At 47.4% G+C, this 576,716-nt stretch overlaps 3 protein-coding genes, 3 long non-coding RNA genes and 1 pseudogene across 10 annotated transcripts; 5 read left to right on the top strand and 2 right to left on the bottom strand.

Moving 5' to 3' along the window:
- Positions 1 to 97,462: 97,462 nt before the first annotated feature.
- Positions 97,463 to 310,612, bottom strand: TRABD2B (TraB domain containing 2B). The gene is made up of 7 exons (XM_072974495.1): positions 310,168 to 310,612; positions 307,554 to 308,114; positions 136,224 to 136,370; positions 129,612 to 129,786; positions 114,444 to 114,534; positions 110,937 to 111,206; positions 97,463 to 102,817 (listed from the first exon to the last, which is right to left on the bottom strand). The coding sequence occupies exons 1-7, from the start codon at positions 310,267 to 310,269 to the stop codon at positions 102,598 to 102,600; spliced, it is 1,566 nt and encodes a 521-aa protein (XP_072830596.1). The 5' UTR covers positions 310,270 to 310,612; the 3' UTR covers positions 97,463 to 102,597.
- Positions 269,728 to 274,681, top strand: LOC140700921 (uncharacterized). The gene is made up of 2 exons (XR_012079678.1): positions 269,728 to 269,911; positions 274,469 to 274,681. It is a non-coding gene; the product is annotated as an uncharacterized lncRNA (long non-coding RNA).
- LOC107033204 (uncharacterized) lies at positions 309,637 to 343,311 on the top strand. The gene is made up of 2 exons (XR_012079127.1): positions 309,637 to 309,852; positions 342,889 to 343,311. It is a non-coding gene; the product is annotated as an uncharacterized lncRNA (long non-coding RNA).
- Positions 326,075 to 335,456, top strand: LOC140700652 (uncharacterized). Its single transcript, XR_012079128.1, has 3 exons — positions 326,075 to 326,400; positions 327,650 to 327,711; positions 335,319 to 335,456. It is a non-coding gene; the product is annotated as an uncharacterized lncRNA (long non-coding RNA).
- Positions 343,312 to 430,782: 87,471 nt separating the features above from the next.
- SLC5A9 (solute carrier family 5 member 9) lies at positions 430,783 to 457,726 on the top strand. 4 transcript variants are annotated; one of them, XR_012079126.1, is made up of 16 exons: positions 430,783 to 430,870; positions 437,287 to 437,505; positions 439,375 to 439,446; positions 442,754 to 442,858; positions 443,151 to 443,315; positions 444,489 to 444,594; positions 445,423 to 445,503; positions 445,805 to 446,010; positions 446,205 to 446,340; positions 446,777 to 446,884; positions 448,801 to 448,951; positions 450,716 to 450,884; positions 452,255 to 452,470; positions 455,381 to 455,540; positions 455,689 to 455,753; positions 456,177 to 456,312. XR_012079126.1 is itself a non-coding variant. In XM_072974493.1 (16 exons), exons 3-16 carry the CDS (start codon positions 437,344 to 437,346, stop codon positions 456,383 to 456,385), a joined length of 2,046 nt encoding a protein of 681 aa, XP_072830594.1. In that variant the 5' UTR covers positions 430,792 to 430,870; positions 433,046 to 433,164; positions 437,287 to 437,343; the 3' UTR covers positions 456,386 to 457,725. The 4 variants fall into 4 exon arrangements, 3 of the variants coding, with proteins under 3 accessions (XP_072830595.1, XP_006200518.2, XP_072830594.1); XM_072974493.1 differs by lacking the exon at positions 455,689 to 455,753 and adding an exon at positions 433,046 to 433,164 and having other exon boundaries at positions 430,792 to 430,870; positions 456,177 to 457,725; XM_072974494.1 differs by lacking the exon at positions 455,689 to 455,753 and having other exon boundaries at positions 445,344 to 445,503; positions 445,805 to 445,850; positions 456,177 to 457,726.
- Positions 457,727 to 477,470: 19,744 nt separating this feature from the next.
- On the bottom strand, positions 477,471 to 576,023 carry SPATA6 (spermatogenesis associated 6). 2 transcript variants are annotated; one of them, XM_006200457.4, is made up of 13 exons: positions 575,774 to 576,023; positions 559,832 to 559,969; positions 558,622 to 558,670; positions 548,951 to 548,992; positions 547,769 to 547,893; positions 540,007 to 540,087; positions 535,506 to 535,799; positions 531,075 to 531,162; positions 523,304 to 523,344; positions 510,076 to 510,260; positions 506,173 to 506,272; positions 489,341 to 489,432; positions 477,471 to 477,718 (listed from the first exon to the last, which is right to left on the bottom strand). In XM_006200457.4, exons 1-13 carry the CDS (start codon positions 575,822 to 575,824, stop codon positions 477,538 to 477,540), a joined length of 1,467 nt encoding a protein of 488 aa, XP_006200519.1. In that variant the 5' UTR covers positions 575,825 to 576,023; the 3' UTR covers positions 477,471 to 477,537. The 2 variants fall into 2 exon arrangements, with proteins under 2 accessions (XP_006200519.1, XP_006200521.1); XM_006200459.4 differs by having other exon boundaries at positions 506,221 to 506,272; positions 575,774 to 575,967.
- Positions 523,596 to 523,903, top strand: LOC102542521 (large ribosomal subunit protein eL33 pseudogene; annotated as a pseudogene).
- Positions 576,024 to 576,716: the final 693 nt, after the last annotated feature.

Genomic DNA, 576,716 nt, shown 5'->3' with positions numbered 1-576,716 from the left:
TTCAGAGTCAGCCTCTCGGGCCAGGGATGTGTAAGCTGAGACTCTGGGATGGGTGGTTACTTACATGAAGTGTGAGGATGAGGGTTCCAGGCAGCGGAAACAGCCTTCGGACAGGTACAGAGTGAGAGAGAGCATGGGTATTCAGACATGGAAGGAAGTTTGTGATTGCGGTTATCAACGCTCTCTAGCTCTCCCCTTCTGAGCACGTGGGAGGGTTGCCCTTCTTGGGCCCCTTGTGGTTGAGTGGTTCCATAAGACTAGTTATGGCCAATGGGTTGTGAAAGGAAGTGACATGTGCCAGCTCCGGGCTCAGGCATTTAATTGCCAGTGTGAGACCTTCCATGGCAGTCTTTCTTCCTACAGAAGTGACTGACGATGTTCAAGATGGGGGCCGCTCCAGCCGCCTGGGGCCCTAAGTGACTACAGTGAGCAGAGCCCGCATCAGTCCTCAGTGGCCATGTACTGTGAGTGAGAAATACTGCAATTTTAAGTGGCTGAGATTTCTGAGATGTTGGTTACTGCATAACCTAACCCATTTGGACTAGTGTGGTGACTGAATGGGGAGTATTTCCCATGGATAGTTAATTAAAAGATTTTAAGCAGAAAGAAACCGGTAAGTTGTAATTTCGAAAGGTGGCCCTGGCTGCTGGGTTGGGGGTCTGGACATCGGTCTGAAACAGGCTGCAGTGAGCCAGGCATGGAATGGTGAGGCCTGAACTGGGGCAGGAGAGTGGGGTGGGGAGATGTGGATGGATTTGAGGAGTCTGTGGGAGGAAAGATCCACAGGGCTTCAGGTCTTGAGAATGTGGAGGAGAGGGCAGGAGAAACATCAAGGTTTCACAACGGGGTGCCTGGTGGACGGCAGGGCCTTGCCTAAGGTGGGACACTGAGGACAAACCACTTAGGGGGGATGAAGAGTTCTGGTTGGGATGGGCTGGGTCTTAGAGGCTGTGAGCCTTTGAGCAGGGGTTGTCCAGTAGAGAGATGGGTCTCAACCCAGGAGAGTGGGGAGAGACAGGCTGGAGGTAGAGATCTGGGGGTCAGAAGCACAGGGATGGTGACTGAAGCCAGCACCCGGGGCACTTGTTGGCTCAGGGAGAGCTCAGCATGAGCAGAGCAGGGGCCCTGGGACACGAACAAAGGAAGTGGAGAGGCACTGAGGACCCCAAAGGGAAGCACCAAGGCCCTGTGGTTGGGCCCAGCACACTGGGGCAGGGGTTTTGCCAGAGGTACCCTTATCTGGTGTCGAGGGCTTCTCTGCTGCCCGAGGGCTCCCACAGCCCCACAGGCGCAGGGCCCTGTGCTGTTCTTGGTCTCCCCACTCTCATCAGGCCTGCAGCCCCCTCGTCACCTCTTCAGTAGATCAGTCCATCCAAGGCTGCATCAAGTTCAGCATTTAGAACCCTCCGTATGGAGGAGGGAGGCAGAAGTCTAAAGCTTCCAGAGCGCTCTGCTGCTTGGGATCTAAGATTCCTGATCTCTCCAAAAGTCAGATGCTCTGATCTTCAGATCCTGTTATTCTAAGACCCTGTGGCCAGGACCCACGCTATCCTCTTCCATCTTGGAGCTCTGGTGGTCGAACAGACTGAGTTCCCTGGTTTGGGCCTAGCCTGTGCCGGCTCGGTCTTGACCTTACGTGGCCCACGTGCGTCAGCTCATCTCTGTCAGGTTTCCTGGGTGCAGCAGATGCTGCCTTTGCCGACTGTCACCACCAAAGGCGTGTGAGTGCCCCGGGAAACGTGGGCGCTTGGAGGGTCAGGCCTGCAGCAGCGGATCTGGGGCATTAGCTTCAGCCTCTTCTGAGGCCCTGAACCTGAAAGGGCCCAAGCACTAAAAGGACCTTTGCAAACAACTGTTTTGCAGCTGCTTCGTCTCCAGGGCAGCGAGAGCCTGGCTAGAAGAAGAGCTTAGAATTTTACCTGAACCTGTTTCCTAGGAGGAGGTGGCCGGGGCTTCCAAGGAAGAGGGCAGTGGGGCCAGTCAAGACTCCAGCCAGGGGGGCAGGGCCCTGGTCTGTCCCTACTGTCCTTTGACTCTCCATCCCTGGGGCTCGGGCCATATTAATGATTTAAGGAACAATTATTGTAAGTCCGAGTTTCTTTTTACGAACACCAGTGTTCCCTCCTGCAATGAATTCCAGATGGTGGGAGCTCTCGGTGAGAGACTGGCTCCTCCGAGGACGGCCTTCCCCCTGCGGAGTGACAGCAGCTGTGGCCGAGCCAGCAGTCTCCTGACACTCCGGCCTTCACAGTCACCCGACCCCTTTCCAGTTTGTTTAAAACCCTTTTCTTTTTCTGTGCAGATGTTCCTCCGGGTGAGCGATCTTTATAGTTTTGAAAAGATTATATCAGTTTTCCATGAGATTGAGTTACTGTATTTCTTGGGCTCCCTGCTTTTTAATAGCGCTGGAAAGGCCAATTCCTGCATCAGACATCACTAATGGAATGCAGAGTGAGGTTGAAAAGCCAGGCGAGCTGGGAGCACTAAGCCCGGGGCTCAGAGTAACGCAGAAGGAAAACAGACTCCCAACGACTCCTTCCAGAGGTGGCTGTTATGGTCAGAAAGCTGAGAAAACTGCTTGGGCCGCGCATTTTTCGATGATTATCAAAGGTGTTAAAATAGAGACAGAGGCACATGTTTGGCTTGAGGGCAGGAGAGGCTGCTACACAGTTCTGCAGGCTTCAGCTGTCTTGAATCAAAACTATCACTTTGATACTGGAAAATTATTATGAAAATGTTAGTTTTGGGCCTTGGAGCACAAAGCAAAGATTGCTTGGAAAGCTGAGGGTTCTTCATTTAGCATTTGTGTCAGGTCCAAAAATAACCTTTCCCAACTGTTGGATTTCACCTTTATCCAGGCTTAGCGGCGGCTCCATCCTGCCTGCTGCTTTCCAGGGCACATGAGCGGGTTGGAGGCCACCTAGATTTCAGGCTCAGTAAAGATGGGAGGAGTGCAGTGCTTCCTGGGTGAGGGGGCTTAGCTCCAGGCTTGGGAGGGGAAACAACTTATACTGGGAGGGGAGGCAGGAAGAGGCAATTGACATTCTGTCCTGGGCTGTTTTATAGGCGAGGTTTGGAGTTGTTATGCCACACCCTGGGGAACCTGGTGAAAGAGATGAGGTTCAACCTGCCCGTGTCCAACCCCACTGGCCAAGAGGGAGTGAAGGAAGAGAGGAGGGGGAGCCAGTGCGGGCCTGGGGGTGGAGGATGAACTGCTTTTAATTGTCTGGGCTGCAGTGTGAGCATGGGAGGGGCAACAGTGACCCTGCAGAGAGCCTTGAATGCCAAGCCAGTGGAGAAGACTTCATTCTACTAGACACTGGGAGATTTAACCACTGTTCAAATTCTAAATTAATTTTTTTCATACTCCAAGGCCCTCTCCTGGACTCTTCCTGGAAAGGAAGTGGAAGAGATATAGGCGTTTATTGACCTCCTACTGTGTGCTGGGCTCTGGGAAACAGAAACAAGGCAGGCATATTCCCTGCCCACAAGAGGCTCATGGTCCATTAGGAAAAGCAAGAGGAGGACAGACGCAGCGGGAGCCCAGAGGAGAGGCTGCTCACTCATCCCGAGGTCAGAGGAGGCTTCCTGGTGGAGGATTGGATACTTGCTCTGAGCTTTGGAGTTCAGGGAGGAGATGGCTGAGCTGAGCCTTCAAGGAGGATGAATGTGTGCCAAGGCTGCCACCGCTCCAAGGAGAAGGAATGAGGGGTCCTCAGTGCTATATGGCTGTTGAAGGAGCTGAGTCTGGGCTGAACCAACAGAGATCTCATTAGAGAAGCACAGGTCACTGGCCCTGTGGACTCCGAGCTGCTCAGATTACACTGAGGAGGGTTCTGTGGCTCGTGCTGGGAGGGGGCCTCTCAGGGCCGGTGGCAGGGTCTGGGGGCATCGTCCCAGAATAACGGTCACAGGAATTGGCAGTTGTGCTGGAAATTGCACAGGCTCAGGGTAGAGCTGTGGTCTTCACATCTTGTCAGGTGTGTTCTGGGCAGAGGGAGCAGACATGCTGTGGGGATGTGGCCCCCAGGGAAGGCCTGGGTCGGGCAGGGGCGATCATCATCCTAATGGTGGTTTGCATGGTGGACCTAGTGCTACCATATACACCATCCCGTGTCATTCTGCATTGCACCCAGACCTTCTGCTCGGGACCTTCTGTTAGCACCTTGGACCTCCTTCCTGTCCTGGTCTGGTGCAACTTCAGTCTCTGAAATCTCCCTCCCCCACCCCAACATTTTTTCTCCACCTTGGAGGCTGTACTTTCCTGTGGGGTAGGGATCTCGGTAGAGAGCTCACTCTTGGAAATGATCTGATTTAGTTTTGAGTCAGAGAATGTGGGGTCAAGTCTGCTAACCGACTGTGTGACTCGTGCACACACTTGCTTCTCTGGGCCTCGGTTTCCCTAACTGGGTCAGGGAGCTGAGGATCTCTGTGTTATCTGCCTCCCTCCCCCAGGGTTGGAAGGCTCAAATGAGGTCAAGGATGGTACAAGCACAGAATAATCATCAGGGGCAGCCCGGGCCAGGAAAGGAGCTGCGAATACCCTGGTCCCTGGCACTTGTTGGCCTGTCCCTTCACTTCTTGAGCCTCAGTTCCTGGGAGTTCTTTCAGGCCAGAGGGGAGGAAGTTCCATCCATGACCTCCGCTCCCCACCAAAGTCATCTTTTAAGGCTATAGGTATAGAATTGTGTGGAGGCCCCGTTGAAAGCGCTTTGGGGGGCCTCCCATTGTCCCCAGACTCAAATCTCCTTTCTGGGAGAGGCGTCTACATTGTAGTGACTTTAAGGCACAATGAACTTATGGGCTGCAAAAAAAAAAAAAAAAAAAAAAAAAAAAAAAGAGAGAGAGAGAGAGAGAGAGAGAGAGATAAGAAGTCGTTGCCTGCTCCCATGGGCCCTGCCTGATCTGTTCTCCAGCCTCTCCGCCTGCCACTCCTTCCTTTCTCCCTGCTCTCTGCCCACAAAGAGGAAATGAGTCAAGTGTTTTGCTGCCTCAGGGCCTTGACATGTGCTGTTCTTTTGCATGGAGCACTCTACCCCAAACCCTTCTTCTGGCTTACTCAGCATTCAGGTCTCAGCTTAAGAATTATTTCTTCAGAGAGGCCTCCTTCACCTCCTGCCCTCTTATAGGCTCTCTTTGCACCTAGCATATCCCTTTCAAAACATTAACCCGATCTGTAAATTGTCTATTTACTTGTGTGGAGGTTTGTTATTGCCTGTCTACCTCTGTAGACTGTAAACTCTATAAATTCAAGAATAATGCCTGTTTTTCACCACGGTATCCCCAGTACCTAGACCCACACTTGACCCCAGTAAATACCCAATAACTATTTGTCTAACTGAATGAATGAACTGTCCTGTAATCTCAGAGGAATTAACATGTCCATGCTGCTTAAAGGAAAACTAAGGTTCAGAGAGGGGAGGCAACTTGCCCAAGTTCTCCTAGCCAGGGGGTATAGTCTGGGTATTAATAAATCCTGAGGGCCTGCACTGGGAACTGGGAGAAAGGGAAGAAAAATCAGAGGGGGCACTGGCCTAAGAGAGATCTGCTGCCTTACCCCTTCAGCCCCTCCGTGCCTCCATGCTGAGCAGGCCAGGAGGAACAGAGCTCGGTGGACAACCTGAAGCTCTCCTGAGTTCCTGCCGCCTACAGGTGCAGCCCACATGAGCAGGTGAAAATGCAGAGGTGCTGACAGCTCTCAACCCTGCGCGCCCTGGGGCATCTGGTTTGGATTTGGTCAGGGTTTTTACTAGTTGTTTTAGAGACACTTAAGCCTGCATATTACACCTTGAGCCCACCACATGGCTCCTTCAGGGCCTCATCAAGCCACCCAGGGGCAGGGAAAGGGCATCCCGCAGACCTGCTATAGGGAGAAGAAGAGGCCCCTGCCAGTGTCCCACTGGGGACCTGGCAGTCAGCGATCGTTGCTGGCCTCTGTCGGTGCGTGGAACATGCCACACAGAGATGGGGAGACATGTGCAGAATCCAGCCTCCAAGCCTCTGGGACCTCTCTCATTTGAGCCAAATGTCCCATTCCAGCATCTTCTCTCTCCGTGTCCCTCTATGCCCTTGACACTTGAGGCGTTCCCCTTCCATGAACGGGACCTGTGCCTCCAGCCTGTCTGCCTTTTCTCACGTGCTTGTCCCTGCCAGAATTGCTTTTGCCACTGGGGGACAAAGTATCATGGGTCCTCTTCTATTGGACTGCTGTTTGCAGAGGGCAGAACCAGGGCAGGATGCTGAGGTTGATTCCAGCTCCAACCAAGGAAGACTTTCTAAGAGGCACCCAGCCCCCGGCCCACCTGCCTCAGCCTCATCTGGGGCCTGGGGACTCCTCCATTATCAGGAAATGGGACCAGTCAAGGAGGTTGGTCACTGGCTGTGGCCTTTTCTTATCCTATCAGGAGTCTTCTACCCTTGGTCTTTGCTTTAGAGGCAGCCTCATGCCTCACCAGAGCTCTTGCCATTTGCCCCCATTCTCATCCTTCAGGGCAATTTCCTCTTGGGCTCATGTCCTGGCTGCCACCCTGACCCTGACATTGTATCAGCAACTTCTTTCCTCCTCTAAGGTTTGCCTGCCATAGGGCTGGTCTGGTCTGGTTGACCATAGCACGAGAAATGGAGACCTCCAACAACCCCCGTTGGTTCTATTGAACCGTAAGTTTCTAGGTTTCCCAGGTCCTGTGATTTTAGATTCCATTTATCTAATGTCTTATTATTCTACTATTTGATACTTTTAGGAATTCCAACACCCTAAGAGTCCATGACACTAAGTTTATAGGGTTCTCTGACTCTAGACATTCCTGTATTTGCCGATCTCCAGGGTCGGACACCTCAGACACATTCAATAAATGTTGGGCACATGATTCTCTGATTCTATTACTCTGAAATTCTGTGTATTTCCAAATTCCCCAAACCCTCTGAGTCTATAATTGGTTGTTTCATTCAACATTGACAGAAACTGAGTTTTCCACTTTCCAATCAATTGCTGCGATGACAGCTGAGAAGAGGTTGCGATGAGTCAGTGTTTTGAGGGCAGGAGGTGGAGGGGGTGGCATGCCACATGAATGGGCCCATTTCCTTTCTAGCCCATTTCCTCTATTTAGATGTGGGCAGTTGGATGGAATCTTTGGGATCAGCTTTCATTGGGGCAGGCCTGTGTACTCGGCAGGGTGTGATGGGAGTCAGTGTTTACAGCCCAACATCACATATGCACGATGCTGGGCAGTCTGTGTCTCAGGCGGGTGTGGCTTGAATGGGCTACATGCCAGCACAGGCCTTAGGAGAGCTGCTAGGTCCTCCCCGTGCCTTCTGGGACTCACGAAAGGAGATGGGAAACGTCGGGATCAGATCTCTAGCCCCTCCAGGGTTGGACTCTCTGGGTGTTGAAGGCAAAAGGGAGCTTCAGTATTTCTCCAGGTAAGAAACACCAGTGGCTTCTAGGTTGTCCTTTCATTCTCAGGCACCAGAGGTGAGCTCTGCCCTGGCTGGATGGAGTTCCTTCTTAAGGTGCAAGGCGCTTTTGGTTTGACTTAAGGCTGAGCATTTGCAAATGAAGGCAAGGCCTATCTCTGGGGCATAATCCCTTAGGGCAAGAGCAATGGGGTGAGCAACCTGAGGATAACAGAGGGACTCTGCCCAATACTCATGGTGGAGTCCTTGGGAGGAGGAAGAGGCCAGCCTGGAAATCAGAGCTATCCAATAGTGCTGCCCACAGGGAGAATGTGAGGGGTTGTGGGAGCCCCAGGCCCGTTGCTGTGGAAGGGAGATTGGCCACATGACCTCAAGGGTACCTTTCTGCCGAGGGAGTCTATGGTGGAACTCGGGTTGTCCGAGCAAGAAGAGGCCTTCCAGGTAATTGAGGGCCGCCTCTCTCATTGTGTATATGAGGAAACTGAGGCCTCAGGGAGGAGACGACTCACTGTGTGAGTTGATGGCAGAGCTGAGACAAATGGCCTTGATTTTGTGCCTGATCACTGTGAGCTTTTTATTATTAGCAACACACTGAGATCAGATATGTGACCCTTGTGGTCCACAACAGAGTGGCTGTAAGTAAGACAACTTTACAGCAAGGAGGATCTGGGTTTGAGGACCAGCTAGACCCCTTGGATGGATGGACTTGGGCCAACTAATCACCACCAAGCCTCAGTTTCTCATATATAAAATGATAAAAATAAGAGCAACCTCAGAAGTTTCCATATCCACTCCCGCCCCTGTCTCAAACTATTTGTGGAGAAACACTATTTTGCATTCTCAATATTTTGCTGACAGGAAAGGCTTTTGTGAAATATAATAAAATTTGTCATGGCAATGCCAACTGTCTATAAACATTTCCAATTGCTTTCTTTCAGTTTCTGCAAACTAGTTGCAAACTGGTAACCAAGCAGTTAGAGACTGGCTCGTACCAGGCCCTGAGAGGCACTTGGAGTGGGGCTGACCTAGGCTGCGTGTACTCAAGTATCTCTTGAGTAAGTCCAAGGCAGAGGAATGAATCAGCATAAATCAAAACATTATCATCTATTAAGTACCTGCTCAGAGCCTAGTGGGCTACATCCATTACTTCTTGTGAAGAGCCTCCTGCCTGCCTGGGTGGCTGATGACCTCACCCTGCAGCTTCTCTCGGTTTCCGTATTCCTTCCCCTGAGATGAACATCCTGAATGGTGATCACATCCAGATCACGTGCTCTGCTCTGCTCTGCTCTGCTCTGCTCCGGACTGGCCCTGCCAGGGGTATTCAGGCTGACAAAATGAACATTTCCTGTTGCTGTTTGGGAACATGCCTCCCTGGCCCTGGTGAGGAGCCCAGGTCTCCATCCGGAGGCGATGGCATGGCCCAAGCACCTCCCCCAGCTCTTTCGGTGAGGGGGCCTGGCCTGCGAGGGGGATCCCAGGTACTCAGCCCTCGGGTGACTGGACACAAGACTCTTAGTGTTGGTAGGAGAAACAAACCTATGCCTTGCTCTGCCATTCTGAGTGCACACTGAAATGGAGATTTATGGTGGCAATCTGGGGGAAGGGATAGTTTATCTTCTAAATGAAAACTTTGGGAAGCCTCTGCTTGGGACCCAGACCTCACAAGGATCTAATTAAAGGCCTATTAGTCAAACTAATTCCCGACATGACATCGGTTTGCATTAGACAAACATCTTTGACTTTTCAAACACTCTCTTGGGAGCCAGGACTTGATTGTGTGACATCTATTGATACGCAATCGGGGAAATGGCTGACAAGAAATCGGGCTGTCAGATGCCAGGAGGGGTTGAGTGCTGGAAAATCATGAGGGCTGGTTTTATTTGGTTGGCAGGTGTTCAGCTCGTAAACCCTGTGGGGCACCATTTCTCTGCAAGGTGATCCTTCTTGTTAGCTTGTTGATTAAGTAAATGATTAAAGATCTAATCGAGCCCTTGCTGGTGTCTGTGACAGGCCATCGGCTGTTTGTCTCTGTGTCCCCGTGACCAGACCAAGACCTAGCACCCAGTAGGTACTCGGAGGAGCAGGGTAGCACAGGAAGGCTCAATTACAGCATCCTGGGCCACAAGCCAATCAGCACAGTCTCTGTCCTGGAGGCGAGCAGTGGCCCGTGGGGGCGGCGTGCTGCTGGGCGGTGAGGCCGTGCCTGAGTGCCGTGGGGGACAGGCATGGCTGTGAGCACTGTGGGGGCAGTGTCTGTGAGCGCTTCCAGAGAAACGCTGCGCCGCCCACGGTGCTGTGTCCACCTCACGTGGCAAGGACTTGGACATCGCTCCAGCCACCCCGAGCCATCGACACATTCTCGTTTGCCATCTCCCCCATCCCATAATAATAAGCACCTGTTTGTGAGGCCATGGCTCAGTCAGGGTCCTGTGGTGACCAGGATCAGGACTCAGCCTAAAGGATTTGGATTCAGACTGCATCTAGGCCCTGTATGAGCATGGCCTCGGGCTTAATCTCTAAGTAGTCTTAGGGCTCAGTTGGCCATCCAAGATCGGGGCTGAGTCTCCACGTGGATCGGGGCTCAGTCGATAACCAGCATCAGGGCTCCTTCTGTTGTCAGGGTCAGGGCAGAGTCTGTTTTTCCTTGGGAGAGTTCTTGGAGGCAGAAACCAGTTCGTAATCGTCTCTCGTCTCACGCGTGACCTTGTTGCACATGGAGTTCTCAGACGGTGTCTATTAAGTTGAACCCCGCCAATTCGAATAAAAAATGACTGCAGTTTTTGCAAGACTGTCTTGTGACTGAGAAAACAGACAAAGGGCATTTTCTGAATGACCATGTGTGGAGTGCTGCCCTGTAGCCCTTAAAGGTAATGAGCTTCTCATCACTGGAAGTGTGCAAGCACAGTCCCACATGAAGCTGAGGGAACAAGGGATTCTGTCCTTGCAGGGGATGAGCCATGGCTTAGAGATCTGGTTCGTGGGCATCCAGCTCCAGGGCACCAACCATCATGACAAAGAATCTGCACAAACAGTGCAAATAGCAGCTGCCCAATCCGTAGCCAGGGGCCAGTCCCAAGCTTCTGATTGTTCCCCATGTCTTCAGCTCACCAGGGTCAGCTCCATCCATCACCAACGCTGCCTGTCATCAGCCCTCTGACAGGCCTCTGGCCGCCAGGGTCTGCTGCTTGGTGAAAGCCCTTATTAAAATTAATCTCATTTTTACGACGGCACCATCTATCTTCTGTCCAGTGGGAACTCAGGGGTCACTGTATTTTTGTTTACTGTCAGCCTACTTCCTTTGGCCATAAATTGCTTTCCTTCCCAGCTGAGCTGAAGCCCTAGAGACCAACCCCACTTTTTTTTTTTTAAGTCAGCTCTGCTTGCGTTGCCTCATTTCTCTGGCCTCTGCTACTGTCCTCCATCTGCTCTCTATTTGGGGAGTTTAACGATTTCAGTTTTTCCTGTCTCTAGGTGGCAGCCACCCACACTCTGGCCTCTGTTTCTCTCTTCTTGTCTAGAGAATCCAGTTTTTCTGCAAGTTCAAGAGACATGGGCTGAGCATCTGTCATGGGCAGAGCCTCATGCTGAGGGAGCATAATTCAGCAGGAGAGACCAAGAGGGTACAGGTGTGCTGCTGCCATTTCTTTTGTCTAGAGTGCTCTTTCTTCTGGAGAACTCCTACTCATCCTTCAAAACCCAGCTCCAAATATGCCTGCTCTGGGAAGCTTCTCCTGATCCTCCTCCAAGGTTAAATTACTTGCCATGTCTTCTGTGTTTACACAGAGGATTTCTTTTTATTGCAGCCTTCTCATGGTGTTCTGTAATTATGTATTGTTCCTTGAAAGTGGAGAACATTTTGGTATTAGTTGTTTAAAGCTTCCATAACAAAGTACCACAAATTGGGTGGCTTGAAACAACAGAGGTTTATTCTGTCAACAGTTCTGGAGGCTGGGAAGTCCACAATGAAGGTGTTGGCAGGGCTATGCTCTCTCTGAAGCTTCTAGGAAAGACTCTCTCCTTGCCTCTGTTGGCCTCTGGGAGCCCCAGGCACTCCTTGGCTTGCTGCAGCACAACTCCAGTCTCTGCCTCTGTTACCACATGAGGTTCTCTCAGTGTGTCTGTGTCTCTTTCAGTCTTCTTATAAGGACACCAGTCATATCAGATTAGGGACCCATCCTACTCCACCATGACCTCGTCTTAACAAAACACCTGCAATGACTCTCTTTCCACATAAAGTCATGTTCTGAGGTACTAGGGTTAGGAATTTGACTTATCTTTTGGGGGGGAGACAATTCAGCCATTAACAGTGTCTTATTCATGATATTCCCAGCATGTAGCACAACCCTTGGCATGTAGCTGGTGCTCAGGATATTATGTCAAACGAATAAATACTTTCGTAAATGATTAAATGAGTATATAAAATACAATAAAACATGTGAGCCCCAGTGAAAGACCTGAATGGGTACTCTATGCACCAAGCAGAAGAGAGATTAATTCTACCTGGGGGTTTCTGGGAGGGCATTTCCACGGGGTTCTGAGGAATAAGTAGAAGTTCAACTGATGGCAAACTTGGGAGGAAACAACAAAGGAGCTAAGGCATGGACGCAATGCAAGGACTATTCACATTGACCTGGTGGGCCAACTGAAGGCTGAAAGGTAGACTGTATTTTGGAGTCACATGGCTAGGAAGTGGCAAAACCAGCACTGAAACTCACATCTCTCCATTTCTAGTAGGGTATCTCCAGTATTGTGTTTCTCTCTCGCATTAAAAGTCAAGCTCCCTTTGTGGCCCCTGAAGGACCTGTGGCTCTTTCTTGAGAAGATCTTACTTGGGTCAAATCGCTGATGATTCTGTTTGAGACTTGTCTGATTTATGTTCTTACTGTGGGTCTGTGGGCCTATGTTGGTCTCCACTCTGCACGCCCATTTTTCAGATTGGAATGTGGAGGCAGGGAGTGCTTCAGTGTCTGAGCCCTTCAGGCTACTATTGAGTATAGGGAACAGAATAGGCCATGGAGAGCTACTACTTAAACAGCTCTCCCAAAGTGTCCCACATTCGGCAGTTCTTCCAGCATTTTAATAAAAGCATGTATTCTTAGGACTGTGGCAGCATGGAAATATCACCCATTAACCTCTTTCTGGGGAAAGCCCTGTGAGTAATTAACTCCACCAACTCAGCACATCAGCGAGAGGGTGTGAAGAAAAGAGATGGGTCTCAGGTGACCGACAGTCAGGAGCAGGGTTAGGAACTCAGACTCCAAGGCTGAACGTTTTGGGCTTATATCTTGGCCTCTCCATTTACTAGTCTCAGTGTCACCATCTGTGGGAACTGTGGTCGTACCCATCCTGCAGGGACTTCTGTGCATATCAGGTGAATTCACGGAGGTAAATGCTCAGAGCACCGCCGGTCCCAGCGCAGGCACCCACAGAAGTGGTAGCTGTTATTATTATTACTGGATTGAATCGAGTTTCACATCCAGAGTGAGGAGAGAACGGGTTGGAAGGTTTGGGTCTCTAATATGTTGTTCATGATAATGGTATCTTGGCACTGGAGACCTTCCAAAAACTCCAGCCTCATGTCAGCATCTCTGCCCTTGCCTGGGAAGGCTGTTTTACGATGAAAGGGGCTACTGAGAAAAAGTGAGGGGACAGGGTTTCAAAGCAGAATATTCATGAACAAAAGCCTTGAGGCAGCAGGGTGAGGACACTTAGATCTGGGAGAAAACCAGATATTTAGAAAGTAATTGCTGATCACCAGTGAGATTAGGGGAAAAGCCCCAGTGTGTGCCTGTTCTGTGTGTTTATTTCAGTCTTGCTCATCTTGTTTTTTTTTAATCTCGCTTCATGTATTCTTGTAACTGAGTTTAAATTAATCTTCTAAAACTTGCTGTTATTTGACTATTAAAAATGGCCAATAATTCAAGCTGGGGAAAATCAGAGGCTTCTCGGAGGACAGCGCCATCCTCACCATCCTCTGTGGGAAATCACTTGCTGGATGCCTGATCCCTGTTCCCCGCTCACATCTGTCCCCTCTCTCTATCAGCCCTGCCCGGACTTTGCCTGCTTTGCCTCCCTCACGGGGTTCCTGCAGCTGCTCCCCTCACTGGGCGGGGTGGGCATCCCTTCACCCTCTCCTCCCCATGAGGAACAGCTCTGCTGCTTCGGAGCTGGGAGAGTGGAGACTGGCATTCGAGGTCCCCCAGGATTTGGCCCCAACCTCCCTTTCCAAACCTCTTTCCCACCCTGCCTCAGACACATTCTCCCCTCTCGCCACACTGGACAGCTTGTATGAGAAAAGAAAGGAAAAACCATTAGGCCCCGAGTGCAAAACCACATTAAAAAAAAAAGTTCACATCTCTATAAAGTTTGTGATGCTCTTTTTTTCACTATGTTTCCTGAAATGACTTCCCAGCTCTCTCCACATACTTTTATTTAAAATTGAAGTTCAGTCCGTGACAACGTGTCTACATGTGGCGTGCCGCGCAATACCCCCGTCATGCATACACACTCATATACTCGTTTTCGTATTTTCTCTCCACATTCTATCTCCAGAGCCTCTTTCCCTCACCCGCACTATTGTCCCGGCTCCACTACGCCGGCCATTCCGCCTCCCCAGGCGTACCAGAGCAATCTGTGTCTGTTCAGAGCTTCTGCAGCTCTTGATTTTTCCATTTCTGTTGACTTTTATCATTTTCTGTCTTGTATTGTATACTTTTTTTTAATATGTCCTCTACCAAGCTCTGAATTCCTTGAAGGAATAAGCTACTTTTCATCCCTTAACTCCTTCCTTCCTTCCTTCATTCCGTTGAATGTTCAAAACATCAGTGTCTTCCTAGGTTGTGATGATACCAAGACAAAGAAGCAACTAAGACAGGTCTTTGCCTCCAAAGAGTTTGACTCATTAAAAAGTTAAATTGAAAAGTCAATGATTCTTAGCCTTTTAAGACCTTTGACCCCTTGGAGATTTTAGGGAATACTCACTCACTCATCAGCGAGAGTGTACACACAAAATGTTGTCCAACACTTGAGGTGTTTCCGGACCTTCTGAAACCATGGGACAGGTTCAGGAGGTCCGGGTCTAAGAGAACAGAGGTGAGCAGTTCCTGTAGAAGGTGCTTTGCCTGTATCATCTCTCAATCAGCACACCCGCTGGCCTGCCTGCTGCCAGCTCAGCCCAGCACAGCAGGAGGCCGAGGACACACCCTGAGGACATGCAGGCCCCGGCCACTCAGGCCTTCTCTTCCCTGCTCTGCTGAGGGATGGGGCGGTGGAGTGGAGGCTGTGATCAAAGGCAGTGGTTCTGTTTCTCTAAGGAATGGCTTCCTATTTTAGGACCTGTCACTGGAACAGGATGGCCTCCGGCCAGCCAGCCTCACTGTGGGGAAGCGACTGTATTCAGGAATTAAAATGTCACAGGCCCATCGCAGGAGGGCCTCCATCTGGGCCTCGCTGACATTTATGCCCGTGTCTGCCCTTCCAGCCCCAGAGCAACAGGAGAGGGTGAGAAAAGTCGCTCGGGCTCACCCTTTCGGAGCCATGGAGGTAAGGAGGAGGGTCAGCTCGGAGGGTGGGACTTTCGCCTCCAAAGGGCCACAGCCCCGACCTTGGATGTGGCCATCTTGGGGCATGTTTGCATGGAAGAACAGTCTAGAAGTCTCTTGTTGGGCTCTTTTCCTTTTTTCTCCCTCCAGCAGAAGATTTGTGGTATCTGGGGGGGAAAAAAAAGAAAGGAAAAACTATTAGGTCTTGAATGTAAAACCACAGGACTTTAAAAAAAGTGTTTATTTTTCTGCAAAGTTTGTTTTTCTTCCAATGGGAGCCAAGACGCTCTCTAAAGCCGGCCTCTGCTGGCAGCTGGGAGCAGTGGAAAAGACTGCTCTATATGGAAGAAGTTTGCTGATTGGGGAAGAGCAGGTCCAAGTGGAACGGGGGTCTGACTCACACATCTTCCGGCGAGTGGCTCGTGTGCGGCGGGGGCAGGTCATGTCTGAGAAGAAGGGGGACAAGGAGAACTGTCGGGGCTGGACTTCCCTGGAAAGAGAGCTTTCTGGACTTGAGGGCAGAGAAGATGCCTGCCAGCTCCCAAGAGCCTGCTGGGTGCCAGCCCGGAGTGAGGTGCTTTCCACTGGTAGTGTTTGCTCCTCCCCATGCAACTGAGTTGTTATGATAATTACCATTCCACAGCGGGGACACTGAGGCTACAGAGTATATGTAATGATCCTCCAGCTACTAAATAGTACAGCTGGGATTTGAACCGAGGTCTAGTCTGATTCCCATGTCTTTGCTCTGAAGCTCTAAGTTATATAGTGTCTTTTAAGTGACCTTGAGCAAGGGGCTTAACCTTTCTGTGCCTCAGTTTTCTAATCTGTAACATGGGTATAATGGAATTTCTTGAGGACTTGGTGAGAAGATAGGTGTAAAGCACTTGCAGTAGTGCCTTGAGCAGGGTCATTACATACGTGTTTGCTGCACTCATAGTAATGATTGTTCTTCCATCGTTCACAGGCTTGTGCTTGGCAACTTGCTGTTGAGGGACAGGAAGGAGAAAGGAGTTTTGTCCCTGTCCTCAAGTGGGGTGCCGTCTGATTGCAGGGCCAGATCTTGAGCACTAAGTCCTCCACGATGAAGATGTTCGGTCACTAGCTCCCCATTTACAGATGTGTACTGCCTGCCTGGGGTGGACCAGGCCTTCTGTCATTGCAGGGCTCACAGTGGAGGGTCGGATGTGGTCGCTGCCCTGGGGGAGCACACAGATTGCTGAGGAGAACAGATGGGTGGGCGGGTGATGACAACACAGAGTGGCTGGTGCTGTGATGAAGGGACATTCTGTGACCATGTCTGCCCCACCTTAAGGCCCTTGGCACACTGGCCTGGGTGCTGCTTCTTCCTAGAATGCCCCTCTGCCCCTCCCGTCCTCAGAGAATCCCTCCCTCTCTCAAGGACTGACTCAACTACCACCTCCTGAGAAGGCTTTCCTGACGCTCACCACCCCCACCTCAGGGTTGGGGACCCCTTCTGCTCTCTGCTCCTTGTGCACATCCCTGCCAGCCAGGACCTCCCTCTCAGCCCTGCTCTTGTCTACTCCCAGGTCGTTCCCTGCACAGGTAGGGACTCAGGTGCCCAGCATCCTACCTAGCATGTGCTCAGAGAGTCGGATGAAATTTCCATGACTCTAAATTTTCCCCTCAAAAGGAGATTTGCCTTTTTGCCAAAGGAATTGTCGGAACAGTGTGACTGGTGGGGGGCAGGAGTGGGTTGCGGCTTTTTGGCCTGACCTGGAGCACACTCCTTGGACGTGACAAACATAGGTCAGAGACCAAGCTCACCAACACTTTCACTGATGCCCTTGAGTGACTTTAATCTCAGTTTCCACATCTGTAAAAGGGGTCACAACAGGATCTACTTGTCAGGAACTGCAATGAGATTATAAAGATAAAGGACTTACCATATGGTGCTCGGCACATGGTCAGAGCCACGTTGCTGTCAATGTTGTTACCCAGGCAATGATGATAATGGCCAACCAATGCCGGCTAGGTTGGGGCATGTCAGTGGTCAAATAGTTTATCTGTCTGAGACTGATTTCCTCCAGACACGGTAACAGAGCCATTGAGGCATCATCCTCTTTGCTGGAGGAAAGAGAGATGTGTGTCTTTGTAATCATCACATTTTAAACACACAGTCCTATGGGGGCTCCTCCTCCAAGAAGCTTTCCCGGAACACACCAGCTCGGCAAACCTCTCCTCTTTGAGCTCTCTCAGCACGTAGCCTCGTGCTGCCCATTTAGCACTTGATTACATACTGTCTGGTTTGCTCTCTAATTGCTTTCTCTGTGATGGGCTTGTCTGCCTGGCTACATCACAGGATCTGTACGAATAATGATTGCATCTCATTTACGTGTCTCGAAACACCTAGCTCCATACTTTCTACCTGGTAGGAATTTAATAAGTGATATGCTGATTGGGTGTTTTACCGGTCATGAGAGAAACTCTCAGAGTGGAATTCACAGAAACAGAAATGTAAATGGCCTAGAGATGTGAAAAGATGTTTAAACTGGCATATTAGAAATCAAAGCAATGTAAATGAAGTTGAGATCCCATTTTCCTTATTTATAGGCACTCATCTAAAAATTATAAAAATGCTGGAGGCTGGGTGAGGGGAGCTCTCTCAACTGTCCTTGGTGGGAAGGTAATGTAATTCTTTCTATGACAATTTGCAGCTTATGGCAAGAGTCTAAAAAAGCCCCTATCCTCTGACTCAGTAATTCCACTTCTTGAAAACTTTCCCAGGAAATACTAAGAGACACAGACAAAGACTTATGTACAAAGATGGTCACCACATTGTTATTTTTAACAGTGAATTTTGAAAGATGTGCTAAATAAATTATGGCATAGGGGTGTAACAAGGCACACTAAAATAAGGGGTTCTTTTATTTGAAAAGATGTCAACGCCTCTGTTATAATAAGAGAAATTAAAATTAAAACAAGGCACTATTTTTAACTACAAAAATTAAAAGAATAAAAAATTCGGTCAAACACAACCTAGGAAAAACAGGCATTTTTATGTACTGTGGGGATAGTCGTCATCAATGACAATTTTGCAGAAGTAAAAATATTAAAATTTCATGCAAATGAAAAAGGGCACATGCTTTTAGAAGTTGTACCTCTAGGAATCTAATCCATAGGTATGCCCACATTAATATGCACAAATAAAGCATAAGGTTATTTATAGTGGCACTGTTTATGATAGCAAAACATTGAAAACAACTGAAATGCAAATCAGTAGAAGACTAACTAAATGAAGTAGAACTTCTTTGTGCGTAAGGGAAGTATGTTAAGTGGGGGAAAAAAAGTGTAGGGGAAGATCTGTAATCTGTAGTATTGAGTGAATAGTCATAATCAGTACATATAATATGCTTTAATTTGTGTAAAATCAATAGAAAGTATTTAGATAAAGGTATAGACATAAATATTAATAGAGAGTTTTTGGAAAGGAAGTATGTGTAGTGTCTAAGAGCACAGATTCTGTAGCCAGACTACTTGGGTTTAATACCCAGCTCTACCATTTAGGAACTGTGTGACTATGGGTGAGTTACTTAAACTCTCTGTGCTTCAGTTTCTTCATCTGTAAAATACTATATGTGTGAGCTATCATTATTATTTTAAACAAAAAACTAAACTTTAAAAAATTGAAGTATAGTCGCTTTACAAGGTGTTAATTTCTGGTGTACAGCATAGTGATTTACTTACACATATGTATATATATATATATATATGTATTCCTTTTCATCTTCTTTTTCATTATAAGCCATTACAAGGTGTTGAATATATTCCCTGTGCTATACAGTAGGACCTTGTTGTTTATCTGTTTTATATGTAGTAGCTAGTATCTGCAAATCCTGAACTCCCAGTTTGTCCCTCCCCACCCCTGTTCCCCTCTGGTAACCATAAGTTTGTTTTTGATGTCTGTGAGTCTTTTTGGTGTTATTATTATCTTTTTTTTTATGGCTGAGTAGCATTCCCTTGTATGTATATAGCACAACTTCTTTATCCAGCCATCTGTTGATGGACATTTAGGTTGCTTCCATGTCTTGGCTATTGTAAATTGTGCTGCTGTGAAAACTGGGGTGCATGTATCTTTTCAAATTAGAGTTTCCTCTAGATCCCAGGAATGGGATTGCTCGATCATAGGGTAAGTCTATTTTCAGTGTTTAAAGGAATCTTCAGACTATTTTCCATAGTGGCTGCACCAAACTGCATTCCCACCAGCAGTGCAGGAGGGCTCTCTTTTCTCCACACCCTTCTCAGCATTTATTATTTGTGGGCTTTTAAATGACGGCCATTCGGACCGATGTGAGGCGATATCTCATCATAGTTTTTGATTTGCATTTCTTTCATTTAAAAAAGTAAACTTTTGAGGGTTGTCACCTTTGGGCAGTGGACCTGGGAGCCTAATTTTCATTGTATAACTTTTGGAGCTACTTAGTATCAATGCAGACGAATTTTGATCTATGCAAGTGTTGCATCAGTCAAGATCCCAACAGGAAACAGATGGCATAATTAACCTAGGCAATTTGACAGGAGGTTAATAAAAAGACGTTTTATGAGAGTGTCGGCAGAGTTTAGGAGGCAGAACTCCAAGTCCAGCAACTGCAGGGAGCTGTAGGTAGCACCCCGAGGACTGCGGGGCCAGGGGGAGGTCATGGTTAGCCAAAGCTGGGGAGAGAGCTGCGTGGAGAGGGCTTCTGATGGGGGCTGCAGCTTTGGGGAGTGGTAGGGAGCTGACCTGCAGGAGCCCCAGTGAGAAGGGAGCCTGGGGGATAAAAACTGATCTCCTGCCATGCCTCCCTTTGGCGGGCTCAGCCAGATGCTGGAGGGCCAAGGAGCAGGTGGAGGCAGTCCATACCCACCAGCCTGCTGAGTTTGGGGCAGGGATTGGAGGGGAGGGGAGCAGATCTGGAGTGATCCCAGCATCTGGGGTAATACAAATGACCCTTACCTGAAAGTCTGTGAAAATGGAATGAATTAATACCTGTAAACTCCTGGAACATAGCAACTGTTCAATAAATGTTATTAACCACTAGCACTGGTATCATTCTCTGGGTATCAAAGCCAGATGGAGACATCCCACATGTGTATTATTTCCATAACAGTTTTTGAAAATTAAGTTTTGAAAAAATTTTCAGTGACAAAGGAAAATTCCTCTGGGATGACATTAAGAGAAAAAAAGATACACAATTTGATATTGGGAATGACTGAAAATTTGTGAGGACAAACCACAGGCGAGCAAACCACACTTACACAGGATGAAGAGTCTGGGAGAGGGTCTGAAATGTCGACCACGGTTGTCTCTGAGTGGTGGAATTGTGGGTGTGGGTGTCATACTTTTGCAAATTGTAAGAATTTCCTACAATGGCCGTATTTGTTTCTATCAAGAAAAGAGAGAGAGAGAGAAAAGGAACTTCCAGGAAAGCATGAAACACCTGACACCTTCAATGGTTCTTCACGGGTAAATAATTAAGATCTCAACCAAAAGCCTTCTTGGCAGACCCTGGACTCCCGGTTTTGTCCCCTTAGTCTTGTGAGCCTGCTGAAAGCTCAGTTCAGTTTCTCAGCCTCTCAACTGCCTCTTTTGGAGTCAGCAGATTCACTCAGGGAAAAAGCGACCTCAAATGCTAAGTCCAGCTGTTTGAGATCCCTTCTTATTTCAGTTTTATAATTCTTCTGCCTTATTGGCTCCCCAGTGCCTTCAAATACATGTGCTTTGTTGTTATTGTTCAGCTTTTCTGGTTTTTCTTATCAGGAAAGTTTGGTCTGAATTAACTACTTTGCCAATACCGGAAGTCATATTGAATTATCTGTCATAGCAACAGTAATACAATTAGGATGACTTGAGCACGGTGGTGTGCTGGTAAATGTTTAAAATGATCTTTCAAACAATGCACATATATACAAATATGCTTATTATAAATTGTATTGATATAAAAATGTGCAACACACAATTTACAAATAATAATAAAATATACACTGTTTTTTATTGTTAATTCCATATAGCCAGTTAATTCTTCTAGAATGCTTTTGGTGATTTTGTATTGAGCCTGTGGCTGCAATGGATGAATGAGCACAGTTCTGACATAGTCTTGTTGATAATTTTGTTTATATTAACAAGGGAGATGCAAGTAAAACAACAAAGATGCATGCTGGAACTTTACTCATTCATCAGTGATGTGAACAAATTTTTTGCTAAATCATGTAACAGTTTTTGAATGCTGGAAGAATAATTTCTCTACTTGTTGTGTTACAGCCATGACATACTTCTAAGTTTAATTTGTATTATTAACGTCTTCTCCATCACTTTCTTAAATCTAGATGATCAACGAAACAATAAATGAAATCCTGATTGGTAGCTCTGCCAATTTCCAAGGTGTAAATCAACCATGGTCAAATATAAGCTACCAATGGGACATCAGCGCAGCACACAAGAATTGTGTGGGGAAGTGCACAGTCGTATATCATTGTATGTACTTCCACAATACAGAGACAATACATGCAAATACCCTCAAGAGGAGAGATTATAGTAAAATGTAAGTAACTAGGAAATGGTGGGTTTTGAGTATTATGATTCTTTGAAATACGATGTCTTTAATTGTAAATTCATATATTTTAATTTATATAATTTAATTTACTAGTAACTGTTTTTAACAATGCGTTCATATAATTCCTGAAAATTTAGCAGTCAGCTCTCAAGGTGGTATAAGCTGCCTCCAGCACACCAGCTGACCACCAATTACTGAACTACCTCTGTGACAGGCACCAGGCCAAATTCAACGCATTCATTATCTCATTTAATCAAAACTACGTAAAGAAAGCTCAGATATGCCCTCTTTCTGAAGGTGCAGATTCTGAGACTCAGAGAAGTTAACTACTTTGTCCAAAGACACACAACTTGAATCCAGGTCTGTCTGACTCTTGATCATTGTTGGTGATGATGATGGTGGTGGTGATGATGGTTATAGATAATATTTAATACTAACTTTGTATCTGTGCTTTACCTAGATTAGTTCCTGTAACCCACTTAATTTTTTTAACCATCACTTTCGTTCTCCTCTGCAGTCAATGCAGCCAGTACTTCAGGGACACAGGAAATTCTTCTGCAGGAGGCAGCACCCAGAGGATGGGATAGGGACCAGGAGCCAGTGATGGTCAGATGGCAGGAAAGGGTCATTTTCCCTTGCCTGGTCTGGGCTTTGTGAGCCTCTCTGGATGATTTGCAGGGAATCTCTGAGGCACTGTTTGTCATTGTGATCCTATCTGCATGCCGAGTGGGCCCTTCTGGAAGTCAGGTCTGAGCGCCACCCAGAGGAAGCATGGTCCCTCAGGCAGGGCTGTCCAAAGAGGAGTGGTCCCCCGGAAGGGTCATGAGTTCTCTGCCCCAGGAGGTGAGAACAGAGGTGAGGAGCCCTCGCAGGGAGGTTGTGAGTCCTCCTTGTCCCACACCCGACGGCCAGGCCAAGACTCCTGCAGAGAGGGAGAGATCTGACCCACCTTCAAATCCTGTTAGCTCTGCTGCCGGTGATCTAGAACATGACCATTTCTCACCACCTCCACTGCTACCACCCTGGTTCAAGCCCCCCACCCCAATCTCTTGCTGGGACCATGGCAGGCAGTCCCCATCTAAATAAGGTCAGTCATTTCATGTCACTCCTCTGCTCAAACCCTCCACTGACTCCTGTCCCACTTGGAGCAGAGCCAACACCTACAAGGCCTATGGGGCTGGCAAGGGCTGCCTCTCTCCATCCATCTCTGCATCTCTGTGTCTCTGTTTCCACAGCTCATTCTGTGTCTCTGTGCTTCACCGTCCTCTCAGCACAGGAGTGCTCCATTGCCCCCCTGGACTCTGCCTGGCCTCTGCCCACCAGCATGTGCTCAGGCTGAGGCCTGGAGCTGAGGAAATGCATCTGTCATTTCTGATGGAAAGGGCCCCCCCCCGGAGGCCTCTGCCCCTCCTCCCCTGCTCCCCCTCGCCTGCCGATGAACTCTGGGAGCACCTGAGGGAGAGCCGCTTGCCAGGAAGAGGGTTCCACTCCGGAGCAGCTTTCCAAGGAAAACATCGCCTTGATAGATCGTGTGTTGGGAGGGAGCTAGTTCCACACACCATAAATTGCCAGGCCGACCTCCCCTGCAGGGCCCCTGGGGTGGGGAGCCCCCAGGTTGAAGTTTTCCTCCTAGCCTGGTCTGCACAGCTAGACTTGGTGCCTGGAGGGGGGACACCAGGGGGCCAGGGTGCAAGTGATGCTCAAGGATATCGGACGTCCAGGCCAAGACCCCTAGAGAGAGGGCGCGACCAGATTGGGCCAGGCCCGGGGAGCTGGAGCAGCCCTAGGGGCTCCCTGGGGCCCTGTAGTTATAACATGTGTTCATGATCAGCACCTCTGGGTTCGCAGATCATGGGGATCTTTTTAGCTTTAGATTCAGAGAGGGGCAATGACTGTGAAAGGCCCACAGCAAATTAGAGGCAGAACTGAGAATATCTGACTCGAAATTCAATCCCTCCTCCCCTCCCCGCTCCATTTATAGTCAGAGAAGTCTCCAGGAGGAGATAGGTGTTTGCTAGGGCCTGAATGGTGAGCAACATCATTCATTCATTCATTTAGTCACCAAGCATTTCCCAGGTCTCTACTCCATGTGAGGTGTTCAGAGGCCACAAAGGGGAATCAAATGTTTCCTACCTTCAAGGAACTCACAGTCTGAGGGCTGACACACCAAGGTGAAAAGTGAATTGAATTGTATGGAAAGTACCAGTGGGAACTGGGAAAACTTAAAGGATAATCTGGGGAGCACTAAAGACCCCTTGCAGGTGGGAGGGGGGCAGTTAGGGAAGGCTTCCTGGAGGAAGCTGTTTGTGAGCACCACTAGGAGGAAGGGTATTGCAGGCAAATTGAACAGACTGGAGGGAGGGGAACAGCGAGAAGCAGAAGAAAGGAAAGGATGGTGAGGGTCCAGGTCCCTAGTGGGAGGTCTGAGGAGGGGAAGCTGGACTTTATCATGAGGACAAGAATATCATGAGAGTGTTGAATCATGGTACAGGCAATATAGTCTCAGATTTGCATTTTAGATTTGGAATACATGGAAAGGATTGGTGGGGATTCTGGAAGAGTGATTACGATGGCTTAGAATCCTGTCTCAGCCACAAAGCAGCTGTGAAACAAGTTAACTTCTCTCTGCCTGGGTTTCTTGTTCTTTAAAAAGGGACTAATAAAAATACCTGCCTCTTAGAGCTGTTCTCGAGATGAGATCATCCGAAGGCCCATGGTGGCTGTTAATGTCATAGTGGGTGCGAATCTAAGTCCACGATTTAGGTGTGCATGACAGAGTGAGGCCCTGCGCTGCCTAAATAGGTATTTAATGCTCACTGAGCTAATAGGAAATGTGACCTCGGTCACTCTCGGTCCAGCTCTGCTGATTCCAGGATGTTACACTGTGCGAAGGTGGGGAGGGGGCTGCTCTGATTGTCAGTCTGCTGGATTCTCAGCTTCGTCAGAGCTGTCCCTTGCCCCTGCCCCATGGCTCCTTCTGGCCTGGTGGCCCTGGGAGGCTCCAGTGTGTACTCAGGGATATCTTCCTGGACGCACCTCCCACAGGCACGCTCTCACCTTTGGTCTTAAGTCTTCTCTGCTTGCAGGATTCACAGGCTTTGCTATGTTCTTCCACAAGGCCTGGGTCTGAAGAAAATCTTTCTCTTTTTCAGCTTCTCTGCACAGCCCTCTCTCTCTTCTTAAAAGACAAGCTAGGAGCTCTTGCTGGCCATGTGCTGTTTTTCTGACCCTACCACACAGCTCCCTGGGGGGCGAGGAGCACAGAGCCATTCCCCGCTGGAGGAGGAAGAAACTACACGGGGAGGAATAAAATGTCATAGTTACCTTAACATACACACGGGAGGCAGGGTTGCATCACACAAGCTAGGGTCTAACTGTCCAACAGAACAGCCTGTATAGGGACAGAGAAGTGGGGTGGAGAGGGTGGGGAGGGGGAGGAAGCAATCCATTCTGGGGGAAGGGGACAGGAACAGGTCCAAGGGGAGCTGCTGCTGGCTTTTCCCTTTCCCTGCCCCTCATGGCTTTTGGCCTATGCTAGCTGGCAGTGCCCCCTGCCCGCCCCTTCAGGAAGCTCTTCCCGCGAGCAAGTCTGCCTCATGAGAACCAGCAGCTAAGACCTCTCCCCAGCCCTCAGCCCAGGCACAAACCCTGTCACTGCTCCGGCCCTGGGACACTCCCTGAAGAGGACAGACACGTGTGCAGACTCACAGTTCCAGACTTGGGTTCACACACTCAGACACATGAGGACAGGCACACCTGGTATTCATGTGTGCATGTGGAGACACGCCCACCCAGCCTCTGTTCAGAAACATTTCAACATGTGCCACTCACAGCCTGCTTTCCTGCCTGCAAATACACTCAGAAACATGTATTCACACAGAATCACAAATGCAAAAGTCAAAGTGCACATATGTGGACACACACGCTCGAGTTCATCTGTGCACAGACGTGTGTACCCACAGATTCATGAGTGCACTGACATATGTAAGCATCAGACACACACGTGCTCATATACTTACTTGATCAACAAATATTCACTGAGAGCCTGATGCTGGGTGTCATAGGATGCTAGGCCCCAGAGAACAAGACAGAGTCCTTCAGGTGGTGTGTAGTCTGCTTGGGCCGTTATAACAAAGTACCCCAGTGGGCGGCGTAGACAACAGACATTCATCTTCTCACCATTCCGGCGGCTTAGTCCAAAATCAAGGTGTTGGCTGCACTGGTTTCCTCCGAGGCCTCTCATCCCCGCTGTGAGTGGCTGTCTTCTCCCTGTAGCTTCATGTGGTCTTCGCTCTGTGTGTCTGTGTCCTTATCGCCTTGTCTTAATGAGGACACCAGTCCTATTGGTTCATGACCTCACTTTAACTTAAAATTATCTCTTTAAAGGGATCTCCATCTACAAATAGAGTTACATTCTGAGATACCATAGGGGTAGGGCTTCAGCATATGGATATTGAGAGGACATAACTCTGCCCAAAGCAGGAAGCTGACCTCTTATAGGGAAGATAGACCCAAGAAGCAAAAACATAAAATGACTCAACTCTGATAAGAGGTATGAACAGACAGGGGCTGAGTGGAGTGGCACCTTAGACAGGGCGGTTGGGTAGGGTCTGCAAAGCAAGGGCCTGTACTTGACACCTGCCGTGCACTCGACCAAGGCCAAGTCTGTCCACCTCTGAATTGCAGGCCTGGCCTGAAGTGTGGCCCAGCAAGGGCGAACAGTTGAGTAGACCAGCGAGTGTGGCGCTCCCTGCAGTTGAAGAGATCTCGCTCCTGTGTAGGAAAGCCCTGAAGGAGGGGCAGACAAGGAGACACCCAGGGCCTGAGTGCCTGGGTGGTCGGACAGGGTGTGGATGGCCTGGCAGGAATCTAGAGCCTGAGCCTGAGAGGAAAGTAGGAGGGAGGGAGATGCCAAGCGCTGCCCTGAATGCCTGTTCTGGGTCTGCTGTGTGACTTTGGGCCTGTTACCTAACCTTTCTGAGCCAGCTCCCTCATCCGTACAATGGAGGATAAAGTGTTAGCTGCCTCAAGGAATTGCTGTGAGGATTAAATGAGAGCATGCATGTGAGATGCTTAGCACATTGCCTAGCACATAATTAGTACATAATAAATGCTAGCCAATATTGCCACGATTATTGGTACTCTTTCTGGAAAGAAAACACACCACACACCTGAGTCATTCTTGGCTCCACATCTCCCTTACCACACACATCCACCAACCACCCAGTTCTTGCTGATTCTGCTCCTATGTGGGCCTACGGTCCAGCACACCTCCCCCATCCCCTTGGGGACAGCCCCATCATCTTTCATCTGGACATCCCACCAACTTCTCCCTTGATTTCCCAGCCTCCAACCTCTTGCTCACTAGTCCAGCCTCCAGAGAAACTCTCTAAACTGCAAATCTAATCATATGACTTCCAGGCTTAAAAGCCTCCAGAACTCAATACCACCCACATGATAAAGGGCATTCAAGACCTTTCAGGCTCTGGCCTCAAATTCCAGCCATGGTCAACATACACCATCCCCCACTGGCATACTGCCCATACCCCAAATATCTCAGGTTCGCTCAGACTTCTGGGCCTTTGCACATACTCTTCCCTCTACTTGGCAGGCCCTTCCCAACTGCTCTGCCCTGACAGCTCTCACTAACCTTCCTTCCAGATTGAGCTGAAGGCTTAGGAAGTCCTGTCTTGGCCAGAGTCAACTAACCCCCTGTGGGGCTCCTGGGAGCCAGGCCTGCTCTTCTGCCCTGCTGCTGTTTTGAACGCCTTAAGATCAGGAATTTGCCCTGCTCTTTGTATGTCCCTGGCACCTGCACAGTGCCTGGCTAAGTAGGTTCTTAGAACATTCTTTGAATCACTGAATGGAGACCTGACTCTGTGAGGCAGAGACAGTTCTCTTTGTTTTATAGACAAGTAAACTGGAGTTCAAAAAAGCTAAGCCATCTGCCCAAGCTTACATAACCAGGTGAAATCATGTTCAGATTCCCTTCCACACAGTTTTCTCTGCCTGGATTTCTCTCCCTTCCCTCTCTTTTCTGGCTCATTCTTTAGGCCCAGATGAGGTATCACTGCCTCTAGGAAGCCCTCCAGGGTTTTTCTTCTGGGCCCATCCAGCACTTCTTTCCTCACAATACTGCAGAGTGGACTATCTCTTCCATATGGATTATGAACACAGGGCCGAGCACTGCCTCTAGGGTGTTCAGGGTCTCTGTCAATAGAAACAATGAGTCACCCCCAAATCAACACGTCAGCGCCATTCTGGAGACCCAATTTTGTGGGCACCTACAAAAGAAATATCACATTGGCTAGTGGAAGTGATCCATTTGCCAGGTGGCTCTACTAGGAACTAGGAGCAGGACCTGGCCATAAGGTCCCAGGACCAACCTGGGGAAGTGAATGCTGGAGCTCTTCAGTGCATCTGGTCGACCTCATGCATTAAGCAGAGGGTGGAAAAAGCCTGGAGGGGAAGAAACAGACCAGAGTCCCTGCAGGTCCAGGCTCAGTGTCCCACTTTATGGCACTGTCAGCTCTGGGCAATCCCAGGCATCGTAAAGGGACTTGGAAAATTTTGAGGAAGGCACTCCGACATGTGGGGCTGCCTGAGGAGTGGGGCAAGAGCAGGAGTCCTGCTCGCCCAGGTCAAAAAACAGTACTGTTAGGGACCATATCCATCCTGTTCACCACTGGGACAACTTAGCCTTGGGACCATGCACATGGCCAAACCCAGTATGAGCCTATGGAGTAATGGAGTTATTTAAAGTGTGGGTGGCATTAACAGAAGAATAACGTCTCAATCAAGGGAGGTCAGGATCTGCTATGTTCTGCCGACCAGTCCACATCTAGAATTAGGTGATCAGGGATGAGTTCCATGTGTGAAGAGGAACAGGAGGGCATTGGATTATGTTTAGCTCTTCGAGGGATTATTACAGAGAAGAAAAACTGAATTAATATTGTGAGAGTCCAGAGGGCAGAACCAGGGTAGGGGATGCAAGCGGGGAGATTTCAGAAAGTATCTTCTAATCTCAACTCTCCAGAAATGAACTAAGTTGCCTGGGGAGATAGTGAGGTGTGCAAATAGTGGGCGGATGGGCCACCCTCTGAGAGGCTTCAGGGAAGATTCCCACCCTGGGAGTGGTTCAGTTAAACTCCCTGGAAGGCCCTTTCCAACCTAAGCTTCTGAGACTAACCCTTCCTTGAGAATCTATCTTGTGTGGGTATCATGAGGGTGATAGGAGAAGAGAGATGGAGCCCCGGCCCCCAGGTGCATGTGTCATTATGGGGGGGAGGGTGGGTAGCGGAGGTTCTAGGTCCTGTGAAAGCCTAGAGGGAGGAGCCATCTTGCACCATGACCACGATGATGCCTTTGAAGCCCGAGGATGTTGGCATTCAAGAGCGGTGCTGTCCAATTGAACTTTCTACGATGATAGAAATGCTTTTTATCTGTGCTATTCAATATGATAGCCCTCGAAATGTGGCTAGGAGACTGGATTTTTTATTTGATTTAACTTTAATAGCCATATTGGTGATTGCTCACTGTATTGAGCAGCACAGAATAGAATATTTCTATCATTGCAGAAAGTTCTATTGGACAGAACTGCTCCCGAAAGTTTCAAAAGAGGCTTCTGCCCTGAGGAACTTTCCTTTCCTTCCCTCATCGTGTCAGTAATACAGAGTAGACCCCAGACTGGGAGGCAGAGCACCTACTGCAGCACTGGACAGGCTGGCTTGCTGTGTGACTTTGGGTAAATGCCTCACCTCTCTGGGCTATAGTGTCAATAAAACGAGATGTCAAACTTTAATAGGGCTTTTCAAATTTTATGTTGTTAAATAAATACTTGCAGGATCTGGGGTTTGAAGATTCCTCTTCTCTTCACTCAGGAAAGAAAAGGAAGCCTTCACTCCTTACCCCTCCTCCATCCACCTCCCCCTTTCCCTCTATTGCCCCCAGACTTCCACCACCCAGACCTCAGCTCCCAGCGACCCGAAGAACTTTTGTATTTACCGCTTAGCACTTGCTGTACGGGTCTATGACCTCCTTTAGAAACTTTTTCTTTATGAGTTTATTTTGGCTTGTGCTGAGCATTCATAAAATTCCTAGGGAACTGGAGGTTTAAAAGTCGGACTTGTAAAAGGAGTAGGTGGGAGGGGGTGGGAACCGGGCAGAGAGGGGAGGGGATGGCAGCCAGCCCTGGGACGCAGGAGGAAAAGGCGAAGTCTTCCATTCTCCTCTCTAGGCCTCCCCACCTGTGAGCTCTGGGTCTTTGGATCATAAAAGGGGAGAAGAGGTGGAGGAGAGAGGAGAGGGTGAGTGGGGCGAGTTGGGAGGAAGGAATTGGAGGCACGGAGGCTGAGATGTTCCCAATGGGCGAGCAGAGCTGGGCCCGGGTCTGATAAGGAGTCCCTCTGGCCTGTCTCAGGTTTTTCTTGTCATTCATCTCTCCTTTGGCCCTGGCGGCTCCTCAGCAGGTTGGAGACACTGGTGAATGGCTCAGAGAGCATGGGGCATATGAAACAAATTAGGTCTCCGTTACAGCCACCCAGAGGCGGGTGATGGATGGGGGCCTGCGTTCACGGCAAAGCTAATTGGCAACACACAGAGACATCCAAGAAAGTATATTATTTTGCCAGACTTTGCAGTCATTGGGCTTTCTTTTTTCAGTTGTAGAACATTATACAGCCAGAGATAAAAAGCACAGTGAAAGTTTTAAATCTAATAAAAGCATTTGACTGTGGAGTAAAAATAACATACACAGAGAAGTTTGATTTGGATTCAGGTTTTATTAATGCTCTTTCATTGCAAAATGTTTCCAATTAAAAAACAATTCCGAGGGCACTACATTAATAAACTGCTTGTCTTTTAGAAGGGCCAGAGGTTTTGAAATGCAGTGGTGGACAAATATACACATATATACACACAGTGCTACCAGGGGGTTCTTACAACACCACCTAATATTTTCCAAATTGGGGTTTGTACAGCTTAGAACTGGAGAGAGGTGAAAAACTTCACGGCTGAGCTTGGAGAAAAAGCTCCTGAAGTTTATTGAACATCACCCTGATCCAAGGACCCCCAAATCATACACAAACCCATGTCACCAGCAGGGATTAGCAATGACTGGAATATTCTAGGCCTCAGTTCCCCCACTTACAAAATGAGGCTGTGGGGTTCAGTGGTCTGTGGGGATTTCAGGATTCCTCCAGGGAAACCCTTATTTATTGTCCCCAAAGGTTTCTTAATTCTTGCCCTAAGAAAAGTTCACTCAATCTGAAATTGACTAGCAATAAGGAAACCAAACCTCGGTTGAAACCTGTCAAACCAGGGGTGCTTGTGCCAAGTTGTTTGTAAAGAGTAACTAGTAGTTTGACTGACTCCAACTGGACGTTCACAGAATAACCAGCCATCTGCATGATACAGTGGTGGTGGGAGGGGATGTCAGATTATTTTTAATGGAGTGGTTTTCAAAGGAACTTCGTGTTTGCAAAGTGAGTGATAAATTAATCGGTTCCTTGACTAATTCCTAACAAGTTGTTTTTATAATAACTGGTCATTTTCAATTCAAGCACGTGTTTAACTATCCAACCGTTTTGTTTTCTGCCCCCATAGGAGTGGAGTTTTAATGCTAAAGAGGAAATACAGTTCTAACTCGGTGCTTTTTAGGTGACTTGAGCTGTTTGTCTTCCAAGGCCTGGCCTATGTGGGTCTGTTTGGGGGAGTTAATGCCTCCTTGGCAGACCTCTCCCACACTGATTCATCCCGGGGGGCCCAGGAATGCTGGTCATAAACCTAAAAATAAGCACCTCTTTCCCCAAAGGTAAGACGTTCTGTCTTGGTTCCGGGAGGGTGTCAGAGAGGGCTGGGCTCAGGTTTCCGGCTGTTTGTAGATTTGGCAGCAGAAGCCTTATCCTCGCCCCCTAACCCCCCACAGCCATCTCTCCCATCCAATCGCCAGCCCTCAAAACCCAGAGTCACTCGGTCAAGACAGACCCCCAGGGCCGGGTTTCCAGGGCTCTCGCGACCCAGCCCAGGGCCCAGAACAGCTGGCTCAGCGCCAGCTTAAAAAAGCTCCTCCTGGATCCGCCTTTCAGACAGAACCGAGAAAGGGAATTAACTCGTTTCTCCTCGTGGTGGCCAAGCTCTGACTCCAGCTTACCCTTCACACACCTTCAGTGTCCCACATGGTTTCCGGGGGCCTGGATAAAGGCCACAAAGTGCAGTGTCGGGGCCAGGCCTGGTTTCCCGCGGAGAGTCAGCCCACCTCTCGGCCCAGCCGCATGACCCGACGACCCCGCCCGCCCCTCTGTCCCGGCCCCCCACACCCACAACGCCTTGGAAGGTTGGCTTGGTCTGGCAGTGACCACCGCCCCGGGGCTCCCTCCTCTCCACCTTCCCAGGGCCTGGATGGCCTTTGAGTAAACAGATAGCCCAGCGAGGTATGTGATCAATTAGCTTTGCTGAAAATACAATCATTTTGTTATTCCAAGCTGATGAGAAGGCCTCTTCGGCCTGCTCTCCCAGCCTCCACATGCCAATCAGCCCGTGTCACCGATATAATTTTCCACATAAACACAACCTTTGTGCAACATCTACTCTTGTAAATAGATGTAATTCCCAAACCAAATAACGCACTTGGAGGGGAAATGGATATTATGCATGCAAAAAGAAAAGCCGGCGATTTTTACACTTTCCAGGCAACAAAAGATTACCCCTAATTGCTACGGGGGAGGGGGGTGGGCAAGCTAGGGAGGTAGCGGCAGTGCTGCTGGGAAGTAGGGAGGCCAGCTTCCAGGCGGGGCTTTTTCTTCCCTCTGCACATGTGTGAGAGCGGACCACCAGGAACTGCTTAGCCCGGGATTTGTCCTGTTTAGGCATCGGGGAGAACGTGGTTGTTGTTGATATCTTAAAGGAAACGGCAAGTTACTTAATTATAAGGTTTGGTCTCCCTTGCCAGGAGGGACCCCCCCACTCCAAACCTGAAACTGTACACATCCTGTTGCAGAAATGTCCCCGACATTCCTGGGCGGGAAGGGCCCCAGTGGGCTGGGGAGTGTGTGAGTTCCTCTGAAACGCCCTGGTGTGCCTTTCTCAGTGTTCTGCTCGTTTAAGTGGACCCCTGAATTAGACCTTGAAAGCAGCAGAAGTTCCCGGTCGCCCGTAGGGAGAACGCGGCAGAACCCACTGTGTAATCCCGGCCAGGCTCTGGGCTCAGGCTGCCTCCTGGGTCTCCTAGTGCCATGGAAATGAAAGCAGGGACGCCCCTTCCCGTGCCTGTGGTTTTCTGTGGCCCCTGGTGTTGCAGGGAAAAGCTCTTTAGGGTCACAGTCAGCCCGTGTGAGGGTCCAAGGCCAGCCACGGGGGACAGGGGTGCTCCCAAGGGGGCCAGCAGCCCACAGGAGGAAGCGGCAGGCTTGCATGGGGCCAGTGGCTCCAGGGGCAGCATCTCCCAGGACCCTCCGCCGAGCCCACTCTGGACCAGGTAGTGTGACACACATTCGAGCTCTACCCAGAGGTGGCATCTGGGTAGTGACAGAGTCACAGAAGATGTAGTCTCTGACAAGGATTACTTCTGTCTTTTGCAAAGTCACTTCTATTAGCAGGTGAGTAATGACGTCTTGGTCTCAAGAAGGCCTTGATGCTTTCACATAATGCTTCTGGGTCTTTATTTCACCTCAGTTCAAAGCAGTGAGTGAGGAGTTAGAGGAGATGCCAGTTTGTACACTCAGAGAGCAGTCATGGGTGAGCAGAGAGGAACCAGCAGAGTGACCGCGGGGTCCCTTCTAGAGGGCTGGGCAGTCCCAGTAACACTTAAGCTACAAAAGATTTTTCTTTCTGACCCCCGCCCCGACTCCTCTCCTCCCCCTGCCCGTGAAAGTCGCCTAAGAACCCCGATCCCCCAGCTTCCATCCATCCCGGGCTCCTGAAGTCCATCTGAAACTCATTAGCTGCTTGAAATGATTGTCATGGGAGCCCCTGATGGAGAACAAGAAAGGAGAGGGATACTTTTAAAGGACAGCAGTCGGGGCCCAAATGCTGGCAGATGTTTGGAAACCTGGCCATTGAGAAGGGGCCTCCTGGAGGCGTGGGGGCCACTCCTGACCCTGGGCCTGGCCCCACCTCCACACGCCTTTGTCTTGCAGCAGCTCCTGAGCCCAAGCTGCGCAAACCGGCTGTTTTCTGGTCTCCTTCACTGAGGAGGAGAGACCTGCTACCCTGGGACCTGCTACAACCCGATTCAGAGGACAGCTGTACTGGTCATTTGATTTAGCTCCAGCTTAATTCACGTACTTTGTAGATGAAGCAGATTTCTGTTTGTAATAAGGAAATCATAAAATAGAAGAAATGTTGGAATTATGAGAGTACACAAAATTAAAATCATGGAACTAAGAATTGTGGAATTATAGACTCTTTAAAATATACAACTTGGAATAAAAATATCTTTGCCTTGTAGGATCTTAGAAACCCAGAATGTTAGAATACGTTTAGAATATAGATTGTTAGAATTCTTGAAAAAATAAATGTATATAATCACAGAAATGATTTAGATTCTTAGCAGCATATAATATTAGAATTATGGAATTTTAGTATTATGGAGTCAGAATTTCATAATATAAAAATTATAGAGCATTAGAAATACAGAAGAGTAAATTTATAGAACTCTGGAAGCATGGTCTCTTGGAATCATAGAATGCAAGAATGGTGGAATGTTAGAATATTAAATTAAGGAAACATTGAATGATAAAATCTTAGAATCACAGAATATTGGCAACATGGAATGGTAAAATTAGAGAACCATAGACTTTTACAGTCTTAGCCGTTAATAATTACAGACTCATTGGATTATAGGTTCGTAGAATCACAGAACATGAGAATCAGAGAGTGTCTGTTTTGTTAGAGAAGTATAGGATCTATGAATTACAGAATTTTGGGATTATAGGCTTTCAGACATAGCCTTGATGAATTTCAGAGGCAAAAAAGGGATTTAGAGGTCATTTGGCTCTACACCCAGCCCAGCTTGAATCTTCACCCAGGTCACACACACACACACACACACATACCTACTCTCTCTCTCTCCTGGGCTTATGTCTAGACCATGCAGTCTAATTTTATTGTGCCCTGCAGCTCCCAGAGCTGCCCATCTCCTTTCCTGCCTCCCCTCTCTGCTCTGCCTCTCCTCATTACAAATCCCTGCTACCGCCAGTTTTTTGAGGGTCAGCTTGCTTTTTTCTCTGCAAGTCATCCAGAGTCTTAATTCACCATGCCTGTGCCTTGCAGGACAAGACCATTTCAATGATTAACATGCTAGTGAAATGAAGCTTTGGCCCCTTTGGGGTGTGGGAGGGGGCGGCAGGGAGGCAGACTTGCATGTCTAAGGCCCCTGTCCCAGAGACGGCAGTAAACAGGTCCAGATTCGAACCTATGTTGCCCATGCCTTCTGGAGGTCATTTGGCTGTACACCTGGCCCAGCCTGAATCTTCACCCAAGTCATACACACACACACACACACACACACACACACACACTCTCTCGGGCTTATGTCTAGACCATGCAGTCTAAATGAGATCAACCAGCCTGGCCTATCTAGGTGAGAGGAGATTGGAAACTATAAACCACTTCATGCTTATTTATTTTATGATCCTCATGGGCTGGGGTTTACACAAAAAAGACAACATGTGGGTTAGATAATTTGCTGGGAATTAACAGCCTCTGATGGTTATCAGTCTTCAGGGGCTGATGGAAGCTGCCTGGATGAAGATGGTTCAGCGATGAGTTGATGATTTTATCATGTCCTCATCGGGGTTTGGAGAGATGCGGAGCCTCATCACCCTGCATAAATCTCCGGAGAGGGACAGTACACGTACTGCAAGGGGTGAATGGTAACACTCAGGATTTTATTACAACATTTAGGAATAAACCAAAGGCAGAGCAGCCAGCTTCAGAGTCACCTTGGTACTTAGAAAACATTCACTTCCTAGAGAACTCATCCCAAAACTCTGTAAAAGACTAGCCAAAGATAAACAAGTTAAATACAGAACCTCCTGCTTTTTATTCAAGCCCCATAAAGACAGAGTCTTCTCAGTGGCTGCTGAAGTTTGAGGCTGTCTTCCTCGAAAGACCTTTTCTCTGGCTCAGCTCATGCGCAGAATCTCCCAGTCCCTGGTTCATCAGAAGCACTCCAAGACTCTTTGGAGAGGAGCAGCTCGGGTTAGCAATGCTGAGATCTTGCAACTTTCCCTATAGCTAAAATTTTGTAAACAATTGCTTTTGTCACTTTCAAATTTTAATAATCAATTTAGTTTAGAAATTGCACAGTCCCCAAACCAAACGCAGTGCCCAACTGGTCCTAGGAATACCATTTCGATGTAGCTGAAATTTTTCTAAAACCGAAATGCAAGACTGAGAGGCTCCAGGAACACTCCAGAAACACTGGCCCAGCCCCCCTCCCCACATCTGTGATGCTGTGTGCCTTTAGGCAAACAGATCTCCTCTCTGGGCCCCAATAAGCCCACCTAGAGATAGGAAGTCGGATTAAATAATCTAAACGTGGGAGCAAAAATATTGGAAACAGGAAAAGAACCATTTGGCTTTGTTTCCTTTTTGTGAGTTGAATTTCAAATTAGTCAGGCCAGTGTTTCTATTTATTTTTGAGGCGGTTCATCCAAGAATTGCTGTTTTCATGGCTCTAGCTTTTGATTTCAGATGCTAAACAACAAAACTACGACCCCAAACTTCCTCAACTACTGACGGCAGCTCTTGTACACATTTGCAGTGGTGCGGCACATTGGGTTAGCACAGATGACAAGCGTCGAGGCCTCTCAATGCTGAACGAAATCCAGAGTGGAAATGAGCTAATGGGACGGCAAGCTGGGTGTCAAGAGGTCTTACTGTGTGACTCTCGGTTTCCCTGTCTATGAAATGGAGAGGGATTCAGGCAGGAGGAGATCAGGATTGTCTTTCTGCTCCAAAGTGAAGTCCGAGTCTCTGAGGCCCCAGCCCTGCTTCTAAGCGAGAGTGTTGGGTATATTGTGTTCTGCTACATCTGCGGCCCCTCTGGGGCCACCCCCGCTGGTCCCAGTGATGAGAGGGGTGGGGCCCAGGGAAATGGAGAGCCTTTACAAAGGGGACAATGGCAAATCGCCAATTTGTGGACAAGTCCCTTTCACTGGGAGGCTGAAAGGCCGAGGAGGGGGTGGGCAGGGTGAATGGGGCAGAGGGGGTGAGGACGCTCTTGTTGTGGCCCCATTGAAAGTCCCTGGACCTGTCAGCAATGAAAGGAAGTGAGTTAAAGAGGCGAATGAGGGGCTGTGTGGGGAGCTCACTGATCCCCTGACGTACACGAGGAGCAGGACTGGAGGCTCAGGCCACAAGGACAGCCAGGCAGGCTGGGCTGCCTGGTGAGGCTGAGGGGGCAGGCAGCTGGCTGGTTCGTCAGCTCCTTAATCGAGCTTTCTCCTTTCCTAATGTGAAGCCCAATTTTCAACATGTGACACTATTGTGTGTCCTCTCATCCTGGACTGGCATGGGGTTTGTGGCTGGTACATTGGAGACTGGACTTCTTTGGAAAGGCCAGTGTTGGTGGGATGGAGAGGTTAAGGGGTGAGGTTGGTATTGGCTGGTTTGACTGCAGGCCCCAGACCCATCCTTCAGCTACAATATCCCATCAGGACAGCCCCCAACCAACCACCTCAGTCCCACCGCTGGTCACTGCGGACAAACAGCCAGTCGGCTCCACCAGCAGTGGGTCTGTTTAGACAAACAACTGGAATAGTTATAAAAATGGTGGGGGGAACAAATGCGACAGAAAAACAACAGTATCAGCTCAGTTTTTCAAAAGTAACCGTGCAACTTCCTTGACTATTACCCGGGGAAACAGCTTGGGATCAGCTCATGGACATAATTGCTCTGTCTTGTTCAAACGGTCAATGACTTGGCATGTCTGGAGTTGGAAACATTGAGAAATGGTCCTTTGGTCCAGCCCAGCAACACTGTGACCATGAATTTCTTCTCATCCAACCCTCACGGAGACCCAGGCAGACATTTCCCCACAGACAAAATATTCCAGATTCTTCTAAGGGCTGCCTGAGGGGACTCAGAGATCCCTGGGCATTTCCCTGTGGCCCCACTACCTCCCAGAGCCCACTTGTATTAACTGCATTCAACAGAAACAAAAAATGAATTCAAATGAAACAAAACCTTTCAATCTATAAACAATCTTCCTCAATTAATCGATTAGGGAGAGAAGGGGACAGACTAACCTTCCTTCTTGGGAGAAGTAAAGAAAGAGAGAAAGGGTCAAAAGAAGCATGAGTGGTAGAAGCAAGAGCACTTTACAGAGAGAACCTACTAGACAGTGTATTTCATATCCATTACTTTGTAACTACCCTTTGATAATTATGCCCATTTTAAAGATGGAGAGACCAAGGTCTAGCACAGCACAGTAACTTTGCCCATGTTCCCACGGTCAGTAGATGGTGGGGCTGGGATAGAGCTGAGTCTCTTGCCCCTTGTCTCAGGCTGTGAATCTCAGAATTATAATGTTGTTAGAAGTGGTGGGGTGGGGGCTTGGGATCTGGCATTTGTGCCTCTCATCGAGGGGGTGAGGAAAGGACACTCACACAGAAGAGCCCAGAGTCCTTACCCAGAGAGCACAGTACTTCAGGACATTCCTCATCTTTCTTTGAGCTGAATGTCCCTCAGCCACAGAAAGTTCTTCCTTGTGTCTAACCAGACTCTCTCTTGCTGCAGGGCCAGCCTGGAAGCTCCTCCTTGTGGCTGGTCTCTGGAGGTGAGAGTGCCAGGTATGCCAAGCCTGGGTGTGGGCTGGAAACCCCTCTTCCCCTGATATAGCAGAGGGTCTGGATGGTGGAGGAGAACCCAGAGGACTGTCTGTGTGTTTAGTGAATAAACATCGGAGTCAAGTTTCTGGCCTGTCACTCTGCAGCCTTTCAGCAAGTGAGAGGCCAGGTGGGCCGGAGGGAGTTCCCGCCCTGGCACATGAAGAGGCCCGGCCTGCGGGGCTGGGGCCCAGGGAGGGCCGGCTCTGGACGGCCAGCGGAGTTGGCCTCTGCAGGCCGTGGAACTTCACACCTTTGAAAGGCTCCAGAGCGGCCCACAGGAAAAATAAACCATTCCTCCCGTCCGTGGCCAGTCGGCCATCCTCAGGGGCTCCCCATCATGCACACGGAAACCCTGTAAAAGGGCCCAGTGTTTCCTTTTCCACTCCCCAAAAGGATGCGTGCTGGGCCTCGCGAGGACTGGCAGGTTGGGTGAGAGCACTCTGTCCACCGCCAGCAGGCCTGCTTTCAGCCTGACTCCCCCAGGACAAGCCACCCTGGCTCTCTGAGCCTTGGTTTACACATCTGAAAAACAAGAAGAAAAATACCTCCCAGAGGGTTTTATTCTATGTGTGTCTAATGATGAAATAAGGCACGAATGTGAAAGTGCTTAGCACATAGTAGGCGCTTTATCAACATTTCCTCCTTCATTTACAATCTATATAACGTAGAGCAAGTCTGGCTTCCTCTTGGAGCCCCAGTTTCGTCTTCTGTAAAGTGGGATGTCTGTGTCCATAGTCAGCGTTAAACGAGGCAAAGGGTTAGCACAATACTGGCCTGGTACATGGAAGGTCCTCCAGCAATAGCTTCTTGCTCTCTTCTTTTTTCCTGTTCAGCCTCCCTCTGAGTCTCAGGTGCGTCATCTTACAGGTGGGGATGGTACTGACCCCCAGGTTGAGAATGCCATGAGGATGATGCCCCAAGCATCTGATGAGCATTGCAATGCCACAGAACTGTAGGAGAGAGACCTCAAAACACTGGGAAAGTGAGCAGAAAGAATACAAGGGTCAGAGAGCCCCAGGGTTATCATAACAAGTCTCATACTAGGGCACGGCTCTGGTCTTATCCAGTGGTGGTTCAGGCAGGAGTGTTGGGCGCCTTGAGGAGAAAGGGAGGTCCCCGCCGGTCGGCACCAAGGAGGGCTTCCTGGAGGATGGCTCCATCCAAAGTTATAGAGCTTAGTCTTTCCATCCTGGCCTAGTTGCCTGCAAATGCTTGCAAGCCAGACTACTGCTGGCTCCCAGCAAGTTGGGAGGTGCCCCCAGAAGTGCCCTTCTTCTCCCACCTGGGGTTTTGAGAGCTGGGAGGAGACAGAACTAGAAGCAAGAGGTGGGTGAGTGCAAGAACAGATGCCAGTGTGAGCGCTCCAACAACAGAACCAGCTGTCCTCAGAGGTAGTGAGTGCCCTGTCACAGCGAGTGTCCAGCAGTGCCTGGAGGAGCCTGTGATGGGTACAGAAGAGGGACCATGGCACTGGGTGAGAGGTGGGAATATCTGGGAGACAGGCTTTGGAGTCAGGCACACCTGGACTCACATTCCAGCTTTGCGGTTCATGCTATGTGACCTTTGGTTAGTCGCCTAACCTTTGTAAATTCCTAATTTCCTCCTAGGTAAATTGGCAGTAATTCCTACTTCAAAGAGTTGTTTTGGAGATTAAATGAGATTATGCATGTAAAGCATTTAGTGAAGTGTCAGAAACATGCAGGCTTTCCCTGTTGCAGCTGAGAGTCTAAGATCTGGCAGGCGGAAGTCTATAGGGGATGAGGATCCTATACTTCGAGGATTCTGAAATCATAGAAGACTGTGTCCATGTATTTAACAGAATACCTACGTAATGCTTACCTGTGCCAAACGCTTTTCCAGGGGCTTTACAAATATTCACCCACTTAATCTTCACACCCACCCCAGGAGAAGGGGACGGTTATTACCCCTGATTTATAGAGAAGGAAATTGAGGCAGAGAAACTTAAGTAACCTGCCCTTAGTCACACCGCCGAGGAAGTGGTGGAGCTGAGACTGGACACCAGTTCCAGAGTCTGTGCACGTAAGATTCTAAGGCTACATGATTCTGAAACCACTCTATGTTCCTAAGATCCAAGAGAGTTCAGTGTTATGGGACTTTTATTAATAATAACGGATGTCTGTGGTGAGAAGTTTCTCGAGCAGGAGTGGGCAAACTTCTTCTGTTGAGGGCTAGACAGTAAATGTCTGGGGCTTTGCAGGCCATAAGGTCTCTGTCACAACTCCTCAGCTCTGCGGTCGTGGCCAGTAGCTAAATAAATGGGTGTGGCTGTGTTCTAATAAAGCTTTATTCACAAAAGAACAGGTGGCAGGCAGCACTGGGTCTGGGGCTGTATTTTGCTGACCGCTGTTCTTGAGCCGCAGCTCAGGCAGGGGTCTCCCGCTCTGCTGAGCACCCTGGTGGGGCTCCCTGACAGCTGAGACTCAGGGGAGCCCAGGTCTGCCTCGATTCGGAGAGGCAGAAGGCGGCTCCCCGGCTGTGGGTGCCCCCAAGCGGGGCTCTCTTTCTGTCCTAGAGAGGCTGTTGAAAAGGCTCTTCTTTCCAGCAGTGGAGCCTCATTACTCCTGGGCTGGAAAACAATGTTGATTTCCCCCAAGCGGGAAGCAGCTGCACTTGTGAGCCGGGGCTCATTTCGCTGCATGAATATTTATGGAAAGTCCCCTAATTAAGCCCAGGAATAAAATTTACCCTGCTTACAGGGGCCACAGAAGACAGTAAGGCCGTGTCAGGAACCAGCCTCTTGTGCCTGTGAAGTAGGGCTGTCAACGAAACGTTTGTGTCCAGAGCCACTTGGCCAGGGTCGGTGTCCACAGGCGTGGTAGGGGTGGGAGTTCTCTGGCAGGTCAAGCACCCTTGCTGTGGTCATATGCTGGTGTAGGGGATGCCTCGGCCACCTCCCTGAGCACTGGTGGGTGTCTATTGCCCCCGATCTTCACGGGGTGACACAGAGGTGACTCAGGGCCAGAGTCCCAGCAATACTGTGATTTTCCTAACTCAGGTATTTTCCTGACTCAGCCTCGAAGATCACTCCAGTGGCAACAGCTCAGGGGGAGCTGGGAGCTGAGTTTGAATTCCTCCTCTGACACTGATTCTGTACCACCCGGTGGGCCCACCAGCTCTCCCAACCTCAGTTGCCCCCACGTCACCAATGACGGAGGAAATCGCAGGATCATCAGCATTCCTGAGCACCAGAGGAGGTGATGGAAGAGAAAGCATTTTGAGGGAGTGGTTCCCACCTCACTCTGGGGTTTCCTGCAGGCCCTCCCTCTCTTAAACCCAAGGGCTGAGGAAAGCCTGCTCTGCCCAGTCCAGTAAACTTGAGGGTTTCCAGAAACCATAAATCTTGGCTTTTCCTCAAGGTGTCCTATCTCCGGAGAACCACTTGGGCCCTCATATCCTCTTCAGAGGAACCATAAACCAAGCAAATACCATAAAGCTCTTTGCCCAGCCCAAGCCCTGATGGTTGGAGTCCGATGTGGTGTCAAGAAGGCAGAGTTTCAGAAAAGGACCATCAATCAAGTCAAGTCGAACCTGAATCCTCCCACTCTGAGTTCCAGAATGAAACTTACCTTTAATTTCTCCCTTTTGTCCTCTTTTTCAATGATTTACCTCTTCATATTTTTCACAGCACCTGAGAGATCACATGTTGTCCCCCACCCCACCTCCAGGCTGCTGGTGGGGACCGGGGTAAGGAGGATGCTTTCCTAAGGTGGGTCAAGGTGTGTAATTGTCTCCGGGCCTTGACAATCAGCACACCTTGTAAATTCGAAAGTCAACAAGATGTAGAAGAGGGGAGATCTCCAGGCTGGAGAGGAGGAAGTTGGGGGTGGGGAGTGAGGGTGGGCCGGTCAAGGGTGGCTTTAGTGCCCCCGGCCCCACCGCGGGGCCTGCCCCATCCCTGGAGCCCCGGGACTTCCTGCTCCCACCCACCACCTTCACACCCTGAGTTTGGATCTGATCACAACAACAGTCCAGACCCTGAAAGGGGCCTGAGAGGCCTTCTCTCTCACACTCTGTCACTACAGATAAAGAGGCTGCAAATATAGGGAGGGCCTTACAAGATCAGTGCCAGGGCAGGTGTGGTGGCGATAACACTGGGTTCCTGCCACAGGTTGTTGCCTTCCCTTCCAACCCGTTGTCACACGGAGGTGGGAAGAACGATTTTAGCTTTTGATGGCCCATCTCAACTACAGGAACCACTTCCTGCTCTTTCCACCCAGGACCCCATCTTCACTGACCAAGGACACCATGCTTTTACTGGCTTAGAGGTTGGAAGCAATGAGCCCTTCAGAGGACCTTAGCAGAGGGGGTACTTTGGGAAAAGTCCTGGACTTCAGACTCCTCACCTGTAAAATGGGAATGATAAACCACTCTCACCACCCCTATCCCCTCGGTTTCTTATGAGGATCAAATGGGACACTGATTATGAAGGTGCTTAGTTAGTGGAATGTGTTTATGTGTGAGAGGATAAGTACTGAAACTACCACATTGTTTTTGTCATTATTTGACAGTTACTCTCTTTCCTGGAGCTGGTGTTCTTCAGAGACTGGGGCACAGGAGAAAATTCTGCCCCCCAGTCAAGAGGCCAAGAGGAGGCCAGGAGCTCTGCTGGGGCCCTCCAGGGCCCAGAAGACCTGGGGACCTGCCTGCAGAGTCAGATGGCTGAGCACCTTTGTCTTTGTTGAGATCCAAGCCCGTTGGCGGGAACCGTGTCCCCGCACAGTTGGCACCTTCTCAGGGCATCATTTGGTGCTAAGAGAAGCCTACATGTGAATTCAAGAGGGCTGGGTGCCCAGGCTTGGGCCCTGTCTCCCTGCAGTCCCACAGAAACCCCCAGTCTCTGCCTGAGAGGATCAAGGACTCTGGTGGGTCCTGAACACCCAGGTTCCTACCCATAAACACTCCCTCTGATTTCCACTAGCTCGTGTGTTTTGGGGAGGGAAATGCAATCCACGATCTTTTGATTTATTTGCATTAAAGCCATCAAAATACTTTGTAAGAGCCATTTGGATTTGTGTGTCCCATTGCGGGAATCTTAGCTATCTTTGAAGGCTTTTTCCTCCTCTCAGACAGAAGAGGAAGTCATATTGCTCCAGGAGCACCCAGCCTGAAACCTTCAGCCCCTTCTTGCCCCACTGGCCTATGCACAACTGAAAATGAGAGGCCCAAGTCAGTCTCTCTCAGAGTACAGCAAACACTGGTGCCCAGCAATTAAAATCCTCCTTGATTTTCCCCAGGCTGTGTTTATAGCAGGCAGCCCCTAGCAACCTCCCAGGAGGGGCTATTTGCAGAGTCAGAAGAACCCACCTGGCTGTGATGGTCCTTAGACCCTCTGTTCATGTTGTTCCCTCTCCCTGACTACATTTCTTCCCTCCTATTTCTGGAATTGTACCCATTCTTTGAGGCCCAGCTCCTGCGCAGTCTCAGCCTTTCCTTGATCATCTTGAATAAAGCAATGTCCAGCCCAGGATGTGGTATGATACTAAGAGACACTAAGAGTTTACGGAAGAGTGAAGAAGTGAAGGGATGAATGGGATGGACAGACGACAGGGCCTCTGATAATGTGTCTATTTTCTTCTTGCCTTTTCCTCTTCTAAAATTTACCAGGACCAGAGTGTGACACATGCAGAAGTTGGACAAATACCTGAAGGAATGAATGAGTGGGCAGCGAACAAATGATACAGGAATCTATTTATAGAGCACATGCTACAGGCCAGGCATGGGGCTGGATGCCGGTGTTACAGTTGTGAATAAGACAGGCTTCTGTCCTCACGCCCTTCCGTTTCAGCCGAGAAGCCAGGCTCACATAGAGCGTTGCACAGCCCAATCCTTATTTAGTTTCTCTTGTGATAAATGCCATGAGAGAGGAAAATTAGTGAGTAAATAACTGAACGAGTGAGGGGTGAGTGAAGACAGGAATCAGCAAACAGAGTGAGGGAGGGAATGGATACGTAAGTGAATACCAGGGAGAATAAATGACGGAGTGAGGACGTGATGGGTAAAGATTAGGCAGCTACAAGGGAAGCATCCACGCCACGTGCACCAGCGTTTCTGGACCCAATGCCTGGAAGCCAGGGTGGCCCGAAGCCAGCCCCTCTCCTGCTTCCCTGGGGGCATGGGTGGCAGGCTGGGTGGGAGAGGCTCCCAGGCCGGTGAGCCAGGCCCTCTGCATCCTGAGGTCAGCACCACGGCCACTGTCTTAGGTCCTCCAGAACTGAAAGTTGGACTTAGAAAGGTTGAAAGATGTTAATATGTAGAATTTCAGGATCTGCAGGCTCCGAAATTTTGCTCAGCATGTGGAATGAACCTCAAAGCTTTCACAATCACATTCAACACCACACAGTGTGAAATCGGGCTCAGGATGGGGAAGGGGCCTGCCCAAGTCACACTACCAGGTCCCCTGACTTCCAGGTGTCTGAAGGAGTCTTTGCTGGAACCAACAAGGCCTCTTTCGATTCAGCCCCTTTTTCATCTCTGGCCTCTGTTCCTAATCCTCTCCGCCTGGGGCCCCCTCCAGCCCCGCTGGCTTCCTCCTTGAATCTAGAGCAGGCCTGCCCTGTGCTTTTGTACCCCTGGTTCCCTCTGCCTGGGGTGTGCCCCAGGTGTCTGCAGGGCTGGCCCTCTCACTTCCTTCAGGGTTTTGCTCAGAAGTTACCCTAAGGCCTTCCATGGCGCTGCACCTCCAATGTCATCACTGACCCCTTCCTTCCATACCCCCTTCCATGCTTCAGTTTTTCCTTGTAGCACTTATCTTTGCCTAACACACTTTACACTTTCCTTATTTATTTTGTTGATTGTCTGTTTTCCCCACTAGGATGTCACCTCCACCAGGGCAGGGATCTTGTATTGCTTTGTTCACTGCTGTATCCCAGCCTGCCCCCTAAATATGTCATGGATGCATGGGTGCCCACTGCATATGTAGGTACTGATAACGGATAAATGAAGCAAAATCTCCAATCCAGCTTCTCCTTCTACCCCAAAGCCACCGCCACTGCCTATTCTTGCCTGGTCACTGCAACAGCCTTCTCCCTGATGCTCGGCCTCCTCCTAGAGCTCGTTGCCTTTCTGGCCCAGAGTGATATTTTCTCTGCTGACAGGTATGACCACATCATTCCCCTTCTGGAAACTCTGTGCTGTTCTCCTCTTTTCTCCCCTTAATTCTGGTTTCCTGACCCTGTAAAGTGATACACAAGAAGTGCATACACACAGCTGCCAGTGAGTGGCGGTTACTCTCATCCCTGAAGATGCAGGCATCCAGTTGAGAAGTGTGACGAGGAGGGAGGGGACTATTTCAGGGTGTGGTGGGTGTGTGGGGACAAGCACATGGGGATGGCAGCAGCGTGTCATGAACGGAGGTACCCTGGGTAGATCTGGCTTGCTGGCACGCTGATGTCAGAAGCAGAATCCTGACCACTGGGTGAGCGAATTGTTTGGATCAGATCCCAGGAGGTACTGACTGCAAAACCAAGGCACTCTGCCCCATTCTGCAGGCACATGAAACCTCTGTGAACTCCTTCAGAGACATTCAACTGTTAGCAAGCCTGATTAGCCAAGTGCTGCGGTGGGCACTTTCACATGCAGGATTCAGTGGAATCCTTATAACAATCCTTTGAAATCTGTATTATTGTCCCCATTTTATGTATGGGGAAACCCAAACACAGAAAGGTTAAATAACTTTTCTAAGGCAATCTAATACAGCAGAGATTTGAACCCAGGTCCAGGGACCTGAAATCTGTCTTCTTATCCAACAGAGGCCTAATACTCATCAAATGTTTGTTGACTGAATGCACGTTTTGCCACAGAGCAACCCCAAAAACAGGGAGGCAGGTCACCCCAACAATAGCTCCTGCCTCCTTTCCAGAACAGCCTCCAAAGCTCCAAGCTGCGAACTGGGTCTTCACATAGCCTTTTGTGGGCTTGGAAGTCAAGAAGAGAATTCACAGTACTTTGGAAAACACATTTTCTTTTTAGGAAGAATTTTTTGTTTTCATTTCAAACAGCACTCACTGGCTGGTGACGAGTGGTGAGAAGAGGTGCCCTGTTTTCCATCCTAACACCTATTTCCAGGTGGGGGCAGGGAATCCTCCAGCCTGAAATGTTATTTCAAAACCTTTCCGGGCTGTGCAGCTCCAAGTCCAGGCCACATGACTCAAAGAAAAGCACGATTTCCCATTACGTTGTGTTGTCCTTTCTGGTCTGAGCCGCTTTCAAGGTGGGAAGACACAGCCTGCTCCCACAGGTGGCGCTCACCACCTGATGTGGGGTGCCTGGTGGCCACGCTTCTGACGGGCACGCTTGCCAAGAGCAGCCAACTCCTCCTAGGCCCTCAAGAGATAAAAGATGAAACTGGTGTGATCTGAGCCCTCCCTGCCTACTTTCTGCCATCTGAAGCCCATTCCAAAAAGAAGCAAGGCCAGAGATGTCTTGCCATCTGACGGGGGTGTGGACAGAGATGGATGGTGCGCTCCCTGCCAGGGAAGGCCACGCTCAGACACTCCCAGATAGCCAGCCGCCACTTTATTAACAACAACTATCCCCATCTGAACCAGGCTGGGAAAGAAAATATTTATGCTCGCCTGTCAGGAGGACCTTCATTTTAATTCCGGGGGAGCCAGCCAGGGTGCTGGTCCAGGGCTGAAGGAATGTGACATGTCTGTGCGGCTGCTCCAGCCCCGCCTGTAGCCCAGGGTTGATGAAAACTCCAGAATGTCCTCGGGACAGCTCTGGGCAAGTACGAGGGGGCTTCAGGAGGACTGGACGTGGGAGCCCAGGAGAAGCGGGGCCTGAGCCACCAGAACACACACCCTGGGCCCTATTAAACTGTGAATGAGATATCTGGGTGTGAATGTGGGGGCTACAGTTAGAGATTGGGTCCAAACGCACCATTAAATGATCCCATTATTGATTGAAAACATGGAGCTGTATTCATCTGAGAAGTGATCTCGTATGGAGAATAAAATAATCTTGTATGGTTAGAAACGGTCAGCACTGGAGCTGAGCCTGTCAGCTAAGCTGGGCCTTCTTAGCACCAGTTTGAGTTGTTACTCTGATCATGGTCATTATTTTGAACAAAAGTCACAACAAATTCTTTAACAGTTTCAGGGATGCTTGTGGCTCTGCAGCAGACACGGTCTAGGAAGCCCTGCTCTGGGGGACAAATACACCCCATTATGGTGGTGGAGTTATAAGGTGCTAGCCTGAACAAATCAGGTGGACCTGGGGATGGAGGCTTTGGCCTCACGAGGGTAGCAGGATTGTTCCCTTCAGGCGAAGCTCGCCTCCCCCAGCTCCAAGGGCTAGATTGCATATTCCCTACAGAGAGTGCACACTGGAGTCAGGAGACCTGGGCTCAAATCAAATCCCAGCTCTACCAGTTGGCTGTTATGCAACCAATCCTGAGCACCGTATTCAAGATTGAATCTCTCTAATAAAATGGAGCTAATAAATATCTTACCCCAGGGGACTATCTTGATAATAAAGTGAGATGACTAAGTCTGTGAGACACTCAGTGCAGTGTGAGGTCAGGAAGTGATGCCAGCAGTAACAGAGGAGAGGCACACACGTTACTCTCCCTAGAGGGGTGTCAGTAATTTTTGCTGGTACATGAATCAATACCTGTGAATGTGTGCAAGTGTGATTCCTGGTTCATTCCTGTGTTCGTCTGCTTGGGCTGCAATAACAAAATTCCACAGACTGAGAGGTTTCAACAACAGACATTTATTTCCTCATAGCTCTGAAGTCTGAGAAGTCCAAGATCAAGGTGCTGGCAGATCTGGTTCCTGGTGAGGGCTCTCTTCCTGGCTTGGACTTGACCACCTTCTCACTGAGTCCTCACATGGTGGAGAGAGCAGCTCTGGTCCCTCTCCCTCTTCTCATAAGAACACTAATCCCATCATGGGGACCCCACCTTCATGACTTCATCTAACCTAATTATCTCCCCCAGGCCACACCTCCTAATACATCACATTGAGGGTTAGAGCTTCAACACAAGGATTTTGGGGGAACCCAAGTATTCAGTCCATAACAGTATCTGTATGTGATAGCTGTAAAGTTCATATCCGTGTCTGCTTAAGAGCCTATATGTTGGATTAATGTCTTCTTATGCACTGTAAGTTAAGACACAGAATTAGGATAGAATGGGGCTTGTATACTTTTGTGTTTGCCTCTGTGCATAGACTTGTGTGCACACAAGAGTCTAGCACAGGTGGAAGTCATGGGATCAGGCTGCCAGTGTGAGTGACCCGTGGGCAGCATGTGTACACGTGTGTGTGTACAAGCCTGGGAAGGGCATGGCTTGGACCACAGCACTGTCTCCGGCTGCCCCTCAGCCCAGCCTGGCAGGACTACTGCTCCCACCAGCCCCTAGTAGCTGCTGAAGGGAAGTGAGCAGAGGGCTCAGAAGTTCTCTGGGACCAGGGATTGTCAAATCTGGGATCTTTAGATGCAGGTACTGGTGGATTTGTTGTCTGCTGTGGAGGGGCCCCAGCCCCTGAGATCATTGTACCTGGTGGTGGTGGGGGGATGCATGGAGCCCACCCTTGATATTATGGGGAAATTTTCTCATCTCATCTTCATCCTGCATGGGATGCATCTTCATCTATTCAAATGAATCATTCATCTCATCTAGAGTCTTCCAAGCTTCAGCCCAAATGACATTTGCTTAGCAATTGGTCTGTTTGAAAAAGCCAATGTATTAGAGCCAAATGCGTGGCACCGGATTTCTGAGCTGGGGGCGCAGGGAGACGGGCCCATGGGAGAAGGCAGGAGGAAGGTGGGGGGTATTCAGTTGGTCAAGGATCCCACGGAAACAGACAAACACATTATCCACTCCAACGCAGGCGATTTTTCCCCCCCAGGGTGGCTAATTAGCTGGTGGCTGCCCGGGCTCTCCACTTGACTTGTCGAATTAGAATGCTCCGCACAGAGATCTGTACTTATGCTCAAAATTGTCATCCTCTTTCCCAAACAGGAGAGGAGCTCTGACTGTGATTTCTGGAGCCTGGAAACTGCTCAACTGGGGCCTGAATTGAGCTTTTACTCCAAAGAATCTTCTGCCTTGTCAGAGGCCTCAGGAAATGGCAGGCTTACCAATGTGGGCACAGGACATGTCCACACACGGGCACAAATATCTCTTCACTTATGTAAACATGTTGCAAAGGCACAGCCACACAAATTCACCCAGAGGCACAGGCACCCACCCTGGGAGACACACGTATGCAGAGGGAGGTACAGGCCCTCTCCCAGCACATCCAGATACCCAGAGACACCCTGAGACCTACATGCACACACACACTCCAAGAAACACCTACCTGCACTTCCAGACACCCAGCACACACACCTTCACAGGCTCTCTGGAACAGGTGTGTATGAGCGAGCACACACACACGGAGACAGAGAAGCTGCTTAAACAAATCCATAGAAACAAAATTTCTCAGAACCCAACCTCAGGGATTCTCAATCAGAATCTCAAATCAGAATCAGATAGGAGAATCAGATATGGGATTACATATGAATGATATATCAGATGAGTTATCTGATACCTGATATCAGATTCAGAAATCCTAAGCAAATTGGAATTCTCCTATCAGAATCACCAGGGAGTTTTGTAAAAATACTCACATTGGGCTCCCCCAGAATCTGATAGGCCATTGGGTAAGACATATGATACAGAGGTAGTGCAGTGAATTTTGAAAAATTTCCCTTGTACAATGAACACAGGACAGTTTTATCATTAAAAAAAATTAAATGGCACATTGCTAACTATTAAGAGGAAGAACAATTTGGGTGAGAACTGTTAGGACTTCTGAAAGAAGTCGATGTATTAGAGCCAAACGTGGCACCATCACCAAAAATGGTGGCTTTTTCATTTTGTTGTTTCAAGAACATAGAATAATTAGGACACAACTTTTTCCTGGTTGGCTTCCTTATATCTTCATTAAACAGACAGGAATGGTGACAACAAATGCAATTTGTCCAGATTTTGACTCAACCACAGATATTTCAGACTCACTGTCAAACCTGAAAGGTCCCACCCCTTCCTGCTACAGGTAGGGGAGCTGGGGCCCAGTTAGGGCAAGCTGTTGTTCACGCTGATGTCACTATTAGTGATTTCTGTGAGCTAATGTAGGGAGCACACACAATAGAATCTCAATAAGTGTTAGCTGCTTTATTATTCTGGTTATTGTTAATAGCATTGTTATTCTAATCATGTCATTATCATTAGCAGAGCAAGGCTAAGAATCCAGATCTTCTTCCCATCTGGTTTATGGTCTCGGGATGTCCTTCCTAGTTGGGAAGACGCGGCAGAGGCAGTAGAATGTGGGCACCCAGCCCAGTCCCCTCTTCTCTAATTATGCCCTGACTGAGGTCCTCCAATCCTCCCACTTCCCAGGGAAAGGGGCAGAGGAGGTTTGCTGGGAGTGGTAAGGATGGCAGGATGAACTTCTTGGGGAGGGGAGTTTTCCCTCCCGATGAGGGGCTTCAAAGGACAGCAGCTGGCTGCTGCTGCACTGAGAGAGACCTTCAGAGATGCAACTTTTGATCAGCATCTGGCAGGGGAGAGTGGCTGCAGGTACTAGGACTGGGAGCGCCCTTTCTGCCTGCAGCTCCCTGGAGAGTTTCTTCAGGCCAAGGAAAGCTTTGTTCTAACCACTTCTCCCAGAGCTAGGGGCTGCTGGGTGGTCTAGGGGCAGGAGGGCAGAATGGGGGTGGGGCAGGGCAGGCTCTGGGTTTGGAAGGAATACAGGTTTGAAGACTGGGGAGGGGGGCGGGTGGCTGGGGAAAGAGGGTGGAATCTGTGTGTGCGGGTGGGAGGGCTGGTGCAAAGAGAGGACTGGGGTCAGCATAGGAAGGTTTAGAGGCACTGGGGGAGTAGGAGGGACCAGCAGAGGCCAGAACCAGGGGGAAGGTTCAGGGAATCAGGTGGAGGTCCGCCAGGGTGAGGGCACAGACAAAGTCCCCTCCCCAGACCCTGCTGTCCCAGGTGGCTAGTGGGAAGGATCCACAGCTAGATGCTTAGCTCGCTGCACTTTGGGGCTCCAGAACATGTGGCTGATATGCCCCCCCCACAACTCCCTCCCACCTACTCCCACCCCCGCCCAAGGGCTGCCATTTGGAACGCATTTGCAGACACATGGATTGTTTTTAAGTTAATGCTTTTTAATTCACTCTGTTTCCCAGTTGTCGTTTTTTATTGAAAAGGCGGATTCTGCCGGTGTGTGTTCCTTCCAGGGGGCAGGGTGGGTGACGCTTCACGGACAGGGATCCGATGAGATGTAGAGACAGAGACAAAGGCACTGGGAAACATCGGGAAACCAGTAAACAAGGTCAGAGAGCAGAAAGAAAGACTGGACACGGGAGTTGGGACAGGGGGACACACAGAGAATCCAGGAAAGGGGAAGGGAGGTACACGCAGCCCTAGGAGCAGAGCGACAATGCTTAGAAATCCTGCTCCGGGGCTGGGGGGGACCCGGGCAGATCCCAACTCCAACTAAGGTCCCTGGGGCTGAGCTGGCTCTCCTCGGCTCTCTGGTTCCCTTCCGCGTAGACTAGGCTGAACTGGCCGCAGGGAGAGGGCTGGAAGGACGCGGCGCACAACGGACTGAGTGTGCAGGACCAGGGTCGCTGAAGACTAGGGATCGGACAAAAGACAGATACAAGAGGACTCGAGAATCGGAAGCATTCCCTCCCTGGTCCTCGCAACCCCTCCGTTTTCCAGCCGAACCCGAATCCCGCGTTGGGGCTCTGGAGAGTGGCGCCCCCGGCCTGCTGCGCTGCCTAGAGCGAGTGCCCCAACCTCTCTGAGCCTTGGCTTTGCCACCTGTGGACGGAGAGGAGCGCTGGTGTCCGGTTCAAACAGGCGGTGACCGAGGGTATCAACGGCTCAGGGGCAGGCGAGGGAGCAGAGCTCGGTCGACGACACCAGGGCTTGGCGATTACAGCAGAAATCCTGGGATTTTCGGCCTGGGCCGCTGCCCCGCGGGGCTCATGTTTATGCAGGACTGGCGGGGACAGGAGAGAACTGGGCTGGCGCTTCCTTCCTTCACAGCTGAGAATCATTTCGTTCTCCCCCTACCCGTCCCGTCCTGAGACCCCCTCTTCCCTATCTGCGCCAGGTTCTCGCGAATCTTGCCCAGCGGCGTCCTCAAACTCGCGAGTGTAGCCACACAAAGATGCTCGCATGCCAGCACGTGGCGGTGGTATATACGCGGGGTGATGGTGTAGACATACAGGTACGCGACGAAAGGTCCTGGGGACTCGGATAGAGCTGGTGGCCCAGGCGGAGAGGGCTCCCCGGCCGCATTTATCCCGGCGCCGCTCTCAGGCCCGGAGCCCGCAAACTGAAAAGCTCGGGATAATTAGAGCTAATTACATGTGTGCAAACAGCCTCAGCTGAGGGCGCGGGTGAAAGGACGGGGAACCTCCTCTCCCTGGCCTGACCCTCCCCCCACGACCCCCCCCCCCCGCAATCCTGCCCAGCAGGGGGGCTTTGGGGCGCAGCTCAGGCCGGCCGAGGCGGGGCGGGGTGGGGAGGGCTGCGGGCGACGAGCCCCCAACATCCAGAGTCGGGGTGAGCCCTTGGTCTCCAGGGTTCCGCCCCCATCACACACGCCCGCGCGCGCGACCCAGATAGCCCAAGAAGCGATGGCAGTGCTGTTCGTTTAGAAGCTAGAGCCAGAAGTGAGGTCAGCTCAGCACAAGGCCAGGGGTTGTCGAACCAAACATTTGAGCCCCTTCGGCTTCGATGGTCTTGGCTTCCTTCTGAGCATCCCGGTGTCTGCAGAAAAGTCGTACTCCGTCTGCCCGAGGTCGATGTTCCCAGGGACTGCCTGCCTGGAACTGAGGCCGCTGGACCAGGGAGGGACAGTCTGATGCTGGCGTCGTGAGGCCAGTCCGCTTCTACCTGGCTGAGCCACAAGACCCCCGAAAAAGCGACCTCTCTGAGCCTCCGTTTGTGCGTCTGTAAAATGGGAATGTGGGGACCCTGCATGCTTCCTCTGAGGGACTTCAGATGCAGAGTCGGAGCGGAAGGAGAGCGGCTCGAATTACTCACGTGTGAATGGGGCTGTACAGTTTGCATTTCTGTCTGAATCAGGGATCTCATTTTGTGGTTTCAGGAGACTTTGGCAGCCTGGGTTGGCTTGGTGGAAGGGGAGGGAGTTATATTTCTATATTTATACATGAAGCTCAGAGAGGTCGAACGTCTCATTTGAGGTCACACAGCGGGGAGAGGCTGCTTGTTTTCCGGACTTCGTATTTCAAGCTGAGACTGTGAGCAATTCTCCTCCACCCCACCCGGACGCCCCTGAAACCCAGGAACCTCCCGGTGCTCTGCGAAGCCTAAGAGCTGCTAGCCGGCCGAAGTGCAGCCAAGAACTGTCGCGATCTATGGGTCCTGCCGCCGGCGCGCGCTGTGAGCCCTTGGCGCCCCCTTGCGTTCGTGGCCGGAGGCGCACCTGCTCCTGGCCCGGTCTCGCCCCAGCCGTCTTGCATCGGAATTCTCTGCCTCAGTTTGCGATAGATAGTGCCGAAGATGGTTGGTTGATTAGCAGCAGAAAGGGTGACATGAGGTGACACAGGGATGCGCTTTGTATACTGTATACTTCGTAAACTGTAAAGCGCACTTGGTCCCAGAGTTTGGGTATCACCACAGTTTTCCATGAGCCTCCACTTACGTTCTTGAGTCCTGAGTCCAGTGAGGCTCGCAAGGCAGGAATGATTATTCCCAGTATACAGATGGGGCAGCCGGCACACTGCCCACAGCCGCTTACTGGCCAGTAGTGGAGCCAGCACCCACACTGCGTCTGCTTTCCGGCTCCGCACTGCCCGTCGTCCCCGTAGTGGCCGTTCTTGTACTCTCGGAGGTTAAGGAAGAGGGCTTTGGAGTTCGACAGACCAAGGTTGGAATTTCAGTCTTGTGCTGGCTGCAAGATCTCAGGCAAACCACAGAAACTCTCCAGACCTCAGTTCTGAATCTGTCAACTGGGATGGTAGTGCCCTTCAGGATTGTTGGGGCAGGGGTGGATTAATGAGACTGGGCAGGGCGGACAGAGCGCGCAGTACAGCAACTGGCACTTGCCGGCAAATGCTTTCATCAGGGAAGATGGCAGTTGCCATGACTACCTCCACTGGTGGGGAGAGGACTGTGCTCCTTCAGGGGCAGACTGTGATCCTGGCATCTCAGGGGTCTAGCTGCTGCTGGGACTTGAGGGGCAGAGCTGGTTGCCTATTGCCCACAGCCTTGCATCCAGTGACCTTGTCCAGGGCCTTAGGCAGGTTCTCGGAGGCCTCCTCCTCTTTACAAGTGGGGATACACAAGCCCTGAGGCAGAAGCCACTTTCCTGGAGCTACACAAGGAAGGATTTAGGCCTTGCCCCAGAGGCACAGAGGGGCAGGAGGCCGGGGGAGTGAGGGCTGGATCTTGGTGAGGAAATGAGCAAAGAAACAGGTAGGGTCCTTGCTCTATAGAGGTAAGATCCCAGAGACTTGCAGGGGGATGGAGTCTCAAGGGCACCCCGTAGTGACATAGTAGAAAGGTAGGGACATATTTGAGGCAGGGCGATAAGAACAGAAAGGACTGTGGAGCTGGAACCCCTTCCTCTCTGCAGGGCTGGGGCTCTGGGGCAAGAGGCCTCCTCAGGGTGAATCAGAACCAGTGTGGGCAAGGTGGGCTTCCTGAGACCTAGCTGGGGGGACATGGTGCCTGAGTGCAGGTGCAGGGAGGCGCTGCAGGTTGAGCCCAGTGGCTCTCAATCTTCTGAAGCATCAGAACCACCTGGAGGACTTGCTAAGACACAGATTGTTGCCCCTCCCTCTGGGCTTTCTGGCTAAAGTCTGGTGTTAGAGTTGGCATTTCTAACAAGGTCCGAGGTGATGCTGATGCTACTGGTCTGGGGACCAATTTTGAGAGTCAGAGAACTTCCCGTGAGGCTCCAAGGCTCACCAGCTCCACGTTCACAGCACATGGGTTACTCATTCTGATCATTTTGAGAGCACTTCCTGGTTTTGCCTTCAACATCAGAGGAGCAATGTGGCCAGGCCTCTATGCCCCTTCCCCCAGTCCTATCACTCCAATGGCTCAAAGAAGAATATCTTCTCCGTCTGCCAGATGGGGCAGTCAGGCATGTTTCCTGGAAGAGGTGGAGTGAACTTGAAGGACTAGTAAAGGGGAGTCAGGGCAACAGCTGGCCAGAGGCTGAAAGGTGGAGACTGAGACAGAGTAAGACCCTCCCATGATTATGTGTAGTATGGCAGGGACTTGAGGTCCTGCTCTAAATCTTCCCCTGAAACGCACACAGCCCAGGGCTGGGAACAGGGGGCAGGGGGACTGTAATAAGCATCCAAATAAATGAGCCATTGCCAGCTGATCTGGATGGGGCAGGCCCGGGTGGCTGCAGGGTCCATCCAATGCTGCTTGCAACAGGGGCCGGGCAGGACTGGCTTCAGCGGCAGGCCTTCCTGCCTTGGTTTCTCCATCTGAGGAATGAGCATCACGTGTTTGCCGTTTCCCTGACCTTCCCAAGCTGCCAGCAGGATAATATATGGAAATTGCTTTGACCTCCTGAGAAAAGAGGGTCTCCAGGAATAGAAAGTTCAGCCACTAATCCCGTCCCCCCAGACTTCCCACTAATTCCTGCTTCCGATGTCAGACTGGCAGGTTGAGTTTAGCAAAAGAAAGAACAACTTAGAGGGCTGATGGTTTTTCTAATGGCCCCGGGTCTCCAAACACATCCACACACGATACACAGGCACACACAGCCTGGTCACAGGCCCACCCTCACCACAGCCCTCTCCCTGCTCTCGCTCACACGAAGGCCTCCTGCAGAGCAGTCATAATTGTCGAGAATAATTAGAACTAACATTTGCACAGTGCCCTGCCGTTGACAGAGCAGTTCCACCCTGCACTCTCGTTTAATCCTCACAACAACCGGAGAGGCAGGGATTATTGCTATTATTAACTGAGGCTCAGAGAGGTTAAGCGACTTGGCCAAGGTTGCTCAGCTAGTAAATGATATGCAAGGCTCCAAGTTGGGTCTCCTGACTCCAAGTGCTCTTCTCTTTCTGCTGTGCCCTGCTCCTTCCTCCGTACACATTCATTTGTTTATTCATTCATTCATTCATTCATTCATTCATGTCACAAATATTTATTGTGCATCAGCATCAGCCAGACTCTGTGCTAGGTGCTCCTTGCTTTCCTGCATCTTCTCGTCTAACCCCATGACAGACTAATGAGCTGGCTGCTTTTCCCATCCCGATTTTACAGTAGAGGAAATGAGGACAGAGAGACTGAGTAAGGAACAGAGTTGAGATTCGAGCCCATAGTGTGACTTAAGAGCTCTGGCCCCTGTGCTCTCCTGCACCCACGTCCACTCACACCATGACCCCTACACACATCTCTGCCTGCACACTGTCTTACACACTCTTCCAGCCCCTACTCTCTGGGGCAGGAGCTGGAGCAGCAAGAGACCTGTTCAGGCGCTTGTATCAGAGCCCCCAGCCTGTCCCTGTCACCCAGACATTTCAACTGAACAGGTCCAGAAAAATCAAGGATGGGATTTTCTCCAAAATGCCATTGACATCTCTGGGGACAGAGTCACATTTTCCTACTGATTACACAACACTGTAGCATTTACAATAGTCACTTGGTCCATCAATATCAGTCGGAGTCAGCAAGAAACGCCACCCTCCCCCAGCTCCCACCCTGTGCTGACCAAGGCTGAGTGCAGAGGCAGCATGCAGGAAAGAGGGGATGTGGCCCCTGACTTCACAGAGCCCGGGATGAGGGAGAAATGTACCCCCTCAATGGTGACCCTGGGGTTACTGTCACTAATGCCCCTGGATCTCAGAGTGACACAGACTTCAATTCTGATCCTGGTTTTGCATGCTCTAGTCAATGGCCTTGGAAAGTTCAGATAGTTCCTCTCTCAGAGCCTCAGTTACTTTGTGTGCAAAATGGGGACAGTGACTGATCTGTCCCAGGGTGGTCTGTGCAAACTGGAAGGGAGGGAGTTCTGAGCACTGAGCGAGCAAGAAGACTAACAGGCTGTTCCACCTGAGCTGAGACATAGTCTGGGACTCCTATCCTGCCCTCCCCTGGAAGGACGAGCCCAACCACTGAATGGAATTGTCTGGTGTCCCCTCTGCTCTCTACCTCAAAGAGAGTCTATGTGAAGGCAGATGATGAAGTGAGGTGGGTGACACATGTCGTGTACCTGCCGTGCCTGGACCGTATGGGGCATGTTTGGAGCTTTGAGTCCAGAGGCCTTTATTCACTTGACCCTGAGCCATGGGTCAGGAAGTTCATGAATCTGTGATCTGATCCAGGCAACCTCAGTGAGCAGAGATGGGGTTAGACTTTGACAACGTGGAACAAGGGGCCCATGTCACAAGGACCACACGTGTGCATGCCCACATGCGTGAGTGAGTGTTTGTGTTTGTCATTGTGGAAAGAACATGGGTTTCTGAGGCTTGAGTTTCTTTCTTCATTTATTTAGTAAATGTATGTGTATATTGAGTAAATGTATGTTGAACACCTACTATGTGCTGAGACTCTTCTAGATGCTGCAGTTACAACCATGAGCAAGACAGGCAAAACAGCAAACCTCTTGGAGTCTGACAAAGGAGACAGACAATGTTTGTATAAACACATACACGTGGATCCTAGCTCTGCTGTGTGCCTTTGGGCAGGCCACTTGGCTCTCTGAGCACATGTGTCTCCATTTGGGATATTACATACTGACTCCTGCCTCACAGTGCAATTCTGAGAGAAGGTATAGACACTAAAAATGTACTGCAAACTGGAAAACCCTGTGCTCACGTGCATGACTCCGGCTGTGTGTAAACGTGTGTGCTTGCCAGCACCCGTTTTCCTTGGCTCAGTGAACACAGCACCTGTGGGTCTCCGGAAATGGTCCCAAATTCCATAAAATCCACAACTCCTCCCACCAGAAATGTAGGGAGGAAACCATATGGCTCTGATATCCTGACTTTGGGTTTGGTTTTGCCCCAAGACAACACATCCTGTAAGTTTCTCTGCTTGAAACTTATTTCTCAAGCCTCTTGCTCTAATCAGTTTCATTTTAAGGAAGACCTGCGGGGTTGAGCTGAACACTGGACATGTCCTAAACCTGGGGATAGTGCTGGCTTGGGTGAAATGGACATAAGCTTGGTCCCAGGTGGTGGAGAGGAAGCCTGATGAGGGAGCACTGACAGAGGTGTCACTCTTAGCAATACTGTCATCCTCCAAGTCCTCCTTTCCTCACTCCCACTGAGTATAACTCTCACAGTCCATTGGACGCAAAGACTTGACACCAGTCCAAGCATCAGCCCCACAGCAGCTCCCAGCCCAAATCACCCATCCCAAACCAACCACTGCCAGCACCACCCAGTCCAGCTCAGTTCAGCTCAGCCACACACATCCCAAACCTTCCAATTCAACCTAGTCCAACCCATCCCAACCAGGTCAACCTCGTCCATCTCATCTTATTCCAACCCCTCTCCACTTAGCACAGTGGTGGTAGATACTGTGGAGTCTCTCATTCAGCCTCTATTCCTCTCTCCTTCTACTGTGCCTTTTATCCTACAAAGGCTAAAAAGCTAAAAACTACATTTCCCAGAATGCCTATAGTTAGAGTTTTGGATGTGATGTAGGTTTCACTAGGTGCCACACACTCAAGCAAGGCAATTAATTCAGAAGTGGATCCAATGGAGAGAAATGCAGGGCTTGAAATATCTATCAACATTTGCAACAATATTTGCAAATACATATGCAAAATTAGAGAGAACAGTATGGTGTACCTGTATGTCCCCATCACCCAACTTCAACAATTACGAACATTTTTTTCTGTTTTTGTGTTATCTAGCCAAAGAATTTCCCCAACACATTTTTCCCCCTGAAGACAGAGCATGCCATGCTTTCATATGAGGTGTGCATTGAGCTGGTGTGGACATACAGAGGAGCACGTTTCTGGAGCCAAAAGCTTGACTGGTGGCTTCTGATGGGGCAGATGGCTTCCTGGTGGTTGCAAAAAGAGCAGCTGCGTTGGGGTTCCAATTCTGCAGTTCAGCTTTGGGAGTTGGTCCTGAAGATGCAGCCTAGAATCTGCTTCTTCAGCTCTCCAGCTATTCCTATAAACCATTAAATATCCATTCATACATTTATTTCAGTTTAAATGATCCAGAGTGGTTTCTGTTTCTTTACCTAAACACTAACTAATCCCCAGTCTAACCAATCCCCAACTTGGTCTAACTTGCCCTAAACTAATCCATCCCCAAATCATTCCAACCCACCCAAACCTGTTCAATCCAGCCTGACCCTAATTAGCTGAACCCAACCCCAACCAACCTAACCTCTGCTCACTTCTTTCTACCTCAGTCCACCTAAACTTCATGCAACCTATCCCAACCCAGCCTATGCCAACTCTCTCAGTCTAAACAAGCCACTTACTTCCAATTTGATCTGTATAGTCCCCTCTAACTCATTCCAAATCAGCTCTAATCCCAACCTATCCAACTACTCTCATCCCAGCCCATTCCATGTGAACTGAGCTACACAGCCTACTCACGTCCACACATATTTACTGAGTATCTTTTGGGAGCCACCACAAGGAAGCACAGCCAACTTGAACTTCTCTACAGCTGTAAGGCTATAATCTTTTGTTAACATTTCTTTCTGCCTCCCTCTTTCCTGTCCCTCCCTGCCCCACACACCCCATAATCCCTGCCTCCTTGTCTAGGTCTACTCCTTTTGGCCACCTGGTGCCCCCACAGTGCTTTCCGGGTGTTCAGGGCCTCCAGGGGAAGGCCTTCTCCCTCCCAGGCCTACCTTCCGGGAGGGTGCCCCTAGATCCTCCACTCTACAAAGCCTACCCACAGTGGGCAGAATTCCTAAAACGGCTTCCCAGAGATGTCCTGTCCTAATCCTGGAACTTGTGAATATGATGAGACATCACTCCTGTGATTACACTATATTGTATGGTGTATGTGACTTTCAGAAAGGGAAGTTATCCTGGATTAGCTGGGTGGCCCTGCCATAATCCCATGAGCCTTTAAAGGCAGTGAGTTTTCTCCAGTTGCGAGTGGAAGGGGAAGGCAGAGGTATTGGAAGCATGGGGACTCGCCTCGCTGTGGCTGGCTTAGGAGATGGGGGGATCACATGAAAGGAATGTGGATGACCTTAAGGAGCTGACAGCAAGGAAATGGGGTCCTTGGGCTATAGCTGCAAGGAACTGGATTTGCCAATATCCTGAATGAACTTGGAAGTGCATTCTTCCAGAGCATCCCCCTGAGACCCCTGCTGGCTGACATCTTGATTTCGGCCTTGGGCAGAGGACCCGGATGTGCGGTCTCCAGACTGTGGGTGTTGCTTCAAGTTGCTAATTTTGTGATAATCTGTTTCATGACAACAGAAAATTAGTATGCTCATCCTATGTCCACTATCTATAAATTACCTTGACTTTTTTTCTTAATCAAAATGAGAAATTAAATTTTATAAAATATTGGACACAGATACACCTGGGTTCCAATCCTGGCTCAGTCAACTACTAGCCATGTGGCTTTAGCCAACTTGTGTAACCCTTCTAAGCAGAACTTTACTGATTAGTAAATTTGAAGATAATCACTTTCCTGGATCTTTGCTTAGAAGATTAAATATAATACGTATTATGTCCCTGACATGTAGCAGGGGCTTAATTATTTCTTTTATTTGTTTGTAATAGCATTGAGCTAATATTAAGTAATCAGCTTATAGATATTAGAGTTAAATGAAGCTGTTATGTTTCACTTATAGTAGGGCAAGTTTAATAGAAGACCATCAAGTTAAGAGCTAATTGTGGACTTCAGGGCACTCTTATGTAGAGGGCCTCTGCAGAGATCACCAGCTCTGCCTGTGTTTGCGTCCAGGTCTTGGACTGGTCAGCTGGGAAGACTAGGAGACCAACCCACAAGGGGGAGGAAACCGCCTGTGAAAAGGACCCAGTGTTAGATAAATAAATGAATAAACTCAATGCTTATGAAATGAACCCACCTGGTCTCCCTGTCTGGACTGAGGGAGCTGCCAAGCTGTGGTCCCCCAGGAATGCAGAGCAAGCAGAACTCTGCTGGCACTGCAGTATCTTACTGATGATCTACGAGGTTCCTCCGCCCCACCGAGTCTGAACTTTACAACATCGGACAGTACACAGAATGAGCAACTTGGGCTCCGAAGAAGGATAGGTAGGCTGACACCGAAGCCCTGCTGTGCTTGAATAGAACCGCGATTACCTGAGCTGGTGGAGAAGAAAGGTCCTGTTTGATTTCTGAGAGGTCCCCAGGATTCCACATCTGTCCCCCCTCCTCCCTTCCTGTGCCCACAGCCTCCATCCCCACCCCCACCGCCTGGAGCACAGAATGTGTAAAGGTCTCCAGGCTGTCGGTGGAGCTGGTTCTAAGTATCTCTGTTTGCCTCCACTCTTTGGCCACCTCATTTTGGTGGCTTTAAGTCAGCCATGGTGAGTCTTCACTGCACAGAAACCGGCGAAGGCGACAAATCAGGCTGTATTATCCTGTCTGGCAGCTGGTGTTAGACGTTCACCAGCACCGATGCTTCTCACTTTGGAGAACTCGGGGGAGGGGGATTCATACCCCTTTCTGGGCCTCCCTTTCCTCCTTCATCAAATGTGGACTCTTTAGCTACCTCTAAAGGACTTTTTCTTTTCCACTCCCCACCTTTTTACTTAGTTCATTAGACACAAAGGGAAAGAGAGGAAGTACTGATAACAAAATTACTATTTTCCTAGTTATACTTAACAGTAAAATTAGTGCTTATAATACTCACCTTTAGAAAGAACTTTCTCTGTGCCAACCACCATGCTAGGCACTTCGTCTCAGTCCTCTGTCTTGTTCAGACCATGTCCACCTCTTATTCAATCATCCAGTGAGCTCCCTGGGACAGAAAACATTTTCCTTCTTGGCCCTTTGAACCCCTGGCTACTGTGTCACTTGTTCTTGGAAAGGTTCCCTCTCAACCATGGTTTCCTTATAAGTAAAATGAGAGTGAATCTGCTGTGCTGTGCTCAAGGTGTGAGTTTCTGTGTGTGAGGAGGGGAGGGTGTTGCTGGCCTCTGGCACACAGGGGTGCAACCAGTGTATACGTTTCCTCCTCCTGGGCCACAGTTGGAGGGGAGGGAAGGAAGCTGACATTTGCTAATCACCTTCTACGAGCTATGTACTTTAATTATGTGAGAATTTAATTCTTACAATCATCTACCTGGTTAGGTCCCCCATTTTGCAGATAAAGTGAGGCCCAGAGAGTGGAGAAACTCCCCAAGTTCCCCAGACTTCCTCTGCATGTAGCAGGGAGCAGGATTCCAGCCCAGCGCTGGAGTCCAGGTTCTGTCCACATGCGGAGCCCCTGCCCAGGTTGGAAGAGGAGCAGCTAGGGACCTCAGGCTGGAGGAGGCCAGCAGCTCTGCTTGGGCCAGGCAGGGAGGGCAGGGAGGGCAGGGAGGGCAGTCCAGGGTGGGTCCAGGGTGGTTCCAGGGTGGGTGCTTACTGGGGACGGCTCCAGGCCGGGCCTGAGTTTCACTTTTAATCCAGCTCAGATAGAGAGTGGCAGGGCCGGGGGCTACCTGAAGTTCAGAGAGGATACATGGCTGGAAGGTCAAGTTCAGCTGAGAAGTCATCCCCTGCCCCGTAGGCTGGGAAAAACATGTTCAAGCTGTTCCCCACTCCCTTCTGGCGTGCTCTCTCCCCATCTCCCCTCCCTTGGCCCTCCCACTGCACTGCTGGGGGAGGGGGCACTCTAGGACCCACCAGGCCTGGCTCCAGCCCCTCTTCCTACAGGAAGTCAACCCTGAAGACTCCTGTCCCCACCCCCTCAAGCTCTTTAGTCCCATCACTCTGGTCTCAACGAGCACATAGTATATGCCAGACATTGTGCCAGGCACTGGGGATGATGAGATGGATAAAACTCTGTCAAGTAAAGGAGCTCATGGGCCAGGCAGGAGAAAGACAAAAACAGGTGTCAGTACAATGTGATAAGAGCTAAGAGAATCATAGCTTTCATTTATTGAGTCTTATTATAAGGTATAGTTTTTATATGCTTTATATCATTTGATCTTCAGGAGAAATAGTCCTTGCAGAGGAGTCGTTATTCCATCTGATAGCTGGGGAGACTGGGGCTTTTGGAGAGCAACCTGTCCAGCTCCAAAGCTCTATTCTCTCCCCCACCTGCTCCTGCCCGGGAGGCTCTGGGAAGTCAGAGAACTTTGTCCCGGCTCTGGGGAGGAAGGCTTAGGAACACTTAGGAATGCTTCCTGGAGCACCTTGGACCTGGGGTGTGCTTTGAAAGAGTAGATATGTGCTGGGTGGGAGAGGATAGATTTCAGACAGAGAGGAGTTGGCGCAAAGGCCTGGAGAGTTAGTGCTGATCCCTGTTTGGGGCCATGCTCCGAGGTTCTGCTGGCTCGTCCTCATCTCCCAGGCTTTTACCCTTACCCTGCTTCTCATTCCACTCACTCCATCCTCTTTCCCTGCACAATTATGAGATGCCCTTGACTTCAGCCATCTCTTTGCCAATGACTTGTCTCTCTCTTCTCAGCTAAGAACCCACCCTATTGTCTACTCGATCTCTTCACTTCCAGGTCTTAAAGGACTTGAAACACAAACAGGCCCCAAACAGAACAGCCATGCCAGGGCTCCCATCTCTGTGTCTGGCACCCCAGCCAGCCAGCAGCCCATCTCCAGGACGAAATCAGCCTGACGCCTCCTCCCTCATCTCCCCGGTGGGGACCATCTCCAGGGCCTGTTGACTCTCCCTCCATCCACATGGTCCACATGCACTTCTCGGCCGTGTCTGAGCTGATTGTCACCTGCGCCCAGACTGTACCATCAGCCCCCTCACTGGGCTCCCCTCTCCACTCTTGCTCAACACTGTTGCCAACGGGATCTTTTGAAAACACAGTCCGTTCTGCTGCTAACATCCATGTGGATAAGATTCCAATTCCTTCCCATGGTTCCAGGGACCTGCCTGATTTGGGCTGCCAACTTCTCCAGGTTTGTCTTTCACCGTAGTACCATCGTGCCAACCACAGTGGACTTTCTAGTTATTTGAATGTTCTAGACTTCCTCCCATCCAACAGCCTTCATATGTAGATTACACGGCTGGGAATGCCACTCCCGACCATGGGCCCACCCCAGGCTAGTTAATTCCTCTGTTTTTGCCAAGGTTACCTACTCCGGAAAGCTTCCTTACCCTCAGAATAGATCCCCCTTGCCTGTGAGGTGTGTTCGTTGTCCTGGAGATTTTCCTGCATAGCACTTAGCCGTCTGTGATTACATAGTAGATTAAAAAGGACTTTGTTTCTCTGCAAGGGCAGGACCACGCATATTTTGCTCACCACTGTCTGTCCCTGGTGCCTAGCACAATAAATACTTTAGTGGAGTCCCCTTTCCTTTTCGGTCATTTTCTCTCCCCCATTAGGCTATGCACTCCTCCAGGACAGGGCCCATGTCTGGTTTGTCCCTGTCACGCCCACAGTGCTCAGCCCAGCCCAGGCCCTCAGCCAGTGTCTGCTATGATGGGTACCCAGGATCTGGTACCATCTGGGGGTGGTGGCCATGGGTGAAGGCTGAGGCTGTTCTCAACAGAGAGGTGCCAAAGGGATCTGAAAACAGCATTGCATCTGTGATTGATTCTTTATATCTCAGAGAGTACATGAGCTCAGGCCTCAATCACCGCTTACTGTGTGACTTGAGGCAAGATCTGTACCTCTCTGGGCTTTAAATTATCCAGGAGATTGTACTCATGACCTTTGGACTCAGTCTAAGATTCCAAATGCTAAAGTTCCTTGGTTCTGGTGGAAAGGGATTGGGGATGTCGACGGCTCATTAGCAGAAGCCTCTAGAGAGTGGAATGACTGAGGCCGTGGAAGAGGAAGACTAGGGGTGGGGGGCTCAGGGCCCAGGGAATTCCTTTTCCTGCTTCCCCTGCCCGTGGGGAGACAACCTCTGACAAGCTTTCCTTGCCGCATGACTGCTGGCACTCACCTCGGGGGAGCAGCCCAGACATCTCCAGGGTCACTTAGGACAGAGAATGTTCATAAAAGGTTAGTGGCAGTGATGGATAGAGATCCTGGCCCCCCAGAGAGATGAGCATGGCCAGCAATATGCCTTCATTCTTTACCTCTGGCACCTGGCTTATCATCTTTATTTTACATTTGGACAAATTGAGACTCCGAGAAGAGGAATTGTTCCTCTAGGGTCACATACCCAGGTGATGAACAGCAGAGCTGGGACCAGAACCAGTCCTCTGAGGTCGTTGCCCGGTAAGATGCTAGTTGGTTAAGCCACGCCTGGCTGTGTGCAGGAACAGGTGCACTGGACAGAGCCCTGGGCAGGGAGTCAGGAAGCCCAGGTTAAGGTCCTCTGAGTCACTGTTGTGACCTGGGCATGTCGCCCTGCTTCTCTGGGCCCTGATGGGCGGAGAGCAAAGGATCAGGATGAGATGGCACAGCAGGTGAGGGGGTGTTGATGGTGGCCGCTCAGCTCCCAGGGCCCCAAGAGGATGTGGTGGGCCTGCCTGACACGGAATGGGGCAGACCAGGGCACCTCGAGGTCCAGCGACCCCCACGGCCATCCGGCGCCAGGTCTGCTCGCCCAGCCGCTCTCCTGCCCCGCCCGCCAGTGCGGCCCCTCGGCCTGCGCTTAACCTGGGCGCGAGGGGCAGGCCGGGCCGGGGCCATTATGCGGGCGCATGGCCGGCCGCGCCGGGGCGCTGAGCAAACTTAACCTTCATTTGGGAGCGCCCAGCGGCCGGAGCGCGCCGCGCGGCCATCGATCGCCGCTAATGGCCTCGTCTAAATGCGGAGCCGCTGCCTCCGCCCCCCGGGTCAGCGCGCCCCGGCCCTAGCCCCGCGCTCCGTGCAAAATGGTGTTTACCAAAGTCAATATTGGCCGTGGCGCCGCCCGGGGCACCCGGGGGCCGCATCCGGGCTGCCAAGGCCTCGTCCGTGCTGTCGCCACAGTCCCCAGCCCCCAGGAGGAACCTGCGGGCCAGACCCAGAGAGCCTCACCCAAGGTTGCCCAGGGCCGGGAGTCCCTGGACACTCCCGCACTGCCTGCGGAGGGAGGAGGGAGCAGGCAGTTTGGCCCGGGAAGACCTCGGGTTGATTCCCGGCTCATATCTCTGTATAATTTGGGCATGTTCCTTTACCACTCTGAGCAATCCTCTTTTTTTTTTAATTTTTAATTTCTTTAAAAAATTACCTCATTTGCTTTACTGGGTTTTTAAAAATTGAAGTGTAGTTAATTTACAACGTTGTATTACTTTCTGGTGTACAGCATAGTGATTCAGTTATATACATATATATTCTTTTTCATTATGGTTTATTACAAGATATTGAATATAGTTCCCTGTGCTATACAGAAGGAACTTGCTGTTTATCTATTTTATATATAGCAGTTTGTATCTGGCATTTTTTTACATCTCCTGCAAAGGATCACGTTAGAGCTAGCGCAGGACAGGTTCCCAGTGCAGAATCCGACAGCCGTAGGGGTTGGGGGCGTTTGGGATGTTCTAACCCCTAAGGTGAAGTAGGGAGATGCCCGCCTCCACCCGCGTCCTGCCTCCCGTGCCTGTCTCAGCTTGTGGATACAGCAAGCTCTGGAAATTTCTCTATCTGAATTCTGGCCTCACCACGGAAGAATCTGAGGCAAACCCTTGCCCCCTTAGATCCTCTGCTTTCTCGCCTGTGAACGTGGTGATGATAATTCCTGCCCTCCCAGATGAATGGGTGTCTGAGCTGGGGACACGGAGGACCACACGGCCCCTGGATAGCGGGGCAGGCAGTGGGTAACGTCAGTGAGAAGCCCGAATGTGCTGATGCTGTGGGGTAGAGCTGCCAGCTCTGGCTCCAGCTACGCCTTTCCAGGCCCCAGCCATTAAATGTTTATATGGCATCACGTTAAGCTCATTTGACAATAAAACCACCTCCCTGCTCGGGTCCCCTTTAATTCTCGCATTGTTGATCTTCGAATTGATAAGAAAAACATAGTAACTGCAGTTTCCTCTCCTGCCTTCATTCTGTTCCCAGCAGAGAAAGGAACTTTTAAATGAGAGCCCCAGGGAAGCCGTGGGGGCGGGATGCACAACTGAGTTAGTGAGGAACCCGTAGCCCGAGCTCGCCATCTGGTGGCCACGGCAGTGCTGACAGCCCTCAAATAAAATGGGATGGAGGAGTCCTAGGCCCTGGAAATTTAAACTCATGGGTGATGCCTGAAGAGTCACAGACTTCTAGAATCACAAGAAACTATGCTCTTAAGATCGACGAATTTTAGATTCTTGAGGTATTTGTAGGCATGGAATGTTAGAAGAGTAATAATAACCACCAGAGAGCTTTCTCTGTGCCAGAAACTACAATAAGTGCTTTGTAGGGGCTGTTTTTTTTTATCCTCTCTACAACATCATTAGTTTTATCTCCCTTATATAGATGAGAAAACTGGGTTTTTTAAATAATATTTGATTTTGTTTGTAGGGGTTTTTAACTCTTTTCAGGGGGAGGAGTTAATTAGGTTTATTTAGTTAGTTATTTTAGTGGAGGTACTGGGGATTGAACCCAGGACGCTGTGTATGCTAAGCATGTACTCTAACCACTGAGCTATACACCCTCCCCTCAACTGAGATTCTTGTTAAGCAGTTTGTCCAAAATTGCACTCTGGTAAGCAGTGAGTTGAAATATGAACCCCAAGTCTGAGGACTCCAGACCTGTGCTGTTAACCACCATACTATACTATAGAAAATATACTATAGAGTACTATCTAAAACTTTAAAGTTTTGGTATCATAGAATCGTAGGATATTAGAATCTTAGAATTGGAGAATCTTAAGATTTTGGAATCATGAAACACTGGGAAGAGAGCATCTTAGACTTGCAGACTCAGGAACCACAGGGCTGGGAGGGTCTTCCGGGGTCCTTAGTTTTGCACATGATGTCAGAAAGGGCAGGCATGGTGTGGGACAGGGTGGGAAGTCCGAGCTTCCTGTGTCCTGACCCAGCCTTCTTTTCACTGTAGGTTTCTCAATCAAGGCTTCTCCAGTCATGTTCTTTTATAGCCACTGCAATAAAGCTGTGGACTTTTGCTCCAGAACAGCACATAAAATATCCCATTATTTGCCTCTTAACCTGAGCTTCTGTTTTACATCTTAAGTCTAAAGTGTAAGCCTCATAAAAGGTAATCATCTAAGGCCTGTTCAAAGAGAAGTCATAAATTGGCCATTTAGCCCAATCAGCCTTTATTGTGTTCCTACGGGCACCCAACCAGTACAAGCCTGTGCCCGGGGAGAGAACAGGGGAGCATAAACCTCAGTCTTCGACTAGGAGCTGCTTAACTCTCCTTTGGGGAGGAGTGCACACACGCTGAGTCAGTCCAAGAAACAGAAATGACAGGGGATGTCATTCTGTGGTTAGAAACAAAAACGGGAGGGGCCAACGTGGCTGGAAAAGAGCGAAGGCAGAGGTGGGAATTTTTGTTTGTTTTTGCTACCAGCTGTTAAGTAATCACTATGCACTAGACACTGTGCTAAGTTTGTGACATACGTATCGCACAGAATCCTCACAAAAATTTTATGAGGTTGCAACAGCGGCAGACTGAGGCTCACTGAGGTTGGGTTGTTTACTCAAATTCACATAACTCGTGAATTCTGGAGCTAAGATTTGGACCTGGGTCTGATTTCAAAGCCTTTGCTTTTAATCACTGTGTCGCACCGCTTTGGAGTTGGGCCTTGAATGACCGCAGTAGTCGTTTTAAGAATGGAGGTCACGTAGGGTCTGTGGATGTGTGAGGCTGGAAGACAGGAAGGAGGTTGGCTAAAGCTAGAAATCACCTCCTCCGCACAGGCTCCCCTGCTCACTCCAGTTGCGTTCTTTGCTTCAGTGCCTCTGAGCTGATTAAGAAAGCAGGTCTTCTAGGCCCGAGAAGCCAGAATTCAGCTCTATCCTTAGACTGTCTTGGCTGGGCCTGGCAGCCCGGGCTCCTGTGGGCCATCACTAGAGGAACACCCCAATCAATGCCTGTTCCAAACTGCTTCAGTAGAAGGTTCTCCCCTGCTGCCTCCCCTCCCCAGCCACTCCCACCTCTCCCCAAGGCCATAAAGGTATATGAGAGCCCAGGGTTGGGGCCTACTACCCCTCCAGCAGGGGAACGTGCAAGGGCAGGGTTTTGTCACCGTGTTCCTGACAGTGGCTGCTGCAGGCTCTGCCTGTGATATGGGGACTCTGGCCCCTAAGGCTGCTTCTGGCTCCACTCTCTCCCCCATACCCAAGGGTCACCAGATCGTGCCCACCTTCTCCCTTAATTCCTCCCCATTTCTCTTTCTGCCCTGGACCCCATCAAGTCTCAGCCCTCGCTCAGGCTTCACTATTTCATGCCGAGGATAGAGTCCGAGTGTCTTTGATGGCCTCCCGGCTTCCCTGTCTCCTGTTTTATCCTCTGCACGCAAATGTGGGCATTACCCAGCCGAGAGCCCTCCCACTGCCCTCAGGAAGCCGTCCATCTCCTCTTGGGGTTAAAAGTCTCCTCCTCACCCATGTCTGCTGACCTCTGTAGGCTTCGCTCTTGTTTGGTTCTTTTGTGTACAGGGTATAGCCCTGGATTAGAATCTCAGCCTCACTCTACAGGCAGAATGATGTGAGAGGTCAAGTTACCCAACCTGTAAATCTATAAACTGGGAATAATAATAGAACCTTCTTCATAGGGTTGCTGCAAAGATTCAATAACCAAAAAAAAAAATTGTAATGTGCTTATAACATTGCCTGGCACCTAGTGAGCACTCAGTAAACACTCAGGATTTACCATCATCACCATCATTATCAACTTCCACTACTGTCCTTCTGTATCAAACTGCCTATGATTCTCCTAGCTCACTCAGTTGTTTCACAGTCTCCTGGATATTTAATGATTGAGGCAGATTCAAAATGGCTGTAAACTCTTTGGTCCTGCTTCTTTAAAGAGATGGAGCCTGTGTCCCCGCTCCTTAAATGTATGGTGGCCTGTGACTGCTTGGCCAATGGACTATGGCAGAAGTGACACAATTCCAGGGCTGGGCCTGCCTTTAAGAGAAAAGACAGGTTCTGCATTGGCCTCTAGGCATCTTGAGCTGTCATGTGATGTCTGACTATCCTGCAGGAGAGAGCATGCAGAGAGACCCTGAGACTTATGCCCCAGCCCCAGCTGAGTCTGGATCTCCAGCCATCCCCTCAAGACACTAGGATGTATCCTGGATTTGCCATCCCAGCCCAGTCATTAGTGGAAAACTACTGTGCGATCCCAGCTGACACTCTGTGGAGCAGAGGACTTGTCCAGCCTAAATGCCTCACCTCTGTAATTGAAAGATGTAATAAAAGGATTGTTGGCTTAAGCTGCTAAGTTTTGGGGAAATTTGTACACGACATTAGATGACTCAAACAATAAGCAGGGGCTGTCTGGGCTTGCAGAGAACGTCCCACACTACTGGTATTAAACATTTAAAAATATGTATTATTAAACACCTAATAATATGTTAAAACAAAGTTTCCTTAAATATTTATTCATGTTATAAACTTAAACAAATGCATTTTTGCATAGTTTAAACTGCAGTTACAAATTTTGTACTATTCTTTTGAATCCCCCAAACTCATGAAACAAAGAGAAAACATACACAAATTATTAAATTATTAAAACTTATGACTATTTGACATTGATTCTTATCCTAAAAGCATCTATTCCATGAGTTAATTCATCTCTTCACAATTTCTGTGCTTAATTGTATACCTCCCTGGCTTCTTAGGTGTTTATTTTGAGACCTAGCTAGGATAGCAATAACTTTCCAAATTAAAAAGAAACGCGATGGTGACTGAGACCAGGATCTGGGTTCTCAGCCATTTCGGTTCCTGACTGGGCGTGGAATACGGTTGCTTCTCCCAAAGCCTTTGAGCAAGAGCTGCTGGTCAGCAGACTGGGCTGCCTTTTTTTTTTTTTTTTTCAACTTAACCTTCACATGTTATATTAGGAGAATTTATACATCCGGGCCTTTCACACAGTTTTCAGTTTTACTGCAACCCAGTGTCTCTCCCTTGAGTTTTATCCACTGCAAGTCTTACTTGGTCAGCATTACATAACCCATCGTCCTGTCATGTGACATATGGAGCTGATCTGTGAATGTTATTTAAGACTTCTAGATACCTTATTATCTTGTAATTAGTGGGGTCCCCTAGAGGTTTCACAGGAAGTGAGGGATTGGGTCTGCATGTTTTTTCTTCTCTCTAAACGTTTAGCTAATCCATCACCGTGGGACACCTGGCAGAATGCCCTCTCCGCCCTACTATGGGGTCCACGTGCCAGCGGGGCTGGCTCACCTCGGGGCATCTTCTGCCTGGTTGTTAGCAGGCCAGTTGTTTGGGTTCTCAACACAGTTCCTACCCTTTTCCATGGCTTCTCCTTACTCTTCTTATTTAAAGAATAGGCTTTATTTTTTAGAGCAGTTTGGAGTTTACAGAAAAACTGAGAGGAAAATACAGAGAGTTCCCATGGATTCCCTCGTTGCCACTCCTTGACCCAGGTTCCCTTACTGAAAGCATCTTCATCAGTGCGGTACATTTGTTAGAACTGATGAGCCAATATTAATACATTATTATTAACTAAAGTCCATAGTTTACATTAAGGTTCACTTTTTGGATTATACAGTCAATGAATTGTGACAAAGGTGTAATGACGTGTATTCACCATTACGGTACCATACGGAATAGTCTCACTGCCTTAAGATATCTTTCTACTCATCGCTCCCTCCCCTCAAGCCCCTGGCAACTGCTTGTCTTTTTACTGTCTCTGTAGTTTTGCCTTTCCAGAATGTCACATAGTTGGAATCATACAGTATATTGCCATTTTATTTTTTTAACCATTAAAAAACTTTGAAATATAGTCAGTTTACAATGTGGTGTCAATTTCTGGTGTACAGCATCAAGTTTCAGTCATGCATATACATCCATATATTCCTTTTCATATCCTTTTTCATTATAGGTTACTACAAGATATTGAATACAGTTCCCTGTGCTGTACAGTAGAAACTTGTTGTTTATGTATTTAATATGTAATAGTTAGTATTCCATGGCTTCTTGACTTCCTCATGGCTCCCTGTGATTTTTCTTTCCTGTCTACATAGCTAGAAACAGATACATGACAATGCCTTATGAAAACATATATTTACTAGAATAATAAAATATCCATATGGAAATATTCTCCTACTTATTGAAATAATAAAAGTGACTAGATCTCATTACATTCACATTTTAATTACAGTCACCTTTTGGTTTACGTTATACTGACTTTTTAAAAAGTGTCAGGAATTCACAACCTTTCATTAACTTACCTTGTTCTATTAAACTATATTTCTTCCCCTCCTCTCCTCGTCTCCCTTCTTTTTGATGCTCAGATGATCACAACTTTGCCAGTGGAAGGATCTTTAAGTTGGCCCTTTATCTTTTTTAATACTACACTGGCATCTTTTAAGGCAATCCTGTTTTCTGGCAATAGCAAGTTGCCCCATACGCATCTGTAATATGTTCCCTTTTTTCTCCGGGACACAGAACCACCTGTCCTCTAAAACATACTGATTCTTTTTAGTGGAGAGAAGTCTTAGAGACCAGGATGTGGGCACTAAGTGGGCAGATGTAGCCTTGGTGCTGCTGCAACCCCACCTCTTCTGTCTGGGTCTCATGTGATTCTGCCCCATGGAGACCAGAGATGATCATGCTTCAGACCCACAGTGCTCTGTTAGGATGTGCTCTTGGCCTTGGGATGTGATAGACACTGCTCTTCCTTTTACCAGGCTGTCTTAACCTTCCCTTAATTTCTCAAGAAAAGCAGAGGCTGTCTATAACTTTTGATTGGAAGACCCAGGGACAAAGGAGGGGGCACTCAGTGGAGAATAACATAATCTCCACCATTTGTGGCTTCTCAGAGTCCTCAAGTCTATGTCCATTCTAAGATCACTTTCCCTGCCTAACTCCCAATCTTGTCTCTGCAGGGGAGAGGTTAGATCACACCCTGTCAATCCCTGCCCCTAACCAGGAATCCACTGAGGATGTTTTTGTTAGAATTTTGGACCAATCATCAAAAGGTCTGATGAGTATCTGATACCAGTATCAGATTCGTTGGCTGCCTCGATGGTTGCCAGTAGGAACGTCAACTTCCTAGCCTTATTCACAAGGAAGAGTCCTAGTCTCAAGTGCCCCAAAGACAGGCACACCAAAAGCAACTGAACAACAATCAGCACTTTCCCCAGAGTTTGGGTCATTCTGCCTAAGTAGCCTGGGGAGGGCATCCAGGATGGAGTTCAGTCTGAGCTCCGTCCAAACCAGCCTGGTTCATTGCTACCACTGGTCCTGCGAGTGTCATGCCTGGACATCTCTTGCTTTCAGCTTAGACTATCTTGTGAACTGTTATTAAATAAGAATACCCCCCAACCACCCACACACAAGCACAATGACGTCTAACTCATACAAAGTAAAGAAATAGTAATCATTTTTTTTATCTTTTTATTTTTAAATATGGACAATAAAATCTACAGAAACACAGCACTTACCCACAACCATGTGTGACAACTGACATGGCCAAATAGCCAGTTCAGGCTACTGAGACATTCCCCCAAAAGGAATTGGGAGGATTTGCTTTACAAGATTTTACTAAATGACCAGTTCTTGTGTTTTCCCCAAACAATGGAATATTCTGCTCCAGAATGATATATAGATTTAAAAATGTAATGCATCTCCATGACTCCAACTTCCAGAATTACAAAAAGGACATACAATGAAAAGTCTCCATCCCACCCCTGTCTCCAGCCACCCAGCCACCTCCGCCCAGAGGATCTAGTGTCACTAGTTTCTCATGCTCCTTGCCAGAGATATTTTATGCATTTGCAAATGGATGTGTATACATGGTCTTCCTCCATTCCTTTTCAGCACAGGAAAGCTCTACGCTGTGTTCTGCTCCTCACCTTTTTCATCTAACAATGTATCTTGCAGATCATTCCATAGTATCTCCTAAAAAAACACTCATCTTTTCCATGCCAGAGAATAGTATTGATGAATTATACCTCAATGTCTTTAGCCATCTCCTATTGATTAACATTTGGTTTGTTTCTAATTCTTTACTATTACAAAAGTAGCGCTACGGTGAACAATTTCTGGACACACATGCTTGCGTATAATTGCATCTTCAGAATAAGCCCCTGGAGGCGGAGTTGCTGGGACATGGGGTACGTGCAGATGTACTTTGATGTTACCAAACTGCCATCTAAGGCAGCTGAACCAGTTTTTACTTTGCTCCCCACCCCCACCGCAAAAACAAACAAACAAACAAACAAACAAACAAACAAACAAACCCCAGCCATGTGGGCTGTTGGCTTTCATGTATCTTTGCCAACAGAGTATATTATTATGCTTTTTGATCATGGCCAGTCTGACAGGTGAAAAAAGGATCTTAGGAAAGTCTCAACTTCCATTTATTTAATTATAATTGTGAGTATCTTTTCACATGTTTAAAAGAAATCTGTGTACTTTTTCCTTGTCTAGGAATTATTTGTTTTACATCCCTTGCTCATTTTGAAGGGTGAGGTGGGGGTGCTGATCTCTATAATTGATTTCCTGAGCATATATTTTAAAGGAAATTTACTTTTGCCTGTGATATAAGTTGAAAGTATTTTCCCCAGTTCATTATTTGTCCTTCAATATTATATTAAGAACATTTTAGCATGTTTACTTTTCCATATGAACTTTAGAGTTTGTGTAATTTTAAAAAGCCCTATTGATATTTCTATCGAGTGTTTTTGCCATGAATAAAATTTATATTTTTGTGAAGTCAAATTTATCAATTCTTCTTTTGTGGCTTCTTAGTTTTATCAATATTTAGAAAGGCCATCCCTGTTCTGAGACTATAAAATCATTCTCCTTCTGTGCTTCTTATAGTACCATTAGTTTTTATATTCAAATCTTTGATCCATTTGGAACTTATCCTGGGGGAACAGCTTCCATGCTATTTTCTCTTATGTCTGCTTTGCTTCTATCAATAGAACAAGGTGCTCGGTGGCAGGTATGATGGCTGAGGTATGGTCACTGTCGCTAAGATCCAACCACATTGCTAAGCGCCCAGGAGATGCTGGCTGAGTCCTTGGCAATGGGTAGACTTACCCATGTTCCTTGGCCTTGAATCTGGTAGATCTCAGAGACTTCAGAAAAGACTGTCTGTTGAGAAGAAATAGTCCAGAGACTCCCCAGGACCCCTCAGTCTCTGATGAGGACTTTTATAGACTATTCAGAGAACCATTTTTATCCAGATTTTTTTTCATTTTTCTTTTCTCTAAGATTATTCTGGTAATTTGGAGGATTTATTCTAATATCATTGCTGAGTCCAAGCTCATTACTGCTCACCTCACGACAGGCCAATTAATGGAGAGATGAGCTGTTGGGGCAAGGAATAGTGACTTTATTTGGAAAGCCAGCAGACTGAAGAGATGGTGGATTGCTGTCCCAAAGAACCATCTTACCCGAGTCAGGATTCAGGCTTCTTTTACACTAAAAAGGGGAGAGGGGTGTGGTTGGTTGCTGCAAACTTCTTGGTGCTGGAATCCTTTGTTCTTACAGCTGTCCACGTAGATTCAGTCATAATGTTCCTATAAACCTCCAAGACAAATGTTATTCCCTGTTCTGTGACTTTTTAAATCTCTGTATGAATGGAAAAGTGTTATGCCTTTAAAGGTCAGAGCCTTGAGAATAGGCTGTCCTGTATATTTCGGGCTATAGGCAACGTTCTTAGCCTGTAGCAAAAGCAATAGAATACAAAGGTTAAAGTGAAAAAAACAAAAACAAAAACCAGATCCAATATGGAGTCAGATTTGTTCTTCTTTATTACAATACTTCGTTATAATAATAAACTAAGCTCTTTGCAAAGATTCTAGGAAATAAAGAAAAGGAAAAGAAAGGGGAGGGGGAATCTTCCAGATAATCACTAAGAATATTTCAGTCTTCTCTCATAATCCTTCCCCATGTAGATCTTTATTTTATATAGTTGAGATAAAACTTCCTATGCTTGTTGTAATCTGTTTTCTACCCCCAAAAGAGCTTATAAGTATGTCCTCACATACATGATAAAGCATTGATTTGCATTATTTTTAGTAGCTGCATACTATTCAGACAAGGGGATGTAGCATGATTTACTTAGCCGGTCTTCTATTGTTGGGGAGGTAGGTTGTTTCTAAATATTGTTGTTGCTCTACTGTAACAACAGTTGAAAGTATAGCTAATGTTGGGTAGAGAGGAATAGAACTAGAGAGAAGGGAAAGACAGATTAAATGTTTGTGGAAGATGTCACTTTAAACCACATCCCCTGCCCTCCCTATATGGTGTAGTTTTGTCTTAAAGTCTCCACTAGGCACTTAAGGTGTTGGAGAAATGGCGTCAGGAAAATGAGGTGTGACAGCCCAGAATGAGCCCAGAACCCCAGGTAGAGCTGGCCATGGCAGAGTTGGGCTGGGCTGGACAGCGGTCCACTGCTCTAGAGTTGGCCCATCTCACAGATGGGCTCTAGGTGGCGCTGTGGCTGTAAAAGTTTTTGGGCTGAAAAATTTTGGCAAAGCTGTTAGGACTCTTGGAGGAAAAAAGGAAGGGAGAGAAGCAAAGAAAGAGGAATAGTGGACTGGAGAGAAGGAGAGTGGGGAAGGGAGAGAGAGAGAAGTGGAGACAGAGACGCAGACAAACACAGAGAGAGAAGAGGACCAACAGAGAACCAAAGAGACAGAGAGACAGGGGAAAGAGATGCTCTAGCACATGCTTGGTCCAGAAGGGAGGAGGTGAGCAGAGGGCGCGTTCATTCATTTACCCGACAAGCATCTACCAAGGCCTACCCTCTGCCTGTGGCTATGGAGATAATGGGGACAAAATGGTGAGCTGAGAAGCTTCATCCCCAAGGTCACATTGCATATGAAAAGTGAGAGTGAGCAACACTAATCAACCCATGCAGAAGTGACAAGGGGCACAGCTGAGACGGGCCCTGAAGAAGGGACAAGGCCCTGTGAGGGCCTGTGATCAAGGAGGTGACCTGGTTTCGGAGGAAGGGGAGGACTGTCAGAGGTGAGTGCCCAGGGGAAGGTACTCAAGGTGAGATCTGAAGGCAGCCAAGAAAGGAGGAGAGAAGAGACGGGGAGGGGCATCTGGATGGGACAACAACATGGGAAAAGCTGATGGTGAGAGGAGACAGGTGTATCTGAGGAAGTGAGGAAGGATATCCTGGCTGAACCAGAGAAAGGGAGAGGGCAGGAAAGGAGGCTGGAGGGAGGGTAGGTCCAGTCCTCACAGCATCTTATTCACACCAGAGGTTTTGGTCTTTATCGTAAGGGCATGGAAAGGGGCTGAAGAGCATCACAGAGGGTAACTGACCTGCTCAGAGTTGCCTTGGAGCTCACTCTGGTACATACAAGGAGATAGAGTGAAGGGGTTGACCAGATATGGGGAAATCGGCTGGGCGGCGATGCAGTAACCAAGTGAGTCGCTCTAGCTAAACGATGACTGTGGAAATGGAGGGGAATGGATGGGTCCAAAACACCCAGGGGGAAAGTTGCCAAAACCTGGTCAGCGAGTAAGATGATCCCTACTGCTGACTCCTGACGTGGGCACCCAGAGGGGTATCGGCACCGCCACTCAGAGAGTGGATCTTGGAAGATGACCAAGTCTGGGGAAGAAGATCCTGAGTTTGATCTTGGACACATTTGTAGGGACAACCGACCTCTCTTCCCGTCCCTGTTCCTAAGTCAGCTCATGGACTGGGTGCCCCCACCTGGTTGAAAGAGTCAGGAAGAAAAGCTTCCTCCTCTTCTGCCTCCTCCTTCATAAGCAAGGATAGTGACTTACCTGTTAGTGAGATGACAGTGACCAGGTGTGACCCTGCTATCTTCTCTTTCCCATTGGCTCCACCTGCAGGGTTGGTGTGTCCACATGGGGACTGGGACCCGCCTGCTTCTGGAGGTTATCTGGAGTTCACACCCTCTTTGCTCTCATGATTGTAGCTCAGCAGGCGTAAAGATGTGATTCTGCAGAATTGTGTTTGCTCAGCTGACCCAAATCCCCTTCTGGGAGGGTCACTCCAAGGACTGGAGTTGGGGTGAGTTTGAGGAAGCAGGACTGGGGTGACATATTCAAGCAGCATTTCCCATCCAGATTCACCAGCACTAAAGCTGCTGTTTTTATCCCCACCTGCACGATTTGCATGACTTTCTCTTGGTGCAGAATGGAAGAGAGGGGTGTGCCTTACTGCCTCAGAGACATCCAAGTGCAGATGTCAAACAGGTCTGAAGCTTGGAGAAGAGGTCTGGGCTAGAGAGGGAAATGGCCATCACCAGTGAAGAAATCAGAATGGAGGAAGGAAGGGGTCCTTAGACTGAGTTTTGAGGAGCTCTTGCATTTAAAGGATGGGTAGAGGGGGAGGGTCTTACAAAACAGACAAAACAGGAAGAGTAGAAGGACAGGCAGGTGGCACTGATGCTTGTCGAGAAGGAGGGAGTGGCCGACAGGTCACATGTCTGTTAGACTGAGTGACAGGGAGGCCACTGGTGGCATTAATAATCCATGTTTGGGAGGGTGATGGGGGCCACATAAGCCATATTGCAGTGGAGGAAGAGAGATCAGGAGGTGGCACAGAGGTGGCCGCATGGAGACCGCTCTTTTGAGAAGTGTGTGCGAGCAGTAGGTGTAGGCGCTTGCCATTCCTTTCGGTCACTCCCCGACGTGTGGGGGAGTCTCTACCTCTGAATCTTGTTGAGAAGCAGAGCTTTCCTCCCTCTGGATGTGAGGAAAGGACCAGATACTTGCCTTCCCAGCTGGCCCTGAGCTGGGATGAGTAAAGGGCAGGGCTTGCCAACCAGAAGCATCTCTTGGAATCAGGAGTCAGTGAAGCACAAGAGGAAGCATACAGAAGAATGTTTTCTTAGAGCAGCGGTGGGCATGAAAAAGGGAGAGCTCCTGGGCTGCTGGTTGGTGACAGTGGTGTGGCTGGGGCTCGCCATGGCACCAAAAGAAAGGGCCGCAGTGGTGGACCAAGCTGGTCTGTCCATCCTGCTGACAATTCTGTAAGCCAACTAAATATCTCATCTATCTATCTATCTATCTATCTAAAGTTTAAAAATCAACTTTAGGTATAGTAGTGTATATTCTCAAAATGAACCTGACATGGAGTTCAATGAGTTTTGAAAAATGGATATGCCTGTGTAACAGATACTCTAATCAAGCTTTAGAACACTGTCATCACTCCGCAAAGTTTTCTGTGCCCCTTTGTGGTCGATTGTTCCCCACCCGACTCCTTGCCCAGAGAACCACTTACTTGTTTCAATATCTATAGGTTAGTTTCCCCTGTTTTAGAATTGTACACAAACTCAGTATTTGCCTCTGGCTACTTTCCTTCAGCTGAACATTTTCATATCCGTCCTTGTGCGTGTGTGTCGACCAGTAGCTCATTCCTGTTTGTTGCCGAGACTGCGCTGCTCTCCTCAACACACCGCACTCACCTCTCCATCCCCTACCTGTTGGTGACTACTGAAGTTGTGTCCAGTTTTTGGCTGCTGTCAGTCGGGCTGCTGTGAGCATTTTTGTCCATGTGTTCTTTTGTGGACATGTGTTTCAGTATTCATTGCATCAGTTCCATTTTTGTTTAAATCAGCAAGAGCTAGCTTCTGTTACTTGTGGCCAAGAAATCTGACTGCAACAGAAGGGGAGAAGAGACCTTAAGCTAGCAGCTGGATGGGGATGTTAGGTCAAGGAGAAGATTTGATTTTTAAGATGCAAAAGACTTAAACATGCTTGAATATTGATGTACACGATCTGGTTGAGAGGGAACTATTGAGAGAAAAGAAACTGATCACGGGAATTACTGCGAAGGTTGGAGGGGAGAGGCTCTGAAGTCCAGTTGCAGGAGTGGCTTGGATGGGGGCAGAGCAGAGCTTCAAGTGGAACAAGGGGTATATGAAGAGGACGGGGTAGGCGGGTGTGGAGGTAAGGTAGCCGGAAGTACAGGGAGCTTTCATCTGAGAGCTTCAACTTTCACCGTGAACTAGGAGGGAAGGTCACATATCAAGAGTGAGCAGGCAGACAGGGCATCAGAGGTTTGTGATGGGGGAAATGTGAAATGGTCATTGCGAGAAGGGTAAGAGGAAAGTGACAAGAGAAATGAAGTGGACATGCTGGGCAGCGCTGAGAGCCCGGTTAAGACTAGTGATGATGACATTTGAGTAATACCAACCCCCCCCACTGTGACTCCCCCCAGTCACCTCTGCACAGGTGCTTAGAGACAAGCCAAGCCCGGGGAAGGGACTGGGTGCCTGGAAGATTTTTGGACAAATTAGGTGGCTGTGCTGAAAGTCCTTGCCTTACCCCCAGGATCTAACACAACACCCTGCATGTGGCAGGTTAAATATTTGTTGGATGGATAAGTTTAGAGGGCAGGAGAAGTTAGAGCCTAGCACTAGTCTGGCCTAACCTCCTCACTGCATAGAGGAAAAGCCTGAAGTATGGAGAAGGGAAGGGACTTGGCCAAGGGCACTCAGCCAGCCGGTGGCAGAGGGGGAACTTTTCCTCAGGTCTGTCTGATCTCAAGGCCAGTGTTCTTCCCAGTACTGCTTCAGTCGCTGTTGGTTGAGTGGACCAAGGTCTGCGTTCAGTTCCTGTCTCTGCCATTGGCTTGCTGTATGACTTTGGGCAGGTCACTTCAATTCTGGAAAGCCTTCTTTCCTACATTTTATAGATGTGGGTACTGAGTCTCAAGAGAGGTGTGAGAACCAGAAGTGTGAGACCACATAGCCAGGAACAAGCAGAGTGAGGACTTCATACAGTCTTGGACTTAGTCAATATTAATTGAGTATTGGGGTAGATTAAGGTATTGGACCCAATTCTTCACCCCCTTATAATGGGATCACACATCCATGCTATTTGCCATGTACCTGTAAATTTTATTTATTTTAATTTTTTATTGTGGTTAAATATTTCTAGCATAACATTTACCATCTTAACCATTTCTAAGTGTCCAGTTCTGTGGCATTAAGTACATTCACACTGTTGTGTAGCCATCGCCACCCTCCATCCCCAGAACACCTTTCATCTTGCAAAATTGAAACTCTGTCCTCATTAAATAATGACTCCTCGCCCCTCCTTTCCCCAGGCCCTGCTAACCATCATTCTGCTTTCTTTCTAAGAATTTGACTACTCTAGGTAACTTATAAAAAGAGAATCATATAATATTTGTCCTTTCATGACTGATCTCTTTCACTTAACCTATTGTCCTCAAGGTTCATCCATGGTGTTTCATGTGTCAAGATTTCTTTCTTTTGAAGTCTGAGTCCTGTCCCCTCGTGTGTATGCACCACACTTGTTATGCATTCATCCGTTGACGGACATGATGAACAGCCAGGATGCTACCACCTTCTGGCTATTGTGAATGATGCTGCTATGAACATAGGTGTGCAAATAACTGTTTGAGTTGCTTCTTTCAATTCTTTTGAGTCCATACCCTGAAGTGGGATTGCAGGATCATATGGTAGTTATTAGTGTATAGAAATGCAACTGATTTTTGTATATTGATTTTATATCCTACAACTGTACTGAATTTGTTTATGAGTTCTAACAGCTTTTTGCTTTTGGTTGAGTCTTTAGGGTTCTCTATATGTTGAGTGTTTTATTACAAAAGGGTGTTGAATTTTGTTAAGTGTTTTTCTGCATCAATCAAGAGGATGTGTTTTTTTTTTTCCCCTTCACTCTGTTAATGTGGCATATTACACTGATTAATTTTCATATGTTGAGCCATTCTTGCATTCCAGGAATACACCCCACTTGGTCATGGCGTATAATCCTTCAGTGTGCTATTAAATTACATTTTCTAGTTTTTTTTTTTTGAGCCTTCGTAGGTCAACATTTATCAAGGATGTTGGCCTGTAATTTTTTTTTCTTGCAGTGTCTTTTACTGGCTTTGGTATCAAAGTAAAGCTGGCCTCGTAGAATGAATGAGTTTGGAAGTGTTCCCACCTTTTCAATTTTTGGGAAGAATTTTGAGGGGGATTGGTGTTAATTCATCTTTATGCCATGTACTTTCCCAGTGAGGGGAAAAAATGTCCTCCTTTCATTGACAGTGGGCGTGGCTATGTGACTTGATTTAGCTGGTGAAGAGTTGGTGAACGTGATACAGGCAAAAGATTTTAAAAGAAGCTGGACTTCTGGTGACTGCCACAAGAGGAGCAGCTACAGAAAGTCCCCACACCTTCAGCCTGCCGCACATGGACCAGACCTGAACCCACCCTGCAGCCTGGAGCTTACCTCCATGACCTTCAGACTAAGCAGGTCTACTCACCTGAATCCAAACTAGAAGAGCCAAGCTGAAGTTGACCTACAGTCTTGTGTGTGAGCAGGGAAAAAATGCCTGTTATTTTAAACCATTAAGTGTTGGACAACTTGTTAGACAATATTACTGTGGCAATTACTAACAGATACAGGACAGGATCCTGTGCTAAGGGCAGACCTGGGTCCCAGAGATGAATCAGACACCATCTCCATTCTCTGGAGCTCACAATTTAGTGGGGGTGGGGATGACATAACTCAAGATAATTTTTTAATGACACTGTAATTTCTAAAATTCACATCTAAATCAAAGAGGCAAGTACAGATTTTCTGAATACTTCTTTCATGGGCAGACTTAGGAAATACTTGACGATAAAGTCAACAAATTAGAAAAACCCTTGCTGAGTGTATATAGTGCACAAATGGCATGATCTAATTTGTGATCACAAGAGATATCCAAGCTGGCAAGGTGCCTTTCTTGAATGACACCATCTAACAGCACATTTAATGAGCCTAAAGACAAACAACTAGTTTAATGAATAAGGTTAACTTGACCTTGAGTTGTATGAAAACATGAATGTTAATGATTTGGCCCTTTTAATTTTATATTTTATTTTATTTTACTTTATTTTGTATTTGGTTTTTCTCAACGTGTGATGATGATGTTTGTGAAAATCCATTAGTTTGCAAAATGCATGAAACAATTTTCAACAAAACATGAGTTTTTGGCAAAAGTTGAATCCACTGGATGATACAGGGCTATGTGAGTGAGGGCAGCTGGGGAGGAAAGGCAGGCCTGCAGGCCACTGCGTGTGCTCATTCACTGAGATTGCCTCACCTCCGTGGGTCTGCCTCCCAGTGTTGATGGTGTCTTCCAAAGGGTAGCCCAAAGGCTAGATTTCATTCAAATACACAAGAAATGATTTTAATACTCATCCCTTAGAGTATGTTGTAATGAAATTGGAATTGATCCTGAAAGCACAGATGCTCTTTGGAAAACTCATAAGAAGGTGTTTGTCAAAGTTTTCAATCTTAGGGTCAAATTATCTTATCTGTTGGTCCCTCGATGGTTTGCAGGAGTGATGTGTTAGGATGGAAGGCCCTCAAGACTGATTTTACATGGAAGGGAGGAGCCAAAGAAGAGGGAGAGGCTGAGGACTGAGGAGACTGATGGATCAAAGCCCTTTAGGAGATGAGGGAGAGCCTGTAAGAGGAGGGGCCAACCTTGAAAGGGAAGACTGATCCCTCGGTAGCTGAGACCCGGGATGAGTATGTGAAACTAGTCAGTCTGGCACATCTGGGTTGGGCTGGAGCAGGGCAGAAAGTTGTAGAATTTCAAACCAAAGTCCTCAGGGAAGTAAAGGCAAAGCTTTCCCCTTGTGAGTGAAAGCCATGGGAGAAGGGAGAACAGTAAAGGAAGTGGCAACATGAGAGAATTGTCTAGAGACCGGGGGCTGACAGAGGTGCAGGAAGAGTGGTGATGTCTTGATGAGGCTGACTGAATTTCTACGCTTCCGTCTGCTCAGCTGTGTAACTTTGTCTTTCAGGAATGCTTATTCTTCATGAGTCAGCTCCTACAGTGCCTCCTCCAGGAAGCCTTCCACGATTTCATTCCCATACCCATATACTCTGCCTCCCCAGGCTGGGTGGGGTCTCTCTGGGGTGCTCCAGAAGCCCCGAGGGTTTCTTTCTGCTAGCACTCTTCCAGAGGTTTAAAGGTCCCCTTCTGCTTTGTGTCCCCAGCCTGTGCAGGACACAGATATCAGCCAGGAGGCCAGTGCAGCAGGTCTCTTCTTCCCTCAGCCAGACTTAGGCTGACTGACTGACTGACATAGGGTAAGTCTGGTTTTCCCGCCAGCTGCGCCCCCCCCCCCCCATCATCTGCTCCTTCTCTTCTTCCTTTGACTCTCCTCTTGGCTCTCATATGAGGCAAGTTCCACCATTCCTGCGAGGGCCCCGTATGCTTGCCCTCAGGCATGTTTCCCGCCCGTAAAAGGAGGCTAATAAGGTTTAGGGCTGTGGGGAGACGGGAACGAGGCCCCAAATGAAGCACGGAGCACAGAGCCCGGCGCGGGGAACGGGGGCCCCGCCCCCCTCAGCTGCCTCTCATCCCGCTACCCCGCTGCTCTCGGGCGCTGTCGCTAACTCACACGACCTTTCCTCTCCGGGCCTCAGTTCTCCCATCTGTACATCACCACCCTCAGTGAGTTTATTTATGCCTCAGCAGACTGGGAGCCCCTTGAGGGCAGGGCCTGAGTCCCCGCCCACAGCGTCCCCAGCACCCACCGCAGGGCTGAGCCTACGGCTGGGCTCAACCAGGGTTCGTCCTCATGGCTGCAACTATCGTTTCTGCAGTGGTTTCTGTTACTGTGACCCAGAACTATGCCTTTAGCAGTGCACTGGGTGGCAGCCCATGGCTAAGAAATCCTGCTGTTAGCTGGTGGTCCGCTCACACGGAACCAGAAAGTTCTTTGCTTCGGAGTCCAGTCACATCCTGCGGAGCATGTATGATTTTTCTATGCGTTTTCCTGGTCCATCCAGCCAAGGACCGACACAGAGCGTGCGTCTGAGATCTGGCCAACGGGTCAGTCCCTGAATTAGGGCCTAGGGGCCAGGCCTCCTAATTGCCTGGAATATACACATCTCTTTAAAAGATGTAGCCCTGATTTTACCGTAAACAGAACTTTCAACATTCACACCATACACATGTTTTGAGAGTGGGCTCTGAGCCAGACAGTTGAGGCAGAGCAGGGAATGGGCCGAGAAGCCCAGAGCCCCAGGGAGCGTCCATTCTAGTCCTAGTGGAGCTGGTGAGTGCAGACGTCGGGCACACACAGAAATCTGTACCATGAGGTGAGGGAGTGAATAGTGACTGGAAGAGAACCGAGATAGGATAAGGGATAGTCCAGTATTTTCCATGGATGACCTCCTCTCTGAGAAGGTGAAATTTAGGCAGATATGAAGAGGGAGGGGAAGTCAGCAAAGATCTAGGGGAAGAGCATTCTGGGCAGAAGGAACAGCAAGCACAAATCCTCACACTGAAGACACTCGGGATGTTCCAGGTCTAATAAGGAGACAGATGTGGCATCAGCAAGAAGAGGGTAAGGAATGACGTCAGAGAGGCACCTGGATCAGGGAGGGCTTGGTAAGCCCTGGTCAGCAAAGGGGATTTCATTCTAAGTCTGCTGGGGAAGCACTGGGGGTTCTGAGCAGGTGACTGCCATGACCTAATATGCATTTCAAAGGATCGTCTGACCATGTGGAATGTAGACTGGGGTTGGGGCAACAGGGAAGGCTTTTGAGAGGCTGGAGCGTTGAGGGTGGCTCAGTTTGGGATGGGAATGGTTGTTTTGGTATATATTCTGATGGTAGAAGCGACAGGACGGGACAGATATAGGAGACGAGGGGAAGAGGCATCAAGATTGACTCCGCGATGTCTATTCTGCGGGACCAGGTGAATGGTGGCCCTGTTACCTGAGGTGGGACGCTGGGGGAGAGCAGATGTGGGGGCAGAAATCACAAATTTGCTTTTGAATATGGTGACTTGGAGATGCTTTCTGACATCCAAGTGTAGAGGTCCTAGTAGCAGTTGGATGTCAGGGCAGAGGCTGGGCTAGTGTGTAGCTTTGGGACTCAGCACAGAGTATTTAAAGCCATGGAACTGGCAGAGGTCACCAGGGAGTTAGTGTAGACAGTAAGGGGGCCCTGGACAGAGAGCACCATTAAAAAAAAATCCAGCCACCTGTCAGTGGAATTGTATAATTCAGACTGACATGGGCTGTAAGGGGGCAAGCATGTAGAGGGATGGGGGTCACGGGAGAAGGAGGAGTCGAGCTGGGGGCGCAGATCTGGGTAGGGCAGAGTTCTGGGCTCCAAAGGTAGGAGTTGGGCCTGGGCCAGCTTCTGAGTCAGGATAGTTGACAAAGCACAGATACAGAATCTTCTGGGCCTTGGTTCTCATTTTTGTAGCCACTGCCTAGCTGTGAGGTCCTGGGAAAGGTCCCACAACTTTCCAAACCTTGGTGTTTGTGGCTATAAAACAGGGCCAGTAGCACTGGCTTCTCAGGGATGTCATTAGGGTGGGTGAGCAGATCACGCCCAACACCCTGCACGGAAGGAGGGCCCGAAGAGGGTGGGTATCAGTGGATGGTTGACACCGGCCTTCTCCATGTGAGACATGAGCTTCAGTGCCAAGCGTGTGAATCAAGATCTTTAAAACAAAGAGGAGCACTTTCCAGGGTTTCCTGTGGAGGGGCTTGGACGATGTGTTTTACCACGCCCGTGGGATGATGACTTGGTTCTCCTGGGACTCCGGAATCTGGACTCCAATGGTCTTCCCAGTTCAGGCGTGTCCTCACAACAAAATCCGCAGGCTTTTTTTTTTCCTTTTAAAATAACTAGGACTGTCATTTTGGGAGTGTTTGAGCCATATCCTGGAAGGAAAATTATACACAGCTCACTACGTAGTTAACACAGTGAGAACTGGATTTAATGGTTCTGGAGTGGCGTGTCAGTGACCTCTGAGTGGGTCTTCCACGCCCCCGTACAAGTGCACTGTAAGAGTGATGACTAGGCAGAACATCCCTGACGATCTGATGTGGATTCTTTTTCTCCTCATCCTGCCTGAGGCTGTTTGTGTGGCCGACTCCACTGGCCTGGTTTCCTAATGTGACCATCTGATCTATCCAGTTGGACTCAACAGGGTACAAAAAGGAAATGACTTTAATTTTGTTTTTCCCCCAACTGCTCCCCATATGCTCTGTCCTCATTCCTGAATGATCCCTTGTGGAGATCTAATAGCTTTCCTGTCACTATCAGGTATTAGAAGAGTCTCCTTTTCATGTATTAAAGGCTCTCCTCTGGTCAAAATCACTCGAAATTCCTCATCGTCAAGTAAGGGGAGGGGTTAAGTGTGCAGGTTCTGGAGTCTGACATTGGCAAGGTGACCATGGGCAAATCATCTAACTTCTTAGAACTTCAATTTCCTCATCTTCAAAGCATGAAGATAAGGGCCTTTACTCTAAAAGGTGTTGTGAAGATTGGAAATATTCTTTTTTTAAAAAAAAATTAAAGTATAATCAGTTACAATGTGTCAATTTCTGGTGTGCAGCATAATGTTTCTGTCACACGTACACACATATATTTGCTTTCATATTCTTTTTCATTATAGGTTATTACACGATATTGAATATAGTTCTCTGTGCTATACAGAAGAAACTTGTTTTTTGTCTACTTTGTATATAGTAGTTAGTATTTGCACGTCTCAAACTCCCAATTTGCATTGGCACATAGCAAGCCCTCAACAAACAGAGGCTAGTATCCGTGCATTTCTGAGGAGTCCTCGCTTCCTCCATCCCAGCCCAGACGTCAGTTCTTGCTAATCCGGAGGCGGCTCCCTCCCCCGATTCACCTGGCCTGCAGGGTTCTCTTTGATAGTAAAGCTTGGCACACCTGAAGCAGCATTAGTTTAGTGCACCTTGCCACAATCCTGCAGGGTGGATGTTATGTCACTCTCAGTGACAGATGACAAAGCTGAAGCTCAGAGAGGTTGAGTCCCTTGCAAACAGCAGACCTGGGATTCCATCCCAGGCCTTTCTGGTTCCACAGCCTGCATGTGTTCTACCACTCATTCTGCCTCCCTGACCTCCTTGCTTTTTGTCCTGTCTCTTTGTTCCTTCTGCCAAGAGCTCCTCCACTCTATGCACATAACAGGGCCCCCCTCTGAGTGAGGACACTTCCTGCTTGAAGTGCACCCTGGAAATGGCTCCCTCACTGCTCAGTAGAATGACACTCACTTCCTGTGTTGCATAAGAACACATCCTCACAGCAGCAGCTCGGAGATTATATTGACATCATCCACTTTCTGTCTACTATTATTGAAGTTATAGAAAGTAGCATTTTCATGAAAAGCATCTGATAAGTGTTGATTCAGCATCAACCTCGTGTCCAACACTGCATCAGTCATGAAAGGGAAGGTGTTTTCTGATACGAAAACTAGAATCTATTTTGAGAGATAAGGTATGTAAAAAAACTGCCCGCCATGCCAAGATGTATGTGGCAGACACCCTGAAGGGGTGCAAGGAGTTGGCACCTCAGGGGCTCAAAGGCAGGTCGGTCTGATGTCTGGGTGTGTGGGGAAGTGGAAGGTCTGGGAGAGATCGTCACAGAAGGCTGCCTGGGAAATCTGGGGCTAGTGTGAGCCTTGAGAGTGCGTAGGGTTTGGATGGGTGAGAGGAAGGAGACATATCTGGTCAGTTTGCAGCAAAGAGTGAGCAGGGGCCCAGAGAGGCGGGAACCCAGCATGGGTGCAGGCACAGTTCTTCCAAAGGAGCCTCTCTTTTATAGCCATGAGCCTCTTTGCTCCCTGCTTAGGGGATTTTTATGACCCCATCCATCTGTTTGCAGTCAGCCTCAGGTTTGCTTTGAAATTCAAAAGCTGAAAGGGAAGTGCTGTGTTGGGGCCAGAGCAGCGGGCTGGGCAGCTGTCTCTGAGGAGGGAGCGATCTTGTGGAGCTTGGAGTACAGCTGGCAAAGCACCCCTTCTGGTCGGCCTGAGTTCCTGTGCAGCATGGGCCCAGGAACGCTCGGAGGGATGCTGGACGATTTGTTCCCTGGAGGAACTTCTAACATGGGTCAGCTCGGAGGGTGCTGCTGCCAAGCATGGAGATTCTGGGCTCCTCTGGCGGGGGCTTCGGGCCTAATCTGGACTCACGGCCTGTGTTTATTTCTCTTTCCTGCTCTGGCAGAGGGGCCCGGGCCCGCTGTGAGAGCTGGCTCAGCCCTCCATGCCTCCTGAATTCCCTGGCCCAGCTGCCCCCACCTCCCTGCATTCCTCAGGAGCCTCAGTATCCCAGAGAGACAAGATTTTTTCCATCTTCCCGAATAAAAGACTTTTAGTGACAGTCACTGATCAAATCCAAAATCCACAGCAGGGACTTCCAAGTCGTGCTCCAGGCCCCTTACTTCCCTCAGCTGCACGTCCCCAGAGACCACCTCCTAGCTCAAATCCTTTGCCTGGGCCCCAGACGCCTCCTCTAGCATGTCTCCTTGCCCTCCTTCCCTGACATTTATAGTCACCGAGGGTTCACACCCACCTCTTAGGGAAAAACCCTCCTGGGTGGCTTCCTCTTACCATCCAGTCTACATTCCGCACTCCCATGGCAGCGCTCCCTGCCTCCCATTCCAAACAGCCCTGAAGCCTGTCTCCACGCCACAACTAACCATGTACCCTGGGTGTGCCTTTGGACGTCTGTTTAAAGATGGGCTGAATGTGGTTGGTTCTAACGTGGGGTTGGAGCTTCTCACCAAGCCCTGGAGAATTCCAACTCCCCTTTAAAAGCCAGTCAAGTTGCTGGGCTGAGAGCCGCGAAAGGCGGCAGGGAGTTGGTGAGCTTTAGCATTTGATGCAAAATCTTTAGAGGGGATGGTTTCAAAGCCTGGGAGCTGAGCTAAGAGGTTGAAGGGTGGAAAATGACCCTGACATTCCATCCTGTCAAAGCTAGAAGGCTCTCTAAAGCACATCTACTCTAATTCCCACATTTTTCAAATGGGGAAACTGAACCTCAGAGAGGGGGTGCCATTGGCCTGGTGTTATTTATGAAGTCAGTGGCGAGGCAGGACTGGAACCCAGTTTGGGGCTTGAATTAACCATAATCTCCCACCTGTACCCTTGGGGTCCCTGAGTGAAGGTTGGGGGATTGGGAAAATTCAGGGCACCTGCTTCTTTCCTCTTCCAGCAATTATACTGACCCGCATTGATGTGGACTTCACGGATACAGAGCACTTCCAGTCCATTGTCTCAGGTGATCACCATTCCAAGCTAGAAAATTATCTCTATCCCCATTTCCAGGATGAGGCAGATAAGACTGAGGGTTAAGTCACACGCTTTTTGCCATATACCACACTACCTCCTTATCTCCTAAAAGGTGCTTGTCTCTTGGAAAATCATGCAGAAAAGGCTGGGGTGGAAAATAGGATAAAGGGCCTTTAACTCCAGATCCTAGGGGCTGGTCCAACATCACAGGACCTTCCACTCCTCATAGTGGACAGACACATGTACAGCAGGGGTTCTCAGCCCTTCCAGGTTGAACATCCCCTTTTCTTACACGATTTTATGATGCTCCTTTCTGTGCCGAAATAAAGTATATGGATAATATCATACACCTACACATGTGATTTTAAAAAATAATTTAATGCCTTAACTGAAAGAAAAAAATAAATAAGAGGAAAACAGTCGATAATACAATAGTCTGTAACTTGGTACGTTGATGTTGGGCATAACGACACTAGCAGACAGAATGCGGGAGTCAAAAGCCTGCACCTGTCGACTAAAAAAATGCATAACCTAAAAGTGGAGAATTATGTTTTATTTCTTGGACAAACTGAGGACTTAAACCAGGGAGACAGCCTCTCAGATAGCTCTGAGGGACTGTTCTGGAGAGGTAAGGGAGGAGTCAGGATATACAGTTTTTGCAACAAAAACTATGTAGTTGGTACATCAAAAGATACTGTTAATTAAAGAAAAACCAGACAGCTCAAGTTACTGAAATTAGCACTTTGCTGTGTCTGAGAAGACAAGAATCTAGGCTCATTGAAATCATTGCTTTGATCTGCACCTTAACTATCTAGGGCCAGTATCCTGTTTTTTTTCCATCCTGAGTCCCCTCAAGGTGCACAGCTGTGCTGCAATGACTGATGGTGGCTTCATGGATGAAACATCCTCTGTGTACTGATATGGCATGGAACGACATTCTTTGTCCGCACACCTCTTTGTTGAGTCACTGAACATGACAGCTGAAATACAGAGGGGTACAGGAGCATTGCTCTGATGCTTCTGAGCCTGGTCCTCTCCAGCTCCCAAATTGAAGCCTTGCTTCTTCAGGTCACCTGATCAGAGCCCAAGGTCACAGCCCAAGCAGCACTGCCCCCTGGTGGCAGCTTCCAGATGGCAGGAGAGACACCAGCACCAGCCAAACTCAAATCCCTGCTGAGGTTGTCCCCAGGGAGGCTTCCAGTTCTGTGCCTTTGGGTGTGGCTCAGGTGGGCTGCTCCAGAGGGTGGGGAAGGAGAACTTGGCAGTCAGTTATCGTCAGGGCGCTTCCAGCAGCGCTGTCCAGGCCCTTCCACCCTGCCCCACCATCACAGAGGAAAGTCCCTGGGACCACGAGACTTCCTGTGCCATTGTGTCGCTGGGACCTGGCTCAGGCATGAGGGGAGGCAGGGCTCAGTAAATACCCTCCTCCTTTGTCATCTTTGTCATCTTATCACAGCCACTACAAAGGACTCAGTGCTCTTGGATTCTACAAACACAGGTGTGTCCATTTGATCCTAAGCCCTCATGGTAACTCTGTGGGGTCAGGGTTATCCTCTCCCATTTTGCTGATGGGAACACTGAGACCCAACGGGAGGAAGAGGTTGGGCTCAGGCCATCAGGCTTTTACACCACATCGTGTCACTTTGTTCTAAAGCTACCTGTGGCTCCTTGCTACCCAGTGCCTTGCAGTGGCAGCCCCTTACACCTGACTCCAGCCCCGCGGGAGCCCAAGCTCCTGCTGCAACCTCCTCTGCATCCTCCAGGTTCTAAGGCAGTTAGGTCTCCTCAGTTATGCCTCCAAGGGCACAGATTCCTGTGACAGTGGGCATAGCTTTCCCACCAGCACATCTGAGAGTTTAGGGTTGGGACCAGTCTCAGGCACATAGCCCTTGGCATGAAAATAAACTCCCAAAAGTCAACCTCGCTCCTCCTCTGACCTCCTCGCTTCTTGCCCTAGTCCAGGGCCCACCTACACTGGCTCCTCCACAGGGCCCCAGGCTGATTTGCAAAATCACAGATCCATCAAATACCATAATGCCAGGGGAACAGAGAACTAAAGCAGCGAGAGTCAGGGGCACACAGCTGACCTCAGGGGCTCCCACTGCTTTCCTGATAAAGAACCAACTTCTAAATATGCGCAGTGAAGCGGTCCAGGCCTGCCTTTGCCCACCACTCGGGCGAGATCGCCCTTAGCTGCGCCTGGAAGCCGCCCTCTGGGGCTGGAACACTTGTGGGCCTTCAGCTGGATGGGCTGCCTTGTGCCCCCACAGCCTGGCTGCCTGCAGGGACAGCAGTAACGACTAACACATGTGTTGGGCCTTCGTTTCTGAAGCATTTTTACATCTACTTTCTCATTACAACCTTATTGCAACCTATGCCATTACAGAGATGAGGAAAACGAGGCTGAGAGAGGGAGGGATCACTTGAGGGCAAGGCCAAGGCCAGGCCCCAGACTCCCTGAAGACCAGCCCATGACCGGGGCTGAGCCTGCAGAACTTTTGTCAGAGGAGGGAGGGGGAGGGGCTGCTGTACTGAATTTGGGGAGCCAGGCAGGCAAATCGCATGTTCAAGATTTCCTGGGAGGAGGAGCCTGCTTGCTCTCAGGAGTGTCCCCATCCATCTTGGCTCGCATCCGCAGCCGCAGCCTGTGCTGGGAACCCACCCTGGGGCCTCCTTGCTCTCAGGAAGACCCTGCTGTGTTCCAACCCCAAACTGTCCTGTTCCTCCACCTGGATCTTCTCTCGTCTGGGTTTCCTTTCTCTCCATTCGAGCCTCTTCCTACTACTCTCATTCTCCTCTTCCTCCTTCTCTGGCACGGTCTGTCTGTCTGTCTCTTCCTCCTCTCTGTCTCTCTCTCTGCGGATCCCTCACTCCTTCTGGAGCCTCACTTTCTGTATGGTTTTCCTTCTTGTTCGCCTGTCTCCTCCTGCATTCTTTCCCCATTCCTGTTGCTGTCCTGATCGGCCCCCTTTCCACCCTTCCCAAGTCTCAGGGAGGAGGAGATGGTTGGAACTAGGCAGGGACCGTCTGGGAAGCTTGCGGGTCTCTAATCCTTGCCTGGGGACTTGTGTCTTCAGGTTGGAAATTTTATCATTCTTATTTTGCGACTGATCAGGGAGGAAGAAATGGAAAATACAAAGAGAGAAAGCTCAGGAACCTTTTTTTTGCAAGCCCAGAACTGACATAAAACGGGGTTTTATGAATATTTTCTGAAAATAATTTCTTTTTATGATGCTTTAACAGTGGCTGGCCCGGCTGGCCTGGCTTCCTGGCTGCAGCGAACCACAGCTGGAGGCCCCCACTGGAGCCCCTCCTAACCCAGCCCGGCCCGAATGGGCCAGGCAGCCCTGGAATGTTCCCAGCTGGCTCAATGAGCCCTGGAGCTCCCACACCCCTCAGCTCACGGGAGCCCAAGGCTGGCAGGTCTAGGATTGTGATTTCTGTCCACTTGTAACCCAGACATGGCAGGGTATTCCAGCTCCAACGTCCCTGGTTAAGATTGTCCTGGACACCCAGCTCTGTGGGTGGAGTTCAAGCCCCACCCAGACTTGGTGAATTCCATGGGGCTCACATTCATGTGGTCTTCTTGGCCTCCAGCCCCCGTCCTTGACCTTGCCCCCTCCACTTCATACTATGTCAACTTAGCAGTGAAAACCAGCCCCTTCCATGGTCCCCCTGCCATCCCAAATCTTCACAAGCAGTGGAGGACGCACCAGAGACGGGCAGAGCGGCTGGAGCTGGGGCCTCACTGCAGCCAGAAATGACTATTGCCTGCAGGATTTCTCCCCGCCGAGGCGCCACTGACCCACCTCCCTGTTTCTATCTTCTCTTCCCAGCTCCTTGCTTCTCTTCCTTCCTACTCTTGATTTCTTCTTTCTCTTGCCCTCCTTTTCAAAAGCAAAATGACAAAATCCTTTCTCCTGGCCATCAAAACGACTTTCCTTCCACCTCCTTTGAGGTAGGAGAAGGTGCTGGTTTTCCATCCTACCTTAGGCGTCCCTGGACGCAGTCTTCCAAATGAGGACGGACGCTGCTCTTTCTCAAAGGAATTTTAGGGACTACAATTTGCTCCATGTCCTTTCATGCATATAAGGAGACGGAGGCCCAGAGAGGGGCAGAACTTGTCTGGGGCCACAGAGCTGGCTGAGGCAGGGCTGGAGCACAGGGCCTGCAGTCCTTGGCATGCATGCATCTGCGGCAGGACACTGAGGGTCTCTGCAGGGTTGGCGGTAGGGCCCGAGATGCTCAGGGCTGGGAGGGAGGGGCCTCCGAGGATATAAAAAGATGGAGAGGGAGCAAGGGCACAGAGGTGTGAGAGATCAGCAGAAAGAGAGACAGAGACAGAGGAAGACAGGGCGGCCAGCCGGCCAGCCTCTCCCCTGGGGTAGGGGTCCCCGCGCCGTCACCCCCCACATCAGAGAATCCCTAGCTCCTCAGCATCCTGTCCTGGTCCTGGGCAGCTCTCCCCCACCTCCTGGAGCTTCCTCCCCGGGCCCTGCTCTGATCTTTCTAGCTACACGGAGAAGCCTCCTGTCTGGGGCTGCCCTACAGCGATTTAGGGCTGAGATGGGGTCCTCTAGAATCTAATAATCTAATACCAGAAGGGGCATCTGGTTTCTCCCCAGAAGAGCACGTCAGTGGGAGCCTGCCCAGAGCTCAGGGCGAGAGGGGTGGGCCGGCGGTCCCAGCTTGGGAGGTGAAGACATGAGTGCATTGGGTACGGACTCTTGGTCTCCCCTCTTGCTGCCATATGGAGAGCAGGCTGGCTCTGAAAAGTCCCTGGTCCCCTCAGTCACCCATTCCATTGTGTCTGAAACCCCATTCCTGGGCCACATCTTCTCCTCCAGGAGGCACTTGACCTGAGGGCCACATCCTCCAAGGAAGGACAAAGGCTCACTCTCCCGCTGGGCGCCTAGGTGGGTAGATGACAGAGGCTTCTTTTCCTGAGAGCAGCTGGTGTACGAGGGGCAGAGAACCCAGGGTCATGGGCCACAGCAGGGATCTTCACATCACTGATGTTAACCCTAAAGACCATTGCGCTGGGGCAGGGTGGGGAGCAGGAGGCTGCTTCTCCGGACCTCTGTCCAGAGTTTGTGGGAGGGACAGAGGTCTGGGCAGGCTCCAGGACGTGGAAGACGCTCATTGCACTGGGCCTCAGATGGGACCTCACTTCACCCATCTGGCCTGTGAAACAGGGATGCAGAGGCCTCCTTGCCCAACTCACAGGCCGCAGCCCACACAGGACAGCACAGCATACCTGGGTAAAAGTTAAGAGAAGAGTCTTGGAGCCTGACTACTTGGGTTCCAATCCCGGCTCCAGCAATTACAAACTGTGATTGTGGACAAGTTTCTGAACCTCTCTGGGTCTCAGTTACTTCATCTATAAAATAGAGGTAAAGAAGAATAGTTGTGAGAATAAAGTAATTTAAGACATAAATGCTTAGAATGTTGTGCGATGCATAATAGATGTTCAACCAGTGTCATCTTCCTATTGCGTTATCACCTCTATCTGGGGCGGGGGTAGGCCCACCACGTGCAATCCACACTCCTCTTAGTAGGAGCCAGTGAGAAATCGTTAGCCACGGCCAATGAATCGCCTCGGTAAAGGCACTATGGTTTCAGAGCTAGATACCTCTCCTATGACCTCTCAGGCACGTGCCCCCCTCCCCTACCAAGTCCCAGTGGTTAAATCGCTTGCCTGGGGGACCTTGCAGAAGCACACCTTGGGCAGATTCCAGCCAGCTAACCCTTGAAGTGTGACGTCTGATGTGATATAGAAGCTATATTTTTTACCTGAGGTCTTTCCTTTCTTCTTCCTTCCCTTCGTCATTGACTGGGTCTTTCTTTCACCAGCACCCGCTAGATGTCAAATCCTATGCTTTGACAACACAGAGATGACCACGCATGGTGCTGGCCCCAGGAAGCCAAGGGGAAGGACAGCCACATGCAGGTCATTTCCCCACAACCCAGGTGCACAGCGGACAGGGTGCTGTGGGGATGGAGGGGAGGAAGGGCTAACTGAGCTTGAGGAGTCTCGGAAGCCTTGTGGAGCAGATACCGCTGGAGCTGGGTCATGCAAGATGTGTAGGAGCTCAACAGAGCAGTGAGTGAGGGGCAGAGATGCGGAAAGATAATGGGCACCAGGGGAACAGCGTGTGTAAAGGCAGAGGATGGGGAAGAGGAGGATGAGTTCAGGAAACACAGAGGCAGCCAGTGGCCCTGGAGTGTTGAAAACCAGGAGAGGAACGGGTAAGATGTGAATTTCACACTGCAGAAATGGGCAAGGGCCAGAGAACCCGGTGTGACATTGACCCTTGTTCTGGAAACAGTGGGGAGACATGGTTGAGTTTTAAATTCTGGGGAGGTGCGTGGTCATTGTTGTGGTTTATAGAAATCTCTTTGGCTGCAGAGGAGAGAGTGGGCTGGAGGGGACATGACCATAGGTGGCAGGGGAAAGGAGGAGGCGTGGACTAGGGAGGGGCAGTGGGGTGGAGGGAGGTGGGAGGATTGCTAAGATTAAGTCAGTAGGTGTTGGTGAGTGAGGAGTCAGAGAAGGGGGGCCCCAAGGATGAAGCCAGGTTCTAGGTTTGTTGCTCCGGTGAACAGCTCCTCCAGGTCTGCAGGGAGCTCATTTTGGCTGGAGTGGGCTCTCTAGACCCCACTTGGCATGAGACCTCTCGAACCTTTGGACTCCTGCCCAAACCACCCTCCCAGAATCTGTCCATATTTCTGCAGGGAAATGGGCCGGATCCGGTTCCTCTGTGTCACTGCCTCTGGTGTTGGCTCTCCCAGCAAAGGCGATCTCCCCACACAGGGTGCTCCCTGGCAGGAGGAGGGGAGTGTCGGCACACAGAGACAACATCTCGTTGAATTCATTACATCTTTTATTAATATATTATGCTACAAAAATATTTTTGGCAAAATAACATTAATAGCATCTTTCTTTGTCTTCTATTATATTCTTAAAGAACTCTTCATGATAATTCACAGAAGTGAGGGAAAGAGGTGATTAAAAGAACATCATGAATACCTTTCAAATACATTAAGATTTGAAGCTTGTGTCACACAATGAGAGACAGGTCGGGACGCCCTGCAATCCCTTTGAGGCCCAGGAATGGGGCAGGGGCACTGGCTTCCCCTGCTCTGGGCTAGAACAACTCTTGGCCAAGAGCCAGCCCTGCCACCCCAGCCACTGGGGGCCCAAGATGTCTGAGAGCCCTATTGGGACCGTCTTAGACTTGGGTCTTGCTGGAAGCCCAGCTTCCCCGCAGCGGGACTGGGGATAGAGGGGCCCTCCAAGGTGTGCTACTCTGTCACCCGACTCCACAGCAGCCTGCGAGTCCTGGGAGGAAAGCCAAATGCTGGGCTTAGGGAGTGGTGGCACCTCACCCTCATGGAGCCCCAAGATTGCATACAGCACTCCCCCAGGTCTCCAGAACAGCCCAGGTAGCCCAAAGTCTCCATTTGACAGATGAGGAGATGTAGGCTCAGAGAGCGACAGCAGTTTGCCCAAGGTCACCCAGCAAACTGAAGGACTTTCTAGAATATCTCTGGAAAGGAAGAGCCCACATTTGGAGGAAGAGTAGGGGGAGATGAGGGTGTGCTGATGCTCCAGGGAGAGGGCCAGGTAGGGCTCAGGGGTTCTCATGAATCCCTTCTCCCTCCCCTAGTGTCAGGGGCTGAAGGAGAGAAGGAACTCTGGGTTGGGACCAGGGGCCTAGGCTCCAGTCCAGCCCTCCCCCACTGCCCAGAAGTCCCCAACCTCAGGGAAGCAGGCAAGCCTGCCAATTCACCTCAGGCCCGGCGGGGCTGCTGATGAACGGAGGGGCTGGGGTGCCGGGCTGAGGGGCTGGACCGATTTCTGAAACTTACTGGTTTAGACAGCCAGCCTGGGTGATTTTTTTTGGCTGCTTAGATGAATTTTTGGAAAACTAACAATGTTCAAAGAACCTGAGCATTAAAGAGCCAGGAGGGACCCTACCCGACTCCCTCACCAAGACTTCAACTCTCCTACCACGTCTCCAGCCAGCGGGCCTGCCGCCACTGCTCACACTCCTCTTGGACAGAAACTCCCCACCTGTGGGGCACCTGCCATCTGCCGACAGCTTTGGCTTTGCAGAGACCACTCCACAGCAGAGCTAAGGTATGCCTCTCTGTCTCCTTCATTCTTTTCTTCCTCTGTCCCTCTCCACAACTTTTTGAGGGCCATCTGTGTATCCAATGAGGATACAAAGATGAAGGCCTGTGACCTTTGCCACCGAGGAGCTCACAGTCCAATAGGAGAGCAGAGACACAGTCTCAACTCAGAGGGCTTCCTGGAGGACGTAATGAGTTGATCCTCAGAGGATAAGGGGCAAGAAAAGGGTGTTTCTAGGCCTAGGAAGTAGCACGTGTGAAACATCTGTCTATTCTGGAAGTGACAAATAGGCTTCAGTCTGGCTAAGCACAGAGCAGGAGAGGTGAGAGGAGAGGCTGGCATGGTCAGCAGGGCCCGATCGTGGAGGGTGTAGAATGCCAGGCTGAGGGGCATGTCCCCAGCCCCAATTCTGTTCTCCGCTACACAGGATACCAGCAAAGCTGCCATTCTCAGGTGGACCCTCTCTCGTCATTCACGGTATTTTCATAAACTTTCCATTTGGTGGAGGACCTTTCTTTGGGATCCCTTGTGACCATGGCCCCAGGCCAGAGACCAGGCAAATGGGACAAGTTTCCTGAGTCCCGAGGCTTGCCCAAATCTAGCTGAGGCCAGAAAGTGGATGACAGAGCATTCAGTGTAATGTAAGCGGAAAATCCACTCACAGTCTTTCTGTGCAAAGCCGAATTTCCCAGTCAGTACATGCTTCCATGATTCGCAGATTCCAGGTCTTTGAATCTCAGAGATGGAGGGGGCCTCAATGCACTCTGTGGTTCCCCGCAACTTGACTCGCACACCTTCACTGCCCTGCCTCACCTGGCTGCTGGTGCGTCAGGACAGCCTGGAGGGAGTGGAGAAGACACACTGCCACGCTGACTCGAGCCAGAAAGGCCCTTGGTCTCTCAGTCAGCTATCCTGAGGGACGGCACTCAGGGCCACCACTGACATGCTGGCTCTCAGTCCTTCCATCTTCTCTGCCTGCCTCAAGGTCAAATGTGAAGGTCCTAAGACATGCACATGATGCTCTCAGAGCCACAGGGGCATTTTATGAGGCGTGGCATGTAGAATGTGCTGGAAAAAAAAGTCAACAGTGGTGGATAGATCATTCCAAAGCGTGTGAGTGGCTGAAGATGAATGGTGGTTCCCTGGCCCAGGAAGGGAGGAGAATTCAAGTGCCCCAGCCATGCAGATTTCCATACACATGTCTGAGGTCTTCTGGGAAGTAAGTCAGCAAGCTCAGTTCATTTCAATTCCTGGCCAGTGGGTGATTGTCAGGGATCTGTGAACTTGGGCTGCAGATGTCTAATTCACAATGCCTCCAGGTGTTCCGTCAGCACGTGTCTATCTGATCAGTCGGCCCATCCATCTGCTGCCCATGCGTCTTTCTCTAAACACTCGAGTGCTTGGTGGAGGGAGAGTTTGGACTCTCCCAACCTGCCCAGAGGAGGGACCCGGGAAGTCTGCCTGTGGCCAGAGGCCTGGGCAGGATGACCTCTAAGGCTCCTTCTAGGAACCCAGGGTTGGGCTGCTTGTTCCATATTGATGATAAGTTCTTTTTGGCCAAGAAAGGCAGCTAGATTTGGCCCCAACACAGAGCCGGGTACTGCGTGTGCTCGATAATCACACACCACTTTCATTCACCTCTTTGGCCTTGTGCCTGGCACAGATCTGGGCAGGAGGACAGGTGCCTGGACTGTTTACCAAATGCTTCTTTTTTAATTAACCTCAAGCTTCATCTTAATTCATCTTATGCCACACTCTGCCCTGAACAGAGGGAAATCTGGCCTGTGTGTTTCTAATTCCTTTACACTTATCTCATCCAAATAGCACTCTGCACGATCTGTTTGATGTCCAACAGGCCTTCTGAGCCTGCTTTATAAGTCAGTTAAGTCCCTTCCTGCTCAGAAATAGGAAGTCACATTTCTGCCAAGGGTAAACGGACTCTAGCCCTGGCTTGGGTCAAGTTCAGTTTATAGTGTGGTGCCCACGGGGCTGGCTGGACCCTCTGATGTAGAGCTCAGGGCTCCTCCCGGTCTCAAGTTCAAACACAGCCATCTGGGTCAGAGCTGAAAAGAATTCAGCTGCCCGCCAAGATGCTTGTGGGGCCTCTGACTATCCAGAGCTACCCAGAATTCTACCGTCTCAGAAAGGAGACAGCCGCCAAGCTGGGCCCAGCGGCACTGGTCTAATCAGACACTACCAGGCCTGCCGGGAAGCTCATGGTGCAGTGGCACTGGGGAGCAATGAGCTGGGAATCAGCAGACCTGCCCAGCTGTGCCGCCTTGGGGAAGCGCCTTTCCTCTCCGGGCCTTATTTCCACTCTCACTATTGTTATGTGTCAAATGAAGGGTCCTTTCTGCTCTCGGGTTCCAGAACTCTGAAATTGATGAGCTGTCAGCCCAGAGAGGGTTCAGGGCTGGGAGGCAGCCAACCTGGGTCCTCTGCCTTCTTGGCCACCACTTTGGGGACCAAGGAACTAGGTCTATTTCTCTAAGTCTCAGTGGCCTGTCTGTGTTGGGCTCCTTGGCCTCTCCAGGCCGATCACAGCTGTCCTCCACCCCCACCTCTGATTTGGAGGGAAAGTCTCTCATTGGCTCCAAGATAAGACCAGTCGGGACATGGGACACACGGCAAGGCCTGCTGCCTGAGCCCTTTGGCTAGAGGGACCAACATGATAACTTTGGCCAGGCGGTCTCCTTGGCTGGAGTAAGACGCGTGTGCTGGCCCACTGGGGTGAGAACTGCTTCCCTCGGAGCTTCCCTGGGCAAAGACCACATGATAGATCTAAGGCCACATTCTGCCTGGGTGACACTGAACAAGTCCTTTTATCTCTTATGGGGGCTCAGTTTCCTCATCTGTGAAATGGAGATGATCACATCTCACAGAACTGCCATGAGGATCCATGATGAAGTGAATGTGCACAGCGCCTGCCACGCTGCAGGCTTTGGACAAAAGGCAGCTCTCATTCTGAGTATTATTATCACAGGACTCCCGGAGCCTATCCCTAAAACTGCCCTTCAGTGCCCACTCCTATCCTTCAGCCCAGCTCACTCCCTTTGGCCGTGGCTTCAGCAGCCTCTCCTGTAAGCCAAGGTGGATGAATGGTACCAGAACAGGGAGGTCTGGACTCACAACCTGGATCTCCCGCTTGCTTTGTGACCTTGGGCAACCACCTTCCTCTCTTTGGTGAGTTTAACCAGCTCCATTTAACCATCTGTCACATGGGGCTGAGGGACCACCTCCCTCAGCACCAGTATCCCCCCCCCATCCCAGTGCTTTGGTCGAAACACTTACCAAGAGCTCTGGAGGGCCAGTTCACAGACACTCAGGGTTTTCAAAATAGCAGCATTCTCTTTCCTAAAGTATCTTCCCAGCCCCAGGATGCGTCCAGGGGAAGGAAGGACCGTCAGCGTTCACATCTCTGGCTCCCAAATCCAGCTTCACAAAAGCTAAGACTGTCTGCCTGCCCCTCCCTCTGAGGTCCCCACTGTGGGGGAAGCCAAACCCGGACTCTGGAGGCTTCCACTGATCCAGGAGCCAGCCAGTTCAAAGTCCTCATGAGGTCATAGATGTCCTGGCAACCTGGGTTCACCTCCTGGGTTGGCACTGGGGCTAGTTAAAGGGTTATTAACATTGGCCACATAAAAATAGTTTTATCGGTAGAATAAATACATTTTTTTGTTTTAATATGGACACATATTTTACAAAAGAGCCCCATAGCACTATGGGAAATTAAGATCCTTCTACAAAAAAGAAGATGTAACTCGGGTACAATAAAGCTCTAGTGTTCTAACGGATCCCATCTGGACTGCCCGTGAGTGTCAGGCACCCCTGCAGGTGCTGGCAGGGGCAGTGGGTGTGGCCGCAGACCCTCCTGTTGTTTCTCTGGCTTCTTTCTCTGCACTGGGCGGGCGGCCGAGGTCAGGAGGGCCGGAGGGTGTGCAGGAGGAAGGGGGCTGTGATGCTGGCCACGACGGCGGGGAGGAGGCCCAGGGCCGGCTGGGATTGGCTGGACGCTGAGCTGCTGGCCGGCTCCAGCTCTTCCTGCTGCTGGAGCGGGTCAGAGAGCTGGAAGGGGGGCTTGGCGGTCCTGGAGCTGTGCGTGGTCTGGAGGGGTAGCGGGGGTGGCGAGGCGGTGGTGCTAGAAGGAGAAAACACATGGAACGTGGAGTGGCCACTCGGAAGCCTTGACCTGGATTGCAGCCATATGATTCAGATCCAACTTTTTATTGGATCTATTTTTTTCTCATAAAATGGAGAAGGAAACAAGGGGCCCAGAGCCACACAGCTGGCCCCAGGTGTGATGACTCGAGAACTGGGTACCAGGCAGAAAGAAGTAGTGTTTTGGAGGAGATCCACCTGGGGTCACACCGAGGCAGGCAGCATCCACACCTATACGTGCAGGTCCCCCGGGCCTCCTGCTGCCCTCCCCTCCCCAGTCTGAAATAAACACACAACAAAACAAAATGCACAAACAACCACACGATCTCACCCTCATGATCACGGCTACCTTTTACTGAGAATCCACTGAGAGCCTGCACTTTACAAGCAGTATTTCTGGTCCTCAAAACAAACTTTCAAACAGGTCTCATCATGTCTTCCACCAGATGAGAAGACTGAGGCTCAGCAAGGCCCCTGGCCACAGAGGGGGCGGGGAGCCTCCTGGGGTAGGAGCCCTGGCTGGCTTCACTTCGCACAGCCACAGGGAGTGCTGCTGGCAGTGGTCCCTCATGAACTTATAAAAACAGAAGCCAGTTTTGGAGCTTGGCTCAAGGAAGCCCATTGAAAGTGATAGAAGAACTCAGACAGAGAGACAGAGAGTGAGACAGAAATAAGAGATTAAGTGTGGAACAAATTGGCAGGCTGAGGCCGTCACTTGGTGGCATCAGAAAGTGGAAGGGAGGGCAGAGGGAGGACCAGGTTACTGGCTCAGGTCCTGGAGATAGAGGAAATGATGACAGAGAGAGGGGCAGAGGGCAAGACAGGGACTGGGGAAGAGAGGGGACAATCACAGAGGCATAATAAAGAGAGGCCAAGGGGGAGAAGGCTATGCGGTGAGGGAAAGGGCTGGGCCCCAGAAGCGGGGAGCCCACGCCTGCCCTGTGCAGCGCCGGGCAGTGGGAGTCACACAAAGATGCAGACAGAGCACCCGACAAGCCCCGTCACACCAGAGGGCCAGGATGGCAGGGGAAGGCCAGGGGCAGGGTGCACACAGATGGGCCCCAACCAACCCAGCGTGGAGCTAGGATGGACTCCCAGAAGAGGTGACACCGCAGTCAGCCATGAAGGCAGGGAGCCCAGCTTACACAAGGCTGAGGGTGCTCCCAGCGGCGAGAAGAGTACAGAGTGAGGGCCCCATTCCAGCTCTGTCTCCAGCACGTAGGATATGTTAACCTCTGATCCTCAGGACAACACTACGAGGCAGGTAAGACTATTACTGCATTTCACGTGTGAAGAAACCGAGGCACAAAGAGGGTGAGTAACTCACTCCAGGACACACAGCAGGGACGAGATGTGAACTGGACACCCAGCGGGTGCTCACTAGCTGCTGATGGCTGGGCAGGAAGCTTGTCCTTCCCTGGGCATCTGCAGAGTGGGCGGCCTCCTCTATGTGGGACACTGCCCGCTCTCCAGTGCTTCCCCTCCCTCCCCGATGGGCTGTCGCTTCCAGGCCAGCGGGGAGTCCCCGCCCCACACTGGCCGTGTTACCATGTGCTGGGCACAAGGCCCCAGCAACTGGCCATATCACTGTGGGGAGCCCTGTAATCATCACCGCCACAGCTCAGTCCCACCACTGTGCCAGCTGGACCCTCTCAGCCTGGCTCGGCCTCAGTGGGGCAGGTGAGCAGAGGTGCCTGGGAGTCACTGAGCACACCCCTGCCTGCACATGGCCTGGGACCTCTGCTCTGGGATCGCTGTCTGAGCACCTTCAGAAAAGGAGGAGCTTGTCACTCCCTGCTCTCTCCCTCCCTCCCTCTCTACACTGCCATGTCCCTGCATGAGGTCCCTGTCACCCTAGACTCTACAGTTGTGACATCTGTGTTCCTCTGTCTTTAGAAACTTCCAGAGGAGCTGTCACACACCATGGACAGAGGGAATATGTCCCTGAACAGAGTGTGCAGGTGGAACCAGAGGGGAAGGGCAGACCAGGTGGCTCTGAACGCTCCTTATAACCCACAAAACCCAGCATGTCACGCCTCCGACCCCGTGTCGGACTTCAGAGCACCTGGGGCCTCTCACGTGATCTGGTGCTGGCTGACCGCACGTTTCCCAGCTCTCCCTGCACACACCACCCTCTCCAGTCACATCTGATGTCCTGCTGCCATTTTCTGACTCATCTTTGAAGGCCTGACTCAATGTCCCCTTGCCTGGAGGCCTCTTTGATGTGCCCCCCAGCCCCTAATGCCACTTGGAAAAGCTGAAGTGCCCATAAAGCCTTGTACATTCCGCACTGATCACACTGTGTCACTGGTACCTATTTATGCCTACGAGGTTTGAAGGGGTTTCCTGCATAAGGTGCTTAGAACAGCTCCTGGCACACTGCAAGCGCTATATGGTGTTGACCATTTTTAGCACCATTTTTAATATGTTTGTGTCTGTATCACACCCTCCATTCGTAGAGCATTTCCTGTGCTTGACGCTATACATGTGCCATCTTATTACTGCCACTTCCAAAATGAGGATGCTGAGGCTGAAGGAGATTAGGACACAGATGTGCATCAGGCTATCTGCCCAGCTAGGCTGGGGCACCGTCCCTAACCGCATAGGTGAGCAGGCGGAGACGGAGAGCCCAGCAGTGAAGTGTGGTGCTTCCTGTGGAGACCTCATACACCCGTGGGGGGAGGCTTGCCAGGGTCAGAGAGGAGGCCCCTTGGCCTCAGCCCTGGGAGGGGATCGTGCCCCAGCCCAGCAGGGTCACTGCCTCAGCCCCTTCCCTTCCTTTCTTTTCTAATAAAAATTTCTTCCCAGGGGCTGCCCTACTTTTCCAAACTGAGAAGCTGGGAGGCAAGGAAGGCTGGTCTCAGGCGAGGAGGCTGGGTGCCTCTTGGGGTGTCCAGAGTGGGGGCCCAGGCTGGCCACATCCAGCCCCCACTGTCAGAAGGAAGACCAAGTGAGATTCAAGAAAACTATGTCTCACAAGGCACCTAAAGGCATTTGCTTTCACATTGAAAACCAAAGATGCAAACTTCCCCTTGGAGCCTGACTGGAGGTTTTACTGCTTGGAAGGAGTCCCAGGGAAATGGGGTGAGGTTGAGGGGATGGACAGAAAGCCCCTCCAAGTGACCCCCACATCTCAGGCCCGCTCTGCTCACAAAGCCCAGTCCGGACCCACATCCCCCACCCCAGGCTGAGGCTGGGGGAAATCATCTCATGGCAAAGTGGCCTCAAAGCCAAGCCAAACACTGAGTGTTCCCAGGCTCCGCGGACGGCTGGCACCAAGAGGCCCCTCACGTGGGAAAGGGCCCTCTGCCCGGGTGGAAGGCAGACACTGCTCTAGCCCGCCCGATGCTCCCGTGTGTTGCGAGACTTTGAGCAAGTCCGTCCCCTAGGCCTCAGTTTCCGAGTGTATACAATGAAGGAACAGGAACAGACCAATGGACTTTAAAATGTTTTCTAGCAGCAGAAGACAGAAGTGAGATCTTAGGCAGAAGCCCAAGGTATAAAGCACAGGAAAGCAGCGCTGGTGCCTGAGACGCTGTCAGCTGCCTGCCCTGAGCCCCCTCAGCAGGGCTTCCTGGAGCAGGGCCACAATCCCGGCACCAGAGGGTCTCTGAGAGCCATCAGGGCTGGGTTTGGAAAGTCTCGGGGCTGTGGCTTTCTTGCAATTCAAGGGTGGTGGGATGTGCTCTGGGACCTCCGAAGGTTCCATGGAGACAAAGTGGAGATGGAGCTGGGGGCATGAGGGCCTGGGTGATGGGTGGTCCTGCTGGCTGGGGTGGAACTTCCGATGTGATCTGGGCAGACCGGTCAGACACAGGCAGAGAACTAAAGTGACCGCTTGTGTCTGCAGCTCCACATCCTGGTATCTAAGGCCCACGCCAGCCTCCATGCCTTTGGCCCAGTGGTCTTCTCTGCAGGGAATGCCTTCGCCCTCCCCTCAGCCTCGCTGGGCCATTTTGACCCTCAGGGCCCCTAACCCTTCAGCCCTCTTTGGCTGGATTCCTCCCCAGGCACAGCCAGACCAGCCGTGGCTTCAGGGCTATTTTGGCTGCACCATAATGGGGAGCTGTCCCTGTCCAACCATGAGCCGAGACTCTTCCTGCTCTAGACCCCAGCAGCACTGGACACGGGCTGGGAGCCCAGCCCGTGGCCAGCCACTCCTGTTTAGCTGTGTGGTGCCCACCCAGAGGCTCCTTTAAGCCTAAGATGCTCTGAAGGCCCCAGAACAGGGAGACAGGGCGTGCGGCATCCTAGACCAGACTCTCAGTCAGCCACCGACACTGGAGGCAGCTGTCACTGAGTGTCACCAGTGGTCTGACGCCAGCTCAGCATTTCACAAGCACCATCTTTTTACTCGAAGCTTCAAAGCAAGTACGAGGAGGGGCTGGGAAGTCTGCCTGAATTCCTCTGCCTTTATCACTGTTTGTGATCCTGCTTCTCGTTTCTCATGCATGGGAGCATCTTCTGCCTCTAATCAGACGGGACCCCAACCTCACGCAGAGACACTGAGCACCCGCTGTGGTCCCAGGAGAAAGCCTGGCTGTGCCTGGAGAAACCGGAGCCCAAGAACCTTGGGGCAAGATAGCAGATCAGCAGGAGGTATGCAGAGCATGCCCAGGGGCCCAGGGGAGAACACCATTCTCTTCCCTTCTGCGGGGGCTTGGACCATCTGCTCAAACTTCTGGGGAAACAGAGGCCGAGAAGGGGAATGGCCCTCTGCGCATGTCTGTCCTGCACCCCCTGTGCCTGCATGGTGGCACCCACAAGGCTCTGCGTCCCCACATACTGACGCCCACGCCTGCGCCTGGCTTCCGGCCGTACCCCGCACTTGGGGAATGCTCTCTTCCCTGCACCTGCCCCCTCGTAACTGAACTTCAATCCAGAGGGCCCAGCACTTTGCTCCCTTGTTTATCCAACCCTCCCCCAACCCCACACGTCCCAGCTGTGGACTGGGAGAACAGCAGAGCCAGCGGGCGTGACCTGCAGAGGCCCGTCCAGTCAAGGCCTTAACTGTGTAAAATGAGAAACCGAGGATTGTCACAGATCCAACTGTCTTGGGGCAGTGCCTGGCACACAGCCAGCGTGGGAATGGCCTCCGCCCTGGTGAACCCCCTGGACACACACTTACCCTGCTGTCCCCTCCTGAGTCTCAGACGTGGGGGGGTCCCTGAGAGTGTCCTGACGCTGCTGCACAGCCATCTGCGGACACGCGCTCGGCCCTTTCCACGGGTCCCCATAAATCATCTTGTCACGGGCTGCTGCTTCTCTAAACTTCCTTCGCTGTGTTTACATCTGGGGTAATGAGGGGTGAGGGGAGGCCGGCCTGCTCCAGGTGGTGTCCTGGCCAGGCGCTTCGGCCCCGTCCTCACTCGCTCCTCCCTTCTCTCACTCATGCATGCAGTCAACAAACCCTCAGGGAGGACTCCGGTGACCCAGAGAAGTCCAACTCAGTTCTGGTACCCAGGGCCTCCCAGCCTAGAAACATAAGCGAGGAACTGCCATCTGTGTAACTGCCGGGACAGGGCACCCAATGGGGGAGGCAAGGGTGTGGGTGGTGGGGAGAAGATTGTGGGATGTGGGGGAGGACAGCACAGAAAACAGGCTCTGGGGAGGAAGGGGAAGAGGGAGGAGATGCTTGCCAGGTGAGGGCAGCAGGGGCATCTGCAAGGTGCTGGACACATGTGACTCTTAGCATTAGACACACCTCCCAGTTCTGACGCCATACCTGACTTGCTACCTGGTCTCGGGTAAGTTACCTGAACTTGCTGAACCTCAGTTTCCTCCTTGGTCTAAAAAAGCCTATTTCCAGGACTTGACAGGATCGGGGACGTGATGGATGTAAGTGGCTGGCACAGAGCAGGAGCTCAGCAAATGTCCACTCACATCCACCCCCGCAGAGAGAGAAGCAAGGACAAAGGTGGGGGGTCGGCTGTGCATGGCCTGCTGAGGGACAGCGCAGAGCCTGGTATCCCCCAGGGGGAGGGCCAGCGGGTGAGGCGGGAAGGGGGCAAAGGCTCTGCCCCCAGGCTGAGAGGCAGGAAGTTCACCTGGTGGGAGGAGGGGGAAGCACTGAAGGATCTCAGGCTGAGGAGGGCGATGGGCTAGTGTATCACTGGGGGCCACAGATCTCTTGGGACCCTGCTGCAGGGTCATAGGTGGAAGACAAGCTGGGGAGAGGGGATGGAGAGCAGAGGGTGGATCCGGTGGGATTTATGGGGAAGAAAATGAGAAAACTCTGAATGGAATTAAAGCTCCAAGGAAAACGGTTTTGTCAGAAGGGCTACAGATGGGCCCCAGGTTCCCCCTAGAGAGCTCTCCTCTGCTCTCTCTCGGAGAATCGGGAACTTATGACTCCAGGAGGATGGATGGGGTGAGACCCAAGAATGACAGAAGCTGCCCCCTGTGCCTAGGCAGCTCAGGAGCTCAGGGTTGGCTTCCTCCATGATCCAGAGAAACTTACAACAGACAGGCTGCCAGTTGGTGGAAATTTCCTTCTCTGACCCAACCAGATGGAGGAGTTATCCAACCACAATTTACCTGTTGGGACCAAGAAGGCGCTCCTTCTTGCCAAAGAAAAGCTGTTTTCTTCTCCTGAAACCAGGCTCTGTGTTTCAGAGAGACGTGTTGTGAAAAGGAAACCGTTTGGAGTCATTTGCCGAAATTTACCTTTCAGACGTGGTTAGGGGCTGGGGGTCTGTGGCTGGAGCTGACAGCCCCGCCTCTTGTCACCCTGTGGACTGGACCCACTGCTGGCCAGGTCTCCTGGTTGCCAGGCGGGCTGATGGGGGCCCTGGGTGAAAGGCCTGACTGGAGTGCTTTATGGGCTGCCAGCCTCCGCCCCTGTCTGCCCCACGCCTCCCTGGCAGCCGGCGAGCCCTCCCCAGGGCTGAAGGAAGTGGCTCTCGGTAACTCTGTGTCCTCGCTCCCGGTCTGAAGGGGGTGGCCCATGCTGGGCATGGGAGCCAAATGTGTAGAGGCCAATAACAGCCTCAGGGGTGCCTCCGCTTTGGCAGGCCAGGCCGGTGGGGGCTCTGAAGACGCACGTTTCCAGGTAACCCAAGTCAGGCGCTTTGAAGCCAGCACAGACCCAAAGGAGCAAAAGACTTGATGCTTATTCACTGAAAGTCTTTTTAAGAGAGCGCACACCCTGCACTTTAAGATAGTGGATTTGACTGTGTTCAACTGCCTGTCGATGATTCAGAGACTTGGCTGAGGGAGGCTCCTGATGGGGATGCCTGTGCGACCCTGGGAAGCCCCCACTCCAGGCTTGGCTCACCATCTGTAAGTGAGGAGCCAGGTCCGTGTTTCCCAGAGCTGCTCAGACTCCCAGTGCACATTCAACACAACAGCTTTGCAGGCCCCCACGTGGCCGGTTCTGACACATGAGGTCTGGGGCCTGGGATATTATTTACAAGTACCCAAGGTGATTCTTTCTGGGAATGCTGAGGAAAATCTCAGATGATAATCTTTAGGGTCCAGATGGAGACTCTGAGTCTCCGAAGGCCCAGTACCGAGGCACAATGTCCATTTCCAACAAGGTTTATCACAAATCCCCTATCCCCTTCCCAGCTAAGCCCACAGCCATCACCTGCCATCTCTCGCTTGCACAGCAGGATACCCCCTGCAACCTCCCTGTCAGGGTGTCGGCCACTGAGACCATCCAGGTGCAGGGAGCTCACCGCCTCCTGATGCAGCTGCCCTGTTCCATTTTCTCCTATTTTCACCTTCTGGCTCATGGGACAAATGGAGCCTACTTTGCACCGCAGGTGCATCCAAGAAAGGTAAGGACAAAGCAGACTTTTGTCTAGTGTACCTGAAGGGAAGCTTCTATCCCTCAACTTTAAATGGAGAAAATTGTATTTGTTCTCATTTTGAGAATAAAAATTAAGTCAGGTATGAGCACGCTCTACAAACCCTGAAGGATAAACAGGAGGATCCTTTGAGAACAGAAACAATCCAGTTTCTGATCAAGTACCCACCTGCCACGCTTCCTTGAATGGGGCTAGCGGATAACAGAGCTTGCCCAGCCCTGGTGGGTCTGAGGTAGGCTCACCGGGAGAGACGCCCAGCTCCCGGGAGACCTGCTCCTCCCAGCTCACCTGTCCTCGATGCGGACCCAGAGGTCATTGAACTGCCGCGGCCGCTGGTGTTTGTTCTGTCGCTTGTGCCATTTCTTCTGCCGCCCAAACTCCTCCAGCTGGCTGAGGCTGTCGGGGAGCAGGAGGTGTGGGGACAGGGCTGGGTCCTCCTCCTCTGGCGGGGCAGTGGGGGTCGCCGAGGGAGCCGCGGGGACAGCAGCAGCTGGGGTCACTGGGGCGGGGCTTACAGAAGTCCCCTCAGGTGGAGGTACTGGGCTCTGGGTGACAGGGCTGGAAAAGGGCAACAGCACGTGAGGCATGCATGTCGGAGCATGTTATTCATGTGGAATGGGGAATGCAATTCACTGGGAACGTTGTCATGGCAGAAGATGCCAGGATGCCCTGGCTGAGTCACCCAGGAAAACCACTGCCTGGTGTTGAGAGACAAAGTTTTGATTCATTGTTTCATTTATTGATTCAATAAATATTTATTGAGCATCTATCCTGCACCAGGTACTTTTTAGGAAGTAGGCACCAGCAGTGACCAAAACAGAAAAAGCCCCTGCCCTCTTAGAGCTTACATTCCGGAGCAGAAGACAGAGGGTAAGATGCGCAGGATGTCAGATGGTGGTAACTGCTGAGGAGACAAATAAAGCAGAGGCAGACAGGAGAGCATGGGCGTGGGGGATGCTAGGCAGGGAGGCAGTCTGGTCCCTGCCAGTGACATTTGAGCCTAGAACAGTAGGAGGTGAGGGAGTGAGCCTTAGGCAGGTCTCTGGGGTCATATCTGATCTTGGTCTCATTCACTCAACAAGCTCTAGCTGAGGGACTTCGGGCCATTTACCTAACTTGGCTGTGCTGTGCCTCAGTCTCCTGCTCTGGAAAATGGGGATGTTACAGCTGGCATCTCATAGCAGCATCACACCGATTTTGTAAGCTGACACAGGCAAAGCACTCAGAACAGCACTTGGCAAAGAGTCAGCAGCTGAAATATTTTAGTAATTAACAAACTTAAATATGAAATATTACTGTTGTTGCTGTGTCATTTGTCCAACCATCCAATCACACATTTACCACCTATCTCCTGAGCACCTTTGCAGGGGAGGCAGGACAGTGCTGAGCAGCTTAGAGCTCAAGCTGGAGGCAGACAGACGTGGGCTCACATCCTGGCTCTGCGTCCTCCAGGCTGTGTGACCGAGGGCAGTGACACAAGAGCCCAAGCAGCAGCCAGCTGTAAACAGGAGTAGTGACACTGCTCACTTCATAGGGTCGTCACGAGGATGGAAGAGATGAGGTCCTAAAACAGTGCCTAACACAGCAAACGGAGCTGACTGCAGCAGGCACTGAAACGAGATTAAGCGTGTGTGTGTGTGTGTGTGTGTGTGTGTGTGTGTGTGTGTATGCGGAATCCACATTCCACACAGAGGGGCACAGACACCCCTTGGGGACACCCTCTGCTCCCTTCCCTTTTATTCTTCCTTCTCTGTGGTCCACATGGAATTCCTCTGGGGACATCTGACCTGGGGGGGAAGTTGGGCAATGGTTCTGGGAATTACAAAGGCAAGGAGGTGCCCAAGGGAGCCTGTCCCCTGACTCCACTCTGGCATGCACGATGGGGTGAGGGGCTTCTCTCTCCTTGAAGGACAAAAGGCCATCATCTCAGCCTGTACTCCCCCAGCCTCCACGGCAACCCCAGATTCCCAGGGTCCAGGAGATGCCGCAGCTGCTGGGGAGATAATTCAAAACAGGCAGACAAAAGGATGGATCCAGGAAGCACCTGTGGCCGATGATGGCTTTTATTGTTGGGGCCTCCTCGGCATTCCCCACCCCTCACCTCAGCCACAGGCTTTCAGGCTGCACTTGGAGACTTGGGCTGAGAGCAGGGCCTGGGGGGAGTAGGGGGACCCCTCCTCTAATGCCTGGGCTCTGAGCTGAATAGGAGCTGAGGCAGCCTTGCTAGCCCACCCGCCCCCCGCCCTGTCCAGATAGACACAATGAGCTTCTACATGAAGGTCCTTGGGGCTGGGAGGGGGAGCTTGAGGAAGGTCTTGTCCCCAAGGCTACCTTGGGTCCCTCAGCGCTCAACCACACGCCTACCCCTGGCCCAGTACAAACTGATTTGTGCTGTGTGCAAAGGTTCAGGAAGAGCAGTCTGGTCAGGCTGACTCAGAAGATGAGAAGAGGGAGGAGTCCAACAGGAGAGTATTTACAAGTTCCCCTAGAAGTGCCATGGAGACAGGCAGGGCATGGGCCCAGAGCCAGGAGACCAGAGGCTTGATGCCCCAGGAGACCCCAGGAGACCCCAGGCCTCATCTCTGCAGATGAGATGTGAAGAGCAGGGCCACAGTCACTTCTGAGCACTCCCACCCTCGAGCCCCAGCCCAAGCCCCTGAGGGAGTATGGTTGTGGTTAGGCCCTTAGGGAGGCCCTAGAGCCAGGCTGCCATTGACAGGAGCTGTGTGTCCTTCTGCAAGTGGCTTCACGTCTCTGGGCCTCAGGTTCCTCAGTTTTAAGGTGGGGATACTCATAGTTCCTCCCCCAGTGGTGGTTGTGAGGATTTAATGAGTTAAAAAGCTCTAAGAGCCCAGTATGCAGCGAGAAGGCAATAACCATTAGCTCTGACTAGTCAAGCTTCTTTTGGACTCTGGGTTTTATAACACCATGGAAGGGGACCGGAATTCCTTTGTGGCCATCCCTGTGGCCTGGTGAGGAAGGCTCCTGCTCAATGGTTGGAGCATGAGCCACACGGAACCCCCAAGTTTGAGGATTCTGTCATTGTCTTCCAGGGCCACCCAGCACGCGCTGACACCTCTGCATGCCTGGCCTGAGGCTGGCACTGTGGACCACAGGTGGAGCCGGCCAACCCCTGCTCTTGGGAAACTTGTACCCGAGGTGGAGATGGGGGACAGGAAACTCCCACAGGAAGAGAAGATGGCCCTATATGGCTCTTTGGGTGGAGTGAGTGTGCCCTGGCAGGAAAGTCAGGGTGAGGGACAGAGCCAAGAGGCAACATTGGAGAAGATGTGGTCAGAGAAAGGCAAGGACCAGATCTGAGCAAGGCTGAGCTCCCCACAGGGAAGAGATCAGGCCACTGCTCGTCCTAACCATGACCTCATCTCCATTCAGGGCCTGGGCATTCCCAGGTCTTCTAGGCAGCAACTCGGGAGTCCTACAGAGTCCTTCTACCTGACCTGATTACCAGTCTCTAAACCTGGAGTATCTCTCAAAACCTAATGCTCCTCCATTCCCACCGCCACTGCCCCCCGCTGCCGCCCTGACCTCCTGCCAGGATTGCACGTCAGCCTCCACTCTCTCCCCACCTCCAGCCCAGTCCCCACTCTTGGAAGCCTGGTCAAGGCTGGCCCCTGGGAGACCTGGTCTCACCAGAGGCTTCTTCACGACTCTCCCTTGCAGGCCTGAGCAGGAAGGCGAGGTGCAGCCTGCCATGCAGCACGTGGTCAGGCATGGCCCGTGGACTGGCAGCAGCAGGGCAGCCAGTCCCACGCCCCCAGATGCCCGGCTGCTCACCTGTAGATGGTCTGCCCAGCAGGCGTGTGCTCTACCTCCAGCCCTGCCTGCCGAAGGACGTCGATGACCGTGTTGTTCCCCAGAAAGTGACCTGGAACACAAAAGACAAAGTGGGCTCAACCACGTGCCATATCACCAGCAACTGAGGACAGCCTCAGGCCAGCGACCTACATCAAAGTTAAGGGCCAGAGTCCCTGAAAGGCAATACAGTGTAGCTGGAAGAGGTGCCAAGGCCACCCTACCTGGGTCCAAATCCTGGCTCTGCTGCTCAATGGTTATACCACCCTGTGCCTCAGTTTCCCCATCTATAAAGTGGGAATGACTGTATAACAGCCTCTAGAATTGTTGGAAGGACTCTGGGGACAGTGGCTGGCATACGGTAAAGGCTCATGGTGTTTCCTGTTGCATTACTATACCTCACACCATTAAGCTGACCCCAGTCCTGGACTGTCCAGGCAGGGACAACCGCCAGCAGTCGTGCAAAGCCCACCTCTGAGAAAACCTCTTCCAAGAAGCCCTCCAGCCTCAAGAGGTGTATGACCCATCTTTCTCGATTCCACCAGCAACTTGAGGCTCTCTCCCTCAGCACAGGGTTGGGGTTCTGTGTGTCCATGTCTGTCTCCTCACCAGGCTCCATGGGGCAGAGCCTACATGGCCACTGCCTCACCCACGCTCAGTTGGCTGGATCTGAGGTTTGAGGATTCATTTGTTCACCATCTATCCAACATTTATGGATCACACACTATGACCCAGACCCTGGGGCAGCCCTGAGGACTCACTGAGGTGTTAGATTCTGGGGAAGGAGACAGTAACAGAGCCCCACTGACTGCAGGATCCAGCAGACGGTGGCAGTGGCATGGGGAGGGTGGGTACAGACACAGAACTGAATCCTGCCAAGGAGGCCTTGCTGTGTGTGTGTGTGTGTGTGGGAGGGTCTCCATCTCACCCTCTACCCACTAACCATCCATGCAACAAACATTTATGATGCACCTGCTCTGTGGCCAGCCCTGGGCTGGACACCGAGAAGACAGAAATGAATCCTTTGGTCCACAGCCTCAGGTAAGGCCAGGCATGGCCCTGTGGCGGGACTTAGGCTCGAGGTCTGAGAACACAGTGGAGGCTCTCCCAGGATCCAGTTAGGGAGAGTCCTTGGGAGGCCCACGGACTGTGGAGGCAGTACCTGCTGGGAGCTAACCCCGCAGTGAGCCCCTTCTCATCTCTGGGCCTCCGGCTCCCCACCTGTCCAGCGCCGGCAGAGTGCTGGCGGCCGCTGCGCTCTCAGCCCACGTGCCTGCCCTGCAGCCGCACTCACATGGGCTGTGTGCTCCCCTCCTGCTCACCACTCATCCCAGAGCCCAGGGGAGGTCCCTGCGCTATTACTCTGATTGCCTGTGACGGGTGGTGACAGGTGGGAAGCCGGAAGGTCAGCATGTTGACAGCCCCAGGGAGGTCCAAGTAGCACAGAAGAAAGTGGGTGAGCTGTGGGGGAGCAGAGAGCCTCCAGCCCAGAAGATGCGAGGCTGGGGCCGCTCAGTGGCTAGAGCAGAGGGGCGGACCCTGTGGCCCCATGCTGGCCAGCCCTGCAAACCTCTGGGCTGGTTTCACGACTCCCCAGCAAGTCCCCCACCCAACAGTCTCTCTCTCAGTGGCCTGCCACAGTCCCTGAACTCTGCAAAAGATCGCAGGTTTGAGCTGCAAGACTCAGACTAGAACCCACCACACTCACTCTGAGATCTTGCACTACGCCCAGATGCTCTCAGTGCCTCCCTGTACAAGGGAAGGACTGGGCTGCACGACGGGGCTCCGGGCTCCCCTCACTCTCACTTTCATATGGAAGGCATTCGTTTGACTCCAGATGCCCTTGTGAAATGGACTCTCCCTCTCTCCTTTTCTCCACCTGTTCATTGCATTTATCTGACGAGCACTGAGTGCATATCCAGTGCTGGACAGTGGCGGACAGGTGCCTGTTCCGGGCACTCATGATCTCCAGAATCAAGGTCTTTTGATCAGGGTAGGTACTAGGCTGAGGGAAGCACATGAGATGGTGAGGGTGCACAGGACACCTCTAATCCAACCTGGGAGCAGGGCAGACTTCCTGGAGAAGGCACTGTTAGCTGAGGGATGCGATCAGTGTTAGCTGGGTGAGGATGAGAGTGAGGCTGCCCTTGGAGGGGTTCCGGGGGAATCCCACGTGCAAAGACTAGGAGGTCAGGGAGGCTCACTTGGGAAGCCAGCTGCAGAAGACACACAGACAACACCCTCTCAGCCCTGCCCATGACTCAGTGCTGTTGAGGCTCCTGCCAAAGCTGTGAGTCTCCCGTATGTGATCTGGAACCATCAGTTGCCTCAGTTTCCCTGTGTGTCAAATGGGCCTGGATATCTGCAGTCGCCTCCTCGGGGAGGCTGTAAAGTCCTAATGAGGCTGGAGAGGTGAATGTCCTTTGGTAAAGCCCAGTGTACACTCTTGAGTGATGGGCTAAGCCAGTCCCTGGCTGGGCCACAGAGGCAACCCCACTCTTGCCCACCCACAAGCATGATCAAGCTGAAAGGGGGACCAGGCGTGGTGGCCTCCAGTGCACAGGCTGCAGGAACTCCCTGCCAGCAGCTCTTGGAATGCCCTCCTGGCAGCCAAGGCAATTCCTTCCCAGCCTCCATGGAGACCCGTTTAAAGACAGGGGCCTCCAGGCCCAGCAGTGGTCCCTGCAGAGGACTTCAAGAGCTGCAGGGAAAGCAGGCCACCTCAGGCTGCACCCGAGCAGCACAAATATTTCCTGATGGCTGTGTGGCCACTCTAAAAGGAGCATTCCTGGAGCTGGTGGAAGGGGCATTTGGAGGGGCCTGAGCCTTACTGGATGCTGGCCAGGCCCTGTGCACTGCGTGGCAACATTTCAGTGTCTGGTCTGCACCCCGTCAGGTCCCTCCACCTCAGCAGTTCCAGATCCTTACTATGTATTTTAAGACCCTAAATAGCAGACTTTAGATACTTTGAGAAGTAGGAAGCAATTGGCCTTGGGTTTTTTTCAAATTCCTATCGCCTCCTCTAAGCCACCAGCACCTTCACCTCCTTCCTTCCAGGGCAGGGAGGTGTCCTTCCCCTGCAGGGGCAGCTCCTGACACAGCTCCGGGAAGCCCCCTCCCATGTGGTTCCTGCCCCAAGACTGTATGGAGCAGAGCAAGCGGCAACTCCCACACCCTGGTTCCCATCCTCGCCCTCTTTGGGGCTGGTTTTCACAGGACCCCGTATTCTGTCTTGTTTTCTTCACACTCCTCTCACTGCTGCCTGTCCTTCCTCCTGGTGGCTCCTCCTTCCCTTCCCCGATAAATGTGGGCACCCTGGGAACCCTGTCCACAGACCTCTTTTCCCTCTCTATTTGCAATTCGTGGACAAATCATCCACCCATACAGCTTCAGTCAGCACACAATGCTGACCACTCTGGACCCCCTGCCCTAGCCCAGACCCATCTGTCCAGTGGCCTCCTGGGTGTCTCCATCCAACATCCTCCAGAGCCTCAGCCTCCCCCCTGGGATGCGTCTCAGCCAAGCCTCGCTCTCCAAGTCAGACAGGCCCGTCTTCACTCTTCCTTCTCCCTCCTCGTCCTCATCCAATCAGTCACCAGACTCCCCGGGATCTCACCTCCTAACACTGCTTGACCCTGGCCCAGGTCACCATCACCTTCTGCCTGAATCACCGCAGACAGCATCCTCCTTGCCCTCTCCTGCTCACCCTCCTCACTGCGGCTGGAGTGGGCTCCCCACACCCCAGAGCTGCCTCTGTCAGAACGTGTCCCCAACCAGCCACGCGCGGGGAGACCGAGAGCTTTTCGAGGGCAGGGGCCATGCCTAATTCATCTTTGTCCCCAGGGTTAAGCCCAAGTCTGGCACATGGTGGTGGCTCTGTGAATGTTTGCTGAATGAATGAAGGACAGTATCTGTTACTCCATATCCTTTCCATGACCTCATCGTATCCCCAGGAGACCCGAGCTCATGGACCCCTCCCCTCGAAGCCCAGCCCAGCCCCGTGGTGAAGATCTTGCAGATTCCACCAGTCCTGGGAGCTCGGCTCTCAGAGCAGCTCCAGAGTCAGGGCCCGGTGCACGTTGTCCCCAAGGGCTGGCGGACAGGGCTTGGGCTTGCCTCCAAGGTCACAAATCCTGAAAAAGGCACCACACCCATCCTGGAACCTGCAGGGAAGGTGTGGAAAGTTTCCAGAGGGGCCCCACAGTGCTGGGGCTTAGCCTGTGTGGCTTGCCCAGGCTCTCGGGGTCTCCTGGCCACCGCTCAGCAGCTCCCTCCAGCGCTGACAGCTGTTCTCTGGCCAGCTCTCTGCAGGAAGACATGTCCCATTTCATCTGCTGAGGCTGCATGGATGAGGAAAGGAGGCAAGAGAGGGAAGACGGGGGGTAGGCACACAGAGCCCCAGAGACAAACGGTCGGGGGAGAGACACACAGAGAGGGGAGAGACACTCACAGAGACAGAGAGGCAGAAGAAAAGCCCCAGAACACAAGGAGACAGAAGAAGGAGGAGAGGAGGGAGGAGAGAGGGGCTGGAAGACAGACTATAACAGACATACAGAGACACAGAGCCAACGGTAGGGAAAGACAGAAAAGGAGAGACATCGGGACAGAGAGAAAAAGATAGAAAGAGACAGGACAGGGCAAAGAGATGCAGAGATGGAGAGAGAGGGAGAAAGAGGAGAAAGAGAACCCAGAAATGAAAACAAAGGGCAGGGTGGAAGACAGGCTGGTACACTGAAGACATCAGGGAAGGCTTCCTGGAGGAAGGGTCCATGGAGTCAGGACTCCCAGGATGGGTGGATTCAAACAGAGCTATAGGCGAGGACAGGCAAGGGGAGGAGCAAGGGCCTGGGGGAGGACTATAGGCTTTACAAATGGTGGGGCTGGTTTGATGGTTGTCTCCCCTGACCCCACAAGCCAGAGTGTCCCTTAAAGGACATCCTCTACAGGCAGGGAAGGCGTCCTGCTCTGAGTGGGCACAGCTCCATGATGCTTCAGTGCAGAGACAAAGGTTCCCCTTCTTCCAGGCACAAGCAGGCCTGTGCCAGGGCACCAGGCTCCCTGAACTGAGCATAGGCTGGGTCTAGCCCCTACCTGTCAGCTGGGCACAGTCTGACACCCTCCATTTACACTCTGACATGAAAGACAGGTAGGACAGAGCTAAACTTCCTGTCCTGAGGTTAGGACAGAAAACCTGGCTGAATAGACAACCAGCTGTGTGACTTCAGGCAGTTTTCTTCCCTCTGCACCTCAGTTTCCCCATCTGGTCTCATGGGTCCTCCCTCCTCTACGAGTCCATGATTTGATGACCTGAACACAAACTTCTCCTCGGTGAGTCTCCTAGGCACATGATGCTTCTCATTTCATCCTCGCAGCAGTCTTTCCAGGTACCCCCTGTTTACAGATAAGAGAACGGGAGCCCAGCAAGGAGATGAAACTTGCTCAAGGTCACACAGCCGGTAAAAGGCAAAGCTTGGGCTTCCACCCAGAGTTCTAGTTCCACCCAATGCTCTAGGTCACTGCACAGCCAATACACACACTCGGAAGCACTGGTGGCCATGAAGGATCCCAAGTTCATGTTTTGGGGCAGGGAATTGTCAGAAACCTGTGTCCCTTCCAGGGTTCAGGAGATTGGAGAGGAAAGTGTGTGAGTGTTCGGCATGAAGAATATGCCAATTAACAGGGTAATTTCAAGACAGTGTTGGGGGGCCGGGCAGAGGGGAGGAGGGGAGAACCAGATGTTCCCACAAAGGCTCCAAAGTAACACGGGCTCCCCTCAGCCAACACACATGTTTTCTCTCCAGTGAGCCCAACAAGTTTCCAGTTTTCTCTTCCTGGAAGAGGAGCCCAAGCCCATATTTATGTTCCGTCTGAAATTAATGCAAGGGAAACTTTCAAGTGCTAATCTAGCTGCCAGGTCAGCCACCGGATATCAATCAACAGTGGTGTTTGTTTTCCTGAGGAAGTGTGACGGGAGGGTTAGACAGATGGACCTGGGGATGGATGGACAACTGAGGGTAACCTGGGGTTTGAATCTCCCAAGGAGGGTCCACCTGGGAAATCGGCAGACCCGAGCTTGCTTTCTGCCACTCTGCTGGCCAGGCAGGGCTGGGCTGGGGCCTTTTCAGTTCAGCAGGGACTGATATAACGTCTCCCCTGGACCCAGTCCTGTGCATGGTCCCACCTTGGAGGAGGTCACAGTGTGGAGGGGAGACAGGCACACAAATGATCACTGGGCAGTATGAGCCATGCAGTGAGGAGGGACGCTGGGGGCAACAGGGCTGAAGTCTGGGACACAGATGCGGTGGTGAGCCTCAGGGGAGCTGGAGGGAGGGAAGAGGAGGGGCCTTCTGACAGAGGGCACAGCACGTGCATGAGCACAAAAGGGAAAAGGGTGTGGGTGTGCGGGCCACCACCAGTAGTTCTGGGTTGTTGAAATACACTGTGAAAGGGGAGGTGGCAATGGCGAGGGTTGGGGTGGGGGGAACAAGATATTGGATCCTGAATCGCCATTAAGACAAGACTAAGGGGGCAGGTTTCAGCTGGGCCCAAAGAACACTCTCCCAGGCAACTCTCTGGCTCTGTAAGGGAGTGAGTGTCCCATCCCTGGAGGTGTGTAAGCAGAGCATCCATGAGCGCTTGTCAGGCCTGCACAGAGGGGAACCTGTCACCCTCTGGGGACCTGTCCATGCCTGAGTGGCACGTGATTCTGCCCCCTTTACCATCTGTTCCTTTCTGGAGGCTGCTAGAACCCAGAATGGCACAAATGAAAGACCCCACACTTCAGCCGGTCAGCTCAGGTCTGTTGATGACGCCAAGATGGATACAAACGCCAAGAAAAGCACCCCCTCCCGGCACTGAGGCTGTACCCAACACTTTGATTTGTTTCCTCACTTGACCTCACAGCAATCCTGCTGAGCCATAGAGCTCGCCCAGGGCTGCGCAGGCAGGAGGGGGCAGAGCTGGGGTTGCCTGAGCTCACACATGGCTCAGACGTGCCCATTCAACGAGCTGCCGAAGCTGGGCTCTCTGGGAACAGGGCAGGCTCCGTCCCGGACTTCTGACATCTGTCTGACAGCTCCTCAGTTTGTGTACTTCCTCTTAGAAGTACGCCCCCATCTCTCACCAGGCCCGTCCCTCTGAGCCAACCCTCTCGGTTCTTCTAAAATCCCCAGGGTGTGAGTCTTTCAGTTCCTTTGGGCCAGATCCTCTTTCAATCACTATCTGGTGTAGAGGTGAGGAAGCCTCCTCCTGGGCCCTGCCCCTGTGCACGGTGAGGACAGAAGCCCCACGGGCTCTGATGAACATGCCCCCTAAAGGCCTGGAGCGGGCAGTGTTCCTCCACCAGCCCTTGCTGGGACCTCCTATGTGCCAGGCATGTGCCAGGCCCCAGGACCCTGAGATAAGTCAGACATGGTGCCCTTTCCTCCTGGGGCCCGACACCACTCTAGGCCCAGGCAGTGACTGTGCAGAGTGATTTGAGGTTAGCACGAGGTACTGTGGGGACAGCCCCAGAGACGGAGCCTGTGATGGGTTCTGTGAACTGCAGGGGGCATAGTTACCACTTTTTACAACACCTGGAGGCTCCTTTCCTAGACTGTCAGCATCCAGCATCCCAGGAGAGGGCCCTGCTGGCCAACCACGGGGGCAGGGACAGGGCCCACCCCTCGGGAGCCTCACTATCTCTTGGTGCTGAGACAGGCTGTGTCTCCCTGCAGGGCACCAGCTGGGTCTCAGAGGTCCGAGCACTTCTGCCCCATTCCCCTGGAAAGCCCTGCTCTCCACTGGGTGGGAGTCCTGTTCTTGGAGGACTGTGGGCTCTGAAATAATCATGACGACGTAAGAGCTCCCTCTTTTTGAGTGACGGTGCTGTACCAGGCCTGAGCTGCACAAGTGCCATCTGCTGACACGAGGCTCATCTTATAGAAGGACTCTGAGGCCTGAGAGAAGCCAAGTACCCAGTCTGCCCAGGCTCCTTTCTGCTAGGAGAGACACTGGATTTCTCACTCAGGCAGCTGGCCCCGCAGCCCACGCTCTTCATCCAGGACACTCTGCTCCCCCGGCCTTTCCCACACCCCAGCAAGAGTGCTGAGTCCCGAGCTGACGTGGAACGTGCCCCCGGGCTCACTGACTGACGTCCAGCCTGAGATATGGGCCCTCTGTTCTTCTCGACTCGACCCTGTTCCAGAGGACAGAGTTGGTTCCAGTTAGGGACAAGCTAGCAGATGGGACGCTCCTCTGGCTGGCTGGATGCTTTGGGCTGAAATAGGAAGGGTGACTCTGGCCAAGGATCGCAGCCCGGAGCAGGCGTGCCAGCTGCCAGATGTGTACATGGTGGGGCGGCAGGGCCTTTTGAAACACCGTTGGAAACTCTGAAACACTTCTAGACTCTGTGACCTCATGTTCCCACGTGGGGTGTATGGCAGGCCATGGGTGTTTGCCTGGGAGGAGAGGAAGCGGCTAGGCGTGTGCTATTTGCTGGGCCCCTGGTTTCTAGGACTACCAGGGCCCTGCAGGGGCCACGGCTGCTCTTCCATGTTCAGCCATGAGCTCTGAGGGGCTTCTGTTCCTGAGGCCACTGAGGGGAGAACCAAAGTGGGAAGGAGAAGGGTGTGGGTCCCTGAGGACTGTGGGGATGGGAGAGAAACTGGAAGGCAGTTGGACAAGCATTGGGGAAATTCCAACTGGTTCTCACCTCCTCCAGGAAGCTTTCTCTGACTACCTTCCCTCCTAAACTATGAGACAACAAATGTGCTCAGCATGAGCAGGGCTGTGATAGGGAAATCCTTTGGGACTGTGGGAGCCCAGAGATGAGGTCGTGGAAGGCCCAGGCAGGAGATGGGAAGGGCAGTCTCAGGAGAACAGAGGGCCCAAATAGCAGCTGGATGGTTCTCTGAGGGAGACTGGTCATCAGGAAGAACGGCTTAGTCAGTGTTGGCCATCGTTTCACTCCAGTTCTAGGATTCTCTCACTTCCCATCTGCACCTCGATTTACCCATCTGCCAAATGGAATAATAAATATCATCCTGCCTCCCCCAAGAAGCACTGAGAATGTGAAAGTCCTGTGAGCTGATGGGTATGGGTGGTCTTCAAGCATGATGGTGCCCACTCTCCAAGGAGTAATTGCTGTTGTTACTAATTTTAAAATGTTACCCATGTTTGGCATGCCGGGCTTCTATCTCTCCTTTCTCTCAAGCGTGGGGCTTCATTATGAATCGACTTTTGTGTCCCAGCCCCAGAGGCATGTTCCCAATTATGGGTCAGAGCAGTCCTGCATGGAGGGATTTCCAGGCTCTGGAAGGTTCTTAGCTCCATATTCCTTCCAAGGAATCCAAGAGCAGTTGACTCAAACTCTGCTAGAGTGTTAGGATGCTATGGTCACGAGAGGTTGGGAGATCAGGACCGCACAGTCGTAGAATGATAGGCTGTTAAAGTTAAAGGCCTTTGGGAGGGTCAGAAGTTAGAATTATATTCAGGTGGTAGCATGCTAGGGTTACAGAATATACGGTAAGCACTGGCTCTCAGAGTTCAAAATGAACGAGCCCTTCAGGTTGACTGCTCTGTCCTTGAGTCTGGATCCAAGACGGCTGAACAAGGAAACACATCCTGAGAAAGCCCCAGTTCCCTGGAGCTAGAGACAAAATTGAAGCCTTCTTCTAGTGCCTGGGACTGAGACCTCCTGTCCCTCCACCCCAGAGGCTTGGGGCCCAGGAGATACCAAGTGACTGAATGGAATGTACTTGGTTCTCGGTGATCTGGTCTAGGATGCCTTTACAGAACATCTCCTAGGTGTTGCAATTCTGAGATATGGGCCCTGCCCTGGAGTAGTGGGATGTTCATTGAGCAGGGGTTGCTAGGACAAAATCAGGAGATGGGGGACAGCATCTACGCTTACACCCTAGCTGTTCAGTGCTGCTGTAGAGAATATTACAACCTGTGACTTGGGACCACTGTAGGGTCACAGGCCCTCAACTACCAGTCAGCATGGCCTATGTTTCCAGCGATCAGAGCAGATATGGGGCAGTCATGTTGCCAAATCCTGGCCGACAGCAGACATTGCTAATCAATCAGGACCTCTTCTCTGCTGACCTCCGATGTGGTCTTGACATCCTTTACACCACCACACTCCAGGCAGCCATATCAATCCAACACAGTTAGCCCATGAGGTGAAATTCATTTACCTTCCTGTCCCATGTCAATTCTTGTAGCCAATCTCTCTTGAATTTATGTCAAATGTTTTCCTATCTTCAAACCAAGAACCCCCCTTCTTCTCCACCTTCCTCCTCTTTCTCTGCACATGACTTCAACTTCTACTTCCTAGAGAGGAGCTCTGATTAGAAACCATCAGATCACCTTTTCACCACCAAATTACCTGTCTGCCAGCCTCCTCCCTCCTCCAATTACAGGTGAGGCAGTGCCCTTCTCTATCAGGCCAAACCCTCTGCCTGAGCTCTGGCCCCCACCTTTCCTGCCTTCTTGGAACCTGGGGCTAGTAACTTCCAATTTCTCTCCTGTATCATCAGCCTCACCTCTCCACTGTCCACTTCTCATCATGGTTTAAGCATGCTCAGTTCTCTTTTATCTTAAGACAAGGTGGGTGGATGGGGGGAACAACATGGTTACTGACTTTTAATTTTGCCAAGTAAGGCCATTTGTCTTATAACACCATCATTTTTTTTAAAGCAAAAGATATTTAACTTCAAATACAGTAGAAAGGAGATAATTTCAGAATATAAGCCTGTAAGCTGAATAAATGTCACTAATTAAAAATTCACTACCTTGTACTTATTTCTCTCAGTTATCTATAGACCAGAGGAAATCCGAAGATATACTTCAGATCTTTCAGGACCCTCAGCCTCAGCTTGTCCACCTGCATGGGCCTGGTAGTCAGGGATCAGCCCTCCCTTCCCCCTGGGCCAGCACACCCCTCCCTGGCAGCAGCCTAGCTCCTTCCAGAACATCTGGGTTTGCACCCTGGCCACAGCCACCTCCCAGAGAGGCAGGGGTCCCCAGATGTCACCCAGGCCTGCTCAGAGTTGTCATACACGTCTACACCCCCACTGGCCCTGAACCTGTTAAAAACTTCCAGACTGCACCTGGATACACAAACATGACGGACACTGAAGGAGAGTGTTCTTCTGCGGAATGCACCAGCTACAGAGACACTTTGCCAGAAAATCACCAGCCTTTCCACAGTATACAGCAAGGGCACCAGGTACCGGGGAAACGGCCGGGGCTGGGACCCAGGGGGCCAGGATTCAAGCTGGAAGGCTGCCTGCGTGACCTGAGGAAGCCACTCATCTTTGCTGGGCCTTAGTTTCCACCTGCAATATGAGTATAATAAAACTCACCTTGTGGTGTTATTGTGAAGATCAGAGGTAATGTAATCTAAGAGCCTGGAGTGGTGGCCGGTGCACAGTAGGGTCTTTATCATAAGGATCTGTCCACCACGGTGGAGAGTTTAAGGATATTATCTAAAGCATCTAGCATAGTCTGACGAGGCAGGTGTATTGTCCCCATTTTACAAATGCGAGACTGAGGTCCTTGGAGGTGAGCTGGCTTTCCCAGGCTCTCTGAGTTAACAGTGGTGGAGGTCTGCTTCACACCTAGCCTTCCTGACTCCAGCGTTCAGATCCTTTGTATCAAATCCCCCTGTGGGGCAGCACAGAGGAGGGGCCAGTCGGCCTACAGCCCTGGAAATCTCAGTCCATGCATGTGGGCTCTCAGGAAGGGATTCTGGAGCAGGGGTGGGTTGGGGAAGGGTCTGCCTAGGCACTGGGGGGCTAGGCAGGTGGAGGCTCTCTCTCTCACTCACCGGCCTGCTGTAGAAGGGCAGAACCTCAGAAGAGGCCTGGCTCAGACACCTGGCAAGGCTGGGCTGGGGTTGACCAGGTGTCTTATCATTACATTTTTGTTTCCTAAGCTATTTCCTAGAGACACCCACGAAACTGGATCTGAGAGGCCTGGACTAGATTAAGAGCAGTCACATGTTTGGGGGGTGGCGAGGTGGATTTCTAGTGGCACAGACCTCCCCTCCCTCCCACAGCCTTGGGGGCCCTGTGCCTTCTTTGAGGACGAGACGGGGGATGGGCAATGAGAGCTGGCTGACTCAGGTGCCCAGTGCCCGGCGGTCTGGGAGGCCCAAGATGGAACAGACATGCAGACAGGAGCCTGTGCGTGGAGCAGGTGTGTCTGCAGATCGTACACCACCAAGGAGCGCTTGGCTTGGCCCTGCCCTCACATCCTCAGCCTGCCATGGGATGTGGGACTTGGGAGCTCCGTGGCCATAAGGACGAAATGAGGCAGGTGTGCACTTCTCCTGCCACAAGCTGTGTGTGGCCACATTACGTGCCGACCCACTGGCTGTCACAGGTCTGCTCAGCTGGCTCCCTGACTGCATGTGAGAATGGAGCCCCTGACCACAGCTCCGGGCTTGGGGTCCAGTCCTGGCTCTGCCCCTGGCTTGCCATGAGCTTCCCCCATGTCCTGGCCTCTGCGGACTGCTGTCTGCCCATGGCTATAATGAGGTGGGCAGGCTCAAGCTTGGAGGCTGCGTCCAGCTTTGACAGTCTTGGGTCGAGGGTAGATTTGCAGAGCAGAGTAGGCCATTTGCTCCAGGTGTGGCTGAGCCAGAAGTGGTAGCTGCCAGCAAGATCTGCCCATGACCCTGGGCCTGTTGTATAGGACAGAGGGTCTCCAAGAGCCGAGCGGGGCTCCCACTGCCCTGACTTCACTGCTGGCCTGTCCTAAGCTCACCAGGCCCAGGAGACCAGGATGGGAGGATCTGGTCAACATTCATTCATCTGTGCGTTCCTTCACTCATTCATTCTTTCATATACTCACCAAACTGGAAACCTATTAGAGGCTACTGAAAACACAGGGATGATTAAGTGGAGCCTGCCCTCCCAGAGTTCAGGGCAGGTGGAGGTGGGAGACAGATGCAGCACCATTCACCGGCTACACTGCAGAGAGCAGCCTAGCAGCGGGGAGAGGACTGGGGGGCTGGAGGTGAGGGAGGCTTGGACCAGGACATTGATTGTGGGGATGGACAGGCTAGACAGGTGTGAGGTCTTTTTGGTGGTCTGTCAAAATGACTGACTGAGGACCAGCTGGATCAGAGATGGGGAAGAAACTGGAGGTGGGTATGAGGCCCACATGCTGGCCTGGTGCCTGAGTGGACATCTGTGCCCCACAGTCTTGGGGTTTCAGTGCAGGGCTGCCCATGCCATTGTGATTTTCAGCTCTGGGCACTCCTGTCCCCACACCCACAGGAAAGAGCTGGTGTTGGCTGCCCCCAGCCCCTGGGTGAGTGTGGTTCTGGGCCCGGGGCAGGTGGGGCAGGTGGGGCACGCGGAGTGCTGGCCCTTACCGGCCTCCCTCAGTGACTGGGCTCTCTAGTGGCTCCTCTTAGGCTGGAGGAGGAGCCTGGGGGCTAGCTGAGCTCAGAGTGTCTGCCCTTTTGTGGTCAGCTGCGGGCTGTTACAGCACGGGCTGCACTGCTCAGATGTCCACAGGACGGAGGACTGGGGAGGCTGCTGGGATGGTGAAGAGGGGGAGGGTGTGTTGGGAGCACTTACTTCCCTGCATGGTCCCCAAAGCCGTCCTGCCCCATGCCAGGTCCCCAGCAGGTGTCCTGCTTCTGCTGCCTCCTTCAGGAAGCTCCTTCCACCCCTACAGGCATCCCTCCCTTCTCAGAACTCTGAATAGCTCCTGGAACCATAGGAGGCCCAAGTGAGTCCTGGCTCTTTCTGCTCAGATGAATGAACTGAAGCTGCCAGAGGAGAAGGGACTTGCCAGAGGCCACATCAGGCCGTGGCATGGCTCCAACACGAGCCCAGAACTCTCCGTCCAGCTGTAGGTGTGGCCTTAAAGAGGCTGTCCCAGAGGCCCTGTGTTTCTGAGGCCCTTCCATGTGACTCTCCTGTGCTGAGGGCTGCAGGGGAGGGAAGACAGGTGCAGACACATGAAAGCTGGCTCTTGCCCTTGAGGTATTTGGAGCTGAATGGCTAGGGGCAGATGGGGCAGATCTCAAACAGTGGATGTGCCCCATTATGAATCAGGACAGCCACACAGGACCTTCTGCGTAGACAGGGTGCTCGACTTGATCCAACTCAACCTGATGCAGGCAGACACTGTGTGGGTAAGGGGCCAGGGGTCGGGGGGAGAGAGGGCAGTGGCAGTGAGTGCAACTCCCCCACCACCTTATTTAATTCTCACAAAACAGGAGGTGAATTCTTTCAGCCCAAATGGCAAGCAACATGAGCAAGAGATATGTTTACCATTGTAGCTCCAGAGCAAAAGCTGATTAATAAAGGAGGCAAATGCAATATCTTGGTCCCAACGTGGACAGTGCTGTCACCAGCAGGGATGGCCCTGGAGGAAGGAAGAGGGTGAGGGAGAAGCAGTAGGAGAGAGAGAGGAGAGGAACAGGGAGAGAGACGCTAAGCAAGCCCCCTACCTGTGCATCTGGACTTCCCAGAGCCCCAGAGGAAGCACCAGGCTCATAGTCCATGTGGTGATGATACAACTTGTATTAACTGTCACCATCATAATGATGAAAATAGTTGTGGCTGCCATTTTGAGCTCCTACTATGTGGTACTAATCTTTGCAACTATTCTGTAAGGTAGGTCTTTACAATTCATCACATAATCATCAGTGCCCATGCATCGGAAAGGGACTTGAGTCTTTGAGAAGGTCCCCTGCTGAGGCCATGCAGCCCAGAGCAGGCTGGACTGGGATCTAGAGCCAAGACCGCGGGATGCCAAGGCCCGCCTTCTCCCCACTGGGCCACGTGGCCATCGCCGTCTTGGCCTTGGCTCCAAGGGGTGGGCTCAAGGCTGAGCTGGACAATGGGAGCTGGCTATCATTCTGGGCCCTCAGCATGGCTTGCAGGGGTGTGAAGGGACCACAGAAGCTGTCCTGGCTTGGGCAGGGTCGCTGCCCTTGCCTGTGGAGACTTATCACAGAGGAACCCTTGACTGGAGGGAGGGGATCTGCTTCGGATCTCAGCTCTGCTGAACACTATGTGGCTTCTTCTGCTCATTCTAAGCCTCAACTTTTCCCTTTACAAAGTAGAGGTCAGGAGAAGGTCCGGCAAATCTCCCAGCCCTTAAGGATGCTACAAATCATCCCTTCCCCACTCAGGCCCAAACCTGCTCCGAAGGCAAAGAAGCAGATCTTGTCTTCGTTCTCCTGCAGAAGCGCCATGACCCTCTTCCCCATCCGCTCGTTCCTCTTGTAGATGAGCTCCTGGCGGAAGTAGCTGTCGATCTCCTGGGCTGTCACCTGTTCGTGCGGCGGGAGGGTGGTGTTGATAAAGTTGGGCAGCTGTAAAGGCAAGACAGGGGCTGCCTTCAGTCCTTTCTGGAGCCAGGTGGGCTTCCAATAAACACACACTGCCCAGGGTGGGGCTGGGCAACTTACCTTTCTTAAGTTCCCACAGTGGGCTATATGTTTTGTGTTTTTTGTTGATTCCAAAATGTTTTGAGATGACTGTTACCTCAATTTTAAAAATAAAGAAAGAAGAGTGAAAAGTCTAGAGACAGGAACAGAGTCACACAGCTCACTAAACAGCGAGCCAGGATGGCAGCCCGGACGCAGCCCCCTGCTACGCATCACTCCTGCGTCTCTGCCTGTTGGACCTCAGCCTCTGGACACGCAGGAAAGACTGCACTCAGCCAGTTCACAGCTCTCACTGCAGCACTGAGGCCGGTGCCGGCATGTACAGAAAATTTGGTTTAGCGTCAGGTGTGGAGGGTCAACTGAGCTGCCTGGTGTAGCAGAAAGGCTGACCTGGGCTTCAAGGCTCTATTGAGATGCTGTGTGACTTTGGACAAGTTACTTAACTCTTCTGAGTCCCGGTTTTCTCATCTGTAGGATGGGGAAAACTGTATTGTGGGGTATTACAGGAGATGATGGGTGCCGTTGTGGACAACTTTCAGCCCACCCCATCCTACAGAGGCAAGAGAAGGGGTCATAAACGTTGGTTTTCCCAGTGTATGAGCCCTAGTTGGCCACCTGCTGTTGCCACCGCTAACCCCTCATCCCCAGCTCCACCACTTCCCAGGATATAACCCAAACCCTTCCATCCCTTCTTAAAAACTTCAACTCCAGGACCAAGTCTTCCTGCCATAATGATGGCTTGTTCAACAACCTGGATTGTAACTGTCCATATTTCCTTGCTTTCTGCCCTATGTCCACACCCAGCTGTGTGCCCTGGGGCCAGCATCTCTGACATGTTCTTGAACTAGGCAGAGAGGTCCTTGAGTTCAGGAACAGCATCTTGGTCATTCCTGGGCCTCCGATGCCTGGCATAAAGTAGGTGCCCAGTACAGGTTTCTGGAGCCTTGAACATAAAGTGGTGCTGTCCTTCCACACCACATCGCCTCCTCCTGTGTTCTTCCAGTGCCAACATGTTGTCTTTCTAACCTGGATAACCTGGATGGCGGGTCCAGGTGTTCTGGCGCTGTGGCCTCCAGCATGTGGGTGGGACTGGAAAGGAAGCCATGGGCCACTGAGGAAACTGAGGCAGTGAGAAAGAATGTACCCTCTCTTTCCCCGCAACCCACCAGTGTCATTCTAACTTCCAAGCTGTCGCTCACCTGGGCTTCCACCCGGTGCCCCCTCTTTCATCTCTTTGCCTTCACCAGCCCAGGGCCAGCACACAGGTTGAGCTGGTGGAGAGCCTGGCATGAGGGGACTAACTTCCCTCAGGTTTTAGCCCAGCCACATGGCCTCTAGAGTTACTGGCGAGTTGTCAACAACATTCTTTCTGAGGAAAATGGAGACATCAACAGAGGCTGAACTTCAAGGGACTCAAGGGAGGCTGGGCCATCTGATTCTGCTATCTGTTGGCCAAGGACCAGTGCATTCCCCAGAGTGAGAGGGGTGGGGCTTCTCTGCCCCGCTCCTGGTCTGCTGTTCTGGGATGAACAGGACGATAATATGACCGGTGTGCCTCAAACCTGACAGTGCACAACCTGTGCAACTGTATGCAGCAGCCTTGACAGTGCCCAGTCAGGGCTGACACCAAGTTGGTGCTTGGAGACTGTTTGGTAAATGGATACATGAAGGAACAGAGTTCTTACTCCCTTCCCCAACCATGGGAAGCAATGTTTGGCAGCTCTGACAACACAGGCCACACTTAGACTTGATGCTGCTGCAGGAAACACAGCAGGTTTCTAAGTAGGGGAGGGGCACAGGAGAAGTTATGACTGAAAAGGGCTATTTCTGGAAACCTGGCCCTCACAGGCACAGGCTTCTCTCCATTCCTTGGGTATGGAAGAGAACATGGGATGATGTTGTACCAACAAATGAGTATTTACTCAATCAGTGAACAAATGAGTGCACGGGCTTGCAGGCAGTAGCTTGTGATGTAAGTCCTGAAGTCAGACAGCTGGGTCAGCTCGGGTTGGAATCTCTCTTTTGCCACGTACCAGCTGGGCGGCCTCTGTGACTCACAAGTTACTTGGCCTCTCTGAGATTCAGTTTCCAAACTGGTCATATAGGGGTTATAAATGTTGTAGGAATTAAACAAGATCAGTTTTGGAAAGTGCTTAGCACAGCGCCTGGTACAAAGAAGTGTGGACTAAACACCAGCTTTGCACAACCAGCCTGGAGAGTGGAGCTGGCTCCACACCTTTCCCCTCTGACGGCAGAGGCTACAGTGAAGGGTGGCCTTGGACAGAGACAGAGATGGACATGACAGAGAGATGGTGTTCAGAAGCATCAGAGAGCCATGAAGGCAGCATCTGGCTTCCCTCCCCTGCTTCCAAGGATCCAGGCAGAGGCCTTCGTCCTGGGACCTGTGAGGTGTCCAGTTCCCCAGTCCTCGGCTCCCTGACCATGAGTGTGCATTTGGAGATGAATCTCCACTCATTCCTTAGGGAGCTAAACAAAAAAATTAACAAGGACAAGAACCAGAAAGTTCAATGTCATAGCCATGAAGAAGCCGGGCTAGCCCCTTGGCTCCCTGGGCTGCCCAGCAGCTGGCTGACATTCTCTGCGTGTTTCATGCTGAAGGGCCCTGGATTGAGGCCAAAGATGAGGCCTAGGTTTGGGCCCAGCTGGATGGAAGCAAATTAATGATGTCATTCTGTTGGGAGCCTTAAATCTCCCACGACAAGTTCAAGTGCAGGACACATGATAACATTTTAAAGGAGACACGTCAGGTCCCCAGGGCCCTAGAGTGATGGGTCCAAGATGGAGTGAGGAGAAGATGGACCATGCAGAGCTGGAGCTGGGCTGTGGGGCTCCTCTGACCCTCAACCAGGACTGGGTCAGGTCTGGTGGTCAAGTGCTCAGGTCTGCTGATATCACGACCTCAGTGTCCTCCTATCCCTTCCCTTTACTCTGTCTATCCAAAGGACATCTTCTGAGAACTTCCATAGGTCCAGCCCTGTGTCTGGCTAGGAGGCCACAGAGTAACCTCAGACTGGGTCTGCTGCCCTGGATGAGGCTCACAGCCAGTGGGGATCAGAACACTGCGGGCGTGTGCTTTTAGAGGGAGGAGGCACCTAACAGGGTGACCACATGTCTTGGTTTGTCCAGGACAGTCCAGGTTCATGGCTAGGGTAGATTGCTCCATGCCTGTTAGTTATTCTGACTTAATTATATTTGACATTTCACTCTCAAAAGTGTCTGAGTATAGACGATAAATATATATGGAAGACTACATCTAATGCAGGCTGTGGGCGCAGAGAAGGCTTCCCAGGGGAAAGGCCTGTGGATTACCCTGCTGATTCGGGGGCATTGACAGGCCTAGTGGCCGGAGAGCTGTGGGAGGTCAGGGCCTCAGCCATTTCTGAAGGTGGGATGGTGGGGAGATGAAGCAGAGCCGACCAAGGGTGAGTGAGGTGTGCCTGTCCCGTGTCTCCCAGTGGTATCCTCCTGGGCCCTGGATCTGTCAGCCCCGGCTTCCAGAGGCCACTCCAGCAGCCTCTGCACTGCATTCAGAGGCATTTTTCTGACCCCATCCCTCTCTGGCTTGAATACCTCAGAGTGTCCGCCCCTCAGTGAGCATTCTCACCACCCCCTCACCTCCATGAGCTGCCCACTGCACATCATTCCCAGCACCCCCCACTTTCCCACGCCACCCCCTGCCCCCAGGCCGCTCGCTCTGCCTGCCAGCCCCTGCCTTCGTCCCCACCTGCAGACTCTGCTCTCAGGCCTAGCTCCAATACCACCTTCTCCCTGAAGCCTTCTCCACCTGCAGGCACTGACAGCACCCCTCCAGCTCTCCTGTCCTTCAAGGCCTCCAGCTGCAGACCCCTTCTCTGTTAGCATGTGAGCACTAGATTTAGCCTGGTTAGCCTGACACGGGGCTTGTCTGTGTCTGGGGGCAGGACTGCCTAGTCCCTCCCTTAAGGGCTAGACTCTGTCTGGACACACCTCGGTGCAGCCTGGGTTGCTCTTCTAATCTGGGTGGGCCGATCTACCTGTGCCCTCTGCCCTCCTTATGTACAGGCACTGCCAGGAGACCCCCGATGCAGTTCACCTGCTGGAGACATATCAGTAGTTCTGAACACAGGTTCAAAGAAAATCTGAACTTGTCATTCCTGAGGTCACTCCATTCTTCCCTCTCTCAGCTTAGTGTCTTGCCCTCCTCAGCCTGGATCCTGTCCAGTCCACACCTCATCCTTCTCAGGCCATCTCAAGTGGCAACCCAGTCCCTCGCAGCCACACAGCTCCCTGGCTGCCCAGGGCTCACCAGCCTCTGCCCAGCAGAGGACACAGGGTCAGGCTCCGTCACAGCATGGATGGTTGGTGAAGCACCTGTGAGCCTCGTGCCCTCAGGGTTCCCCCTCTCTCCTCTACCAGTGAGAGTCAGAGCACTCAAAACCCGAGCCTCCTGTGGCAGGGCCTCTGGGTCCTTCCCCACCTCACTCTGCAATGCACTGAGCAGAACACACACCTACATTCACCAATGTGGCATTGCTCATATTCGCTCTGTGCCAAACCCTGCACTGGGCACCAGGACGAGAGAGGGCAATGCACCCTTGCTCTCAGGGAGCTCATGGTCTAGGGGGGCCCCTGGCTATGCCTCAGGCCCAGACTCTTGCCCCTCCTCCTGCTGTCTCTTTCCTCCAGCTCATTCGCATAGTTTCCTCTGCTGAAACATACTTTCACCTCCTGTCTGTGGCCAGTGCGGGTTCTTCTCTGACCTCTCATCTCACAGGAATCTTTCCTTCTTTTCCTAGCCCTGTCCCAGTCCTACCCGCAAGCCCATGCAAATTCCTGCTCCTGCCACAGGCTCCAACAGCATCCTCTATTCTGCCTGGTAGCAAGGACCACACTTCGGTGCGATAGCTGGTTGAACCTCCGTTTTCTCCTGTAAGACCATCAGCCCCACGAGGGCAGCTCTCTCCGGCTGCCCACTGTATCCCTCTTCACAGCACTTGCCTGGCATTTATAAACTATTTCCTTCATTTGTCAAATATTTACCGAGTCCTGCTCTGGGCCAAGCACTGCTCTAGCCAATTATCAATGAATAAAACAGACCCAAATTCCAGCGGAGTTTACGCTGCAGTGGGAAAGGACAGACTTAAAAAAATCACTGATCAATGAATCAAGATATGTAAGTACAAGAAGATGACAAAGGCTATGGGGAAAAGTGGAGCATAATAAAGGCGATGAGGTTGGGGAGCGAGGGTCGGGCTGTGATTCTAGATAGGGAAGTCAGGGCCCGCCTCACTGAGACGATGATACCTGAGTTAAGTCTTAAAGGTAGAGCGTGGGGAAAGGCCTTCCTGGCTGAGGGAACAGCCCGTGCCAAGGCAAAGTGTGTGAGGGGGCTCATGTCGTGTGTAGGGGAGGCAGAGGATGTGGGGTTAGGGGTGGGGAATGACCATGGGGCCACACAGGCTATCATAGACACTCTGGCTTTATGAGAAAATGGGGAGCTGTTGCAGTGTCCTGCGAAGGGAAGTGGCCTATTCTGACTAATTCATCTGCCTCTTGAGTGAATGGATAATCAAGCACTGGACACAGAAAGCACAAGGGGACCTAAAGGTGCCAGGAGAGAATCTACCTCCACCCAGGGTGTCAGGGGCTTTCTCAGAGGAGGTGACACTAGACCACGGCCGAGTGGGAGGCAACCAGGAGGGCGGGATACGAACAAAAGCAGAGCGGTGGCAAAGGGCAAGGTGTGCAGGGAAGCACTGAAGGTAGCAGCGGTCAGCAGAATGAGGTCAGTGTGGCCGGGACTCAGGCTGTCCGAGGAGGGGAGGATGTGGACGGAGGGTCTTGAAGGCCAGATAAAGAATCTTGGAATTTATCCGGAGGGCAATGGGAAGCCTGGTGGGGCCGTGCTCAGCTTCTCGGCTCCCAGACAAGGTCTGTGCAGCCTGGGGATAACTCGGATCGAGGCAGAGTGTCCTGGGCTGGACTCAAGCTTTCCCTCCCTGGGCTTTAATCTCCCCAGATACTGGACTGAGCCTCACCGAGGCCTCTCTGTTCTTACAGGCTCAGCTTCCAGGGTCTAGGCCCCAGAGTCACATGTACCAGGCTGAAGCACTGCTCCTGACAACTTGATAACAACTAATAAGTCATGGGCCCTGCAGCAGGTCTCTTCCCCTCCCTGAGCCTCAGTTTCCCCATCCGTAAAATGGGGATACCAACAGCTCCTGCTTACCGTGGCTGGAGGGAAGATTGCCTGCACCTGGCATATAGTAGGGGCTAATAAATGCCCTCCTATGGGCCTGGCCTTGGAGACTGGTGCCCTGGAGGCTGCCTGGGCATGGGGCAAGTGGTGAGGGGAGCCTCACCTGGGACGTGTCGTGGTTGAAGATGACGGCGTTGAGGTCCCCGCAGTTGTAGTGCTTGATGAGGTCCTCGGTGGTGTAGGGTGCCTGCAGGCTCCCGGCCCGCACGCTCTCGTGCTGCAGTAGGGTCTGGTTCAGGGCAAACAGCACCTGCGCAGAGGGAGGAGAGGGGTCAGGGCCGTGCTCAGGGACCCTGGCTGAGGTCCCTGACCCCACCAGGACCCGCCCTCTTCCCACTGGACTTCGGGGCAACAGGCATGTGTGAGAGTGTGTGTGGGCTCCAGCACAAGCTGGCGCCCCCAGCATGGTCCGCAGATTCTATTCCTCACTCGCTGGCCCCTCACCGCCTTCAGCTTGCTCTCATCTCCAGCCCTCACGGGTCCTTACTCCTGCTCCAAGCATCGACATCTTATCTAATGATGTTGCAAAATGAGAACCTTTGTTGGTTTTCTCCCCTTTTTTGTTTCCCCTCTCCAATCCTTTCTTTTGTTATTGACTTATAGTTGACTCACAATGTTGTGTTAGTTTCTGGTGTATAGCATAGTGATTCAGTTATTTATATATATATTATCTTTATATTCTTTATCATTATAGGTTTTTACAAGATATTGAATATAGTTCCCTGTGCTATACAGTAGAACCTTGTCGTTTATCTATTTTAGATATAGTAATGTGTATCTGTTAATCCCAAACTCCTAATTTATCCTTCCCCCCTTTCCCCTTTGGTAATCATAAGTTTGTTTTCTATGTCTGTGAGTCTATTTCTGTTTTATAAATAAACTCATTTGTGCCATTTTTTAGATTCCACATTTAAGTTATGTCATATGTTATTTGTTCTTCTCTGTCTAACTTACTTCATTTAGTATGAGAATCTCTAGATCTATCCATGTTGCTGCAAATGGCCTTATTTCATTCTTTTTCATGGCTGAGTAGTAGCCCATTGTGTGTGTGTGTATTTATTACAACTTCTTTTTTTTCCATTTTTGTCAGTCTGGTGTTGTATTTTGTTTTATTGATGTATACTTGGTTTACAATGTTGTGTTAGTTTCTGGTGTACAGCATAGTGGTGAAGTTACACATATATATATAATATATATATATTCCTTTTTATACTCTTTTTCATTATAAGCTATTACAATGTGTTGAATATAGTTCACTGTGCTATACAGTAGGGCTTTATTGTCTATTTTATGTATAGTAGTTAGTATCTGCAAATCCTGAACTCCCAATTTATCCCTCCACCCCCACTGCCTTCCTCCCTGGTAATCATAAGCTTGTTCTCTATGTCTGTGAGTCTGTTTTCTGTTTTGAAAAGAAATTCATTTGTAATAACCTATAGTGAATATAGTCTGAAAAAAATATATATAACTGAATCAATTTGCTATACAACTGAAACTAACAATTTGTAAATCAACTCCTCTTCAATTAAAAAAATAAAATGTCCCATTTTAGATGGGAAAACTGAGGCCCAGGAGGGGAAGGGACACGCCCATTTCTGCACGGCTAGAACTGGAGCTAGTTCCACACAACTGTGCATCCCAGACTTTTGCAATTCTTGTGCACAACATCAGGAGGTGATCTCGGGCTACTTGTCTTTGCTGTTTGCCCAGCCCCAGCCTGCCCAGCAGTGCTCAGGCCCTGCTCATCCTGTCTCGTTCTATCTTGGATGACAGCTCTGCAGCTTCTCAGGCAACATCAATCCAGGACCAAGCATCCTAGCATCTCTCACTGGGTCCACTGCAACCCATCCTCCTTCCTGCAGACCTCCTCCCCTCCCACCTATCCCATATTCTTTTGCCACAGTCATCTTTTAAAAGCAAAAATTGGATGTTTTTTCTCTTTCTCTTTTTCTCCTTTTTTTGCTCAAAACGTTCACAGGAGTCCTGCCCTCAGGATAAAGGCCTCGCTCTTTGGTAGAACCTGCAAGGCAGTGACCTGGACCCTAATGTGGTCAATAACCTCGTTTCCTACCCAGCCTTTGTGTCTCTAAATCCTCAACTTCGCAGCAATCTTCTGTCTCTGGGCTTTGTACATGCTGTTCCCTGTGCATAGGAAACCTCCTGCCTCCTTTCCCCACTTGCAAATTCAGACTTGGCCTTCCAGGCTGTACTCAGATGTCCCCTCCCTGAAGCCTCTCTGCCCACCTGGGGGTTGGGGGAGGCCCCTCCCCAGAGCTCCATGGTCTCTCTATGTGAAAGACTGATAAAGTAATGACCCCAAACCTTAACCCCTCCCTGCATTCATGCCCTTGGCCATGGAACTCTGTAGCTCCCTCACTTTCTGATTCTGGACTTGCTGCATGACAAATGGAGGCCAGCATTACAAGTTTCCATAGCCAACTGGAGGAAGCATCACAAAGATGCTGTTGCTGCCTCCTGCATGTCCACATTGCCTGGAGAGCAGCCCAGCTGCTGGAGGGTGACAGACGTACAGGGCAGAGCCCATGCATCCGTTGTCCCACCAAAGACGTCCTAGTCCAGCCAATGGCCAGCCGGCTCCCAGACAAGCAAGTGAGCCCAGCTGAGCCCAGCTGAGCCCGCCTGCCTGCAGCTGGGCCCAGACATCTGAGCAAACGCCCCACAGCACAGCTGTGGTGAGAGACAAGTGACCTACTGTGCTTCCCACCAGCAGGGCGTGAACATTAGATTGTAACTGCCATTTAGCTACCTGTCTCCCCACCTAGGCTATGAGCTGCTGGAAGACAGGACTCTCATCCTATTCATTTTTGCATTGGCAGCACTCAGCAGGGAGCTTGGCAGAGAAAGGGTGTCACCTCACTCTTTCTTTAGCACTTTGACCCTGCTGTGGTCAATTCCTAGTTCAAGGTTGCTCCGTAGGCCCTTGAGACTAGCCCCTAGAACTCTGGCACTCACTCTCTCTGCACCGGTGGCACACTGCCACCGTGTGGCAGGAATATCTACCCAGTGGCATTAGCCACGTGGTTCCAGAACACCTAATCCGAACAGAAAAGCTCAGGCAATAGGTACACAAAGTCTAGCTAAAATATCGTCTTGGGCAACGGGGCCAAGCTCGTGTTTATGAGATCACCTCCACCCACCCCTCCCACTTTTGTTTCTGGCCAGGCAGGAGAGCTGGATCGCAATGAGCGGTGGCAGCCCAGGCTGCTCCCCTACTGAGCTGGCTGGAGACGAGGTCAGACCCCACCACCCCACCTCTGGGCCTTCTCCAGGCCTCTGGGCTCTGGACACCACCCCTGAAATCCGATCTGCAGCCACCTGGCGCCGGGTGTGGATGTCAGCAGAGTGGCTGGGGATGGAGCACAGGAGGCAGTGAGCCTGTTGCCGTGGACATCGCTAAGGCAACAGGCACTTCCTCCCACACGGCACATGCCTGGGAGGAAAGCGTCCGTGTCGAGCTGGAGTGCTCGCCTCCTCTGCGGGGCTGGGACGCACAGACTTCCTGTGACCACACCCTGCTCTGCGCACACCTGCCCTGCCGCTTCTCACTGCCTGGCCTGAGGTGAGGTCATCGGCTCAGGTGCCCAGAAGACCCGGCGGGAGGGGAAATGGTCCCAGACCCTCTTAGACACACAGAGTCACTTCCGTAGTCACGTGGCCTCTGTGGAGCTGGGAGGTGTCCTAGTGAACAAAGCACGTTACAATCTGCAGGGTGCTAAAACAGTCCTGACATTTAGTAAGCGCTGAATAAATGCTTGTTAAATAAAACTTGGAAGAAAATAGACCAAAACCTTCTGGGCTTGAAGCTGGAAGGGCCCCTAGGGTCCAGTGGTTTTTCAAACCTTTTGTAGCCACGGAATCCTTTTTTATTGTCATTGTTTTCCAAAAGAACCTCACTCAGAACTCAAAATGTGTAAGAGATAGAAATGGAAACTTCCCTGCTTGATGTAAGGGAGTCAGGCTAGCCCCTGAAGTCCCGCTGGCCCAATGTTCCCCTCTGCCGCTGGCTTCCACGACTTCTCTGTGGAACCCACAGGTGCCCTGGAGCCTAGTCGGAGAACCACTGGTCGCTTCCTATGCCCTCTTCATATGGAAGAGGAGAGAAGACAGGGGCCCAGAAGAGGCAGGATGAAGCTTGCCCAAGGCCACATGGTGTGCTGAGGGCGGAGTGGGCTCCCTGTTTCCCGACCCCCAGCCTAGGTCCCTTTGCCGTGCCCTGGACCATGTCTAGGGCTGGATTTCTGGATGTCTCCTGACGCAGTCCACATTCATCCCACACACTTTGTCATACCCATTTTCTCTCAGGAGCCTTGTGAAATAGCCAGAAACAGCTGAGGAGTATTTATTATTAACATGTCAGAGACAGAAAATGGAGACAGGATCATTCGAGAGGCACCCCTAGTGTGGCACAGCTAGGGCGTAGTAGGGCTGGGACTGAAACCCAAAGCTGTCCTTCCAGAATTCCCTTGATGCCCCCATCACAGACCCCTAGCTTCCCTTGATTTTGGCACTTATCCCACTGAAGCTTCCATTTCAAGTAATTCCCTGTTCCCTGCCTGTCTAGACCGAGAGCTTGGTGAGGGCAGGGAGCCTGCCTCTCTGATCATTGCGAGTATTAGGTATTCAGGGGCTAATTCAGAGGGAAGGAGGCCCAGCCTGAATCACGTGACCTTTCCTCTCTGGCTCCCACCCGGTCCATCCTTTGCAGCTTGTGAAGCGGTCCTCACCATTCATTACGTGGATCACCATTCATTACGTGGTTTATTGAGCACTTACTATGTGTCAGGAACCCTCTCAGCTCATCTTAATTTGTTTAGTCTTCACAGCAACTCTGAGGTAGGTCTAGTATTAGCTTCATTTAATAGATTGGAAAAGAAAAAAGCTGCAGCGAAGAGTTATCAAAGGTGACAAAGCTGAAGAGGGGTGGGATGTGCATTTGAATCCTGGGCTGTCCAGCCCTGGAACCTGTCCTCCTAGTTCACTGCTGCCCTCTGGGCTTCCTGCTGCTCTCTGTAAGTGAGAGCCGGCGGGGATGTATCCCTGTTCACAGATGGGAAGCCAAACAAACAGAGGGGAGGGGGCCCTAAGGCCACAGGGCTTATAGAACACAGAGCTGGGCTATGAAATTGTGTTTGGCCCAAGACCAGGTTCCTCTGACTGACTTCAAAGTAACACATCATGAGCATACTTGGTGCTTCCAATAGACACAGGGAAGGTATGCTCACTCATTCAGTCATTCAACAAACACTTACTTTCTGTTGATTCTCTGCAGACATCTGGGGTTGGTGGATTAATTGCACTGGGTTTCCACCTACATGGAGCTCCTTTTAGAGGCATATATGCCAACTGACCATTACGGTAAAGGATGGTTGGTAAGTTGTTTGGTAAGATGCCTAGAAGGCTCAGTGAACAGGTTGGAATAAGTGCCTTGCCCTGATTCCTGCTTCCCTGTCTTTCACCCTGAATCCTCAAGCCTGGCTCTGCTCAGGCTTCCAGGCCTTGACGCCTTCTGCTCCTGGCCACTTTAGAATAACAAACCCTTCTGGCCCATAGCCTCGGTGGCCCACTCTAGGATAATGTTTATGATAAGGCTTTGACATAGAATAACAAACACGGGGTGAAGGCGAGAGCCGCCTTGCTCCCCCTGGATGGCCGTGTGTGGAAGCCCGGCCACCATGAGCCCCTGAGCATCCCAGCGGCCCCCCTCTCTGGGGCTTGCAGGCCAGGAGCTGGCCCGCGGCGTCTGCTGAGTGTAGGCCCGGAATTTAAACACATCTTCAAACACGGGGCTGGGATGGAGGGAGGCAGGCGCCAGGAGGGTGGGGACAGGTTTATTGTTCCAGATTAGTCTAGTAAACAGTCCTGGATGGGCTGGAAGGGCGAACACCGAGGCCTGTGTTCACTTGTTGGCCCAGCAGCGTCGTCCCGAGGGGAAGGCAGGACCCGCTTTGTCAGGAGGGACATTTGAGACAGGCCTGGCTCTCAGGCAGGGGCTGTCCCTTCTCAGCCACCCCGAAGCACAGGGAAATCACAGCAAAGGCCCCAATCCCCTCAGCAGCTGCTGTGGGCCAGGCACTGCTCTAGGTCAGGGTGTTTAGTCAGGGACAAAACAGACCCAAATCCTGCTCTCATTGAGCTTGTCTGCTGGGGAGGAAATAGAGAATAAATAACATAATTGGCAAAGTATTAATATTTAGTATGTTAGAAACACAGGAATGATTTCATTGAACTGGAAGCTCAGACACACCCCTCCCCCCTGCATGATTTTGGGCGCCTCATGCCTCTGAATCATCATGCAAAGGAGGGAGTTACTGTGCTGGCCGGGGCTCGGGTCCCTACGACTGAGAGAAACTGCACTGCTCCCCGATGTGAGGTGAGGCAGAGCAGGGCTGCAGTGCAGGACATCCCTTAGGGCATCTCTCAGTGGCACCCCGCCCTGTGGTAGTATCACAGCTAACCTGAATGGGAAACTACAGCAGCCCACACTAGGCAGGACGTCATACGGCCCAGACCCTCCAGGAATGAAGGTTTGGGTCATCCCACCAGGCAAAGAACCATGACCCGCTGAGGAGCTTGCAGAAGGCAAAGGGAACAGGTAGTGGTGGTGGTAACAGAAGAAGATGGTTACAAATACCGGATAACATCACGTGACCAGTTACAGAAACAAGGACTCTCCTTGTCGGGATTGTTTCCTCCGTATTTTGTTGAGAGAGAGAGTGTGTGTGTAAATCTTTGTTCTCTTCTCTCTCTCTTTTGTCTTTTCTTCTCTCTCATCATATAACGTAAGACATACTGACTTTGTATCATCGACTTAAGTCTTGTTAAATCAAGTACTTTGAGTATTGCATTTAAGTTACAGTATATCAAGGAGAAGAGGACATAAACACCACCTAAAGACTGCATCTTCTCCTGGGGAAGGCAGGAGCATGTTTGGGTTGTATGCAGGATTGTTCATCATGTAGAAGTTTGACCTCATTGTCATCTATTTGGAGGTAAGCATGGTTTAAAGAGATATTGTTTGGATACCAAGTTGACAAGGGGTGGATGGTTAATTTTGGCAACTTGGCTAGGCCCTAGTAACTTGGTCAAACATTCTAGATATTCCTGGGAAGATAATTGTTAGATGAGATTAACACTGAACGAAGTAGAGTTTGAGTCAAGCAGATTATGCTGTGTAGTAACTGGATGAAGGTGGGTCTTATCCAATAAGTTGAAGGCCTTAATAGATAAGACCCACCTCCTTGATGAAGGGAATTCTGCCAGCAGACTGCCTTTGGACTTGAACAGCAGCATCAGCTCTTTTTCCCTGGGTTTCCAGCTTGCCGGTGTACCCTGCGGATTTTGGACTTGCCAGCCTCCACAACGTGTGAGCCAATTCCTTAAAATCAATCAATCTGTATGTATGTACATATGTATGTATTATCTATCTATCTACACATGCTATTGGCTCTGTTTCTCTGGAGAACCCTGACAAATACTGTATGTGTTACAGAGAGAAAATGAAGCAGGAAAGGGGGCAGGGAGTGAAAAGAGCAGGGGGAACAGCAGGTGCAAAGACCCAGCACATATGCAAGGAGGAGCAGAGGCTGGGGTGCCTGGAGCTGAGCAAACAAGGAGAGTGATGGGAGACAAGATTGGAGCTGATTGGCATGCCAGGTTCCATGAGTCAGGGTAAGGATGTCGAGAAACTATCCCACACCATAATCCTTCCAGAGAATGGACTGTTATTCCCACATGTCACGTGAGGACACTGAGGCTTTGAGGATGGTGATGGCACTTGCACGAGGTCTCACACAAGGAACTGGAGCTGGAATTCAAACTCAGGTCCAGCTGACAGGTGCTGGGTTCTTTCTGCTTATGCCTGGGCCTGACTGGCCAAGCTGCCTCCGGCCAACCATTGTAGGAAGAAAAGAGAGACAGACAGATAAATTGGGGCCAGGGTGTGAAGCCCAGATTCTGAGTGGTTAGCTGGGAAGGAGAAGGGATGCTAGAATCTCAGCCATGGGGCCTGCTCAGAGCTGACATATGAGGAGAGGAAACTGGCCACCTGGCCAAGGTATCCCACCTGGAACGTGGCCTCTCGAGCTGTTTTTACTTTTTGCCCTGCTTAATGGAGCCTCGTTCAGCTCCTCCCTGCCAAGCTTGCCTTCCCAGTCTCAGGACCTTCCCCTTCCTTCCCTTGTGCCTGGAACTTTCTTCCACCCCCTAGTTCCCACTCCCCTTTCACTCGGCTGCAGAAGGTCCCCTCTCAAGAGGACTGCCCTGGGCTGTGGGCCGGGAAGATCCCCTATTTAGTGCCCCCAAGGACTGATGCTTCCTGGACCGATGCATTCCTTCAGCTTCATTATTATTTAATGCTTGTTCTTCCTACTCAGCAGTGAACACTCCAAGGGCGGGCAAATCATCTTTCTTGGTTATGGCTATTTCCTCAGCAGAGAGCACAGTCCCTGATACTTACATAGCAGACGCTTGAGAAATATTTGTAGAATGAATGAAGGGCTGGATGAAAAGCTGGACCACCGACCCCAGGAACCCCATCCTGAGCAGCCCTCTGCCAGGACCCAGTACCCACAGGGCCCAGAGGCGGAAGCTGAGGCTCTTGGACCCTGGGTCACCTGTCTGTCAGCCCTGATCTGGGTTGGGGTGAAGGACAGCTTTGCCTTGCAGGAAGGTTTCTCCAGCCTAGGGGAGACTTCCTCAAAGGTTAGAGCCTGCCAGGCTCTGGCTGAGGCTTATTTATTTATTCTCCTTGCCCCATTGACAGCACCAAAGCAGTGCCGACTACTTCCCCGCTTCCTGCTCAGTATGCTGAGTCCCCTGGCCCCCCGACACAGAATCCTGTCTCCAGACACTGAGCCACTGAGCCTCTGAGCAGCAGGCCTGCAAATAAACACAAGGTTTCCTGGAGCCAGGGACTGGCTCTGGGCTGGCAGGTAGGACTAGTCTCCATCTGAATCTCCAACATAAAGCCCTGGACAAGCCATTTTCCTTCCCTGAGACTTGGTTTACCCACCTGTGAAAAGGACCAACTCACACATTCATTGAATAAATACGTATCGAGCATTTACGTACCAGATGCTGTTCCATACCCTGGAGGGACAGCAGAAAACACAGCAAATAAAGATCCCTACTCTAATGGAGCTTTCACTCCAGTAGGAAGAAGCTGACAATAAATAAAAACAACCAGTGCAATATCTAGGTTAGAGAGTGACAGTTGCTAAGGAGAAAATTATGCAAGAAACATAGGAAGTGCGCGTGTGTGTCTGTTGGGGGGTGTGTGTGTGTGCTGGGGGTTGACGTCGTAGGTAAGATGCCAAGGAAAGACACAACGAGAAGTGACACTGGAGATGAGATCTAATCCGCAGTAGATGAGGGGTAGTCATGTGGATATCCGAGAGAAGGAAGAGTGCTCTGAGCAGCGGGAACAGCAAGTGCAAAGGCTCTGAGGCAAAACAAGCCTAATGGGTGTGAGGAACAGGAAGGAGGCCAGTGTGGCCGGAGAGGAGTGAGTGAGGGGGACTAGTCGATGAGATCTGTCTTAGGCAGGGACCCAGCAGAACACAGACTGTGCACGACCAGTGAAGTGTGTGCCAATTCAGTAAGTGCAACTGAAAGGGTAACTGATGCGCATTGAATGATGAGACTGTTCACAGAGATGTGGGAGGGGTGGTGGAGCACAGAGGGGCAGCAGCAGGGCGAAGCTTTCCTGCCCCTGAGCCTTAAAGGGAAGGGGATGGGGTCAAAGACCTGAACCTGGCCAGAGCCACAGCTGTGGGAGGGGAACACAGCTACCGCTCCATGGCCTGGACCATGTGGCTTGCGAGGAGAAAGGGGCGGGTGGGGGCAAGAAATATCCAGCTTCCTTCCCCTTCTGCCTGTTCGTCCCCTGCCAGTGCTTCCTACTGAAATCAGGATAAGGGAAGCCAGGTGATGTCATGTCAGCTCAGGGCTCAGAACAGGGAGGGCAGAGGTCGATCTGGAGAGGCAAGGAGGATTTCCGGGACGCCGTTACAGAGATGTGATGAGGTTGGTGGAGAGTGCACCCTGTAGGGCCTGTGGGCCCTGAAGGCCGTTGGCTTCCCTCCGAGTGAGATGGAAAGTCCCAGAGAGGCTGAGCAGGGGTAGCTGCAGTGGCTGTGTTGATACGGAGTCCAGAGAGGCTGGTGTGAAGCAAGGAGATGAGACTGAGGATGAAAACAGCTGTCTTCCTAAAGAGGAGGCCCTTAGCACACGCCTCCGTCCCCTCCCCACACCCTGTCCCAAACCCCAGCCACAACCCAAGGGCTTGGACTTGGCTTCTAGCACAGAAGTTCCCTGCTCCATGGACACCCACCGGTTGGACCTCGGTGGTGCCACCACATCCTCGACCCGCCCTGCAGTGTGGGCTGGCTGGGCCCTCTGTGCTCTCCTGGGCGGGCAGCGGAGGCTGACTCACCCGAGCTCTCTTTCCTTCTTTTCTCTGAATGCCTAGTTTCTCCACCCAAAGACCACCCTTACAGATCCCAGCATTCCTCTTCTGTCCTTCAAGTCATGCCAGGAAATGCTCATAAATTCAGAGCCACCCACAGGAGGAGATTAGCATTCTGCTGGGTAGGGAGGCTGATAGCCGGGCTGGGGCTGGGGCTGGTAGGCCCAGAGGCTTGGGGTCTCCGGAAAGGAGTTTGTGTGGAGTTTGCCCTGTTAGATGACAAAAGAATCCCTTGGTTTTCAGTTTTAGGCACAGATAAGGGAGGCTGGAGACCCAGATTCTGGTGCTGTGGGCTCTGACCCAAACCAGTCATGGGACCCACTTTCTGGTCACAGGGTCCCCAAACACAAAGATGTGGGAGCACCTCTCAACTCTGCTTGTCACGTTCTATGAGCCCAACATTTTAGCACAGTGACACCTCACCATCTCATGACTTACACAGTTGGTGGTTCCAGGCACTTGACTTAGGGGAGCTCATATACTCTCTATATCAGCCCTGTGAGGCCAACATTTTTGACCCCATTTCTTAGACAGGGAAACCAAGGCTCAGAGAGGCAAGTGAAATCCCATGCTCCCCCACTGTTAGGGTGAGGTGGCTCCAGCCTTAGCTCTGCCCAGTCAATACCTGTCATGATTTTTTTTTTTTGGCTCCTCAGTAACCACCTCTGATCTCCTAAACTGAATACATACTGGATATGGAGAGGAAAAAAAGAAAAGAAAAGAAAAGAAAAGAAAAGAAAAGAAAAGAAAAGAAAAGAAAAGAAAAGAAAAGAAAAGAAAAGAAAAGAAAAGAAATCAGAAAGTCCCAGAGAATCATCTAGGCTGGCCTATTTTCAGTTATAGAGCTTTGAGGAACTTCAAGGTAGTGGGGGAGATGAATAGAAAAACAGGTAATTATAAAACCCAATGATAAGCTAACGTAAAAGGAAAAATCAGGGGCCTCAAGGGCTCACAGAGGGTTTGTGATGCAGCCTGGAAGCCAGGGAAGGAATCTGGCTTTAAGCTGAGCTGTATAGGGTGAGTGGGGTTGAGAGAAAAGCGCGTCCAAGGTAGAGGGGCTCGGAAGTGCACAGCGCATTTAAAGATGTGCCAGCAGTTAGGCCAGGACGGGATCCAGTGGTGAAAGGCCTTCGGTCTCAGGCTGCGGGCTCCATGCTCCACTCAGCCCTTCCCTGCTGGATGTTCAGGCAGTGGGCTCGTCACCTGTGGAGGTGGAAATGGATGGGGAGCCGCCGAGGAGCAGACTGAGACCCACGGAGGGACAATGGTCTGCACGGCAGCGATCAGCCGGCGGTGGCCATGGTTACCATCATCATCGTTATTATGATGAAGCCGCTGTATCCACTGGTGGGAAGTATGTAGTTTTTATTTTTCCTGCTGTCTCAGACCTGCCTGCTGACACAGCTGCCTAGACTTCAAAAGGCAAGTCTCCATTTTCATTTGCAAAATCAGTATGAAATTCCTAGAGGGCTTGTCTAATTCCTTCTGGTCTGACCACACAGCAATTACCAATTTGCAAGGAGGAGGGAGGAGCCTCACGGGCCCTCCAGCAGGGTGGAGACTTCTGCTCAGCCTTGGTCCTGGGCAGTGGCCAAGGAGGATGGGTTTGGAGCGGGCAGTTCCAGGTGGCCCCCGGGTGGGAGGCGGGGAGGGGCTGGCTTGACACTGATGAGTGAAATTGTTTCTTTGCTAAGTCCAGGCTGCAAGTGCTTCAGAGACAAACCACACAGAGCAGAAGGGGCAGGGCTCTGACTCTGGCTCAGATCTAGGTCCTGACACATACAGGCTGTGTGGAGTTCCTGTTTTGCCTCTTTTGATGGTGTGCTGCCATGAGAACACGGGCCAGGCTTGTCTCCTCCCAAGCCTCAGTCCACTCATCTGCCAGATGGGGAGAATTATATTTGGCCTCCCTGTCTAGGGAGCTAGCATTCTAAAACCCTTGGAAAGCATTATTGTCCTTCCATGGCATTTTAAGAGACTTCTGCTCCCTAAGCAGCAGTGGGGTGGCTCTAAGGAGGAGCAGGAGCCAGCACACGTAGGTTGATTCTCATTCACTCCTCAATGATCAGTACCCGGCCTGGTGTTGGGTGCTGGGGCCATGGAACCAAATCAGCACCATTTCTATCCTCAAGGAGCTCAAAGTCAGGGGTGGGGTGGAACAAGGCACCAAGGAAGACTTGCGACCAGATGCTAACATCACTCGTGAAAGCTTGGCACGGGGATGGACGCGATGTTGTGGGAGGGCAGAGGGAGGGGGGCTCACCCAGCAGAGGAGGACTGCACACGGGACTCACAGAGGAGTCTGCAGTGATACCTTGTGGGAGCACGTGTCTGCCATGAGAAGAGAAAGAAGAGCGATTTCAGGCACCGTCAAGGTCCATGCAAAGGCTGGGTGGAGCTGGCAGTGACGATGATCCCCTGGGCTGAGTGCAGTGTGTGGCCGGTGAAGGCTGTGAGCTGGGACTGGAGGCGGGAGCCAGGGTGGGAGCCACAGCTGACTTTATCTGAAGGACCACGGGAAGCCATGGAAGTTTTGAAGCAGGGGACCACCAGTCAGACTTTTGATTCAGAAGCTGCCCCCTGACGGCTCTATGGAGGGAGGATCAGAGGAGCACAGGCAGCAGGCCCCTTAGGACAGTCTCAGCCCCCTTAGGCTGGGAGAGGTAAGGAGGCCCCTCTGGGCCCGGGACTTGGGGGATGCTCCGAGGAAGTGAAGGCAGACTAGAGTTCAGACTCCTTCTTGGCTGGGATGTTCTAGAATCCTACAACTCAGGGCTCTGAGTCTCTCCTCTTGCCCACCACTGACCCCTCTCCCCTGCCCTGAATTTTGGGGCTGGGTCCTCACCCCCTCCTCCTACACTTCAGAAAGCCTTGAGCTCCACCTGGGGGAGCAGCTGCACTGAAGAGGAGCAAGACCAGAATGGCAGGAAGGAAAGAGGACAGTGCAGGACTGGCATGGGACCTGGGGCCTTGACAGCCCAGGGGACGTACTCTTGCTAGAGCACATCAAAGGCAACAGCTGCATCAAACTTGGCCTCATGGACCAAACTGAAATGCAGTCCCAGCCACTCTCGCTTTTTGCCTATCTTAAAGTCACAGGAGACACTTCTTGGCAGCAGGAGGGGAGACTCTGGCTCTGCCCAGAGAGCGTCAGTTGAGGGAGGGTCCTTAGATCCTGTGTAGGATGTTGCTGTCTAGAGAGGAAGCTGAGGGCCAGAGAGGGCAGGAAGTTGCCCAAGGCCACACAGCAAGCGGGGGAAGCAGACCAAAGCAGGAATGAGGCTTTACTTGGGCGGCTCAGGTCTCCTGTGCCCCCTTATTCCTCCCATCCCCCACCACAGAAAAGAAGAATGTTTTTAGACCCAAGGCAAAAGAATGTGAAACTGAAATCTTAGCCTTGGGTCTTGGGAAAAGAATACAGAGAAGTCAGACATACTCTGGATGAGCAAAGATCTGCTTACACTGCAGACGGGAAATACTCAGGGCTGTCCAAGGCCTCCTTCTGCGCAGGTCAGACCTGGGAGGGCAGGCGAGTGTGAGCTGATGGGAACAGAGGGTCCTTATCCCCAAAAGTGCAGGTTAAAGGGCCAAACTACTTTGGGTGGAGGGAGGAGTGGGCCAGCCTCTCAACTCCCTGCCTGTGACCTTCTTTTGGGGCCTCAGGCCCAAACTGGCATCTTCCACTGCTGGGCCTGGACCAGCCACCAGGGCCCTGCTGGATTGGGGCAGGGGTCCTTGCTGGCCCTTGCTTGTCCACACCCGCATCCCTCCTGTCCCACCTGGAAGCTCACCTCCTCTAAGAAGGCCTGCCTTCAGCTCCAGTCTTTCTTTGTTTTCTTTCGTGTGCTTCTGCAATTGAGAAGGGCAGCAACAGACCAGAGTTTCTTTCTGCTCTGGGCTGTGTCTGCGGCTCTGAGTGGGTTGTGTAAGAAAGTGTGTGTGCACATGTGTGTGAAAGAGAGAGATCAGATGGAGATGGAGACAGATATAGATAGACAGATAGATTCAGGACAGGAGTCTGGACTGCCCTGTGCACTACCCACACCACTGAGAGCCCTGACCACAGACTAATGTTCACACATGTAACAAACATCCCCTCTAGGTCAGGCACTGCGCAGGAGCCCCAGGAAGACTCAGATTAATGTGACTTAGTTCTGTCCCTTTCTGACATCAAGGGGCCCTATGGATCATTCTCCATGGTTCAGTTTTAGGCTGGCCCACCAAGGTTCTGTGGGTCTGGCCCCTGCCATACTTGTGTCTGCACCCTCATCCCCTTCCACTCTCTCCTTTTCACTTTTATTTCCACTTGCTGTTGGAAGGCATTGCACAAGGTGTTGTTGGACCTTAAGGTCCAGACTGCACCTGGTACCCTGAGCTTCCCTGACCTGATGGGCGCCCATTAGTCCTGAGACTAGCAGGGAAAGCGGATGCTGTGTGTGGGCATGATCTTTAAAAAACATAAATGAGACCACAGTACTCCCAGGCTTAAACCCTTCCTGGTTCTGCTCTGCTCGAGGAATAACCACTGCCATCTTTGACACGGCCTCTCAGCTCTGTTTGGTGGGCCCTGCCAGCCTCTTCAGATTCATCTTGCTTCCTGCCATCCTTGCTCTGCATTTTCAATACGCTGCCTTGACAGATTTTATTTGAATGTGTTCCTTCTTTCCCACTTCAGGGCCTTTGCACATGCTGGTCCTTCTGCCAGGAGTCTCATTCCCATCACTCCTCTCTTTTGTCTCATTATCTCCTACTTATTATTCAGATAGGGGTTCAAGTATCATCTCCTGAAAACGCCTTCCCTGATGCCCAGATCGGTTCAGGGGCCTCCATTCAAGTCCTTGCTATATGCTATGCTCTTCAGCGTGCTCATAATAGTCTGTTTTCATATATTGACGCATGTAATCATCTGTTTAATGTCCGCTTATCCTAATAATTTTAACCACCATTGAATAATCGTCTGTTCAATGCCAGACACTACATGTGGTTCTTTACAAATATTTCAAAAATTTAAGCCCCCAACAACCCCGTGAAGTAGTTACCATTTTGATAACATTTTACGGATGAGGCAAAGGAGGCACAGAGTTGCCATGTGACTTGCCTGAGGTCACAAAGCCAGTAAGTGGTGGATGAATCAAGATAGGCTGGCCATTTAGCCAGGTGCCGAGCAGCCTTCTGCCCACTGCTGTGGAGACACGATGAGGGTGGGGACCATGTCGGCTTTCTCATCCTCACAACCTCAGTACGCAGTCCAAGACCTGCCACTTGCAACCACCCATTAAAGGGAAGAAAGGAAGGAAGGAAGGAGAGGCTGGTGCCAGCTGTTGTAAAGACAGGAGCAGCCTCCAGAGTCCATGTCTCCCCAGCCTTCTGGCTCCTGATTCGGGGAGAGCTAGTGTTTAATGCCAGCAAGCGTGCTTTTAGGATAGAGATGGAAAGAGCCCACAGGGAACCTAGATGTGGACTTGAGTCTCGGGGTTCAGAGGGGCCTCAGAAATCATGCAGCCCAGGGCTTCTCAGCTGGGGGGCTTCTTTTTCAAGTCCACTCACTCTAGGTGTCTGCCACATCTCCATGGGGGACGCGCTGCAGGTACGGGGAGATGGGTGTCAGTGTCACGGTGGCAGCTCCCCTCCTGTCCCCAGGCCAGGTCATCACAGGGCACGGCTGTGGACCGTGGAAAAGGCCTTCCTTCTCCAGTCCTGAGGTCTGCCTCCTGGAGCTCTGTCTGCCGCTAGAGGAGCCGACCTGCTTCTGAGACTGGCCTCTATTCTGGCAATGAGGGCCCGTTCCCTGCACGGGACATGAAGAGGGCCCCTCGGCCGCACCCAGGCCCAAGCAGCCTGGGCCCAGGAGCAGGCCTGGGAGGTCAGTAAGCCTGGGAGGCTTCCCCCAGCTCCCCGGCCCCCCTTTGAAGGGGATCAGGTTCCCCCACAAACATAATTGAACAAAAATATGAGAGAGAAAAGGTCTTTGTTCTCCCATTTACAGCGTCAGAAAATATGTAACAAATTAGCCGTTTATGAGGTAAGAGAACGGGGCCATGCGCTGCGGCCAGGAGGCCCGGCCGCCACACAAGGGGGCCTTTCAGCCGGCCGGGCGTCGGGGGCAGCCAAGCCGGGAAGGACGGCTCAGCCAGGCCTACCCACCTGAGAGCACCGCCTGGCAACGGTGGGACACGGGAGGCCCCACCTGAGCCCTGGCTGCGCTGGTTGAAGCCTGGAGAGTGGTGACAAGGTGCCAACCAGTCAAGGATGAATATAGCTCTTGGAAGGGCTGGGCAGCTGGCGAGAGGGAACAGGGACCTCGGGATGCCTCTGACCGGCTCCCTGGAGTGACCCTGATGATTTCTTCTCCTGCTGGGGACCTGCTTCTCCCCGTCTAACAGGAGGGCTTGCCCGATGCTCTTGGGGCACATGTCTACCTGCAGGAAGGCCTGGTGGTGTCTTCCCTGCTGGTCCCTCTGAACCTAGGACTGGGGAGTTGGCTCTTGGCTTTGCGCATGATTTTTCTCCCAAATACCTTTGATTTTTCTTTTAGGGTTTGATTAAAAAATTCAGCTGCAGCATCAAACAGGATGTTGGGAAGGCCAAGGGGACCCGATGAGGGGGTGGTTGGCGGGGCGGGAAGCAGCCTCCTGAGCAGGCAGAGAGGAGAGCACTTCTCTCTTCAACCTGGTCTTGGCCGTTACTTGCTTCACCAGTATGTCCAGAACAGCAGGGGCTGGGCTGAGAGCATTTGGAAAGAGCGTCTCTGGGCTCCCAGCTTGGGGATTCTCGGAGTGGGGGTTTCACATGCCCTACTTGTCCCGCAGTGGTTCTGACGCCCTGTGACCGTGACAGTTTACCTGCACTCACTTGGTGTTCATCACTTGTGTTCTATGGCTTTGGCATCTCACAATTTGGTTTTTCTGATTCTGTACTTACACCAGGTGTTCCTGGGGACTTGTTTCCCTGTGTCCTTCATGCTGCCGCAGGGCCAGGCACATGGCAGGCCAGTAAATGCCCTGCAAGTGTGCAGGGCCAGAGTTCCCCCTGCTGCCAGCTGGGTCTGGGACTCTCAGAGTCACCAGGTTTGTGCTCACACAGGCCTGCACTTTCCTCTCCAGTCTCACAGGGGCAGGAGGCTCACGACGGCCCCAAGCCTCAGAGAGCACATGCCGGTGAGATCATGGGTCCCTGCCAGTCTGGTGTAAGGAATCCCCGCTGAAAGCGGGGTGCTGGGCTTCGGCATGAATATCCTGAGTGTTTCGTCTGCAGTCACAAACACATCGCTTTCCTGGATCTGATTTTATTTATTTTGATTGGATCTTAACAGTTCCTTACAAGGCTGAAACCGAAGCTGCCTGGGGTCCCTGGGAGACTTGCTAAAACTTCAACTGCACCCAGTTTAGCAGAGCAACTTGAAAGTCAATCAGCGGTGAGGGACAATTTGCCTCATTATTTCCAGCCCTGGAATTTGGCAGCCGATGGAATTCTGGGCCTGGTGTGGACTCGGCGCTGGGCGATGAACACAGCAGGGTCTGTCGCCCCTGGCGATGTCTGTGCGGGGTCTGGGGCTGGCCGGGCTGATACTCCCTCTGAGGGTGGGAGGTGCCAGGACGGATTTCCCGCGTGGGGAAACACGGCGATAAGCCTCCCAGACCCCAGGTTTAAGGCTGCTGCTCCAGGCCTGTGTGGATCAATCCTGTAGATACAGGATTCTGGGCACCTATGTAGGCTGAGCCCTGGCTGGGTTCTGGGGAAGCAGAGGTGGAATCGGACATGCTTGCTCTCCCCTAGGAAGCAGCTGGGATACACTGGGGAAATTCTTACAGGAGGTAGCTATGGGTCTGGGAGCGCCCAGGAAGGAACACCCGGGGCTGACACCTTCTCCATCAGGTCTCGCTTTCTCCAGGAGGTCCACATTGACCCCCCATTTACAGTGGTCACCCTCCACCCCAGGCACTATAATTTTCTCCAGTCACTGCCTTCTAACACGAAATGCTAGTTACTCACGTAACACATGTCTTCCCACTAGAAGGTAGGACGTTCCATAAAGGCCGGGATGTTTGTTTTGGTCACTGATATTTCTCCAACTCCAGCCCATAAACGGTACTCAGTAAATGTTTTGCACATGAATAAATGAATGAGCCTTGTGGCATTTTATTACCAGTGACGGCTCCTGAAGCCCCCAAGCCTCCAATCCTTCAGCAACAGAGTGTGGGTGCTGGGAAGAAGGGAAGGTGGGGCTTATACACCACCTCATCCAATTGCTCACTTGACACACAAAGCTCAGAGAGGGACAGGGGACTGCCCAAGGTCACACAGCACAGGAGCACATGTTTAGACAGACCTTAGGATGTGCCTGTGGATCCTTCTGCTCCCTTTTTAGCCAGTAAGGGCCTGGCCCACTCCAAACTCACCAGGGCACCAGGAAAGAGCTCCTGCAGGGAAGGGGGGCCGGCTGCTCTTGGCAAGACTAGCAACAGTTGGTCCCACCTTGCTCCCATCCATCTACCCTGCCGGCCTCACTTCCTGCCCTCCCTCCCGACATGGGAATAACAATAAGTCAACGGATATCGTTTATTACATACACGCACACACATATAAAATCTCACATAATCCTCTCCCCAATCCTGTAATGATGAATATTTCAGTTTGAAAAATAACAAACTAAGGCTCAGGGAGGTTGAACAACTTGCCAAGGTCACTGAGGGAGTGGGGAAAGTTTTGGCCTGTTTGTTCCTTCCTTGCTCCTGGGTCTCTGTTCCCCCTCCCAGTGCCCCAGGCACTTGTGTTGCCCTGCCTGGCACCCCTGCCCCTCCCCCACGCTCCCCTCCTGCAGGAAGTCCCCCTGATAAGTGCAGGCCCTCACCCTCAGCCGGCAGGGGCAGCGCATGAGATGCCCGGGGCATCACTCTCACACAGCGGTGCTAATCGCAGGCAGCAAGGGGGTTGATGGTCACCCAGCAAATGCTGTTCTGTACAAGGTGCTGCACTAGGGCATTGGGAGGTGGCCAGAGAGTCACATCAGCAACCAGAAGCTCTGGGTTTGAGTTAAAACAAATCACTTCACTTCTCTGTCTTCCATGTCCTCCTCTGGGTAGAAAGTGGGTAGAAGAATGCCCAAGGCTGTTGGAGGACTCGTGGGGGACCCGTGGGAGCCTGACTCAGGACTCGGCTTTGGGAGCAGGAACCACGGCTCCAGCTCTCAGCACTGGAAGGGGCCTGCCGGTCTCCCCAGGCCTGGAGGTCCTGGCCGTGCCAAGCGTCTGCAGGAAGAGTGAGTGGTCTGGAGTAGCTGCACCCCACCCCAGACCACTCCAACTTCCAGAAAGTGCTTTTCACACTGGACCGGACCCTGCCCACCCATTTCAGTCCAGCCTACAGGCCCCCAGAACTGCTGTGTGCAGACCCCCAACCCCACACACCCTCTCTGTACACCCTCCAGGCTGTCATCAGCCCTCTCCAAAAGTGGACGTAGACATATGAGGAAGAAAACATCCTGCAGGGGTTGGAACAACAAGGCACCGCTGATTAACTCCCAGCCAACCAGATGTAATTAACCTCACTGGCCAACCCCAGGCGCTGGGCCGTGGGCTTGCTCTCTTAGACCTTCACACAGGGACGCACACACGTGTCCATGCCCACGCTCCCACCCACAGCCGTGCTCCAAAACACACCACAAAGTCTCCTGTAGACACACACCTAGATGGACACAGGTCCCCAGGTGTGGGGAGAGAGAGGTCTCTCTCACACACAGACACACACAGTCATACACACACACTTGTGCGTGCACTTCTTTGGGGGTCCTGCGGGACACTAGGCCTCCCAAATACTGTGCGTTGCTCTGGCTCTTCCTCCCTCCCACACACCTGGGGGTGGAAATCTCTCTCTCTCTCTTCTCTGGGCTCAAACAGGCCCCTTTCAGGACACTCCCCACTGAGCTACCTCAGCACAGGCGGCAATGAGGGGAGGGGACATGCAGACACAGGATCTGGGTTTGGAAACAAACCCTGCTCCCTCCTGACCCTGGGCTGGCCAGATGGGGACATCCTTCCTGCAGTTGCTGTGAAAGTTAGAGATAATGTCCCTACTACACTTTCCTTTTTAAACTCTTTTAATTCCCTTAATAAACTTATGAAATAGGTGCCATCATCATCATTTTACCATGAGGAAACCGAGGACACGGACCTTAAATAGCCAATAAGCTTGTGATCATTGTCGCAGCATCACTTGTTCCCTAGAGGCCTTTACAGTTTTGTTCCAGCGCCGAGGATCATGAAACCAGTGATAAGAGCACACCTGTGGGCACTGTTTACCCCGATCCAGGCGGTCCTGCAGGAGGAGGCTGTGGCCCCAACAAGCCCGTCACACACGGAGAGAGCGTCACCCTTGGCCACACTATTAGGTGCTGGAGTCGGTCCCCTGGCCCCTGATTTCCCTGGCGTGGGTCCCGGCCTCATTTCCCTACGCTGCTGTTGTGGGCCACATGAGGGACCAGGGCTAGGTCTGGTGGTGGGTGAATGACCCTGATGAGGTCACCTGGGGCAATGCTGTCAGCATCTCGGCAGAGATGGTCCTGGGCTATAAGGCCTGGGGACACCTGTGACTTCCCTCTGGGACATGTGGCCCTCCCTGAGTATCTCCAGGGGTGAACTTCTCCAGCCCAGGGGTCACGATGCCGGAGAGGATCTCAGGAGTTGAGTACAAGATGGGGCTGGCCTGGCAGAGCAATGGTGTGGTGGGTCTCATGTTGCTCCCACATCCCCTGGGGCACTGGGGTTCTCCCCGAGGCCTGCTCTCTGCAGACCTGCTGCAGGTAGGGAAGGCAGGAGTACTGGATGTGTGGCTGTATGGAGGAAGCAGGCAGTGGAAAGTCAGCCAATTGGTGTAGCATCAGCATGTTCTTAGAGCAAAGGCACTGAAAATCCCATCCTCCGACTTCACTTCCAGGTGGGAACGGAGGCCTCGCTGACCCAGCAGGGTCATGCCCGGGTCACCGCCTGAGCTGGAGGCTTTGGAGGGTAGGGGAGAGGCCTCGGAGGCCCCTCCTGACCTTGCTGGCCCAGAGCACCGGCCTCTGCTTGCATTCCCCTTGTGACGGGGAGCTCACTGAGGCCCAGGGCTTCAGGGAGGATGCTTGCTGGTGGGCAGAATGCTGGTTCTTGAGAATGAAAGTGTGTGTTTGCTGGCACAGTGGGAGCAGGGACGCTGCTGGTCTGGGAGGAGAGAGGGAGGCCCTGCCGCAGCCTGAGAACAGAGCAGTGGGAGAGGCCTTCAGCCCGGCTGGACAGGAAAGCAGAGACTTTGCTGTGAAGGGCAGCATCAAGACTGCAGGCCCGTGATGATCCTCCTCCTAGCTGGCTTCCTTCTAGGGGCTCCAGGAGTCACCGTCACCCACAGGAGGGCTCCCTCTTCGGAGGGTGGCTGGTGTCAGCTCAGGCAGGCAGCTCTCTGGGCTGTTCCCATGGGTGGGCGAGTCCTGTCCTGGGGCCCTGGGCCCTGGGCCCTGGTCCCTGGTCCCTGCTGCAGGCCCTGGAAGGAATGTTGGCAACTCTCTTGTTCTTTCTGTGCCTGGATTTCGTCATCTGTAAAGTAGAGTTGGTTAAACTACCACAGGGTTGTGGTGAGGGTAGGCGACACACAGGAAATCAGCTGGTTGAGGGCCCAGTGTGCCGGGGCCGTAGGGTGGGACACCAGCTGGTGTGGGGTCAGGGACTGAGAGGAGGAGGAGGCCCCACAGAGTCTGCTGTGATGGGGAGAGAAGGGGCTCCAGGGCCCGGTCAGCCCAGGACCATTGGGTCATTCTTCATCCCTCACTCCTGTCCCCCTGCCCGGGCAGGCAGCCTCCTTAGGCAGCACTAATCTGTTAAGTCCAATTCCTGCCAACGCCACAGAGGCAGGGCGAGTGGGGGAATCCTTCAGCAAGGAGACTTCTCAGCTCCCCCTCACTTATCCACAAATTCAGTCCTGGGCTCTGGTGACCGCCTACTGACTGCCCACTCTGTGGGGTGTGTGCCCTGCAGCCCATGACCTCAGTGGTCATCACTGGATCCTGTGGGTGGACAGGGTTGCCTCCCCATTCCACAGATGAGGAAACTGAGGCTCAATGAAGTGCCGCAACATGCCCAGGCATACAGCTCGCCTACTAGGTGGAGAAAGTGGCACTTAACTCATGTTCAAGGTCCACGCCCTATGCACAGGTGCAAGTGACAGGGTGAATTCCTAAGGTGGACATTTGAGGCTCCCGGACCTTTGATCGTTTCTCTCCTTCCACTTTGTTCCATCATTCCCAGGCCCCAGAGCTGCCTGTGGAGCGGCTAATCGTGGGCAGTTACCGCAATGGCACATCATAAACAGTCTGTAAAAGGCCCAGGAGCTCAGCTCACACCACTTCTCCCTCCCCACCCACACATACACACCGCTGCCTGTGGGAGGAGGCCAGCCTGGTTGCGTGGGCCCTGGTACAAAGCCCCAAGAGAGAGATGCATGGTCAGCCCGATTTTTCCCCTGGGGCATCTTGGGCTCAGAGAGAGGGGGTGACTCTTCCAAGGTCACAGAGTGGGCTATGGGTGGAGCAGGGCTAGATGTCTTTATTTCAAAACACAAGCAGAAATAAAGGCTGACTCCATTGGTAGTTTCCAAAGCATTTCCAAATCTGGTTTTCATGAATTCTTGCAATAGCTGTCTTGGAAATGCAGAAAGTGAGGCTCAGAAAAGGAAAGCCATAGTCCAACCCCAGCCCAGTCCCTTGAATGACTTTCCCACAGCACAAGTCTGACCACACTGCCTTGCTCCAAAGCCCACCATGGCTCCCCACTGCCCCTTTACCCGCACACCTGATACCTTTCTTTAGATTCACCTCCACTCACCTGCAGTATGGTTTTGAAGTCAAGTAACTACTCATGAGTCCTCAAGACAACATTCTTTTTCACACCTCCACACTTTTGCTTAAGCTATGCCCTTTGCCAGGAAGAGTCTCCTTCCACTCCTCCATCTGGCTGACCCCACCTGGATTGAGCATCCATTCTGAAGGAGTTTGCACTGAAGAATTCCCGGATCCCTGGGATTGGACGCTGAGCTCCATGAGGGCAGGAGTACGGCTCTAGCACCCAGCCTGGTGCAGAGCAGGTGCACAGAGAGCCTCTCATTTCTGGGAGTGCTGTGTGTCCTTCCAGGAGGCACCCAACCCCGCAGCCAGTAGAAGAAGAGTCCCTCTGGGCTCAGGAAACTCTCCGGGGGCACTAAGTGGGAGGGAGCTGCGGATTTCCTAGCATGTAACTCCACCCCTCAAGGGAAGCCGACCCTCTGAGGCTGTAATGGTGGATGGGGCCTTGGGCTGGGAGTCAGGAGCCTGGTTCAAGTTCTGCCTCCTCCCCTGACTTGCTGTGTGGCGCTGGACAAGTCCTACCCCTCACTGGGTCTTGATTTTCTTGCCTGTTCCATGGGGAGAGGTTGGAGCCTCCAAGAGAACAGAGACCAGGTCTGTGTGCCCCTCAGGGTATGCTCGGTGCCCGGCAGATGGTGCAGGCTCAGCAAACATGTGGTAACCCATCAGCTGGGATTCTCAGTGGGCTGGGTGGGGTGTCAGACTCCTGCTGGGGGTTGGGTGCAAGGTCACAGGTACTTAGAGTGTTTCAAGCAGCCCATCTGGCTTCAAGTGGCCTCTGGTGGGCTCCATCCATCACACATGGGCCAGGGCAGAAGGGCAACTGGAGCTGAGCCCACAGACTTAAGTGTGGTTCATGGAGAAATACTTGTCTTTCTAGATGAAAAGCCATTCTTAAGTTTACCATTGCTTTTGGTTGTGGTTTAACTCATGATATATAATTTAACATAAAATGTATTTAATTTATGATATAGAATATATTTTACATATGCCATTTATTTCAAAATATATATTTATTTTGAACAAATAAAAGAGGGTCTGGAAATGTTCGTGTTAAGTTAGAAGGAGCCATGTTGCTCAAAATACAGAGGTGAGAGACACTGTCCTAGGTAAAGGGATGCTTCCAGGAGCACATTCTAAGAGAAGATGTCCCAGAAGCCACCAGGAAGTATTTGGGCAGGGTCCCAGAGTTCTGTCTCTATAGTGACCTCACACACTGGGAGTCCCCAGGCAAAGCTAAGAAAAACGTGGGGCCTCATTGTCTCGCTCAGTCATGGGTCCAGGCTCCACGAAAGGCCAGGCGGGATGCGTGTGACTGCAGAGTGGGGAGAGGGACGGCGCTCCAGGGGTCCCTGCCAGGGCTACTCAGGGTGCCACCCAGGCTTCTTGTCCTCTTTTAACACCATCCATCCCAGCAGGCTCCCCCAGGTCAGCCTCTGACCTCTGAGAGCTGGGAGGCATGTGATGGGGGAAGCAGCCAGTGAATTCCTCAACCCACCAGCTCAGGACTTGGGAAACATGAACAGATGAGGGAAATCTGCAAGCAGGCTGCTTGACTCCTCAAATCGGCAGGCGTGTTTACAGCATCTGCCCGTGCTCTGCAGCCAGACCCCTGGGTTCGAATGCCCATGTCACCCCCTCTGTCTGTATGGCCTGCGGCAGATCCCTTGGGCTCTCCGCTCTGCACACATGGCCCTTAAATTGTATGGTGGGGAGGGGCGGAGATGGCTGAGGGCACTCCTGGAGGGTCCGGAGCCTGAAAAAAGCATTTCCCTCTCTTCGGATCCCTGAGGCACCTGATCTGACTTGTGGTGGTGAGGTCAAGTTCTCTCACAGCCCAGAGGAGACACAGGGCAGATTGAGAAGGGGCCTGATAGGGAAAAATCATCCCAAAGCCACTAATCACTTTTCAGAACGGGAGCTGAGGTCCCTGCAGGGGGACAACTGTCAACACTTTGGCCCACAGAGCCGTCCCCTTTTTTTTAAATGAGAGGGATTTAAATAGGCAATTTACTCAATCTGGGGCCATCACTACCACGGGACAGCCACTCCAAAGGTGCCACTTCAAAGCTTCATCAAGAAAGCTGGGATGTTGGGGCTTAGGGAGGTGGAGTCCCAGCAGGGTCAGACAGACTGTGACCTCAGGCCAGGGACCCCGGGTCGGAGCGGGGACAATGAGCCCTTCCTCAGAGGTGTGCGGCTCTGCCCAGGGCCACACACAGGAGGTGCCCCACAGGGTAGACGCTCCCTCCTTCTCTCGAGGGCCCCGGGGGCTCAGCTCCCACTCCTATGGGGTAGCGCTTTCCCCTTGCTGGCTGCTCCCCTGGACTTCTGAAGTCTTCTTCTGCCTCCAGACTTTATCTTCCAAACAGGCCCCTGAACTGAAAATCTGCCACCAAGGCTGGATGGGGGTCTCTTAGTCTCTAATGTGGCCCATACAGCAGGGAAAGGACAGTGCACACAGGAGGCGAGGGGTGGCGGCAGCAAAACTGCTGTCCCTCCCAACCTCTCACTCCCTCTTCTGCTTGCAGGAAGGTCACTGTGAATGCAAGGTGCACTCAGGCCACTAGGCCAGCAGCTGCTGCAGCCTTTGAGAGGACACATGGCCTCAGTTCACTGAAGAAATAACAAAGCAAGAGCACTCGGCAAATGGTTCCCTTTAGCAGCTGAGCTGGCAGAGGCCGGAGGTGCGAGCCTCCTTCACCAGGGCCTCTTTCTGAGCGGCTCCTTGCCTGGATGTGGGCTCTCAGAGGAGCTCTCTGTGCTCAGGCCTCTCCCAGAAGTCACCTGGTGGTCCTTCCTCTTCTAGACGGACTGAATTTAACCCAACGACAAAGCAAGCTCTAACACCAAGAACCTGCATCCGAGAAAGTGGCCCTTCAAAGGCCAGGGAGCTGCAGCCCCTCCGGGACAGGTGCAGCCCCTCACGGGACAGGTGTAGCCCAGAGGGATCTCGCAGCAAGTGGGCCGCAGAGACAGGGCCGGAACCCAGCCCCGGTCATCCTTGGACCCTCAGGGACAACAGGCTGCCTCCGTTGTGTGTCTGCCTGCTGCGGTCCCCTCAGGTGACACTCTACAGACACGACAGCAGTTCTGTGGTTGGAAGATGATGCTCTCAATCGATCTGATGCCATGGGCAGGACAGGGAGGGTCATCACAGCTGGGGAAGCTGGGGCCTGGAGAGAGAATGACTGGCCCAAGGTGACCCAGAGAGGCGCTGTGCCTGCCTGGTCCCTTCTGCTTGGACATCAGGACTGGCTGGGCCTTGACTTTTCAAATTCTTATAAGAAGTTAATTTTAAATATCCCAGGGGGTCAAGACACAAGGAATGTGCTGGCTTCACAGACCTAGAGGGCTGCCCTTGAGCCCTATTTGGCCTGGAGGAGAAGCATCCAGCCAATTCCTGGGGGAGCTCTCGGCATCATTCACGCCCTCCCTGGGAGCGGGCCCAGCTGGGGCAGGGAGGGCGGGGGGTGGGAGGAACACAGGAACTGCGATTGCAGGGACTGGGGTCTGCAGCTCAGCTCCTGCTCTGACTCTTAGGGGGATGCTGGTGTATCGCTCCTCTGTGCCTCAGTGACCTCAGCTATCAACAGGGCTCATAATCCAAATCCACCTGCAGAAGCAGATGCCCTGGTCTGGGGGTCAGCCCGGTCACCACCTCCCACTTGATCCCTAGGTCCACCCTCCAACTCATCAACCCCTCACTCCTTTTGGCTCCTGCTCCCCTGTTCAGATGACCTCCTCGGTCTTCCCTCCCTCATCTCTGTCCCCTTCACTTCATTCTCCATCAGTTCTAAGCTCCAAATCAGAACACAAGCACCCATGGTACATTCAGTGAATATTCCATGAATGAAACCATGCATGACAAGACACTCCTAAAACACACTGACAACAAAAAGTCCTTGGCTGCACCCCATCTTTACCAGGATGAAGTCAAGTTGTTATCCAGAGTCAGAGACCCTGCCTCTCCCTTCGCATCTCTCATCACTGCTCACCCCACAGTTACGCACCAGCTGCTCTTTTAAAAACTCTCTGGCCTCTGGCCCACGTACGTGCTTTTCTCTTCCATAACTTCTGCCTAACTTCTGTCCATCCTTAGAAATCCCAGCTGAATATCACTCCTGAGGCCCTTTCCCGCCTGGTCAGAAGTTCTCCTGTGGGCTCAGCACTTTGACTGGTCTTTCCGGGGTCTCACTGGTCTGCCCGGGGCTGGCCCTCTCCCTGGACCAGACTTCGTGGGGACAGCAGCACGCCTCGCTCCCTCACCCCAGGGACAGGCCTGGCCCAAAGGATGCCTTCAGTGCATCTTAGATGAACAAATGAAAGACAGAGTTCTTGCAGTAACATCAGATAAAACATCCTTGGTAGACTGTCATGACTAGGGAGCCCAGGGGTTCACACATACCAGGCGTTTGCTTTGTTACTGAGAAATGAAGCAGCCTAATACGTTCTGCTGGGTAAGGAAACCCTCCAGGCTGGCAATCAGAAGGAGCTGGGTTCCAGTCCCAGGTCCATCTCAAAGCAAAATCACCTCCCTCCTCCAGGGCCTCAGTTTCCCCTCCTAACAAAAAAGGACATGACCTTACTTTGTACTTTTTTGAGGATCAGACAAGATAATGGTGGTGAAAGGGGCTGTGACTAGTGCAAAGCTCTAGCTAGACGTATAGGATGACGGAGATTATTCAGGCACAAAGAGAGGTTTCTCCAAGGCCTGTTATCTCCTCTTTATTTTCTTTCAAAGAAATCAGACCAGCCCGCCTGCATTATTGTTGGCACCGTGCGCCAGCGGGAGAGGGAGGCAGAGAGGGAGAAGGAATCTTTAAGAGAGACTCTCTGGGGGACACTAATATTTTTAATAGTTTGTGGGTATGAAGCAAATCTCTGTTCTCTGTATTATATATCTCGGCCGAGCCTGAAGAATGTTTCCAGAGTCTTTAATGAAACTGAAGCAGTAACCCAGCAGAGAAAGAGAAAGGAAGAAAGAGGAGATTTATTTGCAGAGATGTTTGCTCAGAGAGAGGAGAAAGCAGCCAGAGGCGGGGGGGCCAGACTCAGCCACATTCCCCGAGCCATCGAGTGCCCTGATCCTGCCCCTGGTCGCTGGACCACCTGTCCTCAGCTTTGAAGAGCATAGGCTGTGGCCAAGCGCAGAGCCTCCTCCCTCCACGGCTGGGGAGGGGAGGAGGGTGCCTGTACTTTCCCCTTTAATCGTCTGGAGAGGAAGGTGCACTCGCCAGCAGTGGGGGGATTGGCTTTTACAACATGTAAGAGAGCCGGCTGCAGCCCAGAGCCTCGGTGGGAGAGCGGAATTATTAATAGGTCCTACCGAGGCCTCGGGAAAAATGCAGGGCTGCATGGAGTTTAAAAGGTCAGTGTGAATAACAAAAACAGACTTTCTGGGGAGTCAGAATGGATTTAAAATACACTCAGAGGAGCCCGGGGCTCCTTTGCCAAGGCGGGCGCAGCATGACCGGCTTGGTGTGTTCGCGGACGTGTGTGCTCACCTCCGGGTTCTGGAAGCATTTGTCAGCAACCAGGGAGCTTGCAGGAGATTCCAGCCTCGCAGGGTGTGTGCTCTGGGCAACTTGTGAGTGCCAAGAACGGCAGCTCAGCAGCTGAGCTGCTGTGTGCTGGGCGATCACTCACCTCTCTCTCTATAAAGTGAGGAGAGTGGATTAGCTGGTCCTAAGAACATTTCCAATGTGGAGCATCTGTGGAGGATGGGAAGGACCTGGCCCTAGCACTGCAGGGACCTGGGTTCAAATCCTCAGCTGGTCACTTAACTTAGGTTAGGTGACTCTGAGCAAGTTGGTTCCTTCCCTTTGGCCTCCGTGTGTGCTTCCCACCCACAGGGCTTCTTTATGGATGAAGTGAGCAGAGCGTGGGACACTCCTGGCCCCCTGCAGCTTTCAAGACACATGGTTCTGTAGTTCTCTCTCCTTGTGCCAGGCCTCTCCTTTACAGTCTATCATCCTTTGTCCTCTCCCTGCATTTTAGGAGGTGCACGCATTCGATTAGACCAATATTTATTGAACACTTACTATGCAGGGCTGTTTGAGGCCCTGGGATATGGTCAAAACCTCCTCTGGAGCTCACGTTTTATCATCACTGGTGTCCGCCTGTCCTGGGTTGAGAGAGTCAGACTCTTACAGAAGGGGCTGGAGGTGGGAGCAGAGACTGGGAGCCCCAGGGCTTGGGTCTAGTCAGACTGACCTTAACTGTGACCATGGATGGGGCACGTCACCTCTCAGAACCTTGGCTTCCTAATCTCTAGAATGGGGCAACAGCAGCAATCTTCTCTTGGAGATGATTAAATGCATGACACTATCAGGGGCTCAAAAAACATGCCAGTAAATAACTGATAGGTATAAAGACATCTGTAAATTTAAAGGGCTGTGATCCTCCCTTCTCTCACTCTCTTCCATGGCCTTCCACACATATATTAAGCCTTGATGTTGATGATTATAGTGAGCCCTTCAGGAAGCCCAAGCAAGTCCCAAGAACTTGATAGTGAAGACTGACATTACATAAGCACCTGCTATATATAAGCCTTGGTGCTGCACCGGGGGCATGGAGATGAATCTGGGAGGTTCTTTGCTCTTGTTACACTCAGTGTGGCTGGGGAGACACAGCTGCAAACAGTCACCGACTATTTGGAGTTATTTGTGTGGGACAAACGGGAGGCTCATGGGAACCCAAGAGAGGAATCTAATCCTGCTTTGAGGAGCTGGGAAGACTTTGTGACTCCTTGGAAAAATGACCCCCAGCCAGCTGTCACAGTCATAGGCCCCTAGTCTCAAAGGGTTCTCTAGGACCCTCTCCCCTGTTTTACAGGTTTAGAAATTAGAACCATATAAATCATGTTTTTAGGGCATACATATGAAAAGTGGCAGAATCCACCATGTGTAACTTCTAGGCTAGTAACCCTTTGGAACTTGCATTTCAGGAAATCTGAATTTATTTAAATACAGATGCCTGGACAAGGGATTGATTTAGTGATGATGATGGAATTCCAGGCACTGTGACAGATGATGGCAGAGAGGTTCTGAGATGGGGAGTCCTGATCTGAGTCCAGATTTACCTCATTTGTGACCCCAGGTCAGCAGGGAGAAGGACACATCACAGATGAGAAGATGGTGTTAGGTTTTCAGATAAAATCTCAGGTCCTGCCTGGCTGAACAGAGGTACAGCCTAGAAGAGAGGCTGACATTTTAAAACTAAAAATGACTTCTCCAGATGGAGCAGTGGCATTTGGTTGACAAAGACCCCAGCCAAAGATCTGGCTAGTGAATGAGCACTGGTAGAAGAGGCTGTCAGGTGACAAAAGATGTTGGGATGGGTGAAGGCAGCTTCCCTCTTGGCAGTCATAGCAACCCAGGATCTCAGCTCCTCTGGGAGCATTCACCTGTACTGCAGTCTACCTTGGTCATAACTTTCTGAGGACTCCTATGACCCTCATTATAACCATGCCTTTTGGCACCTGGTAGACCTTTGCGATATTGCTTTCTGTGTTCTCCTTCACCCAACTTTCCCCTTTGTGCCAGTGTATCCGGCCTTCAGGCAAACATGCCAAGAGTTGGACATCAGTGAACCATTTGGTAGAGTAAGGACCCCCCCAAATTCTCTCTTCGACAAAAGCAACAAGAATACTGGAAAAAACAATCAGAATCAACTTTTTCAGAACTCTGAAAGGTAACTAAAAACTTGTAGCAATCCAGGGTACATTTATTCAAGAAAAACAGCTTAATTTTGGTAAGAACAGCAAATTTTCTGGCATTTTAACTTTCCCTAGACCCATCCTCTACATTCGCTCAGTGGTAGCCTTGAAAACCAACACCTGCAATCTGCAATCACAGTGAAAATCAGAATTTTACAGCCACTGGAGGCACAAAATGTTGTTCTGGGAGCTCCTTTATGAGGCTCATTTCTAGAGAACTCCCACTCTACGACCTGCCTGGTAATTCCCTGGAAGACCCCATTCTCAGAGCTGTCTGTATTTGACCTGACCTAGAGCTCCCTGAGTGCTAACAGCCTTCTTCCCAGGGGTGTTTATTGAAAACAATCAGAGGCAATTGTTTAACATCAAAGCAGCCCGAGGCTGTGGATAACACTTGGGGCAAACAAGAGTTCATTAGCTGACCATTATGCTAACTGAGCAAAGACTTCAGTTGGCCACAGATGACAAAGAATACACAAGTCACATAATTGGTTCAGAAAAGTCACTAGGCAAACAGGTATAACAACGAACAGCAAAAACATACTCTGGGGAGGGAGAGAATCTGATTTCCAGAGTTGTCATATTATATTCTTTTAAATGCCCAGTTTTCAACAAAAAACTATAAGACATGCATAGAAGCAAGAAAGTATGGCCCATAAAATAAAAGTTGATCAATAGAAAATGTCCCTGAGGAAGTGAAGTAGGTGTAGTTACTAGATAAAGACTTTAAATCAACTATTTCAAACATGTCTAAAGAATTAAAGAGATCATGTTTAAAGAACTAAAGGAAAGTATGGGGAAGATGTCTCACCAAATATGAACTATCAATAAAGTGTCAGAAATTATTATAAAAAAAGAACAAATGGACATTCACACACTGTATAGTTCAAAAGCACAACAAATTAAATAAAAAATTCACTGAAGGGGCCCAACAGTAGATTTGAGGAGGCAGAAAAAAGAATCTGCAATGCTAAAGATAAGTCGATTGAGATTATTCAGCCTGAGGAACAGAAAGACAAAAGAATTAAGACAAATGAACAGAGACCTGTGGGACACCATCAAGACACTAACATATGCATAATGAGGGAGGCCCAGAAGGAAAGGGGACAGTAAAAGAGGCAGAAATAATATTGAAGAAATAATAGCTGAACACTTCCCAAATTTGATGAAAACCATTAGTCTACATATCCAAGAAGCTCAATGAACTCCAAGTAGTATAAATTCACAATGATTCACCCTAGACATATCATAATCAGATTGGTGAAAGCCAAAGATAAAGAGAATTTGAAAGCAGCAAGAGAGAAATGACTCATCACATATCTAAATAAAATTAAATGAAGGCCAGAAGGCGTTGGATGATGTATTCAAAGTCATAAAAGGCAAAAGAAGGCCAATGAAGAATTCCATATCCTCAAAAACTACCCTTCAAAAATGAGGGCGAAATTAAGACATCTGTAACAAGATAAAAGAATTTGTTGCCAGCAGAACTGCCCTACAAGAAATACGAAAGGGAGTCCTTCAGGCTGAAATGAAAGGGCACTAAACAGTAACTTGAATCCACATGAAGAAATAGAGCAATGGTAGGTAGCTTTACAGGTAAATATAAAAGGGCACACATAATTTGGGGGGTAACTTTCCCCCTACTGTCAACTTAAAAGACAACTGCATAAAACAATAGTTATACACCTGTGTTGACGGGCTTTATAACATCTACGTATGTAATTTGTAAGACAACTGCTCAAAGGAGGGGGAGGAGGGAGAGGGAAGAAGCTATGTAGGAACAAAGTTTCATATATGACTGTAATTTAAGTTGATAGTAATCTGAACTAGATTGTTATAAATTATGATGTTCATTATAATCCCCAGGGAAAACATTAAGAAAATAACTCAACATGCTAGTCGTCTTAGACCTGGGTTGCATGGTGGCCACCCAAGATGGCTGCTCTCCTGCTCCCTGCACATCCCCTGCTCCACCAGTCCCTGCCGCATCCGCACCCTGCTCACCTTCCCTTTTGATCATAGAGCCTCATCAGTAAATGCCTACGTACTTCCCCCCAGCCCTAGCTAGTGACTGTTCTAATCTTTAAATCAGAACTATCTCCGCTGTGATTGTGTATCAGAGGGGTGATGAAGGTGTGCCCCTCTGCTGGTTTCCCTGGTAACCAATGAGCCAACCTGCGTCAATTCCTCCTGTAGCTGGTAACCTCCATCTCCCTCACAAACCCTCTCCCCCAGAAGTGAAGACTGCCGCCCAGTCCTGCCCACTGTCTGCTGCACGTCGGAGGGTGTCGCTCCAGGACCTCGCTTCAGACGTGTTAGATCCCTTTATATATTAAACCACTGCTGTGTCTGTCACCTGCTCTGGGCTCTTTCTTCAGTCTTAAGGCCGGGGAAGTACAGGACTTGCAGGCCTGAGGGGTGAAGCCCAACATGGGCTCACATGACAGGGCTGTCATTTCATTGTCAGATGACCTTGGGCAAGCTGCTTCCTATTTCGAGTCTTAGTTTCCTCAACGGCTGTAATCGATCCACAGGTTTAACCATCCCCCAGCAAGGCACTGAATGTGCTGTGCACACTGAGGGGAAGAGGCTGATCCCTTCCACTGGACTGTGGTGTATGCACTGGTAGCCTGGCTGTGAGCTTGCTTCTCAGCCTTCTTAGCTGTGTGACTTCAGGCAAGTTATTCAACTTCTCAGAGCCTCAGTTTCTTCTTCTGTACAAGGGGGACACAAATCCATACAGAATTAAACAGGGCCATGTGCACCATCATTATTCGGCAGAGTGCCTGGCATGTAGTAGGTACCCAGTAAATGCTGGTGATTATTCTCAGTTGTGAGCAAGCCGAGGGCAGGGGCACTCTTTAATCAGCTCTGGGTCCTGGAGCCTGGCATAGGGCAGCTGCCCAGTAGGTGGAGTGCTCATTAAAGGAACAGAGATTTGCTGCCCCTTTTGTCATCCAGACAGAAACCTAAGCTCCTGTGATAGTTCACACTACAAGGGAGAGGCCTAGGGCTCTCGGGGCCGGGGTTGGAATAAGGAGAGAAAAGCCTCTGTCCCCTGCTGGGCTCTCGGAGTCCAGGGCCAGGCCCCGCAGGACCGAGGGCTCCTTAGTAGCAAATGTCACAACCTCAGCACTAAGAGGGGATGGATTTGCGTGATTCCCACATTAGGACATCTTGCTAAGAATGGGTTCCTGGCCCCGAAAGATATTTGGGATTCAAGGGTGACCAGGCCTATTTAAATTTTCTTAAAGGGATCACATCCTGCCTAGGCCCTGCACCACCCCGTATCACGCCGTTCTCTTTCACGGCTGCCCTTCCCGACAGTCTCCATTACCCACCTCTCCCTCTCCTGCCCAGACCACCCCATCTTCCTCCCCATCACTGATCTGGCCCAGGTCTCCAAGAGCATCCTCATGACTGAGTCAAGCCCATAGCCGAGGACCCACCTCCAGGCCTGCTGTATCACCTGTACCATCAGGCTCTGCAGGGCCCGGGGTGAGGCCAGTCAGGCTTCTGGTGAATTCATCTTCCATGGGTTGAGAGTCCCCGCTGGAAGCTCTGAATGATGAGCTGAAACCATCCTCAAGGGCAACACCGACCAAGACTCACACGGTGGGCAAAGGAGCAGGGAAGCTGGAATCACTGTGAACCACTCTTCTCATGGGCTTCCTGACTTAGCCCTCACAGCAGCCCTACCGGGCAGATACTGTTACCACCCCTAGCTCAGCCCATGAGGAAACTTTCCCTAGCAAGAAAGAATGTAGACTGTCCTGCTTGGATGATGGGGCACGTGTAGGGAAGGCTGAGGCCCCTGAAGGAATCATCCAGCATCAGGATGGACTCCCACGGAGGGGATGAGCACCCCATCTCTGAAGCAGGGGGTCGCAGAGTCTGCACCCCTGAGCAATTAGGCCACAGACCATCTCTGGGGTTCCCGCTGGCCCTCTGAGCGTGCGAGTGCCTGCAGCTTGCTGGGTGTCCTTGGGCACTCCATTCACCTCTCTGCAGCTCCTGTTTCCTGCTCGGCAGTTACAGCTGACAGGGTTAGATATTCACCCACAAGCCATCCCCCGGAGAAGACTAAATCCCTTGGTAGCACTTTTAAAGAGATGCACTGTAAACCACAAAACAGCAGCACCGGAAGGGACTGGGTTATAAGCTGACGCAACCCTACGGCTGACAGATGGGAACAGAGGCCCAGAAGGACAGGGAACTAACAGAGGGCCACACAGCAGATTCGGCACACTGCGGCCCTGACCAAGTGTGGGGGCAGGCGATGGTGGAATGAGTGGCTCAGTCAGAGCCAAGACTGACCCCCAAGTACTCCTAGAAGGGAGCAACCGCGGGCACGGCGGGAAGTGCAGGTAGCCTGCCGCCTGGGGCGGGTTTCTCTCGGCCCCAGGCACCATCTGAGAGCCTCAAGTGATGGGGCACGCTGGCGGAGCACAGAGACCTCAGTGCTGCTTTGTCCTCGGCCTCGAGGGGCCACCCGAGGCTTCAGGCCCTGGTATGGGCTGGTGCGAGACCACGATGTGAAGTGCTCTGATGACAGGACGTGCTACGTGGCGTAGTAGGTGTTACCCAAGAGGCCACAACCCTATCAGAGTCTACTCTCTAAAAAGAGCCCACTGTGTAAAGTGCAGGGCTCTGACAGGCACAGCCATGACCAAGTGCAGGGCCGGCAGGGGACACAGGGGATCCCCTTGGCTCTGGACCATCCCCCCCTTCAAGTGCCAGGAGCCTGGCCTCTCCTTTAATCCTGTCCCCCTACACACACACACACACACACACACACACACACACACACACTCATGCATACACACATGCAAACACAATGCACTCACACACTAACATACTCGTGCATACACAAGCACACACACTCATGTGCTCACTCTCACACACACATACACATGTGCTCATGTACTCACTCATCTAACCAGTCTTCTAGTCAGGCTGAGCTGGCCTCTTAAATGTCTCTGGATGCCAAAGCCAACACCGCCTGACACCAGACCTCCTTGTCCTCCACCTGGACCATCCGATCGACCTCTTCCCTGGGTCCCTACAATCCGTGCTCCATCCAGCCTGCAGCCAGAGGGGACTTTATGAAATACAAATCACACCGTTGAGGGAAAGGGAAGAGAAAGAAACAAGGACATTCAAACAGGACAGCTCTGGAAGAGGCCTGGCTCCTGCGTGAAGTGCTGGGTGACAGGGTGATGCTGGCAGTGTGCCCTCCACCCCCGTAACTCCACCTACCAGCAACATGACTGCTTACTGAGCACACTGGAAGGGCCATGTGCGTAACATATGCTGCACTACTGAATTTCTCTGAGACTCTTTGCAGCTGGGAAGCGGAGACTCTGTCCACCTGGCAGAATAAAGGTGAGCATGATGGGCCAACAGGTGGGCAGTGTGCAGTGTCTGGCATTCCATCCACCGCCAAGCTTGCGGCTGTCCCTGCCATCACCCTTCCTGTAAATCCCAGTTGGTGTGGGCTTCCTGCCGTTGACTGTGAGTTCCTGGAGGGGGTTTACCTCCTCAGATTCAGTTCTGGGCCCTGAGGTGCAGCTCGAGCCTGGCCAGAGACCAAGTCTGCTGAATGAACAAGTGTTGATCAGCTCATCAGAGCGCAAAGGGGCAGAAAGAGACCAGAGGGCAGAGTTGGCAAGTCCATTTCACAGATGAGCAAAGTGATGATCGGAGACATTTTAAGATGGGTGTGTGCTTCCCCTTGCAGCTTATCCTCATAGGGAGGGGTGGCTTTATTTCTTTGTACATGGGCGCTGTCATGCTGGGAATGAGGAAGTTAGGCTGGCCTGCTCCAGGGCCATCTTGCCTTCACTGTGGGCACTCACTGTGTGCTGAGCCCTTCCATGAACACATTAGTCCGCAACATACCCTCTCCATTTTCAGAAGCAGAGACTGAAGCTCTGAGGGCTTCAGAATGTGTTCAAGGTCACATCAGTCAGGCTGGAAGTGGCAGAGCCTTGATTCAAACCCAGATGCCCCTGAGCCCAGCATTTCTTTCCTTGCTCATACAGACCCTATAGCCCAGCCCCTTGGCCCTCCTCAAACTATGACAGGGTCTAAAGCCAGCCCCAGACTTGGTCCCCAGCACTCCCCAGAGCACTCATGTTTGAAACAGAACTTGGCAGGCCCACTGGGATTAATTAATTACAGGCCCATCTCCAGGGTGGCCCTGTCGGCTATCACGGCTGCTGCATACCTGTTGATTGCACAATCCATAAATACATTTGACATCTTTAATTGGAATCAGGCCCCCCAGGCCCTGCCCGCAGTTGAGTTATGAGCTCCAAACTCCCTGTTGGCAGCCTTGAGCTTCTGCCTGAATCAGGGCCCAGGGAGGAGGAATCAACTCGGGGTTTGATGACACGTCTCCGGGACTAGGAAGCAGAGAAAAGCTCATTGCTCTAGTGGAAAGATGGGGAGCTTTCCCAAGCTCTGTGGCTGTAAATCACCTCTGAATCTCACCTCCCCAAATCCAGAAAGCCCTTCTAGGCCTTCTGAACCCTGGGCTGCTGGACTCAATGTGACATTAGAACCACCATACTGGGTTTTCATGTGCACTTGGGGGCCTTTCTTGCTGGAATCCCACAGCAGTCTGCCTCACCCACCTCATCTCCCAAGGTTGGCCAGCCCTTCCCCAGCCCAACACCCACAAATCAGATCCTATAGCCACCAGGTGAGATGCCCTGCTTGCCCGGACACTGCAGGGGGGGGCCCAGGCTAGTCTGATCCCCAAACTGTCACCTGCCTGGTTGGTAGCTGCACAAGTCACACAACCCACTGTTGCTTTGTGCACTCATTCATTCCCTCCCTCCGTCCCTCAGTGTCACTGAATGCCTGCCACTTGCCAGGCTATCTGAGGGGTGTGATGCAGGGGAGGAGGGAAGCTGTCCTCACTGAGCTGAGCAGCTACCTGTCCAGAGGAGTCCACTGCCCAGAGGACCAAGTGTGGACAGAGGGGCTGGGCGAGGCAAGGCCTGGGTGATCACCTCAGCTTCGGGAGGGCTGGGTGGAGGAAGAGAGGTTCCTCAGAGCCAGGGACCCAAGCTGAGCTGGTCTCCCTGCACAGATCCTGCAGGGCCTACCCCACCGTCTCCTCTGCCCTGCTACCTTGATAATAAAGGTGCTGTTGTGAAAATTTAAACAAAAAGCTTGTAGAAAGCTCCTGGTACCACACAGCTGTATTGACATTGGGTTCCAAGCTTTTCCCCATCTAGATTCATGTGGAAAATGAGAATATTAGGCACACCTGGATAAAAGGTGGGGACCCTGGTTACCCTAGACCTTGCACAACCACCAGGAGAGCTTAGGGGGTAGTTTGGCTCATCCGTTGGGCAGCACCACCTCAGGGCATGAGACTCACACATCCCCAAGCCACCTCTAAGAGGGGACTGCCCTCCCCAGAGTATCTCCCAACCCCCTGCCTGGCTTTGTCACTCTGCCTGGTCCCCTATCTGGTTGTGACCCCCTGGAGGGAAGAGACTGGCCCTACCACACTGCCCCTTCCTCTCCCTCAGCACCAGCCGCTGCAGAAAGCTTCTGGGTGACATGTGTGGAAGCCCAAACTCCTGGGGAGGAAAGGCATGTTCCCTGACAGGACACGTGGGCAGCAGAGCTGGCTTAGTTCCTACCACGGCTGTGGGCTGGCTGCTCGAACCCGGACAAATGGTTTACTTCTCTGAGCTTCATTTTCTTCTCCACAGCCCTTGCTAGATGGTTAACTGGGTGATTCACTCATAGGAAGGTGTCTACTCCATTCAGAAGCTGTTTAGATCCCATGGATACGGCAGTGAACAAACTCTCTAACATGCTGAGATTATGCTCCAGTGGAAGAGGCAGAAATTAGCACACAGGTAAATACTGTGTGTGCTGGGTGGTGACACCACTGGGAGAAACACAAGGCAGGGTAAGGGAGGGTGTGCGCGGGGGCTAGTTTAGTGAGTGAGGTCGGGGAGGCTTCACGGAAGGGGGTGTGAGAGCCGCCTCAAGCATATCTGGAGAACATTCTGGACCCGAAGGAAGTCTCCAACATGAGGACGGAGCATGTCTGAGGAAGAGCAAGGAGGCCAGTGTGGCTGACGCTCAGAGAAAGGGGCTGGGGGAGGAGAGGTGTTAGATGCGCTGAGCACAGAGACGCGGGGTGATTATGATTAGGACACTGGCGCCTCCCCAGAGTGAGCGGGGAGTCACTGGAGGGTTGTAAGCTGGAGCCGTGAGACTTGACTCGCATTCTAGAAGCTAGAGAACAAAACACAAGGGGACAAGGGCAGGCAGAAGCAAGGAGCCCAGGAGGGAGGCTACCTCGTGATGGGGGTGGGAATGGAGTGGGTTTAGGGACAGGGAGGCTTAGGAGAGACGGTGAGCAGTGAGTGCTCTGGACCCAGCATGGAGGGAGAACCAATAAGATCTACTGACCAACTGGATGTAGGGTGTGAGGGGGAAAATGGAGTCAAGAGTGAGGCCAGCTGTTTGGGCCTGAGCCCCTGTTGGAAGGAGGCTCCTTTTCCTGAGATGGAGGAGAACGGGGGAGGAGCAGGTGGGCGGGGAGGGAGGATTCGGAGTTTGGTGTTTGTGCTAATTCAGGGGCGCCTGTCAGACAACCAGATGGAGACGTCAGGACACAACCCAGAAGGCGGTTCAGGGATCCAGCAGGGAAGTCCAGGACAGGGATAGACATTTGGGAGATGACTTTCTAAGTGAGAGGAGACAGAGAAAAGCGGTCTGAGGATGAGCCCTGGAGCTCTCGACGTGCAGAGATGGCGAGGAGCCAGGCCACCGGGAAGGAGAGGCCAAGACAGCGGCACCCCGAAATGCGAGCAGACGTCGCTTTGGAAAGCAGAGATGACCCACGGAGTCAAAGCTGCTGAGAACTAGCTGCCCTCGCAGAAGACAGATGAGGCGTGTGTGGAACCTGAAAACCAGAGGGACCCAAAACCAGCTCATTCACCTCCTTCTCCCAAGACGCACACTCAGAATGAGTCTTTTTGGAAATGGAACGGCGGGCTGTTGAATCTCTCTAGATGGGCTCCCGGCCCCAGACCCACAGCGGTGGAAGAAAGCCCCAGTGGAGCCCGACTTGAGCCCTAACTCCTGGAATGTCTTTGAACCCCACAAGGAAAAGCGGGAGCTCGGAAGCAGGCAATTTTAGCCAAGTGCGTAGTGTTTGTTTAGCGTTTGGGTGCAGCAACCGGTTAATTACATGAGTAAATCATGTCACGTCCCCTGCAGCCGCAGTGCAATAACACCGAGCTGACCACACTTCGAAAGGCGATATAAGCTTCTGAGTGCGAGCTAAGAGGTTTTATAGGCCACCCTTGAATGGTCTCTTTCTCCCAGAGCCCACAGGAGTCGAGTGTGCCCACGCCTGCTCAGCAGTCGGGCCGAAGGGTGGCTCTTGTGGGCCACCTTCTTAGACAAGGTCCATATGACTTGGGACCAGTCCAGGGCTGGCTGGTAGCCCAGCCAGGAGGTGAAGAAGTCTGTCTTTTGTGTTCTCTGCTCATGTCATTGTGCTGTGTTTCTCCCACTGCCCAGACACTGCCCAATTCTCCAACTCAAACCCATATCTGGCCAACAAACATCGACAGGCCTGGCCCTGTGCTGAACACTTAGAACCCATGAGCTGAGGTACGTCCTCACCTCCAGGGAAACATAGGAGAAGGCAGAAACTCTGCTCCTAGAGGCCGCCAGAATGAACTGTTTCACAAGAGGCAAAAGCATAATGCTATGTGAACACCCAGGAGGGGATGATGGATTCTGGAACATCTGTTCTTACAAGGCCTACAAGGATAAGATTTCAACAGACAGGATTTGGGGATAAAGGTACTGTGGGTAGGAAGCAGCATGAGCAAAGGCCCAGGGACGTGAGTGACTTCCACAGCGGGATGCTTGCAATGGCTTAGATCCCTTGACTCAGACACTTAGAATCAAAGACTGTCAGGTTGCTGAGTCACAGACCGATGGGACCATAGAATGCCAGGATTTCAGCTCATTGAGGAAGACAGAGGTGCACCTGGTTAGATCTCTCCCCCCAGGACAGAGATCACCCCACCCAGTCACCAACAGGTGACACCTTCCAAGATGGGGAGACCCATGAGTCACGATTCCAACCTGCACAGGTATCCACTCAGCATCTTTGTCCCCATCCATCAATCTCCAGACACTGACCAGGTGCATGCTTGTGATCAGCTTTTTCCCACTGTGTTCTAACGTCTCTGGCCTGACCCTCCTTCCCAAATGCGAAGCTCCCCTTCCCATCAGGGCTGGCATTTCTTCTGCAGATCAAGGAAAGGGCTGGTTCCATTACCATGCTAGTGACTGATAATAGTCTAGGGCCTCGGTCAGAAGCTTGGTCTCTGGTCTAACCAAACCTTGATTTTTTGACCTCCTCTTCCTTAATATTAGGAAAATAATGGGCAATTATTTTGCTCTTGCTAAATGTCTTGCAGTAGGTGAAAAGCTTTACAGGCATGGTCTCTGCTAAACAATCTGAGATGGGCACTATTATTCTCTTCTTTCAAATTGAGAGACCAAGGCACAGAGAGGTATAGTAATTTGCCCATGGTCACCCAGCTAGTAAGCAGTGGAGTTGGGATATGGATCATAGAAGTCTGACTCCAAAGCTTGCTGTTAATGACAATGAGAATAATAATATCCTTTCCCAGGAGTACATGCAGCAAATTCATTGTATGAGTGGGTGTTTAAAGTCTGTCTTTAGGGGCTTTGAATATACGTGAGTACATGGCCTGAAGCAGTGTGACTGCTGAGAAATTGCTATTTTTTTGTAGTGAGAAATATATATTTATAATCTAAATAATTTCCTCCTAATGTGTTTAATCCCCATTAAACTGTGGGTTTCTTTGGGGAAATAAAGATGGTATAGTCAACTTGAAATCCCCAGAATGATGCCTGGCAGACAGTAGGTGCTTAGTGGATGCCTGGCAAATGACCTGAGTTTCTTCCCAGGCTCACACAGTGGGTTTCCTTTCTACAGGGCTGACCTGCATGCTGGGCACATCAAGGGGTGACGGGAGTGCCTCTGTCCTTGTGCATTTGCACAGGGGGTCTGGGTGTGTGGCCAGGCATAGGAACCTCCCCTGTCTGGCTTTACAGCAATACTTTGACAGCTGCTGTGCAAAGACTCCTAAGCCTCTCAATGCAGCAGCTGAAAAAAAGACCCAATATATAGCTAAGATGTGGTTAATACATTCAGCATGTTTTCTTCTCTAGTTAATTAGAAAAGTTTATTATAGGAAAGTTGAAGTGGCTTTTCTTTCCCAGGGAAATGTACCAATTTCTGAGAAGCAAAGAAGAGGGATGCCAAGAGCTGCTCCATCATCATTTCCATCCCTCTCCTCTGGGTCTGATGCCACTCACCCCACCGCCCATCCAGTCCAGTGTGCCATGAAACAGGAACGGCTTGCACCTGGGCCGTGAGAGGGAGCAGCCTGGTAGGAATGATGTGCGCTAGTCCAGGAGGCAGAAGGCCTGAGTCCTGGTCCAGTTTCTCCAATTTGCTGCATGGGCACAGCAGGGGGTGCAACCTGGGCTCGGTTTGCTCACCTGTTGAAGCGACTGACAGGCGCAAGTACCTTTGAGGTCCCCAGGAGGTTGAGGGAGACAGTGAGTGAATCACATGAAATACAGAGGCTGGGTCTTAGGGATGCCAGCACATCTGGTCACTTCAGAAAATAAAAGAAAAAAACTCCCTGGAAATTTTTAGGGGCTCATTAGGTCCTAGTGAGTGGGGGGAGTCACTAGGTTTTTCACAGTTAAAACCACCGTTGAGCTGGTATATGGACAATGGGCAACCATAGAGGGCTGCAACGCTCACCTAGACTGGAAGTGATTCACATCTTGTAAGACGTTCTGGCTTAACATAGTGCAGGCTAGGTTAAGTTAAAGCACACATACTCACTCAAAAAGGAAGGCTGGGTGCCCTCTGACCCTCAGTTCAATAGCTACCTTCCGGGCAGTGATCCTCAGGAGATAGGAGAGTCCACATCAAAAGATAGAGAGGGGCAGATTTATGGGCGTGCAGGAGCTTCTTCCAGGTGTTTCTACTCCAAACCCCTCCCCACTGGAGCATCTGGAGAGGAGGTGTTGGCCTTGGGATGGGAGAAAGAAAAGGGCTTTTTCTGGAGCCAGAGCCTTCTCTGGAGTGTTGCAGGGGAACTTGGAGCTCGTCCTGCCGGGCCTGCTGCCAAGGCTCCAGCTGGGGTTGAAGGGGACATCACCTCAACTGACAAAACCTGAAATGGGTCCTTCCTGGCCAGGCAAAAGGCTTCCTCCTTCGTGCTGCTCTTTGCAAACACCTCCCCCATGAAGCCCTCCTTGGCACCTACAGAAAGGGCCAGTCACCTCTGTGTTCTCAAATCACGCAACCCCTTTCCTAGAGCTCCTCTCGGAGGGAGGCCCCATGTTTAATTCATCTTCATGCCTGCAAAGCCCAGCAGAGTGCCCGAATCATGGCAGTTATGCATGAAATAAGTGTGGAGCTGCAATAAATGCTGCTGTTCTTGACATTATCATGGAGACTGATCTGAATAGTACCTTCTCACTGGAAAGATGGGGAAACTCAGGCCCAGGCGGGGGAAATCACTTGTCCAAGATGGCTGGCTGCCGGGAGTCAGCAGCCAATGTGAGACAGAAGTCGGGACCCCCTGTTGCAGTGCTGGGCGGCTCCGGCATCGACCTGGGTTTTGGGAGAGAGTTCTCTCTCCTTGCCCTGCCTTAATCCACTAGGCTGCGCACAGCCCAGCAAGGAGGGGGAAACGTCCACGTTACAAAAATCATACGAAAGAAATTATGGATGGAAAAATCATTACCTTATAAATCGGCTGAGTTGTTCAGAACTTGTAGGAAACAGGGCATATAAAATTCATATGGCACATTGGGGCTTTGATAGAGCCTCATTCCAGCCCTCAGACTCCAGTGAAATATGTCCTCACCCAGAGAGGGCTAATTTTCCTTTATTAATGACATGGGGGCGGGGCTCAAGCCATAAATTCCAGCTACTTGAGGGCCCTGGAGCTTGGGACAAACTCTTTTGAGCGACATATCTCTCAAGGTTGTGCTGCATCCGCCACACCCCTAGGCTGTGCTGCACCCGCCACACCCCTTGACTCTGCCCCACCCACAGGAAGCAAGATGGGGAAGATGGCCTCCCCCTACCCCAGGTCCCCAGCCTTGGACCGCAAAAAACAACAGAGAGAGGGAGGTTGGGGGCTACCTTTTCTCTGATGAGGGCCTGACCGGAAATGTTAAATGAATCAGCCCCGTAATGGGAGACGGACTGCTGAAGAGATAGGATCCACATATTACCCTGATTTTAGGTATGATTCATGTCACAGGAGGGGCACACACTACACCATCCACACTTCTCACAGCCAGCCCGTGACCAGGGTCAGGGCTCAGGCTGTGACCACAGTCAGGGCTATCCCAAGTGGGCAGAACTGGACCCTGGTCACAGGCCCATAGAGGATCCAAGATTATCGAGTCCTAGTTATAATGTTAGAGAACAGTCAGCCATGCCTGGTCCCTGGAAGCAAATCTGGCCCCTGGCCTGTGGTTTTAGCCTTTGTTACAACTGTGGTCAGCACCCAGGATTGCACAACTGAGAAATTTTCTAGGTTAAATTCTCTCCTTGCCCACAATGCGAATGAGGAAACTGAGGGCCCACAAATATTCCCTGAATGCCCTCACGGCGGCCTGGAGGGACAGGGAGAGTGAGCCCTGGCCACCTGCCCCCACCCAGTGTGGCTTCCCAGCCGCCCTCACTCCCTCGGCAGCAGGAGAATCATGGTGAATGCACAGTCAGCCTGGCGCACGGTCCTGGTCCTGGCTCTTCTTGACCCTGTGCCCCTGGGGGAGAAGGAAAGGGAGAGTTTGTCTATCTGCCCAGATAATCAGTCACATGTCCCCACACATCTCCCCTATGGCCACGGCTTCCTGAAAACGCCCTGTGGCCTCTGTCCCCTGGAGCCCACAATTAGCAACCTTCACACCTGTGTGGGATGATCCCAGGCTTGAGCAGACGGCTTAGTCTGAGCCCTGCAGCCGTCTTAGACTGGGTTACAGGTGGGAAATTTGAGGAGCAGAGCAGTTGGGTGGCTGTTATGGGCTGAACTGCGCTCCCCCAACTTCTGTCCCCAGTACCTCAGAATGTGACTGTATTTGGAGACAGGGCCTTTAACAGAGTTACTAAACTAAAAGGAGGCCTTGAGGGTGGGCCCTAATTCAATCTGACTGGTGTCCAAATAAGAAGAGATTAGGACACACGGATAGGAAGCCCATGTGCGTGCACAGAGGGACAGCCAGACACAGAGGCAGCAGGAGGGCGGCCGCCTGCAAGGCCAAGGAGAGAGGCTTCAGAGGAAGCCAGCCCTGCCAGCACCCTGCGATTTCGGACTCCATGGGAAAAAAGACACCTGCTGTTGAAGCCCCCAGCCTGTGACATTTGTTACAGAAGCCCCAGCCAACTGAGACACTGATTTACCTAAGATTTACCAAGATGAGACCTGAATTCAAGTCTTCGGACTTGTAGTTCTGAGTCTTTCCTACTGACAAGTAGGCACCTCTGAAAGCCCCAAGGAGCTAGAACATGAGTTCTGAGATGACAAAAGGTGTATCTTTGCCCAACATCTCCCACTCCTGGCAGCGGGCCTGCAGGCAGCTGGCGTGTTGTGAGTCTTTGCTGCTTTGTTGAACCGTATGTGAATTATGAGGTTAGTTTGTTGGGTGAGGGGATGGACGGGGCTGCCCTAGGAGCCGGGGGAGGGGAGGAAGGACAGGGCAGACCTGGGCCCTGAAGGCAGGCTTGGCCTCCACCAGGCGCTTTTGCCTTTGTTACAGTTGTGGTCAGCACCCGGAGTTACACAACAGCCTTCTTGCTTGGTCCCCACTCCCTGTAGTGAGAGCGGAATCCCTTGATGGGACATTTGGCACAACATGGGGTTTCAAAGGCCTATTCCTTCCAAAAGGAGCAGCAGACCCGGCCAACACTGGCCCACAGACTCACAGGAGAATTGCAAAACTGAGGCGTTCACCCCAGATCAAATTCCCTGGCCCTGGGTCTCTGAGCTACTTGTTTATACAGAAGAAAATCTATTTCCCACCCTCAGCAGGGAGGCAGCTGGACACAGACAACTGTGACATTGGGCCATGGCAGAGGAGGTGTGGCTTCTCAGGGAACCTCCTGCCAGTTATAAGTCCTCAGAGGATGCTGCAGACTTCTCCCCAGAGCCGGCCCAGGCCCCTTGGCCAGGGCAGGGACAAAGGCCTGGACACAGAGTTAGTGGACACATGATGGTGATGAAGGACTTTCTCATGGTCAGAGCTGTCTCATGATGGAGGAGGCTGTCCCTGGCAGTGCTGAGTTTGCCAGCAAGAGGGGTATGAAAGCTGGTGCTAGAATCTGAGGAAAGGACCAGATGTCACATGGCAGGTTGGCCAAAATGACCCCAAAGGCCACTTCCTGCCTTGAGAGAGTAGGAGTCTAAGAATCTAGATTCATCCATTCAACGAACATTCATTCAGGACCCAAGCCCTGTGTTGTGACGAATGAGACTCTGCCCTAGGGAGCTGCGGGAGAGAGGGAAATGGAGGATGTGTGCAGTGACAAACATCTAGGATGTCTCCGTGGCAGACGCTGCCCATGCCTCACCACCTCCCCTCCCCTTTAAACACCTGGCTAACTTCCAACCTCCACTCCTTGCATTTCTTTGCCTCAGGCCTTCTCTGACCACCAGAAACCACCCCTCCCCAGCCCCCGCCTGAGCAGGCCAGTGCTAGGGAATGAATGCTGCCCTCTGGACCAACAACAGACAGAAATGGGGTATCAATACCTCAGCTCCCCTGCCTCATGGGTAGATAATTGTGAGGCGTGTGTCCTACACCATTCCCAGGGTATCCCAGCAGATTAAGCTCCTTCTGCCAAGCTCATTTCCCCAACCCCCTGGGTCCAAGTCTCAAAAAAATGACCTATACTCAAATCTTTCACTCAGGGTCTTTCAGAGTTTAGAGTTGTAGATTGGGGTGGTGAGGGAGGCGCAGGAAGAGAGGGGCATGAAAAGAGTGAGAGGTTGCTATTTTGACATTATGCTGAGCGAAAAATGTAGGTCTTATTTTGAGTTACACTTAAGCTGAAGAAACATCAGATAGTTTCCTAGAGTCAGAGGATTTCTGATCAAGTCCTTCTCTGTCACTTGCTAGGTGAGTGACCTTAGGCAATGCTACTCAGTATTTCCAACCATAATGGGAGTGACAATTCAAAGTTCACAGGGGCACAAAGAGAAGTAAATGAGGGAAGCACGTGTGTGTGGATCTCACAGATGCTGACTTACTAAGGACTAGACATGAGCAACTCCCTCCACAAGCACTGCTTTCCTGAATTCTCCCGTCCACCCTTTGAGGCAGGGACTATTACTATCACCATTTTATTGATGAGGAAGCTAAGGCTCAGAGAAGTCAAGTTAATATCCCAAGATAACTCAACTAATATGTGCTGGAGGTAGGATTTGAACCCAGGCCAGCTGGCTCCAGAATCTGTGCTCTTAGTCAACATGATGAACTCAGTAGGTCCTTGAAGTGACAAAGGAGCAGCCAGAAGCCAGCCCATCCAGAGCAGGGGAAGTGGTCAAGAGCCATTTCACAGCTCTGTGCTAAGAGCTAAGCTAGGAAAGTGAAACAAACAAAAAAATAACCCCAAATCCAAACACCCACAAGCCACAATAGTGGTCCCTGGCACAGCAGGGCTCCCAAAAAATCTCTGGGGCTCTGGAACTCGAGCTGGGCCCCGACTGTGGCCCAGGTCAGACAAGGGAGGGAGGGGCTCAGGGCAGAGCCGCATGGGGAGGCCGGGGGCTCCCTGCCCCAAGAAGCCCCATTCATAAGGACTCGAAGGCCACCTTTGTTGCGGTCGGAGACCAGGAATTCCAGGCCAAAGCAGTCTAAACAACCATGAACAGAATTGAGTTTCAATCTCCCCCCACCTCCCGACCCACTGTTGGATTCATTTTCACTCCCCATGGAACGGTGTGAGCTGGAGAGAGCCGGAAACGGGCCCCATAGGGGCACGCAGCGCTAAACGTCTGAACTGTCCCTGCAGCCCCCCAGGGCCACTACTGCCGGACAGGGCTGGCCAGGATCTCTGGGAACTTGCGTCCTTGGCGGGACCAGCAACCTCCCCAAGCACACGACGACTGCCCTTAGCTCCCGTTCCTGCGATCAGTTCTGCTTACCAAGCACCAGCTGCGTTCTAGACACTTTGTACATATTATTTCACTTCATCTCAGAGGAGGAGGTGCTATTGTTACCTCCTCTCTACAGATGAGGAAATGGGGTGGGAGATGATGGTGTTCAAGTTAAGTCATTTGCCCAGCTTCACCTTCCCAAGTGTATTTGACTCAAAGGCTCTTAATAACCATAATACCTTACCCAAAGCTGAGTGACTCAAAGTGTATTTTTCTTGGTCATCTCTAAAATGGGGACAATGGGGCCTGACAGCCCTGTGAGAGCCCAGCTGAGTTCTCATGGTTTCGCAAAGGCAGCCCGAACTGGGTGGGGCAGGTAAAGGGTAGCGGGTGGGAAAACCCCTGCACATCCTGGAAACACGCTAAGCAGAGAAAAGCCCTTTCTAATGAAAAAAGGCCAAGCAGAGCAGCCCCTGTGCAAATATCCTGAATGGGGCTTGCTGGGTGCTGGGGCCGAGGACGGCTCACGGCGGGGTGGTCGAGCTGGGGATGTCAGGCTCTGGGGAATGAGCAAACAGATTCCCACAGGGTCCGCATTCCTCGGCCTGCAGCCTAGGGCCCAGCCCCACCCGTGCGCCCTGGCATTGTCTGGCGGTGGCCTGGTTTGGGCAAAGGGGCAGGATCAATATTTGCTGGTACATATTGGGTCCCACCTTCAGCAGCATCTGTGTTTGGACAGCCCTGTCCTTCACTGCCCTGCATCTCTTTCTTCATGTACTCGGGGACCCACTGGGCTGCACAGGAAGATGGTCCTTAGATTTGGAGCCAGGGGGTTGGGAAAACTCTGGTGGGATTTTCTATAGTCTCTGACCTCTAACCTTTCACATATTGCAGAACTAGACAAGTTGTGCAAAGAAGAGTCTAAAAGGACTGTGGGGAGCCTGGCTCCGGGCCTGCTTACAGACCACGTTATTTAATAGGGGTTATACCTCTTCTCTCCTTCCAAACCTCACCATCTGTCCACCCATCCATCCATCCATCCGTCCAGCAATCCACCCTTCCAACATTTATTAAGCTCTAAATAGCTTTGAAAGTCTGTTTCTTCTCAACTGTCACTGGCCCTGCCCAAGTCCAAGCCCTTCTTGCTGGGATAACTGTAGCAGCCTCCTACCTAGACTCCCCATTTCCCACCTCCCACCCTGCGATTTATTCTCCAGGCTGCAGCCAGAGGCGACTTCTGAAACACCAGGGCGATCACGTCTCCCTCTGCCTAAATCCCGCAACGGCTCCCTCACCTGTAGGGTCAAGTCCAGCTCTTCAGACAGCTTGCAGAGACCTTCATGCCTTCATCACTGCTTCCTTCTCCCTCCCGCCTCTTCTCCCCAATATTATGTTACGGTTATGAGCTGGGCTTTGGAATCAGAAAGACATGGCTTTCAACTCTGCCACTTAGTAGCCATGTCCTTTTGGGCAAGTCACTTAACTTTCTGAGCCCCTGTGAAATGGGGATGGGCTCTTGGGTATGAAACTAGGAAAAGGTATTTCAAATTCTTAGCACAATGCCTACCACCTACAGAGTTGGCTATAAGTCAGCAAACAGGGAAGGGGCAGCAAACAGGACAGTGTCTGAGTGCCTCACCTTTTCTCTGTGAAAGGAGGTTCTCCCCATCCCTTCTTTTCCTTCCTCTGATCTCTCCACTCCAGAGATTCTGGTTCAGTTTTTGGGGTTTTTTTTTGTATACATATATTTTATTGAACTATAGCGGTTTACAATGTTGTGTCAGTTTCTGGTGTACAGCATAATGCTTCAGTCATACATGCACATACATATATACGTTTTCATATTCTTTTGCACCATAAGTTACTATAAGATATTGAATATAGTCCCTGTGCTATACATGAACTTGTTTATCTATTTTATATATAGCAGTTAGTATCTGCAAATCTCAAACTCCCAGTTTATCCCTTCCCACCTCTTTCCCCTCCCTGGTAACGATAAGTTTGTTTTCTACGTCTGTGAGTCTGAGTTCATTTATCCTTTTTTTTTCAGATTCCACATATAAGTGATATCATACAGTATTTTTCTTTCTCTTTCTGGCTTACTTCACTTAGAATGACAACTCCAGGTCCATCCATGTTGCTGCAAATAGCATTCTTTTATTCTTTTTATGGCTGAGTAGTATTCCATTGTATAAATATACCACAACTTCTTTATCTAGTAATCTGTTCATGGACATTGAGGTTGTTTCTATGTCTTGGCTACTGTAAATAGTGCTGCTATGAACACTGGGGTGCATGTATCTTTTCAAATTAGAGTTCCCTCTGGATATATTCCCAGGAGTGGGATTGCTGGATCATATGGTAAATCTAATTTTAGTCTTTTGAGGAATCTCCATACTGTTTTCCATAATGGCTACACCAAACTACATTCCCACCAACAGTGTAAGAGGGTTCTCTTTTCTTCACAGCCTTTCCAGCATGTATCTATTGTGGACTTTTGAATGATGGCCATTCTGACTGGTGTCTGGTTCAGTTCTGATCAGGGAAGGAAAGTATTAGGGCTGATGTCTAGGTGTTTGAACCAAGATTTCCTTCCTTGGAGGTTATATAACCAATGTGCAACCCAAGCAGAAATGCTTTACCCAGACAATGAAACAGAATCACTTTGCTAATTGTCTAGAATAAGCCACAGTCCTCTAGGAATTGATGGCAAGGGTCTCGGCTCTGAATGTCAGGCATTGCAAGCAAGCACTTTAACAAGTATTAACAACACAGACCGGGGGCTTTAGGTCCTGCTAGGACAGCCAGGGCATAATTTGCATTTTTCCATGAGAGCAAGTGAATCTGAGCAGGAAAGTAGCCTCAAAGGCCATAGCCAGTTGATAACAGAGGTTAGATTCAAGGTCAGGCTCTGAGCTGGTTTTCATTTTGTAAGTGTTTGTTTGAGTTGATTCTATTCTATAAAGAAAGGTAGCTTGTATGGTTGGTGAGAGATGGATGAGAGAGCATGGCTTTGGGGTCATCTCAGCAGAGTCTGAAGCTCAGATCTTCCACCTAGTAGCTGTGTGACGCTGGGTAAGTTACTTGCCCCCTCTGGGCCTGTTTCCTCATTTGTGAAACAAGGCTAATAAGCCTCTTTCTTGGACTGATGGGAAGATCAACTGTAAAAAGGGTCCAATGGGCTTTGCACAGGGCTGGCACTTCAAAGGCCCTTAAACTGTGGTTCATGTGGGTTTTCAAGTCAGACTGTCTGGGTTTTGTTTAAACATCTTACAACAAAATATTTCAAACCAACAGAAAAGTACAGAGAAGCTAACAAATACCTATGTATTTATCACTGAGATTTCACACACACTGATCTTCTACCATCTTTGCCTCACATGTGTTTTAAAATAAATAAAATTATAGCATCAGAAGTCCCCTTGCCCCCTCCCTGACCCCATTCACCTCTCTTCCCCCACAAAGGTAATCACTTCTGAGGTTGGGTATATCCTTTCTGTCTACATTTTAATTCTTTTATTACATGCATATGTGTGCATAAACAATATGGAACATTGTTCTGCTTTTAGATTTGCATATGTAGTAGAAGACTGCACATACTGTTCTCTGATTTGCCTTTTTAACCCAGTATTATGTAAGTGAGAGTTACCCACGTTGACACATGTAGGTCATTCATTCTAATGCCATGTAGTGTTTCATCGCTTGAGTAGAGTATGCTCTATTTATTCATTTGACAGGCAGCTCCCCAGCCCCTGCCCATGCTCTTTTCACTAAACTATCTTGAGAGATGGGAGAAGAGAAGCCATTTTCCTTGGAGAATGGACTAGCCACTTTCTGAGCGAGCAGCTGGACGCAAACAAAGGGAGTCCCCTTAAATGCTGATCAGCCTGGGTGAGGGGTGTCAAGGCAGCGCTCCCCCCAACCCAAGTATAGGCTGTGGCATTCTCTACTGGAGGGAGACGGAAGAACCGGCGGGACTCCTGTCCCTTCTGCACATGCCCTTTCACACACTATGGAGTCCTCCCTGCCCCTGCTCTGTGGTCTTCTCTGTGCTCCCATGGTTCCAGGCTCTACCCTCTGCCACCCTGAGGCAGGCTCTGTGCTTGGCACACAGTAGGTGTGCAGTAAATATTAGTGATGAATGCAGAAAAGAGCAAAGTAAAAATGAATGAGTCTGCGAATAATGAAAGTACAAAGTGGATGAGTGCCATTCATTCTCATACTTAATTTCAGGCAGGCTTAGGCAGCCGTCTCCCTCCACCTGGGGAAGGCAGTCTGGAGCTGGCCGAGAGTCCATCCTCAGTGGTTCTAGGCCCAGCTCTGCTGCTGATGGCCCGTGCTCCCCGGCACAGCGCGGCACCCAGCTGTGAGGTCCCGGGCTCTGAACCATGCTCAGGGAAGCTCCTTGCTCCTTCACACCCACCCACTACGCCCAAATTGCACTGTCCTGTCCGCACAGTCTCCACTTTCCTTGCTCACCACAGACGGTAAAGAAGATTTATTACCCCACAAATTCTTTTTATGCTCCTCCTTCCTAGAGACTTTGATGAATTTTATCTTGATAAATGATAAGGCTCGGGGCCTGTGTAGGGAGAGAGAGGTGGGCGGGAGCTGCAATCCTGGAAAGGAGAAGGAAAAGTAAAAGGTACCCGAGGCTCCTGGCTGCTGATGTGCAGAAGGGACTGTCACTCACAGCTCCTCCAAGGCTGGGAGATTGTGCCCGAATAGATTTTCAGACAGTTTTGTCAAAGTTCCAACAACTTGCTGGGTGACCAGAGGTATTGCCTTCCTTGTCTGCACCCTCTGTGCTTTGGACTTGACTGTCCTAAAGGCATCTTCTGCATCTAAGTGGTCAGTCTTGGTGCAAAGCAAGAATTTCCCTCAAGCAGCCTCCCCTTCTCTCAGGCCGGGGCCGTAGGAGGTGCCCGCTAATCAGGGACCTCTTTCTATCCAGAGCCAGCCTCCTTCTCGAAGCCCCTCCCCAAGGCTGTTGCCTGCCTGCTCAGACTTCGCAGGTGCTCAGCTCAGGTACTGTGGGCTCGGGGTCACACCACAGTTGGAGCTTCGGCCCTGTCCTACTGTGCTTACCCACCTGGCACCCTCCTACTCATCCTTCCAAGCCCACAGCCATAGACCCCCTCCTTGGGGAAACTTAAGGGCCCCTTCTCAGTACCCACCCTGGCTATCCCTCCAAGTCCCTCCTGACCACTCTGCCTGAGGCCTGGCTGTTCACCTGTCCTGGGCATGCAGGCTGATCCATGCCAGTGCCCCAAACTCCGGCACAGGCTGTGCACAGAGAAGGCCTCCAGGAATAAATAAAGGAGGTGAGGGAGCAAGAGAACTCTCCTCTAGGGGGTCGGCTCCCTGGATGTGAGGACTGTCCTTTACTTCTCTCGGCATCGTTTCTGTCACATAGTCAATGCTCAGTAACCCGTAACTCCTGCTGACAGAGTCTGTGTGCTCGGCACTGCACCAAGGACTTTATATCTAATTTGACACTCTCAATAGCCTGCAGGTTAAGATTTCTCGTCCCCAGTGTCAGTCATTGAGGGTAAGCCTGAGCAGATGGGAGCAACTCCAAAGTTCACACCACTGGTAAGTGCAGAGTCAGATTCAAACATGACGCCCCTGGCCCTGACGCCCCTGGTGTTTTCCCTTTGCCTCACCCTGAACTGGTGGCAGCGAGCGCTGCAGCCCTTCCAGAAGCCTTCTGGAAACGAAGGGCTTGCCTTCAGCCTCCGGGAGGGGCCAAGTCTGAAGATACCCCTGTAGAAGGGCCTCAGGGTGGTGGCCTGGTGGGAACCGGAGTGGTGTCTGGGCACAGCTGGGAGCTCCTGGCTGGGCACAGGGACTGAGGTGGCTTGGTCAGGGCGGTGACCCTGTCTGCTCCCTAAACCAAGTGCAGTCCCACCCCGTCTACATACATATACTGTCCTCCACCCTCTTGCCGCCACCACACACACAGTTCCTTGGGCCTATTGAGAGATGGTCTTTGCAGCCAAGCAAGCTTAGTGAAGAGCTGAGGGGCTCTGGCTCAGAGTCCACCATCAGACACAGGGCTGCCCATCCCATCATTCCAGCCGACCTGGCTTTGTGGGCCTCACCCTGCTTCCCAACCTTCCTTTCTTTCTCCTCCTCCTGCCCTCTCTTCCTCATCTGGCCTGCCCCTCCCGCAGCCAACACTGTGGTTTTGGTGGTTCCCCGGCGCCAGCCAACCCCGCTGGGAAATGGATGCAGCTGACCAGGGCCCACTCGGCCCTTCTGGTCCAGGTGGGCTCCCGTCAGGCCCCAGGCCCTGCATCCAGAAATCAGCCCCATCACCGCTCTTCCCCGACTCCATTTATAATCCCTCCTCCCAACAACTGTGTCCGAGAATAGGCTCATGGGCCCCTAGGCATCACCTGCCTTGGTTTTAACTTGTAAAGCTCTAGCTGTGGAATTCAGAAGTCTTTTCTGCAGCGGCCCCTCTCTGGCCTGGCCCTGGGGTCACTGGGGCTTCTGCATGCACCAGCAGGCATGCGGGCAGAGCCCAGGCAGGGATAGAAGGCAGGCCCACGTGGGTAGGAGAGGCAGGGATCACGCCACTTGGCCCAGAGTGGCTGGTTTCCCACCAACCCCACCTGCCTGAATGGTTCAAGGCTCCTCTCAGCTGCCCCCTCGGGGGTGAAGTCCTCAGCACCTTTCAGCCCCGGCACCTCTGTCTTGGGGCTGATCTCATCCCACTCGGGGTGATAACGATCATTCCTCAGTTGGGCAACTCTTTGTGGTTAACCAAACCCTCAGGCACCCCTGAGCTCACTCAGCCCCCACACCACCCTGGGGGAGTGCCTGTGGACAGGTGGAAACGCAGCTCAGGGAGGGCCGGCCCAGCTGGGGATAGTGGGATGACGATGTGAATCCACCTGGTCTGACGGCATCCCCGCGAGCACCTGCCACGTGCCGGCTCAGGTACTTCGGCCGTGAGGCTGCACCAGACAGGCCCTGGACCTTGCTGTCCTGCGGCTCCCACTCTCCCTGAGAGCTCAGTGCTGGAGGATCCGAGCAGACTCAAATCGCTACCTCCGCTCCTTTTTTCCTGCTGTTTCCCTCTCCTAAAACTCTCCTTCCTCTTCCCAAAGGCTCGGCTTAAGTTTCCTGTCTCCAAGAATTCTTTTCCACTGGGACCCGTGGCCCTGCCAGGCCTGCACAGTTGCACAAGCTCACAGACTGTGTGCAGCCAGCCTGTGACCCACACTGAGCTGAGCCTCCTGGAACAGCCCTACCTCCTCCTTCTCCCTGTTTCTTAACTGGCGCCTCCCAGCACCGGGCACAGGGCTGGGCACTCAGGAAGAATGCCTCATAGACTAGCCCAGGACTCGAGTCTGGAGGCAAACAGTTCTAGCTGCTGAATCCTTGCTATAAATGACATGGAGAACTTATGAGTCCTGGACTTCTGAGTGACAGCAGGCACCCTCCTTCTCTCTCCCCAGTATCTTCTTGGGAAAATGAAGGTCTCACAGACCAATGGACTGCTAGCCTTGGTGAGCATCTCTTTTGACCCTCCCATGTTACAGGGGAGGAGACCAGGCTCAGAGATGTTTGCTGGTTCCCAGCAGATCCAGGACTACAGCTGGTCTGGCCTAGGTCACCCCAACAATCCCTTCCAGGTTTAAAGTCTTCGATTACCTACAGCAGTGGTTCTCAACCTGGGGGCAACTTTGTGCTCCTCTCCTATGCCCAGGAGACATTCAGCATTGTCTAGGGGCATTTTTGGTTGTCAAAAGTGGGGAAGCGGGTGCTACTGGCACTGAGTGGGTGGAGCCTAGGGATGCTGTCCCCCGTCCCACAGCGCACGTCACAACACCCACAACAAAGAGGGATCCAGCCTAAAACTCCAACGGCGCTGAAGCTGAGAAGCGCTGGTCTACACTAGGGAAAATTACAGGAGTTTCTCAAAACTTCCTTCCCCTGTGGCTTTTTCCCAGCGTGGTTTGAAGCACTCCATTTGCTTCTTAGGAACAGATGGTGCTTCACTTGGTCTTCCCCTTGGGTTGACTTTTCCCTCCCCTGCATCAGGCCTCCTGGGAACCTCATTCCAAATCCACACGGCAGCATCTCTGAGGAGGGGTCTCCTGGTGGCATGATGAGGTGGCCCAGGCAGACACAGTGGTGGGGAGGGGCCCTGTGGCCTGAGAATCAGCTTCCAGCAGGGAGAGGGGTAGGATTAGAGGTGCTGGTAGGGGTACCTCATGAAGGCAGTGAGGAGCCCTGGACCCGTGTTGAAACATTAACTTTCCCACTCGCAGTTGTGTGTCTTTGAGCAAATCATTGATCTCTCTGAGCCTCGGTTTCTTCATCTGCAAGTTGGGAATGATAACAGCTGCCAATTGGGGTTATTGTAAAGGTCAAGTGAGATACTGCTGTGTGTGTGGAGGGCCTGGCTTAGGACCTGGCACAGACCAACTGCTTATGAAAGTCTCTCATCTCTAACATCTCCATCTCCTATCATCACCCCACTCAGCACTTCCCACCCAAACCCTGCCTGGGTTTTAACATTTCCCACTGCAGTTTGCAAAAAGGTAGGAACCAAGGCATCATGTTCATCTCTCGCCCCTTTCCTCATCCCCGGCCAGTTCACTGGCAGGTTCTGAGGGTTTATTTTTTCCAGAACGGCTGTGCGGGGTTGGTCTCTCTTCTCCTGTCCCACTGCCACCGTCCTGTCTAGGTTCATGTGCTCTGAGTCCCAGACTATCCCACCCAACTGACTCACAGGCCTTCCTCCCCACTTCCCCCATCAGGCTATACTCTGAAGCCCATTTGTCTTTACCGAGCCAAGTTCCCACCTGCTCAAGAGCCACTTCTGGCTGGACCCTCAGTGCCTGCAGGAGAAAGTTCAAGTATTCTGCCTGGATTGGAGGCTCTGCCCTTCTTCTGGTCTCATAGTCCAGCCCTGAGACACATGTGAATGCAGACTCCCTGTGTATCTTGGCAGTTCCCCCAAATGCCTTTCATGTCTCCCAGTACTATGAACAGACAGCACCCCTGCCCCACTTGCCTACCCCCACTGCTCACAGTCTTGCTCCAGCTCATCCTGCAGCCTCAGCTTCAAGGTCATGGTTGAAGTCAGCCCCCAGCCCCTCAGGCCCACCAGGAGATGCCATTGTCACAATGACCACCCTGTGTCCCAATGGCCCCAAACCTCGAGATTTCCCAGGGCACGGGTTGCACTCTGGTTATCCCCAGGAACCATCGAGAACATGGCACAGAACAGGCTGGACAAATGCCTGAAAGTGGCATGAGAGAAGACGTGAAGCAGGAGTTACATGCTCCACCACATAGCAAACCACCTTCCGCCTGCTCTCTTTTGACCCTCGCAAGAGTCCTGTGCTGGGCATTTGCTACTGAAACTACACATAGGGGAAGAACCAGGAACTGTTCCCAGTGATCACAAGTAATGCTCCTTTTTCGTATCAAAAATAGCTCTTCAACAAAGCCACCCAGGAGGCCTAGGTGGCACGAAGGCCTGGCATTGTCCGGTCAATCACAGAAGCAGGGGGCAGAGCCCACTTCCTGAGCCAGGCACCCGCGTCATCACGCGGGGCCGCCAGATGGCCCTAGAAGGTGAGTAGCATAGTCTCCACTTTACAAATAAAGCAGCTGAGGCTCAGAGAGGGAAAGAGACGAGCCTGGGGTGACACAGCACGTGGAGCTGCCCTTCCCACCTCACACCTGTCCCCAGATTGGCAGTTCTGCCAACTGTGGGCAAAGATGTCACAGACTTGTCCCAAGTGGCCTTGGCCAGAGCAGATCATGCTGCTGGGGAGGAATCAGCCTGACCGGAGCCCTGCGCTTCTCCTCCTGCTCCACGGGGTGGGCAGACAGATAAGTGAGGCCCAGGTACCCCAGCAGCGTCCAGGCCTCCCCATTCCTGTCCAGTAGCCACTCCTGAACCCCTGGTGCTCCAAGGATCCCGCCTCGGGCGCCAGAAGCCTGGCCTTGGCCTCGCTGCTCTCAGATGATGGGGGTATGCTGGGTCTGCAGGAAGAGCTGACAGCTGGTGAGAGAGGAGGTGGCAGGGGATCCTGGGCACAAGGCCTAGTGATCCACTCCCTTCCTGGAAGTGCCTCTCAGCAACAGTCCTTCTGTGAGGTTCCTGCCTGCCCTTAGCATGCCACTCCGTCCTAGGCCTCCTCTCCAACAGGTCAACCCCTTGGCCTGCACTGGGACCAGGAAGCCAGGAGTGGGTCCTCCTCACTGGACTTTCCACCACTGCCAGGCCTGCCTTTGCTCACAGCCTCTCACTCAGTTAACTGATCTAAGGGCCTCTTTCCCCAAGTTCAGGTTTATAGGGACTGAAGTCCATCTAAATGCTGGCAGTCAAGGCCTGCGGGTAGACTCTTTATTTACTAACGCTCATGACAATGTTTCACCCAAGTTTAATGATTAAATGGAACTTTGTTAGACGTTTGATTGTTCACCTTTATAGAAAAGAATAACATTTTATGACACAGGCAGTGTCCCAGAGTCTGGGAAGCAAGACTGTGGAAATTCGGAAGAGAAGACAGGACACTGGATCTCTGCCCAGCTCTGGTTCCCATCTCCTCTCTGAGCCTTATCTTCTCATTGTAAGGGAATGAGATTGAACCAGTTGGTTTCTAGTGGCTCTCCAGCCTGCATTCTGGGCGTCCGTCACTTCCTAAGAATGGTAGTGATAATTCTGACCAGACCACTGCTCTGAGATACACATGCAAACTAGTGAGAGAGGCAGTCGCTTCTGGGAGCTGGAAGGATGTTACTGAGAACACAGCAGATTAGGAATCTGTCAGGCCTGGGGCTCAGATCTCGACTTTCCACTTACTGACTGCTTCCTCTTCACTCCTCTGCCCCCTCGTCTGTAAGGAGAGATGCTAAAAACTGCTGTAAGTGAACAGTGAAATGAGGTCTGGACATAAAGGGCCGTAAAGGGGCTGACGTTGTGCATGAGTTCTGATCGCTACAACAATTGTTAATCATCCTCACAGGTCGGGGAACTCATTCTCGCCAGCCCTGGGCTAGGCCCTGTGCACGCGCAGGAAGGTGAGCCCTGTCTGTGCACTTGGGAGCTTCTAGTCCAGCAGGAGATCAGCCTTGACACAGAAAACATCTGGGAACTGGCTGGACTGTGCAGACCCAAGTTCTCACGTCAGCTTCCGAAGTGCTCTGTCTCCCTGAGGTCACAATGTGAGACACAGGCCGGGCCGGCCCTCTCACTCAGGGCTGGCTAAGATTGTCAAGAGCAAAGAGAACACATGTCTATGTAAGTCCCTAGAAGGGAGCTTTAATTTCTAGGAGATCAGAGAAGGCTCAAGAGACATAATTTGACACTGGGACCATTTCTCTACCCCTTCCTTTCTTCAGGGGCGCTGTGAGGCACAGGGGGGCCCATCCTACCTGCTCCCCGAAGATGAGGGCTCCTGCTTTGGGAGAGGGATGCTGGTTCAGTTACAGCAGGACTTGTGAACCAGTGAGTGGCCCAGCAGGACAGTGTTCCGTGTCAGCCAATCCCACCATCACCAGCACAGACCTCCCAAACCCTCCTTAGTCCAGGAGAGTCCTGGAAAATCCCCAAGGCACATGCTGGGATGAGGGTGAAGGATAAGCCAGAGGAGGCCCCTTGGCTGTGTTCCTTCTATGCTTTAGAACTTGGCTGTGCCTACGATGCAATTCAGTGGACCCCTCTCCACCCTATCCTTCCTGTCCAAGCCTGTTATTCCCTGACTTTCTAACAAGCGCCCAAATGAAGGCAGGCTGAAAGGCCCCAGGGGCCTCGACGTCCAGGAATGAACTATTAGTGGATTTCAAAGACCCAGATCTGACTGCAAGGCTGCAGCCAGCTAGACTCTCACTCTCAGGCCCTGTCATAGCCAATCTGCCCCTCACCAGCTAGTAAGAGGTTTCCCTGCCCTCAGCTCCACAGTCAGACTTCAGAGCCACCTGTCTGTCACTTGAAAGGAAGCAAAATGTGTCATGACAGGTGCATTTCCAGAGCTGCCCGGGATCGTGGACCCAGATGCTCTGAAATCATTCTTGGCCGTAACGTTGGCAATGGCACATCTGCTTACAAACGAGAAAACACACTCTTTAGCGGAGAGCGAAGGCGAAAATGTTCGTCCTTTTCTGGCTTCCACCAACATCCGGGCTTCCACGTCTACATCTTTCCCTATGAAACGTGTGGCATCAGGGTGTAAAAGCAGGAGTCGCTGGTGGTGAAGGGAGTGACATGACAGAGACGCAGCAAGAGGAAGGCTGCACATGGCGATTCCCAGCTGGGCAGCCTGGGTCGAGTTCCTCTGCTTGTCTGTGCTCGGAAGGGGCTGTTAGGAGGATTAAATAAGATAATATTTGCAAAGCACTTAGCATGACATACATTGGCTTCCTTCCATTTTTCTGGAAGGAAGAGGAAAGGATGGAGGGAGTGAAGAAAGAAAATGGTGTTCCCTTCCAAGGACAGGCAGACATGCCCAGTGGACATCAGAAGTGTAAAATTGTGTTTTTGGAGGCTCCAGGATAACTTTCCTGTGACATTTGGGGGTTTTAATGGATTCCAGAAACCTGAAAATTTCTCTGCAGTCAGAACAGGATGTTTAACTTTCATCCCTCACAGAAAAAAAAAAAAAAGATGCACTCTCTCATCTCTTCATTCACTAGAAATATGTGGGAAGCAACAAGAAATGGGCTTTAAAAAAGAGGCCAATGTGAAACATTCTGTTTTTAAATGTGAGCAACCAACAAGAGTGTTGCAAAATGTGACTGGAATCAGTAACAAAACTTTTGAAGATGAACCATTGAAAGCGATGCTTTATCAGGGGCAAACTGCTGGAGAGGCTCCAATTCTGCAGGACTTAAATGGAATTGGACTTCCTTTAGTACCTCAAGGGCAGAGAGAGGAAATGCTTTTATCAGAAGGGGGTCGGAGGTGAACTGGCTTACCAAGAAAACACCATCTCCTTGCTCCTTTCTCTTGAATTCTTTCCTACTGTGAAATGGGGAAAAGGAAACTGTTTTATAGAAAACATCAATGTGGAGAAACTCAGCCGTCCCCCAGCACCTTTGGCATTTGGTACCTAGAGGGATCAGATCATTCTTTAGTTTAAAATAATGCGAATTCCTGAACTAGACACTTTATGAAGCCAAGACCTGTAGACTTGCCCATCACAGTTCGCAGAAGTTCTAACAGCACTGGACACACGGCAGATGCTAAGGAAAGGCCTTTGAATGAAGAGAGGAAGGACAGAGGGAGGAGGCACTGACTGAAATCGCGTTGGGATGCTGCTTTGTAAGCTGGAAAGCAGGATCTAAATTGAGGGACATCACTCTGCTCAGCTGTGATCAACCTGGAAACAGATGGGGGTCCAGAACTGGGAGGCCTCACCTTCCCCAGCCTGGCAGATGTTCTCGGTGACGTCACCTCTGTAAAAATCAAAATGCCTGGTCTCATTTGCTGATCACCTGCTGACTCTTAGTCCCAGCCATCCCTTGTCCCTGGGGTCTTGCTCTGGACTTTGCCTGTGAACAGCACACAGTGCTCAGGGGAAAGACCTGTGCTTCTGGGAAGATTCCCAGCTGGTGGCCCTACCTCTTCCTTCCTTCTCTCCTTCCCTCAAATGAGCTAAGTCCACCCTCTATCTGTGCCTCCCCAGAAGAACACCACATCATGGAACCGTCTCCAAGGAGCCATTTCTCCCACCTCGAGGGCAGGAGATGTTTTATATATATTCATTTCTCCATTGCCTAGAATTTAGCTGGTTCTCAGTAAAAGCTTACTAAATGAATGGGCAGATATTGCTATGATAAGCAGGAGAAAGAAAAGGAAAACTCCCAAGACTTGTTGAACATAAAACACATCAAAATAATTTCTGATTTTGAGCTATAGACCTGCCATGCTCTGGAGAGTGAACTCATGACCACAGGACAGTCAGCCAAGACAGGAGTGTTCATCTATTTAAACAGATGTGTGCCACCGTGTCTCCAAGAGAAAGTGATGCTGGGATGCTGTGTACCCTGGTCTCTGTCCTGGATGTCCAAATCCTCCTGGACTCTGGGATCCATCCCAGGCTGGCAAGGCTTGTGCCAAGTCTTGGGGCTGTGGAGTTGACCAGTTCTTGGCCAGGGCTGCTTCCTCTTTGTCAAGGGAGAAGGCAGGGAGAGGGCAGGAAAAGGCTTGAAGAATTGAGGCTCAAAGGCCATCAGACAGCACTCCAAATCACATTGGCCTCGAGCACAGGGGCGCTGAATCAGAAACACATGGCATGCATTCCCTCCCAGTCACACACGGTTTGAGAAACCCAGGCAAACCAAAGAACACTTGGAGGCCACTGAGGCAGGCAGAGCTGAGTCCCAGTGGCTGTTCAAGGGAAGGAGGGTGGGGGTTTGGAGGGGATGTTCTCTTTAGACCTGACCCATTAGATCAACAAGAAACTGGGGCCCCCAGAGTATCAGCATCCAATCAGGAGGCAGATACTATATGGACTGAATGTTTATGACCGTCTCGCAAAGTCATATGTTAAAACTTAATCCCCTGTGTAGTAGTATTTGGCGATGGGGCCTTGGAGGTGATTAGGCCATTAGGTAGAGCCCTCCCGATGGGATTAATGCTCAAAGAGCTCCCTCACCCTTCCACCACGCGATGACACAGTGAGGTAAATGACACCTGTCCACCACCCAGGAAGCAGGTCCTCACTAGACACCGAATCTGCAGGTGTTTTGATGTTGGACTTCCAGCCTCCAGAACTGTGAGAAATAAATTTCTATTGCTTATAAGCAGCAGCACCCTCCACCACCTCCAGTCTTTGATAGTTTGTTGTAGTGGCTCGAACTGGCGAAGGCAGAAACCACACAGTAATGTGTGCAGGTGATAGCCGGCACGCTGAGGGGGACTTGGCACTGGTGTGGGTAGAACAGTTTACATCTTTGAAGCACTTTCGTAAATCGCCAGCAACCCACAACCTCACCTCATCTTCCTCAACTTCCTGCCCCCGCCCTCCCCAACCTCAATCAGGATGAATCCCTGTCGTGAGTACTCAGCTCTGTCCATCACCAAGCGTTGGGATCGCTAGAGCACACGTCCCCTCCCGTCTTCCAGCACACACTTAGGGAGAGAAACAAACATTGCTCACTTCCCCTGCCCTAGATCTGATGCTTATGTTAGAGACACAGAAGTAGATGAATCACCATGGAGACAGACATGCGAGGAGATAAGGTGCCAGACAGCACAATATACACTCAGGGGGATCCAAGTGCAGCAGGGAGCAGTCAGGACAAGGCCAACTGGTCTGCTAAGCGTGTCGGAGAGGATGGGTCAGCCTGAACTGAATCTTGAAGGGTGAGTAGGGATTTTCTAGGCAGATCAGACAAGGAAGGGCACTTAGGCAGCGAGAACAGCATATGAAAGACAAAAGACATGGCAGCACTGAATTTCACAAAATGTCAGGACAGCAGGGGGATGTCCCCTATGCTTAGAGCACACAGCATACGACAATCATAATCCTAGTAGTAACAATAGCTACACTCTGATATTTTGTATATTGTTCTCTATATGCCAGATGGGGTTCTAAGTGCCTTACCTGTGTGAACTCTTTTAATCCTCACAAACAAGGATTAAAGGGAGGTACTAGGAGGAAGGTACTATTATCCTTTCCATTTTACAGCTGAGGAAACAGGTACAGTTGCTCCCCCTCCCCAAGGACTCATGGGGAGTCACTCGGGCTAGAAAGGTGGACAGGAACAAGAGGGTGGGTTGGGGTGAAACTGGAAGGACTCAGGACGCCCCCGCACACCTGCCGATCAGAGGGGACCTGCCAGGCCCCTCCCCGCCCACTCTCCCTGCTCTAACCAGGACCAGACCTGGATAAGGTTTGAATTCTGATAAGAGACGAGATGGCTTGGAGTCAGCAAGGAAATACAATCACTTCCAAGAAAATTACATTGTTGTTTAAAAGAAAAAGAAAGGAAAGTAAAAAAAAGAACCACCCCCACGCCAAACACACGCGCGCGCGCGCGCACACACACACACACACACACACACACACACACACACGTCAGTGCGCACGCGCGCTGATGCAGCTGAAGAGAAAGACTGGGAGCCTGTAATGAATTCGCCCGGCTTCCCAGGCGAGGTCCTTTCACCCCAGGTGGGCTGCTTCCTGCAAGACTCACACAAGCTGCCCAGACAGCAGTGTGGGAGGGGAGGGACACAGGGCAGGGGGAGATGTCACAGGGGGCTGGTCCTGCACCCTCGTTGCTGCCTCGCAGCTCGGGAGAGCAAAGCTGGGAGATGGTGGTGGCCCCCACCAGCCTGAGCAGGTTCGGGGCACCTCCATCCCAGACTGTTTCTTTACCTCTCTCGTCCATTCCCTCCTGGCCCCTGGAAGTCAGCTTCCAACACCAGCAACCCCAGATCTTGGTACAAAGGCAAAACAGCCTCTGTGGTGGCCAGAGATTCTTTGAGGAGGGGGGCCTTGTGCCTCTGTGCACTGCCTTGCCCTCAGGGATGCCTGGAAAATGAGTTGTTCCACGTCCATCCCTGGCGGAACCAGTGTCTCCTCAGGACCCACTGGCCTGTGCGCTCCTGGCAAGTCAAAGGCCCCACTAGGAGCAGGACAGGGCAGGCAGCCAAGGGCCCCAGCTCCCAGCCCAGACACTTGCTTCTACTCCCCGTGTGCGCTCCAGGGACAGCCGAGTTGAGGCGGGCAGTGGGTGTCAGTGTGGCTGGGGTGAGAGAATGGAATAGGGGGTGAAGGAGGGCTGTAGGCTATAGGACAAGCCAGGGGAGACTCGGAGAAGGGCTGAGGTGTCTGCTAAGAATATTCTGGTCAAGCATTCTGCCTGGTGTTAACATTGGCCTCAGCAGCCAGGATGCCCAGGCTCACGTACTAGCTGGTAATTAGCAGGTTACTTGCCCTCTCGGTGTCTCCATTTCTTCATCTGTAAATTGGGGATAGTATCCCTGCCTACCTTGTGGAATTTTTATGTGGTTAAATATGCTGGTACTGTGAAGTTCTACTGCAGGGCCTGGCAGCCGCGCCCCATGAGCCTACGCTCTAATGATGGACAAGAACGCGGAGCATCAGTGCTGTGTCTCTGAGAGGCACCAAAGGGTGAGGATGAAGCTCGCAGCCCACACCTGTTACCCCTTCATGCTGCGCAGGTCCCACTGCCAGCCCAGCCCCACCTGTCCGAGGAGCCTTCTCTGCAACTGCTCTTGGAACACCACACCGGCTCTGGGAGCATCCCGGCATGCCTGCGGGAGCCTGGGATGGGCTGCGTGGATGCCTGACTGCCCACCCCATCTGCTCACTGACTTCGCTGTAACCACAGGCATTCCCACCAGTTCCTCCACTGGTTTCCCAACAACTCCGAGATGGGGGTGGGACACAGTACCATTTACACAAGAAGACAGCAAGCAAGGCTGTGGAAGGAAAGACAACTTGCTCGAGGGCAGCTGAGCTGTGAAAGCCCACTGGAGGGGGCAGGAATTTTAGTGCAGTTTTAAAGCGCCCAGGAAGGCATCACAGAAGAGGTCCCATGTGAACCGATCCTTGGAAGTTACTTTCCTTACCTCAAAGGAAAAGGTGAGGCTTGGGGAAGATCTGGCTTCCTTGGGTAGCTTGAAGCTTGGAGAAAGGAAGGTCAAGGGAGAGGCCTGGAGGGTTGTGCGACCTCAGGGCTCCTGTGCCTGCCAGACCACAATGCTGCCCATGTTTGAGCCCAGGACCCAGGATGGGGAAGAGGGTGGTGTGCAGTTTGCCCAAACTCCACGAGGGAAGCTTCCCCAAGGGTCTGCGAGGCTGATGCCAGGCACACAGTCTTCCTGTGCCATTCTTCACTGGATTCATCAGGCGCATGCTCCCATTCCTGGCTCACTGTCTAAAGAGCTTCAAACACACACCCTTTCCCACCAAAAGGAGCAGAGGCAGCAGCCAGCACGGGCCAGGGAGAGGGAACTGTGCTGCAGGGGCAATGCACAGACCGGGACAGCAAGGGAGGCGGGATTCCAATCACAGCGTCATCTTCCAGATGTGTCTACACCACCAGATTTTCCTGTCTAGACGGTGCGACTGATCTCCCACTCCCAGTGGAAAACTATGGAGAAGGTCTGAACACATTTTGAACAGCATAGGGCCTCTGTAGTCCAGGGGAGCCTGAGAGAGCACCGCCCCAAACCCTGACTGTGTGCCAGGCCTGGGGCCTAGAGCGTCGCCTGGCACACGATTTCACTAGGCCAGACCCCGCAGGAGGGGATGCAAAGGTCGGAACCCTGGTGCCTTGCTTGGGGGCCATGCTGACACTAAGGTTTGCCTTTGCTTTTTTTCTTTTCTTTTCAAGATAAAACCCTGGACGTCTACACAAGAGCATGGGCTACGAGAGGATGCTGATGCCGGGGGCAAGTGCAGTGGGAGAACTTGCTGTCACATGTCTCAGAGCACGCCATGGCCAGGCTGTGACCTTGTCTCAGAGAAAGACGGCTGCCTGCCTAGCAGAGGTCAGGACAGAGTTCACAACTTGTGAAACTGGAAACTTGCCAAGACACAGCCCTTGTCTAGTGTGGGGCAGGGGGTGCAGGGAGGGGGGCGCATTCCCAACAGGCAAAGTGGATAATGAGTGAGCAACTCAGCAACTCATCGGGCAAAAGAGGTCAGAGGAAGTGGACTTGTGAACTGGACTTTGCAAGACAAAGGAATTTACCAGCAGATAATGAGGTGGAAGGGGGAAATCAGTGTGCACTTGAACGAGAACCCTCACCGGCTGGATGCTTGGCTGGATTGAGACAAAACCACAAATTCTCTCAGCTGGTGCTTGCTTTCTGGGTGCTTCAGATGGGTCCCCAGGTAGCCTGGCAGAGTGTAGACGGTCACGAGGCCTGGCGCCAAGCCCAGCTGCCGTTCAAGGAACTGGGGGGGGCTAGCGCAGAACCGCAGTCTTCCCAACCACAAAATGAGAAGACAAGTTCTGTCCCTTACACCCCATCATCCCTAGAGTAAGCACAGCTCATTAGGGTCTTCTGCAGAAAAATAAGAGGGTAGATATAACATTATAATGGGAGATCATTGTAACACTTACACTTACTATTCAGAGTCTAGTGAGACGTGGAGTAGTTCAACACCAGATCTGCAAGGGACTTTAGAACAGTTCAATCTTCCTTGCCCTGCCATTTCAGAGATGAGAAGACTGAGGTCCAGACATGAGGGTGGTTATTCCTGTCTCCTCACTCACTGCTTCTGAACGCAGGAGCTCCTCAAGCCAGTGCCTCCTCACACATCTGCTCATAGAGACTTGCTGTGCACAGAGGAAAGGAGGTCAGTGCTGGAGGGCTCACAGGCTCAGACGGAGAGGTTTGGAATGTGTCTCTGGGGGGGGGCTGAGCCTTAGGTGTTAAAAGGAGATCAGCTCCTCCCAGATAGGAAATAGTCTCTGCTCCAAGTTGTTAAAAGCCTGTTAGCACTTCATTGAGACCCCTTCCTGAGCCCAGGAACGCCTGACATTTTCTTACTAAGTGGAGGGCGGGAGCGTGTCTCTCTCTCTCTCTCTCTCATACACACACACACACACACACACACACACACACACATACACACACACACACACACACACACAGCTCTGAATGCACTGCCCACAAAGCCTAAGCCTTACATCTTAGATGCCCCAAGCTTTCTCTTCAGCTCAGAAGGATAGTGTGACTGATTCGGTCCCTGGGGAGGTCACCGTCCTTCCTCAATGTCCCAAGCCCGCTGGAAGTTCTGATCCTGACCTCTCGCTGAGACGTGCGCCCGAGCACAGACCAGCAGCGACTCTGGCCAGTCTTGGTCTTTATGTACATTCACGTCTACTCATATTTGTTTCCCATTGAACCTGCTAGCACCCTTTGCACCATGTAGGCACTCAATGTATACATTTACAAAATGAACGTGTTGAAAGGATAATGTCACAAATCAAATCCAAGACAGTCGGACGTGCTTTCCCACAAGATTTATGGAACACCCAAAGGAGGCGGTGTTCCCTCCAGCCCGAGACGGCTGCAGGAACTGAGTCTACCCACCTCACGGCCCCTATAGTCATGGTTGTGAAGAAGAGAGTCTGATTCAGACAAGCCCCATTTTGTCCCTGTAGCTGTATCACCTCGAACAAGCCAGCTGCCCTCTCTGAGCCTCAAGTGGGGAGAGTAGCCCTGAGATCTTAGGGCTGCTGGAAAAACTCAAATAAAATGACCCACGGGAGCCGTTCGAACCCTAACTCAGAACAACGTGATGTCATTTTTGCCGTGAGTGTGAACACACAAAGCAAAGACTTGGTAAAGGGGACCTCTGCCCAGGTGACCTCAGAACAGTAACTATTCCTGACTCCTTGCCCAGGGTACAGACTCTCGTTGGCCAGCAGGTCCTAACTCTGGAGCACTAAGTCAGAAGGTCAGGAGATCTCCGTGCGGAGACGGGCTAAGAGCCTGGAGGCCGTGTGTGGGGTGGAGCGAGGTGGGCAGAGAATGCCTGGATCCCTGGGATGCAGATCACTCTGCAGAAGGAGCCACAGGGGCACGAAGCTGCAGTCCTGTTCCCCAGAGAGACCCCTGACCCAGCACTGGCCCACGGCGCCCAGCAAGGCTGGGAGGGTCGTGGGGGTCAGCAAGTGCTGCCTCCCCTCAGAGAAGGCTGATGAGGACCCTGGGCCCTTTTTCTGCTTCCTCTTTGCATATGCACATAGAAGCATTCGCTATGTGCCAGGCTACACGCTCGGTCACCCATTCATCCATTCCTTCATCTACCATTCCTTCAATAACAACTGTCTGTTGAGTTCTGACTGTGTGGCAGGCACTAAGCCAGGCACAGTGGATACTTCAGGCACGACTCTCTTCTCATTAACATTACAGTCAGTAAACTTACAAGGGGATGTGTGTCAATTATGTCACAATAAAAATGGAAAAAAATTTTAAAGATTACAGTCGGGGGGGAAGAGAGACAAATAAATACATGTTATAAATTGTGATAAATATTGAAATTAACTTCAAAATGAGTGAACTTCAACAGAGTCTCAAACAGCCTTCTACTGAAAGATGCCGTCCAGGACTTTCATAGCTACAGAGTAGAAGTCAATGCCCAGCTTCAAGGCTTCACAGGACAGGTTGACTCTCTTGTTAGGGGCTAATGCAGCTGGTGACTTTAAGTTGCATTCAGTGCTCATTTACTATCCCGAAAATCCTAGGGCCCTCAAGAATTAAGAATTAAATTGACTCTGCCTGTGCTCTATAAATGGGACAACAAAGCCTGCATGACAGCACATCTGTTTACAACATGGTTTGCTGAGTATTTTAAGCCCACTGTTGAGACCTACTGCTCAGGAAAAAAAGATTGTTTTCAAAATATTACTGCTCCTTGACAATGCACCTGGTCACCCAAGAACTCTGATGGAAGCGTACAATGAGATTCATGTTTTCATGTCTGCTAACACAACATCCATCCTGCAGCCATGGATCAAGGAGTCATTTCAACTTTCAAGTTTTATTTTTTTAAGAAATACCTTTCATAAGGCTCTAGCTGCTGTGCATAGTGATTCCTCTGATGGCTCTGAGCAAAGTAAATTCAAAACCTTTTGGAAAGGATTCACCTTTCTAGATGCCATTAAGAACAGTTGTGATTCATGGGAAGAGGTCAGACTATCGACATGAACAGGAGTCTGGAAGAAGTTGATTCTAATCCTCATGGATGAATTTGAGGAGTTTAAGACTTCAGTGAAGGAAGTAGCTGCAGATGTGGTGGAAACAGTAAGAGAGCTAGCATTAGCGGTGGAGCCTGACGATGGGCCTGAACTGCTGCAACTTCATGATAAAACTTTCACAGATGAGGAGCTGCTTCTTATGGATGAGCAAAGAAAGTAGTTTCCGGAGATGGAATTTGCTCCTGGTGAAGATGCTGTGAAGACTACAGAAATGTCCACAAAGGATTATTTAGAACATTATATAAACTTAGTTAATAAAGCAGCGGCAGGTTTTGAGAGGATTAACTTGATTTTGAAAGAAGTTCTGCTGCGGATAAAATGCTATCAAACTGCACACTGCACAAAGAGTTCACGAAAGGAAGAATCAATCAATGCAGCAAACTTCATAACTGTCTTATTTTAAGAAACTGCCGCCCCAACATACAGCAACCACCACTCTGATCTGTCAGCAGCCATCAGCATCGAGGCAAGACCCTCCACCAGCAAAAGGATGACAACTCATTGAAGGCTCAGATGACGGCTAGCACTCTTTAGCAATATAGTATTTTTCAGTTAAGCCATGTGCATTGTTTTTTCAGATGTAATGCTACTGCACACATAACAGACTACAATGTCTATATGTCCTTAACTTTTATTGGCACTGGGCAACCAAAACATTTGTGTGACTCGCTTTATTGAGACAGTCGCTTTAGTGTGGTAGATGTTCTAAAACCGAACCCGTGAAATTGCCCAGGTATGCCTGTACTTACACAGACACTGTGAGAGAATCTGTGATGTGTTCTGCCACTAAGTTGTGGTGTATTGTTATACAGCATCGGACACTGATGCAAAGTCAGAATTGGGGCCATGGAAGAACAGAGCAGGGGCAGTGCCTGGGGAAGGGATGTGGCTGAACAGCATGTACACAGGTTCTCTGCCCCTCCATGCCCTCCGTGCCCCTCCAGCGCTGTCTGGAACTGGATGGACCCATTCTGCCCCACTCTGGGACCTAGCTAGGAGGCCTCTTTGCCTCTCACATAAGCTGTGAGCTTCAAACTGAACTTTCTTAGCAATAAAGACTCTACTTGTCCCCCAACTGCCATCATTTCCTTTCATGTCTCCGTTGTTATGGGCTCAAGTGGCATTGTTTATTAGGGACCCCCCTCCCCGGAGCAGGGCAGGGGTGTGGTGCAGAGAGGCAGAGGCAGAGGCAGAGGCAGAGGCAGAGGCAGAGCGTGGATGTCCACAAATTTCAGGCTCAGGAGGTTGGATCTCAGCCTGAAGGTCATGGGGACCACAGAAGAGTCTGTGTGTGTTAGTGGCTAGAAACCATACCCACGGCATGTGGTTCCTCAGCCACGAAGGCCTCTGGTTTGCCTCAGCTCTGCATGGCTTGGTTGTGTGCCTGCCAGCAGCTTGGGCTGGGCTGGTGGTGGCAGGAGAAGGGAGTGTGTGAGCACAGGTCTACCCGGGTCAGGTCCGGCAGGGTTGTCTGTGGGATTGTGTCTGTGGTCTCTCCGTGTTCTCATGGGTCACTCGGTCCATTTGTGTTTTTGTGTGTCTGAATGAATGTGTGCCCCACGTTTCCATGTAAGCCCATGGCTGGGAGGGTGTCGAGAGAATCATTTCAGCTAATGTTGGCAGAGGGCTTAGTAAGCGCCAAGAGCCCTGCTAAGAGCTTGTGCGCACTTTCTTGTCGTTATCCTCATAATGACACCCAGAGGCTGGTACTGTTGTTACCACACTTGACAGCTGAGGAATCAGAGGCACAAAGAGGTTAAAAAACAAACTTCAGGCCACACTTACAGCAAAAGGCAGATCAGGGAGCAGATCGAGGCTTTCCGATTTGGAGCTGTGCCCTAGCGTGTTCTGGTGAGTCTGGGTGTGTGACTGTGAGCCGTGGGTCCTGAGTGGCACAGGTGCCAGGTTTACCTGTATGTACATTTGTGCCAGGCTTGTCTGGCCGTGCACCCACGCACCCAGGTGGCTGTGTGTATTTAACTGCGTGCACCTCAGGGGGCTGAGGCTTACTGTCATGAATCGGTGTGCGTCTCCATGTGCCTCTGGCCGTCGGTATAAGCCCGTGCGCCTGCACACATCTGGCTCTGACACACTGCCTGCGGGGAGAGTGGCAGCCACACTGATCCTCGCTGCATGAGTCGTTTGTGTCTCCGGCCCTGCGAGGCCAGGAGAGACTCGACAGACGCCCGCTCCGCCAGCAAGGCAGGCAGGCAGGCAGGCGGCGCGCTGCTGGGGGCCCGGCTGGGTTTATTTTCAGCAACCGAGGAGGCCCTGCGGCATTTAATTAATTCCACTCCTTATGTAAACACCAGCAAACACAGGGTTCCAAAGGCAGAAGCACGTCCCGCCTCACACCCTCTGGGCTGCCACTGCTCGGGGACGTCACCGAGGGGACCGCACGTGTGTGCCTGAGAGCCTGCCAAGACCATCTTGGCGGTTCTGCCACTGCACCTCCCTGGGATCTGCTCCCTGAGTCTGTCTCTTTACATTGTCTTCCTGCCTTATAGCATCTCCCCTGGCTTGGGCCTCACAGTTCTGGCCCGGACCCCTGCAAAATCTGGGGTGGGGGTGGTCTCTGTTCTCGGCTCCTTCCGGTGGTCTACCCTCCTCACGGGAACCAAGGAGAAGGGACCAAGCTTTTAAAATGCACATCCGTCCAGTGTTTGGTTCAGACAGAACAGCCTGTTGAGCTTGACATGTGGTCGTGTGATCATTGCCTGGTGTATAATGCAGAGCACCTACACGGGGAGAAACAGACCGGGACCCACCACAGCTCCTGAGCCTCGGGGCCCAGTGCTGGCTCCACCGGAATGAGCTCTATGGATGCTGAAACACTGCCCAATATAAGGAGAGCGGGGCTGCACAGAGCTCCAAACCTGGAGGAAGTAGCAGTACGTGGGTAGCTGTCGGGGCGGGGGGGATTTTCCTTTTGAGGAGTGAAGATGGTGAGAGTGAAGTAAGAGTCACCTTGGGGAGCCAAAGCAGAGGTGGCTCTCAGGAAGGAGGCAGGTCAGAGGTCCTGAGAGGGAGTCAGGACCCAGGGATGGAGAGGGGACTCTCAGGCAAGAAGCTGCTCCCTCCCAGAACACCGGGCAGGTCTGGCTCCACCGTGCACCAACAGTATGACCTTGGGCGAGTCACTTAGTGACCTGGCGTCTTTCCCCAAGTGTGAGTGTGCCTTTACAGACATGTAGATGATGACCAGTATCTAGCAGGGCTCACTCCCTAAGACACAGAGTCAGTGCTTTCTACGTCTTATGCCCCTCACTCTTCACAGCATCCCTATCGGCTCTCTGCCTCCATCCCCAGGGTTCTAGATGAGGAAATGGAGGTTCAGGGACATTCAGGGATGTCAACCTCCTATCAGTGAATTTAACCCCAAGCCAGGCTTCTTCCAGAGCTCCTGGTCTCACAATGCCTCAGTTCTCTAGATCCAAATATGAGTATTCGAGATTTCATGTTCCTGTTCATGTTCAATCACCCTGAGAAAATTATTCCTCTGAAATTCAGACTGATTGGCAACAAGCTGGAGACATACCCAGTGGGTAGGGAGTAGAAAAGGAAGCCTGAAAGAAGATGAGGTAGAGACTCTGATGGCAGTAAGCATAGCCCTGGATCTGGGAGCCCAAGTGGTCAGTGTCTCAGATCTCAGAGGGACCAGGAGCCTGAAGCCCTCAGCTGTGTCACAAAATCAGGACATCTGGTTGGTCACCCAGACCCAGAATAAATAAAATGCCCCAGGCATGTGTAATATCTGCACCAAAGCAAAACACTAACAATCATTTTGTTCCAACTCCAGGGAGGCAATGCTCTGACTGAGGGATGCAAATGAAAACCCACTGTTCAGTCTCCACGATGTCTCACTTAGATGTGCAAATGCCATTGGCCTTCTCTTTATTTAGCAAGTTGCTTTCATTGCTCATTTTAGTGAAGGTAAAAAAAATGCACTCAGCATTTGGGAGGTCCATGCCTACCCCAACTGTCCCAGAAGCTCTGAAGTTCCCGAACCATTCATTCTCTCTCTGTGGGGATTTTAGGAAGCTGAGCCTGGTGGCTTGGAAGGGATGCCTGTGCCTGCCTCCCAGGACTGGTGGGAGTATGAAATGTGACCAGCTACATAGAAATAAATTCTAGAAGCAGCAGACTAACGTCTGTGATGGTTATATAATGGGAAAGTCGCAGAGCCACCAGCCTCCTGGTGCCACCTGTAAGCTGTCTGGTCCTCTGATCTTCCTAGAGTGTAGTAGCACTTTCCTACCCTCTTTGAAAACAGAAGCGGCCACTGCTGTGGCCAATGAAATGTGAATGGCAATGGTGTGGGTCACTTGTGGGCGGCAGTTTGAACAGCAGTGTAAAATCTGCCTGTTCTCATTCTTTTTCCATGTTGCACACAGCGGCTGCTCTGAGGACCCCTGCTGATTTCCCACAGTCACAAAGTACAGTGAGAAATAAGCTTTTGTTGTTTGAAGCTGCTCCGAGGTTTAGGGTTGCTCACTGTAGCAGCAAAACCCAGCTCTCCTGACTGTGGCCCCCTGCAGCCCACACACCTGCTGGTGGTCCCCAGAAGCAGGGTGTGAAAGGTATCTTGTTCATTCCAGTCCTTCTGGTGATGCCCACTCTCAGCCCTACTGTCCATTATCTACACAGCAGCCAGGGTGAGCCCTACTCTCCAGGCCACTCAAAACCCCCAAACAGGATAAGGTTTAAGGATTTCATGGATGTAGCCCCAGCTCATCTCTCCAGCCTCAGCTCCAGCCACCTCTTGCTTCATCCTCTAAGCCCCATTCAGACCACAATTATTTCAGTCATTCAGTGGTGCCGTGGTTTCTCTCCCCTCCAAAACTTGAAACACGCTGTTCTCTACACCTAAAGCATTCTTCTCTGTCCTCACTTAACCAGTTCCTACACATCACATCCTTCGGTCCTCAGCTTAGCTCTCACCTCCTTCAGTGAGCCCTCCCTGACCTCCAATCCAGGCCAGTGGTGCCTCCCACTCTTACAGTTTGGATCACTGAACACTGTCTACTTACTTGTAGTCCTTCATTTTGGGCTGCAGACTCATTGAAGTCAAGGGCTCTGTCTGTTCTGCTCCCCATAGTATCCACAGTGTCAGCCACTTGGCTGCTATCAAGCAATACTAAACATACGAACGATGGGTCCCCCTACACGCGGGTCCTCTGACTGTGGGAGGGGGCTGCTGTCCAGTGACACAGGGGAAGAGTCCGTGTGCACCTCCCCACACACTGGCTAGAAGGGGGAAGGCAAGAAGTCCGTGTGATACACGGAAGCCTTTCAAGTGGCTCAGTGACTGGGACACTTGGAAGGCAGCAGTCTGGGGCCTCCTAGGGTGCTAATGGTTTTCAGGAGCAGTTTAGAAACGAGTCCCACAAACAGCCAAAACGAGATATAACCTCCCCGGCCCCCTCCGTCCCGAGCGTGCCGCTCAGAGAGCACTCATAGGTGCTGAATGAATTATTATGTCCATGTTTCTTGCTGATAAATGACAGTCTCATGCTCCATTATCAATTGCTGGTTGTAATATTCAATCAAAGTCTAGTTTCATGCATCAGTTGGTTTTGGAAATAATATTTATTGGTCTGGAATGCTTTCAGCCTTCAGGCATACGGCCGAAGGAATCACTGTTTTGTAGCTACTGGTCAAGAATGTAAGAAGTGACATAAAGAAAGTTTCAAAGATCATTAGTGCCTGCTCCACGCCTTTTCCACGACTGGACATCAGAGATGCCAGGATGGAGACAAACCAGCCCCTTCACACTCAGGAACCATCCTCAGGTCCAAACTTTTGTCCTTAGGTGCCTCCATCCTCTTCAAAACCAGACTCATCATCTAACCATCAGTTCAAGTCCCACCTCTGCATCAGAGAGCCCTCCATGGCCAGCCCGGCCCCCGGGGAGCGCCTGTCCTCTCAGGTCTGCTTGCTGTCTGCCGGCCCCACAGGCACAGTTTACCCCTGGCAGTCAGTCCCGGCCACTGGACTGCAGGCTCCCCTGGGGCAGGCAGGTTTGCTTCATGTCCCTCTCCACCTCTCCTCACTATGGACACCTCCCGGTGTTAGTGAAAGTCCACTTGATTGGATAGATTGAATTTATAGCCTCTGGACTTTGCACACAAAGGACCTTTAAAAGTTATCTGGTTCTATTATAAATCACTCTCCGAATTTTGCTCTTTTCCCTATGCTCCCTATTTCAGCGAATAGGCCAAGCCAGACACCTGGAAGACATCTGTGAGTCCCCCTTCTGCTGCTTTTAATCATTCATTCATTCACTCACTCACTCATTCATTCATTCATCTATTCACTCATTCTTCCATTCCTTTAACAATTACAAAATAAAAATTGTAATATCTGCTTACTTACAGTTAGGCCATGTGCTAGGGGATGGGGACAAACTACAGTGAATTAGCCAGAAATGGTCTAGTGGGGATTTTACCTTCTAAAGAGCTATTCAACACAGGGAAATATACACAAAATGTTATGATAAATCACAGAGAAAAAAATGTGACAATGAGTGTGTATATGTCCATGAATGACTGAAAAATTGTGCTGAACACTGGAATTTGACACAACACTGTAAAATGATTATGAATCAATAAAAAAATGTAAAAAAAACAAACAAAAAACAAACAAAAAAAAAATAAAGAGCTATTCAAATTATTTTTCTCCTCACATCCCCAAGGCCACTGCCTTGGTCTAGTTCTCCTCATCCCTAACAAGCGTCTAACTGGTCCCCTGCCTCCTGCTCCAGCCTTCTCCACCTCCACACCGTCACCGTCACACCTGGTCAGAGCTGAGAGACCGCGGAGGGGAAGCAGAAGCTGGGTAAAGGAAGCACGGAGTGCAGGCTCGGGACGGCTGGCTTCTAGCTGCCCATGTGGACTCGGAGGAGTCTCTCCCTCTCTAGGCTTCAGCTTCTTCAAATGCAGAGTGGACTAATAATCTACACCTTAGTGTGGCTCTACCTGGAGGTAGATCTGGAAGGAATCGTAGGAACCGTTTGCTGACCAGGCCGAGCACATTACACGTATTAGCTCAGTCCTCCCACAGTCAGGGGTGGGCCGCAGTTCCTATTACTACTCTTCCCATTTTGCAACACAGAAACTGACGCTCAGAAAGGTGAAGTGGCTCACCCCAGCTCACACAGCTCTAAGTGCTGGAACTGAGACCCCATACACAGGACTGAGCCAGAGACACAGACCTTAGCCTGGACATTGTCCTGGCTCTCTCAATCTGCAAGGCTGTGAGGGGGGACTGAACAATGGCTAAAGGCTCTATATAACTGCGGCTTTGAGTGGAGTGGGGTTTGGAAGTCATGACTCAGTTTCCCATAATAGAGAACTAGAGAGATCACGTCTTGGGAGGTTATCACACTGAAATCCATGACTTGTCAAAATATTTTCAAGTCCTTCACCACAAGTGAAAGGCGGGAAAGCCCCAGGGGGTGATTACGTGATAAAGCCAATAAAACTGCCTTAACCTGAGCAAAGCACGCGGATCTTGCCAAGGTCACGACGTGCCAAACGGTACCCCTGCAGAAGGACGGCGGAGAGCGGTGCAGAAAGGGTCAGTCTGGAGGGGGAGGGGGCCAGGTTCCCAGCTCCCAGAATCGACTGTAGGCTCCTCCCCGCAAGCCAGTCCGGGGTGCTCCCCGCCACCCCACCCCGGCAGCTTCCTCTCTCATTAGGATTTCTCTGACAATCCCCAGGATTTACAACGTGAAATGTTTCCATTTCCCTGACATGATGTCTCCGCTTCAAAGCGCCCGCGCCTGCCCTCCGGAGCCCGGGATGGAGGTGATTTTGAGAGGGAGACAAATGAATCAAGGGGCTGACACCCATCCCTTTCTTTTCCCCCCGTAATACATCTGTTTATTATTGAACGGGGGCTTGCGCAGTCCATGATGAATCGTCTTCTCCCCCATAGCCCTGTCCCCAGACGGCTGGGCCAGCTGAAGTGTCTTCCAGGAGCATCTGCTTTTGATCTCTGGTCCTTTTAAATCTTGGGTTAAAATCTTTAGCCTGACGGGTCTGAAAGGCAGCTTCTAGCGGCAAAGGAGCCTTAAAACCCTCAGAGAGGATCATCTGGGTTCTCTCCAGAGAGAGCCCCACGGGATTCCTTCCCACAGGCTGAAAATAGAGAGGGGCCTTTCTGCCTGGAGGGAAGCCCCCACTTAGGGCCTGAAGGCATAGCTCTCATCTGCAGGCACCGAGCCCCGAGAGACCCTGGGAGGAGCGGTGGCTCAGGCTGCTCTCCCACCTGGGCTGGGTGCTGCCTGGAGACAGACTGAGCCTGGTCTCCTGGACTCCTCTGAAATGCCACTTCTTTAAGGAAATTGCTCTCGGCTGCCTCCAAATTGGGCTACCAGCCCACCACACCATGACCTCTCTGCCTGGCACCAGCTGAACTGCCCTGCCAGCCTCCCTTGCAGAGGTGGGGCTGAGTGACTGGCCCGTGGAAAGTGGTCACGAGCAAGGCCCGGCTCTAAATCCCTTCCTGCTGTCATCCCCGCCCTCCCATTCCACAGATGCTGCCTGAGTGTCCCTGCCCGGAGGAGAGCCTCTGTCCCCCTGGGTCCCCTGAGTTTTCCCTTGGTCCATTGCTAATACCCTGGGGCTGTGAAACCACTGAAATCTGGGGTTGTTGTCACCGTGGTCAGTGTTGCCCCAGATTTGGTCCCTGTGGTCACCCTGCCTCTCCACCCCCCTGCCCCCGCAGCCCCCTGTGCCTCCTGGTTGTGCTCAGCAGTCTTGATACCGCTTCATTCTCCGGAGGACTCTGTGTGACATCTGTCTCCCCCACTAAACAGCGTCCTTTCCGTGGTGAAGCTCATGTCTCCTTCACCACCGGAGATGTGGGCCTAACCCAGCACCTGGCCCACAGAGAGAACCCCGGAGACCCCTGCAGGCCAACGACTGACTGGGGGTGGTAATCTTCCCGAGACCCAGGACACTCCTTGGTGTCAGACTGGAGGTATCGGTGGAAGCTGCCCAGAATGTGAAGCCAGGGGCCCTGGTTCAGAGCCCAGCCTCATCCCGCAGGAGGTGAGTACCCTTGGTTATTTCACATCACTTCTCTAAGCCTCAGTTTTCCTTCTCCGTTAACTGGAAACAGGCGATAGTCTCACCTCACAAGGTTTCGGGGAGAATAAAGGATGGAGAGTGTGTGACTCTAGTCACATTAGCGCAGGTACCTGAATCTTAGAATGCCGGGGTAGATGGGACCTTGGGGTGACCCGGTCCAGTATTAGTTCTCCCATAACACACTGTGCAGATGGTAAGGCAGATGTTTTTAGGAGATGGTTAAAATAAGACCCAGAGAGGCTAAGGTACTAGGTCAAATGTCCACAGCTACTGAGAGTCACTGACCAAGGATTCAGTGGAAGGAGTGCTATCAAGGTCTCCCAAATCCTGGGCCAGGGTGCTTCTACATCTACGCACCTTCCCTGAGGCCGGAGACATGGGCTCCGGAGCCAGGCACTGCCCTGTCACTGACCAGCTGGACAGCCTCAGACATGACCTTCATGCTCCCTGAGCCTCAGTTTCCCCATGTTAGAAATGGGGGAGATGATAGTCATATCTTAAAGCCATCATGTAGATTACATGGGTTAAAATTTGCAAGTGTACTCAGCACCATATCTGATCTAGAGGAAGCCCTCAGTAAATTCCAGGATCCCGTTTTGCTCTTTGAGGTTTTTACGATCTGGATGGTACTGTCTGAGTTGCTCAGTGTCTCTGCCTGAGTCTCCTTTTCCTCAGCAGTACAAGACACCCTGCCGACCTCACCAACCTGCTGGGACTGTCAAAGTAAGCACGATGTCGTTCTGTTTATAAACTGCACATTATCCTACAGGGTCAGCTGTTAAGAACAACGACAAAAACAACAGGTAGTAGTGGTATCAGCAGCTGGGGTTGAGGATGGTAGAAGTAATTGTACCAGAGCTGGGCTAAGCGTCAGAAGTCGGGGGGGACCAGCCGCCGAGGTAGTGATGGATGGAACAGCCAACTGCGAGGGCGATAAACAAGGGTTCCAGCAATGAAAGCCCTGCAAGGAAGAGGCAGTGGCAGTGGTGGGTGTGCTGTGGGTGGCAGTGCCGAGCTTTGTGACCGGGGGTGGTAGAGGTCGCATTTACAGTGGGAGAGGCAGAGTGATGGGCTGGTGGCCAAAGAGGTGGCAGAGGTGGTCACTGCCTTCAGGCCACACTGGCCTCCTTTCTGTTCCTGGGCTCCTGGCAGCCTGCTCTCCCCAGAGATGCCCGTGTCCCTGAAGCCCTTCCCGAGGGTCATCGTTCTATGGTGTGACTGGGTGGTGAGAGAGCATTCCTTTTGGCTCCCACTGCCAGGAGAGTCAGGTGTCCACAGGTGACTGAGCACTGACAGGTGGGCCCAAGGTTCCACGGGCCTGATGCCCCAGGCCTCTGGTCTGCCGATCACCTCCTCAAATACTCAGCCACAGGGACCTCCTCTAGGAAACTTTGAGAATCCCCCAAGCAAATTTACATGTTTTTTTCCTCCACTGTCCCTTAACACTCATGGATTCATTCAATAATTATTCACTGGGGCCCTCTCACGGGCTCTGGGGAAGGACAAAATGGTTGGAGCCAGCTTTCAAAAGGCTCCAGTCTAGTGAGGAATCTCCAGTGCACCTTCAATCTGGGCAGTGGCTTGCTGCCTTTGGGATGCTGACATGGCTGTGCTCTGTATTCTTAGCATCTGGTGCACAGCAGCCACTTGGTGGCTGGATTTCTTTCATACAACAGATACTTCTGGAGCAGCTACCATGAAGAGGCATAAGGTGCAGTGGTTAAAAGTCACTGCTGGGTCCCCATCCTGGCTCTGTACGACCTTGGGCAAGCTTCTTAATCTCTGCCTCAGTTTCTTCGACTACAAAATGCAGACAGTAATAGTATCTAGTTCACAGATTTGTTAGGAGGACTAAATGAGCTATTATTACAAGTATTTAGAACAGTGCTTAGTGCATTTGGTAATGCTATAGGAGTGTTAGCTATTAAAATGTGCCTGGGACCATGCTAGGGCACTGGTCACAGAGCAATGAGCAAAACCAAGTCCCAGCTCTCACGGCGTTTATGTTTTAGTGGTGGACAGATGATAAACATATACATATATGTGGCGAAAGGTGCTTGGAGCAATAAAGCAAGGTGTAGAGATGGAGAGTAACAGGCGCTGCTGGGTAAGATGGGAGGGCTTCTCTGAGGGTGTGACATTTGAGCAGAGGTTTGGGTAAAATGAGGTATAAGCCATGTGACTACCTGGGAGAAAGGGTTCCAGGCAGAGGGTATGACAAGTGCAAAAGTCCTGGGGCAGGAATATGCTCTGTGTGTTCAAGGAAGAGCAAGGACCAGTGTGGATGGAGTGAGTGACGTGGGTATAGGAGGTTAGGCCAGTGAGGTAGCTGGGGTCCGATTAGGCGGAAGCTTTCAGGCCACACTAAGGATTTGGATTTCACTAGGAGTAAAATTGAGAGCCAGCAGAGAATTTGGAACAAAGAAGTGTGAATCGATCAGACTTTATTTTTCCAATGATTGCTCCAGCTGCTGTGTGAAGTGTAGGCTCTGGGGTGGGAGAAAGGCAACAGCGTGGAACCACTTAGGAGGCTACTTACTACGTGCAACTGGGCTCGGTGGTTTGGGCCAAGGTTTAAGCGGGAGAGGCAGTGGGCAGCAGTGGGACTTCAGACATATTTAGAATGTGGACACAACAGAATCTGCTGACTGACTGGATGTTGGGTGTGAAAGAAAGAGGGTGATCAAGGATGACTCCAAGACTTTCAGCCTGAACATCTGGCAGAATGGAGCTGTCCCCTGCTGAGTTAAGACGCCTGGATGAGAATCAGGACTGGGATGCAGTGGCAGGGTGAATCCACTGTTTGCTTTTAAAGCTGCTAAGTTTGAGGTGTGTGTTTGCCGTCTAAGGTTCTATCAGATAGTTGGCTATCTGAATCCACGGACTGCAGGTCGAAGATACAAAGGCAGACTTTTGCCGTAAAGAAATAAGAACAGGGATGTGCAGATAAAGAAGAGAAGAGGGCTGAGGACTGAGCCCTGGGACCCTCCAAAGTTTAGAGGTCAGGGAGGTGAGGAGGACCCAGCCAAGGAGACTGAAGAGGAGTGTCCAGTGAAGGCGGAGGAGAGCCAAGAGAGGGTGACGTTCTGGAAAGTAAGTGAGGAAGTGTCTCAGGAAGGAAGGCGTGCTGATAGCTTGAATAAGATAAGGATGGGAAAATGATCACTGCATTTATCAATGTGAATGAAGGGCCAGGAGGCGATAACAGCTGGAGGAGGTCTCACGTAGTCTGGAGGAAGCTGCGATCGGACCAGAGGCTGTCTCAGTGGCTCCTGGAAGACCAGCGCGATGAAACAGCAGGTATGAGCCGAGTCTCTAGTTTTAGGACCCGGGAAGTGCAGTCTGACATGCAAAGCTTTTAAAAGTTTACAAGGGCATCCAGAGGCATAGGAAGGGGAGAAAAGGGAAGCTGGTGGCGACTGATTTACACTCACTGCCGAACTACATAAAAGGTGCCGAGGGTCTGGGCACCTTGCACAAGCCACTGTGAGGTCAGCGTAGAGCGGTCCCACAGAGGCCACAAGGAATGGCATCCAGCCAGACGGCTCCTCAGCAGGAGGACACATCTCTCCCCAAGGTTACCAGAAGGGGATAAAGTTGCTGGTGTCTCTGTTATTTTGTTTCACAATTTGATTCAGTGGATTAGACATATAATTTTCAAATACCTAAGAAAATTTGTTTTCTGGGAATTGTCCTCGTCCCAACTCCTGGCTTTACCAGGACAGAGTGCTTCCCCGGGCTTGGCCAGACAGTGTGGAAGCCAGACTCGAGGGTCCACTCTCCCATCATCACACGCCGGCTGCATGATATAGGACAAGCTCGCTGAACTTGAGACTCCTGGGTGTCAACTTTTCAGGAAAGCCTGACTCATACCCACCCTTCCCTGAGGCTGGCTTAGGTTCCCTTTAGGGCCCTGCTCCTATCACACATTTTGCCCTGCTTTTTCATCGCCTGGTAGCTCATTGACAGCTCAACTGGAAGCTCCCTGCAGGGAGCACCTGTGATTAATGCATCACTGCAAACCCTGTGCAAACAAGTCACTGCACACGAAGTTGCTGAATAAACGGACAGCGGCTGCCTTCCCAGGGTTGTTCCCGGGACTAGCGGAGGAGAGGTGCGAGAAAGTCCCCCATCTGCAGCTTGACAGAGCGGGGCTAGGCAATGCGTGTGACCTGTCCGGATCCATCCGAACGGGGGACTCTTGCATTCTGTGAGGTCTCAGCAGCTCTGCCTGCCCCAGGATCCTGGCTTTGGTGATAAGTCCTTAAAAGTGATTTTGGGGGAGACAATGGTCTTCCAAGCCTGGCATAATTGAGGGCAGGTCCCTCATACTGAAACTCTCCTGGGGAGCCACCCTCTGAGAATAAAATGTGCCCCTCTCTGAATTTGCTTATATCCTCAGCCTATAAGCATGCATGCATGCATGCATACACTCATTCAATCATATTCTTTCTTTTCTTCAATAATTCAAATAATATCACTGGGTGCTTATTATGCATGGGCACTGTTCTGTGTGCGGGGGGTGCAGTGACAAGCAGCTGGAGTGGAGATGTGGTGGACACACACGGCGAGATACCTGAGACCCAGTAATTAAAAGTCAAACTGCATGGGTCCAAACCTAGCTCTGACACTTGGTAGTATCACCTTGGGAAGTTCGTTAACTTCTCCGTGACTTAATTTCCACGTCTGTAAAATGGAGGTATAATGGCACTTACCCCACTGGGTTTAGGAGGATTACACTAGTCGGTCACAGAAAGTGCTTTGAACAGCGCCTGACATCCAGCACATGCTCAAGAAGCGCCAGCCATTCTCACTGCAGAGATGCAACCAAGTCCCTGTCCCCACGGAGCTGACCTCCTGGGGAAAGATGACAGGCCCATCCACGCAGAGCTCCAGGGTACCCGGAGGCAAAAAGCGCCACAAAGAACGACGGGCAGGACACGGGCACAGAGCAGTCACGAAGGCTGGTGGGCAGGAGGGCGGCCGGCCCTGGGAACAGCAAGCTTGCCTTTCTGTTATTTCCTTTCCGTTCCCCTTGTCCAGCCCTGCGGAGCCCCGGTGCAGGTGGGGGACTGATCTCCAGGGTCCTGGAAGCGGCACAGACAGAAGGAACCTCGAGCACAGTCATGGATTCTGGGAGAGGTGTGTCACCCACACTTGTCCTTCCATGTGGCCCCGGGGACAGAAGAAGCCATGGGAGAGGCCCTCTCTGCCCCCATCATGGGCCATATCACATCACCTGGCTGATGTTACATGCAGGAAAAGGCTCTGAGGACAAACTGCACCACAGAGAGCCTCCAAGTCAAGGAGCTTGGGGGATGGGCTGGCTGGCTGGTTTTTACAGGTATTTTCTGAGCACCTGACATGTGTCTAAGTGTGCTAGGGCCAGTGAGGCCTCAGAGAAGCAGAAGAATGCAGTCTTTGTCACATCTCCAGCAGAGAAGGCAGGACTCTAGAGTCTGGAGTTAGAATCCCAGCTCCACCACAGTGTGAACAACTGGGAGCAACACTTCCCCTCTTTGGGCCTCAGTGGTCCCATCTGGAAAATGGGAGCAATGATTATTCCTCCTCATCCTGACTCAAGGAACGGAGGACTGACCACTAATAATGGTAAGACTGACACAGCCTGTGCGCATCTGCTATGAGTGTGACAACCTCGTGTAAACTTCACGGGCCATCAGGACCAGATGTGTCTTAATGCGTCCAACAACTCTGGGTTAGAGACTTCAGTTCCAGACCCAGCCCTACCATCTGCTAGCTGTGTGTTCTTGGGCTGGTCACATCTTACCTCTGAGCCTGAATTTCAGCATCTGTAATGTAGGCTCTTGCAGCTGCTGGAAAGATTGGGAGACGTGCGGGAAGTGCTTCTTCATGAGCCATGAAGCACCTCCAGCATGTTAGTGGCTATTATTATTGTAGCAGATTGTTTGACAAAATTGACAACCGTGGCTAACGGGGCTGCTCCTTTTGTCAGGGGATGGATGCTGGGACACCAAGGCTCTACCGACACAGCACAGTGCCTGTGGGATGCAGGGACTCCCCTTGTTTAGGAATTAGGCTCCGGCGGGAAGCTGGCACTAGGAATACGTGATGTTCTGCTAACTTTGCAGAAGACATATGACCGATTTTGACCCCGCAGACAAGAAGCACCAGGGGCACGGAGAGGGAGCTTTTGCAGGAACAGAAGGTAGGATGCAGAGAATTATTAGAAGAAGTGTCTTTCTAGTTGGTCAACAGATATTTCTTGGTACCTGCTAAAAGGGGACAATGTGGATGGCATAGATGGAAGTCTAGTCTGCCTTACTTTGGGTTCCCCCCAAACAGACCCTGAGATAAGGACTCAAGGAGCTAATTTTGGACATGAATCCAGGAATGCTGGCAGAAAAGTGAAGGATTGAGATAGGAGAAGGGAAGAGCCCACAGAGGGTCCGTTACGAAACAAGCGACCTGTGTGGGGAGCACTTTAGTCCCACTGGGAACTCAGGGGCCCTTGGAGAAAGTGAGCCTTCACGTTACCTTACTCTTGGGGCTGGGGCACGGGGTCCTCACTTGCTAATCTCCCTCAGTCATTGTGTGAGGGTGTTCCTGGGGGTCTAGTCCCCTGGCACCCTCAGCCTGCAGCAGCTGTAAGCAAAGTAGACTCCAGTGGCACAAAATCTCTCAAGCAAAAAAATGCAGGTGGAACAGGTGGGCATCAGGCCAGAACGCACTGACGGGTAAGGGCAGGGCTGCCATCCTGTCTTCAGGGCGCGCGCAGCTTACACAAGTTATGAATACAGCGACCTAAAGCTGGGACGGAGGACTGCTGTACCTGACTATGGAGATCAACGGTACCTCAGTAACTCAGCTTCGCTTCAGGGTAAGGGCAAACTCAGATGTCATGTGTTCACTATTTGTGGTTCCCCTCTTAAACCCATCACCTATAAAACATTTTATTGACATAGAACATGAGAAATATGCAGAAATCGTAAGTTAGAGCTGGATGACAACAATAAACCAGTACCAAGATCAAGAAATAAAACATTATTAGTCCTCCGGGGGCAAGTTGCCCCACGTGTAACCACTATCCTAACTTTTAAAACCATTGATTAGTTTTTCCTGTTTCCAAACTTTATAGGAATGAAACTGTAGAGTGTGTATTCTTTTGTATTTAGCTTCTTTTAAAAATAAATCTCAACCGATTACTGTGTGATTCATTCATATTATTGCATTTAACTGTCATTCACTTGTTCCCACTGCTGTATCATATCCACTGTGAGAATCCACTCTACCACAGAGGTGGGTGTGGGTAGTTTCCGTTTGTAGCTGTTAAGAATAGAGGTGTTAAGAACATTCTTCTACAATCTTTGGGTGAATATGCATAAGTTTTTTTTCCCCACTGAGGGGTGGAAATCCCAGGTTGAAGGGTATACTTATGTAACTCTAGCCAATCCTGTCAGTTTTCCAAAGCTGTTGTATGAATTTGCACCCACCCACAGTATGTGAGAGTTCCAGTTGCGAGGGAGGACGTTGCCAGGAGGAGAGAGAACCAGACAGGAACAAAGTATGTGGATGTAGAAGTGAGCACGGCATGTCACTCAGTCAGCAAAGAATCTGGGGCATGGCCTTGAGGCCTGCCCTTTGACGTGTGCAAAGGGACAGACACGGTTCAGATACGACTTTTGAGAGAGCCAGACGTGACCACAAAGCAGCAGAACACCAGGCAGGAAGACCTCAGGGGAAAGGGCTGGGTCGCTGGAAGGGCAGGAATGAGGCTTCTGATCTCCTACCTTCGCATCCACCAGCCTGGTCTCGTTCAGGTTCTTCCCGTCTGATGAGGTATTTAAAGGTGCATCTTAAAGAGGCTAACAGATACTCAAAGACCCCTCAGGACAAAATCAGCTCCTGGAACTCCTGCCTTATCCCAAGGCTGGAGATTTGACATGCTCCAGGGAATTCCAGGAGAGGGGGACTTGAGTTTCAGTGGATAATCATCCTCGTCACAGCTTGAGCCCTGCACCTGGACACAGAGGAGGAGCCCAGGGAGAGCAGATGGCCTCACGTGGTTCACTCACCCCACCCTGGCTTGGAAGCCTGGCCCAACACTCGCTTCTCCCTGAAGTTTCCGTAAAGCCCAGCCTGGATCCGGTCACTCCGTGTGAGCGCTGCAGGGAGCCGTGGGTTTCTCCTCTGAGCCGAGGGAAGCACACACATTCCAAGTTCAACAACGTGGCTGCCTGGCAGTGGGTACCCGGGGACTGGCCGGTCCTGGACCCCGCTGGCTCCTCCCGCCATGGTTAAGAAAGGCTCCTTGTTGAGGCGAGGAGCTGGTCAGGCTGCCTCCACGTCTCGCTCCCCCAAGGACCAGGTGTTTTGCTCGGCAGCAAACCAGACCTGTCCTGGAACCAATCTTGTCCAGATTTGTCACCCCGTTCATCACCCTGGCTTGGCTGCAGGGCTTAAGGTGGCAGGAGATGGAGTTCTCTCCTCATTTATTTTCAGCGTTCCCCTCTGGGGAGGTAGAGTAAAAGTCTTCCTGAATGACACTGCCAGAAAGCCCTTGGGTGATCCTCCACTGATGGGGCCCCAGCAGGCAGAGCCTTCCACAGGTCCCGTGGCTGAGGAGCAGGGCAAAGAGGAGCTGGAGAAGAACCCGTGCCCCATCCTCTACTTTCCAGCCCTGCCTCCTGGTACCTGTGCTTGCCTTTCTCCAGGACCTTCCCAGATTCCTCATCACTCGGACTTGCCACACCAGTGGAGGGAGGGAGAAGAGGTACCTGGTGCCTTGGCCCTGGGTGGCGGGACTCACTCCAGTGATGGCTTTTGGGGCACAGTGCCCAGCCCCAGGCTGCAGAGGTGCACATTGTGATCTCTGGCCCCAAACCGCAGTCCGTCCCTGCATCTGTCAAGTGCGATCTCTCCCGGGCTGTTGCTGGGCCCTCCAAACAAGCTATCTTTATGAAATGAAGTGACTGCCCTTCATATATTAAAATAACACCTCCCCAGGAAGGACCTCGCGTCAGGGCTGTGCACAAAGGGACATTCACAGGCTGGCAGAGGGAAGCCAGTGGAGGCTTGGCCCAGGGCCCAGAGGGAAGAGAGGATGGGGAGCTCGGGGCTCTGGGGTTACAGACAGGAGGGCGAGTTAAGGGGAGGCAGGGTTGGGGACTGTGGGACTCAAGGCTAACAAAGAAACTCTGGGTTCAGCCAGGTGGTGCAGCCCCCTCTGGCTGATGGGGCAGGCCAGGGATCCCTCTGAGTGGGACTCCAGCCATGGCTCCTTCCAGACTGGTCCCTAAGACTGGTCTGCTCTGCCTAACCTGTCCCTGTGGGAATGCAAGCAGAGACCCTGGTAGGGGGGAGGGGGTGGATGAGGTCTCAGATGACAGGACTTCCTGCCCAAAGGTGCTGTAGGGAGAGTGGGCACAGAGGCCAGCCTGGGGGTCCACAGAAGTCAGGCAGCTTGTCTGCACTCTGCCCACGGGCTGCGTGTGCCCTCTCTGAGGTGCCTCCACCTCTCAGCCCGGAAATGCAGCTTTAGATTCAGACCGATCTGGGATTTGGTCCTGGTACTGCCTCTTCTTAGGCAAGAAATTCCACCTTCCTTGACATCAGTTTCCTCATCTGAAAATTAGGGATCATGGCAACTAATTGAAAAGATTCATCATGAAAATTAAATAAGGGAGTGCCAGTGAGAGTACTGCATGCAGTAGGCACTCAGTGCTGGTTTTCTTCCCTTCCACTCTGCCATGGAGCAGGACTTTTAAATAAGCTGAGATATTTAATTCAGCTCCCAGAGCTCCCAGCCTAGAGCTAGTTAGCAAAGTTGAAAAGAAAATTTAAGACACACACACAGCACTAAATACACAGAAGAGGAAACTTAGAGGCACTAAGTTTCTGAGACATCAGAAGAGGTATCATATCAATTCAACAAATATTTACTGAGCCCCTTCTCTGTGCTAAGCCCTATTCCAGGTATTGACATATTCGGTCCCCAACAGACCCAAATCCCTGCTCTCCTGGGTCTCAAAGCCTCTTGTGTGTCAGGAAGTGAGACTGTAAACAAAAGACAGAGGTAGATTATATACCATGCTAGAAGGCGGAAGTCCAATGGGAAAAGGGAAAAGTGGAGGAGGAACAGTGGGATGAGAGCACAGGGGCTGCAGTTTTAAATCGTGTGGCCGTTGATTAAGAGGGTGCCGTGAACAAAGGCAGGTCGGAGACGAGGAAGTTGGCCTGCACTTTCTGAGGGCAGTGTGTCTGAGACACGGGACAGACAGAGCGGAGGCCCATGGCGAGATGGTGCCCAGCACGCTCAGGGAGCAGCAAGGACTCAGAGGGACTCAAGGGCATCATGCCAAGTGAACTAAGTCAGACAGAGAAAGACAAATACTGCACGATATCATTTATATGTGGCATCTAAAAAGTACGGCAAACTAGTGAATAAAACAAAAAAGAAGCACACACAAAAAGGAAGGAAGGAAGGAAGGAAGGAGCGGCATGGGTAGAGACAGAAGGGACAAGAAACCATCATAGAGGAAAAGAGAGTTGGGGGCAGCTGAGCATTTGGGGCCTCACAGGCCACTCTACAGCTGTGTCCCCACAGAAGGCCACAGAATGGCCTCCGGTGGCCAAGGAGGAGATCACTGAGCCCAGAAGAGAAAAGCGCAGAGGTGCGTGCAGAGAAGAGATGCTTCCACAGAAGGACATCCCAGGAGGGGTGCTGGAGAGATGGAGGGGGTTTTGATGTACGTTTTAATAAATGTCAAACTGCACCTGAGGAAGAAACAGCTCTTTGTCTTTTAGATAAGGTGGGCCCACCAAATCTCGGATGCTGCATTCACTGCTTTTCTTCTCAAGAACACCCCTTCACAGGCTTGTTGGTAAGGATTAGAGTAATACTTGCAAACCACAGCGTCCTATACACACGAAAGTGTTCGATGTTGGCCTGATGTAAGAAAAAAAGAACTGGAATTTACTTTTCTCCTTAAAGGGTTTTCCTACACTGCCCCCAATGCACCAAATAATCACAACAATGCCCAGTCGTGTGGACACACAGTACATGTTCAGATATTTTTGTTGAATAAATGAATCAGTCGATGAAGGAAGGAAAGAATCCATGTCTCAAATGATGCAGTCTCCTCCCTTGGGCAGGTAGACTGGTAAGGGATGTGGAGGAGGCAGTTTGTCTGTCAGGGGGGTCTGGGGGTAGGACAGTGCTGAAGTCCTAAGCGCTGACGAAGGCTGGAAAACCAGCACAGCAGCCCCTAAGCCCTGACTTGGTCACCCACAGTCCCAGAGCCCGGGCTGCGCTGGCTCCCCCTCTGATAAAAGCCCTCTCACTCAGCGGGCGTCATTAGGATGCTAATGAGGTGTGATTAGACCTGGTCTGAGGCTCCCATTTCACTGACCTCAGGATAACAGAAGTTCGCCCCAGGGACGGAGAAAGAAAAACACAGCTCAGGGTCTGAGGAGGGCCAGGGAGGCGTGGGGCAGTGCAGTCAGAGGTGTGTGGTGCTCTGCATCTTCAAAGGGACTTTTTTGAAGCCAGGAAGAACCTCACTGGTGATAAAACCCTCACTCCCATATCGGCAGTTCTAGAATCCAAGAAGCTCTGAAGACCCACAGGTCTTTGGTAACCTGACCTGAACCTGCATGAGTCTACATAGAGACTTGACCTATCCCACTTTTCATCAATATCCATGTTTTGCTGGGCAACTATGAATGTGTTTGATTATGGGTGCTGTTCCAGGCCCCAATGGGGGTGTTAGATGATAGGCGGACATGCACCTTATTTTGCCCTCTAAAAACCCCGAAATACTGATTTTGGAAACAAATACAGCCTCCAGGGTTTTGGATAAGGGGTGGGGAATCTACTCAGTTACAGATTCTTTAATTGCTGTTTCATTCATTCACTCACTCATTTATTCATCCATTCTGCAAGTCTTCACTGTCTTCACCACGTATGTCTATTGCTCTTCTGCTGGAGACGGAGACCCTGACCATCCACTCACTCAAGTACCCACTGAACCAGCTGGAGAGCCCCTGAGATCAGCCCCAAGGGGGCTCACTTTGCACCTCTCTCTGTCACTGCACTTGCCCTACTGAGCAACGGTCCTGTTTCCATCTGACCTCCACTCCTGGCCATGGTTCCTAAGCCCACAGGCTACATTTTCTTTTGCTTTGCCCACCAGAGCATGGCATGCACTTGGATCTCAGCAAATCAAGTGCCCACAATGGAGCACTTGAAGCGGAGAAGGCTCAGGCCCTGCTCTGTAAGGCTCAGGCGCACCTGGAGAAGCAGGTCACCCAGAGCGGGACCTGGAAGAATCGCAAATCAGCAGGGCAGGGAGGATCTGCTATTGCTTCTAGGTCTGTCCCTTGCAGTGCTTTGGTCCCTCGACCAAGGTCACCTGGACACTGCTGAAGCCCACCCCATTTCACACAATGCCAGTTGTGAAATGCTCTGCCCTCTCGTAAACGGAAATCCACCTTTCTGGCATTCTCCCCGTGAACCTTAGGAGTAATGAGAGATGCAATTTACTCTAATGCAGGAGTGGGAGAGAAACCAAGGAAGGCTCTCTGGAGTGGGTAATATTAGACAGAGCATTTTGAAGAAAGAAAGGATTTTGATAAGCCAATGTGTTTGTGTGGCAGTGATCCTGTGTGTGTGTGTGTGTACATGTGTATGTGTCCTGGGTAGATACCGAATTCTAAGGGTAGTGCTTGGGAATAATCATGAATTCTGGTCATGGAGGACGAGGGTGATGCAGCCCCAGACCTCACTTCAGTGAAGGACTTGTTGCCCAGGCTTCAGGGCCTGCCTCAGCCACAAAACCACTCACTCAAGGTCCTGCCCTTCCAGGAGCACCCATATTCACTGATGGATTGAGGCAGGTGTATGAAGCCTCAGCCAGCCATTTCAGATCCCAGCTTCCCCATGGAAAGACATTTGGACCGGCAGCTCCTCTGCCCCGTTTGCTTCCTCTGAGACCCCTTCCCCAGGCAAAGGTTTTGAGCCCAAGGGCCTCCTCAATAAACACTGGGCACACGAAGCTGTCTCAGAGTCTGCTTCCTGGCAACCCCAACCTGTGGCAAGAGGGCGCAGGAGGGAGCTGTCGGAACCTAAAGCTGGAGAGGCAGGCGAAGGGTACCCTGCCCTTCCAATGACAGGACCTGGCCAGCCCAAATGCCCCCATCTCCAAGCAAGCTTAGGGTTCTGAGCAGAGAGCCAGCCTGCTCTCTCGGGAGTTCGAGGGGCTAGCACTCACCCTATGAATTGGCATTGGCTGAACACATGTTCTTTGCCAGACACTGCACACCTCTTGTCTAATGGGATCGTCGCAATGGCTCTGCTAGTAGGTGTTAAAATTCCTTATTCTTAGGAGATGAAGAACCTGAACACTGGAGAGATTCTGTAAATGCATGCCAGTCATGCAGCTGGAGAGTGGCAGAGCCTGGACTCGCATGTTAGTCTGACTCCAAAGCCTGTGTATTTCCCCAAAGATGGCCCCCACCTCTCGCAGAGCAAAAGCACCCTGATCTTTAAGGTCCAAATCTCTTCTAACAGTCTGTGTTTCCTAAGTGGAGGGAGTGAAAACCTAGTTTTTCTCCCCACGGTTCTACGAGTGCAGACAACGGCCAGGGTCAAGGCTGAGGCTGTAGCTGGTCAGGGTTCAGTGCCTGACCGAGGGCTGAGCCCAGGTGTGTGTGGGAGTTCAGGTTCAGTCTGAGACCATAGGACAAGGGTTTGTCGCTGTAAAATTAATTAACTGTGACTATACTGGAGCCATTCTGCTCTCTCACCCCAAATGCCATCTTTTAAGAGTTAAAGAAAGCAGAAAGAGGTGGGAGTGGGCACCGAGGAGTGCGGAGGCAGGTTTGAAGGGGCTCTATTCAACCTTTTATCCATCATCAAAACCCTCCATCATTAGGATAGCTGTGCCCATCTATCCCATAACATTTACAGACAATCATAAAAGGGAGGGTAATGACTGCAATTATAACTGAAGGACTGGTTTAATGAATATTAAACAGCTTTGAACATCAAAGTATTGACTGAAGTGGTAACCTAATATTCTCCTCCCCAGCCCCTTCCGCCCTGAGAAAGGGCAAGGCAGACGGCCTGGCCTTCCGCGGGGCTGTCAGGAACAATTTGCGAGAGTCACCAAGTGGCACTTTGAACAAATCTTTTTACCTGGAGGCTGGGCCAAGAAGTAAGGGGATCGGCCATTATCTTCTCCGCAATAGTCAAGTACCAGGGGAGGAGAGGGCCCATCTCCCCAGGGACACCTGGAGCCCACGGGAAGCGGACAAGGTGTCCCCTCCCGAGGAGGCTGCTCAGGTCAGACTAGAGGGGAGAAGATCCTGCTCGATCAACCGGCTCAGCAGTAGGGAGAGGGGCCATCGCCGGGCCAGCCTCCTCTTACCTCCCCTAGCTCGCCCAGATCCCTTCCTGGTTCTGTCTTCTGGGAAGTTCTCTGTCTTCAGGACGGGCCACCAAAGAACAACCTCCATCCTCCTGTCTCACTTATTTGTTCAGGCACTTATTCATTCAAGTAGCTGAATGAGACAACCTCAGTGCTGAAGGAGTTCCCAGTCTAACAATGGCGACAGAGGTACGAACAAGTAATTCCAATGCAGAGGGACAGTAGTAGGGGCAGACTCACAGGGAAGAGAGGCACACATGGTCAGGCTGTGGGACGAGCCCAGTTAAGGCAGGTCTGGGCCCTCAAAGCACCCAAAGATGAGTTAAGGAGACAGACATGTGGACACATCTGCAGTCTGTGGGGTAAGTACTATATGAAAATCTAGGAGGAGGGGCAGTTAGGTCTCTTTGATCAATCAGGGAAGGCTTCATAGAGGAGGAGAAACTGATCTGCAGGGCAAGGAGGCATAGGGCACACCAGGAACAGGCAGCCCCCACCCCTAGCTAAGTCCTCCTCCCGATAACTTCCAACCATTTCCACTCCCCCAACACACTCTGCACTTGGCTGTCTCCCCACAGTGCCCCAGTATTTGTCATTCATGAACTGCCATGAACTTCAGTCAAGCCTTCCACAAGCTGCATCTTCCAGTGCTGGCTCTGACCTGCCTCTACTGAGAGTTTCTTGGCAGGGGTAGTTTGATGGACAGGTGCTGTGGTCACAGACCCTTTCAATCTCATAGCCTTGACATCACTAATGGAGCATCTGATCCTTCTCTGGAGGCCAGGTTCCCAGGTATATGCCTCCCTTGTAAACCACGGATACGGAGCACAAAATTAGACTTCATAAAAGGTTGTGGAATGAAGGAGCAGCCTCTGCGTTCCAGTGCACAGAGGTCCCAGGAAGAGCTGACACTCTCTGTGCCCCAGAAAGGAGCCCAGAGTTCTTTACAGATCACTCAAGGCTCCTCGCAGTGTAACCCCACTGACCCTGCAGATTCCTCTCTGTGGATCCCCAGACACCTCAGGTAGAGGGTCAGTGCTGGACAATCCAGCTTCCTCTGATGATGGAAATTCTTTAATACATCTGCACTGCTAGCCACACCTGGCTGTTGAGCACTCGAAATGTAGCTGGTGCTACTGAGAGATTGAATTTTAATTTCATCTAATTTGAATGAATTTAAATTTAAATAGTCATACGCTGCAAGTGGCTACCAGACTGGATAGCACCTGTTGCCACAAATGTCAAACTTGTTCCATGCCTCTGGGCCTTGGTATGTATCATTCTGGCTGCCTAAAATATCACTTCCCTCTTCTCTGTCTGGTTCACCATGCAGCTCAAGATCGCCTTCTTGGAGAAGCCTCCCCAGGCTGAGTGAGAGGCCCCTTCTATTTTCCACTGCCATTGGGCTTGCTCGGGTCACAGCACTCACTTCCTCTGTGCAGAGCATTGTCAGTTTATGTGTCCATCTCAGCTTCTAGCCCTGTGATGTCTGTGGGAGGGTGCCCTCTGACAGTGTGCATCAAACTTCCCCGGGGCTTCTGCACAGCCCTGTGCCCTGCCCATCCCCCTCTGGGAAAGACCCTGGCTGTGCCTCTCCTCCTCGCCAACAAAGCCTTTGGTGACCAGCTGTGAAGAAGGGCTGGGAATCCTTTCTGAGGACAGAAATGAAAAATGTGGGGACTCCCTGGGGAAGGAGCTGCCTCTGCTTCAAGTCTGCCCCACGTCTGCCCCAGGTGCCCAGCACACAGTCAGGCACAGCGATGGACGGAGGGTTTGGTGGAGAGGGAGGGGGGAACTGGGAGCTCCCTGGCATGGAGTCAGCACTTGAGAGCCCAAGAAAAGAATTAAAAGTCGAAGCTTCACCTCTGGGAGGTTTCTGGGGCTTCCTGGTAGAGGCAGCTGAGTCTGGTGGTGGGGGGGGGGGGGGCTCTGAAGCTGCTCTGAAGGCAGGTGGAGGGAGTTCCCTCCCCAGATCCCCCTAGGTAGCACATGCCTCCCATTACCATAAATGAGAATGGCTGCTAAATCCTGCATTAGGCTAAAAACTTAACACCCAGTAAACATTTATTGGTCACATGGACCCCAATTAACCCCTGCTTCACCAGAGGCTGCAGCAGGCCAGGCTGTGGGTCGGCTTGCCTCCTGGGGTTGTTCTCCCTCATCTACACTCACAGTGCACACCCTCTGGGCCAGGCCGGCTGTAATGAACCCATGACTCAGAGCTCCTTCAAGGAGCTTACGCTGGGGAAAGAGAGATGGGTTCAATTCCCCCCACCCCTCAAACGGAATTTAAAAATAAAACAGTCTGAGGCACATAGAAGAAGCTGCAACAGGGCACTGAAAGGAGGTGGATATCTGCAGTGGGAAAATGAGAGAAGGCTTCCTGGAGGAGGAGAGATCTGAGCCTAAGCTTGAAGGATGAAGAGGAAGGATGTGGTAATGGGACAGGGTCAGGAAGGCCATTAAAAGAGATGGGAACAGGGTGACCCAGGGCCCGGATGGGGGAAGCCCAGAGTGTGGGGGAAGCAGTGAGGAGTGGACGAAGCATGGAGGAGGGGAGGGGGTGGGAGGAAATGAGAGTGCAGTGGTCAGCAGGGTCCATGTCTAGGGCAGAGGAGTTTCAACTTTTTATTCTGTAAGTGGAGGCATCTATATGAAGAGTCCTTTCCCAGTAAGGCAAACTCTTACTGGGGCAAATCCCCATCCTCCACAGGAAAGCCTTGTTACTGTGGTTACAGCCATGGAGCAGAAAACGCTGCTGCACAAAAAGCTCCCCAACCCAGTGCCCAGGATGTGCTGACACCTCCTTCTCCTCCAGGAAAGGCTGGCACAGGAGGATGGAGGGGCCCAGAAGCCACATCCAACCACACCCCAGTGGACTATTCTCTCCCTGCACTCATCCCTGTCCTTCCCTCTGCCAGAATGGTGCCCCCGCCGGCATCTCCCCATCACACCTGCCTCCTGGCCAGAAGCCCCAGAAGCAGTGCCGCTCTTCCACCTGAAGAAGCATTGCCCTCCATGTTATACGCTCGGCTTTCAAAATACAATTTCCTTCTTCCTGTCTCCCAACAGAGCTGACTCTTAACTCTGCAAATTACATAAATTAAATTCAGTAAGCCACCCTTCAGATTAATCAGATTTCACTCAACATAATTTAATTCAACAGAAACCAGTCAACATGCTGAAGTTGGAGCCTGGGGCTTGGAGGACACAAAGGGGGACCACGGGCTGAGTCTGCCCTTGAGCAGCTCACAGTCAATGGGTGAGGGGTCCTGGGAGAAATCTTGAGTGGCAGGTGGAGATTCTGGGGCCAGGGAGCTCAAATGATCAAATCAAGTGAGACAAGGCGTGTAGAAGTGCCCAGCTCACACCTGCAGAGCGTGTGGTTCTCAGTAAATGCTTGCTAAGTTTAAACTCCATGCCTTCATTTCTCAAAGGGTCCAAGTCTTGGGGAATATTACGGCAGGAGGAGCAATGAGAACCAACTTCCCAGAGGAGCAGGCCTGGCAGCTGGGGGCAGGGAAGGGGGTGCTAGCTACATGTCCGAACAGGAAGACATCTGAAGATTCCCCCAACTCAGCCTCCCTCTTTGGGCCTGTTTCTGGCTGGACTTCTCTAAAGAATAAGTGCTACCTCCTCCCCATCCCAGGTAGCAGAAATGAATTAGTTCCCTGTATCTACATGATTTCCCCAGCATCCTGGGGCGGTCCCCCACTTCACATGGGAAATGCACCCCTTTCACATCCTTAAGGGCTGACCACACTGTCTCCAGCTCCGCTGCTCCATATTAACCCTCAACTTTCTCTTTTTCTCTCTCTGCATCCGTATCTCTCTATCTCCATCTCTCCCTTCCTCGATTCCCCACCCCTCCTTCCTCTTCTCTGACACCCCCCACAGACCTGGTCTCTTGGCCACGTGTATGTCAGAGCATCAAGACAGACATATTTGGGAGGCATACCTCACATGTCTCCAACACTGAACCAGTTTCAAGGGTTAAGAGAGGGGTGCACTGAAGGCTTTAATTCTGGGGCAGGCCTACCTACTGGCTGTCCAATCCCACCTGGAATTCTGCCAGCCCCCGCCCCCTGCACCTGCCATTTTAGACCCAGGTACTCCAAGTTACTCCTGGGCTTAGAGGTCTTCATGGCACTACTGACATCTCTCAATTTTCTGTGGCCAGAAAAGAGTTAAGCATGGCTCAGAGAATGGCCCAGACTTGCCTGAGGTCATACCATGAACTGTGGCAGAGCTGGGATCAGAAGCCAGGTGTCCTGACTCCCAGCTCTGAGCACTTCCTATCCCCAAGGCCCCACCTGCAGTGCTGAGGCCCCATGAATAAAGCAACATCCGGGTATTGCTCACCAGGTACCAGGCATTGGACTTGGTGCTTTGCACCTAAGCAACTCATAACTCACTTCATCTTGAAAACAACCCTATCAGGTGGATACAAATGATGAAACTTAGGCTCAGCAAGGTGAAGGAAGTTGCTAAAGGTCAACAGCGAGTACATGGTGGAGCTGGATTCAGCGTGGGCCACCTAACGCCAAGCTCCATGCCCTTTGCCATAGGCGCAAATACTTTTCTGATCACAGTTTTAGCTGCCTTGCTTCCTCAGCTCTCAGCTCCATTCTCCCCTGATGGGTTTGGAGTGTTGCAGGGCTCCCTCAAACCTCTGCATGGGAGGATACCTGGGGACAAGAGTGATTCCCCGGGTCTGGACCTGCTTTGCTGCAACCCCTCCTGGTAGCAGCCTGGCTGGGGGCTGTCAGCTGGCTGTCAACCACCCTGCAGGGAAAGCAGGATTTCTCCACAGCTGCCCCGGCAGTTCAAAGGAACAGGGGCCCAGAATCTTGGCTAGGATGGCCTGTAATATGACAGGTCCGGGAACCTTACAAGCAAAAGACAGCTTAATAATGCAGCAAAGAAAACAGGGCTCTTGGCCTGGCTCTCAAGGGCAGCCAGGAGCTAAGTAGGAGGCCTGACAGCGCCAATCCCTTGTGCTCTCAGCCCCACTCTGGCAACAAGCGTGACTGCCCTACGAACAAAACACTCATTGCCTACCTAGTTTCAGACCCTTCTACGGACGATTACGGCCCGTCCCCTGGAATAGGCTTGGAGGTCTCTGGCCTGCGCAGAACAGGTAGCCCATGCGAGCACCTGCCAGTGCTCGTGAGGGGAGGGGGGTCTCTGGCTCCAATAACGTGCATGTTCCAGGCATCAAAGTGTGGTTATTCAGGCAGGGAGGCCCTAATGTCCAGCAGCAAGGCTGCAAGGCCAGGGCTGCCTTGACAAATATACTTTCATGCTCACGGGAAATTTCTCTCACGATGGGGATTTATTCATTAGTCAGGCTGGGCCACTAACACAGCTTTTTGCAAGGGAAGCTGTGGCCATCAGATTCTGATTTCAAAGCTCTTGTCAGACACTGAATAAAGGGCTATTTAACCAAGGACAGATAGGCCCACTTCTCTTAGGGAAAATTCTCTGAAGATAGAAACAATGTACGTAATTTCAAAAATTATTTGTTGAGCACCATTCTCTTTGGTGCCATGTACCAACCAACCACCTTTCACATTCCCTGTATCCCTCCCACTTAATGGAGAAGGAAACTGAGGCACAGGCATGAATCAGGGCTGGAGGCCATCCTACAAATACAGAGGGAAGCTGGGACTTGAACTTGGTTTATCTGACTTTTGGGCCAGTGTTTTTCCATCACGTCATGTCAGGGAGGGAACGGTTGGTGCCCCGGTGCATTTGTGTTTGTTCTCACTCTTTATCCACCTGAAGGAGGAGGATCCCAGGGCCCTGGAGACCGTGAGAAAAGCAGAGAAAGGAGTCTTTATTCCACAAAGCAAGTTAGTGGGAAAAAGCTCACAATGCTTCGTTTGAACTGTTTCCTTTCTGTGTGATAAATGATTGAAAGAAATGAACTTTAAGGGTCCTCCCAGCAATAAAGTTAAGTAATTGCAGGATTCACTGGAGACATAATGCTTTAGAACACACCCAGTAAGTCAAACGGGTGAAAGGTAGCTGGGTGTGTGCAGGATAAGGAAAGAGGGGCTGGTTAGAGTTTCTGCTGCTTCTCTCACTCCAGATTTTCTGGATTTCTTTTCCTTTCTCATTAAAAAGTCATCCGGTTAACTGTTCTCTCCTAGGTGACTGTGGAAACTTGGGAATGATCTAAATGTGTTCTGTTGCCACTGAAATGATACCATGAATATGTTTTGACTGGAGTAGAAAGATGTTTATGACATATGGCAGGTTGAATAAAGGAGGTTTCCGAATAGTATGTATAGTAACAATCCCATTTTTATAATAAGTATTCATCGGCACGCACACGCACACAGACGTAGATTGGCATGGGGGAACGTCTGGAAGGATACTCCTCAAATGTTAATAACAGCAGTTATTCCACCAGATGGGAGAATTTTATAATTCTTTATTTATGCCTTTTATAAAGACTACATACTCTATAATAGCACATACTAGGAGGGGTATATATATTTTTTTTCTTTTTTTTTTTAGAGCAGAAAAAGAAAAAAGAAAACCTTTGGAATCCGATCACAATTGAATGAACCTACGCAAATCACAAGTCCCCTCGGAGCCTCCATTTTCTCATCTGGGGTTGGGGAGGCTGATACCCCCACTGCTCCAGTGGCGTCTGTCCTGGGGGCAGTCTACGGAGCGCTCAGCTCAAAGAGTCCTGGCTCCCGTGCTTGGGCTCCAGCCTCTCCCTCTCTTCCATCTGTGGTCTCTGCCCACCTCTTCCAGCCTGGTTCCCCCATCATCCTGTCTGTAGCCTTCTCTCCTCCACTCCAAGTGCTGCCCTCCTCCCTTCAGTATTGGGGAGGGCAGTCCCAGCATTCTGGAACACCTGCCCCTTGCTTCCCTCTTCCATGCCTGTCTGGGAGGAGGCCATCCCTCAGCCAGCTGTGTCCTGAGCTGCAGCTTCTGGACGGGAGGAGCAGACTCACTACACAGAGCTGCGGGGCACAAGCCCAGGCCAGCAAAGATGGGCTGGATGTGAGGGAGGTCTTTCTAACCCTCCTGCCTCCTCTTCTGCCCTCCTCAATGCCCCATCTTCCAGTCCAGCTCCGGAGTGGACTGTGGGATGGTCACCACCCTGCCTTGCTCCAGCCGTTCCTTCTGCTGGGGCTGCTCTGAGTAATAACTAACATCAATTAAATGCTTATGGATACATGTTCTAATCCTCACTTTAATGTGTGAGGTGGGTACTCTTATTAGTCCTGTTTTACAGATGAGAAAACTGAGGTTGAGAGGTTAAAGGGTTAGGAAATAACTACAATTCATCCCTCGAGATTGACTTCCCAAAAGCATCACTTCTTCAGAAGGCCTCTCCTGACTCCCCAGCCTGCATCAGGGACACCCCCACCCCCAGCGCCCACAGTTCTGGCTATCCAGGACTGTCTGATCAGTATTCGCTGAACCCATGGTAGTAATGAGGTAGCAATGATCCAGAATCACCATGGGAAGCAGAGAGTATCTTGTCACTCAGAGGGTACAAGAAAGATTCAGCAAACCTCAGTCACAGAACCTTTGTGAAGTGCATGTGGGTGTACACACCCTCCTTCTCCCAACCCAGGAGCCTCCTTCCTGAAGCCCAGGCCCCGGGAGTAGTCAAGTAGTGCGGTGCACAGAAAATGCCCAGGGCAGCATGCTGCGCAACCCGGGTCATGTCATGTCTATCCAAGCCTGAGTCCTCACCCATAAAACAGAGATAAAAACACTCATCTCATGTGGCATGGACCGCTCTTTCACCCCTAATAGACATCCTCTCGTTTTTTCAACAGTAATATAACTGCTGCCTTTTAGCCGGGCCCACGGCCGCCCATTTCCCAGGATCCCTTGCAGTGGGGTGTGGCCGAGGTTCCAAGTTGAGGCTGATAGGATGTGACAGGTCTAATTCCATGCCCTGCCCTTCTGCTGGTCCAGAGGGTCCGGAACGCAGATGGCAGGAGCGCTGAGCCATCACGATAGAAGGCAGTGTCTTGTGCTGGCGAAGTAGGAGGAGGCCAGGCCCTTTGCATCCTCCTGGAGCAGTACGCCCACCAGCTAGGACTTTGTACAAGAGAAGATGCAGCTGTCAAACAGCCACTGCCCTTGGGTTGAATCCACAGGGCTTCTAATAGCCTTATATGCTCACTGTGATGACTCAACGAGACAATGCAAGTTAAAGGACACCTTGGTGGGATGTAATACATGGGTGACATTCTGACGGTTAAAATGAATTTTCTCCACTGGGGTGACCCTTGAAGATCTGCTCTGGACAGGCCTGGGAGGGACACCCACCAAGACATGTGTCCTTAGAAGTTAGTGTACCCGTTACAGTTTATACCTCCAGGCCATTTTAGGATAGAAAGATAAAGGTGTTGTGGGGGAGGGGCAAGTGTCTTTTGTTCTTAGGTAAGAAAAAGGGCCAGAGAATCCTCTGATGTCACACAAGACAATGCGCCATCACTTTTTTATGGGCAAACATCTATTGGACAAACACTAGCAACATGCGGCAAGGCCCTGGCCCCTGCCCGAGGAAGAGACCATGTGTCCCCTACGAGCTACATGGCTCCCAGAAGGCAGGCCCTCACTTCCTCTTTGCCTTGTCTCTCCTCCAGCACCGGCTGCCCAATTTGCAGGGCCAATTTGCAGGACCCTGTGCAAAACAAAAAACGTAGGGCCCCTCATTCATGAACTATGAAGGATCTGAAAACAATGAAAGCAGGTGTTTAAACAAGCATGGGACCCTGTGACCAGGTGGGTCTCACGCCTATGGAGCTGGCCTGCCCCGCTTAGGGCCCAGCCCCCTGCTCTGCACAGAGTAAGCAGTCAACAAGCAAATGTTCATGGAAGTGAATGGAATCTGGGTGGATCGTGCAAGCCCACAGCACGCTGGCCTCCTCATCAAGGCAGCCGGGCTGGAGGTGGTTTGGGTTTTCTTTTTCTGGGTCTCAATTCTCTACATCTCTTGGAGGAGGGGGCTGAGGGAGGCACAGGGTTCGGGGGCTACAGGTCACACAGGAAACACACTTCCCTGGATGAGCGAGTGGGCAGGAGCGAGCGACAGGCATTTCTGAGCCATTCTCCTTCGTGTTTCTTGCCACAAGATATAAACTAATCTATTTAGTTAGAAAAACATGGTTTATTGCAATCTAAGTAATTTGTATTTCTTTTTCTACCACAAGATGTAAACTAATCTAGTTAGCTAGAGCAAGTTGGTTTAACTGAATTCAGAGTAATTACACTCCAAAGTAAAGCGATGTGTGTGTTTTTTTGGTTTGCTGGGCTTTTCTCCCCCCTCTTTCCAGTATTCTAAAGTTGAGACGTATATGCACTTATGATTAAATAAAACCCAGCCGTCTTTCAGTTTGCCGGGGCCTTGGCCTTTCTGGAGGGTCTCAGCCCCCAGAACCACCACCTGGGATTTCCCGAAAATGTGCTGGAGGTGGCATGGAAAATCTAGTATGTGCTCTGGTGGAAAAACAATTTGTAACAACATTTCCTGGAGCAGTCAAGTTCCAACTCATTGGGAGGGTATTTACCATATGGTTGGGAGGGCTGACAGGGCAGCTCAAGGCTTGGGAGAAGGGACACTGGGCTTGTCCTGGTCACTTCAGGTGGGGGGAAAGGGGTCTCCCAGGCAGCCTCTCTGGGCCCTGGGGCCTGAACTCCCTCTTCCCAAGCCTGCCATGTCCTGGGGCTGGCAAGGACACCCCTCGCGCTCCCTAACCGCTCCCCTCCCATGGGGCAGGGGAGAGGTCAGAGGCTCAGAGCAGGGAAATGGCCCATCCGAGGTCATGAAGCTGGGAAGAGCACAGGCCAATCAGGCAGCATCGCTCATCCCAGAACCCAGGCCTTCCCAACACAGGCCAGGTGACCGACACCCACCGGCACTCCCTGCGGCAGGCTGCTGACTGCTGCCCCGGGGCTGGGCAGCTGGGCTGTGAGAAAGTTCCTCCTCGATTCAATTCTGCTCCCCCACCAGGCCCTGCTCCGGCTTCTGTGAGCCGGGCTTTTCCCTCTGCTTCAGGACAGCCCTGCAGATGTCTGGGAAAAGCGACTTCGTCCTCCCCAAGTGTCTCTACTCCGTGCTGACGCCGGTTCTTCTGGTTCCTCTGCTCACTCCCCTGCGTCACACCCACCACCTCCTCTAGACACAGACCCACTCTCTTCTCAGCATCCATGAGCGCTAGAGAGGGCACAGCCTTTCCTCCAAACTGCCCCATGGGCTAGAAACAGGATTTGGCTGGATAAGCCACTAAGGTTTCCAGCGGTTATCCCATGGGAAGAGGGAGACTTGGGAGTGACACTTAATGGTAGAGAAACACCCAATAAGATCCCTTTGGGTTCTGCAGATCCAGCTGGCAGCTCACCTGGTGTTACTGTGCCCTCATCCCTAGACCAAGTGGCCCCTCTTCCCCCCTTGACTTCGGTAGATGATATTCTAGGTGGTTGCTTTTTGTCCCTATGCTGAGGCCCCAGGACAGACCCAGGTGAGAACACACAGGGTGGCCAGCGCCCCGGGCATGTGAACCCCTATCAAAGCACGTGCTGCAGCACACAGCTCCCACTTCCCTCTCCCCTTCCCGTCCTGCATCACTCAGCCCCATCACCTGGGAGAAGAGCGGGCACATCCTTTCTGATTCCAAACATCAGGAGAAGAGCAGTACATGAGCAGATGCCGAACTTCGGGAGAGGAGGGGAAAGAAGTTACTGTGTGTCTGCACAGGCCAATGCTATCTCTTAGTCACAAGAGGAGGGCTTAACCAGGGATATTATTGCTGCCACTTTATAGATGAGGAAACTGAGGCATGGTCCATCCATTTACTCAAGTTCAGCAAGTAAGCGAATGGCAGAGCCAGGCTGGAACCCAGCCCTGTCTGTCTCCATTTCCCGTGTCACCTCCACAGCCCCACACAGCCTCCTGCCTCGGGAAAGTGCTGGAACTCCTGACTGTTTCCAGGCTTCTCACTCTTTTGTATACTGCCAATGTTCCCAACACACCCTATGGCAGGGCTTGGGTAACTGGAAATGGGGGGAGATCATCTACCTTCGGAAGAACTTCCAGCATCAGGCAGGTGAGGCTGTGAGCCCCGACGCCTGCTCGTGTCCCCGAAAGCCGGCCAGAGATCACAAATGCCTTCCTTTGCAGTCACCATGGCACAATGATCCCTGGCACAGGGCTCGGAAGGCCAGAACGAGCCCCTGAACGAGCCCCAAGAATGCAGGCAAGAGGCAAACACCAGAGCGTCAGGAAGGGGAGGGATCTGACCTGAGACCTCTCACAATCACAAATGCTTTTCTTAGGGCATTTCCTGCTGTCGGCTGCTCCTCTCGGGTTCCCGTCCTGGTGACCTGGACAGACTCTGTCGGGCCAGCCCTGGGAGGAGAGCCAGCCCCTGTGGGGATGGTGAGGGTGCTGGGTGCAGTGTGATGGACGGTTGGAATTAATGAAGGAAGGGGCCTGGAGCCAGCTCGTTGGCCCGCGGGCAATTTTAGCAGCAGTGTGCAATTGGATAATTGAAATCAGGGGTGAGTGCTAGTATGCAAGGCGCCGGCTTCCAACACAAACACGGAAGACCACTTGGGCGCCCACCGGGACACTCTTCCTCCATCGCCAAGCCTTCCAGGGCGTCTTGACCCCACCCTACCGTGGAAAGAGAGAGATCTTGTGTGTTGGTACTGATGAGGCCAAGTAGGCAGAACCTGCAAGTGGCCTTGGAGGCGGGATGGAGACGGAGTGACCCCTCCAGCGAGGGCCGGCAGGGAACCGAGCCTGCAGTGAGCCCGCAGGCACTGGCTGCACTGAGCCTACCAAGCCTGCGGCAGGATGCTCGGGGGTCTGTGGTGAAACAGACAGATGTGGCCCTCTGTGCCCAGTGCTGAGGGTACAGATCTGGTTAGACACGGTCCCTGCCCCCCAGGAGCTTAGTCATGGGGAGGACAGACTCGCAAACAGTTCACCCCAGTACAGGAGGGAGACAACCACGAGGCAGATGTGGTAGGAACACTGGTGCCTAGGGGTAGGCAGGGTCTGTTCACCTGAGTATTCTGAGTACTCAGAGCACCAGCTGGGGCATACCAGGAGCTCAGGAAGCATGTCTGTGACTGAAAGGCATGAGACACTGAGGAAAGGCATTCCAGGCAGGGGAACATCTCACACAAAAGTTGAGAGGTGCCAGAGACCAGATGACCTGTGCTGGACACCAGGGGCAACTCCCTAGAATGGGGTCTCAGGAGGTCAGGGAAAGAGGTAGAGGCTACAGACTCTTCTTAAAGACCCCAGAAAGCTGAAAATGCCCTGCCCAAGTTCAGACAGTTCCCCAGTGATGGATTCTGGAGCCAGAGGCCTGGGGCTTACTTTTAATCAACATGTCTCATACCTCAGGCCCTACAAGGGGTCACTTGCACATGGGCGTGTCCAAGTTGCCTCCCCCAGCCCCATTCTATGACTAATTGAGAGAATCTTTACTGATCCATTTTACAGGTGAATAAAGTAAGACTCCAAAAGGAAAACTAAGGTTCCTGGCTCACACAGCTTTGAACAGGCTAAGTAGGAATTAAGGCCAGGTGATTAGGACACCCACCTCTTCCACTACCTACAGCAAAATAAAGTTGAGACAGTGAGGAAGGAACAAGGGCCAGGCCTTCATCCACGCCTGGCCGTCTGCCCTGGCTGGGACCAGAGCTCCCTGGCTCCGCTGGCTTGGGAGCGGGCAGTCCTGGCGGTCACAGTCTCCTGGGGCTGCTGTGCCCCGTGCAGGGCCCTGGGTGCTGAACATTCAGGGGAGCCTGCAGCCCGGCCCCTCCCCTGTCTTGGCGGCGGTGACCCAGGGCTGACGCACAGCCTTGGCTGACAGGTCTCTGGGAGACACCTGTTTTTCATTGCAAGCCCCTGTGGCTCTCTGGAAACGGCTGTGTTTGTTTTGGGGGGTGCAGAGTGGGAGGGGAGAGCCGTTTCTGCAGGTCTGCAAGGCCTTGGGGTTGCTGGGGAGGCCGCAGAGAGCCCCAAGGAGCATGAGCGTGGGGAAGGTGCAGCCCAGACGCTGGCCTGGCCAGCACTTCAGCCCTCCCTGGCAGAGGGCTCGCAGACCTGGGGGAAATGCAGGGAGTGACCATAGGGAGGGCGGGAGGGAGACAAGACCAGGGAAGCTGGGTCCTTACAGCAACCTCCCCAGCTTCCCTGCCTCCCCTCGCAGTTGTCCACTCACTCGTCCATTCAACACTGGAATAGTCACAGAGAGTTCGCAAGGAGCCCACTACTGTTCAGAGCGCTGAGTCACAAGCCCCCAGCCTCAAGGGGCTCACAGTCTGTCTGGTGGGGGGGACAGCAAAGCAAACAGACCAGCCACGCGATGAGTGCTGTGAAAGAGGGCAGCAGCCCAGAGGGCTGGGAGAGACACGCAGGGTGGAAGGCCTCAGGGACAGGGTCTGTCAAGGAGGGCTTTCAGGAGGAGGGGGCACTGTATAAAGCATGGAAGGTCAAAGTACAAGGGGAAATGACCTCTTCTACAGGGTGAGGAACAAAGGCTGAGGAAATGGAAGTGAAATAAAACTTTTCACAAAAGGCAAGAAATTCCAAATGGCTGGAAAGAGAAAGGAGGCAAGTTGGTTTATTTTTTTATCCTCTTCTTTAATGCCCTCTCACCGCTCCCCTTCTCTTCCCATAGTCAAAACCACTTTCATTTCTTCTTCTCTTTTCTCCTTCCCATTTTCTCTTTTCAGTCCTCTCCTCCACCCCAACCCAGCCGTGATGAGTCACATCTTGAAAGGTCCTACAGCGTCTCAGGCACTGGCTGAAGCACTTCACACAGTTTAATGTTTGCACTAAAACTGCTTTACAGATGATGACCCAGGCTCCAAGAGGCTACATAATTTGACCAAGTTCACCCTGCAATTTCTGCAGAGCAGAGCCGGCTCACACCTAGAAACCACAGCTCAGGTGTCATAGCCTGAGTCCACCCCCCAGAGGACCAACGTCAAAAACTCCCCTGGAAGATCATGGGCCAGGACGGTGAGAAGAGAGCATTCCACAGGCACTGGGCCTGATAAGCACACGGACCACATGGGAGACCCAGCACCAAAGCTCCCCACATGCATCCCATATACTGGAAAGGAGCAGGCGTCCCAAAACAGAGCCTGGCCAGGGTGAGGCAGCCTGGGTAAGCCAGGCTAGAGCCTCAGCCTTCTTGAGAATGGGCTGCAGGAGGTCAGGGAGGGCTTTCAGGAGGCAGGGGGCACCAGTGATGGACTCCACAAGGCCTAGGCAGGCAGCCCAGAAACTACCAGATGGTGAGCCTGAGATGTTACATGCGTATGGCCAAGATGCTGCTCTGAGACTGTAGCCTATCTTCCCTGTCACAATGAGAATCCTTTCCCTTATGTCAGCCGGCGGGGAGTTGGTGCAGCAGGGAGAAGCCATTGCCTCTGTCGCTCATGGAATATCCTTCCCAAGCTCAAGGGGGTGAGAAACCAGTGTTACTGCCTCCCTCCTGGCCTTTTCCAGGCCAATCCTCCTGCATTCCTGATACGATCAGTGACACGCATGTTGGCATGTATGTGTGTGTGGTGGGGAAGAGCTTCCGAGTCAGCAGGCCTAGGTTTGGTTGGTTTTGTGAAAAGTAGCTCTTTCCCATTACAAAGCCTATTAATGTGCATTGCCCTGACTTGTTCTCACGAAGTTATTATTATTCCCATTTTGCAGTTAGAAGAACTGAAAGTCAGAAATAAAGTAACTTAGTCATCAGAAGTGCACTTGGACTCAGAAAAAAGCCTCCTATTTACTCAGCTTTCAAGGCTCACTTTAGAATGTCACTTTCTCTCTAGAGCCTTCCGTAGACTTCGGACCCAGGCCCCATCACCCCGCATGGAAAGCACAGGTTCAGGTGTCTCTGCCAGTAGCTGGGCTGTGGATGCTCTGTGTCTCTGGGTCCCCAGCATCTTTCAGGCAATCTAACATACAGGAAGGGCTCGGCAGTTATGTAGCGAGTGGACGCATAATAGATGTTAGCCACAATATTGTGAGAACTACGGTGAGTCAGAATGGGCATATAAATACTGCCATCAGTCCTGCAGGTTGGATGCTAGTACATTTTACAGAGAAGGAAATGGGCTCAGTGGAACCCCTCCAAGTTGCATACCTAGTAGGTGGTAAAGCAGAATTTGAATCCAGATCTGTCTGGTTCCAAGCATCATGGCCTTAACCACTACCCTCCCAGATGAGGACATTGCTGTTGACTTTCCTAATCCTCCCTCCCTCCCTCCTTCTTCCTTTCCTCTGAGGCAGACAAGCAGTGGTAGAGGAGGCCACATAGAAGGATGTACCCCAGATGATCATCTGGAAGACGGGGCTGGAAAGAGACAACATCAAGCTCTTCACACCCAGCCGGACTCACTGCCTCCTGCATCCCCGCAGCCTGGGGAAAACCAGTGACCACAGTCACAGAGTTGGGGCCAAAGGCGAGCAGATCCAGGAGCTTGGGTTCCTTGTGGCCAGGCTGACCGAGGCAAGAGGGCTTTGGGCAGCTCAAGATCTAAGTGGCTTCTCATCAAGAGCTAAGGGAATTCCTTCCCCTGCTTTCTCCTGCAGATCTGCTCATCCCCGGGAGACTGCGCAGACGCCCTCCGCTGGGGTGTCTCCTAGGAGCCCACTCTGCCTGAGCCAATCACTTCCTCCAGGCTGCCCGCAGTCTAAAATCATCATTTTGTGTCTGGTTATCCATCTCCTGTGTGAGCACAGGCTGAGGGCTCTGTGTCTGCTTGTTAAATAAATGAATGTGTCAGTAAGTGAGTAAGTGGGTGAATACATGATCAAACGAACAAGTGAAAAATGAAGTAAATATGAGATGAGTGAGAGGTGAAAGGATGAAGGAAGGAGTAAGTGGCTGGCTGGGTAGGGAGCGAGCACTCAGTCTTCCCCAAAGCGAGCTCTTCAAGGAGATGGGAAAGTCTCTCCGCCATAGAGGGTAGGTGGGGAGCCAACAGCAAAGTCTTTCCTGAGGCTGCAGTCCTGTCCCGGGGAGGAAGCAGGAGGCAGAGAGGAGCTTCCTTAAGGCCTTTCCAGGGAAGTTGGGGGAAGCAGGTCGGATGCTGGTCAGGCTCTGCTGTTACCAGCCAGGTAACCCGTGGGAAATTAGTCCCTCTCTACGGGTTCCAGACTCCTCATCTGTAGAGGAGAGGACTGGATGGGACTGGACAGTTCCTACAGGCCTTCTAATGGAACAGTGCACAGAGCAAGAGTTCTTGGGAGAATGCCACCTTAAAGAAAAAAACTCAGCTCTCCATGTCAGCCCCACCACCTGAGCTAGGTCACTCCTCCCTCTCAGCCCCTGTGCCCAAGCTGGGTCACTTCTCCAGTCAGCTCACGTAATCAGTCCTTCCAACACAGCACGCCTAGTGCACAGCACATGTCACCACATGCAGCTGACTCTCAAGAACTGTAGGAACTCAGAAGGTGGGATGGATATCAAGGAGGGCGTCCTGGAGGAGGGGGTGCCAGTGCTGGGCCAGGAAAGTTGGGAGGATTTAAAGGGATGGAGAGGTACTAAGAAGGCTCCTGGGTGTGGTGAAGAACAAGCAATGCCTGGAGGAAGAATGCTTCCTTAGGTAACAGGAGACGAAGCGATGGAAAGGGAGCAAACAACAGACAGGCCTCAGCTTCCCGAACAGCCCTTTCACAGAAAGCTCAAATACCCGTGAGACCCTGGTCTGCGACTTTCTGGTTGTGTGTGAGACTTGGGTATTTTTACAGTAAAATGGGAATAATCGCAGTACCTATATTTATAGGGTTTTCCTGAGGACTAGGTGAGGTAATGCAACGCACTACCTGGCACAGTACGAGCTCAGTCTCCCTAGGAGGCAGGGAAGACGGGTGTTGCCATCTTTCTTGTACAGCGAAGGCAGTAAGATTCAGAGGGGAAGCAACGTGCCCAAGGTCACACAGCAAATCAACTCTAGGTCTTTGGATTTCCTGCTCCCAGACCTTAATCCCAGAAAAATCAAAGGTCAAAGGTGCCATAGGTTTAAGACACTTGCTTCCCCTGTCCTCAAAATGATGCATGACCTAGACCTTGTGACTCTGAGTCCGAGCATTTTCCCCTGAAAATAAAGAGCTGCCAATTCAAGGAGGCCTCTGGGGGAGCATGGTGATTCCCCTAGGAGGCTGTTACCTGCCCTGCTCTGGGGGCTGCTGCCTCTCTGGAAGCCTCTTTGGAAGCAGACAGGCATCCTCATGATGGCTCTGAAGAGGGTAACCTTTGTCTTCTGAGTCTGGTGTCTGGAAGTAGCCACGGCTCTTGAAGTCAAAGCTTGGAGAGAAACAGAATTCAGCCACACTGTGCCCTGTGCAGAGCTCCCTGCCACGCCTGCTCCTATCCTGGGCTGTCACTCCCTGATGGAGGACAGGACCCTGGATGCTGCAGTGCTGAGCACTGGGCTATGTGCAACAGGTGCTTCAGAATGAGAGAATAAATGAACAGACGATCTGAGGGATCTTGTAGATAAACATCGCCCGGGTTATCTCTCTTACATGGATGGCCCAGCCAGGGGAAGGGGCTTTCCCAGGGTCACAGAGTCCCTGGTGCATGGAGAACCACAATCCACCCTCTGGGACTACAAGTGCAGTGCTCCTTTCACTGCACAACCCATGCTGGCTACGGAGACTCCACATTTTATTACAGGAATCCAGCATCGCCGCTGAGGTTTGTATCCCCAGCATCCTGCATGGCACTCGCTCACTGAGTGCTTGTCAAACTGGACCTGAGCATTTCATCTGTGCTTGGAGCTTGTGAAGTTTCTCCCCTGTGGTGTCTCTCCCTGTGTCTGGACTCCCCAGGTATGACAGGTCAGGGAGGACTGATGGCTGGGTCAGGCTGACCTATGAATTTCCAGATGTGGAGGCATTTCTGGGCTGGAGATGATGACCTCTAAAGATGCAAAAATCACACACAGCCTCTGCCTCCAGGGCTGGCAGTCCAGAAGACAAACCCACAGTAGTGCTGGAGGGCTCAGCCAAAGTTTGCTTAGCCCTTCCTGGAACTCCTCCAGCACATCCCAGCCTGACACACACAGCATTCATCACAAGAGACAAAACACAGAGTCACTGTCTCCCTCCTGGTGTCCCAGACTGAGACTCTGTGATGGAGACACTTTCTCCCCACCCACCCATATGGTGGTGTGTCCACTCTATTTTAAAACTGACTGATGTTATATGTTGGATGTGTCCACTTGATGTTAAAATTGATTAAATGTTGGATGTTGCAAAGATGCTTCTGAGAACCTGATAGTGTGGGGTTCGGTGAAGCCAAATGTCTCTGAAACCCTCTCCTCCACCATGGTCCCCGCCTCACCTGCTCATCCTTCAGGTCTCAGCTTGAACCTTGAATGCCACCTCCTCAGAGGAGCCCCCCTCCGACCCTGCCCCTGGGCCAGGTCTTGTGCCAGTGGTCCCCACACACCCTGTCCTACTTCTTTTCTACGGGACTCACCACCTGGAAACTAAATAATGATGGAGCTGGGTAATCACTCATTCAGTGTCTGCCTTCCCACTGGATTCTCAGGAGCGAAAGACTAGGGGTGACCTGGTGGACCTAAAGTAGTGCCTGGTGCAAAGATGGAGTTCAGCACAGCATATTTACAGGATGAATCAGAATTATTCCTGGCCATTCCTGACTATTCCACAGGCTGAGGATCATGTAACAGGAGGGCTGAGAAAGGGGTTTTTCATTGTCACTGGCTTTTCAGATGCGAAGTGCTATGATGGTAATTTTATGTGTTAGTTTTGACTGGATACCCAGATATTTGGTCAAACATTATTTCAGATATATCTGCGAAGGTACTTTTTAGATGAGATTAACATTTAAATCAGTGGACTTCGAATAAAACAAATTACCCTCCAGGATGGCCAGGGAGGGAAATGGGTGAGGGGGCTTATCCAATCAGCTGAAGGCCTTAGTAGAAAAAAACCTGACTTCTCTGGAAGAAGGATTTCTGCCTGCAGACTGCCATTGGAGTCAAACTGCAACTTTACCCTGCAGATTCTGGACATGCACCTCTACAATTGTGTGAGCAATTCCTTTAAATAAATCACCTTTTCTTTCTGTCTGCAGACATACATGTGCTTATGTGTTTCTCCAGAGAAGAAGAACCTTATTGGTTGTTTCTCTGGAGAACCCTGACTAAAGCAAGTGGTGCCTGGGATTTACGGTCTAGAATGTTCCTGAAATTTACTCAGTCCTCAGACTCCCATTCAGAGGGGCAGCTGCAGAGACTCTGGCTTGAGACCTTGGGGTTAAGCGCCACTGAATACGTGGGTGGCCCTGCCTGCACTACAGCCCTGCCTCAGTTCCCGCAGGTATAACTGTTCCAGGGCTTCCTGCCTTGTCTACTCGCTCCCCAGTGACTGTGACCTAGGATCAAAGCAGAAGCTGACACAGCGGAGCTCTGTGAGCTGAGAGGTTCTTCCCCTCAGCTGACTCCCCACACCCAGAATGTGGATTCCTGCCCTGGAACATGGTCTGCTAAGGGACTCAAGCCAAGCCAGCTTTCTCAGAGAGCCAGAGGAGCAGTGATCGGGTACCACCTAATGACAAAAGATGAGTCCATCCACCAGGACAGATGCTCCCAGCCTTTCCCTCCTCTGTCCGGGCCCCTCTTCCTTGACCTCCGATTGAGGTAGGTGCTATTGGAACCCGAGATGGACTGCCAGACAAATGGTGCTTTCAAAGCAGTAGTTCTGCCTGCACTTTGCCAGAAAGAGGAAGGGAAGTAACCAAGTACAGAACACACAAATCCAAAACATCCCCCCAGTCTTCTGCTTGCATGGCTGCTTCTTTCCACGAGAGAAGGTTTTTCTGGGCTGTGGCAAAGGACTGGCACTCCCTTGCCTGGCAGTGGGAAGGGTGTGCAGAGCCACCCCCACCTGTGGTTAGTCATGTCCTTTAGTGACTAAGCACCTGTCGCTGGGGGGAGAGGCAAGACTCTGCCTGTGACCAGAGGCGGCACTCGGGCTCAGTTTGGAGTCCAGGTCAACAGTCAATCCTGAGAAGTCATCCAGCCCAGAAAATAAGGGAATCGTTCCCCTAATATTTCCAGAAAATTGACCTAGACTTTTTAAGACTCAGTCCAGAAATTTCAGCCTCTCTACATCATCAGATAGGACAGAAACCTCTCTTGATTCCAGTTTTCATTGGTCCTACCTCCCGTTCCTTCTTCTGACTCTCCCTCAAGACACGCCTATTCCATTCTCTGGTCTCCTCACACATTCCATGAGAATGGCATTGAAACAGACCTTAAAGACAGACTGGCACTTCACAGAGCCCTTTTTCCCTCTTTAAACTAAGAAGAATTGAAACAGCATCAGGGAATTAAGTTGAAAAAGGAATGAGAAAGAACAGAGGTTTGAAAGAAGAAGTTTTATATTTTATATTGAGAATAATTCTGGTTAAAATTTCACTTCCGAAGATTCAAGACCAGATATCTGAGTGAAGAGGGGAATACCTGTACTGTAACAGCAGCAGCCACTAACCTTCACTGGGCGCTAGGATCTTACCAAGCTCTATCTTATATGAGTTCTTTCATTTAATCCTCACTGGACACAGCCCCGAGATGTAGTTCCCACTGTGATCTCCACTGTCCAGAGAGAGCTGGAGCCTCATGGCCTGATTTGGTTCAGATTAGATCTGAGGGCACAGGAAGTCTCAGAACCACTCAGTTTGTTCTATGGAGTCAAGTCTTTTCTGGGGGTGCAAGAGGCAGCCCCAATGTCTCCTGGTGCATTTACTACACGCTGAACTGCCGGCAAGCATTATTTTGTCGAATTTTCCCATCAAGCTATAAGGCAAGTGTTACTCTCTCTTATAGAGAGTGACGGCCCCCAAAGTCAGAGCCTGCCAAGGCGTAGACTACAGAGGGGGATGGGTCACCTCACCACATTTCAGAGGAAAAGGCACCCAGGCCCTGATGATGCTGGGGAAGTAGCATCAGACGCTACCCAGCAGCTGGTCGCCCATAGCGCATCTGCTCTCCCTCTCTGCCATTCTGCCCCAGCCAAGTCACGGCGCCTCGGGCTGCAGGAGCCAGGAAGAAGTGTTCCCACCTCTGCAGAAGAGCGGAGGTTACCCGGGGCTCTGGCTCCCAGCCCTGAGTGCTTGTGCCTGGACTCTGCTTGATCTGCCGGGGCGTTCCTGCTCAGCAGGGCTGCTGGTCCTGGCAGCCCGAGGCCAGCCTGTCCTTCTATAACCTCTCGCCTGGCCTACCACCCACACTGTCTCGGGTCTCCAGCTGTGCTCAGAGCTGGGCGGCAGGTCTCTTTCTGGTTAAGAGGTGCAGCCTTTGCTGTCCAATGGCCATGCATACAGAGGGACTGGGGCGCACGGGACAGCTCAGGGTGGGGCACAGCTTCCAAACATTTTTTATAGGGGAAGGAGGCCGAGGTGACTTCCCTGGGGCGTGCAGCCCCATTCCCTCCCTCCTCCAGCCCCCTGTGCTTCAGGGAGACTATCCTAACAGCCCTTTCTAAGTGCTGGTTGTGGACTCGGCTGAGAGATGCAGGAGCAATATAAACACGAGTTCCTAGGTTTAGGAAGTGGATGGAAACCAAGATCCACCCACAAGCAAGTCCGTGCAGCCCACACACACAAAGTATAACGGCAGGTGGGTGCTGGATTGTGTGACGCAGGCCGAGTTAATAGAAAGGAAAGATGGAGGTGGGAAGGAAGCCCCTGGAGGGCCCTGGAGGGGCTGGAAGGACTAACGTTGAGAGCAACAAGAGGGTGAGAGGGCGTTCCTGGAAGGGACAGCATGGGCTAAGTGAAGGCAGAGGCTGACTGGCCTTTGCAGAGGCCTGACATGTGTGAACAGTGGCCTCAAGGGCTGGGTGGGCTCAGACCACCAGGGGCGCCAGGTGCAGCTTTCCTGCTCTGGGTGACTCAGTCCTGCAGCCCTGTTTCCCTGACAATACAGTAAATATGAGACCTGTAAATCCATTCGCAAACATCCACTCTTCTGGCGCCTTCTCCCTTCCAAGTCAACAAGCCCAAAGCCATGGCACGGAGCGTGAGCGCGGCAGTGCCTGGCTGCTGGCATGAGAACAGGCTTCCTTCCCTCCAGAGAGCCCAAGCCCGTCTCAGGCCCAGCAGGCCGCGGGGGAGGAGCAGGCTGAAGTCCCAGCAGGCACTGACGATGCTGCTTCTTTGTCCGGAAGGTCCTGCCCATTAGAAGAAAGGTGGGGCCATCCATGACGGGAGATGCCTAGAAAAACAAGCCCCGTCAAAGAGAGCTGGGGACTACAGGGAAGAGCACTAGCCAGGAATCGCCAGGGGTGGGCAAGCCCCATGCCTTCTCTGAAACTCTGGTTCTTCTTCTAGAAAGAAGGAGCCATTCTCCTTGCCCTCACCTCTGCCCAGAAGCTGAATAGAATGGAAGGGAATTGCAAGAATGATCCTGGTTTGAGAAGTGCCTCCACTCCTCTCCCCAGTAGGAGTCAGACTTCATGGCTAGGCAGGCCCTTGGCGATGGTCCAGTGCGTGGTATTCCAAGGGTGGTCCATGGACCAGAGCATCAGCATCACCTGGGAGCTTATCAGAAAGGCTGCCTCTTGGGCCCCACCTCAGACCCTCTGAATTAAAATCTGCATTTCAACAAGATCCCCAGGGGTTCATAGGCACAGTAAAATTTGAGAATCGTTGTTCTAGTCCATAGAGTTCAGCCCCTTCATTTTACCAGTGAAGAAACTGAGTCTCAATGGCAATAAGTCACTTGCAGAAGGTCACAGAGTTACCTAGTGTAGACACGGGCCCCAGCAGCAGCGTGGTGCAAAGGAAGGCTTATAGGACCTGAAATCAGGGCAACCTAGGTTCAAATCCTGCCTCTGCCAAGATATGTTCTGAGACCTGGGAGAAAGCTAGCAAATTTCTCTCAGCTTTAGTTTTGTCATCTGTAAAATGGGTACAATAACAGCTAACTTTAATGACTATGGGGAGGATTAAAATGAGATGACATATCAGGTGCCTTATGCCTGGCATTCAGTTTTGCCTTCCCCACCTTCCACTACTTCTGAATTCCACACCCCAAGACTACAGGGGTCCATCATGACTGCCATGGTGACCCAGAGTCTGCTTATCTCCCTCTAACAACACAGAAACAGTTGCTGAGCTGAGAAGGGAAAAGGACAAAGGGCAGCAAAGCTCTTAAACTGTACAACTCCTTATCCTTTATTTTTTGTTTTTTTAATTGAAGTGTAGTCAGTTTACAATGTTGTGTTAATTTCTGGTGTACAGCATAGTGATTCATTTATATATATATATACACATTTTCCTTTTCATATTCTTTTCCATTAAAGGCCATCCTCTTATCCTTTAAATTCTGAAAAGTTCCCCTTCAAATCCTCTGGCAAAAAGCCAATCTGCAGAGAGGTGACCACTGCTGAGTAAGAGCGCCCAGCACATAGCACTCACTCAATTTGATGACCATGTGACTGAGAGGTCCCTCAGGCCCTCATTCTGAGCTCAGGAATTCTCACTGAGAATTGGGGCATTTTCACATGCCCCAGGAAGTTAATGCTGATTCCCACTTTGAAACGATCTCCCCAGGAAAACCTAAATTGCTTCAGCCTAACTTATAAGGCTCTGGTTGCCTCTCAGACTCACTTTCTGACCCTCTTTGGCTAGTAGACCAGACAACTGGCAGGTCCTTGAGCGCATGTCCTCTTGCCTCAGGGACTTTGCACATGCTGTTCCCTTTACTGGGAACACTCTTCCCACAAAACCTCCTCTTCATCAAATTCCTACTCAACCTTTATGTCTCAGCCTATATGTTAGTTTGGACACAAATTTTTCCCTGTTGGGCCAAGACAAGAGTGAGTGAAAGAAGGCACCTAGAGCACAAAATTTACAGAGGCCCTGGCTCTCAGGTGCCAGCCCTGCACTTGCACGATCCTGAGAGAATGAACCTCCTTACACTGTGAGTCCCAGGTGCCTCCCTTGCCTCCCTCTGGTCCCCTCCCTGTTTCCCTGGTTCTCTGACTATTTCCACACCCTTGCTCTGTGCTGTCCCCTCATCATCCCCTTTCCTGAAGACTTTTGTCCTTACCTGGGTGTTTATCAGTCTTCCCCTGAACCATAAACTCCAGAGCCTTTGAATTCCTCACCTTTTTATTCCCAGAGCCTGGCCCAGAGCGGGCACTGACCATGCTTACCCAATGAACATAAAAGTCTGGTCTCCCTCCTGACCCTTGAATCCTGCTGAAGCACCAGTGTCACAGCACCTGTGATCATGCAGTGCCCCCTGCTCCACAGAGTGGCCCTTGTCTGGCCAGACGTATGCCTCAGAGGGGGCGCTCCCACATGCCAGCTGGATGGTCTAATGTGGCACTCTGGCCACTGTGAGCAGCCAGAGTTGGACTCGGCCTGGGCAACACCAACAAAACCTCCCATGTCTCCTCACCCCCAGGCTCTCCTTGTCCAGCTCTTCTTCGGCTGGAGGAGCCCATCTGTCTGTAGTCCTCCGTTGCGTAAAATTTTGCAATGAACTTCCAGGTCTTGGAGTCTAAATTCCTCAGGCACACACCCCAGGCTCTCGGTGAGGCCTGTCTCTCCACACTCACCTCTGCCACTGCCGGCTGGGCCACCTGCCCCACTGGCTTGCCAACCCCAACTGCTGGACCTTTCTGCTCCTTCCTCCCTCCCCTACTGCCACACACATGCACACACACCTGTGGCGTTTCACACACCAGGCCCTTGCCCACTTTAATCCTCGTTGCAATGCCCTCTTCCTTGGCCTTCCTTTCAGACTCCAAGTACCTTCTCTTTCAGGGAGACGTCCCTCGCACTCCTATTTTGCCTCTGGGCTTTGGCATATGCTATTCCCTCTACTTATACACTCTTCCTGCTGCTTTTCATCTGACTAATTGCTTCTCATCCTTGAGCCAAAAGTCCTCTTCCAGGATCTCACTGCACTGGTTCCCGTATGAAAATAGCTGGTTATTGTTCAGACCTCACTCCCTACTCCCCCCTACCTCCACCCCTCCATGTATTCACTGCTCCTGTTACACTGCAAGGTTCAGTGGGACCAGTTCTCCCCCGTCTCCCATTTCCCAGCACCCAGCCAGAGGGCACTCGGGTGTGGATGGAGGCTGGTTGAGCTGCAGACCCTCCCAGTTCCCCGGAAATCACACCACAACCTCCCCTCCTCCCCCAGAGAAGGTGGCTCCCTTGGGCAGCTGAGGTTGAGGGTCCAGCTTCCTGAACGCCTTCTGGTGTCTGACAGAAGACGCCAAAGAAGAGAAAGACCAGGAGGCCGGTGATTTATGAGGGAAGTGTTGGCTCTGACAAAGCTGGAGCCCCTGGAGATTAGGACAGGCAGGAGCAAAGTGCACGGCCCCTTCCTGAAGGGTGGTGGGACTTCTCTGCGTATCAGCACCTTGAGCCCCCGGATCAGCACTGAGCTTGCTGGCTCCAGCCCCACCCCAGCTCCACATCCTGAGACAGAACCAGGGCCCCAGCCACTGGGGAGGTCGGGGGAGAAGGGAGCCGCCATCTCGGCAGTGGTTAACCAGGCCTGCTCTGTCCCACCCTCCTCCTCCGACCACTGTACCCTCAGAAGCAGCTGGTGGGCAGAGGAGACTCCAAACCAGCTGTGTGACAAGAGATCCACGTCTTTGCTTGAATGTTGGTGGCTTACAGATGGAGGCTAATGTTCGTCTGTCTCCTGGCCCTGCACCACCACCACCCCCTGCCCCTCAATGTCCCTTAGTGAGAGAAAAGCATCTTGAGGCTTCAAGTCATGCAAGTCCTTCTCCCTCCTGGCAGCCCTCATCTCTAGGGCTTTAGGCGGTTAGAATGTGATCTAAGGCCAAGTCCTTCATTTTACAGATAGGGACACTGAGGCCCAGAAAGGGAAAGGAACCAACCCAGGGCCCCACAGCAACTTGTGAGCAGAGTTGAGACCAGATCCCACAACTGATGGCTCAGTGTTCCCACAGACCACACCCCATGGGTCTTCTCAGCACACCTGTCCAGGTGGAGGAAACTTAAGGTGGCCTCTGGTTGGGGGAAGAGAAAGGTCTGGCTGAGTTGGAGGCCCTCTGAAGTTCTCCCTGCTCTAGAGTACTCTAGGATTCTAAAAAAAATGGCAAGGCCAGAAAAACAATCCATTTTTTTTTTCAAATAAGGAATCCAAACCTACAGGAGGTAAGTGGCTTGTTCTGCACATAACCATTCATTCATTCATTCATTCATTCATTCATTTATTCATGTATCCACTGTTCTGATCCCTCCTATGTACCAGGCACTGTTTTAGGTTCTGGGGATAAAGCAGTGAATACAAGAGAAAAGGTCTCAGCCTTCACGAAGCCCAACTTTTGGTGAATGACACAGGAATGACATGTAGGAGCACGTGCTGGGGTGTCAATGCAGAAAGTGGAGGGCAGCCCCGGAGTCTTCGACATCCCTCCCACCAAAAGGTGGGTCTACGTCCCCACTCTTGGAATTCTGTGGTGGGTCTGTGGCTGCTCTAAGAAATAATGTAGAGGTGCTGCTGTCCTCTCTGCCGCTCTACCCCAAATGTCACTCCCCACCTTATGTCCTTGACCTGTCCGCTTGGGGCCCGTTTAGGTGCCCTTCTTCTGGTTTGAGCCTCTTGGCATTTCTCACACTGTCTGCCCATTTCTGCTGATACTCTGTGCTCCTCGAGGGCCAGAATAGCGTTTCCATCATCTTTGTAACCCAGGGGCCCAGTCCAGTGAGTGGCTGCTGGACCAAACTTCTCCCAGGTAGCAGGTGAATCGGGCGGCAGGGTCCGACAGAACTTTCTGCATAATGGCAACGTTCTGTACCATGTGGCCCGATGTAGTGAGCACTCAGCATGCGTGTGATTATGGAGCACTTGAAACAAGCTGGTACAATTGATAGACTAAATGTTTTAACTCAATTGAGTTTAAATTAAATGTAAACAGTCACAGATGGCCAGTGACTTCTATACTGCACAGCACAGAGAGAGGGTGGAAGGAAGCGGGGGGCAGGGGTCTGACGTTATGAAGCACTTAGTATGTGCCAGTTTAACATGTTGATCTTCAGAATTATCCTATGAGATGGGGAATACCATTACCCCCATTTTACAGACAAGGACATTGAGCCTCAGAGAGAGGGCGGGACTCCCCATGGTCCCTCAGATGGAATTCTGCACAGCAGGTCTTCTGATTTCCAAGTCTCTGGTTCTTCCTGCCATACTAGGCTGACCTCACACCTCTCTAGAGTCTGGCCCTGAAGGTGCTTTAGCAGAAGACCCCTCCCCACCGTTGCCCCCCTCCCACAGTCCCTGCAATGCCCACAGGTCAAGCAACACCGCTGCGGTCTGCTCACAGACATCTGGGGACATGGCCTGAGTGCGGTGGGTAGGCGGGCCCCGGCCCTGCCAGCGTTCTACTCCTTGGAGTCCCGCTCGCGGGAGCAGCTTTGGGGAGTTCTCTCGGTGCTGTTGTAATTTATTGTTTCTGCTCTAATGATTGCTCCATGTCTGATTATAAATGCCTTCTGGCTGGGGTCCCAGATTCAGAAAATTCCCATGATCTGCTTCCAAAGTTGATGGAGCCACAAATGGGACTCATGTCTCCGTGTCGTCATCGGCCACATTTCCAAGGTGGGTGGGGGTGGGAGGAGTTCAGGCCAGATGCAGGGCTCAGAGAAGGGTTGCAAGAGGAGGAATCTGGTGGCCTGGAATTCCAGTAAGAGTCTCAAGGAGGCATCTCCTGTATCCTAAAGAACCCTGGAGGTGGCACTCAGATAAGCCTGCTGCCCTCCTCTCAAAATAGAAGGCAGAGTCTGAGTCAAAGGCAGCAGACAACACAGCTCACGGTGAGAGGGGCCACTGCCAACACCTTCTCCTCAGCCAGCTGGCAAATGCCCACTCATCCTTCAGGAGGCAGCTCTGGTGTCACCTCCTGTGACAGGCTCCTCAGACACCATCGCCCTGCAGGTAGTTGGTTACTCTGCTCCTAAGCACAGCACACAGTAATAATGCTCACACCTGCCATTTACTGAGGCTCTTTCCTTCGCCCGAGGCTGTGCTGAGCACACTGTGTACCTTATCTCATCTAATTCTCACCCCATCCCGTGGGAGAGGTACTAGCTTTGCCCACATTTTACAGATACAGAAACAAAAGCTCAGAGAGGTGAAGTGATTTGCCTAAGGTCAAACAGCTGTCAAATAATGGAGGTGGAGGTAAAGCCAAGGTTCCAACTCAAAACTTTAAACTCACGGCGTGTGCTTTCACACCTCTCATCACTCCAGTGCAATGAGCTGTTTCAGCTCTTACTTTGCTGGACTAGAACTTCTGGGCGCAGGGGCTGGTCAGACCCCACACAAGGTGCGGCTCAGGAATTGACCGCTGAGTGAACTTTCATGTGAAGAGGAATTGTGCCGCACAAAGTAGGTGATACAATTAGGGTGGTCACCTATTACTGGCGGGACACGTAAGTAGATTCCAAAAGCAGTGGGCACGTGCTTAACAGGAAGCAGGGCATGACTACAGAGACCAATGTTCTTCTCCACAGGGACTGAAAGATCCGAGTTTTCTAGGTTAGTCCTCATTTCCAATGTCATATCCCACCAGCCGCTTATGTCACTGGAATGGCCCAGAAATCCCAGTATCTAGGGATCTGAACTGTGCCTCCTAAATGATTTCTCATGTCCAGAAGAGGCATCCCAAAGGTCCAACCACGCCTTGTAATTTTCAGTTTGGGAAATCAAGCCACAGAAGGAGAGACTTGACTTCAGAGGCAGGCAGACCCACGCTCAGATTCCACTTTTGCCACTTACTAGCTATGCAGTCTCGGACAAATGGCTTCCCTTCTCGGAGCCTCAAATGCAAAAATGGGGCTAAGAGCTGCTGCCTTGCAGGGCTGTCAGGAGTGGTAAGCAGGAGAACACGTAGGAAAGCACCAGCAGGAGCTCAGGAATTAAGAGGGCTTCCCTCTCCCTCAGGTGAGGGCAGGGAAGAGTCGTCCTCAGCAACAGACTCGACTGAATGTAGAGGGCGTGAGGGTCTTGGAGACCAAGGGGCAGAGAGAGAAGACTGGCTTACCTGGGGCCGAGATTGTGAACTGGATGCGTCATCATTTGTAGATGCACTGAGAGTGTGGGTGAAACGACAGTCTACTCTAACACCAGCCCTAACCAGGGCAGAGGGAGGCGAAATCCCGCCTCCCTCCCAGCTACACACACACATGCACTGGAGTGGAAAAGAGAACGGAGGACCCGGCAGATGTAAACGTGAAGGAGAGACAAAGTAGAGGCCCTGATCCTGATGAGGAGATCTACCAGGCCTGGAGAAGTCAGGGGAGGCTCATGGAAGAGCTGAGTCTTAAAGAATGGGTGGAACTTGTATGGAAGGGTGTCTCCAGTTACAGAGGGAAAGCACATAGGCAAAGGAGAAGGCAGGAAAAAAAAATTAGAGATTTAAAAATTAGACTGCCATTATATTTTAGACTTGGAAGGAAGCTTAAGAAATCCACTGTACTACCCTTATTGTCAAAGGTACTCTGCTTTTCCCATTTATGAGCTGTGTGATCTTGCCAAGTTGATCGTTCAATGCCTCCATTTTCTCATCTGTAGATTGGGGCTAATAACAGTACTTACCACATTGGAATGCTGTAAGGAATAAGTACCTGAAAGCCATTTACAGTATATTGATCACTAAACAGGGATTGTCATCATCATCACCACCATCACTGCCACCATCATCACTACAGATGAGGAAACTGAGGCCCAGAGAGGAAAGGGATTTGTCCAGGGTGACTCAGAGGGTAAGAGGCAGGCACCAACACTTTCATTTTTCTAACAAGAGCAGGAATTTTAAAAACAAGCTTTCTGTAACCAGTGGAAGTCCAGAGGTCCCCAACAAGGGAGCAAGAGTCATGGAGACTGGACCCACATTTATGCAAAGGCATCTTCACTCAAGGTCGGTCTCTCTGCCTCCCGCCTTGCTGGTGCTAACTGTCCTTCAGCCAGGCTCTACCATCTCCAGTTGACAACCCAGATGCCAGGGAGAGGAAGCAAACGGCCCAGACTCAGCAAAGGGCTGTTTGGGGAGGGGGCAGGGGGCACACATCTGTCACAACTTCCTTGTTCCAAAAGGAAACGGGAAAAACCCCCAGCTCCCACCCCAATCCCACAGCGGTCTCCAACAATATCATCATTCTCTGGTTCTACCGCTCATTATATATTTTGCCAGCCGCAAATGGGGCCTAAATTATACATCGTAGCCACCAAACCTCGGGCACAGGCCCGCAGAGCAAGGCTGGAGGGAAATTAGGTGAGGCCAAAGGGAACTCAGGCTTGGAAGAGGCCAGGAGCCAACAGAAAGGAACATATGGTCCGCTCAGGATCTTTCTCTCTTCGGGGTGTTCTGCATGCAGTGGGGTTCCAGCTACAGGTGTGGAGAGGGCAGGGCAGGTGAGGGAGAGAGCAGAGGGGACAACAAGCGTGCGGGCGTGCGTGTGCGCACGCTTGCGAGGGAGGGAGAGAGAGAGAGAGAACTCAGGATTACAGAGTCACAAAACCTCTGGGCCATTCTATTCCTAGCTCTCTCTTTCTTTAGAATATGGCCTTCCACAAACTCTTTTCCCCTTCCCATGGTTTAACTATGGTCCCTTCTGTCCTGCATCCTGGGTAAACATAAATGGCAGGTGGAGGCGGGGGTGGGGGATGGTGTGCATGAAGATGCATGGTCCAGTCTGTCTTCTTTCTGGAACAACTGGGAAAGACATTTCTCTCTCTTGCCTCGAGAAAGAGGGTGTTTTCTGTGACTTGAGCTTACGAAGGGCCAGGGGGACCCCAGAAGCCTTCTGCTCTCTGCAATTGGGGTTGGGAAAGGAAGCAGGGGGTCTCCCAACTTCCTTTCAGTGGAATCCTGTGTCCCTATCTGCAGAACGATAGAGTTGGCCTGAATTCAATTCAACCCGAGCATGAAGCACACAGCACTTGGGACATGCCGGGCGGAGGCGATGCACACAGCTGGAGAGAAGGCCTGGCTGCTCTACCTACTCGTGTAACGCAGAAACAGCGCTCTGTGAGAGTGCTGAGGACGAGAGTCTCTCCTTCTGGAAGCAGAGATCTGAGAAAGCTTCTTGGAAGAAGTGGGATACGAGGTTGACACTGCTGGAGTCAGAACCCCAAAGATAGAAAAGGAAGAGCGTGTGCCTTTGTGCACAAGTGCGTGTGTGCGTGTGCATGTGTGAGAGACAGACAGGCAGACACAGGGTACCCGGGGAGGAAACCACTTAGAGAGAGGTCAGGGGGCAGGAAAGAGCCTCCCAGCCTCAGTGCCCGGGGCGCCAGCAGCACTGAGGAAGAGAAGGAGGACCAAGCCCCTGAGACCACACTGGGAGAGCCTTGAATTCCTAATATTCCACAAGTTTCCCTAATTACTGTTAATTCATTCCAATCTGAATGGGGTTTGGCTGGGGAAGGTGGGATTGAAAGAGCAGGCAGAGACTTAACAAGTTTTGTGAGCCCAACAAAAGCCAATCTGACTGTGAGGAGCAGACACTCCATGAGGGGCCAGAGCACAGCAGACAAGGATGCGAGGATGGACACCAAGCTAGCTTCGGGAAGTCCTATTGAAACGTTTCAATTATCATGGAATGGTCGGGAAAGATTCTACATGATAATAATAATAAATAATAATAATAATAATAATAATAAATCAGTTAGCCATACGCAACGATGACAATCACTGGTTGTACAGGTTTGCCATCTGCCAGGTGCTGAGCTGTGTTCTGTGTGGATTCTCTCTCTCTCTCTCTCTCTCTCTCTTTTTAACACCTTTATGGTGGTATAACTCCTATACAGTAAACTACACATATTTCAGATGCATAATTTGATAAATTTTGATAGATATGCTCAATAACCCATTGAGACCGTTAACCCTTTTTGTGGATTAAAAAAAATCACAGTGGCTTTGAGAGGTTAACTCTGATATTGATCACCAGACTACTTTTGGTGTCTTTGTTGGAAAAACTGAAGCCCCCAGATGGTGAGTGACTTACTCAAGGCCACACAGGGAGTCTGTCCCCTCCTTTTAAAGTCACTCATTCAAATTTCTATTCAGAGCATCTCAGGTATCAAGGCCTGCCTAGCCCAGGCCTTCGGGGGCCCAATTCTGGACTATTCCACAGCCTCCTCCCTGACCTCCTTGTCTCCGGCCTCTCCTTTCTGGTCCATCTTCTACCCTGCACCCAGAATGGCCCTTCTAAGATCCAGCCTGTTGTTCCACACCATCCCTGATGTCTCCTTTATCCCAGCAACTCAGGCTTCCCCTGGCCCCAAGTGCCATGCACTGTTCCGGGTCACTCTGCTCCTCTGTTACACTGCCCTGAGGCCTGTCCTCCGCCCTGTCAACTCTGACTCTTCAGGGACCAACCTGGGACAAGCTCCCCTGGCTCCCAGGAGGGATGAATGATGCTTGCCAGCACCTAGCCCCCTGCAGGACGGTAATACAGCAGGATCCCTTTGCCTTGTCTCACAGGTAGCGGCGAGTTCCCTGCTCTACCATTAGGCTGTGAGCATCTCAAAAACAACGATGACGGACTATGAGGAGCCTTCCCAGTTGTGCACACCTGGAAAGAACTGAGCTGGGGCTGACAGCGTCTATCTGAAGTGGAGGCCACATGCCAACTGCTGTCTCCCAGGGTGACAGTCACTCCACGTCTCCTCTAGTGAACTGGGGAGCAGCAGGGCCAGCCCCAGAAGCCTGCCGCGCCCTGCTTCTATGCCCTGTCCCCGTCTGGCCCATGCTGGCTTCCCAGGGTGCTGCCCAGCCATGAACAGAGTCACATCACCCCAGTCACATGTCCCCAACACAGACAGCAACAAGACTTAAGCTGGCTCTTCTGTGTGCAATCAAGGCATGGAGGCGGTGTGTGGGAATAAAAATAGACAGGCTTCAGTCAGAGAGAAATAAAGTGAGCAGTGTGGGAGGGGAGCTTGGGGGGCATGGCGGTCCAGGAATTTGGAGGAGAAAAATGCCCATAATGGCATATTTTCCAGCAGTGAAAAACATTAAGACCCACTTTAAAAATGTAGTTCTCACCACAGCTATTCCTGGACTTCAGCCCAGGAGAGCAGTCGGGCGTATGAATGACACCCCCACCCACCCTTCCCCACTCCAGCTGTCTGTCTGGGTCCCAACATCTTGTTCCTGGGGCACCTCCTGGGTGCAGCCTCCTAGGGCCCACCCCCTCTCTGCTCACTGCGGCCTCTCAGCAGTGGAGAGGACAAGAGAAGGGCAGGACCTCTGAGACCCTCCCTTCCCATCACGCATCCTAACTCGGAGAGTGGAGCCAGGGGAGGACCTCCTAAGGTCCCAGGACCTGGGTGGTCAAGCCAGAATGCATTCCTAGGTCTTCAGGTGAGAATCCCTTAGAGCTTCCACCAACCACCCATCCCCTCCTAACACATACACACATGCGTGTATGTGCACACACACATGCACATGGAGAAACACGTGCCCATGAGCACATACAAATACACATGTACACACACACACACACACACACACACAGGCCGGTGCAGGAAAAACTACACCACATTAAGAGCCAGGAGACCTGAGTTCCAATTTAATCTGGGCACAGACTAGATGCGTGAACCTGGCCATGTCATATCACAGCTCAGGTCCTCCCATCTCTAAACCAGGCCAACACTGCCTACCTCTCAGGTCTGTTGTGGGGCGGAAAGAAAGCAGAGACAGTGCTGAGGAGCTGTGCTGACCTGCCTTCCTCTCCTGGGAGGCCGATGGCCTGGCAGCTCTGAAGCCCACCTTCTCAGATGGGAGTCCCTTCTCTGCCATGCCCCATCTGTGTGACCCTGGGCAAGTTCTTTCACCTCTCTGTTTCCTCATCTACAAAATAGAGATAATTTTAGAATTTACCCTAGAATTTAGGTTTCAGTGTGAGGATTAAATGAATTCACAATTAGGAAGTTCTTAGAACAATGCCTGGAATATTATGTGTTCAATGTTAGTCAACAGCATACCATTGTGAAGAGAACACTTACTACCTTTGGCCTGGCACAGGAGCTCAGGAAATGTGTGTCCAGTGAATAAACAGACACTATCAGGGGGTGGGGGGGCGGTGACACCACCAGACTTACTCCCGCTTGTGCTGGAGAGCTGGTCTGAAATGACTTCTCATCCCTTTTGTCCTCAGACCCCCTGATTCCCTGCGGATGCCAAGAGCACCTGATATCCCGCTCATATGTCACGCTCTCTACCTCCTGGAGAATAAGCAGGGCACTTCCTGGGCTCATCAGCCCAGAGCACTTAAGCAATTAAAACAGAGCAGGGCCAGGGTTGGGAGTGGAGGAAGAATGGGGTGAAGGGGCTTGAGCAGGGGAGGCAGTGTCTCTACAGCTGGCAGTGTTTATACGTGTTCAGGGTCCTGCTCCAGCAACCATTAAGCATTACTCCAGGAAGCGATCATCTCTCGGGCCAAGCGGGGCTCAGGCACTGCGTTGCTCCTCTCCATGAGTCAAATGAGCTGGACTGCAGCCTACAGCCACAATGACATTCTCCAGAAGGACATCCCTTGCCACCCACCTAGTGCCCTCCACAGCAGAAGGGCCAGCAGAAATCTGCTGGGTCCTAGGCTTGGATTGAAATGATGCTGACAACAGCTATCATAATGTTAACGATACTAACTCCTCAAACTTACTACGTATTTATTAGGTGCCAAGCAGGCACTACTACAAGCTCTCTATGTATATTAACTTATTTAACACTTGTAACAGGTAGTTACTACTGTTATACCCATTTTACAGATGAAGAGATGAAAGTAGAGGAGGGAGAAGAACTTGTCCAAGACAGAAGGCCAGTGGGGATCACAGGTGGGATTTCAAATAGCTGGGCTACTTGCTTCTTACTTTCTATGCCCAAGCATTCACTGACTTTCTAAGTATTTTAGAGGGTTTTATTGGGTTTTCGTTTTCTTTTTTGAAATCCTGAAGGCAAAAGCAATTGACTTCAAAAGAGAAGCACACGCTTGGGAGCCAGGAAGCAGTGGGTTCAAAAACAATCATTGATCGTTCTCAGCCTTTGGGAAAGTTCCTTCCTCTCTCTGTCTTGGTTTCCCCAAACTATAAGGATAACACTGCCTACTGCAGAATGGGGTTCTGGAGGTTTAGGGTGGACACAGACACAAAATCTCTACACTCGGACACTGGCACACAGACAACAGCCAACGAATACATGTGTGCTTTCTTCCCCCAGTTTTGGCAAGAAATTTCAAACATAGGTGAAAGATCCCTATGTTCCTCCACAGGTGCATTGTAAAATGTAATGAATATCAAGTTGTAAGGTGTTTATTGAGCATCTGCTTTCTGTTATTACAAGTCAATCTGACGAGCTCTCAGCTTCCTTGGGGAAAAGAGGTGGGAAGTGGAAAAAGCACAAACAATCTCAAAAGAAAAAGCAAATCCAAGTTCATGTCTATTAGTTCTGGATCTTACTGCAAAATCTTAGTTCCATAAGGGCTGTGGAAATCAGAGTCCAGTTCTCCACCACAGTCGGTGAAACGGAGGCCCAGGGAAGGACAGGGTCGCATATCAAGCTACTGGCAGAGCCCTCGGCTAGCTCGAGACCCATGTGCTACCACCCTAAGAGGCCGCACATGTGTGTCCTGTGTCTCAGCAGATATAACACAATGCCAGTTGCACTTTCCCAACTATATTTGAGATGCATCAAGGAAAAATAAAAACCCACAATACAATGGAAGGAAACATCTGCTCCAAGGTGGGGGTGGGTAACTCAGTGGCAGAGCACATACCTAGCATGTACAAGGTCCTGGGTTCAATTCCCGGTACCTCCACTAAATAAATAAATAAGCCTAATTACCTCCCTCCAAAAAAGAAAAGAAAAGAAAGGGAAAGAAAAGGAAAGAAAAGGAAAGAAAAGAAACATCAGCTCCAATTTGTGAGCTATGCCATCAAATGGAATTTACTAGAAATCAACCACACACATTTATCACACACCTCCTGCCTGCCAGGCTGCATGCTTATCGCTTTATACACATTACCTCTTCTAATCAATCCTGACAATCATGTGAGAGTCAGACACCAAACTCATAATTTCTGCACCCTCACATAAGCTATGCATTGTCGTGAGCTGTCACCGGGGCCAGGAGCCATTATCTAAGACTTGAAGAAGGCCCCAAAGGGGTAAGCTACCTAGGGAATAAGAGATGGTATTCCAAGAGCTAGGAATGCATGAGCCCAGGAATAGAGGGGCCACAGGACATGGAACTGCTGTGTCTGGTTGGGCTGGGGCAGACAGGGGTTTGCAAAGGCAGCTAAGTAAGATGCAGTGGGTGCAGCGGGAAGAGAGCAGCCCTGGCACTGAGCTGTAGATGGTGGGCACTGTGGATGGTGGGCCTCGAGAAATATCTGTGGAATGAATGAATAAATGCATGAATTAAGAGCCAGGGGAGGAAGAAATAAAGACCAAGAGGAGAAAAAGGAATAACCAATGAGAAGTCCTTTGGGAAACAGAAGCCAAGACAGAGGTAGATGCTCTGTCCCAGCACAAAGGCTGTGATCGGTTGGCTGGGGCTGCCCAGGGAGAAGCAGACTTGGCCATGGGGCAGATCTCGAAGGCCCTGCTGCTGGAGCCTGGGGGCTATCAGTGCCCTGTGCTCCCAGAAAGCAGGCTCTCCCCGGAAGGCAGATGTGAGCGGCGGGGCACAGCCGCAGCCCCCACAGCCAGAGCTGTGACAAGTGGACTGACTTGGAAACGCTGAGGAGGAAGTGTGCAGCTCTTCCTGGGAAGGCTTCGCAGGTGGGAGCATCTCAGGGGAGGCTTGGAGTTTGAGAAGATAGGAAAAAGGGGGCTGGCATTCTCGGAACAGAGAACAGCCCCCTAAATGCACCAAAGTGGGACCGAGTCTGACTGGGGTACCAAATACAAAGTAGTTCAGTGTTCCTGGTGCTCAGGAAGGACTGGGGAAGTCGGGGAGGGCAGGGAAGTGATGGTGGAGGGCCCCGGGAGCTGTGAGCTGGATTGAGAGCTCACAGCACTGGCCAGGGGGAGCCTTTAAAGCGGGGGCTGTGCGTGCAATTCTATTTCAGACCCTGGGGCAGCACGTGCAGGAGGTGGAAGGCGGGAAGCAGAGAGAGCAGTGAGGAGGCTGTTGCCATATTCCAGGGAGAAGACAAGCCTCCAAGGTAAATCTTGGGTTGCACAGGGACGTAGTCTGAGAGAAAAAGGGTTCGGGAAGAAACCTGGAAAAGGCAGGATTTACCAGGCCCAACAGATACTTGTATACAATTCGCCTACTCAAGAGAACTTAGAGCTTTACTAACCTGCTCTCAGAACTTTAATTTCTTCATTATTAAGGCACAGTTTAAACACAGTAAAATGCACCCTTTTTAGTGCATAGTGTATGTTTTGACAAACACATAGCAGTCACATAACCTCCCAAACTGAGATACAAAACAGTTCCAACACCCTAAAGAGTCCTCCTGTGTCCTTCTGTAGTAAACCCACCCCTGACCCCCACCCCTTGACAACTGCTGCTGTTTTCTGTCCCTCTGGTGTTTCCTTTTCCAGAATGCTATATAAGTGGATCATACAGTCTGTCGCCTTTTGAGTTTGGCTTCTCTCACTCAGCATAATTCATTCAAGACTCATCTGTATTGTCCGCATCAGGAGCTATCTTCTCTTCCTTGCTGAACAGTATTCCATCGTATGGACGTACCACAGTTTGTGCATCAATTCTCCAGTTTAGGGACGTTTGGGTTGTTTCCGCCTTGGGGTTATTACAGATAAAGCCACTATAAACATTTGTGTATAGTGTCTATGTGAACAGAGGTTTTGATTTCCTTTGAGTAAATGTCTAGGACTGGAATTTCCAGATGTGGCAGAGTTTGTTCAACTTTTTAAGGAAGTGCAAAACTGTTCTACAGATGAGTTGTACCTCTGTGTATTCCCAGCTGCAACATATGAGAGTTTTACTTGCTCCATGAACTCGCCAATGCTTGGTATTGTCAGTTTTAATCATAGCCATTCTAATCAGCATGTACTGGTACCTCACTGTAGTTTTAATTAGCATTTTCCTAAAGACTGAAGCTGTTAAGCATTTTTTCATGTGCTTATTTGCCATCCATGTATCTTCTTTGGAGTATTCAAATATTTTGCTCATTATTAAATTGCATTTGTTTTCTTATTACTGAGTTTTGAGAGTTCTTTGTATATTCTGGATACAAGTCCTTTACCAGATATGTGATTTGCCCAGTTCCTGATCGTAGGGAAAGATCATTTTCACTATTATGTTTGATGGTAGTTGTGGTTTCTGTAGAGGTCCTTTATCAGATCAAGAAAGTTCCCTTCAAATCCCAGTTTCCTGAGAGTTTTTATCACGAATAATGTTGAATTTTGTCAAAGACTTATTCTGAATCTATTGAGATGATCGTACAGGGGTTTCTTCTTTACTCTGTTGATATGTTAAATTACACTGATTGACTTTGGAACATAAACCAGCCTTGTATTCCCAGGATAACCCCCACTTAGTCATGCTGTATTATCCTTTTTACATATTCTGGATCTGACTGGTTGATATTTTGTTGAGAATTTTTGCATCCATCCACATTCAGGACATAAGAAGGACTGCTCTGTAGTTTTCTCATAATGTCTTTGGTGTTGGTACCAGCATAATGCTGGCCTCATAAGGTTAGGAAGTGAGTGGGGAAGTGTTCCCTCCTCCATCCTCTCAAGCTTTATATTTTCCTCTTTGTAGTCTCTTTCATAAAAGTTATCAGTTTTGCTAATTGGATTCACTTCATAAACTACATTATGCTACAAAAACAACAGCCCAAGGAGATGCAAAAGGAAAATAAGACTTGGTTTCTTCCCTAAGGAGGTAGAGAAACAATAAGAATAGGTGCCATTTATTGCACGCCTGCTCATTTCTGTGCATTTTACTAGTATTAGCACAAGACCTTGCTGCAATCCTGTTATGCCAGTTTGAAGGATTTTAAGGATGAGAAAGATGAGGCTTAGGAAGAAAGAGCCTGCCTAAAGTCACAACATGGGGCGCAGCTGTGGTTTGAACCCAGGTTCAAAGCTTATATGCTTCTCACCTTATTTTGTTGTCTCTCCTAATATCTGAGCACCTACTAAGCACAAGCTACTTCAAATGCTTTAAGCGTCACACTCCGCGCATTGCTAATCACCGTGACTTTATGAGGTATGTGTGCCTTACCCCATGTTAACAGTAAGGAAATTAAGATTCAGAAAAGCCAGGATCTGGCCTGAGGTCAGTCAATGCTGTTAGACACATAAGACCCAGGAGGGACAGGGGACAGGCAGTGACAAACATAAGAACATAGTTAACACACAGATGCATCACTTGTACACAGAGCAACTGTGTAGAGCACTTAGGACAGAAGCATAAAAGCAGGGAGAAAGCAGGGAGGGATTAAACGTGACTTGGGCACTCCTGGAAAATGCACAGGAAAGCGAGGAAACAGTGAAACCAGACAAGAGGGCTGGAGGAGCTGGAGAGTGGATTGAGTTAAAAATCTGGGTAAACAGTAAGGGTGAACATGGCCCATGGAGCAAATGAAAGCCTAGACAAGCAGGGCACGTAGCTGGATTTTCCAGTGTCACGATGCTGATGCTAAGCAGGGCTGACAGGCACTCAAACAGGAATAGCTCACATCTGCGAAGCACTTTCCTTTCCAACACATTATCTTCTCAGTCCTCACAAGCACCCTCTGAGGTTGTTATCCAAATTTTATAGGTGAGGAAACCGAGGCTCAGCCAGGTGAAAGGCTCGTGGGCGATTAACCCAGCCTACCAGGAGTCCTGGTACCAGACCTGACTTCTGGTGCAGGAGTCCTCCTGGGGCAGAAAGGCAGGGACACGGCCAACCAGACAGTACGGACGTGAAGTCAGACAGGCATCTGAAAGGCTCTGGGACTTCGGTAACGTGGGCTCTAAAAATCGAGGCAATCAGAATTCTGGAATTTGAGGGCCATGGGCTTTGGAATCTTGAAGTGGGAAGTTCTGAAATCCTGATGATACAGGCTCTACAATCTTGGGGTCAAAGACTATGAATAGTGGATGTGGGCTCCGGGATAGTGGGGACAAGGACTCAGGCACCTGAGCCGAAGTTATCCTAAAAGCCTTCCCTGGGTGATGGCTTGCCAGGGGTATTCTTTAGGGGGAGCAGACGGACCAGCTAAAGACCCATAAGCACAATGGCATCATAAAAGGTAAAGGGGCTTGAGTCCAACATTAAACTGCCAAATCTGTCACCCCAGCCAACCTGCAGTCCCTGAAGCACGAGGTGGTGAACACACTTCTCTCAGGCCACTCTCCACCTCCTGATGCTCCTGACGAAAGGGCAGGGGGACAGGAGTCGAATGTAAAGGACAGCTTCTAGATTTAAATTCCAATTATGTAGACCTTCCTGCCTCTTTCTACTCCTTGGATCTGAAAAACAGAAACATGCTTGGATTTTCAGGAGGGTGACAGGAAGCCCAGCTCAGAGACCTCACCCCAAATTCTCAACTGGTTTGCTGAGAAGAGGAATCCAAAAGTCTTGTCCCTCCATAAGGTTCTAAGAGCCCCCAAAAGTGACAGAATAAGATGGCTTCTCTCCCCTCCCTCTTTTTTCGCACCTTAATCTCTATTTTCCTCCCTCGAAATTCCAAGATGTTCTTCTTTCCTCTTGGTTACTTACACACTCCCAGTTTCTCTGCCTCTGAGTCACCTCCTCTTGCTGGCCCCACCCCCACCTCCAGCCAAGCCTCTTCACCCTCTGTCTCTCACACCCTGAGTTTCCCTCCTTCTGGCCAGTAAGTCTCCAGTTCCCATGACTTTTCTAAGCACTTGGTGTGCATTTTTTCATCACATCCTCATGACAAATCTATGAGGCTAGTATACTACCATTAACCTTGTTCTATAAGTGAGAACACTGAGGCTCAGGGAGCTTAGGTGACTAATACACGGATACATAGGTTGTAAGTGTCAGAGCGGAGTTCAAATAATAACTGTACTATTACTGCTAATAATAATAATAGTAAAAATAGCTAACAAATAATAATTACAAGAGTAATCATTCATAATACTAACATAGTGCTTGCTATGCAACAGACATTACCCTAAGTGCTTTTCACACATTATTAACCCAATTACTCCTCAAAACAGTCCTTGAGGGCAGTACTACTATTAGTCCCATTTCACAGATGAGGAAACTAAGGCACAGAGAACTAAGTAAATTGACTCTGAAACCATTCACCTAAGTTCTCTATCCAACTCTGCTGCCTCTCCCTGTTCTTATCCCCTTTCTAAGCCATGATTCTTCAGATTTGTGTCCCCAAGGTCCCAGAAACGTGCTAGAGGAAACAATAAAATATTCTGAGAAAAACTTCTGGAAAGTCAAGACACAACATTTTGGATTTCATTCATTCATTCAAAAAACACGCCTATTTACCAAGCTCCTGGAATGGGCCGGGCATAGAGCACATATCCTAGTGGGGATGACAGAACTACAAGCAAGCACAGAAGTACCATGATTTCGGGAAGCGACAGATGATACAAAGAAAAGGAGAGGAAGGTAAGGCTTTATTAAGGAGTGTGGGTGGGGAGAGACCACTTAAATCGAGTGGCCCCTTACATGTAAAGGACCAGCCACACCAACATCGGAGGAGAGAGCTGCAGGCAGATAAGCTGCAGCTGCAAAGGCCCTGAGACAGAAATAAGTTTGCGGAGCTGAAGAAACAGCACACACGGAGTGCGACCAGAGCGGGAACGCAAAGGGAGAAGCATTTGGTGAAGCCAGAGAAGCAGACGGAACGGATTACATAGCAGCCAGGCTATACCTTGGTTCTGTTCTGTGTGTGATGAGAGGTTCTACCAGATTACAAGAGGAGCAAGAAGAGGAAGTGGCAGACAAGCAGGCAGAAAACTCTGAGCTCACCTGCGGAGGCTGCCCTGGTCACCCTCAACCTCTGCTGACTGGCCCAGGGAGCCATCAACACCTTGATGTATGAACTTGGTAGCTCGCCCACCTGCCTAGAGCCTCCATCTGTCCATCTGCAAAATGGCAATGAAAACTCAGCTGTCAGTGGCATGAGGGGTGCTGGGCTCACCTGAGGCCTCAACCTCGGGCCTCACTCCAGCAGGGAGGAGGGCTTCACTTCTGTGGGCACAGTGCCTGGCACAGAGCACGCCCTCAACACACCTACGGACCAGGGCTGTATCCTGAGAGATCTAGGGAATCATGGGAGCGTAGCAGCCCCAGAAGGCCTACAGGGCCTGGTTGGCCAGGCTGGACTGATCAGCCAAGGCCCCAGGCATCTCCCTCCCTTCCTTCTCTTTCCCAGAAGCCAAGTCAAGCGGGCAGCGGCAGGCCCACTGGACCAAGGGCAGACAGGCGGGCGGGCAGGCGGGGGCGAGCCATCAGGCACAGGGAGAAAGGAGGGCATTGTCTGCCGAAACCCAACCAAGGGGCCAGGGCCACGATGCGAGGGATTCTTTCGGGAAAAACAGACATGTCTTTCTTTCTACCAACTCCTGCTAAAACAGCCCATTTGATTTGATTCTCTCCCATTTCACCCCAAACAAATGATAAATAAATAAACCTTGGTGAGCTCACAGCGCTGGAGCCAGGACCCTGGGCTCAGAGCAGACTGGACACCATCCTCCCGGGGTGAGCGTCTCCTGTGCCAGATGGGCCCACTTGCCTTCCCACTGCCAGGCGTGTGGACAAGGCTTCAGGGGGCAGGCTCCAGGCAGCGGCCTGTGGAAGTCCCTCCAGATGTGGGGCAGAGCTGGCGGTCCATGCTGTTCTCAGACTCGAGGAGACCGGTGGTGGAGAGGCGGGGGAGGCACAGCAGAAGAGGTGGGGCCTGGCTGTAGGAAAGCAGGCAGGCATTCCCCACTGGGACCAAATCAGAAGAGGTCCCAGCTGTCAGGATCTGCAGCAGAGGCTGTGAGAGGACTAGATTCCTGGAGGCAGGAATGATCTGGGAGGCTTCCTGGAGGATGAGGTACACCTGGGGCCCCAGTGAAGGCAAGAGTATGGACAAGTAGGAAGGAAAGCAGACGGTCTCCTGACCCTCATGTTTGTCAGAGGCTTGTCCTGGCGTGATTTCACCAGAACCGTCTGCACAGTCCTCCCACATGCTCAGCGAGGTGACAGACCAGTGAGGCTCCACCCTTTTCCCTTTATAAACCAGGCATCTGAGTCCCAGAAGCGACATGCCTTGCTCAAGGTTATGACAAGGCAAGGTAATCAGAGGATGCCAGAGGTCCCTCCAGCATCTTTGTTTCCCAGGTGGTTAAACTGAGGCATGGAGTGGTCACCTTGATTCAAACAGCACCCTGAGCAACCTGACCAGGGAAGAGCCTCTCCTGCAGCAGGAGCCTTCTCTTGACCCCAGGATTCCTCCCCTTTACTCACTGCCCCAGGGAGAAGTGAGCTACAGCCTCATCTGAAGGTGCTGGACATTGTGCCACATGCCAGCGAGAGGCCCTCTCAGTCTGGGAACCCACCACAGCCTGTTTCCATCTGGCCCGGGTTCTATGCTCCTAGCGGGGGCCCGGTTTGCTTTCCTTCCTACTTGTCCATACTCTTGCCTTCACTGAGGCCCCAGGTGTACCTCATCCTCCAGGAAGCCTCCCAGATCATTCCTGCCTCCAGGAATCTAGTCCTCTCACAGCCTCTGCTGCAGATCCTGACAGCTGGGCTCCACTGAGACCCCGGACAAAGACATGAGGCAGCCCTTAGGTGGGGTGCAGAGGGCCTACCCTCACCCCACACGGGGAGCCCCTCAGGCAGCTTCAGGCCTCTGGTCTCGCCCATTGGCTGTTGTTCCCTGTATCTAAGACATTTTCTCCTTATCTCCTGAAGTCAAACTCCTCCTTTAGGACTCCTTCCCAACACCCAAGGCCCTCAGGCACATCCTCTCTCTTCTCTGCACCTGCCACCCCCTCCGGACTCACACACATGCCTGTCTCTCCCACCGCACAGTGAGCCCCTCAAGGGCAGGATGCTCAGCACAGAGAGCAGAGCTGTCTCAGGTAGGGGGTCCTGCAATCTGTGCCTGTCTCTGTGAGCTCCTGATGAGTAAGAGAATAATCCTACTCTTACACAACTGCCCTCCCACATGCCTTGTCTCCTGCCTGGGGGACACTGTGACCTCCCCAAGGGCAGATCCTATCTTTGCTTTCTGGGCCTTTTCTGCTGAGCTCCCAAGAAGAAGGCCTGGGTGTCCTCTCATTCTGCTGTGACAGCAAAGGGACTCTGCTGGGTCCGCATTCTCTACCCCAGGTTCCAGCTCAATCCATAGGTAACTCAGTAGTCCCCTGTTATCACTCAGGGTTGGAGCAATGTTTGCTTTGCTCTAATTTTCTTAGATCCCCACTGTGCATGATTGAAAAATGCCGCAGAGGACAGCCCAAACAGCCTGGAAAAAAAAATGGGACAGGAGGAGCCGGGCACGCAGGACTTGTCCCAGTGCAGATGAAGCACAGAGGGGCCTGGCCCAACTCCAAGGAAGAACCAGCAGCTTTTTGAGAGAAATCAGGACAGCTGAAAATTGAACACATACGTACGTGCAAAAGCCTAATTCCTCCCTTGGAGTTCTGTGGAGACACTTTCATAGCATTTCATGACATCATGTCAAATGTTTCCAGGCATCCAAGACAGAGTTTGGCCCTAAATACTGCGTATTCAAATCATACGGTCCTTTGCTCTTAGAATCACAGGACACAGGCCCTCCCACTCTATACCTTCCTGAAGGCTCACTCTTGTCTCTTTTCAGATAAAAGAAAACCTCTTCTATTCCCAGAGGCCTCCGGGGGCTATAGGATGGGGCAGACACCTAATGCAGCACTGTACTTAGTGGAGAATCAGTCTTGGTGACATACACAAAACACACCATCAGGCAACCTGTAACCTACCAGCTTGACTTAGTTACTTCACTTCTGTGAGTTGCCCGATATTACTCAATAAAAATGAAGCTAATAAATCAGTATACGAGTCAGTATCCCCAGGTTGCTCTGTGGATTAATGAAATAAAATGCTGTTTATGAAAGTGCCAAGCTTTAGGCTTGGCTTCAGAAGACACTTAGAAAATTGAGTTTCTTCTTTCCTGACTTAGCTTGGGGATGGGGGCCGAGGGGGGAGCTGTACCCCTGTCTCCAGTGCTCTTTCCAGTAAACGGCTCAGCCTCCCTCTGGGTGTTAAAATGACTTCAGAGACTCGGACAACCTGAGTTCCATTGGAGAGAGGTCTGAGTGGTGGTCGGTTTCTCCTCTTTCAACACTCAATCATTTTATAGACGGCTATAATCCACTCAAACAAGCAGTTTTCGAGGGCCTACTATGCGTACCCAGTTATAAGAGAAGTTCAGGTCACAGATGCAAACAATTGCAGAAACCAGAGATACTAAGTTAGAAGGAAGGTCAGGTGAGGGTCACAGCCAGGGTAGAGGTGGACAGAAGGTGACGGGCAACTTGGAGATAAGGGGGTGGTTCTGCAGCTGGAATCATGGCGGGTGTTTTCTCCATCACCCTTCCTCCCCTACCACCTCCCACACAGCCTTGCAGGCCACAGCCAAACACCCAGATGCCTGTTCAGGCCTCTGTTTGCCCCAGTCCCTTCTCATGGGAGCTCTTCTCCCTCGGCAGACACCAGCTCGGTGGTCCTGAGCAGAGTGCTATTGGGCTGTGGCACTACAGAGGGAGCAGATGTGCAAAGCCCACATCTGGTGAGGAGACGCTCCAGAAAGCAGGTAACTGCAGTGTCACCAGAAAAGTGAGGGGAGGGGTGGGAGTGTGGTGGTGGGGATGCAGAGGAGGGGGCAAATGAAACAGTGCTTGGGGCAGGGAGCTGCTGAGTTCTCTGGAGGAAGTAATATTGGAGCTGATGCCTGACGAAGGTCAGAGGGCTGAGCTGTGGTGTTTGCATGTGTGTGTGCACAGCCACATGTGTGTGTGCACATGTGTGTGTGTGCAGATGCTGGGGGACGAGGACCACAGCAGAGGGCCCAGCCTGGGCCATGCTGCAGAAGCTCTCCAGGCTGGGCACAGCAGGGAGCTGTACTCTCCTGTTTGCCTCAGAGCGCATCTCTGGCCACTATGACCCCACACTCTGAGGCTGCTACAACTTCTCTCCCTCCTTTTGGCCCCGAGGATGGCTGTTGTCCCAGCTTCTGTCACTGGTCTCCTCTCTTTCTCTCTGTTCTCCATCTCTTCCATGCCTGTGGCTTCAGCTCTGCTTGAGGACTCCTAAATCCACCTCTCTGGCCCAGGCCCCACTCCCTAGGGCCCCCTGCATGGCAGCCTGTCCACTGGAGCCCTTCACACTCACCTTCACTCCTATAAGATGGAAATGGAATTCATTCCTGCCCACAGCTGGCCTCCCCTCCTAAATGGGGCCCTGCTCCCATATACACAGCCACTAGCCCCTGGGGCATTTTGCTTCAGATGGGAGAACTTTCTCCCATCTCTCCTCACTGGTCCTACTGCCTCCACCCAGGCATTTGCACTTTCCAGGCTATTGATTACAATGGTTAAGAAATCTCTCGAAGACAATCTTGAGAAAGAAGAATGGAGCTGGAGAAATCATGCTACCTGACTTTAGACTATACTACAAAGCTACAGTAATCAAAACAGTGTGATATTGGCACAAAAAACAGACACATAGATCAATGGAACAGGATAAAGTCCAGAAACAGACCCACACACTTAGTGTCAATTAATTTATGCCAAAGGAGACAAGACTATACAGTGGAGAAAAGTCTCTTCAATAAGCGATGCTGGAAAAACTAAACAGCTTCATAAAAAGAATGCAATTAGAACTTTCTCTAACACTATATACAAAATAAACTCAAAATGGATTAAAGACCTAAATGTAAGACAGAATACTATAAAACTCCTAGAGGAAAACATAGGCAGAATACTCTTTGACATAAATCACAGCAATATTTTTTTCAAACCAGCTCCTAGTGTAATGGAAATAAAAGCAAAAATAAACAAATGGGACCTAATTAAACTTAAAAGCTTTTGCACAGCTAAGGATACCATCAACAAAACAAAAAGACAACTTAAAGAATGGGAGAAAATATTTGCAAATGATGCAACCAATAAGGGACTAATTTCCAAAATATACAAACAGCTCATACAGCTTAATATCAAAAAACAAAAAACAAAAAAACAAGCAACCCAATCAAAAAATGGGCAGAAGACTTCAATAGACATCTCTCCACAGAAGATATTCAGATGGCCAACAGGCACATGTAAAGATGCTCAACATCGCTAATTGTTAAAGAAATACAAATCAAAATTACAATGAAATATCATCTCATACCAGTCAGAATGGCCATCATTAAGAAGTCTACAAATAATAAATGCTGGGGAAGGTATGGAGAAAAAGGAACCCTCTTACACTGTTGGAAGGAATGTAAATTGGTCCACTATAGAGGACAGTATGGAGGTTCCTTAAAAATCTAGAAATAAACTTACCACATGATCCAGCAATCCCACTATTAGATATATATCTGGAGGGAACTCTAATTCGAAAAGACACATGCACCTCAATGTTTATAGCAGCACTATTTACAACAGCCAAGACATGGAAACAACCTAAATGTCCATCAACAGATGACTGGATAAAGAAGTTGTGGTACATATATATGCAATGGAATACTACTCAGCCATCAAAAAGGATAAAATAATGCCATTTGCAGCAACATGGGTGGACCTGGAGATAGTCATTCTAAGCAAAATAAGCCAGAAGGAGAAAGAAAAATACCATATGATATTGCTCACATGCAGAATCAAGACACAAATGAACTTATTCCCGAAAAAGAAATAGACTCAAAGACATAGAGAACAAACTTATGGTTACCAGCGGGTAAAGGGGGTGGGAAGGGATAAATTGGAAGTTCAAAATTTGCAGATGCTAATTACTACCTATAAAATAGATAAACAACAATAAACAAGATTACACTGTATAGCACAGGGAAATATACACAAAATGTTATGATAAATCACAGAGAAAAAAATGTGACAATGAGTGTGTATATGTCCATGAATGACTGAAAAATTGTGCTGAACACTGGAATTTGACACAACATTGTAAAATGATTATAAATCAATAAAAAATGTTAAAAAAAAGATAAACAACAAGTTTCTACTGTATAGCACATGAAACTATATCCAATATCTTGTAGTAGCCTATAATGAAGAAGAATATGAAAACAAATATATGTATGTATGAGTATGACTGAAACATTATGCTGAACACCAGAAATTGAAACATTGTAAACTGACTATACTTCAGTTAAAAAGAAATCTCCTCCACCAGCCCACCTGAGCCTCTCCAGAATCATCCAATCGTCTACAGCACAGACAGACTCTACCTGCCATGGGATTCATTGTGACAGTGCTCACAAAATGGCCAGTGCTCTTCACGGCCAGCTTGGCTCCAAAGCTCCCCTGCCCTGGCCTTGTCTCCTGAGTCTCACCCCAGGTTTCTCCCCAGAGAGATTTATGTTCCAAGCACACAAGTGTACTCAGATTCCTGGATTTCATCAGGCACAACCCCACCTGAATCTTCACTTCATTCCTCACTACCCGGAATGCCTCAGGTCTGTTCATCCAAGTCCTGACCATCTTCCCTCCCCCATCTCAAGGCCTACATCAAGCCCCTCCCAGCCCAACTCATTAGCCTGTGATGTCTCCAGGCCCCTCATCACCTCCCGCCTACTCAGGCTGTGAGTCACTGCTGACTCTGCTCCTGTGGTCCTCAGACCAAGCCTTGCCAGGCCAGGAGTCCACTGATCAGCAATGCCAGGAGCAGGGGCTTGTGGCCTGGCTGCCAGAGACCTGACTTCAGTTATGCCTGCCAGGAACTCGGGGCAACCTCCGAAACCAGGCTTCTGCCTCGGTTTCCCTACTAGGCACTCATATAAATTCTGAACTATGGCCAACCTAGCTGGCTCTGGACTGCCCTACCTGATCTTGCCTGTTTGGTAAACTCTCACCCATTCAGTAAGAGTGTGTGTGTGCATGTGTGTGTGTATGTGTTAGGAGGGTAGGTGCTTTTTGCTTAGAACCAGAGCCAGGAGGAAGCTGGGGCCATCTGATTTCACCTATGACCTGCCTCTACTACTATAGAAACCCACCCACCAGGTTAAGACCTGAGGGTGCCAGAGAGTCACAGCTTCAGAAACCCAGCTCAAAGTGACCATGGGTCTCCCAACAATCTACTTCCAACTGCAGCCTCCCCTCCTCCCAGCCTTCACCCCTCTGGAAACTGAGCTGTCCTACAGGTCCTGACCCCTCCCCTCTCCCCTAAGTAACAACATGGAAAACAGCTAATATTTAATTAGTAAGAACTATGTGCCAGGCCCGGTTCTGAACACTTTACATATATTGATTCATTTAGGCCTCACTTGCAACCCTTAGAAACAGGTACAATTTTCCTGCACTTTATGGATGCCAAGATGAAGGGGCAACATCAGCAAGGAACCTAAGCACCCAGCTTCAGAGTGTGAGCTCCTCACCCCTTTGCTTCTCCCCAGACCCCATCCCACCCCACCCAGCAGGACCACTGCACACACTGGTGCAGTCTGACCCCTGCCCAAGGCCCCTGCCAGGACGAGCCACCATCCAGCAAGGGGCCCCAGGCACGCGGACGAGGGGTGTCTGCTTCTCCGTCATACAAAGACCCCATGCCGGTGGGCCTGCCGCCCAGCCATGAAACAAGGTCAGCCTAGCTGCTGCTTCACCTCTGAGTTGGGACTGAATTTCTGTAATTTCAGTATCCATTCATTCATTCAATAAATGTTGGTCATATGCCTGCCACAGCTTGGTACCAGCTCCGTTCATCCCAGGGCAGCGAGCACCAGCTACCTTAAACATTCATGTGCGTTCATCTGATGGACCCTCTCCAGACAGGGATTAACAGGTTCCTGAGCAGAGGCCACCTCACAGACAGGTGCCTGGCAATATGCATTCACTGGGTGTTTAAGATGTGCTTGAGGATCCTGTCAGACGGCAGGTGACATTTGGATGAGGCTTGGATATCTTCTACTGCCTCTGCCCCCAGTGACAGGTGGTAAACAGAGAGACCAGAAGGCTGGGGACCAGAACCCATCCCTCCTGACTCCCCCCTGCCTGGAGCTGCCTTTTGGGGGAAAAAAAAAGCTGTCTCCCCACCAAAGCACTTCAGAGAAAAAGAGCAGGCTGTTCCCTTAAACAAGGGCATGCAGAGCCATGAGAGCAGCGTCAGTTAATCCCGAATGGGGAAGAACTCTGAAGGTCAAAGGAATGGAAAAGGTAAGTCAAGAAAAAAGTTGGCATTTAGCAGTGGAGATAAACTGAGCTGATAAACGGCCTTTGAACACTCGGGTTATTTATTTATCTGCTTCCAGTTCAGATGCGGTTGTTAATTCCAGCTAAAATTCCCCAGTGCCCCGCTCACATGTGTGCTACATTATGTACCCGTCTGGCAGCAAAACAGACACCTCCCCTGGCAACTGCGCTCTGAAGTTTCAAACACACTTACATGTTTGTGTCACAACAGCAGCAACACAGGAAAGAACACCCTGGAGCTTCCGGCGCTGGCTCTCTGGCGGGGCTGCTCATGTCTCGTCTGCAGTAGGAGCTGAGCAAACTGGAAGTAAACTGGGGCCAGGCCCAAAGATGGGTAAACTGAGACACCAAGTGAAGCGAAAAGGGTGAGAGGGAGTCAGGGAGTAACCAGGAGGCTGGTGAAGCTGCCATCTGAGGTCCCCTTTGCAAGATGAAGGTAATTTGTTCTGGAGGGTTTTTTTTTTTTTTAACATTCCCACTGCTTGAACAAACCCTACTGAAAAGAACTCCTGCTCTGATTGTCCATGGAAAGGTTCCCTGGAATGTTGGACCAAGTCTCTGGAATGTATAGATTTAACGAGCCAATTTGGAAATTAACAGAGATGGAAAGGGAGCGTTCTGGTTACGTTACACACAGAATTACTACCTGAGTGAGCGCAGGGGGCCCAAAGTCACCTCGGCGCTTCCCGGGAGCTGGCTTAGCACTTTCCAGACCTGAAGCTTGGCTGTTGTGCAAGTTCAGGGTCAGCAGAGTCAGCAGAGGTCACCCACAGTCTTGTTGAGGGAAGGACACGAACGTCATGAAGAATTCTGAAATGCTGGAAACACGCTTTCGAAACTTTTTATTGAGCAAAGTCCCTCCCTGCCCACTTATGGCACATCGAGCATCATGTTTGAAAATAATTCCCTTACTAAACAAAAGGCATCCCTGTCCCAAATGGTTTTGTCAAAATGCTGGTCCAGTCTTCTGATCAGGAAAGAGACAACACAGTTGGAGTCAAGGATACTGATATATTTGGAGGCTAAACTGACATTTGAGTTACCTTTGCAATTGTGCTTCCAATAAATATAATATTCCTTCAGTCATTTGTTTGGTTGTTTAATATTGAACAGCCTTGGGATTTCAACCAGCACCTTCTACACAGCTGGGGAGCCCCGAGCCAGACTGGGGATTGGTCACTTTATCCGGCTTCTCTCATGCCGCAGATGAGGTGATGGAAGTGCCAGGAAGGGAGACAACTTGCCCACTGGGTACAGCACATGCGCAGTACCTTGGAAGCTGTGCCCCGGGCCAGGGGGACGTGCTGCCCCCACCACAGGCGGACACCATCTCTCCTCTTCCCAGGGCTCTGGCTAACTCTTTGGAGCCTTTTTCCTCCATGCAGGGCACTGAGCCATCTAACTCAGTCTTCAAAGAATAAGTCTTTTTGTACAGAGATGTAGTCAGGGCTATCAGCACCGCACATGACTCTTTCTCGATAGCCTTTGATTTTTCTTCCAGGACTTGATCAAGCGGGTTTAACTCAAGTATCAAGGCCAGGTTGTGGTTTCAACCCAAAGTCCTGGGAGGGCGGATGCCCCTGTCAGATGTTGAGGGTGGAGGGTGGCAGAAGGGGTTCCAACGGAGGCACAAGTTTAACTTTCCCGGGAACTTGGGGGCTGCACCCCCACATTCCAAAGTGGTGGGAATATCTGGCAGCACCCATGACCAGGTTATAGGCCAAGACCTGCAGTTAAGTATCCCCCTCCTCCAAAAAAGAAAATCCCCTTTGAGGTCAGAAGTTCTAGTGAATGCCTGTGGAGGACATCAGGGCAGAGGGAGGGCCACCTCGGGAACATCGGACATCTGACTGCACCCTCCCATCCCATGTCCTTGGGATGGCTGCCCAGCCGACCCTGGTCCTGCCCCCTCCCCAACCCAGGAAAGAAACTGACCTCTGGGGGAGTCTGTTTCAGCAGGACCTCTGACGGGGTACCTGACATCTCAATGTGACATCACAGCCTCTTTCCACTTCAGTACATGGGGAAATGTGGTCCCACCTTCCTTCTTGACACAATGTGACCTGGGTTGGCTTGAGTCCCTCCCACCTCTAACCACTCAGGATTCAGGGTCACTGAGAGCTGGCGTCCTCAAAAACGGTTTTTAGAAACATGTAGCCCCTGATTCATGAAGAACAGAGCAGGGAGGGAAGAGTTGCCCTCTCTCTTCCCTTTCCATCCCACCAAGAAGATGATTCTACACGCAGACACTCCTCTCTGTTTACAAAGGGAAGAAGAGCCCAGACAAATAAAAAGCCCAAGCCGCACGTGGCGTCACAGCCTTGCGGAGCTCTGTGTGTCGTCCGAACAAGTGTTTGGTGCTGTTTACAAAGAGGCCTACTGAACACCAGCACACGGCCCTAGGGTCTAAGTCACTTATAGTGACTCGGCCACAAACAGCAGAGAGGTGGCAGGGCTGCACATGTCACATCTGGAAGCACCATCTAAGCCATGGGAACCCAGGCAGCTGCTCCCCAACCCAGACACATGCAGCCCAGAGCCTTCCACATGCCTTCTGAAAGGCGATGGCCCATGCTTGTCAGTATTAATGGCCTTACAGTTGGGCTCCTGACTTGCCCAGCTGTTGTATGACACCAAGAGAAATGTCACTCATTTCTAATTGTTTAAGATGAAGGTCTCACCTGAGGAGCCCCAGAAGGACGCATGGACACTCAGCTATCAATGTAGATGACCAAAGGAGATGCCTCCCAGAAACCTCAGGAATTCACACCACCTGGGAAGAGGGCAGCTTTCTTAGTCAACTTGTGCTGCCAAAACAAAGTACCACAGACTAGGTGGCTCAGACAACGGAAATAATGTTTTCTCACAGTTCTGCAGGCCAGAAGTCTGAGATCAGGGTGTCAGCGTGGCTGAGTTCTGGTGAGGCCTCTCTGCCTGCCTTGCAGACGGCCACCTTCTGGCTGTGTCCTCACGTGACGGAGAGCGAGCGAGCGAGCTATCTGGTGTTTTTTCTTATAGAGACACTAATCCCTTCACAAGGGCTCCACCTTCATGACTTCATCCCAACCTAATTCCCCCCAAAATGTCCCACCTCCAAAGACCACCACGTTGGGGGTTTAGGATTCAACATACAAATTTTGGGAGGATACAAACATTTAGTCCACAACAGTCGCTCACCTGAATTGCAGGACGCAGTGGATGTGAATACTTGTATTTGGGTAACATAGCTTCGTCCAATCTTCAAAACAGATTTTAAAAACCAATCAGGCCAACTCCTCAAATATATACAGTTCAATATACATCTATTACACCTTAATGAAGTTGAAAATTTTTTAAATTTAAAAACCAGGTCAATCACTTGATGTTTAAATCCTCTCAGCCATGTGCTTAAACGAGTAGTAACTTGACCTTCATTAGTGCGGACTCGTGACTCCCAAGGTAGGCTGAACTTCTCTGTTAGTGAGTTCTTCCTTTACTCAGCTGAAATCTGCCTCCTGAAAGCTTTTATCCACTAGTCAGGGCCAGAAAGAACACATTGGATCCCTGTGTCAATAAAAAGCCCTTCAGAAACTGAATTAACTAAATTATCAACTGCCCCGTACCCCACTCTGTGGCTCATGAGTATATGTGAATAAACATGAACACACACACGGCAATACTTCATGTATCCGTAAGTTTCACATCTAGTAACTTCCCATGTCCAGAACACATGTTCAAACAACAAAATTGGCATCCCACTGCATTCGTGTACTTGTCTCCTAGAAGACTGCCTCAGCATCTTACTTAGTTTAGCTTTGGACTCACTTTTAATAAAGCTGGTTCTGTGGCTTCCTAGTCCATGAATGATTAAAAGCAGCCAAAAATGTTGCAAAGGATGCTGGCTCCAGAAAGCAAGTCAAAACCTTCAGCCTGACTCTAATGGAAGAGACAGTGAGATGGTGTCAGCAAGACTCCCGGAATGTGGAGGATGACAGTAGTCGAGGGTCCTCCGGAGACCAGGCGACACCATCACACACCTCAGCACATACTGCCAGGCCCCTGTGATGACCCTTAGTCTCTGAGAAAAGCTGGACCAACTGAAGAGCCTGCTCTTGCGTGTGACAAACATACTTACAAAGCTTCCCATCCAAAGTGGGTATGTCAGCTAACATCATGATACCTAAGGCATATGATTTTATTATCAAGATAATTATCTACCTAACCTTAATTATCTAGATAAGCCATTTCTGGTGGAAGAGCTCACTAAACCGATGTTGCCTAAATGAGGTGTCACTGTGCATTATCTTAGTGTACCATGTGGTTCCCAAGGACACACAGTACTGATGGTTATAATGCAGACTGCAGTGATGGACACGTGGTGGGTACCACCCTGGTTGACTGATTCCCATGGTAACTGGAACCAGGCAAGAACGTATTGCCAAGTAGAGACTCTTATACTACCTGCGTTCACAGAGATAAGAACTGTTGAAATGAACATAGTAAGATTTGTTTCCAAAGAAATAACATCCCTGCCTTGTGAGAACTGCATGTTCATGACCTGTATGCATATTTCCTCATGAATATTTATTTTCAATTCTAATTTGCTCAGTAAACCCTTTTCCTAGAGAGCCCAAGAACATTGACCACAGGCTGCTCCCATGACAATAACTGTGGTTTTACTCCCTCCACCACCCCAGTTCCCAAGCCCCCACACTGGCTGCCGGAGGCCAGGACCTTGGGCACGAGTGGCCACAAAGCGACAACAACTCCTAGCTGTCTGGGCAGCTGGAGGAAGTGAGCTAATGCCAAACAAAATGGCTAATCCAAAGTCATTCATCTTGGGGTCAGGAACACAAGACCACAACCAGGTGTGCATATACATGTGGGCGCATGCTCACACCACACACACACACACACACACACACACACCCCTCTAAGACAACAACACCCCTTCGAATCACCTCAACCGCTCAGTGTGTATGAGCCCCAGGAGTAGAAGCACCCTGATGTGAACTGACAAGAACAGCTTTTTATCTCTAAGATCTCCTTCCAAAAAACCCATAAACCCTGTCTAATTATGAGAAAAAACATCAGACAAATTCCAGCAGAGGACTGTCCTACAAAACACCTAACTAGTACTCCTCAAAACAATCAGAGTCACTTATTACATTTATTCTTTGCTGCCTGCCTGTCCCCTCTGGAAGGTAACCCGCACAAGGGCCTGCACGTGGCTCTGCTTTGGCAGCTGCGACCTCAGCACCCAGGACGCTGCCCGACACAGAGCAGCAGCTCGGCAATAATCTGTCAAGTGAATGACACAGGAACGGGAGGCTGATCCCACAGCCTGAAGAAAGATGTCGACCCCAGCAAGCACTTGGCACCTGTGCTGCTCGCAATTTCTCCCGTGACCATCATTACTTCATCACAGTCCTGTGTCCCTGTAGGCCCCACGGAGCCTCAGAATCAGTCTCAACCCAAGATTTCAGGAGGCCACGACCACTGGCTCCTCTTTCACGTAGGAAATAGGTCCGGGTACCATTCCTGGCCCAGGCTGTTGTTCCTGAAGGCTGGGCATTTTGTTCGCTTGTTTGTTTTTCTTTCCCTGGTGGATCCACGGGTGGGGCTGGTGTCTTCTGACCTGGGTCAGGTGCCAATAAAGGCTCCCTGGGAGAGTCCGCTCACACAAGCAGGGACTCGGGGATGCAGCCCTGGATTGGGGGCTTATCTTCATCTCAGCCAGCCTTGGCACTTTTTAAAAAGCCTCGGATCTCTGAGAGTCCACCTCAGCCTCTCTCCACGTGCCGTCCCGAGATGGGATCTTCCCATCTTGCAGAAAAGGAACAAGACCAGCGTTCAGAGCCTCTGTCAAGTAGTGTCTTGCTCAAGGCCACACAGCCAGCAAGGTGCAGAACTGGAATTTGAACCCAGGCCTCTCAGTGGCCATTTTACACGTGAGGAAACAGACCGGGAGGGGGTCAAGATTTTCCAGAAGTCACACTTTAGGAACCACTGAACTATGCTTTTCTCTAAGCAAGAGCCTGCCTCAGTCTTCAATGTCTCCTTAACACCCAGCCCCAGGCTGGCCCAGAGCAAACGAGTGAATGAAAGTGCAGACACAAAGCCTAAAAAGACTGGATAGCCTGGCCTAAAGGGAAGGTCAAATATAATTGAAATTCCCAAACTTGGTGACTCCTGCAGAGCCAGCCATGGGTTTCAGCAGAACAGGCGATGCTGTCCTGGTCCCACGTGAAGCCAGCAGAGATGACACTTGCCCCACTGTGTCCTCATGACCAGGAGAGGGGTGCACGCCCTCCCTCGGGGCCACCTTTTCCCACACCCGACTGCCACTTTTCCCCGTTTCTCACCCTCCAGTTCCAACCCTACCTCCTTGTTACCTGGACCCCTTCTCCAAAAGGTATGGGATGGATCCCTCCTCAGGCTCTGTCCAGCCCTTCCCCACATTCAGGTACTTATCCATTTTAAGGGCTCAACAAACACAGATAAACAAATAAATGGGTAAATAAGTAAGTTATCAGAGACTTCTATTGTCCAAGTCCTCATTATCAAACTCCTGGATGATTTTGTTATACACGTCCTCATTCATCAAATATTTATTAAGTACCTACTGTATAAGGGGCACAGTAAGGCTCTGGGATATGGTGGGGAGCCAGTAAGAGCATCTTTTCAATGGGCCCTATGACCTCAGTCTCCTCCTCTCTCCATTTTAACCATTCTGCACTTCTTTTCAAGTTTACTCTTCAGTAGCTAGTTTGGATCTCATCCCTCCAAACTCCACATTCAACATCTCCCACTGCCTCTTGGAAAATGATCAAATTCCTTACACTGACATTCAAGACCTTCTGAGAGTCAGCTGGAACCTCTACTCTCAGCCTTGTCTCCTGTCCCTCACTCTCTTTTTACCGCCACTACATACGCCACGAGCCAGCCTCTGCCTGGGATGCCCTTCTCATCTGTACCTGTCAGCTACCGCTGTGTTACAAATCACCCCAGGCTCTGTGGCTGAAGGCAGTAATCCCTTCTTTTCACTGTGGCTCAGCTAGGGGTTGGCTGATCCGGGCTGAGGTCAAGCTGTGTGTCCATCTGGGCTTCGCTCTTCATTGTGAGTTGGGTTCAGGTCTGCTGTGTTCATTCTAGGATCCAGGTTGAGGGGCCAGCAGCCACAAGGGGGCGTCCTTCTCATGGTGGTGACACGCGCATGAGCCCAACTAAGCAAGAGCCTTAAGGTTCTGCTCCCTCCAAGTCTGCTAACGTCTCATTGGCCAAAGCAAGTCATATGACAGAGCCCAGGAAGTACACTCTGCCCAAAAAGAAGCCAAAGCAAGACACGGGGCCGAATCCTGCATCACTGGAGGCTGGCAAAAGGGGGAGGCTGGGAGAAAATATTTCTGAACAATTATCTAATCTAACAAACACATCATCTCTGCCGAATGAAATTGGGCAGTACGGTAAAAGAAACCAGGCTTAGGAAATGGGAAGCCCGGGTTTGTATCACAACTACGCATCCTACTTTCTGAAGACCTCCATCACGGCATGTTCCCAGAATACATCACTAACTCATCGCACACGCCCTGAGACCCTACTGTGTGTAAGCACACCACCCAGACCCTGAGCCAGGCGGGTAAATAAAGAGGCCCGCCTCTGCTCTCCTGGTGGAATGAATGAGGCTCTTAACTCGCTGAGTGCCGCTCCCTCATCCACAAAGTGGAGAGATACAACCTCAAAATACGTGAAAACTGTGGGAATCTGGCTGGCAGTGGATACTGTTACAAGTGGGGAAAGGCCTGTGTCAAACACTGCTTCTTCCATGATGGCCAGGCTGGTGAAATCTGCTGGAAGAGATCTCTCATCAGTCCGAATCCTTAAAATAACTGACTACCATATGGTTAAAGGCTCATCCAATCAATGAGAATTTACTGAGGTCCACCTTGTGCCAGGTAGGCCTGCCCAGCCCAAACTCCCTGCCCTTACCAGACACGAACTCCTATCAGGGAAGACAGGTGCCTTCCTCCTGCGTCCCTGACAGCACCAGCCCAGCACCAGGCCCACAATCGGTGCTCCATCCCTTCCGCTGACCAAGACTCCAGAACCTCCTCAATCACTTTTCTCACTCTTTCCTGGAAACAGCCTCCAAGACTGAGATTTCCACCAAAGCCTTCCCATTCACCCAGAAAGAAAAATGCAGTTAATCAGAGCAATCTGGACTACTCTTTCCATTCCCACCACCCATCCAGCCCCCACCCCAGAGCAAAATCTCCGTAAGTGATTAAATGTTATAATAAGGATTTGGCATATTTACCTTGTCAAAGAGTGTGCTTTTGTGGTATCCCATGGAACACAAGCAGATGAAAGAGCCAACAGGGAGATAGACTATCAGCAGAGACCAACAAGGAAAGAAAACAACAAAACTCCAAGATAAAAAAGCCCCTCTTGGTCTCAGTCAATAACCTCTAATCACATACAGACGGGGCCAAGCATGTAACTAACAGTGCCTTTCCGGCAAAAATAACGCTAATTAAGTAGTTATAAAAATTATTGTTATTATTAGCAGTATCATTATTATTATAAAAAATTAAATACTGGATAGAAATTCAACAGTCTTTTTTCAAGATCTGGTTCCTTCCAATTTTCTTAGACACGGGTTCCCTCTGGCAGTGGTCCCCCATGGCCCACAGGACAATGAACTCCTTCATCCTCGCATCAGAGGCCCTCCCGGCTGTGGTGTCAACCTACTTTCCAATTGCTCACCCATCCAACAGTTTTTAAGCACCTATTCTGACCCCCATGCTGGTAGATGGGCCATAATTTTACCTCTCCAACCCTTTCTACCTCCAATTCCCTAACAGAAACCCTGGTCACACAGCCCAGTCCCCTCAATGCCCTTCAAATTTACAGCTGTTTCCCTCTCCTCCAGGGAGCCCTCCTTGATTCCTCCAGGCATCCCTGGAGACTTGTGCTTTCTCCCCTGTACTCGGACGGTGGTGAACTTTTTGCGGTATATGCTACCCACACTCAGTCCCTTTACTGCGTTCACATCTTATCTTGCCATGCCTGAAACAGCACCACACAGCAATTGGTGTTGAATCAATATTTGTTGACTGACTTCACTGTGGACATAATTCAACACAAACCAATATATGCTTACTTAGCAGCAACTGGGATGGAAAAAAATAATTTCTCATGGGCTGGGCACAGGGAGAGGCAGGAAGCCGTCCTGCTCAGTGCCTGGCACATGCCTAGCAGGGCGTGGCTGGCCGCCAGGCCCCTGGGTAGCCGATCGGCCCTTCACATCCAGATCTGCCCTTTGCACTCACATCTCAAGAGTGTGGACTGCCCAGGAGAAAGGTAGCAACTTTTAAATCAGCAAATAGAACACTATCCCAATCCCTCGAGGTATGTGATATAACCCAAAGGTGCTCCTAACCGCAGTGCTGGCAAATGGGATTTCGGGTGAAATGCTCCAAGGTGCCTGAGTATTTGTACTTTTACCTCAACGTGCTCCTCCCCAGCCTCCCCTAATTTCAGTTAATGGCACCACGTGGGACCAAAACGTGCAACCAGGCACCAGTTTCTTGATCTCTCCCCCAAGCAACTCATCAGGTGCTTTGTCGGCTCCACCCAGGTCCAAGCCTCACCCTCATCGTCCCTCACCTGGATTATTCCACCTGCATCCACACTAGTCCCCCAGCTTCCTCTGCTCTCTCCTCCAGGAGAGCCCATTCTGCACACTACACCCAAAGCCATTGTTTACATATAAAAACAAATCAGAACCCCGCTTCGAGCCAATGGTTTCCACAGTTAGAATAAAGTCCAAAAGGCTCCCTGTGATCTGTAGGTCTCGCGAGATCTCACCCCGCCTCCTCTCTGCTCCACCTCCTGACACCAACCAGGGCACCAGGGCTCCGGGTGCGACATTGTTTCCGTTCCTTAAACAGGCCTCAGGGCCATGGCATGTGCTGCTCCTTCTGCCCAGAATGTGCTTTCCCAGGTGCTCGAGCCTGGCCCCTCCTCATCCCTCTGGACTCAGCTCGAGAGGCGCCTTCTCCTAAAAACCTAAGGGTTTGAGCAGCTGCTTCCCCCAAGCACGCAGGTCCCTCTCTACCTCCTTGCCTTTTTTTCTTTATACAACCTATTACATTCTAAAATTATTTATTCTCTGGTAAACCCTCACTCAAATGAAAGTTCCATGTAGGAAAAGAATCCTTTCTGTCCCGTTCACGGCTGTATTGTAGCATCTGTAACAGTGCCCAGCACACAGTGAGCATCCGAACACACTGGTTGAAGGGGAGCAACACTCCCCACTCCTCAGATATGGGCTGCTCACGGTGACTCCTTTCCAAAGGAAGATGCGGGGAAGGAGTAACTTTTAGTGTAGAAACTTTTAGTGTAGAAACAGTGCCTGAGCCAGGTGATCAAGGTTAACACGAACAGTGCTAAGTCAGGTAGGTAGTGTGTGCCCTTGACGTGATCCGAGGACTACAGCTCTTTATCTCTGGTCTTCCTCCCCCTAAAGCATCACCCCAGTCTAACCATGAGAAAAACATCAAAACAAATCCCAGTTGTGGGACAAATATCTGACCAGTACTCAAAGTCAAGGTCATCAAAAATGAGGAAAGTCTGAGTCTGAGAAACTGTCAGAGCCAAGAAGACTCGAAGGAAAGGTGACAGGTAAGTGTAATATGGGATCCTGGATGGAGTCCTGAAACAGAAAAGGGACATTAGCAGAAAGCTGGGGAATTCTGAATGAAGTATGGACTTTAGTCAATAATAACGTGTCAGTATTGGTGCCTTCATCATGAGAAATGCAGCGTTCTAACTAAGATAGCAATGGGGGAACTGGCTATGGAGAACTCTCTGGACTGTCTTCTCAATAATTCTGGAAATCAGAAACTACTCTGACATTTAAAAATTTATTTAAAAACCACAATTGTTAGGTGAATGAAGGTGCAGCAGGAAATGCTATAAAGACATTTTCATGTCTTTTTGCAAGACTTCACTGAGCCCGGGCCCCAGTATGATGCCAGGAAAGAGACGGATTCCTGGAGTCTGTTAAGCACTGCAGGGCTGCTTTGTTTACGGCATTAGTTTGTCAACAACACACTCAGAAACACTGTAAAGGCAGGCTTCAGCCCTCTCCTAAATGGACTTCCACTGGTTCAAAATGAGGAGAGTTTGGGTTAATGACAAAAATAACAAATCCTGTTCTCTTTGAAGATGAATCACATTTTTCTAGTTCTTTCAAGTCCATCCAGCCACAAGCACCACTGAGGGCCTACTGTGCGCCCAAGCCTAAGTCCAGCTTGGCAGCCAGTTCCTGTCATAGACGGGGGTTCAAGTCCCACCCTCAGTGAAGCTGGCCTCCTCTCCTCCAAAGGGTCAAATGGTGCAATACAGATGACAAACGGCACAGTTGTTCAGAGACAACAGATCATGGGAACTAGGGGAATCAAGGAAGCCTTCCTGCAGGAAGGGCCAGGCTGGATCTGGAAGGTGAAACAGGATTTAAAGAATCCAAAAGGAAGGAGAGGGCACCGCAGGCAGGGGTCACAGCACGAGCAGAGCCAGTGTCTAGAACCAGCTGCAGGGAGCAGTCTGAATAGAGTTGCAGGGAGCTCTAGAAGAGGAAGTTGGTAGGCTGAGCTGAGGATGGACCAGAAAGGGCCTGGAGATCCTCCCAGACTTTTAAAGGCCAGGCCCTCCCTCCTAGCGCCCCTCCCCCAGCACTCTTCCATGGCTCCCACCAGCTTCATTCTTCCTTGTCACGTGCTGTGTGCACCCCTGCCCCATCTCTCCTCCCCACCTGGAGGCCTCCTGGGGGCAGGATCCTTTTCTGCCTCCTCTCAACCTCCTCTAGAGGGCTCTGCACAGAGCAATGCTCAAAGAAACATCTGGTAAACAAATAAAAGGAAGAGGGAATGAATGAGTGAATCGCAATTCAAGAAACCAGGACTTTACCCCTCACACCACAGGGAGGCCTGCAAGGTTGGCAGAAAAACACATAATCAAAATGACAGTTCCTCCACCATCTCACCAGCCCCTTCCTCTGCTTCCTTTGCCTTTAGCCCTTACCCTGTCCTCACTTATTTCTTATCTATCACCTCTCAGTCATTCAACAAACATTAAATGAGTACCTACATGTATGCCAGGCATGAACTAGGTGCTAAGGATACAGGTAACACAGACAGTATTTTCTATTCTCACAGAACTGACATTCTAGCGAGAGAGCAAAGGGCAATAAACAAAATAAGTAAAATGTATAGGATGCCAACTGATGAGCCAGGGAAGAAGGGCAGGAAGTTCAAGGGCATGATCTGCAATCTTAAACAGAGGAGACCACTTCTGAGCAAATACCTCAAGGAGGTGGGAGAGAGGATTTTTCTTCTTTTGTGTCCACTGACACATGCCTGGTACCAAGAGCAGTACCTGGCAGGCAGCACACACAGAAGAATGTGTGTTGGGAAGGTTAATTCATTTTCTTCATTACACCTTTTATTTTGAGATAATTGCAGATTTGTAGGCAGTTGTGAGAAATGATACCCTTCATAGCTTCCCCCAATGGTGATCTCTCACGTAACTGGGATACAATATCAAAACCAAGAACGTGACATTGACACAATCCACTGATGGGATTCAGACCTCACCAGGTATATTTAGTTGTATGCAATTTTAATTAAGGCTTAATCCCTTTCTAATGTACAATCAAGAAACCACTTAAAGAGTCCAAGCTGAAGGAAAGTGGGAGTGGAGCAAGCTGGGCATTTCCACTCACGGGAGCTCCATTTAATCCTCACAGCCTCATTGAAGAGGGTAAGTGTTTCCAGCCCTGTTTTACGTACGTGAAAACTGAAAACTATGGGGCTCAGAGAAGGAACTTGTCAGAAGCCACACAGCTGACAGGGGGAGAAATCAGAACCTCCAACCTGGGACTGTCCGGTTTCTTCTCTGGGGTGCTTTCCTAAACACAAGATGGCCGGAATAAAAAAATAATAATAACATAAAATGAAAAACAGAGGAAGTAGGGAGCCAGAGGAAGCCAGCCTCCGGGAGACACTGGAAGGGAGAGGAAACGAGGGAGGAGTTGATGAGGATGTCGCTGGGATTCTGAATGAGGGAGAACAGAAGTACCATTCATGCAAAAGGAATGGTGAGCTAGAGGGTCCTCAGGGAGGAGAGAAGGGGGCGTCCTGGCTCAGCCAGACCTGATGTGTAATCTTAGGCAAGCTGATTCACGTCTCTGGGCTTCCTGTTCCTCAACGAGACAGGGGTGAGAATGACCACCCAACCCATTTGCTCTAAAGCCAAAGAGAGATGAAAAGGTGGCCTTCTGCAAAGCCAAAGCGCTAGACGAACTGCCAAACCCAGGAAGAAGGCGACCCAACCCAGCGGCCCAGACTGCCTGCGGTCTCCCAACTAGAATGACTGGCTGGCTTTCCCCAAGATGAAAATGCAGAATTGAGGTCAGCACGCAGAGAGAATCTCGCCTTGTTTACAAGAGACAGACAGCGTGTGTTCCTATTAAATGCCTTTGAATCCCAGCGATGATGAGAGACCCAGGGCTGTTTACCACTTGGGATATTTACTTTTCTCATACACAAATCAGCTCGGGTGCCGTCAGAGCTGACGCCACCTCACACTGCGGCCCTCTGACGTCCCTGCTCTTCCCCAGTGCCCACACATGGTTTGAATTTATCGGTTTTAGCAGCTTTCATTTATATTGTGTGAGGATCACAGAATGACCAGCAAACAGAAGCTCTGATCTGTGTCCTGGAAAAAACACAGAAGCGTGAGGAAGCCGGTGGGGGGCAGGGCTGGGAAGATGCCTCCAGCACTGGGAGAGGCCCTCGGGGGCCCTTGTGGGAATGATCGGGGGAAACCACGGCCCCTGGAGACTGTGGGAGCCTGGGGGTGACAAGGGGCTCAGTGAGCACCACCACCAAAGCCAAACACCTGGGTGCCTCAGTGGGACATGTGGGTGGCTGACTAGATATTTGACCTCCTGGAACCAAACATCTGGAAATCTGGAAGCAAAGCAGGGGCGGCTCAGGACTTTCTGTTTTCCACCTGGCTACCACCAGCAGGTGATGATGTGTAGATACAGCCAATAAGTTTACAGCTACCCACAGTATCCCTGAGTGTGCAGTTGGAGCCAGGCCCTAGGCAAACTCAGATCAGTAGATGAGGTTCTTGCCCTCAAAGAACTTTAGTCTATAGAGGAGACAGACATGTAAGCATATAAAAGACAATAAAATAAAAAATACCCTTTTCCAGTGAGGTCAGAGCCAGCTTAGAAAGTGGCTTTGCAGCAGTGGGGTGCCGTTTATGGTTTACCAAGCACTCTCACACCCACCGAGGGTGCTGGGCCAGGGAGGGACCTTCCAGGGCTCATTCTGCTGGACTCTCAATCCAATGCTCTCACCATTTACGGACCATTTATGAACTGCAGATCCTCCCATCCCCCACCTCCACTTGGGAGCATTCTGGAACCACCTGCCTTGCCCCACTTTCAATTTCAACAGGTGGAATTCCCCCATATCTGCCATCAAATGGGTCACACAAAATGTAAGACCATATTATCCTACAGTAGCAATTTTAGAAATGGTGACCAGGGTTCCAGGCTCCCACACAAAAGGCTGATCTTTAACAATAGCTGGTCTCATTCAGCCACCAGACCACTTTTACAATCCAGTTCCTAAGAGAAAACACACCTGCATTCCTGTTCTAGGAGCTGAAAGTCCTCCTCTGGTCCAGCATCCTGGATCTGATGAGGGAAAAGATCCCACAAGGTGGCTGCTGACTCAAGCCGAGGGGCTTGAGAATTTCCAAGCAAGCCTAGGTGAGATGCTCCCAGCTTGACAAATGAATGGATTACGGAACACAGACGTGGGGAACAATGTCCCCCTCAATCAACACACCCAGGATCAAGCCCAAACTTCTTACTATGTCTTGCGAGGCCTCCACCACGTGGCCCGTGAGCCTCTGTGGCCAGTTCCCTAGTCTCCTACTCCTCGAGCAAGCACTCTCCATGATTAAATTGGATCGTGGGTAAGGACGGTCCTTCAGCCTGAATCAGTACCACCATCAGTCCCCACCCCCATTCCTGGTGCTCCTCCTGGACCCAGGGACCACCCATTTGGCCTTCAACACTGATCTCTGGTGGCATTACACCACTAAATATAGTATGAGTACAGGTAGGAGAACCTAGCCCAGCCAGGTACTCATAAGGAAGGGAGGTCTGTCTACGTACAGAATGAGCATCTTCACCAGCAAAGAGAACTCCTGGACGGCAAGGATGCAGTCTCGTCCATCTTGGTAGCATCCACAGGACCTCCAGAGGACCGGAGTGCCTGCAAAGCCCTAGCCACCATGGTATGGGGCTCAGGGTCACTGCTCAACCACAACAGGCAGGTGGGAACTGCTACTCTGTCCAGAAAGGACATTGCAGGCTGGGGGTCTAGGGGTGACCCTCTGTCTTACTTCCCTACTCCTGCACCTGCCCTAGAGAGCTACACCAAGAAACAGCCCAGCCAGTCAGACTGGTGCAGTTACAGATTCACAGCCTCCACTTCTGTTGGACCCCCAGCCTGCCCTGCTGTTCCTTCACCAGCCAAGGTCAGCTTCTGCTCTCAAGCCTCACCTCTCTCCTCATGCCTCCTCCTTACCCTAGATCCTGGCCAACAGACCACCTCACTCTCTCCTTCCTCAAGTGGCAGCTGTTCTCAGGAGGGGACATCAGAAGTCTATCAACTCCCTGCCCCTCCCAATCTTTCATACTTACAGTCCTAGAAGAAGAGCTATGCCCCCTCCGATCTGCCCCCACCCCTACTGTCAGATTTCTGTCCCTCTTCATAGATGCAGAGAGGGTGAGAGCACAGGCTCTGCAGCTAGACTTCCTGGGTTTGAATTCTAGCTCCTCCTCTCACTGTCTGTGTGACCTCAGGTAAGTGAAATCACCTCTCTGTGCCTCAGTGTCCTCACCTGTAAAATAGAGTTGAATAATAGTATGTACCTGAGAGACTGTGGAGGAGATTCAGCGAGGTAGTGCATATAAAAGACTCAGACACATTCCTGGCACTCTGCAGTGAAGCACCTCTCTCTGGGGTCTCTTCCACCCCTCCCTTCCTCACAGGCCCCAGATTCATGACCTGGAACTAAGCCTGGTGTAGCTACCAGTAGTGCTTGGTAAACAAATGTAGAAAGGGACGGACAGATGAACAGTTTCATAATAACTTCAATTCACTAAGCACATACAGGGTATTTCTCTTTGGAAGAAACAGAAGAAAAACGCAGGCATACCAAGTATCACAAAGAACACAGCACACTTAAGGGCTAATAAAGTCCTTGCCAGGCTTATCCCCGACTGTCCCCATCACTCTGAGTCACTGCTATTAACATCCAACCCACCTGCGCAACAGAGGGAAAGGACCCACAGAGAGGGCATTGCCCTAGGTCACGGGTCTGCCTCACAGCAGAGCTGGGCCCCTGCAGGAGTCTCCAGCCCAAACTTTCTTTCCCTCCTTTTGATATATCCCCATTCCAGGGAGCATTGGGAGGCTGCAGGGAAGCTGAACCAGAACATGTATGGCCAGACGGCCGGAAAAAAATGACCTCCCTCCGAGTGGTCGGGCCACCCCGCTCTGGATGACATTCAGTGTGTGAGAGACTAAAGGACCAAGAACCACCTTCTCTATGGGATGGGCTTCACCTCAAGACACAGATAGTGTGAAAATGGGCCAATAACAATAATTAAAATGACCACGACTTAAACCACCACAATTAACATTCATTACCTCGGAGTGTGTGCCAGGCACTCAGCTATGTGGTTTATAAGCATTACCTCATTTACTCCTCACAACACACCAGGAGGTAAATGCCATTGTGAGCCCCAGAGTTTCAGATGTGGAAACAGACCCTGGGTCATCCAGCCAAAGTGGTGGAGCTGGAATTCCTCCTCCGGTCTAGATTCTCTCTTAAGGTAGCAAAAGGTCTAAGCAGAAATCCTGGCTCTATCATTTTGCACAAAGTACTTAGCCTTGATTTCCTCAAAATGGGGGAAATAATGCTGAACTTTCAGGATTGTTTTAGGAATTTACTATGATAAACCCGAGGCCTAGCACATCACAGGTAATAAAGAACAATGGCTCTCTTGGGAGCTGCAGAGGAAAAGGAGAGAGTACAGTCCACAGAGCAAGGGGTAGAAAGCCTTCCCTTCACACACCTCCTGTATTTCCCACGCCGGCCCGTCCGCCAAACAGCCTCCTTCTTCCCTGCACGGCCTTTTCCACTCCCATCGCCATGGGCCACGGTCTTGTTCAACCTGAAAGGTCTCCCCCAAGAATCCCGCATTCCTTTCTCACCACCCTCTCCACAAAACTACACTGATGGAAATGGAATAATATAAAATCACCCACAAGACCACCAGCAGGCCTTGGTGTGGGATCAACTAAACATCCCAGTCAAGGTCAAGCACAGTGGCTGTGCAATATTGCCACTGATGTCCCAAAGTGACTCAGCTCACCCCTTCATGGCCCATCCATAGCTCTTTAAGCTGCATCTCAGCCCCAAGAGAGTGTCTGGAGCACAAAAATATCCAGTAATCCAATAGATGCTACGGCCACCCAGCTGGAGTTCTCTCAGGGGGGCCACTGGGAGTCCAAATACTGGAGCCAGTGGTGGGGACAGGAAACTGGCCTACCCCCTTCCAGGTGTCCTCCTAGGGGTCAGGAGGAAGAGCTACCTCTATTGCATGTGAAGGATGTAGAAACTGCAAACTGCAGTGCAAATGGATGGAATCATCACTGTCAATGAGACTTTTGTCTCTCCTCAAACTCCAGGCTGAGCAGTTCAAGAAAGGGAAATGGTGTGAACTAGGGCTAAAAGATGAGCCAGAGGGGGTTTCCGAAAGTCCTTCTCTGCCCACATCTTCCTTTCTAAAAAGAGGTTTCAAATGGGACCCAAGGCTTAATTTATTAACCGCCAAAAAGGCACACTAAGTCCCCAGGAGATAAAACTGGCCAGGAAACTACCTCACCTTGACAGGGAGGAAGCAGGTAAGTCCTTTAAACAGAAGAAGAGGAAGTGGAAAAGGCCTGGCCTTTTATCTTTGCACTTTGGCTTCCCTGGGCAGGGCCGGGCCAGCCAGGGGCCTCGCACTGCTCTTATAAGAAATGTGCACTTTCACTCATGGAATCCTGTCCAGAGAGGTGGAGCATCTCTGGACAGGCAGCTGAAGCAAAGCCCACAGCGCTCGGAGCCCTGCCCCTTGCCCCCGCCCCACCACCAGGGGATGGGGAGGAGGTGGGCAGGACTGGGAAGTGTGTGCCTTACTTGCCTCGGCCACCCTCCCATCCCCCATCCCCCCACACCTGCCAGTTTAAGGGAGCACCCAGAGAAGGAAGAGCATCATCCTTCTTGCTCACTTTCGTATCAACAAGGACCACACAGCCCAATGTCTGGCACACAGTGGGAAATAAAAAAACATTTCCTGAAAAATTATATATTGATGCTAATATAAAGATACAATAATAACTATGAGTTGTGTGTCTAGCACTCTACACAAACCAGTTAATCCTCACAGCAATCAGATGAAATTGACAGATGAGGAAACAGAAGCGCGGGAAGGTTATGTAACTAGCCCCAGTGACCTACAGTGACTCTGGGCACGAAAGGAGCGCTGGCCCATCCTTGGCCAGTGCCCGGAGGCATCCTGGTGGTGGTGGCTTCTGAGCTGAATCTGTACTATGCTGTGTGACTAAAGAGTAAATCTTGGCTTTGAAGGTTGAATCAGAACAGGGTGTCCCACTGAATGAGGGAGGTGGGAAGGACGCTTTATGCAGAGAATGTAGGCTCCCAAGGTAAGAGTCAAGGAGAAGTAAAATTGAATGCCTCCCCCTGCTCTTTCTGACCCAATGGGAAGAAAAGGAGCACCCCAAGAATAAAAGATGACAGGGTCTCAGCACACAGGGCAGGGGAATACATGCACTGCCTGCAGGGGAGATGGAGCGTGGTCAAGTACTGATCTGAAAGCCTGCAGGTTCCTTCAAAGAAACACTTTGCCTGGTCAAGGGAGGAACACAGGCTGGCAGCAGGGGCCACTGAAGACACTGCACAGGACCTGGGGCCTCAGGCCATCACCCAGAGATGGCCCCAGGGCTCTGACTTGTATGGACCTAGTGTGATGACCCTCTGGCTCTTGTCAAGGGTAGCCAGGCATTCAGGGTGGCCCCAGTACAACTCACCCACTGTTAAGGTCTGAGTGTTTGTGCCACTGCATCCATATGTTTAAGCCCTAACTTCTATTATGATGGTCTTTGGAGATGGAAACTTCATGAGTAATTAGGTTTAGAGGAGGTCATGAAGGTGGGGTCTTCATGATGGCATTAGGACTCATCATGAAGAGAGCTGGCTCTCTCAGACTCTAACTAATATGTTATGTCAATTAAGCCTCAATAAAAGAATTAAAAAGGAAAAGGGAAGAAAAACCCACAATGTTCAAAGCCAATCACATCATTGCACCTAAACTTGAACTACTAAATTATGGTCAGGTGGTATCAGCCCAGAGGGGACAGTCCAATCTGGTGACCACGGATGAAAGTCTGGCTGGAAAGGGTCATTTGCTTGAAGAGTCTCGGCTTTTTTTTTCACTTAAAAATTTTTTTTAAATGAAGTGCAGTCAATTACAATGTGTCAGTCTCTGGTGTACAGCTCAACACCCCAGTCATAATGACCACCCTCGGGAAACCTTACCGCTTCAGGGGAGTAAGAGTTACCTTGACAGTAAAAACTGGGGAGGGCTCACAGGTAGAGGGAACAGCATAAGCAGATGCATGGAGGCCTGACCCAGGGTTGTGTGTGAGAGAGGAAGGGAGAGAGACCCGGAATAGGTCCGCAGAACAGGAGCCCCGAGCAAAGTAGCACGTAATGGGTACAATTAAACATTTTAAAGTGAAAATAAAGTAGAGGGGTTGGAGTGAACCTGGAGAGGCTCACACAGACTCTGGGTAGAAAAGAGGAGGAAAAAAGGTCTTTGTTTGCAGGAAACAGATGAGGAAGACAAAACAACAAAGTGTTTCAGGACGGAGAGAGAGAAATCCAACATGGCTGTAACATCCATGGATGTTACAGTGTCCCTGCTAAACAGGCGAGTGACAGTACCGGCCTGTCCACGTGCCTCAGGCAGGAAGTCTAAGGCTTTCTGTGAATACAGAGGCCAAGACACAGCCCCTGTTAGCTTCCAGCACTGCCAACGCCTCAACCCAGGATACACCACAAAGCCCCAACTTCAGAACTGGAACACATCCAGTCTCATTCTGTAATCAACTGTGAGTATATTTTGAGCTAGGTTTTGAGGCTGAGTCAATCAGGAAAGAAAAGACTGCCTCAGTAATAATTATAATAGAAAGTAAAATATATGAGGGCTGAAAGAATAAAATGCCATAAAAAATTTTTCCACAGAGGGAAAGAGATGTGGCTGGGTCATCAAGGAAAGCCTTGCCCCAAGTCTTACCAAGCAGAGAAGATTTAGTAGCATTCTGGGAAGACTTCCTGGAGGAGGGACAGCATTGAGCTGAGCCTTGGAAATTTCAGAGAATTCAGGAGTAGAAGAGAAAGGGAGGAAATTCCTGCAGAGGGAGGGGGCCGAGCACAAGCAACAGCGTTTCCAAGCTTGGGGCAACGTTTCGTGTTCCAGCGGATATTCTGCGCAGATTTAAAAGCCTGCGGATCCTGGAGGAGCTGCTTGGCCAGACGGCTTGGCAGCGGCTGAGCAGAGCTGAAGGCTGGGCCACCGGCTGCCTGTGGATTAAGTGGGCGGACAGAGAGCCAGTGATGGGAGATAAAAGGGAGTGAAGTGGATAATATTTAGAAGCAAACTCAAGGGGGAAAGAACGCAGCAGCCCGGCTGGCAGGCAGCAGGCTCGTCCCATTCTTCAGTTTCCTCCCTCAGAAAGCTGCATTACCAGGCGACCTCTTCCTGGCTTTGAGAGATGTCCAAATGGGAACTATTAACAAAGGCGCGCTCCCATCTTTATCTCTGTCACAGAGTGCTTTGCCGCTCGGCTTTTCTCTCTTTGGCCTGGGATCTGCTGGCGGGTGAGTTGCGGGAGGGAGATCATTGTGTTTTCGGATGAGTCTTCTTGGAATTCATGAGAACTGGTCCCTTCCAACTCTAAGATTTTAGAAGTCTGTGTGTATGAGCTGAAAAGTCTTCAAAGCTAAGGGGCTAGGATTTCACGATGTGAAGATTCTTCGAGTCCAAAAATGCCTCTGAGCCTAATGTTCTAAGATTTCATCATTCTTAGATTCCCCGAGCCTCCGAGTGCCGAGTTAGGACTGGGAGATTCTGTAAATCAGAAAGACTACATGCTATGAATTTCTGATTATGAGACTAGAATATTTCATGACATCTTGGTCACCTCCAGCTTTATGGCCTCCTTCTCCTTTGATGGAGGTACCTAAGTGACCCTGTGCATCTGCTCCTGAGTTTGTTTTTTCAATACATTGGGATAACATATGAAATGCTGAAGTCTAAGTTAAGCAAGGCAGACAGAAAAAAAGAAAGACTGACAGAGCCTGCTCTGTTATCAGGGTCTCTGCAAACAGCTCTCTGGGCACACAGAGAATCTGAGAGGACACATGCCTAGGGGGTCAGAGGTCCCCAGGTGATATCCACACCGTGTGACAGACATTTGCTGAACAGCCTCAACCACAGGGCTGGGTGTGGGAGAACAGTGGGCGTGGCAAGTTGCAGAAGGAGGTGGGGCCAGAAGCAGCCTGTTTCCAGGCCAGGTTCTGGAGTTAGACGTGCGGACTAGGCCAGCCTGTGCTTGAAGCCAACACTGACAGAGGGGCTCTCACTCTGCGGCTGACTCTGGGGAGAAGAGGGCTCAGCAAAATCAGAGGTCCTTTGGGGTGCCCAGACGTCTTCGGGGAGCCGTCTGACCCCTTCACTCTGGGGAGGGCCCAGAGAGCTGATGGGAAGCCACAAGTAGGGACTAGTGCTGTGGACTTGAGGGACCAAAGGTCAGTGCTGCTGTGGCTGCCATGGAGGCTTGTGGGTGCAGAGGACTCAGGAATGGCCGTTCTGGGAGGATGGGAAGTAAGAAGTGGGTTCTCCAAGATGCTCAGATGTGACAGCAAGAGAAAGGGAGAATGCTCTCCATGTGAAGTGTGGAGTCAGGACACAGGGGAGACTAAGGCGCCCCGTGCATGGGTTCCCACGGCTGTCAGAAAGGACTGATAATGCCCACTCTCCCTGGCTTGGCAGTCAACTCCCTACGGGAAAAATCTAGGCCATTCCCAGGTCTTTGCTCACAGCATTGTCCCAGCTGACACTAAGATGCTCTGGTTGAATGAGTGAGGGGGCCTGTGAGGGAGAGGAGTGCTGGTGAAGGGAAGGCTGGGCAGCTGCCCAGCGGACTGTGCCCCGACAGGCTGGGGCTCCGTCTGCTCTGCAGGCTGGCAGCAAGGCAGTGGGATCACCCTCCGGAACCAGCAGGCTTCCTGACAAGTCGGTCTCAGCAGCAGCCCGCAAAAGGCAAGCCCGCCAGCCCCTCCCAACTGCAGAGAACTCAGGCTCAAAGTCTCAAGGTGGCCCAGGGGGTCCAAGATTTGGGGACCCAAGACGAGCACTGCAGAAGTCAGAACAGGGCTCACCCTGGAAACCAGCTAGCCCACACTGTCCTGGGAGGAGGGGGCAACCGAGGCCTGGAGAGGGGAAGGACTAGCCCAAAGTCACGGGCAAGGTAGGCAGTGGGTAGGGCTAGACCTTGCTTTGTATTTTAACTACCCGCTGCATGGTTTCCACATGTTGTGTCCTGGTAGGAAAGCGTGGAACCATTAAAGTTCCAGAGGGGGCTCTTCTCTGTCTCTTGTGCTATCTTGCTGAAACGTTCATTCATTCATTCACAGCGGACGGCAGAAGGAGGGGAGACAGGGATGGACATCACAGTTTCTGACCATTCATCCATTCATTCATTCTCTCTCTAAGTACTTGTTGAGCACCTAATAACATGTGCTGTCCCCTCAGGTGTAAATATAGAACTTCTGACTATAAACCAAGGGGACGCTTTATTCAGCTGTGCTGCTTAGCCTGTGTTGGGGTGCCATCTTCACAATGGTCCCTTGGGAAGCTGGTCATGCCTCTGGGAACTCCCATTTTAGAATCATCTTCAGATCCAAGTTCTAAGCCAGGGAGAAAATCAGTTTCAGCACTTTTCAATGATCTCTTTCTATATATTTTTTATATTTTACTTTATTTAGCAAAATATGATGACCTCCCTCCACTCCAACACACACACACACACACACACACACACACACACACACACACTCAGATAATATCATCTGATTATTAAAAGCAAAAATTACATCATCTCTCAGAATCTTGAAAAACATAGACTCTGGCTTCAGGCACACTCGAGTTTGAATCCTAAGTCCACTTGACCTGGCTGCGTAATCACGACCAAATGACTTAACCTTTTTAAGCCTTGATTTATTGTCTGTAAAAAGAGATATGATGACACACCTTGTCACATCTCTGTGAGGATTACAGATGATGTATTTACGAGGTCTAATACAGCGCCCTGTACAGAGACACAGCTCAATAAATGATGGGTTTGCGGTTTCCAATTCCCTAGAGAGGGGGCTGTGAATTTTACGAACATTTTGGACACCCTTGGCAGCCACGCCCAAGTGCTCAGGCTCCACACACACTGGATGGGTTAAAATACAGCCAATCACAGAACGGCAGGTCCTCATTTTCTTATTCTGCCTCGGAGAACTACATAACTTAGGTGTCCTCACTCAGTGCCTCCACTGCACTGGGGGGTGGGGGCGGCACTGTGGCCCCCTAGAGGGAGAAGGCAGTCTCCTAATCAGCCCAGTGTGTTCGTGGCAGCTAGTACCAACCCCCAGCGGCAGCCAGCAGAGCCAACTGAAATCTGCAGGTCCCAAGGTTGTCACAAGGTCTAGGCTCAAGGCGCAGGCATCCCCAGGCCCCCAAGAGCAGGGGCTGCCACTACCTCTTATTACTCCAGCTTCACTCTGTTCAGCAAAGCACGGGAGGGGGCTGCTGGAGGAAGGAGCCAACAGGGCAGAGATGATGCGTCCCATCCGGCCTTCCTCTTGCCTGGTCCTGAAGCAGGCTCGGACTCTTTTCCGAGCAAAGGACCTCCATGTAGGTAGTCATTTTACTTTCTCAACATCCTCCCACAGGTAGTGTCTTCTCACACCCCCACAAAACCAGCTCAATTGTGAAAGGCTGGTTAGCACTGCCCCATTCGATAGATAAGAACACCAGAGTTACATACAAGTCATTGGCTTTAGAGCCAGAGCTGGGACTGCAACCTAGAAGCAAGTCTCCTACCTGTGAGCCCACAATGCTGAGCTGTCTGTAACATATTAGGGAAATCTTTAGAGGACCCGCTTTTACCATTCCTGCTCCAGCCACATAGCCAAAGGAAATAATGTCTCCAGAAGTTTAAATTGTCCAAAAAGTAAAATTTTAAACCCTTAAGCCCTAAAGGAAAGAAGGGTCTGAAGGACAAACTACCTAGATGGAAGACATCTAGACAGGCAGCATGGGGCAGCAGGAAGTATGAATGCTTCCTGTACAGTCAAGCAGACTGGCTCTGTTCCGTATTAGCTATGTGACCTTGGGCAAGTCAGCCAACCTTTCTGAGTGCCCACCTTAGAAAGCCATAGGGTTGTGAGAACCCAACAAGATGGAAAAGCATGCAGAGCCTCCTGCAGGGTGCCTGGCACGAGCAATGGATTGTAACTGCCCCGTGGAACGTCAGGGCTGGAATGGTTTGGATGATGACCTAATCCTGGTGTCTCCTTTCACAGGTGGGAAAAACAAGGCCCAGAGAGGGCAAGTGACCTGTTCAAGGTCACATAGCAAACTCTTGGTGACTTGGTTGGGTCTAGTACTCTCAGTTCATATTGAAATCAGAGACGAGAGCCAAGAAACCTGATCTTTCAAGCTGTGCAAAGGTGGAAGAAACTTTTTCAGTGATTCCTCCAGCCAACGGAGCTTTCTTTCTCCATTTAGCAAGGAAAAATTTGGTATTTCTGACCAGAAGAAAATATGACACTTTGAGAAAAGCTAAAAGTAAAACTAAAATCCCAGGTCTTAACAAAAAGACGCTCTTTTAAGGTTTCCCTTTCCCACCTCTCCCTCTCATTGCTAGCCCCCAACTCAAATATTTTGCAATAATAGTAATGCTGAGAGGAAAGAAAAAATAAAAATCTGATGCACTTAACAGATATTTCAGTACAATAATGCATCACAGATGTTCATATCAAACTGTGCACGCATGCATACAATTTCTCTGAGAAGGCTGCTGCGTTTCTGACTTTGGGGTTGGGGATCCCTAACAACCCCGGCTGCCCAGGTTCTGGAATCCCTCCCTTCCTAGTTAGCCCACAGCTGCCCACAGGGATGGAGGAGAGATTTCATCACCTCGCTCCAAAATGATAACAGGACAAATTGGCGGGGTCAGGCGCTCTGGCAGGTGGTGAAGGGTCTGCCGATTAGCGAACCGAGAGGAGACCTGTTTTCTTTTGTTCAGGACTTGCTTCCACAGCCCTCTCGAGGAGCTGAACCCAAGAACAATTTTAAGAGCGGGCCCAGGCTGGTGATGGGGTAGGTACATTTTTGAAACCAGAGATTTGAGGCTGTTTGATCTTCAAACATGGGCTTTGGAGACTGTCAGCGGGCTCCTCGCAGGCCGATGAATGGCTCTCAGGAACTTTTCCTAAAACATAACCTCACACACTTTTCAGCAAATGTTTTCAACCTACCAAAGCAGTCCATTGGTTGAACAGCAGTGTTTCCAGACCTCGAAGAAAGATAGTTTTGTTGTTTTAAGAGAGACAGATTAAAGCCAGGGGCTGTTTAACCAGCGGGTCTGTGTGCTCCCTTCAGCTCTCCGCCAGTTCCTCTGTGGTTGGTACAAAGAGGGTGTTGAGAGTGACAGTGGATCCCCCCGCCTCCCCAGCCTAAAAGAGATATCGAGGCCAGACGGGAGGCCTCTGAACAGAGGGGCCTCCCACAAACCTGCCCCCAAAATGAGATGGGCGGTGAGCGCTGGGGAGCCCGACGCAGATAATATCAGCTCTCGAGGCTGGAAAGGGAAAAGCGACTTCAGAGGGAGAAAGCCGGTACTTTCAGAGGAATCAGTGCTGGGCCAGAGAATGCACAGGATTTTTCCCCATGGAGAAGGAGTCAGGCGTAGTCAGAACCCTGCAGGGCGTGACTAACTGCCCCAATATTCCTGCCACCAGGGCCCTCTGGGTAAGGAGTCCACAATTATGGGAGAGCCAGCAGGAGAACCGACAAACCCGCCTTTCATTTGGCCGGCAAATCAATCTGGCTTCTTACCTCCCTGGGGACAATATTGCATTTCCCCTGGAAAAACAAAAGCTGGAGATCTCCGAAGGGGGATCAGTTTCTACCCTGTTTCCCTGGTGAAGAGCTTGCAACATCTCAGGAGCAGCAAGCAGGTCTGGTTCTGGTGGCAGAGTTTCCAGTCCGGACAATTTACAGGGCTGTCTTCCTACTCAAGGAGCACGTCTTGGGGACCACGCCTCACTTGGGGCATGCACTCAGGCCCCCTCTTGGGACCTCCTTGTAGAAGCCACCATCCCCAACTTCAAGCCCCCATTCTGGGATTGACAGCCCGCTCTTACGGCGCAGATGTGAACTCATTGTTCCCAGAGCCTCAGAGTTGAGTTTGGGGCCAGTGGGTTGTGAATGACCTCTGCCCATGGAGACGAAGCTTTTAATGACATTTTGCTGGATCAGGTCTCTGGCAGCCAGAGACTTTAAACCTCCTAAGCTCCGCCTTTCTCCCTACCCCCACACCCGAGGTTGAGAAATCAGAACAGTCAACCTTCAAGTGAACATATTTCTCTGAAATTATTAACCCCAAAACTATCCTTGCTGATTTTCCCTCAGCCTAGGAAAGCAGTCTGAGGGTCGCCTGGAGCTCTGCAGAGGCCCAGGAAATTCAGCAGTGCTTAACCTCAAACAGCAAGCCAGGGCCACTAGAGACCAGGGGGACCGGGTCTTCCTGCCCCAGCCTCAGGAAGCATGTCTCCCTCTATGCATCCTCCATACAAACACATGGCTGCTGCCTGCATGTGCCCACACTACGGTCTCAGGACAGCCTCCTGGTCTCGAGTCCCCAGGCCCTCAGGGAAAGCCAGATGCAAATTGGCAACTCGCGCTTTTGGTTTTTCATCACTCTGAGGCTCCTGGAGAAATGCTTTCTGCCCAGGCAAGCACAGCAGATGGGGAGTGTCTACCCCCAACAGGTAGCACGGCTGAGATAGAAGCAAAAACCCCCAAACTCTTCCCTCCCAATTCTAGCACGTACCAGTTTGCCCTAGTCACCACACAGGCAGCCCCAAAGAGCCTCTCCCTTTAGGGGAAGGACAGGGCTCTGGCTGCCGGAGGAATACAATCAGAGCAGAGGCGGAAGGCGCGTGGCGGCTGCCAGGCTCTGGTGCGGGGCGCCGCGGGCCTACCTGGGAGAAGTTGAGCCCGTTTAGCGGATGGCACTGCTCCTCCACACGCTCCACGGCCCCGGTGCTCTTCTTCATTTTCTCGGCCTGCTGGGCCAGGTAGAGGTCGAGCACAGGTACGCCCCGGGAGCGCACGTCCGTCTCCGTGAGCGAGTTCACCATGAGCATCACCCACACCGGCCTCTTGCGCTCCCAGTTGCCGGCGATGGCGTTGAACAGGTAGTCGGCGTAAAGCCCCTTGCCGCGCTGCGCAGGCGTCATCCAGGACGGCATCATCAGCTTCACGTAGTCCAGATGGCGCTTCAGGCGCCAGTAGAGCTCGTGGGGCAGCACGTCCTGCAGGTTCTCGCCGTGCGGCAGCAGCTGGCAGCTGGCCAGTGCTGAGATGGTGTAGGGGTCAGTCAGGTCCAGCTCAAAATAGACGCGGGTGCTGGCCTGGAAGGCCGCCTTGGAGTTGTCTGGGATGAAGTCCCAGACGCGGGTGTAGGGGACGTGGATGGTGCCAAACAGGTAGGCCGGGGGGTCACGGCGAATAGTCCACAGGAAGGAGTTCAGGTCCCTCTGCTGCAGGGGGAGAGGTGAAGGAAGGCAGTGAGGCTAAAGGCAGCAGAGTAAACCCAGGTTAGAACAGAGGGGGCAGGTGGAGGTGGGGGTAGAAGGCATAGCCCTCCATAGGGCCATGGGAAAGAGCTAGGGCTTTGGAAGCAGAAAGACCCACTTTCAGATCCTGGCTTTGTCCTGTCTGAGCTGTATGATCTTAAGCACACCGTTTCACTTCCCACAGACTCAGTTTCCCTATCTATAAAATGGGAGCTGAGAGCTGCCACCTCAGGGATTGTTGAGAGAATGAAAAGACACATTCCATGTAAATAAGCCCTAGGGGCAGTGCCAGGTACAGAGGAAGGAGGCAACGAAAGAAGCTCTTTATGATTGGCTCTCGCTGTGAGCACCAAGGACTGCCACACCACCTAAGAATATTCACACTTGGCCAAGACAAACCTTCACTGGTGTTTCATGGGGAAAAAGGGAGAGGGGGACCAAGAGTCCTGCTCTGGCAAGAAAGGAGGAAGTCATATAACTTTTAAATCCAACCATTAGAAGATACATTGCCAAGAGCACTTTGAAAGCAGAACACCTATTAAAAATAGCACACCTATTTAAACAGCTACTTCCCATTCAGCAGGGCGGATACAGTTTTCTTTTTGGAGGGCAAGTCTGGGGTGTCAGCTACTCTGCTCCACCAGCTGAAACCACAGATGAGAAAGTGCTTTAAAACCCACAGGCTAAGTAAAGTCTCAAGGCCCCGGTTTGGAGGGAAAAATTCTACAGAATTAGTCCCATGAAATGTACATGCCTTCCAGGCTCCTCCCCTAAAAAGGTATACCTGGTCCCCAAGTCCAATTCTCTGTCATCACCTAAGCTCTGATGAGGGGTGGGTGTGTGTTGGGAGGGAGGGGTGAAGGAGGTACATGAAGACTTGTGTCATTTCTCCAGATCCAGTTAAGGCTAGGAGTTAAGGGGCACAAGAAAGGGACTATCATTTCTCTCAGGCAAAGTCATTTTCCATCCAGAAGACTCCCCTGGACTGCCCACTGCCGTCAACCACCTGTAAGCTTTAGGTCAACTAACACAATTTTTCTGTCTGATTCTAGCACAAGTGAAGAGTATCTGTCAGGTGAAGGGAACAGTACCTTACTTTACTAACAATCAAAAACTGTAAAGCCCAGCATACTGAAGAGAGATTAGTTCTCAGCACCCAACCAGCCACGGAGCTCCCAGTGTCCGCACAAGTCACGATGGTGGAGGTGCACCTTGCCCAAGGTCAACTAACTCCCAGCTAACTGGGCAGCCAGTGAGAACCCTACCACCTTTTCTTGGTCCCTGGCCTCCAATTCAGGGTTATTTTCAATGCATTAATGTACACTTTGAGGGAGAGATACCGAGGAAAATTGAGATTTCTTAGTTTGGAAGGAAAATTAGGAGAACCAGTAATTACTCAACCCCCAAGGAAATATTAGGCCAGCATGTCCTGGCACTTCCTTTTCCTCTCCTCTGGAATCTTCTCCCTTTTCGTGAGACGGGGGCACTTGGGGCAATGGGTGCTGAGGCCTGGGCTGGAGAGGGAAAGAGAAGTGGGGACTAGCCCCAGGGAGAAAGCCTGCCTCAGGTCAGACTGCGGGGGTGGCCAGAGGAAAGCCTGCTAGGGGATCCGAGCGTGTGAATGAGAGAGGAAGGAGCAGAGAAGAGAAGGGCCAAGAGTGGTAGAAACAAGAGTCAGAAGTGGGCAGAGAAGAACCGGAAGGTAAGGACAGGATAAAAGTAAGAAAGAGGAGGCAAAGAGGGGAAAGGTCCAAGCAGCACCACAAGTCTAGGAGAGCCCGAGAACGTCAGCGTGTGGAGAAGGAGCTGGAGAGGGAGCGCCCCATCTCGGCTCCCGACACGAAGCCGGAGCCCGGGCGGCAGAAGCCAGGGAAGGACTTCCGAGGCAGCGCCCGGCGGGCGGAGGTGGAGCGGGTGGGCCAAGGTGGGTGCGGAAGACGGGACCCCCAAACCAGCGTCCCCACGGGTCTGGAGTGGCCGGGCGGCCAGGAGAGTGGCCGGGCGGGCGCTCGCTCACCGATCCGGGCGGCCGGCACTGTCCTCCGTCCGGGGGCTGCGGGCGGGCGCGGGTGGTGGCGAGAAGGGCGGCGAGCAGCGGCCCCGCCAGGGCGGCGTGCATTCTGCCGGGGCCCGCGGGACGCGGGGGGCCCTCCTGGGCGGCGCCCCCTTAGCTAGGCTGGTAGCCCCCGGCTGGGCACGGAGGTTCCTCTGGAGCGCTGGGCTCCAGACGCGGGATGCCGGGAGCCCTCTGGGGCGTGGCTGGTTGTCCCTGCCGGACCTAGGGGTCCCTCTGGGGCGGGGCTCCGTCTGTTGCAAGAGGGGGACCCTCTGGGGTGGGGTCACCTCACCCGGGCGCGCAGCCTGGTTGGCGGAGCCCCGGGGTTGTGAGAGCGCGCGGAGGTCGTGGAGCGCGCGGAGGTCCAGGAGCTGCGTCGCGGTCCAGGGACGCGCGGAGCTCCTGAGGTAGTACTGGGACCGCGGGCGCGCGGGGCCCCGGGGTTATGCTGGGGACCGAGGGCGCGCAAGGGTCCCAGGGGTGCGCGTTGCTCCAGGGGGCGCGCGGTGGGACAAGTGCGGCGGCCGGCGCGGCGGAGGCGGGGGTCGGGTCCGGGGCGCCCGGCGGCCCCCGAGCAGGGCTCAGAGGGGCGGCGGGCGGCCGCGCGGCCGTTGCCCGGGCTCCGCCATGCTGCTCCGCGGCCGGGAGGGAGGGAGAGAGGAGGGCGGGAGAGCGGCGCGGAGCCGGGCCGGGCGGGGGGCTGGGGCCGCCGGGGCGGGGGGAGGGGAGGACCCGGCGCGGGGGGCGGGGGGCCAGGGCCGCGCCGGGCCGGGCCGGGCCGGGCCGGGCCGGGCCGCAGGGAGTCGGGGCGAGCTCCGTGCCCGGGCGCGGCGAGGCGGGGTCTGATGGGCATGGCAGGCGCTCGCTCGCTCCTCTCCTGCTCCCTTGCTCGCTCCCTCACACACGCGCGGAGGGAGGCGAAGCCCGCAGCAGCCACTTCCCAACTTTCCAAACTTCCCAGCGCAACTTTTTCCTCTCCTCCCCTGCCCGCGCCTCCTCCTCCCCTTCCCCCCCCTTTCCCTCGCCAGTTCCCCGCTGGGCCGCAGCTTCCGCGCACGGCCGCCAGAGGGCGCCCGGGCCGAGGCCCCGCAGGGCCAACCTCAGACCGCTCCGCTGTGGACGCGGACTGGCCCGCCAGTGACAAATTTGAGGAGACGGACCGGCAGGTCCTGGTGGAGTAAAAAGCGAGAGGGGAGAGGGGCAGGAGTGGGCAGGCACTCCCAGACTGGCTGGGAAGGCGGCGCTCAAACGAAACCCAGGGAAGCTGGTATTTACATCTTTGTATCACGACACTGTACCTGACAGCGGCATGCGCTTACTAAGTGTTCTGTGAACACGTTTCATTAAAACAAAACAACAAAGCAGTTTTCCTCAAAATTCCTTGGGACTTGCCATGTAAACAGTCCTCTGCCGTATAGTTCCTTGGACCCACACAGGGTCCTGGTGAGGGCACCCCGGAAGGGTCAGAATTCACATCCCAGTTCCTGAGACCGTAAGAATTAAAAGAGCCCTGAAAACAAGCCTCCTTCTGTTCTGGAGAGGCAAATGAAACTTAGAAAAGGTCATGGGCACCGCTGCTTAGTTCTGTTAAGGAGAGTTCACTGACTTTTCCCATCCTGTCAATGGAGACCGAAGGATGAAGCATTGTCAGAAGCCCACAGCCTAGAGTGGAAGACACAGGGGGACAGATACACAAAGAGGTGATTTAAATATGGACGATGAGTGCCGGGAGACACAGAAGCACAGAGAAATGGGACCAGAGAGGAAGGACTCCTCACACAGCACAGAGGCTCAGGGAAGACTCCCTGGAGTGGTTTTGAAGGGTAAGTCAGGGGTAGCTGAGAAAAGGAGCAGGTGTCAAGGCAGGGAGGTGGGGGTTGCCGGTGCCAGCAGGGCCTGCAAGCAGTTAGGCGTGGCTGGAGCAAAACGCCAGCGGCAGGAGCTGTATCTTCTGGCCAGGCTGGAGACTGTGTGCTTTATGTGTCCTAGGTGATGGGGAATCATTGCAAGATTTGGAGCAGAGGGTGGCTGGAGCCCATCTGTGCTTTCAGGAGGCATGGACTGGAGGGGGCAGGCAGGAGGCAGAGAGGCCAGAGGGGAGACAGGCAGTGAGGGGAGAGGTCCCCGGACCCCCAGCTCAGTGCTCTCCCAGTCCTCCCATCGTGTCTTCAGGCACCAGATTGAGCAGCTGAAGAAGGGCCACTCTAGAAGGCTGGGCTAGAGGGGTCGAAAGGCTTCTGGAGGAACACAGGATCTGGGCCTCTGGAAAGAACATGGAAGGGAAGGAGGGGACACCAGAGACTTTCAGACTGACCCACAGGGGACTGCCATTTCTGCACATCAGGGATGATGAATGTTAGCTAGGTGGTTTCAGCTGCTAGGTGTGAGAGCCACCTCGAATCTCTGCTCTGCACACAGCTGGTGACAGATGCAGATCAGGCCAGAGGGCCTGGATGGGGCAGGAGAGCGGTGTGTCTCCGTGCTTCCCACACACGCAGCTCAGAGAACTGCAGCTGTGACTGAAGAGAAGTCTTTAAAAGAGCCTCCACTCCTCAAGGCTCCAAAACTCCTTACAAAGCCATCACTCCCCATGGTAAGGATGAGGTGAAAACCGTGGGGGAGGGGGAGAATTTAATTCCACTGAGAGGGAGTGTGACGGTCTTCATGGGGAACTGGAAGACACGAGGCAGATAGTGGGTAAGGAAGGACCCGATCGAATTAGAAACTGATCCATGTAATTACAGTGCTGGTGCATGTGACTATGTGTGTGACTTCAAATACTCCAGGGATTTTTCCCTAAAATTATAAATGTCTTGTTGGCTAATTATCATAAGGACCAGCTAGAACTTCCTCCTCATGGCCCTTTCCTATGGCTGTGTGACCAGAGTCCAAACAGCTAACCTTTCTGGGTCTTTCTTGCTTCAGTCAGCTTCCTGTCCTCACTATTTTTCTGAGTCAATGTGTGCAATAGTGTTTTAGAATCTCCACCATTATGGTTAGTGATATTGTTAATGAGATGCAGGACAAATAGTTTTTTCCACTCCTAGCTACATACCCAAGAGAACTGAAAGCATCCATCCACACATAAAGTTGGACACAAAAGTTGACAGTAGCATTAATCAAAATAGTCAAAAAGGAGAATCAATCCAAATGTCCATCAGCTGATGAATGGATTTATAAAATGTGTTACGTTCATATGATGGAATACTGTATAGCCATTAAAAAAGAATGGCTCAGTCTTGAAAAGATTACGCCATGGAAAAGAAGCCAGTCACAAAAGGACATATGCAATATGATTCCGTTTATATTTAATGTCCAGAATTGGCACATATATAGAGGAAGAGAGATGACCAGTGGTTGCTTAGGGCCAGGAGTGGAGAGATTGGGGACCATGGCTAAAGGGGGCTGCTTTTCTTTGGGGGAATAATAAAAATATTATAAAATGATTTTGGTGATGGTGGCCCAACTCAGTGAATGTGCTAAAAAAACCATTGAATTGTGTGGCTTAAATGGGTGAATTTCATGGCTTGTGAATTATATTTCCATAAAGTTGTTACCCCTAAAAAAACCCAAAGAGGTCTGAAGCCCCAGGAGTGGGTGTTCCCCAAGAACGAGGGTTTCTGTATTTTCAGTCTTTTCTCCCACCTGGTGGAGCAAGAGCAGCCCCTGATGAACAGTCTTTAAGTCCTAGAGATTTAAGGGGCTTCTGCTCATGTCTCCCCAAGCAGCGTCAAGTATAGTTCAGCTGCCCTGTTGGGACCTCAGTTGCCCTGTTATCGAGATGAACAGCTTGTGGAGCAGATAACCTTTCAGGTCTTCTGCACCCAACACTAGAGTTCGGAGTTCCCTGGTCACCGCCTGCCCAGGGGCCCGTCTGCAGGATGGGAAGGGGCACAGGGCTCAGGAGGCAGGCAGTGGACTCAGATGACGCCTACCTCCTCTCTGGGGCCACATCCGGCCCACTTTCCTTTTATTGCACTTTAATTAAGTTGTTCAATCAGATGGGGACCAGGAATATGCAGGCTGTAACAGCCAGGGCAGGAACAGAAGCCTTGTAGCGGAACTAAACCAACAAAGTCTGCCTCTTGAGCAGATCCAGGAGCCCCGGTCCTGCTGAAGGGCGTCGCTCAGGCGGGGAGCTGGGGGGCTCCCCTGCTCAGCTGGCCGGCCCAAAGGAGAGGTTTGCTCTGGGTCTGAGGGCTGTCCTCTCGGCTGGCCATTGCCTGGGTCATGGGCCACACTGGTGTTTTCCAGTGGACTTGGCCTGACCTAACTCCCAGCTCCAGTTCCTACCCCAGATGCGCCCAGCTCCCACCCACCCCCAGGTTCTGTCTTCCCCACCCTGGTCTTAGTGGCTTGGAGATTAATCAGTCCTTGATGATTGAAAGACATGAATGCCTTGTGGGGTGAGAGAGAAGGAAAGAGGATTCTAGGACCATATGGAGGTCAGTCGTGCTTAACCCAGTCTAGAGTGATGGAAAGCACCAGAAAAAAAGGTAGACACTGAGATGATTCCAAAAAGGGCATTCCCTCACAACAGTGGGGAAGCAGACACGCCATCACAGAAGAGCAACAGGGGATTAGACTTGCTATACAAGATGGCGTTTGTCACAAACAGAACCTTCTACTAGGGCCAGCCCATTGGGGGAGGAGGACACAGAGGAATCAGCCCAGGATGCTGTCTTCAGGGAGCTTGCCACCCAGAGGAGGAGACAGAGGGACCCCCAAATAGAGTGCTTTGGGAAGCAGATGTGGGGAGGAGAGGGAACAGCAACCTTAGGAGAGAAGAAAGTCAAGCTTAGGAGGAGGTCAGCAAAGGTCTTTGCAGAGAAGGTGATATCTGAGTTGATCTCCAAGGATGAACAGGATTTGGACAGGGAGTATGAGAAAAGGAAGGTCATTTCAGATGGTGGGAACAGCGTTTGCAAAGACAGTAAGCATTTGGCCTGCTGGGAGCATCGTAAACGATGATGGGGGAACTAGAAAGTGAGAACTATCAGGGCAGGTTGGAAATAAGATAGCACCAGGAGGGGCCTGCGAGACCTTGGAAGGCCCTGCATCTTGCAGTGCGTTCAGAGGATACAGTCGTTACCTTGCTGTCCATGCACTGGGCTGGTTAAGAGTGGCTCACGTGTTAGGTTCCGGATGAGTTGTGTTCACAGCCTGTTGTGTGCAGCTGTTAGTGATATAAGGAGCATTGACTCTGTTAACTCACAAGTACTTACTGGGTCCCCATGTGTACTGTAGTGTGTAGGCGTGAAGGAACACAGCCCTGACCTCTGGCTCCTTGCAATTCTTGAACAAGACAACAAATATTCAGGTGACCAGTTAAAATGCACTTCTGTGCCAGGTGAGTAACGTAGTATTGTTAAAGTCCAGAAGTCAAGGAGAGTTGGAAGGTCAAGGACATTCACCCAGGAGGAGTGGGATTTGAATGAGGCTGTGAAGGAAAGTGGGATTTAACTAGATGGAAAGAGCCTTGCTTGCATCTCCATTGAGGGGAGTGATGAGAGCGAAGGGGTAGAGGTAGGGCAGGGAAAGGACATTCTGGCTGAAGAAGAAGGGTGATTCTGAGAAGGGGCTGGAGTGGGGGCTGGCGTGGCACAGCTGTGGTGCTGGCAAGCGAAGGAGGAAAAGGAGCTGGGGATAGTTGTAGACCTACTCTGTGACAGACTCTTTATCTAAAGCATCTCAGCAATGCTGTGGGACAGGTATTTTTACTCCCATTTTAAAGATAAGGAAACTGAGTCTTAGAGCAGACACATGATGTACTTAAGCCACATAGCTGATAATTAGAAGGACTGTCTGGTTCTTTCTACTGAACCACTTTCTTCCTTTAAGACACCGCTGAGAAGGTAGTGCAGGTTGTGTGGACCAGACTGGGTGTGTCTTGTGAACACACACATACAGTCGCTGGGGGACACCTTCACAGCGCATGTGCACATCCTGGGCTGTCTAATTAGGACGAAACTAATTAGGACCAGGGGACGTTTGTCATTTAGGAGACGTTTGCCTTTTACTTTAACCCAAGCTCTGTGAGGCTCTGTTCCTCTGTTTAGGCTTCAATAGAAGTACGGAAAGGGAAAAAAGAAATGTGATGCTTGAAACAAAATACCCCATCGAGCTGACCACTAAATAGCACTTAGACCCCAAGTATACACACAGCTGCTTTATGTAATGAAGGCTGTGGACCATGTTCCTGGATATAAAATAACAAACCACATATAACGTTTTACACTGCTGTGTAATTAGCACGGATCTGTGAGTGTTTGAGCCGACCAGGGCGAGGGGAGGGGAGCTGGGGCCTCCAGCACAGCGAGGTGGAGGGGAGAGCATGCGCTGCTGGGCCAGAAAGGTGGGAATTTGAATCCTTGCTCCCCACTTTGTAGCCATAAGGCCTTGGGCAACTTATTTAAATTCTGGAAACTTCCACTTTCATATCTGTCAATAGGAGTAAAAGTATATGCCTGATAGCACATGGTTTTGCCCTTTCTGCCCCGACAGGAACATTTGGCAACATCTGAAGACATTTTGGGTTGTCATAACTGGGAAAGTGCTGCTGGCATCTTAGCGGGAAGAGATTGGGATGCTGTTAAACATCCTGCAAAGCACGGGACGGTTCCTACAACAAAGAATTACCTTACCCAAAATACCAATTGTACTGAGATTGAGAAATCCTGTCTTACAGAGTTGCTGTTTCAAGGATATAATCATTACTAACTTTAAAAAAAAAAAATAGAGGCACTGGGGATTAAACCCAGGACCTCATGCATGCTAAGCACATGCTTTACCACTGAGCTATACCCACCCCTGCTAATCACTTCTAACTTTTATTGATTATCTACTGTGTGTTCAGCACTGTTCTATACTTAAAAAAAAATTTTTTTTTATTGAAGTGTAGTTGATTTACAATGTTAGCTTCAGGTGTAGAGCAAAGTGATTCAGTTACACATATACATACATACATATTTTCTTTTCAGATTCTTTTCCATTATATGTTATTACAAGAAATTGAACATAGTTCCCTGTGCTGTCCAGTAGGTCCTTGTTGTTTATCTCTATCACTTTATTTAAATGTGTTGCCTCTTACCTGTTCATGGTAAATAGATGAAGGAGGTACTGTTATTACCCTCATTTTACAAATAAGGAAACTGGGGCCCCAAACTTGCCCAAAGTCACCCAGCCAGTCAGTGATGGAGCCAGGTGTGAACTAAGGCGGGCTGACTCCAGAGGCTGCCACATGCTGCAGGGAACTCACATGCCTGCTTCAGTGCCTGAAGTTGGCGATGGTGACTTCTCTAAAGAGGGCGAGAGGACTGGCTCATTCATTAATGCCACATGTATGTACTGAATCAATGCTTGATGCTAAAGAATTGGTGAACAAGATAGGCAGGGATCTGCTCACACAGACCTTCTTTTCTCGTTCAAGAAGGAAAATAATAAAGCAGTAAGCTTACTGATGGAGATCATGGAAGTGACGAGAGTGTCCTGTAGATGCTAAGGAGCCTGCCAGGAGACTCTCTGCGGGAAGAACATTCCCAGCAGAGGGACCAGCCCGGGCAAAATCGGGAGGGAGGGAGGGAGGGGGCCACCTTGGTGTGTCAGGACACAGAGAAAATTCCAGCAAAGCCTGACCATAGGGCATGAAGGAGAAAATCCTAAGAGATCACAGTAGAGAGATAGGAGGGGCCACGTGAAGTAAGAATTTGAAGGTCAAAGTAAGGAGTTGGAATTCCAGCTATCCTGAGGAGCCGCAGGAGGGTTTTAAAGAAGAATAATGCAATCTGATGAACATACTTAAAAGCTGGTTCAGACTTTGGTATGGAGGTTGATGAGGTGGCAAATGAGGATTTGCAGGAGCCCAGCAAGGGCACTAGAGCAGTCGTCCGGTGAGGATGGCAGCGGTTCCTCCCGGGGTGGTTGCGGTGAAACTGGAGGAAAGTGAGCGGGTTTGGTTCACACAGAGTTAGAGCCAGTAGTGAGTAGTGTGTGGTGGATGCGATGGCGGGGGAGCGGGAGAGAGGAATCAAGGATAACTCTGAGGCTTGTGTCTTGAGTAGCTGGCTGCATTCACTAAGATGGGGAGAGCTGAGGAAGGAGCAGAGTTCTGAGGGAGTTGAGGGGAGGGGAGGTACCCAGAGTCCAGCGTTAGGTCACGTTAAGTATAAGCTGCCTACTGGGGTCCGAGTGGAGGTGTTAAGCAAACAGCTCACAAATGAGCCTGGGGCTCAGGGGCTCAATCGGGGCAGGGAAGGATACATTTAGGCTCCGTTGCACAGAGACGTTATCTAAAGCCAAGGGCCTATCTGAGAGAGGAAGACGAGGAAGGCTTTGGGCTACGCCCAGGGGACCTAATCACAGATTTGACCACAGAGGGTTTGACAGACACCCTTTCAGAGGACCCTGGGGGATGAAGCTCAGGGAAATGAGTTGAGAACAGAGAGGGAGGAGAGGAAGTGGACATGGTCAGCTCAGGCAGCTCCTTCTCAAACTACTGTGGGAAAGAAATGGAGTGGTGTCAGAGCATGGGGTCCACAGAGAGACTTAAAATCACGGTCTTGCAGTGTTTGTGTGCCGATGCAAAGGACCCAGCAGGGAGGAAGGAACTGATGATCCCAGAGCCAGAGGGGTTCTCTGGAGGAGCCCCAGAGAAGTGCTAGAGAAAGCAAGAGGCCCGCCATGCAGAGACAGTAGAGGCGCCCATCCTTGTTCGCACATTTCATCTGTTATTACAGAACGGCAGGCAGCAAGCATGTGAATGCGGACGGTAGTTGAGAAAGCTGTGCTGACATAATTATCTCTACTTTCTCAGAGAGGAACATCAGCGTTCTGACCTGGGCCACTGGTCAGCCCCTAAACCCGACCACGCAACCAGAATGAGCTCTGGCCCATTGACTGGGTATTCCATCCCTTCCAACCGTCTCCCTTTGTTCATAAGGAGTGACCATGGATGACTCAATGTAACCCATCTCTGCAGCTGAAAAGACATCTTGAAGCCAAGTGAGGTTCAGCAGCACAAGGTCAACAGAGGAGGCTGTCTCCAAGACAGCTGCCTTCAGAGGAGAGGCTTGTTAAGATTAGAGCCATTTGTGGGGAGTGTCTTAATAGGAGGGAACCAAGAACAGGAGGCCAACCAAAATGAGCCAAAAGTTGGAATTCATTAGACTGAGAGGCCCAGACTGACGTAGGATGGAGAAATGACTGAGATTGTCAACAAGGCCTCAAGCTGAGTGAAGTGGAGTGTAAGTGGGTTAAGTGGGGTTGTTGGTGGTTCAACTAAATCTAGGAATGCTGAGTGCTTTGCACATTTTCCCTTTTATATGGGCCCTTGCAAGACCAGTGTCGTTTGTGCAGTTAGATTTATATGGTGACTGAGAGTTTGTGACTGTACAATATATACTGTATAAGAAAAGGCTTCACAACTTCCTGGCTCAGTCCCTCAAGACCTCAATTTCCTCATCCGTGAGGTGAGAGCCATAGTCATACATAGCTCACAGGTGTGTCGTGGGGCTCGAGATGAAGGATGGGGACTTTTTTGTGTCCTATAAAGGGCATGAATATTACTTTTATGATCATTAATAATGATACTAAGAAGAAGAAGCCTCAAAAGTATCTCCTCTTCTAGGATAAACAATTTTGCGCTCTTCTAAAAATTTTTGAAAGAGCACGAGTCATCTGCAACACAGATGCCTTATGGAAGAGGTCATGAATGTCCACGGCATGGTGTCATCCAGGGCCACTGCACTGAGCATTTAGGCAGATTGTGCCTTGCACGAGGGCATTCTGCTGAGGAAGTGAGTGCACAGTGAAATCTGCGGGCAAGGGGCTGCCTCTACATCCAATTCCACAAGGCGCTGTACAAGCTGGCAGTGACTCTGCTGGCTCCCGCCCACACATGTCCTTAAATATTTCAGCTTGCTTGACCTTAACTTACCAAATCCAGTGGTGGGAGATCAGCTGACCTTCTGTCTTCAGCTACTGGCATTTTCACGATGACTTTCCATCTGCCTCTCTAGATGCTGGTGGTCTCTCATCTACTTGAATGCCCTGCTTTTCTCTCAAACTCATCATATCCAAATTCAAACCTCCCTTTTTTTGTAATTCAGAACTTGGGCTGGACTCTCTACTTCTCACATTTTATATTTGGAAGCCCTTTTCATCAATCTTCTCTGATGCTACCTATGATGTTTTGTGACAAGAAGCTTATCGCCTTCTGAAGTAGCGAACTCCACTTTTAAGCATCTCTTAACTTTTGGAAACTTCCGTGTATTGAACCTGCATCTTATACCCACTAGCTCCTACCCTTGGGATCACATGGAGCAAACCTCCATTTTCTTCACAACTATTCATAGATTGACAGGGACCAACTTACCCTGTGTCTTACTGTTCTTTCTTCCATTTCTTCTGTAAAAGATTTTGCCTTTTTCTTCTCTCCTGATCTTCATTGCTAACATTCTTTGTGTCTAGAAATGGTGCCAACATCCTACAGTTTTTCCCTTTGTTGATTTGCTAACTCATTCATCCAACATCTGTGTGCCCAGAGATGGGAGAGAGATGCAATGATTTGTCCAGGGTCTCACAGCCATTCAGCTCTCCTCTGGCCCTAGAGTCTGTTCTTTCAGTCTAGCTACAGCTGCCTCTCAGTGGAAGCAGTGGCCTTGAAATCCAGTCAGCATCGGAAGTGGGAGAAACTTCTCCACTTAATTAAACTTTTTGCCTCAGAGCTTTTTCTTAATCTGTCTAGAGTGTTTGGCGGTATGAGTTTTGAAAACCTCCAAAGATTGCTGTCCATCTCTTTCCTCCCCTCTCAAATCAGCAGCTCATGCTCAGGGTGTAGCCAATTTAATGTCAGCCGTTTCCCCATAGTGCTAGGTCCTTTACTCTCAAAACTTTCCAGACATGCTGCCACTGGAGTAATTACTATTTTTAGCTATAATGTAAAGCATTATCAGGACTCAGAAAATATACGATCTTAAGAGAGTCAACTCCAAGGAATATCATCTATGCTGGGAAAGAGTGTGGTTAGGCAGGAGCTTCAGGAAGGTAGAGATCATGGCAGTGTTTTTCACTTAACATTGTGCGTCACTCGAATTCATAATATCTACTCCTACTAGCCGCTGTGACTAATGATATCGTTGGAGCACTTTCTCTATGCCGGGCATTTAGCCATGCGTAGAGTTAGCAGAGTTCCAGTCGTTCTGCCTCCTCACCAACACTTGGTCTAGTGTATTTTTGTAGTTATAGTCATGCTAGTGGGTGTGAAGTGCTATCTCGTTGTGGTTTTGATTTGAATCTTTCCAATGACTAATGGTGAAAAGCATCTTTTTTTAATGCTTGTTTGACATTCTTATGTCTTCTTTAGTGAATCTTTTGTTGAAATGGTTTGTCCGTTTATATCAGGCTGTTTGGCTTTTTACTGAGATGTGTTAGTATTCTGTTTACAAGCCTTTTGTCAAACATAGTTTTGCAAATATTTTCTCCCAGTATGTGGCTTGTATTTTTGTTCTCTTCACAATGTTGTATGAAGTGCAAATTTTGAAGAAATCCAGTTTATCAATTCTCTGGTTTTATAACTCATGCTTTTTGTGTCTCATTTAAGAAATCTTGGCCTTAAGAAATCCATGGTCATTAAAGTTTTCTCGCCTTTGTTTTCTTCTAGAAGTTTTATAGTTTCAGTTTTTACCCTTCAGTCAATGTCCCATTTTTAGTTGAATTTGTATGAAGTGTGAGGTAGGGATCAAGGGCTTCTTTTTCTTCTTTTTTTTTTTTTTCCTTGTTTTTGAAAACAGATATCCATTATCCCAGCACCATTTGTTGAAAAGACTGTCCTTTTTTATATTGAATTTCTTTGGTGCCTTCATCAAAAATGACTAGTTATTCATACACACATCTATATTTGGACTCTCTAGTCTGTTCTGTTGACATACTATCTATATATACAGCAACACCACACTGCCTTTATTTCTATAGCTTTATAATTCACCATGAGACTTCAGTGGTTGTGCCCTGCCCCCTTCCCTCCTGTCTCAAAACTAGGCGATGTAAGTCTTCCAAATTTGTTCTTTATTTTCACATTTGTTTGGCTACCTTAAATCATTTGCATTTTCATACTCATTTTTAGAATCAGTTTGTCAATTTTTGTACAAAACCTTGCTGAGATTTTGTTTGAGATTACAATGAACCTCCAGATCAATCAGGGGAGAATTTATTCCTTAATATTGTCTTGTGATCCATAAGCCTGATTAATTACTCTTTCAATTTTCTTTAACTTCCCTCTAGCAATCTTTTGAGGTTTTCAGTGTATATAAACCTGTACATCTTTTGTACAACTTTTCCCTGAGTACTTCACAATTTTTGATGCTCTTATAAATAACCTTTAAAAATGTTCCATTTTGATTGTACTTTCCAATAGTGTATGACTCTACAATATAAAATGTAATTGTAGTTTGTATATTGTTCTTGTTTCCCATAACCTTGCATTTTCTGTATCTATTGAGATGATCATATGGCTCTGTGATGATAGCCCCTCTCAGTGGCCAAACTCATCTGAGAATCACAGGGCAAGGAAGGATGGCTAGTGCAAGGCAGGGAGGCCAGCCTCTCAGAGCAAGAGTAGAGTAGAGAAGGGTAGAGAAAGTATCTGGAAGGGCAAACAGAATATCCAGCACAACACATGTGTATGTGTGAATGGATGCGTCTCTGAGCTCTATTCTGTATCAATGCTGTATTCATCCATCTGTTCTTATGCCAGTACCACAGTGTGTGTTCATATCATGGTTTTGTACCATGTCAATGTCTGGAAAGGTGAGTTCTTCTCTTTGTTTTCATTTTTAATGTTTAAAGCTTTTAGGTTAAATGCATTTGTATTCCTCTATGTACATTTTAGAGTAAGTGCATTGAATTCTCAAAAAATCAACTGGAATTTTGATTGGCCTTGTATTAAATGTTTATGTTGATTTCAGAGAAGAGACATGTTTTCAGTATCAAGTCAGCCTGTCCGAGAGCAAGAATGTGTCTCTGCTTATTCAGCTAATCTTCTGTGTCCTATATTAGTGTTATACTCTTTTACATAGCAATTTGTTGTATTCTTGGTTAAATTAATTTCTGGATACTTTCTATCCAGATACTTGTTGCTACCATGAATGGTGCAAATATTTAGTGAATGCCTTCTATATGCCAGCCCTGTGTTGGATGCTAGGGATACAGTAGTGAATATGACCTGGTCCCTGGCCTCACGGGACTAACACAGCAAAGACAGACATCGTGCATATGAACAGACAAATACATGACCACACGTTGTGCTGAAGCAAAGGCCCAGCTTTCCACCCTGGCCCTCTGCCTTCCCACTGTCATTTCTAGTGCTCTGTGTCACTGCTCTTAAAGAGATCCCAGCCAGATGTCAGGAAAGCAGGATTTCCAGTTCCAGATCTGATTCTTTCTAGCCAGTGTATTCATCTTCAGAATGAAGAGTTGGCCTAGACAACCTTTCAGGACTCTTCCAGCACCAGCCAGCTTCTTTTGTTTCTTTCTTCTTCTGCTCTTTCTCTCTCTGTCTCTTTTTCCCTCCCTCTTTCCACCTTTCCTTCTTTCTTTTTTTCCTTCTTTCTTCCATGATTGAATATGAAGGAAAAAATAGTCTTACCTGGGGAAGGGGAACTTCCATGTCTAGTTTTAAGTGCTGTTGAGATATTCAGACCAAATGCCCACAGTAGAACATGTGAGAATGACTCCTGGGAGCAGATTCCATACTAGAGATGGACAGAGCTACGCTGGAAGTCACAATGTGAATCAGACCACTTAGAAAGAGTGTATAAAATATAAAAAGAGTAGGATTGAGAATAGAAACCAAAGACTGAGCCATTTAAAGTAAAATTAGAGGAAAAGTTCTTTCTGAAGAAAACTACCATAGGTTTTAGTTTTGTAAGGCAAATGTTTTTAATCTCCTATGAAGACACTTTGGAAGGAAGTTTAATGTTCATAATCAATCTTTTAGAATCATCCTCACTCTGGAATAACACTGGTCAAATTGATGACCACCTATGATTCAAAAGTGTAGTACTGACCTCTAGTGATTTTGTTAACAAGGTACTGGAGCAAGTCATCTTATATTGTTCATTGTCTCAGTTTCTCCATCTATAAAATGGGCATAGTAAAGTTTATTTGATGAGACTGTGGTGAATGTGAAATTTGAGCCTGGGAAAGTAAGAAATTCCTATAGTACTAGGAAATATTAGTGTTATCATTCTCTGTGATAACACCAAGGGTTAAATTGGTTTTCTGTATCTGACCATTTTTTCCCCATCCAGTGACTAACATTTTTGTAAACTAGTGTTCATTCCATTCTCACATATCTCTTCCTTCTGTCTCAGCTCCTCTGGGTTCCCCACGCCCAGCAGTTGGGAGATCAGAAAGACACCATCTGCTGATTAATAAACAGACATGTATTCGTTTATAAGTTGATTGGGTCAGGGTGTCTCTTAATGTCTCTGTTCTGAATGTTCATTTATTCCACTACATACTCACTTATCTAAGGTCATACCCAGAGACTCTGTGGCTGAGATGAATCACAGCTGAGCTAACCATCTTTCCTGGAATCCACAGTCTGCAATGTACGTGAGTTTAGCCAAAGTGGACACCTGCCACCTACTCAGAACAGAACTGGCTTCTGGTGATCACATCTTTACAGAGTCCTCTTAGGGCACAGAGTCCCTGATCAGTGAGGGCTGAGAATCAGGGATGGAGCTTCTATTGAGCACCTTCTGCATGCTCAGTACTGGGATGGGGACTTGTGTGGGGTAGAATTTGAGTAAATCAAGAGACCTGGAGCTCCTCGGAAGGAAAGAAGATAGCAGGGGATGGTGACAGGTTTAGGGTAGAAACTTAAGGTATTTCATGGGCAGCTTGTAATTCATCTAGTCCAGGTTGGGCTCTAGCAACCTGTAACTTTCCCCAAATGAACTAATACTCTAACAATCCAAAAATCTCTCCAGGCCCTCTGAGCTAGCTTATTGACCTCTGTTGGCCCGCCTTTTGCTCTGAAGCGTGTTTACTTCTCTGGGAGTTGCAGGCTGTCATGGTCAGGGGGCTTGGTGAGGACCTTGGTCTGTCCTCCTCCAAGTGGAGATGAGGAGCTGCAGGTTTATCTGGGCTATACAGCCACCATCCTTGCATTCTTTATCCCCCAGCTGGGTGGATAATGTCCCAGAGACATTTATAGATGAAGGAGGTTTGCTTGCCTTTTTTTTTTTTAAAGAGATGTTGAAGAAACCAAATGAATCACAAAGCCCAGAGGAGTCAGTCATCCTACTGTCCAAAAGTTTATGAGAGCAGAAAAATCCTTTTGTGAGAAGGGTATCATGCGCATCCATTTGCGTGGTGCTGCGAGTTCCCAGAAGGGAAGCTCAGGCCCCCAGATTTAAAAAACACTTACCCAACGTCCTATAAAAGTCAGTGGCAGAATTGGGATGGAAATCTGTGTTGTTTTTCCCAGTCTGAGCTCCCACTTTGTACTGCAGGGAGGACTTAGGACAGCCTAAGAAGGAGGCTGTCACCAGAGTGGCCCAGGGTGCGTGGGGTCAGTCCAGGGACAGAGTCGGGGTCCACAGTCATCATACCAGGTCCTGCACGTCACTCACGGGGTGCCCAGGACGATCCTTCCTTGCTTTCTGTTCCGTCTCTTCTCCTGGAAGGCTGGACTTTCCAGAAGTGCTGCCATCGACATAACAGGGCTGATCTCAGGGACACCCCAGGGCTGTCTGTGTCTGTTGGGATGCGTGACCTCTCCAGGCCAGCTCTGAGCTGCACACCCACCACCAAAGCAAGGTCTGAAAGCCAGTGGATGGTGAGTGGGTGTTGGTACTAGAGACGGAATGTGGATTCACAATCAGGCAGATCGGAATTCAGAACCCAAATCCACCAATTCTTAGTTGTACCAACTGACACAAGCTACTTTTTGAGCCTCAGTTTCTGGGTTTGATTTTCACATCAACCCACACGAAGAAGGCAAATTAGAAAACCAAGAATCAGCGGGGCAGAGTGTCTGCCCTGATGTAATACTAATTACACGAGGGCTAGGCCATGACCGAGTTAGCCCTCGTTCTGTGTCAGGAGCTGCGTGTTAATCCTCACTCCGGGAGGGAAGTACCATGCTTGTCTCATTTTATGGATGAGGAAACTGAGGCTTCGAGAGAGCAGGCACGTTTTTGACATCTGGCATGTTTCTCATGTGTTTCCTGAGGCAGGCAAGGAAATCCTTCCCACTTTACAGGGAGGAGTTGGGGCATAAAGAGGAAGATAAACAGTGTGTCCGGGGTCACCCAATAAGGAGTTGGTAGAGGAGCTGGGTCTGAGTCCAGGTCTTCTGGCTCCCAGCTCCGTGCTCTCTCACCACCCACACTCGTGGGCCCTGCCAAGCCCCAGGGAGGGCATCCCGTGTGCTCTCCCAGGCTGGCCTCACCCCTCTTGCCTAGGCAGGGCTGGCCTCATCCCCTGCCAGACAGCCTGGTTGCCAACTCATGGGCAGGAGCCAAGCCTGGCAGCCTTTGGTGGGCATCCAAGTCAAGCTGCTCTTTCCTGCGCCGAGTTTAGCACGCAGCATGGCTTCATCATCTAAATATGTCCTGCCAGACAGGCCTCAGCTGCTGGCCGGCGGGGCACTTGGTGGTCCTAGAGACCTTGGTGCTAATTGGGCCCAGGCGACATAACTCAGGGCTCTCGTGGAGAAGTCCAGCCGTTCTCTGGCAGATGAGGGGTGAGAGGTGGGAAGGATGGCAGGCTAAGAACCCCCTACCAAACGGGTTGAGTCCTGCAGGGTCCTGTAACCTTAGCAAGTGTTGGGATCTCTCTGGCATCGCTGTTCGTAGGAAGAGTTAGCAGGCTGTACCCCACAATCTCTGATCGTTCATGCCAAACTGTAGAGCTTGTGTGTGTGTGTGCGTTTCCCTTTCTGCTTGGAGCACTCACTACATCCTGTGGTACGATGGGCTGAGCGTCTGTCACCTGACCTGGGGAAGATAAGAGAAAGTCCTTCCCCTAAATACAAGATCTCCCAAGGGCTACTTTGATGTCTGGAACCTGGCAGAAGGCTTGGATTCCCCTGGAGACAGAGCAAGGCCCTCTAGGAAGGGAGGGCTCCCCAGCTAAGCTGGGCCACTCACTGACTGGCGGCCGGGAGGTTGCTTGTCAGGGTCTGTCCCTAGAGCAGACCTGAGCTGGAAACAGTCTATGGTCAGCTGTCCTGAGATGAAGCCAGGAAACGGTGAGTTTGTTGGAAGACAAACTACACCAACTTTATAACTTGTGGCTTTGCCAAGCATGCTTGTGCTTAACCAGCCACGCACTCCCTAGTGTATCTGCTCACACACTCGGTGTTTAGGAAGCACCTGCCAGGTGCCGGGTACTGTACTGGGTGCTAGGAATCCGACTTCTTTGTTGCCTTCTTCAGAGTCATGGTCTACAGAGAAGGATGAGCGTCTGAAAAGTTGGCGACAAGACGGTGTACCAAAGGTACGTGCAGACTTTTCTGAGCCCAGAGGAGGGCTTTAGGGACTCCGACTCGGTGGGAGTGGTGGAGGGAAGAGAAGTGGCATCAGCAGGGCCTTAAAGAGTAAGTTCAAAGCACTGGAGAGGAGACTTAGAGGAGAGGAGAGAGCATGCGCACAGCTGACGGAAATATCAAAGGGATGCTAAGATCAGAGACCAGCGGATTCCATGTAGTGTGAGGGAGGATGTGTGGATGGAAGGTCAGGGGGACCAGAGTTAATAAAGGCCAGAGTTGAGGCTGAGGCTTGGTCAACTCAAATCACATCCCAGATGGGGCGGGGGACCCTTCCTTATTTACAGGTTTTTTTTTTTTAAACTGTTCCCATCCCTGCCTGTGCATCAGAAACACCTAGAGAGATTTTATACAATACAAATGACAAATGGTCCCCACCCTTGAGATCCAGACTTAGCTGGCCCAGTGGGGACCAGGAATCAGCATTTTTAAACCAGCTCCCCAGGTAATTCTGAGGTAGGTAACTTAGCAGCCTAGGATTCCTTAAAAATGTAAGATGCTGGTGGGAGAGGGTATAGCTCAGTGGTAGAACGGGTTTAATCCCCAGTACCTCCATATAAATAAATAAATAAAAACCTAATTACCTCCCCTTCAAAGAAATTTTTCTTCAACAGTAAGGTGCTGATAAAGGCAATGGAGAAAAAGAAAGCAGAAGAGGGAGACACATAGTGCTGAGGGAGTGGGGTGGCACAATTTTAAACAGTGTTTTAAAAGAAGACCTGAAGGAGCAAGGGAGGGAGATATGGGGGAATCTGGAGAAAGACCCCTCCAGGTGGAGAAAATAGCAGGTGCCAAGGCCCTGAGGCATGGCCGGCTGATGTCTTGAAGGAAGAACAAGGAGGCCAGTGCTGCTGGAGCGTAGGAGATGAGGTCAGAGTCTCAGGCAACGGGGGCAAGTGCGTTGTGCAGGGCGCATACCCTGGCCTTTTTGAACCATTGATTTAGTCCAGCTCATCCACCATCTAGTGAGGAAACTGGCTGGAGAAGGGACACTTTACCAGACACATCTTCTCTGCATCCCTCTTTCACAGGCTCCTGAGCCAGGCTGGGAGGCTGGGTTGGGTAGAGGATCGTATGTTTCCCCGAAAATCCCAATCTGAGCGGCGAGGCCCAGGCTCACACAACCCACTCCAGCAGAAGGTGGCCTTGAAGCCATGTGCTCTCCAGATTCCGAACACAGCAGGAATAGCAGTCACAGTCCAAGGTGGTCGTGGAGAGAGGCGACATGTGACCGAGCAACTGTCACTGCTGGAGTAGCACCTTGAAGGGTGGGTAGGACTTCCGCAGGCACAGCAGGAAGCACTTGTCCAATGAAACCGAACAAGTGCCGGGCTGAGATGGAGCCAGAGTGGATGTTTGTGGTTTGGGGGAGGCAGCCCGGGAGCATGGGGTCAGTGAGTCCTGGGTTTCAAGTCTGGTGCAGCCTTGAAATTTGAGACCAACTCAGGGCACATGGCTTTACGTTTTTGTGCCTCTCTGGTCTCAGTGTTCCCATCTTTTACACGGACTTCATCCTTTCTCTGAGTACTGGCTGTGAAAATGAATGAAAAATGAAAAATGCGTGTGCATGTGTCCACCAGCCCAGGGCTTGGCGGGGAGAGAGTCTCCCAGCGTCCCTGCTAGTGGTTAGAGTCCGCTCCCTCTCTTGCTGTGCCAGGCTGCTTCCATCAACTACAGGAAGAGGAAGAAAGCCAGGTGGTGGAGGCAGGAGAGCAGGTTTGGTCCATTTTCCTCTCCATGTCCAACACCTCTCTCTGGCTTATTGAAGCCATTACGGGCAAGGCGCCCGCCACCCAACAGTCCCCCATAGAGATTCACATTGCTGTTCCCTTTGGCCTTTGTGCTCCATGTCTCAACCACACTCAGGGGGTGGCATCCTTACTGTTGCTCCACTTCATGGCTTGGGGGCATGTGGAGAGGGCAGCATTGTCAGGGAAGGAGCCAGGGCTTCTCTGTGTGTTTGCCTCTCCACCTGCTGACCGCCATGGCCAGGCCAAGGACATACAGCCCTTTGAGGACCCTAGCACACCAGGATGAGCTGGGAGCTGCTGAGCAGGTGGGGGAGCTGGAGACGCTTCCCCTACCCGGTCCATGTGGAAGTGTCCTAGGTGACAGTGGTCATTTGGCCCTGCCCCCTCTGCCCTGCCAGTGATGCCAGCTTGGCCCAGCCTCAGCCCTACCCTCTGGCCTAGACCTCCTTCTAATTTGACTTAGGTGGTTGGGGAGAGGTAGGCTCACACATACAGGTTTAACCCTTTCTCTGCCAAGGGAGAAATATTTCTGAGGCAATTTGTTTAGATGCAAGTTCTTTGTCCTCTTGATCATTCATTCTTTCAATAAGCCCTTCCTTAGGTCTCTTGGATACGGTTCCCCAGTGCTGCAGCCCCAGCACTGAGAATAAAGAGGCAAGTCAGACCTAGTCCCTGCCCTGGATACTCTTACCACTTCCGGGAGGGCAGAAAGGGAGACTTGTAATCACCAGCCATGCTGAAGGACCTGAGAAGGATCCTCCCTGGAGGATGCAGGGAGCAAGAGATGGATTCTAGCCCAAGAGACCACTGTCCCCTCTCCTAGAATGTTCGGTCATTCATTCGTTTGTTCACTGAGCCTGGGCCCTGGTGGGGGCCCTCAGAACTGGTCAGGGCCTGGGGGCCCCACGTCCAACTCTGAAACAGGCTGTTAAGCAGAGAGTGGCAGGGAATTGCGGGGATGGGGAGCAACCTCTTTGGGTGAGGAGGGTTAGAGCTGGGGGCAGGAGGCAGCTCCCTGGAGGAGAGGGCATTGACTCAGGCCTTGAAATAGGGAAAGGCTTTGACTACTTAGAGATACAAAGACGGGCTCTGGGGGAACCATGCTGACCACCTGCTGGGTGTCCTGGGATAGTTCTTGTTTAAACTGTCTGGGTCTTATTTGAGCTAAAATATCAATCTGGGGCTGACTTTTGCACTCATATTTATGTAATGGTATTTTCACCAAAGGCTATATGTGTTCACAGCCTTTCTGTGGTTTGATTGCTTTGATCAAATTTTTCAGAGAAATAAATTAATCAAATAATAATAGGCCATTCTTTAGAATAAATGTCGATTTCTAGTTTAGAAATACCAGCTCTGTGCTTATATCCAGCCAGCTGGGGTCTAGTTTGACCCTTTAAACTCAACCACAAGGGAAGGTCCCCTGGAAAGGTTCTGCCCTCAGTCACCTCCCCTGAGCTGGAGTGTAGGTGGGGTGGGGAGAAGGATAAGGTGGAAGATTGGGGTGGCATTAGCATCCCCAGCTTGAAATGACCCGTGGCCTTAGGAAACGAAGTTCAAGGATGGAGGACGTTTGGTTATTTTACTGGTTAAAGGAGAAGGGATTTTGAATCAGCTCTGTCTTTGGACAAGTCAGTTAACCCATGTGTCTGTGCCTTGTGTGCCTTCTGGGGAATCACTGAGGTCATCACATGAGATAAGGTCAGATACCCAGCTTGCAGCTGGCTCTTAGGGAAGGGGCTGATCCAGCAGTGATAGCTACAGCACTGGGAGCCCACGGTAGATGTGGCTTTTGAGACCAGAACCTGCGAAGCGCCTGACACCCTGTTAACACCAGGACTGTCACTCAGCCCCCCACCCCAACTTCCCACTCACACACACCTGAGCAGGTGCGATCAGAGGCTGAGAGGCTCAAAACTCATAAAACAAAAGAATGAAGATGATGACAGACCAAGGGTTGTCACTGTGAGAATCAGGGACCCCCCAGGCACCCAAAGCCAGCAGTTCCTCTTTGGACACGTACTTCAGAAGAGAGCCCAGGGGCTCTGCGCTGTGACAAGGCCCTTTCTTCTCCTCTGCATTCTGCCGGTTCTGTCCATTACCCCTGAATGGAGGTGGAAGCTTAATTTTTCTCGCTTGAAGCCATTAACACTCTGGGCTCTTGACAGGAAACACAGCTCAGCTTTAATTAGCCACAGCGAGCTCCCTGCGTGAGCTTCTATGCAGCCCAGGGACTTCAAAGATAAGGCTTCTCCATTCTCTCTAATCAGAGCTATTAATGAGCCAATTAAGGCTTTCTCTGGGGCCAAGGCAAGCAGCTGTCTTAGTACCTTGGGCACACAGCTCTGCCTGGCTGCCAGGAAGCTTGAGAATTCCTGGGACTGGGAGCCCTGGATCTGCAGATTATCCGCTGTAGGTCCTGGGATGGAACAAACATCTTCTCTGAGCTGCTTTCCACAGTGAGAATAACACTATTTCTCCTGAAGAACAGGCATTATAACAGGCATGATTGCCAGTCAGAGGTTCTCAAAATTTAAGATGCTTCAGAATCATCAGGAGGTCTTATTAAAACTCTTGACTGGGGTCCGTTCTGAGCTTCTGACTCTGTTGCACGAGGAGGGGTGGTGTGCAAGAATTTGCATTTCCAACTTATTCCCAAGTGATGCTGATGCTGCCGCTTCAGGGACACATTTTAGGAAGCACTGCTCTAGGCACGTGTGAGACAGTCTTGAAGGTTCTAATTGCACTCCCATCTGTAAATGTCCCCCTAACTCTTTCCTTCACCTGCGCCTCACCTGACAGTGTCCAGGAGCTGCCCATCTGGGCCATGAACACTTGGACACCTCAGCAATGCACCCCAGTGTGTGGTGGCCAGCCAGTACAGAGTACTCCAGGTGCGCTTAGTCCTGTACAGAATTTGGCAGGACCACTGTGCTAAGATTCCAGGTCTTGTTATTGTTCTGAAGTCTCCAGCAACTTCTTTGGGAGGGAAAATGAATCAGGACTTCCTGACTTCACAGAAGGCAGAGAGCATGGAGTCTTCAAAGTCTTTTTGACAGATGCCTTGCCTGGTGGACATTGGCAAGATGGAGGTGAGCCAAAAGAAGGGCATCTATGGTTTGGGGATACTGTTTAGATCTCCTGATGGCCTGACTGACGTCTAACTGAAGTCCCTCAGATTGCATTTTGCCTGTTTCCTTCAGCAGCAGAGACTGACTCATTCATTTCGCCTACTCCCTCCTGCCTGCAATGGTGGAGAGCAGGATTGGTGTCACCCTGTGCTTCCGGCTTTAAAGACAGACTTTTGTGGTCAAAGACATTAACAGTTCAGATACTTAGGATGCTGGGTTTCAGCTGGGGCTGTGGCCTCCCTGTCCAGACCCTCATGAGGCTCACTCACACCAGTTATGCTCTTCTTCCTCCCCCTGCCCCCGACTCAGGTCTAATTCAGCTTTCCCGCCCCTCCCTGAGTTCCTCAGAGAGCTTGCTCCTAGGCTTGCCCACTTTGGTGGTCTTTACTTTCTAGACAACATGTCCCAAAGTGCATGCCCAGGGGCCTCAGGGGATGTCAGCAGCTATAATGTGACTGAGGTGTCCCTCGGGGAGTGCTGGACTAGGTAAAGTAAGTCAGGTACCTTTTCTGCAGGACCGTGAATATGCTACTGTGGGCTGGGAAACTCAAGAGACATGCTTAACAAGCAGGATCTCCCAAACGTCTTTCACCACAGAGTGCATACTTCTCCCACAGAGGACCTTGCTTTGGTGTAAAGGAGCTAAAGAAGCTTCAGAATCCTGCACACTTGGTCTTCCCATCCTGGGACTTACACCACTCTGAGCCTCATTCTCTTCATCTGTAAAATGGAATGTGGTCCTTATCTTGGAGGGCTGTTGTAAGGTTCAAGTGAGGTGACATATAAAAGATGGACAGCCCAGGGTGAGGTATACAGTAGGGGCTCCACAGATGTGAATTTTCTCCTCTTTGTTTTGATTCTCTGGTGGAAGCTTACAATTTGAGTCAAATATGAACTGTACCAAACAGAGTGTGCAGCAAATACTTGGCCTGTGAGGGTGAATCCACACTCAAATTTACAGGATCGGTAGAGTGAGAACTCAGAAGGGACCAGGCCATCCAAGCAGGCTTCCTAGAGGAAGCGGTCTTTGCTGGGCCAGATTCTAAAGCTAGTTCTCCAGCAAAGGCCTGGGGCAAGGAAGGTGGGAGGGGTAGGCATTAGAGCTGCATCTCTCTATAAGCAGGCTCCAGCAGGACTCCTTTTCTTTATTTTTCTTTTCCACCCTGGAGGCCCATTTCCCCACCAAATGCAGCCTACACAGGCTTCCCCTCCCACAGCCTGAACTTGGCCAACATCTCAAGTTCCAGAGGTGTGAGCCTCAGAGTGGGGCCCTCCTGGCTTGTGGAAATTCACTGGGCTCAAAGAAGCCTGCTGTGCTGATGCCCTTCGGAAGCTCAGGGCAAGCAGGCCACCAGGCCCCGGGGCACTGGCCCAAATGCTACCCACCCTGACCTTGGCCACAGGGGTGAGTGGGGAGGAGTCCACTCAAAGCTGAGGAGGAAGGATACTGAAGACTTTCTCCCCTAGACTCTGAACCACCTCGTGCACCTTGACCTCCACCAACCAACCATTTCAGGAGATCCCGCTTTGAACCAGGCGTATTTCCTCCTGAATTCATTTAATCTCCTAAACTATCATTACATTTCCCATCTTACTGATGAGAAAACAAAGGCTCAGAGGGTCAGCTTGAACCAGGTCTGTTTGGTTCAAAGTCCAAGCTCTTTCCACTGGTGCTACGGAGTTATTATTTCCCTTTGTGCCTTTCCTAGTTTGCCTGGCATGTCACCACCTCCAGAAAGTCCTCCTGGTCATCACGAGGCCATGCTTACCACCCCTTCTCCTGAGTGTCTACAGTTGGAACCACAAGGCACAATTCCAGTCAGTCCATATTTCTAGGAATGAAAGATCTGGGTGGGTGTCCTACCCTTTACCCTAGTGCCTGGCATGGCACACATAGTAATCTCTGTTGAGAGAAGGGGTAAAGAAGTATAATTTTCAGGAGTACATGGACCCAGCAGGTGCTTTGTATCCCATCCAGTCCTGAGTTGCTTAGCATCTTCTAACCCTGCCACATTTCTCCACCCTTCCTTGCACCTCACCGGCTGGCCTCACAGATACTTGCTGAATCAGCTTCCAAAGTGTCATCCGTTTCACCTCCTGCAACTCAGCTTGCTTCCTGGACTTCAACAGGACCCTCAGATCTTCATGAGCAGATCCCTGTGGCTGGGCATCCTCAGGAGGGCCCTGTAAGATCTCGGCTCCAATTCTCTTCCTCCAAATGAGCTGCAGCCCAGCACATCCACGGCAGACCAAGAGCTCAATCTCCACCCATGAAAACCCACTTCAACAATTAGCGAAGGTGCCAGGGAAATTATGCAAACCATGAAACAGATAAACAGCTGTTCCTGCAACTTTCTTAGGTTTCAAAGGGAGGACAGCTTGCTCCAGCATGTGGGTGAGAATTCAGGCTTTGCATGCGCTTTCCAGAAGGCACAGGGCACAGCAGTCCTTACAGGATTCTGCTTTCCCTCCAGTGGAATCTGACTGGGTCTCTCGGGCCCTGGGACTGAGATGGATCATGGACCAGGCTCCACCCAAACACTGTGGCTTGTTCCCCAGCATGAAGAGTAGACATGCAAATGGGTTCTGAGCAGAAAAGGAACAAAATAAACAGGCAGAGGGGGCCAGAGCTAGAGAACACCTTGGGTCACGATGTCCAATCTTTTCACTTTCCAGACAGAGAAACTGAGGCCCAGAGCAAGATGTTGGCCTCGTGTCAAATAGCTTCTTGGAGACTGAGCCATGGCTATGGTGAACACCTCAGTGCCTCTCTAAAATCTTGAGAAAGCTCAAGTGATAAATGTTTATGAGGAACTGTGTCTGGAAGCTTCTCTCTGTATTGCCTGGTAAAAAATGCCCCAGGCACGTGGATTGGGTTTGCCCTGGCGGCGGATACTGCAGGGCATGGCCTGTTGGTGTGTACAAGGGTGGTGAAGGCTGGTTGAGATGTACAGCCAGGCGCTTGTCTTCCAGTCACTGGCCACCTGGCTCTGTCCCTCAGGTACCTGGGTGCCCAGAGAACTCACAGGCAGACTGTGAACAGAGCTCAACCTGGGCACAAGTTGCCTTCAGCACAGGGAGAGAAGAATCTACAGTTGCCAAACATCAGGCTGTTTCTATAGGGTCCCATGAAATACCTGTGAAAGCAACTCCCGCAGTTCAACACTGGGGCTCCAATGTAAACATATGTTGAGCGACTCTTATGTGCTAGTGCCTTCAGTAGCTCCCTATTACCCACAAGAAATGAAGCTTAAGCCCTTCCCATAATGCTCCAGATCCTTATGGACTTATCTGTCCTATTTCTCACCTGTCATCTTCAAAAATTCAGTACATATCATTCACAGCCATCATTCTGAAAGCACCATCCATCCACTTTTTTTGCCTCTGAATCTTTTAAAAATACTGCCTGGAATGTTATTTTCTCTTTCTATATCTGGAAGACTCCTCATCCTTCTCTGTAGCACAACAATCCAACAAAAAAGGTGACACTTCTCTGCCAGGGCCTCCCTCTCCCAGTCTCCGGGTGACTGTACCTTCAAAATGTATCTCAAACCTGTCTCTTCTCATCAGCGGTGCTGCCAACTCCCAGGTCCAAACCACCATCATCTCTTGCCTGATCTAGTCCAGTAGGCTCCTAACTGGTCTCCCCGCTCCAGGCTTTTCGCACTACAAGCTGTTCTGTCTGCAGCATCACAAATCAGATCAGGCCACTTCTGTGCTCAAGACCCTCAATGGCTCCCTATTGTACTTCTCACCACGGATGCCATCATCTCCCCGGCCCGTCTCCCTGCCATCACCTAATCCACTCTGTCTCTTCTCCATCTTCCAGCCACAGTGACCACCTCCTTGTTCCTGGAACAAAACAAGGTTATTCAGGAACCTTTTCCTTCATGTGTCCCGGAAGAGGCCCCCACCCCAGATCCTCTCTCATGGTTGGCTCTTTTCATAATACAGATCTTGGCTCAGACATCACTTCCAAGAGAGGTCTTCCCTGACCATTCTATCCAGAATAGCTTCCCTTATATCCCCTGTTTTATGGTCTCTGCAGCAATCATCCCTACATCAAGTGATGTTATATATTAGTTTCTGTGTTTATTTTCTGTGTCTCTTATTGTAGGAGAAGCTCAAGAATGCCAGAGATGCTGTTGTCTTTACTGATGTATCCCCAGCACATGGAACAGTCCAGGTGCCGAGTGGCTGCTTAATAAGGAACACCTCTGAGTGACTGCCTTAAGTGACACCCTAGCAGACAAAGCCTTAGGGAAGGAGGATCTCTCTGTGGGTTTTCTATAGGAGGGGAAACCTGGATGAGCCATAAAAAGATGGCAGGATTTGTGTAGGTAGAGAGATTCAGAGACACTGTCTGAGGAAGCAAGTCCAGCCAGGACCATAAACTGAATGGCTGGAAGGAGAGAAGAGGGCCGGAGAGAGAATGACTGGGGCAGCGGGGCTGAGTGCTGAGCAGGGAAGGAAGTAAGGTCAGCTCTGTGCTTTGGCGAGGGAGGCTGGGGGCAGGAGCGTGGAGCAGACTCCGGAGGCTGCTGAAGACCAGGCAGGAGAGCTTTTTTCCCTTGTTCACCTTTGCACTGTTCCCCGCAGCCTTCCTTGGCAGGCACACAGTATTACTACTTTTTTTAAAAATGTATTGAAGTATAATCAGTTACAATGTGTCAATCTCTGGTGTACAGCATAATGTTTCAGTCATACATATATATACATGTATTTGTTTTCCTATATTTCTAATTGAAAAAGTAGACAGGAGCTACAGGAACTTAGGAACTTAGGGTGTCACATAATATCCTCATCAGCAAATGGAAAAGAAGCTCACCCCAGAGGGGCTGAGCAATGTCTTGGGCAAAGTTGTCTGGATGGGCGGGAATAGCAAGGTATGGAGACTTTGGCTACCATTGGGCTCAGATGGAATCCAGCCACAGATTTTTCAAATCACAAATGTTCAGAACACACTGCTCTATAGGCTCACGGAGGCTATCAGCCAAACCTCCAATGCCCTTCAGCCTCCTGTTCAAGAGGACCTCAGTGGCTCCCAGCACACCTCTGGTGATGGAGAGCTCCCCACTCATGGAAGGTCTGGCTCTCCGGAAGTCTTCCTCATCTTGAGATGTTTCTAGTCTCCCTGGGACATCCTGACTGGACTTTACTCTGACCCTGAGGTCGCCCACTCTGTCCCCAGGCAGCATGATGGACACACACATGGCAGACGTCACACCTCCAGGGCCTTCTCAGCAGACTCCACATTCTGGGCCCTTCCACCCTCCCTCCTCCATGTAGCTTTGGTTCCCCTCCACCCTCGAAGCCCCTCCTCTGGGCTTGCCCCAGTTTGTCACCACTCTGCTTCCATTGCTTTGAGAAAAGTCTCCACAGGAGGGGGCCAAGTACCCTGGGAGTCCATCTCACACCCTTTCAACTCCTCCTTCAAGACCATATGGCATTGCTGGTGGGAATGTAAAATGGTGCTGCTGCTATGGAAAGCAGTATGGAGGTTCGTCAAAAATTAAACATGCAATTGCTATGTGATCCAGCAATTCCACCTGTCAGAATAGCCCCAGAAGAACTGAAAGCAGGGGGGACCTGAACACTTGTATACCAATGCTCATTGCAACGCTCTTCACAATAGCCAAAATGTGCAAGCAACCCAAACGTCCATCAACATATGAATGGATAAACAAAATGTGATACGTGCATACAATGGGATATTATTCAGCCTTAAAAAGGGACAAAATGCTGACATATAAGGCAGCATGAGGAACCTTGAAAACAGCATGCTAAGTGAAATAAGTCAGATGCAAAAGGGCAAATATTGGATGATTCCCCTTCTACGAGGAACCGAGAATGGGCAAATTCATAGAGGCACAAAGTAGAACAGAGGCTATTAGGAGCTGGGCGGATGGAAGAAAGGAGAGGTTATTGCTTAATGGGTGCAGAGATTCTGCTTGGGATGATGAAGAAGTTCTAAAGATGGATATTAGTGATGGTTGCATAGCACTGTGAATGTACCTAATGCCATTAAATTGTATGCTCAAAAATGGTTGATATGGTAAATTTAATGTTATGTATATTTTGCCACATTTTAAAAGACCACAGAGATCTGCCCCCATTCTCTGCCAAAGAGCAGTCAAGCAGTCAAGGCATTTATAAAGGACCTGCTAGGTACAGGGACCCTTTGACACTCGGTGAGCCATTGGGACTGGCTTTGAGACTATCCTTGTTCTTAATGACACTAGTAGCCAAGCACTAGGTTAAGCAATCACCATGACTTTCTTTACTTAATCCACACAGCCTTCCCAAGTGACTATTGTACAAATTTGATAAATAGAGCTAAGACTCAAAGAGACCAAGTAGCTTGCTCAAGATTACCCAGGGACGGACTCGGTATTCCAGTGTGCGTGTCCTATTCCAGAAGCTTGGTTCTGTGTTATGGTACTTGGTTGCTTCTTGAAAGAAACTTGGGAAAAGCTGACTTGCTGGGTGAAATGTGTGCAAAGACCCCTCTTGGAAGGGTTGGAAAGGAGCAGCCTTAAACTCCGTCAGAGACAGTCAGGCTCTCTGGTTCACCCTTCTAGCTGCAATCAGTATCAGTGAGTGAGTGCCCTTCAGTGTGTCCTGAAGAAATCAGATGTCCTGAAGGAGGTGGCATTTTAGCTGAGCCCTGTGATGTGGGCAGAAGGGAGGGGAGAGGACCTCCACTTTGTCTGGAAGCCTCCACCGACCTCTGGGCGGGGCGTTCAGGTGCCTGTGCTCCATTGCCCTCCTCCACCCCCTCCTCCCTCAAGCTTCCTTGTTGATGGTCCACTGTTTGCTGCTCTACTGGATGGGTGCTCCTGGTGGGCAGGGCCCCAGTCTAACCCTCTCTGTGCCCAGTGCCTGGCCAGGAGCTGGCACGGAGTCGGTGCTCTAGGGTTTCTCACTAGAGAGATGAAGGTAGGGCGAGCGCTGGAGCAGCCTGGCAGAAGAGCTCAACCTTGAGGAGCTCTTGTTCAATTCTCCTTATTTCCCTATAATTAGAACAAATTCCCTGTTAGCTCAGTTTCCATTCCCGAAGGTGGAAGGAATTCAGGAAACTTCTCCCAAGATGCCGAGCCTCATTCTCAGTCTGACTGTCTAGACATATGACCCACAGGCTGCCCCCGACGTGATCTTGCAGAGCTGGTGGGGGCTGCGGCCACAGCTGGCACACATTACCTCTGGGGTGGGCAAGGCCTCCGCTGCGGGCTGAGGAGTCCTCACCCCGAGAACGGCGGCCCTGGCTGCATGGCTGAGGCTCACACCTGGCTGACAGGCACCGGTGCAGGTGAGGGCTGGGCCGCTGCATCATTGCATGACCTTGTTGGGGTGGGGTGGGGTGGTGCAGAATTCACGTCAAAGGCAAAGCGAATGGGCTTCCCTGGAGATGTGCGGCGTGGCCACACCGAGGCAGGGGTGAGGCCTTAGGGCACCGTGTCGCCCAGCCAGCTCCCCAGCTACACGTGAACCCACTGCCCTCAGAGCTTGCCTCCCAGACCCCTCTGCCCTAGGGCCCAGATACCCACCGTCCTCCCCCTCCCGGCCAGCACTGCGCGGTTACTAGGACTTCTCTCACCTCCAACCGAACAACATGGAGTAGAGAAAGGAGTACAGGACAGACCAGGGTTCAAATGAAAATTCGTCACATTTTAGTAGCTCTGCAACCCTGGAAAAGTTGTTTCATCTCTTGATGTTTCAGCTTTCTCTTTCGTAAATTGGGGATAGTGAAACCTACTTTCAGGGCTCTTAGGAGGATTAAATGAGATCATACTTATAAAGTGCTTAGAACAGTAGCTGGTACATTGTTAGTTTTATGTAAGTGTTTGTTAAATGAATGCAAATTTATCTCAGTATTTGGAACTTGGGAGATGGTTAAAACAAAAGTTTGTGGTGTAAATGAATAACTGAAACCTGGATCTGAATCCTCACCTCACTACAAACGTGCAGCGTGACTTTGGCAAGTGCCCTGCCCTCTCTGAGCCTCACTTTTCCATTGGCACAGTGGGGCCCATGACACTCTTTTTGCTTGAACACGCTAGGACCCAAAAGTTGGCAGCATGGGACCCCACCAGCCATCCTCAATTGGCTCTAGTCTTGGCTGACTTTATCCTTAGCTACCCTCTGATCCCTGGAGGATCCAGGCTTTCTGTACCATAGAGTTTGACCCCTTGGGAATGCCAGGGCCAGGGGTTGTCAGCCTGGATTAGTGCTGGGAAGCACGACAGCCAGCAGACTGTCCCCAGAGAGGGCCCTTATCCTGCCTGGCTGCGGGGGGGGGGGGGTGGTTGTGGGGAGCTGAACATTCCAATCAGCAAGTGGCCTCAGGGGAGCATTAGTGAAAAGGGCAGTGGGAAGCTGGTGTCAGAGATCCCTTAATCCTGGGGAATTTAGAGTTGCGGCAGAGTGGACTTCTAGTTGAGTAGGGATTTGCTTCTTCTCCTGGCCTCAACAGACCGTTTCTGCACAGGGAGAGGTTTTAAATAGCCAAGGTGACTCGGCTAGATCTGGCCAAGCTCACAGTTGGATACATTCCTCCTTTGGTTCCCAGAGTTCGGAAATAGTCTGTTGGGAGGACAGAGGTGCCCTGGGAGAAAGGAGATGAGGTCTTCTCAGGTGTCCCTGATAGGGGACATAGGCTGTGCCCAGTAAATGTGGAGGGGGCATCCTGGTCTAGCATTTTATGGCTTTATGGGTCTCAGAGTTGTCTTGTGTGGTCCTCCTAGGTGGAGACACTGAATCCCATGGGAGAAAAAAAAGACCTGCTCAAGGTCTCCTTGAGCAAAAAAGCACATGGCAAAGCCAAGGCTAAGACCTGTGTCTCCTGACCCTAAAGTTGGCTGACTTCTACTCCCTAGATACACAGCTTCTGCACCAGCTACAACCAGCACGGAACGATGCAGTGCCTTATTCGGTGCACGTTCACTGAGACTGCCACGTGTGGGTCCTGGGCAAGGCACAGGGAGGGAAGCGGCTGGAACAGCACAGAAATGAACCAGGCTCCACCCTTGTCCTCCAGCTGCCAAGGCAGGGACTTTAGCAGCCTGAGAGTAGAGGCTTTAGGAAGGAGTTGTTGAGGAGAGAGAGCACATCTGGCTGGAGGCGGGAGTTGGAAAGCAGCTCCTGTTTTCTGTTCCCTCATTTTCACTGGCCTTATCTCCCCTGTTCTTCCGAGAGAGGGATTAAGGCTCCTTCATTAGCTGGGGTGCTCCCTCTGGCCAGCCGGCTAAGTCAGCCCCTCGTCTTCCGAAGCCCAGCACGACCTCCCATCAAGTCTCCATTCCAGTGGCTGTCCAGTTTGTCCCAGCTCGGCTCCAGCCTGCCTGGGGTGAATCATCTCTCACCTGGCGTGCTCCTGGGCTCCTGGGCTCCAGCCCACAGTTGTCTCATGTCTCCTGCTCATTGCGGATATAGTAGCCTTTCTGCAGCCAAACTATCTCTAGGAACCAAGCTTTGTGGGAACCTGATATTGCCTCCAGTTCTCTCCAGGGCTGTCCTGGGCCAGGTGCAGCCAGAGAGGTTTGGCAGCCCCAGAGGTCAGGGTCAGGACCAGTGAGAGAAGTGCCAGGGCAGGTTTCAGCACCCTGGGGAGGGGGCAGCACAATCTTAACCAGAGGCTCCCGTGTTCTAACGGGCTGCTTTGGTGGCAGGGAGGGGAAGAAGGAAGAAAAGGAATGATTTCCGCCACCTTGGGAGGTCTGTGAGCAGGGGTCTGAGAACTTGCAGCTTGCTTGGACTTTGTAGAGGGTGCTTGAGCATCAAATACAGGTGTCACATTCCAGACCAGGACCTAGGATCGTAAGCAGTCGAGCACAGTGTAGTTCACATCTGCATCCTTTCTTGGGCTGGGAGCAATTTGAGAGCATTTGTGGTTGCAAATAAGCACGTGGGTCTGATGCATCTCAGCCTCCTCAGCCTTTAGCACGGAGCCCAGCACTTGCTCAGTTCAGAAGTGCTTACTGAGTGAATAAATGATCTGTGAGTATCTGAGATCCCAGAATCACTCCAGGACTGGGCCCAGCCTCTCCAGCTGAGAGATGGTGGGGACTTGGGTGTGGAGCAAAGGCTCCCCTCTGGCTGCCAGTGTCTGAGAGCTCCCCTACTTCAAAGGACTTGTAGATAAGAAGGGCTTTCTGGGCTAAGTGAGATCCGGCCCTCCCTCAGCCTCCCCTCCCCCTCACCCCACACCAAATGTGCACATGAAAATCTAGCTTCCTTATCTGCCTAGGCTCAGATTTGGCACCCTGGGACTTGAAAGGCTGAGAGAGCAACTGACGGTACATGCAGATGTCCTTAAAGACCTCCAGCTGTGGACCATGGGACACTGTTCCTTCTGAGGTGCCAGCCCCAACTTCCACCTGCATGGAGGTGTGAGGACCTGCTTCGATGGGAATGGAAGAGGCTACACTAGAAATCAAAGTTGGGAAGGCAGAGGATCCCACTGAGAGTGGCGGACCTGGCTGGAAGCATCCCAGAAGAGGAAAAGAATGTGAGAAGACAAAGAAACTGGAGGGTTTCATCTTTGAAGGGGGAATTCCCTGAATTATGTGAGTCCTTAACTCACATTTGATGAGTGGAGGATTGGACAGTGGAAGGATGGCTGGCTGAAATGGATGGTGGTCTATTGAAAGATTTATTGGATGCTTCCTGAGACTCTGTGCAATGAATCAGACCCAACCTCTGTCCCCAAGGAGCTCACGGTACACACACGATGACACCAGAGTTGTAATTCAACTTGGAGATGGGCCTTGAAAGATAGAGGGAGTGGGGCTACATGCTGAGGACAAGATTGAGCAGAATTCTCAATAAGGTTCAGAGGGTCACTCCCTTGGGATCTGAGATGCTCAGAACAAGTCATGAACCCCTTTGAGATGAAAATCAAAATGGGAAAATACCTTGGTTGAAATTTATGCCTTCTTAAATTGAATTTCAGTATGGTTAAGATATAGTGGGCATAAAAGTTCATGAAAAAAATTAAAACTTGAGAAACTTGTGTCTCTTAATGTTTGTGGTTTGTGTGTGAATTAAAGTCTAAGGGAACACTATTCTCTCTGCAGCCTTTTATTTAATACAAATGAAGATTATTACACACACTCTTCAGATGAGAACTCTAGGGTTCAGGGAAGTTAAATAACTCGTTCAAGGTCACACAACCACAGTGGCAGAGCTGGGATTTGGTGCCATAAGTCTGACTTGAATGCCAGCTGATCTGTCCGATGTGACTGGATCTTAAGATTTCTTTCAGCAGAAGGACCCTTGGGTACAAGTCCTGGCACTCCAGAGCCCACGGAAACCAGATGGAAAGTCTTAGGTGTAAACAAAACCCTGGAAGCAGGTGAACAGGGTCAGCTCTGCAGTGGAGAACAGTTATTATACAGAGTGAGTGAGGAGCGCATTTGCTTAAGGCGAGGAGGGAGATGGATGAGGAAGGGAGTGCAGACCCATTTATAGGGGGCTTTGAACACCAGACCTGGAGCTTTCAGTATAGAGGTGATACCCTGTAGCTGTTTTTAAGAAATCTTTACAAACCAACAAATGCAAAAGAAGCTTGGTATGGTAGGGGAAACAATAAGATTTGAGTTGCTTGAATTCAATTTCTGATGTTCCTTTGAACAGAATTTATGACAAGGACTTCAGCTATTAGTAACGTTTATTGACTACTTACTTTGCACCAGGCACAGTTCTAAGAATGTTACATAAATTAACTTGAACATCCTCACAACACCCCTAAGAGATAGGTACTGTTGTGAACCCATTTTATATATGAGCAAGTAGAGGCGGACAAATGACATATGCTCTAGGTCCCAGATTTTACATTTATAGCACAGAGAATTGAGCTGAATGAAATAACTCACGTGAACATGGTGCACACACAGTTGGTACGCAAGAAGCATTTGTTGAGTCGTAGTCTGACATGAGTAATGAAGTGATAGGCTAGAGTTTCTGACTCCAAGCTCCTTTGCCACCCCATCCCCCATCCCAAGGGTCTAGCACATAGTAGGTGAGCAGTCAGTGTCTCGCAATCTTTGTGAATTCCAGGGTCTGCCTTGGACTGGCTGCTTCCCTGCACTCCACCTGTAGGAGCGATGACGTGTGTTTTCTTGAGCTGGGAGTACCCCACCCCTGCAGACACTGCTTCCCTGACTCAGGAGTCTGATCTCAAAGGGGGGAATTTGTGGGAAGCCCCAGGGGAGGGGTGTTGGGGATCCCCTGACAAGGCAGTGCCTCCCTTCCTGCCGGCAGCAGCCCTTGGGCAGGGTGGATCCCAACTCTCTGGGTGGTACGTGCAAGACTGTCAGCTTGTCTGAGAGCCAAGGGCAGATGGGGAGCGCGTGTGCCTCCCACTGCCAGGTGTATGTGTGGCAGCCAGTGTTTGTCTTAGTGTGAAAAAAATCAGTCTTCGTGCCCATTGCCTCCCAGAAGTGGGTTATCTGGTCCTTTGGAAACAAAATCACTCAACTTAGGAAACTTGTGCTCAGCAACGTCAGGCTGGAAGTTCTGACTGTGGGGGTCTGACGGTGGGTGTCCTGCCCTGTGCTCTTTGCAGGGATGTCTCGCTCCCTGCCTGGGATTGCTGCGGAACTGGTGACAGGACCCTTAGGACAATACCATCTGGCCTTCCACAGGCCCTGAAAAGAGGAGAGGGGGATATAAAGCTAATACAAAAGGTAAGGCGGGGACAGAGAGAGATAGGAGAGAAAGATGTGGTCAGGCACGGGGAGCAAGCCCACAGGGTTCCCTGCACTCCATCCCTCCCGCAGCACCCAGTGGCATGGTGACCTCTGATGTCACGTACACCTGGGGGCTTGCTACAAGACCCAGGGATTTGCCCCAGTAGAGTCAGTGCAGAGCTGACCAAGAAGAGTCCCCATGGTCCTTGGAGCAGGGAGGTGGGCAGAGGTATTTTTAGAGTGTGCCTGCTGGCTGTGATCACAGTACCTGGAGTCAGCCAGCCAGGCTCTCCGCCCCCTTCCTGAGCCTGCAGAAAGGTGCATTCTAGGGCCACCTTGGCTTTCTCAGGAAAGCCCAGCTCACCCTGGCCTGTCAGACCTGCCAGACTCTCCCCCCAGCCCTCCTTGGAACCTTCCAGCTGGAGTCTGTTTGCACAGCTGGGGTGGGGGTAGAGGAGGGTGGGGAGGAGCTGCCCTCTGGGTCCTGAGGCTCTGGCCAAATATCCTTAGGCCAGCTGGAAGTAGCCCAGAATGATGCGAGGGGCCTGCAGATCCATGAATGGGACACGGAGTCCTGGGCTGTTGCCTTCCAGCTGCCTGAGCTCGAGTGAGTCCGGGGCGGAGAAGCCCTCCTTTCCTCATTTGGAAGATGGAGAGAATACAACACAGAGCAGTCTTCTGGGAGAACTAAACCTGATTAGACATAAGTAACCAGCCTGATGCCTGACACAGTGGGGGCTGAAAATGTTAGTTCCCTCCCGTTTCTTCTCTTTCTATCCCTTTCTCCTGTTTTCTCACTCTGCAGAGCCGTTTATTTATTATTTGATATGTATTCACTGAGTACCATTGGTGGCAGGCATGTGGATGCCATGGGGAGTGAGACGGGCCCTGGCCCTTGAGCAACTTACATCCTCAAGGCAGAGATAGACAGACAAGGGTGATGACACACAGCAAGTGGAAATAGGGCCGGCTTCTCAGAAGAGGTGCTGCCTGGATGGATCCTAAAATGCCCTCAGACTTTGCTGAGTGGTAGACCCCTCTTTCTCTTAGTCCTTTAAGCCCTGCCTTTTCCATGAAGCCCTCCAGGTTTCTTCTCGATCTCCATCCAGTGCTTGGAACAATGCTCTGAGATGGGTAATATTATCATCCAAGTTTATAGATAAGTCACTCAGACTCAGAAAAGTCAGTGAACAATGGCAGGATGTCATCTGAATTCAGCACCATCTGTGTCCAGGATCTGAGCTCTTTCCACAAAGCTAATTTGCCTCTTCCTTAGGCCTTCCTTCTACCCTGGGTTCCCTCCGTCTCTCAGAGAAGTTATCACCCAGGCTTTTAATGATTTGTTGACCAAGCTGTCATCCCCACAGTCTAAAAACCCTTCAGGAGCTGTACTGTATCTGATCCTCTCTGTGGCCAGGGGCCTGGTGTCCGTCTGGCTCAGAGCCACATGAGCACACGTCACTGAGATGGAACCAGGTCAGAAGCACATCACAACTGTCTCCCAAGTTCAGTTGGGCAGAGTCTCTGATTGGAACAGTCACTCTTCTCCCTGGCTTCCACCCCGGCAGCATGACCCCACAGTACTGGCCCGGGCCCCTTCCTCCCTCCTCTCCTCCAGGTCCCAGGTACTCTGGGGCTAACAGAATATGACAGGACGGGATGTGTGGTGGCCACACGTGTCCAGCCAAGCAGGCCAACCCAGGAGACAAGGACATGAGCTCCTGACTCACACTGTAGCATTGATAAAGGCAGGGGCAGGAGACACACCTGACAAGAAGTCACACCTAATAAACCCAGTAAAACTCAGTAAGGCTTTGCTAAGGGGCTTAAGGAATCTAGACCCGGGACAAAGGGCTCTGAGAATCAGCCCCCAGAGCGGGAGGCAGATCTGGCGGATTCCTCAGAAGTGGGTCCCTCTGTTGTGGGCGTCTGAGCGGCTGCTTCTCGTCCCTGTTAGAGCCCAGCTGTGCTTGGCCCATTTGCTTGGGTCCCCACAGGCCCCGAGGCCGAAGGAGCCTGGGAAGGAGCAAACCCGGGGGAGTGACTGACACATTGTTAGGCGAGGCCATCTTTTGGATAGGAATTCGGTTCACGGGCAGATCAGACAACAGCTGAGATCTCAGGGGGAACTGGTCCTGGTGATGGATGCTCTGAGACTCTCCCATCTGCCTCTGCTCTGTCTCCCTTGCCCACCCCCCAACTTCCATCCCACCTTCTCGTGCTCTCCTTGGTCACTGGCCAGGAGTGCTGGGGGTGGGAGAGCCGGCAGATTCATCAGGCAGGGGATGCAGGGAGGCTGGAGCCACCAGTTCATGAATCAGCTCAGCTCTGATGCTCCTGTCAGTGGGAGACGACTCCACGGCATCTGGAATATGTGCCCCAGGGGCTCAGTACATGGAGGGCAGAAGGATGCCACCGGGAACAGAAGGACGCCGCCGGGACCAGACGGACGCCGCCGGGACCAGACGGATGCCACCACTCACTAGCTCTGCGATCTCGGGCAAGCCGCTTGACTTCTCCAAGCCTCAGTGTCCTCCTCCGCAAAATAAGGCTAGTAGAATCTGCCATGCCTAACTCACAGGTTGTTGAGAGGCTCAAATAAGAGGGCACCGTTGTTGCTAAGCACACAGTGGGCTAGTGCTGAATGCAGCTCTGACCCAGGTCTCCTGCCTCCCAGCCTCTTGTTATTCCTCTGTTCTAGCCCCTCTTAGTGACCTAACCTAGGTCTTAGCCTGACCTGGAGGCGGAAGGATAGACTTGTTGACCTGGGGAGTTGAGCCCCTCTGGGTCTGCCTGAGGCAATTCCAGGGTTAAGAGCACATAAGACTTGGGCCTGCTGCTGTGTTTGTTTGGCTGATTAAATGACTGAGCAGTGACTATGGCTGATGAAATTGTACCTCCCCTTAGGAGCTGTAGATTCCGAAGCTGATCCCTAGAGACTCAGCGTGAAGGGTGTATGAGGGTGGAGGAGGTAGGTACCAGCTCCAGCTCGTGAGGAACTTGCAAACTCTTTGGGGAGGTGAGACCGTCATTTAAGAGCTATTAGCTAAAAATATAGGGCAGAGCATCCAAGGTACCACGTCTGGTCTGTTAATAACAGTACCCCCAGGGCCTAATGCACACCATCAGCATTTAATAAACACCTGCCAAATGAGGGAATAAGAACAAATGACACAGACAGTCTTTGTATGTTACCCCAAGCCACTTGGCAATTCCCTGTTCCTGGGAGATTTTGGGAGAACTTGCTCTGAACCCCAGACCGCTCAGCTGTTCCACACTTGCTTGTCAGGCTTCTCTGCTCCTGCTCACGGGGGTGGGGGGGTGACCCCCTCCAGGCCATGTCAGACCATTAGACCACACAAAGCATTTTGTCCTCCTCCTTTTTCCACAGAAATGTAATCCCCCTGGGAATCTTGCCAACCCTTTCCTGAAGATTTGAGGGTATCACAGGGAAGGGACCACAGATTTTGCCAACAACACAAGTTGCCCCATAGTACACCCCACCTTCCAAACTCCAAATCTCCTGACCTGTGGCGCCCTCCCCAGCCTTCTGGGAGATGTGGTCCAGGGCGCACCCCAGCCCCTCCCTGTCCCAATCCATGGCTTTTCTTGCAGGGAGAAGGGCTGTCAATCTGCTTTCTGTAGTCCCAGAAGATTCCAAGGAAATAATATTCTTTTTCTTTCCTTCCATATGTATCTCCCAGGCCCGGTAAATCCCCTGAGTCCCCCGTGAGGCAGGTTTGGACTCAAGGCTGAGAAGCCCTTTCTAAGCTGAGAGCTATCTAGATTGCCTAGAGGAGCTGGGGTCCCTGTCGCAGGAGGTATCCTGGCACAGTGAGGCTGCAGAAGCCCGTCAGGGGCGTGGATGTAAGTCCTCAGGCAGTTCTTCAACTTGGGAGTTGGAAGGGCTGTGACTCCAGCAAGCAGGAGACCTGGGTTTATGGCCCAGCTCTGTTATTGGCTATCAGTGTGGGCTGGCTCCAATCCCCACCTGTTTCTGTGCCTCGGTTTCCCCACTGGCACAAAACGTGGGGAGCAGAGAATGGGGAGGTCAGACTGGGTGCTCACCTCTCGTCCCTGCAGCTCTAAGACATGGCGATTTCCTGGTATCTCAGGAGTGGAAGGTGATTTGTTTTTTCTGCAACAAGATCTAAGTGTCAAATTTGTGGGAAACTGAGAGTGATTGCATCTTCTTATCGCTCTGGCTCCAGGCCCAGCTGTGGCTCTGTCTGGCTGCCACGGATGGGAAGGGGGCACCGCAGACCCTCCTCTGGTCTGGGAAGAAAGTGAAGCTGTCCCTCAGCATCCTGCATGGAGTGGAGACGGGGATGGCAGCAGCACAGAGCACCGCAGACTCTGTACGGGGTTGGGGGATGGAGAGCATCTCTGCCTCTCTGTGCCTCTGGGCTCAGGGAGGAATGTTCTACTCTAGCGATAGGACAGGGTTATGGAGCCCACTCCTGTCTATTGCAACGCAGGCTCCATGGGAAAATATAGGAAAGCACTGCTCTCTGTGACTCTCATTGAGATTGATCCAAATAGTCCCAATTTTTTCCTATCAAAGTTCTCCAAAGATCCTTTTAATTATTAGTAACATTTAAAAAAAAATCAACTACCACATGCCAGGTTCTGTGCTGGGCACGGAGATCTAGCAGTGACTAAGAAACAAATGGCCTTTGGCTCTGGCCCCGCAGTGCACCCACCACCCGCCCCTGCCAGCTTCTGGGACCACAGCTAACCTGGAGCACACCTTCATTGCAGGAAGGCAAGCAGCTTGGCCAGGTGGGGCGAGATCATCAAGTGTTTTAAGCAGAAGGGATTTCATTCAGGCCTCTGAGGAACACCTAAAACAGCACATTGACCTAACAGCACACCATCCACTCTTCCTGAGGCTGGAGAAATACATGAACTCAGGGCTGGTTGTGGCCATGGTCCAGAGGGGCTGACTGTGGTAAAGACAGAATGAATGATGCTCGGGGAGACCCAATCCAGTGGAATCTAAGTCGGGCACAATGGGAGGGGACTTCTGCATTCAAGCTGGCAGAAACATCTTTCATAGCAGTGATTCAGTGAAAAGTGCTGAAAAAGAAATCAGCCTAATGTTTAGGCTTGAAGAATTGGTGGCTACAAGTCTCATGCTTTTGACTGTATCTATGAATAACAGGGAAACAAAGAAGCCGTCTCCTGCTTGCTGTGTCCCTGGGCTCGGCTCTTCATTCCATGGACTTGGGAGCAACAGGATTAGTCTTTCTTTCCTAAAACATTTGCCAGTAAAGACTTTGGGAACTGGGGAAAAGAAAAGAAAAGAGGAAGGGAAGGAGGGAGGAAGGGCAGGTTTCTGTGTTACTTGGGGAGAAAGAGACAAGCATTTTGGTACAGGGCAGTACATTCTCTGACAGGAGCCCACAGAGGGCTATGGGAGCATGGTGGGACGGAGGTGGTTGGTACCCAGATGTGATAGGGCCAGACAAAAATTGTGAAGTCTAAGCAGAAATTTGTTAGACCAAGGGAGTGTAGGGAGGAAACTGGAGTGTTCCAGGAAGAAGGAGCAATGCCTGCAAAAGCCTATCATAGGGAGAGCAAGGTTCATTCTGAGACCTGTAGTGGCTGTTTTCCTGCATGTGAGTGACTGATAAAGACAAGGAGCAGGAGTTGGGGAGGGGAGCATAGGGCATGTGACAGAATGGAGGAACTTTCTGTTTGTTCGTTTTTGTTTTTAAGCAAGGTTTAATTCAACTGCACGGCATCCAGAAGAAAGAAATGTACCAAAGAATCCAACCTGAGGCCAGATTATACATTGTAGAAGGGGGAAGGAAAAAGTCAATACTAATCAGGAGAGGGAGCAATGTAATTAGAAACAACTCCAAAAGAAATCACACAATAAATAATTTTTTAAGAAAAGAACCCTTCTAAATACAAACAAAGAGGGATGCATGCATACACACACACACACACACACACACACACACACACACACACACAGTCTTTGCACATGTCACTCTGGTCTTTTATGCAGTGGCGACTATGGCTCCCATGCTGGTCGCCCTGGGGAAGGACAAAGGGTAGACATGAGAGAAGAAGGCTTGGAGATTTAAGACAGTCCAAGAGGGAACCCACTAAGTTGTTAGAAACAAGGGTAGAAAAGAAGGAAACAGGAATTATCAAGGAAGATTTTAATTGCTTCAAAGAGAGAGAAAGGAAGAAAGCACAGAAATCCAACACAGGTAAAGGTACAATGAATGTGGAGTTAAACTGAGAGAGAGGGGCCAGGATCAGGCAGGGTCTGGAGCCTTGAACGTGGAGGAGGCTGAACATTACCCTGGAGACAGTGGGAGCCAGTGAGGGGTTTTAGCTGTAGTGATGTGGTTGTATTTGTAATTAGAGATGTCAGTGATGCTATGTGGAAGATGGACTGGAGGGAAGCGAGCCTGGAGATAAAGTTGGGAGACTGGTTCAGTGAACCAGATGCGGGTGATGATGAATAGGCTGTGGTAGTAAAAATGGGAATGGAGATAAATGAAAGGATTTGTGAGACTTTGAGGAGGTGGCCTCATCAGGACCGACGTTCCCATGAACCCTGAATTCTGAATTATTTTGTTTTCCAAATCCAAGGCATCTTTTAAACAATTCAGTTATTACATTCAGTAACACAGTAATAATAAAGAAACTAATATGGAATTATATGTGCTTCATTCACATAGCTTTGGAAATGGGTCTTATCTACCCACCACCCATCATGACATAATAGGAAATCAGAACTTTAGGCCATCGGGAGCTAAATGACTTTGTTTCACTTTGTCAATGTAATCATAGCCTAAAGCAAAGAAACCTGACATTTTAGTTACCTAAGTTGTCGTTGGTCACCAAGACCTGGTCTTTCTTGTCTCTGGCGTCACCCTGCAAATGGATGTCCACACTACAGTCGGAAAGATCTTTCTAAAATGAAAATTGGATCTTCCCTTAAAATTCCGTTGTAGTGCCAGGGTTCCCCTCTCCTCTCAGCACTCTCCCTCAGTGGGTCTCATCCACCTTCAAGGATACTGGGTATATGCTATTTATTCTCAAATACATCTCATGGTCAGAACACTATCCTGATCTTCAGACTCCAAATCCTACTCGACAACCCCAAGTCGATCTTCCATCAGACTCCCATCTCTCGGTGTTGTCAATGCTTTCACCAGCCATGTGGCAGTCATCCCTGGTCACCATCTTCCCTCTCTCTTTCCCTCACACTCTAATCACATCTGCTTCTTTCCAACTCTGGTGCCCATGCTCCCACCCCCAAATCTAGACCCCTGTGCTCTCTTGCTGGGATCTCTTCAGAACCTTCTATCTAGAATCCTTGCTTCCATCTTGCTTTTCTCTAAGCCATTCTTTATAGCAGCCAAGAGAATCTTTTAAAATACAGTGATTCATGTCGTCCTCCACTCTTCTGCGTAAAATCAGGCAGCCCTTCCCACTTCTCTTAAAATATCATCCACATCTGACGAGACGCAGTATGATCTGGCTGTGGTGGATCTGTAGGGTGTCAAGTCAGCGAGGCTGGAACTACGTTTCCCAGAATTCTCTTCACCGCATATCCCAGGTGTGCAAACGGCACAAGAGAGGATTTGCGGGAGATGTGGAGGGAGGAACGGCAGTTGTATTCTGTTACACTCGAAGAGCCGCTCAGGGTCCCAGGCAGTGCCTGGTGCCGACACGCAGGTGGCCTGGGGCCACGCCAGCCTGCCGGTCCTCCGTCTCCTGCCACGCGGCCCCCGGCGCAGGGGTGTGTTCAGCGCCACGACGAGGGGCCCCACGTCTCCTGCCCGCCGCCACCCGCGTAACTCCAGGAGGAGCTTCGGAGGCCGCGAGACCTTCAGGATTCCCTTCTCATTTCTTTTCTCTTCGACTCTCTGCCCTGGTGACTTCAGACCCCAGCACGAGACACAAAGGCAACAGGCTCAGATAGACCGGGAAACCACCGGTCACAGCCGCACAAGGTCAGATCCCTGTAACGAGTCCCTCATTCTTCCTCCTAGCAGTTCTGTTTCTGTGACTGAACCCTGACCGATGCCCTGTCTCTCCAGCTGCACCTTGTGCTACTCTCCTTCGAGCTCACCCTCCTTGGACACGTGGTGCATCTTCCCACTTCCGAGCCTTTGGGTGCACTGTCTCTTCTTCCTGGATGCTCTGCTCCACACTGTCTCTGCCTGGCCAATTCCTGTTCTTCCTGCAGATCTTGGGCCTGTTATGTTTTCTCATGGCACTAAACACTTCTTTTTTTAATAGCCTTGAACAGATGTGTGGGGTTTTGTGGGTGCATGCACACATGGTGTGAGCGTTTCTGTTAAGTCTATCTCCCCAGCAGACCCTGACCTTCATGAAGGCAGGGGCACACCTGATTAGTTCCCGTCATGTAGCCCTGCCTCGCAGGGTGGGTGCTTCATGGTAGTTCTTTCCTGCTGACTTATTTAATTATCGAATGAAACAAAGAATGGGCAGACAAAGGGGAAAAAGAAAAGAAGAAGGAAAAAAATAAGGATGGAAGAAACAGAGAAAGAGAAAAAAGAAGGAAGGAATGAAGGAGGGAAGAGAAAAAGGTCTTTCTTGTGCAGTTTTCAGCTAAGTTACCACTTCTCCTGGAGGCTGTGTTAGAGGCCCCCCTGGGTTTCCTGTTCCCATATCTCTTCTCACACTGGGTCTTGAGTGTCTTCTGCCTTCTCCTTTCCCACATAAGACTGGATGCTCTCAGGGGGAGACTGGGTGGAAGGAGCTCAGTGAACTGGTGGCGAAGGGACTGGACTCCCGGGGAGTCCAAGGCTCTCGGCCTGGCAGTCCATGTCATTTATCATAAACCCCCGCTCACCCCTGTCCTCAGCTCTTCCTGTACCCAAACTCTTCCCTGTGACCTGAACAGCCACTCCCCCCTCTGGCCTCCAGGTCTTTGCAGCCCCAGTTCCTTCTGCCTGGGCTCGCTTTCCTGTCTCCATCTGGCAACGTCCAGATACCCTTCCAGCCAGTCTTTCAGAGCAGGCTCCACTGGGCTGGTGAAGGCTCACTCAGGCTGCGAGGCTGACTGATTTTTTCCAAGGGCTTTCTTCCTCCCAAATGATTCAAAGGTTTGCCAGAAATAACAAAAGTCACTAGACCCCCAAAACACCAAAACCAAAGGGAGGGCTGAAGTCAATACTGTATATTGTTTCTTGGGTTGTTGTGGGGAACACAAGTCCCTCCACGGCCAATGTCTCTCAGCTCTGCCTCCTCGGGGGTCCTACAGCACACCCCGCCCTCCACCCCCTCCAGCTCAGTGCCTCTCCGCTTGCACAGGCCCTGGCCTTCACTTGGGATCAGTAGTAGGGCGGCCTGTGGTCCAGAGTCCCAGTCCTTGTGCTTCATTCATTCATTCACATTTATTCCTTTCCGGCTGGGCACTAGGCGTACAAGATTAACAATCTCTGCCTTGGTGAGAAGTGTGTAAACAATCACAGCCTCGTATGACAGAGGGGCTCACAGAGGGCCGAACAAGAGGGAACGAGGGGGACAAGGGAGCCTTTTCAGAGAAAGTGACATCCAAGCCGGCACCTGAAGGGTTATAGGATTTGGCCAGGCAAAGTGGCAGGTGTTCCAGGCAGAGAGAACAGCAAGCCAGGTCTGCAAGCGGAAGTGACGGCGGAGAGGTTGACTGGGACCACATCATAAAGGGACTTAGGGGGTCACAGTAACAAACTTGAACTTTTCACAGGGGGCAATGGAGAGCCACCTATAAGTCCTTCTCTACCCAACTGTGAAACAGAACTAACCGCCCTTACTTTATTCCGCTGTGGAAAGCTGCCTTCTGTGCCTCCTCTGCTGTTATCTCACTGTGTGGCCTGGGGCCTCTCCTCCCCTCCCCGCATCCCAACCTTCATCTAGAACATGAGGCCCTGCCAGCTCTGAGGTGCTACTATTCAGGGAGATTCTCTTTAATTAGTTAGCTAATCAATTAAAGAACATTTTCTGAGCACAAATTTTAAGCCAGGCATCTTTTAAGAAGCTGGGGATCCCATCTTCCTGTCCTGCAGGAGCTCCCATTTGGCTGGGGAGGCAGATGCGTGAATCTGTACCCACAGCTCCAAGCAGAATAAGCTCAGTGCTGTGGGAGCAGAGTGGAGCAAGTGATTCATCCTCCTTCAGGGACCTGGGGGCGGCTTCGGAGAGGAGAGGAGGCAGCAGATGATCTGGGCCTTGACGGATGCACTGGGGAACCAAGATAGGGTCTGCTTTGTTCAGGGAGAATGAGTCACCTGGGGGGGCCCGGAGGCAGGAAATGAGGCCTGGAGACAGGTAGCCACCAGGCCCCCAGAGGCCTTGAATTCTCTGCCCTCTGCAGGGTGTGGGGAGCCCCGAGGAGAGGATGAGCTCCTCCACTCTTCCTTTGGGACATTGGAGCTGATTTTGCTTTAGTGACTGGAGTCAAATTCATGTGGTGCAAACAGAAAAGGAGAGGTCATTTTAGAACCCCAGCTATTGGCCAGGCTGTGAGCCAGATGATTGAAATATATGATCTTCCCTGTTTTAACCCTGAAGATAATTCCCTAAGATAGAAATGCTCATTCAGCGTTCATGGGAGCAAACTGAGGCTCAGAGCAGGAAGCACCGTGGCTGAGGTCCCACAGTTGGAAGGTGGTGCAGCCAGGACCACACCCACCTCCCTTGGGCCTGACCCCAGATCTCTGCCCTTCCTACCGCCACTGCCCCTGACTGCTGGGTACACCAGACCCAGTGTCCTGTGTCCCAGGGCTCTGTCCAAGATGTTTCCTAGGGCCTCTGGTGATGGTGGGGTGTGGAGGGGAATGAGTGTTGGAGGGGAAGAGAAGGAAGTGCCCCCGTCTGTCCTGTCACTGGACACCCTCCAAGAATGGGCAGCAGGCTCCCCACTGCCCCGGGTGGGAATAAACTCTTGAACCCTCCACAGAGATAAAAAGTGCTATCTCCTCCCAGGCCTGAGTGTCGGAAGATGGGGCCACTTGGGCCAACCTCCAGCTGCCTCCACCCACAGCTGTGAAGAAAAGCTGTCTGGGGGGATGGGGGCGCTCAGGTTCTGCCCTACCCTGGAGATGCCCCAGTGCTTGCTTTCTTAGGGTCCATTTAGCGTTGCCCCTATCCTGGAGAGCCTAGAGTGAGTTTGCAAGACCCGAGGAAGCTGTGGGGTCACATTCCAGTTCTGTCTCTTCCTTGAAATGGGGTTGTGAGCAAACTACTTCTTTGAGCCTCAGCTTCTGCATCTGGCAAATGGGGTGATAACCCCTTCCAGGGGTTCAGAGAAATTGATGCCTGGAACACAGCAGGCTCTTTGCAAAAGGACCATCATTGCAAAGTAGAGAGAAAAGGGAGCCAGATTGCCTGGGTTCAGATGCCTGGCTCTACCTTCTCTAGCTGTGGGAACTTTGAGAAAGTTTTCTTTAATTCAGTGCCTTGGTTTCCTCGTCTATAAAATGAGGGTTGTGAGGATGACACTGGCTAGTCAAATAGAGCACCCAGGACAGTACCTGGCACAGTGGTAGGTGCTATGTAAGTATCACTTATTGTTAGTGTTTCTCTCTGCTTCACCCTCTGATCACTGATCCGGGCATCCCCAGCCTCCCCTTCCTGGGCCGTCCCTGCTCTGGGAAGCCCCGGTGTCCCACACTCTGCTTTTCTCCCTATGGGCAAACCTCTCTCACGTCTGCATTCTCTGTCCCATCTCAGGGGGAGGGAGGCTTGGCGATCCCTTTCCAGCATGTGTGGAGGGACTGAGGCTGACGGGGACACAGTCTTTGTGGCCCCGCTTAGAGTGAGCAGGCTACACCACCTGATCTCCCACACCGGCTGCCCAGTGCTGAGAAAGACCATACTGTTCCTGATCCTATAGACAAAATGGCACTGTGGTGATTCACAGACTCAGGATCCCAGAAAGCCAGGGCTGAAGGGGCCCCAGAGGGCACCTCACCTGTTCCACATCCTTGCCCGTTTCCCCCTGTTCCCTCAGGAGAAGGCACCAGACTGGAATACAATCTAGGGTAGAAAGACTGACCCAGTTCCCCTGCTGCTGGGACTGATGCTTAAAGACCACTGGGACTGGGCCCCCCGGGCCTGGGTACGAGCCCTTGTGTCCCTCTGCGGTCGCAGCTGAGCAGACGGCTCTGAGCCTTGGCTATTTGAGGGATGTTTTGATAACCTCTTCCCATTCCTCCCCCTCCTGCAAAGCCCCACCTGATCACCCCACACCCTGGGCCTCCTCTTATCTCCTTGCTCTAAGCTCCCCATCCATTACTGTGCACGAGTTTTATCTGAGGCTCCATGGAATGAGATTGATTTCTATGAATAATTGGAATAGCTGGCTGGTGACCCAGTGTTGCTGCCACCAGGGTGGTTGAGGCTTCAAAGCCCACATCCAACTCTTCCCCTCTCTCCATTCCTATGGCTGTTATCTGGTCCAGGCCACCCTGACCTTTGGCTTGGAGCACAGTTACAGCTTTCTGACTTCAGTCCCTGCGGGGCTTACTGCGCCTTCCCTCCCACCCCCGTCTTCCCCTCCCAGCCGTCCTCCAGAGCAGCCAGTCCCATCTGTAGAGCTCAGACTCTTCCCTCGGCTTGTCATTAGGGCCTTTCTGATAGAATTCCAATTTAACGTTTTGGCCTTATGGTGACTTAGGGTAAAGTCACCCTAAAGGATGAATCCCCACTCTAAAAATTCACCTAATTCACTCTAATTCACCCTTGTGCATGTTCCCTAAGTGCAAAGTTTGCCCGAGTTGCTTCCTCTAGGGATGTTCATTCATTTATTCTGTCAGTCACTGTGCAGGCCTTCTGCGGGCATTAGGAATAAGACACAGACCTGTCCTTAGGGAGCACATGGGCTAGTGGGAGAGGCAGATGCATGAAGGGGTCATCTATACCAGAGTGAAACAAGTGAGGTGTCCAGGGAAGCACAGGGTTGGAGGGGGTGGAGGATTGGGGCCGGGAGAGTCTAGAGAGTCCTAACCCTGCCAGAGATTAGTAAAGAAGGCTTTCTGGAGGAGGGGGCATAAACTGGGGTCTTGAAGGATGAGAAAATTGGCCAGATAGGCAAAGAAAATTTTCCTGTTAAACAAAGCTGACTTCTTGAACCAGACCAATTCAAATACTGCACCCTCTAAGAATTCTTTCTTAACTGGCAAGACCCACACTGCCCTCTCTCCAGGGCTGGCCCGATGGTTGTGCAGCTTGTGAAGTCTCTTAGAAGAGCCTGCACTTAGAAGAGCCCCATGCTTGTTTAATCTGCTGTTGCTGTCTTGAAATTATTCATAATTTCAATAATTCTCAGGTGAAAGGAGGGTATAGCTCAGTGGTAGAGTGCACGCCTAGTATGCATGAAGCCCTGGGTTCAATCCCCAGTACCTCCATTAAAATAAATAAGTAAATAAATAAACCTAGTTACCTCCCCCTCCCCCTAAAATAAAAAAATAATAATTCCCATTTTCACTAAGCCCCTCCAAATTATATAGGTGGTCTTTCTCCCCTCAGGTGTTGTCACTTTCAACCTTGTATTATGTTTGTGAACCAATCCCCCCTTTCCCACCAAATGCCTTATCTTTTCCCTGGGGAGTATCTGCAATTCTGGGTGGGTCTGACTCATCCGTATCCTCAGGGTCCAGCACAGAGGTGGGCACCAAACAGCCTCTGTGAAGATTTTGGTGAGTGCACTGAGACCCCACTGGAACACAGCCGTTTCGTCAACGCCAGGGTAGCATCCCATGGGAGGGAGCGTAATCCGGCATGTATATGCTCCAGGAATTCACAGGCAGGAGAGACAGCTGTGGCTGGAGGCAGCGCGATGTGCTCCCCAGAGGACCTGCCACTGCTCTACTGTCAGATGCCCTTTCTCAGCCATTCCTAAGGTCTAGTCTCAATTCTTGCTGCACTGATCCCCTCCCCACTCTGGGCCCCTCCCTGGGCCTCTGGGCGTAGCAGAGAGAAGCTGGGAGGTAGGATGACAGCATCTTAATTTCCCTGCTAATTACAAGTGCTGGGAAGAGAGGTGCTAAATGCCAGATAATTACCCAGGAGGAGACACGTGCCAGACTCCTGGCTGCTCTCAGCCCCAGGAATTTCACTTTAATGGTTTTCTTTTCTTCTTTCTTTAAAAAAAAAAAAGATAAAAAGAGTTAAGGCCTGGCTTTCTCTCTCTTTAGGCTTAGGAGTTAAAGAAAGCAGTCCCTTTCTTAAAGCCCCTTCCTTATCAGGGACCTAGATCCAGACCCTCCACGTTGGGTCTGGGGAGAAGGTCTGAGCATTGCAACCGTGTTTGTACTTGAGTTAGGCTGTAGGCATGGAATGGGGTGGGCGGAAGGAGGAGCCCCAGCCTTCTCCCAGCTCTCCATCCGAGACACACATACCACCATCACCACCACTACCACCACCACCGCTGCCATCGCAGCTCCACTTTTGAGCATGAGAACCCCGAGCTGCTGTCTTGTTCAGAGTTGCAGGCAGGAGGAGGCAGGGAGGGGTGCCCTGTGGTCCCCTGCTTGGGCTCCACCATTCAGCCCGAGGGCAGGGGGTGGTGGGGGATTGGGGGTGGTGTCACCCAGTCGCTTGGCCTGGCTCCCGTGCCCTGATGCCTGCCAGCTTCAGGCGTAGCTTGAAAGGCTCCCAACAGGAAGCTATTAAGTTGATGAGCATTCTTGTGGTCCTGGATTGATACAGCGACTCTCTGTTTCGTAAAGCTGTTGTAATTTCCATAATAACATTTTCCTCTTCTTAAATAAACTTGGACCCCAGCCTGAAGAATGTGGCTGGCTTCGCCTGGGGAATTCAGGACCTGAGATCGTGGAGGGAACACTCCCTAGAAAGGTGGGAGGGGAAGGGAAAGCCACAGCTGCCCCAGCCCAAGGACTGGGACACACGTGGGCTGGTGGAGTCGGGCTGAGCAGGAATCTCCGGAGGACCCATAGCTCAGCCCTGGGCCAGGCCAGTGCCCCTCCATCCTTCTAGGCATATTCCTTTTATAACACAAGGAGGCAACCTAGGGCAGTGGTTAAGAATATGGACTTTACGTTTCTATTATACGGTCACTATATACTACTTGTGTGATCTTGGGTAAGTCACTTGACCTCTCTGTGCCTCAGTTTCCTCATCTGAAAAAATAGGGATAATAAAATGTACATAACTTACAGGTACATTGTGAGATAATATATGTAAAGTACCCAAAAGAGGGCCTGGTAAAAAGCATGTGCTGAACACATCTTTTAAAGAAATCCACACAGATGACTATGTCTCATAAATAGTTTTACCTGGAGTCAGGGAATAATAAAATCTTAGCATTCTTGAGTCACTGAGTTAAAAAAGAGTCTTAAGATCATGTAGTAATGGAATCAAATAAAAATTAGCAATGTGGACTCTTAGATTCACAGAATCCTGGACTATGAAACAAAATGATTCACATCTTAAAGTCTTTGAGGTCAGCCCAACCCTGGCCATCCGGAGTCTGCTCCCACATCCCCATGACCATGAGCTCACTACCTCTGAAGGTTGCCTCCTGGGAAGTTAATACTGAATACAGATCTGCCTCCTTTGTCAGCCTCCATTGGTCCTAGTTCTCTCTGGGCCACCAGAGCGCACCTGCTTTCTCCTCCCAGGAGAGCCCTGAGAGATGGGGAAGGATGGGGACATCAGGTTTCCCCAAAGCCTGCTCTTCTCTGGGCTGCTTTCTTCCCGAACATAGCTCTCCTTCATGCCACTGATAGGCTGCCTTGGTCTGACCAAGCCCTGCCACCTCGTGTCCAGAATGAACACCACGTGAACTTGACCATGGCAGGGCTCAGAGGAACTTCTGTCACTCACTCTATCTTTTGTTTGGTATGTATTTTTTATTCCAGCTTTATTAAGATATAATTTTTCCAGGTTTAAAAAAATTTAATATTATTTATCAGGCAATATAGTTATATATTTCTCCCAAAGTTTTATTAAGAAAAAAACTTAAAAGCTGAAAGAATTATACGATGAACACTTACATGTCACCTACTAGAGGCACACTTGTTAATATTTTGCTGGATTTGCTCTGTCAGGCATCTGTCCATCTACCCATCCCTCCGTCCATCTGTTAAGACTGCTTATTCTTGTGTGTGTGTCTAAAGTTTACTGCTGGTGTGTACTCTTCTAAGCTGTTTTAAAAATCTACTTCCATCATTCTGTTTTTTTTTATGTCCCTCTTTGAAAAACTGAAGTATAGTTGATTTACAATATTATATTTGTTTCAGGTGTACAACATAGTGAGTCAATATTTTTATAGTTTAAACTCCAAGAGATATAATTGACATATAGCACTGTGTAAGCTTAAGGTGTACGACATAATGATTCGACTTACCTCATACCATGATTACCATAATAGGTTTAGCATACATCATCTCTTATAGACATAACATCAAAGAAATAGATTTAAAAAATTCTTTTCCTTGTGTTGAGAACTCTTAGAAATCACTCTCTTAACACCTTTCATTTATGACATACAGCAGTGTTAATTAGTTTCATCATGTTGTACATTACATTCCTTGTACTTATTTATCTCGTAACTGGAAGTTTGTACCTTTTGACTGCCTTCATCCAATTCCCCCTCCCCACAACTCCCACTTCTGGTAACCACAAATCTGATCTCTTTTTCTATGAGTTTGTTTGTTTTTGAAGTATAATTGACCTACAACACTATGTTAGTTTCTGGTATGAAACAGGGTGATTCGATATTTCTGTACGTTTAAAAATGACGCTCCTTTATCTTTTAACTTGGTCCAGGGTCATGCTGTTTCTAGCAAGTGAGTATCTCTGGAGCTCAACTCATAAAGCCCATTTCAGTGAATAATTACATAGTAAGCATGGGTGTTTGTGTGTGTGCGTGTGTGCGCGCGTGTGTGTGCCTTTGTATGTGCAAATGTACAGAAGGTTGAGAAGGACCTTTGAGGCTGGATCTCTGAAGCTAAGAACATGGAGACTAAAGAGGGAAAGGAAAGAAAGTGAGATGACTCAAAGTCCTTCCAATGGGACACTGGTCCCTCCCTCCCCAGGAACAGTGTCCACTCAAGTGGTGGCACGTGCTACAGGCCCGACAGGCCCCTGTCTTACACACCTCCTAGCTGTGCACAGAACACCAACAATTCCCATGACTGTTTCATCATCTCCTCACACCCATTTCCTCTTAGAGGGACAAACAGTCTGCCGGTGGGAGGCCCACTGGCCCCTGCTGTTAATGTGACTGTGAGTTGAGGGTGTTTCCCCAAATATAACTGGCAGGGCATCTTGGGGTGGGGGGTTGGGAATGATGCATGTGACTCTCTGGGTGTGTCCTGCACCAAGATGCTGAACAAGCAGCAGTTGGAACTTAGATCCAGCCAGTGCTCTGCTCACAAGACACACACCTTGGCAGGGGGCTGGGTCCAACCAGAGGAAGGGGCACCTTTCTCTAACGCACACATAGGTGTCCTAAGGTTGAGCGGCAGGCAAAAGGATGGTGAAGTGGGTGATGAAATAATGAAAAATGTAGGCCCAGGGATATAGGAACCAGGAAGGGTAACAAATTGATTTTGCCAGGAGCAGCGCAAGACTGATTCAAACTCATCCTCTTTCCTGGAGGAGCTCCAGTCTAATCAGGAAATATCCAAACAGATCATGAAGAGAGGCCATGGGAGCTTGGAGGAAGGTGGGGCTGGAGGCTCCTGCTCTGGGTCCCGGAGGATAAACAGGAGTACACGGGTAGCGAGGCTGGGAGGGAAGGCCTAGGAAGCATGGAGATGCTGGAGAATGGGGAACATGAACATGATACTGTGATTTGTAAGAAATACATATTTGGTCATTCAGATGACCAAAGTATATTTCTCATATAATTTTGGTCTTCATGCACTATTCTTGGCTCTCAGTTCCCCAAACCCTTGAGATTTCCTGGGGGAAAAGAGCAATGGGAGCATCTTCTGTCACAATATTTGATTTCTTGTCCTCAGTTCCTGAAATCAGATGTTTCAGAACCATCAAGGTGAAATGGGTGTCTTGTTATTCAAGATGCCTTGTTCCAAGACAACTGAGTTTGTGTTAATGAGGTGGCTTCTGAAAAACACCTAAGGATGGGGGCTGGTTGCCAGCCTAATCATGTGATTAGAAGATTGGAACTTTCAGTCCACCCCCTGATTTCTGGGGAGGGGGGCACGGAGGTTGAATCAATCACCAGTGCCAATGGTTTAATCAGTCATGCTTAAGTAATGAAGCCTCTGTAAATAACCAGCGAGACTGGGTTAGGAGAGTCCCCAGGGTGGTGAACCAGACTACTTCCACGTGTCATGGTGCCAGGTCCCAAACTTCACAGGGACAGAGAAGCTCCTTTGTTCCAGACTTTGTCCTATGTATCTCTTCCTCTAGCTGTTGATTCATACCTTTTAATAGTCTTTGTAATAAACTGGTAAACTAGTGAGTAAGCAGGTTTCCTGGCTGTGGGCCCTTCTAACAAATTCATTGAACCCAAGGAGGGAGTCATGGGGACCTCTGATTTACAGCCAGATGGTTGGGAGCAGAGGTGACAACCTGGCCTTGCAATTGGCCTCTGACGTGGAGGGCAGTCTTGTGGGACTGAGGCCTTACACTGTGGAATCTGCTGCTGTCCCCAGGCAGATAGTGTCAGGACTGAGTTTTCTCACAGGACACCCAGCTGGTGCCGGAGAATTGCTTGGTGCTGTGGGAAGCTGCCTGCCCTGCCCCCGACGTTGGAATTGGGTGTTTGAATCATTTTACGAGTGTTTCTCAGCAACCAGCACAGAGCTTAGCATGAAGAAGGCCTTCAACACATATTGGATGAATGAATAAATGATTGAGCGAAGGTGTGTGGGTGACTGTGAGGAGACAGGAGGGAGGTAAAGTTGGGGAGGTGGGCGGGGCCTGGATCTGGAGGGCCCCCTGCAGCTGTGTGTGAAGTTGCTCAGATGTTTCTCTTGCTGGTGATGGGGAGCGATTGAGTGAGTGATTAGATTTGTTAGAACGATCCTTCTGGCAAAGACGTGGAGGTGGCCCAGAGGCGTGGTACTGGAGCAGGGTCGCCATCAGCCACGTGTTGTCCCTGCCCTGTCCCTGAGCTGGGGGAATGGGGCTGGGCAGGTCATGGTGCAGGGACCTACCTCTGAGGGTTGAGGGAGGCAGAGCTAGGTGCATGGCTGAGCTGCCTGTGCAGCTGGAGGAAGCAAGGGAGTCGGCGGCACTGCAGGGTGCTCCTCAGGCCAGATCCTTGTGAGCGTGGGGCTCCTTCTCCACCAGCAGGAGCAGTGTCTGAGTCTCTCCCAGGGTGAACACGAGACAACCTCCCTCCCAGTTCCAGGGAGGACCTGAGTTGGAATCCAGGGACCACCTGAGTTGCCCAGTCAGCAGCTCTGGACCCTCGGGGACTTCCTCTGGGAAAGCAACATCAGGGCGCTGTGTTCCGTGGTTGAGGAGCTGGAGGCAATGAAAGTACCGAGCATAGGCTCAGAGGGCAAGCCTGGCAGTGGAGGGAAGCAGGGATAGGCACTGGGGGTCCGAGAAAGAAGCAAAGCCTGAGAGAAGAGGTTGTTGTTTGATCCCCAGCTCTGCCAAGTCACCTTGGCCAGGACGCCACCCCGCCCTGCCCAAATGTGGAGAACTCATACAGCGTGGGTCCAGGGAGGCAGGCAGGAAGCTTTGCAGCCTTCCACTCCTCTGAGGGGACCCCAGCTTTCTAGCCTGTGTCGAAAGAGGCAGGGGGACGGAAGTGGCGTTTGGAAAAGGAGAGGATCAGAAGCACACCAAGGGCTGCAGGGTGACTGACTATGTCCTGAGGATGAGGAGCAGGCGCCGAGCGTGGGAAGGTCTGTCTTCCGTACATCCTGTAGCCCTTCATTCCCAGCCTGGACCTCGTTGATCAGCCCTCGCCTGTGTCTGTGGCCACATCTCTAACTTATACTCCTGCTCCCTGCTCTTCTTGAGTCCCTGCCTACACCTGTTCGCTCACCACCCGCCTCCTGCGTGACTTTACCATCTGCCTTCAGGATGCCCCCTGCCCTCAGCTCCCATGCCCCACCTGCCCAGCAGCCCTGCCCCCTTGCTGCCCTCTCTTTCCACTTCACCTTCCTGCCTGGGGCTACGTGTCTCCCTTCTTCTCTTAGGAAACATTCTGTTTCACCTTGAATCTTGTTTGTGCCCATGTGATTGGAGTCAGAGGGCCTGGTTTGAACCCCTGCTCTCAAGAGGGTTGTAAATGTGGGCACAGTCCTTATCCTCTGGATGCCTCCATTTCCTCGTTGCTAAAATAAGGGTATATACCTTTGAGACAGACCATCCTCTGCCCCAACATGCCTGGATGGTCTCCATTGGTCTGTTGTCATGTGTAATTATTAATAGGGCCCCCCTCACTCCCAGAAGTGTCTCGGTTTGTATGATAAATTATACGTTTGCCCTACTCCTGAAGCTCTTATGAAGATCAAATTAGATAATCGCGTGACATAATCCACATTCAGTTTCTCAGCAGAGTGCCTGGCATAGAGTAAGTACTCATTAAATTCACTTTTGTTATTTTGTTCCCCACAGGCTGAACTCTTTGAGAGAGGCTGTGTCTGATTCAGTTATAGTTACCAGAGAAGAATGGCCAATTATCCAAGAATTTAGAGCAGAATCCTGTCCAATAGATGGCAAAGTGATGTCGTGGGTGACTTTGTCTCTCACAAGTCGAAAGCCTGTCGGCAACATTACCACTCACCTCCTGTGGGCACCGTGCCATGGCCTGGGAGTGGGGGGAGAGCTGTATTTATTTCCTTTGCAACTACTATGTGCAAAGCTCTTTTTTGTGATCTTTGAATCCCCACATTCATTGGAAAAGGGGATCCGATCATCCAGGACTGTGGCCAGAAGAGTGGTTCTGTTTTCAGATGATAAGAAGCAGGGCCAGACGTGGTGAGGGCCGAAACTGAGCAATTAGTGCAGAAGAGAGGGCTCAGGGCTGGTGAAACCCAGGAAGGGAGACTGTGTGGTGAAAGCCACTGAGCGGGTCACAGTCCAGCCAGAGATGTGGGCACAGTCAAGCCCGCATTTCGGAGTGATCACTCTGGCACTTTTGTCGGGGATGAACTGGAGGGTGTGGGGCCAGGTGAGAGATAACGAGGGGCAGGGCCAGCGAACTGGAGAAGCGGCTCAGGACGTCCAGGGCAGTGGACCTCTTAGTGCTCAGCACAACACCCGACACACATTTGTTGTTAATATTGATTAGTAATAGTATCATTCATTACCAAAATAAGAGTGGGAAGAATACTGATCATACCTGTTTACTGAACATTACGATGAGTGATATAGAGGGTTTACCCACATTGTTTCATTTATCTTCATTACTATCCTATCAGGTAGGTCCTATGACTGGCCGCTTTTCACAAATGAGGAAACTGAGGCCCAGAGAATTTAGATATCTGGCCCAAGGTCGCATGCAACTGAAAAGAGACAAATTAAGAATTTCAAGGCACGGCTGTTCAACTTCAGAGCTTATGCTCTCGCTAAGCCTCCCCACCAACTGCCTTGGAGGAATTTCTCAATCGTCCTGGGCGCTGGGGAGGAAGACCCAGCAGAAGCCCACGTCAGCTGGCCCTGGAGAAGAGAAGGGGGGCGGGCAGGTGAATTTGTCGTGTGACGGGGTTGCTGAGTGAGAAGAGCTCTGAGGGAGATGCCAGGGCAGCCTCTGTCTCTGAAGTTGCCTTCCACCAACACAAGCCAAGGCTGACCCAGGGTAAGGAAAGGAGGATGAAGGGATCCCCTGCCAGGCCCCTAGGTTTTGGTTTCTTGGTGCTTCTGCGATCATCTCTCTTCCGGGCCCAGCTCCGTGCGATGGACCCAGACAGCTTCCTCCAGAGACCACCATCTCTCTTCTAATTGGTGGAAAATTAGTTGCTAACTGTCAGGAAATCGCCGATTTTCCATCCATTACTGGGGTACCAGGACTGTGTGGCTGTGGGGGACTCTGGGTGGGAAGCAGACGCTGATTAGGCCTTGCAGTTAACGATCAGGTTCGTGGACCTCCTCAGGCAGTCCTCCCAGACTGCTTATTAGGTCCCTGCGAAGGCCCATTGGGTATGAGATATTGGTTAAATGGAACGCGGAGCCACAAAGGAGTTACTATTCATTAGGCTTTGATTGTGGAGAGGGAGGGGATGGGGGGAAATACTGTGGCCTCAATCCAGGAATGTTAAACAGCCCCATAAGTTGGCAGAGAACTTTATAATTGCTGCTATTAAAATATGTATATTTATATAGGTGATTTGTTGGAGGAAAGAATTTCAGCATTCAGGGGAGATCCCTGCTATGATCTCACCTAGGATTAAGTTGTTAGGGACTAGATATTAATTAAGGTTGAGGGCCCCAATCCTTTCCTAATTAGCTCATGGAATATAATTTGCCTACAAATGCTACTGTTGCAACCACGTTGAGTTTGTCTGGAACTTTCCTCTAGCTGGATTGGATGAGCTTCACCCCATCATGTGAGCAGAGGAAAGAGGAGGAGCAGGAGGTCTGGGCTGCACTCCCACCCCTGTCCCTGACTTATGAGGAAAGGGCTTCTTTCTCCAGTTTCCTCACCTGCAATAAAGGGGTAAAAAGGGAAAGGGGTAGTTAAGGGGGACATTCTGAGACCCAGAGTGTTGGTGAAGATTCAGCACTGGCCTGAGGTTGAGAAGACACTGATGCCTGGCTTCTGCATCCTCCACAGCCCAAGACATCCAAAGGCCTCACCTAGGGGAAGGGGGGAGATCTCACGTGGGGCCGGAACCTCAGCTGTCAATAGGGTTCTTTTCTGAAGGTCAGTCAGTGAGGGCATCTGCCAGTTTTAGTGGCAGGCAACACTGCACACCCAGCAGTTCTCACCCAGGCAGACCCCTCCCCTGTCCTCTGACCATCAATCTCTTTTCCCTGAACACTGTGTTCACACTGTCTCTGCTCCAGACATTCTTCCCTTCTGCTCATTATCCTCCTCTACCTGGTGAACTCCTGTCCATTCTTTAGCACCTAATTCAAGTGTCCCTTTTTAACTCATTGTCATACACACACACACACACACACACACACACACACACACACACAAATACATTTATTGTCACAGGGCTAGGTAGGCCTTTCCCTAAACTGCTTTTCTTAAATCCTCTATTCAAGCCTTCAACTAATCTTGCCTTGCAACATGATTATGCCTTGGTCTCACCTTTTAGACCATGAACTTCTTCAGGCTAGGACCATACCATGTCTGATTCAACTTGAAATCTGCATAGCTCATTCCAGAGTAGGTATCAAAGTTGGTCAAGCCTGATTTATGTTTCTGGCTTGAGCAGTGCATTTGAAAAAAGGATTCCCAGTCCTTTGCCTCTGGTGTGAAGAGGAAAACGGGCTTTGAGAACAGGTGGTGCCCTGCTCCTTGGATGGTCTCCAGGGCTGTGGGATCTGGACCTTGTTCTCAGCTCTAGCACAGGCACTTAAGAAGGGGTCCTATGTTCCCACCCTACCCAGGGCTTCTGGGCTTGTGGTTTGAGAAGGCAAGGCCTGTATCTTCCTCTCCTTCCTGAGATCCTTAACATAGATCTGGGCATACAAATGGGCTTTGGGGCAGGAAGTGAGGCTGTATTGCAGTGAATTCACCTGGTGGTGACAGAACCCACAAAAGAGACTGAGAAAGGCTGTGCAAACGCAGGCTCCTAGGCAGAGGACTTGGTCTGTGGCTCCCCGGGTTGAGGGCTGGGGATCAAAAGCAAAGGAGGTGCTGCTGACTAGAAATATAAACAGGTTCAAGAAAGGCTTAAAGAAATTCCTGGATGACAGATCCCTAGCAGGTAACAGGTCATTAATAACCGAGAAAGATGATGATGATAGTAATAATAATAATTAATAATAATACCTCCAGGGGAGCTTTTATACTTCTAAAAGCCTTTTTTCTTGCCATTATCTCATTAGATACTCACCACCTGCTTGGGGGAGGTTGTGGTTGCTCAGAAAGGTGAAGGGACTTGCCTGAGGCCACACAGCTTGTTCAGGGCAGAGCTGGCACTGTATTTGAGGGGCATTCCTGACTCCCTCCCCAGGACTTTCTTAGTTGGGGGTACCATGTTCAGAGGAGCTGTGAGATGTGTCCTGAGCCCAGAGCCCTGTGTCTGTCCTCCTCTCTCCATTTCAACAGCCCAGATCTGTATTGTTATGCGGCTTCTGTAAGCTCTTCACTCAAGGGTGTGCTCCAGGTCCTCGTCTTGCTCTGTCGGTGACCTACCATGTGACATTGAACACGAGTCTTCCACTCCCTCAGTTTCCCTGTTTGTGCAAATGATACTTGGATATTCTGGGAAATGAACCTCTTGGATCCACTTTTCCTCTTTGTCAAGTGGGTAGCAGGAGTGCCTGTCACCAGGGGTAGATGGCACAGTGCGTGTAATACACTCAGCAACCTGCCAGGTACAGAGAAAGCGCTCAGCAAATAGGAGTTCGGAGCAATGCCTGAGGACACGGCCCCCAGGGTGAGACTCTCCAGGCTGACTCGGAACCGGCTCTCCATCCCCACTTCTCCCGCTCAGAGATGTTCCAGCTGGGCTCAGCAGACACTGACGGACTTCTGGGGAGTTCCCTTGCATTTCATGGGCTCTGCAGTGGGTCTTTAGACAGTTGTTGGTGATCTGTGGTATTTTGCTAGAATCCTGAAGGGGCTATTTTATAAGTGGAGTGAGGTTTGGGGGAATTTTGCGAATCTGCCAAATGTGCTCACATCTTAAATGGATGAGGATATTTGTTCTGAAGCTGGTTCCTTACGTTTTACCCTTGTGTTACCCTTGCATTCTCTGGAGCGCTTGTTCTCAAGTAAAAATCATGGTCCCCCTTGGGGAGCGAAAGGGACCAGTGCTGCCATCTACAGACAGAAAAGTGATTAGATTCACTTCATGGAGAGTCTGGCTAAGACCAATAGGCAAAGAGAGCAAAGAATTCATTGCCAACTCCAGCTGCCTGTCTCATCTTATTGCCCTAATATTTTAAAATCTGTCTTTATTTGCCACTTTTGTCTTCATATGTCTCATTTTAGTTGAGCTCTCTGGTTGCAAACCAGGATGCATATGGTGCCATTTCTCTTTGGGGCCATCACTGGAGCCCAGGCACCATCACGGTGCTTTGTGTAGAGTACAACAAGACTGGGCACCTCCTCATTGATTGCTCACTATATATTGTGTCATTGCTTTGGTATTGGACCAAAATTTGTGAAGGTCCTGTGTAAATCTTTGGTTTAGCAGACCTCATCATGATGGGATGATCTGAAGGGACATACCAGGAATTGTCCAAATGTGTAATTTTTGTTCTTGTGGTTCAGTGGGCTCAGAAGAGCTCCCTCCAGACAGAAATTGGGCCACAGAGCGTGTTTTGGGATCAGAGATGTGTCTGGCTGGCAGGCAGAGCAAGGAGGAGTCCCTGCACCCCAGGTCTCATGATGGAGTTGTGATTTACTGCCAGGTTCCCACAGCCACAAAGACTGTGAGCAGTAAGTGAACTTGCACCAGACAATCTGGGGGTATAGAGCTGCTGTAGACTGAGAAAAGCAAGCGCATATAGACTATTCTCAGGGCAACATATGCTAAAGCCATCACAAGGAGCCCAGTGGAGTTTTCTCTATATGTCAGAGGAGGACATGGGAGCTGAGAATGAGCAAGTGTCCTGTCCAGGTTCCTCCAGCGGGTCGAGAGCAGGACCTGGACTGAAACCCAGGCCCCCTGCTCCTCACCACAGGCTTTCTGGGAAGACTTTCACAGTAAGTGACCTCCTGGAACAGGACCTTGCTCTCCACCTACAGCTCCCTTTTCTGAGGGCTACGGAGATGAAGCTTAATCTTTAATGAACTGGCTTTCATTTTAACTTCCCCCTTGGCAATGATTAATACCCAGTGACCTAGTCTGGCATCTGGTGATTCTGACCAAGACAGACCCACAAGAGTGTTGCCGGCCTGTAGACCCAGGTGTGGGCTCATATGCAAATGGATGAGGTTCCGGGGTGCTGCAATGACCTCCCACCTGAAAGAATCTCCTCTGTCCTGTGCCTGGAAGTCTGTCTTTAGTTGTCACCCCTTAGAAGTAGGACATCACAAACACCCCTGCTCAGGGGAGCTAGGAACAGAAGTTGTGTTTAAAACCCTCATTGACCTATTGATTTGACACTTCTGGTGGCCAGCAGCTCAGAGGAATTACAGGATTTACGATTTTTAGTCAAATGTTAACAATCTAGTGTGACATTTCTGGATCCACAGCACAACCTGACCGTAAGTTTCTTATGGGCTAGGGCAGGGTCTGGAGAGCAGAGATGGGTGGGGAGAGAATGCCAAGATTTAGAGTTGCCAAGATCTCAGTGCCAAGTCTAGCTCTGATCGTCACTAGCTGTGAGAGCTGGGTAAGCCTCTCTCAGCCTCGATTTTGTTGTCTCTCAAGCCGAGAACAGAGTACCTCCATCTAGACTCTTTCGATGTTGAAAGAGGAAGTGCGTGTAGGGCGTCTGATCTAGAGGAAGCACAGACTACTTGGTGTTCCTTCTCCCATTTTCCTCCTCTTCTGACTCACCTTGGCTGACCCTCTGCAGTGAGGTAGAGGAGAATCCAGGTTTATCCAGGCAGGAGGGTTTTTCTCATACACTTTCAGTTGCTTACAAGGACTGGTTCTCCTCCTGCGAGCTGATTGCAATGCTAGCTCAGCATCAAGGCTCCATCCACTCCTGTCCCTGTAGGTACTGGAACCAGTGAGCGGGATCCACTTCCCTCAGTATTCTCCTGCCTCTTCTGCTGATTGTAAACGTGGTGAGTAGAGAAAGCACCTCGATCTGAGTCCATCACAGCCTCTTGCCTCTGTTTTGTGTCTTGGCACCACCAGCTGACACCAGCTCTGAGTTTGGCAGCTGCCTAATGGGCGCACCCATGTGCCAGCATCCCTGGCTTGGTGTGGGGAGTCTGTATTTCAGTCCCCTGCCCAAGCTGCTGCAGGTCTTGTTCCCCAAGTCACCCTGAGAAACACACCTGATGGGACCACTAAATGGAACAGTGCCATTCCTTCCATCTATGCTCTAGCCACGTGGGACTTGATTGCCTGAAGATGCCTTCCTCCCTGTGTCTCATGTCTTCCTCTTTGCTCCTCCCTGGAACATCTTTCCCAGATTCTTTGTCTGGAGACCTGCTCATCATTCAGTTTGGGTGCTGTTTCTTTGATCCCTGGGCTCTGGGCCCCTCAGACCTTGGCCTTCCTGTTCCAGCCCTCAGCGTTCTTCATGGCCTCGATTTGCCTGCAGACTGGAGCCTCCGTGAGGAGTTCCCAAGTCCCGGTCTGGGGTTCAGTGCCCAGTGCCATTTTCCTGGGATCCCTGGCATGAAGTCCTGTGCGAAGGCAGGAAAGTGGCTTCTGCCACCTCCCCAGGGAGGATGGATGGGGAAGCCTGGGCTGGGTGTCAGACAGGCTGAAGCAGGGAACCATGAAGCCCCCAGCGGAAGGCATGGCTCCTTCTCTGTTTTGGTTTTCCTTTTGTGGGCTTTTCATTTCAGAAGTTAATCTAGTTAATGCCAACAATGTCATTTCGGCAAGCCAGCAATTTCCTTTTTTCCTTTATTTAATGAGCCCAGGCCCCGCCTCAATCTCTATAATAAAAGGCATGCAGGTGGGTAATTACAGAGGTGTGAAATAGGGGTGCTGGGCCAGGGCCAGCCGAGCATTCTGGAGCATCCATTGGGAAGTTTCTGGGGGAGCTACCCAGCCCCACTATTCTTTTTCAGCTACGAAAATTGAAGCTTAGAGAGGGTGAGAACTTATGTAAAGCTGCATGGCGGGTAGCAGGCAGAGCCAGAATGGGGATCCAGATCCCTAACCCCCAGCTGAGGTCCTCTCCACTGCTCAGTGCCAGTCCTATCCCCCATGTGTATCCTGCAGGGCAGGCCACAGGAGCTCCCACCTGCCACCCATACATCCATCCATCCACCAGGTATTCTATAGATACTTACTGAGTACCTACTACATGCAAGGCACTGTGAACACAGCAGGGACTCAGACTGTCACAGCCCCATCTTTGTAGAGATTGTCATCTCAGATTACAGTCTCACACTCAGCCTGTGGGAGGCACACCACATAAACATGAAATCATGAACATGATTTCAATATAGGGTGGCAAATGCTATGTTTGTGGTAAGCACTGGGTGCCTAATTCTGCACTTGGGGCCATAGACAACTTCTCAGAGGAGGGAATAAGGCATTGGGATGAGGCTTGAAGGACAAGAAAGAGTTTGCAAAAGGTGGACTGTGAGAGCATGAAAGTTTTTAAAAGAATCTGGAAGGATGTATATCCTATATGGAAGGATATTTATCCAAATGTTAATAGTGTTTATCTCTGGTGAATGGGATTTGGAGGGTACTGAGTAGGAGGGGATAGAGGACAATTTTTACTTTTTACTTTCCATGGTTGGTATTATTTGAATTAGAGTGAATATGCATTAGCATTGTAATAAAAAAAAGATATTTCTATTTGGAAACAATAGCATAGGGTATTTAAGGAACATCAAGTGGCTCAGTGTGACAAGTACAGAGTGTTGGAGGGAGAGGAGGGAAATATGAGGTCATGGAGGTTGGTTGGGGTCAGCCTAAGAAGGTCCTGAAATGCTGGGCTAAGGAGTTTGGACTTTAGCCATAGGGGCTCATGGAAGTGAGAGCAAATACTACATCCACAGAGCCTGGCAGTGCCTGGCACATAGTAGATGCTCAATTAATCCACACCTGATGTTGAATGAATGGGGATGACCAGATGATGTGGCGTCATCAAAGGTTTAGAGCGGAGGGTCGTGAGGAGTAGTGCTTTGCGGCCGTGCTGGTGGCAGTGATGGGGCAGTGGGGTGCCCACTATGGGAAAATGTGTACCTGCAGAAGTGGGGAAATGGTGAGGGGATTCCTATAGGAAGAAAGAAAAGAATGTTGTGGCTTCTGCTCAGACCAGAGGAGTGTGGAATGGGGCTAGGTCTACCGACTTTGGTGTTAAGTTGACAACTATGGGTAGCACATTTTCATATATAAGAAAATTCTTAGGACATAGGTTTTTCTGGACCAGGCAAGAGTTTTTGGTGTCTTTTGTGGCCACAAACTAATCAAAACAGGTCACCATCACTTTTGCCTTCCAGATGTGTCTACTCCAATGTCTCGTCCCTTCAGTACATCATCATCACTACTGCAGGAGGGTGCCTCCTAATATGCAGTTCTGACCACGCTGCCTCCTTGCGTGAATCCTTCAGGATAAAGTGCAGTTCCCTTACGTTGGCTTAGGAGGCCTTTTTGGCCTGATCCTTGCTTATTTCTTCAACTTCATCTCCCAGCGTCTCTTACAGGAACCCTCTCTTCAGCTGGCTCCATTTCTTTCAGTTCACTGAGCAACTCCATGCCTCCGTCTCTCTGCCTGGGTCAGCTCTCCCCTTCTCCTGGGGATGATCCTATCCAAACACTCTCACTCTTCCTCCCATTTGCCTGATGAACATCTAGCTCTCCTTTAAGGCTCCATTTTTGGGTTATCTTCCCTCTGAAGCCTTTCCTGATCACATCACCACTACCACCTGTATTCACTCCTCTGGGTGGACTTATTAAGCCCTCCCTGGCACCTGGTGCCCAAAGCCCTCTTACTGGTAACTAGATTTACTAGTAAAGCACCATGGTACCTCATGCATCTAGTATTTGCATATCTACCTCTCCCTTGCCATACTCTCCACTTCCCCCTCTTCTCCAGCTGGAAGCACCTCAGTGTCAAGGGCTATTTTCCACTTTTCTTAACACTTGGCATAGATGCTGGAACATACTAGATTTTCAATAGGTATCTGGTAAACCAACACATGAATGACTAACAGAGCGCCTCTGTAATGGTTTCTCTTATAGAATAGAAACCAAAGCACACTCCTATCTTCCCTTACCTTGAGGTGCCAGGAGGGTTCAAATATCCCTGTGAGAGACAGCCTCCTGCCTTGGAAGGCTGCCAGGCAAGGAAGCAGGAGACCTGAGTTCTTAGCCAGGTCCCTCTGCCCTCAAGTGACCCCTTACCCTCTCTGGGCCTCAATTTCCCCATGCGTACAGTGAGGACAATAGTCCTAGTGTTAGTTTCCCATAGAATGTTGTGCGGCTCAAAGATGAGAACTAAAACCACCTACTGTGCAACTCCAGGCGGGGCTGGAGTGTCAGCTGGGAAGACGCGGTCGTCTGCCAAGTGGCCATGCGGAGGTGTCCACTCCTACAGCTGAGGGGGACCTGCTCAGAGACTCTTTGTCTCCTTCTCCAGCTTACTGATGTGGTGGGGCTCAGAAAATGTTAATTATTAGGCCCCAGCCCACCTGGAGAGACTCAGAAGAAGGCAAGCTCAGAGTGTAAAGTCTAATCGATGCCTTGTGCCTGGCTTCAGGGACTCGGCTCACTCTGTCTGGAGATGGGTCATTAATCCAGGCACTCTGGCCTGGGACTTGGGGCCCAGGAAGTCCTAAAGCATTCCTGACCACCCGCGGCTCAGACCGGCAGCCCCACGAGGCAGCTAGCCTGACACTGAGTCTCAGAATCTTGCAGCCTTGGAGTCAGATGAGATGCTGAGAACAGCTAGTCCACAGGCTGGCCTCCATCTGCTTACTCGCCACCAGACTATGCAGACAGGAGCTCCTTGGCAAACAGCCTGGGAGTGAGGGGATGGACCTGCATGACTTTGGGCCTTGTTTCCCCTTCTGTAAAAGTCTGGGAAGAATACCTACTTCACAGGACTGATGTTAGGAATAAATTAGTTTGCCTGAAGCTTTACTTCGAGGTTTATGAGTGATACTCACATGTGAGCTGTCATGATCAGTGTTAACATCATGAGTTCCTGCCCCTGGAATGTATTCTTTATCCCCAGAGACTTCTTCAGCTGCCAAGGGGCTGCGTCTCTGCTTGAAAACTTTTATATCCCTGGCACCGTAAATATAGGTCAGGACCTCCTTGCCTAGCACCCAAGCCACCACCTCCTTCCTCAGCAACATCTCTATGTCTCCCTACCCGTCAACTGCCACCCAGATGCAGAAAACTGACCTTTGATCCCCCCTTAACTTGGCTCATCAGAGCTCCTCACCCCTTTTCTCTTGGTGAATTTCCACTCATCTTTCAAGGCCCTGCTTGGCTGTCCCCTCTCCTGAGAAGCTTTCCCGATCGATTCCTTACTACAAACCTGTGGTGAAGTTAGTTTTTGCTTCTGCTGGGTTCCTGTAGCATGTTGTGGCTCTCACTAGCCACAGAACCATGATACATTGCTTGGGTTTTAGCCACTTTTCTTCTTGAAAGAAAAAGGCATATTAAAATGTATCTTCCTGAGAGGACCAGCCTTCTTATTACAGCTCATTACAGCAACAACAATGCTGGTCACTGGTTGCTCAGTGTGACTTTTTTTAACAACTGTATACCTGGGTTCTAGCCAAAATGGCTCTAGAATCAGAGACCTGGACATGAATCTATACTCAGCCACTTCAAAGTATGTAACCTTGCACGTCATTTTTGACTTTCTCAGCCTGTTTCCTTGCTTGAATACGGGGACATTAATGAAGCCTACCTCTTAGGTTTCTTGTGAGGATTGTAAGAGGTGCCTACACTGAAGGGTGGAACATCTTGCTCTGAGACTCAGGACTATGAGTCTTACTTCCTGGGTCCCAGCCCTGCCTCTCTCTGGTTCTCTGTCTCCTCCTCTGTAAGATAACATAATTCTACTGCTGTAGCTTTTCACACTTGGTCACGTGGCTGCACCGTACAGGGCGTAGCCTTCCAGGTAGAGGCTACTTTTCATCTACATTCTTTATCCATAGCTTTATCCACACAGCTCCATTAGGACTGGTTACATAGATTGTCTAAGGCTTCTTAGATTGGTTTCGAAGGGCCCTCCAGGCTCTGACCTCCTGTGATGCCATGAGTCCAGGAGTAAGGCGGGCGATGGGGAGGAGCTGTGATGAGGGGAATAGGTAATAGAGGCTGAGAAGCTGGTCTGGTCATGTCTGAGGCCCTGGTTTGAGGCTCCCAGGCAACGGGGGCAGGTGAAGGGAGCAAGGCTTTGTCTGCCTGTACACACCCCCTCACTCACACCTTGAACAGTGTCCAGCACAGAATAGATGTTAAATGAGTCTGTTGAACAGACAAAAGGAGAGTCCGCAAGGAGTGCTTCTTCAGACCAGGTGAATGGAAGTGATGCCGGGTCCAATCCCCGCTGCCCACCCTGATTACTCTCTTAAGGAAATATCTACTGAATGCACTCACCTAGCCTAGAAGGCTCCTACGTTCCAATGTCTCAGTGGCCACATGGCCACCAGATTGCCCCTTCAGACTGGCACATGGAAACATCCTAGAGAAGGGCAGGTCGGAGGAGAAGGGAAGGCTGAGGGAGCCCCCCACTCAGGAAGCAGGGGTAGGCAGGAGGTCCTGAGGTGTCATAGGACATCTCAGGGAAGACACCAGGAGCCCCTGAATAGAGACCCTGAAGGAACGCTGCGGGTTGCAGAACCTTTGTCTTGTGTCTGGATCTATGACTTTGTTACTTTGGGTGGGTTTTCAAAGGGAGCAGCTGTAAACTCAAATGGAGAAGGACGTGATGCAGGGAGTAAGGAGCTGGGGAGGCCAGATCTCCTCTCAGCAAGGAGCCCAAGGTGATCTTGGACAAGGATAGGATTGCAGAGCTGAGGAGCTCAGTGAGTGGAAGTCCTAGGGTTTATGGACAAGAAGAAACATGAGGGTCAATTTGGGAATAAGATGAGCCTTGCAGGCCTGCTCCACACTGTCTTACTGGAAGTTTCTGGAGGACAGCACTGGAGCTCAGTGTGGCTTGAAGGACAGGACATGGGGGCACTTTGCTGTCCCAGTGGGCTCAGCATTGAGGTTTGCAAATTTTGGGTGCATGACACTGTTTGAACTCAATTTCCCCTCTTACATTTCACTCTTCTCTTCGGCTCAGATCTTCCTCCTCCAGATAGAGTTCTCCCATCTGGTTACAGAAACTGGATCAGGGGAAAGAGAATTTCTAGGATGTTGGAATTTCAGGAACGTTTCTAGGATGCCAAGAAAAATAGCTCTGTGATGAGCCAATGGCATCAAGATGGCAGATCTGGAAAACAGATCAGATTATGTCTGAGTCACAATCTCATAGCTTCAGAGACATTGAGGTCATCTGGTCTACGCCATGATCTTACAGATGAAGGAGCCACGGCCCTGGGAAGGGCAGAATGAGTTGGCGGAGACAAGCCTGAAACAGAGGGCTGCAGCCATTAACCTCACTCTGATCAGATGCCAGGCCCCTGCCGCCGGGCCCTTCTAAGAGCTGTCTGACATGTGTAGCTTTGCCTTATCAGCAGGAAGAAGAGATGACAGCAGGCAGTCTTTCCTGGCCAAGCATCCATCAGGACCCACATAAATATTTTCCCAGCGTCTGCATGGCCAGCATCTAGCTGGCTAAGTTCCAGGGGACAGTAAATATTTTGGACGACTGGTTGCTTCCTGACAATTTTCTTGGGTGTGTTTTCTGACAACTATGTTTTTGGAGTGGATGTTGGGGAAAACTTGACGGGGGCAGTGAGCCAAATTCTTCCCGGACTCTCTGATGGCATTTCTGGTCAGGAAGGAAGAACCCAGGGTGTCCTGATGTCAACACACCTAGAAGTGAGACAGAAGATCACTTTCACTCAGTCTGAAAGGCTTTCAAGTGGGGCCAGGAATTAGTTTCAGGGATTAGGGTGGAGTGAGGCTAGAGATTCTGGGGCCAAAAAGTCAGAAGAAATTGTCTCAAGTGTGGTAAATTGGGTAAGCTTGACCGAAGGCATGCTGGCAGCTAAGGCAAGAACAGTGTTGGAGCTGGCTTGGCCTCAGGTCATCAGCATGACCAGTCCTGGAGTTCAAAGTTCAGGAGTAGGTAGGGTGTCCAGGCCCCGTCTGTTCTGATGCCTCCTCTAGGGCCAGAAGTGGGAGTCTCAAGGAAGTATTTGGTGGTCCTGAAAGTCAGATTCCAGATGTTCTGCCTGGTTTATAGTAGGACTTTAGTCAGCAGTTTGAAGAAACGGGGACAGGTGAGGACAGGAAATATCTGGAAAGACTGGCAGGAGCACAGAGTCTCAGGACAGATAAACCTGATACCAGACTTGGGAAAACAAGACAAATTTTCGATTTCACCTTCTGGCAGGAGGGGTCATTATTGTCTCTGCATTGGACAGGATGAGCTTAGTGATGGGGCAGGTCTGAGTGTGCAGCGTGTAGTCTCTGGGTACCTGCACTTGTTCAAGGTTAAGGAAGCCAGGCTGGCACTGATGCAAAAGGTCCACAGTGTGCGAAGGAAGAGCACACTGTATCTCAGATGGGTAGGAAGGCATGGAATCCCAGGTGGCTGGAAGGACCCGTACAGATAAGGTCTTGCCTGAGCTCCATAATGAGACTATCGGGGCCACGTGTCCCACATGCCCTGACTTCCATCCCCAGGCTCATGTGGTTGTCCTTGGGAACCCACCGGAGATCAGAGTTGCTCTATCTCTAGAGGGGGCAGGGAATGGGACTCCGGAGGCCAGCTCTGAATTTCTCTGTGTGGCTCTTGATACTTAGGAGTGGAGCCCTTTAATCCCCAGCATGAGCCTGTCACCTGGGCATTGGGCCAAACTTTTTTGAACTGGCCTATAGTCTAAGCTTGTACACTCTCTCGGGGTGAGAGCTCCTAAAGTCACTTCTTCCTAAGCTATGTTGTGAACACATTTTTCTGATTTTGAAAGGAAATGGAGGATTGTTAAAAGACCATGGGCACTGGAATCAGACGATCTGTGTTCAATACAGGTTGAACCAGCTGTGTACGCTTGGTCGTTTACTTAACACCTCTGAATCATCTTCCTCACCTGAAAGATACAGAAATGATCACTGGAGGGCTGAAATGAAGTAATGTGTATAAGGTGCCAAGCCCAGTTCCTGGCCCAGAGGAGGTGCCCAAAGAGTGGTTATTGACTTATTACTTAATTTGAAGTAATTAAGCCCCAAGTTCTGGTCTTGGATTAGCTGAGTCAGGCTGGGTGTCTGGGAAGTTACCTCCAAACTCTGAGCCACAGTTGCCGCATCAGTACCATGGAGAAAGTAATGCCCACTTCACAGGGCTCTCATGTGGTTTTAATGAGATGCTTGTATAAACTCCTATGCTCCTTCTAGTTCCCAGGCTTGGGGGAAACCTCTCATCGTGTAAATTATTAGAAAAATGGGAGCTTGTCCTCCACATTCTAATGGATGCCAAGGCCTCTGATTCTAGGCTACAAGCATGTACAGTTCTTCCTGTCTCTCTTTACCCCTCCCTAATTCAGGGCACACACCCCCCCAACATGGGCGGTTACCCGCCTCCTTATGGATCTCCATCCTGCCTTGGCTCTGGCTCCCTTTGATTTTCTCCATTCGTCTCTCCTGCTCAAATCCTCCTGAGGATCCTTAGAACAAGTTTCATCTCCTTGTCACGGCATTCAAGACCCTCCATGCTCTGGCCTGGCCTCCCTTACCGCTCATCTCAGAGGCGTCCCTGTAGCCCCTCAATTAATTTGCACTTGAATCTTCACACATCTTCAGTAAGAAAAGACCCTTGGGCTCAGAATCAGCAGATGCACATTTGGGACCTTGTTTTGCTGCTGGCTGACCTCCCACACACGGCATCCTTTCTCTGGGCCTCTGTCTCCAACTTGGGCAACAGGATTGGACAAGATGACAGCTCAGGGCTTTTCAAGACTTGAGGCGTTTTGACATTTGATGCCTTCTAGGGTGGCCAGGAATTCTTTATTTCTTTTTCTCTCTTTTGCGTAAATACACAAACACACAGATTCCCACTCACATGCAAACTCACGCATGAGCACACACTCCCTCGTGGAGATGGACATGCATTTTCACACACACATCCTCACATACACACATAAATACTCTCTCTACACTTAGCTGGGCACACTCTTACACACGTGCAGGGACTAGTCTGCCTTGTTCATCACCGAGTCCCCAGCACTTAAAGCAGAGCACCTAGTAAATCCTCAGAACTCGCCTGTGGAGTGGATGAATATGTGAATGTATCTCCACCCCCAGTACTGAGGCAGGGACCCACACACAGCACACCAAACAAACAAGTGATCCCATGTGCGCACTCAGGGCACAGGTGCACCCACCCACATCCCCACACCATAGAGTTCCTCCAGGGTCCCTTCCAGGAGCTCAGCCAAGGGAGTTCCTTTTCTCACACATCACACCTTGCTGGTGTCAGGTTTGGCTCCGGCGACACACAGGGACCTGGGTCCAGGTGTCAGGAATACTCCGTGGCGTTCTGTGTGGACAGCACTTTGTGAACGCCCAATCACTCCGTCAGGTGATAGCCCACTCCGTCCTCTTGGCAGCACCGAGGGGGACCTTGGAGCAGGGATCACCCCCCCCCCACTCCGTGTCACAGACAGGGAGACAGAGACCTAAAGAGGGTGGCAGTCTGCCCAAGGTCAGAAAGCCACTGAGTAAGTGAATCACCCAACCAGAACCCATGGCGCCCCCCATCCGGGACACTCTCCATTGCCTCTCCCAGTGACTGTTTTAAGAAGATTATTTATCCTTCAGTTGTTTCCCCCTCTAATTTATTTCTTTCCTTATCTTTTTTTTATCCCCTGTTTCCGCCTGCAAAGAGTTGGGTTTCAGTAGGGAGTGATGAAGGCCAAGTTCACCGTCAGAAGTAAAATCTAAAAGTAACTTTCTTCGTATACCCCAGCCAGGATTCCTGCCAAATGTAATGGGACCTTACCACACGCCCATGTACCAACGTTCACAGAGAACCAATTTAACCTTCAAAAGGAAAAGAATTGTTAATAAAGTTAATATCTTCTTCAGAGACTAGAGAAAGGCCCCGGCCATATAATTTGCCAGCTAATTAAAAAATTATTCACACCATTTTGTGCTTTTAAAAAATTGGTGTCACTTTTTGTTCCTTGGAAAGAACCACTCCAGTTCTACTCCAGTTGTCTTGGCTTTGCAATAGCTGGTGAGCTTGTGGGTCAGACTGGACTGTTTCTTTCCCACAAAGATGGCATTGTGGGACAGCTAGGGGCTTCATTTGGTGCTGTGAGGACCCAGACCTGACAGTAGTCGTCTGCTGAAACCTCTCCTGACTCCAGCAGCCCTCAGGAGAAGTAAGATTGTGTGACAACACCTCAAGCTTTGGAGACAGACTGACATGTTTGAATTCCAAGTCTAGCCCTTAATGGCCATACGACTCCTGACAAGTTACCTAACCCTACGGGTCTCTATTTTCTCATCTGCACAAATGCTATTGATATTCCTATCTTGGCAAGTTATTGTGAGAATGAGGACTAACACATGTAAGGAAACTGACACACAGTAGGAACTCAATAAATGGTAGATACCATCAGATTAGCCAGACGAGCGCTTGATTTCACTCCGTCTTAGTTTTCTAAGAGGAAGTTGTGTGGAGTAGTGGGACAGGTATGGAAGAGGGACAGGAGAGGATCAGGTTCCCCATCTGGCTTTACCATGGATTTGGGAAGCTCTTGCTCAGCTCCTGTCACCCCAATGGGATATCCCTAAGGGCTTCTCAGTCCTGCGAACTGTAAGACTGGAGGTCAGATACCTAGTAGCTGCTCAAAGATACCTTAAGTGATTGATGTTGCCCACTGCTGGCCGGCCAGGCCTGGAGAAATGATGGAAGCAAACTCAGATACCCTCAAGTCCGGCTCTGTGCAAGGGATGCCATGAGTCATGTCATATAACTGTTATGCTGAACTGAACAAGTGGGACTCATGGGGGTCTAATCAAGAAGTAACTTTTACCAGTCATTCTGCTAGGCTGAATCACTTCCATGAAAACTTGAACTTGTTCCATGATTCTTCTTGTTTTTCTTTGATAATGCAAAGTCCCCCATTTATTTCAACTCACAAAACATCACTTCTGCTCAGTAATTAATATGTCTTCTCCAATGTGCTACTATCACTACTGTTTAGCAATAATGCTAGTAATAAACTTCAAACCTCATTTAAAGGTAACACCTTTCCACTTGGACCTAGAACAGCTGCTGGCCAGTCTCCTGCAGTGAGAACGAGGCTCAGTTTCTTCTTTTATCCTGCCTAGAGCATCATTTGTCCTTCTTCATCTTGCTAGCCATTGTAGATTTTTGATCTCTCCGTTGTCAGGGGTAGAGAGAGAGAGAGAAGGAAAGGGGGACACTAAAGTTCTTACCTGACTGGTATAGACATGAGGGTCCCGGGTCAGTGCTCTCCAAACTTGGTAGACATTTGCTTCTGCTTATTCTCTCATGGGGCGTTTTTGTGGGTTCTTTAGAGAAAATCTCCCACCGCCCCTATACAGCTTGCACCTTGATGTGGGTGAATGCGTTTCTATTTCAGCTGCCTGCTTCTGACTCCCTCCCAGCCCCTAGGCAACTGCCAGCACCACCAGCCTCTTTCTGATGAGATGTCTCCTCCCTCTCCACAGTCCTCTGCCAGGGTCTAGCTGACCTAGACCACCTTCCTCTCATCTGGTCCAGATCTGGTATCCTCCGCTTGGTAAACTGAGAATGCGGGTTGCCCACTGAGCAGCCACCTCCCTTTACTCTGCTGCTAGAAGAGCTGCTCAGCCAGCCTCTGCCCTTTAGATTTAGCACTTAGGGGTCAGATTCCAGTCCCCTGTGTCCCCCAAATGAAAGAAAACATCAAGCTCTCCAACTGTCCCATTAAAATCAGTTTTCTCAGGCTTAAGTCAAGGGAGGGAGTACACGAAGATGCACAATGTACTTACAGCTCGTTCCAGAAGTCCCCTAATGCTTGCTCTCTCCTTGGCCCCTCCCACTTTTTTTATGTGCCAGAGGTGGGTGGTCAGCAAAGAACCACAGAGACAGTTTTCAACACCACCTTTTGCAGCCCTTGCTTGGTGGTCTTGCACTTCACTTGGGGGTTTGTTATCCATTATCTTGTGACCCCACATGAAGTCTGAATTCATGTAGTTAAATTGGAAGAGTCTCTTCCCATTTTTCTTTTTTCAAGGCAGAGCTTTGAGATAGATACAGCTATCTCCAATTAGTGGATAATAAAACAGGATCAGAGAGGCCAAGACACTAACTAGCAGGCATACAACGGGTTGGGATTGAAAACTAGGATTCTAAACCAGTGTTCTTTTCCACTCTGTTATGAAGACCGAGGTGTTACCTCTGCAGCAGCTGGGGGAGAGCATAAAGTCTGACAGCCCATCACACAGTGTAAATTCAAGCTCTGGCATCAGCATCACAACCCAGGGTGCCTGTCAGCTCCTTATCCATCTTAAAACCTGCTCCTCCTCATGAACTCAATTGATGGGAAGTCATCCAGGACAAAATCCCTCCTGAGGTCCAGGGAACTGTTTGGAAGTTTCCCCTGTGCTTGACCCCAACCTTGACTCCCTCTTCCCAGTTCATCTCTAAAACCTTTTTCTTTCCCCTGCTTTTTCAGTTCTTCTGATAATTGTATTGGAGAGAAACCCTCCATTAACACCATCCACCAACACCATACATTTAAAAAGTGTTAATTTGTCATTAGCATCTGCTTTAATCTTGCTCCTCTCCGTATTTCCAACAATTCTTGGTAAATACTGTTACTCTGTAGAGGTTAGTTGAATTAATTCATTGGCTAAACATAGTTCATTTGAGAATGAGCGAGGGGTTGAGAAGGAGGATGAGAAGGAAAGGAAATGTGTACCTAGTGGGGGCTGTCACATCAGCCAACAATGGCTCGGTTCAGAGTCCCGACTCCCTGGGAGATCCTGGATGAATCATTCTCTGCCAGTTTCAATTTTCTCATCTGACCAGTGGGGATAAAGGTCCCCACCTTGCCAGCCTCACGGGGAGTGTAAGATGATCCTCAGACGAGATCAGAGATGGGAAAAGGATTGAAAAAGTATCAAACGAGGGGGTTTGGTCTGGGAAAACAAAACTTCTAACTTAGCCTCCTCGACCACAGTGGGCTGGGAGCACCCAGAGAGCCACCCGGACCTCTACTTTCTGGGGTAAATTATCCACCAGGCAGAGGCGTCAGGGCTGTCTGCTCCCTGTCTGGCCTCCTCGACCATCTCACTTTATGAGACATAAATCCCCAAGACTCACTAGTCATTTTTAATCTTCATCAGTGTTTATTTTTCAGTCTTGCTCCCCTTTTTTCCCCTAGCTTAAAGGCTGCTTGCTATTTTATAGGGTTATGGGCCGGGAGGGCAGTGTGCAGCTACAAATCTCAGCTCTCCCCACCGAGACGGGGGCGGAGGGAGTGAGCTGCAGCTGTCTGAAGCAGAGATGCCCCAGGAAGTCTTAGCCAGGCTGGAGGGATGGCCTTTGGGGCCTCCCCAGGAAGCGTGATCTGGGGTTCTCTCCTGGTGTGCTCAGGCCTCAGGATCCAGGAGCAAAACGGACAGAGGAGTGTGCTTATGTGGAGAGGATAGCCGGTATGTATTGGACTCATCTCCATCACATCTATCTGGCTGATGGTGACCAAGCTACTGAATGTCTCTTAGCCTGTATTCCTCTCCTTTAAAATGGAAATGACAATAACTACTTCATAAAGTGACTGGGAGGATGAACTGAAATGACCTCGGCTAAGGTGTCTAGCACGCGGCCTGGCCCACATGAGGCATTTAGGACACATCCGTTTTCTCCTTTCTGAAGTGGTCCATGATGGCGAAGTAACGAATTTATCATCTTATCTTCCTCTAGACCCTCTAGAATGTGAGCTCCCTGAAGGCAGGGACTTGTCTGGCTTGGCCACCCCAGGATCCCCAGCACTTGGTATAGTTCCTGACATATTATCTGTGCTCAATAAATACTGGCTGAATGATGAATGAAACCAAGTTCTCCGTATGATTCCTGTGGGTGCACAGGAGTTTCCAAAGAGAGGACATGGCCATGGAGATAGACAGATGTTCAGAATGAAAGGACTTGAGCACAACCTGCAGCTCAATGTCTTCAATGTTGAGAAGAATCCCTTGTGTTTGTGGAGGAGAAGGGACTTGCCCAGGCTCCACCAGCAGTTACGTGCGAAGCTGGGGCTGGAATTCAGGCCTTCGGATTTCCCATCTGGGGTTCTTTGCAGGATACTACGCTGCTAGTCATCTTTCTCAGGTGGAAGAGAGGTAGAGGAAAAACGAAAGACAAATCCAAGAAAAGGAGAGCTAAGGGAAAGAAAGAATTTTTGCTCAAATCAAGAGAGAGAGTGACAGACAGGCAGATAGGCAGGTAGACAGACTCAGAACTGGGACTGACCAAGAACTACATCCCAAAAAGACCATGTCACATGACTGATAGCCTGAGCGCTTCTTCAGCACACTGAGATCTCTACCTCACTCTGTGGCTCAGCAGGGCACTTAACCTTTGTCCATGCAGGACACATTGGTGGGGGTGGGGAAGCTTCAACTTCCACTAGAAGCCAACCCATATTGCCTATTTCAACCTGGCCAGTGAGACCTGTTTTCCTCATAACATAGACAGTGACGCTACAGCTCTCACCACTACTCTTTCACACATTATTATCACTACTAGGAAAGTTAATATTTCTTGAACACTTATGATGTGCCAGGCACTGTCCCAAGTAGTGAATATATATTAGCTCAGTTAATCCTAACAACCACCCCCATTTTACAGAGGAGACCTTGAGGTTTAAGTAATCTGTTTATGGTCATCTCACCGTAAAGGGAGGAACCAGCCGTAAAAGCCCAGCCATCTCACTGGGATTGAAACCCACCACCATCTGGCTTCATGTCTCACTCTCGCCTCGCTTCTACTGTCCAGTTAGATGTCACTTTGCTTTCACTGAATCTGTGTGGATTCTTCCATTTTATTCAGACATGCTTTGACCACACTTCCTACTCCTCCATGTCTGCAAATATTCTAAATAAAATATTGTTCCAGACCCCGGGTAAGGGGCTGGCGATCCAGACAGGAGAGAAGATGCAGTCTATGTGGGGACTGATGTTTACATGGAACATGATAGGAACGTGCTTTGAGGACTCAAGAGAAGTGCGTCCAGAGCATGTGGGATGTGAGAACTGGATTCATGGACGAGGAGAAGACATGTGAGCTGGTCCTGAGGTTGAGGAAGTAAGCACCAGAAGGGGGCGAGGACATTCCAGCTGGAGGGACAGGGAGTGCAGACAAGGATGCTGGTGTGATGTGGGATATTGGGGGAACCAGCGGGGTTCCCAGTGGAGAGGGCCAGATGTGAGACTGGAAAGAGACTTGGAGTCAGGTCGTAAAAGACTCTAAGACCAGGCTCTGGACTGAGGCTTTATATTGAGGCACGAGTCTGTGTGAGGCCTTCAGGAATGAGAGACCCTCCTGTCCCCCATGGTGACTGTCATGTAGTAGGTGCTTAGTAGAACCAGCTGATTAGCTGATCAAAGGATTTGCCAGAATTCTCGATAGCACCAGATAGTACATTGGGGTCGTTTCTCTTGCAGGCCCAGCGCTGTCAAGCAGAGAAAATTCTCTTTCTGCCCTCAGTTTCCTCCAAGCTGAGGCATCGCTGCTCCTGGCTGCAGGGAGTGCTCCTGACTACAGGGTAGGTTGGGCCAGGAGTTGCTGCCGGCCTCCTGGGCTTCTTATGAAAGCTGAGATCCAGGTCAGGCCTCGGTTTCCTGACACGCCCAAATCACTTCTGTGACTCTGAAATCTATCCTGCTTTCCCACCACTCGCCATCACCAGAGGGTTCTGCGGTCAAGTTGGGAAGGATCAAACCCCCCAAATTCCACACCCTGAGCGATGTGGGGCTACAACCAGGCCTGCAGGAGGCCAAGGGTCCACCCTTACCCATGGGAGGAGAACTTCCCAAATGTACAGCCACAAGCAGCTTTAATAACTCTGGGGCCTGCTCATGGACACAAATTCTCAGTTTTATGTTGCTATTTATAGTTACTTGTAAAATAAATAACACATTTGATTGGCAGCTGTTCAGTTGGCTCTCACTGCCCACCAAGGGTTTGGGCAGCCCACTAGGGTGTGACCCCTCCAGGCACCTGACTGCTCCTTCTTCCTTCCTGGGTCTTCAACACTCTTTCTGGACCATTGTGTTCACAGCCGAGGCCTGTAACTGCCTCTCGCAACCTTGCTCAGACTGGCTAAGGCCTCCCTGCCTTCGCTCATCCCAGAGCCTCCCAGAGCAGCTGAGAGATACTCCAGCATCTTCCACTATCCTAGAATCAGTATTTCAGAATCTAAAAAAAAATTTTTCAGCCTAGACTATTAATATCCAAGAATATTCAGGCTGTAAATTGTGAGAAACTTGGAATTCTGCAGCTATCTGAAACTTGAAAATATTGAAGACTACAATATTGAACTACATCGTGCCCAGGGCTCCATCTACCACTGAGGTTTGGACAAGGCTGAACATAACTCACTAATCGGTGTATGTGAGTGGGGTTGGGTGGAGCTGACCTCGTCATGCTCGGTGGTGGACAGGTGGATTTGGCAGGAGAGTGGGAAGGGGCGATTCATTTCCTTTCTTCACTGTCCTTCGTATTTCCGTGTACTAGGTGGCCCAGTGAGAGGCACCGAAAGCGCTGCCTTCTAGCTGACCAAATGGGTCCATGAGTAGGACATGCAAGATGCCCGTGAGAAATGTGGGCCATGTGGGGCCAGGAGCCAGCGAATATCTGAGTTATTACTATTATGGAACCTCATTTATTTCCTGGAGAAACTTAAGTTATACTTAGAATCCTGGGCTATTAATGCTTTAGAATTTAAGACTCCTAGGCTTTTAGAATTTTAGACTCCCAGATATTTAGACAAGAATCTGGAATATTAAAGATATAGATTACTAAAATCTTAGGATTCTAGGTTTCTAAGAGAGCATAGTTCAAAGGGACCTAAGGATGTATCTGATTCAGTCTCTTGCATAATGGAATAGACTAGGGCTTGGGGAGGGTCTGGGCTAACGGTTTGTTGGAGGCTATTGCAACTTTTGTTGACTAAGACAACATCCAGGGCTTGAGCTGAGCACTTGAGAGATGGAGAGGGAAGAGCAGTAACATGTAGTTACCATTAACAATAGATCTCGATTTAATGCTTTCCAGTGTAGTTAACAGTAAAATTACGAGATGCTCAATCCAGTGTTCTTACTTTACGTTGAGGAGACAGAGGTCTCTAGAAGGAAAGTGGCTTGTCCAGTTTGGAACGATCAGTTAGTGACAGATCAGATCTGGAAACAAATCTGTGTTTTTTGACCTCCAGCCAGTTATTTCCCTTCCAATGGTCTGCCTCTCCTGAACTGAGGTCACTCACTTCATTCCTTTGACAGCTTTATGGGAAGGAGGTAGTGTATCAGGGGCTATTTAGTACATGGAAATATAAACGACAGTGAAGAAAGGACATGGATGGCGTGATGGGAGCTCTAGACAAAATTCACCAGTTAATTCAGGGCAAGGCTGTGGCTTTTACTCTTCAGTGGCCCACTGTGTCTTTCTGTCACAGACAAAATCCTGTCCATGATGGGCTGAACCTTGACCCTGGCCAAAGCCTGAGCCTTGACTTCAATAACAAAATAAGATAAAGCATTTAGTGAGAAAATTAGAACACAGCCCATGTTTTGTATAGAGCAGGATACAGTCCAGCTTTCGTACTGAACGGATCTTCCCATGTCAGAAAAAGACAGTAAGCTTTAGAGCTTCCCAGAGCAGAGCCTCTTGGTTTCACAAGTGGGGTGTTTAAGAAGAACAACTTTTCTATTGAGCACATTTCAGATTTCTCTGCCCCTGTGGATAAGAAGTGACTTATCTGATTGGTGAGTTTGGGCAGAAGTTCTAGGCATGTAGAGCTCAACTCTGCCATTTTCTTTATCTTGGAAGATGTCTACCCAAGGGAAGTGACTGTCTGCTGTCCCCCTGGGCCTGGCCCATGTCGGGTGGGGTGGTCACTGGTCCAGTGTACTCTGCCTGGTTGGGTAAGTCTCTCTATTTATGGGGATCATTTAGCAGGACTTCATTAGTCAGGGGAAGCTACTTTTGAACACAGCTCCTAAACGGCAGTGGTTTATGCAGTAAAAGTTATTATCTTGCTCATGTTGCTGACAAATGTGGGACAGGTGCCCTGCTTCCACTGTGTGGCCTTAGTATCTTCTAGAGAAGTGGTTCTCAAACGGGGATGATATGGCCCTTCAGAGGACCTTTGAAAGTGTCTGCAGATATTTTGGTTGCCGCATTGGTGAGTGAGGATGCCACTGGCATCCAGTAGGTAGAGACCAGAGATGCTTCTGAGTATCCTACAATGCACAGGAACGCCCCACGACAAAGAATTATCTGGCTACAAATGCCAATAGTGCTGAGGTTGAAAAATCCTATTCTAGGGCCTTGTTGGGACATTCTACCAGCAGAGAAAGAAAGAGGGGGAATAGAGAAACACACGCAGGAGGAGTTTGTGAGTCTTCCCTGAAAGTGCTGTATGACAGCTTTACCCACAGTCCACTGGCTAGAACTAAGTCACATGACCACATTCCACAGTGAACGAGGCTGGGAGGTGTAGAAGGCTGATGGCCGGGAAGAAGGGGAGCAGGCTGGCCGAGTATCTCTCCAGGATCTGCCATAAGACACATCTGTCTCGACTCTAGCCAATAAACGTACTGTTTTTGGTCTCTCTATATATTCTCTTTCACTTCTTAAATCATTCATATTGTATCAGCCATAGATTCCATACTGACTAAGGCAAACTGCTTTAGCACTTTGATCCTCTGCTAATCTACAATAGGGAGTAATAAAATTCACCCCCCAAGGGTTGCTGTGATGGTTTCTCCTGCTCTGTCTTTACTTCCATTCTAAGAAGTGATCCCTCCTTTGTCCACTCAGAAGAAACTTCCGAAGTACTCTATCCCAGAAAATGAAATTTCATCTTCATCCCAAAACTCAGTTCTCTGAGAGAAGAATGAAGACGTTTGCAAGAAGAAGTTTCAATATCCAAGGTTACGAAAAGCAGGATTCTGAGAAATCTGTGTTACACAGAAATTTCCTTTGAAAATGAAAATGACTGCAAAAGAAAATGGCTCTTGACTGAGAGGTGGGACACTCGACATTTCAGTCCTGACTTTCCATCTATGCAGCCTTGAACACTCCTGCTCTGGGCCTTAGGGTCCTTGCTGTGCAGTTGGTAAGGTGACTTTTCTTCTGCCCTAAGGTTCAGCATAAGCTTGCCTGCCCCTTGTATATCCCTCTCTTGGCACCTCTCCCCCTTTTTTGGCATTGGTCTCCACTTGAAGACTGGGATCTTGTTTATAAAGGAAGGGCCCAGCAGAGGTGGGGAGTTTAATGACCATCTCCCCTCCTGGGGAACCCGGTTGGCAGAGGAAAGTCCTCAGGAGGTTGTCATAAATAACCAGGCCCTTATCCTCACTTCCTCAAAAGGAAGTCTCAGTAGTGATTGATGTGACCCATTTGGGCAAAGCTGGGAGCCCAGAAGAACTTCCTGGCAGATCCGTGTGTAAAGTTCCACATTAACCCCAGCCTGCCTGAGAGGCAGGCTCTCAGGCATCCTTGCAAGTTCTACTCAAGAGCTTCAAAGAAGAGGCAGGGAATTTCACATCAGGCGAGAAGCAAGAGGTCAGTCTGTGGGCATGGAGAGTAACAGTAATGGGTAGACTCTAGATACAGCTCAGAGAGAAAACCTTCCAGAGTTTTCCATGGGATCCTTATAAGGGTCTTTCTCCTCATTCTTCTTCTCTCTCATCCAGAACAAGACTCAGCATATAGCAGGCATCATTAACACCTGCATGTACTGACATGACATGTACAGGCCTACTTTGTCCTATTGAACTTGGCTTTCCTGAGCTTTGCAGATAGTTCCTTTTTCACATATTGAAGGTTTGTGGCAACCCTGCTTCGAGCAAATCTGTCAGTGCCATTTTCCAAATAGCATTTACTCACTTTTTGTCTCTGTGTCACACTTTGATAATTCTTACAACACTTCAACCTTTTTCATTATTGTTATATTTGTTATGGTGACCCGTAGTCTGTGATCTTTGATGGTACTAGTATGACTTGTTGAAGGCTCAGACATTGGTTAGCATTTTTAAACAATAAAGTGTTTTTAATTAAAGTATGTATAGTGTTTTTTTAGACATAATGCTATTGCACACTGATAACAGACATAAATTTTATAAGCACTGGGAAAACCAAAAAGATTGTGTGACTTGCTTTATTGCGGTGGTTTGGAACCAAACCCGCAGTATCCCCAAGGTCTGCCATGATTTGATATTTACATTGTTCTCAGTGAGGGCTAAACAGTTGTGTGTCAGAAAGAACACAGAGCAGAAAAACATTAGACATGAGAGAGTTGTCTCTTTTCCCTGCTCAGCAATGCCAAGTGCTGAAAGGAGGAGCGGCAGAGGGAGGAAAAATGTGGGGGAAGAGCTTGGGATGAAAATGCTGCCTTCAAGATTTGGCTGACCCAAGTCTTAATCCCCCCAAGAGAGACGTCATTAAAGACTTGTTGACTTAGCTCAATATGCAGCCTGAAGCTTTCTGGGCCCTCGTGGCCCCTACCTGCTCCCCATTTTAGAAGCCTCTTCCTCCCGCTATGGCCCAGGACAAACAGCTCCCTGCATCCAGCTTCTCCACTGAGCAAAAGATGGCCCTGCAGCTGCTAACAGGTGGGATCAGATACTCCTTCCCAGGTAAATCAGCATCCCAGCCAAACCCAATCTTCACTGCAGCTTTGCAGCACCACCCCACTGCCCCACCAAGTGCAAGAAGATAGGTCAGGAGAGAAAGGGAAATCTGTCATAATTATCATGTGAAGTGCAGTGTTCATGGAGGGGATACTCCCTCCCCTCCACATCTCGCCTAAATTAATCTAAGTGAGAGAGGAGCTTCCAAGAGAGAGACCCCCAGAGATTGGGAGGGTCTGTAGGAAGAGGGGACTGGGGGTTCACTCTGGTTCACTGAATCTGCAGCCACTTCCCAGACCTGCTGTGAGAGCACAGCAGAACATGAGAAAAAGTTCTAGGAAGAGCTTGACCTCTGTCCACTGGACTTTGAGACACTGGTATTTGCTTCTTTTTAAAAATAAATAAATTTTTGAAACTTATTTTTAAAAATAGCTTCATTGAGGTATAATTGACCTACTGCATCTATTTAAAGTGTACAATTTGGTAAGTGCTCACATATGTATATACTGATGAAACCATCACCACAAAGAAGATAGTGAGTAGATGCATCATGCCCAGTTTTCCTTTGTAAAAGTCTTCCCCTCGGTGAATCACTCCCCTCACCCCATCTCGCACCAAGTCTCCCCAGGCAACTACCAAAATGCTTCCTGTTACTGTAGAATTAGTTTGCATTTGCTAGAGTTTTATGTAAGTGGACTCACCCAGTATATACTCTTTCCTTCTGGCTTCTTTCACTCAGCATAAATGTTTTGAGCTTCACCCATGTTGCTGCGTGTATCACTAGCTCATTCTTTTTTGTTGCTGAGCAGCATTCCATTGTATGTATATACAACAATTTGCTTATCCATTCTCCAGTCGATGGAACTTTGGGTGATTTCCAGTTTTCGGCTGTTACAAATAAAGCTGCTCTGTCCGTTCACGCACCAGTCTTTGTAGAGGCATGCTTTCATGTATCTTCAGTGGAATGGTTAGATCGTTTGGTAGCTGTACATTTTAAGAAACTGCTAAATTGCTTTCTGAGGTGGTCCTACCATTTTTCCATTCCCACCAGCGGTGTGTGAGAGTTTCAGTTCCTCCGTACCCTTGCCGACACCGAGCATGATCAGACTTTAAATTACAGCCATTTCCGTACTTGTGTGGTGGTATCATAGTGCGGTGTTAAAACTACTAATGATGATGATCACCTTCCATGTGTTAATTTGCCATCTGTATATCTTCTTTGGTGAAATGTTTCTTCAAATATTTTGTCCATATTTAGAAATTGTGTTGTCTGTTTTCTTTTTTCTGAGTTGTGAGAGTTCTTTATAGATTTTGGATACAAGTCCTTTACCAAATATATGCTCTGCAAATATTTTCACTTAGTCCGTAGCTGGTCTTTCATTCCCTTAGGAACATCTTTTGAGGTGCAGAAGCTTTATGTTTTGAGAAAGTCTAACTTACCTAAATTTTCCTTTATGGGTGGTACCTTATTGTTTAATCTAAAAAAACTTTGCCTATCCTAAGGTCACAAAGACTTTCTTCTATATTTTCTTCTTAAAATATTATAGCTTTATGATCTATGATGCATTTTGAGTTAATTTTTTGTATATAGTGTAAGTCATGGATTGAAATTCCTTTCTTTCTCTGTCTCTCTCTCTCTTTTTGTTTTTTTTGCTTATGCATATCCAATTGTCTCAACAACATTTGTTGAAAGACTATTCTTTCTCCACTGAATTACCTTTACAGCTTTGTAAAAGATTAGTTGTCAGTATATATGTGGATCGATTTCTAAACTCTTCATTCTGTTCCATTGACCTGAATGCTTATTTGGATCCCAAATACTACACTTTTGATTACTGAAACTTTGCAGTAAGTCTTGAAATCTGGTAACGTTATGCCACCAATACTGTTCTTTTTCAAAGTTGTTTTGGTTATTCTAGGTCTTTTGCATTTCCACGTGAATTTTAGAATCACCTTGTTGATTTATGCAAAAAGCATTCTGAGGTTTTGGTTGGGATTTCATGAACCTATAGATCAATTTGGAAATAACTGACATCTTAACTATGGTGAGTCTTCTGACCCACAAACAGGGTATGTCTTCATTTATTTAGGTCATCTTCACTTGTTTTGTAGTTTTCAGTGTACATTTCTTTCACTTTTGTCAGATTTGTCATGAATTATTTAGTATTTTTGATACCTTTGAAAATTAAAAAAAATTATATTCCTGATAGTTTGTTGGTAGCACATAGAAACACAGTAGATTTCTGTATATTCACAGCCCGGCGGTAAATCAAGACTTCTCTGGGCCTCAGGTTCCTCCTTTGTGAGCCAAGGACAACGATTATGTGAGAAAAGGTAGGCTTCACTGTGTGTAACTGTAGGAAAGAATTAGATAGAGCTTATTTTGCCTCTGTTCCCTCTCTGACTTTCAATACTTTGAAGATGGACTGGTTTCCCAGAGGCCAAGGACCTTAGAGAATCTAAAGCCTAAACCCCTAAGTTTATAGAAACTGGGCCCAGAAAGCGGAGTTACTGTGAGATGGGAGTTAGGGTCTAGGTGTCCTCACCCCCAGACCCCTGTCCTTTCCCCCAGGTCGCAGGCCCACAGCCCTGCAGCCCTCCCATGGAGCCTCTTACTATTATTATTTTAAATACTCCTGACCTCTGCCTGGTCTTCTCCCCCTCCACCCCCCACTTTCCTTCCATCAACATTTAGTGAGCCCCGATGTTAGGTGCCCTGGGTTACTTAGGCTGCTGTTAAGAGAACCTTATCCATGACTGGTATGAAGTAAGTGATTTATTTATTTACATTTAATCACATATTTAGCAATAAGCACTTGCTTTGTGTGAAATTCTTTTCAGGGAAGCTGCGAGGGATCCAAGAGAAGCAGAATAGGACATGATCCGTGTCCTCTGCTATTAAGGAGTTGGCTGAGTTTTGGGGGGAGAAAGTCCACACACACACATAGGCAGACACAGACACAGACACAGACATAGACACATACTTGGGGACACACACAGACACACACACACACAAGGACACACACAGACATACAAACACACCCTGTGAGGATAACAAGCACCCAGCAGAAGGTCCCGGGCTCCATCAGCACTGCCTTGTGCAGGATAGTGGCGAGGGTTAGTTTGGTTTGGGGTTGGGAGGGCTGGGCTGCTGTTCTGCTCTCCCCTACCTCCATGATGGTGCTCTCTCAGCCCTCCTCTTCTCTTTTAACCTCTTATGCGCTAGGTTCCCCAGCCTTCTGTCTTGGACCCTCTTCTCACTCTGTGTGCGTTTTATGCAGTATCATCGGTTTCCCTGCTTCGATGATCATCTACTTCTTGGCTTCTCAGTCTGTATCTGCAGAGGGAAGGGCCTCTATGAATTCTAGACCCTCACATCCAACTCTCTTGAACATTTCTTTTTAACGTAATTTTTTATTGAAGTATAGTTGATTTACAATGTTGTGTTAGTTCCTGGTGTACAACATAGTGATTCGTTTTTCATATTCTTTTTCATTATAGGTTTTTACAAGCTATTGAATATAGTTCCCTGTGCTATACAGTAGGACTTTGTTGTTTATCCATTCTATATATAGTAGTTTGTATCTGTTAATCCCAAACTCTTCATTTATCCCACCCCCGCTTTGGTAGCCATAAGTTTGTTTTCTATGTTTGTGAGTCTGTTTCCATTTTTTAAATAAGTTCATTTGTGTCATTTTTTTTAGATTCCACATATACGTGATATCAGATGATATTTGTCTTTGTCTGACTTACTTCACTTAGTATGTTATTCTCTAGGTCCATCCATGTTGCTGCAAATGACATTATTTCATTCTTTTTTATGACTAAGTAGTATTCCATTTATATCATATCATTCCATTATATATATATAATGGATATATATATATATATATCACATCTTCTTCATCCAGTCATCTGTCCATGGACATTTAGGTTGCTACCATCTCTTGGCTATTGTAAATAGTGCTGCTATGAACATTAGGGTGCATGTATCTTTTCGAATTAGAGTTTTCTTCAGATAATATGCCCAGGAGTGGGAATGCTGGATCATATGATAAGTCTGTTTTTAGTTTTTTAAGGAATCTCCATACTGTTTTCCATATTGGCTGCACTAAATGACATTCCTACCAATAGTGTAGGAGGGTGAATGTTTCTGACTGGATAGCTCAACTGCTGCTTGTTCCAAACAACTCATTTCCCTGCCAACTAGCTTTTCCTCCTTGAGCTCTGAGGCTCTGTCAGAACCTCCCCCCACCTTGTTCCTCCAACATCTCAAGAATCATGATGTCCATCAAATCAGAGAATCTTGGAGCTCTGACTATCCTTATCATAGATTCTTTTCTCTCCAAACCATCTTTTCTGCTCCTGTCAAACTTCATGTGTGATCCTGACCCACCTGGGCTATTATGACAACTGTCACCTAACTGGTCTTCCAGTCTTCAATCATGCTCACCAATCATTCCTCCATATTGGATCCACAGAACTCTTCCCCCTCAAAAACAAACAAACAAAACCACTCTTTCACTTACAGCCCTTCAGAATTTCCCTCTGTCTATGGGTAAGCTTCATGTTCCTAAAGGTGGCTTCGGGAACCTGTGTTATGAGTTGAGTTGTGTCCCCCCAAAAGCTGTGTTGCAATTCTAACCCTTGGCAACTCAGAACGCAACCTTATTTGGGGATGGGGTTGTCAATGTATGATTAAGTTAAATATGTTAAGATGAAGCCATAATGGAGGAGGATGGGCCCTTAATCCAATATGGCTGATGTCCTTATAAAAAAGAGAAAAATTTGGACACAGACACAATGGGAGGATAACCATGTGAAGATGTCGGCAGAGGCTGGTGTTATGATGACCTGGGGCTGCTACCAGAAACTGGGAAAGTCAAGGAAGGATCCTCTCCTAGGTGCTACAGAGGGAACATAGCCCTGCCAACAGCTTGATTTTGGACTTCCAGCCTCCAGAATTGTGAGGCAACAAATTTCTGTTGTCTTACCCACCCAATTTGTGGTACTTTGTGACTACAGCCCTAGCAAAGGATTACTACCTGTCCTGATCCAAACATCAACTATCAAATATCTTTCCAGCCTCATCTGTGGTCACGTACCTACTCTCTCAGCCACAAGGGAGAGCTTACAGCTCTCTAAGCACACCAGACACACGTGCACGCTGGCTCATGCTGGTCCCTCTGCATGAAGGCTCTTCCCCCTCCCCGCCCTCGCCTCCTCTCCAGGCCTCGCCCCTCTGCTCCTTACAGTACCCTCTTCCTGGGCCCCTCATTTGGTCATGGATGCCTTGAGAGCAGGGATTCTGTTTCTCTCTTTTCTTTCCTGTGGTGTCCTAGCACTGAATCTGACCAGCGTGATGCTACCTACAAGAATTTATTTGAGGTGGGTCACATGTTCTCCCACAGTTTATGATGTTAGTGAGCAGTGGGATTCAAAACACTCCTTCCTTGCCCCTCACTGGGCTGCCAAGGGGACGCTACCCTGGTTTCACTCAACATTCACTAGGAGTGAATCAGCCACAGGCCATGACTTCTAGAAACTTCTCCCAAACTGCCAAATACTTCCCCCCAGGGCTGTTGCCCTGACTCCCAAGCAGACCTGAGGGAGGTGGCCCAGAGAAAGGGATTTTACTTGTTCCTTTGAGGTCAGCACCTAATCACTGTCCCTCTTCAAATGGAAAGTGGGGAAAATGCTAGCTAACTATTGTTTAGTGACCCCAACCCCCACCCCTTTAAAATAAACACGCTTTTCAATTAGGAAGATTTGTCACCGGGGACAGTAATTCTGCGCCCGACCAAAACAAACACAGTTGTAATTAGTTTTATCCAGGAAGAAAATTAACTCTGTTTATCTTAGCATAATTAATCATTGACCCCTTCTGTCCAGGCAGGGGGGAGGGTGTGGGAGTGGGGGGTTATGATCTACAACCAAGGGGCACTCCCAGACCCATCTATCTCTCCCCTTGGTTACTCAGCTGTCCGCGTGAGTTATTTGAAATAATATTCCTGGCCAAGAGTTATGGAGCTGCCTCAGAGCTAGGATTTGGAGAAACACTAAATAAGGCCATGATTTTATGGTTTCAGTCTGCCGAGAATTTTAGATGAGTACATATCAGATGGGTGTGAAGACACGCCACAGGCCCTGGGACTTCCTGGGCTTCTGCTGTGCCTTTCATGTTGAACTTCAAGAGTCCAGGGATGGGAAAGGAGCTGCGGGCAAAGGAGCCGGTTCTCACTGATGGAGGTGAGGCTCTTGCTGCTGTGAGAAGGGCATAAGCTTTGAGGTTAGATGGATTTTGTTTCTGGTCCTGACTCTGACATCCTCTAGCTGCACGGCCTCAGGCAAGGTACCCAGATGAATCGTAGAATCTTCCAGAAACACTACTAAAGCTTCCTATATCACCCCCTCTCTTGTTTCTCCAATTCTGCCCCTTATGTGTTTACTCTCCTTCTGTGTTTCTCTTGTGGTTTTTGAACCGCAGTCACCTCCAAAGTAAAAATAAATAAATAAATAAATAAATAAATAAATAAATAAATAAATAAATAAATAGAGGGTGGGGGTGGGGAATCAGGGTTAGTAATGGGTACCCTCAGGGATTTCTTAAGGATTAGAAGAAACGAGGTGTGCCAAGCCCCTAGCCCAGCACCTGGTACCATGAAGTTGTTCAACAACCACTGGTAGGTTTTGTTATTCTTGCATGAACTGACTGAGGGTTCTGGAGTGGAAGAACGCATGCAAGGTCTTCTCTCTCAATTTTAATAGTTCCTGAAAATCATGGAAACCCTACTGTGTGCTGGGTTTCACATTAGGCCCTGGAAATAGAAAGAGGATTTAATCACAACCCTTGTCCTCACAGAGTTCATAGCCCACTGGGGAGAGAGACAGACGTGCCCAGACATTCTCAATCTGTTACAGCAAATGCTAAGCCAGAGATATGGGGGCGATATCCCTGTAGTGGAGGGGCAAACAGAGACTGAGGGAATCTGATTTCACAAGCCCTGGACCATTCAGTTGACGTATAATACCTCACTTAATCCTCATGATAACTCTAAAAATAGGCACGAGGGAGGGGGACCCAGGGACAGCGTAATTGAGGCTCACAGATGTTAAGCCATCAGACCCAAACTGCAGAGCTAGAAAGTGGTGCAGCTGGGACGTGAACCAGGCTTTTCTGACACACAAGCCTGGGCTTTGTCAGTTTCACCTCGGATGGAGGTCCTGGCTGAGTTTTAATGGCTGGCGTCCTGCCCCAAGACCCCAAGTCGGGGCATTAAAGGAGCGCACTCCCCAGGGCTGGTGTCAGGAGTCCCCACGATTAAAACTGCAACTTCTTTGGCCTCGGGCTTTTCCAAATAAAAATCTCTTGTCATGGGATCATTTTAAATAATTATCGAAGATGATTCTTATGTTCTCTCCATCTGTCAGAATCATAAAAATCTATCTTTTGTTCATGATGTTGAGACGGCTAATCCCAGGGAAGCACTTGTCCTCCAGACAAGGGGACAGAGACCTGTGAAATCAAGGAGGCCCTTGTCCTGAGATGAGAGAGACAGAGAGAGAAGGCAGGTGGGGCCGGACGCCTTGAGAGAGGCCTGGGCTCCCACCAGGATGAGTGCCTCTGGTCGCCAGAGGCAGAGAGATGGGTCGGCATCTGCTTTGACCACTAGGTCTCTCCCTTACTTCCAGAGCAGCAGAGAGCTGCAGGGGTTGTTTCTGGAAGCAGGAGATAGCTTCAGGCTCTACCTACTACAGCCAGGGAGTAAGGCAGCCTTTAATGATGCACACGTTGCTGGCAGGATGTGGGGCTTTGGCCTCCCCAAAACTGGCAGGGAACCAGAGCAAGGACCAGTCCATTTTTGGTGCTGCAAAGGAGCCCAGGGAAGAGAGCAGCTGCAGATTCTCAGGGCCCCCACGATGGTTTTCTTGGGCCATGGTGATGCCTGGCCTGTAAGGGAGGGCGCCCAGATGGCAGAGTGCCCACACATCCTGACAAGTCACACCGGCCAACCAGGCAGACAGAATTGCATGCTGTGTCTCACCCTGCCAGTGACAAGCCCTGCAGACTTGGACGACTTCCTCCCCTTCGCAGTGCCTCAGTGTCCTTGTCTGTAAAATGAGGACAACGATGTCTCTCTTTTTAGACTTTAGTCAGGATTAAATGACCGAGTTACACACACTATCTCATTTAACCTTCCCAACAACCTTTTAAGTAGGGATGTAATTATTGTCAAATTCAGCTGCGTGAGAGTGAGACAGTTCAAGTGATTTGCCCGAGGTACATAGGTTTTAGTGGCAGAGGCAATGTTTAAACCTAGTTCTGTCCAAATCTAGAACTTTTGCTTTGATCACATTCCATAATGCTGCTTTTCTAAGAATGAATGAACACATTCCCTTACACGAGTCAGCCAGCCCCTGACGTTTCTCTGACAGCAGTGACTGCCTCTTCTGGAAGCCAAGCTGAGCCCCTCCTGGGACTTCCCCGCGTAGTGCCCCAACCTGACGGCCTGGCTGGCGGATGCTGCATCCGTCACGGGGACCTCTAACTGCTGACAGCCCTGGCGGCTGTGTGGCGCAGTGGCTCTGGAGTGAGGCGAACCAACTCACAATACTGTTTGGGAAATCTTTGGACTGAGGGAACCTCGATGAGGCTGATACTGTTTGATGATGGGGTTCCCCCAGATTCTGGGTTTCTTGGGGGCACAGAAGTAGGCCAAGAAAGAGCTTGAAACCTCCCACAGAATTGCCTTCCACCCTCCCCAAGAGGCTGCAGCTGAGAAGCTGCTTGGACTGGCTGCCCTGTGACTCTTTTCAGCGCAGCACATTTATTGAGAAGGTTCTGGGTGCCCAGCACATTGCTGGGGATACGGGGGCGGAAGTGGGACAGCTCTCATGCTTCAGGAAGTCTTCTGCTCTCTGCAGCTAGGTGGTAAGGCTGTGTGTGTGTGTGTGTGTGCGTGTGTGTGTGTGTGTGTGCGTGCGTGCACACATGTGCCCGTATATTGGGAGTGAGGGAGGAAGAGGGGAGGGGCTGGTGCCCTGAAGGATCTCCTTACAGCCCTGGAAGGAACCGGTCACTCCACCTCCTGGTCAAGACTAACTGAGGCCATACCGGGCTGGGGGGGGGGTGGGTAGGTGATTTTTCATATTGAAATTGGTTTGTATTTGCCAGGAAAAAACTCCTGGAGATGGAATCTTTCCTTAAGAGGTTTTTGAGATCAAGAGAGCTGAGTTCTGTGGGCATTGGTTAACAGATAGATACCAATCTGTGTGTTTGGGAGAGGCATGGGGCAGGGGCTGGGGGAGGGGACAGGGAGGGGGGGCTGGTGGATTTGGTCTGACGTTACGTCCAGGTCCCCAGCTGTCCACACCTAGTGTTAAGGAGCTCAGTCTGCTGCACCATTCATGTGAGAACAACCTGAGAACCAGAGACGGCTGCCGGGTGGACAGGAGGTGGCAGGCTGACTGGCTGCTCCCAGATTTACCCAGTCTTGGGCGGGGTGACAGGGATACAGTCTCCATGGCATGTGAGGGTCCCCTTGCCCTCGACCCTGGTGAGAGCACATTGAACCAGTCAGTTTCAGATGTGGAGACCACACACACATTGGGGGAGATTTTACCAGGATGGGGAGGAATTTGTCTGTTGAAGTCTAAAGTAGACCGTGGAGACCATATTTCTGACTCCAAATCTCCGAAAGGCCCAAAGTAGAAGAACTGAGCTTTAGCTAAAAACAGGGACAGCTGTCCTAACAGCGGGCTGCCTTGGGAGGCAGTGAGCTCCCAACCTGGCAGGGTTCAACAGAGTCTAGAGGCCGAGGACTGCTCCTCAAGGGGGCTGGGCAGGCGGGGACGGGTGGGAGGGCAGAGCCGTGACACTGCAGGTCCCCTGACGGAGGAATTGTCTGGTGGAAGAATGGGTGACCAACGCGGCCGTCTCATAATTGGAGACTGTAAAGTTTACAGTTGAGGGTTTACAGGACAGCCCCTCGGGGGAGGCTACACAGTGAAGTCCTACCCACAGTGGAGGCGTGGCTACTCTGTGGCTCAGATGTTCCCTGAGTGATCTGGCCTTTCTGGAAAAGGCAAGAGAATAGGATGGTGTCTTAGTCCATTTGTAACAAAATACTAAACAACAGGTGGCATACAGTCACAAGAAATTCATTTCTCAGTTCTGGAGGCTGGAAGCCCAAGATCAAGGTGCCAGCTGGTTCGTATCTGGTGAAGGTCATCTTCCTGCTTCATAGATGGGCTGTCTTCTCACTGTGTCCTCACTGGGTGGAGAGGGAGCTTTCTGCCGTCTCTTTTATAAGAGCATCAGATCCACTCGTGAGAGCTCCACCCTCGTGACCTCATCACCTCCCGAAGGCCCATCACATTGGAGGTTAGGAGCTGAGCATTCTGCCTAAGGCAGATGAACATGAAAGAAAAAGTGGGCGAAAGGCAGGGAAGGGACCTCAGAAGATAGCGTCCACTGCTTGTCGGGCGTTCACTGTATTGCAGGCGCACTCCCACCCCTGGGCACGCTGAATCGTCATACAACCTTCTGGGGTTTTACAGAGGATGGGCTGAGGTGCACTCTCAACCAGTGAGGCCCGGGTAGGCCTGGCTGCGAAGCCTGCTGTGTTCCGGGTAGCACACTGCCTTCCTCAGGGCGGGGGGCACGGCGCCTCTTGCCCGAGGCCACTTCTTGCCCCGCTCCCGCCGCGTGTCCTCCTGCAGTCCGCTCGCCCAACCTGCGGGTCTGTACAGAAAAGAGCGGGGCGCTTGGCTCCCTCTTGCGGTTTGATTAGTCGGAAGGCGTCGCTTGCAGGAGGGAGGCGCCGCCTTTCAGGAGCGCTAAGAAAATCCCGGCGGTGGGAAAGGTTTGGCGGACCTCCGAGCATAGTCCAGGAGCGGGGTTCTCCGGCGCACGGCAGGTGCTCCAGACAAATCTCAGGAGTCGTTGAATGACTCAGACCTGGAGGCAGGGGCGGGCCGTGGGGGAAGAGGGACCCAAACGGGGAGGAATATTGAGGGGGCCCCAGACGCAGCTCTCCCAGCATCCCCGTGACCCGCCACCGTAGGGCCCCCGAGCCTCCGCCTGCAAAAGCACGGAGCTGATTTATGTGGGCGGTGTTCATTTCAGGCCGCACTTATTAGTCACCTGGGAAGTTTTAAAATATCCTGATAACTGGGCCCTCTCCCTAGAGATTCTGACTTAATAGGCTGACGTGGGGCCTGTGCTTTGCTATTTTTTAAATCTCCCCAGGTAATTACAGTATGCCACCCCGCCTGAGAAAGGCGTGGGTTATTTTCCCGGACCCCTCAAACTCCCATGGCCTGTAATTCCAAGATTATTTTTGAGGTATTTCACTAAATTTAATTTGTATCCTGTGATAGTAGGTGATGTGATTTTACCATTAGAACAATGGGCTGATACTTGTCGCCAATAAACCTAGAGATAGGTCTGGATGTTTGCGTCCGTAGGGTAACCCCCACAGCAGGCAATGAGAATCTGATTTATTCCCCATGCCTCTAATGTAATTAGGTGTGCATTATAAAGAAGGCTGCACTATTGAGATGCAAATCAGTAATGGCAGTTTACCTTGAATTGCCATTTTGTTCAGGGTACCATTGTGTTGTTTCAAGTGCTTAAAAGTGTATTATTCAATGTAGCAAACACAGGAAGTCCACCAGGAGAGAAAGTACAACTCTCTCAAGAGAGGATTCAGGCCTCTGGACTTTGTCACATCCATGAGAGCTATTACTTCATCCCCTCCCCTGTTGGTTCTCCCTGCTTCCTGAGCTGTGCTGTGTGAGAGACAGAATGCTGGTGGGGAAAAGGGAAAGGAAAACACTCTGCAGCTTGGGCAGCTGCTCTTGAGATTCGCCACATCGTGCAAGTTGTTCTTATTAGAAATGTCCAGAGGGCAAGCGTTATTTTGAGGCATTTCTTGAATGTCTTCCTGCCAGGGAAACCATGCATGGAACAGGAGAAGCTTGTGAGGAACATTTTAACACCTGGAGCCGTGTCTGTGTCTGGCAGCCTGGTCTGCCCCCCTGCCCTGCAGGCTCTCCCTCCATCCTGAGAGGGCTCAGGCCCAGCCAAGGGGGTGGGCAGCACGGAGAGGGTGCTAATGGAACCCCGGATAAGACTGCCCCCAGACGATGCGAGCTCTGGCGTGGATTAACAAGAAACCACCTGGAACAATCCCATCAGTTCTAAGGACCACCATGACCTACTGCTGCCATAGTCCAGGTGTAATGCTTGAGTGACCCCCTTCACCAGTCCGAGGCATAGGAAAGGTTTGCAAGGCTTTGACTTCTCATTTAATTGTTCAAGGCTCACCTGTCTGTGATACCTACCTTCTTTGACTTTTCCAAGGACATCATGTAGCACAAAGGGCTTGGCAATGCTTCCAAATGCACTCAGTCTATCAAGGAGATTCTAATCTTCCTGGAGATTCCGCAGCTCTGTGCAAATTTAGCCCCTTCTCCTAAGTAGCCAGATCTTGGGAGATTTTGCAAAGAATGATCTTTGTAAGCTTGAAAGCATCCTGGTATACCTGCCACACATCTCAGTGTGTACTTTGTGGTCTTTTGTAGTTACTAAGATGTGCATCTGAAGTGTTAGAAGAAAAACCAAAGATCTACTTCCAGCTGAAAAAACTTAACAATGTTTTTGGATAGAAGTCACTGGCGACTTGGCTTGATGAAAAAAATCTTCAGTTCTGTCTCACTTGGCAGTCTGTCATACACGTGAACATAATTTAATCCTTTCAACAACTTTGCAAGGTAGGTGAGTTAATCTCATAGTTAAAATTTTTATGATTATCAGAATGATAGAAAAAGCGAACACATTCTTAGCACCTTCTTTGTTTTGAGAATTGTGTTAAGTCCTACATAAATGGTAAATACTATTGCTAATCCTTACCATAAGACCACAAGGTGAATATCATCATTCCATTCCATTTAACAAACTAGGAAATCAGACCTCAGAGAAGTAATTTGCTCAAGGTTCGATAGTTCACACGGTCAGTAAGTGGCAGAGCCAGGATTCAATAGCACATCTCATTGACTCCCAGACTCATGATTTGTACTGCATAGTGACCTGCCTGCCAGTGTACACCTGTCCTGGAGATGGTAGGATGTGCTCTTCTGGAGGATCCTGTCCCAACAAGGGCAGGGGACACATTTCAGAGCTGCTGTCTGGGGTGTTCCTGCCGAGGGCACCAGGGGGCTGCACAATGTCCCTTCCAGCCCAGCGACTGACTCATCGTGGATCAGCAGATAGTCTCTTTGTCAAGCACAGTCTGGCGCAAATAATATGTTAAAAAATATTTGTTGAAGACTGATAACATCCCTGAGTTGGGACTGAATTAATGACAAAGAAAATACACTAGAAACAGGAAAGGGGAAGCTGCTGTGGTCTGCAGTAGTCAGGGAAGTGGAGGCAGATTTCGACCCAAGATGTGAAAAAACTTGCTTACTGTCCTGGTTGATATCCATCAGGCTGCGAGGATTAGGGGTCTCTGGGAGCAAATTTGCATGACTCCTTTTGCAGGAGCAGCCTTTAAAAAGCCTGCAGTACTAGTTGTACCTCTAGATGGCGCTCGAGTACTTTTTAAGCTTTTACAGCTTGGCTTACAGAGGAACTCAGCCAGTGGTTCTGGCCAACATTTGCCCAAATTTGTGTCCAACTGTGTTTCTCTAGGTCAGGGTGTCTACTTTTGGTTAATAAAATACCAGAGGACAAACTCGTTTTTAATCTTACTTATTCTTAACTGATTCGTGTATATCTTCTCTCCACCTAAAATGGATTTGAGACTGAACATTGGTACATATTTGAGACAGACAACACAGGTGCCCTTGAGACAGTCCTCCGATGCCAGGGGACTCCCATCCCCTGTGGATCCTCGCAGAGGGTCAGATCTTGGACTTGTGAGGCAATGAAGGGACACGATCTCAGCATAGCCCTGCCCTGGGGTAAAGTACCTGCCTCCTCTCGAGTGACAAGCAAAGGAAATCTGTCTTCTTCAATTCTGTACTTATTACCCTTTGTTTGCTCTTGCCTATTCTACTCTCCTGAAACATGGATAGGTAGACAGGATGCAGGTAAGGCAGGGTCAAGATCATAATCATGAGAATTGTGTTTGGAGAGGTCGTGGAAAGCAGTGATTCTTAAATGTACCAAAGAGCTGTAACAAATAACAAACTAGGGAGACAAGGCTAGGGATGGTGAAAAAGAGGTCCTATCGTCCTCAATTCTCTAGTCATGGAGAGAGCAAGTGGACTTGAGTTTGGATGGGGAGAAGTTGTGGGAACGGGGCTCAGCCTGGGCTAGTTGAGTTTTGTGAGTTATTAGCAATTGTTAAGTTTCTATTCAGTACAGGTCCTTGTAGGACCACATGAGGCGTCAAAGACAGGAGAAGAAAATTTCCTCAAACATCACTGGCTTCTTGCCCCATGACTTTCTTTCTCCCATTAGGAGAGGACATGGTAGGTTGGTGACAGCATTAGCCCACATGTTTTCAATTTGCTTGGAGATAACTTCTCAAATGTCAATTAAGGGATTGAATCTCTGTCCTAAACTCAGACAAGTATAAAATCTTAGACAGGATACTTGTTCTTCAAATACCAATTTCCTTGCAAGCAGTCAGTCCCAGAATGATATGGGTTGGAGGAGACGGATAGGCAAAGAATACTGGCAAGCCCATTTGGTTCTTACCCTAAGCCAGCAATTTTATTGGTGATAAACAGTCGCAGTTATTAGTCTTCTTAGACCTCAGCTGTCATTACTAGAAACTGCTCCACCGAGCTGAGCTCTTAAAGTACAAAATTTCTGACCACACCTTTACACCCACAGGGTTTCTCACACTTTTCCTATTATAACTTTTCTTTCATTTCATTAAGACCTAGCCCTAAACTCCCTCTGTGCTTTTCCATGGTTACCAGTGCTGAGCTGTTCTCCAGCAGGGCTCTGGCTGTGCGGAGCAGGGGCTGTTGTAGGTACTGCCCAGTGTCTGATGGGCTTTATGAGCTAGAAATCTCTTAGAGGTCACTGCTGAGACACTGGGGCCGAGGGTCTGACGGACACAAGCAAGATACTGGTGCAGGCTACCAGAGGGGAGAGTGTGTGTTTGGGTGTGACCACGTATACACTGAGATTTTCTAAAGCAAGGATCATGGGAGTCCCTGCTGGGCAAGCATGGTGCTTACCCTCAGTGGCTGATAAGTCACAGCCCCACTCTAACTTACAGAATGCCTAATCTCTCCTAACCTCTTGACCATAATTGCCAGTGGGTAAGATTACAGTCTCTTCTCTGATAAACTCCTCTTTACCCTAAATGTGAGAGTTGTTTTCACTTCTTAAGGATTTCAGAAAACAATGATAATTAATGATACAAACTTCCAATTACAGAAGCAGAAGAGTCATCCCGGACAAACAAAATAAAATACCAAATCAAGTTTTGTAACGTGATATTGGAGAGGGGGTTTCCCTCATTAGGAGTCTGGCTGATCCTTGGATATCCTTATGCTGCCGGCGACTTCCCGGGGGGGCTTGTTCATTTGGATCACGCACTGAGAGCCAGCTGGTTGCCGGTGTGGTCCTGCCTTCCTCTGTTCTCCCCATGTGGCAGCAGCAGTTACCAAGGTGCTGATTCTGGGAACACAGAGGGAGGAAGGACTTGTTAAAATTTTGGATGGATTAAGTCACATATGCAGGTGAGCAGTCTAATCCATCTCTTCCAATGTAGCAGTGGGAGCTAGTGGACTCGCAGGTTCCACTCTGTAATTAAAAAAAAAAAAATCTGTTTTTCCTTACTATATTGGTTCCTGCTCTTCTCCAGGAAGGGAAGCTTGCTACTGGCTTGTCTGGGGAAAGCTCACAAAGATAAACAAGAGTCCTACTATAAGTTCAGAGGTCAAAGATGCTGGGAAAAGCAGAGGCAGAAATCATGTTTGCCTTCCTTTTTGTCAGTTTGGTTGTAGACTCTAATAGAAACAAGAAGTGCAGAGGAATTGTGTCCAGGTTCAAGGTAAGAGATAGGGGTACTCCTTCCTCTTTAAGACAATGGTTCATTTTGATTTTTCCTTAGGATCAGTGTCCTTTAAACTGGTCTCTCTCATTTGTAGATACTGACAAGTATATATAGAACAGATAAACAAGTTTATACTGTATAGTACAGGGAAATATAGTCAAGATCTTGTAGTAGCTCACAGTGAAAAAGAATATGAAAATGAATATATATATATATTCATGTATGACTGAAAAATTGTGCTGTACACCAGAAATTGACACAACATCATAAACTGACTATAATTCAATAAAAAAGAATAAAATTTAAAATAAATAAACTAGTCTCTCTCAGATTTAAGGTACTGCCATCTTCAGAAACTTAAAAGGCCTGGTGTCAGTGTACCACAGGGTGATGGAGCAGACCCTTACAGGTAGGAAACATCAATGCTCTACTAAGGAGAGATATGTAAAATACATGTATAATGTATATAATTTCATATCTGACCTATATATGACCTATTTCTCAGACTAGCAAACCTTCTAATCAACTCTGATTTACAGTGTTCAACTAGATGTTTACCTAGTCTCCCAAGAAGTTACATGGAGTATGTTTATAATACCTCCCCAACCGGAGAGAAAAGATAACAGCTGCTACTATCCTCATGTCAGCAACTGGTTGTAAAACTATAAATAATATTTATAACTCTTCCCTCTACCTCATCCAGATTTCCCTTTCCCCCACCTCAGAGTGAGGGACCCTAATCATCATTCCTAAAGCGTCCGAGTCCTTAGAGGTCTTGCCTGCATTACTGTGGCCTCTAGTTAATGTCTACTACTGACCTTGAAGTGATTAGATGTGTTGAAGAGAATCCCCTGGATTCCTCTCTGCCTTGACAGTGTGCATTTCCTTTTGATCACCTGACTTCAATACCTTTTTATTTGCCTGTTGATTCAGTGGCACAGGGAGTCCAAACTGGCCAGGTGGCAGTCTCAACTTCTACATCATCAGGCAAATATTGCTCACTCTTGGCTGTTATTCCTCCCTTGAGAGACTTTAAACTGACAGAGCTCAAAATTATGGGATCAGAAAGCGAGTACAATGAATGGATTATTGGGTATGATAGTAAGAGAGACCTCTCCCACTTTTGTCTCTCTCGTCCTCAACCTGTGTATTTTGGCTGTGGAGGTAAAAGGCACCATGTGTAAGTCATTGATTCAAAGAAAGAGCTGCATCTTACGAGGCAGCATTGCAGCCTTGCAGATAGTGCTCACCAACTAGCACTGTAACGTAGCAAGTCATATTGCCCTGGGACTGGTTTCTAAGGAGAAGATTTTTCTTCACGTGGAATAATCTGGCTCCATCCTATGAACAGAATTTTGATGAATGTGGAACTACCTCTCCCAGCTGCCTCTCCACTCCATCTGGGGCTATGGGAAGCACCCTCCTGAGTTACACTCCACCGTGAGTCCCTCAGCGCCAGGAGACTGAATATGGATTTGTGTTTCCAAGCCTAGTGCTGGGGGAAATGAGACAGATCAAGATAGTTGAGGTTGGGTTGGAAAGCTGAAAGGAAAAAAAGGTCTCATTAATCTTGTCATCATCAGTAGAAGAAAGGGCAGGACTCAAATAGACATCCAAGTTACAAAGTAGACTAACTCTGGTCACTGCATTGTCTATCCACTGCATAAGTGTATTTTTGCAGCAGATACATGGGTTTTCCTCACTATAACACTTGAAATACTTTTTAAAATAGGGAAAAAAGAAAAAAAACATTGATATGTTTTCCACATATTTCAGTTTATCGGGTCACAAGGGCATTGGTAGGCAAGGTTCGTCTGAGTAATTCTCTATTCGCTGACTTCCTCCCTGCTCCTTGGCTATAAATTCCCACCAGCCCAGGCTGTATTTGGAGTTGAGCCCGATCTTTCTCCCCTACTGCAAAATCCCACTGCAGTGGTCCCCATGCCTGTTGTGATGGTTTTGAATAAGGTCTGCCATACCATCTTTAACAAGTGTCATTGAATACTTTTTCCTTAACAGTATCATGGTGGGAGCTTGGGGAGATACTTTAGGACTTAACCTTAGTGGTCTTCAGTGTTTTGCCCATGTATCCTTTAAAAGGATTTGAGTAACTCTGTAATCCCTTAAACATTTATATTAATATTTAAAATTTTATACAGGTTAAAATATTTGCAACAGCTATCATTTCCTGACTTTTGTAAGTATTGATACTTTAAAATAAAGCTTCCCCAGAAAATTTTATATCCATCTGAATATATTAGGCTTGAGAATGTTTTACTGATAACCCTATTATAATTTTCTATAACAAAATTATAAATTAGTCTTATGTTTGCAACCATAAGATTAAAAATTCTCCTTACTAATTTATTGTAATAATTTTTATCAGAACATAGTTGGCAAAACAGTGTAAATATATGATCAATTTTGACAAATAATATCAAACACAGGAGGTAAAATTTTATTATAAGCAAACCTCTTAATAAAACGACTGGACTGTTTTTAAAAATGAACTTATCCCTGGATTAATATTACTTATGGATAGAATGAAACGGTTTAGCAGCAATTCTTTATCTATCTATGATGGTTAATTTTATGCGTAAGCTTGGTTAAGCAAAGGTATTAAGTTATGTGGTGAAACACTAATTTAGATGTTGCTGTGAAGGTATTTTTCAATCTGATTAATATTTAAATCAGTAGACTTTAAGAAAAGCAGAATGCCCTCCACAATGTGGATGGGCTGTATCCAACCAGTTGAAGGTCTTCAGAGCAAAGACTGAGGTTTCCCAAAGAAGCAATTCTGGCTCAAGGCTGTAATATAGAAATCCTGCTTGTGTTTCCAGTTTGATGACCTGTCCTGCAGATTTTGGACTCAAAACTACAACCTCAGCTCCCCTGGATTTCCAGCCTGCTGGCCTGCCTCACAGATTTTGAACTTGCCAGTCCCCACAACAATCACATGTGTCAATTCCTTTAGTATATATATTTATACACATACATTCATATATATATATTTAAATAGATGATTGCAGTTAGATAGGTACTTAGATAGACTGACCAATACACTATCAAAAATAGAAATTAATATAGTTACCTCTCCCTGACCCAAATGATAGAAGGATTGGAAATACTTTTCTGTCCCTATATTAAAATATACTGAGATCAGATAAAAACAACAACTCTGTGCTCAAGAATATCCTTGCTTCTAAAATTAAGACAATGAACCAGCAAAGGTAGTTTAATTATCGAGGATAATATGCTTTTTCTTCAAGATTTTAAGACTCTTATCTCATTGTTCCCATCCCTCCAGAGTTCTGCTCAATCTTAACCTTTCATCACCAAGAAAGACCCATCTTAAAATCACTGAGCTCAAGTCCTAAATTCCTTAAGCTAACCCTGCTTCATTTGCGAGATTAGCAGTTTTTCTCTCTGTTGGTCATTTGGGAACCCAAGATTGGCATCTTTTACGGTATTTTTACAGATATAAATGCTGATAAAAATTTCCCAGAAACTAGCAATATCAATCAATTTTTAAAACTCCATTGGAGAAGATAAACTAAGCCAGAAGATATTTCCTCAAAAAGATACATTTGACCACAAATCTTTGACAATACTAATTTGGAAAAAAAGAGTAAGTGAGAAAAAACAATACTAAGAGTGAAAATCAGAATTTAATTGCAAAATCAAGGGGAAAATGAAGATAATAAGAGTGAAACAATGATTGCACACCAATATGCTGGAAAATAGATAAACTGAGAAAATTCATAGAAAAGAAATCAACTAGTTATGGCAGAAACAACACATTTTACTACAGTATTTGTTATTTTTTTTTTCTATCTTATTAGAGCCTTTGATTTTTTAAAGTGGGTACGTAGCCAAATGGAATATAAACTGCCTCATTCAGCATCCCTTTCAGTTGGGTAAGCTGATGAGACTAAGCCCTGGCCAATTAAACGTAGGTGTTAATGACGGTCCTGCTCCAAGGAAGTAGCCACGAAGAAAGGATGTTTTTCTCTTTACTTTGGTTTGGATATTTTCATGAACCACAAGTTGGAACCCATATATTGAGAATGGGAAAACAGCAAAATGGAAGAAATTACTGGTGATTATGGAATGGACTTCCTGTAATAATGAGAGAAAAAAAGAAATCGCCCTCTGTTTAAGTTATGATTACTTACAGTTTACTGTCTTCTGCATCTAAACCCCATCATAGAAAAAAACCCAAACTGATGAATTGGATTTTATCAAAATTAAAAACTTCTTATCAACAACACCATTAAGAATCTAAATGAAAAAGACTTAGACCAGAACAAAAATACTTGCAACATACACTTCTGGCAAAGGGTTTGTATCCAAAATATGAAATGTCTACAACTCAGTAATGATTTTAAAACAACTCAATTTAAAAAGATTTAAACAAACACTTCAAAAAAGAAGATATATGAATGGCCAATAAGTACATTAAAATGTGTGCAACATTGCCAGATTATTAGGGAATTGCAAGGTAAAACTACAGTGAGATTTCACCTCAGAACCACTAAAATAGCTAAAACAAGGACACTGAGAACACACGATGTTGGCAAGGATGTGATAACTGGAAATCCCATGCACTGCTCTTTGTATCTAAGACTGGCAGTTTCTTTCTTTCTTTTTTTTTAAATTTTTTTATTGAGTAATAGTCATTTTACAACGTTGTGTTAAATTCCAGTGTAGAGCACAATTTTTCAGTTATACATGAACATACATATATTCATTGTCACATTTTTTTCTCTGTGAGCTACCACAAGATCTTGTATGTATTTCCCTGTGCTATACAGTATAATCTTGTTTATCTAGTCTACGTTTTGAAATCCCAGTCTGTCCCTTCCCACCCCTAACCCCCTTGGCAACCACAAGTTTGTATTCTATGTCTATGAGTCTCTTTCTGTTTTGTATTTATTTATTTATTTTTTTAGATTCCACATATGAGTGATCTCATATGGTATTTTTCTTTCTCTTTCTGGCTTACTTCACTTAGAATGACATTCTCCGGGAACATCCATGTTGCTGCAAATGGCGTTATGTTGTCAGTTTTTATGGCTGAATAGTATTCCACTGTATAAATATACCACATCTTCTTTATCCAGTCATCTGTTGATGTACATTTAGGCTGTTTCCATGTCTTGGCTATTGTAAATAGTGCCACTATGAACATTGGGGTACAAGTGTCATTTTGAAGTAGCTTCCTTCTGGATATATGCCCAGGAGCAGGATTCCTAGGTCATATGATAAATAAGACTGGCAGTTTCTTATAAAATATACATCTACCCAATGTCCCAACAATTCTACTCCCAGGCTTTAACCCAAGAGAAATGAAAGCATATGCACAAATCTCTTTGTATAAAAATGTTCATAGTAATCTTATTCGTAAGAGCCCAAAGCTAGAAATACTCCAGATGCCCATCAACAAGCAAATGGATAACCTGTGGTGTGCTCTCACAGTGGAATACTACTTGGCAGCAGCAAAGAAAAACTAATGGTGCATGCAAAACATGGGGGGAATCTCAAAACATTATGCTGAGTAAAAGAGGCCAGACACCAGAGAATATGTACAGTATAACTCCATGCGTATGAACCTCTGGAAAGGCAAAGCTGATCTATGTTGTAAAATAGTGCAATGGTAGTCTCTGGAGGAGTGAGAGGTTGATTACATTACAAGGGGTAAGAGATAATGGAAATTATCCTCTCTAGGATAATGGAAGTGTGCCGTAGGGCATAATTAACAGGCATGTGCATTTCTCAAAACTCATTGAACTGCACATTGTTCACTGTTTCATTCACTGTTTCACTGTAGTTTTAAATTATACCTTGATTATAAACAAGGGAATGATTCTATTTATTTCCTCAAGTTTTTCAAGGGTGGGGAAAGATAAATCAGTTGATTATCAGTTGGCCCAGGATAGAATTTTTCCACCTCCCACTAATTTTTTTCCTTTCCTTGGGGATGTTTACCTGTCTCTACACTACATTAGAATTTCCTTGACAATGACCAGAGCCCATTCTTGAGGTCTGAGCGAGAAAGATACAAAGGATAAAGAGGAAAATACTGACTAGAGGAACTCTTAGAGAATTTTATTTTTGAACATTGGCCAGAAGCAACAGTAAAACATGACAGGTTATACATATGTGAAAAGGTTTTCTATAAAGAAAATCCCAAAGAATTGCAAAAACAGAGCAAAACAAAAAACTCCTGGAACTGATAAGCTGTTCTTGTAAGGCTGTAAGATACATGGTTAATATTCAAAAATTGATTGCTTTCTATTTTATCTTTACAATTTCTTGTGAATTTGTAATAATTTTAAAATAAAAAAATCCTTAAATGGAAATTGTGCCTGCTCTCATAAACTACAAATATCTGTAATCTTGCCTAGCTTTGATAAACTAAAGCTGATAATTCATCAAATTCATCAGTAATTACCACTCTACCCTATGAAATTCATTGATGAAACAGAAGCCAAGAAATCCACAAAAATATCTGAAAAATGGGATAATATATTTTAACATTAACTGGTACTGAAACATACACACACACACAGCTGTCACCTCACATCTCAAAGAAAATTACTACTAACATTTAGGTATAATTTCACCCAGTGTTGTGTGTGTACTAAAAATGAGTGCTTCCCAAACTTCGGTGTGCCTGGGACTCACCTAGAGAACTTGTTAAAACACGAGCCACTGTGCTCCACCCACAGTTTCTGAATCAGTAGATTTAGGTAGAGTCCAAGAATTTGTATTTCTAAAAAGTTTCCAGGCAATGCTGATATTACCAATGAAGAGACTACATGTTAAGAATGACTGATAAACGCCGTAATTGTATTCGTCTTTTTTGCTCTTCATAATATACTGTCAATATTTTACACGTTCTCTTCAAAAACATAATTTTAATGGATTTATAGATTTAAAATGAGTTTGGATGTTCTATAATTTATTGGAAAACTTCCACATTTTGTTGGGGCTCAAAGCACCAAAATTCAGATCTATTTCTTTGAGTGTCTATCTGGGACAACTGGTAAATCACAGAATTTGCACCCAGGAAACTCTTGTTCCTAAATCCAGCCCAATGAATAACATTAATGTGTGTTGCCTAAGTTCTGAACTAATTGAGAAATATTACAAAAGGTTAAGGCAGATTGTGGATTAAAATATTATCCTTATAAATCACTGGTATAAGATAAAGTTAGCATATGTTTGTGGGTGAGTGGACAATCTAATGATAAATTCCCTTATTCGGCTGATTTATCTGTCCAGTTACAGGGAGTGATAGCCTGTTCCCATAGAGACTAAACTTACTTCATGGCTGAAAGCAATTGAGAACACATTTTTTCCTGTGGGTTGCCTGTGACTTAGATAGAAGGGAAGAAGTTTCAGGAATACACAACTCAGTTCCTGATCCCAAATTTATACCATAAAAGTGCTGAGTCAGGAAAGAAAGGGTCAGGGCATAGCCATTCAAGGAATGACAGCAATTAACATCAAAATGGTGGAAGATTCAACCCTAGTTGACCTTGAGGATTGAGATGGCAGGAGCTCTGACTCCCAGTAGACCTTGAGTTTCATTATATGCTCATTGTAATATATTAGCATGATAAATAACATGCCCACAGGCTCCATGACAGTCCCAGGGCTATCCACAAAAGGTCAAAAAGTGGGGTGTGACCCAATGCCTGGGAATCCCAGCCCCTTCCCCAGGGTAGTTGGAATGGTCCTCCCGCTTGTAGGCATGTAAAGCTGAGCCCATAAGAACTGGCCAACACCATGCCTCATAGCCGTCTCTCTCCCTCATCTTTGGAGACAGCCCGCACTCTGTCTATGGAGTTTGTACCTACTTGTACTCTAACCTGAGCACCCAACCCCTACAGCTCGTGGCCTTTCTCTTGCCTTACACTCTATGCGGTATTTATCTGTCTAATAAATCTACCTTTACTCAACTGTGGCTCGCTCTTGAATTAGTTCCTGTGCAAAACCAAGGACTCACACTTGGTGGGGCACATCCCAGGGGCTCAACTGAGACATGGGACACGGCCCTCCTTACACCCCACATCTGTTTTTCCTGCATCATTGCGGTGAGGAGTAACTAAGGCGGTAGACAGCGGCCAGGAGTATTGGTACAGTCAGAGAAAAAGTTCCCTTCACAAGGAAGCACATACCAGCCGTTGGGAGAAACACAGCCCTTACAACCAGCACTGCTATCAGAGGAGGATTAATAAAGTGGCCGCATTTATGCTAACAGATTGTTTATTCTTACGCTTGCCCTTAAAGTAGTCAACTGACCTGACCGGTTGCTACTCACAGCTCCAGGCCTGTTGTTAAAATAAAGCTATTAATTTTACTGTTTCTGCTTTATTCCAGTAATTGAAAGTATTAATCATACTTGGTTTCTGAGTTGTTCTCCAGGGAGAAGGTCACAGAACTGTAACCATACAAAGTAGGCTAAATGCCAAGAAGGCCACGCCTTGGGTGCTTATGAGACAGAGATCGAAAAATGACAACCGCTAGCCTCTGTAGAATTGGTCGACTGGAGGCATCAAGATGCCACTCTAAGTCTGATGACTTAGAAAATGATTCTGTTGATTGTTGTTTGAGCCATGGCTGTGTAATCACCCTATCCCATCCCCACGGTGGATTCACCATTCTGAAGGAACCAGCCTGCTGTGAGTCCCCTTTGCCCGGCAAGGTAATAAAGCTGTCTCTTTTTTCTTAAGCTCCAAGACCCTGTCTCAGGGGCGGGGGCTGATCTGTGGGCAACACCACCCCTTCCCACCTTCCCCAATATTGCCAAGCACTTAAGTCATTTCTAGTGGCCCATTGTTGTAAACAGGTCACACTTCTAGGGAGTAGTCCTAGTCAGAGGACCAGAGGTGCAGGTATGACAGTAGTCCTCTGACTAGGACTACTCCCTAGAAGTGTGAAATTACTGGACTAGTGACCTAAGGCTTTTCATGCATATCCTCCAGTTGTCTTGCAGAAAGGATGCAGAGATTCATACTCCGGCCGCCGCTGATCGTGGCACTGTGCTGCAGCGTGAGTAAGAAGTAAACCCGTGTGTCAAGCCGATGAGAAAAGAGTGGTGTTCAGTGCTTTATGAGTATTATTTTGTTGTAAACTCAGTGCAGCCCATTGAAATGGAGACTATTATTAACACTACTTTAAAGAGGCAAAAGCAAGTTTTCGAACAGGATTGTTTGAAATCATGCAGCTGGTTGAAGTAGTAACTCAAAGTTAGTTTTCTCTGACTCCACTCATCATGCTTGGCTCACGTTGGTTTGAAAAGAGATTTACAGAGATGACATCATGGCTTGAAGTCACGTGAGATAGAAGAGGCGTAGGTGACATGAGGGTCCTGCCAGTGAAAAGTCCCAGCTCCTTTAAGTGGGCAGATGTGTTTATCTACTTATCATCTATTGATTGAGAATAAGTTCCTGGACCCCGGAGTGGCCTGCCAGGGAAGAACATAGCCATTGGCAAAGCAGATGGCTCCTCAAGACCGGCAGCCTGGAAAAATTTCTCCCTCCTCATTTGCATCACACTCCAAAAACCTTCCCACCTCCCTCACCTACTCACTGGCCCCTCCCCAGTGCCTTAGCCTTCCCAGCCATGATTCAAGGTTTCACCCCTACCCCACCCTGAGAAGTTAAAAGGGAAATCAGATCGACAGCAGGAAAGTCTTTCACTCTAGAAAGAAAGTCCAGTCATTCATTCAATAATTCGTTATTGCTTATGTGTCTGGCATTTTGCTGGGGATAATAGATGGTGAGCAAAATCAGGTCAATCCTTGCTCTCTGGAGTATATGGGAAGAATATGAATCTGTGAGAGCATCAAGCAAGGGGCAGGTACAGGAGAGCTCACTGGACAAAGGTAGCAGCATGTGCAAAGGACCTGCAGTGGGAAGGCACACAGCGCATTGCCAGGAAACGAAAGTCTACAATGAGTGGAGTGGACAGTGAAGAGGAGGGAGCTCTGGGGCAAAATGAAGCTGCAGGGTTGACCACGCGGTCACTAGTACACTGTGCTGGCCTTCCTGGTTCTAAGCAGAGTGTAGATAAAATGACATGCTCAGATTTACATTTGAAAAGGTCTTTCTGGCTTTAGTGTGGAGGATGGGTTGGAGGAGGGAAGAACGGCCAGGTCAGTGGAGTGGCAAGCTCTGAAGTCAACCAACAAACGCTCTGTCCGATCTGCTCCAGGCTTCACCTGCAACAGGACAGAGCTGAGGTGAGGACTCGATCCCACCACACTGCTCAGCAGCTCAGTCTTTTCCTCTGCTTTTGGCCCCGTCTGGTGCTGCTTTGAGGCAACACCCTTCCCGCCTCTCTTCATACCCCTGGGGACTGAAGCCTGATCAATAAGCCCCAGCTTTCGTAATTGGCTCTTTATTTCTCTAAGCAGGGATGTGTATTTAGCAGGGGAAACATACATGACCATCACCCTCCCCCCAAAACCCCACCATGTTTAATTTTTTAACTTAGAAATCCTAAATCAGTTTTTAAAGAAACATTCTATGTTTCCTGCAGAAAAGTCAGGCTACCACTATGTTTATCCACAGTTAGGACTGACTTCACACCATAAGTCGCTGTGGATCTTGTGGTCCCCATTTAAGTGGCAAGCATGTAAGTTATTCTACCTGGCTCTGATGTGGGGTGTATGTGGCCAGCGAGCCAGAGGTTTATTCAACGTAAGATCCCGAAAACAAGCCCTAAAAAATCTGCCTGAGACTGACATTACCAAATCAGACACTCCTTTCCTTTTCAATTTTTTTTCCCTGAGGCTAAATGCTAAACTTGTTAGTTTTTGTAATTAAATATAATCTTAACAGGATCAGTGCAATTATAGCAGATAATAACTTCTTGTCTTTTGATTCTCTGAATATCAAATTAGTTCTTGTTACCAAATATGATAACCCTTTAGCCAATGTCTTTATTTAGATCATTCCATACACTTGTTCTTAACAAGTTCTTAACATGGCCGAGAACAGAGCTAAACGGCTAAGCCTCTAGAGGCTGGCCTCTAGGTTGTTATATACTGTCGCACATCCGCCAGACGTGATATCGTGTCTCCAAGAGATTTTGGAAGATGTCTTTCTGAAACCCCAATGTGAAAAGCTTTGTCTGCTGATCCCACCGCATAACTGATGTCAAAGTACTCAACTGATTGTTTCATCAATAGATTCCATTACATCTGCAAATTATTGATCCTGAGAATACAGGCAAAGCAGTGAGACTAATGTGGCTTGAACTCCATGGCTCACTTCATTCCCCACGTCTCTCTCCCAGTGTCCACAGTTCATCTGTAAGAAGCTTGAAGTCTCCTTTGACGTTTAAGTGTACGTGGGTGTATGTCTGCACTCCATGCATTTATTTACCTTGAAGGGAGATACCCTTTCTCCTGCCTCCCCTCCCTGGGCTCCACATCCCTCCAGCCCCAGTGGGGCTGTTGGGCAGTTAGATAGAAATGAGCATCCAGCAAGGGAAGAGGAAGGAGGAGCGAGCAATCTAGAAGATAACAGTATGTCTACGTTCAGGATAAGGGGCTTCGAAGAATTTTACTTTCTCTAAATGAGGGCCAACAAAGAGGCTGGTTAGAAATGAATGCTGCAGCTGCACAGCAGAGAGAAGGACCCAGCTTAACGTGACCCAATGCTCATTATAATGTAATTAGCATTGTGGTTTGGGCCCCCTCCCATAGGTTTCTCTGTGTGCATCATGGGTAAGAGCACATGCAAAAGAGATGGGCATACCTGAGCACTCAAGTTTCCGTGAGCTGTCAATCAATCACGAGAATGCACCTAAGCCAGGATATAAGACAGGAGAACAGGAGCGGGGCCATTTTTCCTCTCCTGAGTTGGCCCACCTTCAAGTCTCGGAGGTGTACTATACCTTCTAACTTTTGCTCTACTAGTAAAGTTTTCTGTTTATATCATACTTGCAATCTTCTGTTTAAATTCTTTCTCTTGGGTAAGGCAAGAACCTTCTTTTCCCCTCCTCGTGGTAACAGGGCACTCTGGTCTCCCTCCCAGACCAGTGCTGGGAGGTGATGCTGTTTCCGGCACCACACCTCCATTTTCCTACAAGGACAGACTCCTGTCGTCAGGGAACAGTCCTCTCTTCCTGGACTCAGCCAAACCTGTTACAAAAGAGAGGAGTGTTTCTCCCCAAATTTTGGTGAATTACAATGTTAAGGTGCATAACATGCCTCCAGGACTTCTTGCTGCACTGGCTTATGCCACCCTTCTGCTTGGACTCTGCCTTCTCTCCTTTTCTACTAAAACTCCACTTATTCTTCCTGCCAGCTGAAATCCAACCTTCTTTAGAAAGCCTTAAAGGATGTCCCTAACTCCATGTGAGACAGTCCTCCTTTAAGTACCTCATAGGCATTATATAAAAATTTTAGAGTAAGACACCCACTTAGGTTGGCATCTGAATTGTCACAAATAAAGCATTTGGTCACCCTGAACCTTGGTTTCTTCATCTGTAAGATCTCGTAGCGATGCCATGAGGATTAAATTGCATTATAAGGTGCTTTGCCCCAGTTAAGCACTCAGAAGTAGAAGCAACTCTCGTATGACTTACCTCTTACTGTAATTAGGCTCACTTCTATGACAGTGTTTATGAATTCGTCTTATCTCCCTCCCCCACTTCCCTCCCCTCCTCCACTGGGAGGTCCTCGGGAGACAGACTACCTGCCTTGTTCATTTTTACAAGCTCAATCTTAGAGAGAGGCTGGGAAGGAGAGTGCTTACTCGTGACTAGATACACTAAGTTGTCTAGAACTCTGTGCTGTCCAATCCAGAACCTGCTATTTATATTTAAATTAACTAGTATTAAGTTAAAAATTTTGTTCCTCACTTGTACTATTCACCTTTCAAGTGCCCAATAGCCATATGTGGTTAATGGCTACCATTTTGGACAACACATGTTTGGAATACTTCCATCACAGCAGAAAGTTCTGTCAGACCGCACCAGTCTAAATGCTGAGACACACTGTCCAACAACATCTCAGATTTCTAGCTGCCCGTGTAATCCATGCAACCCAGTGTTAAACGCTGCAGGCAGATGGGGTCACACATAAGATAGTGTCTGAAGTGCCACCAAACGCTTTACTCCTCATCACTCAAGGTAAACTGCAAAGAAAGATGCTGAAATCTGCTCTCTTGCTCCACCTTGTGTCCTACTCTTGAAATGGTGCATTTGCAGTGTCATAGCGATAAACACCTATATTAAGAAAAAAGAAAAATCTCACATAAACAGTCTGGCTGTACACCTCAAGCAACTAAAAAAGGAAGAACCAACTAAGCCCAAAGTTATTAAAGGGAAGGACATAATGAGGATTGGAATGGAAATAAATTAAATGGAGACCAGAAATACAATAGAAAAGACTAAAAAACGGGGTTGTTTTTTGAAAAGATAAACAAGATCAACAAACTTAAAGCTAGAATAACTAAGAAAAATAGAGAGAAGACTCAATAAAATCATGAATAAAAGAGGAAACATTACAACGGATACCATAGAAATTTTTTAAAAATCATGAGACTACCATGAGCAGTTACATGCCAACAATTTGAATAACCTAGAAGAAATAAATAAATTCCTAGAAGCAGACAACCTATCAAGTCTGAGTCAGGAAGAAATGAAAAATTAGAACAGACCAATAACAAGTAAGGAGATCGAATTGATAATCAAAAATCTCCCAACAAAGAAAACCCCAGAATCGATGACTTCTCTGATAAATTCTACAAAATATTTAAAGAAGAATCAATACCAATCTTTATCAAACTTTTCAAAAAAAAAAAAAAGAAAAGAAAAGGGAATATTTGCAAACTCATTTTGCAAGGCCTGCTTTGCCCCAATACCAGAGCCAGACAAAGACACTACAACAGAAAATTACAGACCAATAGCCCTGATGAACATAAATGCAAAAATCCTTTACTAAATACTAGCAAACCAAATTCAACAGCACATTAAAAGGACCATACACCATGATCAGGTGGGATCTATCCTTGAGCTACAAGGATGGTCTAACATATGCAGATCAATAGATGTGATACATCACATTAACAAAATAAAGAATGAAAAGTATATGATATCTCAGTATATGTAGAAAAAGCATTTGACAAAATTCAAGATACTTTCATAAAAAACTCAAAAATTAATTATAGATGAAATATCCTTTCATGATAAAAATTCTCAACACATTAGATATAAATGAAATGCACCTCAATAAATCAGGTATAGATGGAATGTATTTCAACATAATAAAGACCTTGAACTTAGCCCACAGCTAACAACACACTTAATGGTAAAGAGCTCAGAACTTTTCCAGTGTGATCAGGAACAAGAAAGAGATGCCCACTCTCACTGCTTCTATTCAGCATAGTACTGGAGTCCTAGCCAGAACAACTAGACAAAAAAATAAATAAATAAAAGACATACGAATCAGAAAGGAAGAAGTAAAGTGTCTCTGCTTGCAGATGACATGATTTTACATATAGAAAGCCCTAAAGATTCCACCAAAATAAATAAATTTTATATTTTCAGGTTATAAAATCAACATATACGAATCACTTGTATTTTTCTACACTAAAAATGAACTGTCTGAAAAAATTAATTAAGCAAATATCCCATTTATAATAATATCAAAAAGAATAAAACACTAAGGAATAAATTTAACCAAGGAGGTGAAAGATCTGTACATTGAAAATTATAAAACATTGATGAAAGAAATAGAAGATACAAATGGGAAAATATGTCATGTTAATGGATTGAAAGAATATTGTTAAAATGTCCATACTATCCAAAGTGATCTACAGATTGAATGTAACTGCTTTCATTTTTCACAGAAATAGGAAAAACCAATCCTAAAATTCATATGGGACCCCAAAAGACCCCGAATAGCTACAGTTTTGTTCTTAAGCAAAAAGAACAAACCTGGAGACATCACATATCCTGATTTCAAACTATGCTACAAAACTATAGTACAGAAAACAGTGTGATATTGGCATAAAAACAGACACACTGATCAATGGAACTGAATAGAGAGCCCAGAAATAAACCCACACATATACAGTCAATAAATTTTTGATAAACACACCAAGAATACAAATGGGGGAAAGATAGTCTCTTCAACAGATGATGTTTGCATTATTTACAATTGCCAAGATATGGAAGCCACCTAAGTGTCCATCAACAGATGACTGGGTAAAGAAGATGTGGTATACACACACACACACACACACACACACACAATGGAATACTACTCAGCCACAGAAAATGAATGAAATGTTGCCATTTGCAGCAATGTGGATGAACTTGGAGGGCATTACACTAAGTGAAATAAGTTAGACAGAGAAAGACAAATACTATATGATATCACTTATATGTGGAATCTAAAAAATACAGCAAACTAACAAACATAACAAAAAGAAGCAGGCACACAGATAAAGAGAACAAGCCAGTGGTTACCAGTCGGGGAAGAGGACAGTATAGGGGTGGGGGAGTGGGAGATATAAACTATTGGGCGTTAAGACAGGCTACAGGGATGTATTGTACAACACAGGGAATAGAGCCAATATTCTGTAATAACTGTAAATGGAGTATAACCTTTAAAAATTATATAAAAAATTTTTAAAATTAAATAAAATCAGAAAAAAAGACAGACGGTGTTTGGAAAACTGAATAGTTACATACAAAAGAGTGAGATTGGACACTTATCTTACACCATGACCCAAAATCAATTCAAAAAGGGTTAAAGACTTAAAAGAAGGATCTGAAATTGTAAAACTCCCAAAGAAAATACAGGAGACAAGCTCCTTGATAGTTGTCTTGGCAATTTTTGAATCTCATACCAAAAGGATGGGCAACAAAAGCAAAAAATAAATAATCAGGATTACATCAAACTGAAAAGTTTCTACAGAGCAAATGAAACAATCAGCAAAACAAAAAGACAACCTAGGGAAGGGAGAAAATATTGGCAAACAATATATCCATTAAAAGAGGTTAATATCCAGAATATATAAGGAATTCTTACAACTCAAAACAAAAACCCTACAAATAACCCAGTTAAAAATGGGCAAATACCTGAATAGACCTTCCCCACCCCACCTTCCCCTCTCAAATGGGCAAAGTACCTGGATAGACATTTTTCAAAAAAAGACATGCAAGTGGCCAACAGGTACATGAAAAGATCCTCAACATCACTAATTAAAGTTCAAATCAAAACCACAATGAGATATCACCTCACACCTGGTAGGATGTCTATTATCAGAAAGACAGGAGATTACATGTTGTTGAGGACGTGCACTGTTGGTGAGTTGTAAACTGGTACAGCCACTATGAAAAACAGCATTGAGGGTCCTCAAAAAATTAAAAATAGAGCTACCATATGACCTAGCAACACTACTTTGGGTATACGTCCAAAGGAAACAAAATCAGTATCTCTAAGAGATTTCTCACACCCATGTTCACTAAAGCATTATTCACAACAGCCAAGATATGGGAACAATCCGTGTCCATCAATGAATGAATAGACAAAGAAAATGCAATATATAGATACACACACGGAAATATTTTTCAAGAGAGAAGGGAATCCCAACACTTGTGACAACATGGATGAACTTGAAGGGCATTGGGTTAAATGGGATAAAGCCAGGCAAAGCAGGACAAATACCATATGGTATCACGTGTATGTGGAGCCACAAAGTAGTTGAACTCAGAGAAACAGAATAAAATGGCGATTGCCAGAGGCTAGGGGATGGATGAAATGAAGATAGGTTTGTCAAGGGTACACAATTTCAGTCGTAAGATGAATGAGTTTTGAGTGTCTAACAAAGAGCATGATGAATATAGCTAATAATACTGTATTGTATGGTGGGGAGGGTATAGCTCAGTGGTAGAGCACATGCTTAGCATGCACAAGGTCCTGGGTTCAGTCCCCCGTACCTTCATTAAAATAACTAAATAAATAAACCTAATTATCTCTTCCCCCCTTTGCTAAGAGGGTAGACATTTTTACCAAAATAAAAGGGTAACCATGGGTAACCATAGGTGTGTTAACTTGATTGTGGGGTTCATTTCACAAAGTGTACATATATGAAATCATTGTGCTATACATTTTAAATATAGTACAAGTTTATTTGTCAATTATACCTCAGTAAAGCTGGGGGAAAAGTAAGACTAATTCTTGCAGGTCCACAGCCCCACAGAATCTGCAGAGGAGGTAATACTGTGAGGGCTTACACAAAGCAGTGTCTTAAATGCAAAGGGTCTGAATAAATCCTTTCCATGCCAAGGGCACTTATCTCTTTATCCTCAGACTCCCATCTCACTCTAAGTCATGACAGTCATGGGTGTTCACCAGGCACTTTACACTTGACTACCTCTTATGGCCGTGGTGTGTGAGCTATTTCCTCTAATCCTCACAACAGTCTCGAAGTCAGCAGGATTCTTCTCATTAGATTAGAATAGGGAGATTTGGAGGAGGAGAAGCAATTTGCCAAGGTCACACACATAGTAAGATGAGGAATGGGAAGTCAAACCTAGGTTTAACTGACTCCAAATGCCCGGCTCTCGAGCTCTGTGGCTTTGATTCTGGCTGTAATGTCCCTTGTGGGAAGGGCTCCGATCTCCACCTGCTGAACCAAGACGGTTGTAGCCCAGAGCTGGGAAGCGGGTAATTTCCTGAAGTTTGGCACAGACAGCACCCATCTTTGTCCGGCGTCCATTTGTGAAACGCTCACAATGGATGGACAGAGTCTCTGAGATGCAGAGTGTGGTGTCACGGGTGGAGACAGTCAGAAGAGAGAAACACATAGAAATTCAGAGGTTTATAGATTTATGGAAAGTTAGCATTTCAAGGAGTTTTAGAATATTTCAGGAAGGTAGTCAGTGTCCCAGAGTTTTCAGAGAGATACAGGAAACTATAGATATTTGCACATTTCAGAGAGATATTGTGACAGTTGACTAAAGAACTTGAAAGAAATCAGAGCAAGAATGAGAGAGTAGAAAACGGAGTCCAGAGACTTCTGTGATGCATTGGCTCCTACCTGCAGGGATGTCTTAGAGAACTTTTGACATCTTGCTGCGAAATGAAAAACTCTGGGAATCTCTCATCTGTCTACAGAAATCGTGTGTGAAAATTTAGCTTTGAATATAACATGGGGGTGGGAGGGAGTGATGAAAGGATTGTCACCTAGCGGTTTCCCTGTCCAGAGGGACAGGGGAATGGAAGATGCTAAAATTTGTCCTATGTCTCCCCTCCATGGCCATCTCTTACACTGCACATTCTGAAAAGTACAAACTTTTATGGCATCAGACCCACCAGGGTCTGAATCACCTGCTCTCCAAGCCTAGGCTTTATAAGTTAATTCACATATGAATTGCTCCGTTCTCTGAAGTCCTGTCTCACTTTAAATAGTTACAGTTATGTGCATTCTTCCTGCACTTGATACTTACCACCAAACAGAGCACTTCCCATGGATCTAGTAGTGGGCAAAGAGTTTTCTATTCTCTCCTTTAAAATTCACAACCAGCAAGCCAGGTATCCTGAGCATTGAGTTAAAAAGAGGTGAGGTCACTTGCCTACAGTCACACAGTTAATGAGTTGAAGTGTTGTCATTCCAACCTTTGCCTGTCTTACTGCAAGTCCATCATCCGTTTTCTCTGTTCCCACCTCTAAGTGCTCCAGCTAAATTCCCTTAAAGGAAGGCATCCAGGCTCCACTGTATTTTCCCCAGGCACAGGCAAAGCACAGGGCTCCAGGCTCAGAGAGCTGCCTGTGCTTGCAACCCTCCTGTCACATATCACGCTATAGTCTAAGAGTTTGTGTAAGGACAGACCATGAGGTCTGGAGAGGGACTGGGTTCGTTTCTCCCTGAGTCCCCAGTGCCTGCTGCACACACAGCAGGTGTCTGCTGGATGCTCCTTGAGGGAACTGAGAGGATGGAGCCCAAGGTCCACCATTTCCAAGAAGGCCTGGGGCAGCACAATGAAGAGGAAAGAGCACTAACCTTGTAACCGGCAGCCATGGGTGCCCATCTCAGTCCTGTCATAAACTTACTCTTTGGCCTCGGGAAACTTGCTGACTTCTCAGAGCCTCAGTATCGTCAACCGTGAAGTGGGATCATGCCTCTTATCTCCAAGTACCACGCAGGGCTACTGGGTGAAGACAGTAAGAAAATGGTGTACATTTGGACTATAAAGTGTGATATGGCTGGAAGTTCTAGTGCCCCAAGCATCCATTCTTCTCTGTTAAAAAGTAAAAAAAAAAAAAAAATCAGAATCTTGACAGGGCACAGACCACCCCAAATAATGATAGCATTTTCTATCTTTCTCTGCAGCTAGATGCGATCACATATCTAAGTCCTGGGTAACAGGGTATTAGTGAAAGTGTTGTGTGCAATTTCTAGGAAATGTACACTGGAATGTAGAGGCAATGGCTGGAGTTCAAGCAGTCATTTTAAACAATGAGATGAAAGATGGTAGAGCGGCATGAAAAAAAAGAGCTGAGGTTGCTTTAAAAATTGTGAACGACCTTACCAGCCCTTTTTCATCTCTAGACTTTACCATGAAAAACAAAATCATTCTTTTAATTTTGTTATATATTACAGTCAAACTTAATCCTGGCTGTTATGTGTGGTTCTGTGACAGTTGGTGTGGTTTTGAGTTTTATAGTTTCTGAAGAGCTTTCAGAGGAAAGGAGGAAACTAATGTAATATACATTCATTCATTTATTTGATGAAAATATAGTGAGGGAGGCTGTACTGTGTGCCAGGCCCTGTGCCATGTGCTAGAGACAGAAATGAACTCTATAAAGCCCCTGCCTTCCAGGAGTCCACCACTAGCAGGGAAACAGGAAGCAATGATAACACAAGTTAGTGTGCAGTCCCAGATAACCAGAATCTAGGAAAGAGCGTTGAGATGAGCTAGGACAGACTGGAAGGAGCATAAGCCCGGGTCCCAGGCTCTGCCTCCAGTTGCTAATCCCAGGATCCTCTGAATCTCCTCAGCTGACTTCTTGTGAGAGGCAACAGAGAAGTCATGGCTTGTTTCCTTTCTCCCCAGCGAGAGCCAGACGCTCATTGGAGAGTGCTCCAGGGACTTGTTTGCGTAGCCGCAGTGACAGTAACTCAGGCGTGAAGCCACCCCCCACCAACCCCATTTGAGGCCTCTCGGGGCTCTGCAATTTGCCAGGACCAAGGAAGTCTCCAAGTTGTCTGACTGTGCACCAGCGTCACCTGTGTCTCTGGACACTCGTGCTGCTGGTACTGCGACCTGTGTGGATGACTCCTCGTCTCACCCCCTCAGATCACAGTACCAGAGCAACAGTGCCCAGAGACAGTGCCCTGCGCCTGTGCACACTCGCTTTTACCTCGGGAAGCCTCTGCGAGGTAAACTCTGTTACCCCCATTCCACATACAAGGAAACTGAGGCTGAGAGAGGGAATGTAAGCCCCCAGCCTCACACCACTCGCCATAGACCCTCTGAAACGCTTCTCTCTTGGCTTGACTGGAGGGTGAAAATGCCATCCCCTCACCGTGCAGAGGGGGAGTGAGAGGTTGCCTGGTCACTCCAACAACTTTTTGCAAAACAACTGCCACTTCTTAGGCTGACTCAGGTATAGCCACTCCAGTAGGCTGGAGGTGGCTGGCCAGGGATGGTGACACGAACCATTCCTCCGAGAAACTGTCTCAGGGACAGGATCAGACAGGCTGGAGATCCTAAAAAGAATTAAGGGAGGGGGGTGCTACTAAGCACCTATTATACTGTTCTTACCCGTGGGACCTCAACCAAAATTGGGACAGAAAATGTCCTGTTTTAACATTTCGTTGCACATACATTATCTCACTTAATAATCCCAACTCTTTAAGAGGTACGTATTATTACTTCATTTTACAGATGCAAAATCTTAGGCTTAGGGGGTTAAATAATTCTCCCATCACAGTGTAGCTAGCGAGCAGCAGAACCAGGACTCAAATTCTGACTCTGGGTCATGGCTCTGCTCACTGCTTTACTGGTGCCGGAACCCCCCGGGGACTCAGGTACCAGCCATGCCTCCTGAGTTCGCTGTCCTTCGCAGTTTACAAAACATTTCCACATCCACTATTTCATCCCATCCTCCCAGCTACCTATGAGATAGTTATTATCTCCATTTTATTGAAGAGAAAGAGGGGACGGAGAAATGTGAAACGTTTTGCCCCTGTCACCGTGCTGGTGAATGGAGGCGCCTGGATAAGCCTGGGCTTGCCTGACCCGAAGTCCTGTGTGTTCCTCATCACCTCCCACACCGCTTCCGAGCCAAGCTACTAGTCACGTGTGTGCACACGTGTGTGTGTGTGTGTGTGTGCGCCAGTCACACCTGTGCATGAGCTGTGGCCCAACGCTGAGACCTACTTCCAAGCTCCAGACAATGCCCAAGTTTCCAGCCTTGAGAAACCTGTTTGCCCCACCCTTCCTCCTGCCTTTTTGCCCCCAGGTAGGTGGGGAGTCAACGGCTGCTACAGCCACAGCAGCTAACTCTGAGCTGCGGGCTTCACATCTGACTCTGCGGAGCTGGAGAAGTCTGAGCCCAGAACAAGCTCTCCTTTCCCCAGCACATCATCAGGGAGCAGGGAGGGGCTTTGCCCCTCTGAACCCTGGACCCGGACCCTGTGGGCTGGAGTGGGATTTCAGGGCATCCCCCCCACCTCCCCCGGGGGGAGGAGCCAGGGCTCTTCACATCCTTGGCTTGAGCTATCAGAGGCTCTGCCAGAGCCACACCAGATCGGGGAGCAGCTGCCCTGAGCTGAGGCTGAGACGTGGGGCCCCGGAGGTTTTGGCCAGGCCAGGCTGTGCAGGTAGGGGTCTGGCAGGGCTCATTCTTAATGATGAATGCATATGACTCCCTTCATTTCTTTCCTCTCCTTTCTCCTTCGCCGGGTCTCCATCACCATCTTTCTCAGTCTTACTCTCCTCCGTAGTAATCCTTTCCTCTCAGAATTAGCATCCAGCCTCTCCGCATGGGGCCTGCTTCCTTTCCCGCTGTGTGGTCTGCACCTGGGGCCGTCCGGATGCCTTGGCCCTTCGGTGGCTGGGCGGGAGGCCCCGTGAAGAGGTGAGTGCCTCTGTGGCCGGTGGCTGCAGACAGTGTGGTTTTCTCCTCCAGCACATCCCCTCCTTCAGGACCAGGTCTTGCGTACTTCTCTCTGCCCAGTGCAGAGAGTGCAGCCACTGCCTTCCACGATGCCACGGCAGCCGTGATGTCGGATTCCTGGGGAATCGTGCCCCCGGGGTTGTGCGGTGGGACAGCCTTGACAAAGGGCCTGGCAAAAAATGTGCTCGGGGAGTGACAAGATCAATTAAATGAAACTGCATTTGGATTTGACTTGAGAGGAGCATGTGGGAAAAGAAACAGCATCCTCAGGCCATACAGGCTAAGAGCTAGAGTAGGTGCAGGAACAGGCAGAGGTGGCCAGGAAGGGGGGCTAGGTTGGCAGGGGAGGGAGCTGACAGGTCTCTGCAACCAGGACCCAGACCCCAGTGGGGCTCCTGTCCCCAGTCCAGCCATGTCTGTGCCCTCTCAGAGCTCCCACTGGAAGGGGCAAAATGGAACAGTCCCTTCCCACCACTGGAAGGGATGTACTTCCATCTCTCTCCCTTGGACAAAGAACTGGGAGAAAAGGGACGTGTGGCGTGGCACAGCTTTTAGAGTGAATCAGGCCTGAATCCAGAACCCAAATGAGTCGTAGTTATGCGGCATCACCAGCGAGGCTCAGTGTCTCCCCTACAAAATGGGGATAATAAAACCAGCTCACACAGTTAACGTAACGATTGCGACCGTATTTGGGGTGTGACATACCCACGGCTTCTGCCACATACTGGTAAATATTAGTCCCTACCACCATTGTTCTGGAAGAGGAAGTTCTCAGCAGGAAGGTTGGCTGGAGTGGTTTTTCAGGAAGAACGTGCAAGTAGTCAGGGTGAGGCCAGCCAGAGGTAAAACCGAACCTGTCCTGGATTCTTCTTGAGGCTGGGAGTTCCCGAAGGAGATGTGAAAACGCATGTGGCAGCATGAGAGGGGGTTTCCCTCCACATGGAAAACTCCGAACCCACAGTGTGGACTGGTGGGCTCCGGGGCTCAGGGCCCCACTGTACCTTCAGCATTTCACCCTTGTGCTCAAGATCCCACCCGTAGAGCTTCATTCCCTCAGCCAGAGGCTTAGCCCCTGCATATGCTGGGTACAGTCAGTCCCTTTGGGATTGGAGCAAACCCAGGGCCGCTTCTCGCTCCTGGCTCTGTGTCAAGAATGAGTCTTTGCAGGCACTGGGAGCTGAAGGGAAGTACCTCCAAAAGCTGGGGTCCCTCAACATGGAAGGTCCTGGACCTGACTTCACGGTTGGGGCAGGGACCCTGGGGAGCTCTCCATGCTTCCAGTTCAGTAGGAACAGCCAGGACCCTGTCCTCTCCATCCTTTCAACTAAGTGCCCATCTCTGGCTTCCTTAGTCTCATTCACCCCTCGTCCATGCTGGCCTCAAACAGATTTTCTAAACTGCCAGGCTCAGCACCCCTTCCTTTAAGCACCCTCTCCCCAGAGACCCTCACTCCAGCCCCACCACAAGCCCTTCACTGAACACATCACTCCTGTTCACTCTTCTGTGCCTACTGGTCCCCCTGCCTGGAGGCCCTGCCACCACTCTCACTCCAGTACAATCTGTTAAACTCTCTGTTCGCTACACAATGACCCTGCTCCATCACTGGGGACGCAAGCGTGAGATGTCCAGGTTCCTGCCCCTGAGGACTCAGGTCTAAGGGAGACACATCTCAAATCAACAGGTACCTTCAGGGAGGTAAACGAGGGGCAGGCTGGGAGTGTGGTGGTTCCCAGGCTGAGGGTCAGAGAGGACTTGCGGGGAAGGATGATGGCAGAGGTCACAGTACAGACCAAGACCTGGTCAGTGTGGCCCTTCGGGGGGCGCACGTGTGCAGTGCAGCAGGAAAGAAGTGCCAGGAGGGTTCTGTCCCCAACTCCAGGCCACGAGGGAGGAGGAGCTTCTGTGAGAGCCAGCTGTGAGGAAGAAGGTGCCCTGAGATCATCTGGTCACGAGGACAGGGGTGGAGAGTCAGCCAGTGAGGAGCTTGAGGACTGAGAGGTGCCTGTTCACCATGAGCTGTGGACTCGGGGGCAAGCAGAGCCAGTGGGGTGGGGAGAGTCCGGGCAAGTGCAGGCCTGTGGGCATGGGGAGATGGGAGAGGTGAGCTGTCCACCGGGACCGCCATTTAGGGTGGTGATCTCAGAGGACAAGGCCATTTGGCTGGCGGAATTAGCTGGTCCAGGATTCCAAGGAGAACTCTGGTTTCCAGGATCTTCAGCGAGGGCACAGGCTAAGGGTGACCCAGGCTGCAGGTGCCAAAAGTAAGGGACCTGGCCTTCTACTTACTGTGAACTGCACATGGCATAGAGGGTGCAGGCAACGTTCATCAAGCAGCTGACTTAAGCAGCCTGTACAGTGGAGTATAGGTCTTCCTTTATCCCTAGGCTAAGAGTCAGGCGGCTCCGCGAGCTTCCTGGTTGCAGGTAAACCATAGCAATCCCTGCTGTCCTTTACCTCTGACAGCACAGACATTACGAGGAGTTCTCATGCCCAGCGCCAGGCACTAGGCCACACTTCTTTCTTCACTTGGAGTTAAGGCTTCTCCCTGCAGTTCTGGCCCTCAGCTGGGGCTGATTCAGGCCAGCCTTGGGAAGCCGGGGACCATCAGCTCGTTTTGTTTCTCACCTCGTCCTGGTTGATCCCCAGGGGCTGCGGTGCCAAAGAGGGAGGAGATGTCTGGGCAGGGAGGTTCTGACTTGAGTAGGCCCTGGCTCTGGCTCCTGCCTGACAAGTTTTACCTGACTCCTCCCTGCAGGTGCTCCACGGTCTGCTCAGAATCCCCTCCCCAGACACCCCCACATCTGGGCACTGTATCCCTAATCCGTTCTTCACAGCCTCCATAAACCTGGAGCTCACTTCCAGATTCTGACAGCCGAGGCCCCACGCCCCCCTTCTAGGTGGCCCAATGGACAGGGTCTCAGAAGACCCTCACATTGTCTTTTTCATGCATGTGGCCCACACCTAGTACACACACGCACACATACACATACACACTAAAAAACACCACCCATTCTTTGCCCTACCCCAGGGTGCAGGTCAGTCCAAACCAACAGCTCAGCTCCACCCCACGGTGGAAGCAGAGAGCCCCCCACAGGCCTCTGCCCTCTACCTGCTCAGGCCAAGGCAGACTCCATCGTCAGTGACCCCAGCTGAGGGGGCAGCTTACCAAGCTCTCCAAATTTCCCTGCCAAACCCCCTCTACCCCAAAATCTTGGGGCTGGGGGCAAGCAACCCCCGACACCCTTTCCCCTTATTGTTGGAAAAATATAATAAGGATTTAGCCAAAGAAATAGTCACAAAACCCTTGTGTATCCTCATCCCAGGGCCTTTAGAATGGTCGGTCCAGTTTAGTCCAGTATTTACTATGCACACTGACCTCTCGTTCAGCAATTTTTTGTGTTGTATCTTGGAGCCCCAGTAGGAACTTCCATTTTTTGGCCTGTTACACTTCTTTTAAGGCTTGGCTCAATCCACCCCCTTCCATAGGCCTCCCCCAAACCTCCCGCCACCACTGGACTTTGCTCCTTCCTCCTGCTCTTCAGCTGGGAGGAGCTGGGGGGATGTTGACCTGTTTTGTGCTGAGGGTCCCTTCCTGCTGGGCTGGGAACCACCGCACAGGGCTGGTGTCCCTCCCAGGGCCAGGTGCACCGCGGGTGCCCGCCTCCTGTAAGAAGGACAACTGACCACACCCTTCCGTCTTGCGGGTTCTCTGAGAGGATCGCCTGGACAAATGAGGCCTCTTCCTTGAATATCAACACCTGCCTAGAATCTTAAATCATTTGGAATGAAACTCTTCCTGCCTGGATTTCACAATCCATGCCTTCTGAATAGAAAATCCATAGTGGTCCTACTCCGTGACTCTGGGTCATTGACACGCATGTGACTCTTCCAAGAACGCCCTTGGTTGAGAATGAGTTGCCCTATTTTATAGGTCATTTCACCTTAATTTGGACTGTGTTTTGCAGCATCCTTTGTGCTTTGCCTGCTTTTAATGACATTCCCCGCGCCATCCAACTGTCAGTTGCCCGTCCCCCAGCTGTCCGTGGGCAGCTCTGCCCGCCTCGGGCAGCGTCTCTCCCATTGCTAGGTTGTCGTTTTCAAAGTGCTGTGAGCTGGAGCACAAGTACCAGAGCCCTGGTGGAAAATCAGAGGCCCAAGTGGGGGCTCAGGGCTCGGTGATATGGCGAAGGCGGGGGCTTTGGGCAGACTTCACAGTATCTATTCACAGCCTTGGGCCCCTCCCGCACTCTCTGGGCTCTGGATAACTAAGTTGCGTGGTGAGCTTAAAATAGTCTCATGCCTTTGAGGAGAGGCTGGGGTGAGCCCAAACCTGCTGGATTAGGATTGGGCTCAGCCTTGGACATCTGTGAGGGAAGCTGGGGACAGAGCGCATGGGCAGTAGGACCCGTAGGGCTGGGGTGGGCCCCTCGGGTTGGGGGCGTAAGAGGAAGTGCAGGACTCAGATCCTCTCTTGGCTGCACTCACCTTTCCTTCTCTGGAAGAGCAATCGGTCCAGGAGCCTCACTGTGGTCTTGGTGGCCTGAGTGCAGACTTTTCCAGCTCTTCCTGAGTTACACTCAAGGGTGAGGCCAGCCTTGTAGGCACAGCCCCTCCATACAGCTCACCCCCAGAGAACTTGGGGCCGACCATCTAAGGCACCTGGTCCTTCCTGTTTTCCTGATGATGCTGACACTGCTCACACATCACTTGCCCCTCTTGCTGATCTGCAAAGCTCTCCTTCATCTTTAAATATGAGCGTGAAGGACCCTTCCTCTATAAAGACTTGGTAATTATGGGGAGGATACCCGTTGAGCCCCACTCAGCTGAGAAGACCCTGGCCTTCCTCCCAGCGCAGTGGCCCACTCCCTGAGGCTCGGTGTGACCTGTGCCTGATGCTCTGAGTCAGGGGGTGAGGGAGGCAGGGAAGAGGGGGCCCAGGGTCTATATTTCACTTCCCTTCCCCCCAAAAGGGATCCCATGTCCAGGTCTGGGATGTTCATAGGATGCTGGGTTGGAGGGGCAGTCAGCAGGATCCCTTACCTGCCGCTCCAGCCTGGACCCCTGGCCTGTGTGTGCAGCCGGATGCAGAGCAGATACTCACAAGACTAAGATGTCTCAAATTCAGCTACTCCAGGACAGTGTGTGCGGGCACGCCTGTGTGCCTGCTGTCTGGGCCCCTTGGCTAGATGGTGGTAGTGTCCATTTATCTGCGTTAACCCCAAGATCATGCAGGCCCTCCGGGTTTGCAGAGGGTCTCAGGAATGCATCCTGACCTCACCCCAGCCTCAGTGGTGCTGTGAGGCCACGCCTACGAGGACACCCAGGCTCAGTCGCTCAGCAACCTGCCCACGGTCACTCTACAGTTGGGTGAGACGCGCATCTGGGACTAGAAGCCAGGCTGCCTGGGCCCTGGGGCGGAGGGTCTTTCCTGGGCCCAGGATGCTCTGTGTCCTTTTCAGGAACGTTCACTTGTCAGAGCACAGGACAAGAGTGTGGACTCAGAAGATGTGAATTCTGGCCCCACTCTGTGGCTTTGAATAAACCATGTCTCTACCCGGGCCTCAATTTCTCACATTTTAAAAAAATAGATGGGGGAGGGGCAAATGACACCTGGGTTGGAAGTGGGAGCACATGACATGGTGGATGCTTTACAAGAACACAGCAGACTCCTCCCTTCCCCCTGTGTCCCTCCCACTGGGCATAAGGAAATGTCATGGAATAGACCATTTAGAAACCTGGACTCTGGGCCCAGAGCCACCTTTACTGCCCTAGGTCGCTTTCCCTGCCGGGGCCTCAGTTTCCCCTCCACACAAGCAGGAGCCTGAACACCTGAATTCTGAAGTCCCTCCCAGTCCAGGACTCCAGACTCTACTCCTTACTTCCTGCTCTTCCTCCTGCTCCTGCTCCTCCCAGGGTGGGAGTGTGCATGTGTGAGTGTGTATATGTATGTGTGCATGAGTGTGTCAGTGTATGTGTGCATGTGTGTAGCAGGAGCAGGGAAGGGAGCCAGGCCTGCAGAGGATGGGATGGCAGTTAGGGGAAACGGGGGCCAGGACTTCATGTGCCAGTGCGGCTCAGTCTCAGCGGCCGATGGCACTCAGAGCGGTTTAATCATTAAAGGAAAGGAATGAAGCCCGGAGCGCCTCAAAGTCCAGCCTGGTGGTTACTGACAAGCAGATGAGCCCGGAGCTGACAGCCATGGAGCCTGGAGTTTCGGGAAATGGGCTCAGCACCGAGGCCGTTCCTCACTCAGCACTGGGGCCTGGAGTCAGCCTGCACGCCTACGACATCGCGGTCCTGGTCACCTACTTTGTCTTTGTTATCGGCGTGGGGCTCTGGGTGAGTAGGCCCGGAGGACAGGGGTGGCCGGGGAGGCTGGTCATGGAGCTGGGGGCAGGGGTGGCAGAAGGAAGGTGTGTCCAGGAAGCATGGGGGCTGGTGGGGAAGGGCCTTCAGGAATCATCCTCTCCAGCCCCTCCTTTTAGAGATGGTGGCTGAGGCCCAGAGAGGACAGTGACTTTCCTGAGCTCACACAGAGAGCCAGAGGCAGACCAGGCCTGAACCCCCCATCTCCTAGTTCGCTGTCTCTGTGCCTTTGCCCCTCCCCTCATTCCTGCCCTCCTCCACGTGCCAGGATCCCCGACACCGTGAATGCTTGATTCCTGGCCCTACCCCACCCTCCACTAGATGGGGTCTTAACAAGAAGCCATGCTTTCTTAAGGAGCTGGGGCTCGCGTGTTCACGAGAAGGGAGCCAGGCAGATTCCCAAGGTGCTTCTGTTCTCCGTTTTTGACCGGAGCCTTGGTGCCGTGCACAGGGGTCAGGCTCGGAGGTCAGGGAGTCCTGAGTTCCGATGCCCACTCCCACAGGTTCGGCCAAGTGGCCCTGGCAACAGATGGAGCCTTAGTTTTCTCATCCGGACATGAGAATGAAAAGGCACAGGCTGCAGAGTGGTCCTGCGGTTCAGGGACAGGACCCATGTAGGCATCGGGCCCGGTGCCCAGTGCAGCGCCTGCAGCCGTAACCCACGGCTCTTCTCTCCGCAGCGTCCCAGGGGAATGCGGGCACCTTTAGACCCCACGGTGAGGCAGAGGGTGATCTGAGTCCCAGCTGGTCACTTATGCTCTCTGGACCTCAGTCTCCTGATCTGTAAAGCGGGATGAACAGTCCCTGCTCCCCGGGGTGACGTGAAGAAGATACAGACAAATAGAGCCGCCCTAGCTCCCGGGAGGCGGCCGGCCATGAAGAGCGCCAGCTACTCCTCATGGCTTTGGAAAAGTTGTTCCCATTTGGGGGTCCCAATTTCCTCATCTGTAACGTAAATTCTTCCTGCTCATCTGTCCTGTCCAGGACCAGAGGTGACCCGGGGATGTCCAAGCAAAGGCAGGCCCCGCATACCGGGCACGCCCTGGTGACTCATGTCCCTTTCTCTTGGAGAAGAGAAGCTTCCTTTAGTTTCCCTTTTCCTTTCTCTGTCTCCAGACCCGTCAGACACCTGTTGGCTTCAGCATCTCAATAACAGCTTCAAATTTATTCTTCCCTGCCTGTTGCCCTGCACTCAGCCACTGCTTCCTGAGGGAAAATTCTTTCACTCCCGACTCCCCTTTCACTCTTCAGAGCAATTCCTCAACAGGCTGCTACCTGACCACACCCCGGTGCAGACAGGTTCTGCTCCAGGGTCCTGGGTGGGCCTGAGCAGTGTGGTCTGACCTCAGGCCAGCGCAGGAGGTGCCCCAGCAGAGCGCTTCCTCTGCCCGGGCCCAAGTGCTTTGCATTCTCCAAGCCCCCAGAGTAGGAGTCCAGCTGGGAGGAAGGGACAAGGGACAGGGCGGTCTCCCTGCCACAGTAGCCTGAGGGTGAGACCCCAATTCATTTCCTGAAGCAACTTTCCAATGGAGGGCCGGCTAGGACATAAGAGTGCACAATGACAATGATCCTGGGCACAAGCGCAGCACTGTGACATTCATGAGGGCAGTTCACCCCCATTAGCTCTTTGCTCTTCACATGAGCCCTGGGCGACGAGCAGGGAGGCCCAGAGAGAGGAGCTGACTCCCCAGGACATGTAGCTTAAAGATGGTGAAACCGTCTGCCCCAGCTCCCACCCACTGCGTCCCCACAGCCCCTGCAGCAAAGGGCAGGGTATCTGGGGTGGAGGGAAGAGTTTGGGGGAGGCTCAGGAAGTCCTCATTCTTGCCATTTCCTTTCCAGTCATCCATTCGTGCAAGCCGAGGGACCATTGGCGGCTACTTCCTGGCAGGGAGGTCCATGAGCTGGTGGCCAGTGAGTTGACCTTCCTTCCTCCCCTACCCCCCACCTCCCGGTCCTTGTCTCATCTTCTCCCACCTTTACCGAGTCTACAGCCCCCGAGGGGTCTCCTGGCTCGGGGCTCCTTCTCTCTGGTCCAGATGCACCTGGCAACCTGAGACATCTTCCAAATGCAAACCTGGGCCCAGCGTCCACTGGGCACCTCCTAAGTGTGGCCCCAGGCTGGACGCTGGACCTACAGAGCCCACTCAGAATGTTCCCATCCTAGAGAAGCTCGGAGTGGAGCCAGGCAGGCAGACTCATAAACAGCGTGATCACTGCTGAGTTGGAGGGAAGCACGGAGCACTTGGAGGGAACCTCTGACAGTGGAAGTAGGATTAGGAAAGATTTCCTTGGGAAAGTGACACATCAGTTTCATACCGAAGAGCACTTAAGTGGGAGAAATCACAGAGGTAAAATTCCCACCAACCTTAATCATCCTGAGGCCTTGGTGAATCCCAGTTCCTCCCATCAGGCCACCCTATCTGTTCTTCTTGTCCTTCAAAGCTAACCTCCCCTTCCAGAAATCGAATGGAGGGAGGTGAGCCTGCGGCAAGCACACCTCACACGTGGCAGGCGTGTGCACGCACTCATACTCACACAGCCGCACACACCGCCAGTGGGCTTCACACCCCTGTCTTGGTTCTCACCACTGCCCCACAACTGCTGGTGACAGAGCAGAGGAACCCAGGAGGCTTGCTGGGCTCTCTGGAAGGTTCCGGTACCTGAGACAGGAAGAGGTGAGGGCAAGAGCTCTTGTGCTCCCGGGATGACAGAATCCCCAGGGATGGGGGTGCTGAAGGCCTGGCAGCTCACAGGGACAGGGACAGGGTCACTGGTGCTATCAGCCACCTCTCTCAGAAGAAAGAAAACCCCATGGAGGCCATTCTGCTCAGCTGGTACCCCCTACCCCCAAATCACAGCCCCGGAAACAAGTCAGCAGGAGGGGCAGAAGCGGACAGAGCACGCCTCCTCTGGTCTGTCCAGAAGAACGAGCAGGGGCCGGCCGGTCTGGACGCCCTTTCAGTCCTGCGGACATCAGGGCTCTGGGTCTCACCGTGGGTGTGAGGTAACCCGAGGCCTCCAAGCAGGAGGTGTCCCAAAGATGGCAATGGAGCAGGGCATGGGGATGTGCAGCCCGAGGCAAGGAGCATGTGGTGGTGGCCTCCCCAGAGAGGCAGGGCTGTGAGCTGAGCTGCCTGCAGCAGAGAAGCTTCAGCCTGGGCCCGGGCAGAACCAGCCCCGGGAGAGGGACTCCCAGTCCCCCTGCCCCGCTGGAACGTGCATGTCTGGTGTCCGTGATGGCAGCCCAGGGGCTCTGCGCTCTCCCTACTCAGCCTGTCCTGAGAAGCAAGTACCTGTCGACAAAAATAAACAATAAATAATCAACAATAAAAATAGAAAAAGTTCCATTTGAGCGAAACTGAGAACTAGCTCAGAAGCCCACTTCCCAGATTACTCTGAGTCACTGCTGTGGCAAACACAGCTTCCAGGGCAGTTTTATGCCTTGTCAGAGCAAAGAAACATTAACAAGTCAGGGATACAGTTCTCCAAGGTTTCAGAGAAAAAAAAAAGAGGGAACCAACCAGCCACACACTGCGAGTCAGTATGATCTTGGCACCTGGGAGGGTGGTCTCATCATCAAGGGGGTACTAGCACTGGCGTCCCGGGGAGGGCGGCACTTCATCTTTAGTCTTAACACGGACATTCTTTACTTCCTGTCAATGTGTTTTTCCCTTTGATAATTAAAGCAGGCGTACAAAGTATATTTGATAGGCCACAAACAGGCTATGTTAGTTAGCATAAACTCAAGTTATGTATAAGCCAGAATGACTTCCCTATATCTCAATACGTGCGGATTTCTTTTATCAGTTCCCCTCCCTGTGCCCCGAGGGGAGTGTGTGGCTGGGGAGCTGTGAGCAGAAGGAGCAGCAGCGTCCCTGTCCCAGGGAGGCCCGTGGGGTCCCCCACCCACCCTGCTCCTGTCTCCGTGACAGATGAGCTGGGAGCCTGGGCGGGGCGGGGGCGGAGCAGCCGAGGGAGCCTCTTCCTCTGAAGCAGGAGGCCCAGTGCTCTCTGCTCTGGCTGGGTGGTCCGGCCCAGCGGCCCAGCGCTGCAGCATCCCCAGGACTAAGGGAAGGAGGGAGGGAGGGAGGGAGTGTGTGTGTGTGTGTGTGTGTGTGGCTGGGGATGGCCCCAAGGCCTCAGCAGTGTCAGGCTGGTTGTTATCTCTGTGCCTTTGCACTGCCCAGCGGCCTCTTCTCTGAATGTCTCAGAACTTTCCCTTCTTCTCACTTGCTCTTGCCCAGCACCACGATTTTATTTAGGTGACACAGGGTACAGCTCCTCCCCTCCAGCCGCGGTCCCTCTCCCCTCCCAGTGACTGCCCAGCACCAATCCTGCAGTGGTTACGGCCACACGACCACAATGGAAATCCTCGTTTTGTCACTTATTAGCTCCAGAGCTTGAGCAATTATTTATCTGTGCCTCAGTTTCCCAGAGGGAAATGGGGATGACAGAACTTCCCTCATGGGGTTGTGGTGAGGAGTAAGTGAGTTAATATACTTAGAGCAGTACCTGGCAGTTGGCAGTGTTGTTTACAGACTGACTGCTATGATGGTCTTTATCTGTATAACTATGACTGCCTTGGAGTAGCTGGCTCCCTCCTGGAGAAAATTAACTCAACTCAGAGGCTGGCCTGGCCTGTGCTCAGCCCCACAGTGGCTCCCCCTGCCTGGTCCTGCCCTGGAGCCTGCAGGAGGTGGGTGGCAGAGGGTTCCCCCATCCCTCTCGTGGGGACCTCCCCTTTCCCCCTTCAGCTCCCTTCTCTCTGGAGGCCCTAGATTGATGGCCCCAGAGCAGAGTGTTACCCTCCCTACATGGACTCTGCTTGCTTCTGTGGCTTTTCTTCTTTCTCACTTTGCCACTCACTCTCTGGGTGCCCTGGGGCCCGTGACCTCACTTCTCCTGACACTAATTCCTTCCTCTGTAAAGTGGAAAGGTTAATGCCCATTCCTCCAAGTATCTGTGAGATTAAGTGCACTGGTGCGTATAAAATGCCCGGCACAGTGCCTGGCACACAAGTGCCCGATCAACGCCAGCCCCATCCCTCCCCACATCGCCCCTCCCACTTCCTGCCCTCCCTCTGATCTCACACTTCCTGAGTTCGGGCTCTGCTCTCTCTCTCTGCCTCCTTCCCAGCTCCTGAAGTTCGTGGTCCTGGCTCTAGATTGATTCAGATGTAAACGGACCCCTGACCCTTGACCCCACTTGTGCCTTGCAGATCGGAGCATCTCTGATGTCCAGCAACGTGGGCAGCGGCTTGTTCATCGGCCTAGCTGGGACAGGGGCCGCTGGAGGCCTCGCTGTGGGTGGCTTCGAGTGGAACGTAAGGATGCTGGCCTGGAGGATAACGAGAGTCTGAACCCACTCCACCTCACCCCACCTCATCCCTGGCCTTAGTGCTGAGAGGAACCTCGAAGGTGCTTGGGGAGGCTGCATGGTGAATCAAGAACCTCTTTTACAGATGAGGAAACCAAGGCCTGGAGGACCTCATCAGAGGTCACACAGGGCTAAAATCAGACCCCTGGTCCCTCACCTCCCTGCCCAGGGCTTTCCCCTGCACGGACCACCCCTCCATCTGCATCTAGGACCTGGACACCTTCTCCCTACTCTCCCAGGCAACCTGGCTGCTTCTGGCCCTTGGCTGGATCTTCGTCCCTGTGTACATCGCAGCCGGTGTGGTCACAATGCCGCAGTACCTGAAGAAGCGATTTGGAGGCCAGAGGATCCAGGTGTACATGTCTGTCCTGTCTCTCATTCTCTACATCTTCACCAAAATTTCAGTGAGTACTCGCTCTACTGTAGCCATCATGTCTCTCTGAAAATGCTGAGTATAGGACTGGTTTGTTGCTGGCTGGCTGGATGGATGGCTAGTCGGATGATAGATGGATGGATGATGGATGGGTGGATGGGTGGATGGACGGATGGGTGGATGAAGGAAGGATAAGAAAAAGGGAGAATGAATCCACATCCTTTCGTTGCATGCTCCCTCTCAGCAGTGGGGTAATCAGAGATGAACAATAAATGTTTGCTGAGTGAATGACGTCCCTCCATCCAAATACCTCATGATCTAGAGTTCATTCACTCATTTATCGTCTCATTAATTGATTCTTCATTCAGCACCGAGCATTAATTGCCTAGAATACTACAGTTAGGAAGGGTTCACCATTCCTCTGTTGACATAAACTCAGAAGACAAACCCCAGTCAAGTGTTTTGCACAGGGCCACCCAGAGTGCTAGCTCTGGGGCTGGAATTAACGTTGGGTCCCGTGGCCCAGTCCAGATCCCCTGCCACTTTTCATGTGGTAGCTCCTGTGATGGGTCACAAAATACTCCTGGAAAGGGGCCAGCAAACATGCCCTGAAGGGGACGGAATCATTCATTTGCCAGGTCCGGAGCTAGAAAAACCTGTACAGTGTGTGCTCCACCAACGCTTATCAACAGCCCTAAGTCAGCTCAGGCAAAGGCTGAGACCCGAGTCCCCCAGCACATCCAGACACATGGAGGTCCAGGACCTGTGCCATCTGCACTGGGGCTCCTGCCCCGGCGGTCCGCTGTGGGCCCAGCTGGCAGTGCAGAGGGCCCGTGCTCCTTCGGGGGGCAGCCGGGGACCGCTGGCTTCCCACCCTCCCTCCCATGGCCTCTTTCTCCCCAACCCCAGCTCCCACCTCACTTCCTCCGTGTGCCACTTCACCTTCACCGCCAGCACACGGCCCTGCCAGGTCACGTGGTTCTCAGCCTCAGCGCTGTACGCGGCACTGCTGTGCTTTAAGTCCCCGCGGCTGCTCGGCATCTGTGAGATCAAGCCCATCCTCCCGCATATGGCACTTAAGGCTCAACCTCATCATGTGACTGGGACCGACAGCACCTGGTTTTGCTGAGCAGGAAGGTGACATACCCTGGTGGCCACACGGAGGCCTCAGGTGACCTGGATTTCTGGGTCCTGGTCTCTGCAGACTGACATCTTCTCTGGAGCCCTCTTCATCCAGATGGCCTTGGGCTGGAATCTTTACCTCTCCACGGTGATCCTGCTGGTGGTGACGGCCGTCTACACCATCACAGGTAGGGCAGAGGGGAAGTCACGTCAGGTGCAGAGACTGAGAGATAGAGAGGTGGGGAGGGAAGCTCCTGGTGGCAGGGACCCAGAGGGAAGGGCTGGAGGAGACAGAGGTCCAGAGAGCAAGAAGACTGACCTGGAGAGTGACAGCAAGAAACAGAAGGGGAAGCAGATGGAGGCAGATGGAGGCTCAGCATCAGAGGAGAAGATGGAAAGACTGAGTGTAACAGAGAAAGGGGGAGACAGGAAGGGCAGAACCAGGAGGAAACAGAGCCAGCCCGAGAGAGACAGGGAAGGAGAGATGCTCAGAGATACAGGGAAAGGCCGACTGCCACACGGAACAGGATGGCGAGTGGGGGACTGTCACCCGGACTAGGGTCACTGCCGATGTTCCAGGCAAGAGCCACAAGCCTCCTTCTCCTGTCTCCTCTGGAGCCCTTCACACAGGCCTGGGCACCTGGGGCACGGGCTCAGGGCAGACTTACTCCTGGCTGCGGCGGCCTGGAAAGATGGGGGATTTAAATGGGTGTTGGGTGGGGCAGGAGGTCTCCCTAACAGCACAGCAAAGGAAAGGACGTGGGATATTACAAAACCACAAGCCAGAAGCCTTCAGGGACAGAAAGAGGTAGACATGAGCACCTGTGACTGTGCCGTCCATCGACTGGGCGGGCGGGACACAGGGAGCACGGTGTGGAGAAAGGCCGCAGCCAGAGTCCACCTGTTGAGGGCTCCATGTCTTCTCTGGTCTCCCCAGTGTGCCCAAGCACAGGGCGGGCACCCCAAGATACACCACTGTTGGTGTTGGCTGACGAGTCCTCTCCTTGGGTCCCCAGGGGGCCTCACGGCTGTGATCTACACAGACACTCTGCAGACCGTGATCATGGTTGGGGGAGCCCTGGTCCTCATGTTTCTGGGTAAGGAAGAGGCCTGAACACACCCCTCCCTCACCCCTACCTTCCTCTCTGCTCTGTCTTCAGCTGTCACCTTCATCGTGTAATCAGAACTTTCCAGAGCACAGACCCATGTCCTCCCTTCCAGGCCAGGGCTCTCAAAGTGCAGGGTTCTCTCTACTCCAGCCCCAGGTCGCAGGTCATTCCCAAGCCCCATACCAGGTCCAAGCCGGGGGCCCCACACAGGACTGGGAACTGGGGAGGGGCCTGTGACAGGCCCAGGGGGGCTCAGGGCTCTTTTGCTGACTGTGGTCTCTCCCCACAGGCTTTCAGGAGGTGGGCTGGTACCCAGGTCTGGAGCAGCGGTACAGGCAGGCCATCCCTAATGTCACAGTCCCCAACACCACCTGTCACCTCCCCCGACCCGATGCCTTTCACATGCTCCGGGACCCTGTGAACGGAGACCTCCCCTGGCCAGGCCTCATTTTCGGGCTCACAGTGCTGGCCACCTGGTGCTGGTGCACCGACCAGGTGATGCCCTAGCCGAGCGTTGCCCCGCCCACCACAGGCTGGGCAGGCTGGCTTCCTGTGGGCCAGCCAGGCATCTGGACACACGGAGGATTGGGACTCGCTCGGGGACGGGTGTGGGGCACTTCGGGGCTCACCTGTGCTGAGCCGAGCCCTAGCCCCCCCCCAGCAGCACCCCCAAACTGCCACCTTTACAGGTCATTGTGCAGAGGTCTCTCTCCGCCAAGAGTCTGTCCCACGCCAAGGGAGGCTCTGTGCTTGGGGGCTACCTGAAGGTCCTGCCCATGTTCTTCATCGTCATGCCCGGCATGATCAGCCGTGCCCTGTACCCAGGTGAGAGCTAGTCTCCTTCCGGGCGGCACTGACCAGAGCAGGGGTCACACCCTGTTTCCATTAAGAACACACAATACGTACGTTAGGCATTGTGTGTCAGACATACAAGTGTTTCAGTGGAAGAAACCTGTATCTGAGTGTCATTTTGAAACCCTGCTTTTCCTTTTATAAGGGAAAGACCCATGAAGGCATTCTTGGTGCTTTGCAAGGATATTTGCCTTTTATGAAGATATAAAGCCTAAAATCCAAAGGATTCCATCAGCCTTTGCAGGGTAGCATGTGGTTGAGAAAGTCACCAGAGCCGCTAAATGACAGTGTCCAACACCCACCTGCCCTCTGACCCTCCAGACGCCGGCCCTGCCTGAGTTACAGGCAAACACTTCCCTATGGGTAATGGGCCAACCAGAGGAGGCCCTAACTGCCACCACTCCTGCAGATGAGGTGGGCTGCGTGGACCCTGACGTCTGCCAAAGGATCTGCGGGGCCCGAGTGGGATGCTCCAACATCGCCTACCCCAAGCTGGTCATGGATCTCATGCCAGTGGGTGAGTCTCGTTTCCCATGTACCACGCTTCACACCAGCTCCCCAGCTTCTGCCACTCCCCGCAGCCCAGGAGGGGCTGCATTAAGGATGCACATGGATGGGAAGAGGGAATAAAACCATCCACCGCTGCATCCCTCTTCCTAATATACACACACGCACATTTTTCACAAGTGTCTGTAAGGCGCTGCTTTGTGCCCTGGTCCTGGAGATGCAGGGATAAAAGGCAGACCCCTGCTGTCAGACTCCTTGCAGAAGGCACAATACAGTGAGACCAGTGTGGGGACACAGTGGGACTGAGGGACCCTAAGGAGGCACCTGACCCACTTTGGGGGAATGTGGGGGAAGGTTTCCCAGAGGAGAGGACATGGAACTGAGTCCTGAGGAACATCTTAGGCAGACGAAGGCAGAGGAGTGTGGGAAATGTCATTCCCAGGAGGAAGGGCTGCAGGCGCAAAGCCCAGGCTTGAGAGAGAGCATGAAGTCAGAACCGAAAGTAGTCAGCGTGGGCTCAGATGCAGTAGGAATGAAGACCATCTTCGTGGCGTGGAGGTGGCGACCACGCCCCACTGTGCAGTGTGGCCTTTACTCTGAGGGCAGTAGAAGGTCACGGGCCGGGGAGGGGGGTTTCAGGCCAGCGTGCATGATTGGATGTGTGCTTTAGAAGGATCACTCTGCACAGAGGGCTCAGCTTAGGGGGAGGCAGAGAGTTGATAAATGAGGGGTTCTCAGTGAGCCAGGTGGTGATGGTGGTTTGAACCAGGTCAGTGTCTTTAGAGATGGACAGAAAGGGTTTAAAAGATACTCATGAGATAGAGTTGGCAGGACTTGATGATTGATTGTATCTGAGGGACAAGAATGAGAGATCCAAAGAGGACTTCCAGGCCTTGGGTTTACAAGGATATTGAGATTGAGGACATCAAGAGAAAGAGGTTTATGGAGGGAAGTCACTGAGTTATTCCCTCCTTCCAGCAGAACAAAAAATGAATCAAACAAATACTGCAGAGGTGGGTAGGGGACCAGTTATGACAGGGCAGCCACAGAGGGACTGACTGAGGGAGGTGGGGCGAGGGGAGCAGAGAAAGGGGCCCAGAATAACTATGAGGTGTCTGATTGGAGATGAGAAATACACTAAACAAAGGAAGAAACAGAGGTCCTGGAGAAAGATGCTGGCCTTGGTTTGGGACATCTTGAGTCTTCCAGGGAGACATACAGGAGGTGGTTACATATTTGAGCTGGAGGGAAAAAGGGCTGAGCCGGGCCTGAGCTGGGAGGTGTCCCCCAGGGGTGAGCAGTCATGTTTCTAGATGCTTGGTCATCAGAACCATAAAGACTTCAGGTGTCTGTGGGCCCACCCCACCTTGCCACAGGTGGAAAACAGGCCCAGAAAGGGCCAGGACTGGTCCAAAGATCACACAGCTAGTTTCTTGCAGAACCAGGAGACAAATCCAGGGCTTCGGCCTCCCAGGCTGGGGCTTTAGCCAGGCACCACAGTGTCGGTGAAAAAGGTACAAAAACACTGAAAAAATACCCAAAGATTAAGATTTACCCTCTCCCCTACTAGGGGTCCACTAACCAAGTGTCTACAAGCTTTAGACCTCAGCCTGAGATGTCAAAGCTGCAGAGAACCTTAAAGATAGCTTCATCTCACACCCCTTAATGGTGCAGATGAGGAAACTGAGGCACAGGGAGTGCAGATGACTCAGCCAAGGCCAAGAGGAAGGCAGAGGCAGAGTGTGGCCAGATCTGGCCTCTCATTCTTTGGGTCTCCTGGATTCCTGGATGGGAGCCTCATTCCACAGCCTCCCTGCCCCTTACCATCCCCTAAATCCTGATTCTGCTGGATGCTGCAGCCTCTGTGGCTCCTGGCAGAGCTGGCCTTAGTGGGCCGCTGTCCACGGAAACCTTGTCTCTTCCCAGGTCTGCGGGGCCTGATGATCGCCGTGATCATGGCCGCCCTCATGAGCTCACTCACCTCCATCTTCAACAGCAGCAGCACCCTTTTCGCCATCGACGTGTGGCAGCGCTTCCGCAGGAAGGCGACAGAGCAGGAGCTGATGGTAGTGGGCAGGTGCGCGGGCCCATCCTTCTGGAGTGTCCCCTGTAGGCAGGCTCCCTCCCCGCTCTCCTCTGAGGAGATGTGGCTGGGTCTGGACCCTGCACTGGCAGTCAGAGCTCTGGGTTCTAGCGCCAGCTTTTCATGTGACCTCAGGTAAGTTCCTCCTCAGCTCTGGACCACTCCTCCCCCTCCAGAATAAGAAGAAAAAAATCTCTTCCCTGCCTGTTCAACTTTATCTTAGAACTGATCAACAGGGTAAATGAGAGAAGCTGACAAAGCATTTAATCAATGAAAGGTGAACTGTACAAATGGGAGGAAGTTAGCAAGCAGCTTGCTCCTAATGTCTCCTGGACCAGCTCTGGCTGCCATCCCAGGATAACAGAAAGACTGTTCATTCACTGCATCAAACTCACCCTGAGCATCTACCTTGCATCTAACCTTTGGGCTGGGGACACAGGGATGACTAACATGTTCCTGCCCTGAGGGTGCACACAGTTTAATGAGAAAGGGGTAATGCACTGGGGGGCCTGCATCGATGGAGATGTTTACGGGAAGGTTGTCTCCAAAGGATGCAGAGCTTTGAATACTAAGCTGAAAAATTTGAACTTTATCTCATAGGTATCCATTTTATGCTTTTCAAAATATAACTTGGTGGCTAATTTTTCTTTTTCTCCCTAGGCTGGGGATTTGTAGTTTGCATAAGGTTAAGAGGCCCTTTCTGAAATCTTTGCTTCATAATTTAAGGCTCTGTAGCTCAGGTTTCTGGATTAACATGCCCATTCTCCTCTTTGGTGGATGGTACTTGAGTTTAGATAACTTGCTCTTTTTCATCTCCCTGCCTTTGCACTCACTGTTGCTTCCACCATGATGCCTTCTGCCCATGGCTGCCTGATGGATTCCTACTGCCCACTCATCTGTGGCGCCAGCCCTACGCACACGGTCTGACCATCGAAGGATCTGAGTGCAGGACAGATTGTATAAAGAGGTGGGGGATGAGAGGGAGATGAGAGGCAGGGAGACCACTTCATAGCTGCTGTTCTAGTGGGGCCTGAGAGAGAGAGAGAAAAAATGGGAGAGAATGGAGAGGAGAGGATAGGTGTGCAGAATCCTTTTATCTCTTTGCTCATCTACCTGTGGGGTCATGCTATGCTTATTTCATCAATCAGTGGGGTTTGGGCGCCATCTCCTGGCCACGTGCATTATTGCACCCAACACATGCTAGAAAAGCATTTCAACTTGTTCACATACCTGCAAGATCAGAGACTTAGGGGACTTGGACCTGAGCCAGAAACAGTTGAGGGGAATCTGGAGAAGAACGTGGAGTCCCTGTCCAAGCTAAATGCCAAAGTAAGGGAGAGAGGGTTAGAGCTGGAGGCGCCTAGAGGAGAAGTCCCTAGAGGCTGGAGCCGCACCGCTGGAAAGGGGGGCCATGCCGCACAGGGTTTGGGTGTGAAAGAGAAGCAAAGCACCCCAAGCAGACCAGAGACTGCTTACTGAGGTGGGTAGTGAAGGGAAAGGTGTGGATTTCTTCCTGAAGAGCAAAGGGGCCACATGCACTCAAGGGCATCCAATTCAAAAATCCTGGGTTTCTTGGATTCTGAAATTGCCTAAATCTCTGGAATCTTAGCATTTGTGATCTGGACTTCTAACATTCTCTGATTCAGCGACCATGTGTTCCCTTCCTGTCTCCTTCCCTGGTTCCTGTACATCACCTTCACCCCACCCCTTGCCCTGCTGCCCTGAGAGCTTCTCACCATGTCCCGTGCTCTCCCGCAGAGTGTTTGTGGTGTTCCTGGTCGTCATCAGCATCCTCTGGATCCCCATCATCCAAAGTGCAAACAGCGGGCAGCTCTTCGACTACATCCAGTCTGTCACCAGCTACCTGGCCCCGCCCATCACCGCCCTCTTCCTGCTGGCCATCTTCTGCAAGAGGGTCACAGAGCCTGTGAGTGCAGCAGCACACCTGTCTCTCCCACTCATCAGAGGGTCGGGGAGCTAGTCTGCCCATAGCATGGTCTCTCTCTGTGGCCTTGGGCTCACAGACTGCCTTGCTCCCCATTTCCCTAGCCACAGCATCTGGTCTAGATTCATTCATTCACTCAACAAACATGAATCAATCCTGTTATGGAGGCCCCGGGGGGGAGTGCTTTATAAAGTTCACGAAGGTCTGCCATCCCTGAGCCAGCTGGGAGGAAAGATGATTCAATATGCAATATTACAAAGTATGATGGCTGCTATGAGAGAAAAGAGCAGGAGCACCTAACCTATGGGACACCTGGGAGGGTGTCAGGAAGCGACATCTGAGCTGAGACCTGAAGGAGTAATGGGAGAGGGAAAAGCGTTCCAGACACAGGGAGCAGCTTGTATGGAAGCCTGAGGAGACTGGAAGACCTCTGGGGTCTGTTCCATCTCTAACACTGTAAGGTTCTACATGGAGGCAAAACAACAGCAGTGAGGATGATGAAACAAAGTGTGAGCTTACAGGGGCACCTGCACCTGTGCCATTTGTGAAACTGTGCTGAAATCTAACAGACCCTGGGAGGTACCAGGACGGTACCCAGAAAAGACCAAATCTGCTGGCTGTACCTTGGGGAGGGCAGGGATGTCATGGTCACTGCTGCACGGGGCCACGTGAGAGCCCAGGGTCATGCAAAGGGGACCACAGAAGCCCCTCCCCCAGTGCAGTAGCTAACCCAGGTCTCTGCTGCATCTACCGTTTGTAGAGCTCTAGCCCCCTGCTGATAACCAGGGTGCACAGCAGGATTCAGTTGAATTCTGGAGGTTTCTACTCATTCCAGAATTTTTGAAATAGAATCTGCATCTCATTTTTGAAAACACAAGCCATCTGACTCTTATATAGAGGAAACAGGTATAGGTTAGGGTCCACTAGTGCTAGAAAGAAGATGTGGGAGGAGCCAGAGCTTTTCTTTAAAAGTGAAAAAGGGAAGAGCTCTATACTGATTTCTGATTTCTCGTAACAGAAAGTGTGGGAAGATCCTGGTTTTCCCAGCTGATGTATACCAAGGCGCATCCCTTCTAGTTGAGTATTAAGCATTCAGCCTCAGTACTTTGCTTATCACTGCACATGAGCGAGGTCGAGGCATTTGCTCCAGGCATTGCTCTGCCTAGAGCCTAGCCTGACTGACTTTGCAGCCCGTGCTTTCTGGGGTAGAACAAAGCCTCAGCATTCATGAAGCACTCGCTCAGACGGACTTGCAAACACTACAACACTATAACAGACCGTGGCTCTTATACCTTCCCAGGGTCTCCCACCTGGCTCTCACCCTTGCCGTCTCCCCTCCCTTCTCTCCACAGGGAGCCTTCTGGGGCCTCATGTTTGGCCTGGCAGTGGGGCTTCTGCGCATGATCCTGGAGTTCTGTTACCCAGCCCCAGCCTGCGGGGAGGCGGACCCGAGGCCAGCTGTGCTGAGGGACTTCCACTACCTCTACTTTGCACTCCTCCTCTGCGGGATCACGGCCATCGTCATCATCACTGTCAGCCTCTGCACAACTCCCATCCCGGAGGAAAAGGCAAGGGGAGGGTTCGGAATGAGGTTCCCCAAATGCCCCCCTGCCCCTGGTGCCTGGAGCTCCACCTTTGAGTTTTACTCCTCTGGGTTGTGGTCTCCCCTTTTGCCACACAGATGTCCTGGGGACACGGAGCATCTTGGTCTGTTAATTCCCAAGTGAAAAGTAATTCGTTCAATTGGAAAATTACTCAGCAAGCACCTACTATGTGCCAGACAATGTACTGGAGTTACAATGATAAATGGTCCCTGGAATGACTGTCCATGGGAGGAGAGGTGGGGTGAGGGGAAGACCCCAACACCAACAGTTACTCTACCAAGAGGACGTGCAGAAGAACCAAGCTCAAAGGGAGGGGCCGAGCGCAGAGGGAGAGGCGGGTACTGCTGGGGAGGCGTGGGGGGTATTCGGCGAGTTCCCTGACAAGGTCATTTGGAGCTCGACCTTGAAGAAACAGGTGGTTAAGAGCTCAATTTGAAGTCCTCACCTCTCCCCTGATGGTGGATTTACCAGTCCTCAGACAACAATGCCCAGTCTTTCGAAAACTCTTTTCTTTGAAGCAGAAAGGTTTGGGTTTGCCTAGGCTGCTGTAACAAAGCACAGCAGGCGGAGTGGCTTGAACAACAGAAATGTGTTTTCTCACAGCTCTGGAGGCCAGAGGTCTGACACCAAGCGCTCGGCTGGCTGGCTTTCTTGGAGGCCTGTCTCCTCGGCTGGTGGAGGGCCGTCTTCTCTCTGTCTTCATGTAGTCTTCCCCACGTGTGTCTGTGACCTGATCTCTTCTTGTAAAGACACCAGTCGTGTTGGATCAGAGCCACTCTAATGACCTCATTTAAGCTTAATGACATCTTTAAGACCCTATCTCCAAGTAGAGTTACAGTCTAAAACACTGGGGGTTAGAACTTCAACATATAAATTTGGAGGAAACTGAATTTAGCCCGTACAAAGCCCATGCTGGAAACTGGTCTCTAAGACATTGATTGGACATAATAATACCCCTTACCTGTATGGCGCTTTAGAGTTTGCAAAAAGACTTTCTATTCTTGGTATCACTAATTCCTACAAACAAGCAGCATATTCACAGATGAGCAGAGAGGCTGACTTCCTCAGCGGCTCCTGAAATTGCCTCGTCTCCCGCCACTGCTGGATCCTTCACCTTCTCCAGTGTCTGCTGTCTCACCCCCACACTGAAGTCCATTCCAGTTAAAACGCCCCAACCTAGATCCTGTTCTCCTGCAGTTACAGTTGTCTCCCTCTCTGATCCTCAACAGCACACTTCACAAAGAATGGTCCCCATCCCCAGCCTCCACTTTCCGCCTCTCATTGGCTTCCACCCACTGCAGTCTGGCTGGAGCCTCACCGCCCACTGGCGTTGCTTTCACCAAGGTCCCCAGCAACCTTGTTACTGATCTTTATCTTTATCTTTATCTTAAGCGAATTTTGAGAACCAGACACTCCTGACCATGTCCTACATCCTAGAGACCTCTCTTCTGCTCACTTCCAATACGTATTTCCCTCCTGTATTTTTTTTAACCCTTATGACCACTCTTCTGCTATCTTCATGGGATCTTCTTCCTGCCCCTTAAATGTCATTGCTCCTTAGGGACCCACATGTGACCTATAACCCTTCTCACCCCACACTGTCCCTGAGCTGTCTTATCCATGCCCAGGAATTCAACAACCCTCTACATAAAGATGAAACTCAATTCTCTATCTCTGACCAAAACCCCTCTCCCAAGATTCAAACCCCAAATCCAACTGCCTCTTGGTGACATAAAGAGACACGGTACATGTGCTGCTGGGGACACACTGTGTAAGTAGAGCAAGGAAGCAGCCCAGGAGCTCATGATCTCATAGAGAGATGCAGCTGGGTGCCCAGAGGAACGTGTCCCAGGAGTGAGGGCTCACCCGACTCCCTCGCACAGCTGCATGTATTTGTAGGAAGCTGGAGGCAGTTCAGGGGCACCTGGTTCAACATGTAACAAAGAGCTGCCTGGCCAGGAAAGAGCCCGTCGGAAAGGAGACAGTTCAGAGCGCAGGTGGTGACGTTGCATCCAACCACTATCCGGCAGAGGACTCGCTGTGCTCTTCTCTGCTGAGCCCCTGAGGAGGGGAAGCCCCAGCCGTCCAGGAGCACGGGTTTGCTTCTCTCCCTGGACGTCTCCACTCTGAGGTCCTATAGACTCTTCATGCTCATGCTGTTTGTGCGTGTGCATGACTGCCCTGCCTTCTACCCCTCATTCTCACTCCCACCATCACCAAACCCACTCCTCGTCCTGCCCTCTGTATCCCCGAGAGGGTCCCCCCGCCATCTGATGGTCCTGGCCAGGATCTGAGAACCTCCCTCTCCCTTTCATGGCTCAGTTGATCAGTCACCATGGCTTGGAAACCCCACTCCTTAACCCTCCTTAAGACTGCCCCGTCCTGTGACCTCAGGACCTCATTCTTTCTTGTTTCACTTTTGCAACCATCTCTAGGCTGGGTCCCAGCAGTTCACTCTGAGACCTTTCTAAAACCCAGGACTTGGGCTTTTCCATCTGCCTCCTGTCTGTGGGGACTCCCCACTGCCTACTGGTTTTATTTAGTGTCAGCCCCCAGCCTGACCTCGGGAGCCCCTGTCGTGGGGCGTCCCTGTCATGGGGCACCTACCTGCCTGTGCAGCCTCGCTTCGCCCCGTCCATGAGTTCCGTGAGGTCAGGCGCCGGGCCTGACCCGGTGTGTTTTCCGGTCCCCGCATGAGCCCTGCTTGGAGCAGGTGCAGGGAGTTCAGATTTTTGAAGAATGGAGCTGCCGGGCCTAAGGCAGCTTGTTGCTCGCTCTCCTCGCTGCTCCGATGGCCTCCCACGAAGGGATCCTCTCTGCAGCAGGACTTCCCACCCCAGGTACCTGAGCCAAGACTGTTTTCTTTCCCTCCAGCTCGCTCGCCTGACGTGGTGGACACGGAACCGCCCCCACTCTGAGCTGGAACAGGAGGCCAGTGAGAACACAGCAGGGACAGTGGAGGTGCCCCCCAAAGAGGTCCCTGCAGGAGCTGGAGGGGCAGACAACTCCATCCGGGGCGAGGAGCAGCCTGGAGGTAGGCTGAGGGCAGGCTGGCGGTGCACGTCACAGAGGAGCAGTGGGGACGGACCCTAGGTCACAGGTCCCCAGAGACCCCATCTGGGGGTCAGTGGGGATGGGGTCTCTAAGGAAGGCCCCAGTATATCACCCTCCTCCCTTCCTAGATGGTTGTTAAATGAGTAAGACAGATGGGAGCCAAAACATTGCCTTCATCACTGATAAAGTCTAGGTGAGAAGACTTGGCTTATAGCACGGGGCAGCATACTCCCTGATACTGAGCCCCTCTGCCCGCTTGCTGGGCGTGCGCTCTGGACTGGGATGAACTGCATCATCATCCTCACCCTTTAGCACAACACCCCTGCCCCTTACCACCACCCTACCCTAAACACTGAGATGCTTCTGCCAGATGATGGTTTGGGTGCTGTGGCCAGGCTGGCGCTCAGGTCCCTAGGGTGGGAAGCGCAGCTCGGCGCCCAGTCTGAGGCTTGCACGCGGATGCTGAGTGTTCCGCCTCTCCCTCCTCCCGTGCACCTCCCTCCTTTTTTGGGTTTCTCACCACCACTCTCCCTGCCCCGCTCTCTCATCATCCCCCTATCTCCACCTCACCTCGCACCTCCCTTGTGTTTCCTCCCCTCTGGCTTCTGTCTGTCAGCCTCACGCAGGTCCTGGGGGAAGCTGCTGTGGGGCTGGTTCTGCGGGCTCTCGGGGGCCCCGGAGCAAGCGCTGAGCCCCGCGGAGAAGGCGGCCCTGGAGCGGAAGCTGACCAGCATTGAGGAAAAGCCGCTCTGGAGAAGCGTCTGCAACATCAACGCCGTCCTCCTGCTGGCCGTTAACGTCTTCCTCTGGGGCTATTTTGCGTGACCTCGCGGGCCTGGCATCAGCTGAGACAGATTAAACACAGCCAGGCCTGGCCGGCCGGAGACAGGCTTTTCTCCCACCTCACTGTCCAGACTGAGAGCAGAGGCTGCAGGAGCCCTGGAGGAGCACCCGATCCAGCCTGCACCTGACACACGGACGGTGGAGCCATGAGGCCCAGAGAGGGCCCTGGGTTTGCTGAGGCCACACAGCATGGCTCCCACTGGGTCTCCTGGCTCCAGCTCTTCCCACTACAGACCTTTCATTCCTACCTCAAAAACACGGTTTCCACCCTCTGGTGAGTCTGTTTGGGAGATTTTACTCCTATTCATGAGGTTAAAAAAGTGGAAGATACAAGAAAATGTATGGCAAGAAAGTTGCATGAACCCTCGTGCGTCTTTGCTCCTCTGTATCCCTTCCCTGTCCCCCTTCTCCGTCCTTTACTCTCTGGCTGCGAGCCCGGTCATCTGCTTCCAGCAGGAATCTCCACAGGAGGCCTTGTACTTCCACTGGCAGCTCTGCACTGATGGCTGTCAGAGCCGGAGGAGTGAGGGACCAGGGTGGCATGTAAGCATGGTGACAGACGGTGTTTGTGCAGGGAGCTCTCCTCAGCTCCCCTCGGCTCCCCTCAAATGCTGCCTCTTCTGTCCTCATACCCAAACATGCGCCAAGTCTCCAGGGCCTTGAGGAACTTAGAGTCCAGCTGGGAAGATGTGACTTGGGGCTGCTCTGTGCTTACAAACGAGCCCTGCAGAGACAGCCGAGGTGCCCCTGCAGCTGCCCTGTGTCCCCTCCCTCTGTGTGCCTGGCATCTGTCTACCCTGGGAGACACCATGACCTTGCCTAGTATCCCTCCTCCAGGAAGCTGCCCGATGCCCACAACTGGGTCAAGGTCCCGTTCCCCCTCCCACACCCTCTGGACCTGCCTCTGTGGCAGCACTGATCACTGTACTGTGAGCTTTGCCTCCTCGACTAGGCTGAGTACTCCAGGGGCCGAGGACTGTGTGACTTTGTACTCAGAAAGCAGCAGGTGTTCAATAAATGGTGAACTAGTAATTGTCCAAAATCCTGGTAAGCTTTGCACTGTGGCCTGGCTGGGTGGTGAGTTGGGGAGCCAACTGGGGGAGGAGTCCTCTTCAGTTGGAGTTTACACGCTGAATCTCAGATGTCCAGAATGAAACCCTAGTCTCTTCGCAACGCCAAAGACACCCGTGAAAATGTCCCTTCCTTTTTCTGTCTCCCTATCTAGGCTGCCCTGCTCTCATCAGATGCTCTTTAGTGTGGCCTTTGATCATCACTTTATACTATCACTCATCATAATACAAATAAAATTCTAGTTTTTGAGGTTTAAATCAACTTGAATCTATGAATACCTTCTTTTGCTGCTGCCTCCAAATTTCTGTGTCCACCCACCATCCTTTGTTCTGTGTCACCTCACTTGGCTGTGCTGTCCTCACTGTTCCTCACCGGCCCTTACTGGAACTTAGCTGTTTCCCCTGAAACCAGCAACACAAGGCATTTGTGTGCTACTGATTACACTGAAGGTTTGGGGAGGGGAAGCATTGTAAGCCACAGAAGCGCAATTTAAAATAAAATACTGAACATCCCTATTTCCCAGAGCTCCTCAGCAGCCTGCTGTGAGAGTTCCCCACAGGTCTTCTCAGTGTCCAGCCATGGTCCACAGTCCCCTCTCCCTGGAGCTTCTGTCATGTCTCCATTCCCCCCTTCTCTGTTGGGGGTGTCCTCCTCAGCCTTCCCCTCCCTTTTTTATGCTGAATCTCATCCGGGCTCCAGACCTCTCTGCCCTAACCCTAAGATTCATGAGCACGCCGTTAACACACAGGAGGGCTGCAGGCAGGGTGGCCGCTGTCCTTCCCTACCCACTCTGCCTAGTGAACCCCTGCTTGTTCCCTACGTCTCAGTGTGAAAGTCACATACATCCTAAGGGAAGCCGTGTTGTCCCAGTCACGACCTTACCTTGGCCACCTGCATCCCAGCGCAGACAGGTCCCCAGCATCCAATGTAGTCTCATGGTCCCCTGACTTTACCTTCAAAGAAAGTATCAGAGTGACATGTTTGTATAATTATTAACACTTGTCTCATCCCCTAGACTGTAAATTCCTCATCACCTAGAAAGGTCCCTGGCCCACGTTGGGTGCCCCAAAAATGTGTTGTGAATAAGAGAAACAATGAATGAATGAATGAGTGTGTGGAAGAGCATCCTTAGCAGAGGAAATCAAACATTCAAAACACAGAGGTGGGGAAAATCATGACATTATTAGAAAACAAAGAGTAGTTTAAAATGTCTAGATTAAAGGGAGCATTGGACAGGGCCACTGCTAGCCCATGTGGCTTCCCTGCGCAAGCAAACAGCCTTCATTCTTGGCATCTGTGACTCCTCTGTGGGGCTGGAGGTGGCAGCCAGAGCCCAGGCTGCATTTCGGCCCCCACAGGCCCCGAGGCCAGGTGCTCTTGCACAGGAGTCCCCACACATCTAGGAATAGTGGCCCCACCATCGCGGGGAGTGACTGGGGAGGTAGGCAGGGCTCAGTCCAGGAGCAGGGTCCCTGCTAAACTTGGGACTTCATCGTCTCTTCCCTGGATTATCGTGCCAGCCTCTGGACCATTATCTCCGTTGTCAGTCTCTTCTCCTCCAGTTCACCCTGTGCAGGATAGCAGGGCTGATCTTTGTAAAGTGCAAATCTTGGGTTACTCACTGTTTAAGATTCTCTTACAGTATTTTCCTGTCTGGCATGAGGCCCTTCAAAACTGTCAGAAATACCCCCGGGGTTCTGTCCGTGAGCCCTCTTCTCTCCTCGAACCAAAGAGAGCCTGTTCCATGCAGTAGTTAAGAGCAGGGACTTGGAAGCCTGTGCTTCTGGAACTAAACTTAGCTCTACTGTTTGCTAACTACATGATGTTGGGAAAGTTGCTTAACTTCTGTCTTAGTTTCCATTCTGCATAACAGAGATGGTACTTCCAGCTACTTCATAGAATTGTTGAAAAGATTAAATGAGTTAATTCACATAAATTATTTAAAGCAGTGCCTGGCACATAATTAAAGTCATAATTAAACTCAGTAAACATTAACTACTATTACTGCTATTAGCTGCAGGTGAGATGGGCACACGGGGAGGCAGACACTCCACAGTCATGTTAGAGCTGGCAGGACGTGCTGTCAGAGCAAAGCCAGGGAGCAGTGAATTCTTCCTAAGGAATCAAGAAAGGACATGACAGAAAGTTCTTATTGGAACTGGACTTTGGAGGATGAATAGGAGTTTTCTAGGAGATCACATATAGTAGAGGGACAGCGTGTACAAAGTTGGTAACGTGCACAAGTGCTGGCCGGGTTCTGTAAAATAGGGATAATATTTACTCATTTTCAAATACCAACCCTATACATTTAATTTCCCCTTATAAATCGTGTTTTGTTTCGGTCTCCGGCCTCTAAAGCAATCAAGTTTATTGACCAGGAACAAGAAAGAATGAGCTTCTGGCCGCCATAGCAGAGGCTGTCACTGCCCCACCCACACCCCCCGGGCATGTTTGCTGGGTGACTTACTTTTGAAAGACCCTGCAACTCCGCTGAGGGCCCTCTCCAGCTGCAGACAAATGCTCAGTCCTGCATAAAACAGGCTGGAAGTGCTGAGGAATTAAGAACCTGGGAGCAGCCCTCAACCAATGCCAAACGAGAGTTGGTGGATAACTGTGGAACCACCAGTTTCCTGCTGCTCCACTGGGACAACTCAGAGGCTTGTTCTAAACCTTCTCCAGATGCTCTCATGGGGACCGAGCCCCAGCTGCCCACAGAGTCATCCTGCCCCTTACCACACCGTGAAGGGCAGCCTCCCTTCCCTGTCTCATTTCCCCACCCCCTGCTGTGTTTCCTGGGATCATCTCCTTAATAAACTACTTGCAGTTGGTTTCATGTACAACTTCCGGGGAGACCAACCTAAGAGAGTCTATAAGGACTTGAAGGTCCTCGTGTCCTGGCCTAATCTGCTACTTGCTTTGGGAAGCTCCATACCTCAGTTTCTTCACCCTTAATAAGGGAGGTGCAAAGGTTTGAATTAGTTGAGATGAAATCTAGGGAGGCTTCTAACGCCGACAGTGTGTGCTTCTGATTTCATTTCGCTGTCGTCTCCTTGGGGTGCGGGCTGGAGGGGTGATTGGCAGTGGAGGAGGTTCAAGGAAAGCAAGTCACATGCTTGCAGACTTGAATGGAAACAGCGCAAATAGAAAAGCTGAAAAGTAGTTTTCAGAGAATTGAAATAGGTTTGCCATGAGCAATAATAACATTAAAAAGCCACTTTGGACTGCGAATGGATGATGTTTAAAAACAAGTAGGTGTTCTTAAAAATATCATAAAGAAATGTTTCTTAAAGTGGTTTGCAATTGCACTTAGATTCCCCAAAGCACTCAGCTTAATATGTGAGACTCATAACTATGTCCCTGGGTGTGAGAATTCATGTTAATAGAGGGTGGACACTGCCAGAAGCCCAGGCAAGGCAGGGTTAGCTTTCCATTAACCTAGAACGAGTGTCTCTCCAGACTTCCAGCCCTAAGTAAGATGACTGTAATTTTTCCTTTTCTCCAGGGTGAAAAGTTGGGAGAACTTTAAAGGTAATATATAAATTAAGTCCTAGAGACTTAAATTGAGGTAGTTAAGTTTGCTTTCATATTTCAAAACCAAATCTCAGCTTTAGCCAGGACTCACAAAGTAGAAATGTCAGATTTTTTTTTACTGTGATCTTACATAAATTCTACAACTTTCACATAAAGAGGAAGAAAAAACCCACTGTTGTATTTCATCCCCTGAATACAAAAGCTTTGATCCATTTCTCAGTATAGTTTGTAAGGTCAGGATAATACACGTCCAGAATGGGGAGGCACCTCGAGAGTCAGCTGGTTTAGCCCTCCTTTCCTCCTCAGTCCAGTTCAGAATATCTCTGACAGCCTCCCTGACAGGTGAGGTTAGCCAGCATCTGCCTGCCCACCTCAGTGAAGAGAAACTGATGACCCCTGAGACAAAGCATCCATCGTTGGTCGACACTGACAGTTAGAAAGTTCCTTCTCTCACTGCCTGAACTCTGCATCCCTGAATTTCCACCATTTATAGCAACAAATCAAACAATGACAAATGAATCATTTGCTCTAAAATTATACCCCTACTATTTGAGATTAATTCTTAAAGAAATAATTCATAAAACTGTAATCTCCCTGTAGAAGTTCAAATGTATCTGGGATGCGAAGTACACGAAGACTAATAAAATAGGTCATTTTTAAAACCCTCACAATTACTTTGTAAGGAGCACTTTTATATCCATCAACTCACTTAGTTCTCAATCCCACTCTAGGATGTTGAATTGTTTACAAAGAACAACTCAGAGAGGTGAAGTGATGTGGCCAAGGCCTGCCACTCAGTAGCTGAGATGGTCCTCGAACCCAGAATTCTGCCTCCGCCTTCAGGCCTCTCCCCATCTCATAGTAACATGCACAGCATTCTTTGGGAGAGACACTCTAGGTTCTGGGCATATGGAATAAACACACAAAAAAATCGTCAGTCCCAGAGGTCAATCTCATTTTAAAAAAGGCAAGTAAGAAAATTACTGCAGTACATGCAGTAAGGGCTGAGACTAGAGGTAGGAACAAAATACTTTGGGAAAACAGAGAAAGGAGCAACACATTACCTGGTAGACTTGGCGAGGGCTTCACAGACATGACATTTAACTTGGATTTTGAAGTGCGAATAGAGATTTCCGTGTGGAAAAGCAGAATGAATTATATTCTCAGCAGAAGAAACGGAAGAAAGCGAGACAAGTAGGGAGAAGGGCATGGCATGTTTGGGGTAGAGTGAGGTACCTGGTGTGGCTGAAGCATCCGGTGAGCAGGAGAGTAAAGCAGACCAGCTTGGAGAAGCAGGCAGATGCAATCCCAAGGACACGGACTGTCACTATGAGCTGGGTGCCACGCTGTAGCCAAGAATGGGATAGGGTCAGGGAGGGTGAATAAAGCCAATGAATATATCCAAGAAGCCTCTTATAATTTGTTTTGGAAAGATCACTATGGCAACAGAGAGAGAATAAAGGGCTGCTAAGGGAGGGACATTTGTGAGGTTATTGTAGTATATCTGGAAAGAAATACTGAAGAGTCCATCAACAGACGAACGGACAGACAAAATGTGGTGTGCGCACACCCTGGAACACTATTCAGCCATAAAAAGGTAAGGAAGTTTGATAAACCTTGAAAACATTATGCTTAGTGATGTAAGCCAGACACAGAAGGACAGCTATTGTATGATTCCACTTATATGAGGTACATAGACAGGGCAAATCCACGGAGACACAAAGTAAAACAGAGGTTCCAGGGCTGGAGGAGAGGCAGGAATGGGGAGCTGTTGTTTAATGGGTACAGAGTTTATATTGGAGATGATGAAAAACTGGGGCATAGATAGTGGTGACGGGTACACAGCATTGTGAATGTATTTAATGCCACTGAATTGTACACTTACAAATGGTTAAAGTTATGCTATATATTTCACCATAATTAAGATAATAAGGATTGATAGATGGATATATCCTAAAGGAAATATAATAAAATGATGAGTTTAGATTTAAGCACTCTGACGTTGAGATGTCTGTGGGACAGCTCACTGGAATTGCCAAATAACCTTTTGTATCTGTGAATCTGGAGCTTGGTGAAGAGATCAGGGCTTAAAATGTCTTAATAACTTTTGCTTGAGAGAAATGCAACCTACCTCATAGAACTAGTATTAGAGCTGTGTTTTTGTGTTGGGGCGTGGTGCTAGCCAGTGGTGTCAAATAATTTTAGGACAGTGAGTTACTTGAGACTTTATTTTGGGGGGAAACTGGAAAAGGGAGAAAGTGGAGCATCTCTTTGTCCAGTCAGGCTTCCGGGAACAGGTTGGTTCACATGTGTTGTAACAGAACGTGGAGGTGGAATGGGAGACAAGGACGAGGCTTGTTGCCGGCTGCTGGCTGTTCTGTGGGGAGGCAGCCTTCAACTGGCAGCCCCAGCAGGAATGGCCTCAGCAGCAGAGCCACACCGCCCGAGGTCCCACCCTTCCGAGGGCAGCATATATCCAATGACTAATAAGTATCGAGACACAGCCGTGTCAGCCACGTAAGTGTAACGTGAGACCACTCTGATGGGTCATTTTGTTCCAGAGCCCCCAGTGGGATTGGCAAGGCTGCTGTCAGGTTTACGTCACAGCTCAATGACCCCTCCCTTCCACTGATATGAATTCAGGGCACTGCCTAACAAGCATTCTGAACACTAAACTCCAGTCTCAAGAGTCTGAATCTCACCTAAACGCCTAACCCAGCTCCTTTGCCTTCACCTAGTGTCGTTCCTACTGGGCTCCCAAACTATGCTGACCACCTCCCTGAAGGCAAATCTCTGGATTCTCCACGTGTACTAGTGAGTAGCTAATGGCTACTTTCTGTTTTATAAGATAAGAATGTTAACAGGCTTCAATTAATCCAGTTAGACAAGTAACAAAAAGAATATCATGTGTTCAGCAAATAATTCCATCCTGGCTGCCCCGAAGACCCCCATAGCAAAAGCCATTAAACCTTAATGGGTTTTATTTTCTCTCCTGCCACCCTGAAGTGTTTGCTGACATTTGAAGTCTGGTAATAATCATCGTCCCCAGCCATGTTTCTGAATCTTCGGGCAAATTCATGGCTGTCCTATTTCTGAGTCAGATGTTCTAATCAACTAATCCATTCTAAACAGTCTTGCTTCTGGATATAAAGAAGGAAGAAAAAATAAACCTCTTTGAATTTCAGGGTCGCAAAATTGTACTAGAAAAAGTCCCCAGTGGAAACACCAGATGGTTGGGGATTACAGGTTTTATTAATCAAAATCAATTTAATTGAGATGTTGTATGCATTGGTATGAATCAAATGAACCAAGATTGAAGACAAAAATTGCTCATTCAAAGCCTTTTAGAAAGATTTAGTTTTTGTTTTATTTTGTTTTGCTTTGATATTTGTTTAGTTCCTTCACAATATATATAAAGCCCAGTAAATTAAGCAAATTACCTCCCGCATTGTATTTAATCTCAGGAATACATCAATTAACAAGGATGTAAATGTATAAACCTTTGTAAAGAAAAAGGATTTCAAATGGATTCATTCTTTAACATTGTAGCTGCCTGAATAACAGTAGCTTATGTTTACTGAGCACTGACATTCTGCCAGGCACTGTGCTAAGTGTTCTATATGCATTGTCTTGTCTAATCGTCCCAATTTACCTGAGACAGGTACTGCTTCTGGGTCCAATGTGAATGGTGCACCCGCAGTTGGGCAACATGGAGGCCCTGGGGCTACGTTCATTTTCTCTTTTTCAGATGAGGAAGGGAGGCATGGAGGCATAGAATGACTCAGCACCTTGCCACCAACTCACATGACTGGCGTGTGATACTGACAGGACTCAAACCAGACTGATTTAACTGAGCCAGGGCTCTTACTACACCACACTGTACCTCGCGCTCGGCTGTAAGGTATGAGCTCACTACGGCAAGAGAGACAGTATCATCCCTGTCACCAAGTCATCTCTTTATTCTAGCTGTTCCCTTTGCCTGCCCAATCCTTTCGCACATCTCTGCCTTCCCAAATCCCATGCATCCTTTAAGATCGCCAGCAAATGTCTGTAAAGTTTCCCTGGACTCTTTCTTCTTCCAGCGGAATTAACCATATCCTCCCTCTGTCTCTAGAATACTCGATGCCTGAATATTTTTTGTTTTTCCAAGATAGAATAGTAACACCATTCAAAAATGTTTCATGAATGCAACTCTGGTATTTGTAACATGAGTTGAGGACATGTATATTGTTCCTTGAGACAAGAGAGGAGCATTTTCTCTTGCCCCTTTACATGTCCGCCACCTCCACCTCTCTCTTCTTTTTTATTCTTTCTTTAGCCCCTAGAGTTCATGACCGGATTTGTTTACACTTACTTTCATACTTTCCATGATGATGTGTGACCCACCTGTTTGTCCCTTTCTCCTTAGGACTCTTAAGTTCCTCAAGAGCAGGGATGGAATTTCCTTCATCCCTGCATCCCCTTTCCTTGGTACCTGGCACTTTCCCCAGCACATAAATGCTCAGCAAAATTAAAGAAAACCTTTTATAACCAACTAAATTTGTCTCCTGGATGTGTATTTCTATATGTCTTAGATCAGACAGAGACAAGCTCTTATCAGCTGAATAAATCTATAGGATATAATTCAGAATGTATTTATTAAAATCAAGGTCAAATATTACCAAAGGAATAAAAAAATGTATTAGCCCATTTCAAGATGGCTGCACAGAATATACAGAGTCCCGTTTTTCAATTTGTATTGCGATTGAAAAAAGTTTCCATTTCAGAGAGAAAACACCACAAGTGTCAATAAAATGTACCATAATGTCTGTACCGGGTTAATGATAAATCCTGCACCATAGGTTGTGCAACACTACAAAGACATGCATTCTAATCAACCTGGGGGCGAGAGGTGTATTTTACAGCGAAATCATCTTATAAAGAAGTCTCAGTGCAGTCTAAATGCACTTATGCTTCTCTCATATTAAAATTCATATGAAATTGGAACATTTGGCTGAAGTAATTGTATCCTTAAATGTTTAACTGGATTTGGAGAAACTATTAACATTCACACTAACCCCTATGCTCTACGGACACAGCAAGGTCATCCATCTAGAAGAGACAAGAAGAAAACAAAAACTCCTCGGAACAGTCAGCTGATGACATGATGTCAGAACTTAAAAGCTCCCTGACAGGACATTTTCATTCTTCTTTTATACAAACATATCAAATTGGTAACCTGGTCCCTAAGCCGACTCGAAATCATAAACAGAAAACTTGAAAAGGAAGTTCTGATATAATGAGATTGAATTGTCAACAAGGGAAGGACTAACACCAAAGCAGCATAAATGCCACAAGTGAGACAAAACAGAGCCAGGCTAGCGTGGAGGCGATCACTGCCGGTACAGACGGCCCTCCTCTACCTCCACAGCCCTGCGTTTATATTGGCTGATAAATAACTGATGTTCAGACTGGTGAACCAAAATCATCACGAACGCATTAAAGCATATCCAGTATCCTTTGTTTTAAGGAGGTTAGGAAATATTGAAAAATTTAGAAGATGTTCCAGTCAATAGAAGAATATTTTAATTAAAGTATAAGAGGATGGTCTGGAACATTTAGATGTTCAGAACCCACTCACTGGGGTTCTAGGTCCCAAAAGTGGAGACTACAAAGCCTGTCCTGTAATAGCTTTCTTTAAAGGCAAAGCAAACCTTCTAATGCTATCAGAGCTAATCTCTTCCAATTCAGATTCAACTTTAAATATCACTGCTTTTTAAATTAGTTCATCTCTGACTACACCTAACTTGAAGTGTAATACCAGTTATCTCAGAAACTACTTATATGGTGTGGACAATCCTGCAAAGAGATTTTCAAATGAGAGCATGATGGAGTGTGGCTGAAAAATAATCTGATTTTTATGCTTCCTCCCCTTCCCCCTCACCCAATCATCACATTAGGTTTAATAATAAATACTAAAGAATTACAACGTGTGCTATTGCCAAGTAGCACCAGTAATGTCTTAATTGCAATTATACACATCTGGCAAGACTTCAGATCTCACCGATTATTTTCTTTTCATATCTTATAAACATTAGGAACTTTAGAAAGGTAGATCCTTTATCATAACTTGTAAACTAACATGCTAGAGAATCACTCAGTGTTTCCACCTAGTGAGTGTTTCACTCACTAGTTTACCTTCTGACAAGTTTTAGGAAAGAGACAGGAATAAAATTAACTTGCATTATATACAAGATGCTGCCCACACAAATGCCAGAAAGGGAAGCAAAATGAACAGCCAGAACATATGGCGTGAGCTGACAGCATAAAGAAATGGGTTCTGCACGAGCAACAAGGAACATCTTGAAATGCACAAGACATATGTGTTTTAGGAAGAAGGCTGAAGTGTTTCATAATAAAAGCAGGACAAAGTGAACCACGAGTGCTGAATAAAGTTTTAATTAAAAATCGGTTTTTAGCCTTCAATGTGAATAGACAATATGCTTCACAGATGGATTTTATATTTAAGCCTTATCCAAACCAAAAAGTAAGTGAGAAAAATAAAGCTTCTGAGAATGAGACAGAGGCTAAAATGTATGTAAACAATAGAGAATCCTGGTACAAACAAACAAGGAAGGAAGAGCAATCCTTCTGCCATCTATTCTCTGCTTGCCCAGTGCATAAGCAGATCATATAACCTCCCTCTGGTGCAAACACGTTTCTCCTCAGCTTAAATATAGAATAGAAACACACAGCTAGGAAACAACCTGAATGTCCAACCATAGAGAAACGATTAAATCACTTCACAGTATATCAATGCAATATTAGGTAACCATTAAAATACACTTATACATCATTTTAGAAAAATGAAGAAATGCATACACATTTCCATTAAAGTAGTAAGATACAAAATTTATTAAAACTAATAACTTTGTAGAAATGCATAGAATATCGCCATAAAACATACAAAAATATTACAAGTTATTTCAAGTTTTTACTTTCATATGAATACTTTATAAATCTTCCAACTTTTATGCAGTATTGTTTATAAGCAGAAAATAATTAACATTTGAACAGTCCAATTAAAGCTGACATATATGCCTAGAAAACCTGATTCAAAATAGTGATGATGATTCTAAGTTTATCAGAAAATGTTTTTACATTCGTCTTTGTTGCCTGAGTTGTGGACCTTATCTATGTAGTTTCATTCCTGGTCCAAGACAAGAAGGAATTGTCCCTAAGGTTCACTGGCTATGGGCAGACAATGACTGAAACAAACACAGGTAACTAGCAGGTGAAGATGTGACAGATATGCTCTTTATGTACATGGGGCCAATGGCTAACCTTTCTTATTTTTTCCTTGAAAAAGAAAAGGCCTAAACTAAACGTAAAAGGCTAGCGAATTGCTCTTTCCAATGCGTTTAAACAGCATGAGTTTAAGCTGGAAAATCTCTGGCAATGATTCCAGCGTTTGAAAGTATCTTAATGCCAGGAAATATTCTTCTATTACAAAATATTTATTTTTTAAAGTTCAGTTGAGGTTTGAGTTTTATGTGAGATCTTTAAGATAGATTGAAAGTAAATTTGGAAACAGCCTTTCTTACAAGGCTTTCTGAAGGTTTCATCTTGAAGCTGTATTTATTTATGGTCGATGCTCCTTCCCTACAGGAAACTCTAGCTCCAGCCAAGTGATCAGCTTGCTGTCTCCAAACACACCTCATTAACCCTTATTTCCACTCCTCCAAATATAGAAGTGATCAGTCACTGAGAATCAAGTATCATCTCTTAAAATCCCGTACTTAAGGAAAGCCAAGCAATAACAGGGAAACGTTCTACAGGGTATTTGTGAGAAAATACTAATATCTGGGTTTAAGCCCTCGTTCAGCTACTTCTACCTACCTTGCAGGTTACACTGTGTAACCTGCAAGAGACACTTAACCCAAATCTGAGTTTTCTCATTTGTGAAAATGTAGATTATAACCCCTGCCCTACATAATTCACAAATGTGTTATGGAGACATCCAATAAAATAACTTCTATAAAAATGCTTGAAAACGGTAATGGACTATATAAAATAGAAGCTATTATTTATCATAAAAGTTTAGCGGAAATAGTTTTTCCAAGGCTTTTAATGTTTGGTAGATAAAAATTCACTGAAGTAAAATGTTCTTTTTCTTCCATTTCCCCAACATAAACATTTGAAAATACTTTTTAATTCAAAAGCTGGCATCCTTTCTCTCATTTGGCAAAAATAATCCCCCCCACTCCAGGTTTCCAGTGGAACTGAAATTAGTTTGACTGTTTTTGTTTAAGATCATCATAAAAACCTTTCCAAATTATGCAGTTCCTGTGCCAAAACACATTCTTTATGCAGCATAGTTGCCGGAACGTATCATAAGTAAATAATTGCTGGGCCACAAAGGAGAGTCAGGATAGCATGCTTTTCCTATCCTTCAGGAAAATGAGAAATATTTTTAACATGTCCTTGTTGGGTGGTAGATTTCTTTTAAATATAATGTGTTATTTAGCAACAGATTAGTATTCTACACAGGGGGAAAGGGCTCTATACTAAGTAGTTGTTTCAGAAAACATACATATTTCAGATAAGTCCTATAGGTAACATTCAGCAAGACGACAATAGTAATACCATTTATCGTGTCCTTACCATGTGCTAGGCACTGTTTTAAGCGCTTTTCGTTAACTCATTTAATCTTCACAGTGACCCCATGGGACTGGTAATATCATTTTCATTTTACAGATGAGAAGACTGAGACGCAAAGAAATCAGATAATTTGTCTAAGATCACACAGTTACTAAGTGGTTGAAAAGGGATTGGAATTTAGCAGCGTGATTCCAGAGGCTGTGTATTTAGCCACTAGGCTGCTTTTCCGGGCAGTGAATAATTCATAGGGAACCACATCAAGTAGAAAAGTTTCTGCACAGTCAACCAATGGAATGGGAGAAAGTATTTACAGATCTGGTAAGGAGTTAGTAGCCTTTTTGTTAATAACAACAAACAACAAAATTTCAGTGATACACGATGAGTAAGCCCTAGAGAACTACTGTACAGCATGGTGCCTATAACTAACAAATCAAAAAAAGGGGTCCTAAGGGAACTCTGGAAGGTGTCGGATACATCCATTTCCTTGATTGTGGTGATGGTATCATGGCTGTGTGCATATGTTGAAACTCATCAACTGTACATATTATATACATGCAGTCCTTTGTATATCAATTATACTTCAATAAAGCTGTTTTTAAAAAAAAGAAATGTAGCTTGAATGTGCAGTTACTCAATCAGAGGATGAGTAGTGTTCCACAGAAAGTCCGTACAAATAGATTTTCAGTGGTACTACTTTTATACACTTTCACCAACTTCTATTTTAGCTCATGAGATGACCTCTTCACTTATTTTTAGTGTTTGGATATGAGAAATTTGCCCTAGGTTTTACTGCATTAATGTGAGTTCAATTTGCACTGTAATCCACTGAGGTTCTCTCTAAAGAGATACTGGCTCCACCATTTAAACACTTATGAACTGTAACAAGCTGAGTTTTTTTAATAGCGTACCTAATTGAGAGGCAGAGTTGGGTCAAATCCAAGATTTAACATTTACTGGCTGTGTTTATCACCAGCCAATCAAAACATTTTGATTCTTAGTTACTTAGTCTGTAAAACTGAAATTACTTGTACCTACCATAGTTGACAGAGTTGTGAAGGTCAAATAAGACAATGTATATAAATCAACAATACAGAATGTGGTCCTTAATAAATATTACTTAAATTCCCTTGTCTTTAATGATGTCACCAAGGTGGGAATGGGGAGTGAAAAACAGAAGCCGCCCACAACTCCCCAAGAGTACCTGCAAACATACATATACTGTACAAATTAGAGCAGAATGCATTCTCTTCCATCAGGCTCATTACTTGAATGAGCATAGCTTGAATGCAACATACTAGGATATAATATGTTAGTAAAATAGATAAAAAGACTGCATACCGAGACAGTTTTGCTTAAATATTCACATAAATACCTTACTCATTATACTAATTGTTAATTAATCAAGAGACCCATAGTTTCTAGTTAGAGTAGATTGGTTACATTCAAAGGCAAAAAGCTGGAGAATTATCCAATACTTCGGTGAAAAATGCACTGCTTTGTGAATGACAAAAGAAAGAAGGTATTTAGGGCTTGTCATGAGAATCAAGGAATTTGCATTTCATAGAAGGGATTTCAACTCCATAGGAATATAAGGTGGTAAAACAACTGCGGGCAATTGCTTCCTTGGCCCATTGCCTAATCCTACACTTATCACCCCTTGCAGTAGCAGTTTTGTTGCTGGCCCTAGTCACCTGAACACTAAATGTTTTAGCTGATTAGCCAAGTAACAGACAAAAGGCAGATCGTCATATATAACGATATGTATTTCTTAACATGAGTACTATTTTTTTAAACAGCAGTGAACTTTCGTTTATTTATTTAAGTATAATTGATTTTTAATATTCTATTAGTTTCAGGTGTACAACATAGTGATTCAGTATTTTTATAGATTATTCTCCGTTTAAAGTTATTACAAAATAATAGCTATATCTCCCTGTGCTGTACAATATACCCTTATTGCTTATCTATTTTATATATAGTAGTTTGTATCTCTTAATCCTCTACCCGTTTTGCATCCCCCCCAACCCCAGTAACCACTAGTTTGTTCTCTATATGTTTTGCTATATACATTCATTTTATTTTTGATTCCACATATAAATGATAATATATTTGTCTTTCTCTGTCTATTTCAGTAAGCATAATACCCTCCAGGTCCAACCACACTGTTGCAAATGGCAGAATTTAATTCTTTTTATGGCTGAGTAATATTCCATTGTGTGTATGTATGTATATATATGCATCACATCTTTATCCATTTATCTGTTGATGGACACTTAGGTTGCTTTCATATCTTGGCAATTGTAAAGAATGCTGCTAGGAATATTGAGTTGCATGTATCTTTTCAAATTAGTGTTTTGATTTTCTTTGGATATACACCCAGGAATGAAATTGCTGAATCATATGATAGCTCTGTTTTTAGTTTTTTGAGGTACCTCCATACAACAGTAACAGAAAATATCTATAATGGTTGCACCAATTTACATTCCCATTAACAGTGTACAAAGATTCCCTTTTCTCCACATCCTTGCCAATAGTTGTTATTGATATACTTTTTGAATAGTCATCTGACTGGGGCAAGGTGATGTCTTATCATGGTTTTGATTTGCATTTCTCAAATGATTAGCCATGTTGAGCATCCTTTCATATGTCTGTTAGCTACCTGTTAGTTTTCTTCTTTGAAAAAAATGTCTATTCGGGTCTTCTGACTATTTAAAAAATTTTTTTTATATTGAGCTGTATGAGTTGGATTTTGGATATATATATATATATATTTTGGATATCATCCCCTTATCAGTCATATCACTTGCAAATATTTTCTCCCATTCAGTAGACTGTCTTTTTGTTTTGTTTATGGCTTCCTTTGCTGTGAAAAACATCTTAAGTTTAATTATGTCCTGTTTATTTATTTTTGCTTTTATTTCTTTTGCTTTAGGAGACAGATTCAAAAAAATATTGCTATGATTTATGTCAAAAAGCATTCTGCCTACGTTCTCTTCCAGTAGTTTTATGATTTCAGGTCTTATATTTAGGTCTTTAATCCATTTTGAGGTTTTTTTTTGTATATGGTATGAGGAAATGTTTTAATCTCATTCTTTGACATGCAGCTGTCCTGTTTTCCCAGCACCACTTATTGGACAGACTGTCTTTTCCCCATTGTATATTCTTGCCTCCTTTGTCATAGATTAATTGACCATATATGTGTGGGTTTATTTCTGGTCTCTCTGCTCTGTTCTATTGATCTATGTGTCTGCTTTTGTGCCAGCACCATGCTACTTTGATTACTGTAGTTTTGTCATATAGTTTGAAATCAGAATGCAGGATACCTCCAGCTATGTGGTATGCCCAGTGGTTCTGGTGCAAGAGCTGAATTTGACATGAATACAAGTCACATCTTTCCCCAAGGTGGGCTAGGAGCTATCACCTTGATAGGAGGTGGGGCTGGAGGAGGAGGAGCTGGGGTGGTGTAAGCCAGGGCTTCCTCTCTGTTCAGTGGCCATCACCACCCTACTGGGGGGCAGGGGCAGATCCCAAGGTGCTAGAGTAAAATCCCTGAGGGTCAGGTCCAAGCTGGCTCTATTCCTTTTAAGTGTGAGCTCTCCCTACTCCCAGCACCAGCACCTTGTCCCAATGCTGGAGCAAGAGGGGCCAATGCAGGCTCACGGTGTGTGACAGTAGAAGAAGACACATAAGAAGCCATTGATAGTTCAGCTTGTTAGATGCTATAATAAAGATACACCCAGATTGTGGCGCTGGGGATACAAAGGCGAAGAGCTGCAGTGGCACTAGAAGAGCCTACACAGAGCATAATACAGTAAAAATGAGGAAACCCACAGATATTACACTCTGTTTTCTTGTCTGACCCTCCATCAATCGTTAAGTTCCTCACGTTCAGGAACCCTGATTTATCTCACTAACTCATGATCAGTACTTTTGCAGAGGTGATCTATAGAAATATAGCAAAATGCACTTTCTTGAATATCTTAAAATACCTTAAAATATATCCTTCCTCCTTATTTTTGGTAAAGAGAATAAAGGATTCTTAATTAACTTTATTAACCTTTAGAGAAAAAGGTAGGTGTGACAGTATCTAAACTCCTATCTGTCTGTTGGGTGATTTCCCTCCTACTTCACAAATCCTGGTAAGTCATTTTCTAAGGCTTATGCTATCTAGGTCAGCTAGATAGAACATCAGTTTCAATTATCATCCCTCTGTGAAGCGTATGACGTCTCTAAGAATAATTAATTAGGACTTTTTGTCCTTATAGCATTTCTATCATCTATTATAGCACTACTTCCACTGGAATAAGTAAATGTCCGTCTCCCCCAGCAAACTCGGGTCAGGAACTGGGTTTTTGTTTATCTCTGATGTCAGTCAGTGCCTTGCAGTATGTCTGGAACAGAGTAGACCTTCAACAATATTTGCTAAATGAAGGAATAGTCACAGGTTCTGGTTGTCTAAGGAACTTCATGCAATTAAACTCAAAGTTTATCAATCAGAGATACTCTCACAAATCAATAACTCCAGGTTGGGTTTTTCCTCTTACCTCTTCATTTTGTACATAAATTTCTAGCTAGTTAGAAAATCTGGGATTGTGAGAATATCTTTCTCAATTTCTAAAAAGGTGGCCCTCAAACTAACTTGCTATCCGCAGGGCCATAATAATAAGTAAAAAGCACAAATGCTTGGGGTTCACTACTTTTCAAGGTGCTTATTATGGTCACATATAAACTAGGACAAGAACAACATAGAGCTTTCATTTATTTTGATCTGACTTCATTATTTTTATTTGACTTCAAAATTCATTTCTATTCTTGAGCTGTGCCAAGTTCTAGATCTTTATTTTTAACTGATTACTGGACATTTTCCTCGATCACACCTCCACCCTCGTAAAAGCTAATCAATATTTAGTTTATTGCATCTTGGTTTCCTGTTCTCAAAAGTCCTTCCCCTCTTTCAGTGTCCTGCTCAAAGGTTACCTCTTCTAACGCTGCTCCAGGCCTGCTGCTCTCTTTGTGGTCCTTTTACTGAACTCATCATATCCCATCAAAGCATTTGCAACCTTGCACACCATCTCCAGCTAAAGCACCTGGAGTTCCCTGAACAATCTCTCTCCCATTTTGATGCTTTTGCAAGTTCTGTTGCATCAAGCTAGAATGTCCTATCCTCATTCTTGCATTCTTACATCATACAAGTTATGTAACTAGTAGTAAAACCAGGGAAGACTCACTCTCAGTCCATCGATTCCTCTTTTTTCTTAGTTGAATTAACATTTTCCTTCCTAAAATTCCTAGGGTGTTTTTTTTTAATTTAAAGGAAAATTACATTAAAAAGAAGAAAGACCTATTTATCTTTCATATTAAGCCTACTAAAGTCTAATAAATGCTACCTGATTGTACGTAATATTAAAATTCCTGCTTCTTTCAGTGAGAAAAGGCAACGATTAGTATTTAAAGGTTTTACTCTTGTAAGATAATACAACATAAAAATTCACGGTCATGGTTAGGAATAGCAACAAAAACCACTCCTTTCCCTAGGGAATGGAAATAGACACTTAGCAAAGATGCTACATGTGTGGAAATTTGCATCTGGTCCTTCAGAGAGATGTCAAATTTAATCTGTAGGAAACTGTATTCCAGAGTATCATTTTCTAAATTTCCCATTTGAGTCCCATGTTTTGTGGCCTTTGTCACACCAATGACAGACACAGGAACAGTAAGTAATTTTTGTGCTCCTTACTCACTCAGGAGATTTTCTGTGGTAGCAAACATTTTCTTTAAAGTTCGTATTTGTTCTTTCCACCAAGAAGCAACTTTTAAATGGAGGAAGTTTTCATTTGTTTCCACCAAAAGGGGAAAAAAACATACTAAGCTTCATTGAACATATGATTAAAAATAAAATAGTATTCAGTGTTGACCTTCAAAAGCTTAGACAAAACATTATCATATGACTTATAGCTGGAGGGTAACTCAGTGATGGTGTGGTCCAGTATTTCCCCAACTGTGTCCGCGTGTACCTGCAGACGGCATTTGAGAGTCAGTACAGGGGTCTGGGGTGGCAGAAAGGGAAGGGAAAGATAATCATAATGATAGATATTGTTACGTGCTCAATTTAGTTTGGAAAATCTGGGTTAATTCAATAAACACTTAATGAGCACCAGCTATGTGTCAGACTCGCTCCCAGATGCTAGAGCAAAACAGGTTTATGCCAGGATTTCTCAGAGTCTCTAATGTGCAGTGTTTACTATGACTAAGACGACCGTATTTCCCAGTTTGCCTGGGCAGCTCCAGTTTACAACTGTTGTTTCAGCATCAGTAGCACCCCCTTTCACTCCTATCATCGCACTCATGACCTTCTAAGTTTGGGGGGCATGAATATAGTGCACAGATGTTCCTAAGCTTGTATGACCAATGAAATACTTGTATCTACATCCTAAAGCCATCTCCTGGGACAGCGGTCTGCAGACATGGCTCAGGAAGTGCTGATCCACTCCATTCTCTTCATGACAGCGGAGGTGACTCAGGACCAGAGAACTAAAGCCCAGGACGCCGGGCTCCTATCTCTGATGTGCTTTCCAATATATTGCAGATAGCCGCAGACAAAACACTCTTAACATGAAGTTTTAAAGTCTTATTATTAAATAACAAGTATTATATATTTTCTCCTAATGTAAAAATAAATCACCCAATTTTACATGTTAATTCCAATTTAAATAGCCCTCAACTCAAATTTTTTTCTTTGAAAATTACAACTGTAAAGTTAACCAAAGACGGAGTCAATGAGAAAACATTACCTCGTAGTCAAATTTTCAAGTTTAAATTCACTATCTCCTACTCTCTGCGCTTCCTCCACTCACTCTCTGGTAACTATAAGGTAACTGATTTCTTCGTATCTTCAAAGCATCACTCGCCTCACAGGTGTGTGTTTGGGGGGTGGAGGAGGAGCTAATTTTATCAACCAACAAACTTTCCAGTACAAAGAGTTATACCCTAATATTCTACTCCCCTTTATGGTTCCAAGTGTCCTTTAAAGTAAGGAAGCTACTTTTTTGGGGGCTATTTGATACCTATGAAACCTCTGAAGAGGTTAAATTACAACATTAGTCCTTTACTCTTTCTGAGTTTCTACATGCTTATTAACAAAGGCTATTTTCTGCTTCTGGTTGCACCAAAAGATATGGCTCTAGCAGATAATCATACAAAGAATTCAATCTTTAAAAATCAGTTATTCACATTTTGGGTCACACATAGCCGCTGCTATTTCTAGCTAACTGATTTCTTAGGTAACTTAGGTAGTTCTTTTAGAGAAGAAGGAGTGAATGATTATATAAACTATAAAAAGGTTATACCTTATGAGCTAAGAAATATCAATAGTCTAGTCTTTTCTGAGAGAGCAAAATGTATAAACTAGTTAAAACAGGGTTTAACTCTGGGGAAATTCATCTTTGTACAGTATATCTTTTTGCTCATCACCAAGAAAAGGGAGTTAATAATAATAATTGCATCTTAGTCAGACAAGATAACGAGTCAAGTAGATGAAAAGCAAATTACAAGGTGATTAAGGCAGAAGAACATTTCTAGTGGGAATCTGTTCTTAGATTTGCAGCTGCTGACATGAGACAGATCTGCTGGAATAGCCTTCTCATTGTCAGATTGGCGGTCGTGACTGTGTCGCAGAGCTCTGACTTTTAGAATACAGCACTCTTTTCCATGATTGGGAAAAAAAGGTTTGCCCATGATAACTTACCATTTGACGTAATAAACTTATCCAAGTCTAACTACTGTACTCAAATTAGAACCATCTGTTTAAAAAAAAGGAATACAGATATTGATCACATCAAACGTTTTCATTGAGAAGTTGACAAGGACACTCATACAGTTTATCGAGGCTGGTCTCAGAAGCTTTCCTGAGTATGAGAAACAAAACTACAGGCCTTTTTGTATAAGTTCCTGTACATCTTGTCCATGCTGTTCTCAAAGGTGGGTCGGTGGGACTTTCCTTTATAAGAGGCTGCCCTGTTGGACCAGTATTCGCCATCATCCAAATGGAGAGTGCCACTTGGCCGCTGAAAAGAGCTAGAGAAAAAAAAGGATATGAAAGATGAAAACAATGATGAAACAAAATGAGAGGTAATCTTATATAAATCGAGTACCTACTAAGCACTTGATGGGTGTGTGATACTCTGGGCTATGAGAAGTCAAACAAGATTAAGCCTGTGCCTTTGAAGAGTGACACTACTGCATGAAACAAGTATGAAACAATAAAATGAAAATGGTATGAGAGTTAAAAAGGAATTCAGAGAAGAGAGACGTACAACGTAGTAAAAGCAGAGCAGCAATGGCATGGCATGGCTGGTTCACAGGAGTGCCTGGCTTCTAAAGTCAGGTAGCCTCGAACTAAATTCCAGCTCAATCTTTATAAGCTGTGGGACCTTGGCCAATTTACTCAGTCATCCAGAGTCTCAGCTGTATTTCTGCAGTACTGTTTTAGAAACTGAAGAGAATCTATGTGAAGTGCATACTACAATGCTTAGCTTGCACACACAAGTCATTAAATACAAGGCACTGAACTACTAGATACTTTATATATATTTACACATATTTATCAAAAAATCTTAAAACCCTCTGAAGTTGGTAACTGTGGAAATTGAGACTCACTGAAGTCAAGTGACTTGTCTGTTACTATTCAGCTAGTAAGTGGCAGAATGCAATCTTTCTACTGTGGCATGTTACTATCCTCAGGGAAGAATAGAAAATTGGACTGAATATGAACCACTTTTGGGAAATGGAAAACAAAGCAGAAGAGCCTGTATTTGAAATGATAGGGACCCACTGTAATTTTGAGGGCTTTGAAGAAAAAGGAGAGAGAACAGAGAGGAAGCTGTAAAACAGACCAGGACTAGGCTAGCTGTAACGGGAATAGAGAATAAAAGGCAGCTCTTGGTGAAGACTTGATAGTATTTTTCTTTTATTTGCTAGAAATAAAACACTGGTTTTTTCAAAGACTGAGTTTAATTTATTTTTTAAATAAATAATCACCCTACTTCAATAAATTAAGCACTTGTTGCAGATAAGACCTCTCAGGCATGCAGAGATTATGAAGTTTGTGCCATACAAAACTGTATGTCCTTGCTGTATATCCGAAACTAACACAACATTGTAAATCAACTATACTTCAATTGAAAAAAAAAACTTGAAGAAATTAAAAAAAAATCTGTATGTCCTTGCTATTAAATACTACAAATACTTTCTTCATATATTTGGAATCTCACTCCACACAATTTCTTCCCTGCCTTATCAGTCCCATGATGCTACTTCTATTGTCAACTGTGAAATAGGAACTCTTGGAGCTTTATATCTGTAAAAAGAATTTGCTATTCTCCCTGAAGTCTATCTACCACCTGAACACAATAAAAGTGGTCATGAGAAAAGGCATCAAGCGGCTCTGTTATCATTCTTAGAGCTTGACACGGTGTTGATGAGGCTGTAAAGTGATGAGAACAGTTATACACTCACCTTGTAAAACAGTCTGGCATGACTCAATAAGGTTAAATACACAGCTTTGATTCAACAACTCCACTCCTAGGTACCCCAGCAAAATTCTTGCATGTGTGTACCAGGAGACACATACAAATATGTTCATAACAACACTCTTCATAACAGAGCTAAGAACTGCAAGCAATCTAAATATCAGCCTACATTAGAACAGATAAGTCAAGCTGTGGTGGAAGCATGCAACGGTAGAGTGTGCAGCAGGGAAAAGGAATGATTTATATAGCTGCATGCATCAACATAGATGAAACTGAAAAATCTACTGAGTGGAAAAAAGCAAACTTCAAACAGTACACAGTTATATTACATTTATATAAAGTTTAAAACAAGAAAAATTAAATAATTTGTAGCTTAAGGACAGATACGTGTGTGATATAACTTTAAAGAAAAAAAGGAGAAGGGTTATCAGAAATGTCACAATAGCAGTTATATCTATGGAAAGAGATGCAATTGGTTAAGGGCATCAGATGGCTTTACTGGTATAGATTATGTTCTATTTCTTAAGCTGGATAATGAGTAAATGGGTATTCATTTTATTATTGTGTTATTATTATTATTATTATCATTATTATTATTATGGACACAAATCTTAATTATATTCCTCTGTTACAGTTGACATATTTTACAATGTTTTAAAAATTCACCTCTGTGAACCATGACAGTAGGTCTCTGTACTCCCTGACGGCTTTGCTAAAATGGGATTCTACCTTGTATTTTCCAATGATATTTACTAGATTCTATCAAACTTTCTTTACACTTGGTACCATCTCTTTCACACTGGAAGCTTCTGAAAATAATATAGTCTCTGGGATAACAAACATGATTATCCATACTTTTATTTTGTCCATTCAGTTTCAGAGAAGTAACTAACAAAATTTCTAATAATATTTGTATAAGATTTAAATTTTTTCAAAAGGCCTTTGCCAAGTCTCAATGCTATTGCTTTCATGTAGTTTCCATATTTCTTTCATTAGCTTTGTTTAAGAAGTAGTCTAGCCAACTGAGTACAATTTCTTTCATAAAATTTCTCACCAAGCGCAACACTTGCTTCAAACAGTCACTTAAAACAGTTGTTTGAAGAGGGGAGGGTATAGCTCAGTGGTAGAGCGTGTGTTTAGCATGCACAAGGTGCTGGGTTCAATCCCCAGGACCTCCAAAAAAATAAAAAAGCAAATAAATAAATAAAAACAAACCTAATTACCTCCTCCCCCCCAAAAAACAGTTATTTGACAATTTGAGTCAAGTGATAGGGAAATCACACACAAATACATTAATAGAACATTTACTTCATACATCTGCAAACATATCTACAAGCCTAAGTCCTCACATTTGCTTCAGTTCCCTCATATGGCTTTAGGGGTCTGACATGTTGTGGTTCTTGTTTGCTTGTTTTTGGTTTATTTGTTGTTTTGTTTTGTTTTATATCAAGTCATGCACTAATTAATATTTCACAAAACACAAATTTTTCCCTTCTCTCCCTTTTGTCCACAATCATCAACTTTACTGTATACTGACGATCAGATAGTAATGTCCTTCTCTGAACTCTAAATTTTGCCACAATAAACCTACTCAACAGAAATTTGAATTTCTATCAAGTCACTACTCAGCTTTCGGTAAGGTGAGCAATAGCTGGGCTGCTAACTTTAAAAATCACTGGGCTGGTTTTTCAGAGATTAGAGACCAAACTCCTGATCCCTGTCATAAATGACTATATTTAATGTCATCAGGCATATATTTGCTCCTCCTTTGGTATCATTTTTTTTTTCATGTTACAAAGCTGCCTTAAAATACCACCTCAGAGCTTGCAATGAATAAATAAAATTTAGAAAGATTTTTAGAATCAACTGTGAACCGGTTCTGTAAAGAAAAGGTTAAGGTTCTGTGAAAAAAAAAAGCTAAATGGCCAAAATAGATATTCTAATGCCTTTAAGAATTTGCCAATTTTGACAGGCAATTTCCTTCTATTTAAAAGTGAAAAAATTTTCAATTTAGTAAATAGTATAGTGGTTCTCTGGAAATTATTTGGGAATTGTTTCATCCTGGAAGTCTGAATTGCAAAACAGATGTTTGCAGAACACCAAACAGGTCCTATTATGGTCCATGGGTAGGTGCAAACAGAGTAACAGAATGTTAAAAGCAGTATTTACTTCTAGGCATTGGAAGCACTGACTCTCTAATGAACTGTGAACATACTGAGTCAATTCTGATTTCCTATTACTGGGAATATTAATAAGTTTAAAATGTTTAAGTGACACTAAAAAGTCTTATTATAGTAATAGGTTTTTAAAGACTTCACTTCCCTATTTTTACCATGAGTATCTCCAGCATTCATTCATTCAAAGCATTTAGTAAGTTCCTACTATACAAAATGCTGCATCAGTGCTATATAACAGAAAATGGTTATCTTCAAAATAGGGATAATATTGCTATTTCATTAAATGCAGTGCATTTTTTGGCAACTTACTCTTGCTACTTGAATAGGGAGCCCTCTATTTAATTATGACAATGCTATTAAGAAAAAAAGAACAGAGAGCAGGATAATACCTGAGAACTGGGCATTTTCATGCCCTAAGTGTTGCTAAGGTATATGTTATAAATTGATTTTTTAAAGCCTAGCATATATATGCAAAGAGAAGAAAGATCTTAGGCAGCTTAGCATGGACTAGGAGACAAAGGGCATGACTAGTTTTTTGCTTGAACAAGAGTGAACTCACTTGAACCCCTGACAGTGTTTTCTATATCAACATAAAATGAAGGCCAAGTGCATACCACTTTACACAAAGTCTTCAGATAAAGAATCTGTAAGGTGATATACATGAATAAGGTCAGAGGATAAGATGGATATGCCACACAAAGAATATTAATTCTCAGAAATAATTGGGAGGTCATGAGAATAAAAAAAAGAAAATTGGCCATTTGTCATTTGTACTTAAAGAAACAGAGTTGAAAGTGACTTTAAAAGATAATGATGCATATTCTATACTTTAAACTTGTGATCTAAGGTTCAATATAATCTAAGACATTTTATAATACAAGAGATTAATTCCTCCCATAATAGTCAATAAAGGTTTCTATCAAGCAAAACTTTGATTGACAAAACATGTAGAACAGTATTGAGGATGTGATGTATGCTCCACAGATATGGATAGATGGATGGAAGGATAGTAGAAAGGGAAGTATTCAAAACCTACCCCATTTAGAATGTACAATAAAGAGAGATTATATTATGATCTAATTAAATCTGAAAGCATTTTGTAGCTTTAAAGGTAAAGATAACACAGAAAGATAAAATGTCATGGAAGACAAACATTTATTGATAAATGATAGCAGTAGTTCTCAAACTTTAATACACGCCAAAGTCATCTGGAGGACTTATTACAATGCAGATTATTGAGCCTCATCCCCAGAGTAACTGAGTATGTCTAAGGTTGGGTCCAAAAATTTGGATTTCTAACAAGTACCAGGGCAATGCTGATGCTGCTGGTCTAGGAACTATACTCTGAAAGCATTAAATTAGTGGCTTTTCTACAGAATTGAAAAAAAAAGCTTAGTTATTTTACAACTATTATTATTATTTCATAATAACTATAAATGGAGTATAACCTTAAAAAATTGTGATTCACTATACTATATACGTTTAACTTACATAATATTACTGTACATCAACCATACTGCAACAAAATAAACAAAAATTAAAAAGCTTAGGGAAAAAATTGCATGTTACCACTTATCTTTTTTTATTATTCACAGGAACTACACAGTAAACATTAAAAGAAGTCTATTCAAATGAATTTACTGAAGACTGGTTACTTACAGATGACTTATTTCCCTTTCCTGAGGATGTGCAGAAATGAGCTACTGACAACAAATAAGGTCTAATAGCTTTCATTGTTATTAATTCCACTGTTGATTCCTTATCTAGAGATGTTATTAAATATCACAACCATAAAATGAGTTTACTTAACTAATGCCTTAGAGTTTCAGTAATGCTATTGATCATTATTAATAAAGGACCCAATGTTAATATTTGAACTTTTAAATTGAGCTCCTAGTACATGTCAGAGACCCTGATGGGCATCAAAAACAAAGATAAGTAAAACATCTGTGCTTTCAGGGAGCTCACGCTTAGTAGAGGGGGTAAGACAGACACATAATGAAATAGTCATTGTGAGATAAATATTGCTAATTGAAATTATATACATGAGAGGAAGCGTCAGGGTAAAGGAGAAAATGACTAACGGTTGGCTGAAGTCATAAAAGGTATCTCAGAAGAGGGAACAACCTGAGCTTAGTCCTAAAGAATGAGCAGGCATTCACTAGACAAACAAGAAAACATGAGTTAATCCAGGCACCATATTATACTGGAACCAAAGCAAAAATCAGTTTGAAATATCATAAAATACCAGTATACCTGCAGAGAAAGAAGGAAGGAAGATTTAATTGTTAAGAGTCCAACAGGTAATTTTATCCTGGAGGGAATAAGGCGCCTACAACAGGAGGACACAGAAGGGGTTTCTACTACGCATGGGGGATTGAAATACGATTACTTGAAAGTCTCCTTAACCTCGAATATTAGTTTTAGTGTATATTTGGGTAAAGAGGACAAGTGGTCTTAATTTAAACACACAAAAAATAGTATTTTAAACTGATATTTTAAGTCACCCCTCTGGTTTCACTAATGCATGTTAAACTCATTATCATGCCCATAGAGAATATCCCGTTTGCTTTCCTTACTCTTTTGTGAATCCCTTCTCATACTTCCAGTAAAAAGAACTAGACATAAAACTGATCCAAATGTGGACTACAGCCAGAATACTTCAGAGTATTTTCATTTCTTACCCCAGTTAAATAGTGAGCATATTTTTATTCCTAAAGACAGTCATCACTGCAGCTTAAACAACTACAGTTTGAGTATAACACCATAAATATTGCTTATTGTGGCTCCCACAGCTAACGGGATGGCTGCTAATAATCTTCTCCGTATTGTCATTTAGCTAGAAGTCCCCCTATCTAATATATCTAGTTAAGACCATAACTGCCTGTTTGTTTATGAAAATGTCATAAAATTATAATCCTTACTGAAAGTTTTATTTAGTATATTACTTCTCATGATCTGTTTAAAAATTAAATTAGCCTGGCAAGAATTGGCTAGTTATAAAGCCACTCTGGTTGCCTTCTAATGTTCTTTAAGGGAGTTACTAAGTGGACATTGGACACGCTCTGGTACTTTTCAGATACCAAGCATCTATATTAAGTAGGCCAGTTTAACTGCCAAGGTCATATTTTTGTTTCTAAAGATAAAAACATTTCCTTTCATTTCCCTTTTCTAATCATCAGAAACTTTTCTAAACCCCTAAGCTAAAATTCCTACACTTTGAAAAATCATATCAATATGCAGCAACGCAAATATTTCTGAATATCAATTTATCTTCCAGACAAAAATTTAAAAAAGCAAAAAACAAAAACCTGAAATATTTAAAGAAAAAGGATGCTATGGTATTTGAGTTAATAACACAAGATCCAAAGAATTCAAATTAGAGTTAAGCAGCATTTTCTCACTTAAAACTGAAAGCTTATTCTTAGTTATTCAAAAGGTTTTAAGTCTATATATTATTTAAATTTTTTCTTTCATTTATTAATACTAAAGACAGCTTTTTGGCTCTGTATTACATCTTGGTAAATTCATCAAGTTAATCAGATAATGAGCAATAGGTAAGAGACGAAAACTACAGTCAATCTGTGCTATTTAAAATGATACAGTCAAAGTTTATTCAGCATGAGATTCTGCTATAATTTCATAATTAGAGCATTTATGTTGAGCATATTCCTACCGTCAGTAACCTGCAAAACTTGCACAAGCGAATCGAAACAAGTTTACATCAATAGCTAGTTCCATAAGAGAACAACGCAGCTAAAAATTTTGGGCAATAGTCATAAAAGGCCAAGTCATGCTCTAAACATGAACTTAAAATTATTTTTATCCTCTCTTCTCTCTTTTTGTGGCCAACTCCCACCTTCATGAAGCATCACCTTGTGCCTGGCCTTTAATTAAGACTAATGCTCAACCTGGATGTCAGAAGTACACAACAATGTAGAGAATTTTCAACATCCTGAAAACTGAAGAAATCTGAAATATACATAAAAGGTACTAAAAGGAGGAAAGAGCATCCCAGGGCACTGGGAATTGGCAAGGCTACCACAGCAAGTGTGTATAATTTCCTGAAAGACTGGCACTACGTGAGTGAGAAGCTCATCTGCATGGACAGTGGACTCTTTCCCCAGTCTAGCTCCCAATCCCCAAAGAGTGAAAGTACAGGGTCACTTAATAACTCCTTGATAAGAGACTTCCTTCGAATGAACTTCATACTCAAAGGTGATGGAAGACCCAGGACAGCAAGCATGCATATGCTGATGCCTGGAAGATGAAGGAACAAGCACTCTAATATCCTACTCTTCCTACAGGAAACACTGAGTGTCTGCTATATTCCTGGCTGACAACCACAACGTATATCTAGATCATAAGACAAAGAATTGAGTCCTGGGCATAACTTTTGCTGAGAAAAACACGGAAGAAAGAAAGTTTCCTTTGTGAATATTCGCTATTTGATGATGAGTCATAGTTATTTTGCTTCACTTTAGTTCTTTTAACATGGCCGCTAAATCCAACATTTGGGCCTCTTCAGGCAGTTTCTAGTAACTCCATTTTTCATGTGTATGGTTCACACTTTCCTGTATCTTTGCATGACCCAATTTTTTATTGAAAACAATTTAGATAAAAATTGCAGCAACTCTGGGTTCTGAGTCCTTACTTACTAGAGTTGTTGTTTTTGATGATTTATTCAGTGATTTGCCTGGATGTATGCTATGAAGTCCGTTTCCCTTGCACTATGTAGTTGCTGGTATCTCTCTTTTTTTTTTTTAACATTTTTTATTGATTTATAATCATTTTACAATGTTGTGTCAAATTCCAGTGTAGAGCACAATTTTTCAGTTACACATGAACATATATATATTCATTGTCACATTTTTTTCTCTGGGAGCTACCATAAGATCTTGTGTATATTTCCCTGTGCTATACAGTATAATCTTGTTTATCTATTCTACAATTTTGAAATCCCGTCTATCCCTTCCCACCCTCCGCCCCCTTGCAACCAAAGTTTGTATTCTATGTCTATGAGTCTCTTTCTGTTTTGTATTTATGCTTTGTTTTTGTTTTTGTTTTTTTTAGATTCCATATATGAGCGATCTCATATGGTATTTTTCTTTCTCTTTCTGGCTTACTTCACTTAGAATGACATTCTCCAGGAGCATCCATGTTGCTGCAAATGGTGTTATGTTGTCGGTTTTTATGGCTGAATAGTATTCCGTTGTATAAATATACCACTGCTTCTTTATCCAGTCATCCATTGATGGACATTTAGGCTGTTTCCATGTCTTGGCTATTGTAAATAGTGCTGCTATGAACATTGGGGTGCAGGTGTCACCCTGAAGTAGGATTCCTTCTGGATATAAGCCCAGGAGCAGGATTCCTGGGTCATATGGTAAGTCTATTACTAGTCTTTTGAGGAATCTCCATACTATTTTCCATAGTGGCTGCACCAAACTGCATTTCCAGCTGGTGTCTCTTGTTTTCTTTCTTTTTTAAAAAATTATTATTTCTATTTGTAAGCCTAGCCTTCTAGGGGTCGCCCCTGAGTCAGCATAGCTTGGTGACCAACAAATGGTTGGTCAGAGTCAATAGTCCTATACAGTTGCCATATTTTGCCAATGGATCTGTGTGTAGCTTGGGGAATACATTCAAAGTTTACCCAGTTTACAAATCTTCCCCAGATTTTGCTTTCTGCCTTCATAAGGCCTCACATTCAGCCATGGGCTAGTGGCTCCCTAATACCTTCTCCAGTCTCTCCTAAACATATTTATAGCCTTATGCGTACATATAATGTTCCAGGCTGACAAGGATAAGCAAAACTTTATCAAGAATAACATTGGTCATCTTGTCTCTGATCTCTGTTGTCTGCCCTAACAAGCAGTAAGACTTCAGGCCTTTCCTTACTGTTTGCCAGTGGGATAATCATTGTTTCCATTAATCCTCCGACATATGACATTTTCTATGCTATGCTCCACATCAAGTCAGTCGCCTTGGGCGGCAGAGCTGCCAGTCTTTTGGCATGACTAGCCCAGCAGAACTTTTGTGCCAAGAAGCTAGGGGGTGGGGGACAGAGATTGGAACTCTAGGCAAAATGCCACAGACTCCTACTGCTCTTACTGAGCTTCAGTAGATTTTCTTGATAAATGCTTCTCAATTTGTTATATGCCTCTGGTCAATTTCCAGAATCCTTAAATGGTTGTTTTGGACAATTCTGTTCAGTTTTGTTGCTGCTTTTGGTGGAGAGGATGTGCTGAGCTCCTCACTCAGCCATTTCAGAAGTCCATGCAGACTTTCTCTTGACCCCTGTGTCAGTGGGCATCTGCAGACGGGTAATTTTTAGCCAAGGTCCCAAGTTCCCTCTTGACTTCTGCTGATAGAAGCCTTAAGGCAAGCAAGTGGGGGATTCCTTTGAGTATGGGCTCCCTCATCTTTCAGATGGGAAGTAGAGTGGGTGTGACTTCTTGGCCTACCATATAGTATGATTTGGGGAGAAAACTAAAATAATATCCTCATCAGTTCAGTAGCTTCTGCAGCTAATATCAAAGATACTCTTAAAAAATGTCTTGTAGGACTAACCACTCTGTCCTATTGATCCAACTATGTGTATAAGAGAAGTGGCAAGGAAGATAATCTCAAAAATGTGTAAGCAGAACTTTCCTGATGCTCTGCTTAACTCTCTCACTTGAGAGGTACTAAAACAGTCTCAAGTGATCCAAAGCTCAGCCATTAACACTGCGTGGTGAACTGGAAAAAGAATCAATACTAAGGTTTATAGCAAACTTCAATAGAAACAAGCACTTTTCAAAATGTGGTCCTTATACTACCTGCACCAGAATCATCCATGATATTTTTTTTAATGCACATTTCTAAGTCTCACCCCTATATATAAGGAACCAGAATCTATAGCAATAGAAAGTAGAAATATTTATTTTTAAGAAGTATATTATGCATACAAAAGTTTGAAAATCAGACCCTTTGTTTTATCAATCCTACTCACTTCTAATGCAAATTAGAATTAATTACATGGATACAGAACCCAAAATTGGGATTCATATAACAGCAATCTAGGGACTAGAAGTTTAAGTAACAACAATAAAGGGTAAAAATTCTTCCTCAAGGTATACACTTTTTTGGACTTTCCTTTTCCTGTTTGGATTGCTGCCTCTTCAAGCTCATTTATAACACACTACCTTCCTTCATGAGAGGCCCAGACTGCCTTCTGGATAGGAAGCAGTAACTTTGGGGCAGGAGCTCACACTTAACACTCTGTGTAAGGGACAAAAGAAGTCCTCCCACGTTCATGGAATGCCTAGCCTGGCTTACCAGGGTAACCATCAGAGATTTCAGTCCAAAACACCAGTTAGCAATAAAACATATTCCATTATCTGGAGCCTTTTTCTTAAACTTGTTTTTCAGGAAACTAAGGAAGATGGAAGCCATATAGTAATCAGTGATATGGCATCAGAGGATTCAGAAAACCTTTAGTTACATAAACTCACAATTTACATTCAGTTTTTAATACCACATTTTATGGCAATTAACACAGCTTTCAAAAGTCTTCATGAGATTTGCTAGTATAATCTTGCAAAAATTTTATTATTACTAATATTTCTAAAATTTTAGGCTAGCAGAACTGAATTTCTTTTATGTTATTAAAAAGAGACTTACTCAAGGTTTAAATATACAGAATCTGTTGTCTGGTTGAGAATAAATACAGCCTGAAATAAGTCCTGAATATGCATATTTGCAAGGTAGCCAAATACACTATAAATCTTAACTAGGACGAAAGGCATCGCCATAAACTGACTATATTTGTTTGCATTTAAAAGTTTCAGTAATGCAAACATTAACTATTTTAATAGGAGTTTATATAGTTAAAATTTTACAAATAAATAAGTAAAAGTCTAAATTTGCCACAAATCCTGCAGATAAAAACCAGGTTATTTTAATACCAACTATGTGCAGATCTCTATACGCTGTGTTTATCAAGCTCATACCTATACTCCGGGTCACTGTCATAGGCAGAGTCTCTATATAAAAGCCCTCTTTTCAGTTCCAGTTCGTCTTCTTTCTCTGGGTCTCTCTCATCCTGAAAAATGTAAAGATTTCCATTAATTTATTTTATAATTAGAATGACACCCTCTCATTCAATGTAAAAAACTGAATTAAATCCTGGATTTCTTAGTAAGGAAACAAAAGAGTAAGTGAGATTTTATTACTCTGTTCAATAGTTCAAACAAAACTAATATAATTTCACTATAGTTTTGATAATACTGCTTATCAAAGACTAGACACACAGTAGATGTTTCTTGCATCAATGAATGAATAGGAGTGGATAGTGTGTCAAGATATGTAATAATATGCATAGTAACAGCTTACACATTGTTATGTGGACTCCTAAAATCTGCACCTGCACTCTGCAAAATAAGTATCTAGGAAAACTATGTAGATGTAAGCATTTTAACACATACCTATGACTTACAAAGGAAATGACTTAGAATTTTACTCAGAATGCAATAACAAACCCCAAGAGGCAAAAATAAAAAGCAAGGTAGTTGGAATTACATGATTCCTCTTCCTTCTATGGGCAGCTCGTTCTTTCCTTCTGACAGACACGCTCAAGGGCGTGAGAGTTTGGATTATAAAGAGAGAGCTTTGTAAAGGGTGTCATTCATAGTAACGATGTTCTTATGTATGGTAATTTTATATAATCTAGTATCAAGTATCTTTCTCAACTACCAGCCAATACCCTCATTCTGTACTCAAACAGGAACAGAAATGAAGAGAACTGACGGTAAAAGAAACTAGTAAGTACAAAGAGATTGTCTCAAGGAGTAGTGTTAATAAGGTAGTCCTTCATTTTATGTAAGAAATCAGCTGAACAAAGATTATGAAGAAAAATGGTTTAAAAATTTTGCTGATGGCATGAAATTGAGATGAGAGCATTCAGTTAAAGATGTAAGCAATAAATATTATAGCAAGTTAAAAATCACAGAAAATGTGAATATATCTTTAGAACTATTATAACTTCTAGGTAAAATGAATCCTTTTACTATTCTGAAGTAACTCCATTTATTCCTATTAATGCTTTTTTCCCCTAACAGTTTTGGTTTACTATTAATATAGCTACAATAGCTTTCCTTAAGTTAGTGCTTGGATGGCATATATTTGTCTTTTTATTTTCAACTTTTCCTTAATATTTGGTTTCTATCTTTTTCTTACATAGCATATAGATGGATATTGCTTATTTTTGTCCAGTCTGGTAAGTCAATGAAGTAGAGCACTTATATTAACATCACAGAAAATGTGATCGCCTGCAATGATTACAAAGGACAATACAAAAGAAAGTGTAAGACATAAAAGAAACAATGTAATGTTTTCAACCTTCAGAAACAGATTGTGTTACAAGAAGAACTGAACGAAAGAGATGTAAATAATGTTGAATTTTAAAATTCCATCCTTGGAAAAGTTATTAATTTCTAGATTATATAATAAGTGGTATTAGACATAAACATTAATCAATATTCTTTATTCAATTCTGTCAATACAGTTGAATAAATAATTTTTGACCAGGAATAATAGAAAATGTGAATAAACATTTACATGTAAAAAAATAAAAATACCTTTATAAATATGAACCTCAATTATTCATTAAATATACCCCTGTTTTGAGCTGGGCACTTATTATCCTAGACTCTGAGGATAGAAAGATGACTAAGACATGGTTCCTGCACACATGTGGAATAAGGTTTGTCCATTCTATGAAGCTCCATGAGTAGAATGGATCGAAGGGTAGAATTACTAGGAGGCATTGTAAAGAACAAAATGAGGAAGAACTTTCTAATTAGTAGAGCATTCTAAAAACAGAATGGCTACCTTAAGAGGGAGTAAGATCACAATCACTACAGCTATTCATTCAGAGCACTGATACTGATCTGGAATCAAAGATTTCATGGAGGGGAATTCTAGCCTGAGAAACAAAAAGGACTAGAAGGCCTTCATGGTTATTCTCTTTAAATTTTAAAACTATATTTTGTGACATTTTATATATATTCAAAACACATACATATCTTTTATTATAAGAGTCTGCTTATGTAGGCTTTTTTTAAAAAGGTCAAGTTATATAAAAGCAAAGAGGCAACAAATATCATCCCTTATCATAAGCTATTAAGTATAAGTAAAGTAAGTATTTGAAGAGATGTGTCATTCAGTGCCTGAAAATACATTTCCAGGGCACAGAGAAGCGCCTCCCCTCTTACTCTTCACCAGCATTCCCATCTGCCCACAGGGTAAATACAGAAAAAGATGGATGACACCAATATTTGTTGAGTTCCTTCAAGGTATCTAGGACTGAGTTAGGTACTTCTTATCTGAGTCTCTTGTAAGCCTTCAATAACTTCAATGAAAAAGGTATTTCAACTCAGAAAAATTAATAACTTGCCTAAAGATACAAGTTATTAAGTGGCAGAGCTGGGTTTTAAACCCAGATCTAACCTGATTTACATTATACTGCCTCCTAGAATGCAAATAAGCTGGACTACAAAGTCAAAGTCTCTTTTCTAAACCATTAGATTATTCTCCTGTATGAAAATTAGGCTCAAACTCTTTCAGCTAATATCTATTCAGTTAGTTTTTTAATGAGGGTATCCTGAAATAATATAGCCCAGAAGAAACTTTTTTCAGGATTTCCATGAAGAAACGTTTTTCTTTAAGCAAAAGTCATTAATAAAATGACACATTATTAACAGAAGTTGTGTGCTTTCCTTTCCTAAAACTGGCAGTAAGTTAAATGTTCTCTCAAGATTCCTGTCCCCAGTGATCACTATCTCACACATGGAACTGACATGCTCAGAACATCCCTGGGACAAAGAAATAAAAGGCACCCTCTCAAGCTTGCAAACTGAAAAATTTAGGACAAAAATGGTTCAATAGTCTAAGATAAAGCCAGAACTAAAAGGCAGGCATCTCACTAATTACATAGTATTTAAATTAAACATGCACCTGACATTCTCAAATAAAATTCTCATATATAGCTAAAATACCTATAAAATGTGTTTTATTACTATCAAATTCAAAACATCATTTACAATAAATTGTATACAAGGACAAGAATTCAAATAGAATTTAATTACTAGTTCTAATTTGCATTATCACCGTGGACAATTAATGGCTTTGATTTCCTAATTCATAAGACAGAGAAAATTCAGAGTTGCTCAAAGTCACAAGGATAATAAGTTGCAGAGCTGACCTCAAACCAGGTTTTTCTAATTATATCACCTGGTTTATAAGTGTAACAGAGGATAATAAAGTCGAAAGGAAAGATCACTTAAAGAATAGTTAAATGATAATTTTGACACTTTCCTGGAGGCAGAGTATGAAAAGGCATTTTTAAGGGTTAATTTTGTGTGTCAACTTGGCTCAGCCACAGCGCCCAGGTATTTGGTTAAACATTATTCTGGATATTTCTGCGGCGCTTTTATAGATGAAATTAACATTTAAATCACTAGATTCCAAATAAAGCAGACTGCTTTCCATGAATGTGGGTGGGCCTCATCTAGTCAGATGAAGGCCTTACCAGGACAAAGACTGACCTCCCTGAGGAAGAAGGAATTCTGCCAGCAGACTGCCTTTGGATTCAAACTACAACTCTTCACTGAGTATCCAGACTGCCAGCCTATCCCATCAGATTTTGGACTTGCCAAGCCTCCACAATCATATGAGCCAATTCTTTAAAATTTCTTTCTCTTTCTCTGTGTGTGTGTGTGTGTATGTGTGTTATACACACACATCCTGTTTCTTTTGCTTCTCTGGAGGAATGAGAAACTCCTGCCACATTACAGTTGGAGGCGTCAGTGCCTCACTTCCAACAATGGCTAGAACAATCAGACAGAAGATCAGCAAGCAAACAGAAGGCTTGAACAACACCATAAACTACCGAGACCTAACAGGAAGCTATTGAACAGTCTACCAGACAACAGCAGAATATACGTTCTTCTCAGGTACACATGAAAAATTCTCCAGGAAAGACCATATTATGTTAGGCCATAAAATGAGGCTCAGTAAATTTAAAAGGTCTAAAATCATACAAAATATGTTTTCTGGCCACAATAAAATGAAATTAGCAAATTAAATCCATTAATGAAAACTGTTTAAACATTTAAGAAATAAATAATCTTATACAAACTCTTCCAGAAAGTGAGTGGGAATATTTTCCAACTCCTTTTCATGAAGCCAGTCAACATATGAGGAGCACATTACAGGAAAGGAAACTTACAGGCCAATCACTGTCATTAACTTGGACATAAAAATCCTAGGTAAAATATTAGTAAATTGAAACCAGTGATATCTATTTTTAAAAAATCATGACCAGGAGTTTTATTCCAAGTATGCAAGTATGGTTTAACACTTGAAAATTGGGTAAGTAATTTACTACATTTAAAAAAGGAGAAAAAAAATCATCATCTCAATAGATGCAGTGTGATAAAATTCATACATATATAAATTTAAAAATTCCTAGAAAATAAGGAATACAAGGAATTTCTGCAATCTGACAAAGAATGACCACAAAAAATGTACAGGAAACATCATACTTTATGCTGAATTACAAAAAGCTTTCTTCTTTGGATGGCAAACAAGTCAGGATGCCTTCCATATCACCACTTCTATTTGACATTGGAAACCCTAGATAGTGTAATAAGGCAAAAAATAAACAAAAGTCAAAGATTAAAGAGGAAGAAATAAAAATGTCATTATTTACAGATTTCATGATTATATATGTAAATATCCAAAAACTACCATTTATTAACATTAATATGTGAATGTAAGGAGGTCACTGGATATAGGCCACCATACAAAAATCTATTCTAGTCATCATTCAAGAATAAGTAGATGACAGAATTTTAAAAGATACAATTTATCATGGCACAACAATATCAAACATCTAGGGATAAATCTACTGAAATACACTCAAGCCTTCTAAAATGAAAACTATAACATAACTGAAAGAAATTAAAGGTCTAAATTAATTATAAAAGTCACCATTTTCATAGATTGAAAGACTCAGTACTGGTAAGATATCAGTTCTCCTCTAATCATGGCATAGATTTAATGTAATCTCAATCAGAATCCTAGCAGGTTTTTAAAAACTGACAAGTTGATTCTGGAATGCAGATCAAAACTCAAAAAAACCAAGAATTATCACGGCAATCTGCAAGCAAGAACAAAGCTGAAGAACTTATGCCGTGGGATGTCAAGAGTAATTATAAACCTACAGCAAATGAGAAAGTATGGTACTAATGCAAAATCAGATCATTAAATCAATGAAACAGAATATCCAGAAACAGACTCATGTATCTAAACTCCCAGTGGAATGGAACAGAATCCAGGATTCTCTCCAGTGTAATACAGTGAGGAAAAGAATGGCCGTCTGGAGAAAGACGCTGGATCATAATGGGGATAAACTTAACCTTGATCCAAATCTCACATTATACATACAAATCAAATCCACATGCATTGCTGGGTTGTTTTTTTTGTGTGTGTGTGTTTTTTAAAAAATATTTTTGTTTCTTATTTTTTTTTTCAAGAGTGGAGGTAATTAGGTTTACTTATTTATTTTTAGAGGAGGTACTGGGGATTGAACCTAGGACCTTGTGTATGTTAAGCATGCGCTCTACCTCTTGAGCTACACCCTCCCCTGCAAATGCACTGTTGGTCTAATTTGAAAGGCAACATGATGAAAGATTTTTAAAATATCAGACTATCTTCAGAACCATGATGAGCTAAAGTTTGCTTACATGGGGTAAAGAAAGCACTAACCAAAAGAAGAGAAAAACTGGGCTATGTTTAATTCACAAAAGGACTCTCATTAAGAAAACGAACATGCAAGTCACAGATTGGAATATACTCATAATATAAAACATTGCCGTCAGAAAATGTCCAGGAATGAAAATAAAAGACCTTAAGAAACATATGGCACACAGAAAACAAGTCTAATGTGTGCTTTTTGAGAAGCACTATAAATGCTAAACTGAATAAATACAAAGCAAACCATACTTAAATGTATAATATTTAACTGCTAAAGTAAATGACCAAAAAAAAAAAATCTTTAAAAAGATTACCAGAGAAGAGAATTCCAGGAAGATACTGGTGGAACTGTGGTGGCAGAACAATGGTTCCCACTGAGGTCTACGCCTCAGTTCCCAGAACCAGTAAATCTGTTACCTCACGTGGCAGTAGGTAATTTTACAGATTTGATTAAGGTTAAGGATCTTGATAAACTGAGATTACCCTGGATTATCTGGGTGGGTCCAAACTAAATCAAATGAGTTCTTAAAAGCAGTGAAACACTTTGTGGCTGTGGTTAGACAGAGGAAGATGTGACTAACAATAAGTGTCAGCGAGATGCAATGTTGCTGGCTTTGCACATGGAGGAAAGTGGCCAAGAGCCAAGGAATGTGGACGATTGCCAGAAGCTGGAAAAGGTAAGGGAATGGATCCTCCCCTGGAAACTCTAGAAGAAAAAAGTCCTGCTGAAACCTTGATTTTAGCCCTTTGAGACACATGTCATACTTCAGGTCTACAGAAATGTAAGCTTTTGAGCCACCAAGTTGATGGTAATTTGTTATGCAGCAATAAAAAACAAATACACAGAGGTACAAATCCCCTCATAAAACATACAGTAATTATTTTTAGGTTAGATGGAATAATTCATGGCAGACCAGCACTCTTGCTAAAAGCCAGAAAAAAATGAAAATTTCTATATTTTCAGCTATTAGGAAGGTAGAGAAACAATGAAGACTAGAGATACTAAAATTTCAGAGGAGAGATGCTTTCAAAGGTGGGCTAATTATCTATACCTTCATTTTTCCAAATCATGTGCACATTCTGAGCATGGGCCAGAGGCTGAGAACCAGGGCTTCTAACAGGACAAGGGTTATTGTTGTGACACAGAGAAACGAACAAAGCTTTTGATGATTGTATAAGAGCGAGGTGATGAAACTGGGGTTTTATGAGGATTTAGATATACAGCCAGTTTCTCGGTCATGACATTTATTGACTTAATGAAGCTGCACAGGACTACTGGGTAGCTAACCCCAAATATCTGAAAAGTAGAGCAGATACTAGTATTGTCTCGTGGTATTTAAGAAATAAAGATCTACCAGGGCAAGAGGACTTGAAAACACAAGAAGCAAAAACCCTAGAGATAATATTGACACTTAAGGAATTGTAACTATTCTTAAACTGAAGACCCTTAACAATCTGAACTACCTAAGTTGAGACACTTGGTCTTGGCTCAGACAAAGGCTATTTCTGGGGACAGAACACTCAGCAGAAATTTTTTTTGTGAATCACACTAGGCTAGAGAGGTAAAACTGAAGACTGGAAGAGCCTCAAACACATAAAAAGTCCTTATGAAGATATCTGCTAAATTTTGAAGTTGTGCCAGATTGGGGGGCAACAAGCTAATCCAAAAATGACTGAAAAGCAAAAGAACTATGCCACACAATCAGGTTGTACTTAAAAGACAAACATCCATCAGAAAGAAAGACTTTGAAAACACAGTAGGTGAGAGTTAAAAGCCCTGAGAAGTAGTGAACTGACAGTTAACCATTTGCAAGGACATCTCCCCTGAAGGCACCTGACTTCTGAGAGCAGCTGGAACTGCTCACAGAGCTCGAGCTGCTGGACAGAGGAGCCAGCAGACATCCTGGTGCCTACGCAGGACTGGTGTCACAAAAACAGACTAGAGGGGACTCAAATATGTGATTAATGTCTGAAACTTCCTGGTGTGGAAATGTAAGGAACTAAGCCAAAAACCCCTGACAAGCAGGGCAAAAACTGTTTTGATTTCTTGGTACTAAGAAGACAAAGACATGAAAGCATCTAACTTGAAAACACTGGGGGCTTATGTCCCCAAAAGAGGGCTGAACTGAGATTTAGCAAAAGTTTGATTAAAGATAAACTGAGATTTACCAGCAGATAAGCATAGCCTCAACCCAATTCAGTCTCTTTTGATTCAAGGTTATCAGCCCATGATACTACCTAGAAGAAAGGAGAAACCCTTCCATCACCTGGAAAAATCTAAAGTTCTTTTAAAAATACTATCTAAATTTTAATTCTAAAATAAGTGGTACACAAAGAGGCAGAACTACATGACTAGTAAGCAAAAGTGAAAAAGACAAAGGAAGCAGTTCCCAAATTTAATCCAGGTATCAAGAGTCAGGAAACAAGCACTTTAGAATAATTACGATCAATATGTTCAAGAAAATAGATGGGAAGTTGGACAAAACAGACATAAAGGTTAAGGAGATCAAAAAAGTTGGCATCTGTAAAAATAAATCTAAGAGCCATTTTATATCTAAAAATTAAATAGCTGAAATAAAGAACTTAATAGATGGATGAACAGCAAATTGGAAACAGAAGACGATAACATTAGTGAACTAGAGGATGGGTTCATAGGAAACATTCACAATAAAAGAAAAATAGAATGGTAAGTATAAAAATAAATGTAAAACACGTATGGGAGACAATGAAAAGGTATAGCAGATGTAACGGGGCACCCAAGAAGTAAGAAATAAGGGAACAGTCATATAGCATATGTGAGGTAACAGGCTAGAATTTTCCAAACTAATTTAAGTCATGAATTTACAGATTCAAGAAGCTCTCAGCATTCTGAGCAAGATTAATACATAAAACTGAATCTTTGAAAACAAAGGCAAGAGAAAATATTAAAAGAAGCCAAATATAAAAGACATTACCTGCAAAGTGGCAAGGGTAAAACAGAAAACTCACTTCTCAAAGAATTGACAAAAGCCATAAGACAACAGAATAACATTTTTAAAGTGCAGGAAGATAAACATCTGCCATCAAACAATCCTTCACAGATTTAGTAGATCTTTAAAAAAATTAATAAGTAATAAGTTAACAAAAATAAGAAAAATTTCCAAAAGCAGGCCTGCATCAAAAAAACACTAAAGGGAATTCTTCAGGCAAATGGGAAATGATCCTAAATAAAAATAGAATCCAAAAATAAAGAGCACCAAAAAAATGAGTACGTAGGCAAATATAAATATTACTATATAAAACAATACAGAGGCAAATATAAATATTACTATATATCAATATTATCAATGTATTATGAAAGACATGCAGATAAGGACACAGAGAGGATGAAAGTAAAAGGATGAAAAATACCAAGCAACATTAACAACAACAAAAGATTGTATGGCTATTATAACTCTATTTGAAGGCAAGAAGTGTTCCTAGAGATAGACAGTTTACAACAATGAACAAGTCAATCAGAACAAATCAATCTAAACTTGTATGCAACCAATAACACAGTTTTAGAATATGCCAAGCAAAACCATAAAACGTTATCAATTCATACCCTCTGGAATAGCTGTAACAACAACAACAACAACAAAACAGAAAATACACTGTGTTAGCAAGGATATGTAGAAATTAGAACTCTCAATCACTGACACTGGAACTCTTCAAAAAACTCTTTGGCAGTATCTTCTACAGAATACACATGTTCCTTATGATGCAGAAATTCCATTTTAGTATCTAACTAACAGGAATACATACGTATGTTCATCAAAGAACATATACAATAATGTTGATAATAGCACTATTAGTATTAGATCCAAATAAAAAGTAGGATAAATTGATAAATTACAGTATTTTTATCAGAATATTTAAAACAGGGGTTGGCAAACTATTTTTGTGAAGGACCAGATAGTACGTTTTGCAGGTTATGTGGTCTCTATCACAATTATTCATCGCTGCTGTTGTAGCTTGAAAATAGCCATAGATAATATATAAATAAATGATCCTATCCATGTTCCAATGAAATTTAAAGGTCTGAAATCTGCCTGTGGGTCATAGTTTGCTGACTGCTGCTATCCAGAAATAAAAATGAAGTACACGCAGGTCACCAATGTAGTTATCAGCCAAAGAAACCAGGTCCAAAAGAATAAATATTGCGTGACTCCATTTATGAAATGTAAAAAACCACACAAAACTAATCTACATGTGGTTAGATACTAGAATAGTGGGACATATAGTAACTGAAATGAGGCACCAGAGGTAATGCCATGTCTCTGACTTGGATGCTGTTTATACATGGGTTCACTTTGTGAAAACTCACTGTGCTATATAATTTATACTGTATTGTATATGTTATACTGATTTTTAAAAAGATTAATTACCTAGAACACAGTACTAAAAAAGCCATGGAAGACATCTGCAACAAAATGGAGTGACAAGATATTTGCATGAACCCCAAAATCTGAGAAGATGGGAACAAGCCACCAGGAGTTTACAAGAGACAGTTGGTAACATTATCTCTGGAGGAGAAATCAGAGGAAAATATTAATGCATCTGATAAACCAGATAACTTCAAAATAACAAAAGAGAGTTTCACTCAAAAGTTCAGTGGGCCAACAGCAACTGAAATTGGAAGAAGTTTTCTTACTTCCACCGTGATGAGTACTGAAGAAGCTAGAGCAGTCTGGGACCCATTAACTCTCAAAACTCGCATGCCAAAGTCACCTTCCAAGATAAAACTTTACATTGAGTAAAAACATCTGGGAGAAGAATCCAAACTGAGAAGGGAAACAAAATTAAGAGAAGAAAAATTCTATATAAAAGTTGGAAAGAGAAAAAGTCAGGAACTCTCTAAGCTGCCATATTTTGGAACAAATGACATAAGCAGAAAAAAAAAAAGAGCTCTCAAGCTACAAATTAAAAAAAGTTAACCTAAATCATATGTCCCTTCTGAAAGTTTAGGAAAAAATAATTCACATACACAAAAAATTCATCATAAGTGGTTAAACTTTAAAGTTTTAAGAGGGGAAGAAAAAGACCAAATAAGGAGCCCTCAGTGAAAGCATGGCAGAAAAGATATGCTCCCAAAACAGAACAAAAATGTATTAAGTGATCTATGTCCTTGTGACCTGAAAATTGACTTACCAAGAGTAAGTGACTTTATAGGAGACCAAGACAGAAACATCAACATCTTTTATGATTCAGCCTCAGAAGTCATATACTGTAATTTCTGCAATAGCCTACTGTTTACACAGGTCAGTCCCATCACATATGGTGGGAGGAAATTACACAGGGATGAGAATACTAGCAGGCAAGAACCACCAGCAGTCACCTTAAGAGTGCAGTCTAAGAGTATCTTTTCCTGATATCTTACCCTGTCAGTAAAAGAAAAATGCTAAACATCCTTAAAAATAATATGACACTTTAAGAAATCAGAAAAAAAATTTTAAATGAGATGGTAAAAATCAGGCAAATAAATGAAAAATAACGAGAGATGAGGACATGAAAAGAATTTGAGAGAGGGTGAAAAATACCTATCAGGTACACTGTAACATGTTCCACGCTCATCTTTTGTTTTCCCTGCCCTACCCCCGGAATTGGCTATTGTTCCAAGAAAAAAAAAGTCGTGGTAACTTTTCTTGAACATAGGTATTTAGAAATACGTAACAGGCTTTAGATCTGGGAGCTGGGTGTGCTTGTTGCCACTGGGCTGTCACTCCTTCTAGACCCTTTTGGAGGACAAAGCTAGGAAATGTGTATGTATGCTAACCCTTGTATTTTCTTATATCTACATTTCCGAATCAATCTATCAATTTATTTAAATTTATAAACATGAATTAAAACTGTTATCTTAGATTCTAATCCAACATCACAGGGTTCATTCCAGCCTTTTATCCATCTTGTTTCTTCATAACTTCTTTGTCTGACAATGAAAAATCTGGTTATTTTAACTACAATTTATTTACTTTTTTTCCAACTCTCATATACATGTAAAATATTTTCAGAATTGTTAATCCATATCCCTGCATGGAACACATTTATCTACTAGAGCAGGGGTTGGCAAACAGCTCCCGGGGCAACTCTAGCCAGTCGCCTGTTTTGGTATGGTCTGATAGCTGGGAGTAATTTTTACATTTTTAAATGATTGAAGGGAAAGAGACAAAGAATATTTCATAAAAATTACATGAAATTCACATTTTATTGCACAGGGATAAAGTTTTACTGGAACACAGACATGCTCCTGTGACTGCTTTTGTGCCACATTAGCAGAGCTGAATAGTTGTGACAAGGACCCCATGGCACACACACACAAAATACTTACTATCTGGCTCTTTCCAAAAAGTTTGCTGATCCCTAAACAAGAACATAGTGATTACATAGCTTTTTTGGCTTTAGCTTTACAGCATTCAGCCAAAATATTATATTCCAAAGTAATTTACTTAAGCTAATTTAAAGACATGTCTTATATTTTTAATACTGCTAGATTTATTATAATCTACATCAAATCCTCTAGAAGACCCAATAAAACACTTTTAAATTCCATACAATAAATTAACTCTTTCTAATGTACATTTTTCTAGAAGTTTTGACAAATGCATAGTCATATATCAATCACACTGGTGTATCAATCAGTTCTTGGACCCTAAAAATTCCCCTGTAAGGCTGGTTTCTTTGTAGTTGACAGCTTCTGCATGCCCTAACTTGTGCTATTTTAACAATGTCATATAAATAAAATCATACAATATGTGACTTTGGGATTCTGGCTTCTTTAATTTAGCAAACTAAATTTAATATTCATCATATTCTAGCATAAATTAATAGTTCTTTTTTATTGCTGAATTATATTCCATTGAATGGCTGTACCATAGTTTATTCACCATACGTAATTAAAGAGCATCTTGGTTGCTTCCAGTTTTTGGTGATGATGAATAAAGTTTCTATAAACATTCACCTACACGCTTCTATGTGAAGATATGCTTTCAGTTCACTTGGGGAAATACCTAAGAGTAGGATTGCTAGGTATATGTTTAAACTTACACAAAACTACCTTCAAACTGTCCTCAAAAGTGGCTGTGGCTGTATCTTTGGGCATTTCCACCAGCACTGAATGACAATTCCTCATTCCATATCCTTGACAGCTTTTGCTACTGCTTTTGGGGGGTAGGATGGGGGTGGAGATTTGTTTTTGTTTAACAATTCTAATATGTGTGTAGCGGTATCTCTGTAGTTTTAATTTGCATTTCTACAATGACTATTCAGCATTTTCTCAATGTTAATTGGATGAAATGTCTGTTCAGATCATTTGCCCATTTTAAACTGGGTTATTTATTTTCTTGTTGAGTCTGAAGAGTTATTTTTATATATGTTAAGTAGTTGATGATATCTGTGATTTGTAAATATTTTCATTCAGAGAATGATTGTCTTCTTATTTCCTTAATAATGTCTTTCATAGAGCAAAAGTTTTTAATTTTAATGAAGTTTAACAATATTTTTCCTTTATAGACTGTTTGGTGTTATATCTAAAATCATTTCTAAATATAAACTAAATGGATTTTCTACTATGTTTTAGGGCTACAATATATTTTGAATTATGTATCAAGAAGTTTGTTTTTGTTTGTCCACAACCATGTATTGAAAAGACAACAAATGGAAAGACTCCATTTACTTGACTTTGCACTTTTGTCAAAAATCAGTATTTGTGTGGGTCTCTGTATGGAGTATCTATTCTATTCCTTGGTATCTACATCTATAATTTAGTCGATACTATAGTCTTCACTGCTGCGCTTTACAGTAGGTCTTAAAATTAGGTAGTGTGTCCTCCAACTTTGTTTTCAGAAATGTTATGGGTTTTCAAGTTCCTTTGCTTTTCCATATACATTGTAGAAACAGCTTGTCAATATCTATCTAAAAACTTGATGGGAGTTCTACGATTTCATTGAATTTAGAGGTCAAACTGGGGAAAAAAGACCTCTTAATAATGAGTCCTCCAGTCCATGAATATGGTATTTCTCTTCATTTAGTTCTATCTTCTTTTATTTCTTTCAACAGTGTCTTTGTAGTTCTCATAATGCAGATCCTGCATGAGGTGTAATCCTGTTATACCTAAGTAGTTTAATTTCTGGTGTTATTGTAAACTGTGTGAATTTTCTTATTTAAAATTTCAATTGTTCCTTGCTGGTATATAGGAAAAAAATACTTTTTTTTGTATTCTGTGGCATTGCTAAACTCACTTTTAGTTCTAGAAGCTTTTCTATAGCTCCTTTGGAATTTTCTATATAGATAACCATATTCTTTGCAAATAAAGTTTTGTTTCTTTCTTTCTAACCTATATGTCTTTTACTTATTTTTTTGTATTTCTACATTATCTAAGACTCCCAGTATGACACTAAATGAATGATGAGAGGGGGGTATGCTTGCCTTGTTTCTAAACTTAGGGGGAAAAGCATTCAGGCTTTCACCACTAAGGATAATGTCAGCTCTAAGTTTTTCAAAGATGTTGTTTATTAGGTTGAGGAAGTATCCTTCTACCTGAATTTTACTAAGTGTGTTTATCATGAAGATAGTTGAATTTTGTTGGATACTTTTCCTGTGTCTATTGAAATGGCACTGAGAACAAATACATATTTAATCTGTTAATAGAATGAATTTACATTACAGTTCTGGAATGAGCCCATTTGATTATGATGTATTTTCATTTTTATATACTGCTGGATTTAATTTACTAGTATAATGTTAAGGATTTTTACATACATGTTCATGGGGGATTTTGGTCTATATTTTTTTTATAAGGTCTGGTTTTGGCATTAGAGTACATGTTGATATCACAAGACAACCTGGGAAGTATTCTTTCTTCTATTTTCAGGAATGTGTAAGACCGGCATTATGTTTTCCATAAAGATTTGGTAGAATTCACTAGAGAAAACCTCTGGATTTAGGGTTTTCTTTTATGGAAGATTCTTAACTTTAAATTAAATTTACTTAATAGGTATACAACCATTGAGATTATCTCTTCTTGAGTTAGCTTTGGTAGCTTATGTCTTTCAAGAAGTTCTTGAAAGTTGTCTTTCAAGAAGTTTCAAACAATTTAACAGCAATATAAACCTAGCAGAATACAGGATTAGCAAACTAGAGAACATTTTAAAAGAAAGTAAACTAGAGAGCAAGTAACTAACAGTAACTCTGCAGTTTTTGCTTCTGTCAGCCTCCTCCATTTTGCAGTCCAGCAGAACACAATTCAAGCACTTCTCCTTCACAGTTCAAATCTCCTGGGCTATTGTTCTCAGTCTGGCTCTAATAAAATTCTTTTCTATTCCTATTATAGATTGTTGATTATTTCCATTGACAAGACAAAACTTCTAAAAATGCTAATCAAAAAAGAAAAAAATGATAAATTGGATTCATTGGACTTAAGAAATTTCCTCAAAAGATATCATTAAGAAAATGAAATGGCACAGAGTGGAAAAAGAAAATTGCAAAACATATCTAAGAACTCATCTCAAGAATCTATATGGAACGCTTAACAAACCAAAATAGAGACAACTCAGCACAAAAATAGGCAAATAACTTGAACAAGTACTCACAAAAGAGGATATCCAAATAGTCAATAAACATATTAATAGTCATAAGGAAACAGCAAGTTAAAACAATTATGTGATAAACTATGTCTTACCTATCAAAATGCCAAAATGAAAATACACACACACACACACCCCATCAAGTAGTTGTGAGGATGTGAAGGATGTGAAACAAACAGAACTCACACGCATTGGTAGCAGGAGTGTAAACTATTAAAATCACTTGGAAAAGTCTTTGGCAGTATCTAGGAAAGCTGAATATTTATACACCCAATGACTGAGCAGTTCCACTAGAGGGACAAACCCAAATCAAATATATACAGTGTTACGCAAGGACACATGAGCTGCTCATAGCAGTACTATAACAGCTCAAACCAAAAACAAACCCAAATGTCCATCAATAGAGGAACAAATAAACCAATGGTAGTATTTTTACACAATGAAGCACCATGCAGCAGCAAGAGTGAAGAACTGTGTAACAAGATGTCTGCATTGCAAAAATGTCTGAATTGCAAAAACAAAACGAAGTAAGTCAAGAAGAGAAAATGAAAAGACATGGTAGGATGTCATTTGTATAAAGATCAAAATACGCAATACTAAGCTTGCTATTAGAAGTGAGGACAATGTTAACTCTGGGAGCGGCAGCCGCTGGGACTATCTATCAGTATACCATATTTTGAAAACGAGTTTAATTTAAAAGCGATACGCATACAGAAACTTTCAACAGTACAAACTGAGGTCAATGTCACATAATCCAGTTATATCCCCAGGACCAAGCTTAGTGCCCAATGACATGTGCCCATGACACATGATAAATAATTGTTTTTAAACTAATGACTAAAACTGGGAATCAAACACAAAGTGAATGATAGACTGTAATTATTTCCTAGCTGTCATTCCTATATATGTTTATTTGCCTTTTCTCAGAAAGTATTCTTATGTTGATGTTCTCTAACATTAAACCTGATAAACCTGACCTGCTCTTTTCCTCTTTTAAGTATTTAATTAACATAAAAATAGCTGGGAAACTTCTTTAAAATACATATGTCTCATCCCCTCTCTCATTCAACCATTTATAGCAAATCTATTTGCAGGAAATGGAATTGCTTTATACTGGGCCACAAAATAACGAGTTCTCATATTTTGAAGGCTGTGGAAAAAATTATCATAAAGTCACTACTTACTGATTCTTTATGAGATAGTTATCATTTATAGTTCACCTGATCTGTGTCAAACATTTTGCATAATGACTCAGGTCAAGCAGGAAGTTAGCTATGTTGCCTTTAGCAAAACCACTGACTTCCATCAAATGGAGCTTGTATTTTTTCTTTTCCTTCACAGTGATTAAATATTGCGAGGTTTAAGCATCTTGGGTGGTTTTCACGCCTAATTAAAAAAGCCTTCAAGAGAAAAATTTAGAAACTAACATATAAATGTCTTTGATGAGCCTGATGTGATTTCAAGACATTTTTTACCCGGTCATGTATCTCATCGCAGTTTGAAGGTGAACACCAATCAGAATGGAATCTGTAGGCATAAAAAACAAAGGTGACTTGTAGCCAGAGGGAGAGGAAAATAAATCTTTCCAAATGCCAGAAAGAAAGTCATTTTTTCCTTATACATATGTGATAACATATAAAGATTAGAATAATATATTTTCTTCCTTTGACCAAAGATAAGAGGCAGATATAAAATCAGGTACTGATTCTCAATTGTAGTATTAAGTCCTAACAATATATTAAATAAATAGCCTTAAAAATAAGGTTTGACATGCTTTTTGGAGAGCATATCTATTTATCTGACCATTTAACAATTTCTATACATAATTCTTTGAAATTTTATCTCTAAATATATAGATTTTTTATATTAGAACAATGATTTCACATATAATACCTCTAAAATTGGTTCTCATTTTCCAGTAATTTAATCATTTTTCTTAAATATGGAAGAAACTCCTTTCTGCATACAGAAAAATAAAACTAATATGAAATGAAACAAAATGTTTACAATTGATGAAAATATTATTTGGAATCCAATACTGCTCTTACTCCTTTAGAATATCAGGGGAAATAAACATTGAGTGATCCCGTCTCAGCACAGATGATATCACTTCTGTAGTCTCTGCTATATGGTAAGTGTACTTAAAAATACATTGAACAATAAGAAAGAAAAATATGACTTAGAGTCTAGTCTTGGAATTAAAGACGTCAAAGAAGAAATAAAGCAACCATTCCTCTTTCTCATGCCCTTCCCACACTGGAAACTAGCATTAGCATAATTAGGCTACTTTGTTTTATGCAAGTAATAATGAAAATTTCCAGGTCCATCTGATTATATATGAAGTGTTCTTGATAATTCCTTTATAAAGGAATGAGTACTAAAATCCTAATAGGTTGCTTAAAACTTTGTCTTTTATCTCCCAGCTTGTTTTCACAAAGTAACAATTTTATACTTTTACACAAAGTATAAACTATTAAGCAGGATAAATGATTTATATAATCTGTTTAAAAGGATGCAATCAATAATGGATGATCATCTACATCTAAATTTTAATCTCCTGCATTTGTAAAAGGAAGTGTTACAGCATCTAGGAAAATATATTGGCAGATTTTGTTATTTGCTACATATGTAACACATCTAGAAAATCTGAGACCCAAATATGCAGCTCCAAGAGGATCTTTTCCATGATACTATGAGAGGATCCACTAGTCTGTGCTGTGGTATAAGAAATGATTGCCTAATAATCGAACTCCATTTACAAAAAGCAAGACCTAAGCATGACTGAAAAGAATATCAGCTCCTTTTAAATTAGATTTGCTATTATTTCTTAGTCTGATTTTAGTAATAACTCTACAAGCTAATATAAATTATAAGTCATAATATTAATGTTTATACTCTGAGAAGAAAACTGCTTCCGAAATGTAATACTTATAATCAAAATTGAAACCGTCTTATGGTGCACTAACTCTGTCGGAGATATTCTTTAAATAGGCTTAAAGAAAAAGGGCCCTCACTATAAATACAGAAATTCATTTGCTAAGAGTCACTGATAAAGTTTTCAAAAGTCTGCTTATATATATACACGATTAGGGAGTCAGTATTTTACAGCAATCTCAGAGGTAAACTTGTTTAATTTTAATGAATATTTACCCAGATAAACGAGAGCTGTATGTTCTGTCATACTCCCAATTTTGCCTGGAACATACAATCTACATTTATATCAGTTTAAATTATTTATTGATTCCAAGGGACTATATAAACACCCTGAAAGTATATTTCTCAGTGGCCTAAAAGATAGATCAGAGAATGTCTTATATTTAAAGATGTGGCCCTGAGTATGCTAAAAATACAAAATGTTTTTGTTCCTAGTAATACGTCTTAAAGACAAATTGATATATTTTACTCTCCTTTAGAGACGAGACAGGGATCTTTTTTCAGAAAATATCCTCAAAGTAGAGGTGAATGTAGAAAAGTTCACTTACCTTAGAACATACCCCAATAAAATTTGAAGTTATACTCAAAACTAAAATGCCATTATATCTTTTATTTTAAAAGTACCCCACACTTCCTCAAGTCACAGGGAAAATATGTAATATTGTTTAATATTTGAATCACTGATTTCCTTCTAGCAAAGAGCTTAACCACATCTACTGCCCAACATCAAAATAAATGTGTAAATGCGGCTATCTACTCTAAACCATGCCCTGCAATGAAATATGAAAAAGGGAGAATTGACTTTAGCTATTCTAAATGAAGAATTTTTGAAAATAGCCTCAATGAAGAATTTAAAAACCTGCATAGGACAGACTTTAAAAACTGGGACAAAATTATATACAAGGATAAAATAACACAAGACTAAAACTGACATTTTACTATAGTGGTAGACAATTGGAGAGTTCTGCAAAATATGCAAAAATGCAGAAAAATAAAACAATCTTAATAAAAGTACATACAAGGAGATACAGGTAAAAAAAATTCTTGAAAAACTACAGATATGGCAAAGAACCCAATCAAGAAAAACACAAGTGCTTAATTCTAAAAGTAAGTAAAAGGAGACCAACTGACAGACTGAACACCTGAGCAGACATGGAAATCAGAGACAGTTCCCTGATAATTGAGATGCAAGTTATCAGACTTCAGCAGAAAAACCCTCTTCAAGAACTTCTCTGGAACTTTTAAAGCCTACAGATACACATACACATAGACACATATCTCCCTATATAAACATATAGATACTTCTTTTTATCTATCTATCCATCTACCTACCTACCTATCTGAACTTGATGATCTCCCTAGGCATGATTCTAATAGACTTGAAGCAACATTAATCAAAATTCCCTATCTCAGGATGAGAGTCTTCAGCATATACCCATTTCGAGTGTTCACAGCGTTAATGAGGAAACAGACAAATCTATCTGTTTAAAACAGGGATGTTTTAGTGCAGTTTCCAGACTGACACATTCTTGTTTTGAATCATCAGTTCTCAGACGAACTTTTGATAGACTCTCTACAGCTCACTTAAACTTTGTCATTTATGTCTGATGGCCCTAATATGCCGTAGGAATTTAGTGTGCTACTTGAGCTTTTTGATACCATCTGTAAAGATGGATTGTTTCCACGTGTTGATGGTATAACTCTTAGGTTTTCAAATTTCTATAAAATTTCTTAAATTCCCAGAGTTGGGTTTTTGGTTTTGCCTTTTTGTGTGTGTGATTTACGACAACTCTTGTTTTCTATGTTACTAACTGTGAGAAAGGCAAAGAATTTCCAATTTGGATTCAACAACAACAACAAAAGCAGATGAAGAGGAATTATTTCTTTCACATTCAAGTTATAATAAGTGTCTAGCTTTGGTTGCCAAAGTGTTTTTAGAGGGAGAGCTAGAATCTTTACATGGTTAAGATTCTCTTGGCAAGTTGGGGGTAAGTAACTTGAGGAAAATGGGTACCATCTACCAACAATATATACCTTCATTATTATCACTAAAAGGAAAGTATAACCTACGGTATTTTTATGCAAAAACCATGACTATAATATTAAATCCCTATGAATCTACTAAAAACAAATTATTGCATACTCAATTTTTCACTTTGTGAACTATAATATTTAATTAGGGTTAAAGTGACCCTAATTAATAAACTCACACAGTTAATTAACTCATTTCAAGAGAATCGGACTGGGGAAGGAGTATCTAACACTACATAATATGCAATATGTTCCAAAAAAAATTAAACTAAGCCTCTTGAAATCACTATATGAATAACTGCTGCCTGTCTTTTTTAATGATGATTATTCAAAAATTTAGTACAGAAATAGAGGCTAAACATTACCTTTCCCTGAGAGAAGCTCGATTTAACACAGGGCTTGGAGAATGCTTTGGCACCGTTGAGGGTGCTGAATGAACGAGTAAGGTTCTGGCTGAATGCTGGGGCTTGCTACATGACCTTGAGCTCAAATATTCATCACACCTTTCCAAAGAGTCATCGAAGTCTCTCCCATGAGGTGTTCTGATAACCTGTTTAAAAATTACATATGTACACACATGATATACATAGTCACATTTTATACATACACATACAACTTTTGTAAAAGTAAAAAACCCAAATATAATGCCAGAGCTATATTTGCAGGTAAATTTCAGAATGTAGCAATCATTATTACCATTGTATGATTAAACATTAACTACACCTGATTATTCATTCTACATGTCTAAAATTTATATAACTTTATCAATTCTAAGGGCTTTTGAGTAGGAATGGAGTAAAGATAGGGCAGTACATATAAAACAAAGGACAAATACACATAAACTAATAATAGCCTAGTTTAGCTGTGAGACCAAACAGAATTCTAGCCCTAGTACTCATTCATTGTTTCACAGTAAACCAAGAGAGATAAATTAATAAACCCCTACCCTTGTAGAACTTATAGTTTAATAAAAATTTACATTCTAATAAGGAGAGATAGAGTTACACACACACACCCCCCCCCCAAGATAAATAGGTAAAATATATAGTATGTCAAAGGATGGTAAATGCCATGGGAAGGAAATAAAATACCATAGGTGGGGTAGGAGGAGTATATAGGGAAGGATAGTCAGTGGGGACTTCACAGAGAAGATTGTTCTTGTAAAGATCTAAGAAGTAACTGCCTGACAACCCTAGTAAAGACCACAAGACCTAAGTCATGGGGACATCCGTAGGAAGCACATTCCAGAAAAAGAGAAAAATAAATACAAAGATACTGCAGGTGGGAGAGGGGGCATGCTTGATATATTAGAAATAGCAGGAAAGCCAACAGGGCTAGACTGACCAGTGGAAAATGAAGTAAAAAAGGAAGATTTTAAGAATTTAGTCTTCTATTCTGAATAGAGAAAAGAAAAAAAAATGTTTTTTTAAATAAGATCTCCTTGGTTACTGTGTTAAAAACAGCCTATAGTTCCCTGTGCTATACAGTATATCTTACAGTAACTTATGGTGGAAAAGAATATGAAAATGAATATATGTATGTTCATGTATGATTGAAGCATTATGCTGTACACCAGAAATTGACACAACATTGTAAACTGACTATACTTCAACAAATAAATAAATACATATGTGTGTGTGTGTGTGTGTGTGTGTGTGTGTGTGTATATGTATATGTATATACAAAAGGGAAAAAAAAAAACCAGAAGAGCCCATAGTGGGACCAAGGGCAGAGGCAAGTAAATCAGCTAGGAAACTATTACAACAAAATACGGGAAAGAATGGCAGCTTGACTCTGAGTGGTAACAATGGAGGTGAAAAGTGATCAGATTCAGAAGTCATCTGGAAGATACAGCAAACAGGATTTGCCGATAGACTGTCAATGATAATATCCAAGTTTTTTGGTCAAATCAACTGAAAGAACTGAGTTTGTCTGAATTAATTATACCCTTCCAACAAGATGATAGAAGAGTAAGATATTAGGAGTCTGGTTTTGGATATGTTGACCTTCAAATCTCTATCAATCATCCAAACTATTAGAGTTAAGGAGAAGAGTACAAGTTAAAGATATAAATTGGTGATTACCAGGGTCTAAACGGTATTTAAAGACATGGCACTAGGTGGTATCACCAAGGAAGTGAGTGTAATTAGAAAACATCTGACAGCTGAGCCCTGGGAATGCCCCACTGTTTGGAGGCTGGGAAGATGAGAAGGGGACAGGCTGAGGAATGGCCAGAGAAAGAGAGGAAGAAAGAGGGAATGTGTTGTTCTGGAAGTCAATTAAATAATGTATTTCAAGTGAGGAGAGTGACTGGGTCAAGTATTGCTGATAGATCAAGGTAGAAAGGACTAGGAATGGACCTTTGGGTTTTACCAATAGGGAGGTCACCATTAATATCAATAAGAGTAGCTTTGGTGGAGTGATAGGACTGATAATCTAGAGTTGAGTTCAAGAAAGAATGAGGGAAAGGAATTGCATTTATATAACAAATACTTAACTTCCAGTCACCATGTTTTGTTGAGACTACAACAGTGAACACAAAAAAAGTCCCTGCCTTTATGAGCTTCTGTCCTAGCAATTACTATTCACTAAATATCTGACCTTTCAGAAGGTCAATTTGACCTTCAATCTTTCTCAGATTTATTTCCCTCATATGAAAAACAGGGTTAGCAATAGCTATTTTATAGACCTTCCATCATTTATTTAAAGTATCTTGCAGAATGTCTAGATGTATGAATTAGTCATACTACAAAATATAAGTCATTTATTATTAAAACACCACTCCAACACAGCTTTTTGCTTCAACGCTACCACAGTTTTCATGGCTTTCCAGAATTACAGCAACATATGGTGAGTCAGCAGTCAGCTGGGAGAATCAAGCTTTCATCCCAGAACCAAGCAGCATGTGATTCAAATGACTCAGTTACAGTCCCAAATAACTGACCAAGAAATGTCACACAGATTGAATAAAAAAAAAAACAAACTGAAAAATGCTCTACCATTTGCTGTTCACAGAGACAAAGTAAAAACATAGTGAATGTCAAAAACATGATCAAAGAGGTCCATGATCAACAAAAATAAGTGTATATGTTGAGACAGACAGCAAAGGAAAAAAAGTGCTGTAATGATGTTTCTAGAATTATATCCAAATACGAGCCACTTGGCTTATAGTAGATTATTTTCTCTTCATTAATCTCAATGCCAATTGAATCATGTTGACTGGCAGACCACTTCATTTTTTTTTACTAAAATTTCTCCCCAAACTAGTCAGTAGTGGTTTAAATAAAGCCTCTTTTAGGTGACTACAACTGAGCTTTTCTCTATCAGAATATTCACTGAGCACGGTAAGGTATAGCTCAGTGGTAGAGTGCATGCTTAGCATGCACTGAGGTCCTGGGTTCAATCCCCAGTACCTCCATTAAAAAATAAATAAATACACAAATTAATTTTAAAAAAGGAATATTCACGGAGAATGTCTTGAACAACTATTAGCTAACACACAGATCTAGAGAGGTGAACTCACAATCCAGATGAGACGAGTATTAACACAAAGAAAACTGACAGAGAGATACGCTAAGAGGCAAACACCCCCTAATGACAATGTCTGCAGAAGGAAGTTTAAAGACTTCTAATGGTCTAAATGGTGGAGGTCTCATGGAGGAGGTGGGATTGGAATCAAGGCTATCAGTAGAGAAAAGGGGAGAAAGGGCATTCCAAGTGGAGGAAGAGGCACAAGGAAAGATAAACAATGACTAGAATCACTTGGCTATCTGTGTAGGAAAGTAATCAGAGAGAATAGCATAGAGGTGGAGAGGGGCACACTGTAGAGAAACTTGAGTGCTGTAACTCAATGCTATCTGACATTTATCAAGCATCTTCTACGTATAAAGTACTGAGCAAGGTAGGAGACAGTAATCACAGATAAATATAATAGGAGACCTCAAAGAAATTACAATCCAGAATGAGAGACATGAAAAAACAAGTAATGATAAAACAACGAGGAATGAAATTAGAACTAAATAGATATGCAATAAGTAATTGCCCAATGGGAACATAGCTGAGATGTATTCCTTCCATAGAATTAGAGTAAATATTTGTTTTGGAAAGTTTTATACCCAAATGGGGGAATGGAAAGTATAATAAAGGGTGAGTCTTTGATAAGAATCCACTTCAAACTTTCAACCCTAAGTCTTAGCTTAAGAAACACTTTCATAGGCTCTTACGGGTTATCCATAGGTTGCTTATCCACTTCCAAAACACCAAATGGAATATTATCTCTTTGATTACAGAAGAATTACATTTCTTGGATGACTCCTCAAGAACACTGGCTTAGGGTCCAAGACCTAAGTTCAAATCCATGCTTGCTATGTGCCCTGAGCAAGTGATTTACTCTAAGTTTTAGTTTTCTTATCTGTAAACTGGGGAAGTAATCTTACAGGTTTGCTACAAAAAATAAACAAGAAAAAATTAACAAAAACACAAAGCAGAGGGATTGAGTTTATTTCCTCTGTTTCCTGCAATCTTCATATTTCAGCATAGTTTTTTTACATTTATGGAAATAGCTCTTTAAATGTCTTTTCTAAGATGTCAGAAATGTAACAATTCCAGTATTGCAAATGTTGACATGCATCAAGAAATAATCCAATATTTTTAAACCAATATGAAACTGTTACAGGTTGAAAAGAAAATTTCATACACTAAATTCATTGTAATTAATAAATGTAATTATGTGAATGACATACTTTTCAAATATGTGATATACAACGGTTTGGTTATACCATACTTATGAAATAAGATTCCTGAAAAGTCGCTCATACAATAAGTTGATAAATTAAATTATATTGATGGCCATAAAAATTTTATATTTACAGGAACTTCAAGGTCAAATTAATGGAAAAGGAAATTAACCACTAAGTATAAATAGGAACCAAGAAATTCACTTAGCCAACAAATATTTATTGAAAGCCCTTTTAGTGCCTGGTACTACACACTGTGCTTTAAAATTTCTCCTTTGTCATGGGACACAAAACTTAAGAAGTAAATAAAAATAATTCTAATGGAATTTGCTGGGAAGTAGTTGAGAATGAAGGCTATAGGAGAGAAATGCAGTAGGTACTACCTACAGGATAGTAAGAACAAAGTGTGCTTCTGATTTAAAAGGCAGAGAAGCAGATACTGGCAACTGAGATCAGTTTCTCAGTTTTGCTGAGGACACTCCTTTTGAATCAACTCAATAGATGCTGGAAAAAGTATTCAATAATATCCAACATCCACCCATAATTTTAAAAAATGTATTTTTTGTAAACAAGGAATTTCAAAGGGAACTTCCTTAACTTGCTAAAGGATATTTTACAAAAATCTCCTGCAAATAACATTCATAGGTGTGAAACCTTCAACACAATCTTATCAAACACAGGATCAAGACAAGAATGCACACAGTATTAGTGTATGCTGCAGCATATCAGGCTGCAAATCATGTTTGAAAATTAATGGCTTAAAATAATAAAGGTTCATTTCTCCCTCTACTTTATGGTAATATAGGTTAGCAAGAGATCACACTTCACAAAATTGCCCAAGGACCCATGCTGTTGAGACAGGCTGAACAACTTATAGCTGCACCATCTAGAACATGAGGCCTCACTGTCACTGTAACAAGAGAGAGTTCATATCAGTTCTATGCTTCACCCTGGGAAGGAGCCACATAATTTCCATGCACAGCCCATTGGCTGGAACTAGGCCTCACATACCTGCAAGAGGCCTTGAAAATATGGGCGAGAACATGAATAGCCAATAAGCAACATAATCTCTGCCACATCCCCATCCACTATCCATCCACTTTTATTTGACAAGGTATTGAAGATCTGAGTAAGTAAAGATAAATAATTTGAAAGGCAGAATAAAACTCATTCTTTGCAGATGATACGGTATCCTCTACTAAAAAGTTCAAGAATATCTAAGACAAGAATGTTACACAAAAATCGATTTCAAACCTATACATCAATAAAACACACAAAAATGAAATTTTTACATAAAACACTCTTTATAATGGGAATCAAAACTGTAAGATTTCTGGGAAGAAACCTAACAATGCATAACACATTAATGAAAAAGCGTATATATATATATGTGAGAACTGAAACCATCAGCATTCACATGGATTAACTAACAGAACAAAGAACTGAGGCCCACCTACCTCAACATGACTTTACCGTGAGTTTCATGAAATTCTTGCCAGGATAATAATGCTATAAACCAGTAAGTAGCTTCATTATTTGCTTCCAAACCTTCCCATAAGTCATTTGCCTCAACAACTGTCTGTTCAATCATCAATCAGCTCCCTTCTTAAAACAACAGATTCTTAATCTGGGTAAACAGCTCACTTCTCAGGACAAGAAATCACTCAGCTGGACAAATCCATTCCTTATCCAATACCCGTTTACTTGTCAGGACTTGCTTTAAGACCCTGACCTTTGGGTCCATTAATCCTAAATTTTAAATCAGAAACTTTGCCAGTTAGATTCCCTCATTAAAAGGCTTACCTTAAAACACTGGAGCCCAGAGCCCCAAACCCTATGAATATCTACCCATAACCTTTCAGCGAGTTACTAAGACTGTGAAGGTGGTGCTCTCCCATACTGCATTCCGTCATAAACTCAGCTTTGCTCGACATCATCAGATTATTCAGTAATTGTGGTAGTCTTTCAGTGAGCTGGCAGTTGACAATCCTGGAAGTCCAATAAGATCCAAACAGACATCACCACCACCGACGCCCCCGCCCCACTGCTGCCCCAGCTAACTGAGGACTCTCAACTTAGAAACTACTCTTTCCTCTGGGACTTCTTGGGCCTCCCTCCTTGGGGGGTCTCTCTGACCACAATAGCGAGCGAAGTGAATCTTGGTGTTGAGTCTGGATTTGATTTCCTTTTCATAAAGCTCCCAAATGCGGAGTTACTTTGTCTTGCTGGAATGTAGAACTCTTCACTATCTGGTCAGATTTAAAAGCTAAACCAGTGTGAATCTGTCATATTCCTGACAATACTAATATATTTCTCTCCGTCTTTGTCACTTTTTGCTGTGAGTCTGTAAGGGGAAGTTCATAAAGAAGTGAACAGGCATAAGCTACTGAAGCCACCCTCGAGCCAGGCCCAAGGACTGATAGGTTCAGGTGTTCTTATCATACCCGAATCCTTAGTAAAAATTCTGCTCTGGGTCACTTGTCAGAATATCATGAAAACTGTCCTCAGTTTCTAATTTTTTTTCCATGGCAGGGGAAAAACCTTTGGAAGAAATTGCTACCAAACCTTCCATCTTCCTAGATTTGTCAGGTTGCCAATTTAAGACATCAACCTAGTTTGGAGCCCAAGATACAAGGTGTACAAATTTTGACCAACATTGCCAGACTCTTATGCCTGTGTTTCAGGTTAGGTCCATGCTCCCTCAAAGAAAGATTGAATCTTCACATATGTATTTACACTATAATTTTAAATGTGTACTGGTTGCTCCAAACAAAATGATTTCACCAAGCATTTTAGAATGACAGTGGCTGCTTTGGAGGATTTTTTATATGAACAAAACTGTTCATTTGAAAGTTGGAACAAAAAGGAGCAAAATCCCACACATCCAGTGGTCTGTACTTAACAGGCAGAACAAAAATTCCAAAAAATTTTTCAGAGTCCAAAAATTGCTTCCTTAAAAGGTTTGCTGGCTAATGCAAAATTTTTAAATGTGAAAATTTAAAACTATGTCTCATTTAGATACCTCCACACCCCATTGCAAGAAGCAGCCTTTATCCTGCTGTTTCTTCTCTCCTGTCCTATGTTCCTCCACTACCTCAGTCAGATCCCTATCCTTCCTCCTGTCTGCTTTCATTCCCATCTGACCTGCCAGAAACAAAAGCTCAATGGCTTCTTAAAGTTAAATCCCCTTCAGAATACACCAAGTGCCATATGGTTGATTTTTAAGCTCTCGTCTGTTTCTGAGCTGAATAGTCAGAGACTCTTCAAAGTCTAAACAAGATAAACAGGAATTTGCAGCAGAATTTAGAATTCTGTCAACTTTAAACTAAACTTTACACGTTTCCTATCTCAATAATGGTGTCATCTAACACTGACTTGTGAAAATCAGAAATTTAAGAGTCATTCTTAACATTGCATGGTTAAGTGCCTTTCAATGCTCTCTGCTTTCAAAGTTTCTCTGCCTATTTTTGCCTAGTTCCTGGAATGCAAAAAAAAAAAAAAAAAAGCCCGGAGATATTTTTATTGAGATCCTGTTAATTTTCGAATTACCCTAAACAGAAGAAAAATCTTTATGATAATGAGTCTTTCTCTAGGAGAACATAGTATATCTTTTCCATTTATCATATCTACTTTTCTATCAAACTTAATCCTAAATATCTGTCTAATATCTCCATTGCAATCGACCTCTGTTACTCCCACCCCAATCCAAGCTATCACCACCATCTCTCACACTAACAGCCTACTAACTTGTTTGCTAGTATCCACTCTATTCCCAGTCCAACCCACTTTCCACACTAAAATCAAAAGTGATAGATTCAAAGCACAAATCTAACCTTGTCACCTTGTTGTTTAAAATAATTTCATTTGTTTCCCATTGTACTTAGGATAATATTCAAAATTCCTAGCCTGACTTAAAAGATTTGATCCCCATCTGCCGCTCCAGCCTCAGTTTATAATGACACATGTCTTTCACCTCCAGCAACACTGGTCTTTTAGTTGCCTGACCTCTGAACCTTTATAAATGCTATTTCCCCATTTCCCTTGCACATATCCTTTCCTCCTTTTCATGCAGTAAATTCCTATTCACCTTCAGAGCTCAAGAGCAATCACCAATCCTCAAGATGCTCTTTTCCATTCTCTTTCACCAGATCAAATCCTCCTAGTACACAAACTAGTCCAAGCTAGCGTGCATGACCCCCATGATACAGTTCCAGGTGTATGTTGATTTTTATGATTTTGTTATTATCTGTCTCCCTCATTATCATGAAATATCCATGAAGCAGAGATCATTTCTAGTTTTGCTAAGTTTTTATTTCTAGCATAATAAATGTTTCAGTCGCATCATCTTTCCTAAAGTGAAAGACAGTAGTTGGGAGTGGAGAGGGACAAGGCTTTCTAGATGTGACAGAAGAAATGGCTAGCCTTCCACCACATTCATCTCTCCCTCCCCCAGAGCAGAAGTATTGCTGAGAAGCAATCCTTGCATCTAGATGTGGCCATCTGATCAGTGTAGAGTGCAGACAAGAATGTTATGTGCCAATTTCAGGCCAAAGCTTTTAAGAAACAGATATGCCTCTCCAGGTTCTTCATTCCCCCGCCATGTGAAGAGAACAGCAAAGCTCTAGGGTAAGGCAAAAGCATACAATGGGGCTACTAAATGGAGAAAATAGCATGCAGATCAGAAGTACCCTAAATTCAACTACTATGTGAATAAAAACTAAATTTCTATTATATCAACCTTCTGAAGTTTGGAGGTTCATTTCTATAGCAAATAACATTATCCCAATCAATTCAGAAACCAGTGTCTTACTTCACTGGCCTTAACACAGATCTAAATTTGCATTGGCTTATAGGTTGGGAGCAGGAAGCAAGGGAACAGATGTTTGAGGACTGAAACTTTAAAATCCGCGTAATGCAGTAGCAAAATATTTAATTAAACTGTGACCTGCAACTGCTTGGAAGACAGACCACAGAACTTTTAAGCTTGTTACCACTAGGAAAATAGCTGGAAAGGACAAGAGTAGGAATGTGTATTGGCTTTTACTTGTATTTGGCAAGGGATTTCAAGAATGACAAGCTCAGGAAAGACTAGTTTGAGAGCAGAAACGAAACAGTACAGGAAGAGTCTAGTAACTGAGGGCTCCCAGGGTCAGGAAAAGTGAGTGTCAACTGCGTGTGGACTCCAAAGGTATAAGGTTAAGACAGAAAAAGGCTTTCAGCTTTCAACAAAGATTCATTAGACATTTTAAACAGAGAAACTAAATCCTAAGACAAAACTCAGATTAAAGGGGTTGCTTCCCGTCCGAGTTGACTTCAAATGGCCTCAAGGTAAGTGCCATTAAAAGACAGAAGAGCCAAAGAAATATATCAGATCCTGGAATTACATTTAGAAGTGGGGGAAAAAAAGCTTTGGGTGTATTTACTGACACATTAAACTGACTGGAAGCAAATAAGAAGTCTACTGTTTTTGAGGAAACTGTATTGCCTACGAAATCAAGAACTTGGCCTTTAAGAGTCTATGTCAAAAAGCTCTCAGGCTCCGAAGCTTTTAACAGCAAGAAGTGGGCTGAAAAATTATACAGTTGCAAGAGATCAAAATCCTCCAAACCCATTTCAGAGAGGATAACCCACTGCCACGTTGGATAATAAACAGACAAGGAAAAACCAGCTGTAGGGCAGAGTCAGGGCCCATGGAGAGTAAGGTCTAAGAAAGGAAATTCCTCTACCATCAGGGCAGCAGGGCACCTGCCTGATAGGTTCACAAAGCTTGCCCAGCAGGATTCATCATTGCTATAGACTAAGAACTGCTCTTCATTCTCTATTTCTCCCTTTTGCAAGAAAGAGCCCCCCCCCCCCCCAGTTATCCTGTCCCTGCTCTAACAAAACATACTAGAAATGAGGTTCAGGTAGGGTAGGAAGGTAAAGGAGGGGAGAGATAATTTGTCTTAGTTCACAGGCCACTGGATCATAAGGAATCCCATCTGAATCTGATGGACTGGCCTATCCATCACCAAAAGATCCTGAACTTCAAGCTAGATTCAAGTGGCTACAAATAACTTCAAGTAGTTTTCCTTGAAGAAGACAAAAGTATATTCTGTGTAAGGAAAGAAAGGTATGCAGATATATTTGGTGGCTAGACGGATAGACTGTGACAGATATGGTTTGCTGTCTACTACAATGTATGACCCCTCTTTAGTGGAAAACAGCTGCTTAACCAGGATCTCTATTTGCTAGTCACCCTCCTCCCCCTGCTTCTAGATATGGCCATGTAGCTATTTCTTGTCATGGGACTATAAGAAATAATTTAGTTCACTTCCAGGCTTTTAAGAAGCAGGTGTGCCTTCACAGATGTATTGGACTGTTAATGAGAAACAATTTCTACTGTGTTAAGACACTGAAATACCAGAGTTTGTAAGAACGTCAAGCATTACCCTAATAAATTGGGTGAGTTGAAATATAGGGCTAGAAATATGAACATGACTTGGATGAGAAGGACAGTGATGATATAATGGGAACAGAGTGTGTAGGTTTAGGAGAAACAGAAGTTGCTAAATTACAGGCAGTACAGAAATCTGAGCAGAGACCTCTAAACTTGATGTGATACTCATTCACACATTCAAACCATTTATGTGTCCACGAGGCATCATACACCTGGCTAGCCAGCAAGGATAGAATGAATAAGACATTATACTTAGCTTCATGAATCTGGAAAGACATATTAAGTCTTTATTCTGGTAAGTCAAAGAGGTACTCAGTTTAACAGGGCAATGTAAGGTATGTGAGGATATTAAAAGTGATGTAAGGATACCAGAAATCAACCACATATTCCACATGCATTTCATATTTGTATCTAAAGCCAGTTCTACTTCCCAATTCCACTAACATGGTTTCCTATCTCTTTCAAAGAGGTGTAAGGACTCTCTAATTTTTAAAGTTCTCATAAAACTCATTTTCCCCAAATATTTTAGGAGTAATGGATAAAAAAGTGAAAGCAATGTTTATTTGAATATCTAGCAGTGAAAAGACAGAGAAAGAAGAGACTGTAAACATATAGAGGCAGATTGAAAGATGTGTTCTTTTTCAAAGAACTTTGTATTTATAGAACAGTTGATTATAATACATCCAAGGTGAAGAGAGTTGAGATTGGCCAAAAGGTAGATAATGACCAAGCAGCCAGAAATCTTAAAGAAGGAGGCAGCAGATACAATAGGTATGGAGAAGTAGGAAAAATAGGAAGTAAAGATATTAAGTAGCCATTAACATGCAGATTAATAAAAAGGGTAGACTTTAAATAAAGAAGAAAATAAACAAATACCAACCGTGAAACAAGACTTGAAGAATATGTACAAAGACAGGCTTGTCCCTCAGGTATTATAACTAAGGCGCTTCCCTGGGCCCCATGTAAAACACTGAACATTGTGCTTTTCAACGTGTGTATGTGTGTGTGTGTGTTGTGTACGTGCACATGCACATGCACAAACATATATATCAGTATATGTGTATGTGTTTGATAAATTTCACGTACAAGGATGGGCCTGCAGCAAGTGGATTATGCCAGGCCCACACTCCTCTACGGATAGCCTTAAACAAGGGCACAGCCCTGTACAGACACAGTACAAGGAATGGTTCTATTGAAATGCTATAGTTATAGTTTAGTGGTTCTCAAATGCCGATCCTTGGATAGATGGCAAAAGAGTTGCATAAGAATCACCTGGAAACTTGTTAAAAATAAAAATTTCCAGTCTCCATTCTCAACAATTTTAATTTAGTAGGCCGGGAATGAATTTTTATAAAGTTCCACCTGGGTGATCTGACAATCTGGTAGACTGGGGCCCTCAGTCACACGGTGCCTTGATTTGTCACTTAACTGCTCCGTATTTCTTTTCCCACACTGACAGCACAGCAAAGAACTATGCTACTCAGTGTCAGCTACCACGGGATACACTGTTTTGAAGTAAATAAACTAAAGTATCCTAAGGAAAGCTATGCCTTTTGTTTTGTTTTCCCAAATACAATGCCACTTCTTATTAAGACGCTTCCACTTAGGGTCAGAAAAGACAAACTTGGGGGCAGTCTCAAAATGTATAGTGGCTAATTTAATATGGTACCCAAAATAAATTTAGATGATATTCAAGATTATTTTACATGGCACATGGACATATACTAGGAATACTGAATCACAAAGGAAAAGATGTATTTTTTTCAATTTTCTTTCAATCAGAAATCCTCAGCTGGCTATTGGTACGTCTCCTACACCCATCTATCACTGCTTATCTCATTTTAACAAACGGAGACCATGCCTCAGAGTCTTTGGAAAACAACAGTCATCTAGCCAGAATTTAGTAACATTGCTTTGTTTTTGCTGTATTTTTAGGCTATCATCCATTTAAAGCATATGATACTGATTTTTCATTTACACTGGTGAAATTTTTAAAAGGTGAACTTTTTTAGATAGCATAAATTACCTGCAGTTATTATAAAAATTATGAGGATGCTCTATGAATGACTGAAATTTAGAAATACTACTGTGTGAGATATCACTCAAAGTAACAACCAATTTCTATCTCTCTCTCATACACACATACACATATACATACACAAACACATTCAGTAAGTAATTAATTCAAATGAACAATCAAAAGCCACAGAACACTTGTAAGAAGACTTTCAATGAAAAGTCTATTCTACCACATGATAATGGAGACAAAATAATGACATTCCATAATATGACAATTATTGTTTGTACATTTTCTTAACTAAATGAACATGATAATCCCTGACCATACTTCTAAGAAATGTACTTGTGCTCTTATCTGAAAGCTAGGATAATTACTGTTCTGCAATTTATACTGCATACCTTATAATCCTTGGGTCGGTAGCAGCCAAGATGAGAATGATCTGAAAAAGAATTACAAAAGAATTAAACTATGAATATTTCCCATCAAAAAGAAGAAAATTTGGTTTCATATTTGATTTTTGCTACTATCACTCTGTTTCTTATAATTCATACAGCAGTTTTCAGAAAGATCTTAAAATCCTTCAACAATGTTACAAAGATGATGAGCAAGGCAAAATCTGCATCTGTTTGCTCTGCCAGCCACCTTGGAGCCTGTGGAGGCCTGCTTGGAACAGGACTTAAAATGACGAATATGTCTGGAAGGCTGTGGTTCAAGGCCATTTTTGATGGCTATAAGGAGGGTCTCTGGAACCAGGTCTCTTAAAATTGAAGGTGTTTATGCTCGAGAGGAAGATGAATTCTACTTAGGCAAGAGATGTGCTTATGTGTACAAAGCAAAGAACAACACAGTAACTCCCGGTGGAAAATTGGACAAAACCAGAGGAATCGGTAAAGATAACTCATGCTCACAGTGGCATGGTTTGTGCCAAATTCTGAAGCAACCTTCCTAAGGTCATTGGACACAGAATCCGTGTGATGCTGTACCCCTCAAAGATTTAAACTTACCGAAGAGTAAATAAATAAATATTCTCTTGAATTTTTATTAAATGGCTTACAAGTCTCTGCCCTAAATTCAGTTGCTAAGTGCTTAAATGGTGGTGGTTATCAGGCATTTAGAGTACAAGGAAGCCCAGAGACGGCAGTCACAGAGATTTTGGACAATAGGGTTTTGATGAGGATAGGATATAAGTATCTTAATATAAGCTTTAGTTGGAGACACTGGAAAGGAGTATCTTGGAAGGTTTATGGTATTGGAGCACTTGAACCTAGCCTCTGAAAAGTTTTTGGACAAATGGAGACACCTGGCATATTCCAGAAAGGACAGGAGTCAGAATTTTAAGCCAGCACAGATATACAACATGAAACTTACCTAGATTTCCATATCAAATGGATCTATAACTCTTCCCCGTATTTCAGCTTTGGTACTGTGGTTTATTAAATGTGCTGGACAACTGCCTCCCTCATTAAATTGAATGAAACTTAAAAAAAATCTTTATCAGTTCTTCAGTAATTAAGTGATTTCACAAATACTATTTTCATTAGAGTAGAAGATCTCTGAATACAGACCAAAATAATTTTGAGTTGATAAACCAGTTTGTCTACATGAAATGGATAATTTTAGTTGATAAACTAGTTTATGATGAAATGTAATCTGAATATATAGATTTGATAGAAATTGCCAAACCACACGTGTTCCTACTCTTGGAGGCCATGCTTGAATCAAGTGAGTGTAGTGGAAACAGGACCAGCTTTAGAGGGCAGGAGCACACTGTAGTAAAAGACTTTGTTGACAAATATATCTGCATTGCATTCAGGCCCCAGGAGTTTCCATCTGGCCTTAGGCACATTACCTAACCTTTTTAAGTCTCAGATTCCTCAACTATCTGATGTACCTCTTTCCTAATATTGCTTTAAAGATTACATTAGATATTACATATACGGCAATAAAATAAATGCTAACTATATTACTAACACCATCATCAACCTCATTACTATCGAATTCTAAGCCAAGCAAGGCCAGGTTCAATTTCTACCACTTATCAGACATATTATTTTGGTCAAGTTATATAATTAATCTGTGTTTCACTCCTCATTTTAAGAGTATAATGACAATGCTTACCTTACCTCAGAGAGTCATGGTGGTGATTAAATCATACCGTTTATGAAAGTACCTAGTTCAGTGTAACAGTGGATTATAAACTATTCTAAATCTTTCCCTAAAATAAAGACCTCTATACTGCAGATGCAGATTTTGGGCTTTACTCATTACTTAAAGGAGTCAACTTTGAAGCATTCTAACCTCTGTTACAGTAACAGACAAGAAAATCAGAACCATAATTTGCAATTCTATTTCCTTACTAATACATTCCAGTTAAAAACAGAATTTCTAATATTCTATATTTTACCTTCCCAAATTACCTTGTACAGAAATATACTGGCTATATATTAGAGACCCAGATAGTCTATATTAGCCAATTAGCTCTCTTTTATAGTACAAGATGTTGTTTCTTCTCTGAGTGTCCTGAACCATTATAAATGGTAGCTGAAACATGAATGTCTTCCACACAGGCCAACTTCACCATTTATTTCAGTAAGATTCAACTTACTTCAAGTACTTTTCAAAATTCAAAATAAAACTAAATCCCAGCCCACCTTCTCCTCTGTAAAGTCTGATGTACAACATGGCCACAAATAGCACAAGAAATTAAAAAATGATAAGGACATACTGAGTCTAATTCTCCAAACATGCTAACTTTGCAAATTAAGATAATTTCTACATTCTTTCTGGCAGCTAATGTAATATTAAAACACTGGTATGTCTTCTGCTTTCTACAAACCATTTATAAATGTACCCTAATTCAGACAGATTTATAATTTTCTTTCATTTTTATGAATTAAGCTGTTACTTTGATCTGAGGTTTCCTAATGTTCACATTTACCCACACTTAACGGCAATTAGGCACTAACTATATTCTAAATGCAAGAGATAAAGGAGATAAAAGTCATGGCCCATGGTTGTGAAGTACTTATAATTTACTTTAGTTGAGTTATACCAAGTTGAAGGACAGCAGCATAAAATAATAGGCTAAATAAGAATGGTACAGGCAATATGTAGAATGGTACACACAATTAATGCTACTAAAAACTCAAAGCGGGGTGCAGGTATTAAAAAAAAAAACAAAAAACACAGAGATCAATCTCTCAAAGTTGAAGGCAATCAGGCAAAACTTCCTAAAGGAGGTGAAAGCTGAGCTGGGCCTTAATGAATGGGTCACACTTAAGTATGAAGAAAAAGAAAGAACTAATTTAGATTGTGTGTGTGTGTGTGCATGTGTGTGTACATGATCTCAAACAACTTACCTTTTTAAACCTCAGATTTCTTCATCTATAAAATGGGGATAAATGACAGTATCTAAATTCTTGAGGTTACTGTAATTAACCAATCAAATATAAGTGCTTAGAATAGCAGCTAGCAGAAAACATAAAACAAGTATTAGCTATTATTTGATTCTTCAATAACCTCATGAAATCAGTGTTATGAACTTAATATTTGTGTCCTCCCAAAATTCATGTTAAAGCTCTACCCCTCAAGGTGACAGTGTTTGGAAATGAGACCCTTAGGTGGTAACTGGGGCTGGATGAGGCCGTGAGGGTGGGGCCTCACAATAGAAAGAACGCCCTTATAAGAAGAGACACGGGAGAGCTCCCACGTGAGCTATGGAGTGCCCAATTGCTCACTTGCGCGCTCTCTCTCTTCTCCAATCCCTTCTCCACACACACAGGAAGAAGAAGTCATGTCACCGTACAGTGAAATGGCAGTTGCCTACAAACCAAGAGAAGAGATTCCAGAATGAAACCCACCTTACCAGCACCTTGATCCTGGACTTCCCAGCTTCCAGAACTGTGAGAAAATATATGTCTGTTGTTAAAGCCCCCAGTCGATGGTGTTTTGCTATGGCAGCCCAAGCAGATTGATACAATGCATAAGACTATTGCTTCTACTTTACATTTCAGGAAGCTGACTTCCTATACAGCTCAACGAGTCATGGAACTGAGGTTTTTGATTAGTTCAGCGCTACTTCTGCTAATATAAGGACAGTAGAAGACATCCTTATAATAAAGCAAAAGCACAGAGAGAATAAAAGTGTCTTTATTGTCTCAAAAATGGTATCAGATTATGGCTTTGTTAACCAAATGGATATGATATATACAATGTAATTAATCAAATACCAAGTAGTGACAGTACACATTAAAAACAAAATGTGTCCATCAGTCATCAGAACATTTCCTTAGCAACCATATAATTCAGAAATTAAGATCTACTTTGTACGTAAGTCACCATTCACACTGGGAGAGGTCTGATAACTTAAAGCCTCTGCATCCTTCCTCTCTCTCCATAGCTGACCCTCACCCAACAGGCTCATATGTATCAGCCCTAAAAGGACCAATCCTGACTAAGTAAGAAGGACTAAAGGAGCTTTCATCTAAATCTCATCATCTATTTATCAACTTATTTTTTCTTCAAAGTAACCCTTGAGCCCCCATCCTGGCAATTAGAACCAATGCATAGTCCCTTTGAGTCAATCCCTATCTTGGCAACCTCCATAGAACCCTACAGTGAAGGGTACACATCATCCTTTTACAAAGCTTAAAGGAACCCCACTCTGGTAGTGAAGTGCTACCATCACCACAGAACTTTCTGATGCTCAATGAGTGTGCCCTGTTCCGGCTTTCAGAGGGCATCTGCCACTGGAAACCTTTATCAGCACTTAAGCCCACAGCTATCCCAGGGCCCATGTAACATTCCAAGGTTGGCCTCTGCTCTCCTGTGAATCTTCACAGAGCACACAGCCAATGCTTTTGCCATATGTTAATTCCTGTAACTAGAAGTAAAGCTAGGATTTCCAGCTTTATAAAATAAAAACAGAGTTTAGTATCTCTCAGGAGGTCCAACCTTCTAAAAAGGAAAGACGCATAGCAAAATGTTTTCTCTCTCCTGCTCACTTGTGATATAGTCACCTGAAACTGTTTACTCCAGTGTCTAATATTTTTATCTTATTTCCATGGCTATCAAAGTCTCAGCAGCAACATCTCAGCCTTTCCCCCTCACATTTTTTTCTTTTCTAAAATTTAGTAAACTGTAAGTTCCCTGCTTACCAGTGACTGAAATAGTGATAATCATTAAAAAAGATATAAAAAAATGGCTAAAAATCACATGAATAAACATTCAATGCCATTAGTCATGTACAAATTGAAATCACAATGAGATAGGACTGCATAGAATGGTTATAATTAAAAAGGCAATAACAAGTGTTGACAGGGATGTGGAGAAACTGCAATCTTGTATACTGCTGGTGGGAATGTAAAATGGTGCAGCCACACTGGAAAACATTTGGCAATTTCTTAAAAGGTTAAACTTACCATATTAACTGGCAATTCTAAGTATCCACTGAGGAGAAATGAAAGCATTTATGTATGCAAATACTTCAATGTAAAACCATTCACAGTAGCACTACTGATAATAGCCAAAACCAAAAACAGTACAAGGGATCAGAGTGGGAGTGTAGATTTACTGCAAATGAGTATAATAAAATTCTTTGGGATGATGGAAATCTAAAAATTGATATTAGTGATTTTACAACTGCAAATTTATGAAAAATTAGTTAATTGTATACTTAAAATGGGAATTTTATGATATATAAATTATACCTCAATAAAGCTGTTAAAAATGTTTTATAAAGAATAGAAAAATAAAGAAACTGAAAAAAAGGAGTTCCTAAAAATGACACTGTTCAGCTGCCAAACAGAACTGTTCAGCTTGTCTTCTACAAGACACGAAGGCTCACACTTAAATGAAAGCTGAAACAGACATTTTACTGATAAGTATATACATGGTGACTACATGCATTTTATTCAGAAAAGATTAAAATACTACCATTTATTGCTATGTACTCAAGATATGGCCTATTAGGATTTGGGATGTTATTTCCAATTTATTTTACATAAAAAGCAATAACCATCCAACAAAGGGATTAGTGGAAGCTCATAAAAGATTACAGTCTAATGTAGAATTAAAACTCATGACAGACTCTTCAAACCAAGAGAACAAGAGATGTTTCCTCCAAGGGGGAGACAGCCTAACATCTTTCCTAAATCCTAAACAAGTAAAAAAAGGGCCAGGATGACGCCCTTGATTTCCTCTTCAAACATACAAGTGATTGGGTAAAACCTCCAAACATTCTTGAGGTATTATAAGAGGTACTGAGTTTCTTCAAAAGGAATGCACAAATTACAATTAGAATTATATACCGTGGAAATTCCAGATACAGAAAATTAGAACATATTTTAAAAAACACCCCCTGCATGCAGGTAGGAAGAGTAGTAGAAGGGTGGTAGAAAAGAACAGAACTTGCGGTTAGAAGGCCCGGATTCCAGACTGCGCAGGGGTGTCCTGTAGCTCTCCAACACGTCACAAAAGCTCTCCAAGCCCAGCACCTTTCCTCTAATCCCATCATGAGGCCCCACCCATAGACTCACCTAAAGCCAATTCCCTCCCAGAGGTAAACACCCATCTCCAACACCGTCACTGGGAGTTTAGAGCTTCAACACGTAAACTGTAAGGGACATGTTAAGTCCACAGCAACGTCCTTGTCAAGAAAAGTTTATACCAGACACACACACAGACACGGAGTCAAGGAGAAGAAAGAGATCGAGGGAGAGGGAAAAGCAAATATTAATATTTGTGGATTCTAAGTGAAAGGCACAGGGAAATTCTTTGTATTATCTATACTTTCTGTAAGTCTGAAATTCTATCAAAACAAAAAGTTAAAAGAATAAAAAAAAAAAGCACCTCATTATTGACCTCTCTGATTGTACCTCTACATAGGCAGCCAACTACTTTAATTAGAAGTTACTAGAAACTATAACAGTTCTAATGGCAAATATATAATACTGTCAAGGGAAATCAGACATTTAAGTGCATTCCAAAGACATCTTCCAAAGAAATGTCTATATTGAAGTTATTTTCGATTTTCTTGTTCTTAAGGCTTATTTATTCCACATCTATAAATTTCCTCCAAGAGGGGAAGCAGTATAACATCTGTTCCTAACTCCATATAGCCCACTATTCTGAGCATAAAACTTATTGATTACCCCATCTATCTCCCTGTTAGTATAAGTGGGCACAAACCCTTCATGTTCTCAGAGAAGAATGTTCCATTTCCAATTAAAAAAAAAAGAGATTATACACTAGAGTTTAGAAAAAGAAAGAGACAGAGCTCACTATATGCTGATCACATTTTTTCACTCTCTCATCTTCTATGCCTTTTCTCAGTTTGCAGTAAGTTAACTTAAAGGCTGCTGGTGAATGCTTGGTGAACTGACCAGCCAATGTCTACAGATATTAACGCTTAAATATCCCTAATGATAAGATACTATTTAATCTTCTTCATAAAAATCATCTTCACATTGAACTTACGAAACAACTTATCTAATCATCAGCACCAAGCCTAAAAATGAAAAAAAAAACTTATAAGCCAAGCCTAAGGGATGTTATCTTTTTAGAAACATAAATAAGCATTACGACAGACGGTATTTATTAAGTGTCCAGTGTGCTGGGGCATTTGACATGGTAATATTTGCCATGTTGTCTTCATTCTTCAATAAATAAACTGATTATCAAAGAAGTTAAAATAACATGTTCAAGAATGCCCAGGTTATAAATAAGTGGCAGAGTAAGTATCCAAATATACGTGTAAAATGTATGTCCAAAACCCATAACCTTGAACTTTTTTTACAATGATGTTTCCCAAAGCCTGTTCCACAAACTGGGTAATACGTGTTAAGGTGAGAAAAGGGTTTTATAGTCAAATAAAAATTTAGAAGTTGTTGAGCAAAGCAAAATTAAGTTTTTTTCAATCAAAGGTATCATACTCTTTAATATGCTAATACGTGTTTTGAATCTCAAAGAGGGAGATGGGTTACAGCAGCACAGAAATTCCATGCGTTTAAAGAGCACCCACAAGGTATATCACAAGCTGCAACAAGTGGCATTACGCCACATTCCCCAATAATGCAGCAGAGATTCTGTTTTTGTTAATTGACGCCAAGATAAAGACCTGATGATAGCCAAGACAACTAAAACACTGAAGAGAGATGACTTGTAGCTTACCATTGTGCAGCCTGGACCATCCATCTCTTTCACAGTCTCTGCCAGATGATCCAAATAAAGCATCAGCCCTGGGACTTGGGGGATCGACCTAGAATAAGGAATATTTGAATGTGAAAAAGAACTTAAATGCTTTTTTTCAGTCTCATGGCACCAGAAAATCAACTAAAGTACATAGACCACATTATCACCAGGTTAACGTGATAGTGCCTACACAGTTCAGGGACGTTCCAAAATCAGAGTTTAATCGAGTATTAATAAAACTAAGACTAAACTCCAGAAAAATTTAATTATACATCTGAGTCTAATTTAAAATGAACAGATTTACAGTTGAAATGTCCATTATCTATTATCTAGTTTGCTTTCCATTACTAAATTAAAAAGAGAGAAATCTTAGTTTACCACTTTTAAAAAACAAGTTTAGCCATTTACTGCTTATCTCCTTACCTTACAGATTTTGAACTTAAACAATTTTACTCAGCTGTGTTCAGAGGCCAGCATCCTGAGCCTAATAATAATGAGTCATTCATGTTTTCTTATTAAAAAAGTCAGTGATATATATCTGTATATAATAGCTCTATTTATCAAAGTAAAAGACTACATAAAAGGACAATGTCAAGAGAACAAAAAGGCAGCCTATGGAACAGGAGAAAATATTTGCAAATCATTATATGAAAAAGCATTAATATTTGACCATGGTAAAAAACTTCTAAAATTCAACTAAAAAACTTAAAAAGACATTTCTCCAAAAGATATACAAATGACAAATAAGCATATGAAAAAATGTTCAACATCACTAATCACTAGAGAAATGAAAATCAAAACACTCCTTTACCCCTATCAGGATGGGCATTACCAAGAAACAGAAAATAACAAGTGTTGGCAAGGGCGTGGAGGGACTGAACCACTTGTGTAACTCTCACTGGGAATGAAAATTGGTGAAGTCACTATAGAAAACAGCATGGGAGTTCTACAAAAAATTCAAAGTAGGCCTGTCATATGATCCAGCAATTCCACTTCTGCATATACACCTCCTGAAAATTGAAAGCAGGGACCTGAACTGATATTTTTATACCATGTTCACAACAGTATTATTCACAATAGCCAAAAGGTAGAAGTAATCCACAAGTTCATCAACAGATCAATGGCTAAACAAAATATGGTATATATGTATAAAAGAATATTATCCAGCTATAATAAGGAAGAAAATTCTGACACATGCTATAACATGGATGAACCTTGATGACTTTATGCTAGGTGAAACGAGCAATTCACAAATGGACAAATACTGTTTATTTTGTGTACCCTAAACCGTCAGATTCATAGAGACAAACACGTACAATGTTGTTTGCCAGGGGGAATGGGAATGCCAAAAGAAAGAACGGGGAGTTATTGTTTAATGGGTACAGAGTTCCAGCTTAGCAAGACGAAAAAACTTCTGGAGATGGTGGTGATGATTGCACAACAATGTGAGTGTACTTCCTTAATGAGTACACTTAAGGTACATTTTAAAATGGCTAAAATAGTAAGCTTTATATTGTGTATATTTTACCATGATTTTTAAAAATTTAAATTAAAAAAAATGGGGAAAGACAGCCAGGGAGTAAGAAAAACTATTTGCAAATCATATACTTGATAAGGATCTCAAATCCTACATATATAAAGAAAATTTACACTTGACTTCAACAAGAAGGCAAATGACACAACTAATAATGGGCAAAGGATTTGAATAGACATTTCTCCAAAAAAGATGCCATACAAATGGCTAACAAGCATATGAAAGGATGCTCAGCATCCTTAGTCATTAGGGAAATGTAAATCAAAACCATGAGAGACCACTCCACACCCCCCAGGATGGCTATAATAAAAATAAAATAAAACAGAAAAAAGCAAGTGTTAGTGAGAATGTGGACAAGTTGGAACCATCAAACATTGCTGGTGGGAACCTAAAATGGAGCAAACATTGTGGAAAACAGTCTGGCAATTCCTCAATAAGTCAAACACAAAATTATCATATGATCCAGCAGTTCCACTCCCAAGTACTAAAGCAGTTAGGAATTAAAATAGGTATTCAAACAAAAACTTGTGTATGAATGTTCACAGAAGCACTACTCACATAACCAAAAGGTGAAAAAACCCAAATGGCTATCAACAGTTGATGGGTAAACAAAATGTACATTGGATTAATCATAAGAAGAATCAAGTACTGATACATGCTACAACATGGAAGAAACTCAAAAACCCTGTGCTAAATGAAAAAAGACACAAAATGCCTAAAATCCTTTGATTTTATTTATATGAAATGGCAGAACAGGAAAATCCATGAAACAGAAAGTAGATGAGTGGTTGCCAGGGTCTGGGGAAAGAAATGGGAAGTGAATGCTTAATGAGAACAAGGTTTCTGTTCAGGGTGATGAAAAAGTTCTGAAACTAGACAGTAGTGACAGTTTTACAATATAAATGTACTTAATGTCACCAAATGATATATTTTTAAATGGTTGAAATGGTAAATTTTATGTTATGAGTATTTTACCACAATAGAAAAAAAAAATCCTACTCTGCATAAATGAAAAGAAGAAGGCAGTCTAACCCCTGCAGGGTGGTTGCGCCAGTTTGTTTAGGAGCCTACTAGTTAATTTCTTAGAACTGCTCTTTATTCTTTAAGATTACTTTTTATACAGTGTTTGTAAATCTAGAATACCTTTCCTAAAAGTGTTAAATTTTGCATATGCATATATCAAATTGAAATTTTGTTTGGTTCACAATTCTGTTAAGTGCTTTTAAAATCACGAATGGCTATGGAGGGAAAGGGAGGAAAGGCAGCTCCATGTTCACAAACACAATTAGAAAAATCTAGTCCTATACAATAATGTAAGCGTTTTCTAACTACAGGCTTAGACATATGTATTGCTTTTTGCTCATTGGAAAGCTGAAAGGGAAATCATTTAAACAAAAATGTCAAGGTTTATACAAAGCAGCATTAAAATTAGTCTATTTTGAACACTGTAATAATAATATAATAAACATTTTAAGAGCAGTTATTTCCCTAAATAATTTTTTATGTGGCTAACCCTCAATATATTCCCTGTTATCTTTGTACATAGGCTTTTCAATTAAAATGCTAATATTCCTTCAGATTAGAATTTAGCATGTCCTTTCTTTTCAATTTAATTTGCAATCATGGGCAAACAAAATTAAAGGCATTCTGAAACTGCCATTAAACAAGCAACTAAATGTATCTGGATATTGTTCAAACAACAAAAAAAGTGAGCAGAACCTGTAAACAAGTTCTATAGAAATAAGACAAGTGTAATCACAATAATCTCAATAAAATATTACCATTTTCAAGTATCCATTATATTTTAAATTATCTTTTTACAATTAAAAAATCTAATACTTTAGACTAAAATAATAAAGGATTCATAGTCAAAATACGAATATGGAATGAAATATTGCTTAAGGCACATTTAAATTTTTTAAAAAAGGCATCATTAAGAAAATCTGAACTTTTAGGTGGTGTACATGCAAAAAGCTATTAGACCTTAAAGGAGTATGTTTACATCTTTGCATTTGTATTTACATTTTACATTTTAGAATTTGAAAAAAATGCATTAGAGACATCAAAGTCAGAAACAGTTTTACAGGTATCTCAAAAAGTTGTTTTGCTTCTATGGGCACTTAAATCTTTAAGTTTATTATTATTATATAGAGAACCTTTTATTAATTTGTAAATTTTTATAAAAATTCAAGAAACTAAGATTTTGATTAATTATTCTGATTATATATTATATATAATATTCTGATTATAGACCCTTAAAATTAGCCAGAGTCTATTTGACTATCATATGGACACAAGCTCTAAGCTTAAATCATATCAAAAGCAGTCTTCTGTATAGAAAGATTGGAACTATGTTACCCTTAAGTTAACTCTTCACTTTCAAAGACATTCCCATCCCCATCAAATGATTTGCTTTAAAGGTTCATTATATAAGGCTTACACAAGGGATATAATTTTAAGGGAAACTTACTTTTCCATTACAATTTTTTAAAAGGCTGTTGGGGGGGTCTTTCTTTTCATAAAGAAAATTTGATCCTCTTTTAAAACCCTACTCTGCCATTTTAGTATGATGTCAATTACATCTCCGTTCAATCTGCAAAGTTATTATGCTGTCCACTGTACAAGAAGGAAGGAAATGGGTACTTAGAGGATTTAACATGACATTCATAATGGAACTTGATCTCTGTCAGGTTTAAAGCTGCAAAAGAATGTTCTTTATTAAGTTAATTTTCCATTTTAGACTGCTAGGCCAACAGACGGTTCAGGAAAGAAAATTATTAATATAAGCTAGAAGTTGAAAGAAGTTTGAGAATAATATTTTAGTGGAAGAACAGATTAGATCAGTTTCAAATGGAAATTCTTCAAAGAACACATACATGTCTAATCACAAATGGAGGTTTATCTGTTTCTTTTTTGAATTCATAGGGTCCGAGATTTAAATGCGCCAGCCGCCGCCGCGTGTCTTCAGATAGCTCACACATTCGTCTTTTTGTGTATGGAGATGGAGAGTGTGATTTTGAAGAAATTGTAGGCTGTTCGTAATTTTTTGCATTTATGCAATATTTATTTCTCTCAGGTGACTTGGATTTCTTCTTTTGTGATCTTGACGTTCTGCTTTGCAGTCTGCCGTGTGATTTTTCAACTGGAGCCGTATGGTAAATAAATTTATCCTAAACATAAAAAATAAAAACTAGTTTGATCAGGAGAGATATATTTTATATATATTATGTCCCTTGGATTACATATATATATATAAAAAACTACAGGTAGAAAAAAACTTTAAAAAGTAATTAAGTAATTTAAGGTACAGATAATCTATCAAAGCCAATGAGATAGTCTCTCTTATCTGTGCAGATCTTGGGAGAAGTTAAATCCATGTTCTCCTAAATAACTCTGTCTAATAGTTAATAAAGTATACTATACCACACTCCTTACGTATAACAAGTACTTTATAAAAGTTAAAGCCCAATATTTAATCATTTGGAAAATTAAGAAAAATTATTTTTCAGTGTACTAAAAACTAATCGAAACATTGGCTTATCACTTATAATTATGTATAATTATTGGATATATAATTTAAGAGGATTTGTTTAGCAATATTACAAACACACATCAAATTAATTATAAAATCTTTATGGTGAAAATTATTAAAATAAGTTTCATTCATAGTATTATGATTACATTCATTTGTACAATGTGAAAATCTGAAGAAAAACTTTATGCATATTTTCATAAAATAAATTATTTGAATTATACTAGTGATTAGGATTTTAAGATCTTTTCCAAACTAAAAGTTTACAATTCAATGACAGATAACTGTAACATCTTAATTCTATACTTCAATGAAAAGTAAAAAAGTACAGAAGACATATTGCAAACTTTAATGACTAGTACTCTATCTTCTAGTAAAACTGGCTAACAGTCTAAAATTTTTAATACAAATGTGATATCTCTAAAATTCTTGTGTTATTAGGATAATATTATTATTTAAATAGTCTCTGCCTTATAAATGCCTTAGAAGTTGGATTAGAAGTAAATGAGACCTCTTCACACAGTACCTAGAACTATAAGATTTCCAATATTAGAGAAAACAGGAAAATTGGAAAGCAACACAACATATTTTCCTAATTAGAAAATAAATCTGTGAGTTTCATACAGACCAGCAGCATCAGATTATTTCAACATCTTTCTTTCCTCTATGGCTCTTATTATGCTCCTGGACCTTCTACCACCTTGTTCAATGACTTCAACAAGGAATTCAGAATTTTTCATCCCATTTCATCCATCTCTATGACATCACAATGACTCACAGAGCAGCAATGTCAGTACATGAAAAAAACCTTTGAGGTTTAATAAAATGTTCAAGCAATCAATCTTTCCAAGACCTTAGACGTAGAATTTCAATTTCTGAGTTTAATTGCGTTTTTCAACATCATCTTAGATTTCATCATTCTACAGATCCAAACTAAACTCTGAAAACGCCTTGCTGACCAAACCGTTCTTTTCCTCAACCTACCTCTTTTATTTCCACTGAATCTGTTACCTGCCCTCCTCACCTCCTCAATCCTTAATCTCTTTCTCCCAGACCTTCATACATTTTTAATATCTCTTACTTTCAGACCCAGATGAGCCCATAATCATCTATTTCAGCAACGCTATAAAGTTCCTTCTCAGCTGTTTGTACCAAACTCATATACCAAACACCTCTGTTTATACCAAACCTAAAGTAACTCCGTCATTTCTTCCTTACAGCTTCTGAATTCTGAATACTAGAGGAAGTTAGAAACTGTGCTGTATCTACCACAGATACATACTTTCTAACCTAATCAATCCTTAATCCACCCTATTAATGCCCAATAAAACGTAAAATAGTGGCTGTTCTATACTATTTTATACAAAATGGCTCCCTCTATTGGCCAACAGAACAATAACACTTGACAAAAGGAGACTTGAAAAGTGCTCGTTGTCTTTTATGCCTGAAAATAGTCTTCCTGCTGCCATGTGAATAAGCTGAAATCTGTCTGCTAGATGATAAGAGTCTTGAGGCCATTACTCCAGCTCAAGTCAAGCCAAATACCAGAAAGGTAGAGTCCCTCTCAGGCCAAAAAGTCGTCCACTGCCAGACATGTGAGTGAAGCCTTCCTGTATCATTCAGCCCTAGCCTGGCCAGTCCAGACCAAAATAATTACCCAGCCAATACACACAACTGTGAGAAACACTTTGTTTGAAGTTACTAAGTTAGTGTGGCTTGTTACGCAGCAAAAGCTACCTGACACAGATTAACAAACATATTAATAAAGTTAGTAGTAATATTGAACTATTTGACAATAAACTCTACTTTGCAGGTAAAAAAGAATAAGCAGAAAACTAGATTTATTCCAGAAAATCCCGATAACATGCTTAATTTGTTCAGTCCATTCAATTGGTGACAAAACATTAATTGTGACAAAAAATTTGAAAATAATGTGCTGGGAGGAATAAAGGTCATTATAAATATTTATAAACCTAAATAATTTTATGAAGTTTATTTCACTCACTCCTCTCTTAGAAACCAAATTGGTTTGTCTTATTCTTACATTGTATTTGAATCTGAAAATGCAGTTTTATAGCCATTAAAATTCTAATTGTAACTAATATTCATTTGGGAAAAAAACAGATTTATCAAATTCTCGAGTAAGATCAAATAAGCTTAAAATTCTGGCTGTTATCACTCAGAATTTTAATGATGTAAAAGTGTATACTCTGCTGTGCCTACCATACAATGTTTTCTATCTTATATTTCATCTATGTCTTCTGTATCTCCCCCAGTTATCTTAATTAAATAAATAATAACCTTAGTAACAGCCACAAAATGCGTGACCTACATGTTATGTGCCAGGCACGTTTGCATATATTCTCTAATTTAACCTTTAAATCAGTCTTGTGAAGAACTTGAACCCAAATCTGATTGATTCTCAAGCATATTTTCTTAAACAGTGACACCAAAGCCTACACTCTTACATCTCTGTTCAGTAAAGGACTAATGACAAACACTGAAATAGCAGGTTAAAAAAAGAGACTTGCCAAAACTTTACAGAGGAAAATGCTAGTCTGGTGAAACTCCTAGTCGGGTAACAGTTCTACGTTTCGTATGGAAGCTTCCACCAAGCTGTACACTTAGAACGTGTGCACTCTGTGTGTCTGCTACATTCCTGACCAAAAGACCTTTCTACCCACCCACTAGAAGGGCATACCCTAGTGTGGAGAGGAAACTTTTGTGAGTCCAGGGGAAGCACTTTTGACAATTTACAAATGTGCACAGTGCACATCCCCAGACAAGTCAGTAACACGGCTCTGCGTCTGGCAAGCACGGGTCATTAGATCTCTAACAGTGTGTTTCAGCTTGCATTTAAAAGATAAATAACTAGGTCAAACTCTGGCATATCAAATATCTTGCTAAACAAAGTAAGAATGATCCCATTGATATTTTTATAACCATAATTACCTTTCTTAGCTTGTCACAGTTATCACCCTGAGCAAATGTAATCTAAAACTGATAATGCCAAAAATTAACATCCTCCTTTTTACACCATAGGTCCAGTTCGGCCCTGTTTGGGCCCTCCAGGCTTTATATATTACTGGCTCTTCATCACAGGCTGGCCTTTGCTACCTGGTCATAATGCAGCCACATATGTATGAGTGATGCAAAGACATTATTAGATAAACTGTGGACACGGCAAGCTGATCCTGGTGACTCAGTAAGAAGTTAGACCAGAATGGAATATTAGATCCAGATATCTCAGTTCACTAAAGGTAGTTTTTACAAACACAGAAGGTACTTAGGCTCAAGTGTCCAAGCTTCTCTTCATCTGATAGTATTAGTATGGCCACCAAACTAGGTAATAGTCCCTTAAGGACTCAGACTGACACAAGAAGCTATACTCACTAAACACCAATATCCCAGCCTGAGATCCTCTGGTCACATTTGCTAAAAAGGTATCCTTTAAACTTTTTGCAGTAATCTGTAACTTCTGTAAGATTTATAGAAGCCTCCAATCTAGTTTTCCATGGGATTTCTCAATCCCAACATCTTTCTGGCAGCCTGATTTCTTTGCATTAAAAAAAAAGAAAAAAAAAAAAGCCCATGAAGTAAAAAAAGAAAAAGAAAAAGAAAAAGTGTATTGTCTACCACATGTTAAACAAGCTTTTCACTGTCACATTTATTAACATTCAACCAAACTGCTAAATGTCTTTGATAACTGTTTTACTTAAACTCAAGACTGACCTAAAAAAAGTGAAAAGAGCTGTAGCCAAAATAAAAAAATAATGCTTGCCAAATGCCAAAAATATGAACAAATAAATTAAACCATTAAAACATTTTAAATAAATGATTTTAACCTGAGTGCGGCACTTCCTTGAACTTATCAGACATTCAGTAATCACTGAGGTTGTAGAAAATTCCAGCTTTGGAGCAATTCCCTGAGGAGGGAAGAGAGGGTATTATTAGACATTTTACTTTTTAAAAAGATAATTATTAGGGATGAAAATATGGCACAGTAACAGGCATCTATCAAGGTTCAGCTGCTTTATTTTTTAGTTTGAACTTCTTATTATGGATAAAGACAACATAGTGATGCTAAATGTTATCAAGACAGAGTTTCATTGCTGATGATTCACTTACAAGTGTTGCTTTTATGGAAAAGTTAATTTTTTTTTCATTTTTCATGTATTTCCCTGTCAAATTTTTTAAAGATTTTTAAACTAGGATGTAATATTAAAGTCTTAAATATACGAAAATACTTAATGGATTTCAGCTCTTTTTATTTTTACAAATTTAAGACATATTTAACCATACAATCAAGAAATAATCTGCATAGTCTCCACGTGTTAAAAATCACAGTATGTAGTTCTTGAAAACAGAAATAAGTCTCCAGCAATTCCTCCAACATTTTTTCCCATAATGTAGCTTACATTCAGATCTATGTGGCTTCTATTTCTTGCAACACTTCAATTATCAGCTTAAACACCATTTTGAGAAAAGTGGAGACAAAGAATAAAATTCAAAGAAGCAGTCACAAAGCACCTGAGAAAATATTTGGGAGCACACAAATTACATGTTCACCAAAACATTAAAACATATAGTACTGTCTGTGCCCAGTGCAGCTTCATTCTAATATAGTGGAAGTCAGACATCTATCCTCTACAGACCCAGCCTTTGACCTATTAACTTTAAAGCTGCACACATTACACACTCCAGGAAAGGTAAATCTGCCTTTCCTATGAATTAACTGGATGACTGTTTTCCTGCAAACACACTTTTATTAATGATGTCCACTATGCTTATTTGTTAGTTAACCATTGCTATGGAGCACATTACTTCGCAGTTTAAAAGCTCGGTAAATACTATCCCACAAAGTTTCTAAGGGTCAGGAATCTGGCAGAGGCTGAACTAGGTGGTTCTGTCCCGAAATCTCTCATGAGGTTGCAGTCAAGATGCTGCATGGGCTGCAGCTGTCTGAAGACCTGACTGAAGGCAGAGGATCTGTTTCCTGAGATGGTTCATTCACACAGCTCTTGGCTGGAGCCCTCAGTTCTTTTCTAGCTTTTAGCAAGAGGACTCAGCTCCTCATCACATAAACCTCTCCCTAGGACTGCTTGAGTGTCCTCAGGACACGGTAACTAGTTCTCCCAAAGCAAAGCAAAGAGGAAGATGCAATCCTTTTTATGACTTAGTCTCAGAAGTCTAACCCTGTGCTTCTGTCACATCGTTCTACTCAGTAGAGTCTGTAAGGACAGCCCACATTCTAGGACAAAGGAGTTAGGCTACCATTTTAGCAGAGGAGCATCAAATATTTTGTGGACTTGTTTTTACACCACCGCTGTTCACTCTCTAACCACAGATTACTTACATTCTTCTCACGTGTAAACTAAACTCATACCTTACCAAAAAAAAAAAAAAAGAGGGTAACGGATAATGAAAAGGAAGTCTCATTCTTTTACAACTTCAGTTTGAAATCTAGGAAGCTGGCATCTAAATCAAATCATTATTCAATTTTCTCAAGTATGGAGTATGGTCCTTTCAGTAGGTCCTAGAATACAGTCCCTCACAATGAGAAGACCTATGAACTAAGGCAACAAGTTTTGTGCCTCTCACACATTCAAGGTACACACGTGCAGCAGGCACAGGACAACTGCTACAGACATTCTTGTTCAAAAGGGGAGAATATGTGAGGCAAACAGGGATCACTGGTCCACACCAATTCTGATACCAGCCAGGAAAATGTTAGCGGTTCCTCACTTAGACTTTAGTTTAGTCCTAGTCCTGCTCAGAAATAACTATTCATGGTTATTTCCATCCACACTCTGGGCTCTTGTTTCCATCCTTTGAATGATCATTTCTTGGCAATGAGAGGTAGGCAGTGTTCTGAGCTTGGGTCCTGTCAACAGAATCTGGGAGGTCCAAAATTTGCCTTTTCATTTTGTAAGGTTGCTCTCCGTTTCAGGCCACGCTGGTGGTGCTTTTGCCAATATAATGCTCTTAAACTTTTTTCTGGTTCTCATGTGAATCTTATTGGAGTTCACTTCATTAGACAAAAGTCTCACTCATCTCTACAGGGGTTCTGCTCAGACTGCTGAGGGATAATGCCCTTAAGCATCTTCAAGAATCTATGTTTAATTAAATTATTCTCTGAGGCAACATCTTCGATCTTTCTGAGATTTTTAATAAAGAATTTTACAGTCACACCCATGGTTTCACCATAAGACCACTATTTCCCGAAAGCGCACTGGAATGATTTCTCCTCATAAGACATTCCTTAATTTCGGCATTATCAGCCATTGGAGAGGACTGAGAATCCTACAAAACAGTAAGTTCCAACTCCTTTTCGTATAATTAGCAGCCTTCCATTTTGCTTCTCTCTCTCCTCTCATATTTTGCTATAAGCAGCAAGAAGAAACCAGACAGCCCCTCTAACACTCTGTCTGAAAGTCTCCTTACAACGACCATGCATTTCATCAGGTATTTTTCTATTACCCACATTACTATTAAACTTTACACCATTTTTCTCCTGATTTCCAATGACATTTACCTCACTTTCCTGCAAACACTCATCTGACAGTTTCTTCAAGGCTCTTCAAGCTTTCACAAACATTCCAGCAAAGCTGTTCCAGCTTCTGCCCTCTCCAGAGAGTTGCTTGAGTGTCCTCACACATGGCAGGTGGCTTTCCCCAGAGTTAGTGACACAAGAGTGAGAACAAGGAGGAAGCCACGTGCATTTAACGACCTGATGTCAACTCTGATACTGTCACTTCACCATATTCTATCTGTTGGAGTCACTAAGTAGAGTCCATACTTAAGAGGAACAGATTAGCACTGCCTTTGGGAGAGAGGAGTGTCAAAGCATTTGTGGACATATTTTATAACTACCACAGCCTAGACTGCAACTTCTCACTTTACCCCTCCCCATATATTGCTGTTCACATAGTAAATACTCAGTGTTTTAGCCATTATTTTTACTGATCTTTCAAAACCAATATGTATCAGTTGGGGTTCCAGGGAAACAGAAGGATTAGGATATATACAGAGAGAGACATCTATTTTAAGGAACTGGTACATGTGAGAGTGGCAAGTCCAAAATCCACAGAAAAAGCTGGCAGGCTGGAAACCTGAGCAAAGTTGATAGTGTAGTCTCGAGTGTGAAATCTGTAAGCAAGCCAGCAGGCTGGAAACTCCGGGTTTCTATACCACATTCTTGAGGAATTTCTCATTCTTTGGGAAACTTCAGTTTTTGCTCTTCAGGTCTCCAATTAATTGGATGAGGTCCATCTACATTGTCAGGGGTACTCTCTTACATGTAAAGTCAACTGATTGTAAATATTAATCACATCTACAAAATACCTTCACAGTAACATCCAGACTTGTGTTTGACCAAACAACTGGGCACCATAACCTAACCAAGTCGACACATAAATCTAACCATAACATATCTCAAATGTCACTTTCCTCTATAAAGTCTACAATAAGATGTAATTCATTCATTCAATTCAATCAAAAGACATTTAAGTACCTACTCCATGCAAAGAACTGTGCTAAGGGTTAAAATCAAAGATAAGAACGACTTTGATTGATTGTTTTGTGGGTTTTTTTAATTGAGGTATAGTCAGTTTACAATGTTGTGTCAATTTGACTGATTCTGTTTTTATAGAGTTAACAGTCTAGAGATATTACCATCGCCAACATCACCAGCAACTTGTCATGATCTCCACAGCCATCATCATATAACTAATACTTACTGAGTGTTCTCTATGTGCCGGGTACTACAATAACCTTTTACAAGCTTTCATTAATCCACCCAACAACACGTTATCTCCGTGTTACAGGGGATTGCTCAAATTTACTCAGGTAGACTGTGACAATGTCAGGATTTAACCTCAGATGTGATCTGAATCCTTGCCACAGAGACGGGTTCAAGAAGACAGCCTAAAAAAGGAGTTTGAAATTTGCTTGGGAGGTGATGGAAGTGTTAGGTATCTTGATTGTAGCAATGGTTTAATAGGTGTATATATCTATCAAAATTCATCAAATTATACATCTGAAATATGTGTAGTTTACTATCATAGTTCATCAACTTGTATATCTGAAATATGTGTAGTTTACTGCACAGAAATTATACCACAATAAAATTGTTTTAAAAAAAAAGAAGAAGAAGACAGTCTAAGACTCAGATAGATGTCTTAGATGTCTATGCAGAGTCACCAGAATACTGAGGAAGGGTGCACTGTTGCCTGCCCAGACAACACATTACTTATTGGAGTGTGTTGTCCAGTCACATTTAAATACAGTAACTGAGATGATTGAATTTACATCTGCTATTTTGCTGTTCAATATATATACGTGCATGTCTTTTTATCCTTCTATTCTTTCTAATGGTCTCTTCTGAGTATGCAAAGCTTAGTGGTCAATGACCCTTTATTGATCATCTGTGTGTGGGCTGGGGAATGCACTCAAAGACACAGTAGTCTGTCTCCCTTGGCTTTCACTTTCTGTTGGACTCCCAGTGTCTCCGGTGAAGACGCATAGTTTAAGTCAGCCAGGGATGGACAGAAAGCTTATCTCAGCTCTTTTACTGCTCCCTTACTTCCAGGATCCCCCGTGTCAACTTTCTGGCAGGTGTGCTGCCCACTCCCTTTGAACTGCAAACTGCAATTGACCTCACAACGCTGTAGGGTTTCCTCATACGCTTCTAACTGAATCCACCACATTTGGCTGGCAAAGCCGCAATATTTGCCCCTATGATTCTGACACCAATTCCAACCTGTGGGTTTTCCAACACCACCAAGCAAGTCTCTGCAACACCATTTAGGTGTCCTGCAATTTAACTCAGTTCTGACACTTCCTGGAGATAGCGTCAGATACCAGGTTAAGGACTCAGTCCCTCGAGATTGCTCCCATCTGACTTCAGATGCTAATCGCAAGTCTGGGCTGTTACCCACATACTACCAATAGGCGGTTCCCACGACCCCCTCCTTGGGTTTGATTAATTTGCCAGAGCTGCTCATAAAACTCAGGAAAACTGTGTATTTTCTCTTTACTAGTTTATATAAAAGGATATGATAAAGGATATAGATGAACATCCAGAGAGACGAGGTGTACAGGACGAGATATATGGGAAGGGGGAGGAGCTTCTGTGCAATCACCAGGGGAACTGTTCTCCCAGTGCTTCCGTGTGTTCACCAGTGTGGAAGCTCTGACCCCGTCCTTTGGGGTTTTACAGAGACTTCACTACACAGCATGGTTGATTAGATCACTGGCTGTTGGTGACTCAATCTCCAGCCCCTCTCCTTTCCAGAGGTCAGGGGTGGAGTAGAAGGTCCCAACCCTCTAATCACATGGTTGGTTCCCCTGGCAACCAGCCCCATCCTTAGGCTCCCAAGGAGTTTTCCAAGAGTCGCCTCATTAACATAACAAAAGGCATGCTCTCCTCACTTAGGAATTACAAGGGTTTTCTGAGCTCTGTGCCAGGAACGGGGTGGGGGGGAGATCAAATGTTTCTTGTTATAAATCACAATATCAATGCTCAAAATTGATTCTGACCTCTCTGGTAGCAAAGCTGCTGATTTTTGCACCCTGTCCCACTTGGTGAAACCACACAGGATATGGGAGATGTCCTAGGCAAAAAGACCACCTACTTCTGTCATTTCTACACAACGTTTTAGCAGTTATTCAAGCATAGATATGTCTTAATTTGTCTTGTCTTAATTGCCAATCAGTTTCTGTGCTCTGAAACTGCTGTTTGTGACAGTTCTGTCCAGTTTTGTACTTATTTGTGTGGAGAGAGTAATTGCCAACCCATTCACACCACCATCACCGGAAGTCTCACTTTTTCCATTGTTTAAAAAAAAAAAGACAAAAGGCTCAAAATGGAGTAGCTTATGCTAAGCCCCACGTCACCAGATTTAAATTAATTACATTTGTGGCTCTCCCAGAAGTGGACTCTTAAACCAGTCAGGAATAGCCTGATCAGCATCCACTAGATAACCTACCTGATAGACCCCTTCTGTCCCATAAAGGAAAATCACCTTGCAGTAACCAGCACACTTTTTGGCCTAGTATAATTTCCCGGTTCCAGCTTCCTTCTGGATATAAAAGTTTTTCGTTTTGTACAGCTCCTTGGAGCTTCTTTCTATCTGCTAGGTTAATCAAATTGATTTTTGCTCAAACTCTTAAATTTTTTAATATGCCTCAATTTATCTTTTAACAATATATATAGATTTTTTTTGCCTTAGTAATCCAACATCTTCTGAATATGTATAAAAGTAACCCAAATTAAATAAAGAAAAATAACCTGCCAATGGTCCATTTTCTTATGTTTATATTGCCAATTTGGTATAATATAGCATTTTAAATTACTTTAAAAAGACCATTAATTTTAAAATTGAATTTTTTTTCATTGCAGGTTTCTAGAAAGTTTCTGAAACACTCTTTGAAGACTTTTATAGTATAGAATGGGGCTAATGGACACTGAAAATTCCCAAAGGAGGTATATTTTAATAGATTTGCTAGTCAACTTTGATACTTTCAGCAAGCTGAAATTTGCTATTTCCTAGGATAGAGTATATCATAAACCTAGACCTACAGGAGTAATTACTTAATTCACCACATTGGCTCATGTATCACCCCACTTTCCTACTCAGACTACTTTAACACTTTATACAGTTAGTAGAAAAATATTTGTCTAAGTAATTTCAACCTAGACAACTTAAACTGTTTTCTTCTTTGCAACAGCTGGGGCTTTACTCAGTCTCTCTAAGTGGAAGGCATTTTCAGAAATAAAAATATCATTAAAGCCCCCAGTGAAAACTGAAGAAGTTGTAGGAAAAGATGAGAGTCAGCTATCACTTAATGCAGCTCTCACTTTTAAGTGTATGATTACATATTTCCATTACACAAACATATAATAATTAATCTATCCATACACCAATTTACAGACAGTTCAGTAATTTTCATTTTTCATTATTATGAACAGTGCTACAAATGAACATTCCTAAGAAGGCTCTCAGTATACCAGATAGAATATATATACCTAGAAAGTCATAGGCTATGAGAATCTTTGCCTTTACTGGATAATTTTGAATTGTGCTTATTCCAATTTATGTGGCATAACAATATATGAAAGTTTCCACTTTTTCACACTTTTGATATTTGTCAGATGTATTAAACTTTACCAATCTTATGGCTATAAAAATGAAATCACATGACTGTTTCATTTTGAATTTTCCTAAATGCTAATGGGCTTGTGCACCATTTCAAATGTTTATTGGTCATTCTTTTGAGAGAAAGGTAAAGAGAAGAGAGACAAAGAGACAGGCAGGGGCAGTGGGGAGGGGAGAAAAGGGAGAGGAGGAGAGGAGAAAAATCTGAAGAATATAAGGCAAAATAATACTTGTTAATTTTGGAGGGTAGATGCATGCATTTTGGTAAATTATTTTCATTTAGATTTCAGTATGTTTAAAATAACATCATAAATTCATAAAATAAGTATGTTTTAAACCAAATTAAATTTTGAATTAGTTCTTCACATTTCAGGTGTTGACGGCTATGTGGCGGTTTCTGACAATGATCCTGCATCACAAATTGATTCAGAAATTAGTGAGCGCTTACTCGAAGGCCAGAAATCCTCCTCATGGTAACCTGGCGGTTTGAATCATGGTGTCCGGAAATTTGATTTGGACCCGGGAACATGAAATCTCGTGTATTCTCATCATACGTAGACAGTGTTTCACCCACTACAAGAAAGATATCCTATGATCAAATTATAACAAAATATGCTATTTAGAAACAAAATCATCAAGTATAAATACATAATGCCTGATGTCTTACTGAAATACCTGCTTCAGGGTCATTTTTTTTTCTATGAAAAGAAAATTAAAATAAAGTTATGTTAAATGAATTAACACATTTCCTTATTCAGAAATGTAGTGTATACTACTAATCCCCCTCCTTTTGCAGAAAGGGGACATTCATGTAAATTTTGTAACTATGAGTTCCTAGGAAAAAAAAGTCCTTTTAAACATACCAAGCTGAAATTTGCTATTTCCTAGGATAGAGTATATCATAAACCTAGACCTTTACACATCTAAAACTTAATTACTATTTCCACAAATTTTTTCCTATCATCCATTCTTTTCTACCTGCTATTATATTAGGTTACATGTTGGAAAAAAATGTAGACATTTTCTACAGTCCATGGTTACCTGAATTAGGTATATATGTAATATTCAAAAATTTTAGATTACTAGCTTTCAACAAAATATAGCTCTCCATTTCTCACATAAAATAAGGGTTTAAGATAGGTTTCTTCTATAATCATAGAAATCAATAATTGAAATAAAACTATCCTTCAGATTTTAACTCTACCTACCCTGGGATTTGTACTGTCTATTAAAACGGTAAGGTTTTTATCCCCTCCATTCCCAAAAATAGACAATACACAAAAACAAAGATGCAAGATAAACTTCTATCAGTGAAAGTTTATAGTTTTAGAAAAATCACAAAAACTTAAAAGTAAATTTTTATGAATGTCTTAAAATATGCTAAGATGGTATCAGGTTATTTTCTACTTGCAATTATTACTGTTTATTCAATTTTAGAACTATGTGTTCAAGTATCATTTATGTCAACCTTTCTGTATATATTATTTTGGTCTACTGACATTTGGCACATAGTAGACCAATGCTAGAAATTCAACATTGCTCTTAATTTGGGAAAAAGGGGAAAAGATGAGATTTTTTTCATTGAAGTGTGTTTACATGTCAATTAGCTTATCAAACTACAATACAATACCTGGTGGAACAAGCTGAATCAACTCAAACAATGCTGTATCATCTGAAAGTTTAAAGAAAAATTTCCTTAAATAAACAAATTGATAATAAACAAAAACGATTACTTACCAAAAAAGTATCTAAAAGCCAAAGTAATTGCTGGGTAGACTACAAATATGTTTATATCTTAGCACACTCCTTATATTTTTTGGTTGCTATGTATCTTATGGATTTATTAATCTATAGTAGAAATTAATCTCTCTAGGGTTTTTTTCTGATTTTTTAAAGCCTTTATTTTTTAGAGCAGTTTTATTTACATTTACAACAAAACTGAGAGGGAGGTACAGAGATTTCCCATATCCCTACCCCATATATGCATAGCCCCCCTATTATCAACATCACTCTTAGGAATGGTACTTTTTTTTTTTTTTTTACCAAGGATGAACCTACAGTGACACATCATAATCGTCCAAAGTCCAGAGTTTACCCTAGGGGTCACTCTTGGTGATGAACATTCTGTAAGTTTAGGCAAAAGTATAATCACATTATCCAACAGTATAGTATCATACAGAGAATTTTTACTGCCCTATTCCTCTGTTCTTTGATGATTTTATCTTTCTCCTCCCCTATAACTCCACTACCACAAACACTGATATTTTTATCGTCTCCATAGTTTTATCTTTTTCAGAATGTCACACACTTGTAATTATACAGCCTTTTCAGGTTGGCTTCTTTCACTTAGTAATATGCATTTAAGTTTCCTCCCTGTGTTTTCATGGCTTGACAGCTCATTTCTTTTTAGTGTTGAATGATATTCCATTGTATAACCACATTTTATTTATCCATTTACCTACTGAAAGACATCTCAGTTGCTTCCAAGTTTTGGCAATTATGAGTAAAGCTACTATAAACATCCATGTGCAAGTTTTTGTGTAGACATAAATTTTCAACTCTGTGTAAATACCAAGGAGCACTATTGCTGGCTCATATGGTAAGAGATGTTTAGTTTTGGAAGAAACTGCCAATCTGTCTTCCAGAGTGGCTGTGCCATTTTGCATTCCCACCAGTAATAAATAAGATTTCCTGTTGCTCCATCCTTACCACCACTTGGTTTTGTTAGTGTTCCAGACTTTGGCAATCCTAGGTAAGTACAGGTATCTCATTGTTTTAATTTGCAATTCCCTAATGACATATGATGTGGAGCATCTTGTCATATGCTTATTTACCACCTGTGTATCTTCTTTGGTGAGGTGTCTGTTACGGTCTTCGGCCTATTTTTCAATTGTGTTGTTTGTTTTCTTCTTGTTGGATTTTAAGAGTTCTTCATATATCTTGTATATATCAATTGCAAATTTTTTTCCCCAGTCTGTGGCTGGTCTTCTAATTCTCTTGATTTTGTCTCTCCCAGAGTAGTTTTTCATTTAAATGCAGTCCAGATTATCAATTATTTCTTTCACAGTTTCTTTCAAAGACAACACTATGGTGTCTTGGATGTTGTATCTAAAAAGGTATCACCATACCCAAAGTCATCTAGATTTTCTCCTACGCTATCTTCTAGGAGTTTTATAGGTTTGTATTTTCCAATTAAGTTTATGATCCATTGTGAGTTAATTTTTGTGAAGGAAATATGGTCTGTATCTAGATTCATATTTTTTTGCATGTGGATGTCCAGCTGTCCTAGCACCATATACTGAAGAAACTATCTCTGCTCCATTGTATTGCCTTTGCTCCTTTGTCAAAGATCAGTTGATTTAGCTCTATATACTTTCATCAGTTGTGTAGGTTTGTGTATACACCACCACAGCCAAGATACAGAATAGCTCCATCACCACATGATCTCTTATGTTGCCCTTTTGTAACCACATCTACCTCCCTCCCCAACCCATCCCTAACCTCTGATAACCACTAATCTGTTTGCCATTTCTATAATTATATCATGCAGATATCTTTAGAAATAGTCTAAGTGGTCCCATTAAAAGAAAGATTGGATTTAAAAAAACTTCCTCCAAATACCACTCATGAGACACACATGTAAAATATAAGAATAGAAAAAAATAGAAAAAAAATATAGACAAATACAGAACATGTGACAACTGAAAGAAAGCTGACTTGGGTATACCATAAAAGAGAAAGTAATCATTTATAACAAAACAACAGAATAATGAAAGGTTCGATTCACCAGCTGATAAATGCCTGGCAAGGCTGGTCAAGAGAAAAGACGAAGGCACAAATTATTAATGTCAGGAATGAAAGGGGAGAGACAGATATTTTTAAATCCTAAGACTTTATGAGTAATTTCATGCTGCAAATGTATTGAATGTTATTTGAATCACATTTCAAACAAAAAATAGGACAATTGGGGAAATGTGAACTGAGTGGACATTTGATGATATTAAAAAATTGTTAATTTTTAAGTGTTCTCTTATTGTAGATATCCATATCAATAAATAAAAGGATATATGATATCTGAGATTTACTTCAAAATAATCTGATATAAGAAAAAAATCAAATTCCTACAAAAAAACTTAAAATTCACACAGATAGAGAAAAAACTGAATAGCTCTGTGTATATGCGTATATATATATATATGTGGATATATATATATATGTGGATGCACGTAAACACATATACAATCTGTTATTTAAAACCTTAGAACAAAGAAAACACTAAGGCAGATGACTTCTCTAGTGAATTTTTTCAAACTTTTAAGGAAGAAAATAATGCTGATGATGTACACTCGTTTGAGGACCAGTAAAAAAAAGAACACTTCTCAACCTACTTCATGAGCCCAGGAAAACCCTGTTACCAAAACCTGACAAGAACCTTACAAGAAAGGAAAATGACAGGCAATCTATTTCATAAACATAAATGCAAAAACACTACACGAAATATATTATATAGTCAAATTGATCAATACATAAATGCGATTTAGTATTCAAAACTAAAGCAACATAATTTACCACCTGAACAGAATAAAGAAGAAACAGAGTTTCATAAACGTTAATAATTATTCATGATTTCTTTAAAATCTTAGCAAACTAGAAATAGAAAAGAACTTCCTCAATTTGATAAAAGCTATCTACCAAAAACCTAAAGCAAACATCATACCAAGTGATGAAATGTTGACGCTTTCACTCTGAGATCAGAAATGAGACATTCACCTCATTCACTGCTGTCTGTCACTACTACCATTCACTTCAACATTTTACTGGAGATCTAATCCAGTGAAGGAAAGCAATAAAAAGAAATAAAAGGTATAACAGTAACAAAAGAGGAACTACAGTTCTCATCATTTGCAGACAATGTGATTGTGTACCTAAACAGTCCAAAGGAATCTAAAAACATTTTTTAAATTAATGCATATAGCGAGGTTGCTGGAAATAAGGTCAATATGCTGAATAACATATTGTTAATATATGAGCAACAGTTATAAATGACATAATCTTGTTTAAAAGTGTGAAATACAGAGGGAGAGTATAGCTCAAGTGGAAGAGTGCATGCTTAGTATTCACGAGGTCCTGGGTTCAATCCCCAGTACCTCCTCTAAAAATAAATTAACCTAAGTATCTCCCTTCCCCACCTAAAATATAAAATAAATACAAAGTAAAATTAAAAAATTATTTTTTAAAAGTGTGAAATAGCTAGAAAAATAATAATTAAAAATATTTAAGACTGCTACATAGAAGAGAAAAATTAAGAGAGGAATATACTTGCTTGAGAGACATCAACCAATCATAATGTATGACCTTATCTTTATCCCAGTTCAAACAAAAGACTTATTTTTTTAAATTATAAGACAGTTGAGGAAATGTGAATTGAATATATACTTAATATTAAGAAACTATTCATTTTGGGGGCATGATATGGTATTGTTCCTTTATTTTAGATATTGATATTAACAGATAAAAGCATATGACATCTGAGATTTTCTTCAAAATAATCTGGAAAAGGATGATGAAGTAGGGAGATATAGTTAAAAAAAATTAGCCATGAATTGATAATTATTGAACTGAGTGATGAGTATGGGGGCAGGGAGTCATTATTCTCTTTTAGTGTCCACTTTTATATATTTACGAAATTTTCTCTTAAAAAGCTTACTGTTTTTGATTAGAGAAATTGTGTGTGTGCTCTAACAGCATCACTGTGGGAGCACCCACTACACTGTTAAAGTTCTCTTCTGCTCCCCCAAATAAACAAATAAATAAATAAAACTTTTTAAGAAATTAAAGCCAAAAACATTTCATAAAGAAAAGTAAAAGGCTAAAAATAAAACCAAGGAAAGAAACAGCAATTCTACAATTGAAACAAAAAAATCCCACCCTAGTCAGAATCATTTTGGAAGTGGCCAAACACTCAAGCATAACATAGTCAATAAAACGTCCATCAAAATATTATTAGTATTGCCAAGTATTATTTCTGTGAACAATTTATAGTGAAAAAAGAAAAATAAACACAGCTGTCGACAAACTATATTTTCAAATATAATTATTTTTCATTCCAATAAGTTTGCTAAAGGTATCAATGGTCTCAGAAGTATCAGTAATCTCAGGAGGAGTATAAAGTTTAAAAACAAAGGGTTTAAATAGAAAACAAATTTAAAATTTGTATCCATACACTATATACCTTCTGAATCTATCACTGACACAATGACTCACTGTCACACAAAGTGAAGTCAGGAAATAAACAATATAGGTCAAATTGTTATTGAAACCCCTCAGGTGTAAAGAAATGACCTGAAAAGAAACTGCTTGGGTTTGTTTAGTTTATATTTTAATAATAAGAACATAGATGAACTTCTAAAGAGAAAAACTATTTCCTAATTTCTATAAACTATGTTCTACTCCTTCATATTTAAAAAATAAATATTTTGGCAAAAATACTTCAGAAAAAAAGACCTTAAATTACTAAAGGATAAGTTTTAGAGAACTAATGTTCCTGGAAACCAAATAGTAAGTTCATGTAAATAAATTACATCTACTGGAACATATAGTGTAATTAATCCCATTTTACAGTTGCCTATAACCTTGTAACAAATACTGACAATTTCCTTCCTTCCTTTGTAAAAATTCCCATTTTCACATGTACTTCTAGTGTGAGTTACAAAGTAAATGCACTACAATACTCCAGAAATCTTAGTCACATAGAGTAAATCAAAAGCTATCATATGCACCTTGAGAGAGAGTCAGAATGCCTTTAACCCTCTGCACCAGCAAGAGTAACTGCTGTAACAGTTTCCCCTGAATGCCTACTTACTCGCCCTAACCACAAAGGTAAATTGGTTGGAATGCATTTGCCATCATGGATTTAAAATGTGAATCCTGAGTCCTACAAGCTCTCCTAAGGATTGAGGCAGGGAATCTCTCATTCACAGACTCTGAGGGACTTATTCTCAGCCTTCAAATCTTTACCTGAAAGCATTTTAAATACCCCAGACAGTAGGTAACCACTAATTCCCAGAAGTTGAAAAGCAGCGGCTCTAATGAAACTGCTCTTTTAACCTACAGGTGAGAGAAAACAGGAGGGGCACCTAGTGATCCACGACAATATAAACACAGGTCACATCTTCTCTTTATCCAAACATCAAAGGGAATGAAGCCAGAGCAGCTATTATTATATTATAAATTCTCAAATACAAAATAAATTTCTTAAAGGATTATAACACTACAAACAGGTATCTCTCAATAGGATAGTTCCAACACTCATAAAAACAAGCAATGAGAGGCCGTTATATGACGCATTTATACTTTATTTAACTCCTTGGATATCAAATACCTAGTATGTGCCACATATTGTCAATGTGCACTAGAGATACAGCAGTGAACAAAAAAGGAAAAGTCAATGCTCTTATGAGACCATCATTCTAATGAGAGAGAAAATAAAAAATAAGGAATATATCAGTGATAGGAACAAAAGCAGGAGGACCATTCATCCCTATTCACCCTTAGCAGTGCAGCATGCTTTTCACACCTGCCGTCCTGGTGGAAATACTAAAAATACACTCTTTTACTCTCAAAGTATCCTGGTAGAGAAGATAATGATAACTAAAGATAATGGAATAGAGAGAGATTGATATATTCATCAAAAGGGGGTGCTATACTTTAGTGAGAAAAGATCTCTTAGTTTGATAAATTTGAGCAGTGACTGGAGAGAAATGAGGAAGCAAGCAATATAAATATCTGTAGGGAGAGGTTTTCAGGTGGTATATTTGCGGCAGTATGTAGCTGACCACTGAACAATGTGGGATTAGGAGCGCAAATCCTCCCTGCAGTCCAACATCCATATACAGCTTCTAGTCGGCCCTCCACATCCACAGTTCCTCCATGTTAGTGGTTTCTCCACACCTGCAGCTCCTCCGGATCTGCAGTTCAGCACCCACAGATTCAACTGACCACAGATCGTGTGATTCTGTTATAAAAGCCCATGTGTAAGTGGACCTGCCCAGTTCAAACCCATGTTGTTCAAGGGTCAACTACTCTGTGTGTGTGTGTGTGTGTGTGTGTGTGGCTTTAATGCCAGCGGCATTAATATCACTTTATAGTTATATTTACATATCATAAATATATATTTCCCGAGAGGGTTAGGTGATTCTGGGCCTCCAGAGTTTCCTTAGAGGTGCAGATGTGGTATGAAGGGGGGTGAATAATAACAGATATAATAACAGCACACCACTAACAAAGATAAACAAAGGACATTGTAAGTGTTTACTGAGTGTCAAAGACTGTTTTAATCACTTTATCTGAGGTTACTCAAGCATCTGACCATTTATTAGACTGTTCAATTAAGGGGCTCCTTGGATCTCCTTGAGCATTTGGACCATGCTCAACTAAACAGCCATCCACCAAAAAAAAAAAAAAAAATAGGAGAGAGAATGAGAATTTTACCTCTTACCATATACAAAAATTGACTTAAAATGGATCATAGGCCTAAATGTAAGGGATAAAACTATAAAATGCATAGAAGAAAAGATAAGAGAAAACTTTTGTAACCTTTGGTAAAGTGAAGATTTCACCAAAAACATGATCCATAAAAGAAAAAAATTTATAACTCAGACTTCATAACGTTTGTTCTTTAGAAGACACCATTTAAAGAATGAAAAAAACAAGTCACAGAATAGGAGAAAATGTTTACAAATCACATTTCTGATAAAGGACTTACATTTAGAATATTTTTAAAAAGAAAAAAATTTACAACTCAATAAGACAAAGAACCAATTCCAAAATGAACAAAATATTTGAATAAGCATTTTGCAAGAAAAGATATATGAATAGCTAATCTGCACATGGAAAGATGCTCAACACTATTAATCAGTATTAAAATGCAAATTAAAAATACAATGAGATACCACCACATACCCAACAAAATGGCTATATATCCCCCCAAAAATGACAATATCAAGTCCTGGGGATAATGTGGAAAGTCTTCATATGTTGCCGGTGGGAATGTACAATGGTACAGTAACTTTAGAAAACAAGTTGACAGTTTCTTAAGAAGTTAAACATACAACCCAGCATATAGCCATATAGTCACAGCAACATTGTCCATAACAGCCAAAACCTAGAAACAATCCAAATGTCCATCAAATGGTAAATGGAAGGAAGAAAAAAAGCTCCATGCCATAGAATATTTTTCATCAATAAAAAGGAATAAACTACTAATACACAGAAAAACATGGATAAACCTCAAAAACATTATTTTAACAAATTGACAGTACTAGGGAAAAAAAGTGAGGGATACTATTACAGAAAAAAAATAAACTTAAGAGCTAAATGGCCATATGCAATGTGCGAGCCACACCTTGACGGGATCCTGATTTTAACAAACCAGCTGTATAAAGACATTTTGATGAAACAGGAGAAATCTGCATGACTAAGTATTTGATGTTATTAAGGAATTATTATTAATTTTGTTAGGTATGATACCTAACAAAGAAGTATAACCACCACTCTGTGGTGGTTATACTTCCTTTTAAAAAGTCAGTCAGAGGTCATGCCAGAATATTTGCAATGAAATAATGTACGTACAGAATTTGTTTTTAAATATTCCAACATTGTTTTAAGTGGGAGGGTGAACACGTAAACAATTGGCAAAATGTCGAAAACTGTTGAGGCTGATAGGTATATGGGACTTCACCGTTCCATCTTTTCCACTTTTAGTGTGTTTTTAATTTTTCATATTAAAAAGATTAGGAGACCACAAAAAATTACAAAACTGAGAGGGGGAAAAAAAAGGTAAAAGATAAAAGGGCCCAAAGCTCACAAGAGAGGTCAGGGATAAAGACTGGTGTGGAAGTCATCAGAAGATAGGTAATACACGAAACCAAGTCTTTGACGAGTATCATATAAGGAGAGAGGAGAAGCTAAGTAAAAAGTAATCAGAGAAATGAAGCCAGAGGGAAACTAATATTTAAAGACAGGGCAGAGAAAGATGAATTTGAGAAAGATTCCAAAAAGTGGAATGTCAATGAGGTGGGAAGAGACCTAAGAGAAAAACTGAATCAGGGAAATCACAGCAAGAAAGATTCCAAGTAATATTTACAACCAAGTACTCTTCTTAGAGCCTCTAAATTTTAAATCAAACAGAAAAAATATATTTTTTAACAGAAGAATTTCAAAATGATGAAAGAAATAATTATCTTCATATTTTCTAAGATACACAATTTCCCAGATACTGAACAAGATGTTCAAGAAAATTAAAAGCGATTTACCCATTAGCACCAAGCTGGCACCTAGCTAGACGGCCACAGTGGAAAATAGAATACCAAGTGCTAGAAGGGCTACTTAAAAAAAACAAAGAAGATATTGATACTGGCCATAAAGAATTCTCTGGAGATGAGTCACTAAACTATCAGCTCCCCCAGGGTAAGCCAATGAGCCAGCCCTGTTTCTACCTATATGCCTAGATTCCAGCATGGGGCCGGGTTCCATGTTTTTACACTGCTGGAGTCCCAGTGGTGTGAGAGGGCAGGGACAGGTGTGGAAGGGACAGCTGACACTGATGATGCCCAGTACCGGTGTTCTGAGCCACAGTCATACATTAGACCAATCTGGTAATCCCCAACCCCTTTCTAATTACAAGGATGAGTAACAGAGCTCTTCATTTCATACCCAGAGCTTGAATAACTTACTCTCAAGTGTATATACCTTTGCACTGCTGCTCTCACAAGTAGTTGGATCTTTTTATAGTTAATTCCTAGTACTTTGAAGAACTTACTGTTAACCATGGCCTTGAAATATGTCACTTTCAAATGATTTATTAACATATTTGAATATAATGCAAAATGCAAAAGTATATATATTTTAAGCTACTATTACTTCAACCTTCTATTACTTACTGTCTTGATTTGCAACACAATGAGGTTAAAGGCACACTTTTGTTCGCAGGGCAAAGTCCCATCTAACATGAATCTCAATCCTTACATCATTAATAGTCCATATTATCTTAATCAATAAAATGTTCAAATAAGTCTTATTGTAGTTCACAGATGAAACATAGAAAAAAGAAAAGTTCCTTGTCTCTCTGTGGCACATGTAGTTTTTATTTCCAGGTATATTCCAAAATTCTAAAAAGTATAAAAAAAAAAGTCTCACCGCAAGATTACTGAAATTCTTATTAGAACTTTTTTATCTAACTCAGGATTAGAGAGCATAAATCTACAATCTCTTAGAATCAGGAATTAAAAGTTAAAAACTTACACTCAAGCTGTGCAACCACATCTCCAGGGTCTACTGCTTCAGGGAACACCTACAGCGAGAGAAGGCAGAGGGAAGCAGGGCAGAGAAGAGGAAGCAAAAGGGTACATATGAAAGTCTTTGTGTTTTCCTTCCCCTTCCCAAAAGATTCCTCTCCCAACCAAAGAAACTTTAGACATTATTGAGAACAGTCACTTCCTCTCTGCTTCCCATGATCACTATGGAAGATTTTACAAACAAACAAACATTAAACTGGTTCTGCCTCCCTCTCCAATTTCATCTGCTAGAACTCTTCTCTTTTTTGTCACCATGACTATACTGGCCTTCTTGGTGTTTCTCCAGTTCATCAAGCTTGTTCCCAAGACACCTTTATATCTGCTGTTCCTCTGCTTAGAATGCTTTTCCCCGAGACCTTCAAATAACTGATACTGTCTCATAATTCAGGCTCAGCTTCACTGTTATTGCCTTCTCTGACCTTCCTTTAAAAGAGACAATCCCCGTCACCCCTCTATCCCCTTACTCTCCCTTTACTTTCATCATGATACTTACTATCTAAAATTACTTGCATTTACTTGATTATTGTCTGTTTCTCCCATTGCAATGTAAGCTCCAAGCGGGGAGACGGTTTGTCTTGTTTACCCAGTGCCTAGAACAGTGCGCAGAACTGAGCAGGCACTCAGTAATTACTTGTGGAGAAAAGGAAGAAAAAAAAAAAGGAAGGAAGGAGGAAGGGAAGAAAGGAAGGAAGGAAGGAAGGAGGGAAGTAGACAAGGAAAGGAGGAAAGAAATAAGTGAGAAATACAATTGGTAATAATTAACCAAAAGCATCAGGTTTAGGGGGGGAAACAAGAAAAGAGACATATAGAAAGAAGTACCACAAGACACCTATAAGTAAAATATGAGCTATTCTTACCTATGAATATCTCCCCTCTCTCTCTCGTTTATAAAAATGATTACTTAGAATTCAAGATGCTATATGTTATATAAAGCCCACAAGACAATTTTAGAAGTAAACTGACCCATCATGAAAAAGAGGCAAATGACTTGTTATATAATAAAATGCATATTTATTTTCAAGCTTCCAAATTTCAGTTACAAATCTCCTTTTGAATTTAAATCAAAGTGCATGGTCAACAATAATAATATGTGTTATTCAAAATTTGGAGCCACTTTGATTTTGTTTATTAACATTTGATTGGCTATTTGAACTCACCTTTTCAAACACCATTCTGGCATTGAAGACTAGTGGGAAATTGGCTGGGACACATTGTGTCTTTTTGTACTGGCCAAACACACAGATGCTAAGATAGATGTCCTCCTTGTCTTTCAACACCACTCCTGGGCAAGTTACCTGAAAGAAATTAGACAGATGGATGTGACTGCTTCATGAATTCCCTGGACTATCCTACCAAAATAACTTATCAAACATTGCATAAAAACACTAGTCTGCTAAGCTAATAAAAATATGCACAAGTAAAAAATAGAGAGCGATTCTAGTGTTTACGGAGTTAAATGAAATGCTTTTATAACTTCCATTCCTCTGAGAAATCTGTGATTTTTCCACTTGGTAATTTGTGCCACATTTGAAGCTCTATGTAATGGCTCTTGGGACAGACACTAATAGTTTTAAATAGTCAGCCTTAGGCTCCCACTTTATGTAGAATGCTGACATAAACTTATTCAGCATCATTTAACCACAAAGGATAGACTCAGCAGAAATAAAGCACTATGTTAGAGGACAAAAAATAAAAATCAAAAGCACAAATCTGACCTATATCACCCTAAATATCAGCCCATACACACCCTAATCAAAGGAAATATGACAGTTTCAAAGCAAGTGAATTGTAAATTTCCAGCCAATGAAATATTTTTAAATATAAAATTGCACTTAACTATTCTCTTGATTGACACAAAGTATAGGCATAAAATATGAAGTTTCTAAAAAATACATAGCACAGCCTCTCCAGTTCCTGCCATTTTTCATTGTCAATGATCAGCCACACCATTAAAGATTCTCTAAGATTTGAATCCAACCTATTACATAGCAATATTACTCAACATTTCCTAAAAATACAAAGTATAATTTTTTATTGTTTTCTGAACACACCCATAACTTTCTTGCTTGACATTCTTCCATTATCTGGATTACTACTCTTTACTACTTCATTCTATGCCCTCTTCATTTACTTCTACCACCTCCCAAGGTTTACATTAACTGCCATTCCATATATAAAACTTCTCCTGATTCACCAGCTACCATTATTCAATTCAATTCAATTCAAACATTTATAGTGAATTTATTATATTCAAGTAAATATGTTTTAGAGTCTCATAGCATTTTGTAGTTCTCTTAAGGCCCATGGATTTTAATTAAGTGGGTACATCTCACCTCTTTTTCATTACAAATTCCCTGAAAACAGAAATTTTAATTTTCTCATCAGTGAATCCAAAAACACAGATTTTCAGTATTAAGGAGCAGCTTAGAAATCCAATACACCTTTGGATTTTTTATATAGGAAAACAATAGAGCCCCAATAAAGTGAAGATGATTTACTTACTTAAAGTCACACAATAAATGAGTCATTCAGAGTGCTTAGAATACTGCCTGACAGAGCATTCAAGAAATACTAGCTATAATTATAGTTAGCCTGAAAGCCACTATCATTCGCTATCTTAATATAGACGACTGCACTGAAAAATGACTAAGACTTCATGTCCCTTTGTACACAGAATTTAAGATTATTTTCCATGCTAGCTATTTTCACTCCATCTACATCTTATTCTGTTTTCTACTTCTGTCCTAATGTATTCACTACTGATTATTAAAATCAAGGTCCTCAATAAATCTCATTCTATCAGTTTCATTTTCTACTCTGTCTCATTAAAACCAAACCTGTTAGAGTCCCTCTGAGTCTGTGTTATGCCTATAGATGTGGCTGGTCCAAACTGAGATGGACAGTAAGATGCAAAATATAGGATTTTGAAGATTTTTGAAGACTTGTTCAAACATTTTGAAGACTTATTACAAATAAACAGTGTAAAATATCTCATTAACAACTTTCATATTACTTACATGTTGAAAGGATAATACTTTGACTATACTGACATAAATAAAATTATGGTAAAAATTTTATCACTTTTAATTTTTTAATGCAGCTAGTAAAAAAAAATTAAATTACATACATGGCTCGTTTTCACTCATATTATATTTCTACTGGACAGCACAGCTCCAATTGTCCTCACAAGAAAATACTGAGTCTCTTTCTAATTTGTAATATCTGTAAGAAGACATGGTATTTTTCCCTCATCCACAATTTTACAAATTCTGCCACCCTTTAAAGGAATACCATGGAGCTTTCCAAAAAGAAGGCAAGAAAAGAAGGGGTTAAGAAAATCAGATGAAAACAAACAGAAATAGCAAGGTGCTAACTTAAAACAGCCATATGGATAATTACATGAATGTAAATATCCTCTAAGAGGCAGAAATTATCAGACTGGATAAAAAAGTAAGACATAACATGCTTGTCTGCAAAAAAAACAACTTTAAAGATTAAAACCCAGTGGCAATAATTATATTATACAAAATAGACTTTAAAGATTGCTACAAGAGACAAAGAAGGACGTTATATAATGATCAAGGGATCAATCCAAGAGAAGATGTAACAATTATAAATATATATGCACCCAACATAGGAGCACCTCAATATATAAGGCAACTGTTAACAGACCTAAAAGGAGAAATCAACAATACCACAATAATAGTGGGGAAACTGAATACCCCACTTACACCAACGGACAGATTATCCAGACAGAAAATCAATAAGGAAATACAGGCCTTAAGTGACAAATTAGACCAGATGGACTCAACTGTTATTTATAGAGCACGCCATCTGAAAGCAGAATATACATTCTTCTCAACTGCACACAGAACAGTCTCCAGGACAGATCACAAGCTGGCCTACAAAGCAAGCCTCAGTAAATTTAAGAAAACTGAAATCACATATCAAGCTTCTTTTCCAATTACAACACTATGAGATTAGAAATCAACTACAAGGAAAAAACTGCAAAACCCACAAACACGTGGAAGCTAAACAATATGCTACTAAACAACCAATGAATCACTGAGAAAATCAAAGAGGAAATCAAAAAAAACACTTAGAGCCAAATGAAAATGAAAACATGAAGATCCAAAACCTCTGGGACATAGCAAAATCAGTTCTAGGAGGGAAGTTTACAGTGATAAAGCTTACTTCAGGAAACAAGAACAATTTCAAATAAACAACCTAAGCTAACATCAAAAGCAATTAGAGAAAGAAGAACAAACAAAACCCAAAGTTAGTAGAAGGGAAGAAATCATAAAGATTAAAGCAGAAAATAAATGAAATAAAGACTAAAAATTTTTTTTAAAAAATCAATGAAACTAAGAGCTGGTTCCTTGAAAAGATAAACAAAATTGATAAACCTTTAGTCAGACTCATCAAGACAAAAAGGAAGAGGGCCCAAATTAATAAAATCAGAAATGAAAAAGAAGTTACAACCAACACTATAGAAATACAAAGGATCATAAGCATCTACTATGAGCAACTATACACCAACAAAATGGACAGCCTAGAAGAAACGGACAATTTCTTAAAAAGGTACAATTTGCCAAGACTGAATCAATTTGCCAAGACTGAACCAGAAAGACATAGAAAATATGAAGAGAAACCAATTACCAGCACTGAAATTGAATCAGTAATTAGAAAACTCCCAAGAAATAAGAGTCCAGGACCATACGGCTTCACAGGGGAATTCTACCACACATTCAGAGAAGAGTTAACACCAATTCTTCTGAAACTATTCCAAAAAACTGCAGAGGAAGGAACACTTCCAAACACATTCTATGAGGCCTCCATCATCCTGATACCAAGACAGGGAAAAAAAAAATCACAAAAAAGAACATTACAGCCAATATCACTTATGAATATAGGTGCAAAAATCCTCACAAAATACTAGCAAATTGACTCCAACAATACAGTAAAAGAATCATACACCATGATCAAGTGGGATTTATCCCAGGGATGCAAGGATTTTTCAGTATCCACAAATCAATCAGTGTGATACACATTAACAAACTGAAGAATAAAAACCATATAATCATCTCAATAGATGCCAAAAAAGCTTTTGATAAAATTCAATATCCATTAATGATTAAAATAAAACTCTCCAGAAAGTGGGCATAGAGGGAAGATACCTCAACATAATAAAGGTCATATATGACAAACCCACAGCTAACACATACTCAATGGTGAAAAGCTGAAAACATTTCCTCTAAGATCAGGAACAAGACAAGGATACCCACTCTTGCCACTTTTATTCAACATAGTTTTGGAAGTCCTAGCCACAGCAATCAGAGGGGAAAAAAAGAAATAAAAGGAATCCAAACTGGAAAAGAAAGAAAACTGTCACTGTCTGCAGATGACATGATACTGCTATACACAGAAAATCCTAAAGATGCTCCCAGAAAACTACTAGAGCTCATCAATGAATCTGATAATGTTGCAGGATACAAAATTAGTGCACAGAAGTCAGTTGCATTTTTATACACTAACAACAAAATAGCAAAAAAAGAAATTAAGGAAACAATCCCATCTACCATTTGATCAAAATGAATAAAAAACCTAGGAATAAACCTACCTAAGGAGGTAAAGGACCTGCACTCTGAAAACTGTAAGACACTGATGAAGGAAGTTGAAGATGACACAAACAGATAGAAAGATATACCATGTTCTTCGACTGGAAGAATCAATATTCTTAAAATGGCCATAGGCATTTTACCCAAGGCATTATACAGATTCAATGCAATCCCTATCAAATTACCAATGACATTTTTCACAGAACTGAAACAAAAAAATTTTTAATTTGTATGGAAACACAAAAGATCTCGAATAGCCCAAACAATTCTGAAAAAGAAGAACAAAGCTGGAGGAATCACGGTCCCTGACTTCATACTATACTACAAAGCTACAGTAATCAAAACAGTATGGTACCAGTGCAAAAACAGACACATAGATCAATGGAACAGGATAGAAAGTCCAGTAATAAACCCATGCACTTGTGGTCAATTAATCTACAATAAAAGAGGCAAGACTACACACTAGAGAAGACAGTCTCTTCAATAAGTGGTTCTGAGAAAACTGGACAGCTACATGTAAAAGAATGAAATTAGAACATTCTTTAACACCATATACAAAAATAAACTCAAAATGGGTTAAAGACCTAAATGTAAAACCAGATACTATAAAATTCCTAGAACAAAACATAGGTGGACCATTGCTTGACATAAATCATGGCAATATTTTTTGAAACAGCTTCTAGAGTAACAAAGATAAAAGCAAAAATAAACAAATGGGACATAATTAAAGCTTTTGCACAGCAAAGGAAACCATAAATAAAACGAAAAGACAACCTACAGAATGGGAGAAAATATTTGCAAATGACATGATCAACAAAGGACTAATTTCCAAAATATACAAACAATTCATACAAGTTAATATCAACAACAAAAACAAAAACAAAAAACGAACAAGCAACCCAATCACAAAATGGGCAGAAGACCTAAATATACATTTCTCCAAAGAAGATATCAGATGGCCCACAGGTACATGAAAAGATGCTCAATATCACTAATTATTAGAGAAATGAAAATCAAAACTACAATGACTTTTCACATAACACCAGTCAGAATGGTCATCATTAAAAACTCTACAAACAAGAAATGCTAGAGAGAGTGGAGAAGAGGGAACCCTCCTACACTGTTGGTGGGAATGTACATTGGTGCAGCCACTATGGAGGACAGTATGGAGGTTCCTTAAAAAACTAAAGATAGACTTACCATATGATCCAGCAATCCCACTCCTAGGCATATATCCAGAGAAAATTATAATTCAAAAAGACACATGCACCCCAATGTTCATAGCAGCACTATTTACAATAGCCAAGACATGGAAACAACCTAAATGTCCATCAACAGATAACAGGATAAAGAAGATGTATATATAGGTAAAAATGGAAAATTACTCAGCCATAAAAAGTATGAAATAATGCCATTTGCAGCAACATGGTTAGACCTAGAGATTATCAGACTAAGTGAAGTAAGTCAGCAAAGAAAGACAAATATTATATGATAGCACTTATATGTGGAATCTAAAAGGAAAAAGATACGAATTTTATTTACAAACCAGAAATAGAGTCTTGGCCATAGAAAACAAACCATGGTTATCAAAGTGGAAAGGGATAACTTAGGAGTCTGGGATTAAAAGATACACATTACTATATATAAACAGATAAACAAGGACCTATTGTATAGTACAGGGAATTATTTCAATTTCTTGTAATAAGCTATAATGAAAAAGAACTTGAAAAAATATGTTTGTATATGTATAACTGACTCACTTTGCTGTACACTTGAAATTGACATTGTTAACTACATTTCAATAAAAAATAAAAATTTTAAAATGATAGATGATATGAGTCATAAAACAAGATTCAGGAAACATAAAAGGAAGTAAGTTCAATATGCAAAAATCAACTTTATTTCTCTATATTAGCAACAACATTTAAAAAAAATTAATACCATTTACAATAGCTTTAAAAATGTTGGCATATACTACTTAGGTATAAGTTTAAGAAAGTATGTGTAAGGCATGTATACTGAAAACTACAAACATCACTGAACAAAACTGAAGACCTAAATAGACGAAAAATACAACAGGTTAATGGATTGAAAGATTCAATATTAAGAAATCAATTCTCAAAAAACTGGTCCATAATTTCAGTGCAATCCCAAGCACTCATGTTTAAAAAGAGATGCTAAATGAGAAATTATGGAATATGCAGTCAATGAAGTTAAAAAATCTCAGTAGAGGAGATTTAAAAAATTAACTTAATTAAGTAAATAAGAATATAATACAGAAAAATTCTCCCAGAACAGGAAGATATAAAGATAAATATTATACCAAAAAAGCAGTTAAGAATGGAGATAAAAGTTCTAATATATATCTAATAGTACTGTCAGAAAAAAAGAGAAAACAGCAGAAAAACAATATTCAAAGATATTAAAGACTAGGAATTTCCTAGAACCGTAGAAACCCATAATTTCTCAGATGGAAAGTACATAGCCAGTGCAAAACAGAATAAAAAGAAATGAATCCATAGTTCTATACATCATACTGTACTACAATACACCTGGATAAAGTGAAAATACATTTTCATAGTGAAGATTTTAATATATTTCCATTACAGTATGGTAGAGGTTACATGCAGACATGCAGACAAACAGTTTCATATGGATTTGAGGATTTTTCAGAGAAAATCAATTTGATCTGATATGGTAGATAGAGTCCTACATTCAACAAATAAAGTTATATATTATTTTCAAGTAAATAAAGTCATTCACAATAATTGGATAATATTCATAATATATAGTATATATATAATAATTGGATAATAACACATAGAAAATCTCAACAAAAATATTCAGTATTATACAGACTTCATTCTCTACCCCCAATGTAATTAAATTAAAATACCATAATAAAAATTAGAATGTGTGTGTGTGTATTGGAGGGGGAAAGGGCAGGGAATGAGAGTGTATACATACATATAAATCCTATACATCCTGAAATAAAAAGAAACTCTTAAATAGTTCATAAGCTAAAGTAAAAAGTATAAAATAAATTTTATAAAAATTATAAAATATTTTGAACCAACAGTTTTAAACAAACAATTTTAAAACAGTATAAGTAGCACATGGAGATAAATTAAATGCCTTAAAGACAGATATTAAAATGAGAAAAGTATTGAGAAATAAGGAGAATGGTAACACAAAATTCAGAGTAATGATCAGCCAAAGGAAGAGCGGAGGAGGGATCCTATCAGAGAGAGAGATAAGGAGACTTCACCTTTATCTGTAACGTGTTACTGCTTAAAGCTGATGGGCAGTAATATGGGTGTTCATTATGTTGCTCTTTATAACTTTTTGTACATATGAAATATTTCAAAATAAATGTTTTAGGAATAAACAACATAAAACTAAATAAGTATTTGACTTACAAAGCTAAAATCTCATCTATGGACACAAATGAAAGATCCTAAAGAAAAAAAAAATAGCCAATCAAATCCAGCAAAAATATAGTAAACATAATACATTCTGACCAAAAAAAAAAGTCTATCATAGAAATGGAAAGGGTGCAACATCACAAAATGTTTCCTTTCTACAGAACATGGGAGCAATGTTACATAATAATCTCATTAACTGAGGAAAGAGTATTCAATATAATTCAAAACTCAGGATATTTTAAAAATTAGGAATAGAAGGGAACTTTCTTAACTCAATAAGTGAAAATCCTACAGCTAATATTATACTAGGTTGAAATATATGAAATTGTCATTTTTTTAAAAAGTCAAAAAATGGGCCATTATCAGAAATTTTATAAGATACAATCTAATACTGATGAAACTTCAGAAGCGTAATTTAAAATAAAAATAAAAAGGCAAGTACATCTACTATTATTCCCACTATTTAACACTATACTGGGATTCTAGTCAAGTACTCAAGTAAGAAAACGGAAAGAAATAAAAAAAGACTGTACAGGAGAAATCAAAACTGTCTTTATAAGCAAACATGATTTTCCACATAGAAAAATCTAAATAACTAGTATGAGATTTCAGCAATGTTGCTGAATATAAAATATGCAACAAAGACATGTACAATAATGTTCACAGGAGCACACTTTGTCACATCCCAAAACTGGAAAAAATGAAAACGGCACCAACAATAGGATGGATACAGAGGAACTGAACAGTCTTCCAAGTAAGACATGCAAATGGCCAACAGGTACATGAAAAGGTGCTCAACATCACTAATCGTCAGGGAAACACAAATCAAAACCACAGTGAGATGACACCTCACACCTGTCAGAATGGCTATCATTAAAAAGAGATAGCAAGTGTTAGTGATGATACGGAGAAAAGGGAGCCCTAGGGCACTGCTGGTGGGACTGCAGATTGAGTGCGGCCACTATGGAAAACAGGATGGAGGCGCCTCAGAAAATTTAAAATGGAACAACCACACGATCCAGCAACCCCACTTCTGGATGTATACCCAAAGAACTGAAATCGAGATCTCATAGAGGTATCTGCACTCCCATGTTCACTGCAGCTTTACTCACAGTAGCCAAGGTATGGAAACAACCTTATTCAGCCATGAGAAAAAAGGAAAACCTGCCATTTGTGACAACTTGGGTGGACCTTCAGGGCATTATGTTAAGTGAAACAAGTCAGACAAAGACATAGGATATCACAAACTCAGAGAAACAGAGAGTAGAGCGGTGGTTACCAAGGGTTGGGGGCAGTGGGTGGGAATGGAGAGACATTGGTTAAAAGGTATAAACTTCTAGTACAGGATTAACAAGTCTGGCGATCTAAGCTACAGCATGGTGATTACAACTAGTAGTACTGTGTTATATACTTGAATGACCCTAAGAGAGTAAACCTTAACTGTTCTCACCATGAAAAAAGAAATGGTAACTACATGAGGATGGAGGTGGTAGCTATACCACAATTCTATAGTGGTAATCATTTTGCAATTCATAAACATGTCAAATCAACGTATCATACAATTTAAACTTATGCAATGCTATGTGTCAATATATTTCAATAAAGCTAAGGGGAAAACAATAAAAGGGATAAAGAATTATTGCCTCACATGACAACATGGATGAATTCTTACAAAGAAGTTATACATAAGAAAGTTCATACCATGGAAGGAAGGAGGGAGGGGAAGGAAGAAGAGAGGGAGAAAGAGAGAGACAGAGAGACTGACATCAGAAGTTTAAAATATGCTGTGATAGAAGTCAAGATAGTGGTTACCTCTGGGAGGGGAAGCAGGGCAGGTGGAGTGGCTGGAAGGGATGGAGCACAGGAAGAAAGCTGGGGTGCTGATGATATTCTAATTATCCATCTGGGTGGTGATTACACACTTTGTATTTGTGCACCTTCTGAATTTATGCTAAAGTTCCATAAAAAGTTGACTTAGAAACTCAATAGTATTCTTTGTTTACCAGCAACAACAAAATAGAAAATGGGGGGGGGGAGCATTACTAAAAAGAGCAAAAACAAAGTAAAAAAACAAGCTTCATCTTGAAGACGTGTGAAATTTACATCACCTATAACCAACAGAGGTAGGTGTCCAAACTATGTTTAACAAAAAAAAAATGGCTGTTCACAGAAAAGGAAATTGCTAAGACTGGAGATTCACAGTTATGCAGCCACAGTCTGAGAAATGCTCGGAGGCACCAGAAGCTAGAAGAACAAGGAAGAATCTTCCCCTAGAGCCTTCTGATTGGCCCTGTCAATACCTCAGTTTTGAACTTCTGTCCTCCAGAAGTATGAGAGGATAAATTTGTCTGTTTTAAGATACCACATTTGAGGTAATCTGTTACAGCATCCCTAGGAAATATACAATTCTCAAAGACTTAGTAGTTTCATTTCTAAATCTATTCCCTAGAGCACTGGGTCTCTTTAAGATCCAAAACCCTCCTTTTACAATAAATATTTTGTAATTTATCTATACAAGTAACTAATAAATAAACCAATGCCTTAACTGAAAAAATTTATAATAAATTTTATATTTCTACACATAAACATTCAGGCAGGACTAAGCTAGAAGATACAATATTTGCACCTATTCACAGAATCTACATGAAATGGGCAGTTTTCAAAAGCAGAATGAGAGGTGTCACATGTTAGCCACTCAAACACAAGAAGGACTGCCACTGATGCCATGATTTTATGAAAAAGTTCACTCTTAGCAGAGTTCCAAACAAAATAAAGCATACTCTTTCCTCAATTTATCCAGTAATTGCATTCCTTGAAAATTCACTGCATTTAAAAACTTTAAAAGACTTTGGGTTTATACTTCACACAGAGTTAGGTTCTTAATCACTAATAATTACAAATAGGTTTTCAACTGCACATTCAATGGGACATTCAAATCAGGCAGAATATTAGGCAATTAACACCAAAAAGAACCCCTCCTCCAAGCACTATGGTAAACAAAGGTAACCCAACAAATTTCTAGAATGCTCCCTAGAGCACAGTACCTGCCCTTGAAAACAAATGACTCATGGATACCAGAAGACATGTACAAATATTCTCATTGCAACATGGTTGGTAATATTAAAAAAGAGGAAAGCTGGTATTTGAATGTCCATCAGTAGGAAAATAAGAATTAGATCACTGTCATATGAATATAAAGCATTCTATAGTAATTAAAGAGAGGAACTAAATCTGCAAGAATCAATGCTGACAAATTTCAAAAACAGCAAAGCGGAAAAAACAGGTTTGCAAGAAGGACACAGACAATATGATACAATTTGTGTAAAGTTTTAAAACAATAGTTAACATAGTACACAGGCATGCACAAATATGTAGCCGAAGCACAAAAATGCAAACGAAGGGAACACACTCCAGTTTCATGATACTGATTACCTAACCTCTAGGGAGGGATGGAGGGAGGGATACTGGGCTCAGGAAGAGGTGTGACGTGACCTTAACTAAATCTGTAACATTTTATTTCTTAAAAACAAAAATCTGCAGGAAACATGTAAAATAAGCATTTGTTAAATCAGAGAGAGAGGAGATCACAGTACTTAGGGTTTTTTTTCCGTAAGTTTAAAGTACTTTAAAGTTTTAAAAAGTCTCTATTCCAGGGAAATTACCAACTGTAGCATAACGGAGTTAAGAAAAGCCGGATAAGCACCACAGAGGTTCAGATGAGCAGTGACTGAAAGGACCTGGGTCTGTTTGCCCCGGTGCTACCAGTAATTTGAGTAATGTAGTTAGTGAGATGAGTATGGAGAAGAAAAATGGGGAATTATATAATATAAACTAGCCCCAAACTGACACTATTCAGGTAAAGCAAGTGGGCTGGTTTCATAACCCAGGCCTTAGGCTTTACTCCTGCACCTTCAATTTCTTCCTTATATATTCCTAAATAATCTCATGAAAATTGCACTACTGAACAAGAAGAAAGTGGAGAGAAGACGCAGTAACTATATTTTTTCATATGAGAGATAAAATGTTTCAAATATTAAAAGTGTAAGTGATGGGAAATACAATTTTTGCTGCTCTTTAAAACAAGTTACTTGGCACACTATGTAATTTTCCAGATATTCATTGTGAAAAGTCACACTTTCTTCCCAGCAACATATTTTCTCTGAAGTCATGGCTTTGTTGAGGAAAATATTGTTATCCACCAAAACCTTTCATGTTTACTATGTTTTTGCTCATATGCACAGTATTAAGCATGAGAGGATCATGAACACAAAACTACATCAAAATAAACATGGAGAGAGGAGATAATGAAGTGCCACACTTTCAATAGGCAGGGAGAAATAAAATATCTAATTTCCACTTTAGAAGAATGGGAAACAAATTAAATGTCACCACAAGGGGAAAAAATTCAGACAATATAACATTCTGTATCTGAGCCTGGTCTCCAAAAGGTAACGTGCATTAAATGACTTTTATGGGAATGAATGTTCATAGTAGCTCTATCCCTGACAACCACAACCTGGTAACAACCCAAATAATCAACACTAAACAGAATGGATAAACATGCTGTGGTGAGTGAAAGAATAAAACACGTATCATATGATAGAACACTACTCCACAAGATAAAGGAACAAACCACAGATACGCACAGCAACACAGAAGAGTCTCAAAAATATGATGAGCAAAGAAGCCAACACAAAATATTACACACTATATGGCTCCATTTACTATGAAGTTCAAGTACTGGCAAACTAATCTTCAGTGACAGAAATCAGAAATGGGAGTTCCCTCTGCATGGGGCTTGAAAGGGAAACAAGGGCATTCACTGGAGTGATGGGCGTGTTCTCAGTCTTGATCTGAATAATGCTTACATGAGTGTATAAATTTATCTAAACCCACGGGGGGAAAAAATACATTGTGGGAATGAAAAAACAGAATTGCTCTATATTAAAATGGACTAAAAAGATCTAATAACAAAATGCAGCACATAAACTTTGATTGGATCCTGGTTTGAAAAAGTTAACTATACAAGTCATTTTTGTGACAACTAGGAAAACTTGAATATGGAGTAGACACAGGAAAAACTGAGTATGGACTAGATACTAAGAAATCATTAATAATTATCTCAGGTATAATAACAGTATTGTAATTATGCAGAACAATGTATTTTTAGAAGATTTAGGAGCTTAAGTATTTATTTTCATATTTTTAGCAAAAAATTTATTTTATATATAAACATAAATATGTATACAAATATATCAAATTAATCTATATAGGTCATGGGATATATTATTCATTGTACTATTCTTCCAACTACTCTGAATGTTTGAAAAATGTCAATAAAAAATTGAGGGAAAAGAATACGTGAACTTTTTTAGATTTAGAGTGATCTTCTAGATAGACTAAGGAAAGAAAAAAAACAAAGTGCAGACTAGTTTATATAATATGCTACCTATTGTGTAAGAAAGGAAAGTAAAAACATATATATAGGAAGGGGAGAATGTACAATGTGTGTGTGTGAGAGTGAATGCTGGTATCTATCTGATTATATTACAAAAGGAAATATTTGAAGCACAAATGACACCAATAACAATGGTTACCTATAACAAGACAAAAAAAGATGGAAAATAGGTTTGAATAGGGCTGGGAAGTGAGACTTCTCTGAGTGTATCATCTTACATAGTTTTGACTTGTATACCCTATAGATGTAAAACATTAAGTTGAAAAGAAAAAAACTGAAATTGAAAAGATGTTAAAATATCTATGCTTATTTAATTCCTCTATTCAAAGCCAAATTAATGAAAAGTATTTAATTTCTATGATTATTAACAGTCTTGTTTGTTCCTTCTGAGCATCAGAGCCACTTAACAGGGTTTTTTGTGGTCAGAAAGCTTAGCATCTTGTTGCAGATTTGCCCCTAAATAGTTGTGCAAATCTAGAAAAAATTGGCCATGCTAAGCCTCAATTTTCTCACCTGTGAAAAGAAAGTAAATTCAATGATAGCTAAGATTTCTGAGAACTGTCAAATGTTGTGACTCAAACGTGTGTTGAAAAAAAAGCAAACAGTAATGTTTCCACCCTCATAATTTCTTAAGCCGCGATGAACAACAAAGCTCCATTATCCAGTCATTCCCTTTCCGCCGCAAGACTGGTAACTGGGGAGGAAGAGAAGTGAAATAACTTCTCTCTCCGATCCCTTCAGACAGCAGTCAGTTACCAAGAAGTACTTCCTCTTAGAAGGTCGGGATTGGCCGAAGCAGGGAAGCCACAGCCCGCCCGCCAGGCGGCCGCTCTCCCCAGGCGGCTGCGCCCATTGGTTAGCAGAGGAGGAAGCCGCCGCCAGCAGCAGAGTCTAGGCAGGCTGAACTCCGCAGTTTTACTCACTGCCACCCACCCCACCCCAAGCCCAGCGGTTTAGGAAGCTTCGTGTATTCTTTTGCTAAATGAATCCTCCTTAACAAAAAGGCTGCCAAACTACGGCAGCTGTGGGAAGGAAAAAACATCTGAATCCAAAACTACAGAGTTCCTGACACAGCAACGAGTAAAATCTCTGCAGCCTTATAGATACAGCGAGTAGCAGGGAACTTTCTTCTCTACCCCTGCCTCACACTTTGCCCTACCCAGCCTGCCTTTCTTTAAGACCTTTCAAAAGTCCCAATGGTCTGGTGACTTCCCTGGGGGGTTCGTGGACTGTGCTGCAGAGGCTTCATTGTAAAGTGAGGAAGGACAGCCAGGAAAGCCAGGGAAGGGGGTGGTGGGGTGCCAGAGACCGAAGACTCGCCTGCAGGGTGTGCAGGAAGAAAGTGGGGAGGGCTACCTGCTGCACACCCAGAGGAGTACTGTTGGATATTTATGTACGTACACACACACACACACACACACAGTTTTGCTGGGTGATGAAAGAGTTGAGAAATAAAAGGACTTAGAGAAATGAAAAGAGAGGAAAAGGTCTGAAGGAGGAATTTTGTGTCCAAATTGCTTGCAGGTCTAAAATGGAGGTATGGAAAGACTTGGGGTGGGGGTGGGGGTCCTCTAGAAGAGAGAAGCTGGGGCTTTCATCCGAAGAGAATGAGAGGGTTCTGTAAAGAATGAGGAGGAAAGAGTCCTGCACCCCTTGGAAGGGTCTTCCGAGATGATTCAGAGGGATGGTGTTTGCTTATAGCATGGAGAGCTCCAAGGCCTTTCACTTGAGGAAGGACATGGGGGTTCTCAGCCTCAGCTGGATTTCCACAGCAGGCTGGGGGACAGGATCCTCTTCAGCGTGTCTGGGAGGTGGCTGGGGTGGGGTGGAGAGTTTGCAAGTCCTCTCCAGCAAATTTAGAGAATGAGCAGTTTCCCTCTAAAAGTTGGCGCCTTGCTTGGAGTGAAGGGAAGGATAAGGGATCCCGCTCAGTGTCGGTGAGTCGGGGGACTGGAGGGACCTGAAATGGTTTCTGAGAGGTTGGCCCTGGGGGGAGAGGGCTAGGTGCTGTGTGCAGTGATGACACGCTTCCGTTGAGGGATGTGGGGATGCTACTTGGAAGACTGAGAGGAAAGGCCCCTTCACTACTCAGAAGCTTGGAAATTTGTCTGAAAGAATCCGCCAGCAGTGATTTGGGAGGAAATACACTCCACCTCGCCCCCGAAGACTGGGGAGAAGCCCGACCGGCCAGTAATAATTTCTCACTAAAAGAAGAGGAGCAGAGAAGAGGAATTTAAAAAGAAGCCCCCGTCAACCCAATTCACTGGAAAGTGAAGAGCGGGAGAGGAGGACTTTCTAAAGTGGTTTGTAAAGGATCTGAAGGAACCCGAGCTGGAAGTTGGGAGGAAACGACGGGAGCTTAAGTGGAGAGTTGGGGAGGGGTCAGGCCTCTGTGTGGCTGTAGTGGGAAGGAGTCCGTGATTTTCGGATGGGGGAAGACCGAGGTGACACGGAGTCAAGCTCCTTAGGGATGATTCGGAGGGTGGAGGTTTCGAAGTGACCCGAAGTTCTCGGAAGTGAGCTGAGGTGGCATCCCAAGTAAACTCCGGGGGCTAACGACACCCAGGAGACAGCGATGGGGGAGCGACCAGTACTCACAGAGCGGATCTCCAGCGCCAGGGCGCATTGCAGCGCCTTCACCTTCGGCATCCGCGCAGGGTGGGGCGGCGGGGAGGGTCCCCGACCGCGGGCCCGAGGGAGGCGAGGAGACGCAGGGCGGGGCGGGGACAGGGAGGAGACGAGGTGGCGGCGGCGGTGGCAGCTGTGGCCCCCAGGCCGGGGCCCGCGGTCCAGCCTGGGTCCCGCCCGAGCAGCAGCTGTGCGCGGGGCGCGGACTCGTTGTCATAGCAGCCAGAAGGGGCGTGGCCGGAAGAGAAGCTGGGCGGGGACGCGCCAGAGACTCCGAGAGAGGGCGAACGGATGGGGGCGGGGCTGGGAGAAGCCGGGAGGGGCGGGGCTGCGCGAGGAGGCGGGGATTCCGAAGGGGTGGGGCGGGGCAGTTCATCTGTGACATCAAACCACAGGCCCAAAGCCAGAGGAAGGAGAGAATAAGCTGTTTAATAGGACAGTGCACAGGTCAAGGAGTTGGACTCAGGAGCCCTGAGTTCCAACGCAGCAGTGGCAACTTGAGCTAGTGACATTCCTCTGCGGCCTCAGTTTCCCCGACTGTACAAAATAATAATGATTAATCATTTTATTTGAATTTCACCATATGGTTTTCAAAGTCAGCATGAGAAAACTGAGGATTGGAGAAGAGACTTGCCAATTCAAACACAGAACCAGGACTGGACCTCAGGAGATCTCAAGTAAAACTCCAGTTGCCTCCCTGAGAAGACGAGCTTCAATCAAGTCACCTTCCTCTTCCTAGTCTCCTATTCTGGGATTCTTTGCTCTTTCGTCCCCCTCTCCCTTCAAGGTTTCCTGTTTAATTTACCAGTGTACGCATCTCAGTGTATATTGTTTAAATTGAACTGTCAATGAAGAGCCAACAATAACTCCAGTTGCAAAGGGCCTGGGCCATAATCATCAAAGATTAAAAGAA

The sequence above is a fragment of the Vicugna pacos genome, chromosome 13 (assembly GCF_048564905.1).
Source record: "Vicugna pacos chromosome 13, VicPac4, whole genome shotgun sequence".
NCBI classification, from domain to species: Eukaryota; Metazoa; Chordata; class Mammalia; order Artiodactyla; family Camelidae; genus Vicugna; species Vicugna pacos.
Note: the sequence above shows the minus strand (reverse complement) of the source record. Positions and strands in the feature narration are given on the sequence as shown.

Bases quoted from the DNA above. Each gene is read 5' to 3' on its own strand.
- SPATA6 (XM_006200457.4), bottom strand. From the start codon at position 575,824: ATGCCGAAGGTGAAGGCGCTGCAATGCGCCCTGGCGCTGGAGATCCGC. The intron at 558,671-559,831 runs GTGAGTTCAAAT...CTCTCGCTGTAG, and splicing joins CCAGAATGGTGTTTGAAAAG to GTGTTCCCTGAAGCAGTAGA. The intron at 506,273-510,075 runs GTAATGTTTAGC...TTATGCCTACAG, and splicing joins CGAGCTTCTCTCAGGGAAAG to ATTCCATTCTGATTGGTGTT.
- SLC5A9 (XM_006200456.4), top strand. From the start codon at position 437,344: ATGAGCCCGGAGCTGACAGCCATGGAGCCTGGAGTTTCGGGAAATGGG. The intron at 437,506-439,374 runs GTGAGTAGGCCC...TTTCCTTTCCAG, and splicing joins TTATCGGCGTGGGGCTCTGG to TCATCCATTCGTGCAAGCCG. The intron at 446,885-448,800 runs GTGAGTCTCGTT...GTCTCTTCCCAG, and splicing joins CATGGATCTCATGCCAGTGG to GTCTGCGGGGCCTGATGATC.
- TRABD2B (XM_072974495.1), bottom strand. From the start codon at position 310,269: ATGCACGCCGCCCTGGCGGGGCCGCTGCTCGCCGCCCTTCTCGCCACC. The intron at 129,787-136,223 runs GTGAGGCTCCCC...TTGCCTTTACAG, and splicing joins TCAACCACGACACGTCCCAG to CTGCCCAACTTTATCAACAC. The intron at 114,535-129,611 runs GTTTGGGCCTGA...TTTGTGTTCCAG, and splicing joins CTTCTTTGCCTTCGGAGCAG to GTCACTTTCTGGGGAACAAC.